General features: G+C 38.6%; 1 protein-coding gene across 4 annotated transcripts; it reads left to right on the forward strand.

The window, feature by feature from the left end:
- The first annotated feature begins 26,941 nt into the window (after positions 1-26,941).
- lrfn2.L (leucine rich repeat and fibronectin type III domain containing 2 L homeolog) lies at positions 26,942-357,819 on the forward strand. Of its 4 annotated transcripts, XM_041562593.1 has the most exons (6): positions 26,948-27,722; positions 135,265-135,391; positions 182,566-182,655; positions 276,393-277,785; positions 355,412-355,673; positions 357,182-357,819. In XM_041562593.1, exons 4-6 carry the CDS (start codon positions 276,413-276,415, stop codon positions 357,248-357,250), a joined length of 1,704 nt encoding a protein of 567 aa, XP_041418527.1. In that variant the 5' UTR covers positions 26,948-27,722; positions 135,265-135,391; positions 182,566-182,655; positions 276,393-276,412; the 3' UTR covers positions 357,251-357,819. The 4 variants fall into 4 exon arrangements, with proteins under 4 accessions (XP_041418525.1, XP_018118185.1, XP_041418527.1 ...); XM_041562591.1 differs by having other exon boundaries at positions 26,942-27,722; positions 355,412-357,819; XM_041562592.1 differs by lacking the exon at positions 26,948-27,722 and adding an exon at positions 27,823-28,019 and having other exon boundaries at positions 355,412-357,819.
- The last annotated feature ends 218,897 nt before the right edge of the window (positions 357,820-576,716 follow it).

A 576,716-nucleotide genomic window follows, 5' to 3' on the forward strand; every position in this document is an offset into this window, starting at 1 on the left:
TCAACTAACTTGTTGAACCCTCCTATCTCCTGTATTAATACTAGTGATAGGCGAATTTATTCGCCAGGCGCGAATTTGCGGCGAATTTGCGTGATTCGCCACCAGCGAATAAATTCGCTAAACTCCCGTGAATAAATTTGCTAAACGCCCGCGAAATTCGCTGCAAAAATTCGCTGGCGTCAAAAAAAAAATTTCATAAAAAACGGACGCCGGCGTCAAAAACGGGCGCCGTTTTGCAAATTTTTCGCCGTTTCGTGAATTCCGCGCAAAATTTGCGGATTTTTCTGCGAAGCGAAACGGCACAAATTCGCCCATCACTAATTAATACCCATTAAGTCTCCTAGAACATTCACATGGGCTAGACCAGGAGTCTCCAACTGTTTTTGCCCATGACCCACATTTGGAAAAAGTTCCCTGGAGTGCCTAAAAAGAGCTGGGCTTGTAAAATTGAAGCTTCCATGTGGACTGGTAGTTTACAAGTGGTTCTTTTTGGCAGTATACGTGCATTTCATGCAACCAAAACTTGTCTCTCTGTCAGAAATCCAAAAATGAGCACCTGCTTTGAGGCCACTGAGAGCAACATCAAAATCTTGGAGAGCAATATGTTGCTCATGAGCCACTGCTTGGGCACGTCTAAGGTAGACCAACCTGTCTTCAATCAGAACATTAGAACAGTCACAAGGATAAACCAACATCTAGCCATTGAGACTTGTGGAATATTCACATGAGCTAGACCAACTTGTATAACCGGACAGACCATTAGAAAAGTCACAGGACTAGACCAAACTGTAACCATTTAGACCACTAGAAAAATCCCATGGGCTACGCCAACCTGTACCCATCAGAGAATTAGATGGTCAGAGGACTAGACCATCTTGTTGTAATTTAGACTCCTAGTACATTCACATGGGTTGCACCAATGTGTTGCCCTACAAAGCATGAGAATGTTCACACTAACAGAAGTCAATGCAATAGGAACAGAAAGGAATGTTGGTGAAATGTGCCCGGAATGAAGAATAAACACATCTAGATAGTTAACCTTATTTTGTTGTTGCTGCCGAAATGACTTTCTGTGTTTGCCCTTCTGAACTCTTCCCGTTCTGAAATCCTGGGTGGTCTCTTGATGGAGACTGTATGTGACAATGCTATTTATCAAACTACAGGATGAGTAAACAAAGACACCACCTGGGGAGCACAGGAGCACCGCCTGGATTATGACACATCTGCCCAATTTATATTAAAGGCTGCTGCCAGGCTGAAACAATAGGAATGATCTATTCCCAAGCGTAAGTGTAAAGCGCTCGGCATGATGGGAAACTATATTAGTATTTAATGTGGGGGGGTCTATGGCAGTAAGCTGAGGGAAACTGGTGCTGGAATTAAAAGTATTCAGGAATAATGCAGTTATTCTATAAAATTCTAGCCAATTAATATTGTGTACTGCTGGGCTTTATGTAACCTATTTTTTACCCTATGGCTATATGTTTTAATAAGGGAAATATCACTCTGTCCTCCAAGGCCAAGTATAGTATAGGCTAGTGATGGGTGAATCTGCCCCATTTCACTTCACCGAAAAATTTGTGAATTTTCTGCACTAGCAGAGCCGAAAACCAGTTTAAAAACCAGAAATTTGCCTCTTAAAGTTACAGGAGGCGGCTTTTTGCCGCCCCTTGTAACTGGCCGTTCAAGGTGCTCACCTTGCCTCACGGCCCTGAGCACAATTCAGCATAAACAGCTATATTGGGGTTCAATATATAAAAGCCCCCTTGCACTAACCAGATATTTAATGTTCTCTTTGCTTATGTATGTTTCAACTATTTATATCGTTGTCCTGAAGGAACCTTCTTTTCCCCCAGAGCTTAAGCACCATAAGCCAACATTATGCATTATGGCAGCTAGTACTATGCGGTCTTACATAAGCAGATCCACTCTTATGAATTATTAAAGCAGGCATTTAAAGTTAAAATGAATATATGTGCTAGGGGTTTACAGAGGGTGTTTTACTGGCTGGTGTTTGCTGTAATCATAGACTCAACACACAAAGTCTGCTCGCCCTGTACATTTGAAAAATAATATTTTCTGAGGTGTTGTTTGCAATACAAATGTTACCCATATGTTTCTGGGGATTTTGACTTTATTTTGTAGCAATTAATTTACTGCAGTTAAAAAAATATGGTGAATAATATAGTTTAATTGCATCCCATAGCAACCAGTCAGTGAATAGTCACTGGTCATATGTTTTATAGTGCTATGGGTTACTACTATTGTGTTGGTTGGTCTAGAATGGTGAAGATTTGAATGTTCTCTTTGATTGTATTGTTTCCAATAACTCATGACCAGTGAGCGAGTAGCATTTACTGCATTAATTGATGTTTCGAGTAGTATTTACTGATCATGTGTTTGACTGTGCTATAGTTTACTGTGATGGTTTACTGTCTTGCCCACTTCAAAGATGGTTGCACATAAAAGGAACAGTAACACCAAAAAAAGTCAAGTATTTTAAACTAATGAAAATATAATGTACTGTTGTGCTGCACTGGTAAAACTGGTGTGTTTGCTTCAGAAACACTACTATAGTTTATATTAACAAGCTGATTTGTAGCCATGGAGGCATCCATTCAAGCTGAAAAATGAGAAAAGGCACAGGATACACAGCAGATAACAGATAAGCTCTTTATTATACAATGGGATTCTTTCGAACATATCCATCTACTGTGTTTCCTGTGCTTGAATGGCTTCCCCAACAGCAGCTTGTTTATGTAAACTATTGTAGAGTTTCTGAAGCAAACACACCAGTTTTACCAGTACAGGTTAGTACTGTTCCTTTAAGAATGTCTAAAACCCTAAAACAGGGGTCTACATATATTTTTCTAAAGAAGGAGGAATGAGAACATGTGCTCACTTTATTTCTGGGGTCATAGCAGGAGAGGGATGTGCCAGAGGGCCTGACGTGGAGGTAGGCTTCAGTATAGGAGTCCAAGACCAAGGTAATCAATCCTTAGTGCCCCTGGGAATGCGCAAGTAATAGACCAGCTCCTATAATAGCATACCAAAGGAGTGCAAGATAGTTAAGGCTAATGATCAAAAGAAACGTGCGCTCCACCAAGGAGAAATAGCATAGAGTTGGTTTTCCACAGGCAACATCTGGCTTAGTGTTAGGATCACAGCTGGAAAGGAACTCACCCTATTATTTATTCCTGAGAGGCTTCCACTGGAGGAGATCCATTTCACTGTGTCTATAGTGCTGAAAAAATGACACCTTATTCCTATTCTGTCTCCATCCGAGCTGGGTGGGGAAGCACTTAATACTGCTTGAGATTGTCTTGCTGAATCTATTTGCCTCCACCATCTAGGGGCAGAATTATCAAAGTGTGAAATAAGAGCTCACCAGTCACCACTGTAAAGTTCCCCTATTCTCTCATTTTAGAGGTGTATTTATCAAATAGAGAATGATGGAATTTTACTTTGGTAGGCTCTTATTTCACACTTTGATAAACTTGGCCCATAGTGTACCAATGAAGTAACTTCAGTATATGGTTAAGAAACACCAGTGCCCAATTCTTTAATTCTTTTTACAGCCATGGGACCTGAAGTTAGAGTTCAGCAACAAAACCTCTCCTGCAGATGCTTCCACTGAGGTTTCAACTGAGAGAGAAGGCCACCAGTATCAAACTGGGACACCAGGGGCCCACCAAAAATTCTTAGACAAGGGGCCCACTCTCAGTACTACAGTATTATTTTTCTTCTCACTCAACCTCTATTTTCCTAGTCTCTTTTCTTTACATACTATAATCTATTATTTTGTCTCTATGCTCTCATAGATATAGGGAATGGCCATGAAATAGGCCAAATATTTAGCAGCATGAGGGCCCACTGACACCTGGGCCCACCGGGAGTTTTACTGGTATCCCTGTGGGTCAGTCCGACACTGAAGGCCACAATGTACCTCCTACAATACTGGTCAATGACAGTGACAGTGGTCAAGAAGGGATTCCATTTGACCCTCCCTTCTGCCTGTTACACAACCATTTCCAAACCAAAACATGAATATTAACCCAAAATAACTCAAGGGTCAGGTGGGAGGGATGCTACTCTGAAAGGCTGGTTAACTGTTGTGGCCCCTTCACTTCCTGCCTAAACCTATAAAGTAACCAGATACTTGACCTCACTTTCTGCCATTCTTAGACATTTGCCTTCTCCCCGTACACAGATATCAGTCTGGAGTTAGGGATGTAGCGAACGTCGGAAAAAAAGTTCGCGAACTTGCGCAAAAATGCGAGCGGTTCGCGAACGGTTCGCGAACCCCATAGACTTCAATGGGAAGGCGAACTTTAACATCTAGAAAAGACATTTCTGGCCAGAAAAATGATTTTAAAGTTGTTTAAAGGGTGCAACGACCTGGACAGTGGCATGCCAGAGGGGGATCAAGGGCAAAAATGTATCTGAAAAATCTGCCTGTGTGTGCTTGGAAGAGATAGTGTAGGGGGAGAGCTGTTAGTGATTTCAGGGACAGATGATAGTAAGTTTGCTGGCTAGTAATCTGCTTGATACTGCTCTGTATTGGAGGGACAGAAGTCTGCAGGGATTTGAGGGACATTTTAGCTTAGGTAGCTTTGCTGGCTAGTAATCTACTGTTCTCTTTAAACAACTGCCATACGTTGACCTTGTAGGCATTGTTTGCCCAGTTTTTTTGGACGCAGCCACTGAAGCACAGTTGCCAGAAAAAATATGCCATATAAATGCTGAAAATAGTCATTTTTCGCCATACGTTGACCTTGTAGACATTGTTTGCCCAGTTTTTTTGGACGCAGCCACTGAAGCACAGTTGCCAGAAAAAATATGCCATATAAATGCTGAAAATAGTAATTTTTCGCCATACGTTGACCTTGTAGACATTGTTTGCCCAGTTTTTTTGGTTGCAGCCACTGAAGCACAGTTGCCAGAAAAAATATGCCACATAAATGCTGAAAATAGTCATTTTTTGCCATATACGTTGAGTCAACGTATGGCAAAAAATGACTATTTTCAGCATTTATATGGCATATTTTTTCTGGCCTCTGTGCTTCAGTGGCTGTGGCCAAAAAAACTGGGCAAACAATGCCTACAAGGCCAACGTATACACTACTACAGCGGTGGATACGGATTACGTAAAATATATTATGGCTGCTTGAAAAAGTGACTCCGGTGTTTTTTCTGGAGACGGTAATATTATGGATATTTAGACAGAATGTGAACAAGGTCACACAGCTCGATGGCGGGTTGAAGAAAACAGTGTGCAAATAATGCCTACAAGGCCAACGTATACACTACTACAGCGGTGGATACGGATTACGTAAAATATATTATGGCTGCTTTAAAAAAGTGACTCCGGTGTTTTTTCTGGAGACGGTAATATTATGGATATTTAGACAGAATGTGAACAAGGTCACACAGCTCGATGGCGGGTTGAAGAAAACAGTGTGCAAATAATGCCTACAGGGCAAATAATGCCTAAAAGGTCAACTTATACACTACTACAGCGGTAGTAAAATAAAAAAAAGTAAAATAAAAAAAAAATGAATATTAAAAAAAAAAAATTAAAGTTGGTGCTGCTGAACTACTAGGAGCAGCAGATTAGCACACCAGTCCCACTCCCCAACACTGCTAGACTAATAGCACTGGGCTCTTATAGTAGTAGTAGTAGTAGTAGTAGTAAAACAACAAAAAAATAAATAAAAGCAGTCCTTACAAGGACTACTGTTATTGCAGCAGTCAGCAGATGAGATCAGAAGCAGGACAGCTGCCCACTGCAGCTACATACAGAGCACTGCAGTAGAAGGTAGATTACTAGCCAGCAAAGCTACCTAAGCTTAAATGTCCCTCAAACCCCTGCAGACTTCTGTCCCTCCAATAACAGAGCAGTATCAAAACGATTACTAGCCAGCAAACTTTCAACTGTCCCTGAAATCACTAACAGGCAGCAGCTCTCTCCCTACACTATCTCTTCAGCACACACAGGCAGAGTGAAAAAACGCTGCAGGGCTTCGGTTTTTATAGGGAAGGGGAGTGGTCCAGGGGAGAGCTTCCTGATTGGCTGCCATGTACCTGCTGGTCTGGGGTGAGAGGGCAAAAAAAAGCGCCAACAATGGCGAACCCAAAATGGCGAACGTCGCGCGACGTTCGCGAACTTCCGGCGAGCGCGAACACCCGATGTTCGCGCGAACAAGTTCGCCGGCGAACAGTTCGCGACATCTCTATCTGGAGTCTCTATTATTTATGTTTTATATGATTCTACAACTGGTTCCTCATCTGAGATGTCTCAGTAGACACAAAGGGTCTACTCCATCTTGGAAGGACCCTTCTTAAAGGTTTTTTTTTTTTTTAAATATAAAAAAGATGAACCTTAGATAATAAAGCTTTTCTCAAACTAAGACCATTATTAGCTATTTATATAAATTAAATACATTTGCATGTGGATGAATTTAGATATTTGCAGGGTAACACATGACTTCACTAATTGTTTTTCCCTGCCTTATTTTTGCTCTCATTCCTCATGCATTTTAAGGACATTTTTTTTGTCAGCTAAATCATTATCCTCCCATTAATCACAGAGTAATATTTGGAGAGTCAGTGAGATACAATATAACTGAGCATTTTCTATGGTTAGCGGAGCTTTGCTTTGGAATAATTATTTTTCCGTGCTTCAGTTAGAAGCCTGAGCCTTAAGCTAAGTAATTTTCACAAGCAAATTCCTAAAAGAATATGAAAAATAAAAAGGTTTTGGGGCTGTGGATTTTTTTTATTTTAAAAAGAGAATATATATTCTTCACAATCCGCACCGAGCGCTAGTGTATTTGGGATTTCTTAAAATATCAATACTTTCATATTTGCTGGGTTTGAAAGATTAGAGAGCATGGGATATCTGCTTGGCTGAAATGTCTTTTAGCATTAGTAATGTCTCTTAGTATTTATACGGATATGGTGTAAGGAAGATCACCATCTACCAGCATTAACGTACAAATTAGATGGCTTTAAAATGGATCCCTAAGGTATAGGATCTTCTATCTGGAAACACATTATGCAATACACTGTCTTGTGCATATGCTATGCAACCTCAAGTTCTACTTCACAAAAAATGAGCACAGCACCTATTCTCAATAATTTACAGATACTGTGCAAATGGGTATTTTTGGCCACACACCAAAAGAGAAGACCCCCACAACACTGCACCAGTATCAATATTATAAAGCCAATCATTTTTAATATAATTTACATGGCCGAAAACAATGGTACAAAACTCTAAAAAGCAATTTAAAAACAGGACCACTCTCCTCCCCTCCTTTTCCATAAACAAATCATAATTCACAGTCATATACCCAATAGTATTGAGCGACCCAATTGCGCAACGCCCGGGTGTGTAAGAAACCCTATAATTAAATTCATGAAGCACTAAATAGAGATAGGATTTAGCATACTTACATTTGAATCCAAACTACCTAATAATGGCTGTAAAAAGAAATCAGTAAAGGTACACACATGTTCACAAATGAAAAAATCCAGCTCCCATTTATTAATGAGCTCATCAAGTAAAAAATGTTTAATTTGAACTTTGAATATCAGAGTTGGGTTACCACGTAATTTTTTATACACAGTAAGTTTACATTGCCCAACTGTAGCTGTGCCCCTTTTTTTCATATATCTCACATGGCCATACCACCACATTTCCTCCTTTATCAGCCTCCTTGAAGACCACAGCAGTCATTTGTTTCATTTCACCAATTAAAATTCCAGTGTATTTAAGTTCTTTAAAGGGATTCTGTCATAATTTTTATTTCTAAATTACACTGTTTACACTGCAAATAATTAATTCTACCATATAAAATTTCATTCCTAACCTGAGTATATTTTGTTTAGTTGTAATATTGTTGTATAGGTGCATCTTAGGTCATTTTGCCTGGTCATGTGCTTTGAGAAAGAGCCAGCGCTTTAGGATGGAACTGCTTTCTGGCAGGCTGTTGTTTCTCCTACTCAATGTAACTGAAGGAGTTGCAGTGGGACCAGGATTTTACTATTGAGTGCTGTTCTTATGTCTACCAGGGAGCTGTTATCTGGTTACCTTCCAATTGTGGGCTGCTGGGGGGGGGAGAGTGAGGGGGGTGATATCACAACTTGCAATACAGCAGTAAAGAGTGACTGAAGTTTATCAGAGCACAGGTCACATGACTGGGGGCACCTGTGAAACTGACAATATGTCTAGCCCATGTTAAAGTTCACAATTAAATTAAAAAAAAATCAGTTTGCTTTTTTGAAAAAAGGAATTTCAGTGAGTAGTCTGCTGGAGCAGCACTATTATTTAAAAAAAAAAACATGTTTTCCCATGACAGTATCCCCTTAATACTTTACCACTGATGGCCAAAGTCTCCAAATCCTGTTTCACAAGATCAAAGAATATTTTAACGTGCAAGGATTCATTGGGGGAGTAAACATACAGTAGACTTACTTATAAAACCCATATTCCTTTTACATTTTATGTAAAATTAGGGATGCACCAAATCCAGGATTCAGTTCGGGATTCGGCCAAACTGAATCCTAATTTACATATGCAACTTAGGGGCAGGGAAGGAAATCACGTGACTTTTTGTGACAAAACAAGGAAGTAAAAATGTTTTCCCCTTCCCCCCTTATTTGCATATGCAAATTAGGATTTGGATTCGGTTCAGTATTCAGCCAAATCTTTTGCAAGGATTCAGGGGTTCGGCCGAATCCAAAAAGAGCATGGATAATTGAAATGTTTATGTAGCAAAAGTCTTCGGATAAAATCAAAACTATTTAAACAATTTCATGGGGAAAAAGACAACCCTCTTTCCAAAACTGATCACCATGAATCTGACCCAAGTGTCATGACAATCCCAGGTTTAGAGAAAGTGACTTTGGGCCCGAGGGCTGGTGATATTGATAAAACTCTGTTACACAGTGAATTTAGATGGATTTTTGAACTGTGAAGATTATCACCCTTAGGACCCAATGAAGATTTAGGTTTGCATAGCTTTGTGGGGTGAACCTATGTGAAGTTGTTGTTGTCTAACTGATGTTTTTAAACTCTTTTATTTAGGGATGATACAGAAATGTTAACGATTTTTTTTGATGGTGTAAGAGATTTTCTAATGGATGGGTGAAACATGTTACAAGTGACTACAAAAGGGGCAAGAGTTGTCTGAATGGAATAAAGGGTTTCCTCTCGGTTGAGGCTGTTTGGATAAATAGGCTGTAAAACTCACTTAAGTGAAACGAGGATGGAAAAAATCTTTGAAAACCCCATTTGGAAATCTATTTAAAGTGGAAAGAGAGTAAAAGTGACTTTGAAAACCCTATTTGGATATCTACGGCCCTTGAAAATATGAGTAAAAAGAGTAAAATGAGAAATACATATTGGGAATGTAGACTATTATAATTAATTATTTTTTGTGGGACAGAACATTATAATTCATTTCAATTCAGTTATTATTGGTGTACATTCATATGTATTGGAAGTGTCTTCTTGTGTAACCTATGACACCTCTCCATAATTAAGTTGGACGGGTCACAGTAATTGGGGTGTATACAAAACAATTTATATACTGTATCCAACATAATAACATATGCTCCCAAACAATATGAGTACATGTATTGGTCTCATGGTGCCGTACTATGTGCATGCATATGGCTTGATTATGGAGGAGGAGGGGAGGAGAAGAGTGGGCTTGTATTTTTCAATTGCTTTTTAGAGTGTTTGTACCAGTTGTAGTCAACCATTTTAACCCATGAACCACAACCAAATGTAAAAGGTGTTGAGGAGCCACATTCGCAGAAACAAATAGTTCATGGGGATATGCCAAAGAAGAGTTGTGTGGACTGACAGTCTACAGGAGGTTCTGTTTCGAGTAAACCTGTGTCTTGATGCCTTCAAGCCAGGAATGTTTAAAATAAGAACCTATTTTGAGACCATTGGGAGCAAAATCAAAGATGGTGGTCAACAACGTATTGCTCATGAACAACCTTAAAGGAACTTGTAATCAAACAACAACTGAAAAACAAAATGATCCACAGAAGTGTATCACAGTTTTTCTGCAGTGGGTGGGTCACCAGCTTTCTTTCAAATGAGAACTAAACCCTAAAAATGAATATCGCTAAAAATGCCATATTTTCTATACTGAATTTATTGCACCAGCCTAAAGTTTCAGCTTGTCAATAGCAGCGATGATCCAGGACTTCAAACTGTCACAGGGGGTCACCATCTTGGAAAGTGTCTGTGACACTCACATGCTCAGTGGGCTCTGAGCAGCTGTTGAGAAGCTAAGCTTAGGGCTCGTCACTAATTATCCAGCAGAAAATGAGGTTGGTCTGTAACATAAGCTGATGCTACAGGTTTGCTGATTATTAAATTCTGATGCTAATTGCACTGGTTTCTGTGCTGCCATGTAGTAATTATCTGTATTAATTACTAATCAGCCTTATATTGTGACATTTCTATTCTATGTGTACTGTATATTGTGAGTGGGTCCCTAAGCTCAGTAAGTGACAGCAGCACAGAGCATGTGCAGTAAATCAGCAGAAAATAAATTGGGGAGCTACTGGGGCATCTTTGGAGACACAGATCTTTAATGCTAAAGGGCTGTGGTTGCCATGGGCTGGTGCAGAAGCCCAAAATATAATGTATAGCCTTTCTAGCTACTTCTTTAGTCAAGCTTTAGTTTTATTATAATGTTTGTCAAATATGGTGTGAAATCTAAGACATGTAACTGATTGTTCCTTGGCCATATATCAATGGCAAAATTCGCATTTATCCAAGGGCCCTTTTGCGAAGATCAGGACCCAAACATTTCTAGGTTGGTCATTTTCCCCAGTGGAACCCCCTAGAAGAGCCCAATACAGAAGAAAGAGTGGTCTACCTGAAGACTATGCACATATTCTATAAATGTACCTGAACGACATGTACAGAGAGTTTGAGTTTTAAGAGAGCTATAACACTGCTTGGCAATCACCAGTAGATGGCTATTAGTAGTGATGGACGAATTTGTCCCATTTCGCTTCACCACAAAATTCTTGAATTTCCCACGAAATTCGCAAAACTGTGATTTTGGCACCTGCGGCAACAAAACGGTGACACCGGCGACTAAATTTTTCGCCACTGGCGAATAAATTTGTGATTTGCAGTGAAAATTCGCTGCCGGCGACTGTTGTGGTGCCGAAGTAAAAGTTTTTCCGATGCCGGCGCCAATTTTGCCACCAGCGATGATAAATGGACACCCATTGACTTTAATGGGCGCCGGTGTCAACTTTGACGTCAGCGACCATTTTGATGCCATCGAATTGTCGCCACCGTCAAAATTCACCCATCACTATTGGCTATTCAAAATGTATGATTGTATTAAAAAACCTAAGTCTGAACAGTGTTACTCTGATCTCATCTAACGTAACTATTCGCAGTAGATATATATATATATATATATATATATTTTTTTTTTTCAGGCTCCCTTTTCTCTCCAATGAAATAGAACAGTGTTGAATCAGCTCTTGGCAGACTCATTTTCCTGTAGGTGCAGAAACTCTTGAGATAATAAGGACAGTTTCCTGTGTTTACCTTGGAATTAACCTCCTAGAATACATTATCTTTGCAAAATGTCAATATCGAATGCTTCTGAATGTTCTGTTATGGATATTTTTGTCTGGCAGTTCAACAGGACCAAGACTACAAGTTTTCTCTGCTGCTAAAGATTTCCTCTGAGATTTGGACCATACAACATATTGTTATTGTGATAAGCTCGGCTTATTCTTGCTACAAAACCATCAACAAGCTGCCACATTTTATTATTTTAACATAGACTTAAAATATTAGTGTTCAATAAAATCTTTCTAGCTGCTTATGCCACATATATTTATTTTGGTTTATGGGTACAGACCTAACATTCAGCTAAAACCCATGAAGCACATGTTTGCAAATGAGAGTTCCATGGCAATGTACCTTCTACATCTTACACCGGGAATCACTCATGTATTATAAGGGATAATGTACCCCCTACTGTGAATTATAAGGATATTAGAAGTCACTGAGGGGTCTGTGACCATATAAAGGCACAAGGCTGCAGGCTGAGATATACAGGGAACTGTTAGTATCACTCATGTATTAAAAGGGATAATGTACCCCCTACTGTAAATTATAAGGATATTAGACGTCACTGAGGGGTTTTGTGATCATATAAAGGCACAAGGCTGCAGGCTGAGTTATACAGGGAACTCTGAGTATCACTCATATATTATAAGGGATAATGTACCCTCTATTGTAAGAATATTACAAATCATGAGTAGTTCTGTGACCATATTTTTGTCGTAGTTTCATGAAAAAATGTGCAGATTCTGAAATGTGGAATTTTGCCGTGAAACCATGTCTGACGAAATAATTCACCCAGACATAATGGGCAGGATCAATTAATTGATTCGTTGTATCAATTATAGGTTGTTTTTTGTATTTTCAGCATATATATCTATTTATTGTGAAGTGCTACTTAACATATTTATATATAAGTGTTAATAATTCAATAATAATAAAGCAATAGTGCTATTGTCTATACATAAATACAAATTACTTGAACCTTAAATCTTTACAAAAAATGGGGAAATACTTCTTAGCAGTTCAATGGCATGTAAATTCCAACTAACCCAACAAGCCCCTATTTCATCAAACTTTTACTTGTCCTTTAAGACTGTAAAAAAGAGCATCATAGTATTAAGTTAAACAGGTTTGGGACCTGTTATCCAGAATGCTTGGGACCTGAGGGTTTTCCGGATAAGGGATCTTTCTGTAATTTGGATCTTCATTACGGATGCACCGAATCCACTATTTTGGATTCAGCCGAACCCCCGAATGCTTCGTGAAAGATTCGGCGGAATACCGAACCGAATCCGAACCCTAATTTGCATATGCAAATTAGTGATGGGAAGGGGAAAACATTTTTACTTCCTTATTTTCTGACAAAAAGTCACATGATTTCCCTACCTACCCCTATTTGGCATATGCAAATTCGGATTCGGTTCAGCTGGGCACAAGGATTTGGCTGAATCCGAATCCTGCTGAAAAAGGCCGAATCCCGAACAGAATCCTGGATTCGGTGCATCCATAATCTTCATACCTTAAGTCTACTGGAAAATTATTAAATTAGGGATGCACTGAATCCACTATGTGCGATTTGGCTGAATCCCCGAATCATCAGTGAAAGATTTTGGGCGAATACCGAACCGAATCGGAATCCTAATTTGTATATTCAAATTAGGGTCTGGAAAGGAAAAAGTGGGAAAAAATCTTCTTTTGTGATGAAAAGTCACGTGATTTCCCTACTTGCCCCTAATTTACATATGCAAATTAGGATTGCGAAATCGGCCCGAAAAAGGCCGAATCCTGGCCGAAACCTGAACCGAATCCTGGATTCAGTGCATCCCTTAAATTAACCCTACAGGCTGGTTTTGCTTCCAATAAGCATTAATTATATCTTTGTTCGGGATCAAGTACAAGCTACTGTTTTATTATTACAGACAATAAGAAAATTATTTTAAAAAATTTGGATTATCCGGATAATATGGAAGCTACGAGAGATTACTTTCACGTAATTCAGAACTTTCTGGATAATGGGTTTAAGAGAACCAGTTCTTTGGAGCAGAGATTAAACAGGAATGTTAAGTCTCCTGCCCTGTACATTACAGACAACATTGGACCCTGTGCTTTTTGCTTGTCGACTGCATAGCAGTTCATCTCTAAAATAATGTTTCATATTGAAATAGCTTTAAACTTGCAGCTAGAACTACTTATATTTGCGCAGTGGGAAAGAACAATCATATCCCTGTGTGCTGCACTGATTGCTTTTCATAAATACAAACAATTGTTTGTGATATTTACCCCAGACGGTTTATTTCCCTGATAACTCGGCTGAAACATTATCTCAGTGTTAAGCCGAATTCTCTTGTGATTCTTCATTAACTCTCCAGTGTCTGGGAGCAGTTAGATCTCATGTCATCTTTCAACATGATTGCGGGGTGCACCTGCTCGGAATTTCTGAAAGAAAATCAACATGGCAGCAATAAGCTCACAGAAGTGTAATGTAGTATAGGAGATGTTCGTAAGCCATTATTATTACAGGTATGGGACCTGTTATCCAGAATGCTCGGGAACTGGGGGTTTCCTAATAAGGGGTCTTTCCATAATTTGGATCTCTATATCTTAAGTCTACTAAAAAATAATTTAAACATTAATTAAACCCAATAGGCTGGTTTTGCCTCCAATAAGGATTAATTAAATTTTAGTTGGGATCAAGTACAAGCTGCTGTTTTGATATTACAGGAAAAATGGAAATCATTTTTTAAAATTTATATTATTTGATTAAAATGGAGTCTGAATGGATGACCTTCCTGTAATTTGGAGCTTTCTGCATAATGGGTTTCAGGATAACGGATTCCATACCCGTAGACGTGAAATATAAGATAACAGCCAATTGCCTTCTTTAGAACTGATAATGCCCTCCTATGCCGATAAGGAGTTATATTTTGGATATTGAATTACAAGGACATTCATGTTACACTGACGCATTTGCACCAATAAAAGGTTTTCTGTCCATATCACTAATAAAACAGTAACATATTGGCTGAATTCTTCCTGGCGTGATATTCTTTATTGTCAGAGCACCTTAAAGTAGCGATGGGTGAATTTATTTGGCAGGCATGAATTTGTGTGTTCCACCTCCGGCAAATAAATTTGTGAATTTGTCGCGAAAATTCACAGGCGTTAAAGTTTTTTACGGCGACAATTCTGATGCCGGCGTCAATTAAACGGATGCTCAGTGACTTTAATGCGTGTCAAATGTCGCTGGCATCGATATTATCGCCGCTTTCAATTTTGATGCCTGCAAATTGACACTGGCGTCATAATTCGCATTTCGTAAATGTTTTGCCTGTTTCGGGACAAATTCGCCCATGACAGGGTAGTTCATCTTTATAGAAATTAGTTCAGTGTAAAAATAAAAACTGGGTAAATAGATAGGCTTCTAATATAGTTAGTTAGCCAAAAATGTAATGTATAAAGTCTGGAGTGATTTGATGTATAACAAGTCAGTTTGATCACTACTTCCTGCTTTTCAGCTCTCTTGGTTTACACTGACTGGTTACCCTGGTTACCAGGCAGTAACCAATCAGAGACTTGAGGGGGGGCCACATGGGTCATATCTGTTGCTTTTGAATCTGAGCTGAATGCTGAGGATCAATTACAAACTCACTGAACAGAAATGTCCCATGTGGCCCCCCTTCAAGTCGCTGACTAACTCAGAGTTATAGAGCTGAAAAGCAGGAAGTTGGATTCTGGATGTTTTATTAGACATCTGTTCACTTCAGCCTTTATACATTAGATTTTTGGCTAACTAACTATATTAGAAACATTTTTTATTTTGCACAGCCTATCTATTTACCCAGTTTTTATTTTCACACTGAACTGTTCCTTTAAGTTAACTTTTAGTATGTTATAGAATGGCTAATGCTAAGCAACTTATCAATTGGTCTTCATTTTATCTCTTTTACAGTTTTTGAATTATTTGCCTTCTTCCTCTGACTCTTTTCAGCTTTCAAATGGGGTGGGGGTCACTGACCCCATCTAAAAACAAATGCTCTGTAAGACTAAAAATTTATTGAATTGCTTCTTTTTATTACTCATCTTTCTATTCATATTGCATGTCAGTGCATGGTTGCTAGGGTAATCTGCTGAAATTTCAATCTGCAGAGCTGCTGAATAAAAAGCGAAATAACTCAAAAAACCACAAATAATATAAATTGTCTCAGGATATCATTCGTTACATTGTACCAAAAGTTAATTTAAAGTTGAGCAATCCCTTTCATGAGAACGAGGCCCTGAATTATATTGTGCATGGGTTGGTTTCATCCATGTTGTGCCACTATTTGTACCCAGAGGACCTTAAATGAAGAGGAGGCATTGTGTATGAATGGAAAACATAAAGGCAAACAAGATGAAACATACATAGGTAGTGGATAGGGGTGATTGGGATCCAACACTTCCCTGTCTGATTATCCCAATGCAGCAGCCACATTCATTCACACTCTATTAGAAGCGATCATAGCATATAAAGCTATGAAAGTCACCGCAGAATTCCATGACCTGTATGAAAGCACAATGTACCTTTATATGGTTATACAACTCCTTGGAGACTTATGACATCCTTGAACGTTATTCCTTATATATATATTATATCGATGCCATTCAGTGTCACTTCATTCACTGAATTTAATAGAAGAATTCACTGTTTTCCTACATTCCCCGATGCTCACTGAAGGACCCATCTGTCTGCAAACAGAATCTGTTTATGATTAAGGACTTTAAGCAACGTTCACAGGAGATTCGTGACTGATTTAACAATAAATATGCTTTATTTTTAATGAATGGGGATTTAGCTGGAGACAGGCAGGAGCAGGAATCACTAACGACAATCCTCTAGGATAGAATTGCTCCTACATTATGAATATGTGCAGCTCTAACTTTGCTTGAATTAAAAGGGATCTAAGCCTTTGATAAAACTGTCTTGCTGCGCCCCCTAGTTCTCTAAAGTAGATTATTATAAAATTAATAACAAAGCCAAGAGAATTCACCAATGAGAATGCTGATTCTGAAAAACAAATTCACTTATGCACTAGAATGATCCAATAAGGGCAATTAGGGCAATGGCAATGGCTTTGCTGTTATCTGATTCTATATTCATCTGCTGTTGAAATTAGGGATGCACCAAATCCACTATTTTGGATTCGGTTGAATCCTTTGCGAAAGATTCTCCCAAATACCGAACCGAATCCGAACCCTAATTTGCATATGCAAATTAGGGATGGGAAGGGGAAAACATTTTTAACTTCCTTGTTTTGTGACAAAAAGTCACTCAATTTCCCTCCCCACCCTAATTTGCATATGGAAATTAGGATTTGGGTTTGGTTTGGCCGGGCAAAAGGATTCGGCCGAATCTGAATCCTGCTGAAAAAGGCAGAATCCTGGCCAAATCCCGAACCGAATCCTGGATTTGGTGCATCCCTAGTTGAAATATATAACAAATAAAAGATATTCATCTATATAAATCCGTTAAGGATTGCTTTGCCCCTGTTATCCTTACATCATCTATGGTGTCTCCTCTCTCAAAACATTCTAAGCACTGTATTTATACCAACAAGTGCTTTCCCTCAAATCACACTGGAAACCTGTTATACAGAAAGCTCCAAATTAAGGAAAGGCCATCTCCCTTGGACTACATTTTATCCAAATAATCCATCACAATAATTCTTTTTCTCTGTAATAATAAAACAGTAGCTTGTACTTGATCCAAACTACGATATAATTAATCCTTATTGGAAGCAAACCCAGCCTATTGGGTTTATTTAATGTTTACATGATTTTCTAGTAGACTTAAGATGTGAAGACCCAAATTACAGAAAGATCCGTTATAACGAAAACCCCAGGTCCCAAGCATTATGGATAACAGATCCCATACCTGTACCTTGTTCTATGTACAACCATACGAGAAGGGTTGAAATAGGAACTTACATGAACCATAGTGATGGCAAAAAATAAAGTTAATTTAGGTGAGTTCTATCACACAAGCTAAAAATCTATGACCTATTCTTGTAACCCATGGCAACATGTATCAGTTAGAGCAGTGATCCACAACCATTGACTCGTGAGCAACATGTTGCTCACCAACCCCTTGGATGTTGTTTCCAATGGCCTCAAAGCAGGTGCTTATTTTTGAATTCCTGGCTTGGAGACAAGTTTTGGTTGCATAAAAAATGACTGCTCCTCTTGTAGGCTGCCAGTCCACACAGGGGCTACTAATAGCCAATCACAGCCCTCAATTGACACCCCAGAAATATTGTTCATGCTTGTGTTGCTCCCCAAATCTTTTTGTTGAATGAACTAATTTGAATGCAGCTCACGGGTTAAAAAGGTTGGGGACCCCTGAGTTAGAGTAATAAAATGCATCATGTATAGTGATGGGTGAATTAGGGGCATTTGGCTTCTCCGAAAAAATCGCGAATTTCCCACGAAACTGTGAAAAATGCGTGAAATGGAGCACATTTATTCACCAGCGGCGAATCGCTGGAATTCACCGTGAATTTGCGCCTGGTGAATAAATTCAACCATCACTAATCATGTACTGCTATGGGTTATTCAATTATAATAACTATTGTTGTGTTGTAGCACCTGAAGGATATTTATTAAATAAATGCAAAAAGGAACGGTTGTGGGAGCACTCCATGGCTAAATAAAAATGTACTAAAATACAATGGAAGTGCTACTGATCTGGCCAAATACAAACATAGAGAAAAATGCCTTTGGAAATGGGTGTTGGTCTGGGCAGTTTCTCTCTCTTAAAAGCTGCAAGCGGGGGAGGATTAATCTCATGGAACCAATGCTGGGGTCTAGGTTATTTCTCCCCTTTGAAAGCTAATTTGCGGGGGATGTCTAAGCCCTATCATTGAAACCAATGCCCAGGTCGAGAGACCTTTATTTTAGGTAATGTTCTTATAGTGCCGTAACTAGAGGGGGGCGGGCCCTGGTGCGTGACGCGCAGCCGGGCCCCGCCCCCCTCCGTACACAGCGGCTTTCGCACTAGCACCCCCTGCTCCCCCGGTAGTTCCGCCACAGTGCTCTTATGCTGGGAGGCTTTAGCATTTGATATTATGACCAGAGGTAAATAGTTAGGGATCGCCATTTGGGTTTTACCTTGTGGCGTATGGTGGCTGTCTTTGTAAATACAAGCATCTGCATAGATTACTGATATGACAGGGGACCAGGGAATGTGCATTGATCAATTTTTGTATTTATTTAATAAGTAGGAGGTTGAAAAAAAACAAGAGGGGGTTATCCTATTATTTATGTTTTTAATTAATAGTAGATAGGGACTAGGGACTCACTTTTAAAAACACAGAGCCTGTATAATATAACCTTCTCCGTGCTGTTCATATCAACGAGGTTCCTAAATTGTGGTGCTGTGGGGGTGGAGGGTCAGAGCAAGGTTGTCTATTTTGAAGGGGTGGGGCAGCTTCCAAAAATACAGTTTTCCTAAGAGAACCATAAGATGACTGTAAGGACCACTTTTCCTATTCCTTTAACCTTTTTATAAGTCAGTGGGGGTCAGACCCAATGTTTTTCCTTTAAAACTTTTTTTAAACATGTTTCTGATGGACAAACCTCTAGATATATCATTATCCTTTCACGTTTCTGACTCTGAATGATTCCTGGAAGCCATAAGGAAAATTCTAGTGACTGTGCTCCTACAGACCATAATCATCTGTTTGGTGACATTCTGCCACTAAAAGGGTCTTATAGTGGTATGTTTTTCATCTGGCTTTCATGCTAATCATGCTATTTTGGTGCATTATCATCTAAATTGAAAACTTCCAGTCCCTGAACTCTTGAACTATTGAATTAACAGGGCTGAGATATTGATGAGGTAGAATGGTAATTCTGATACAAACAGCCAGTGCTGACCTGTACTGCACTCAGGAGAGTAGTGGAACCACTAGACGTTTAATATATGTGTTATCGTTGCAATAGTATCTCATGGGCAAAGGAAAACATGCTTGGCATTGTTTTAGGTCGCTACCTATAGCTTGAAAACTAGATTTTTTTTTTCTTTTTAAAGGTTATCTGACCAGTGTGCCTATGAGCCTATGAGTAAGTGCCCAACAGGCATGAAACACGTTAGGCTGCTGTCTACTATGTCAATTAATATTTTGTATTTTTTTTCTACTTTGACTGATTTTTGGAGGGATTCACAATTATGGTTTTTTTTTATCTGAGCATTGTACCTGACAAATATGCTGGAAGCAGGGGCCCACTGATGCCTTAAACGAGTGGCGCGCCCTAGAACAAGCATGGCGCCGGCTCTTAAGGACCATATGGCGGGCATCCCCGCCGCACAGGTACTTTTATTACAATAGTATTATTCAGTGTAGGTTACCCATCTTTATGTAACTGAAAAATATCTCTTAAAATAGTCAATGATACCAGAGGTCAAGTATATTCTGGACAACATCAAGACCTCTACAATATTTCTTATGAAGAAGGCAGGGGAAACATTCATTGATTATTTCATCTAAAGGACATAAACCTTTTTAACTTTACTGGAAATCTTTTACATTGGCAATGATTTAGTGTAGCTTTTAGCCTTGCCAAGCACAGAATGATGGCAACATTCCGAGGGTTTCCTTTATTAAGCAACAAACCCAATGGCAATCCTGGTGTTCCTCTAACTGCACAGAAGAGGGTGCATCTGTTTGTGTCAGATTTGGAATTGATTTCTTATTTATTCCAAAGCAACAAATAACAACACACTTGTTCTACATAAACACATAATAAAACTGCACAAAAAAACACACACAAAGCACATTTTTTTACCCAGAATGCAACCGTTTCTCCAGAATTCTTGCTTAATGAGAGAACCATTAAGCTTGTTCAAAAATGCACACTCTTTTTCTCTTTGCCCTTGCTTTCTTATATGAGCCCTCCTGTCTAATTTTGTTAGTGGGGACAAGCATTCTTGTTCCTACTAATTAGCTGTGATGTTGTTACCATGACTGCTTTGTGGGGACACTGATGGGAGTTCTGTTATGGGACCAGTCTCCATAGGGGACAGAAAGATATGACAGTCTCAAATTCAGGGACAAAGGACATAGAGTTTATTAGAAAATGGACAGATTGGGGTGAATTTGGGTGGATTGGGGGTTGGATAGGCAGAAAGTGGCATTGGTAACAGTGGACTTAGGTGAATTATTTTTTTAAAGTTGTGGCTCCATTTTGTTGATGATGGATCAGGTGGGCACCGTGCTGTGGGCCTCGTAATTTTTGATGGAAGTTATGCTGGTTACACTGATTTATTTTATTATACAGTAGGCCTAGTCTGCTTAGAAAAATGACAATATACAGGTATGGGATCCATAATCCAGAAACCTGCTATCCAGAAAGCTCCAAATTAGGGAGTACCCATCTCCCATAGACTCCATTTTATCCAATTTTTTTAAAACAATTTCCTTTTTCTCTGTTGTATTTGATCCCAACTAAGATAGAATGAATCCTATTTGGAAGCAAAACACGCCTATTGGGTTTTTTGAAAATATTTTCTAGTAGACAAAGATGAAGATCCAAATTACAGAAGATCTGTTATCCAGAAAACCCTCAGGTCCTGAGCATTTTGGATAACAGGTCCCATGCCTGTATTGGATTTGTTTAATGCAGCACATACAGTAGTCTATCTACAGCTCAGTTGACCAATAGAAGAAGGGCAGGATTATAAGAGAATAGGTGCCTGTGTGATAATGAGAGAGAGTGTTGCCCTGTTAACGAGTCACAAACACTCTAGGTGTCCAGACATGTATGGGCCGCTGTGGAAATGCAGAGTCATTGATGATTATATGATGAAAAGCAATGAGGTTATAAAACAGAAAAAGGCTTTTTCAAATGCTGTTTTAACTGAGAAATTGTGAATATAAGAGCACTAAGGGTTCTTAGCAGAACTTCACTGGCACTATAGTTATTAACATGTATTTATAGAGCGCCAACATACAGCACCAATGCCATAAATATTACATTACCAGGTTCCTGTTTCTTCAGTGCCAAATCAGACAACTCATAATACCACTTTAGGCACACATAGGCTTAATATAAAGTTTTATATCTTGTATTAATACAAGAAGAAGACGCAGCTACTGAAATGACATTTGGCAGACCTTCTCAAACTAAATGTTCTTAGTAGTGATGGGCGAATAAATTCGCCAGGCGCGAATTTGCGGCAAATTTCTGAGTTGATGCGTGCCAGAAAATCCACTCATGTCAAAAGCGTTGCGGGTCAACATTATTCGGGCACCCATTGACTTTAACGCCCAAAATTGATGCGGGCATCAAAATTTTTGTTTTGCAAATTTTTCACCGTTTTGCAAATTTCGCGAAGCTAAAAAGGGACAAATTTACGTATCACTAGTTCTAAGATTAGAATAATTGGGGCTAGAGGATGAATTATCTGTTACTTTTGGAGCAACAAAGCGGGTTGACCATTTGTAGTGACTAACCCTGGTGGTCTAGTGGGGACTAGGGCCCGGTGGGGACGCCTGCTGTGGGGACACCCGCAGCCCTAGTCTTCTCTCCTCAAGCACCGAGTTGCTATGGCACGCACGGCTGATCTCTTCCGGGTTTATGCGTCGGCCGAGTGACATCATCACGCTGAGTGGCCCATTTAAAGGGGCTGCTTACTCAAACTCATTGCCGTTGTTAGGTTCTACTTGCTAGTATCCTGGGTGTGTTACTCTGAACTCTGCCAATATTGACTCCTGCCGCCTGATGATTCTATTGGTATTGACCCTTTCCTGTCTGCTTGCTAGTACAGTCTGCCCGCAATCACCCTGGCCTGCCTGACTATGCTTTGTCTATTCCAAGAACTGTAAGTAACTTGCAACATATATTAGCGTGCCAACGTGCTACCAATTAAAGTAGAACTAGTTGCAACCGGAAATCCAGTGATGGTAATGGTGAGATAACCTACTAACCAGATGCACATTAACTCTTTGTTTATATGCGGCTATACTAATGTGGAGAGGGATCTGCTGGCCTGGAGTGTGGTGACTGTTTACAAATCGACATGTTTTTTAACCACTTTTTCACCCACAATTCCTGTGTCATCATGACCACTTGTGGAGCTGCATCTGATGCAACTGCCCTCGATGTATCAAAATGAACTCAATTGAACTTGCATTTTGACAATGGGAACAGCTTCACTTCTTGGCACTCAGATTTTTAACAAGTTTAGCTTGTGATTCTTTGGTGAAAATCTCCTGCCGTTACTGATACAGCAACTGAGGATAAGTTTGGACTGGGATTCAGAATAAGCCCTGGCATTACAAGTGCAAAGAGGCCCAAACATCCCTCACCAGCTCAATAATTAGTGACTGTCTATGGCATCTTACAGAACTCCCTCTAGCGTTTTCCCCAGAACCCACAGATTGCCAGTCTGGGCCTGGCTGAGGGTACCTTGAATTAAGTCACATTCATGGTATCTTTAATAAATAACATGCAAAAGCTTGTCTTCATTTTAACATGACCACACTTGTGCTTCATAAATGAGCCCTATAAAACTCAGGCCTAGCTTTGCATTTGGAGCTTCAGCGTGGTGGGACAGGCCATCTGTAAAAACGTATATCTCAATGTGTTTGCTTGTCTTCCTGATTGCCGCCAGGTGTGAACTTGAAGTAGAATCTCATCTGTAGACTACAAGGCTTCCACCCATCTGGTATGGATGTTGCTTGTGCTTCAAAGAGAAGCCTGCTAACCCCCCAAGAAGAGCTTATCATCCAATGACTTTACTCTAAATTGGAAATAGAAGAAAGAAGAATTGCCTAATGGAGACTAGAGGCATAATCTAAATTGCTAGAACACCGAAAATGTTATCACATATTCATTGCCTCAGTGTCACATCTTCCCCGGGGTGGACGCCACGGAGTACCAAGAAGTTGGAAGCCTAAAGACTGCGCAACCCAGAGTGTAGCCATATACAGCAGTACTAAGGTCTGAAGTTATGATAAACAGTGAAGGAAAACTTTCATGAACTCAGAAAAGTACACAAGTATGGTGCTCACAAAGAAGTGGCAAAGACACGATCCAGGAACAGGGCAAAGAGTCAAGGCTGGTGGCAGACAAGAGAAGTAGAGGGACAGGCCAGGAGTCAGAACCAGGGAATCCAAGAGCAGGCCAAGGAGGGAAACAGGGGTACAGAAACAAGGCAGGAATCAGGAACAAGGCAGAAATGAGGAACAAGGCAGGAATCAGGAACAAGGCAGGAATCAGGAAGCAGAAAGGGGATCATAAGAACAAGATCAAGAGGAGCTAGATTACAGCAACAGCTTAATGACCATGCACTGCGTAAAGGTCAGGGGCAAGCTTATAAAGGGTTAGGATTGACTAATGAGATACAAATGGGGATACCGAGATGTGCTGAGAGATGAAGCAGAAATTATGAGTATAATAGGTGAAACAAGAACTCATAGCAGCATAACACTAAGGACTTTCAGTGGCTTAACAAGTAAGTACACGTGTAGGTCTGCACAGAGTTCGAAATTCAGTAAGTCCTGACACTCAGTGTTTCGGCAAGTCTCAACTTTATGGTTCCGAGTATGACCATTGGGGCATATATACCTGTATAATAAATGTTTAGGCTAATTGGCATCCCTTATTCCCAAAGTGCTCAATTAATTACTAATTTAATGTTAATTTTTTTGGTAAAGGTTATTATTAATCAACATCCTCCTCAGGTTTATAATCATTGAGTTAATTCTTTTCCATCTAATGAGGTTGGGTTTTATGGGAATCTCTAGATTGCAGTGCCTTTTATATCAGATTTATAGGTTAATTTATTAGGTGGCACTTCCCTCTGTGTTTTATAGCTGTATATGTATATTTTTATTGTGATTGTGTTAACATTTTATATACACACAGTATGCACAGTAGTATGTTGTATACAGCATCTTGTAATTATTGGATAATTTATTGGTATAATAATAAGTTGTAAATACGAGATAATCAGGATAGATCTTTCAATATATTCTTTAGGGGGAATTTAATGAGAGTTATATAGTTTGTACCTGATCTCGTAACCCATAGCAACACAGATCACATTTACTGGTCACCTTTTTAAAAAACATCTGCTTGGTTGTTAGGGGCTAATGATGGTGAATAAATACGGCAGGTGCAAATTCGTGGTGAATTCCCGAGTTTCGACGGCGGTGAATATATTCTCAAAACTGCTTCAAAAATTTGTCGTCTAAAAAGCCTCTGCATCGGAAAAAAATGGGTCTCGCATCAGAATAGTCACTCGCATAAATATTGTCTGGCGTCACAATTATTCGGGCGCCCATTGACTTTAATGCATTTACCCACAATAGGCGTGTGTATAACAATTGTTGCTGAAAGTGACGGCCATTGACTTCAATGAATTTTGCACCATTTTGTGGGTAATTCGTAATTTTTTGGTGACGCAAAATGGGACAAAGTAGTCCATTCGGGCTACTAAAGCAAGCATAAACTTTATGACTTTTATTATATTACCCCATAGGGGTGTTATACAGGGGGCATTAGCTGAATGCAAAATCCAGGGCTAAAAATGTCAACTTTTTTTGCCCACTTCCCCTTACCTCACCCCCTGTGGCAATCTCTTTAGCCATAAAGACCCAGACATGTCAGTAAGATCACTACAGAAATACATAATAAGCATTGCAGTAACTCCAGCCTTGTACGTAATGGGCATTGCTTTTAAGGGATAGTTTTTTTAAATTATTTTCCTTCTTCTGCCTATTTCTAACATTGGCAGCCTAAAAGCTACTTTGAAGCTACTTGTTATTATTGTTGTTACTTTTTATTTCATTATTTCTCTATTTAGACCCTCTCCTATTCATATTCTGGTCTCTCTAGCAAATTACTGCTTGGTTACTAGGATCATTTGGATGATAGCAACCAGACATCTGATGACATTTCAAACGGAAGAGCAGCTGAACAAAAAATAAATAATTAAAAGGACACAAAATTATAAGAAAACATAGAACAGCAAAGAATATCACTACATTACACTAAAATGACTATTTTAGCCCCAGACATGCTATTTAGATATTTGCAGAAAATGTATAATGAGCACTGCATTAACCCTAGACATGCCAGTAAGATTAGTGCAGACATTGCATAATCACTACTACATTAACCCTAGCAATGCCATTAGGATCATTATGTAATGGTGCCCGGCGTATAAGTACTCTACACTGCCATAATACAACTCCTCCAGTAGGTACAAGGGATAATGAACACTGCATTAACCCCAGACATGCCAGTAAGATCACTGCAGAAAATGAATACTTAGTGCTACATGAACTCTAGCCATGCCATTAAGATCACTGCAGAAAATGAATACGCGGTGCTACATTAACTTTAGTCATGCCAGTAAGTTCACGGCAGAAAATGGATCATGAGCACTGCATTAACCCCAGACATGCCAGTAAGATCATTGAAGAAAATGAATACGCAGTGCTACATTAATCCTAGACATGTCAGTAAGATCACTGCAGAAACTGGATCATGAGCACTGCTTTAACCTCAGACATGTCATTAAGATCACTGCAGAAAATGAAAATTCAATGCTACATTAACCTTAGACATGCCAGTAAGATCGCTACAGAAATGGATCAGGAGCACTGCATTAACCCCAGACATGCCAGTTTTCTGCAGAATGAATATTACACCCACGTGTAAGGGTATACACTGAACATATACTTATCAGGAGCCATATTTTCCCAATCAAGCCCAGCACAGGAGGGAGGATAAGCTCCTCTGTATGTTAAGGCGTTGGCAATCTCCTAAGGTCAAGCCACAATCGCCACCTTTGCAGCCCTAGCTCTCTCTCTCTCTCTCTCTCTCTCTCTCTCTCTCTCTCTCTCTCTCTCTCTCTCTCTCTCTCTCTCTTGCTCTCTTGTCCAGGGCACAATATCAGGTTCCCCATAAGAATACGAATTATTGACGTTGGATTCACCTATTGATAGTTTGCTGGGATAAAAAAAAAAACAAAACCCTTGTTTCCTGTCATTCCTCCGCATTATTCCTCCTGCAGCACATGTCATGCCTGATTATCTGTAATTCTCTTAGTAACAGAGAAAGGAAAAAAAAAATCTCTCCTTATAACAAGGTTTCTGACAGCCCTATAATTTTAGCAAGCGACGTTCTTTATTCAGAACTGCCTGTGTCGTGGGTTTTTTTTTCCTCTCTTTTATTGCATATATTGAGTGTGGAACTAATGTGTGTTCCTCCTCCCATCCCTTCACCAAATCCCCAATGAAGTGACTCCCTCTGACAAATGTTGAGTGTTGATCTGAGGATTTGGCATGTCGGCGAGTGTCTGTGCGGGCTTAGCTGCCTATTATTATGCAATGGATTAGCAGGGCAGTGCTTTGCCACCGCATTACAGAGCCAATCTGCTTTCCCTTCACTGTCTTTTCGACTTCAATTCTTCTTTGCACTTGTGTGTGTGTGTGCTACTATTAAACACAACAGGGTTGATACAGCTCCCAACCTGGCTGCAAGACCTAGGCGGCAGGCGACTGTGCTTTGAATGAGCCCAAGGAAAAGTGCTGCTCGGATCTATTTTCTGCTTTCGCCTCCCAAGCTGTGGAGCTTTATGCCATCTAGAGTATTGTGAGGGATCAGTGCAGATTGCTGCTCTCTCTGGTTGCCTTGTCTCTGGCTGTGTGCTGTTGTGTGTGTGTGCGTGCTCCTATTCTGCATTCAAGGCTGTCTGGCATACAACTTGGAACCCCCCTATATGGCACAATGCACAGGCTTTTTGGTCACTGGGCAGAATCCATAGCATTAAAGGCTTTCTTCAATTCCGCTCTCTAATCCAGGAGCCAGAAGGAAAAGGAAACTGCTGGATATTTATATATTTATATATATTAATATATGTTCTGTGCTTTGGATACAGTGTAACACACAAGGACACTCTGGGATTCCATCTGCTTGCGTTGGATTGCAGTTTCCCCCTCTCCTAGTTGGGAGACAAGGACTGGATCTTATTTTGTGCACTAAAAACTCAAGACCCATGTCTATGATACAGTAGCCTGGCACAACAGAGGATAAATGGCACTTCCAAGAGGTAAGGCTGTTCTTATTTCTCCCATTTTTCAGCCCTTTACAGACAAAATGCAGCTTTTTTTTGGGGGGGGGGAGGTTGTAATTCTGGTATGTGGCTATAGTTGCATATTATGAGGATGGATGGAAGTGCCAAGTGAAACACAACGTGATTGTTGGGATGTGACGGAAGGATAAGCACAAGAGAGCCCTTCTCCTTCAGCACCGGGAAGTTTGCTGGGCACCTCCGGTCTCATAGATTCAATCTCATTACCAGGGGGCTCAGGTGGGCACCGGGGAATCATAAGAAGAACAAGGGCAGGTGTGTATGATGAAAGGGGAAGCATTTTGGGGGGTGGGGTGTCTTTTAAGATTAATACTGAGAAAACATGCCAGCTGTGAATTGGTATGTGCAATATGCCCCCGCTGGTCATCATCCTGGCATGTCACAATGTTTCCGTTCCATAGATCTGGATACGATCTGGAATTTATTTATTGATACCCAACGCTCAATCAGTCGCAACCTGCACCTCTCTCACCAGCTGCCTGTGTATTTATATTTTTAGAGATTTAACCCTATGACTCTCTCTTAGCCTCCCAGATCTGCTTCTGTATTTCCAAGGGATGTAAACTCTGTTTATTGGCACAGATTAGCCTTATCCTCGGTATTCTGAATCTGTATGTTTATTGACCGATTGCTACGTGTGTGTGTATTCATGGATATTGCTCGTTGTCTTTTAAACTACTTTTGCTGTGGGGCAGTGTTTTCTCCTCCAGTCCAGTTAACCCTTTATACACAACACCATATAGGTTAGGGTTAATACACCCCTCCCCAAAAGATTCAGGATTGAAATAATGAAGAAAGAAGGCTTTATGAAGAGTGTGATGTTATAAGTGGGGTATTAGGATCGCCCTTATCTGGGAAGACGGGGATAGATGGAGGGTGCACCCACTGCATGCAGTAAAAAGGGTGAAAGACTTAACTGGGGATAAGCTGCTCTGACATCTAAGGTTACTTGAGTCTCAGAGAAGAATCTTTCTACATGGGAAATTGCACACACGTTGCACACATACCTGCACACATATACACACACAGACATGCACAAACATAAAATCAAGATATTCACAATATTATTTCCAGCAATAAGGAATGAAAGTGGCCGCCAGGGAGCAAATGAGGGGGGAACATTCCATGTGGCCATTTTAATGGGCTGTCAGATCCGCTGCCCCCTTGTCTTCAGCAGCCGGGAGTTGTGTATGTGATGCCCTCGCTGAAACCCTGCCTCTGTGTTTTCTGCTGGAAGGATAATGGATTTCTGAGCCTTTGGCAGGTTTAAAGTGCACATCCAATTGCAGAGATTACTCTTAAGGGATAATTGCATATGGAGTCTGAGCGAGACTTATTGTACCTTGTAAGGTGCCTGTTTCCCACCCACCAATCATAAAATAAACAGTATTTGAAACATTTAATTGCTGTGGGAGAATCAACCCCCCCCCTAGCAAGATCATCCTAAACTGTATTGATTGCTGCAGCTTTAAATCATTCCAAAAGGAGTGCAGGCAGAATGCAGCTTATCTAGGTGTAAAATGTACATGCAAAGCACTTGTGCCTTAATATTTGCAAGGATGAAAGTAAAGCTACAGTGTGTATGGATCTGCTGTAGTCAAAACGATGCCCTTTATAGCATTGCTGCCTCCTCTTGCATTGAATCCAGGGGGGAAGCACATGTCCTGCTCCAGGAGGGGTACCTATGTTCCTATACATGTATGTAAATTTGGCATGATGTCACTGAGGGAGTAGATCTGAAAGGTAAGAATTGGATCTGTGTGTATGTAAAAGGGAGCCTTAATGTTCATACATTCAATTTGTCAGCTCTTTAGTTGTTCTCTATCCAAACGTTGAGCATAATGGGAACCTAAGCACAGAAAGACTGACGGATATATATATATATATATATATATATATATATATATATATATATATATATATATATATATATATATGTAATGTTTCTTTATTTATTATTTCTAACAGACTGACATTTATTCCTAGGTTCAATTAGATTGAATTGGAATTCTTGAAGGAATAACATGCCCAGGTTTGCTCTGATCATAGACACGGTCATTGCCCACTGAATGAATAGTTGGGAAAGGGCTGAAATTGGGAGCTTTTCAATCATTCTCTTCCCTAAATCTGTTTGTTTTCCAGTGTGACCTTATGAAATGGTGTTTTTTTTGGTTATTTTTCAGCTGAGGGAGGAGATTGGGAGAAAGTCATGAGTCTTCTGGGCTTTACTCACAAGCTACATATGAATGCCAGCGCTGAATAATTGATGGTGCCTCGGTGCCGACTTGTTATAATTAAGTGCAGTTCTGTATTGTTCCATGCTTGGTTTGTATACATTTGTATAGTGAGAGCTGAGGGCATTGTACATTCTCTATCTGTCTGTGTAAAGGCAGGAACAAGGAATCAAAGCAGATTTATGAAAGAGGGGGTGACTGGGGATAGACAGGGCCAGGGTGTGACAAGAGGCAAGTACAGAACATTTGTAACTTGAGAAGGACCTTGTTTACAGGGTTATATCATACAGATTCCTGTCTCATTCTTTGCAACAATTCAGTTAATTCACTCGATTGGTAGCAGCCATTCTATTCCTCCTTGGAGCATCTAGTTAGTTCTCTCCCACAGACTCTAGTGCGACAGGGCCACCTGGTTTTTGTTTCTCAGCTTTTTCATTTTTTTACCAATCACTTTTTATTGTCATTTAAAACCTGTATGTGTATAAGGTCAGTTATCCGGAAAACCGTTATCCAGAAAGCTCTGAATTATAAAAAGGCTGTCTCCCATTGATTCCATTTTATCCAAATAATTCACTGTTACAATTTCTCTGTAATAATAAAACAGTACCTTGTACTTGATCCCAACTAAGATATAATCAACCCTTAATGGAGGCAAACCCAGCCTATTGGGTTTATTTAATGTTTACATGATTTTCTAATAGACTTAAGGTCAAATGAGAGAAAGATTCATTTTCCAGAAAACCTCAGGTCCCAAGCATTCTGGATAACAGGTCACATACCTGTAATATTTTTGTCTTTAATATCCATGACTGATCAGTATGGCAGCAATTCCCTTCTTTGCAGGAGACAGACAGAAAGCAAATTGGAAATGTTATTTATCTCTTGATTTAAAGACTCTAAACGTGAAATAAATTGTGGCCGTCATGTACAGAACACACTGCTGGTCCTTTCAGAGCAGCCGGGGGAGCCTTTAAAGGGGCATTTGTTAAGCTCTTCATGCTGTGATGCAGTTCCAGTGCAGTGAATACTAACAGTGTTTGTTGGCTCTGGCTGCTTAGTGAGCGATGATCAGCGACTGGGCAGTCCCATAGAACTGACTTATTCAGTGCAAGGCTGATCCCTTAGTCAGTTCATTAGGAAACCTTCTCTATCAGTCATTAATTAGCCAATAATTACAGATCTACAGCTTGTTCTTTTGTCTCAGGTGCCACTGCCTACATATTACTGCCATATTGCTATTCTAGAGGGAGAGGGACTACACAACTGTACCTGTCATCTGCAACTCTGATCACTTCTCTGGGGTCTCTGTTGCTACTGTGGTTTCTGATTTGTGGTCAATGATTTACATAGATATTGGAGTCTTTTGATCCAATGTATTGGCCTCTGCCGGTAGCAAGACAGTTGTGTGCACTGATTATTTGCTTACTTGTGCCTTGGGTACCCCTAGAACTATAGCAGGGTGACTGTTACCCCAATGTTTCTATATATCTGTAACCTTGTTATGAGCTAAGGGGGCCCAGCCTGAAGTTCAGTTAGGGGGAGATTTGGGGTGAGTGCTTATTTGTGCCCTGGGTACCCCTGGAACTATAGCAGGGTGACTGTTACCCCAATGTTTCTATATATCTGTAACCTTGTTATGAGCTAAGGGGGCCCAGCCTGAAGTTCAGTTGGGGGAGATTTGGGGTGAGTGCTTATTTGTGCCCTGGGTACCACTGGAACTATAGCAGGGTGACTGTTACCCCAATGTTTCTATATATCTGTAACTTTGTTATGAGCTAAGGGGGCTCAGCCTGAAGGCCAGTTAGGTGGAGATTTCGGTACCCCTGGAACTATAGCTGGGTGACTGTTACTCGAATATTTTTATATATCTATATTAGGAGTAAGTTTAATGCTGTGTGTGTTGGTGTTGGGGTGCTGGTGGTGGTGGTAATGTAGTGTTACGACTCATGAGTCCCAGAAGTCTTATCAATGTTGGACTGGGACACCAGGGGCCCACCCAAAAACCTTTGACCAGGGGTCCACCAATTAATCTTAGATCAGGGGCCCACTCTTAATATTATTTTTCTTCCTCTCCTCACTCAACTTCTATTCTGCTAGTCTCTTTTTTTTGCATATTATACTCTAGTTTTCCAACTATTTAGCCTCTTTGTTCTCATAAAAATAGGGAATGGCCATGAAATAGGCCAGATTTTTAGCAGCTTGTGGGCCCCCTGACACTTGGGCCCACCGGGTTTTTTCCTGGTTACCCAGGTGGGCCAGTCCGACACTGAGTCTTATAACCAATTCCTCTTCAACAGATTTAGAAAACTTTTTTTTCTAAAGGGGAAAGAAATAGAGAGTAGAGAGGATTATTTTGTGTGAGAGGAAATTAAATGAATATTTTTTAGGATTCTCCATTTTGGCAGTGGGCTGTAATATTGACACGATTGTCCCCGCATGAACTGTGCAACATCTCGACATTATCTCACTGCTGTATTTTGGGATCCTCAATATAACTTACCACTATCTTGTTATTGTTTCTCCTGGGGAAGAATTCTTTGTTAGAGTATTTCAAATGCTGAAAACTTTGTAGAAACACCAATAAAAGTGTGTTCTACTGAGAAATAAACTGCTGTCTATGTTGTATGTTCATTTGGGATCACTAGAGCATAAGTTTCTTTGGGAGTCTTTTCTTATCAATATACCCTTACAAACAGAAACTCTTCTTAAATATCCACCTAACTGACCTTCAGGCTGTGGACCCTAGACTATTCTATTCAAACTCCCCCCCCCCCACCGCTCCCAGGGCACCATTCCAACAGTTTGGGAATAACTCTTCAGTATGATAATAAATAAAGTAATATATCTTTATTACCTACCGCAAACATGTGCTTTCTACTTGATTTGCTCTAATCTACATGATCTTGATGATTAACTGGCTGCAACACTACAGCTCTGTACCTTGTTGATGCTTTCTAGATTCCCATAAAGCATAAATGAGAGCCATCTAAATATTTAAATACACACACACACACAGACGCAATGGGCCGAGAGAAGTCAGCCTTCTAGAAATATGGTGTATTTCATGCACAACCGATTACCTGGTGCATTATAAATAAACCCTAAGCCTATTATGGTGAACTTCCAGTTAATATTTAAGCTTGCCTAATGGGAGAAGATTGACAGCTCTGTGGAATGGAGGGTTTTTTATGCAGTATTCAGAAATGCTTTGGCATTTACAAGATTTAATTTCAAAAAAATATTTGAATCTATGTAAGGAAAAGTTGACTATACAGGAGACAATCATTGTAGGGCCAAATACGTTGATGAACTTCAGGCAATAGGATTAGATCCCTACAGAAGAGCAGCCATTGGCCAGGTCAGATAAAGGGCCTTGTTTATATGGATACTGATAACAGTGGTCAGCTGATCTTTTTCCTTTTGGACATGGACAGAAAGACTACAAATCCCATACGTTCAGGTCCATCTTTGTGTTTAAGGTAAACAATGTATGGTGATTTAATCTTCATATGCAAGGGAAGAAGCCCAAGAGTAGAGATACTTGCATGTAGGAACATCAAATAAAGTCAAGACAAAGGTCCCTAGAAATCATTTCCTTTGGTATTTTTTTATTAAACTTGGCACACCTGAGCCCAGACTGCCTGCATTCAGGCCCGGACTGGCAATCTGTGGGTTCTGGCAAATGCCAGAGGGGCTGCTGTAAGGTGCCATAGAAAGTCACTATTTAATGGGCTGGTGGGGACTGTTTGGGCTTCTGTGTCGGCTAAATGGGCCTCTGTGAACCTGAAATGCCAGGGCCTATTTTAATTCTCAGTCCGGACCTGCCTGCATTATCTACCTCGTATCCACTTCAGTAGGCCTTGGACAATATTTATTCTTCATTAGTTTACCACCTATAGTCACCCCATGAGTATATGTGAGCCATCAGCAAGCATGGATCCAATAAGCAGTCCAATGGAAATGACACATATTTATCTCTCTTCTTCTGATGTGTGAGTCCCTTCTGTGCAGTATTGGATAATTTAATATGCATGACACATCAAAACCTATAAATACGCTTTGCTGAATATCAATCTATAGATTCTAATACCTTACCCAACTCTGTCATTAATCCCTATTTATATATGAACAGTCTCAATCATCTTACTGACTAATGTCAGCATCAGAGGTACAATCTATTGTCTCCTCTGTGCCTTAGAGACAGAAACAAGCCATTTTCTCCCAATGTGACTTTGTAACATCTATCTATCTATCTATCTATCTATCTATCTATCTATCATCTGTCTATCTATCTATCTATCATCTATCTATCTATCTATCTATCTCTACCTACCTATTATCTATCTATCTATCTATCTATCTATCTATCTATCTATCTATCTATCTATCAATCATCTATCCATCTATCTATCTATCTATCTATCTATCTATCATCTATCCATCCATCTATCTATCTATCTATCTATCATCTATCATCTATCCATCCATCTATCTATCTATCTATCTATCTATCATCTATCCATCTATCTATCTATCTATCTATCTATCTATCTATCTATCCATTTATCTAGCTATCTATCATCCATCTATCTACTATTTTTTAATGACAGGAAGTACTATCTATCTATCGATCTATCGATCTATCTTTTTATCTATCTTTTTATCTATCTATCTATCTATCTATCTATCTATCTTTTTATCTATCTTTTTATCTATCTATCTATCATCATCATCATCTATCTATCTATCTATCTATCTATCGATTGATCGATCAATCTATCATCTATCTATCTATCTATCTATCTATCTATCTATCTATCTATCATCTATCATCATCTATCATCTATCTATCTATCTATCTATCTATCTATCTATCATCTATCTATCTATCTATCTATCTATCTATCTATCTATCTATCTATCTATCTATCATCCATCTATCTATTATCATCATCTCAGAATCTTGTTTGTGCACCAGAATGGGGGACCTGATGAGAACAGGGGGAATGTGAGGAGAGCAGTGACATCTGGGAAGTGTTGAATGGAAAGCGATAGTAATTGCTTGCCCTGCCTCTATGCCTAAGGCATAGGGGAGGAGCAGGTAATATTTGATTGACAACTGAGAGTTTAAACGGATATGAATGGTTTGATAAAAAAAAATTAAATGTTTAATTTGAAAAGTACTTTTATTATACAGCTTTTTTTGTCTGGTGACAGATCCACTTTACGGACTGGACCCCAAACTGCACTGCATACAACTTAAAAACATTTCCACTTTACAAATTAAACAAAAGGGTTGTCATCCATCAACACAGATTCATGTTAACTTCATTCAAGTACAAGGTTCTGTCTTAAGACAGTGGAGAACAAAATAGCCAGAAATGAATAATTGCTTCAATAGGAGCCAATGGGAAATTATCATATTTTGGAGCTGCTGAACAAAAGTTTTTTTTTGGAAAATAGATCCCATACATCCTTTGCAGTTCCTGCTTGCAAGCCCATTCAGACATCTCCTCCAACCTGAAACGGAAACCTTTTGTTTACCGCATTCCTCGTTCTTTATTCATTTATAGAAGTGAAAACAATTTAAAGAAGGTGCCAGTCATTGGGTGAAAAAAAAAAAAGAACTCGTTAAACAAGCTAATTTCAAGCTAGTGGACTTATGTCTGCGGTAACACTGGAAATTGTAATTCCGTACAACAAGTCTGTCTTTCAAATGTTGCTGCACATAATTGGATTTATTGAAAAAAAAAAAAACAATGTTTGACTACAAAGAACTGAAGGAACATTGTAAAGAGGGCTGTTCTACGTATAAAAACACACAGCATTTCCCTGTTGCTAATAAGAAAAAACTATTTATTATTGCACATAACAAAAGAAGGAAATAGTGTTTAAGAGGAGATGTAAATGGTGGATGCGGGTGGCTTTAGTTTCACTCTAATGCAGGTACCATTTGTATTGTTTTCTACACATCAAAAAGGATGTTTCTTTAATAGAATTTAAACTTCTGAAAAACAACAGATATTTCTTAAAGGGAACCAAAGGCCTTAATCAGTTTGTGCTAGTTGAATTCTTCTTATTGCTTAGGACTGTTGAGAAACTTCCCATGACCATCAACTTTTTTCCCTTAAAAAATCAACACACCCACCGCCATCTCCGCCAAAATAGTCACAGTTACCCACAGAAATGGACCTTGTTCTCCATGTCTCCAATTCCTCTCCTTTCCCTTGCAACAATATAGTTACTGGGATCTAAACACTGTTAGTCAACCTCATTTTAATCTATTGCACCATTATTCCTGTACTAAAAATCCCAGAAAACGAACATATTATCAAAGGTTAAAGCATTCAACTGTAGTCCAGAAACATCAGGGTTGTATTCTTAAAGCAATATATATTTTTATTATAAACATGTTCTCAATTTCTCCTGGGTCAGAGAATGCAGCGGTTTTCATTGTTTGAGCCCCCGTGAGCCTGAATCTAAAATATAAAGTCAAAGCCTGAATTTACTTTTTGCAAGGTATGGGGAAAAATGTAAAATCTGTGGAAGCATAAAATAGGGGCACATAAAATCAAGGTTTTCTGTAAAAATGGTGTAAACTACAAAAAAAACTTAAAATGTTGTTCACCTTTAATATCAAGTTTTTTTTTATAGCCAAAACTGTCAAATTCGACTAGGGAATTGTTAAAATTCGATTTGAGGTTTTTTTTATAAAAAATTCAATTTGATTTTTGAAATTATCATACATTGGCCCTTTAAGACTATTTGCCACCTTAAACCTGATGAATTGCTGTTTTAGCCTATGGAAGACGTCCTGGGATCAATTTGAAGTTGTTTGCAGCCTTCCTGACAGTCGAGTTTTTTTCTCAGAAAAATATAGTTTTAAAAACTCAAATCAAATTCTATTTGAATTTGATTTTAATTTGCGGGTCGATCCTATTCACCCGAATTTTAAAAATGTGATTTTTATAATAAATTGAATTGGTCGAATTTCGAGTTCATGGGAGTTTATGGAAGTTTAAAATAGGGATGCACCGAATCCATGATTCGGTTCGGGATTCGGCCAGGATTTGGCCTTTTTCAGCAGGATTCGGATGCGGCCGAAACCTTCTGCCAGGCTGAACCGAATCCGAATGCTGATTTGCATATGCAAATTAGGGGTGGGAAGTGACTTTTTGTTACAAAACAAGGAAGTAAAAAATATTTTCCCCTTCCCACCCCTAATTTGCATATGCAAATTCGGATTCGGTTCGGTATTCGGCCGAATATTTCGCCATGGATTTGGGGGTTCGGCTGAATCCAAAAAAGTGGATTCGGTGCATCCCTAGTTTAAAATAACTCCTAGGAACTCGAAATTCGACCCTTGATAAATCTGCCCCTTAGTATGATGTAGAGATTTGCAATTTGGTTTTCATTTTTGAGTTATTTAGCTTTTTATTCAGCAGCTCTCCAGTTTGAAATTTCAGCAATCTAGTTACTAGGGTCCAAATTATCCTAGTGACCATGCATTGATTTGAATTAGAATATAAATAGGCGAGGCCTGAGTATAAAGATGAGTAACAAAAAGTACATATAACAATACATTTGTAGCCTTAAGGGTTAGTCCACACGAGAAGATTTGGGGAGATTTAGTCACCTGGGACTAATCGCCTCTTCTTCTGGGTGACAATCTCCCCGAACTGCCTTCGCGTGTCTTCCCATCCGCTATAACGAAAAGTCGCCTGCGCTTAAGCCCACACAGCGAAGGCAGTTCGGGGAGATTGTTGCCCAGAAGAAGAGCCGATTAGTCGCCAGGTGACTAAATCTCCCTGAATCTCCTCGTGTGGACTAACCCTTAAGAGCATTTGTTTTTTAGATGGGGTCAGTGACCTCCATTTGAAAGTTGGAGATAGTTAGAAGAAGAGGACAAATAATTCAAAACGATAGAGAAGAAAAAACGAGGGCCAATTGAAAAGTTGCTGAGAATTAGCCATTCTATAACATACTAAATGTTGACTTTAAAGGTGATTTCAATTATGTATAATTATGTGAGGAAACATTCGGAAATGCTCCCATTAAAATGCATTAGACCATGAAGGGACTGTAAAAAAAATGTGAAATCTAGGAAAATATAAAACAGGGATTTGTAAAACTGGGTGTTATATATAAGTTGTTTACAATTATATCTTCTTTCATTCAAAAGACAGTGTTTGGGTGGAGGATTCCTGGTCCAAATGGTGGTTGGACAGTGAACTGCTTAAAAATGTCTTTATTTGTAGCACTTTCTGACCTGAGACACAAATAACAATGGGAAGATATCGGGACCTTGTTATGTGGGTGCATAGACAGCAGATAAATCACATGTGCCCTATGGCAGATAAGCTATTATGCTACAAACAAATTGGAACCTCGCAGTCAAAGAATGGAGCTGAATGGAACTGGATGGAAATCTGTTTGCCAAATGAAATAATTCATGGTTTTACTAGTTTTACTGATCTTTTAGGGCATTGTCATTGGTAGCATGACAATGACAATGCCCTAGCTATGGCAAAACCACAGTTGCCTGGCACCCATGATTGATTTTTGGTTGCGAGTATCTGGTACGACACTTCTCATTCAGGCAAGTACCACTGATGGAAATGCTGCATGTGCTGTGACCCTTAAAGTCTTCACACCTAATCCTATAAGTAGATAAGTACATAAGAGGTTAGAGAGGTGTGTGTTGTTGAGCCTTTAGCAGTTCATAACTCTCCGTGAGCAAGGACGCTCAAAGTAAAGAAGAGGTCAGCCAAGGAGAGGCAAAACCTATAGGAAAAGACAGGAAGAGAACAGAGAGAGTTAATCTTGTTGCTCAGCATTTTTCTCTTGCTCTTAACGTGCAAAGGACATCTCTGCTTTTAATGTCTATGATTTTAATGTTCATTCTTTTGACACGTTCTACATCATTTTGGAATTATTTGATGACGAAGTAAGCAACATCAAAAAAAATGTATTTTCCAGAAACCCCATATCCAGAAAGATCCAAATTACAGGAAGGTTGTCCCCCATAGAGTCTATTTTAATCAAATTATTCATGTATTATTTTTAAATATTTTATTTTTTTCTACTCTGTATTAATAAGAGAGTACCTTGTACTTGACACTAAACCAAATTTTTTTCTTTTTTTATAGTTTTTGAATTATTCACCTTCTTCTTCTGACTCTTTCCAGCTTTCAAAAGGGGGTTACTGACCCCATCCTAAAACAAATGCTCAGTAACACTACACATCTTGGCGTTTGTTTGGTTTTTTTTAAACTCAAATTTTTCGAGGCTTATTAAAGCCTGATACTGCAAAAAGACAGAATCCGAAAATCTGCCATCTCAGACCTGCCGAGGTTGTGTATAAGTCAATGGCAGAGGTCCCTATATTAATTGGAAGTTATCGTTAGGGGCTTTTCGGGCAAAAATCCGGAAAATCCATACGATTTGGGGAAAAAACAATTGTACAGTATGATTTTTCTTATGATTTTTTCACATTATTTCCTGAACAAATATATTCAAGCCTTTTAAATAATAAATAAGGTCAAATCAGGTATGGGAATTTGGTAGTGTTTTTTTTTTTTATTAAAATGAGATACATTTGGATTTCAGTAAACAACCCTCCCCCAGTTACTGATACTTTTTATTACTTCTATTTAAGCATTCTCCTACTCATATTCCAGACTCTTATTCAAATGAATGCATGGGTGCTAGGTTAATTTGGAATGAGAATGCTGAGCTGAACTGCGGTGTTGCTTAATAAAAAGCTAAATAACTCAAAAAACACAAATAATAAAAAATGAAAACCAATTGCAAATTGTCCAAGAATATTATTCTCTGCATCATAGAGTTATTTTAAAGACAAACAACCCCTGTGACAGTTAGGGGCCCATTTACTTAGTTTGAGTGAAGGAATAGAGGAAAAATAGTTCAAATTTTGAATGGTCGAATATGGCTACTTCGACCATTGAATGGGCTTCTTCGACCTTCGACTACGACCTTCGACTTCGAATCGAACTAAAAATCGTTCGACTATTCGACCATTCAACTGTTCGATAGTCGAAGTACTGTCTCTTTAAAAATATCCCCCCACCTAAAACCTACCGAGGCCAATGTTAGCCTACGGGGAAGGTCCTTCAATCGATGGATTGAAATCCTTTGAATCGTTTGATTCGAAGGATTTAATCGTTCGATCGAACCATTATTCCTTTGATCGTAGGAATAGCGCAAAATCCTTCGACTTCGATATTCGAAGTCGAAGGATTTTACTTTGACGGTCGAATATCGAGGGTTAATTAACCCTCGATATTCGACCCTAGGAAAATGTGCCCCTTAAATGTTTTTAAGAGCCTTAAGGTATGGTGATCCAAATTACAGAAAAAACTCTCATTCAAAAAACCCAAGGTACAGAGGGAGCAGTAAGGATTGATATGATATATAATTTATACCTTTTAAAGGTTTATATATAATATGTAAAATATAATGATGCTTCTTGCTATTGTGTAGCTTTTTTTTGTGGCAAACAATGGACTATAATAGCACTAGTATGAAGAAGAAAGCAATCGATAAGGCAGGGTTTGACTGTGATTGATAGGGATGTCGCGGACTGTTCACCGGCGAACTTGTTCGCGCGAACATCGGCTGTTCGCGACCGCCGCAAGTTCGCGAACGTCGCGCGACGTTCGCCAATAGGCGTTCGCGTCAAAATCGTTCGACCATTCGACCATTCGATCGCTAAAATCGTTCGATTTTCGTTCGATTCGAATGAAAATCGTTCGATCGAACGATTAAAATCCTTCGATCGTTCGAATCGAACGATTTTCGGATGTTCGAAGTTCGCGAACTGTTCGCAATTTTTGCCGGTGTTCGCGAACGGCGTTCGCGAACACATTATCGGCGGTTCGCTACATCCCTAGTGATTGATCACTTTTCACTATGTACAAGAGCAAGGCGGATCCCAAAACCTACAGTAAATTGCAACTTTCCCACATGCCACTTCCAAACTGTATTCATCAGACTCTCAAATGAGCATCTAGGCGAGAAAATGGGAATTGAAATAGTGATTTATTGTGGCTTCTGCAGTCTGCTTCTGCTTATGAGACTCTGCCTAGAGAGGTAAAGATTAATAATTATATATATTTATTGTAATGCTTAGTGGTATAACATAAAGACAAAATAATCCAACACAATCTCATATTAATGAATACAAGCATATGCATCTATAGAAGGAAGGGGTGAAAGGCTGCGTGCCATGAGCCTGGGGCGTTGAGCATGCACTTTGATAGAGAACCAGATGTAGAGTCGCAAGATGAGCACTTAACAAATAAAGGCTGAAACCCACCGGGGCCCATGCATTGCATATACACAGTATTAGGCTATTGTATTGTCATAAATATTAGATGAAATAAACAGCAAGAAGGAGCTTACAACCTGTGGAATCCTATGTAGGGCGCAAGTCTGGAGAGTGCTGTATGTTCGGCACAGTGGATCAGCTGTGATTTCTTAATCAACCTACTGCAGGGAAGCTCACTAGATGTCTGAATTAACATTGCTCGTGTGTCAAAGGAAGGGCACAGGTGACAAATCTGCCGTGGAGGCTTCCTGCTGTCTTTCTCTCTGATGTTACATCTCAGCTTGAGGAGGAAGGGTAAGAAGTAAATCAGTGATCTTCCCAGTATTCCCAAGAACAGTGTATTATATCAAAAATGTTATTTGCTGCATATTTTATATTTTTGATTTGTTTGTTTCTAAAGGTGTGCTGTAATATTTATTTTTTAAAGTCCATTTTGACTAACGGAGTCATCAATGGGGCGATGTCTACAAAGGTGTCACTGACTGCCAGTTTCAGCCTCCATTATTCTCCGGCTGCCTAGTATAAACTACAATTCTATCTTTCATAGATTATAGTGTTATAATTTTCTTACAGGGGACCAGATGAGAAAGAGATTAAAACTTGGTCACTGGGGTGGGGGGCAGGATTATATAATACTACAGGAAACTTAAATGGTATGTAAAGGCAAAATAATAAAATCCCATTTTTACTTTCTTTATTGAAAAAGAAACCTATCTCCAATATAATTCAATTAAAGAATGTTTACCGTTTTTTTATAAGAAACCCGACTGTTTGCAGTGAAATTCTCCCTTCATTTACTGTTGTGGATCGGAATTGTCAGACGGCCCCTAACTGCTGGGCTGGGAGCCCCAACTTACTTCCCAGCCATGCAGAACTCAAGCAGCTTTGTTTGTTTCCCTGTAGAGCAGTCGACGACTATGTTGAGATTTGTATTGAATTTTAAAATTTTATTGTTGCCTTTACATCCCCATCTCCAGCTGCAAGGACAAAGATCATGGAGCCAGATTTAAACAGATAAACTGGGATTCTATTTTGAGGATTATTTTGCTGTAGCCACTGGTTCTGAAGAGTTGGAGAAAGTTTGTATTAAACAATACAAAAACTATAAAATCCACATTAGATTACATGACAACACAGGACCCAGTGCAGTCTGTATATTCTGATTGTTAATTAGTCTTGCTGTATCGGCTTCTGGCAGATATTATTTGACTTGCGCTGTTTTGATCATTTATGATGATCCTTAAGCAGCCCAGACGACACTGAGCATGTGCACAGTCTTGGTCTTGCAAAGATGTTTAACAAAGTTTCAAGATGGTGACCCCCTGTGGTCAACTTTGAAAGCATAAATCATTTGTTTGATTAGGTTTGTGGTGCTTAAGTTCATGTTTATGTTTAGTATATAAAATATAGCATTTCTGGCCTTATTCTATTTTAGACTTTACTCCCCGTTTAAGATCTAGGAATTACTTGTATTATTACTACTACTTGTTACTAGTGACATGTGTATTTAAATACCTCCATTTCTAGCTCTATTGGACAAATACAAATCAGATTTATTTAAAATACATTTAAAATAATGTAAAAATTTGACCAATTCAAATAACAGAAAGCAGAAGAAGACTTTAGAAGACTTTATTTCTTAGAAATATTGATCCCGGCTTACTGGTGGGTTTCAGAAATGTTTGCACTTTGATAAATAATCCCCTTAAAATCTATCCTAGCAATTTGCCAGGAAGAAGAAACTTAAAAATGTGAAATAAAAAAAAAATAAATGAATTAATAAAATACTGTAGTTTAATAGGAATATAAAGCATTGTGACTAGCATCCTAAGAGTTCCAGTGGTTGGTAGTTTGTACATACAGTAACACTACTGCAACAAGAGATAAATATTCCTCTGCACTGACCTCTGGAACGTCAAAGGCAGCATAATATAGCATTTCATCCATATGATATTCCAGCAGAGGTTTCAAATTCTACAACATTCTTTGTTTTGTGCTACAAACAAGATTGTTATCAATGTTAGAACATTTAATGAAGGACAATGCTTCAGAAGATGGTTGCTCCTTAGCTTCATCTAAATGTCAAAATAGGCAAATATATACATATGTCTCTATGGGCAGTGAAAATTATTGTGTCACAAAGATGTTTCAGTTTGACCTGAATATATTTTCTGTGTATATATTTATGTGGGCTGTGGTTTTTATAATTTAGGGTGGGGTCCCCAAATTTATTTACCCATGAGCATGATTTAAAAGAGTTGGGGAGCAACTGAGTGGTGCAAAATATGTGCTGTGATTTACCTATTTCGTAGCCCATGATTTTTCATGCAAATACAACTTGCCTCCAAACAATAAATTCAAAAATAAACACCTGCTTTGAGGCCACTTGGAGCAACATCCAAGGGGCAACTGTGCAACTGCATCTTCTAAATCCTACACCTTATTGACTTACCCATAGGGGGTTATTTATTAAAGTCTGAATGCCAAAAACTACAGAATACAAATTTCTAATGAAAAAAAACTCAATGTTTTCAATATTTATTAAACCCCAAGGATGGAATAAGTCAGAATCTAAAAGTCCGGCATCTCAGACCGACCAAAGTTCTATATAAATCAATGAGAGGGAGGTCCCTATTCTCTATGGAAGTTTCTGTGTTCTGCACTGCAATTAGCCTGAAAATGAGTAAATTTTGGACAAAAATCCAAAAAATTCTATCTTTTTTGGGATTAAATCATGCTTTTTAATAATAAATAAGGTTCAACTGTAGATTCGAGTTTGGTTGCACTTTTTTTATTAAAATAATCAGAAAATGTCGGATTATTCGAAATAAGGCCCATAATCTTTTCTAGTTGTTTATTCTTTCTAATCCCTGTTCCAAAAATGGAAATGTTTAATTTATATTAAAAATCTGACTGTTTAAAAGAAAATAAAACAGCTTGAATTCTGAAAATACACCTCCAATTGACTTGCTGACCAGGTTATAGTTGTATATAGTATAGTATATAGTTACTTGAATTTTTGAGTTTTTTTCATCAAACAAATATTAAAAATGTGAGTTTGTAAAAATCAACAAATTGAAATGGATTTTTTAATACTGAATGTCAATAAATTTGCCCTTAATTCTCAACAATTATTAAAGATATCTGGATTCTGGGTATACAGTATTATAATAGTTGATTTTGAAATTCAGAATAGGTTGTACTGGTATGGGGCCTGTTATCCAGAATGCTCGGGACCCAGGTTTTCCAGATAATGGATGTTTTTGTAATTTGGATCTTCATTAAGTCTACTAACCTTTAGGGGGTTATCAAGGTCCGAATTTATCTCAATATCGGCTGCTACAAACTCTGATCTAACCCGCTTGGGTTTTCAACACTTATTTATTATTACATTTTCCCGAAAATTACCTTTGCGGGAAAAGCTCTGAATTTCACGATTTTTTTGTGAATTTTCATGAAAACTCCGAATTTTTCAAAGTTTTCCTCTGAAAGCTCCGAAAACATTGTGAAATTGCCTGAAACCCCCGACACAACCAAAAATCAATGGGACTGTTCCCATAGTTTTTTTTGCAACCTCGACATGTTTGAGATGCCGTGGTTTTATATTCTGGCTTTTTAGCCCTCAGGGTTTAATAAATCCCGAAAAATTTGTGATTTTTTTTTAAAAGTCTGATTTTATAAAAAAAAAAATCACACATTTTTCGGATTTCGGGGAATTTTGAGTATTCGGAGCTTAGTAAATAACCGCCTTAGTCTACTAGAAAATCATGTAAACATTAAATAAACCCAATAGACTAGTTTTGCTTCCAATAAGGATTAATTATATATATATATATACAGAGAAAAATGAAAAAAAAAAAAAATATTTGATTAAAATAGAGTCTGTGGAAAATGGCCTTCCCATAATTTGGATCTTTCTGAATAACAGGTTTCCAGATAACGAATCCCATACCTGTATTGTAGAACCATGTGCCAAATATAAACCTTTCTTTAAAAAAAATGGAAGATTACTCTCTACTCACTATAGTATTCTAACAAAAAGAACTGTGCAAATAAACTGCTCCTCCTGACTGTCAAAAATAGTAGACATATGAATGTGTTTTTAGGCGGTCATGCATTGGCTGATAAAAGCTGTAAACCCATCTTATTTTATTTTTCATTTACAACATTTTCTGCACATCAATAACATTTTCAAGGTGAAATTCTCGGTGGTTATTTTATCTTATAGTGTCATTTTCTTTATCTGATATTGGTTACTTTCTACAGATATTATATGCTTTTAACTATACCTTCTCTCCCTCTTTCCTTTGCATTTGTATTGATTGCTTCTCCTGCTATAAAGATATAACTGGAGTATATATATAGAGAGACACATTGAATGGAGAAATGCAGATGAGAAATATATGACACTGTGTGATTAAAACACAAAGGTCAGCTGCCATACTCTGCAGTGCTAGACAAATAATATCCTTGCAAGATTACATGTTGAATATTCAATATTCTCACAAAAAGATATGATATTCGTATTTTTAGTGATGGGCAAATAAATTCGCCAGACACAAATTTGCGCCACATTTCCACGTTTCGCCACAGGCGAATTAATTCATGAAACTGCGGCGACTTCACTGGAGAGAAATCCGCTCATCAAAATTATGTAATTTATACCTTTTAAAGGTTTATAAATATATTATGTAAAATATAATGATACCTCTTGCTGTTGTGTATAGTGATGGGCACATTCACTGTGAATTTCCACGTTTCACTGCAAGCAAATTAATTCCACCGCGTTTAAATTGGTGTGTGCGTAAAAATTGTCACGCGTCAAAATTATTCGGACGCCCATTGACCTTAATGCATTTGGACCGAACAGTTGCGCGTATAAAAATTTACTTCAATGCGTTTCTTGAATTTTTCGGCACAAATTCGCCCATCACTAGATATTTTAAGTAATACTTACATGTCTATATATTCCCTTACATTCACAGTAAATAGGACATTTCTTATTGTTGGTTTCCATATTTATACATGAATAGGAACTGGGGAATTGTTAGCTTCCACTGAGTTATCCCATTTAGGAAAAGATACCAACAGTACCATTGATTTATAATGTGGATTATTACACTAGGGGGCACATTTACTAACTGCCGAATATCGAGGGTTAATTAACCCTCGATATTCGACCATCGAAGTCGAAGGATTTACCGCATTTACTTCAAAGGATTTTAATCCACCAATCAAAGGATTTTCCTTCGATCAAAAAAGCTTAGAAAGCTTATGGGCAAGGTCCCCATAGGCTAACATTGGTGCTCGGTAGGTTTAAAGTGGCGAAGTAGGTAGTCAAAGTTTTTTTTAAAGAGACAGTACTTCGATTATCGAATGGTCGAATGGTCGAATAGTCGACCGATTTTTAGTTCGAATCGAAGTCGAAGTCGTAGTCGAAGGTCGAAGTAGCCTATTCGATGGTCGAAGTACCCAAAAAATACTTCAAAATTCGAAGTATTTTATATCCGAATCCTTCACTCGAGCTTAGTAAATGTGCCCCTAGGGTTCAGGATTCTCTATGCTGTTTAGAATCTCCATGATCACTTAAATTCAGCAAAATTCCCCTCTGCAAGCAAAAACTATTACTTAAAACAAGGTAAAAAATTGGTCCTTTAACTAAATTCTAAAATCTAAACTTTTTACTTCAGTTTCCTTAAAAGGCCAAGAGAAACAGTGATTTATGGACACTATGGGGCTGATTTATTAAGCTGCATCTTTTTCTTTCAGACTTTTTAAAAAAGTGAAACTTTGTGGGGAATTTATTATGCAAAAAAAACTCTGACAATTCCAAATACGCACATACTCCAGCTAAAACCTGCCGAAAACATGTAGAAGTCAATGGCAGATGTCCCTTTTACAAATTAAAGATCTTTCTTGGATTCGTGGTTTTTGGGTGTTTTTGACTTTTGTGTGACAATACGAAAAAGTCATAGTTATTGTGCGCCAACTTAAAAAAGTTGCGGTTATAGTTTCTTACAACATACTCTTGGTAATTGTGTTATAGATATCTGGGTTAGATATCTGCGTGACAAAACTGAACCTATATATGGTTTGGCCACTGGTCCTTCTAATAATATTTGCAACTGTGCATCTATTTTGGTGAAAGTTTTGTCTATATATACAGTATATATATATGTAAACGGGTATGTCTTGTATTTGTATCCGCTGCAAATCACTATGGGGCAGATTTATCAAGGGTCGAATTTCGAAGTACAAAATACTACGAAATTCAACCATCGAATTAAAAAACTTCGAATTCGAATATCGAATTCGGAGTTTTTCCAACAAATTTGGCAATCCTGCGGTTGAATAAAAATTGTTCGATCGAACGATTAAATCGTTTGAATCAAACGTTTCTAATGATTTTAGCGATCGATCAAAGGATTTTCCTTCAACCTCTAAAGACTTAGAAAATGTTTGTAGAAGGTCCCCATAGGCTAACATAGCACTTCGGCAGGTTTAATTTGGAGAAGTATTGAAGTCGAAGTTTTTTTAAAGAGACAGTACTTCGATTATCGAATGGTCGAATATTCGAACGATTTTTACTTCGAATCGAAGTTGAAGTAAATTCAAAGTCGTAGTATCCTATTCGATGGTCAAAGTATCCAGAAACTTACTTCAAATTTTGCATTTTTTTACTTTGAAAATAGTAAATCTGCCACTATGTGTGACGATCTATATAAATAATAATAATACCTGGCCAGCCTATAGGGGGCATAACTACACTTCAACCTATTACCTGCAACAGGGGAGAAAACCCAAAAAGTGATGTTGGTATAAACGTGGAAGTAATACTCATTAGAGACTTATCTTTTGAGTTCCAGAATGTTACTGTATATTCATTAACCTTAACAGAACAATAACAACTCTTTGTTTTATTTTGGAACCAATATTAACCCTTTAAGTGCCACAGAACGTAGAATCTACGTTCTGTGGATCAAAGGACCAAAGTGCCACAGATCGTAGATTCTACGTTCTGCAGCACTTCCGGGTTTGCGAGCGGAGGAGCGGCTGTTAGAGCCGCTCGCTCCGCTCCTTCACGATCCCCTGCCCCTAGACAACGAGCAGAGCAGGGGATCGTGTGGCCCCTGGGGCGCGATCGCCCAGGGGCCCCAAAGCAGCAGCAGGGACGCGTTTCCTATGCGTCCTGCTGCTGCCTGCGCCGCACTTCCGCCCAGCTCCGCCCCCACATGGCTGATGATCGTTGGAGCTGGAGATCTGCTGCGTGGGACCCTTTCTGATCGATCTGCAGCATCTACCCCAGGTAAGTGTAACATTTACACACACAAAAACACACAAACACACCAACACACACTTATTACAGTAATATACACTTACATTCACACTTACACACACTCACACATAGATTTTTGGGGATTGGGGGGGTCACACACACTCACAGCACCCATGTACACTTGCACACGCGCACATGCGCAAATAACATGCAATTTACCCGTTGTGCACACGCATATGTACATATATGGCTTTGTGGCTTTTTTTTTTTTTTTTCTTATCGCATCGTCTCTTTTTGGGCTAAAAAAAATGTTTTATTGCCGTTCCGAATAGCGTATTCGCTAACCGTACTGTGCAATAGCTTTTGTATGTTATTTTGGTGGTTATATTGCAATTTTGGGTATTTTGGTGCATTTTTAGCCATTTTATTGAATTTTTAGCCATTTTATTGCATTTTCAGCTCTGCATTTGTGTTGTTCACTTGTTTCTGCCCGTATAATCGATTTGGCCCAGCTAAAATATTCAAACGGTAATTCTGGTGGCCGATTACACTAGTGTGAAAAAAAAAAGCATTGATTTTTGTGGTTTTATTAGTTTTTGGTGATTTATTTGCATTTCACACTGTTCTGTGTTATTTTGTTTTGCCTATGTAAATTTTATCTACTATATATCCATTTGGGGGTCTCTGTGCGCCACATAGTTTGGTATATCTATGCATATTGGGCATCAAAGTGTTCAGTAGACCCCTGTCATTCATATTTAGGATGTTTTATGCTGATACGTTACGAAATGTGGGGCACATAATGGGGTAAAATTCAAGCTTTGTGACGATTTTCAGAAATTTGATAAAAACCGTTATGTTCAGCATTGCTTTGCAGTTTGGCAGTTTGCTGTAGAAACACTTATTTACCCATTTTGGATTCGTCAGAATGTGTACTTTCTGAAAATATATGGTTTTCTGGGGTCTCTGTACTGTTAGGGGGGTCTAATGTCGCATAATACACACACCAGGTGCTTATATTGCAGCAGCCAGCGCGTCAGCTGTGAAAATGTCTATACATATTGTCATTTGGGGGTCTCTGTGCGCAACATAGTTTGGTATATCTATGCATATTGGGCATCAAAGTGTTCAGTAGACCCCTGGCGCTCATATTTAGGATGTTTTATGCTGATAAGCTACGAAATGTGGGGCATATAATGGGGTAGAATTCAAGCTTTGTGACGATTTTCAGAAATTTGATAAAAACCGTTATGTTCAGCATTGCTTTGCAGTTTGGCAGTTTGCAGTAGAAACACTTATTTACCCATATTGGATTCGTCAAAATGTGTACTTTCTGAAAATATATGGTTTTCTGGGGTCTCTGTGCTGTTAGGTGGTCTAATGTCGCATAATACACACACTGGGTGGTTATATTGCAGCAGCCAGCGCGTCAGCCGTGAAAATGTCTATACATATTGTCATTTGGGGGTCTCTGTGCGCCACATAGTTTGGTATATCTATGCATATTGGGCATCAAAGTGTTCAGTAGACCCCATGCGCTCATATTTAGGATGTTTTATGCTGATAAGTTACGAAATGTGGGGCATATAATGGGGTAAAATTCAAGCTTTGTGACGATGTTCAGAAATTTGATAAAAACCGTTACGTTCAGCATTGCTTTGCAGTTTGACAGTTTGCAGTAGGAACACATATTTACCCATATTGGATTCGTCAAAATGTGTACTTTCTGAAAATATATGGTTTTCTGGGGTCTCTGTACTGTTAGGGGGGTCTAATGTCGCATATTACACACACCAGGTGCTTGTATTGCAGCAGCCAGCGCGCATCAGCCGTGAAAATGTATACACTATTGTCATTTGGGGGTCTCTGTGCGCCACATAGTTTGGTATATCTATGCATATTGGGCATCAAAGTGTTTAGTAGACCCCTGGCGTTCATATTCAGGATGTTTTATGCTGATAAGTTACGAAATGTGGGGCATATAATGGGGTAAAATTCAAGCTTTGTGACGATTTTCAGAAATTTGATAAAAACCGTTACGTTCAGCATTGCTTTGCAGTTTGACAGTATGCAGTAGGAACACATATTTACCCATATTGGATTCGTCAGAATGTGTACTTTCCGAAAATATATGGTTTTCTGGGGTCTCTGTACTGTTAGGGGGGTCTAATGTCGCATATTAGACACACCGGGTGCTTATATTGCAGCAGCCAGCGCGCGTCAGCCGTGAAAATGTATACACTATTGTCATTTGGGGGTCTCTGTGCGCCACATAGTTTGGTATATCTATGCATATTGGGCATCAAAGTGTTCAGTAGACCCCTGGCGTTCATATTCAGGATGTTTTATGCTGATAAGTTACGAAATGTGGGGCATATAATGGGGTAAAATTCAAGCTTTGTGACGATTTTCAGAAATTTGATAAAAACCGTTATGTTCAGCATTGCTTTGCAGTTTGGCAGTTTGCAGTAGAAACACTTATTTACCCATATTGGATTCGTCAGAATGTGTACTTTCTGAAAATATATGGTTTTCTGGGGTCTCTGTACTGTTAGGTGGTCTAATGTCGCATAATACACACACACCGGGTGGTTATATTGCTGCAGCCAGCGTGTCAGCCGTGAAAATGTCTATACATATTGTCATTTGTGGGTCTCTGTGCGCCACATAGTTTGGTATATCTATGCATTTTGGGCATCAAAGTGTTCAGTAGACCCCTGGCGCTCATATTTAGGATGTTTTATGCTGATAAGTTACGAAATGTGGGGCATATAATGGGATAAATTTCAAGCTTTGTGACGATTTTCAGAAATTTGATAAAAACTGTTACGTTCAGCATTGCTTTGCAGTTTGACAGTTTGCAGTAGGAACACATATTTACCCATTTTGGATTCGTCAGAATGTGTACTTTCTGAAAATATATGGTTTTCTGGGGTCTCTGTACTGTTAGGGGGGTCTAATGTCGCATATTACACACACCGGGTGCTTATATTGCAGCAGCCAGCGTGCGTCAGCCGTGAAAATGTATATACACTATTGTCATTTGGGGGTCTCTGTGCGCCACATAGTTTGGTATATCTATGCATATTGGGCATCAAAGTGTTCAGTAGACCCCTGGCGTTCATATTCAGGATGTTTTATGCTGATAAGTTACGAAATGTGGGGCATATAATGGGGTAAAATTCAAGCTTTGTGACGATTTTCAGAAATTTGATAAAAACCGTTACGTTCAGCATTGCTTTGCAGTTTGACAGTTTGCAGTAGGAACACATATTTACCCATATTGGATTCGTCAGAATGTGTACTTTCTGAAAATATATGGTTTTCTGGGGTCTCTGTACTGTTAGGTGGTCTAATGTCGCATAATACACACACCGGGTGGTTATATTGCAGCAGCCAGCGCGTCAGCCGTGAAAATGTCTATACATATTGTCATTTGGGGGTCTCTGTGCCCCACATAGTTTGGTATATCTATGCACATTGGGCATCAAACTGTTTAGTAGACCCCTATGTTTATATTTAGGATGCTTTATGCTGGTAATGATACATGGACAATACGATGCTGGAAAGTTGAAGCTTTGAGGCAATTTTCAAAATATTTTACCAAAACCGCCAAATTTGGCAAAGCCTTGCGACTCAGTAGTTTGGGGCAGAAAGGCATGGGTACCCATTTTAGATTCTGTATAATGTGTACTTTCCAAAAATATATGGGTTTGGGGGGTAAACATATATTTCTGTGTTTTTACCCCACAAAAATGCAGTCAATGTGTTGATTTTTCATTAGCTGAAGTTACCCACAGGACTATTTGTATGCGCTAACTTCATTTTGGGGCCTCTAACTGCCATATACTTTGGTAAACCTATGCACAGTGGGCACCAAACTGTTTGGAAGACCCCTGGCAATCATATTTAGGGTGTTTTTTTTGGTGCGTAACGATACGTGGGTGATATGGTGCTGAGAAGTTGAAGCTTTGAGGCAATTTTCAGATATTTCACCAAAACCGACAATTGTGGGAAAGCCTTGCGACTCAGTAGTTTGGAGCAGAAAGGCATGGGTACCCATTTTAGATTCGGTAGAATGTGTACTTTCCAAAAATATATGGGTTTGGGGGGTAAACATATATTTCTGTGTTTTTACCCCACAAAAATGCAGTCAATGTGTTGATTTTTCATTAGCTGAAGTTACCCACAGGACTATTTGTATGCGCTAACTTCATTTTGGGGCCTCTAACTGCCATATACTTTGGTAAACCTATGCACAGTGGGCACCAAACTGTTTGGAGGACCCCTGGCAATCATATTTAGGGTGTTTTTTTTTGGTGCGTAACGATACATGGGTGATATGGTGCTGAGAAGTTGAAGCTTTGAGGCAATTTTCAGATATTTCACCAAAACCGACAATTGTGGGAAAGCCTTGCGACTCAGTAGTTTGGAGCAGAAAGGCATGGGTACCCATTTTAGATTCGGTAGAATGTGTACTTTCCAAAAATATATGGGTTTGGGGGGTAAACATATATTTCTGTGTTTTTACCCCACAAAAATGCAGTCAATGTGTTGATTTTTCATTAGCTGAAGTTACCCACAGGACTATTTGTATGCGCTAACTTCATTTTGGGGCCTCTAACTGCCATATACTTTGGTAAACCTATGCACAGTGGGCACCAAACTGTTTGGAGGACCCCTGGCAATCATATTTAGGGTGTTTTTTTTTTGGTGCGTAACGATACATGGGTGATATGGTGCTGAGAAGTTGAAGCTTTGAGGCAATTTTCAGATATTTCACCAAAACCGACAATTGTGGGAAAGCCTTGCGACTCAGTAGTTTGGAGCAGAAAGGCATGGGTACCCATTTTAGATTCGGTAGAATGTGTACTTTCCAAAAATATATGGGTTTGGGGGGTAAACATATATTTCTGTGTTTTTACCCCACAAAAATGCAGTCAATGTGTTGATTTTTCATTAGCTGAAGTTACCCACAGGACTATTTGTATGCGCTAACTTCATTTTGGGGCCTCTAACTGCCATATACTTTGGTAAACCTATGCACAGTGGGCACCAAACTGTTTGGAGGACCCCTGGCAATCATATTTAGGGTGTTTTTTTTTGGTGCGTAACGATACATGGGTGATATGGTGCTGAGAAGTTGAAGCTTTGAGGAAATTTTCAGATATTTCACCAAAACCGACAATTGTGGGAAAGCCTTGCGACTCAGTAGTTTGGAGCAGAAAGGCATGGGTACCCATTTTAGATTCGGTAGAATGTGTACTTTCCAAAAATATATGGGTTTGGGGGGTAAACATATATTTCTGTGTTTTTACCCCACAAAAATGCAGTCAATGTGTTGATTTTTCATTAGATGAAGTTACCCACAGGACTATTTGTATGCGCTAACTTCATTTTGAGGCCTCTAACTGCCAGATACTTTGGTAAACCTATGAACAATGGCCACCAAACTGTTTGGAGGAACCCTGGCAATCATATTTAGGGTGTTTTTTCTTGGTGCGTAACGATACATGGGTGATATGGTGCTGAGAAGTTGAAGCTTTGAGGCAATTTTCAGATATTTCACCAAAACCGACAATTGTGGGAAAGCCTTGCGACTCAGTAGTTTGGAACAGAAAGGCATGGGTACCCATTTTAGATTCTGTAGAATGTGAACTTTCCAAAAATATATGGGTTTTGGGGGGTAAACATATATTTCTGTGTTTTTACCCCACAAAAATGCAGTCAATGTGTTGATTTTTCATTAGCTGAAGTTACCCACGGGACTGTTTGTATGCGCTAACTTCATTTTGGGGCCTCTAAATGCCAGATACTTTGGTAAACTTATGAACAATGGCCACCAAAATGTTCAGAGGAACCCTGGCAATCATATTTAGGGTGCTTTTTCTTAGTACGTAATGATACATGGGTGATATGGTGCTGAGAAGTTGAAGCTTTGAGGCAATTTTCAGATATTTCACCAAAACCGACAATTGTGGGAAGGCCTTGCGACTCAGTAGTTTGGAGCAGAAAGGCATGGGTACCCATTTTAGATTCTGTAGAATGTGTACTTTCCAAAAATATATGGGTTTTGGGGGGTAAACATATATTTCTGTGTTTTTACCCCACAAAAATGCAGTCAATGTGTTGATTTCTCATTAGATGAAGTTACTCACGGGACTGTTTGTATGCGCTAACTTCATTTTGGGGCCTCTAAATGCCAGATACTTTGGTAAACTTATGAACAATGGCCACCAAAATGTTCAGAGGAACCCTGGCAATCATATTTAGGGTGCTTTTTCTTAGTACGTAATGATACATGGGTGATATGGTGCTGGGAAGTTGAAGTTTTGAGGCAATTTTCAGATATTTCACCAAAACCGACAATTTTGGGAAAGCCTTGCGACTCAGTAGTTTGGAGCAGAAAGGCATGGGTACCCATTTTAGATTCTGTAGAATGTGTTCTTTCCAAAAATATATGGGTTTGGGGGGTAAACATATATTTCTGTGTTTTTACCCCACAAAAAATGCAGTCAATGTGTTGATTTCTCAGTAGCTGAAGTAAAGTCCTGAACAATTTGGATGCGCTAACTTCATATTTGTGTCTCTAAATGCCAGATACTTTGGTAAACCTATGCATAATGGATATCAAACTGTTCAGTGGACCCCTGGCAATCATATTTCAGGTGCTTTTTCTTGGTACGTAATATAGTTTGGGATATGCGGAGCAGCAAAATAAAACCTTTGAAATGATTTTTCAAAATTTTGAATTTTATTTTGAAAAACCGCTATGTTCAGACAAGCTTTTCTGTTTGGTAGTTGGGAGTAGAGAGACATAGTTACCCATTTTGTAATCGGCAGAATGTGTACTTTTCAAAAATGTATGGTTTTCTGGGGTAAACCTATGGTTTCAGGATTTTTTGCCTTGGAATCTAAAGCATGCCGTTTTCTGCCTTAGTGCTTTCAAAATTCAGTAATATACTGCCGGGAGTTTTTGCTGTACAGAAATCCTAAATCTCCCTAAAACTATACATATCTGGTATTGGCACGTTCGAGAGACATAAGGCTTTCCAAATCAGTTGGATTTTCATCTGTAAAATGAAATATTTTTCTGGTATAAATTGATATACAATGAAAAATGGTAATTTTTCATTTTTTTTTGTTATTTAGCACTATAAATTTTTTTGCACAGGTGGAAATACATGAAAACTCAGGCAGATTTAGAAAGCTCAGTTTCTACCGAAAAAAACAATGTATAGTTTTCCTAGGTAAACTATAGGTTTCCCCTCAGAAAATGCCCCTAAAGTGAGAGAGCACAAAATGCTTAAAAACGGCTGGCATTTCGCGTAACCAAAATGTGAAATTCTGCTGGCACTTAAAGGGTTAAACAACAACCATATACACCAATATATTACTTTCAAATGAATCTGTAAAAATTCTGCAAATTTGTACCAAATTCAACAATTAAAATATATATGGATTTATGAAAATATATTGGCTCAACTTTACCAATTGTGCTTTCCTCTGTATAAAAGGGTAAATTACATACATTGAGATACATTCGCAGAACTGTTTTCCTTTACCAACGACTTAAATGGTAGAAATGTAAGTCCACTTGCAATGAAAATGATTCAGGGATGCCTATAGACAACAGAATGAGCAACATCAGTCAATGTCACCGAACAATAGCAACTTAGCAAGATCAAATTTTTGCCTTGAATATAAATAGGGTGTAGATGTCAGAGATTACACTATACATGTGCGGCTATATATTGATTGTATATCTCTGGTAAAATACAACTACTCTATGGGATAGAACTGGCTTTATGGCATAACAAGAACATTTTTGATGACATTAAGTTATAGCAAAAAAAAAAAAAGAGTTTTCTAAGCCATATTGTGTAAGGGGCCTTTAATTGGATCTCATTATTCTTTAGTAATGCATCCTCTATAAGGTCAGTTCAAAACATTTCCAAGAGGGCTCTCTATTAGTGCCTTTGTGGTTAGGAAGTGTAGGATGGTGAATCCAGCAATTACCGGACAGACTTTTAGTGGAGCTGAATTAACCATTAGTGGTTAGTTTTGCCTATTAGGCAATTTCTCAGATACAGTAGACTAGGAGGGCAGAAGAAATCTTTTTTTTATGAGTTTAAATGAACAGCCGGCCTGTTGTGGTTGTGGGAAGTTTGTGTTATGGTTCAGTATGAAGAAGGTTTGTGGTAGATCAAACTAATGGATTTATCTTTTTAAAAGCTTAGTCCAATGTTGCTATACAAATCATTTTGAAACTAATTCCAAAACCAATGGACATTTATTGTATTGGGTAATGACCTAATCAGTTAAGTTGTCATCTGTTACAACTTTATTATATATTTCTCAGTGAGCTTTTTAACCAACTTCCAGCTGCAAAACAGCAGCAGCAGGAGGAGGAGTATGGGAAAATACAGGTTCTAAGACCCCTGTTCCTAAAAGCACCGTTAATGATTCGTTATGAGAAGTAAATGATAGAGACCTGTTTCTTCTACATCTACAGTACTTCTAAAACACTGGACAATTTTGGTAGTAATGTCTGATGCCTGAAACATTTGAAAAACCTGAGCAAACAATATACTTACTGACTCTGTTTGTGAGCATTCTCAGTTGAAGTATGTTTCAAATTGCAATAAATAGTGATGGGCCGCAACGGTGGCACAGGCGAATAAATTCTCAAATTTGCCAGCGACGGTTTTTCGACACCGGTGACCATTAAGACACCAGCGCCCATTTAGACGCCGGCAACAATAAACGGATGCCCGTTGACTGTAATGGGTGCTGGCGTCGACTTTTGACGCTGACGACCACAATCGCCGTTTCGCAAATTTTTCACCAGTTTTGCGAAATTCGCACAAAAAGGTGGCAAAGCGAAATGGGACAAATTCACCCATCACTTGCAATAAATGGACAACTCATTAAAGTGGAAAAGGTGCATCACATTGTCCAGTTTGAGCCTACCCCTGTGTATTGGTTCTCGGCATGATGGCCCTATTCATGTGGAATTCACTACTTGCTGACATTGTCTTTCATCTTTAACACTTAACTCAAAATCATGACTTGATACTCATGAAATGTTACCAGCTGCAACTCTCCCAAGGGCCCCCGCCCCAGACATACCCCCCCAGGACCCCCAACCACCCCACTGGTGCATCCCTTATTTCCTCTTCTTATGACCTTAATCGTGGCCAGGCAGGAGGTCAGGGGGCAGTGCACAAGAATTCAGGAAGGCACAAGGTCTGGGTCAGCAGGGCCCATAGGGTTTTTTCCTGGTGTCCTGCCAGCCCAGTCTGACCCTGAATGTTACTAAGTGACATGTTTATGACAGTGAATTAGCAATATGCAACTAGACTAGATGTTATGCAAAATCCCTGGGCTACTTACAGCAAATTTGCATGAAACAGTTTAAATATGTCTATAGCACCAAGCCTACCAGTCGATAAATCTCAATGTGCATTTTAACCCTTTAGACATGAAAACAATTTCATATGCATGGGCACAGCACTTATGAAGCTTTACCAGGTCTGATCTTATATGTACGTATCTGTAGCCTTTAAAGTCACTATGAAGAGTTTTAAAATGAATTTTAACATGCACTTGACGTGACAAAAAAAAAAATGAACCCCCAAATTACTTTTGTATCTCTTTGTATAATTATTACCCTTGATTTGTATAGTACTGAAACATTAGTGCAGGGTTTTGCATTGATTATTCATCAATCACATCAGATCCTGCCCCAGTGGAGCATACAGTCCTTATCACATACACAGTAGGGTCAATGTAATTCTGCCTTTTTTTCTGTCATCTAGGAAACCGGAGAACTCTGTAGAAACCCATTCAAGGGACTTGACAACCTCCCGCTGCACAGTTTGAAGTCTGAAAATTATATTCATTTTAGAGCAGTAAATAGTATAATACTTATGTAGTAGGCTATAATAAACTGTATTTGAAAATCTGGAAACAAAAATAATACATATAACTCATTGTCCAACCATTGATATGAACCTATGGGACTGATTTATTAATGTTCGAATTCATGTATTTTACACAATTCAAAAAAAGCAATCACCTTTATTTTCTAATTCTGGTTTACCTATCTTGAGTTTATCAATCTAAAAAATCACTTAAAATCAAATAAAGTCAGCAGGTAAAACCTAGTGACCTTCTTTAAGTGGGAGGTGAATTTTCAAAATTCAAGCTAGTTTTTAAAAATGTTTTCAAAAAAGATTTGAGATTTTGCAGATTTGTTGAAAATGAATAGTAGAATGTTAGTTTTTTTGCATGATTTATTGTGACCAAGTTTTTTTCTACAGTATGGTTTTTTTTTTACTAAAAATCAGGAATTTTTTAGAATTTATTAAACCCAGAAGATGGAAAAATCTGAATCAGAAAATCCAGAATCTCAGACCTGTCGAAGTCAATGGGAGAAGTCCCAATGATTTTTTGATGTGCGCTGGGTTTCCTGCAATTCCCCATTTTTGGGGCAGAAATCTGAGTTTTAGGGTGAAAAATCCGAAAAATTCATGAAAATTGGATGAAAAACCCGGAAAAATCATGAAAATCAGATTTTTTTCTGCAAAGCAAATTTTCGGGAAAATGTAATAATAAAAAAAGAATAAAAAGCCGTGTGGATTTGATCAGAGTTTATAGCAAAAAATATTGAGATAAATTCGGACTTTGATAAATGACCCCCTTAGTGTGTATGTTTTATGTTAATATGCTGTAAAGAAAAAACTTTGTCTGAGTTAATGTCGAAATTCAAAAAATCAGACATTTGAATTTTAGCAAATCAGCCTCCCTGGTTCATAGAGTGGAAAATCTATTGCATTTATCTGTCTTATCTCAACACACATTCAAAAATAAAAAGTTGCTGAAAAAATTGCGGCAAAAAACTTGCACAGTTCGGAAAAAAAACAGCTGCAAAAAATTGCACATTGTCGTCAATGCATTTGGCAAATTTATTGCCTTTTTGTGAATTTGCGCACCCCATTAAACAACCAATACATGTCTCACATGTACTCACCACAACATTTTACCAAAATAGAACTTCAAACTTTATTCTAAAAGTGAATATTACTGTAAAGTTTTCTTAAAACAACAAAAATTGCTCAATGGCATGCAATATGGAATACAGTAGCCTGGATATTGCATATACGGTAGTAATGCATATTGTACATATAAGAATGATTTGTGCAACCTTTGAATAGATTTGGTTTTTGAGTTTAGATTTTGGAATTTAGAGCTAGTAACATAGGTGACAAATTGTCCAAGTACATTCCTGAAATCCCTGGTTACATAACCTACACAGTAGATCAGTCATTTTACTGAATGTTTTTGTCTGTTTTGACTTAAATTTAAATACAGTATAGGCTGACTTAGCCTAGAATAATAATAAAATCTATTCTAGGAAGAGCAATGGGGACCAAGTTATCAAGCTGACATTTTAGACAATTGATAGTTTGACATGAGAGAATAACACTGAATGTAAAAAAAGTGAGTCACATTCCTCTTCTACTTGACACATTCAGGTAACTGAAGGATTTTTTGACAATTATATTCATACATTTTATGCAAAATACGGCACTCTTGTGTATCCAACGGGGGTTACTCTTGGTTAGTCTTTAGATAGCGACCTTATTTATCAAAATATTTTAATTAAAAATGTCCAACCAAACTAAAATCCACGATTGGAGCTATTTATTATAAAAAAAGCATGATTTAATCGGATTGGGGGACAAACCTGTAAAAATCGAGCAAAAATCCGAATAATATCTTTTTTTGCCTTAGTCAGATTTTTGGGCTAATTCCAGAGCAGACCACAGAAAATTCCAAATAGGATAGGGACCTCTCCTATTGACTTATATACAACCTCAGTAGGTCTGAGATGCTGGATTTTCGCAAAAATCCGAACAATATCTTTTTTTTGCCTTAGTCAGATTTTTGGGCTAATTTCAGAGCAGACCACAGAAAATTCCAAATAGGATAGGGACCTCTCCCATTGACTTATATACAACCTCAGTAGGTCCGAGATGCTGGATTTTCGTATTCAGACTTTTTCCATCCTCGGGGAATAATAAATCTTGAAAAGTTTTATGTTTTTGGCATTCGGACTTACCCCTAAATGTAGTTATATTTCAAACAGTAACAGAACAAAACTAAAAGTATATGATTATTGTTTCAATGGGACATCAGAAGTCATACGGTACATGCTTCTAATGACATTGTTGCCCCATGATGTCATTGTAGCCAAAACTGTTGGGAAAATTGTCACTGGATCAAGAAAACTTGAAATACAAATATTTATGTTCCTTTTCTAACATACGTGTAATAGAATAGTCAATTGGTTTACTTCTATGATTCCAACTTCACAAACCATGGTGTAACAGGCTTTGCAATAAATCTGACACAATGTGGTTACATATAGTGATGGGCGAATTTATTCGCCAGGCGCGAATTCGCGGCGAAACGCCCGCGAAAATTTGCGGTAAAAATTCCCCGGCGTCAAAATTTTTTTTTTCGAAAAAACGGACGCCGGCGTCAAAAACGCGAATTTTTCGCCGTTTCGCGGATTTCGCAAATTTTTCGGCAAAGCGAAACGGTGCAAATTCGCCCATCACTAGTTACATAAATGCCATATTTTTATTATTCAGTTTTACTTTTGCTATTATTATTTTTTTGGAATATTTCAACCAGGTGCGGGTTTCCCCCCATGGGCGTCCGGATGCCAGCCTCCTCCGGCTCCCCCCCCATATCTTCTTACTGGAGCACTAAGGGGGTTATTTATCAAAGTCCGAATTTATCTCAATATTTGCTACTACAAACTCCGATCAAATCCGCTCGGGTTTTTTTACACTTATTTATCATTAAATTTTCCCGAACATTTGCTTTGCTGGAAAAAAATCAGATTTTCACAAATTTTTTGGACTTTTTCATCCGATTTTCATGATTTTTTCGTAATTTTCACAGGAAAACTTTGGGGTATTGCCCAAAACCCAGCTCACATCAAAAAATCATTGGGACTTATCCCATTGACTTATATGTAACCTCAACAGGTCTGAGATACTGGATTTTCAGATTTATACTTTTCCATCCTCAGGGTTTAATAAATTCCAAAAAATTTGTGATTTTTTAAAAGTCAAATTTTATTTTAAAAAAATCACAAATTTTTCATGATTTTTGCATTCGTCTAGCAATTAGTGCTCCAAAATCGAGCCAATTACCCTTGCCGCTGGGCAGCATGCCACCCCTTAATTTATCCCGGCCTAGGCCCGGGCCTTTGTGGCCTTGCATCAGATCCGGACCTGATTTCAACAATGTTCAGTGGTTTGTTGCCTTAGGGGTATTAAGGGGTAATCCACAAACTGAAAGATTGTGTGCAATAGGCCCAAACTACTAGCTTTTGCACTTTGCAATCTGCCTTCCATCTTTTACAGATGGAAAAAATTCTTTTTTTGTTTAAATAATTGGAAATAGCAACGGCATATTTTAGGATAGATAGCGAGTTCCTGGATAAAAGATCCCATACATGTAAATGAATCATACATACTGGGATTCTGATAACAGAATCCCTTTAAGTTGAACTACCTTCCTGTGTTGCCCTTTGATTTTTAATAATAACCATAGAATACAGTGGTAATAATCTGAATATATATGTTTGTTGAAAGGGGCAGATTTTCATATAATGTAATTTTACTATGAATTAAGTATATTATTCCTTTGTACTCGCAACATTCCATTTATCTTTCCTAAGTATATGAAAGCACACTCGCTGCTTGGTAGTCATGGGGGAAATGAGAACAGAGACATAAAAGTGATCAATCTTTATTTCATGCAGGATAAAAATAACAGGGGCCTTGTCAGAAGTATGGCAGGAGAAGTCATGGTTTGACGCAGGGTCTTCTGGACTGATGCACAAAATCCATTAGCCTCTGTTTTGATATCCCAATCCAAACAATGCGTGTACAAATGTTGTGTCCGACTGGAATAAAGATTGATATTATTTGGGGCTGAGAAAAAGTTTAATATGAAGATAAAGTGAGACTGATATAATGGAAAATATTGTTATAGGAATGGATATAGGAATTAAAGGGGACCTGTCACCTTACAAAATAATTCCAAATCCTATTTTGTGATGTTCAATAATAAAGCAAAATAAATTTTACTTACACTATAAAAATTATTTAAATGTTGTAAAATAATAGAAATCTTCATCTGTTTCAGTGTTTCTTCTATAAATTGTGTTGTATCACTATAAGATCCTATATTTGATTTGGCCATTACAAGTATCCAAAATTTGTTTATCTCAATTTTTTAAGGACCCATTTGGATTTAGGAGAATGCCCAACTCAGTGTGTGTCATATACAATATGAAGAATGGACAGATAAATTAAATACATTTGAAATTGGATTTTTAACTTCAAATTTTACAACATGAAACTGAGAAAATTATAGGAGGAATCTCAACTGCTAATTTGAAATGTAGCCAGTCTGATTATTCTATTGACAAAATGACCCAAATGGCTTTTGAATAGTTCACTTTCTGTTAGGGTGGTGGCACACACTGCTACTTGGGGAGATTAGATGCCCAGCGACAAATCTCCTCTTCTTCGGGTGACTAATGTCCCAGAAATAACTTCCTGCCAGCTAGAATGTAAATCACCAGCAGGATGGCACTAGGATCGCTTAGGCTTTCCGAAGTAGCCCGAAGTTTCCTCATGAGGCAACTTCGGAAAATGAAGTGTTCCAAATGCCATTCCCCCGGCGATTTACAGTCTAGCTGGCTGGAAGACATTTAAGGGAGATTAAGTCGAGGAGATTTGTTTCTGGGCGACTACTCTCCCCAAGTACAGTAGCTGTGTGTTACAACCCTTAAGCATTAGGGCTGCAGGAGTCATTATCAAACTGGTGGGATAGGCAATAAAAATTAAATATTCAGCTTTGAGAACTCATTGACTATCTTTGAGGCTGAGATATGAGTGCATTCTTGTTTTGCTGTAGAGAAGGTGGCAGAAGAAGGAAGACCTGAAGGGAATTCACCAATTAAATCGCAGAACAGTAGAAAATGCAATTTATAAACTTAGGGGCAGATTTACTAAGGGTCGAATATCGAGGGTTAATTAACCCTCGATATTCAACTAGGAACTAAAATCGTTCGACTTCGAATATCGAAGTCGAACGATTTAGCGCTAATCCTACAATCGAAGGATTATTCGTTCGATCGAACGATTAAATCCTTCGAATCGTTCGATTCGAAGGATTTTAATACAACGATCGAAGGAATATCCTTCGATCAAAAAAACGCAGGCAAGCCTATGGGGACCTTCCCCATAGGCTAACATTGACTTCGGTAGCTTTTAGCTGCCGAAGTAGGGGGTCGAAGTTTTTCTTAAAGAGACAGTACTTCGATAATCGAATGGTCGAATAGTCGAACGATTTTTAGTTGGAATCGTTCGATTCGAAGTAGTAGTCAAAGGTCGAAGTAGCCCATTCGATGGTCGAAGTAGCCCAAAAAACACTTCGAAATTCGAAGTTTTTTTAATTCGAATCCTTCACTCGAGCTTTGTAAATCTGCCCCTGTATGTTGGTAGAAATTTTCAACCTTGCTACGAAATCATGGTATAATGGCATTTAAAGTACTGTACATGACTTTAATGTTCCCATGGAGTCAAACAGTGAAGAAGTTCTCTTCCTTATGAAAGACCAACTAAACCTGAATATTAGACACGCTTCATTCACATTAAAAAAAACACTGCAGCTAAACTAAAGCAGTTTACATATTTTTATTAAACATACAGTATATAAAGTATGGGGCCAGATTCACTAAACATTGTTATGTGTCAAGTGATTGACCCATGAAGATTTTTTGGATTTAATAAACAAATATGAAATATTCGAATATATTGAAATCAAATCAATGGTCCAGAAAAGCTCTAATTCAATTAATATTGATCAATGTTATTTTCCATTGAATTAATAGAAATTCAAAATAACAATCATTGCTACTGATGAGAATTTTTTTACCATTTATGGATTTGCGGTCAAAAAGCAACATTTTGCCATCGGCAGATTTTTTTCACAAAACTACCACAAAAAAGATTTGCTGAGAAAAAACGCCCATTCACTTCAATACAATTGGAGTAAGAAAAAGTCACCCCACGATGGGGCAGATTAGCTCATCACTAATCACTGCCCATAGCCTGAGCTGGTCTAGGATAATAAATCCTAAAGACCTGAACAATCTCATCTAAACACTGCAAAAATAATACATTTTTCTTATGCTTATATTAGAACCTTAGCTACATGTAAAAATGAAGGCAATTTAACAAATTTTACAAATCTCAGAAATGTTGAAAAATATTTAACGCTAATATTTGGGAACATTTTTATTTATTTTCTTTTATATAAAAGGTCATAATTACTTTTCCTATTTATTTATTTACGGTTACTATTCTTTGCCCTATGTACATCAAAATATGATGTAGACGCCTCTGTTCTTAGAAAATTAGCAGTTTGACTACATTTTTATGATGTCTTCCAATATTTACCTTTAAAAAGATAAAGTAACATGCAATGTTAGATGGATAGATTTAAAATGGGTATAGGGATGATATGTAAACCAGTGGCAGAACCCATCAATAAATCAATTATTCTACAGAAAACGCAGAAATTTCACTGCCGAACTCATTGCCATCCTCTATTGTTAAAGGCTTGATAAAGAGTAGTGATGGGTGAATTTATTTGCCAGGCGCGAATTCGCGCGATTAAATTCGCGAAACGCCCGCAAAAATTTGCCCGAAAAAAAATCGCCGGCGACAAAAAAACGGTGCAAATTCGCCCATCACTAATAAAGAGCTCAGGACAACCTGAAGTGTTGTTAACTTAAAAATGATATGTTAAAGTATGTTATTACAGGAATGCTCGGGACCTGGGGTATTCTGGATAACAATAGCAACAATAACAGGGGACCAATTTTTAACTCTGATACATCCATCTCCAACACGAAGATCCCATAAATCTGTTTCAGTGTCAATATTACCCTTATATAGTCCAACTAAAGAAAACTATACCACCAAACAATGTAGGTCTCTATAAAAAATATATTGCATAAAACAGAAAATTGCCTTTTAAAGAACGAAGGGCCACCCCCTGGGACCATACGAATCATGGTGCACATAAACAGACCAAGGGCACAGATATATGTTAGGTCACATGAGCCAATGAATGGACAAAGTTCTGTCTTTTACTCCCACACTTCTTCCTGTTACAGCTAGAGCTGCATTATTTCTGGTCATGTGACCTCACAACATGGTGGCTCAAAGTAAAAGATGTAAAAGGGCAATATTTACTAATATCTATATTCCAGTTTGGTAAAATTCTTTAATAGGCTGCTTAATATAGTATAAATCTGTTGGGTAAGAATTTATTCTCGGGGTACAGTTTTCCTTTAAGAAGTAATTTTGTGGCCCCTAAAACCACCATATGGCCTCTTCTGTATTATATTTATTATCTGAGATAATGTAACAGATGTCTCAAAAAATGGCATTTTATGTTTTAATATCAAGCAATACAACAGTTAATATGAAAATAATAATTTGCAAATAAACAAAATATCTTGAAAATAAAAATTGGAAGTCTACTTCCTGTTATCTGACTGTATGTGCCGAAGCCTTGGTGTGTTCAGAAGGATTGTTTACATTGTGGAAAGTTCTTGCTGAGAGAGATGTCTGTGGCAGAGATGTGATGAGACACATAATAACTACTCTCTGAGCTACAAAGTGGATTTGATAGACACCTGTGTCCTTCCCTAGATAATAAATAATCCCTGTCGCTGAAGTTCCATTCAGAGTCCATCCTGATAATTGGCTTGTTGATAACAGGACTGATTAAGCCTTGGAAGCATACTAATACTGTAGATGCTTAATGGGGGTATATGAAGTCAAATCTAATCAGGGCAAAGACAGAAGTGAAGAAGGGCAGAATGTGCTGGTAGATCTTTTTTTAGTAATGGATCTAGATGTTAATATAAAAGGAAAGTATAATCCTCCATCCAAAGGGTTTGTGTAACATGCAGCCTCTCAAACTCCTTTCTCATACAGAAGACCTACCAGTGCTGTCCATGTTATAGGCTCAACTACACTGCATTATCTAGCAGACACTTCCTATTATTAGAGGTCTGACTCATCCTTATCTTTATTGTGCCTCTGGTTAGTAAACTCCAGCCTCACCTAGGGTTGCCACCTGGCCAGTATTTTACCGGCCTAGCTGGTATAAATTATGGTTGATCCCAATGTTATAATAGGGAAAACAGGCCGGAAGGCCGGTATTTTTTTCCAGAAAAGGTGGCAACCCTAGCCTCACCTGATGCCTTGGTAAAAGACAGCGTTTAGGCTTAAGACCATGCCAAGACTGGGTTCCTTAAGTGCCCCCCTGGGTTTGGGTCATGAGACAGATTATTGTTCTGTTGTTCCTCTGTTGGATTATATAGATTCATTTGTCTAAACTGTATCCTCTGCTTGGTTCCCATTATGTTTCAGGAAAACCCCAAATTGTTACAGATGTAATTGGTCTTCAAACAAATGTGCTGTAAATTTTAAATACAAATAATACTAAAATTATTTGAAGTTCTTTGCATTTTCATGATTCACTCTCAACTCATGAAGGCACAAAGGTGACAATTTGCAAAACTATCACAATGCCATAAAAATGTGCTAAAATACCAGTCCCTTAGTCTATTTTCTTCTCTGGTTTCACAAATTGTTGAGTGAAGCAAAACATGCTAAAGTTGAGTTAGACTCTTGCAATGGAGGAATAAGTGAGCCATTTTTGGACCAAGTCCTGTTCAACTGTTTTTTTTCAAATAAAGTGCAATCATGCAATGTGTCAAGGAGTGACTATGGAACATACCTGCCAAGATTCAATTTTAAAAATTTGAATAGTTTTGATCAAATCTACCAGTCCTGGTTTACCCAGACCATGTACTGATTTGGCTTTAAAAACCACCCTTTTTCTTAAAGCCCCTCCATAAAATGTAGGTTGAATGTCAAAAAGTGACATTACTGAAAAATCTGTGGCCCATGAGATTGGACATATTTGGTCCAAGAAAGTGAGACCCTGGTGCAGATTTGAGCATGTGGTAGGACAAACTTCAAGCAAAGCCCCTATCCTTTGGTGATGCAATAGTACTGATCCCTCCCTTATGGAGCCCGATTCCACCCTAAAATATGTCCTCATAGGAGAGACAGTTTGGTAGAAAAAAACTTCAGGCTGGGTTGGTAAATGGCGGATTAGAGTTGGATTCAGGTTAAAACATTTCTGACCATTCTTTACCAATTTGAATGTTCTAGGGTATGAGTACCTTGCAATATCCCACCCATCATGGACATACCATTATACTGTAGGTTTAACTCTAAAGTGAAATTAAAACTATGTATTTTTGTAAGAATATAATAATTTCAGTTTGATTACAAAAGAAACAATATTTTCTACAGCACTACACAATACATGAATAAAACACCAATCTGGACCCTTTAAATCACTCATCTAAACAATCCCAATGGGTTCTGCAGCCTCATTCCTTTAGAGCTGAAGAGCTATAAAATTCCCATGCTGCAGGGCTGACATTATGCTGCTTGCCCTGGTTTCTGCGCAGCCAAGAATCCTGCTCTTGCACTGATTACTATTCATTCCTTCAGCATTGGGATTTTATGAGTGTATTTGGTTTGAATGGAATGACAACCCTAAAGGTGCTGCTTGAATAAAACTCATGTAGAGCAAAAAGCCCTCACTCTCGTGAAAACTAGAACATGCTACTTTTGGCCATAACTGGGAACATCTATCCTTTATAATGTAGAATTTATATAAAGGAAACATTTCCCACATTCATGCTTAAATTTACTATATTTTACTGTAAAGCTCAATAAACACCTTTGAATGAGGTTTTCTGCGTTGGGGGCCTTAAGTTTTTGCATGTGTGGATGGGAGCTGCCAAAATAGTTGTGCCATGTACAGTAAAACTATAATCGTATGATAAGAATCAAATAAACGACTTACTTTTAGTGGCCAACAATGGTTAGATTTATTGCATACTATTGGGCACAGCCATGTCACTAAGCAAATCTCCATGAGCTGTGATTGCTTCCTGTCTGGTACCCCTGGAACTATACCATGAGGTCTTTTACCACTTATGCCTCCAGTGGAAGCCTATGCACCCAGCCCAACATTCCTCATATTGTCTCAATTGTCTCATTTTTTTTAGTTATACCTTCTCCTTTCCTTCAGTGCAAGTATCATTGGGATAACAAAGGATAGTTGGAGGGACTATCCTTTGTTATACTTTCTGGCCTGAGATTTATAACATGCTGCAGCATCACAGAAAGGAAGATTTGGAGAGAAAATATGTTGTCTTTGCTTTCAAACATTGCACCCCATTGACCTGTAAGGAATGCCTGTCTCTCGAGGAAAATAAAGTCCATAAAAACAAGCAAAGTGAATGCACCAACCAACTACCCTTAACTAGCGGAAGATGAAAATTCCATGTGACCTGACTGATTTGATTTGCCCCCTGACTGATCAGTTCTCTGCGGTGTTGGAGAAGTTTACATGATCCAGAGCAATACAGATCATTGTAATAATTTTGGGTTGATTAATTATAAAGAAGACTGAATTGAAGGTCATCTGCTCTATGGTTGGTTAATCCATTTCAAACAAATAAAATGAGCATAAACCCATATCCCCTACTTCTTGGCTATATCCTGACTATCCTGCATAAAATATAAAGAAAACAAAATTTACTTAGGACAGACACAGAGACACTGGCTTGACAAGGAGCATAAATGTATGCATGGCTTGTACAAACGATAAAACTAAATGGAACCTTTATCAAATGTGGAAGCTTCCCATGTAACCTTGGGAGTTTACCATCAAGTTTTATATGAAATGCCTGGGTTTAATATATTTGATTACATAATGTCCATGTGCACTGAATCATATTTAATTGTGAGATGAGCAATATTTCTACACTTTGCAAAAACCCAAGGTAGACGTCTTTTCTTCTTGGCAATAGATGACCTGAGAGTAACCCAGTTAGATATTGAGTGTATAGAAGACGATTGACTGACACCAAGTGGCAGGATTGTTTAAAAGTGAATTGACCTTTAATGATTATGCATCTGTCAGACAACCTGGATATTGACTGACAACACAGCTGTCAAGTGAACTACAGGTTGGATTGTTTTAAAGTGAAACAGAAGGTAGAGGTAGCGGGATTGGGGGGTTTACTGCACTCAGGTTGATGATATAGTAGAAACGTTATCAGGTTTTAACTGGAGCCTTTGATAAAAACGATGGGGTGATTGTCATCTTGTCAGATCTCTGCTTTCCTGTTTGCCTTATCTTGACCAGGCTGGTATACACAACCCATTGTTAAGCATTTTGAAATCTGGAACATAATGGGCTCATTATAAACATTGCGTAAGACAGATTGATTCACACAGTGAATATATTTTTCCTGTGCATAGTTATTTATAAATTTATAAAGCGGAATAAGAGTGTGCCATTTGCAAAAATGTATTCACAATGCGAATTCGTAAAAATCGGAAAGACGGGCAGAGCAGTGCAATATATTAGCGTTCAGGAAACACATAGGCATACAACCATTTGTTAATAAATATGCCCTGCACACACTTTATAAATGACCCCCTGTATTTGTTAAATTATTCTTAATATTCTTATTTTTAAGATTATCAATTCGCAATAATTTGTTTTTGAATTTTTGCAATTTTCATTTGGTTATGCTGACTGGCGTCTAAACATGGATGGACAACATGACTGTTATCTAGGCATGTAGTGACTGTAGGGCTATTAAATTAAATTAAACTGGGCACTGACTTGCTGCCTACTTATACACCAATTTATCAAGTAACATTTAAAAAGAAATATTGGATATATGTAATTTTCAACCTTTGCAAAACAATCCCTACTTCTAATGGATTCTAAGATTGCATTGGGCTTTGCAGCAGCTGCCTGACTCTAAATTTACTGTCTGTTTATTCCATTCTATTTCCTGCTGAGGGAATTGAGTGATCATGGGGATCCTCAAAGATACCCGTTGGGATCTCCATACACAGCCCTGAATTCATTAGTTGACTAGTATGTGTCACTGGCAAGGGACTGATGTTATAATGGTATGCTCGGGACCTGGGGTTTTCCGGATAACGGGTTGTTCTGTAATTTAGATCTTCACGCCTTAAGACTATTAGAAAATCATGTAAACATTAAATAAACCCAATAAGGTTGTTTTGTTTCCATTAAGGATTAATTCTATTTTAGATTGGATCAAGTACAAGCTACTGTTTTATTATTACAGAGAAAAAGGAAATCGTTTTTACAATTTTTGAATATTTCATTATAATCAAGTCTATGGGAGATGACCTTTCCGTAATTCGGAACTTTCTGGATAATGGGTTTCTGGATAACAGATCCCATACCTGTACAGAAAATGCTTATTGACTTTTATTGAATATTACACTGTCATTTTCCACACAGTGGGGTGGGGTTCTTTCCGAATACTAAAATGGAAAGCGGTTTGATTCTTGTTTTAATTACTACAGAGTACTGAAAATTATAGTTATATTTGTCTTTTCTCAACAAAATTACTTCCAACACATTTTAAGCTCCACAACCCAATAAAACACTTCATTCATTGGGTGGTGGGGTATCGGGTTTAAGTATTACCACATTTCTATAGATATATTATGTTAATGTAAACACATTATGAATAGGGATGTAGCGAACCGCCGCCGATGTGTTCGCGAACGCCGTTCGCGAACACCGGCAAAATTTGCGAACAGTTCGCGAACTGTTCGCGAACTTCGATCATCCGAAAATCGTTCGATTCGAACGAACGAAGGATTGTAATCGTTCGATCGAACGATTTTCGTTCGAGTCGAACGATCGAAGCCATTGGATCGAATGATTTCATTCGATCCAATGCTTCGATCGTTCGATTCGAACGAAAATCCTTCGATTTTAGCGCTCGAATGGTCGAATGGTCGAACGATTTTGACGCGAACGCCTATTGGCGAACGTCGCACGACGTTCGCGAACTTGCGGCGGACGCGAACAGCCGATGTTCGCACGAACAAGTTCGCCGGCGAACAGTCCGCGACATCCCTAATTATGAATTATATAAATATAAACATATTCTGTGTCTTTGTAATGTTCAGTTGTATAATATAGGGCTTTGAGTCTTGACTTGCCATCTCTGCATGACATATCTCTAAGAACCTTGGCTTTCAGGAGCTGTCATTATCGATTTCTTTGAAATAATTGCTGGCGTGTGATTGCAAATTGATTGTGAGCATTATCAAAGCCATTTCCCAATCAACATGTTTGTCTAATATTATCCTGCGCAACAATATCCCCAGGATCATCAATACGAATATTGTAAACTATTGAACGTTCTGCGTAATAATGGAGACATTAACTCAGGGAGAGATGGAGGCTGATTAGATTGAGGGGTCTGTCAGTTCTGAGAGATCATTATTATCACGTATTTATAAAGCAAGCACATTTCTTTTAAAGGGTTTCTTTTCCAGCTATAATTTGAAAAGCATATTTATAATAGTGTCTTTAATATAAAATGTGTATTGCTGGAATGTATGATATAATATGTTGGATAAAGAGTAGAAGATGCAGAACTGTTTTTGGTCATGGTAAGTAGTGATGGGCGAATTTGCGTCAAATTTGCGCAATTTGTCACCGGCAAATAAATTCGCGAAACGGCCACGAAAATTCTATGGTGTCAAAAAAACAGACACTGGCGTCAAAAACAAATGCCGGTGTCAAATACGAGATGCCATCGCCGTTTTCCGAATTTTTAGCCGGCGAAACATCGCAAATTGGCCCATCACTAATGGTAAGAAAGTATCTAGTGGAGATAAGTTCAGTAAAGAAGCTACTCGGAAAAGGTTGAAACAATTTCAAAAATACTCTAAAGTTACTTTAGAAAACTTTTATAGGCAAATTGCCTTGAATAAGATCTTGCATAGATGTTGGGAAATTGGTGTAGTCATCTGCATTGAGTTCTTGGTCATTGTCAAATAATGGCTGTTATTGGCAATTTGGTAGCCCTATGTGGACTGCCAGGTGGCAGGAGATTCTGTTTTTCATAAACCAGTGTCCTCTAAAGCTTTCTTCTAAGACATGAATTTAAAAATGAGCACATGCTTTGAAGCCACTAGGGGCAAAATAAGCAACATGAAAAAACAAGATAGACATCAATGCTGTAACATATACAAGTATGAAAATCTTGTTAAAAATTTCCAGCTTCTTATCTTACCCCATTCTCACTAATTCTATCAATGGTGATCTAATTTTAGCCAGAATAATTGTTAATCAAATATGCAAGAGTTGGACAACTTCTACATAAGGTAGAACACTTCAGCTCTGGTGCTTCCCCTATTCATGTAAATGACTCTAAAGCCAAACAATAAATGGCATATTTGCCTATAATTCAAAACTGATTTCTGGAGGATACTTACTTAGTCCTACCAAAAATGAACCATTGTCATATTTGAAATGAGAATGGGGTTGACTAAGAAAAAGAAATGTCCCTCAGGTACATACAACAGTTTTCTCTGATGAAGCTGATGATATGCTGAGTGCAGATTTACTTTACTATGGTTCCAATTCACTGAATTTATTCAAATGCTAATTATTTCAAATGAATCCACTGTATGCACTTTGGGATCAGCCGTTCATCACTGAAGAGCTTAAAGTCCCAGTAGATTGAGATGAATTTCTCACAGCACCAAAATAATTCTCCAACCCGTCTCTAATTTGGACTAAATAAAAACAAACTCTTCAACATTTAAAATAAAGTATTTAACATAGAGAACAGGCTCTTGAAAAAAAATGTGTATTCCCAATTTGGGAAAGATGTTCACAGAAATTGGAATTCAGGCCTTCGGGAGCCATAAAGCTGAAATGATTAAAAAAAAAAAAAAGCAAAAAAAAAACTGTCTTAAAAAATAATTTTCACAATTACGTTCAATGTCAGAATAGTTTAATCATTCAAATTAAAAAAGAGATCTAAAGTTTACGTTGTGAGCCGACATTATGTTTGAAGAAGTAAATCACAAGAAAGATCGGAAACTCTACAAAATACGACTGAGCAAAATAACAAGTTTCATTTATTATTGATATTATTGCTTTTTTTCTAAAATCTGTACCAGACCTGTTTAACTACACCCACTAAATAAAAATGAGAGTAAAAGTAACATGTTTCTCCCAGTCACATAGGCACACAGGGCTCAAACTAAACTGGCACGGATATCCATAGCAACCATTTGACAGTTATTGTAGATCACAGTAGCGTCACTAGAGGGGGGTGGGCCCTGGTGCGTGACGCGCAGCCGGGCCCCGCGCTCCTCCGTACGGCCACATTTTCAGCGGCACACAGGCTGCCGGGGGGCCCTGAGGGGGTGCGGGCCTTGGCCCGCTCACACCCCCTGCTCCCCCGGTAGTTCCGCCACTTGTAGATCACTCTGCTACAAGATGAAAAATTAAAGAAAATACTTTATTGATTACTGAAGTCATTCATAAAAGGTACCCTTGATTTTTGAACTTCCATATAGTTGCACTTGCCACCGATGCATAAGTCCCCCCTCCTTTTCTGTATCGTGAAGGTGTGAGTAATTCAACGAGGACTGGTATCATGCCATCAGGTAGAAAAGGAGTGATGAAGGAACAAGGTCAGGGTGACAAGGGCACTGTCTTGCTGGATAGGGACAGAGTGAATGTTGAACCAGTGACAGGGAGAGGAGTGGGAGTAAAGATTAGGACAGAGAAGGTGAAGAACCAGTGACAGAATGGAGCAATAATGTAGTGAACAAAGAGTCAAGAATGGGCTTAACAGATTTGGGGACTGGAACAGGACTGGAATCAGAATAGGAGCAAGAACAGAACAAGAGCAGGACTAGGACTGGAGCAAGAACATGACTGAGCAGGAACAGGATTGAGAACAAGTGTAGGAACAAGAGCCAGAGCAGGGAACATAATGCAAGGCACATACTACAGTGCTCCGGTGCCTGGGCCAATGCTCAGGCACGTGAATTGAGATTAAGGGGGCTTATATTGGGCACCATCAACCCTGATTGGCTGACCCTACACAGACAATAGGATTGCTGGAACCAGATAGGAAAGGCCAGGTGATATATAACAAGCATGCTTGCTAGCTGCTCACTTGGCCTAGAGGATAGGATATGGAGCCAGAAATCCAGAGGCTCCTGACTCAAACCCCATCATAGTCTTACAAACACATAGAGAGGCTAGCAATGCTCCGCATAATACATATTTTAATATGGTGCCCATGGATGATGAAAAGGTCCATGAATTAAGTTTACAACCCTTTGTTATGGACAGAGCTCACCTTTTCCATCATTTGTGCAAATGACCATTTAGAAGTCCACCTTCATTCTCATACCCACATGGGCACATTGGAGGGAGGCAAGAAATAGTCTAGAATACAAAAATGTATCCGATTATCCAAAGATTATTCTGTAATTTCCGCAGGTGTCAAATAATATACATGTCTATTAGTTTCCCATGAAGTATCCAAAACCATTCACTTCTATTCCACTGGATAGTAGAGATGTGACCTTTGTCATTCTTAATGTTTCTGACGGACAACTTTGTGCACCACGTATCACATTGTAAATCATAAATACAACCCATTTGTAATGTTTGTCAGTTAAGAGAATTACCATAGAGAACAGACTTTGGGAGATTAAAGAGAACTAAACCAAGTGGTTCTTTGTTTGGTGTATGAGATTGGTGAATGGTCCCTGCTGTATTATGAGCACTCACCTGTAAATGTAAACAGACTCTGTGTACTTCATACAGTACATTTAAAACCCTGCATATTACAAACCTTAAGGTACAGTATTTAAGTCTACAATGCAATTTGCCTGTTTCTTCTATTTATATTTCCCATTGCGGCGCATTCGCCGATCTCCGCTGAACAAAAATATATGAAAGCGGAGGCAGAATATGTCAAAAGATAAAGTTATTTCTCGCAGTTTTTTTTTCCCTTCATGATTATTCAGTTGGAGTTTGAATATATTTCAGTTACTGGGGTGTAATGTTCTTTGAATTCATCTCTTTAAGTCCCAGTGCAGAGCGGCAAGGAGCTGTTAAACACTTTGTGATGATTTTGTTGGAGGTGCGTGCCTGGAATTGGAATGTTGTATCAGTGCAGAGGCATTGAATTTCCTTTGTGATGAGTTCATTTTCTTAATTTGTAGCAAAGGCAGTCAGTTTTAATAGTTATTGACATATTTCTCACAAATTCTTATTTCCTTGTCCCACCCTTATGGGCTGGATGTGTTTTTACTTCTCTGTAATTGAGAATAAAGGGCAGCTGTAGACTGACCATGCTTACAAGAGAACTATAGAGCTGATTATAGGGGTTGTTCTCCTTTAAAGGAATTCTGTCATGATGTCATTTTTATTTCTAAATTACACTGTTTACATTTACAAATAATTCACTCTACAATATAATATTTCACTACTGAACCAGCAAGTTTATTTTTTTATTTGTAATATTGGTCATATCATATAACTGGTCATTTTGCCTGGTCATGTGCTTTCAGAAAGAGCCAGCACTTTAGGATGGAACTGCTTTCTGTCAGGCTGTTGTTTCTCCCACTCAATGGAACTGAATGTGTTGCAGTGGGACCTGGATTTTACTATTGAGTGCTGTTCTTAGATCTACCAGGCAGCAGTTATCTTGTGTTATCTGGTTACCTTCCCATTGTTCTTTTGTTTGGCTGCTGGGGGGGAAAGGGAGGGGGTGATATCACTCCAACTTGCAGTACAGCAGTAAAGAGTGACTGAAGTTTATCAGAGCACAAGTCACATGACTTGGGGCAGCTGGGAAACTGACAATATGTCTAGCCCCATGTTCAATTTCAAAATTAAATATAAAAAAATCTGTTTGCTCTTTTGAGAAATGGATTTCAGTGCAGAATTCTGCTGGAGCAGCACTATTAACTGATGTGTTTAAAGGGTTTAAAGCAGCAGCTTAGAATTAGCCATTTTATAGCATACTAAAAGTAAACTTAAAGGTGACCCAAACCTTTAAATTAACAGTTTTTCATAAAAAAATGTATATGGGGTCCGTGACCCCCATTTGAAATCTGGCAAGAGTCGGAAGAACAAAGAAAATACTTACAAATAAAAATAAATAATGAACATCAATTGAAAAGTTGCTTAGAATTGGTCATTCTAAAACGTACTAAAAGTTAACTTAAAGGTGAACTACCCCTTTAAATCTACTAAAATATAATTTAAACATTTATTTAATCCAACAGGATTGGCTTGCCTCCAATCAGGATTGCTTATATCTTAGTTGGGGTCAAGTACAATGTACAGTCTTCTTTTTACTGTGGAAAAGGAAATCATTTAAAAAATATTATTTTATTGAAATGGCGTTAATTGCAAATGGCCTTTCTGTATTTCTGAACTTTCTGGATAATGGGTTTTTGCATAATGGATCCCTTACTTGTATTTCGGTTCTACAGAACAGCAGAATAGCCACAGTCAGAATAGGAAGGATAAATAGGAGATTAAAATGAAAGAAAATAAGAGCTCACAATTTTGCTTTCTGTTAAAGAAAAGCTCTGCTGGTATTTGGGCAAATGTTCGGCTTCTAAGGATGAGACAAACCCTTGAGCTCCACCAGCTGCTGGTACCACAGAAGTATATTGTACTGTAGGGAATACAAGTCAAGAGGTTTTGGTGTAAATGACTGTTCATAAAAATGGATTATTCCTCTCAGAACAACAAAGATGTGACTCAATTTCTACTTCTGTGACCCCTAAGTCCTTCTGAGAGTTTTAAGAAACAGGAATCCTACTTTGAAACTTCAACTGCACATGCGCTTATCTTTATTCTTCAACCTTTCCTGAAATCCCACTGACCTGCCCCTCGTCACGAATGTTCATTTCATTTATAATATTATTATATTACTAGAGGTGAACAGAGGATTTCACTCACTCTGAAAGGCTTGGCCTGAGATATTCTACATCAGAACGCCATGGTCTGATAGTTCCATTTATTCCTCATGTAACCTAGTGAATTACAATGCAAGGTTTAAATGGGTCAAATTGGCTTACTGGAATAGCAAAAAAAAAAAAAAAAAACTGGAACAAAGTAAGGTGGGTGCAAGGAGCAGAGTCAAAGCAAAAGTGTCAGAAGTGTTACTGCCTGCCCTGCTCTAATTTCCCTATAGAAAAAGGGATTGGTAGCACTAGATAGGTGCCTAATATATATGGACCGAGACAAGAGGAAAGTGTTGGAAGGGTTACTTTCTGCTCTGCTCTCATTTCCCTACAGAAATAGGGATTGGTAGCACTAGATAGGTGCCTAATATATATGGACTGAAACAAGAGGAAAGTGTTGGAAGGGTTACTGCCTGCTCTCATTTCCCTACAGAAATAGGGATTGGTAGCACTAGATCAGTGATCCCCAACCCGTGGCTTGTGAGCAAAGTGTTGCTCTCCAACCCCTTGAATGTTGCTCCCAGTGGCCTCAAAACTGGTGCTTAACAAACTAAACCTGGTTTAGTGGTTACTGGACTAAGGTAAGCTTTGTCCATTTGTGACAATTATGTGAGTGAATGTATTTGCAATGTGTATGAACTGTTGATCGGGGGGGGTAATGTTTAGGCAACCCTATGGGCATTTTGGTAATAATTGACCTCTCACTGACCCAAACATTTTAGGGTTTATTTGTAACTACATATTACCTGTGAAAAGTGCAATTTTCAACACCATTCGCCAACTATACGGAACTGCAAAGAGTTTGTTTGAATGTACCCTTAATAAATAGTGATGAATAAATTCGGCAGACATGAATTTGCGGAAAATTTCAGTGTTTCGCCCCAAGCAAATGAATCCAAAATTGGCGCGCGCATTAAAAATTGTGGCGCTTCAAAATTATTTGGACGCCCATTTACTTTAATGCATTTTGACCAAATAGTAGTGCATATAAAAATGGACGTTCGTGTCAAAATTGACAAGCGGCAATATTATTTTGATGTCCATTGACTTCAATGCGTTTCGCAAATTTTTCACCATTTCTCAAATTTTTCACCATTTCGCAAATTTTTCGTCGAAGCGAAACTGCACAGATACGCCCATTACGATTAATGAACACTGTTGAATTTGACCGTCTAATATATTTCACTTCCAAGCTTACAAAGGGTTTTATTTTATAAATTTTAGTGCGGCAGATTAATTTTGATTCCTATTTAGCAGTCATTCTTCACTGCAGCCTCAGGAACTGCTCTCATTCAATGAATATTCACAGCCCACAAGTAAGACAAAGAAAGATTCCCGAGTAGCATATAGATAAGGCCTGAAAGGAATGCATACTCTAGTTACATCCAGAAATACATCTTAGGAAATGACTCCAAAGATCTATACTTTTACCTCCTTGTTGGTCCCTGGAAAGGCCTCACCTGAATTATTCAGTGTGGTTCTGGGCTCCAAACCTTGAGGGTTGACCTGGAGAGAGTGCAGAGACTAAGTGCAGCTAAACTGGTTGAGGGGATGGATGATTACATGTTACAAGTACATCAGAATTAAAGACAGATAGAGGGGGCACATAGAAAAGGACACAATACCAGAACACTCCACCTTTAGACTTGAAGAACCTGAAACACTGCAAATGGTTCTTCACTGTGTGGACAGTGAGGTTGGGGAATGCCCTGCCAGCTGATGTTGTGATGACTGATTCCATTCCAGAAGGGCTTGAATGAGTTATTAAACAAATATAAAACCCAAGGCTATTGTGATCTTAAGAGCTACAGTTAGTTAGCGTATATATATATATATATATATATATATATATATATATATATATATATATATATATATATATATATATATATATATATATATATATATAGCTGTTTCTGCTTCCAATAAGGATTAATTATATCATAATTTGGATCAAGTACAAGGTACTATTTTAATATTACAGAGAAAAGGGAAAATTTTAAAAATTAGGATTATTTGGATAAAATGGAGTCTATGGGATACAGCTTTGCCGTAATTCAGATCTTACTGAATAACAGGTTTATGGGTAACAGATCCCATACCTGTATAGCATTAATTCAGAGTGACTGACTGATTAGATGAGATCAGAAACATGTCTCTTTCCCCTGTAGGGTTAAATGGACTACTGTGTAAGTGAGGGTGCAGAAAACGCTATTATCAAATGTTGAAAGTGATGGACGTTGTGCAGCATAATGTCTCTGTGAAATGAGCAATCAGTCCAGCAATATATAAGCCCTCAGCCTATTAGAAAGTCTCTTCAACAGTATTCCTTGATTAATTCCCTCAGAAACAAAAACATCATTCCTCCTTTGCGTTAACCATTGCCAGTTATAAAGCATCTCAAACACCATTTTACTTTCATCCCATTTTTTTACGACAGTAAATCCCTCGCGTAATCCGCACGTTCTTATATTTCCTACGCATCAACCTTCAGATGGTAAATGGCAATGATAATAAATAGTGATGGGTGAATTAATTCGCCAGGCAAGAATATGCGGCAAATTTCTGTGTTTCGCCACCAGCGAATAATTTCACGAAGCGGCAGGGGAAAATCCGCCAGTGAAAAATCCTCTGCAACAAAAATAATTAGTCGCACGTCAGAATAATCGTCTGCATAAAATTGTCGCACATCAAAATTATTCGGACACCCATTGACTTTAATGCATTTGGACAAAATAGTCACTCGCTTCAAAATTGTCACGCATCAAAATTATTTTGATACCCGTTGACTTTGTTTCGGAAATGTTTTGCCGTTTTGTGAAATTTTTTGGTAAATTCCCCCATCACTAATTATAAAGAGTCAAAGAACACCAGTATGACTAGTATAATAATAATAATAATAATAGCCATTCCCTTATCTGGGCTGTGTAATTAGAATACGATAATGAATTAATACACATTGGGGATACAAATATTCTCTCCTGTTTTAAATAAGATGATGTTTGTGAATAACGATTCTGCTTTCAAGTCATCCGACCTGCGTGCTCTACATTCATAATGGCAGCAAGTAAAATCCTATTAACTGCTTAAAGCTGTTAAATAAGCAGCCCGAGCCCAGAGACACCTATAAATCTGGATTGAATTGCTGCATATTTAAGCCGAGATAAAGATGTCATCTAAAAACTGACAGTGGCCAAAAAATGCTCAGCTGAATTCTCAGTGTATCTCGGTGTATCCCGCTGATGAACTAAATAATAAGTCTCCGAAGTTCCAATTAACTGATCAGCCTACATATTCCTTTGTCCTTAAAGCACAGATCTCTACCACTGGTTACCAGAATCCTTGTCTTGTAGGGATTTCATTTCATTTAGAAGACACATTCATTAAAGGAAAACTTTTAGCTTTAGTTTTTTGTTCCGGGAAACTATAAACTCATTAAAGAAAATCATTCATTAAAAATAAAAATATGCTGCCTAAAACCTACTAAGATGCATGTTTTAAGACATTGATGGGAATAAGCAATCAACAAAAAAAAAAAAGCAACAACCCAGAAATCATGGCAAAGAACCACAGTTGAAAAAAAATCTTGATTTCTTTTCTTGCCACAATTTAAAAAATTTAAAATTAAAGTTAAAAATGAATAAATAACAAGTTTGAGAATTATACTTAACTGCCCATGTGCAAGTCTTAGAGGGGTATTTATTACAATTCAAAATTCTACCTAACTACCAACCACAATTTGGCTTAATTTACTAAAAAATCTGAACTGAAATTGTACATATGGCAAAAGTCATGACAAAATCATGCGCATGTCGGACTGGCCAGACGGGACACCCGGAAAAAACCCGGTGGGCCCCGACCCTCATTGGCCCCCGCCGGGCCAGACCCCCCAATCCTGATATTCAGGTTTATACAAGAAAAAATCTTCGGCTCCACGATGCGCCGTCTGCACATGCGCATTGATTGGCACAGTTTGCACATGCGCATGGTGCTCGGGAATGCGTGATGAGCAGCGCATCACAGTAGGGGGGCGGGGGCCCTGGACAGCAGTCCCGGTGGGCCCCAGGCCCCCCAGTCCGACCCTGATCGTGCGACAATTTGAATTGTGTGACTTTTTTGAATTGTCGGACGTAAAAACCACAAATTTTTCAAATGAAAACCAGCGTCAAAGTGTTCGAAACCCATGAAGATCATGAAGGCAAGAAACATCTTCCATTTGTAAAAGGGACACGTGTCATTGACTTCTAAATAATAATTACTTTGACAGGTTTCAGCTGGAGTATTTTCAGATTTTTAGCAGCTTTGGAGCATAATAAATCAGGGAAAATTTAGAGTTTTTTCCCCTCTAACAATTCGTATTTTTCCCCTTAAAAACTTGACCATAAAAATTTGTAATAAATAGTCCCCTTAGTCTGAAGAGGGTCACCTGGGAAAGGTAAGATATCAGTGTGGCAAAGGAGCAAGGGGTAGTGATGGGTGAAGCTGTGCTGTTTTACCGCGAAATTTGCAGAACGGTGAAAAATCCGCTACACACATTGAAGTAAGTAGGCGTCAATTTTGACGAGAGCGACAATTTTTAGACGTACGGCAATTTGGTCCAAATGCTTAATTTTCATCTGATTCATTAAGGCAATAGAATTCTTAATGAATCAGATGAAAATTAAGCGTAGGACGGGCCAGATATGGGATGACTTTGACGTAGTTGGCCAGCTTAAATATATTGCAATATGTGGACAAACAATCCCTGTTTTGTTTAAAGGGTAAGGCATTTTTCAGTAGCAGTATGCACAAAATGTATCTGTCTTAAATATATTGATAATGGGTTGAGTGCAGAGGACTCTTGTATTTGTCTATACGTTATTTGTGGTCACAGCCTCATTGCACCCCCGCCTAATGGTTTTAAAAATTAGTGGTGAGCACAACTTTCCCTTTTTTGCCAAATGTATTAAGGTTAATGGGTGTCCAAATAATTTTGATGCAACAGTTTTGATGCGTGCCAATTTTTGGCATCATTTAGCATTTAGTATAATTGGAATATTTGCTGAGGAAGAATTACTTTTAATCTTTCATCTTCGATCTGATAGAAACATCTTGAATCTTTAAAGTCACTAGGAACTGCCCGTGGTCTTTTTGTCTGGTGTGCAGTTGGCCATACTCTTCCCTAATATCCAATGAGATAGAAGCCTGTTTAATAAAGGTCTAATTTTAGTGGTATTAGATCTTTTTTTGATTAAACTCTATTGGGGTAATGCAATAAAAAGCACAACGTTTGCCCAGGTGCTGTAACCTATAGCATCCATTGAGCAGGTAATATTTAGTGGTCCCCTGTTTTAAAGCAAATATCTTATTGGTTGCTATTGGTTACTGCTACTGGCCAAACTTAGTGCCTTATATTACATATGGGGGTACTTCTCTAAAACCCCTAATGCCATAAAAGTTATTGAAAGGTCCTAATACAAAAATTACAAACAGAAAAAAGTGCTGAATGATCCCAAAAAAATATGAATATCTCAAAAACTTCTATTATATAAGTTGAAGCAAAAAAAATTCCAACAATGTCTTAAAGTTAAAATGATTAAAAAAAAGGTCCAATAGGATCAGCGCAGCTCCCATTGACTTCTAAAGGACCTTGTCTGCTTTTACTTGGTGCCGTTTTGTATTAGAGTTTTTCATGGTTTTTACACTTAGGGGCAGATTTATCAAAGGTAGAGGTGAATTTTAAAATGAAAAAAAAAATCGAATTTCGAGCTATTTTTTGTGTACTTCAGCTAGGGAATACTCCAATTTCAATTTGAAAAAAATTTTAAAATTCAAATATCGAAATTTATCATCCACTGTCTCTTTAATAATTCGACTTCGACCATTCACCATCTAAAACCTGCTGAATTGCTGTTTTAGCCTATGGGGGACCTCCTAGAACCTATTTGGAGTCAATTGGTGGACTTTGAAAAATCTAAAAAAAAATTTGGAAAAACTTTGAATCAAATTCAATCAAATGCCCTATTCCTTTGATTCGTATGAATCAAATTCGGCCAAAATACGGACCTATTTGATTAACTTCGACTTAAATTCAGTTGGTCTTTTTCAATTCGAATTTCGAAGTTTTTTCAATTCAAAATTTGATCCTTGATAAATATGGCCCTTAATGAATCTCAAATTTTTTGAGTTTTACAGAATTTTAAAAACTCATACATTTTTTAGAGAAAAAAATATGATTTGTGAAAAAAAAGGAAATCTGGTTGTTAGACAATAGGCCCTATAGCTTTAAGTTAAATATTATCCCATGATTCAAGGCGAAACTATGGGGTTCAATTCCTTTTTCTCCAGCCCTGTTTGCTACAATGAGGTAGTATGTATTCATTATGAACTAACGATCAAATTCTAAGCAATCAAACCAATGAAACATTGGAGGAAACAGTCACACTGAGAAAAATAAAAAAAAATATGCTCATGAAGCACATTTAATCCCACAGATGTTTATTACAGGAATGTATCATTGCCAAAGGCTTTTAATTAAAAATAAGTACCCATTGTGGGAAAGAATTATGACAAGCTAACTAAATTAGCATGCATCCTATGAACAGTAACCTCCTTATTGTCAGTCTGTCCCTGCAGAGTCATTCTTTGTTTATTTTATATCTTTTTTTCCCAGAAAATGTATAACAAAATCTGCAGAACAAAAACGATTGAATGGTTATAGCTTCTTGGGCAGGAGGTGGGAGGGGGTATCACCATGGATTTTAAATTCTAAGACAAGTAGAAAACACATAACAGTAACCAGGCTTACAAAACCCTTACATCTCTTTCCTTTGTTAAACAATCATTTCTTTGGGTATTTTTGTATCATATTCTGATGGATTTGGGGATCATAATTAGTGATGGGTGAATTTATTCGCCAGGCGCGAATTCGCAGCGAATTCCCGCGATTCCCCGCTGGCGAATAAATTTGCAAGACTGCCGTAAAAATTCGCCGGTGTAAAAAAAAATGAGACGATGGCGCAGTTTCGTGAATTTTTTGCCGTTTTGCAAATTTCGCTGGAAATTCGTGAATTTTTTGTCGAGGCGAAACGCCCCAAATTCACCCATCACTACTCATAATGAGAGAAATGAAGTTCAGTTTATAAAGAACTGCTGAATTAATCTCGCTAAATCTGCAAAACCCCTGTGCAAATCCAAAATGCCAGCCTGGTCAACCATATTTCAGTTCAGTAAGAAAAAAGTTTATCACGTGAAAAGTCATGGACGAGATTCAATTTGAGATGCAATTCAGAAAAACTTCTCACAGTTTTTCACGTGAAAACTCAATTGAATTTTATGATAAAAGCTGGAACTGAATTAGGAGAAAAAAAATTCTCCTCGAATTGAATTTCATAGATACGTTTTCACTTAAGTTATGAAGATCCAAATTACAGAAAGATCTGTTATCTGGAAAATCCCAGGTCCCGAGCATTATGGATAACAGGTTCCATTCTTGTACTAGCCTACTTACTCCATGAACAAAATCCAATCTGAATAACTCAATTGTGTTAATTTTCAGAAAAAACTGAATCACAATGAGAGTTATATTTCCTAACCTCTTCAACCCTGACTGGCTGGATACCCGCTGGGTCACTATTCACACTCAATACTTGTTGGGGCCATAACTGTCCATGCTAATTACTCTGTCTCATCTCACACGCTAAGGGGTTATTTATCAAAGTCCAAATTTGTCTCAATATTTTCTGCTACAAACTCCAATCAAATCCGCTCGGGTTTTTTACACTTATTTGTTACATTTTCCCGAAAATTTGCTTTGCGGGTAAAAATCAGATTTTCACGATTTTTTTTGAATTTTTTCATCCAATTTTCACGTATTTCATGATTTTTCCGGAATATTCACCCAAAAACTTCGGGGTATTGCACGAAAAACCCAGCGCACATCAAAAAATCATTGGGATTTCTCCAATTGACTTATATGCAACCTCGACAAGTCTGAGATGCTGGATTTTCAGATTCAGACTTTTCCATCCTCAGGGTTTGATAAAATTCTGAAAAAATTCAGATTTTTTTAAATTCTGATTTTATAACAAAAGAAATCACGATTTTTTTGTGATTTTTGCATTTAGAGTTTAGTAAATAACCCCCTTAGAGTGTGCTCTTACAACTGCTAGGGCTCTTACTAGCTAACCCTATAAGTATGATGTAGAGTGTGATATTCTGATACAATTTGCAATGGTTTTTCATTTTTTAATATTTGTGTTTTTTGAGTTATTTAGCTTTTTATTCAGCAGCTTTCTGGTTTGCATTTTTCAGCAATCTGGTTGCTAGGATCCCAATTACCCTAGTAACCATGCATTGACTTGAATAAGAGACTAGAATATGAGTTGGAGAGAAAGATAAGTAATAATAAGTAGCAATAACTATAAATGTGTATCTTTACAGAGCATTTGTTTTTTTGATGGTCCCCCATATGAAAGTTGGAAGAAAAAGTAGTTTAGGATTAGCCATACTAATGGTGAACCTTCCCTTTAAATGAACAGTTTTTCATAATTATGAAAATCACAACAAAATGCAATTTTTAACCTCAAAAATAAATTAAAAAATATAAATATGGCCCCTATAGAGCCTTGGGTTAAAAAGACATTGTGGAGATGGACACCAGAACATTCCTAGTTTGCTTTGTGTAGTTTCTCACCTTCACTTTTTTTCCTAGACTGTTTGCCAAATTTCAATACGATTTTGTTACTCCATGATATATTTTTAGGAAGTGTACGCCTTACAAATCCACAGCTACGTCTCAAAGGTTAGAAAAAGTAAATGGGCAATTTTATAGCCCTGTTCACACAGTTTGCTTCATAGGAATGACCCTCAAGGATATTTGAAAATTAAACTGCACTTATCTGCTGCTACAAACCTTAGTTACACGCAGTTACACTTTATCTGGCAATAGAATTTAGTGAAGAAAGTGGGATTAATAAATGCATTTTATGGACAGAGCTTAATAAACTTCAGTAACTACCTAATAATGTGAGTACAAGCAAAATAACCTTTTTCTTTTTAAAGCTTTGTGGGAGTAAACGAGCTTGTATTTCACTGGCAATAGCAGCAGTAACTTTAAAGACCTGCACTAATTTGTAGCAAACCAAATCTTTTCCGTTAGCGTGAATTCAATATGGCAGGCTAATTCCACCTGGATTTTATATCATGGACCTCACTTAAAAAAGAGAAAAGCAGACTGTTCTGCTGTTATGTACCTCTTGCAAATAAGAGTTTTACAATTTGTGGAACCCAACTTGTTGTCCGTTTTCTATATTATATAAGGTTGCTGAATTTGATAATGTGCTAAGTATGAGTGTTACAACATTTTATATATTTGTAAACTTGCTATGATCTAAGGGGCCCTGCCTGAAGGCCAGTTAGGGTGAGATTTGGGGTGAGTGCTTATTTGTGCCCTGGGTACCCCTGGAACTATAGCAGGGTGACTGTTACCCCAATGTTTCTATATATCTGTAACCTTGTTATGAGCTAAGGGGGCCCAGCCTGAAGGCCAGTTAGGGTGAGATTTGGGGTGAGTGCTTATTTGTGCCCTGGGTACCCCTGGAACTATAGCAGGGTGACTGTTACCCCAATGTTTCTATATATCTGTAACCTTGTTATGAGCTAAGGGGGCCCAGCCTGAAGGCCAGTTAGGGTGAGATTTGGGGTGAGAGCTTATTTGTGCCCTGGTTACCCCTGGAACTATAGCAGGGTGACTGTTACCCCAATGTTTCTATATATCTGTAACCTTGTTATGAGCTAAGGGGGCCCAGCATGAAGGTCAGTTAGGGGGAGATTTGGGGTGAGTGCTTATTTGTGCCCTGGATACCCCTGGAACTATAGCAGGGTGACTGTTACCCTAATGTTTCTATATATCTGTAACCTTGTTATGAGCTAAGGGGGCCCAGCCTGAAGGCCAGTTAGGGGGAGATTTGGGGTGAGTGCTTATTTGTGCCCTGGGTACCCCTGGAACTATAGCAGGGTGACTGTAACCCCAATGTTTCTATATATCTATAACCTTCATATGAGCTATCTATATATATAGATATATAGATATATATATATATACACACACACACACACATATATAGAAATAGATATCCTTTATTGGAAAAAATTGTTCAACCCACCCCAGCCCACAATGAATTTGCACATAAGCTATAACCTCATACTGTACTGTCTAGGGAAACAATATGGCAGCCATACGTGTAAGTGCCCAGGGAAGGCTATATATTTATACATTTATACTAAAATTTCACTAATACATAAAACCCTAGAAAATAGATAACAGGATCATGCTAAGTTATTCTGCTAAGACGTATACTTTATGTGAGAGGCTGTTTCTGATGATACAGTCTCCCTTTTGTACCAGGTTTAAGGGCTTTAGTGAAGCATAACACTCTGAGCTTCACACTGACCTTGCTCTTTGGGTTCAGAAACGTTTCTGCTGAGCAGATAAAATTTTCTTTTTATCCAAAGTCCAATTAAACCATTTTAAGCTTTTTGCAGGCTTAGTGCAGATGCCGAGATACAGGCAGCTTGTGCCGGAGTGGCTATTTTCCATTACAAATGACCATTCTCATGACAATGTAACCTTAAGAACTGCTCAGATCCTTAAATTCTCAATAACCAGTGAGAATCGGTCAGGCTTTGCACTTAAATTACTGCTGAACTTCCCAAGTGGAACTGAGTAGAACACCATCCCAAGGAACATTTATTAAAGAACAGGTCTGTAACCACATGAAGCTCCTCTGTTTCTTGATTTTGATCTCTGAATATTAACAACTAGAGATAAAATAGCAAGAGATCAGTTATGCAGAAACATTCCATTCTTGATATAAAAGGACCACTATTTTCAGGTGGGTTTCAAAGATCTAATCACCAAGAAAGCTTTTTATTTTGCCACCCCGGTGGTGGAACCAATTGGGCATCTCCAATCATTTGGGCTCTAGGCCTATGATCAGCTGACATTAAGGGCCTGTAAAGACTTACTACTTTCATCCATTCTGATACCAGGTCTTCGTTTTTTTTATTCTATAATTTTTGTTTAATTACTAAAGTGCAATTTATACCACTATAATGGGCAGATTTAACAAAGGTCAAATTTTTTTTGTTAAAGTCCACCAAACGACTCCAAATTGATTGTAGGAGGTCCCCCATAGGCTAAAACACCAATTCGGCAGGTTTTAGATGGCAAATAGTGGAATTCGAATTCTCAAAAGGACAGTAAATTTCAAAATTTGTATTATTTTTTTTAAACTCAAATCGAATTTGGACTATTCCCTAGTCGAATAACACTAAAATAACAATTTAAAAATGTAAATTTTTAATTTGACCCTTGATAAATCTGCCCCTTAATGTGTGAATTTTGACAACAAAATAAATTCAAATTTACTATTTGACCCGTAATAGATCTGCCCCTTAGTATGTGCAAGGATATAACCGCAGCCTTTGATCTTAATATTTCTGTAGATCACACGCCCTCGAATCTACCTCTGTCATAAAATTCTGTCAAAATTGGGCAAAGTGTATAAATACAAGATAAAGCAACCAACTTTCCCAATAGTCCTACAAACAGTCTTAAATTCTATATGCTTCTTTCTAAAAGCATATGCTTCAATTTTGCAGCTTTCAATAAAAACAGTAATGAATTATTTAATGACCTATTAGTTAGTAAATTGTACTTGTAAGTTAGTGTCAAAATGCCAGAGATAAAATGCAAACACTTAGGGGTATATATATATTTGTATAAATCAGCCCCTAACTGCACACATGTTGTATGTTTGATCTCTGAATATTAACAACTTACAACATTGTATGTAAGTTGAAGTAGATTCACCACTCTTCCTAATGCTGCACTCTCCTGCAAGTCTTCCCTTACTCTCCATCTGATATAAATTAGACAGAACATTTTAGGAGTAATAATGCACTGAAAGGACTAATGGAAAGACTTTTATATAAACTGAGAGCACAGAATAGAGATACCAAAATTAACTTGATTTAGGGCTAAACTATAGAGGAGAATTTGTAGGATACTGGAGGATAGACAGCTTGCATCTGAAGGGGTTAGTAAACTACATTTGCATTTTGGAAGATTTGCCGTCCGATGTAACACATTGAGGGGCAGATGTATCAAGGGTCGAATTCCGAGGGGTTAAACCCCTTGAAATTCGACTGGGGAATAGAATCGAATAGGCAATTCGGGCGAATTTACGTGCTGGCGAATAGTCGAATGGGCGAATATTCGCCCGGCGAATAGGCGTACGATCGAATATTCAATCGAAGGATTTTCATTCGATCGAATGATCGATCGAATGCCTTTTTATTCGATCAAAAACTTAGAAAACAAGCCTATGGGACTTTCCCATAGGCTTTTAAAGCAATTCGGTAGGTTTTAGGTGGCAAAGTAGGCAGGTGAAGTATTTTTAAAAGAGACAGTACTTCGACTATCGAATGGGCGACACACAAAAAAACCCCTAGAAAATAACCCTAATGGTGAACCCAAACACCATTAAATTCAAGTTGCTGATAGTTAACTCAGAGAATTCATTCTGGTTAGAAACACAAGTGCCTTCAGCTTTTTGTAGCCAGAATCAAGAAATATGCATATGTTCCTGCAACAGAGAATGGAGATTTATGAGTCAAGGCTGCTGCCGGCAAGAGTAGACAATCCGTTTTGTTCAACTGAATCCCCCCTAGCCTCATGTACCATCAGGTATCAGTATATCAGATGTTTAATGCATAGCAAAGCTCTTTCTCCACTGAAAGGATCAATGATAAAGCTCTTCTGTAGTTCATTTGAGCATTTTAGTGATCAGATCAGCCAGAAAGGACCGACATTAATTTGATGTAATGTGACACTACTGCACTTCCCGTTATATCATTTATCTTGTACATTATGAATAAATAAAAAAGCAAACATTTAAAGCGGCATGATGATCTAGAATGTAGTTAATGTCTGATTATAATGAAATATGTATTTAGCAGCACCCTCTAAAGCTGCAAGGAATCTTATTGAGATAAGTAAATATTTTGAATGAGAACCCCCTTCTATCTGATTTGCTGGAATAAATTGACTAAAGGGCATATTTTCACCTGCAAAGACTTCCCCACACTTCGGGGCTGATTCACTAAGGGTCGAATATCGAGGGTTAATTAACCCTCGATATTCGAATATCGAAGTCGAAGGATTTAGCGCAAATACTGCGATCGTACAATTGGAGGATTATTCCTTCGATCGAACGATTAAATCCTTCTAATCAAACGATTCGAAGGATTTTAATCCAACGATCGAAGGAATATCCTTCGATCAAAAAAACTTAGGAAGGTCCCCATAGGCAAACATTGACTTCGGTAGCTTTTAGCTGCCGAAGTAGGGGGTCGAAGTTTTTTTTAAAGAGACAGTACTTCGACTATCGAATGGTCGAATAGTCGAACAATTTTTAGTTTGAATCCTTCGATTCGAAGTCGTAGTCGAAGGTCGAAGTAGCCCATTGGATGGTCGAAGTAGCCCAAAAAATACTTCGAAATTCGAAGTTTTTTTACTTCAAATCCTTCACTCGAATTTAGTGTATCGGCCCCTTCGAGTCACTTTGCCAGGCGCAAAATCGCTACTACTACTCTAATTTACTAAAATGCAAAATTGCAACTCTGCAGCTAAATGTTGGCAAAGTTTCACTATTGTTAATTTGTCAGCGCAAGCATTTCATGGCGAATTTTCGCTAACATACATTTTTGCCTACCAAAACTTCATTATTACATTTACGCTTAGATTAATTTGAATAGGGCGGGTTCATATATTATTTATTAGAGATGTTGGCGCAAATGCTTGAAGTGGCCACTTATTATTATTACAAATGTCCAAGGAAGCAAAATAAAGACAAAAGGGATCATCTAATGCCCTAGACATGAGCCCACCCTAAAACAAATGTGGCATGTCCCTCAAATGGTAAAAAATATGTTGAAATAAAAATTTATAATAGTTACAACTTTTAAAGACGATCCCACTGTAAGATATGAAAACACGTCAGAGTTTTTAAAAAGATTTATGACTTTTCAGCATACAGGATATGATGTCACTGACATAAGATTGAGGAGGATGTAGTAGCTTCATCTTATCAGTTCAGGTCAAAGTTGGCAAAAGTTGTTGAAAGAGGAAATGTTTTGTAAAATTTGCACTTGCGAGTTTGCAGAGTAACGATCGTTCGTCTGAGCGAAAAGGCGCCTGGCGAAACTGCAGTAGTAATGGTCTCTTTCACTAGCGAATTGTTGTCTTCACCTCTTAGTAAATTGCTGATGTCCCTGTGGATAGGATTTCTGGTGAATTTTCACTAGCAATAGCAACTTCACCCTTTAGAGGCCCATTTATAAAAGGTCGAATTTTAGTGGTAGAGCTTTTTGAAATAAAAAGTACGGATAGAAAGTGCAGTAAAAATAGGTACTTCTTTTAAACGTTACGTTTAAAAGCTCTAGTTTTCAAATAATTACTAGCGAAAAAACTCTGTAAAAGTCTGAATAGCTAAAAAAAAAGTCCAATATAAGATTAGTGCAACTGCTTTTACTTGGGGAAGTTTAGTATGAGTGTTTTTTTGTGGTTTTTAAGCTTAATAGTAAAATTTAAAACAAAACTCAAATTTTTTGAGAAAAAATATGATTTGTGAAAAAAAAGAAACTTGAATGTTAGTAAATAGCAGTATTTTAAGCGTGGCACGCATCACTAATATTTTTGTTTAGTGATGGGCAAATTTGTGATGTTTTGCCGAAAAATGTGTGAACTTCGCGTGAAACAGCGAAAAATACGCGAAATGGCGACATTTTTGCCGCCGGTGTCCAAAAAATGGACGCCAACTTCCATTTTTTTTGATGACGGTGAATTTTCGCCAGCGAATTTTCGTGCCAGTTTCGAGAATTTATTAGCCGGTGGCGTATCTTGCAAATTCGCTGCAAATTCACGCCTGCGGAATAAATTCGCCCATCACTATTTTTGTTACATTGTACATCTGCACAATTTGGGCGTTCATTATGGTGGTGTTTTTTTTATTTTTATACGGTGATGGTAAATCTGTGAGGTTAGTTTATAAGGATTGCAATCTAAATTAAATTTGTTATGGGGGGCTGTTCCCTCGCTGTATTGTTATAATAAAAATGCTAAATAAAATCTTTAAAATACAAATTCTGTATTTTATCATTCTGTCCCAAAATCCCAAGTGAGTTTTACGTAACTGTTGTGAGAAAGCAGTTCTGCCAATAGGAGTTAATTTTACTTGGAAACAGCCAGATACTGCAGTATAAGGGTGAAAAAGAGGCATGTAGGCATATAATGGGGTGAATCCGGGAGTTTGGTGTAACCAAGATCCTGAGCTGGAATCGCTGTGAAGTCCTATGGCACATCTGCTTTCATTGCCTTCAATTTCAGTTGCTCCCCTTGTTACACATGTGATGTGGATCATTTTTTAAATCTATACAAGAGCTGAGCTAATTATTCAAGGAGGGAAGAGGTTGGCTCTGTGAGTGCCAGATGCATCATTTAAACCTACGGAGAAGCCTCCTTTGATTCACCTAGTGCACACCACGCACTTGGCAAAGCATTCATATGAGTGGCAAAAGGGAGTAGCTGTGAGTGCCAAATGTATCAATTAAGAGGTTCCATCTGTTCCTTCCACGCACAGAAGACAGTGATACAGTAAAAAATAGACCAATCTTTTTTTTTTCTTCTTCTCATAATAAAGGTAAATGTAAAATACAAATTTCAGATAATCCCTCAGTCTAAAAAACCAAACCCAAATGTTTTTAAAAAGCATTAGGAGATGTCTGACTTATTTGGCTTGGGACAAATCCTGAATATGGAATAATCCTGTCGTTTCACCATGCAATTCTTTCTTTATGAAAATGTATAAACGTATTACTCATGTAAACCACTTAATCATGATTTAATCAACCCAAAACATCTACTGATCTACTATCATTATGGAAATCCATATAAACACCATTTCTTGAATACCAATAAAACTTAAATTCAAGGCATTTGCAATTCCGCCAAATCACAATATTTTTTGCAGGATTTGGATTTGGATTAATTCTTGACTAAATAGTCCATAGTAAACCTTAAATGCATGTCTCTTTAGAGCACAGGACAATTGAAGTTTAAGATTATTTTCAGACAAAGCAAGTTTTTTTTTCAGTGTTTACTTTAAATTTGAACATGCAAATTAAAGATTGGATTCAGTTTCTCATCCATATATCCAGTATTTATTTAAATCCAAAGAATTTGGATTCAGTATAAACCAAACCAAATATATTTGTAAAACCAGAAATATGATGAATTAACAAAATTTCAATGATAGCTGGACTATATAGAGATACAGCACACATTTAAACGGATGATACACTATCAAACAGATCTTTATAGGCATACTTATATATTGCAATACTAGTTTTTTACCAGTCTGTGAGCAATCTGCCCTCAGATCAGAGATCTGGATTGGTTAAACTTTTCCCATGATAACAACCAGGAAGTGATTTCTGTCCAAATAGGGTTATCAACAAAATCTACAACACTACTGTGACGGGATTTGATTCTAGTTTACAAACTAGATGGCATTGGGTAATTTATGGGAGTAGGGATTTAGCCTTTTAGAATTTGGGGAAAAGCTGTGTTTCCTATCTAGGTAGGTGTCCACAGGCAAAGGAGGGAGTTCCTTAATGGCCAGTGGTGTCAGGTGGGTTTAAGATGCGTAAAAGAGATAGGATACCAAGTTCTGACCTCCATTTGCCAAAGAAGGTTGGATGGTTTCAGAGACTAGAAAGTTGGCCTAGCTATGGTGATGACTAGATGCTATAATGAGTCACTCTAACAGTAGGGGGCACATTTACTTAGCTCGAGTGAAGGATTAGAAGGAAAAAAACGTAGAATTTCGAAGGTTTTTTTTGGCTACTTCGACCATCAAATTTGCTACTTCACCTTCGACTACGACTTCGAATCGAACGATTCGAACTAAAAATCGTTCGGCAATTCGACCATTCGATAGTCGAAGTATTGTCTCTTCAAAAAAAACTTTGACTATATACTTCGACAGTTTAAACCTACCGAGCACCAATGTTAGCCTAAGGGGAAGGTCCCCATAAGCTTTCTAATTATTTTTTTATCAAAGGAAAATCGGTCGATCGATGAATTAAAATCCTTCGAATCGTTCGATCGAATGATTTTTCCCACGATTTTTCCCACGATCGTTCGATCGAACAAATTGTGGTAAATCCTTCGACTTCGATATTCAAAGTCGAAGGATTTTACTTCGACCAATAGTAAATGTGCCCCTAAAAGTCAAGTTTAGAGCAGTTCTTTTGTCAAAGAAGGTAGGCCTGACTAAATACTATTATAAGTCACTCTAAGGGGGTTATTTATCAAGGTCTGAATATCCAAGCTGAGGAGGGGGAAAAAAACTACGATTTTTTTGTGATTTATTCGATGGTCTAAAAACTCCGAAACCCTGGTATCTAAAAGCACTTGAGGTCCTGTTTAAGTCAATGTAGAAGGTCCCAGTGTCCGCACTGATGCCGTACCGATATCCGATGAGTTGCACAGAAACCATGAATAATTCTGAGTTTTCGGGGTAAGCTCCGAAGTTTGTCCGACCCTATTTTTTATGGCTTTTTTTCTTCATAAATAAGGTCCATTCAGGCAATTGGAGTTGCTTGGATTTCTAACTTAGAAATACTCAGATAAATTTGGACCTTGATAAATAAACCCCTAAGAGTAAAAGTTAAGTTTAGAGTAGTTAAAACAGGAAGAATCAAAATCAAAAGATAGAGGATACGCACCAAGTTCTGACCTCCATTTGTCAAAGAAGGTTGGGTGGTTTCAGAGAGTAGAAGGTAGGCCTAGCTAAGGTGATGTCTAGATTCCATAATATGTCACTCTAAGAGTAAAATTCAAATTTAGGCTAGTTAAAACAGGAAGAGGATCAATCACTAGAAAGGGTTAGGACCCTATGTGTCACCTCTCAGCATAGGCTTAGGAGCAGACAGATCCCAAAAAAAGCACCACTGCAAGGACCATAAGATCAGTGGTTGGACATCTGTTGAGTGATAACTGCAGCTGTTGGTATCTATGAAGTATGAATCATTGTTTACTATGTGACACCTAGAAGTAAGGTATTTTTAGAAGTAAGGTATTTTCCTTCCATCTGAAGGCCCTTATAAAATAAGTAAGGCTATGGAAACATAAACTCCATCATACAGAATGAAGACGTCTAAGATTTCACTTACTGTAGTTTAGTAAAATGCAAGTATTTTGAGCAGTAGGTATATATGGTATATAAGTGAGAGGCACATGTGTCAGCATCACAATGACCTTCAGTCTATATCTACATGTCTCCTTCCCTCCTTATTTTGCTGCACTTGATTAAAGACTCCAATCTTTGGGGCTGCAGGGGCCTTGGGCTAAAACAGGAGCCCAAAATATAAACTCTATCATTTACATTCATTCATATTATATTAATTTGGCCTTGTAACCTACTTTCATTACATTACAAACTATTTTTATTATTAAACATTACGACCTTTCTAGACATTGGAAGTTGGAAAAAGAGAGAATGTGTTTATTTTAGACACTAGAAAGCTGAACTTTATTGAAAAACTGAATGAAATCTCCCATTTCATACACTAATCAACTTGTTTATGCCAGATCCAATTTTTATGCCTTTGCAGAGCACAGATTTCTCATTAACACAATTTTGCTGTTTCATGTGATGCTCTGAGAGATTTTTTTTTCTAAAACACGGTTTACATAGCAGGGTATCAAAATCGACTGCATCTCTAGGCTTGAATTAATCATTTCTAATACTCTGGGGCATATTTACTAAAAATCAGAAACAGTCTTGTCCTTTTTTAAGCCAGGGAAGAAAATTTGAATCGTTTCCTGCAATTTCTTCCAGGTTTTATAACACAAGACTAGTAAATGCTTCCCAATATATGGTTACTATGGGTTACTATAACTAGAGTAAACATTGACCGTATCACTATATTGACCCCGTAGAGTAAAATTATAGGCTTGTAACTCAATATTTTTATGGATGAAATATTCTAATACTAAATTATTATACAGGTATGGGACCTGTTATCCAGAATGCTTGGGACCTGGGGGGTTTCCGGATAACAGATCTTTCTGTAATTTGGATCTTCATACCTTAAGGGCCAGATTTATCAAGGGTCGAAGTGAATTCAATGGAATTTTCTAAGTAAAAAAATTCGAAATTCAAAGTAATTTTTTTGGATACTTCAACCATCGAATAGGATACTACGACTTCAAATTTACTTTACATTCGATTCAAAGTAAAAATAGTTCAAATATTCGACCATTCGATAATCGAAGTACTGTCTCTTTAAAAAACTTTGACTTCAATACTTCGCCAAATTAAACCTGCCGAGGTGCTACGTTAGCCTATGGGGACCTTCTACAACCATTTTCTAAGTCTTTACACATCGAAGTAAAATCATTCGATCGTACGCTAAAATCGTTCGAATCAAACGATTTTACTTTGATCGTTCGATGGCCAAATTTGGTGAAAAATACTTCGACTTCGATATTTTAATTCGATGGTCGAATTTCTAAGTATTTTACACTTCGAAATTCGACCCTTGATAAATCTGCCCCTAAGTCTACTAGAAACTCATTTAAACATTAAATAAACCCAATAGGCTGGTTTTGCTTCCAATATGGATTAATTATATCTTAGTTTGGATCAAGTACAAGGAACTGTTTTATTATAACAGAGAAAAAGGAAATTATTTTTTAAAAATTGGATTATTTGGATAAAATGGAGTCCAAGGGAGACAGTCTTTCCGTAATTCGGAGCGTTCTGGATAATGGGTTTCTGGATAATGGATCCCATACCTGTAAATGTATTATTACAGGGGATAATATTAGACATCAGATCCATTTCTGAAGAATTTAATTAGTGTTAAAAAGTTCAGCATATATTTGCTTCCTGTAATGATGCAGGCCACTGGAATTACTGCCTTGCCGGTAGTGGTAGCACCAAAGTTGTCCTGCCTCAATATGTGCTCTTGTGATACCTGTGATTCAAGGTTTATCAAAGGTCGAGGTGGATTTTCAAATGAAACAAATTAGAATTTTGAGCTAGTTATTGTGTACTTCGACTAGGGAATAGTCCAAATTCGATTCCAATTTGAAAAAAAATTCAATATTGAATTTTATCATGCACTGTCTCTTTAAAAATTCGACTTTGACCATTCGCCATCTAAAACCTGCCGAATTGCTGTTTTAGCCTATGGGGGACCTCCTAGAACCTACTTGGAGTCAATTGGTGGACTTTGAAAAATGCCGAATACAGGCCTATTCGATCGAAAATGGACCTATTAGACCAAAAAAAAATGTTGACTTCATTTTGGTTGGTCTTTTTGAATTCGAATTTTGAAGTTTTTTCAATCCGAAATTCAAATTCGACTCTTGATAAATATGCCCCCAAGAGCTAAAATAACCAAGGGCTGCAAAGTAGGAATTGCTGTAAAGGATTCATCTTTGATTAATGGAATGTTTAATGAACAGTCCGGCTATAATAAATAAAAAATAAAATGTTTGATTTTTGGCATGCTTTTGGATAAAGGTATCAGTTCCCATCAACAATTCTGGGGGATTTATTTTATTCAAAATAATCGATAGGGATGAGCGAATTTTTTCGCCATGTTTCGCTGCCGAAATGACGCCCATAGACTTCAACGGGAGAATAAAAATGATGTGTGTCAAAAAAAATTTGCAGCACGTCAAAAAAAAAAATTGTCGCCGGTAGACTTTAATGCATTTTGGCGAATTTTCACCTAAGCGAAACAGGTTAAAATTGCCCATCCCTAATAATGGAATCTTAGTGATCATGGCATCATGACATTCATAAACTCGGGGATCCAAGACTTTTTTAAACAATTTTCCAGTTACGTTGTAATTTAAAAAAAAGTATTTTTTTTTTAATATTATTTGTAACTTTTGTATGCAATTGCAATAAAATAGTAATGACAAAATTAATTTATAAATGAATTATATCTATACTGGAAGTATAATTCTGGTTTCTTTCATTAGATGATATTATTGGGCTGTTTTATACACTTGCTCCTAATGAAGAGTTAAAGGTTTGCTGCCAGTGCCTCTGTAGAGATATTCTTGGCACAGCTCTTTAAAAGGCATCGTGATTAAGAGATAAGATGTCCTATTCCTGTTAGCAATGTGTGAACCCTTCAATATACCATTGCTCTTTACCAGCGCAGATCCTGATTAAACTCAGATGGGATTCACAAAAGGCATTCTGTGTTGCTGATGAGCTGTATGTCAGGCTTACGGCAGCTCCTTGAAGGCAATAACGATGATTGAAATTCAGGTAAAGTAAGTGGCTGAGCGACCACTTTAATCCTTGCGCTTTGGGTGGGTTCCTAATGTTACCCGAGCGCTTGCAAACCCTGCAGGAATACACTCAGCAGCTCACTGGCTTGATTGCTAATAAGTATGTACTGGAACCAGCGCTAACTGGACTTCCCACACTGTAAATATTTCCAGTACTGAAATGTAAAATTAAATTCACTAACTCAATAGATGTGTTTAGTATCAGAATCTGTACTGTCTGTATATTTTGATTGAAATGCAAAGGGATTGTATTCCTAGCATTTGCTTTGAATACTTACATTCGATTTATTGTTTGTGTAGAACAGTTATTCGTTGTATGTATATATATATATATATATATATATATATATATATATATATATATATATATATATATATATATATATATATATATACAATTCCAACGTTTATGATGCACTAATCCCAATGTATATCAGAGTCAAGGGTGCTGATCCGAATAGCAGTGAGTAATTCCGCTTCTTAGTTATATTGGTCCAACCAGATCGCACTCCATATTTAAAACATAGCTTTTATTAGCTTGTTAAAATGTATCAAAAAATGGCATTCTTCACAACATAGTAGCAGCGTCATTTGTATCAAGACACTTATCTGTTAAAAGTCCAGCATAAACGCTATATTCATCCACACTCACACGACGTTTCGGGACACATCCGTTCCCTTTCTCAAGCGTATGTATCGTGTAGTAGCGTGTAGGACTCCATTGCACACACTTTCTGCTTCCTCATTAGGCGGGGCATACGTGGTAAGTAACTGTGATGATGCTTCCTCACCTGGAGGCCGGATCTGCACGTCAGTCACCACATATCTCCACCCTCCCGTTACTATGCAAAGTCCATAGTTACCAAAGAAAAGAAATATATCAGTAACAGCAAATTACATGGGCATTTTTCACTATATCTGATAATTGTAGTTGTTTGAGCAAATTATGCCAAAATGAAAAGCAAAAGTTGACAGATGAAATGGCAAAAAAGAAAAAAAAAATTTTTTTTTTTTTTTTTTTTTTTTTTTTAAAAAATACAAAAGTACTTATAAAGAAAAAATATACACAAAATAATATTAGTTGCCCAAAATATTACTACTCACCCTAAATGGGTACTTTACAGAAATAAATGCAAGTCAAAATCACGATTTAGACCCCTTGGACTGAGAGTCCCTAGCCTGTCAATCCATTTAACTTCTGCTCTTTTTAATGCTAGAACACAATCTCCTCCTCTTTTCAGAGGTGGGACGTGTTGGATAACTCTGAATTTCAGCTCCTCTGATGTATGTCCTTGTTCTAAACAATGTCTAGAGACTGGCAATGATCTGTTGCCCACGTGTATAGTTGATCTATGCTGAGAAAACCTATCCTTCACCCTCTGGGTGGTTTCTCCAACATAGACCAACCCACATGGGCACACCAGCATATATACAACAAAATTGGTATCACACGTATTGTAACCCCTAATTTGATACTTCTGATCCCTATGTGGATGGTCAAAATCAGGACCTACCAATACAAATCGACACTGGGCACAACCCTTACATCTATACATGCCCTCTTTCTTGGGACCCCAAAACATTGCCTTATTAGGTGGTTTCCGTATGTCTGCATTCACTAATCTACTCCCTATGGTTGCTCCTCTGCGATAGGACATCATAGGGCCTTGTTGAAACTCTGGAATTGAGGGATATGCATCTTTTAATAAGTGCCAATGTTTATCTAGTATGCATTTAAATTTGGAACTGGCAGAATTATACTGGGATACATAAGCTAATCTGTTACCTGTAGTACGCCGATCTCTTGATGTACATCCAAGAATCCCTTCCATAGCAGCCTGTTGATTTTTTTGTATTAGCTGATTCGGATATCCCCTATCTGTAAGTTTCCTAGACATTATTTCTAAGTCTTGTTCCAAGACCACCGGATTATTTGTAATTCTACTCACTCTGGTAAACTGGCTGATAGGAATCGATCTCTTAACTGAGGGGGGATGGAAGCTGTCATAAGAAAGAAGTTGATTTCGATCAGTGGGTTTTGTATAGATACAAGTATCAAACCCTGTCTCGGTTCGTGTAACCAATACATCTAAGAAAGTAACTACTTGGAGATCAGCTGTCATCGTGAATTTAATGTCATTATGGGCCCCATTAATTGCCTCACAGAAGACGGCCAAGGAGTCCAGGTCACCCCGCCATAGGAGGAACACGTCATCGATGTACCTCCACCAGGCACAACAGTGCCTAGTGAAGAGTACATTTTGATAGACATGCTCCTCCTCAAACCAACTCATAAAGGAGTTGGCATATGACCTATATATATATAGGCCAAACTAAGCTAAGAGGATATATATATATATATATATATATATATATATATATATATATATATATATATATATATCCTCTTATCGGCACCCACCACATCTTCCGTCATAGGCCGGGTGCTCACCAATTATCTTACAATTCCATTGCAGAAAGGACTCACGGGAAGTCAGCAGGTTTAGGCAATATAGTAGAGAAAACTTTATTCGTCCATAGTTATATCTATGCGTTTCGATCCACAGGGGGTCATCATCAGAGGGGGATCGTCATCAGGGGGGATCGTCATCCTGATGACAATCCCCCGTGGATCGAAACACGTAGATGTAACTATGGACGAATAAAGTTTTCTCTACTATATTGCCTAAACCTGCTGACTTGCCGTGAGTGCTTTCTACAATGGAATTATATAAATATATAGTCCTCTGCACTCAACCCATTATCAATATATTTAAGACAGAGACATTTTGTGCATACTGCTACTGAAACATGCCTTACCCTTTAAACAAAACAGGGATTGTTTGTGCATATATTGCAATATATTTAAGCTGGCCAACTATGTCAAAGTCATCCCATATCTGGCCAGTCCTATGCTCAATTTTCATCTGATTCATTAAGAATTCTATTGCTTCATTATACATTTTACACAGGGACTAAGTTTTACCTGCAACTTACTTGCTGCTTTCAAAGTAAAACTCCCAAACTTGGCTGCCCTTTTATTAGACACCAGTGGGATCACCTGACTATAGTTGGAGGGGGTGGGAGCTACAACATGGAGCTGGTCACTGCTCCTGTATAAACTATAAGAATCAAGGGAATGTTGTGCTCACCACTAATTTTTAAAAACATTAAGTGCGGGTGCAATGAGACTGTGACCACAAAATATATATAGACAAATACAAGAGTCCTCTGCACTCAACCCATTATCAGTATATTTAAGAAATGTTGTGCATACTGCTACTAAAAAAGATTTACCCTTTAAACAAGACAGGGATTGTTTGTCCATATATTGCAATATATATACACACACATATTTATATATATAAAATAAATTCCTAAAAAAAGCAAAGTGCACATGGGGTACCTTTTTAATAAATATCAACTTTTATTTACAACATGATAAAAAGATAAACTTTTCGGTCTTTTCCTAAGACCTTTCTCAAGACCATGTTTTTGAGAAAGGCCTTAGGAAAAGACCGAAACGTTAACCTTTTTCAAAGGTATCCAGTGTGCACTTTGCTTTTTTAGGAATTTATTGTATGCAACTTTGCACAGTAGCACCTGGGTCAATGATTCAATTGAAGTGATGTGCTGGACACTTTTGGACTGTTTTATATGTGTGTGTGTTACATCAATAATGTGCTCCGGATGAAACCTTAATACTCATTGGTAGAACCCTCGCAACAGTGTGGAGGCAGGGTGTTGCACAACTGTAAATGTATGTGATGCACAATAATTGGGTGCCATTGGTTCTTAAACAATAACTAAACTGATTTATTACAAAAGATCCACATGGGAGAATGGCACAATGATACAGAAGACAACATGGTGTTATAGCCAATGGAGATCTCAGTCTACCCAGAGTTTCTCCTGTTTCCTCTGGGGATACTTCTCATGGGAAACCCAGAGGGATCTCTCTAAATCCCTATTGCTCTGTCTTTGGTTCTGAGTAGCCAACAGTGCCCTTGGGATCTAATCCCAATGACAAATGATGACTCCACAGGAGGCTCAAATCCACTTAGAAGAGGTTCAGGCAAAAGCCTCTGGCAGAATCCTCTGGCCAAATCCCCCTGAGACCACATGGCTCAGGCATTATATATTATAGCACAGTGCCACCTAGTGGCCAAGCCTTAGATAGCTATGGGTCATAGTGTGACCCAGGAAATGGGTCCCCTCTGGGCACAATCTTTGGGGGTATACCAAGTAAATGGGGATACATTTACCAGTCCCCTATATATTATAAAAGCTTCCATATTATTATAGCTTATAGTTTGCCTAGACCATTCCTTCTCTGCAGTACAGAATGCGAGTATAGCGTATTGTCTGTCCAGAACATCCTTTTTCTATATACAGGTATGGGACCGTTATCCAGAATGCTTGAATGCTTGGGACTTGGGGTTTTCCGGATAACAGATATTTCCGGAATTTGGATCGTCATACCTTAAGTCTGGTAGAAAATAATTTAAACATTAAATATACCCAATAAGCTGATTTTGCCAACAATAAGGATTCATTATATTTTTGTTTGGAACAAGTACAAGGTACTGTTTGATCATTACAGAGAAAAGGGAAATCATTTTTAAAAATTTAAATTATTTGATTAGAATGGAGTCTATGTCTTTCTGTAATTCGTAGCTTTCTGGATAACAGGTTTTCCGGATAACTGATCCCATGCCTGTATTTGTATTTATACCCAAGGGAAGCAGGTGCCATATTATTTCCCCTATACAGTATAGTATTAGGGTATAGCTTATTGTGTTCCCAGAACATTTATTCTCTGTATATTTGTATTCATACATATGATAGGAGGTGCCATATTGTTTCCTTTAGACTACAGTATGAGGGTATGGCTTATTGTGTTCCCAGAACATTTATTCTCTGTATATTTGTATCATTACCTCATATACAAGTTATAAAATAAAAACTTTCACTATAAAGTACTATACTGTATATTTTGCACACACAACACACAACATAAACCCTAGCAACAGTATAATGAGAGTTTATTAACCTTTTACCCTATTAAGGCATCATGCAATCCAATGCAAACCTATTAGATAAAGTGTGAGGCCAGACAGCAGCTCACTGACTGCCCTTTACAAGAGACAACTGGGATCATTTGCCCTTTTTCACACTTCAGAAGGGTAAATTTATTCTATTAACATCAATGTGGAAACAGTTTCAGAATTCTTCTCTGCAGAGTTTACCTCTGATTTAATAGGCTGAGGAATGTATTCACCATTTAGCATCAACGAAGTGTGTGGTTTAGAGGCCATCAGCCATGTTGGGGAGAGGGGGTGTCTGCCAGAGCAGCAACAGTAAGTAGGAAATATCAGGAAGTATCAGGCAAGATGAAAATAGTAGGACAAGATTGTGACAATAGGGCAAATCAGAGACAATAGGACAAGATGAAGATAGTAGAACAAGGTGGTAGCAGTAGGACAATCTGGAGATAGTAGGGCATGATGGTGAAATCAAGGAAAGATAGAGACAATAGGACAAAATGAAGGTAGTAGGACAAGGTGGTAGCAGTAGGATACAATGAAGATAGTAGACATGATGGTGAAATCAAAGAAAGATGGAGACAGTAGGAAAAGATGAAGGTAGTAGGACAAAGTGGTAGCAGTAGGACAATGTGGAGATAGTAGGACATGATGGTGAAATCAAAGAAAGATGGAGACAGTTTGGCAAGATGAAAGCAATGTTTCTTCACTGTTAGCCGTTCACGTGTGTCCACGTTTGAGGCATACACAGTAACTCCAAAATATTTCCCATTGTCAGTGTCAATGAATTCCCCCTACATAACAAGAGACTAGTGTATTATACCCTATGCTCAACCACCAAGCTTCATACAAAACTAGAACTCTCATCTCTGCCATAAAAGCAGTAAAATTTAGGAAAATCATTGTATTTATAAGTCTGATCTTCTATTCATGTGCTTTCTACATTCTGTGGAGCACAAGCCGTTTTTGAAGTAAAGTAATGATAGAGATCACAGAGGGCCGGAGAATCATAATGACACTGTGGCAATGTTGGTAAATATTATATTGTAATGTTCCTGGGACACCTACTAAACAGACTGGGATCAAAGAACCTCCAGCAGCCCAATAAAGATAAAAGCTAGAGAGCCAACATGTGTGATACAATAAAGTACATATGGGTTTTAGAGTGGATGGCAAATACTGCAGGTTTCCTAACCAACAGTTGGAACGACTGGTTGGCCAATCATATTGGACTATTGATGTGACTGATTTGAATCAAATCAACTTGTATGTTTGTCTGTACATTAGCGAATACAATATTTACAACAAGGGCTGCCATTAAAAAAATACAAGGGGTACTCCAGCCAGGGGCCCCAAGGCAAAGGGAGGCCCCACGAGAAGCAAAGGTGTGATCTGTGGATCAAAGAGGGGGCAGAGCTTAGGGCTGGAACTAGTGGTAGGCAGGAACCTAGGGTGCAGTTCTGAGCTAAGTTGTAGACCTGGCAAGAGGGAAAGTAAAGAAGTGAAGAAGTGAGTAGCAGGAGAAGGCGGAGGCTGTTGTTTCGGCAGCAGTGGAGGGAGTTGTGGGTGAAAGTGTACGGGGGGTGAGCTGGTGGGGTACTGTGCAATGTAGTGTCGCCTTGGTTGCCAATAATACATGGTCTGGCTTTGGTAGAGCTGGGATTTTGGTGAATAATGGGCAGCATTTTGGCATAATGGAGTAAAGTTGATCAGATCAGAGGCATAAGCATGGATGGCACCCTCCACCCAGGTTACATATATGCTAGGTTACAACTGGGGGATAGTGATCTGCTAATTTAGTAGTATGGGGTCTCATGGTGTGGCCCTATTTCCTCAAAAGTGTTTTGAGATATCATATTCCATATAAGGCAGCTGACAATGTATTTTTTGAGGTTTTCCTAGGAGCTGCATGAGATTAATTCAGAATCCTTGATGAATCCACCTCAATTGTCAGCTCTTGATGTCAGCAACCAATGCTTATAAACTATAAACTGGGGCACAGAGATTTTACCCCACCGGCTCCTGGAAAACTGGTCCCATACTGACATCGTCAAACGTCTGCCCCTGCTTCTGAAATTCTTAACGTGTTTTTTTTCCCACTATAATATTGTGCTTAATATACACATAGAGAGAGTATCTGGAGTGTCAGAAATATATTACTCGGATAAAATGGATAAAAAATTGTTTTGACCTAAAATGTGCTCCTTTCCTTGGCCAAATGAGCAGTTTAAGCATCCGGCAAGGAGAGCGGCATGTTACATATATAGGAATAATTCTGTGTCTCCAGCCTGCAACTAAATTGGATTGTATGTCATGCTGGGGGGGGGGGCAATGCATTTACTGTACTTCCTCCTTATATTTGTGCCCAATTTCTATCATATCAAGGAATAAAAACCCGTTCAAAGGAGAGATAGAAAACTGCGGTGCAGAAAATCATTCTTGTTATTCACACTTGATTGTAGATGATTGTTAAGATATGAGATTCTGCTTCCAACCGTGGATTGCTACATAATTAATCACTTCTGCTGAGGAGATTATATTATTAAGCAGCTTTGTTACTGTGACTACCTGTATTTACATCTTCTACACGGGATTTTATGTATAGTGTATCTTTAACTGTTTCGTTAAGAAACCTACTGTATATGGTCCATTCCTACCTAAAAGCACATAATCATAAAAATACAGTTAACAAATGTATCTGAAATCATGTGGAAAGTACAGTGGGTTTGGGATAAAATGATTACTTTATAGTCAGTTTTGTGCTTGCATAAGGCATACAGTAGATATTTCCTTTTTTCCTCTCAAAAAAATCAGCCCTGTCCTGCTTTTTGCCTGAGATTCTAGCTAACAGTATAATAGAACATTCTGTCCCAGTGGCTGCACAGATCATATCTGATCCACATTGTAAGCAGCAGTCCTGTCCTGCTTTATTGGCTGAGATTCTAGCTATCTGTATAACAGAGCATTCTGTCCCAGTAGCTGCACAGATCCTATCTGATCCCCATTGTAAGCAGCAGTCCTGCCTTGCTTTATGGCTGAGATTCTAGCTATCTGTATAACAGAGCATTCTGTCCCAGTGGCTGCACAGATCATATCTGATCCACATTGTAAGCAGCAGTCCTGCCCTGCTTTATGGCTGAGCTGAGATTCTAGCTATCTGTATAACAGAGCATTCTGTCCCAGTGGCTGCACAGATCATATCTGATCCACATTGTAAGCAGCAGTCCTGTCCTGCTTTATGGCTGAGATTCTAGTTATCTGTATAAGAGAGCATTCTGTCCCAGTGGCTGCACAGATCATATCTGATCCCCATTGTAAGCAGCAGTCCTGTCCTGCATTATGGCTGAGATTCTAGCTATCTGTATAACAGAGCATTCTGTCCCAGTGGCTGCACAGATCCTATCTGATCCCCATTGTAAGCAGCAGCCTTTCCTGCTTTATGGCTGGGATTCTATCTATATAACACAGCATTCTGTCACATATCCTATCTGAACCCCATTAATAGATGCACTTTTGAAAAGTACAGTAATATATTTTAGGAATTGGTAGCTAGATAGGTGACTAATATTTAGGGACAGAGAAAACAGGAACATGTTGGAAGGGTTACTGCCTGCTCCCATTTCCCTACAAAAATAGGGATTGGTAGCACTAGATAGGTACCTAATATATAGAGACAGAGACAAGGGAAAGTGTTGGAAGGGTCACTGCCTGCTCTGCTCTCATTTCCCTACAGACATTGGGATTGATAGCACTAGATAGGTAACAGTTGCCCAATGAGAACGCTGCCTCCCAGCACTCCCAGTTGGCCACCTTGATGTTATCTTACATAGGGATTCTATTGTTGTCATTTTAATGTGCAGCTGAGCAACAGATCCTTATCTCCATATGAAACAGAAATTTGTACTTGTGAACTGAATCAGAAAGAGACATTTGACTTCCAGTATGGCGACTGAGGGAAGAGACGTATTGGAGCTCCACACTCATCCTCTAGCAACCAACATCTCAAGGGTACCAGACCCCTTAAAGTTGCTCAGGACATGGCTAGTAACTCACACAAAAAGAGGGCTAAGAGCTCCACAGTGCTGAAGCTGGTAATCCAGTGCAAAATGCATATCTTGTTTTAAACATGGCCGACAAATCTTCACAAAATCTCGCACATGTACCCGAACGCTCCACTGATTTAAAGCTACACAATGTAACTTATAAGCAAATGGCTTTAGAGGTAGCAAATCACATGAACCCCAAAATATGGTATTACAAATGGTATTAACTGTTTTGACAAATGTAATCATACAGAAGTGTGGAGGGAACAAGATTATAGGTTTTAACTTTAACTCAAAGAGCAAAAATTTCCAAACAAATGTCCTAAATGCAACAGTTCACTCCCCAATAGTGATGGGCGAATGTATTCGCCAGGCGCGAATTCGCGGCAAACTTCGCCGACGAAGAAAAAACGAACGCCGGCGTCGAAAAAACAGGCGTCAGCGGCAAAAATGGGCGCCGGCGTCGAAAAAACGGGCACCGGCGTTGGAAAATGGGCGCCGGCGTCAAAAACGAGACGCCGGCGCAGTTTCGCGAATTTTTTGCAAATTCGCCCATCACTACTCCCCAATACAATCCATCTGTTATGGGATTGCTCTTATATCTAAAGCTGTCGACAAAAAGTAGAGCAGCAAGAGAACTCTACATTAGGCTCTAACTACCTGTATACACTGACACCAAAATGTGCTCTATTAAATTTCTCAGATGACTGGATTGGATTGGATCAAATCCCCCATCTATATTGGAAGTCATCACCGAGTTAAAAGTCCAATGCACCAACAAGGCCATTGCTTTCAAATTTGACATTGTGAAGAATCATTTCAAATTTTTGACAAAATGGAGACTTCTAATGAGCAACCTATCTCATAATGATAGAACTCATTTGGACTCATTTCTGAACTCCCTGGAATCCTTACAAATTTTCACTAGCCTGTTCAATTATGGAAACGCTGGGCTACATCTTGGATAATAGTCTAACAATATCCTATTCTATTCTAGTATAACCTTTTATTTTCTGTTATTTAGAAACCTGATCGAATCTGATCTAAAATGTACACTTTATTATATTGCTTGTATCACTAATCCTTGGATGGATTTTGCATGCATTTTAATTTGTTGTTGTAATTACCTATATACAAAAGAAAAAAAAATAGACATTTGAAAGATTCACTTGCAAAGCAACAAGCACAATAGGCAACAACAGCAGCTCTGCGACTTATTAAGGAAACTGATTTTCTTGCCAATGAGACAGATTCAGATGGAGAGTCTCCGCTGCTCGATCCCACTGATTCTCCTGCAGAGAAAGAGGCACAGATTGTATTAGCACAGACAGGAACCATAAATAATCTCTATACTTAATCTGATTGCTGCATTATATGACAATTAAAAGAAATGGTTATTGTTGGCCTTTCGCATTTTTTTATGTTACTGTCACTTTGGTATGGGGACATATTAACCTGTTCAGTTCAGTAACTTATTAGATACATAGACTTGGTAAATGTGGGCTATTGTTCGGCTCCATGTTTTAGCAACGACTGATAAATACAAGAAGTGATTATTACAATAACAATGATTTGATAAGAGCAGCTAAAGCAGAATGTGACTGATTATATTGTATTGTGAGTGATTAATGTTATCATTTGTTACCCGCCACAAGACTTCAGTCTCACAATGCAAACAAAGGGATCTTTCTATTATTTCGCAGCCCGCGCCAATATCCTCTTGGTAATAAAAGAAGAAATACAATGTGTAGCTATTTAAAGGGATTACAAACCTTATGTTTTTATATATTTTCGCCAGTTTTGCCTGAAAACATTAAGATGTGAAAGTATTATTGGTTTCCTGTTGCTTTCTCCTGTCTACATCCCAGGACGGCTTGGGATGAGGGATCAGAAAACTGAAACAAAATAAGGTTTTGCTTTTTCTACTGGTATATTTTATTCACCCATTTTGCAGTCATCTACCCCCTGACTGAACCATCAAAATGTTTGTTTTCAGTTATGTATGTTAAGAATACAGGTATAGGACCTTTTGTACAGGATGCTTAGGACCTGGGGTTTTCTGGATGATAGATCTTTCTGTAATTTGGATCTTCTTACCTTAAGTCTACTAGAAAATATTTTAAATGTTAAAAAAACCAAAAGGCTGGTTTTGCTTCCAATAAGGATTAATTATATCTTTTGTTGGATCAAGTACAAGGTACTGTTTTATTCCTACAGAGAAAAAGAAAATCATTTAAAGAAAATTCAGGATAAAATGGAGTATATGTAATTTGGAGTTCTCTGGATAAAGGATCCCATACGTGTACTAAGTTAAAAAAAAGTCTAGATACAGTTTAAGATACCTATGGTGGTAAATCACTAGTTCTATAAACAAAACTGTAAGCTCTTTATTGTTTCTTTCGTTTGACCATTTAAATCAGTGGCATTTAAAAACCTCAACCTCCATTGTTTTCAAACTGTGGGGCTTATACCTTAGCAAATATTAGTTAGCATAGAACATGGATCCCCAATCTTTTTTACCCATGAGCTGTATTCGTATGTTAACTAAGTTAAAGAGCAACAAAAAATGTCTGGGGGTGATAAATAAGGGCTGTGATTGGTTATTGGTAGCCTCTATATGAACTGGCAGAAACAGGAGGCTCTGTTTGGCGGTACACCTAATTTTTATGCAACCAAAGCTCACTTCCTCCAAGCCAGGAATTCAAAAATAAGCACCTGCTTTGAGGTCCCTGGGAGCAACAACCAGGGGGTTGGTGAACAACGTGTTGAGCCATTGGTTGGGGATCACTGGCATAGAACATAGAATATGTCGAAATTTTTTCTACAAATAATAAAAGGAATATCCTATAATCAAGGTTCTTGATGCTCCAAGTGTCAAGGTCTATGCGCTCATTTCTTATATGTATGTCAGAGATTTTCAGACTTGTTTAGATTCAAGTCCACCTGTAGAGTACAACATTTGGTTCAGCTCCTTTCAGATCATAGCAATATGGTATATGATTAAGTTTTAGCAAACAACATGGTAACACTCGCAAAAAAAAAAAAAAATCTCCTCGCCGTCTTGTCTGTGGAAATCTAATTTGCATATAAACCATGATAAGTGGAAATATAATTTGACTGACAATAATGTAAAATATCTCTACAACAGTGGCTCGTGAGCAACAGGCTTGGAGGCAAGTTTTGGTTGCATAAAAACCAGGTGTAGGGATGTCGCGGACTGTTCGCCGGCGAACTTGTTCGCGCGAACATCGGCTGTTCGCGTCCGCCGCAAGTTCGCGAACGTCGCGCGACGTTCGCCAATAGTCGTTCGCGTCAAAATCGTTCGACCATTCGACCATTCGATCGCTAAAATCGAACGATTTTCATTCGATTCGAACGAAAATCGTTCGATCGAACGATTAAAATCCTTCGATCTTTCGAATCGAACGATTTTCGGATGTTCGAAGTTCGCGAACTGTTCGCGAACTGTTCGCAATTTTTGCCGGCGTTCGCGAACACATTATCGGCGGTTCGCTACATCCCTAGCCAGGTGTACTACCAAACAGAGTCTCCTGTAGGCTGCTAGTCCACATATGAGTTACCAAACCTCTTATCATAGCCTTTATTTGGAACTTTATTATGCTTGTGTTGCTCCCCAACTCTTTTTACATTTGAACGTAGCTCACAGGTATAAAAGGTTGGGGACCCCTGCTCTTCAATATGGCAGTCTGATCAAACAACAACTCACAATAACAACAGATGACAACTATTAGCAATAGGCTCCTTAGCAAAGGCACCATCATGTTTAGGGTGAGAAGGGCTATAAGGAACCAAAGAACCCATAATAATGAAAGACATTAATCAAAAGCCTTCATAAAACAGAAGGTATTCACAAGTGTCATGTTAGTAGCCCTGGCTTAAAACTAAAAATGAAGACTGTATGCCTCATTTAAGGAATTAAGAATAGAGACATTCAAATTACTCTATAATATCCCCATGGCCAACGATACATCCAGCACTACTGGTGTAATAGCCCAGATACAACCGAATCATTCAGAGTCATTAGGCCAAACTTGCAGACAGTCTTTTTCAATCTTTAGATCTCATCTGTGAAAGATATTGGAACATGGCTACTGAGAAGGTAGAACTTGAAGAGCATTGATGAAGAGAAACCATCATGGTTAGGGTGACAAGACCTAAAAGGAGACAAAAAGCCCTCTTTTTAAAACAGAAAATATTCCGATGTCTCATGCTTCTGACATGAATAGTACTGCCTTAAAACCAACGATTAAAGGCTGTAACCCTCACTTAAGGCATGGGTGGAGATACCACTCTCATCACAATGCACGATACTTTCTATAATCAAAGCAGTGAGTGATTTATCAGTAAACCTATTTGTAAATATTTATTCATAGTACTTAGAATGTGCAATATCTTGATGTATCATTAATCAACCGTCACATTGAAGCCACCGAAGACTTTTTATTGTGATACATCAGGCAAACACTAGTTCCTCTCCAAACAAGATAATGAGGAAAAACTCACATGGAGCTTGTTTTTCCCAAATACACTTCAGTCATTTGATGTTGTGAAATGAAACAATGAAAAGTTGTTTTTCTTCATTTCCCTTAACACTTTGGGTTGTAATGGGAACTGAACGCTGGAAAAAATTGCTCATGTTCAGCATCTCATTACAAAGGACATCATGGCGTCAGCTTCCCTTCTGCCTTCTGAGAACTTGTCCATGCCACGTCCAATAGCTGAGATAAATCCATAAAGGAGCTGCTTTTGTGTTATAATGTAATACTTTTTTTTTCATACATTTTTGGCAAACGACAAGATCGTTAGCTAAAATAAGAGGCTGATTTACTAAAATTAATTTTGCTGTCACTCTAAGAAATCTCAGCAAAAAAAAATCACTAAATGAATAAATGTTCAAGATTTAGCAATTGGAAAAGAAAATCTTGATAATTCAAATGAAACAGTTTGGAAGCTAAAACCTAGCAAGTCAAGGGGAGGCAAGTCAATTTTTTTTGAAATTGCAACTATTTTATTTTTTGAGTTTTTTTAAAAAAAAAAAAGTAACAACCTCTAAATGTAATTAAAGGTACTAAATTTGCCCATTACAGTAATCCATAGCAACCAATAAGATGTTTGCTTTTAAATAGGCCACCAGTAAATGCTACCTGCTGATTGGTTGCTATTGTTTGCTGCACCTAGACAGAGGTGGGCCTGGCTGGCCAGATGCTCTAGGCAGCCCAGCTGGGCAGCTCGCCCCCCCATTCCCATCTCACGTGCATGTGCAGCAGCTGGGCTCATGCACATGCATGACAGTGGCACGCGCCTGCATATGCGCAGCATCGGTGTGCATGCATGTGCTGCAACAGCGCTCATGCGTGCATGCACACCAACAGCTTTTGCGTATGCATGCTCTGCATCGGCATTCTTTGGCACAAGTCTAGTGCCAGGTCCAGTCTAGGAGTAGCCCTAAGCGCCCTAGGAGTAGCCCCAGCTGCCTCTTCTGCCTCTTCTGCCTACCCCTAGTTTCGCCCTGTTTTAATCCATAATCCCATATGATTTTTACATTCTCATTGAAAATGATTGGAAGAATTAGATTGCATTGCCAACACAACTGAGTTTTTTGCAATCCATGCAATCCATGATCAAGTTTATTCAAGATTTTTCATGAAAATCCCTCTTTCAGGATGGGGAGCTGACGTATTGGGGAGTGGCTGTCATGTCACGGGGGATGATGAAGTTAAGGGGTGGGATGATGGCATTGCAGGGTGGGGGGATGACGTCACAATCATTGATTGGCTGGTCGCCGTGTCAATCTAGGTGAATCCTGCTGGTTCAGATAATTTGGAAAACTGAGCATGTAATTTAGAACCAGGCAGCCCTTTAAAAAAAATGGACTGTCTGAGTCTGACAGGTGGCAAACTTATTCCAGAACAACTAACTTGTTTTCTGAAACTTTTCAAAATTGAGTTGTCTGCCAAGAGGAATATTATTTTAAAATCCAAATTTAGCCGAAGTGCTCTGTAACTAGAATCCAGTACTGAATTGGCAGGGGGGCTGCATGTAGAATGGGAGGTTACTGCTAGTTTTGACTACCATACAGAAATTGGGGTTGGTAGATAATTAATGAATAGGAATAGATACAAAGGAAAAGTAATAGACGTATAGAAGTGTGACTTTCTTCCCTGGTTTCAATGGTTGAAACTTTCCAGAATTTATAATGCTGCTTGAGTTTTACATTTCCATTTGTAAAGAGGAAGAAAACATGAAAATATTAAAAATGTTGACGAATAAGACTTGATTGAGGCAAGCAGCAGCATGCTTAAAAGCTGACTTGAAGGAAAGCTTTCCCCTGAGTGAGTGCAGTATGTTCACGCCAGCATGCCGTTATCACTCTTGGGTCAAGGAGCGTCAGCAGGGTCTTATATTTACTGCATTCTTGCGCATCTTGCGGTGAGATGTCTCTCTGAGCGATAGAGAACGGAGCCACAATGCTGTACAAACTGCTTCACATTTACTTCATAATGAAAACGCCATTAGATTTTATGTTTCCAACAATGCAGCCCCAAAGGCAACGTTATGTTTTCTGGAAGTCCCATAAGATTGCAGCTAAATCTGTTTTGTATAGCAAGGCTGGCAAAAAATATTGCTTTCCTGTAGTTAGGGAAGAACAATTATAATTTCTTCTGTTCTAAATAGCAGAACTTTGCCATTTTAGAAACAGATTTGCACTTACGCATAATCTTCTTGTATTCCTGGATTTTAGATTCAGGGAAAATTTGAGTCAGGTAAGTTTTAAGGGATGGTCTAGTTATTCTCTCTCTCTCACAATTATCGCTCTGAATTACTAGTACAAGAATCTGGTAGACCCTGTGGGGGTGAGGGCCCAGGTGCAATTGCACCCCCTGGTAGTTCTACCACTGTATATATACACCAAACCTACAATTACATATGTAGCTATAGATTTGTTATATTAAAGTGTTCTAGTCTGGCCTTCTGTTTAATCAAGTACTCCCTATATATCCTTCTATAAGACACCATGAAAGTGCTCTAGTCCAGCCAAGTGCTGGAGTTGCAGACTCCCTGCCTCTACCTAGTAAGCTTACAAGTATTGTAATTGAATTGCAATGGTTATTAGGTTAGTGAATGGCAGGGCATTTTTAACGAAATTTGTCACCTACTGTAGCTATTATTTACGGTGGGCAAATCATTGCTGTAATGCTCCCATGGATGTTGGCCCAGTACAGCTCCTCTGTACCTCATATCTATCTTTCTGTAAGCTCAGTCTATTTGTTAATTTCCTGCTTGAGGGAAGTACTATAACAAAATTCTTTGGGCAACTGTGGAGGCCCAACAATGAGATCCTTGCTCTGGGCTCACCGGTACCTTTAGGAGGCAATAGAGTCAATATTTAAAATACAGTATGGAGTCCAATCACACTACCATATGCATACCCAATATTGCTAAAATTATGTGGACACCAGTCCTTCCAAAATTTCTCTCCCAATTATATTGAGAAGATGGTCTTGATGATCTTTGCGACTCTGAGAAGGTTTCCACTAGATGTTGCTACATGGTTGATGGATTTTCTTCCATTCATATATAAATGGTTGGTTGCTGATTTTGAGTCTCTGAATCAGGGTTCCACTCTCTCAGGGGTCAGTTGGGTTAAGGTCAGGGCACTGTGCAGTCAGCTTCTTCCTATCACAGCAAACCCATTCTGTATGGACCTGGTTTTGTGCATGGGGTCATTATTGTGCTGGAATGGGAAAGGGCCTTCCCCAAACTGTTCCACAAAGTAGGAAGCATGCAATTGTCACTGTATGATGTTGTTGTACCTGTACTGATAAATATGGATGTGGCTTGAATGTTTTAAAGTTTTATCAAAATGTACAGGACCCAGTGCATTTTGTGTCAGAAGGGAAAAAAATACAGTCATTAGTTATAAATAATGTTTAAAACTGATACATTATTTAAATATCATTTATAATGATAATGACTTTTACATTGGTATTGTTATTACCGATACTGCTACAGTTATTAATTTGATTATTACTATTATTATTATTATTATTATTATTATTATTATTATTATTATTATTATTATTATTATTATTATTAATAATAATAATAATAATAATAATAATAATAATAATAATACTAATAATATTAATACTACTACTACTAATAATATTAAATTATATTAAAAGAAATAAAGAAGGAAGGATTGCCAATTGAATAAAGTATGGAGGGATGGAAGACTTTTCCTCTTTTAGAAGTTGGCTGTTTTCTTTCCAAGCCCCTTGCTGGTGAATGTTCATTAGACACCTGCTGAGAAGTATTTGGTTTGTGAATCAAAATTACTTTTAGTATTTTCTTGGTTATGCCTCAATAAGAATTGATCATTCCGCTCCGTCTTTATTTTTCCTGCACATGATATCAGCAGACAAAGGGCAATCATCAAGCTACCCATTGTGTGTGAGTGTCATGAGCTGGGAAATCAAAGGTTCAGCTGAATGATCCATCCATACACACAAATCCTTGAGAGAGAGAACAAATGGGTTTTAAACAAATAATGGGAGCGGGGAATCCAAGCATTGGTAACAAACAAATTGCCTTCTGAAAACAGAGCAGAACGATAACGAGGAACAAAATCAAGCATGCAAATCATCAAGCCGTGCCTAAAATCCACGGTAAACACAAATAGTCTTAGCAAAATAAGAAGAGTTTTACGGTTAATGCACGGCCCAAATAAAGCTTTGACGTATTTCACTGTGATAAGTAGCAAGTAGCGTTTTTACTCCTGTTTGTAGGTTTATTAATAGGGAAACTGATTTGGATTTAGGCAATAGAGAAGGAGGCATTGGTGCTGGTTTCTAATTACAGGGAGTTAGGCTTCATGACAGCAAAACAATTCTCTGTTAATGCTTTATACTAGAAAAATCAAAAATCTAAGAAAATATGGATTTGTTTCTATTTATATTATTAGAAATGTATATAAAGGTCTCCATCATGTGACACTAATGTCATCAGTAGTACCAATTTTAACTGATGGCATCACTAAGCACTGTATATAAGGATTTAATTTGCAGAATTTTTGTAGTTCTTCTATATAGTAGGTATATACTACCCCTAGAAAAACAGTTTATAATACTGTTATCTCCACTCCATCATTTATATTGGCTGCTGGTAATTATTTAATTAAGTGTGTCTCAAGCTACTACTAGTGTCTTGGTTGTTAAGCTTTCCTAGTTCTGATCCAGTCTATTCTGATTTATTGAGCTTTGGATCCCATGTCTGGTTCCTGAGTCCAGGATGTGACTTTCTTGTTCTGATATGTGGCCTGTTTATGTGGACTCTCTCCTGCCTTTTGCCTGTCCAAACCTTATGCCTTTGTTAGACTTTGACTTAGTCTACTTTCATTTACCATGAGTGGGTTTTACTTTCATATTTCAATTCAAAATCGGGAGTCCATATAGTTAATCAGCCAGGCCCAAGGGACTCGCCCCAGTTCAGAAAAGCATTCAACTACAAAAAAGTTTATATCAAAACCGATATAAATCCAAAGGCCTCTTCAAGTAAAAAATATTAATTTATTGTTATTCATATTAAAACAGTAGCTAGTACATACTACCCCACATACCCCACCTTACACAGATACACCTATGACTAAGCGCCGGAGGGTGCGAAACGCGTAAGGTGGGGTATGTGGGGTAGTATGTACTAGCTACTGTTTTAATATGAATAACAATAAATTAATATTTTTTACTTGAAGAGGCCTTGGGATTTATATCGGTTTTGATATAAACTTTTTTGTGGGTTTTACTTTCTACTAGTGATGGTGATTTGCCCATCACTACTTTCTTCTACTTCTGGAGACTTCTCCTTGCTCTTTTTATCAGCGTTACCCAGCCTGTGATATGCAGCATGTCCAGTATTGGACTGGCCCACCGGGATACCAGGAAAACTTCCGGTGGGCCCAGGGGTCAGTGGGCCTCTTGATTCTAACTATTTGGCCTATTTCATAGTCATTCCATATTTCTTTATGAGAACAAAGAGGTTAAATAATGGAAGAATATAGTATAGTATGTAGAGAATCGAGGCTAGGAGAATAAAGAAGTTGAGTGAGGAGAGGAGGTATAGCAGTTTGGAAAATGGGCCCTCAGCCTAAGGTTTTCTGGAGGGCCCCTGGCATCCCAGCCCGACACTGAGCATGTCTACATTTAGTCTGTCCCTCCTGACACTAATTTATCATTGTTACTATATACTATTACTCTATATTACTAACATTTACTAATGCATTAAAAAACTAGCATCACTAGCATGCAAAAATAAAGAGGCAAAAAACCTGTATTTGGGCTAATAATATCAAAATATAAGGGTAAAATGTATAAAAAAGAATATATGTGTCCTATGGAAATAAGAAACTTGTGCAATCAATTAATACGTCTGTATCATTTCTGAAACAATAATACGTTTCTCGTCACTGTACCCCTCTCAGCAATATCTCTCAGTACATGCAGCTTTATTTCATTAATGTTTTTGATGGGCAGTCCTAGAGTAGTATTACTTCCCTAAAATTTGAGACTGCCTGACACATCGTTGGATGATGGGTTAATTTAATGGCCACAAATGGTGACATTTGGAGGTGGTAGATGTTATTTACTGTCTTGGATATACCTGGAACTAGTGCAGGGTGACTGTGGTTTCATATACTGTACATGGAATTAGTTTATAAGCTAGAGTTAGAGCATCCAAATGTTAGTAAACAAAGGGGACCATGAACCCCCCCAAGATTTAAAATCTTTGCTCTAGGCAAAACAATAAAAAAAATAAAAAAAAATAAAATGAACAATAAAAATAATTCAATAATTCAACGTGGATTTAGCTGGGTTGGATTTAATAACACAGAATGTTTTTAAAAAAAAATATTAAAAAGAAAAATTCAGTAGTGTTTGAAGCATTGTAGGGAACGTTTTTCTGGATAATAGTTCCACACCTCTATACAGATATCAAATACTGTACATTTTTAATGTGCCATATCTGTATCCATTTATTCCTGCTATATTATCTTAGGCACTTCGTTTTAGAGAAATTGCAGTCAGTGCTGTATCCGTTGAGGAGAACCCATCTAACCTGTAGAAACACAAAGAGTAGAAGCCGTAATGATATTTTCTTTTCTTAAAAAACCCTGTTTTGGTCAAGCCAGCATCAGATGTTTGAGCCATGATACCTAATTTAGACCTGTTCTGGTTTTGTGCCTTTTATTGAGTGCATCGCCTGTATTTTGAGAGCTCCATTATGCCTTTAAATCTAGAGCAGGCTGCGGTCAATTTCAAAGAGCAGCCAGGACACAGAGTTTCACAAGTATTTACAGCCTCCGCAGCACGCTTAACCAACTCAAGCACAACAATCTATGATACGTTGCAATTCCTATTAGAAACAGGAAAAGCAGTGGGAAAAATAATAAATTAAGCTGTCAAGATTATTGATTGGAAGATTGCTGGATATGTTATAAATAAAACACAAACTATTTTTTTTTTGCCTCCATAAAAAGCCTGTGACACATGTTTTAATGTCAATAGAGAACCGCGAATCTGTGCCTTGCGCAGTTAAATACTGCCTGGTAACTATAAATTTCAGCTTTAAGTTCAAAGAGGTGTTTTGTGCGAAAGTCAATAATACTATTATTATAGTCACTGCACCATTTCCGCTGCAACTATTTTGCTTTAAAAGTTTGTTCATTTACTTAGCGACTTGTCTCCAGAGTTCTTAAAAACAGGTGCATGAGGTATAATGGCATAAAAGTCGCTAAATTTGTCTAGGAGCCCATTTCAACCAATCAGATGCTTGCTTTCAAACAGGGGGCCAGTGAATACAACTTACTGATTGGTTGTTCTGGGTATCTAGTTCTGGTGCAAATTTAGTAAGTCTATTAGACATAAGTGGGCAGGGCATAGGTAACTTGTCGCTATGTATGTAATTCTGTATGTTCTTTTGTAAAAACCCAATTATTGTACAGTATTGCGGAATATGTTGGCACTGTAAAAATATAGGTTAATAATAATATTAATAATAATAAATTTCATCATGGAACCCCCGTTGATTTGTTTTGGTCAACATGAAGTTGATTTAGACACATCCTATATCAAACCACTTAATGAAACTTGGAATGATGATAATAATAGAAAAAAATCTTTAAGGGCATTTTTCATTAAAAAAAAATCAGCAAATTTGTATTTTTGATTAAGAAAAAGCAAAATAGGGATTGGTTGCCATGAGTTATATAGCACTGGGCATTTATAGCAGATCTGTAAAAATTCTAGTACTCTAATTGGATATAGTTTGATCTCTTTCATATGTTACAGTGCCCTTATTGACTTTATGTGTCTTCTTCTTTTCTTCTTCTAAAGCTTTGATTGGCTACTAATTATAATACAGATATGGGATCTGTTATTCAGAATGCATGGGACATGGGATTTTCCAGATAAGGCATCTTTCTGTAATTTGGATCTCCATACTTTGTTTACTTAAAACTCAAAAACATTTAATAAACTCAATAGGCTGGTTTTGCATCCAATTAGGATTAATTATATTTTAGGGAGGATCACGTACAAGCTACTGTTTTATTATTACAGAGAAAAAGGAATACATTATTAAATTCTGAATTATTTAATTCAAATGGAATCTATGGGAGCTGATCTTCCCATAATTCAGAGCTTTTTGGATAACAGATTTCCGGATAAAGGATCCCATACTTGTACTCTGATTCGCTGCAGGAAATCCTTGCCCTACGAATGATCTGCAAACATGATCTGCAACCACTACAAATTTGCTAAATCATTTCCTTTCTCTCGCACTCTAAGGGTCAGATTTATTAAGGGTTGAATTTCGAAGTTAAAAATACTTTGAAATTCGACCATCGAATTGAAATACTTCGACTTCGAATATCGAAGTCGACGTTTTTTTCATAGAATTTGTGTATCCTGCGGTCGAAGTAAAATCGTTTGATTGAACGATTAAATCCTTCGAATTGAACAATTCTGGTTTTCTGCGATCTGGTTTTCTGCGATCGTTCGAACGATTTTACTTCGACCACAGGAGAAAAATGCTCTAGAAGGTCCCCATAGGCTAACATAGCACTTCGGCAAGTTTAATTTAGCGAAGTATTGAAGTCAACGTTTTTTTAAAGAGACATTTCTTTGATTATCGAATGGTTGAATATTCGAACAATTTTAATTTGAATCGAAGTCGAAGTCGTAGTATCCTATTCGATGGTTGAAGTATCCAAAAAATTGCTTCGAATTTTTTCACTTCAAAAATTCCCTCAAATTCACTTCGATCCTTGATAAATCTGCCCCTTACTGTAGCAGGATTAAGCCCAGCACTGGAGAGTTTATTATTATTGCCCCATATAAACTCAAGAGCCTTCTTTACTCATCCTGTCCTTCAACTTTCCTGGGTCTCACCACCACTAGTAAGCTTTTATAATTCCCAAACATCCTTATGATGCTGGGTACATACTGGAGAGTTGGATGTTGGTAGCTATTCCCCAGTTCTCCTTCTACCCATCACAATCCCCTTTTCAAAAGATTTTTACCATTTTGGCCATTTATTTAAAAAACTTTATTTTGTGCTTTATGCCAGATTTAGTTTTCCTTACTAGGGCACAGTTTTGAACGCCAAGTCCATCATTTGTGTCACGCACTCATTAAGCCTTTTCATTGCCTGTTGTTTCCTTTGCTTTCTTCCTTCCTATGAATTAAAGTGAAAAAAGTAACTCATAAAAAAGAATCAAATGCCTCCTGCAGATTCAACCCTGAAGGAACAACGTAACTGTTGGTGCACAGCAGGCTCCCTGCTCAATCACAAAATAATATTCTATTCTGTGCAATTAAAATATGTTTTTCATGTCTGCTTTGTGTAAATAGCACAGGGTGCTGGTTTGGAATTCTTTTGAAAACAGCATTTGTTTAGAAGCAGATCCAATCACTATGTGATAACATTTTAGCACTCTTAAAGGGGCACTATTAACCACGGTGTTCTGTTTGAATTTTCTCTGTTTGCAAAAGCAGTTGTTTGCAAAGATAAATCATATCTACAAAAAGCTTGTATTGTAACAGATTTTCTTCAGAATAGAAAAATGTAAATCAAAACCAAACAAGTTTATTATTTACAAACGTTCTTGTATAGGGAAAATTGGTGTTGGAGAAATAAAATACTTTGTAAATCTACCTCCTCCTTGTTCAAATTAAAATATTCTTTGTGTGGATAAAATTCTCTATTTTCATGTTTTAGGGGTAAATTCAATGAACGCCTAATTAACCTCCCAACAACTATTTCCAATTCATTAAGCATCCTTAAAACGTGGGCTGTCATACTTAACACAACTATATATTGTGAATGTATTCATTTCACAAGAGCACCACATGAACATCACAGTTGGAGTGATGACAGACTGACTCTTTCTCTCTTTGTGATAAAATCGACATAGGTCCTAAAATATATGGAACTAACAGTCAAGTTATGCAATTTTATGGTTCTGGAGTGTGTATTTGATCCATGTAAGACCAAGGGGCTGATTTCCTAACATTCCGATTTCCTTTTTTTTTATAATTTGTATTTTTAGCAAAAAAATTGTGTTTTTTTTATTTCTATAAAACTCTAAAAATGTAATATTTACCAAGTATAAAAACCATGAAAAATGTTAGTATAAAACTACCCAAGTAAAATCAGTCGAAGTCCCATAGAAGTCAATGGGAGCTGCTCTGATCCAGTTGGATCTTTTTTTTTTAACCATTCAGACTTTTAGAGTTTTTTACTAGTAAATATCCAAAAGAAATCAAATTTTATAGAGGTTTTAGATATATTCACATTTTTTAGATCATCGTTTAGCGTTTTTTCTTATTGTACTTTTTTTTTAACCATACATACTTTTAGAGGTTTTTGTACTAGCAATTGTTTGAAAAACTAAAATTTTTAAAGATATATTTTATATTTTTAATAACTTTCATGGCATTCAGGGTTTTAGAAAAATAGAGTGTTGTCATGGTTTCAAAATGCTTTAATACCACTAAAACTTGACCTAAAACTTGTAACTAAAAATCAGAAATTAAACCATAAAAACGTAAGATTTCCATATGATATATTTTGTAACTGAGAATGATCGAAATAAAATAAACTGCTTTTGTACAAGCTGCCACTAAAACCTCTTTAAATAACCCCTTCAATTATGCTAGCTTGATACGTGCATAATTTTTACACATTGGGTTTATCAGTACTCATCGTTTCAAGAGGAAGAGCCAATATATTCACATTCTTCAAAAACATTATTCTTGAAATTCTAAACATACAACAATTGCGAAAAGACCTGGCAATACACCATTACAACTGTTCTTTGAATTCTACTTTCTATGTAACCTTTCTAACCTTGAATGGTAGGACACTTCCATTCTCTAAGCACAGAGCATGCAGCCTTCTTGTATCGTTCTTCCTTTTGTTTGCTAAATTGAAGGCCTTGCTAAATCTCTTTGCTCTTTGAAGCTGACATCATGCCACTAGATTTTATTATTTATTACTTCTTTCAAAGACATTATTGGTTTATTGTGTGCAATAAATATCAGAATTTATAGTCTACAAGCTCTGAAGGCACCTTAGCACTGGTAAACAGTGGGGGGAATTGGAAACCAGCAGAATAACTGCCAATAAGAACTTTATTACACACAACATGTTTCAGGCTTCAAAGACACTTTATCAAGTTTGATAACAGGCCTGTGAAGACTAAAGCATGCTGTGTTTAATAAAGTGCTAACTGAATTCATTCTGTTGGGTTGAAAGTCTCCCTGCTGTTAAGTTTTCCTACTGCGCTTGGATGGAGCGCGATACAAGTTATTTGGATGGATTGGCACTTGTTTGAGGCTTGTTTAGACATTGGCATTTTAGCACTAATAAACACAATCCAAAAATGTGATTCTCTAAAAGCACAACACATTAATCATGATCAAATCTGTTTTGGTAAAATGACTTAGACCTCAGGTCTGACTTGGTTAGACAGTTCAATTTCTAGCATCCCTCTAGGGAACAAAAAAAAGTATAATATCCTATGAATAATAATATTAACTTTACTTATTGGACTATTTTACTTGTACAGGTATGGGACCTACTATCCAGAATGCTCGGGACCTGGGGGTTTCCATTTTCATTCATTTGGATCTTCATAAGTCTACTAGAAAATCATGTAAACATCAAATAACCCCAATAGCTCAAACCTAAGATGTCAAGAATAATAATACTATGTCAACATTTTTAGACTGTTCCTGCCTAAGAATGAATTTGCTTTGTTCTAAAGTACAAAGTGACAGATTATACATGTGTATGTTCTGCAAAGGTGTAGCTGAATACGAGATTTGTGCTGCTCTTGTATAAACCTTTATATGACAGATGTTTTATTAATGATGGCAGGTTCTTTAGTCAAAGTTGACATTTCATATGGAATGATGACTATTAGAGTTAGTGGGTAATGATCATAAATGTTTAAATAATATGAATGTACATTAAGGACATAACCAGAGTTGATATTATACATCTGAGTAGTTTCTACCACATTTTATAGTGTTTCCCACAAGACTTATCTGCAACATTCTCAGACATATTGGAAATTTACCTTAGAAACCTCTTGACTGTGTTCTTCTGCCCTTTGTGGAGAGAAGGCCTTGCAGCTTAGTGAATTCATGCTCTGCCACTCTGGGTATATCAGTCTAGTACAAAGGTCACACATTATTTTGTTATAGTCCTGGACAGGAGGGGGTAGCTGGTGCATCTTGCTCTTTGCTCTTTCTTTTTATGACCCTGTCTAACAGTGATTCATTTCATGAAGGGGTCATCAATTCAAAGAACGTTATTTTAACATTGTATTCTACCTTGTAATAAATGTGAAAGGAACACTGAAAAGAACTGAAGCTTTTCTTCTGTTTGCATTGTACACAATGTGACAGCTCAAGAGTCTAACCTGAGCTCTACTGTCACCCAGATAATGCTAGATTGCATCGCAAATCTGCAGACAAATTATCAATCATTGATATTTTAAATATTTATGTTTGGAAATGTATTGAAGCTTTAAAAAGTGTTTTTTTAAAATAAGTGACAAATGTTTATACAAGGAATTCTAACCTTTATTAAAAATTAGGGATGCGCCAGCATCAGTGGCAAATAAGGTCTTGAGCTGTATTAGAAGGGGCATTGATTCACGGCAGGAAGTGGTCATTCTTCCACTTTATAGAACATTGGTAAGGCCTCATCTAGAATATGCCGTACAGTTTTGGTCTCCATCACTCAAACATGACATTATTGTATTAGAGAGGGTACAGAGAAGGGCAACTAAGCTGGTAAAAGGTATGGAAAATCTTAGCTATGAAGAAAGACTGGCCAAATTGGGGATGTTCACGCTGGAGAAGAGGAAGGGGACGGGGTTTTTTACAGTGAGAGCTGTGAAGATGTAGAATTCTCTCCCTGAATCAGTGGTACAGGCTGATACATTAGATATCTTAAAAAAGGGGTTGGATGGCTTTTTAGCAAGTGAGGGAATACAGGATTATGGGAGATAGCTCATAGTACAAGTTGATCCAGGCACTAGTCCAATTGCCATTTGGAGTCAGGAAGGAATTTTTCCCCCCTTTGAGGCAAATTGGAGAGGCTTCAGATGTGTTTTTTTTTTGGCTTTCTCTGGATCAATTGGCAGTTAAGCAGGTTAAAAAAAGTGTGAACTTGTTGGACGTGTCTTTTTTCAACCTAACTTACTATGTTAGTATGTTACTATGTTACCAATTCCAGGATTTGGGATTACACCAGGATGTGGCCTTTTTCAGTAGGATTCATCTGAATTCTTGTGCCTGGGTGAACTGAGTCTGAATCCTACTTTGCATTTGTAAATTAGGGGTTGGAAGGGAAATCAAATGACTTTTGTAACAAAACAAAGAAAGTGGAAAAAGTTTTTCAACATATGCAAATTAGGATTTGGATTTGGTTCACTATTCTTTCACAAAGGATTCAGGGATTCTGTCCAATCCCAAATAGTGGATTTTGGTAGATCCCTAATTAAAATGTGTTTTTATTCTGTTTACAATTTACATGGCCTATTTTGTCCCTAAAATGAATGCAGTATTTTTTCCCCATCTGCAAACGATGGGGAGAAAAAGGTGAGAATATTCTCAGTGCAAACCTTTGTTTGCCTCCAGACCTCTGTACTAAGAAAACAAGGGTAGCAAAGCAAACTATTTGAAGTCCAGTACAGTCTTGTGGCTAAATTCACAGTTTCTAAACACCCTGACTTTACTCAGACTACCAAGCAGTTAATTGAACTGAGTTTTAGAAGCCCATTTACACATTTTCGAGGTTGATGGGAAAATTGAGAGCTCTGAGAAAAAAAAGTATTCTCACGCATGTTTTTTCTCAGAAAAAAAGTTGCACGCCAGAATCACATTGTTTCATTAATGTTTTTGATAAAAAACTTGAATGTTTTAATGAACTGGAAAAATAAATACATTAATTAATTTATTCGGTTTCTAACTTGATTTTTATGTTATGCTGTTAATTACTAAATTACAGTGTGTACATTTCAAGTAATTCATTCAACCATTCAAAATTTTAATTCTTGAACCAATAAATGTATTGAAAACCATTTTAGGGGATTGTGCCTGGTCATGTGCTTTTAGAAAGAGTCAGCACTTCCCAATGGAACTGCTTTCAGATAAGCTATTGTTTCTCCTACTGTCTGTAACTGAAGGAGTCGTGACTTTTGTTCGCGAGACTTGGATTTTTACTATTGAGTTCTGTTCTCATATCTAATGCTAGGTGGGACATGGGAGCATTTTTAGCAATACAGGTGTCATGGATCTGTAATCTGGTTACTTTCCTGTTGTTCTGTTGATGATATCACTCCAACTTGCAGTGCAGCAGTAAAGAGGGATAGTGATGGTCGAATTTATTTGGCAGGCGTGAATTTGCGACGAATTCCCGCGATTTGCCGCCAGCGAAAATTCACCGGCGTAAAAATAATGGATGACAGCGTCCAAAAAAACTGACTCCGGCGTCAAAAACGGACGCCGGCATCAAAAATGAGGCGCCTTTTCGAGAATTTTTTCGCCATTTCGCGAATTTCGCCGAAGCAAAACACCCCAAATTCGCCCATCACTAAAGAGGGACTGAAGTTTATCAGAGCACATGTCAAATGACTGAGGGCACCTGGGAAACGATCAAGTCTCGACCCATGTCAGATTTCAATATTAAATATAAAAATATCTGTTTGCGCTTTTGGATTTCAATGCAGGATTCTGCTGGGGAGCATTACTAAAGGATGCATTTTTTAAATTCTATCCCATGACATTTTGTGTAAAAAATAAGAAGGTACCAGTGCGTTATACTCATTTAGATATAGAAGAATTGTGCTTAAAAAAAGTAGTGTTTTAGGCTGATTTATTGAATATTTCTGGAAAAAACCCTTAATAATCCCTCTCCTCTCTTCCACTTCCTGCTCCCTGAATTCCCAGGCTATTCGTGGTTTCAAAAAAAAAAAAAAATTGTCACCGAAAAACAAGCTAACTTGATTAAAAATAAATTGGGGTTCATGTGCGATTCACATGTGCCTTGCTATTACTCAAAGATCCCAAATATTTTCTATTAAATGTAGTTAAGGTGTGCTTCAAAAGCGGATTAGGCTCCTTGTGGCATTTGAGTAAAGTTTTGCAAATTTTCAAAGATACCGGAGTGCTGCTGCTTTATTTGCTCCAAATATTTTCTATGTTCTTACTCATCTAATTTCAAACACTATGAACCAGGTTTTTTCTGCCTCCTACTCCTCTACTGTTCAATAAGGTTACTTAAATTTCAGACAGTCAGTAGTGGAGGCAATTACATGAACAGAAATATGTGATTAGAAATTTGGATCAAATAATGCTGCTCTGATACTCAGCACTCTACAAAAAAAGTGAAATGTACAATAAGGTATATATTAAGTGACACCTGCAAGGTCATTGCTGTTTACTGGTATTTTAATGCTACTATCTACAGACCAGGTTACAGCACATAAAACACTTCCATCTGCCCATGTTCAATTTCATGATCTTGACTGCTTGTATACTAACGTCTATTGGTTAAACAAAGTAGAAAAGCACTGGAAAGATTTGATATCTTGGTCAAGGTTTGAAAGTACCAAACAGACACTCTTTGAACATAAAAGGGCTACTTGGTATACTCAACTTTGTCTGAATTACTAGGTAGCTACTGTATGTTACCAGTGATGGGCGAATTTATTTGCCAGTCGCGAATTTGCACGATTCGCCTCTGGCGAATAAATTTGCGAAATTACAGCGAAAATTCACTGGTAAAAATTCGCCGGCATCAAAAAAAAGTCGCCGATTCCAAAAAAACTGACGCCGGCGCCGTTTTGCAAATTTTTCACCGTTTCGCGAATTTCGCAAAGCGAAACGAGGCAAATTCACCCATCACTATATTTTACTGGTTCCACTCCCTTCTCTATAAGAATACTTTTTATGTTTTCGGCAAAAAATATGTGAAAAACTAACAATGTGAAAAAAATATGGGCAAAACTAAAAATTTCACTTATTCATTTAGAGGATTTTTTTTTTTTTTGTAAATTTACAGAGGCTACAGAACTGTTTTAATTCACTTTTATTTTAAATTGTATTTTGTATTTAAATCAGTTGGTACAAATAATGATGCCAAGGGGGCTAAAACTCTTAGTCTTAAAAAATCAAATCTCTTTAAAACTCTGTATTGCTGTGTAGTGAAATATGCTATGGATGTTCTTCCAGTGCTAGGCTTTCAATCGTATCTACTGTTTCTTATCTCCTGATCAATTCAGTGTTGAACTGTTTTATTTAAATGTTATCATGATCATCAGGTTTTCTTGAAAGCGATATAGGAAATAATGGTCACAGTCTTGATGGTTGTTTTATGTATAATGGAAATTAGCAGATATGTAGTAGATAAGCAGGTTGGCTGGCCATAGGTCCCCTCCATGCCGTGATATGGTTCTTACCCAGCGGGGATCACCAACACGTCAACTGGGACAGAATTATTTTGTGCACATACATTCAAACAATCGGAACCCAATCAGCTCAGGAGAAGCTAAATAAACAGTTAGTATATACCACTTTATAAGCATGCTACATTTGTAGATGGCTTCAAATTAATTTTTACAATGAATTCTGTCTTTATTTTTCCTTAAAGGTCAGATCAGAGGTCACAAATTAAAATACATGCAGAGAGGCTAAATGAGAATCAGTGCAGTTTAATCAACTTCTAATCAGTGGAACACGGCTAATTTCACTTGAATGTATCATCTGATAATCAAATGATTTGTTAACCCTTCTCTAAGAATAAGCATACCGTATGTATGTCTCCCTTCCCCAATGTGATTATAAAGCCAGCTGAATATCTTTGGGAAAATATTGATGGCCCAAAATGTTCCAATAAATCCTGGGATTAGCTGTAACCTGCAAACTGGGAAAATCATCAATTCTGTTATTTACAGTCAGTCACTTGAATGAATGGAATCACCAATCCATTCTATTGTATTGTCATAAAACCAAACAACCTTTCCCTTTATCCCACACTGTGTGCTTATCAGAAACAAGAAGGTCAATCAACACAGCCTCTTGAGGCTGTTTTACCGGACAGTATAATTTATTCTGAAGTCAATGAAAACATAAAATGTTTCTTTTATTATCACTTGATTTGAACAATTCCACTGAGATTTGGAATCTTGGTTATAATACTTCAATAAAATCTTCTGGCAATTCCAATCTATTCTATTTCACATCTTCACTCTTTTTTAAATGGTATCTCCAGGCTCCCACACTTATCTCACAGTTCCATTTCAGCAATTCTATATGCAAACTGTTTTTTCTCTTGAGTTTAAAGTAGTTATGCTTACATTCATAGCCCTTAAAGGAGAAACAAACCTTTGCTACTAAAATCCCCTACCCCCTACATTGACCCCCCACCCTGCTCCCCCCCAACCTACTTACCCCTCGGTGCAGATTCTGTCCAGTGGAGTTCACACAGTCATCTTCAGCCACTTCAGTAATCTTCGGGTCTTCTAGCGATTCAGCAATTTCCGTGACTTTTGGGCATGCTCAGTTGACGCGAAACAGAAAATTGCTCCAACTGTGGATGCGCTGATACGGCACTTTCTTCACAAAGATTACTGAAGAGAAGAAGATGGCTGCTGTGAACTCCACTGGACAGAATCTTCACCGAGGGGTAAATAAAGAGTTAGGGGCATTTAGCAAAGGTTGCACCTAGTCTGGGGGAAGCAGGGAGGGGGGTCTATGTAGGGTAGGGGGGTAGGGGATTTTAGTAGCAAGAGTTTACTTCTCCTTTAAAGGAAAACTATACCCCCAAAATGAATACTTAAGCAACAGATAGTTTATATCAAATTGAATGACATATTAAAGAATCTTACCAAACTGGAATATATATTTACATAAATATTGCCCTTTTACATCTCTTGCCTTGAACCACCATTTCGTGACTCTATCTGTGCTGCCTCAGAGATCACCTGACCAGAAATACTACAACACTAACTGTAACAGGAAGAAGTGAGGAAGCAAAAGGCAGAACTCTGTCTGTTAATTGGCTCATGTGACCTTACATGTGGTTTGTTTGTGTGCACAGTGAATCTTACGATCTCAGGGGGCGGCCCTTATTTTTAAAATGGCAATTTTCTATTTATGATTACCCAATGGCACATACTACTAAAAAAGTATATTATTATATAAACCCTGCTTATTTACACGAAGCAGGGTTTTACACATGAGCTGTTTTACTCAGTATCTTTTAATAGAGACTTACATTGTTCGGGGGTTATAGTTTTCCTTTAATGATAAAACTCCATTTACCTCAACTTTGATTTTTTATATACCCACCTTTATGCCCTATATTTTGCCTATGACTGTTGTATTTAATCAATTCATCTGATTCCTGACTGAAAGACTTCTTTTTCTGTCTCTGAAATTACCATTGACAATATTTCATCAGAGGGTGGGTCTTTCCTAAAAACCCAAATCATTAAAGGGATTATGTCATGATTTTTATGGTGCAGTTTTATTTTTAAATCACATATTACAAATAATTCACTTTACCATAGAGCATTTTATTCCTGAATCAACAATTGTTTTTTGCTGTAATATTGGGGTATAGGCAGCCATCAGATGATTCTATCTGACCCTGTGCTTTCAGAAAGAGCCAGCATGTCACAATGTAACTGCTATCAGATAAGCTATTGTTTCTCCAAAAACGAGACGCTGGCGCCATTTTGCAAAATTTGCGAATTTTTCGGCGAAGCCAAATGGCGCAAATTTCCCACTGCTGGTGGGAAAGGGATCTGGGTGATATCCCTCCAACTTTCAGTGCAGCAGTATAGAATGACTGAGTGTATCAGAGCACAAGTCACATGACTAAGGGCACCTGGGAAACTAACAACATGTCTAGCCTCAGATTTAAAAATGAAATATGCGAATTTCCACGGGAGATTCACAAATTTATTCACCGACGTCGAAATGTGGAATTTCGCAGCAAATTCGCACCAGGCAAATTTATGCATCCCATCACTAAACTGCACATGTCTTTACATATATCATACTAATATTGTACAGGTGCAGAACCATCATTAGTTCTAAATAAAGTAGATTACAGTAGATATTGAAAATATATAGTATTTTTAATTGTAATACAAGGAGAGAAGTCAACAATTAGTAAATAGTACTACAGAAATTTGAAATCCAATATTTTGACTTTCTGCTGATATTGTAATGATTTATTACATGTTTTTGTATTAATCAAGTGATGCCTGCTGTCTCATCAATATCAAGCCAATTAGGGAAATGTTTTACAATTTATAATTGTCACCATTACAGGCAGCAAACCCCGCGGCCTAAAGAGCTCTGACTTTATCAGTGTTGTCTGAAAGGTCAAGTCTGGCCAAGTAATTTCATTCACTTCTTTATGTCGGAATTCTCATAGAGAGAAGGAAATGAAATGCGGAAAATGTTTTTCTTCCAAAAGAAATAAAATATACATGGGTATTTTCAGCTATTGACAATTATTGGCCAAAGCTGATAAATGTGAGTAGTTGTGACCTTTATACAAATATAATTAATGATAAACAGATGGAGAGAGGAGATCAGATGAGTTCTAGTGATGGGCGAATTTGCGTGATTCGCTGCTGGCGAATAAAGTCGCGAAACGGTTGCGAAATTTTTCTGGCAAATATTCACCGGCGTCGGGTGGCTCATTTTTGCTAGTGAATGTGCGGCTGTGTCCAAAAAACGGACGCCAGCGTCAAAAACGAGACGCTGCACTGTTCCACGATTTTTTTGGCGTTTCGCGAATTTCACTGGAAATTTGCTAATTTTTCGGCGAAGCAAATGGCACAAAGTCAAGCGATATGGTTAAATTACCTAGTTAGTGTTTGAGTGGGGGGTGATACTTGATACTGTACATCTAATGCTTGATGACCATTTAAGGTTTACAAATAACAGAGTACAAAAATCAGTGCAGTTGCCTATAAAGTTGAACCACCCCTTTAAGTCTATAGTTATGTATGGAATAAATAAAGAATGGAAAAGATAAGAAAAAAATGAAGGCCAATTGAAAAGATGCTTAGAATTAGCCATTCTATAACATACTAAAAGTCAACTGAAAGGTTTTTTACCTGCTTGAGATTGTAAATTCACTGACAGTTGAAAATCAGTGGCACTGACTGTCAAGTTCTTAACTGCCAACACAGTAATTTGTACATTTGATCTGATCTCTTTCATTTGTGCCGACCATGAGTTGTCTGGTAACATGCAGCACAGCAAGATCAAAGGTGTCAGTGGTTAAAAGGCAGATATCCTTAAGAAAAGAATAACTTCTTTCCATTTTCTCACATTTCATTTCTCAATAATGGCAATTAAAAGTTCAGCACACATCTCTCTCTGACTGTGCAGTTTAAGCATTAATTAACTCACAGCGGTTTATATGGAAATTCATTTGAATAAACCTCACATTAGCGGGCAATATTTATCTTTCTCCCTATATCGGAGTAGAATTCTATTGTTCATTTCTAATTACAGCTCACAATGTGCTAAAGATAAATTAAGTACTTTCATTCACCGCCGAGAATTTTCCGACGTATATTAATGTTAATAAGATATATTTCCTATTCAAGAATATTACTTTTGAACGATTAGCCGGTTATTTGAGGAAAACTGTGGAATCAAATGCAAAGATGGGAAAGAACACACAGAGAATTCTTGACAAATTTGTTTTACTACAAGATTTGACATTTGACAAAGTTTCAACCTACTTTTCAGCAATGCTTTATAACTAATATTTTAGAGGTCCCATTTGTCTGTTATGTACATACAAAGTAATTCTCTATTTTAACCAATCCCTATTTCTGTAGAGGAAATGGAAGCAGTCCAGTAAACTTTCCAACACTTTCCCCTTGCCTCTGTCCCTATCAGTGGCGTAACAAGAGTGCGTCTGGCCCCCTGCAAAAAAATCTTTAGAGGAGCCCAGTGCACTCTGATCCCCATCCTCCGGCCCACTTTCCATTCCGCCTCCATCCAACCCACGTCCCTCCTCCACCCCTCCCACACACCCTACCCGACTCTGCCCACTCCCTCCCGACTTGCTTCCCCTATCTCACCAGTAAGAAAGAGAGGCTGGGGAGAAGGGTTTTTCTATTAGCTAAGGAGGAAACAGACCCCACAGTCCAGGCCCCCCCTGTTTCCCGTGCCCCCTCTGCTTCCTCTATAGTTACACCACTGGTCTCTATATATTAGGTACCTATCTAGTGCTACCAATACCTATTTCTGTAGGGAAATGAGAGCAGAGCAGGCAGTAACCCTTCCAACACTTTCCTCTTGTCTCCGTGTCTATATATTACGTACCTATCTAGTGCTACCAATCCCTATTTCTGTAGGGAAATGAGAGCAGAGCAGGCAGTAACCCTTGGAAATTGGAGATTGGAAACTTGGCAGTTTGCAAGCATTCTTGACAAAGAAGTCAAAATAAGTACCCATAGGAGAGGCAATTGAATGATAAACAAGTTAAAGTTCTCATTTAATTGAGGGATATATATAAACAAATGAAGCCTTTTGATCTCTTGACCTCTTAATTGCATGTAAATGTTACTCCTCACAGGTTAACTTAAAGATAGAAATCCTGGTTCCATTTGCATTTTGAATGCTACCATATATCAACCCATATATTATTGTGTCTTGTTAAAGGTACCATTACCCCACCCGGCCTTGAATTGTTTTATCGGCAGCTGCAGATGTAGGTAAACGGCTTTAGCCTCGGAGACTCCTAATGATTCATCCAGACCTAATCCATTGTCAGGATAAAATAGCATTTCTCCCTCAAAGGAGATCTTTAGACACTTTCCAATATTTCATGAATCCAATCTATCAAATGATTTTTGGAATGAAAACAAAGCCGATGGGGGAACAATCTTTGGTCCAAATCTCATTGTAGCAAAATAAATTTGGGATTTTGTATGTGTAGTCACTACTGGCAGAAGCTTTTACGATCCAGAGACCGGTGGGGATAATAAATCTTGTTGGATAGCAAGGAGCTGAATCAGCACCCGTCGTATAATGATTTAGTATAAGGATATGACTGAGGACTGTATAGAAATCGCTATTAAATCTAACAAACATTTATAGGATTTTAATAGATTTTAACAATGGCAATAATGTAAAATAATAATTAGATGATAAGAAATAATACATAAATAAAATAATTTAGATGATAATAATATTACATTTAAATGATATTTTATAGACCCTTGCCAAAAGATAACAGAATGTCAGAATATGTACAATAAAATACTAATAAATATTATATTGCTCGAAAAATAATATATTTTTTTAAATTTTTACAAATTTATAATAATAAAGTTATAACATCTATGGCACATTCTCTCTGTGTGTTTGTGTACATCAGATCTGAAAAAGAAATGTTCTGATCACTCGATTTCTAATATACAGGGTGAAAATGCAAGTTCGCAGACAAGAGCAAAGTCGCAGCTGCTCAGGAAGTGCTCAGTCATTAAGGAGAGAGAGGAGAACTGTTTCCTGTTGTTGCTAATGAGACAATCTTTGAAGCCCTGTCAAGGTACAGTAGAAATATTTCCTCTTATTCAGTATGTGAAGGATAAAGATCAGGAATGTGCCACTGTACACATTGAGGGGCCGATTCACTAACTTCGAGTGAAGGATTCGAAGTAAAAAAACTTCGAATTTCGAAGTTTTTTTTTGGGCTACTTCGACCATCGAATGGGCTACTTCGACCTTCGACTACGACTTTGAATCAAAGGATTCGTAGTAAAAATGGTTCGACTATTCGACCATTCGATAGTCGAAGTACTGTCTCTTTAAAAAAAACTTCGACCCCCTAGTTCGGCATCTAAAAGCTACCGAAGTCAATGTTAGCCTATGGGGAAGGTCCCCATAGGCTTGGCTAACTTTTTTTGATCGAAGGATATTCCTTCGATCATTGGATTTAAATCCTTCGAATCGTTCGATTTGAAGGATTTAATCGTTCGATCGAAGGAATAATCCTTCGATCGTTCGATCGTACTATTTGCGCTAAATCCTTCGACTTCGATATTCGAAGTCGAAGGATTTTAGTTCCTAGTCGAATATCGAGGGTTAATTAACCCTCGATATTCGACCCTTAGTGAATCGGCCCCTCAGTGATCACCTTGATCACTTGCCAGTCACATGATCACCATGTCAGTGCACCCCTTTCCCCATACAACAATGAAAATCTAAAAGAACATGAAGCAAATAAAACATTTTATCAAAGACACTCGTAGTAGAGGTATGAGAAGCATCTGGAAACACATGATCCAGAAAGCTCTGAATTACGGAAAGAGCATGTCCTATAGACTCCATTTTATTCAAATAATCCAAATTTTTAAAAAATATTTTCCTTTTTCTCTGTTATAATAAAACAGTATCTTGTACTTGATCCAAACTAAGATATAATTAATCCCTATTGGACACAAAACATTGGATATTGTTTTAGGGGGTCATTCACTCAACTCCAGTTGGGCTTTTTGGGGCAAGACTTTTTTTTAAACGTTTTTCGAGATTGCCAATGCAGCAAAAATCCAGAATCTGAAAATCTGCCATCGTAGACCTGCCAGAGGTTGTGTATAAATCAATGGCAGAGGTCCTTATCCTATTTTGATGTTTTTGTGGTCTACACTGGAATTAGCCCGAAAAATTTACCATTCCGGACTTGTCAGGCAAAAATTTTAAAAATTCAGGCTTTTTCCTGAAATTGAAAATGGAGTGATTCAGGAAAAAAGTTTTTACCTGAGCCGATTAAATCAAAGTTTTTTAATAATAAATAAGGTAAAATGAGGTATTAGAGTTTGGTCGTATTTTTTTTTAAATTAGATAAATTCAGATATTAGTACATAACCCTCTTAATATTTAAATAATTTTCTAGTAGACTTAAGGTATGAAAATCCAAATTATGGAATTTCCATTATCCAGAAAACCCCAGGTCCTAAGCATTCTGGATAACATGTCCCAAACCTGTAATTCCTTGTAAAGTTATTTCTACTCTACCTTGACATTTTCTTAAAGGAGAAAGAAAAGCTTTGTGCACTTGGGGATGCCAAGTGTTACGCACCCCCAAGTGAAACCTCAGGACGGTTCTCCCAGTTCTCCCAGTTTGGGGTTATACCAGTGAGCCCTATGGAGCGTTCCTGTTCCGTTTTTCTCTTTCTTAGCAGGACTGTGCATGCGCAGTAGAAAGAAAAGCCGAACTTTAACTAAAATGTCGGCTGTTTTGTTCAACTGCCCATGCAGAAATTTGAAGCAAGAAGAAGCCGGAAGAGGTTCACTCCATGGTGCTCACTGGTATAACCCTGGGCCGGTGCAGTTTTCTGCTGATAGGAGCACCGGCCTGGGGTTTCAGGTAAGTCAATACAATCAATTGGGGGTGCCTAACATTTGGCACCCCCAAGTGCACAAAAGCCTTTTCTTCTCCTTTAAAGGGGATATAAACACTGTTGCTCAACTGCACATTAATGAACTGTTGCTGGACATCAAGGGTTAAAAGCATGCTGAGAGTAGTATCAGGCCTATAGGCTTAATGAAATATTGATCAATAAAATGTAACTGTGGCTCTCTAGGGCCAACAGCATCATTAAAATGTAAAATAATCCTTCAATGGATCCTTCATTATCCCAGCAGCTCTGGTGAAATCTATTTGTATCTGTTTCTGCAACTGGAGCTAGAAGGGTTAAATCCAGTTTTTCTGTTACAGGCCAACTAAATTACAGTCTGTCCTCCCTGTTGATCTTTGATTCCCTTGTTATTTATTGCAGCCAAAAATGGCACAGTAATCTTTCTATGTAAGACAACAGCAAGATAACTAAGAAAGAGCTGGTAGCAGCCTTCTCATTGGTAAATTTTATTGAATTTGTAAATCTCATTGCTGAATTTTGTGCACCTGTAATTTTTTATAATCAGCAGCATTCTCATTGGCGGATTCAATTCAAATTGTTGAATTTTTGGCCATTCTTTAAAGGGATCCTGTCATCGGAAAACATGTTTTTTTTCAAAACGCATCAGTTAATAGTGCTACTCCAGTAGAATTCTGCACTGAAATCCATTTCTCAAAACAGCAAACAGATTTTTTTATATTTAATTTTGAAATCTGACATGGGGCTAGACATATTGTCAATTTCCCAGCTGCCCCTGGTCATGTGACTTGTGCCTGCACTTTAGGAGACAAATGCTTTCTGGCAGGCTGCTGTTTTTCCTTCTCAATGTAACTGAATGTGTCTCAGTGGGACATGGGTTTATACTATTGAGTGTTGTTCTTAGATCTACCAGGCAGCTGTTATCTTGTGTTAGGGAGCTGTTATCTGGTTATCTTCCCATTGTTCTTTTGTTTGGCTGCTGGGGGGGAAAGGGAGGGGGGTGATATCACTCCAACTTGCAGTACAGCAGTAAAGAGTGATTTAAGTTTATCAGAGCACAAGTCACATGACTTGGGGCAGCTGGGAAATTGACAATATGTCTAGCCCCATGTCAGTTTTCAAAATTGAAAATAAAAAAATCTGTTTGCTCTTTTGAGAAACTGATTTCAGTGCAGAATTCCGCTGGAGCAGCTCTATTAACTGATTTGTTTTAAAAAAATTTTTTTCCCATGACAGTATCCCTTTAAAGAACTTGGGGTTATGGTTGGACAGTTTTATGGAGAGTTTAGCTCTACCTTGATATTAAAAAAAAAAGCTTCAAGTAAGTTCACTGATATATAACTGTTCCCTTTAGTGAATCTTTAAATCCCCTTCTGCGTGTCAATTGGTAGGGTATATAATCATTCCTTCCATGTTTTGCTGAGAGTAATTTAGCCTTTTCTTCTCGTTTGTAAATATAATAATATGTTATTTCACAAATTTGGTTAAAAAATTAAAAAGGTATAAAAGTTAAACAGATTCTTCGTGCAAATTCCCATTGATGTCTCATTTTTAACAAACTGTAATTAAAATAGAGCTTTAGAAGAATGTATCTCTCTCCAGTCGGGGTCCATCAGGCAAACTACAGAGGCAATAATGTTCTAACAGATGTTAAACATCAGAATTGTGCCTATGTACAGTACAGCTTGCCCTTAACCACTGTAAATGCTGATGCATACAATTCATTATGTAAATTTTAGTCACAGCTTGGGAAAATAGTTTTTCAAGGATCATAAAATAATACCAAGATCCAAAAGACTTTATTCTACCAGAATGCGGGCCCTTTTATTTTTTCATTTTTGTACATTGCTTATTTTTGGTCAGATTAACAAAAATTAAGAACAAGACTAGGAAATATTATGGACATAGGGTGGAAAAGTGGTTTGCTTTAAAGTCCTGCAGTGGTCAGGTAACCTGCTGAATACCCGCAAATCCATGCAGCCATCTAGGGGCACAAAAAGTTAAAAAATGCTTTACTGTAATTGACTGCAGCGTGACATCACTTCCTGTTTCTGTGATGTCACTTCTGGTTTCTATAGCGCTTACATAAGGGGCGGGGGAGCTTTAACTTCCTGGGGAAATAAATGCAGATAAGTGGATGTGGGTTGGGATGTGGGTAAACTGGTATGGGTTGGTTGAGGGTCTGCAAAAGTAGACTTGTGCAGGTCTCTAGTGTGCATTGCTTCTTCCCTGCACTGGAGTCATGTGTTACTTTTCTGACCGAGGCACCATTTGTCAGCTTGTGTGTTCTACTTGAATTTACATTCGTTTCCTATAGGTTCTCCATTTTCATCCTATATCCCAAAAAAATTCTGATTCGATAGTATGGTTTAGCAAATTTTGAAAAGGCAGTGACTATAGAGAGAAGGCAGATGCCAAAAAAGTAAGCAAAGAAATCATTATAATGTATTACAAATGTGTTCTAAAAGATAAAACATTTGCCATTAAGCATTATAAGTATGGGACCAGAATGCTCAGTACCTGGGGTTTTCCAGGTAAAGGGTCTTTCCATAATTTGGATCTCAATACCTTCTAAAAGGTACTATAAAAATCATTGAAATGTTAAATAAACCCAATTGGATTGATTTAATTTAAGTATATCTCATTTGGAATCAAGATCTTTTTGCTGCAACTGGCTTCAATAAATCTCAAAAATTTAAAGTTCGAAGAAAAAAAAATCCCGAAAAAAAAGCCCCAAAAAGCCCAACCCAAGTTTAGTAAGTAACCCCCTAAATAATGTCCAATGTTTTGTGTCCAATTAGGATTAATTATATCTTAGTTTAGATCAAGTACAAGGTACTGTTTTATTTTTACAGAGAAAAAGAAACATCATTTTTTAAAATGTGAATTATTCATTCAAAATGGAGTCTATGCGTAATTCGGAGCTTTCTGATTTCCATGGATTTCCATACTTGTATTAGGAGGGAAGGTGACTAATTCAAAGCTTTTCAGTCCCATTAGCTGAATTATTTTAAAGAATTCTTGCAATTGCTTGTGAGGTCTGTAAGTTATAGTGGGCTGACAGCGCTGCTTTTTACCGAATGTATAAGTGAACTGAAGGCTTCTTCGATCGGTGACAGCACATAGAATTTATAGGGCCCCAGGTCCCGCAAAATGGGATTGTTGCAGTCATGATCGTACATCTGCTCCACATGCTTTTACTGATTTTATACAAGTGTCATTTGAGACAAATCAATAGCCATGAAAAGAATAAGATAAGCACATTTTAAGTTTCAGTGAGGAAAGGAAAGAATTTTGGAATTATACCCAGAGAAGGGAATAATATTTTATTCTAAGGCTTCAGCCTGTGCTTCACACATTCACTATCCTTTTCCCTGAGTCTTTCTGAAGATATTAATGGTGTTTTGAAGTCTCTTGGCAGCCAAATCAGTCTTGTAATATTACCAAGAGCTGGTTAATCCTGTCCCTAAAAGCAACTTCACGCGGCAAATGTGTTTGCAAACTCAAATGGAACCTGGAGTCTTTTGTAAGGAACTCTTTGGAGATAATGCACACAAATACATCCATTTAATGAGGGATGATTATATGTTGTTGAACCATAGTATTTCTAGAAAAAGGACTATTTACTACTGAAACTGCTGCAGTAAATCTGTTGGAAGATATTTCATCCAATCAACAAATATGGCAAGTGGCATCACTAGAGTGCGCTGGGTCCCCCTGCAAAAAAATGGGCCAAGAGCACTCCAATCCCAAAACAAACCATGGCTCATATAGTACTAATTGCCAGAAATGTCTGCGTGATAAATCACTTTATAATTGTAATCAGGTTGTATCTTTGTATTTCCTGCTTTAATTCATGGATCTTAAGTGGGAGGTACATTACCCCTGTAAAATACCTCTCTTTCTCTCTTTCATTTAGGACTAGATAAGTATCAGTAGCTTCCATTATGAGTCACATGTTAGTACTTATTTTCTTAGATGATCCCGGTGCAAAAAGTCCCAGCAATGCTGTAAAGGGCAGACTGGGAGTGGCATCTTAGCATCCCTCTCCCACACCCTAACTTGAACCGGCGTCCGTTTTTTTTACGCCAGCGAATTTTCGTGGGCATTTGGCGAATTTATTCGCTGGTGGCGAATCGCACAAATTCACTGCAAATTCGCACCTGGCGAATAAATTCGCCCATCACTATTTGAGGGGCATGCCACATTTGTTTTAGGTTGGGCTCATGTCTAGGGCATTACAGGATCTCTTTGGGGCAAATTCACTAAGCGCCGAAGCGCCGAACGCTAGCGTTACTTCGCTAGCGTTTGGCATTTTCGTTACTGCGCAAATTCACTAACGAACGCTGGCGTAGTTTCGCTAGTGTTACTTCGCACCCTTACGCCTGGCGAAGTTTCGCTAGCGACGTAACTATGCAAATTCACTAACGCGCGCAGTGTACTGAACGCTAACTTTTACGCTAGACTTCCTTCACCACCTCAGACCAGGCGAAGCGCAGTAGATAGGGATTGCTTCAAAAAAAGTCAAAAATTTTTCTAAGTCCCAAAAAACGCTGGCGTGTTTTCTACATTATGGGTGATAGGCTGAAAAAGATCAAAATTTTTTTTGGGGCTCCCCTCCTTCCCCCCTACATTTCCTGACTCATGGCAACTTACCTAGACAGTGGGCACATGTGTAGGGCAAAATAAAATTTTTATTTGATGTTTTGAAGGTTTTCTAGGCATTTGTAGTGCTGACACGTATTCCTCCATTGAAATTTGAATTTGGCGCCGTATGCAAATTAGCCTTCGCTAGCGAAACTTCGCTTTACTTGGCGAATCAACGCTAGCGCAACTTCGCAACCTTACGCTACCCCTGAGCGCAGCTTCGGATTTTAGTGAATTTGCGAAGCGCTGGCGAAACTACACCTGTCGAAGTGTGGCGAAGTGCGGCGAAGTTACACCTGGCGCAACTACGAATCTTAGTGAATTTGCCCCTTTGTCTTTATTTTGCTTCCTTTGGCCACTTCAAGCATTTGCACCAACATCACTAATAAAAATGTCTTTGTACCCGCCCCTATTCAAACTGACCTAAGCACAAGAGAACTAACTAAGTTTTGCTAGGCAGAATTAACCACTAGCGAAAGTTCACTATGCAATGTTCTGACGAATCTTCGCCAGCGTTCGGCTGCTGAGACGCAACTTCGCATTTTAGTGAACGAATTTGTGCCACAAAGTGTGGCGGATCATTCGCTGGTGAAAATTCGCCCTTTAGTGGATTTGCAAACCATCGATAGCATTTGGTATGGAGGCCTGCTGGTTTGGCACTAAATAAGTAAATCACCATTTCATCAGTAAAATGTTCAAATGCTTTTTTAAAAAAACATTGTCTCCTTTACCTACGATCTACATATTTTTTGCAATTCCTTCTATCTTTTAAATATACTTATTTACAATGGGGTATGGCAAGATGTCTAGTTAGGCGTACAGGTGCTACAGTATTTCATATAAACAATCATTGATTCATGGCACAATTCCTTAGAATTCTTTAAAGTAGAAGGAAAGTTGTTTACCACTTGGGGTGCCAAATGTTAGCAATCCCCAAGTGAATGTATTTACTTACCTGAAACCCCGGGCCAGTGCTTCTATCAGCAGAAAACTGCACGGGCCCAGGGGTTATTCCAGCGAGCACCATGGAGCGATCCTCTTCTGGCTTCTTCTTTATTCAAATTTCCCGGGGCCGACACATGCGAAGTAGAATGAAATTTTTAGTTAAAGTTCGGATTTTCACTCTAATGCGCATGCACAGCCACAAGAAGAAGCCAGAAGAGGATCACTCAGTGGTGCTCACTGGAATAACCCCGGCCCGGTGCAGTTTTTTGCTGATAGGAGCCAGAGCCCGGGGTTTCAGGTAAGTAAATACAATCACTTGGGGGTGCCTAACTTGGCACCTCTATGTGTGAAACAACTTTCCTTCTCCATTAACGCATAAACTCCATTGTGATGAGTTACCCCAGCCGGGCACATGAATATTACACAGACTGTTCCACTCTTGCATTTTGCTGAAGCTGTTTCTTTAATAAACTGGAGTGATCTATTTGATGGAGAGAATCCTATTGTAACCTGACATCAAGGTCACCTTCAAAACCGGTGGTATTGATTTCACTTTCAGTCTATTGCCAAGCAGCCCTTGGAATTTAATGCTTTCCAAGGGTGAATTATTTCTCTATACAGTAACTGCAATTAAAGCCTCCAAACTAGAATTTGATTTAAACAGACAGAGGATGCTATATCTGGTAACACAGTACCTGACTGTTAAGCACAGGGAAATCTTTCCTACCCTAACCTTCTTTTCTGAACTCTCCAAGGATGTGTTTCTCTGCGAAATGCAGCTATTATCAGTGTTGTTTTTTTATTTTTATTTTTTTGAAAATGATCACTTTACATTGATCTACAAATATAATTGAGTATTTACGTGTTAAGCTCCACATTGTATATTTAGTTGAGGTTTGTTTTCATGAAAATACTTTCAATTTCAGTATTTAAAGAAAATTCAATTCAAATAATTTAGAAATTAACTTAAATTAATTTCATAAAACATATTTTCCTCTTTGTATTAAAAGCTCTATAGATACTTTTCATTTGCATTATACTTTCTCCATGCTGTAAAGATACATGTTAAAGGGGCAGTTCACCTTTAAGTTAACTTTTGAAAAAAGGTAATTTTTAATGAACTTTTCACATTTTCATTTTTTATTTTGTAGAATTTTTCAAATGATTTTCCTTATTCTCCTGACTGGCTTTCAAATAAGGGTCACTGATCCCAGCAGTCACAAAAAGATTGTTCTGTGAGTCTACAATTACTTTTTATTACTTATCTCTGTTCAGGCCCTCTCCTATTCATCTCACACTCTCCCAATCAAACCACTGTCTAGTTGCTATGATTATTTAGACAACAGCAACTTCAGGCAATTCCAAACCAGAGATTTGCTAAACAAAAAGCTAAATAACACAAAAACCACAAATAATAGAAAATGAAGACCGGTTGCAAATTGACTCAGAATATCACTCTCTACATCATACTAAAAGTAAATTTTATGGCAAACAGTCCCTTTAAATAAAACAAACATTGCAGAAGACATACTTATTTCTCTGCAGACAATGTCAAATGTTGAACAACTCAACTAAATTTCTTATTATTCTGAACAAACTGATTCAATAATATAATAATAATAACAATAATAATACTTTTACTCTTGTAGAGCGTTAGTTTGGTATTAAGATATGAATGACCCAGTTCTGCTAACAATACTTTTCCTACTTCATCCAAGGCCCAGGTTGATATAAAAAAATTGGCAAGGTCACCCAGCACCTGCTTAGAAATGAAAGTCGTCGGTCTTTTGTCTCTGCCATGTACAGCACAGGCATTAATCTATGTGCTTATGCCCAAATGTATAATGCTCTGAACTCTGTCAAACGCACCCTCCCACCAAGTTGGCCAACTGCTCGGCTCAACTGTTGCATTGACAAATAATACACAGGTGGATGGGCTGTGCTGTCAATCCCAGTTCCCAGTATCTTTCTAGCAAAGAGATCTAGGTCTACTGGATTTCCAAACAGGTATCAGCCCAAATCCTGAGTGGGATGTGATTCTACAAGAATGGGTGAATAATTTGCCAGGCGTGAATTAGCTGCGAATTTTTCCGCATTTCGCCATCAGCAAATAAATTAACAAAATGTGGTGAAAGTTTGCTGGCTCAAAATCTGCCTCGCCAGAATAGTTACGTGCATAAAAATTGTTGCACGTCAGAATGATTCGAACGCCCATTGACTTTAATGCATTTGGACAAAATAGGCGTGTATAATTAAATAATTGTCGCGGCCTTCAAACTTGATGCACATCAAAATAATTTTGGCACCCGTTGACTTCAATGCATTTTGCAAATTTTTCACCATTTCGTGAATTTTGTGAATTTCGTGGTAAATTCACAAATTTTTCGGCAAAGCGAAACAGGCCAAAATTGCCCATCACTAGAAGTGTGGTAAGAAAAGGGTTACATCATCAATGTTAATTGTAGGAAAAAAGAGTGTAAGGCATCAACTTTAAAGAACCAGTAACGTCAAAAAATTGAATTGTCTTAAAGTAACAACAATATAATGCAGTGTTGCCACTAGTAAAACTGGTGTGTTTGCTTCAGAAACACTGCTATTGTTTTTATAAATAAGATGCTGTGTAACAATGGGGGCAGCCATTCAAAGGAGAAAAGGCTCAGGTTACACAGCAGATAAGCTCTGTAGAAAATAATATTATCTGTTCTCCATTATTTAACCTGTGCCATAAAGCCTTTTATCAATTACCACTATTGCTACACAGCAGCTCGTTTATATGAACTATAGTAGAGTTTCTGAAGCAAACACATCAGTTTTACCAGTGCAGGGCAACAGTACATTATATTTTCATTACTTTAAAACGCTTTTATTTTTTGGTGTTACTGTTCCTTGTATTTTCTGTTGACTTTGTCGTTCACATTTGCTATCAACTTGAACAAGTTGTCCATTTCTTGTTACCTTTCTGATTTATTCATATTATGTATCACTGTTGTTTTCTTGCCAGAGAGTGGGGTGAATCGAAAAGTCTGGGATTAATGTTTAAGCCTTTGTGTGCATGGGGATTTGTGTCCTGTTTTGTGATTGGTGTTGATATATTTGTGGGGAGGAGATGTAAAGACATACATTTAAAGAACAAGAAAACTTCGACCCCCTACTTCGCCACCTAAAACCTACCGAGGTGCAATGTTAGCCTATGGGGAAGATCCCCATAGTCTTTCTTACAATTTTTTGCTTGAATAAAAATCGTTCGATCGATGGATTAAAATCATTCGAATCGAACAATTCGAAGGATTTAATCGTTTGATCGAACGATTTTTAGTTCGATCGTTCGATCTAACTATTTGTGGTAAATCCTTCGACTTCGATATTCGAAGTCGAAGGATTTACATTCGGCAGTCGAATATCGAGGGTTAATTAACCCTCGATATTCGACCATATGTAAATCTGCCCCTTAAAGAACAACAACATGGATGGCCAAAGTAGGTTCTAGACCCAATTTCCAATAAGCTTATAATGTGGATTTATATAATTTTTATATTATTTTCAATTATTTCCCGGTATTTATAAAAATGATTCAAAGAAAGGTAAATAAAACAATACCACAAGCCTGACATTATTTCTAAATAGTGTTTTTCATTTTGAAAAGTTGATGATTTCTAATTTTTTTCAAATGTATTTTCAGCCTGCTGGCCTTTTATTTTTATATGACAGTTTAATGCAAACAAGTCTCTTACTTCCAACCATATTTTGAGTAAATCTAATTTGATTTGTGACTTGGTAGGGAAAGCAGAAAATTCCTCTCTCTGCTGAGATTTATATATTTGCTATGGCTTTGTAAATAATGCATGAGGAACAATGAAGCGAAAGACAGAAAAAGTCGAAAATCATGTTAGATCTAGTTCTGCTAAAGTCCAGAAGACCAGTAAACTCTTTGACAGGCTCTTTTTTCCCCACGAATCTGTAAGAGAGATGCTCTTGTGCTCATTTTCTCTTAAAACACTTTCACGGCTTTGCTATTTTAAAGTCTATGACCATTGTTCACCCAGTTCGGAATAAATAAAAGTATACTATTTCCAAAGAAAAAATTAAACAGCACATTCCGTCAATGTAGTAATTTTTTTCACATATTGGAAGGTCAATTTCTGTTCTGTAATATTTTACATAGGTCACCCTGTCACCTTGGGAAACAAACTGGAAAATGAATCATTGTGCAAAAATAATCTGATGTGCCATCCTGTTAATGCTTTCATTCAGAAATGGTATAGTCTAGTTCAGGGGTCCCCAACCTTTTTTACTTGTGAGCCACATTAAAATGTAAAAAGAGTTGGGGAGCAACACAAGCATGAAAAAGTCCCTTGGGGTGACAAACAAGGGCTATGATTGGCTATTTGGTCGCCCCTATGTGGACTGGCAGCCTTCAAAAGACTCTACTTGGCACTAGACTTGGTTTTTAATCCATTAAAACTTGCCTCCAAGCCAGGAACTCAAAAATAAGCACCTGCTTTGAGGACCCTGAGAGCAACATCCAAGGGGTTGGAGAGCAACATGTTGCTCACGAGCTACTGGTTGGGGATCACTGGTCTAGTTATATGCAACCTGTGGTGTCTAAATGTGCAGAATTCCAGAACATCTGGCACAAGGTCAATCTTGGGATGGAGTCTGTGTTATCTGGTTGGACAAAGGTTGCTTATCCCAGATAGAGCAATTATGAAAAAAGAAATAGCTTTATACTAAATAAAATCTAGTTAAAGGGAAGGTTTGCTAACATTTTTTTAAGGGGCAGATTCATCAAGGGTCGAAGTGAATTCGAGGGAATTTTCGAAGTAAAAAAAAATTGAAATTCGAAGGAATTTTTTGGATACTTTGACCGTCAAAGAGGTTACTACGGGGCCCATTTACTTAGCTCAAGTGAAGGATTAGAATAAAAAATACTTTGAATTTCGAAGTATTTTTTTGGCTACTTCGACCATCGAATTGGCTACTTCGACTTTCGAATACGACCTCGATTCGAACTAAAAATCGTTCGACTATTCGACCATTCGATAGTGGAAGTACTGTCTCTTTAAAAAAACTTCGAGCACCTACTTCGCCACCTAAAACCTACCGAGGTACAATGTTAACCTATGGGGAAGGTCCCCATAGGCTTTCTAAGTATTTTTTTATCAAAAGAAAATCATTTGATCGATGAATTAAAATCCTTCGAATCATTCGATTCGAAGGATTTAATCGTTCGATCGAAGATTTTCCCTACAATCGTCCAAACAAACAAATTGCGGTAAATCCTTCGACTTCAATATTCGAAGTCGAAGGATTTTACTTCGACGGTCGAATATCGAGGGTTAATTAACCCTCGATATTTGACCAATAGTAAATGTGCCCCTACGACTTCGATTCGATTTAAAGTAAAAATCGTTCGAATAGTCGATAATCGAAGTACTGTCTCTTTTAAAAAACTTTGACTTCAATACTTCACCAAATTAAACCTGCCGAAGTGCTATGTTAGCCTATGGGGACCTTCCACAACCATTTTCTAAGTCTTCACACATTGAAGTAAAATCGTTCGATCGTATGATTATATAATTCGAATCGAACGATTTAATAGTTCGAGCGAACAATTTTACTTCGATCGAACGATTGTATTTTAATTCGATGGTCAAATTTCGAAGTATTTTTTACTTCGAAATTCGACCCTTGATAAATCTGCCCCTACGTGTTGTGTTTTTGAAATTGGTATAATTTTGTTCTAAGCTTGGAATTTAAATTTCTATCTCATTGTTAAGGTCATGGATAGTGATGAGCAAATCTGACCCATTTTTCTGCACCAAAAATTTGCAAAAGAACAAAAAATTTACCAAACGAATTGAAGTCAATGGGTGTTTTTTCACGAGACTTTTTTCACACTGCGCAAAATTTTTCAAACTGCACAACATCTTTTTACTATACATTACACTTTCTGGGCATTTTTTTTTTTGAGGAAAAATATTTTACTCATCCCTAATCATTGACCCTTATAACTAAGATTTTGACCTAGAGAAGGACCCGTAGAGAAGAATAATGTAATAATGCAAAAGTATGTTTTTTTATTAAATATAATACAGTATATATAAATTACAAAGTACTGTTTTTTTATTACAGAGAAAAGGGAAATATGTTTTAACAATTTGGATTATTTCATTATACTGGAGATGTCCTTCCCGTAATTATACAGAAGTTGGCCTTCCCGTAATTGGGAGCATTTTGGATTACGGGTTTCTGGATAACAGATCCCATTCCTGTACTGTTTTATAATTGCAAAGCAAAAGGAAATCGTTTTTAAATTAGAATTATTTTCTTAAAATCTTCTCTTAAGGAGATGGCCTTTCAGTAATTCAGAGCTTTCTGAATAATAGGCGTCCGAATAAAATACCTGTATTTCAATGTAAAACTGATCTTATCCTGTCTTTATATCCTTTGAGAACTTGAAGAATAAGTTTCTTTAACACATTCCCCTGATTTAAAATTTTTACAGATTTGACACCATTTTTTTTATCATCCCCGGAAAAACATACAATGGAAGTGCTACTGTATGTTGCAAAATGTGTTGTTTAAATTCTATTGGCACTCACCTGGCATTTTTGAAAATGCGGTATCATTAAAAGCACTTTTCATTTTGTAGCTCTTTCTGGCCCAAGTCAAGAATATGTATCATTTTCAGATCTACAGACACAATAATGTTGAGAAATAATAGCAAACCACAATACAAGTACTTTCTTCTCACATACGGTATGCTGGGTACAAATAACTGATAATGTATCTTTTATCAGAAAACATTATTTATATGTATGTCATCGTGAAAAAATCATTCTTACCTAGCTATATATATATTGAAATAATAATAGGACACCACAGAGTTCCATGTTATTATGAACAATCAGAATTGCTGCCTGTCATACTCAATATATATATAACAAATAGGGATACATTACTTTAATGCTTTTTTCTATTGTTGTATCATTTATTGTAAAAGTTGTCAAACAAAATTCCTGGTAAACTAAAAGCAAAATAGAATATATTGAGGTAAAAAATGTTTCTTTTGGAGAAGAGACAAAGTACTGGGTCAAAATAGGAACCATTTTTTTGTGGCGTGGTATAAAAAATAACTTCAAAAACGTGCCCATTCTTAACTGGTTCAAAATTGAATTATGACATTTTGTGTCTTCTCGTCAAAATACAAGAACACTCAATAATGAAGTGAAATGTGTCATTATAATAAATGTGCTAAATATGAAATCAACAATAACCTCCAAAGAGAAAAGGGTTCATGTTTCAAACTGACCATTTAAAGATTAGATTATCCGCTCAACAGTGATCAATGGGCAATGATGCTAAATGAACTGCTGAAGTTTCTACAGGGGGAATTGACTAGATGTTTCCATGGAGGTGATGAACTGACTTGTTTGGTTAATCACTTCTATAAGAAGGAGGTCATTGTTAGGGAATATGTTAATGTTGGATTGAATAAACTTGTGTTCAAGTAACAAGGTTTTTGTACAGGTTCAGCTCCATTATGATGACCGAAACTTCTCTGTATCAGTTTGCTGAAAAATTCAATGAACATTTTTTCCTCATCCCAAATAATATCAAAAAGCCAAAAAACCTAATTATGTTCATATGTGAGATAAAAGAAAAATGACTAGCATAGTGTTGGGAAATACTGTAGCATTCTCACAATAGCATTCTGCAATTACTTTGTGGCCATCTATTTTACAGAGCTAGGCTGAAAATACATTTGAAATACAATATAAATCATCAACTTTTCAAAATGAAGAAAACACTATTTAGAAATAATGTCAGGCTTCTGACATTGTTTTATATACCTTTTCTTTTAATCATTTTTACAAATACCAGGAAATAATTTAAAATAATATAAAAATAGTATAAATCCACAATATAAGCTTATTGGAAATTGGGTCTAGAACCTACGTTGGTCATCCATGTTGTTGTTCTTTAAGCGGCAGATTTACATATGGTCGAATATCGAGGGTTAATTAACCCTCGATATTCGACTGCCGAATGTAAATCCTTCGACTTCGAATATCGAAGTCGAAGGATTTACCACAAATAGTTAGATCGAACGATCGAACTAAAAATCGTTCGATCAAACGATTAAATCCTTCGAATTGTTCGATTCAAATGATTTTAATCCATCGATCGAACGATTTTTATTCAAGCAAAAAATTGTAAGAAAGACTATGGGGATCTTCCCCATAGGCTAACATTGCACCTCGGTAGGTTTTAGGTGGCGAAGTAGGGGGTCGAAGTTTTTTTTTAAAGAGACAGTACTTCGACTATCGAATGGTCGAATATTTAAACGATTTTTAGTTTGAATCGTTCGATTCAAAGTCGTGGTCGAAGGTCGGAGTAGTCAAATCGATGGTCGAAGCATAAAAAACATTTGAAATTCAAAGTTTTTTTTATTCTATTCCTTCACTCGAACTAAGTGAATGTGCCCCTAAATGTATGTGTTTATATCTCCTCCCCACAAATATATCAACACCAATCACAAAACATTTTGTCAAGGGTATCAATCTCTTTAAAGTGGTTGAGAAAGAGAAATAAATGGTGCAGAAAAAATAAATATAGTTGGTAATGAGCAAATCTGTCCAATTAAGCTTCACCGAAAATTAATGAAACCCCTGAAAAAATGAAGAAAATTCACAAAAGTCAATGGGAGTTTTTCTGCTGCTTTTTTTTCACACAAAATACGTTGAAGTTAATAGGCATTTTTCACTGTGATTTATATTTATGTAACGTCAATGGCCATTGTTTTTCATGCCAAAGTCAATCAGCGCATTCTTCTTGCATTTTTTTGCAGCAAATATTTTCACAGCAAATTTTTAAAAAAAATTTGCAGAAAGCAAAACACATGATTTCGCCACTGACCCATGCATACAGAAAAATGTTATCATCAATAGATATAGTAACAAACAAGGAGTAACAAAATGAAAGGGAGGATTTGATAGCTCCACTTTTTATAACTAAAATCGGGATCAAATGACATATGAGGTTGTTAGAAAGAATGTGTGATTATTTCTTATGGTGATTTGACTTGTGATGATCCAACATCAAAAGATTTCTTTAATCTTGAAGTTTGAAGGTTTATAGAGAAGGGAGAATATTATAGGTCAAAGAAGGAATTTCCAGACACTGATGGAAGTTTGATAGAAACCTTGTAGTCAGGAATGGGATGTGGTTTTGAGAAGAGAGGCAAAGATAAGAGGCAGGTCGTGGAACATGTTATGAGTGCATTTTAAGGTAAAAGCTAAGATGTGGGGAGGGGTTTCATTGCTTAAGGCCTTGAATGTCAGTGGTAAGAGTTTGAATTTATTTTGAGAGGAAATAGGGAGCCAGTGAAGGGATTTTAATAGGTTAGTAGCTGATATGGAATAGTGAGTTAATTGGATGAGTCTTGCTGCAGTGTCTAAAACAGAATGAGACAGGAAAGCCTCTAAGGAGTAAATTGGTGTAATGCAAGAATGTGGATAAGGGCTGTGGCTGTTTCTAAGCTGAACAAAGGATGAATTCAGCAACGGGGCACATTTACTTTGCTCAAGTGATGGATTAGAAGGAAAAATACTTCGAATTTCAAAGTATTTTTTTGGATACTTTGACCATCGAATTAGCTACTTCGACCTTCGACTACGACTTTGATTCGAACGATTCTAACTAAAAATCATTCAAATATTCGACCATTCGATAGTCGAAGTACTGTCTCTTTAAAAAAAACTTAGACCCCCTACTTCGCCACCTAAAACCTACCGAGGTGCAATGTTAGCCTATGGGGAAGGTCCCCATAGTCTTTCTAGGCAATTTGTGATCGAAGGAAAATCGTTAGATCGATGGATTAAAATCCTTCGAATCGTTTGATTTGAAGGATTTAATCGTTCGATCAAACGATTTTTCCTTTGATCGTTCGATCAAACTAGTTGCGGTAAATCCTTCGACTTCGATATTCGAAGGCGAAGGATTTAACTTCGATGGTCAAATATCGAGAGTTAATTAACCCTCGATATTCGACCCATAGTAAATGTGCCCCTAAGTGTTGTGCAGATGAACATGGCAGTCAAAAATGACTACTGGACAATGAACCTATATAGCTGAATGAAAGCTGTTCATTTTTAGGTTGCACTGCTTCAGTACACCCAGGAGAAGACAGCAGAAGGGAAATATGTGACTTAGGTTAGTGCAAAAGATGATACTTATAGAATCTGGTGCCATCTGCCTTAAGATAATTGCAAAAGGAAAATGGACAACTGTAGAGTGTAGATATGTTTGTGTTGAGATTATTGATGTGAAAGGTCTTGAGCAGCAACATGTGTGTATGGAGGAGCTGCTGGTGGTCACAAGAGTCAGCTCATTGTATCACATAAATGCTGGGTTTGAAAGGATCAGTGTGTGGGGGTTAATGCCGTGAGATACAGCTCTTTAGTCAATGAATGAGCTCTTTTGTTGCAGGTGTTCACTAGAGGAAGTGCTTTGAGCCAAGGTGTTTTCAGTGAAAGGTGGTGGGATGAGTAAGAGTTTCAAGAGCTCATGAAAGGGAGAAGGAAGCTGTTGTAGCCTGAATCAGAGAGTGTTTCATTTTAGAGGTGAGAGTGATGCTAAGAATTTAGATCAACTACATGAAGATTTCTATATCTTTAAGAGCCGACAAGATTTAAATGTGGTTAGGGTATTCAAATAAGGGAAGTATGTTTTTTAGTCGTGTACGTGTATCTTTATGCAGTTTTGTAAATCCTTTATCCCACATGCTGGAACCTATAGAGTATGTAACAACATTGCTTGGCTTCATCCTTCTGGGTCATTGACAGATCTCTGTATGTAACTGTCAGTTTTAATTAACATAAAGAATTGTTACTAAACAGAGAGGTAAAATTCCTTGATATGATTAGAGGTAAATAAGTTAGGGACCACCATGTGGGGTTTACCTTGACGTTTGGTGGCTTATCAATATTATGATCATAACTTTGTAACAAAAAAACCCTGTTTCAAAATTACATGCACTTGCATATTTACTTGAATCATTAAGACAGGGCTCTAAACATTTTGAAATTGGCCTCAGGTGTGCACCCACAACCCCCCTTTTTTTGTAATCATTTTATCAGTTCACCAGGTCTAAGGTGGTGAAGGAAACTCTGGCAAAAGAGGTAACGTTCTGAATAATTTTCCCTTTAATGATGATCGTGCACCTGGGTGAAAATTCGCCTGATGATAAGGTGCGAAACTACGCTAGCGACAGTCTCTTTCAATAGGGAATTGTCCTCTATGCATTTTAATAAATTGCTGATGTGCCTGCAGATGGGATTTCTGACAAATTTTCAATAGCGACAGCTACTTCGCCCTTTAGAAAATCTGCCCCAGGAACTTTATATCAGATCCCTTAAGAGACATTTACATTCAACAGTGACCTACACTCAGAAAAGGGATCTCCAATTTGTTTGCGGCCCTTTAGTAAACCTGCCCCTTAGAGTGATAACACAATTACATTTTTTTTATCTTTGTTAGGAGCATTATGCAGTATGGCATGCTCCTTCTGTATCTTCATCAGCAAGTAAACATTTAGTTACATGTGGAGAACATGTTTACCTTAGTCTAAATAAAATGTCTTAAATGCATGTCCTAGAAAACAAAGTGCTCCCTAGGTTGCTTTAAGGTCGGCAAGTGGCTTCCCATTTGAACCGATAAAACGTTCAGTAGAATGGATTTCCTTGTTTGAAGGATTTTTAAACATATTTCTCAAAAAATAGAGAAAGCAACGCAAGACAGAAACAGGATTAATGTTTTTTTTTACACATGAAGCAGAAAATTACCCCAAATTCACTTTCTGCTCAAAAGGGGTCTAAAAGGCTTCTAGAATGAAAGAGAAGATAACTACACTACTTCGCATAATATGAAACATTGTTTTCTGTTTGAAGCAAAGACTCTTGTATTGTGCTAACTGAATTCCATGGAAAATGGGATAACAATTCTTAAAAACCATGTGTCTTTTTTTTCTCATGTATGTAATGTTTTTGTAATTGGCTTCGTGTAGCAGTGAGAGCTTTTGTGTATTTCCCTCCTAATTGCTGAATTGTTCATTTAAGGCTTTGAAAGAAGATAAATGAGAAGAATGGGTATAGGCAAGACCACCCATAAATACATACTTCAGGTCGCAATAAATGTCGCATTTATACAGTCAAGGGTGATATTCTGGCAACTGTGGTCAATAATCGCACACATGCAAGTGTATCCAAGCCAGAAAGCCATTTTATTCAGAAAAAATGACTCTCCCTCACCATTGTTCCCCATTATTAAAATACATATTGTCAATAATACCTTTGGGAGAGAAAGAGAAATATAATGTGCCTTTTCCAAGGGAACATATTTCCTACTCATATAGAATGTATGCAAGGGAGAGTGTAGGACTAAATGTATGATAATTGAAAGGAAAAGTTAACCTTTTGCTTTTATTACATTGCAGATAGAATCTTCTTTTATGGTTTTTGAATTGCCTCTTTATTCTACCTTCAAACTGAAATTTAAAATACCATCTGACAGATTGCTTACTTTTCTATAAATGTTTATATTACCTGGCCTGTTCTGGAACACTGTCTGGAAGAGCTAACAATCAAATTTTCATTCAAAGTGCAGCAACAGACAAATAATTAATGACCTTTTACAAGATATTAAAACATAATTAAAGTAGATTCATTAATCAATAGTTTATCTTTATAGCATCAACATTCAGCTGTTCCTGGACTTTCATCACCCACTGTCACATTCATTTACTAAACAGTGTTAGTAATCAGTGTAGATATGATAGTTATGTATACACTAGGGTTGCAGATCGCAAATTGGGTGGGGTGGTCTTTTAGAGGAACACAAAGCATCACTTGTGACCAGGTCAGTCTAAATGATAGCTGGGTGACTGTTACCCCAATGTTTCTATATATCTGTATCACCTTGTTATGAGCTAAGAGGGCCCAACCTGAAGGTCAGTTAGGGGGAGATTTGGGGTGAGTGCTTATTTGTGCCCTGGGTACCCCTGGAACTATAGCAGGGTGACTGTTACCCCAATGTTTCTCCAAAACTTCTCCAAAGTCATGCCTAACAGGAGCAAGATGACTGGCATTCCATATGCGTCCATCAGACAGTTCATATGTGTATAGTCCTCCCTGGAGTCTCACTTCAACTGGTACAGTAAATTTGGATTGTCCTTGTTTTAGTAGTCCTGGTTTCTTAACTCTGACTAGAGATCCAGGCTAAAAGCGCACTTTTCTTGCACCACACCACACTCTTGCACCACACTCAATTTCTCCATTTGCTTGTGGGTAATACACTGAAGATTTCCTATCCACAATATTCCTCTCTCTCTCTCTCTCTCTCTCTCTCTCTCTCTCTCTCTCTCTCTCTCTCTCTCTCAGGAAGGGATTCAAACTGAAACCTTCTCTGCTGAAGACTGTAGACAGAAATGTAATTACTGTAACTGCTGTTATATGAGAAACAAATGCAATTTTTGGCCATTTACTGTAATAGTAGATCAAGGTTATTGCATATCTACAGTCTATAGGAGCATCTGTAAAAGGACCAACAATAACAATAGCAAGTTTTTCCCATGTTGAATTGGTAAATGGTACTGGCTGAAGTGGTGGTGTATGTGTAATAAATGATTTATCATGATTCTGATGAGTACCACATGAAAGAATAGCAGTTACCAACAGTATAGCTCTCATAGTCTTTGTTTTGTATGTACAATTCATTGATGACTCTCATGAGAAAGTTGTATGAACTTTTCTCCAAGTTCTCCGGTACCAGTGGGATCCACAAATAATATAACCATCTATTAAGGATAGTTCATTTCTAATCCTGTATTAAGGGTGAGGATTAGGGCGGAGTTTCTTCTCAGAGTTTGGCCATTTGCTTTGCAAGATGTTTTGTAGTTTTACATGAACTTGAACATGGGAGACACACTTGTTTAAATTCAGCAGCTGTAATTGTAGATGATAGTGTCAGTGATCAGTCAGTGCTACAACATCTATATCCTTATCCAGTGTATCAGAATCTGCACGTAAATGTAAACATGGCAAGCAATCAGCAGTAACATTTTTAAACCTGGTTTGTATTGTATTTTGTAGTTGAAATTCAGTAACCATTTTGCTATAGGCATTCCAGCTCTTCCTAGTTCATGTGTTTTAACCAGTGTAGTTAAAGGGCTGTGATCAGTGCACAAGGTAAATTCTGTACTCCATAGGTATGCTCTCTTTAAACTGCTACAAATACAAATTCACCATTATTGTCCATGCTGGTGGAATTTATATCTTGCAGGGACCACATTTAATCTTGGCACAAAAAAGTTCTATAGAGCAGTAAGAGCTGTTTCATAAGTACTATCAGTGAATAGTAATGTATAGAATATACGCTGTCTCTCTGTGCCCAGACAGTGAATTAGTAAAGCACACTTTCTAGTAGCAGATAACTCCGCTTGGTTATCAGCAAGTATGTCTCTTTCAAATATACGGATCCAATCATAAAAGGAATGGTAGGCTCGCCAGGATTTGGAACAACGTAGAGACAGGAGAGACATCTCGTTGGCAATTTTGTTATGTTTTGGTAGCCAAGAATGAGTATGGTCAGGGGCGTACTGGACCCTTTGCTGCTCACTGCTGCTGCCCCCTGCGTTCACATCTTTTGGAGCAATAGGGGTCCACACGCTTGTGCAGAGAAGCACAATTGCCCCTTTCTCAACTCACCTCATTGGCCCAGCACCCCTGAGCATGGAGTAACAGTGCTTTATTCACAGCCTCATGCAGCCATTACAATTCAGCAGGAGTTTCAGCTCTAACACTTTTAGCAGTATAGAAAGTACTATATATGCACAGTACAATTCTTGTACACAGTAACACCTACAGATCATTCATACAAACACCACACAAAATATATTAGTACAGTTCATTCACAATCTCCTTTAAAATTTCTATTTTTCTGATAGCTACCTGATTCCTACTAAGACTGTAACACATAATTGCAATAATCTGTACTCTTTATAGATGCCTATATTTACCTCCCCACTTTAAGCTTGGTTTTCCTCTGTTTAGAGAACAAGACTGATTATTTTTAGGGACTTGCTTACAGAGCATTTGTGAAACACATAGATTAAACCACTTTATTGATCCTTAGACAAAAGTATCTTGATTCGTATAATTATTTCAGTGCTGAGAACAAATACTGAGTCTGGAAAAGATCGGTGGCTTTGTCTAAGATTCCTTGTGGTCATCTGGAGTGCAATATGCTTTGTGAACTGAATACAGATATAACGTCGGTGCTTTGATGTTGCACTGCCCATTTTTCTTTTTTTTTCTTGTGTGTCCCTTTTATCCATGAAATGCCTCTGTTTATGCCATTGTTCATACTGCAATTGTTTACCTTTAAACTAATGGGGGATTCCCACTCATGGCAGAAGGAAGGATGTGCACCCAGGACATGGAACATAAGCCATAGTAAAGCCTTGAAAAAGGTAATCTTAAAAAAATGCTGTGTTTGGGCTTGAAACATCATTTGGTGTCTCAGATCTGAGCCATGTAACCAACAATGGCTTTTTATATTTTTCTTCATGATGCCAAGGTTGCATCCTATGTTGAGGGTTATTTAGTGAGTATCCTAAACTCCACTGAAAATTGGGGCTTGTACCCCAGAGATATTCTAGTAGAAATGAAATGAGGTAAAATATATATATTTTTAAAAATGTAAATGGGTCTGGCAGTGTACAGAGCAGCCAGCAAAGGGTACCAACCCATAAGGTTGGCCTGTAGGGGAATTCACCCCTATTTCAGAAAGTGCAGTATCTATGCAATTTTTGTTTTGGCCTACCACCATCCACAGGAGAGACAGACATTACTGAGCCAGACCAGGTGGGTATCTGATCCTTGCTAGGTATTGATAGTTAGGTAGTGGATTGTAAGTAGGAGGGAGAGTTAGAGCAAGGACAGCCTGCCTCCCCACAAGGAGTTTAGATCTGGCCTACTGCTTTGGGGGCGATTGTGCTCCAGACAGGGAAGAGAGCATATAGGAACTAGGTTAGTGGCAGCCTAGGAAGAGACCATTGTGGTCAGCGGTCCAGAGGAACTTGGGCACTGTATGCAGACACCTCAAAGAAGAAGGTGGAGAGACATTGGGAGAGGAGGTCCCTTTTATGGCTAATGGCACTGTGCACTTCTGGAGACTTCAAGGCAGTGGCATAACTATATAGGAAGAAGACCCCAAGGTTACAGGGGGGGAAGGGGGGCCCAGACAGCAGGGTCTATTTCCTCTATAGTGTTCCAATTCCCCTCCCCTCTGCTTTCTTCCTCTTTTAATTGACGCACTTGCATTTGAGCCAGCATGCAGTGGGGAGGTTGGTTGCAGGTGCACTTATGCGTGCTGGGCCTGGGACGGGGGAGCCTGGGACTCTCTTGTTATTCCCCTGCTTCATGCAGATGTGTGAGTGTGACAGTCCTCGTGAGAGGATTTCCTGAGAAGTAGTGATCAGTTTTGCTTCGCTGCGATTGCGAAATTCGCTAATTTCCCGCCGGCATCAAATTTTCGCTGCAATTTCACAAATTTATTCGCTGGTGGCAAAACGCTGAAATTCACAGTGAATTCACGCATGTCTAATAAATGCACCCATCACTGCTGAGAAGTGTATGTGGATAACTCGTGAGTGTGCTCTGTATCTGCTGAAAGTGGCATCATGTGTGACTGTTGCCCTCAATTCTCCTTTAAAAAGTCATTTGCTGCTGTATGAATAAGAGGTGACACAAAGGAGAGATTAATCACTCCGTTCATGAAGGACTTTCATAATAAATGTGTTTAATTTGGCCTTTTCTTATAAACTCCCCCCCCCCTTGCAATTTAACATGAATAGAATAATAATAATTTGACTACTTAAACATATAGTTCAATGATCGCAAAAAGGTGAAAAATTAACTGGAATTATCCAGGTTTTTTCATTTCTTTAGACTGTCGTGGGGGGGGGGAGTTTTAAATGTTAGGGCTTATTTATCAACCCATGCACAAGTGCAAAGTGAGACTGAATTGAGAGCCCTAAAATGCAATTCACTATGATACCTGCACCTATACACACCTACCACCCAGGGCCGGATTTACATAGCGGACGCCCCTAGGCCCACTGCAATTTGTCGCCCCTGTCCCCTCTTTTATTCGTGCAAATTTTCATGGAGATTGTATCTCTTGTGCATCCCCAGTGTTTTTGAACCAATGTGGGTGTGGTTGGGCTGCATGCCGCCCCCTAAAATCTTTCCACCCTAGGCCCGGGCCTAGGTGGCCTTCCCACAAATCCGGGCCTGCTACCACCATCCAATGTTCAGCCCTTTGGGTGCTGCACCTACACATGCAACTGATTTGCCATAAGTGACATTTGAGCCCACAATTATTTTGAAGAGCCACATCTTGCATGTGAGTTGCCAAAAGAACTTTACTTACCGTGAATGAATAAATGCTGATTTTTTTTTAAAGTGGAGAAAATCGACTGTTTATTTAGATTTATATAATAAGTGTATTAATCCTCCTCTTTATTTCAAGCATTTCTATTACAAAGGTCTTTACAAAGGTCTAATATTGCAGAATATTGTAGCAATGTGAACCTTGTAGCATTATGTATCTTATACTGACCATTATAAGGCAATTAGATGTGATAAAAGAATGAGGTTTCAAAATGGGTTACACAGAGTATTGGAATGCAGGAATATCTTCTATTATCTCCAATAATGAGCATTGATATATCTTCTTTAGTGATGGGCGGATGAATTCGCCTGGCACGAATTTGTGGCGAATTCTCATGTTTCAACGTCGAATAAATTTGCGAATCTCCCTCGAAAATTCGCCGATGAAAATTTGTCGCCGTCAATTTCCAATTTTCACGGTTTTTCGTAAAAATTTCAGATTTTCACGTTTTTTGTGTGAAAACCTTCAAATTTCAAGATTTTTTAGTGAAACTGTTCGAACTTCACGTTTTTTTGTGAAAACTTTAGAATTTCAAGTTTCAAATTTCACGATTTTTTAGTGAAACTGTTCGAACTTCACGTTTTTTTGTGAAAACTTTAGAATTTCAGTTTTTTTTGTGAAAACGTTCGAATTTCAAATTTTTTTTGTGAACTTTCCGATTTCAAAAATTTTCACGAATTTTTCGTCATTTTGCGAATTTTGCCTGAACGGGAGAAATTCGCCCTTCACTAATCTTCTTTATAACTGATAGAGTGCTAATAATACATGGAGGCTTAGTTTGATTGTTTTTTGTTTTTTTTCATTCAACCTACGTATTGTATAATGAAATTGAGGAACTATTCATGTATCACTGGTATGATAACTGTTTGAAGTAAAAATATTTATTGAATATCATAGTGATGTAAAAACTGTTATTTTTAGTAATATGGTTTTCCTTTAAAGGGATTCTGTCATGATTTTTATGATGTACATTTTATTTCTAAATTACACTGTTTACACTGCAAATAATTCACTCTACCATATAAAATTTCATTCCTGAACCAGCAAGTGTATTTTGTTTTTGTTGTAATATTGGTGTGTAGGTGCATCTCAGGTCATTTTGCCTGGTCATGTGATTTCAGAAAGCGTCAGCACTTTAGGATGGAACTGCTTTCTGGCAGGCTTTTTCTCCTACTCAATGTAACTGAATATGTCACAGTGGGACCTGAATTTTACTATTGAGTGTTGTTCTTAGATCTATCTGGTGTCAGGGAGTTGCTATCTGGTTACATTCCCATTGTTCTGCTGATGGGCAGCTGGGGGAGAGAGGGAGGGGGTGATATCACTCCAACATGCAGTACAGCAGTAAAGAGTGACTGAAGTTTATCAGAGCACAAGTCACATGACTGAGGGTAGCTGGGAAACTGACAATATGTCTAGCCCCATGTCACATTTCAAAATTAAATATTAAAAAATCTGTTTTATCTTTTGAAAAATGGATTTCAGTGCAGAATTCTGCTGGTGCAGCACTATTAACTGATGCATTTTGAAAGAAACATTTTTTCCCATGACAGTATCCCTTCAAGCATAAACAATAATAACAATACAGTGAGCACTGAATAATAAAATTCAAACTTTGGCTTTGCATTTGATGAATTTTTTCGACAAGATAAACCAGGAGTGCAAATTTCCCTTAACATGAATAAAATAATATAATATAATCTAGTATGTAAAATTGTGCTTGGAGGACCTTTCCAATATGGGCACAAAAACAGAAAAGGCAATGCACCCAGAGTTTTCGGGAGTTACCCTGATTTAAGCCCCTAAACTGGTTACCCACAATAACAAGCCCATCACCTGGTGTCATTAATTTGTACCCAAAACCTAACTTCTCCACTCCATTGAAATGTATAGAATCATCAGCTGAAGTCTTCCGAAATCCATCTGAAACAATTGCACAGGAAGCACGGCAGGGGGATGGAGCAGAACATAGGCGGAGCAAGTGGCAGGACCAACATTGCCAACATGCATTTGGATCCCTCTGGATTCATGCTGGCATCTTTGCAATAAAGCTGATGTGTACACTAGCTTTAGAAACAAAGGGGTGATGCAATATACAATGCAAAGTTTTTGCCAGTTTTAGTATCTTATTCATCATATGAGTCGCTATGGGTTACTAGACCCAGTGGAGATGTTGCACATGTGATTTCTTTACCCCACTCTACACAGGTTCTTTCTTATCTTGGATTTTCTTGTCTTATAAACAAATCTTTAATCAGAGAGGCAGATATGCCAGTCTATCTGAAGTTAAAGATATTTATAATCATCTGCAGCCTGGAGAGATGAAATTCTGCCATATATTAATAAATTGTATTTCCGGCTTCTGGCCCTTGCCCTTAGCCTTAACTCTGCAAGGAATTCTGTGCTAAATGCATTGGTGCCAGTGAGTGAAATATGCCAGTCCAGATGAATAGAAGATATTATATAGTCATAGATGCAATATTTTGTAAAGACAATGCTGAAACACAAAGGTAAATAATATAAGGACATATGAAACATTTCTCTGTAAATATGGGCTATGTAACCTGTCCCTTAAATTTAAATTGTATTCTTGATTTTTCCCTTTCTTTTTATGCCTTTGTATTTAGATCATGTGTATTGGGAGCAGAAAAAGGTATCATGTTAAGACACATACCACTACATGTAATAAAAAGCACTAAGTTTGCCCAGGAGCAGGAACCCATAGCACCCAATAAGATGTTGCCTTTAAACATGTGACCAGTGAATGCTACCTTCTGATTGGTTGCTATGGGGTACTGCTTCTGGGCAAACTAATGGGGGAGTGTAATATGTTTCGTTATAGCAAAAAACTTTTGCAAAGACCATTGCGAATGTTAGCGACCATGTTTGCGTGATTTTCTATTCAAGACATCAACGACTTCCTTGCAAAGTTTGCGACGAAGTGGCTTTTGCGAACATGCGCGACAAAATATTTAACGACACTTCAGAGCTGGTGTTAAAGCTAACCTTTGCTTAGAGATGTAACACTGCGGGGAGGCAGTCGTTTGTGAACTAACATTTAAATAAAAAAACATTTAAATAAAAAACCTACTGGCCATGCAAAAATGGCAAGGACCAAAAATTACCTGCCAACAGCTGTGACATTTGTTATATAACACATTCTTAACAATATGGAAACCACTCCATTGAAACTTTAACAAATAAGTGTAATAATTTAAATGTAACAGTGTAACAGTGCAACGTTTGGGGGGATGGGATGATTGGCCGCCGTTAGGGGAGACCAGACACAATGCCAGCCTGCACAGCGATCCAGGTGGCCGTGACTTTGCAAGAGGAGGAGGGTGAGCAGTTTCCCCTTTTTATAACAGCCCTCCCTTAGTGCCATCAACCAATCCTGCCATCCCATGTAGCCAGTCCCATGGTTCCCTCTGCTCCCAGCACCTCTCCACAGTCCCGGGCAACCCTCTGTTACCCACTTTGGTGCCTTGCATATTCACCAGCAAATGATTTTACATTGCGAGCACTGCTAAGCATTTGCAAAAACACCATTTTAAAGATTGCTTTAAATTTTTAACTACCCCCTTAAGTGTCTTTTACTACTGACCACCATGGAAGCTTACCTAGATTTTGTAATGGCAATGGTAGATTGCACTTGTGATTCCTCATTGTGAGGAATCCTGATGGTCAGGCGCTTCTTCTTACCTTCAGGCGCACTGAACGGCGTGTCCCTTCGGTTCCTCCATTTGGGCACATACGCAGTTCATCGGTGCAACGTTACGCCTTGTGTCATGATGTCACACATCACTCCTGGTTGTTCCTGATTAGTTCTCTCAGCCTTTAGAACACTTTATTTCCCACTCTCCCTTGACCAAGCTGGATTCTGGTTCTCAGATCTTGCCCAAGCCTTCGTTTGCTTGCTATTCTGGTTTTTGACTCTATGCCTGGCTACTGACTCTGCTTCTTGCTGCCTGACCCAACCTTGGCCTGTTCCTGTTCACAACGCTGCCTCCTCCTTGTCTGTACCGCGTTTACCCTAGAAGTGTCCAGGTACCTTATCCTCCCTGCCACAGAAAGTTACTGGGCCCCAAAAGGGCGTAAGTGAAGACCGGGGTCGGCAGGGGTTTCTCCTGTTACACATAAGGGTTTTCTCCAGCTGTCTCCAAGGGCTCTACACTAACAGAGCGTTACTCTCATCGATTGTATTTTATATCTATAAGACCCATCCACTGCTACCCCCTGTAATTACTTCTTTCTGTGTCATTTAATAATAGGTGTTAGCCCCCCCCCGAGCAAGATTTGGGAAGTGCAAAAGAAAACTGCTTCCCCCAGTCCATCAGAAAGTGTCATAATTCCATATATCCCAATGGTGCAACAACGAGGCCTTTTACATTAAAAACAATTGCGGTTTTTATTTTAATATCCCTTTAAATAATCGAAAGAAAAAATAGAACGTCAAATAATGCATCGTAAAGGAAATTTGGAGAAAGCTACTGAAATAAACAGCAGATGGTGGGGAATGAGATTCTGCGAAACCTGGCAAATGTGATGAGAATTTATTTCTTCAACTGAAATCAGCGCAGAGAGACTTTGGACACAGAATAGAGTGATTGTGGCTATGTATCCTCTCCCTTATAATGCGTAGTTAAGAGCAGATGGCCTCAGTTCATAGCATCTCTGTAACAAACAGCTGTTTCCTTTCTGAATAATACTGGAGAATTCTCCGTCCTGAAACAGTCAGTCATTCATTCGCAGCCAGTGCAGTGATGTTGGGCTCGTCGAGATTTCATATTCTGTACAAGTCCGTTCTCTCTCTCTCTATAGGAACATGTGATTAGTAATTACAGCAACACACACAGCCCATTAAATATGAACACTTTATAGCTATTCCGATATCCCTCTGATATAACAGGACGATAAAATACTTGGAAATTCTTTCTAATGAATTGTGTTCCTCTCCTCTTGTGTCAGTTAGTAGGTCACTATTTAAATGAACTCTAGACCTTTAAACGGGAACCTTAAAATGAAGCCAAACTGTAGTGAATGTTTCCAGAATTAATTTCACAAAAAGGTTTGGTACACTTTGCATTATGGTTTATAAAGGGGGTTATTCATTAAAGTTTTGAATTAAATTTTTTTCCCACAAATCAAATTTTTTTGCACTAAAACTTTACATTTGTAAAGCTCGAATGCAATACGTTGGCATCTAAAAGCTGACGAATTCATGTCGAACTCACTGGGAGCTGTCTATGGCAACTTTAAAGTTTAAATTTAACATTTTTCAATTCAATTTAAAATCTAAAAATGAATATGGCTAGAAATTCCATTTTTGATATACTTAACTTATTGCACCAGCCTAAAGTTTCAGCTTGTCAATAGCAGCAATGATCCAGGACTTCAAACTTGTCACAGGGGGTCACCATCTTGGAAAGTGTCTGTGACACTCACATGCTCAGTGGGCTCTGAGCAGCTGTTGAGAAGCTTTTGCTTCTCCACGAATTTCGCAATAAATTAGCAAAACGCGGATTTTGATGTCGGCGTCAAAGTGGGCATGGCGTCAAAGTTGACGCCGGTGCCCATTAAAGTCAAAGGGTGTCCGTTAATCGTCACAGGCGTCTAAATAGACATAATGTTTGGGGGCACAGATCTTCACTGTTAAAGGGCTGTGAGTGGCTTGGACTGGTATATAAGCCCAAAACACATTTCTTTAATTAAGCTTTAGTCTTCAACATCTGAAAACATCCAAAAATGCCCAATGAAACTAGATGTGCCAACGGATTTTGACCACAAATAAATAAAATTGTATTTGCTAACATTTTACCATAAATTTTCTTTCACTAGAATTAAAATCTCATTTCACATTGAAATGTTCTGCTTAGCCGTTCTGTCAGGCATTTACTGTCATTGGGTGTCACTCAATATCACATTTACATTTGTCTCTAATCAGAATGTAAATCACAATATTGGATTAATTTAGGGTTTAATGCATTATTTCTTAATCTTAAGAATTTGCTTAAAGCCTATTAACTATGAGAGATTGCAAGAATATGCCTATATTAACTTAACTTGCTTCGCCCCACTGGATTACATATATATTTTGTAAACCTTCAATTTATAAGCAGTTTTACATGTAAAAACCATGGTACAAACACTTCTGTTAGATAGGTACCTACAATATATAGGGATAGAAACAAAGAGAAAGTGTTGGAAGGGTTACTGACTACTCTGCTCTCACTTCCCTACAGAAATAGGGATTGGTATCACTAGATAGATGCCTAATATATAGAAATGTTTTTATTAATAAGATCACTTTACATTAAATAATCATAATTTCATAAACAGTTCACAAATCATACAACAAAACAAAAATAACCAAAAATCCCACAAAACCACCCATACACCCTCCAGCCAGCAGAGTCGAACCCTCTGTCCATTGGCAACTTTCCATTAAACACACCAAATCAAAGGCCAGTTTGCAAAGTCTCCATTTGTCCGTATGGCCTTCCTTCCCCCACCACCAAACCAAATGAGCATTCCAGAAAAGTCTTTCCTGGACCAACCTCCTCCAGTTTTCATCACCCAATAAAAACATCACACTTTCATATTCATATCTGAATAGATTCTTCCAGGCTACAGAAAGCTGCACCTCCAGCCTACAGAAGAAGAATGGAGCAGTGCCCAGGGAGCCATATACATACAAAAAGTACATACCTTGAGATGAATGCCTAATATATAGAGATTTTTTATTTAAAAGATCACTTTACATTAAATAATCAATTCAATTAATTCATAAACAGTTCACAAATCATACAACAAAACAAAAATAAACAAAAATCCCACAAACCCACCCATATACCCTCCAGCCCAGAGTCCATCCAGTGGCGGATCTACCGGGGGAGCAGGGGGTGCGAGCGGACCAGGGCCCGCACCCCCTCAGGGCCCCCCGGCAGCCCGCGCGCCACTGAAAATGCAGGCGTTACGGAGGGGGGCGGGGCCCGGCTGTGCGTCACGAGTCCATCCCTCTGTCCATTGGAAACTTTTCCATGAAACACACCAAATCAAAGGCCAGTTTGCAAAGTCTTGGATTGTCCATATGGCCTTCCTTCCCCCACCACCAACCCAAGTGAGCATTCCAGAAAAGTCTTTCTTGGACCAAACGTCTCCTGTTTTCATCACCCAATAAAAACATCACACTTTCATATCTGAATAGATTCTTCCAGGCTACAGAAAGCTGCACCTACAGAAAAAGATGGAGCAGTATCAGTGCCCAGGGAGCCATATACATACAATAAGTACATACCTTGAAACGAATGCCTAATATATAGAGATTTTTTATTTAAAAGATCACTTTACATTAAATAATCAATTCAATTAATTCATAAACAGTTCACAAATCATACAACAAAACAAAAATAAACAAACATCCCACAAACCCACCCATACACCCTCCAGCCCACAGAGTCCATCCAGTGGCAGATCTACCAGGGGAGCAGGGGGTGCGAGCGGACCAGGGCCCGCACCCCCTCAGGGCCCCCCGGCAGCCCGCTCCACTGAAAATGCGGGCGGTACGGAGGGGGCGGGGCCCAGCTGTGCGTCACGAGTCCATCCCTCTGTGCATTGGAAACTTTTCCATGAAACACACCAAATCAAAGGCCAGTTTGCAAAGTCTTGGATTGTCCATATGGCCTTCCTTCCCCCACCACCAACCCAAGTGAGCATTCCAGAAAAGTCTTTCCTGGACCAAACTTCTCCTGTTTTCATCACCCAACAAAAACATCACACTTTCATATTCATATCTGAATAGATTCTTCCAGGCTACAGAAAGCTGCACCTCCAGCCTACAGAAAAAGAGAGGAGCTGTATCAGTGCCCAGGGAGCCATATACATACAATAAGTACATACCTTGAGATGAATGCCTAATATACAGAGACAGAGACAAGAGGAAGGAAGGGTTACTGTCTGCTCTGTTCTCATTTCCCTACAGAGATAGGGATGTGTAGAAACAGCCAGGTACCTTAAATACAGAGAAAGAGACAAAGGGAAAGTATGCTCCCTTCATAACTAAGGATAGAACTAGATGGTCCTTTTGAGCCAATAAGAATTATCAAAGTCCCTCTTGTCCATGAAAAAGTAATATTGAAGGTTTCAATTACAAAGCAACAGAGAAAACAGACTATATAAAAAGTTGAAGCCTGTAACAAACACGTTTCAGTAAGTTTTGGCAGATAATTTCTCAAAACTCATATTTTTTTCAAATGCTGAACTGAAAAGTTTTGTTGAAACAGACAAACTTTTTTTGCTCCTCAATGCTCATATCCACAGCAGTAAAGAGAAAGAGAACAGAAAGAATGAGAAAATAGGGGGAACAATTGAACACAGAAAAAGAACATCATTACAACAAGAGAAAGAGGTGGTGAGAACATGGAAGGGAGAAGGCCTGGTCTAAATGACAATTCTGAATTTCTGACTAAACTAAGCACATGGATATTACAATGAATAGAAATGACAGCCTTCTGGCAGTGGATTATAACAGTCAAGCCATGCCTGAATGCACTGGAACTCTTCAGTTTCCAATACATTAATTTTACAGGTTTCGGGATGTGAAACATAAGGAATGAATTACAGTTCACTAGATTAAAGATTAAATTAGAATTATAGCATGCCGGTATTAGAGATACAATTCTAGTCAGAGCCACATTATCTCACAATGACTTATAACTAGAAATCACGTGTTGTTCCATGTCAGTAGGCCCAAGGTACCATTGATGTATGAACCATAAACTGTCTTCCTGGGATACGTGTATGTTACATATGCAAATTAAGGCTAGGAAAGGTGAAAGAGAACCGCACATAGCCTTACGCGTTCCGGCATCTTGAGAACATTGAGACCATACAAAGTAGAGGCTGAAAAACTGAACGTTAGTTTCTTTGTAGAGTCTTGAAGGCATTTGTAGCAGAATAATTGAAGGCTCCCCGGTGAGATAGGTGTCTTAACGGGTTATATTAATATAATTATTGTAATCATTTAGAATAATCATATCTGAGAAAAATTAGACAACAATTTGGCACAGCAGGTGTTGACCTGTTTTCCTAGGCACATTAAAACCTCCCTAGGGGATAAAGATGACAATTTGTTCTTTGGTTGATGAAGATAATTTCAGAAAGGTGCTAAGAAAAATATATCAATTCCGAAGAAGCAATGATAAAACATTTATTTTACACAGTTCTAAGCAAAGCATGAAGAGGCCCACTCCGTTGGAAAGAAACAGTATTTCCTCAGAGGCTAATATTAGTCTTGGTTCAGTGGAAATCCAGCTTACAATTTATTTAATTAATCCTCTCTGCTCAAAATTACAGACTCAAAATTCTGAAGCAGCAGAACCCACCAAGCATTCCACGCACACACCATTTTTTTACTCCGTGACAAGGATGATTTGTGGTGACGAGGTGTCCCTTGGAGTTTCCGTGCACTGTTGACAGGAAAGGTCAGCTTCATATCATTTTGTAGATGCTAAGCCATCCCCCCCTTCCTGCTATGAAGGTTTTTTTATAAATCAAAAGCTACATATATAACCAGCCAGAGAGTTGTATTCATCATTTCACACTGTACATCATTCAAAGGAAGCTCGAATTAGACATTAACCATGTATATAAATCAATTGCCATGCATGCTCTAGACTTTTCCTCATAGAATTTATTTAGAATTGTTTGCTTTGGTGTAACAACCACGTTGTCTGGAACCTTGAGAGGTGAACAGTACCTTGGGATGATAAGGTGAACCCTGGTGTTCACCGATGCCCTTTTGTAGCCCCAGGCTTTTTGCTGGGGAAGCCAACAGTGTGTACCAAAAGCGAGGTACCGGCAGGGATGAAAAGAAAACATAGTCAGGGTCAGGCAAAGAGTTCAAGGCAGGCGGCAGAAGGCGAGGTCAGTAAACGGGCAGAAGTCAAAACTAGGGATATAAAATACGATCAGACGCTTAGGCAGGAACAGAAAACTGAAACCAGCTTGGGCATCAGCAAAATGGTGGACAGGCCTTTTAAAGAGTCTTTGGCACCAAATAGGCACATCCTGATGACGACATGAAGCCAGCGACTCGACGCAGGCGTCAATATGGTCAGCGTTGGACGCCAGCGGCACTTTGAAGAAGAATGGGGAAGAGGGACACTATGGGAGGTAAGGCGCAGAGGGAATCTCCTGGCGCGTCTTACATTTGGTCTTCCAACAGCACAGCACAGGCTAAAGCAACACTCTACATGGAATAAAAAGTGTCTATTTATTTATATTCAAATTTCTATTTTTTTACAGTGAATCCTACGATCCCAGGGGGGCCCTTATTTTTTAAAATGGCAGTTTTCTATTTATGATTACCCAATGGCACATACTACTAGAAAAGTATATTATTATGAAAATGGTTTATTTACATGGAACAGGATTTTACATATGAGCTGTTTTATGCAATATCATTTTATAGAGACCTACATTGTTTGGGGGGTATAGTTTTCCTTTAATATGACTCTGCACTAGCTGATAGAACAAAATGCAGAACAAATGAAAGTTCAATGTAATACCCAGTGTGTCTGCAAGTAACCATAACACAGGACTGGTGCCATAGCCTGTAAGTCCAGGTAGAGACAGGGGAGAACTGGATCCCTAGCTGAATACCTAATTACATTCAGCTAAAGCTGCCAAGGTATGTAACAACAATCAGACAATTTATCTCTCTGTAGTGCACCACACTAGCCCAATGTTTAAAGACTATGGGGTGGGGTGCAAGGCCAATTCTCCCTTAATACACAACCTTGGGAAAGACTTTGTGAGGGAGGCAATTGGCTCAGAATTCTGACTTCACTTTTAAAATATTTCCCCACAGGGGAACCAAACAAAAACAGAATGGAGACTGTCAGACTGAGGCCACTAACTAAATACTTTACTGAGAACTGCTAACCTTCCACCTCCCTCATCCATCCCCAAAAATACAAAGGGTGCAGTGCCACACACCATTGCCACTGAACGCTTTTTATACAGGCCAGGAGGGCACAAGGATGGGGGGGGGGGGATAAGCAGTTGGCGTTGGATGCCTTCATGACAGCCAGGAAAGCACATGGGATCAAGTAAACTATAACAGCTTTGTCTTACCTTCTCCAGCTGAAGAGTGCTGAAGATCTCAAGATATGAGGTAATGCAAAGGAGAAAAGATCTCCTGGATCAAAAAACCCCAGTCCCTAGGTGCTATTTCCGGTCACCTGATGCTTTCCCAAGGCTAAAAACCAAAAATATTGTCCAATGGAGCAAGGAAAAAAAAGAAGCCATGGTGGTGGTGGGGAGGGTTCCTTCTGATGGGGCATGGGGGCGGGGATATCCCCGGAGAGTACTGATATGGAGTATGTCCAGGGAAATAGAGTGTTATTGTAGTGATGAGCAAATCTGCCCTATTTCACTTCACCCAAAAATTTGCAAAACTGCTGAAAAATCTGCAAAAATTTTTTACGTGCAACTTTTTTTTCTCACTCCAATTGCGTTAAAGTTAATGGCCATTTTTTTCTCAAGTTTTTTTCTCACTCCAAATGCATTAAAGTCAATGGGTGTTTTTTTTTCTCAAGTTTTTTTCTCACTCTATATGCATTGAAGTGAATGGACGTTTTGTCTGGCGTTTTTTTTTTTCCCAGGAAATGTTTGACACAGTTTTGCAGTGAAATACGGAATTTCACCACAAATCCATGCGTGGCAAAAACATTTGCTCATCGCTATATTTAATCTTAGTAAAGGGATGGGACCTGTTATCAAGAAACCCGTCATTCAGAAAGCTTCAAATTACGGAATGGCCATCTCCAATAGACTCCATTTTATCCATATAATCCAAATTTTAAAAAATCATTTTCTTTTTTTCTGTAATAATAAAACCGTAACTTGTACTTGATCCAAACGAATAAATTAATCCTTATTGGAAGCCAAACCAGCCTATTTGGTTTATTAATGGTTACATGATTTTCTAGCAGACTTAAGGTACGAAGACCTAAATTATGGAAAGATCCATTATCGGTAAAACCCCATGTCCTGAGCATTCTGGATAACAGGTCCCATACCTGTATTGATAAATGGGCCTCAATATAAGAAAGTAAGAAGTTTTATTACATACATTGCGCACATCACAAACTATAAAATTTGCAATCGCTATCCTGCTGATATGTGAGGGGCAAATGGTTTACACAATGTTCGTTATATTTGCAAAGGCAAAAAGAAATGTAATGTAATGTAAATGTAATACACTGCAAAAAGATACACAGTAAACATCAAGTAGTAGTTACCGAAAAGTTTTTTTTAATAATGGTGCCCCTTTTATGCGCAACATCTCCATTGCTAGTATGTATTATTTTCTAGAATTCTTGGTATACAGTATATATTCAGACATACAGTAGGCCTGATGGTGAGCCAGCTATGGTTCTCGTGCCATAAATCCCTTCCTGGAAGATGAATATTTCTATATTAGAAGGTTTAATGGTGCTTTCACATATACTGTAAAAAGTACATTAAAAAGCAATGAGCTTGCCGTCACTTGAATTTTTGAGCTTCACTGCAAAAGTGTTGATAGATATCAGGAGAAATAATGTCCCGGTAGCAAAGTGCCGCATGATAGGTGTAAACAAACCCACAAGGTCTGGCGTGGGAAACAATATCTAGTGAGTTCTTCTAATCTACATAAATTGTACAGTCAGCAAGAAAACGTGCCAAGTTTTCCAACACTTCCTCAAATATGTGGTGCACTTTGCTTGGCATAGTTTATTGCACTTCTGCTTGGCATAACTCGTTGAACTTCAGGTTCCCAGCCAAGTTTCCAAATTGCATTACTGATGGTGCATCTCTTGATATAATAGAGCTATAATATAGCTGTACAGTGCAAAGAAGGTTCAGGGTCAAACAAAGCCCTACAAAAATGACCCTTTGTCTGTCTAAGACAAGAGGACAGTAACACACTATATTTTAAAGCCGTAAGTATTTTCAATAAGTCAGCATATTCTTTAAATTGTCAATACCTAGACCTTCCTGCCTCCCCACAGACCCATTATATATAGTTATGTAGTTCAGAGACATAACCTCTGTTCTTGCTGTCTCAGAAGCTGATATTTGACTTGGACCTCCAAATGTAAACCATTTTCCAACCTATTAAGGCACTCTCCCCAAGTCCAACATCAACTCAACTGTAACAGCAGGTTGTGCCCAGGTCTGTAACAGGGGTCTGTAGGAAGGCAGTGGGCATAATTAAAAAGTAAGATTAGAGGACAGATACTTTATTAAATGGTTAATTATAAATAAGGAAAATGTCACAATCCATGTTTTAAAATATCACCAATTTTTCAACCAACCATTTTTGTCATTGTCCTTTTTATTAAAGGGATACTGTCGTGGAAAAACATGTTTTTTACAAAATGTATCAGTTAATAGTGCTACTACAGCAGAATCCTGCATTGAAATCCGTTTTTCAAAACAAGAAATGGATTTTTTTATATCTAATTTTAAAATTTGCTATGGGGCTAGACATTTTGACATTTCCCAGCTGCCCTCAGGTCATGTGACTTGTGCTCTGATAAACTTCAGTCACACTTTACTGCTGCACTGCAAGTTGGAGTGATGTCATTACCCCACCCTCCTACAAGCTGCTGTAATGTAAATAGAGCCTTGTCTGCTGAGCCTGTATATATATATATACACACACAATTCATTTTGGACACTGGAAAATTTTTTTTATATAGATAGTTTATTATATTTGTTTATAAAAAAATGAATGGCAGAAACACAGGAGTACACTCCCAGGACTGATGACAGGGAATAGAAAAAAAGGATAAAATAAGGAGGACATACTTGAAAACCAGAGGAAGTCTAGGAAGGGTTAAAATAGCTCATAAAAAGGAGGCAGTAAGTAGTTAATGTAAAAAGAAGTATTGCAGGCAGGAAAGGAGCGCAGTGTGTGTGAGGTGGATAGCAGAGGGAACTCACAGCTCCTTTACCTCATCTAGTAACCAGTAAAACAAACTAGGAAGGCAGCAAGGAGAGAAAGCTCCCCCCTCCAAAGGAAAGCAGAGATCAAACTTACAGAACGGCAGGATCTTTGATAGTGTCTGTGGGAGGAGGGGCTGCTAGTGCAGCTGTAGAGCAGGACGTAGGAAAGTGAAAGTAATTGCTTCCCTGCAAACCATGTGACCACTCTCCTCCAAACATCACACACATGGGCAGAGAGGGGGAGTGTACAGCAAGATTCTCAAAAAAAAAATCCTTGTCCACCAAAAATCCCACAAACAGTCTCAAATCTATTTCTGTTTCAGACCTAGTAAAAGTCTGTTGGAAGAAAAATAGGATAATAAGTGAGAAAATTTACCACTTGTTGATAGGATCCTCCAGGGAAAAATCTGAACTTGTCAACACAGATCTTTCCTAATTTATGGTTATTGCAGACCAGATACTGGACTAGAAGAGAAATATGAAATTCATTTTAGTAACAACAGTAATATTGACAGTTTAAATTTATTAACAGGTTAGAAATTATTTTTTAATAACATAAATTGCCAGTTTATTAATATTTGTATTCTGTTCACAAAAAAAGAAGTTAGCGCTAAAAAATTTGTTGAAACACAAGTTTTTGAGATCTATTAAGCGTAAAAACCATGAAAAACATTTAATGTAAATCTAGGCCATGTAAAATACATCAAGGTCATGTAAAAGTCAACAGGAGCTGGCCTTACCAAACCTATTTAATTACATCAATATTTTAGAATATTTTTGGAATTTTTTTGGAATGTACAAGGATTTTGAGGTTTTTGTATTCTTATTTAGTTCTGTTCCACATTTTTTTTTAGTAAGTGCTTTTTGTATTCAGATCTTTCAATAAATAAGGAAACATTTGTACTTTTTTAAAATGTGAGTTCAGTTGTGGTTGGAAAAAAAAACATCTAAAACTACACAAATTCATATATAAATACACACATTTTTTTTAAGAACTGTGGTTTTTAGTTCAAAACAGACAATTTGTCACATTCAAAGGCACATAATCAGATGAGCCATTATGAAATCTGTATTACATAGTTCTGACTGGTAAAGTATATATAACCAGTGTACAGCGAAGGTAAAATACTATGAAATGTACTCAATAAATCATGCTTGGAGTGGGGTTATCATAATAGCAGTGCTTAATTGGTTTAACATTTACTCATCAATCACTGAGAGTCCAATTTTTAAGGGATTTTAAATTAACGGATCACACACGCATTTAGCTCGGATAAGTAATACAGATAACATATTCAAGATGATTTGCCTAATTGGGGCGGCTGTGCTTGATATCATGTAGGATAAAATTTATGGAGATAGGGGATCCCACATGTCCTCAGAGCCTCCCCAACAGTTTTCACTTTATAGCATTTCTCCTCAAGATCACAAGAGGGTTAATCAAGTGGGTGAGTAATTCTGACAGACCCATCTGTTCTCATTTGATGGTAAACATGCTGTGTTGGGGGGTCTCTGAACACTTTATTTGCAAGAAGATAAATTATAGGCAATCTTGGCTTTAGGTAACGTCCCTTCATTAAAACTATTATTATATTATTTATTATTTTTTATATTAAGCTGTTAGAGGCAAAAATAATATGAAAGAAATGTTTTAAATAAATAAGCATACTATATATTTCCTAACAGATGGTTTATGTATCAAGTCAACAACAAGAACACAAAAATCCACCAGAAAACTAAGGCTTTGGGTTTATTTGTCTTCTTTCAACTTTGTTTATAATTTCAGCTTTCTCTGTTTAATTTTATCTCCTGTTTTTTTTTATCCATTCTTTCTCTCATTCTGTGCTTCTCTTCTCCTTACGCATTTTCTATTCCTTTTCTCCCCATAAGTCTTTTTTTAAAAGCTATCCTGTTTTTAATCTTTCACCTGTTTCCTATTGTCCTCCTAACGTCCTATTTCTCCATTCTGCTATTCTCCATTCATGTTTCTTAATGTATATCTTTATTTTAAGCGCTTACTTTTTATTTTCTTCTTCGTGTTTTCTGAAATCCCTATGTTTCTTCTTCTCCCTTTGGCACATTGTACAGCCTACATCCACTCTGATCATGGGTATAAGGGAAGGAGGAGAGAATAAACTGAAGGTTGGTCAGTGTATAACATACACATTAGTGCCTGGGTCCCTGAGTAATGTTCTGGTGGGCCATTTTAACCCTAAAAATATGCTTAATTTTACTGCCTTACAAAAGAAGGCTGTTTGTTTTTAATGCAAGGCATTTCTATTGTGTTTTTAGTAGGGATGCACCGAATCCAGGATTTGGTTCGCGATTTGGCCAGGATTCTGGCTTTTTCAGCAGGATTTGGATTCAGCCAGATTTTTGTGCCTGGCCGAACCAAATCCTAATTTGCATATGTAAATTAAGGGTGAGAAGGGAAATCACTTGACTTTTTGTAAAAAAAAAAAAAAGGTAGTAAAAACATTTTTCCCACCTGTTCCTTTTCTACAGATTCGGTTCGGTATTCAGCCAAATTTTCCGGGAACAATTCGGGGGTTCCCAAAAAGTGGATTTGGTACATCCCTAGTTTTTACATATACCAAGTGTATACATTATAGCATTGGCATATGCTTCCAAAGCTTCACTGTAGATATCCTTTCAACACTCTACTCAACAGGCATTGTGATTGAGAATCAAAATATGCCTATATTTTAAAAGTCAAGTATTGAAATATTTCTAAAGAGAAAAGGAGACTTGATTCTCAATACCTTACAGCTGTTGATGCAGAAAGAAAAAGCTCTCTTAGTAAAAAAAAAAAAAAAAAAAAGAACACTTACTGAGTTTACCTTTTGTTGAGAACTTATTTTTCTTAGTTTTCAGTATTTGCCTTGAAGTTTTTTTTATTTTTTTATTTTTATACACCATGAGATGTGTTTGAGGGGCTCTAAAGGCAATGTTTGTGCCTTTAGATATTGAATCAATTAGATAGAGGTAACAAGCTGTCTGCGCTAGCTGCCACCAAAAAGCCAAACATCTCATATCCCATGCAGCATGACATGAAGTTGTTAAAATTAAAATTGCATGTTATTTTTTTATGGATTATTTTCAAGTCTATAAATGTTTATGGTAATCACCAAAACACAAGGGGGACCGCTCCAAATTTACCACCCCATGGCTGCTCCCATGTAAAAAACCAGGTGCTCTGTCCTCAGCATCCCCATTGCCAACATGTAATCTCAGCACCAAAGAAGGATGGCACCCCGGTAAAAAAGGCAGGTTTATTGCGGAATCCTGCAGATGTACATGGCCTTATGCGTTTAGGGAACAAAGTCCCTTAATCATAGGCTTACAGGGTGAATCATACATGCGCCATGGTGCATGGTGGCCAACAGGTATCGCCATAGACTTTTTGTATATAATGCTCATGTATGATTCACCCTGTGAGCCTATGATTAAGGAATTATGTTCCTGAAATGCGTAAGGCCATGTAAATCTGATATAAATGTTTATGCACTTCAATGTTACTGATTATTAGTGATGGGTGAATTTGCGCCGTTTCGCTTCGCGAAAAAATTCGCGAAATTCGCGAAATGGCGAAAAATTCGCGAAACGGCCGTTTTTGGCGCCGGCGTCCGGTTTTTCGAAAAAAAAATTTTTGACGCCGGCAAATTTTTTGCTGCGAATTTTCGCGGGCGTTTCGCGAATTTATTCGCTGGCGGCGAAACGCGCAAATTCGCCGCGAATTCGCGCCTGGCGAATAAATTCGCCCATCACTACTGATTATGTGTTCAAAATTTGTAATTGGCTTTAATGCCTTGTTTCTCCTAGTAACCATTGAGAACTAACCCAACAGTTCAATGTAAAAACTGAAAAATGATGGAGAACATAAATGTAGATTATGCAGAATTACTCTTTTTTTTAATTATTTTTCAAAACATAACCGTGAAAAAGTCCTGTTTAAGCTTGATGACATTTTTTCTCATGATCACTCGAATTATTATGAAAAAAAGATTATAATTTGTAGAAAAAACTTTGATCACAATAAAAAATCTCATTGATGCATCCATTTTTACAAATTTGACAAAAAATGAAATATCTTTAATATTGAAAATACATACACCTCCCATTCACTTTAGAAGTTGTCCAGGTTTTTAAATGGCAACTTCTTTATTTAAACATTTGAGATTTTTGCAGTTTGTAGAACTAGAACCACATTTTGGTTTTCCTGAAACACAATCAAAGCAGTAAATATTTAAAATTCCAACTACTTTTGGATTACTGTCAAATAAGTGTATACAGTGTATCTCATAAAGAATTCCTTCATAGAGTTCGTCTTATTATTTATCATTATTGTATATCACGCTGCTTTTGTTTTGTCACCACTGAGACCTCAACATCAGTTGAAATGATGTGTATTACTAGTCAGATAGCTTGTAGACATGGTAAGTCTAGCTCAAAGTTCACAAAATAAACTGAACATGTAAAAAAAGTTTCAATGAAAAAAGTTATTGCCCTGCCTACAAAAAATAAAAATAAAAAATATGCTCTGGAAGGTCCCCATAGGCTATTATAGCACTTTGGCAGGTGTAAGTTGGCGAAGTATTGAAGTCGAAGTTTTTTTAAAGAGACAGTACTTCAATTATCAAATGGTCGAATAGTCCAACGATTTTACTTTGAATCGAAGGTCGAAGTCGTAGTAGCCTATTCAATGGTCTAAGTATCCAAAAATTACTTCGAATTTTTTAACTTCGAAAATTCCCTCGATTTCACTTCGACCCTTGATAAATCTGCCACTAACAGTCATCATAACAAATATTTTTTTTATTGCACCTAGTCTATGTTGTAATTTGTATAGTCACTGTAAAATTAGCTATTAGCCTAATTCCAAACCAAAATTTGATAAATAGGCCAACATAACACAGAAACCCCTAATATACCCATCACAGTTACCTGTTTCTTCAAAAAGTATGAATAAATGCCATTTTCTATGCTGAAATCCTGCTGATTAACAGTTCTTCTCTTTCTGCATCATTTGAAATCCTGGCAGGGAAGGAGGGACTAAACCCTGATGTTACAAATTGTAACAACTTCTCCACAGCTTACAGACAGCATGCAGGAACTACATAACCCACAATGCATTGCACTGTGATGTTCTTTTCCTTATTGAAATCACATGTGCAATGAATTGTGGGGTTTGGAGGATGCAGGCTGAGGACAGATGTTTGTTGATACAAAGTAACAGTAGTCAGACAGCTCAGCAAATTAGTCAGAGAGATCAGCAGGAGAGCAGGGGGCTAGGCTTAGGAAACTGTACCAAACCATTAAAAATCATGAAAAGTCTGCATATTTTTTAATTGATGTATATTGCAAATTTGCTTGAAATTATGTTTTCTTTTCAAAAAGCTTAAGTTATGATTGTGTGGAGTTCCCCTTTAATAAAAAAAATTTCTGTTTCACAGAACAGTATATATTCTGGTAGTCAAAGGGAAGAAGCCAAGTACTCTTTCTTGATTTATTGGACAGAAATGGCAAATAATAATTCATCTCAAATTTCACCCTGTCTGAATTCAAGGATCTAGGTGAGGAAATTGCCATTCTCAACTCAATGCTACAACCTCACAAGACAGGGCCAACCCCACAATTTGGGAACTAATATCTCATAGCTTCCTGCTCTCTCTGGAAACTCATCACTATATTCCTCTGTAAGCAACTCTCCATCAAATAAATAAATAAACTGATATCCTCCCTCATGGAGCACTATAACCGTACCTAGTTCAATATTTGCACTTTTGGGCCAATAATCAAACCTTTGTGCATAACTGCACTTGTTACCTCCGATATGTGCCTGTATGCAACCCACCCTCTTTGACTGTAAGCTCTCAGGACAAATACCTTCTTTGTCCTGTGTTTCTTAGCATTAGTGATGGGCAAATTGCAAAATTCATGAAATGGCCAATTATTTTTTGACGTGGCAGATTTTTATGCCGGCAAATTGTTGCCGCAGTTTTGCAAATTAATTTGCATGCTGTGAAATGTGGAAATTCGCTTCAAATTTGTGTCTGGCGAATCTATTCGCCCATCACTACTTACCATATAACACTTTATAACTGTTTGTGTACCTTAATGTATTGTAAAAATGTACAACATTGCATATACAAGTAGCACTAAAAAATAAACTTATATATTCTTACATTGTAAATTGTCCCCTTCTTACACTGGTTTGTAGAAATGTATATTGCAAAGTCCCAGATTTTGCAGCCAAAAAGATATACTGTATTAAAGATAAATTCCCCAATAAAAATCCTGCATTGTCCCTTTCCTTTTGTTACAGTTTCTAAGAGAGTCTTCTTCTCTTTGTGTTTCTCTATTATAATTCTGTAAATGGTTCCATTCAGTTCTACTACAGTATATATGACTAGATACATACAGAAAGTGAATATATGTAAATCCGCCTCGTAAGCCTTCTGCCCAGAGCAGTCATTGCCGGGATTTTAATCATTTTCCAGCCTGCATACCGTAGCGGTAAAGCAGAAAATGATGCAAATATATTCATAATGAAATGTTGAATCTATTGGTGATAGGGATCCGAAAAAGGACTCTCGTTACCAGGCATTTTCGGCAGACAAAAGTATCTAATTAAGTGGCATTCTTAAATGTTAAAATTTACAGATTGGATTATTAGATAACTAATTATATCTTCAAATGCGAGAAGAAAGAAGAACCCGGAAAAAAGAATCGCTTTGTGGTGCTCGCTTGAAAAACCCGGGCCAGTGCAGTTTTCTGCTGATGGGAGCACCGGCCCGGGGTTTTAGGTAAGTAAATACAAACACTTGGGGGTGCCTAACATTTGGCATCCCCAAGTGGAAGAAAACTTTCTTTCTCCTTTAAGATCACAATAAAAAATAAATAAAAAAGAACATTTTGGGCATAATCTACTAAAAGTCACATCGTTTCCACCACATCTTGCAACTCTTGTAACCAATTAGCAGGTAGCATTGATTAGTCACCTGATTTGTCGCTATGTGTTACTAAACCTTATGCAAAGTTTGTGACTTTTATAACATTACAACTTTAATGTTAATACACAAGTGCCCAACCTTGAAGGTAACACCCATTTCATATCTCAGTATTCTTCTTGTGACAACCTTTAACCTTTTTTTCTAATCTAAATCTTCCGGCTTTGGGCTGAAGAAGATTAAATGATTTGCTAAAGGTCACATGGAGCCAGGTTTTATGTCAAGCCTAGAAGGCTTCGGTTCTGTAAGAGCATTAAAATTGGGGCATGGGAAGTTCAGTGGAGAGCATGCTTTGTAGGGAAGATAATTAAGCAGGTTGTTTGTCACTGTGCATTGATGGTGTTGGTGCATTGTTGACGTTTTCAAGAAAGGGAAAGGATTGTGTGATCATTAAATGAATTATTCTCGTTAACCATTTTGTGTAGGGAATCGTGTTCATGGTCATAAGAAATTAAAAAATGTTGGAACCAAACAATTGAAATGTTGTGTTAGAAGAACATTATATCGCCAAAAGTATGGGGACACCTGCCTGTCCAGCTTTTGTCCTCTGTTGTTCTGGGAAGGCTTTCAATTAGATACTTGTAATGTACTAATGTTGGCATCAGGTCTGTCTCACATCAGTGTTACAATTCATCCCATAGGTGTTTAAGGTCAGGGCCCCATGCCATGTGAGTGAGTCAATCCATTCCTCTCCTACTTTTGAAAACCAACGCTATATGGAACTTTGTAATTATCCTGCTGAAACAGGAAAGAAAGTATTACATTTACATTGCTTTAATATGATATAGTGTCATCTGTGATATGTGGTGGCTTAAATAGACAATTACAATTATTATGAGGTTGTCCATATACTTTCATATATATAATGTCCTAAAGAAGTCCTTGCAATTTTGTGTCACATGGTTAAATAGGAGAGCCTTCAGTTGTAATTGCCAGAAAGGCAAATTGAGTTCAGTGAAGAAGTATAAAAAGTGAAGGACCTGTTCAGCCTCACCAGAACTGCAAGTGAGACTCAAAAGTAACAATGATCTCAAAGTTTATGAAACACTGGTGTAGGTCATGGCAGGTTGCTAACTCACACATTGACCTTTAAATTTAGGTTGTCATAAGTAGCCTGGAACAATTGTTGGATTTCCATGAAAGCCAAACTCATTTGCCTCTCCATTGGAAAACAGAGAACTTACTGTAACCTTCATTGTAATATGTTTTCTTAATTCATTTTCTTTTTTTCATAGGTTCCTCCACATGAAAAGTGAATCATCGAGCTCCTGAGTCTCAGACAATGTGCCCCACTACTCTGGAATATACCCCCCAATAAAACTAGGGTGAGTTTTTGAATACAAAATTATGACTGCTTTACAAAAATGCACATTACCCTAGGAGAAAAATATATATATTATATTATATGTATATATTATATTATATATATATATATATATATATATATATACATGAATAAAGATTCATTCTTCATCCACAGCTGAGCCTAGCTGAAGGTGCAAGCCAAAATGTGGGTCCCTTAAGTGACTGTGTCCCTTAAAGAAGAAAGAAAGTCTTCTTCCACTTGGGGTGCCAAATGTTAGGCACCCCAAGTGATTGTATATACTTACCTGAAACCCCGTGCTGGTGCTCCTATCAGCAGAAAACTGCACGAGCCCTGGGTTATACCAGTGAGCACCACAAATCAATCCTCTTCTTGCTTCTTATTTCTTCTGGTGGCTGAGCACGTGCAGTAGATCGAAGAGCCGAACTTTAACTAAAAAGTTGGCTATTTTTTCTACTGCGCATGCGTCTGCCCCGGGAAATTTGAAGAAGCCGAAAGAGGATCACTCTTTGGTTCTCGCTGGAATAACCCCGGGCCAGTGCAGTTTTCTGCTGATTGGAGCACCGGGTTTCAGGTAACTCCCAAGTGTTTCCTTCTCTTTTAAGTGCCTTGTGTCTCCTTTATATAAAGTTATTATGTTATTGACTATCATTGTTTATCTTTATCTGACCCATGACAAATGGACTGACATGGTGGTATATGATGCACCATCTGAGCTGAAGACGTAGATCAAGCTCCATATGTTATTACTAAAAAAAAGGCTTCTTTAAATCCAGTTTCCATGTCACACCAAGTCACGGATGGCTGAATAAGGCTTATTGGAGTTAGATTTCAGACACAGCTTGAGGGCCACAATTTGAATATCCCTGCGTAAAACCCTGTGGTTTCGGATTTAAATAGCACTTCCATTTTCATTACACATCTTTGCTTTCCTGGGTGACCTTGCCGTTCTCCTTGAGAATCCTGATTGAAGACAAGTGATAGAGCGATTTGTCCATGGGAAATAAAGTCCGGCTGGATGACAGAAGTCATTATACTTTTTTAATGGAGCGCATGAGTGTGGCCGCTGCTGATTGCAGGATTGGTTGAGTAGAACACGCAAGACTGTACAGCACGTGTGCGTCTCCACTTTAGATGCACATGCAGAGCTTGTTATTGCTGGATTACTATGACATCCTCTTATCTCTCTGCATATGCTCTTAGCCTGACACCCTCTGCTTTGGGCTTATGGCACAATCTGCTTCCCTGCTTGCTACGCATTACTTTCCATGTTAGAAAGAATTTGTCTATGCATATGTAATGTCATGTACAGTCATTATTATGCTCATGATTATCCTTTATTTATGATATAGTCATTTTCATATCTATTTACAGAGCTTTGGTGGTTACAGCCTGTGTTCAACAAAAAGGGAGATACATAAATCAGCCTTTGGCTGTCCATGGGGTTTTGGGATTTGCAGTTGTGTATACTAAAAATAGCTGAACGTTGTTACACACTATAATATGCTTTTTGTACTATCTATCCATGTTTTAAAGATATCAACATACTGGGGGCCCTGGGAAATGCCCTTTCTGACCTCTTATTGTTTTCAGTGAGCTATAATCGGTGCTTTTTGATCTTATGTAAAGGCATTATGGAATACCGCGGTAACTTCTAATATCCATATTTTTAATGACAGGGAGTACTATCTATCTATCTATCATCTATCTATCTATCTATCTATCTATCTATATCATCTATTATCATCTATCCATCTATCATCATCTATCAATCAATCTCTATCTATCTATTTATCTATCTATCTATCTGTCTATCTATCATTTATCCATAATGTGTGAATGGAGTAGCTCAAAGTGTGCAGGGTCAGACTGGGGGGCCCGGGGCCCACCGGGGCTGCTACTTCAGGCCCCCCCACGGGACATGTCCGCTTGTGTGCGCACGCATGAAGAGAGGCAGAGGTGCAGGGAGTGGATCTGAGCCGGCGGGGTACACAAGACTAGGGGGCCCACTGGGTTTTCTCCTGGTGTCCCACCGGCCCAGTCTGACCCTGAAAGTGTGTAATTAACAGTCTGACCATTCAGACCATGGTGTACTGATCACTCACATTCAAGTCCTATAGAGAGGAGATATCAGCAAAAAAATACTAAGTCTGAAACTAAGTTTGATCAGCACTATCAAAAAAATGGGTTTATTTAGAAAGCAGATGTAGCAAGCACACCCACACTTTGGGGTATATACATTAATCTGTATACCTTAGAGAGGGGGTTACCAACCTTTTTTACCTGTGAGCCACATTCAAATGTATAAGAGTTGGGGAGCAATGCAACCATGGAAAAAGTTCCTGGGGTGTAAAATATGGCCATGATTGCCTACTTGGTGGCTCCTATGTGGCCAGGCAAAAGGCTTTATTTGACAGTATATAAAACAAGAACAATGTCACGGTAATGTTTGTTTTGTAGGGTTTGAAGATATTTACGTAAATAGCTTTTTATAAAGTCACAATATGTTATTTGATACTAAAGTTGCTTATAATTTGGACTGACCCATTAATGTCTTGAGTCCAATGAGCATATTACATTGTGAGAATTCCGAGCCGACATCAGGGAGATGATTCTGCAAGGATCCTACTTGCAAATCTGACACATTTCATAAACCTTTTTTAAGTAATGAAGACATGGAAGTAAGATCATGTTTTTCCCCGTCTTGCCTCTTGACATGCTTTAACAAAAGTAACATATCAGCTCGGAATAACAAAGTCGACTTCGGCAAAGGAAATGTCACATTTGGCAGAGAAACGCATTGAAAAAAGGTTTAGTGTTGTCTTGAATCAAAAAGGATCCCTCGAGTATTTCCCAGGGGTGGAAAACATTCTGAGACAAAGTACAAAACAACCCGTTGCGCTGTTTCTTTTGCAAGAATTACCACATTAACTTTTCCATCATTTATTTTTATTTGGGGCAGTGTTTGAATAAAAGACATTTTGCAAAATACTATCCAGATAATATAGTCTCTGTTCCTCCTCTCAAAAGCTGGTGAGAGAAAAAGAGAGTTTCCAGTGGTGTTTGGTTCCCCAAGATGTTGGGTTTGGCTTGTCATTGTATTGTGATTATTATTTACCTTCATTCACACCAGTCTTTTTCCAAATGGAGCTTACAGTCTAAGGGGTCGATTTATTAAACGTCCAAAGTGATAATAGATAGACGGGAGCCTTTAACAGGGTAGGAAACCTAGTTGGCGCAAACCACCCACCCCCCCACCCGTTTGTTGCCCACCCTCCCTCCTTCCCCCTGGCCTACCTGTCCCGCTGGGCAAATGACCCTAACTTGTTACTTACCCTTCTGCGCAGGTCCAGTCCAGGGAGTTCACAGAAGACATCTTCTTCCACGCGATCTTCTTCCTGCTGTGAACGGCGTTTTGGCGCATGCGCAGTAGGATCATTTCGCCGGTACGGATCTACTGCGCATGCGCCAAAAGTCACGCGCATGCGCAGTAGATCGTACCGACGAAATGATCCTACTGCGCATGCGCTGTTCAAAGCAGGAAGAATGGGTGGGGGGGTTTGCGCCGACTAGGTTTCCTTCCCCTTAAACAACCAATGGTAGTGTTTGAATAAAAAAAGTCTTTATTGCCAAGCATCTTTAAAAACACAAACAGGTATCTTCAGCGCCGATCCGCGCCTTTCTGCCGCCTGAGGCGGCCTTCCGTTGCCGCCCCGACCCCTCCTCACGGCGCTCACATTTTCTGCGCAGGAGGGGGTCGGGGCGCTGCACGACGCTAGTGCAGAGAGCGCAATTGCGCTCTCTGCACTAGAAGAGCCGAATTTCCGGGTTGAAAACCAGAAATTCGGCTCTTAGTTACCAGGAGCGGCATTTTTGCCGCCCCTGGTAACCAGGGGGCGCTGCCGCCTGAGGCAAGTGTCTCAACTCGCCTCATTGGTGGAGCGCCCCTGGGTATCTTCCTGGAGCTCTTTAACTAAACCATGACGTGTCTAGTCACCTGATGCGTTTCGTGCCTCTCTTTGGTCTTTTGGTCACCATGAGGGTAGATGCAAACCAACCACTTGTAAGTAACCTGTATGCTCGATTTATTAAACAGCAACTTTTTTGGGTTGCGCAAAACTGCGACAAATGCGATTATACTCCAGCTAAATCCTGTCAAAATCATGTAGAAATCAATGGCAGATGTCCTTTTTACAATTCGAAAATGTTTTTGCAATTGCGAAAACTGTGCTGTTTTGGTTCGATAATCTGAAAAAGTCAAGGTTGTCGGAGCGAAAATTCAAAAAAGTTGCAAGATTCAAGCGTCAAATTTGAAAACGTCCCAACAATTCTAATTGTCACACAATTTGGTTGAGACTTTTCCCTCACAGACTTTTTCCAACCAGAGTTTTAGTAAATACCTCCCTAAGGTCCCTATCACATTCACACAATACTGTAAGTTTTATTAGGAGCCTATTAACCTGCCTGTATGTCTATGGAATATGAAGGAGAGCTGTAGAAACCCAAAATCATACAATACAAATCATCTTTGCAAATAGTGCCTTTGTTTGGAAGGACCTCAGTACTGCAAGGCCAACCAACCTAAGACCACCTCAACAGGAAAACAGGAGTAACCAATTAGCCTTTCAGTGCATATTTGGGGTCAACTATTTGCCTGGAAATACCTACTGGCCCCAAACTCACAACTTACAGGAATATTTACAGGTCACTCAACTTATTTTAAATGTTGCCAGCAAGTGGAGCACAGATTTTCTTATGGCTGATAATTTGCAAGTCAAAGGACTACTTGATACTACAGTTGGTTAAGCTGGCCATAGATGTAAAGATATAGTCATATGAAACCAAGGTTTGCATGATTTTTGGACCGTGCGTGAAGTCAGAATTGTCTGGAGATTTTGTGTACCATCGTGATTGGTCGATTAGTTGATCAGATAGGTTAGAACGTTTCTGTCCGATAACGATAATATCTTTGCATGTATTGTTAATCAGTCGATATTATTGGGTGACTGTCACTACAATTTCTGGGACATGACTTTTGTACAATTGCTGTCTGTCAATTAATGGCCAGAACATTATGCAATTTGTTATTTTTATCTGAATGTTTAGTTGTAGATCTTTTCATTGACATTGATTATCTTTCATCGTACATAGAATAACATCTGCACGTCTATGTCCTGCTTAACACATTAACCAAAAGGGGTTCCCATGGTTTTGATCAAAGCTTTACATTACCTACAGTAAATTATAATTGGATATATATAGTATTTAGTGATGGGCGAATTTGGGGCGTTTCGCTTCGACGAAACAATTTGTGAATTTCCTGTGAAATTCGCGAAATGGCGGCTGCGTCTCGTTTTTGATGCCAGCGTCCATTTTTTTTTGACGTCAGCAAATTTCAGGAATTTATTCACCGCCAGCAAATTGTGGGAATTCACCGCGAATTCGCGCCTGACGAATAAATTCACCCATCACTATTAGTATTTAAAAATAATTTTAAAGGGTCACTATCATTCACTACCATATCACTGCTTGTTACTTGTCACTTATAAGTTTATACAGAAGATATAGGGGCAAATTCACTAAGCGCCGAAGCGCCGAACGCTAGCGTTAATTCGCTAGCGTTTGGCATTTTTGTTACTGCGCAAATTCACTAACGAACGCTGGCGTAGTTTCACTAGTGTTACTTCGCACCCTTACGCCAGACGAATTTTTGCTAGCGACGTAACTACGCAAATTCACTAACTTGCGCAGTGTACTGAACGCTACCTTTTACGCTAGACTTCCTTCGCCACCTCAGACCTGGCGAAGCGCAATAGAGTAGATAGGGATTGTTTCAAAAAAAGTCAAATTTTTTTCTAAGTCCCAAAAAACGCTGGCGTGTTTTCTACATGATGGGTGATAGGCTGAAAAAGATTGAAATTTTTTTTGGGGCTCCCCTCCTTCCCCCCTACATTTCCTGACTCATGGCAACTTACCTAGACAGTGGGCACATGTGTAGGGCAAAATAAAAATTTTATTTGATGATTTGAAGGTTTTCTTGGCATTTGTAGTGCTGATACGTATTCCTCCATTGAAATTTGAATTTGTCGCCGTATGCAAATTAGCCTTCGCTAGCGTAACTTCGCTTTACATAGCGAATCAAAGCTAGCGCAACTTCGCAACCTTACGCTACCCCTGAGCGCAACTTTGGATTTTAGTGAATTTGCGGAGCGCTGGCGAAACTATGCCTGACGAAGTGCGGCGAAGTGCGGCGAAGTTGCGCCTGCCGCAACTTCGAATCTTAGTGAATTTGCCCCATAGTGATTACTGTTGGGCCTAGGCACATTATTTAGATTTAGTACAAATCCAACTGAATTTTCCTTCCATAGAATGAAACTCAATGTCATTCGCTTAATGCTATTATTCTTCCCTTTTTAATTGCACCAAGGAAGTTTATCACTTCCCCGTTGCTGGATACAATTAATCTTGGTCTCTATTGTCATGAATTTACCACCAACTGCAGGAACATTTCACAAACTCCTAATGAACTGATTAGTTTGATTAACATTTGGATCTGTGGACTGAATATATTTCTTCCGTCAGAAAGGCAGCGATTCTCATCTTAATGGTCTTTCCAGTCCAGTGATTGATAAAATGTGTAAGTATAAGATGTAGCCTGAATATTGATACGTAGTTTGTGTAACCGGCAGACAAGTTCAACAAAAAACATTGTTATATGGTCTGTAATCTGCAGTATACATCTTCGGCAATGCTGCAGCCTCATGCCTAAAGACTGCAGGGTTCACAAGCATGAATGGGAACAGTTGGGCAACATTCTTCAGAAGATGCAGTAAGGAGGTATTGGAACCATGTTGAAGTCCCTTAATCAATGAGGCACTACTTTGCTCTCCATGGTGTCCATTTTGGAGCACCCACACTTACGACAGAATTAGAAAATGAACACTTTAGTGTTCTATTGTGTATCCGATTGAAAATGTCACAGGCATCTGATGTACTAGCATCCATTAAAACTGTCTATAACTCATCAAAAATTAACACTGCAAATGATCGAGAAATGGAATTAACCTCCCATGTAGGTCAGGTGGGTTTGGGGCGACATCCACACAACCTTCACAGGCCACTGGTGGGTCTGGGCTGAACTTGACCCACCACCGACCTTACAATGCCTCTCTTCTATCTCTAGTCAGCATTTTTTAGATACTTACTCCTGTGTGCTCTGCCCCCTTCCATAACTTCAGAGGGGCAGGTTGGGCACAGGTCTATGAATACCAATGCACACCAGGTTAGGGTCGAGTGCAGGTGGTGAACAGGCAGGTTATGGTTGGGTGTGGTTCAACGATTTGTCTACCCACACATCATTACAATGCATCTAATCTCCTTTTCATAGATGGCAGTATTTACTCAAGAGTTGAGAGTTTTTTTTGGAAACAATTGCACCCAACTCTGGCATTATTCCTAGTCATGTGAAATATTTTAGTCAAGTGTGCTATTAAGCTGGCAAACTCGTAAGAGGGGACGGTTCTCAGCATTGCCATTTTCTATGTCTGTGACACAACTGTACTAACCTTCCCCCCAAAGCAGAGGGAAGCCATTTGCAGTAGGGAGATCCCCTGATGGGGCAGTTTCAATTGTGATTAGCATAAAAATATAATGCTACCAATCCCTATTTCTGTAGGGGAAATAAAAGCAGAGCAGGCAGTAACCCTTCCAACACTTTCCTCTTGTCTCTATATATTAGGTACCTATCGAGTACTACCAATCCCTATTTCTGTAGGGGAAACGAAAGCAGAGCAGGCAGTAACCCTTCCAACACTTTCCTTTGTCTCTGTCTCTATAAATTAGGTACTTATCTAGTGCTACCAATCCCTATGTCTGTAGGGAAACGAGAGCAGAGCAGGCAGTAACCCTTCCAACACTTTCCCCTTGTCTCTATATATTAGGTACCTATCTAGTGCTACCAATCCCGATTTCTGTAGGGGAAACGAAAGCAGAGCAGGCAGTAACCCTTCCAACACTTTCCCTTGTGTCTGTCTCTATAAATTAGGTACTTATCTAGTGCTACCAATCCCTATTTCTGTAGGGAAATGAGAGCAGAGCAGGCAGTAACCTAGCACTTCCCTTGTCTCTGTCCTTATTAGTGATGGGAGAATTAATTTGGCAGACACCAATACACGGCGACAATTCACAGCATCAAAATTATTCGGACGCCCATTGACTTTAATGCATTTGCACCAAATAGTCACGCGTATTGACGCACTTCAAAATTATCTTGATGCACATTGACTTCAATGCGCTTGTAATCAAGGCTTATGGGTATGAGTACACATTCAGTGAGTGACTGAGCTATGCTATTTAAGATGAAGACACTTACTTTGCCATTTTGCACTGATGACCAAAGTCACCTTTGCATAAGAGCCCTTTATCAACAGCTTCTGTCTTGAAATATAATTGCAAAGGAAGATGTAAAGGTTGTTGTGCAACATATGGAATAATGGATTGAGGAACTTGTTTCTAAAATGTGCATGATTTTCTATAGCATCATATGCCCCTATACCAATCCTACACCCATTTTGGTTTTGCTGCATGTGTTTTCCCATCCATATACTGTAAGAGCAATCAACAAGAAGTTACCCTTTCTTATATTTCACATCAACCTACCGGTTAACTACTGTATAAGGCTATTTTAGATGCATTACTGCAGAAATTAGTATGAGGTGGATCAAGATAAACCAAGCTCCTTCTTAGATAGCAGTAGATTAAATTGTACGTAAATTCCAATCATTTTACAAAAAATACCCTTCCGAATACCTACTGGTAAAATAAAACATTAGAAAGATTATTATATGATTGCCTTAGATATTTATACATAGTTATTAGTGATGGGCAAATTAGTCCCGCGAATTTTGATTCCGGTGTCAATTTGCGGGGGTCAATTCCTACGCCGGCGACAATTTTCGCACGCCTATTTCATCCAATTGCATTAAAGTCAATGGCCTTGCGGAAAATTGTTGCCGGAGTCGGAATTGTCGATGGCGAATTTTCGCTGCAATTTCGCAAATTTATTCGCCGGCTGCAAAACATGAAAATTCGTAGCGAATTCGAGCCTGGAGAAAAATTTTCGCCCATCACTAATAGTTATCAAATCCCCCCCTTCAGAGCCTCTTCTCTAGCATGGGCATCCCCAACTTGGCCAGTCTTTCTTCATAATCAAGACTTTCCGTAAATTTTATCAGCTTAGTTGCCCTTCTCTTGACCCTCTCCAATTCAATAATGTCCCTTTGAGCTCTAAATAACACTGTCACATAATATCATAATATATATATATATATATATATATATATATATATATATATACATATATATATATGGAAGACATTTTCAGTAGGCACAACAATTACCATGCAAAGTGCCTGGGCAGGTATTGTATAGTACATGATATTGATATTGCATTAATGATACCATGTACATATGTTCTGGGGTATTACACATGGCATTGTCCTTGGGATACTATGAAGGAATCTGTGCATAAAACTGTTTAAGCTTCTCCAAACATAAAATGTACCCTCCACCTATGAATGTATATTTATAAAACTCAATGGAAAGCTTTTTTATCACATTTCAAGTGCCCTTATCCATGACAATCTCTGAAAACCTTCTTTATCAGATTATGTGAGGCTCCGGAGCTATTTACCCCAAGTTAAGAACAAAAGAAGACATTTCCATTGACAAATGAAAATACCGTGAATAGTAAGAGATAGTGTGCGTTTGCGGTGGGGCTTATTATGAAAGGACCTGCTAAATGAGCTCAGCTGTGATTGTTTAAGATGAGACTTAATAATGTACGACGGAAAGACGTTAGAGAGAAACCGGTATGGCGTTGTCATGGAAACAGCTAATCCTCTAGAGCGATTGTAGCAAATATTTATGTGGCTGCGGATAAGACAGTCTAAGTGCAACTCTGTTTCTATATAAATAATATTATATATACTGTATATATATAGAGAGAGAAAGAGACACTTTCTATTTGTATCGATCACTCTCGCTCATTGAGTTAATTTGACTCAGCAAAAGGAGAGTGTAGAGCACTGCTTCCCAAATGTTAATGTTGTTGCCTAGGGCGACCCCAAGCCTTGTGTGGGGGATACACACTGAAACCTAGTTAGGATAAGATTTTGGGGAAGTTGCTTATTTATATCTGCAGTGTAATCCTGGAAGCCAAGACTGAAGGCTGGTTAGACTGAGATTTGGGGAGACCAATTATTTTCTGCCCTGGGTACTCTTCTGACTAGGGCTGATTGATTGATGCAACAATGTTTTGATATTTCTGTATTTAAAAACTTTCTGGATAATGGGTTTCTGGATAACAGATCCTGTACCTGTAATATTATCCCATTTTTGTGGAGAGTAACATGTGAGAGAGGTAGGGGGTTCTGGGTTTTGGAAGACCTTCAATGAAATGGCACCAGGGGGGTAACAGGTTGGCAGGGACAGAAAATCATTAATAATAGTACAAGAGAGTGATAAAAGAAGCAGATCTGTTAACCTCATTTTATCTTATGGTTTAAAATAATGTTGAATTAGGTTTATTTCTATTGACTCCCCTAGTCAACATGCCACTGTGTCTGAATATACAGTATGGATCATTATAGATATATATCATTGTTAGCCCTTCTTTTCCCCTTTCCCAATACAGTTAGGAGGAGAAAGTACTGTATTATAAACTGATTATTTTTTTATATACAATCACAGCAGATTTTTGCACTTCCTGTGCTACATCAGGTATTTCGGTGGGGTTCTGATTGCCGTACGCTCCCACTTGGCTGCATTTGCAGCTTATGAATATGAAAACATCTGTTGGCTAAATAATCAGAGGATCTGGAAATAAGCTCCGTGCACCATGTGGCAATCTCCTCTGGTTTGCGTGTTTAGCTGATCAAACTAATAAGCATAAACGTACTTCCAGAAGTTTCTTCACGAAAAATAAAATCAGAGTTTATTCCTGTAGAAAAGCTTAAAAATCGGTTAATATTATGTGGAGCGTGTAGGAAACTATAATATCAAGATCATAGAATTAAAGACCATAGAATTAGAAGCCTCCCCCCCTTGCAAAATTAGAAATTGTGATTCTCTGGGTCCATCTGGCCCTACATTTAAGAGCCATATGGATAAGCATTGGCTTAAAGAGTATTCTCTTAAAATAAAAAAAGACACAAAGTAAAGTGAGAATTTCCCAGAATGCCTTGTTGGCTTCTTTTTTCACATTAAAAGGTGGTAGAACTTTATGCAAGTTTGTGCACTCACTGTTGCATTGCTGCTGCTAATTATTTAAAAAAATAATTTTTAAATAGCATCTGAGAGGGCCATAATTCTACTACTAGAGATGTGAGATGCACTCAGTGGTGCTCCACTCAATTTGTGCAGCCAAAAAAATGAATGGTGAATAGACTTTCATAGCTTGTACATTACTGATAAGATGATACCTCTACCTGCTCTAGATGGATCTCTCCCAATGCAGACTGATATCATGTTGTATGGCCCTGCCATTGACTGCTTCATTCTGGGCAAAGGCGAGGAATTTCTTTTTTGGAGGTCTTGCATAACAACTTTGGTCATCCCTATCAATTATTGTGTTGCTATGCTTTCACTATGGAAGAGAATATATTTATTATATTTTTTTTTTTTCTTTTGTGAGGAGTGCATCAGAAGGCATCTGACCCGGAAATAACTTCCGGCCCATAAATTTGGCATCCACTCTGCGCCCATCCGTGACGTTACTGCGGGCATGAGTCTATAAATAGAGGGGGAACAGCAGGCCGGTCGGGGGTGGGTTAGGGTGCGGATCGAGAATTTCTCAACATGCACACGACTAGTCATGTCTCCTTAAGAATAAGCTACACCGTGGTCTTCTTCCCACCACCCAATTTTGTTGTTTTTTTTTTCACTATAGAAATAGATTAAAATTGATTGATTGATAGATTTACCACTATTATATCTGTTGGTATCTGCTTGAAGTAATCACTTTCAGAAAATAGCAAACTTCAATTTCGAAGGTCATGAAACCAGTTGAAAATGTTCTACTTAAAGGCCCATTTATTAAAGGCCCAATTTTGGTGGTATTAGATCTTTATGAAACCATGACTAAACAGTGTTTCTCTAAAACTACGAATGCCATGAAGGTTATTAAAAGATCTGAATATAAAAACACAAATGAAAAAAACTGAACGATCCAAAAAAAAAAAAACAGGAATATCTGTAAAACCTCTAAAAATTCAAGTGTTTTTTACAACTGCAAACAAAAAAATATCCAAAAATTTCAAAAAATCTGAATGGTTAAAAAAAAGGTCCAATAGGATCAGAGCAGCTCCCAAATGTTGTATTAGAGTTTCTCGTGGTTTTTACACTTAATAAATCTCGAATTTCTTGAGTTTTAGAGAAATAAAAAATATGAATTATGAAATATGAAATATGATTTGTGAAATGAAAGAAATCTGAATGTTCACTAAAAAAGTGTTACAAGGCACATAAAGTATTAGCAATGGTCCCTTCTGTGACTGCAAGCAGATTTGTATTCATCACTAAGGAATAGAATGCTATTTATGAAAACAAATTTAAAAAAAAAAAACTTCACAAGGTTTGACAAATAAAAAGTCCCTTTGATATCTCAGAACTCATTTATTTATCAGAGGGAGATATTTACTGCAGGCATTATGGCTATGAGAATACAATAAATGGGCCCATATGCCAGCACAACAAGGTGATTCGGCATCCCATGGAGATGTATGAGGCCACTCTGATCACAAAAGGAGAGAACATATGGGACGAGCAAAAAGGTTTAATGAAACAAAATGAAATTAAAGATTAACTGTGTCTTTTGTCACTGCTAAATGTCCTTCATATACCAACAGATGCATTCATCCATATTAATTTTACATTGAGGAAAAGCCCACACAACGAGAACAACAAGCATTGTAATAAATTAATAAATATCTACAGAGATAAAGTGCCATGGAAGCAAGTCCTTGCCCCCTGGAGCTTACAGTCTACTGGCTGCCCAGAAAGGCTTCAAGTGAATCAGGTCTGTTCACCTACCTTTCCCATTACATCCCAGTTGCCTTATTTGGATTTAGGGTCAGTCATCTGAGCCTATATAAACACCTTACCTTGAGCATTGTCCTGCCTTGTCTTGTTCTTGTCCTGCTTCTCAACTGACTCCCTCCTGCTTCAGCATGTCCCGCTTCTTCATCCCGCCCTTCACGAGCACGCTGCGGCTCTCCTGTCCGTGACGAGTCCTCATCCAAGATGGTGGCACCCATGGTCGATGCGTAGGTTCTGCAAATGTGTGACATTGTGATGCCGCATTTTGGTGCTAAATTTGAAATAAAAGGACGCCCAGGATGCTGGTTCAAAGCCCGATTATAGGATGTGTTTTCTGCATTCCTGGGTTTTCCTATATTCTTGCTAACTTGATTCCTGGACTTTGACCTTGTCTGAACCTTGATTTTTGCTCCTATTCTGCCTCTCTATTGACTACTCCTGATCCCTATTGGTTACCGCAAACTTGACTTTGCCCTAAAGCTTCCTCCTTGGTCCAGACTTCTCTGCTTGGAGCCGATAGGCCCCTGACACCTCTCCAGCCTGTCCTGCTTCTCTGACTGCTCCATCTAACTCCAGCCTGTCCTGCTTTGCTCTGTTCTACTCCAGTCTATGTTGTTTCTGCACTCGCTCAGTCCCATTTCAGTCTGTCCTGCTTCTCTGCCTACTCCATCCAGAACTGTTCCTGATCTTCAGCCTGTCTAGACTCTAATTGGTCCCACACTGCATCTTTCACTGCATGAAAGATTCATCTCCCCCATTCATGTAATGTGGATTTCCCCATTAGTAACCCCTTACAATCATATCATTCTAAGACTTTGCATAATAAAAAATATAGGTTCAAGAAGACATTAATACTGTTGGCTAATACATACCTAATGTGGTCATTGGAAAACAAATACATAAAAACATAAAATACCCCCAACGTACAACAGAACTGCAAATGTAATCAGGTTCTGCTGACTCTAAGCAGATTACAGTGTGAACACTTTCAGCCAAAGGGGTACGGAGAGATCAATAAAGACACATATATAACTGTTTTCAACCATTTAGCTAAATAGCCTTAAACATGATTTCTTTTTTCTTTGTCAGTGAAGAATCAGCATTTTCCCTTGTGTTTGAATTAAACGGAGCCTTTATTTCTTATTTAGAAAAGTGCGTTCTGGGAAAATCTAAGAGGTCAGCAAAATTCTGTAGAATTCTTGGCATATTTTTGTTGTTAATTTACAACTTACAACAGAAGGCATTCATGCATGTTTAATATTCCCAATGATAGTTATGTAACGGCCATACTAAATTCTCTTTCCCCCTACCGATCAGTTCTTAGCAAGCCTTATGTTAATTCATATTGTGGAGACAAAACTAACTTTCCTACTTTCTTTCTGCACATTTATTCAATATCTCGTTAAAGTTCTCATAAGTTCTGAAAGAAACTGCACGTGTTTTAGTCATTTCTCCATAGACCATATGTCCACATGATGGAAGTCAGAGGACTAGATTTAATGAACCTGAGCACTGGATCTTTCCAGTTTATTTATTAGTATAAACCAATATCTCTGTATATTTCTACAATATTTCTACAATAAACTGGAATTTTAATTAACCCAAATCTCAGAAGGCTGCACAGAGATGCTTAGAAAATTACTGAACACGGTGGAAACATTTGTAATTGTATGAAGAGTACAAATACCCAGAATTTGGCACTGGAAACTTGCGGAATCACCATATTTTCTAATACATGTTAATTAAAACTGAGAATTTCGTCCCAAAATTGGATTGTCCCAAGACAATGAAGTGTGCCCACTGGATGCAAGTCCATCTTGTCTTTATCTTAGACACAAGGTGAAATGCTTTTGAGAAAGAAGGCCTTGAGCAAAGGAAGACATGTAAATACCACCTTTCAAGGGGTTGTTCACCTTTGAATTAACTTTTTTAGTATTTTTAGAGAGTGATATTCTGAGACAATTTGCAAGTGGTTTTCATTTTTTATTTTGGGGTTATTTAGCTTTTTTTCCAGCAGTTCTCCAGTTTGCAGTTTCAGCAGACTGGTTGCTAGGGTCCAAATAACCTATCAACGATGCATTGATTTGAATAAGAGTCTGGAATATGAATAGGAGAGGCCTGAATAGAAAGATGAGTAATAAAAAGTGGCAATAACAATAAAGTTGTAGCTTTACAGAGCATTTGCTTTTTAGATGGGGTAAGTAACCCCCATTTGAAAGCTGGAAAGAGCGGAAGAAGGCAAAAAAACTATAAAACAGAGAACATGAAGGTAGATTAAGAATTTGGTTTTTAAACCCCATTTCACTCCTTGACCCTTTTTCATCAAATATTCACAAAGCTTTAATAAAGGTCACTATTATAATTATTTTAGACTTCTTTGGCTGGTTTTGATTTTGCTAATACTACCAGCCTACATATGGTATTGATGCACTCTCTTTGCTGGTTTTCATTGCACTTTTTCTACCAACTCCTCTTAACATATCACACTTTCTGTAGACTTGCCCCAATAGTATGTATTCAGACTATCTCTTTATCATTCTTCTTTTACATCCCACAACTTCCCATGGTTTATCCAAACCATTGTTTGAGGCCATGGTCATACCTAAAAAGGCTGCTAGTTTTTTCAAGTAAATATTCCAATATGCAGCACACAGTGGGGGAGCAGGGGGTGCGAGCGCACCACTCAGTTCTGCGGCCGTTTCCGGCCGTAAGGAGGGGGCGGGGCCCGGCTGCACGTCCCGCGCCAGGGCCCGCCCCCCTCTTGTTACGCCTCTGGCAGCAGAGCTATCAGCCCTGCTTCTATCCCTCCCTTCTACATTACTGTAATATCATATTCCCAGTATCTTGAAGATTCTGTCTGTCACTAAATTCATATATCACCTTCTTAGTCCACATACAGACTTTGAAATATTTTTTCTTCTTTCCTCTGTCAGTCCAATGCCAAACACATACTTGACTTCTCATGCCCTACAGACTAGAATATTGTTGTTAATTTATTCACTGGTTTCTTATTGCATTCCACTCATCTATGCGACTATTCTTTTTCCTGGCTTCCTGGCTGCATTCAGCATTTCACATGAAAAATAACATTCTTAAAACATTACACACTTCTGCTCCTCTCTATACAGCTTCTCTGTAACTGTAAGGCCTTTAGCAGGCAACGGGGGAAATGGCTTAATAATGAATTATGTGTTTTTCCTCCCAAAATGTAGCATTTTACCAATATTCCACCATCTTGCACCTACCACAACCGGAAGAAGTTTTTGCCCTACTTGTAGTTGCGGGGTGGGACAATACTACATGTACAATTCTTGAACTATGACTATGAAGATTTTCATTCATCCAGCTCATGGTATATCTAGTATAGGTAAATCGAAAAACAACTTGACTTGCAACAACATTTAGATCCCCATAAAAATAAGCGTGTTCTTTTTCGTGCAAAAATATATTCGTACTACATACCCAGTGTCGGACTGGGACACCATGGGCCCATTCAAAAACCTTAGACCAGGGGCCCACCAAAGAACCATAGACCAGGGGCCCACTCTCAGTACTATTATTGTTCTTCTCCTCACTCAACTGCTATTCTCCTAGTCTCTATTCTTTACATACTTTAATCTATTATTCCATCTATTTAGCCTCTTTGTTCTCAAAGAAATAGGAAATGGCCATGAAATAGGCCAAATGTTTAGCAGCACAAAGGCCCACAGACACCTGGGCCCACCGGGAGTTTTCCTGGTTTTCCGGTGATCCAGTCCGACACTGTACATTTCACAAATAGTAATGAGTGAACTTGTCCCGTTTAGCTTTGATGAAAAATTTGCAAAACTGCTGAAAAATCTGCGAAATGGCAAAAAATTCCAGAAGCACATTATAGTTTATGGGGGACTTTTTTGTTTTGGTGACTTTTTTGTAGCAAAATATATTTGAATCTATGGTCGACTTTTTGTAGCAAAATGGGGGACTTTTTTTTTCACTCCAACTCCTTTTGCATTAAAGTCAATGTGTTTTTTTTGTCAAGTTTTATCTCACAGCAAGCGAATTGGAGAAAACTGCAGAGAGGGGACTGGAGCAGAGAGGGGACCTGACTAGGGGAGCAGGCAGAGAAATCATGGGCCTGGCACCCCCCCCCCAGCTTTGCGCCCCAGGCACGTGCTTACTGTGCCTACCCCTAGTTCCAGCCCTGATCCCTAAGAGAGTTCAAATGAGAATTAAAGAACAGCAAAGAAATTAGGCTAGACACACAGAAGACACCTAGGGGCAGATTTATTAAGTGGTATAAAAAACTGCGGGATAATTCGCTCCACACATCACCAGGCTTCATTGTGTAAAAAAAACAGCATATTTACGCATTGTTTCCTTTCAGAAACAATGTAAAATAACAGCGGGAAATCAGGCGTTTGCATGGCGTAAAATAAAACACACCTTGATAAATTTGCCATTAATTTTACACAACTATTTACAGTTTTTTTACACCATTTCATTTTACACAGCATAATAGATATGCCCCTAATATTTAAAATTTTCTGAACTAGTTCAAAGGCATCAGAGATTCCCCCTAACAGATCCCTTCTTTATTGCTACTGATTCCCAGCACATTCTATGGGCTGCTGTCACTTACCTGAGCTTCGGGGCCCACTCACAATATAACACTCACAATATACAGTATATATACAATATAACAGTCACAATATACAGTATATATACAATATAACAGTCACAATATACAGTATATATACAATATAACAGTCACAATATACAGTATATATACAATATAACAGTCACAATATACAGCATATATACAATATAACAGTCACAATATACAGTATATATACAATATAACAGTCACAATATACAGTATATATACAATATAACAGTCACAATATACAGCATATATACAATATAACAGTCACAATATACAGCATATATACAATATAACAGTCACAATATACAGTATATATACAATATAACAGTCACAATATACAGCATATATACAATATAACAGTCACAATATACAGTATATATACAATATAACAGTCACAATATACAGCATACAGTATATACAATATAACAGTCACAATATACAGCATATATACAATATAACAGTCACAATATACAGTATATATACAATATAACAGTCACAATATACAGCATATATACAATATAACAGTCACAATATACAATATATATACAATATAACAGTCACAATATACAGTATATATACAATATAATAGTCACAATATACAGTATATATACAATATAATAGTCACAATACAAGGCTGATTAGTAAAGAATTGAGATTCACATTATATGGCAGCATAGAAACCATTGCATTCTGCATCCAAACTGATTCATAATCAGCCCTGTAGCATTGGCTTCTATGACAGGTGAATCTTACTTTCTGTTTGATGATTTCTCCTGACCCCTATGTTTAGCTTCTCCCCAGCAGCCCAGAACTCACTGAGCATGTGCAGTGTCACTGACACACAAAAGATGCCTAACAAGATCCAAGATTGGGAGCAGCTGGGGGCAAAATTGAAGGACTGGATGCCCTGTAAGAAGATGCCACTGTCCTTGCTGCAACAATATTATATAGTCCAGATTTTGACATCTCAACCCATAGTCCCGGATTGTTACTGAAATGTCCCGATTTTCTCTTTGATCTCCTGCATTGAACAGCCAGAAAAAGATACAATTTCTAAAACGTAATTGGCTTTTAGCAGAGAGGCCAGAATATGTGGTAGGTGCACTTGGATACTTTTGTAACAATTTAAGATAAGCAAAGAAACAATTGTAACAATTTAAGATAAGCAGGTCTCTTGGGGAAACTTTGACTAGCAGCTTAAAGGGCAATTCACCTCCTTAGCAAAACTGTAATAACATAAAAACCACAGAAATGTGTTCAAACTTTCATAACCTGCCAAATTTTGTAAAATGAACATGGTAATTGGGGGGTGGCCACAAAAAATGGCCGTGGTCAAAATGTTTTCGGAGGTATGCTATATTAACAAAATATTGTATTAAATATATTTTTTAGCTATAGTTTTTAGTTTTAGTTTTTGAGCTCAGGGCATAAATTCTAAGCACTACTCCAGGAAAACGGATTTCTTTCTGTATATTTTATACTTTTTCTTCTTTTTTAAGTGCAGTCTGCTGCCATGGAGCTATAATAATAAATCAGATATAACATATATTCAAATTCTAAAGTAGGGATTACAGAAAGTCTTTTTTTTTCTCTTTTCCTTTTACTTGTGAATACGTAGTCCTTTCCATACTCCAGATCCTTGTCTGACACCTGCAAGCCATTTAGTTGCCATTTTTAGTTTTACAGCAGGGATACAGATTAGCTGATTAGTTGATTTCATATGTCTGAAATATCTGCTGGTGATAATTCTAAAACTGTTGGAAAAGAACGCAGGACTGATTTTAAATAGAGAAAGGCCTTGAGGTTTGACCTACGTGGGAGAAAACAGCCAAAAATATTTTTAACATCCAAATTACTTGTGCCTGTCTCTGCCTTATTAGTGTAATGCTGTTCTGTAAATCTACATGTGACTCACATTTTCATAACAGACTTTTGATTTAGTCAATTAAAAATTGGGGTTTACCGAAACCGTTTTATAGGTGAAAACTTTGAAATAACCGTTTCATGAGCAACAATGAAAGGTAAAACTCAAGCTGTGTGCAAAAAATAACAATAAAACAAACAGACACAGGACCTGATAAATAGATTATTGTTTTATTAAAATATAATCATTTTTTCATATATTTATCATATTATTTAATTATTAATCCCTATATCGTGGGATTGAGAATTGAAAGACATGTAAAGCTTATTTAAGATTTATATTAAGAAATGAAAATGTAAAAGTACTCTATTAAACTCTATTTCTCTAAAATTACTAAAAGATCCAAACATTCAAAGTATGAACAAAAAAAAAAAATCTGCTAAAAAATATGAAAACCTCTAAAAATTCAAGTTTTTCGGACAATCACTACTGCAAAAAAAAATTGAAAAACCTCTAAAAATCTTAAATCCGAGTACCATCTCACCAGCGATTTACATTCTAACCGGCGGGAAGGCAGTAGGAGCTCAGCTCCTATTGACTCTATAGGACGCCAACAGCTTGGCGTGGTTTTTTTATTGAAGCTATTCATGGTTTTCATGCTTGATAAACTTCAATTTTGTAATCAATAAACTTAGATTTTTTAGATTTTTTGAGAAATACAAAAACATACATTTTTAAAGAAAAAATATTCTGAAAAAAATAAAAATCCGAACGGTAGTAAATCAGAGCCTTAGTTTTTTCCCCATGGGCCAGTACAATTTTCTCCTGATGTAATTAGTGTATGCTGCCCCCCCCTATAAAAAATTTTTTTTCCAAAGGGCAACATCCCAGCCTTCCTACTCACCCACCCCTGCCGTCTCACTTGTAGCGTAGTCAAGGTCTGGGTCGGTACACAGTAAAACAGCAGTAGACAGAATCCGAAAGAAAGGTCAAGATACAGGCAAAAAGTTAGGATGGGCAGCAGGCAAGGCTTGGTCAGGGTCAGGCAGGGTCAAGAACTGGACAGAAATACTAATAAGTGCACCCAGGAACTATATCAACAGACCTACGTTGGGCAATGACAAAAAGTACACTGGCGCTTTAATATTTGAATTTTCACACCATGTGTGATGACGTCAAACACGCGCCACATAAAAACCGGAAGGCGGCAGATGTGTTTTGAGAAGACGTGCATCGGCACGTGAAGAGAGTGGCGGGCGTCCCCGACAGCCCAGAAGAAGAAAACACTGGCACATCATGGGTAATGCTAGCAGGAAAAGCATTGCTCGTTTATTGTGGATGCAACGTTTTGGCGTGTAATCCCTTTGTTAAGCATACTGGATATTAGTGCACATAGGGGCAAATTTACTAAAGCGGGAAGCAGCTAACGCTAGCGCAAATTCGCCAGTGTGATTTCTTTACTTCGCTGATTTACTAACGGGTGCTGGTGTAAATTCGCCAGCGAAGTGGACCTACTGTAGCTCTACTTCGCACCCTTACGCCAGGCGAAGTTGCGCTATGGTGAAGGGACATAACTACGATAATTCTCTAACTTGTGCATTTTATTTAACGTTACCTCTTGCGCCTGACTTGCCTTCGCCAGCTCAGACCAGGCGAAGTGCAATAGAGTAGATAGGGCTTGCTTCAAAAAAACTGAAATTTTTTTCTAAGTCCCAAAAAATGCTGGCGTCTTTTACTTTTTTAAGGGTGATAGGCTGAAAAAGATCGAAAATTTTTTGGGGGTACCCTCCTTCCCCCCAACATTTCCTAACATATGGCACCTAAACTATACAGTGGGCACATGTGTAGGGCAATAGAACACCTTTATTTTAGCAGCATATAAGTCCATTATATTTTAACTTCCTGCTGGCTAGAATGTAAATCGCCAACGGGATGGCACTCGGATCGCTTTCTTTTCTGAAGTTGCCTGAAAGTTCCTCATGAGGCAACTTCGGGGGACTTCAGAAAACGAAGGGCTCCGAGTACCATCCCACCAGGGATTTACATTCTAGCCGGCGGGAAGGCAGTTCAGGGAGATAAGTGACCTGAAGAAGTGGAGATTTGACGCCAGGCAACTAATCTCTCAAATCTGTCTCTGCCCTAAAATGGGCGGAGTGAACAACTAGGGATTCTTTTACATAAAAGGTCAGCAGCAGATCATGGGGCACAGAAAGTAGAATATGGAGATCAGTACTGATGTGTCGATGAAGTTTATTGCAAAGGGCAGGTAATGTCATTATTATTACTTTGAAATTGACTTAAAAGCAAATTGAAGGTAAGTGAATGGATTTGCATAGGCAAACAGCTTATATGGAGTGGTGAGAGAAATGGAATGGATAGAAAAAGAGAGGGCAGTTATCCAATTAAAACTCTCTATCCCTATACAGTATATCCATATAGGAGATACAGTAAAAGCAAACAAGGATCCAAAATCCCATGTTCACCCATATAATAATGCAGAAACTGAGACAAAAAATGCCAATATGAACAAAGTACAAAAGTAATGGTGAGAAATCACTGGTGTTTCCAAACCCTAATTTACAGAAACAAATGAAAATCTCCCCCAAAATTCAGCATTTGAAAAAAAAAAAAAAAATTGCCGTTTTGTTGTCCAGTGGTCTAAAGTCATGTGATTAATGCAAAACATGGCATTAAGCTAATTCCAATTTGTGCCGAGCAGGCAAGGCATTGTTGCTGATAACAACGAGGCTGGCAAAATAATGAATTTTTTGAAAACTATTATTTTTGACAGTTGATTGGCAAGAATGAAAACTGTCTTGAGCTTAGAAGACTCACTTTTCTATGAATTTCAAAAATAATGCCTCCTTCAATTATTTGTGATGCTTTTTGGCATGCCATTACTTATAGCGGTAGAAGAGTTGGGCTGATATATTCTCCATTGTAAATGGAGGCCTTTTATCTCCTAACCAACATCTAAGTTGGTTCCCTAAATACTGTATTACAATTCAATCATAGGTTTATGTTATAATCCAGTTTGATTTTTTACTTTGTACTTTGCTCATCATTTGGCTAGATGTTATCTACCATTTGCTGATGCTTTGGCCTGTCCAACCACTGGTTCCATTATCCCACTGTTGGCTTCTTTTCTTTTCTAGTCCTCGCTATCTGCTCCTCCATTTCTGATTAGTGTGGCTTTTGTTATCTGCAGTGCTTTTACTGGATCACACTGGAACCCCTATACTACAGAGACCTTAATAACATGATATCATAACTATCAGAGAAGATAAACCACTTTAACCTAACCACATAAATTTTCATTTTATAGCCAACAGTGATAGATCTGATCTCCTTAACCCCGACTACTCAGTATTTGACCCTCAGATCAAGATGCCTTCTGAAATCAACACATTCGAAGAATCCATGTTTTTTTCCGTTAAGTACTTGAGAATACTGAGGGATTATAGCTCATGGGGGATTTCAGGACTCTAGGCTCCTATGTCTATAGACTTCCAACTTCTACTGTCAAGTCTACACATTGATTTGCAATGTTATTCTTACCATGTCACTATATGTTATGCATGGTGTTGCACTGTTGAAGTTTTCTTACATTATGAACTGATAAATCATTGCTACACAAGCGGATATTGTGTAAATGAGGAAACCACTCAGGCAGAAAAATGACTTAAATAGAAAAATATATCCCGCTTGTAATAGGGTTTACAGTCAATTTGTTTTTCTATAAATGCTCTGTAAAATGTATTGACATAGATTACTCTGCACGGGGGAGACTTATCTGTCTGGATATTTGTGTTTATATGATGTGACTCTGGCAGCTATTATTGCTCTGATGAGGTAGTTTCCTCTAAGAACTCAATTAAACACTGGCTTCAGTGGTAGAAGCAGTGTTTGGATCTATAAAGATTAGTGATGGGCGAATAAATTTGGCAGGCGCAAATTCAGAGCAAACCTCTGTGCTTCGCTGCTGACGAATAAATTCACGAAAGTGCTGTGAAAATTCGTTGGCATCAAAAAATTAAGGATGGGCGTAGAAATGTCGCTTGCATCAAAACCGTCGCGCGTCAACACTATTCAGACACCTATTGGCTTTAATCACGGCGTCAAAACTGATGCAGGCGTCAAAAGTCAGGACAAATTTGCCCATCACTAATATAAATAACTTTTGAACAAAGCTGTCATTGTTTTACTCATAACCTAAAGGGTTTAAACCTATAAAAAGTGATGGGCGAATAAATTCACGTGTCATGAATTTCCACATTTCGCCACAGAGAATAAATTAGCGAATCTCCTGCGAAAATTCGCCTGCCAACCTTGTACTTGATCCCAACTAAGACATAATTAATCATTAATGGATACAGAACAATCCTATTGGGTTTCATTAATGTTTAATGATTCTTTAGCAGATTTAAGATGTGAAGGTACGGAAAGATGCTTTATCCGACAAACCCCAGGTCCCGAGCATTCTGGATAACAGGTCCTGTATCAGTTAGACCACTCAGAAATTTCAATAAGTCAAGAGCTGTACTAGGCTGGGCATGGGGTCCACAAGGACATTTTTGTTATCTAATGTTGCAATTGTTAACCCAAGAGATAAACATTTGGAACAAGTAATTTGTTCATGTAAGGCACGTTTATGATCTTCTTACAAGCAAAGTGAAAGTGTATAAAGATAGAGTAAACTTTGTTTAAGCATCTTGTGGCCCACTGGGGTTCAACATAGCATGGTGTTCTGAACCAAACAACCAATTTGCTATATCTAGTAGGTTAAAAATCGTCCTTCGTGTAGGCCTATTTATTGATGGTCAAATTTTAGTGGTTTTAGAGGCTTTTGAAACCACGAACATCATGAAGTTGATTTAAAATTCCGAACTGACAAAACAATGATTGGAAAAGTTGCAGAAAATTTGCGAAAACTGCGACTGTAGTATTGCTGCACAAAAGCCAGCGTCAAAAAATATCCTAAAACCTCTAAAAGTCTATAACCACAAATCAAAGAAATATCTTCCAGTTGATGTAAGGGACTGCTGCATATTTTCAACAGGTTTTAGCGGAAGTTTTGTTGCATAATAAATCCCACAAAAGTTGCACTTTTTTTCTGATTTTTGGCGTCAAAAAACCTGATCTGAAAAATTCACGCATAAAAAAATCAGCCCCTTAGGGTCACGTTGACGGACATTTTGTATTAAAAAAATAGGTTGATGGTCTTATGTTGGACCTCAGTTTAGCTTGGCATCATTCATTGTTTTTGCTTTGTATTTCTCTTTACTTAGCATTTGTTTGACACTTTTGATAAATGCTTCTCATTGTGCTTTCACCTTTACTTGCATTTGAAAAGTATTTATACGATAAACATCAAGCGAGAATATATACAGTATGACCATATTCTGAAGGGAACATAAACAGATATTACAGCCAGAAACGCTGTCCTAGTTGATAATACACACTATGATATCTTTGCTATAAGAACACACAGCTCAGTTGGTAGATCGGTAATTATGGCTGTACCATCTATTCTGAGGCAGACGCATTTTTAAAATATGGCATGCTGTGGTCCCTTGGGGGACAATGGGTTCTGTTTATTAATAAGACCCTGTGACTGTAAGGGCCACCCACACATCTAGCATGATAATGAACTGTCATACACAGAATGTACCTCTGGTATCAACAATACAATGGTTCTCTACCAATCTGTACAAAAAATCTTCTCCAGTTTAGTAGCAGTCTAAAGGTGGCCCTACACAGGCAGATAAAGCTGCCAATATCGATCCTTTAGACCAAATCTGCAATTTATCTGCCTGTGTATGGGGGCTTTCGAAGGGTCTTCCCAATCGATATCTGGCCACAATATAATATAAATAATTTTTACGCCGGCCGATCCTTCGGAGGCCATTGCTCCTCATTGTAATCCGATCGTTCGGCCATAGGGCCGAATGTTCGGATTACCCCGATATAGCCATGCTGTTGGAGGGCATATCGGTGACAGACGAGTGGATCTCTTCATGTATGGCCAGCTTTACTCTTTAATTTGGAAGAAATAAATTATCTTCAGTCTCTCCAAGTTATCTTACTTAGATACCAATTCAAGATAGGAGATGTAGTGATGGATAAACCAAAAATTTGCAAAATGGCAAAACATTCTCCAAACACATTGAACTCTATCGGTGTGTTTTGTGTGACCTTTCTTCAAACCACCCAACATTTTGACATTTTTTTTTTACTATACATTAGAGTCTATGGGTGTTTTTTAGCTCTGATATACCCTTAAAACCAAGAAATGTGATGAAGATTCCCCAATGTATAAAATGGACAATATAAAAATCATATTAATTCTAATATAGTTTATAATAGAACTGTTTGTAGGACATTTTTGAGGTAAGGTAGGTGTCAGAATTAATTTTTTTACTGATTCTTTTATTATAAATATTCTTTTATTGATTTCTATAGTGATATTAATGCTATCTTCCAGTACAGCCACTATAACAAGAGATTCCACAACTTCCACAATTTCAATAATGCCCATTATAAACATTGATTATATCTCCCCTGTTTCTTCTCCAGTGTAACCAATTCCAACTTGGCCAGTCTTTCCCCATAACTGACCCCTTCCATTCCCTTTATCATCTTAGTTGTTCTTCTCTGTACTTTCTCTGTTTCATTACTGTCCCTTATATATTTATATATAGTGATCATATTCCCCTTAACTGTCTCTTCTCCAGGGTTACCAATCCCAACTTGGACAGCCTTTCCTTATAACATAACCTTCTCAATCAGGGATGCGTCTATCATAATCCCATATAAGTGACTTGCAAATGTTTAAAACCCAGGTCCATAACCTTTCATTTAACAACATCTTAGGTGCACATGCATTTTTCATTGCCCCAGAGACACACATACTAACCCAAAATATGTTGGTTCTTTGTCAACAAATGATAATACAGTAGGAAACAAAATATTGAACAAATAAATATGTCCATACCAGTGCTATGTGTATATAACATTTCAGGAAGTGCTGGGGAAAGAGGCAGCCAGTAATCAAGCATTAGAACAGCACATTTAACAATCTCAGCAAAATTGTTTATACAAACAGTAATAGGCAGTATCTCATGGATGGCTGCCCGTTGCATTATCCTTTCTTATATTCGCGGTGTGATCCTGGGCATATATCACTTCCCTCCCATTGACTCAGATTATCCACCTGTAATTAGGCAATTATAAAAATCAATTCAAACCAGTTCAGCAGAAACAACAACTGCTATCATTAGGGAGACTGTGAATAGCAACTGAGAGAGGGGCCGTGTTGGCGCAAAAATACAAAATGAACCCCTAGGAGCATAATTATGTTGTATTTCCTTCTCTGTATCCAGCAATGCTCTTTAGTGTAATGAGGACCTAGACATTCAAGGAATTTTTCCTGGTGGTGAACACTAAACTGGAAAATAGAGAGTGCCCAGTGGTATTTCTGATACCTGGAATGTTTCACTGGGAATATCGACTTTGCTGTGAATTTAGAAAAATAATACATGTGTAGGTAAATCATGCAATAGAGGTAAATTTTACTGAAAAACAATTGTTGAACATAAAGGCAAAATATATTTCAGCTAAATAAAATACAATTATTAAAATAATAATAGGTGGAGGGACTCTAAGCTACTTTTTAATTGGTCATCATTCTTTATTTATTATGGCTTTGTTATTCTGTGGCATTCTATCTCCCCCCACCCCTAACATTGAATCTTAAATGGTATATAGTTTCCAACTAAAAAGTATAATAATTTTGAGCTAGGTTGTTATCAGAATTATTATAACTTTTCTTTCTGTTTAGTGCTTTCCCTGTTATAACATTGAACCCACTCACTGATAGAGCCAGTAAGTAGCTCTGTATAATTGGGGACGGTTCCTTGCCCTGTATAATCTAACAAGTAAGCCTTGTGCCTTTATATGGTCACAGAACCGCTCAGTGATGTCTAATATCCTTATCATTTACAGTAGGGGTACATTATCCCTTATAATACATGAGTGATACTCAGAGTTCCCTGTATAACTCAGCCTGCAGCCTTGTGCCTTTATATGGTCACAGAACCCCTCAGTGATGTCTAATATCCTTATCATTTACAGTAGGGGTATATTATCTCTTATAATACATGAGTGATACTCAGAGTCCCTGTATAACACAGCCTGCAGCCTTGTGCCTTTATATGGTCACAAAACCCATCAGTGACTTCTAATATCCTTATCTTTTTACAGTAGGGGGTACATTATCCCTTATAATACATGAGTGATACTTTGAGTTCTCTGAACTTTATATGCAGTAAGCCTAGTTAAAAGTAACATCACTGAGGTTAATGCCATAGTCAAGGGGAACATTGCTTTCCAGAATCTACATATATAAATCAAATAATGGTTTAAAATTTCATGTACTGGGTTATTTAGTAAATCCAAAAATCCACCATCTCAGATCTTCCAAGGTTGTGTATAAGTCAATGGCAGAGGTTTTTGCCAGAAAATCTGACCATTTTGGGTTTTCCGGGCAACAATCCAAAAAATTCTGGCTTTTCATGAAAAAGTCTGATATAATTAAGCAATTCGGAAAAAAAACCATAAAAAAATCTTTATGATTCGTGCTTTTGCTCGATTTTATTGAGTTTTTACCTAAACCGATAAAAAACTCTAGCTTTTTTAATAAAAAAATAAGGTCAAATTAGGTATCAGAATTTGGTTGTGTTTTTTTTTTTTTATAAAATTAGATAAATTCGTATTTCAGTAAATTACTGTAAATACTGTACTAGTGAGCCTCTACATTCCTATGCTTTGTTCCTTTTTATAAGTCTGGACTTCCTGGTGATTTCAATTTATTACAATACAGGGATTGTTATTCCCTGAACCCCCTGCCTACATAATGCTTAAAGTTCTAAAATTACCTGCCTATTTAATAGCAGTCTAATAATGCAAGTTTGGGTTTCATTTTTCCTGTTTTAAGCTTAGCTCAATGCTCATTTATCCTGCAGAGAATTTCCAAGTTTGTCAGAATTGTGTCACACCAGTTAAACTGCAGAGTTTCAGAATTAATCAGCAAATACCTCAAGGCCAAAGCCAACTCGTCTCTGGCAGCCCGGCACAGAGAAGAGAAATTCTTTTTGTTACTAAATCAAACAGATTTTTTTTGTGCCTCACAAACTTCAAATTACTTCCACTTTGCCACATGTGCTATAATGAAAAAAGACATTATACAGGGCATGTAAATATTCAAATGATATACAACCAATTGGAAATGAATTAATGGATATAGTTTATTACTCGTTCTTTATGATGTGTGCTAGTGGTCCTTACACATAGGGGGTTATTTATCAAGCTCCGAATATCCGAAATCTCGAACAATTCGTAGTTTTCAGAGCAAAAAAAAAAAAAACCCTGGCATTTAAAAGCTCTTGAGGTCCTTTATAAATCAATGGGGATGATTTCAGTGTCTTTACCGATATCTAATGATTTTGTGGTTTCAGTGCAAAAAACTCTATAAAAATCTTAGAAAAACTCTGAACAATTTGGAGTTTTCAGGGGAAAGCTCCGAAGTTTGCCTGACCCTATTTTTTTTAGCTTTTTTTCTTTATAAATAAGGTCCATTCAGGAATTCGGAGTTGCTAGAAGTGTTATTAGAAAAACTGAGATAAATTCGGACCTTGATAAATAACCCCCATAGAGTAACAATGTTATAAACAACCAGACAAGGTCCAATTCATAAGTAATATGTTATATATTATCATATAATTTATAGAAGTTTATGTGGTATCTCTCAACAAGACACCCATGACTTTGTATTGTGCCCATACTGTATACTTGATGTTCCTACACTGGAGGAGCTTCCATTGGGATAGGACACCTCAATGTGGTGTAGGGTGCTTAGCTGTCTTTTCTAGTGTTGCTTTAGCACCTCATCTTGGAAATCTACCCTTACTAATGGGTGTTCCTTATTCACAGAATCCCTTTCCATGGTCTAATGCACTATTATCTGGAAGAGGCAACATTGTTCTTCAATAAGGTAGATCCAAGAGAAAGTCTAGACTTAATTCTTGACATATACACACTGTGAGGGGTCAGCTGTGTTTTGGTTTTTTTTGTCATATTGGACATTTGGGCACAGATCCAACCTGACTTAAAGTGATGTTTCACCTTCAAGTTAACTTTTAGTATGGCCAATAGAATTGGTCATTATTTATTATTCATTATTTATTGTTTTTTAATTAATTGCCTTCTTCTTCTGACTCCCTCAGCTTTCAAATTGGAGTCACTGACCCATTGTAACACTAAATGCTCTGAAAGGCTACACATTTATTGTTACTGCTACTTTTTATTACTCGTCTTTCTATTCAGGATCCTATTCATATTCCAGCCTCTCATTTAAATCAATGCATGGCTGCTGGGATTATTTGGATACTAGCTGAAATTGCAAACTGGAAAGCTGCTAAGTAACTCAAAAACCACAGATAATAAAAAAGGAAAACCAATTGCAAATTATCTCAGAACATCTATCTCTACATCATAGTAAAAGTTATTTCAAAGGTTAACAACCTAACTAAAGAAGGAGCTACAAATGTTGTACATTATGTTTTGTGCTTCTGTACCAGCCCAAGGCAACCACAGCCCTTTAGCAGTAAAGTTCTGTGTCTCCAAAGATGCCCCAGTAGCTCCCCATCTTCTTTTCTGCTGATTCACTGCACATGCTCTGTGCTGCTGTCACTTACTGAGCTTAGGGACCCACTCACAATATACAGTACACATAGAATAGAAATGTCACAATATAAGGCTGATTAGTAATTAATACAGATAATTACTAAATGGCAGCACAGAAACCAGTGCAATTAGCATCAGAATTTAATAATCAGCAAACCTGTAGCATCAGCTTATATTACAGACAAACCTCATTTTCTGCTGGATAATTAGTGACGACCCCTAAGCTTAGCTTCTCAACAGCTGCTCAGAGCCCACTGAGCATGTGAGTGTCACAGACACTTTCCAAGATGGTGACCCCCTGTGACAAGTTTGAAGTCCTGGATCATTGCTGCTAGTGACAAGCTGAAACTTTAATATGGTGCAATAAAGTCATTACATATAATATGGCATTTTTAGCCATATTCATTTTTAGGGTTTAGTTCCTTTAATGGGTCTTTTCTAAGCTTTAACATTGCCTGATACCCCGAGAAATTCCTCTTGCATGTGCCTGTCAACCCTGTCCCCTGCTGATACTATTACAGAATCTAAAAAGCCAATGTTGCTATCTAAAATTGTGAATAGTGCTAGTAAAATATAGTAAAAATAAAGTTAAAATATAGTAAAAGTGCCCATTGACTTTAATGCATTTGGACAATATAGTCGCACGTTTAAAAATTGTCGCTAGGGCCAAATTTGTAGTGGGTCAAAATAATTTTTGATGCCCATTGACTTCAATGCGTTTCACAAATTTTTCAACGTTTTGCTAATTTTTCTGTAAATTCGCTAATTTTTCTGCGAAGTAAAATGCCACAAATTTGCCCATCACCACATTGATCCGTTATCCAGAAACCAGTTATCCAGAAAGCTTCAAATTACAGACAGGCTGCCTCCCACAGACTCCATTTTATCCAAATAAAATTTAAAAAAATTATTTCCTTTTCCTCTGTAGTAATAAAACAGTACTTTGTACTTGATCCAAACTAAGATATAATGAATCCTTATTGGATCCTATTGGGTTCATTTAATGTTTAAATTATTTTTTAAGTAGACTTAAGGTATGGTGATCCAAATTATGGAAAGATCCATAAATCCGGAAAACCTGAGCATTCTGGATAATAGGTCCCATACATGTAATAGTGTATAGTAATAAAAGATTGTTATTGGTTGATATATACTAATTGCCAGTGTCGGACTGCGACACCAGGGGCCCACCAAAAAACCTTAGACCAGGGGCCCACCAAAATTTTTTAGACCAGTGGCCCACCCTCAGTACTATTTTCTTCCTCTCCTCACTCAACGTCTATTCTCCTAGTCTCTTTTTGTTACATACTATAATCTATTATTCCATCTATTTAGCCACTTTGTTCTCATAGAAATAGGGAACGGCCATTAAATAGGCCAAATGTTTAGCAGCATGAGGGCCACTGACACCTGTGCTCACCGGGAGTTTTCCTGGTATCCCGATGGGCCAGTCCGACACGGCTAATTGCACACCATGACTAATTGCACACTATGATAGTAGGCTCATTCAGCACAATCACATAAGACTGTATAATTTTAAAAGCACTTACTACTGGGGTCGGGCTGCACTCTGCAACTAGTGCTAGATTGGAAATGGGGGTTTAGGTGCAGAGCACGGGCTAGAAGGCAGACCTGTCCTTACTATCTGCCATAGAGCAGGAAGAAGGAAAATGACTCCATTGTTGCACTGTCAAACTTGCATGTCTAAATTAAAGGCAGAGGTTGGGTACAGGGCAGGAGGGAGTATGTCTATGTAACTTCTGCCCCTCATGAATCCAGATTCACTCTTTGTTATTTAGGGAATGAGGTGACATAGTGAAGTCCTGTTCTCCCGGTGGAACGGCCATGGGACCAGTTCACCTAAGGAAGGTGTGTCTCTATCTTCTCTCAGACAGATAAATCATTTTGGCACAGATAACTACAGTAACTTTTTGACTCACAGTAATTTAATATGATGTGACAAATGGAATATCACTCCTGCTAAAAAGTAAGGAAGCAAAACATGAAAAATGTCACCCAAGTGTCCCTTCAAGTGCTTTCCAATCTTCTGTCACTCGCCATCGCTTTAATGATCTCACTACAGGAAAGGACAGGGAGAGAATTCAGATGCTCTCACTTTGCTGAAGAAACTTGTACAACTTGTACACGGAGAAATTATTAACATCTTGTGCGATTATCTTATCATTTCCCTCAGCTCTTCCCACCAGTGAAACTGCCATCCAGTTCTTCAACAACCATTCAGTTATCAATATTAGTGATGGGCGAATTTGCGCCGTTTCGCTTCGCCTAAAAATGCGCGAATTTCGCGCGAAATTCGCTAAACGGCGAAAAATTCGCGAAACGGCACCGGCGTCTCGTTTTTGACGCCGGCGCCTGTTTTTGACGCCGGCGCCCGTTTTTGACGTTTTTTCGGCAAATTTTCGCGGGCGTTTCGCGAATTTATTCGCTGGACGCGAATCGCGCAAATTCCCCGCGAATTCACGCCTGGCGAATAAATTCGCCCATCACTAATCAATATACATTGCATTCAATCTGTAATAGTTTGGTTCTTATTATTAGAACTAGTTTGTATTAATAGGTCATTTACATTATAGGTGCTGTGTTACTGCTTCTATTTGTAAGACTATTACTATCTCCCCAGTAGGTTATCTCCCTACTCCTGTCTCCCTAATGTTTTATCCAGCAGTTCCTATCTCCCCCGAGTCTGTTATCCACCTACTCGTGTATCCTTAGTGTGTTATCTGTAAGCTCCTGTTTCCCCCAGTGTGTTGTCCACTATATTGTCTCCCCCAGTCTCTTATCCATGAGCTCCTGTCTCCTCCAGTGTATTATCCATCAGCTCTTGCCCCCCCCACCAGTGTGTAATCCACCAGCACCTGTCTTTCCCAGTGTGTTATCCACCAGCTTCTGTCTCCCCCAGTCTATCTAACAGCTCCTGTCTCCCCCAGTCTGTTATCCACTAACTCCTGTCTCCCCCCCAGTCCGCCAGTTATCCGCCAGCACCTGTCTCACCCAGTCTGTTATCCATCAGCTCCTGTCTCATCCAGTCTGTTATTCACCATCTCCTGCCTCATCCAGTCTGTTATCCACCAGCTCCTGTCTTATCCAGTCTGTTATCCACCATCTCCTGTCTCCCCCAGTCTATTATCCACCATCTCCTGTCTCCCCCAGTGTGTTATCCACCATCTCCTGTCTCCCCAGTGTGTTATCCACCAGCTCCTGTCTCCCCCAGTCGGTTATCCACCAGCTCCTGTCTCCCCCAGTCTATTATCCACCATCTCCTGTCTCCCCCAGTCTATTATCCACCAGTTCCTGTCTCCCCCAGTCTATTATCCACCATCTCCTGTCTCCCCCAGTCTATTATCCACCAGTTCCTGTCTCCCCCAGTCTATTATCCACCTGCTCCTGTCTCACCCAGTGTATTATCTATCAGCTCCTGTCTAGTGATGGGCGAATTTATTCGCCAGGCGCAAATTTGCGGCAAATTTGCGTGATTCGCTGCCGGCAAATAAATTCCCGAAACGGCCACGAAAATTCACTGGCGTAAAAAAAATGGACTCCGGCGTCTGTTTTTTTGGACGCCAGCACATTTTCGCCAAAAAAACGGATGCCGGCGTAAAGAAAACCGGACACCAGCGTCAAAAACGGACGCCGGCGTCAAAAACGAGAAGCGAAACGGCGCAAATTCACCCATCACTACTCCTGTCTCTCCCAGTCTGTTATCCACCAGCTCCTCTCTCCCTACGTCTGTTATCCACCAGCTCCTGTCTCTCCCAATGTATTATCCACCAGCTCCTGTCTCTCCCAGTGTTGCAATGCCCCAATGTTTTACTGGTCAGCTCCTGTCTCCAGTAGAGTGTTATCCTCTCCCTTCTTTCTCCCCCAGTGTGTTATCTACTGACGCCTCTCTCCTTCAGCAATTTACTGAAGAGCTCCTGTCTCCCCCCATGTGTTCTTCTCCAGTTCCTGTCTCTGCTCATATGGTACCCATAAAATAGATTTTTTTTTAAGTTGGGAAATGACACAAAGTTCAGCATGTTTAAAAGTTACATAGAATATTTTATCATAAATCAAGAGTCCCAGTTGCCAAAACAGATGTGTTTTTAAAGAGAATGCTAACGACATTTGGCAACTTTAGCTGCCAGTTGAGGCTTCTATAAAATTACAAAACTTTTCAGTATTAAATTTAATAGGTTTCAGGGTTTTTACAAAATCTTTGCAGTTACAACTGTGAATTTAGCTCAAGGTCAGTAGTCAAACCACCGGGTGCTCCCCACAGTGGGTTTTTCCTGAGGATCCAACTGAAGTACTTTACTGCATCTGGTGCTCGGCAGGAACTGCTTTCATATCTTACAAGCCTATACAAATGTTCGTTTTTTAGCTACTGTGATTTAATGGGGCAAAACCAAGACAGCACAGAAGAGATGATCTGTGGCCTAACGTTTATGGCTGCCGGCACATTGTGTGCACAACAAGAGAAAATCTGTGACAGATGACTTATTCTAACAGACAGAGTATTAAAGTTAGTGAATTCATATGTGTTATTTTAGATGGACTTTCTTGAATGGACACTTTTTACATTCCTCTGACCGTTGACATCCTTTTATTTTATTTGCAGAATGCATGAAAAAAATCTTCCGATATGGTTCGACTAAGACTCCTGAATGCTTAGACATAGACAAGTAATTACCAGAGAAGCTTCTGTAAAATTGTCAGTTTATTATATTCCTCTATTGATTTGCATGCGCACTAATAATACTTTACATTCTGTTATTCTGTGCACTGGATGTCGGTTAAAGAGAAATTGAACTTATATAATGCCGGTGAGCATTTCAACAAGTCAACAAACAGAATTGTAAGCTGCTGATTTAAGTAATCGTTGGGAGTTTCATCCTAATATCAACCTTGTTATAAGTTAAGGAGGCCCAGCATGAAGGGCAGTTAGGACAAGAATTGGGGTGAGTGTTTATTTGTGTCCTGAGTACCCCTGGAACTACAGCAAGGTGACTCTTACCCCAATGTTTCTATATATCTGTAACCTTGTTATGAGCTAAGGGGGCCCAGCCTGAAGGCCATTTAGGGTGAGATTAGTGGTGAGTGCTTATTTGTGCCCTGGGTACCCCTGGAACTATAGCAGGGTGACTGTTACCCCAATGTTTCTAAATACATGTAACCTTGTTATGAGCTAAGGGGGCCAAGCCTGAAGGCCAGTTAGGGTGAGATTTGGGGTGAGTGTTTATTTGTGCCCTGGGTACCCCTGGAACTATTGCCAGGTGACTGTTACCACAATGTTAAACAATGCACCCATGTAAATGAGACCTAGAATGCTGCACAGAGATTCGATGAACTCCACACATTTATATCCATCCTTAAAAGCTTCTGGTGTTTATTTTATGTACAGGTGTATATTTTAAGTGCTCTTACTGCAAGAATATTTACTTATGATTTCCGCCAAACAGAAATTGCATTGTACACAGACGTGCGCATTGTGTAAGTCATGTCGTTCCCTGTTTCTGCTCATAACAATCTCTCTAAGAAAGCGCCACTCTGTACAATAACATGGAAGCTGGACCTATTCTGATTGTTAGAGAGTTCCTATTCTATTTTATTCTATGCTGATAACAATCAGAATGTCGTATTTTATCTAGTGATACCCAAAGTACCCAGCGCTAAGATATATAAATAAGTACCAGGCTTCTGAAAGGGAGCCATTTTCCTTTGATTGTGAATTATACATTTTGTGCCAGATTCCCGAATCTCATTTAAATGGGTATAATCACCACATTACTCACAGTTCGCTCAAACATCATTACATCATTAAAATTATGGTTTATTCATAAGGCGACAATACATTCCAGTTTGAATTTCAATGAGGAAAAAAGGACAAAGGACTAAAAATAATGTACAATAAGTCTTCGGCTTGATTCTGTAGGTGCTCAAGGAAGGGATTTGTTATTCTGGTTCCAAGATTTTGCTGAAAAATTGCCCTGAAAGGAAATTTCATTCCAGCTCGAGCTGTTATAACCAGTGAGCCTTACTGATGGAAAGTTAGAGCATAAAGCCCTTGGATATTTATTTTAAAGTGTGTTTGTGCTGATGGTGTATAAACACACAGAAACCACAATGGGACCTGAAACCTCCAACAAAGGTACAGGAGATTGTTTCATCTGCTGAGCCCGATAAACTGTGAAATATCCTGTTGCTTTTAATTGCACTTGAGGTGTGGACAAATAACTTGACTGTACGTGCCGGCAGGACACTGAGCTGTGACACTTCTGCTACCAAGGAGAAATCTGAATTGTACTTTAGAATGGAATATTACAAGACAAGCTTCTCTTGAGTGTTTTCATTATTTCTTCCTTACAAAATCCATTGTTAACTGTCAAAGTCCTTCACTCTTCTGCGCCACTCAACGTCTATTCACCTGAGTCTATGTTCATAGAAATCTCTGCCATTCCTTCCATCTACCTAGAGATCAGTGAAAAGTACACTGCAGTCAGTATTTCACCAGCAATACAGTTTGTGAATAAATAGCTAAAATGAAGTTGTGTTGTGTGGTATAAAATATTAGATTTATTAAGATAAAAGAGGTTCCGGCTATTGATAAATATGCTAGCGTTTGAGAAGAAAAATAGCGGTTGAGGGGAAAAAAGATTGTGAAAAAAAAAATCTATTGAGTTTAATCATGTGTTTTTTCAATAAAGTTTAGAAAACATTTAAAGGGGTTCTAAAGTCAAAAAACAAAAATAGATATTTGGGTTGTCCACGCAAAAATAAACATATCCCCTATTTTCTTGCTTTAAAAATGTTGCATTGTTTAAGAAATAAAAGCTAACGTTTGCCTTGATTCCCCCTCTGCGTTGACAGCCATTCATAATGATGTTCTGACGCCCGTTGGCTTTGCTGCTTAGAAGGATTTCTGACTGTCACGTATCAAATCTTCTGTCGGTTGCAAGAAAAAACAAAACAAACAGTTTTCATGCTTTGGGCAGTACAGCAGGAAATTCCTTCTAAGCAGCACAGTCAACAGCCCTCAGAACATCATTAAGAATGGCTGTCAGGGCAGAGGGGGAAACATGACAAAATTTTGAATTTACTTCTGAAATGGTGCAAAATGTATAAAGCAAGTAATTTGGGAATATGCTTATATTTGTGTGGAGAATCAAAATATCCAATTTTGTTTTTGATCTTTAGAACCCCTTTAAGTTTTTTCCCAAACTTGATTGAAAAAAGTTTATTATTAATTGATCAATCTAGATCGATTGTGTTTCAAGATCTTTTTTTAACTCAACCACAATTTTTTTCTTGACTTCTAGCATATTTATGAATAGCTTGAAAGGGGAAATTATCAGTAGCAACAAAAATCACATTGATACATTTTCTTTTTACAAATTCGACTCTTTAAAAAGAAAAAGGCAGGAAATTGATTGCATGTTGAAAAGACACATCCCATTGACTTCTATATCTGCTTGCCAGGTTTTAGTTGCCAAAAGTTTTAAATGTTTTCATTTAGAACATTTGAGTTTGGAAAACTTGAATTTGAAAAATTTGAAGCCGAATCTTCATAGTATCAAATGCTTATTTTACCATTATATACTAATGGGTGACATGGGAAAAATGCGGGACAGAATGATATAGGGAGAGAATGAAACAAAGGGAAAAAGTAAGGACCAGAGTAAGACAAGTGGAACATATTAAAATGTCAGTACTAGACAGAAGACTAAAAAAGTGTTGGATGTATTGATGTGTTGTTGTCTCCTCCTGCATTTGGCAAATAGGATTAAGGTTTTCTTTGATTGCAAGATCTAATAGGTATGGGTGCAATAATCCTCCTGAATTAATCATTCTTTAAGGGGCAGATTTATCAAGGATCTAAGTGAATTCGAGGGAATTTTCGAAGTAAAGAAATTCGAAAATTGAAGTAATTTTTTGGATACTCGACCATCGAATAGGATACTACGACTTTGACTTCGAATTTGAATTTCGAAGTAAAAACATTCGAATATTCAACCATTCGATAATCGAAGTACTGTCTCTTTAAAAAAAAACGTAAACGTCAATACTTCGCCAAATTAAACCTGCCGAAGTGCTATGTTAGCTTATGGGGACCTTCTACAGCATTTTTCAAAGTTTTTGGAAGTCGTTGGATCGATCGCTGAAATCCTTCGAATCCTTCGATTCGAAGGATTTAATAGTTTTATCGAACGATTTTACTTCGACCGCAGGATACCCAAATTCGATGAAAAAAATTTTGACTTCGATATTTGAAGTCAAAGTATTTCAATTCGATGGTCGAATTTTGAATTATTTTTATCTTCGAAATTCGACCCTTGATAAATCTGCCCCTAAATGTAATTTGTATGTTTGATGTATATAGCCTTCTACTATACACCGATATGGGATTTGTTCTCTCATCATAGATTGATATTCCTTTTTGTTGTTCATTTGACCTATGAGCTGAATGTTGTATATATAGCAGAGAACACCACAGCTTCATTGTAATCCGCTTGAAAAAGGAACTAAAATGTTCTGAAAGCTTGCTATGATTATATTAGTTGGCCAATAAAGGTATCACCTTTATACCACTTTTGTTATTTTTTTTTATTTCAAAATGGTTGCCCTGTAACATTCTCTCATCATGTGCTAGAGCACTAAGGCCAATACACAGGGGCAAATTTATCAAAGGTGAAATATAAGAGTTTTTTTTAATTCAAATGAAGTCGAATAACCTTGAAATTTGAATAGTATCCTATTTAAGAAAAACGTTAAACCAATATTTCTGACCATACTTCAGCTAAACTTGAATCGAGTTTTTTCTCCGAAAGAAACTTGAATGTCAGGAAGGCTATTAACATCTTCAAATCGGTCACTGGACCTCTGCCATTGACTTCTACATGAAAACGGCAGGTTTGAGGTGGCGAATAGTCTAATTCTATTTGTTTCGAGGGTCCAGGTATGATAAATTTCTAAACAGGATTATTCCCAGCAGGAATGTGTGAGTTTTGACCAAAAATCCAACTCGAAAATTCGAATTTCCAATTCAAACCTTAATAAATCTGCCCCTAAGTCTCTGAGGTGGGAATGTAATAAAATTCACAAAGAGCAAATGTTTGCGAATAAAAATGTGACTGTTGCAATGTAAAATTGTTTATTAAGCTTTGATTGCATTGCAAATTTTGATTGCGCATTGTGAACCTTTAACACCTGCTTTGGAGTTTCGTTAAATATTTTGTCGAAAGAAAACGGTTTGCGATTGCGAAATTTTATTACATAAACCGTGAACATTCGCAAAAGCAGTTTAGTTGCAAAGTTTGTCGAGGAAGTCATTGAGGTCTTAATCAGTCAAAAATGGCGCTAACGGGCACAAGCAAAAGTTTTTTGTGAAAACGAAGCAAATTACATTCTCCCTTTAGTTCTTATTTAAAAAGAACTTGAACTTGGTTTCAAGGGGAACCAAGTCAAATGTAAAAATTTTAATTAATTCCACACCAGTTCTTATAGCACCTTCAGAAATATGCCCTTATGTTCTATACAAAATAGTGCCTATATTAAGATGCCAATTTTCTTTTCGCGGAAGATAATTTGACACCTGTTATCTAGGATATTCACATTTGGATGGTGAATCTGAGCAGAGATTTTACTGTATCTGTTGAACTGTATATACATGAAAGGAGACCTAGATCAGAGCAATTATTCACCTTTAACTGTAACCATATTCTAACGGTATGATAGAAATGCAGTGGACTTGACACCAAACTCAGAAAATGAAAGCAGACATGACATATTGCTTCATTATGTTAATGATCCGTGTATAACGCAACCCTGTCAGTTGGCTCCGCTCTATAGGAACATTCCCAAAGCAGCTCATCTGTATGAGTGGCACGTAATGACTACTAAGCCTTGGCAAAGACTTATCTTCCTCCCTAAGTCTAAACATTCACACTGCTCATGAAACACTTAAATGAATCCGTTCACACTGTATTGGCAGGGTTAGCTGCATAAAAATATCATTCAGGAGAACATTAATTTGTTAAATAAGTTTAACAGAAGAGATTATTGGATGAATCTGATCGTATATAGAATTACAGTGATGGCGCTCGATTTACTTTATATCATTTTAGTTTCCCCTTCAGATCCTTCAACAGCAACAGTAAAACCTTCTTGGCCTTGTTAGACAGATTTTGCTTAAAAATGTATTTTTCAGTCAAGACTTGCTTCTGTCAGACATTATTTTTTTATCCTGACTGTTCTGACACTATTGACTTTATCTCTGACTTCTTCCAAGAAACTTTGCTTCTGCAAAGAAAAATGTATTGTATTTGCCTGGGCCAAATAAGGTTCTCTAACATGTGCCTCTTTTTTTGTCTCAACACGACTGTGTCCTCTGCTTCACCTCCTCCTTCCATTTCTCTCTGCTACAGAAAAAGCCAAATTTCCATTAACCACCCATTCCATCATAACTACCCTTAGCCACTTGTTTCTTTCAAGCAAGCCAACCACAATTATTAGTCCTATTAGTACAATTAATTAATTGTAAAAATTACCAGTGGGACAATGGTATCTTTATACTAGCAAAGAGCAAATAATGTCAGCACTAGAATAGAAATACTTGGGGTACTGTGCCTTACTTCACCCATGATTGTCCAAAGACAAAGTAACACGGGAACCCTGTAGATACTGTAGATATATAATAATCTTGACTTACCTGTTAATTTAATACTCAATATATGAATAGGCCATGCTCAGGCTGAAGCCCAGTTAAGGTTAAATTTAGGGTGAGTGCTTTTTTGTGCCCCTGTAACTATAGCAGGGTGACCGTTACCCCAATGTTTCTATATATCTATAACCTTGTTATGAGCTAAGGGGGTCCATCATAAAGGCCAGTTGGGGTGATTATTTGTACCCTGGGTACCCCTGGAACTATAGCAGGGTGACTGTTAACCCCAATGTTTCTATATATCTGTAACCTTGTTATGAGCTAAGGAGACCCTCTCTGAAGGCCAGTTATGGTGGGATTTGGGGTAAGTGCTTATTTGTGCCCTGGGAACCCCTGGAACTATATCAGTGCAACTGTTACTACAATGTTTCTATATATCTGTAACTTTATTATGAGCTAAGGGGGCCCAGTCTGAAGGCCAGTTCAGATGAGTCTTTATTTGCGGAAAAGCAAATGAGACAATGTAATCTATCATAAATATCAGCATTACCATGGCAGCTTCTGTAGTTTAGTTTATGCTTGTATCGATGCTGCCCACTGTATCTCGCCGCTCGTTTAACAGTACTTAATTTGTATATTTATTCAAATGCTAATTCAGTTTATGAAGCAATAAAACAACGCAGATTGGCTAGCCAGGCTCCAGCAGCTTTGGATACCTCGATCCATACTGCTACAAGGGCTGTTTATTCTACCAGATCTGTGACAGAGGGCTGGGTCATATTTTAATTACCGTACAAATCTGCATTAAGGTTTGTGCTAATTGCAAAAAATTTCCCTTTGGGGAATGTAAGTTTTATTTTCTGGTTTCTTCTTTAATTAATCTTTTGCTCTTTGATGTCTCTGATATAATTGAAAACTCACATCAGTGAAAAGATAAATGCGATTAAATTAAATGGATATGGCTTTAATCTTGGGAGTTTTTAAGGACTTCTTGCATTTCACCTGCTTTACATCAGCACTAAACCACCAGACTAGGTGCTCACAGGGACAGGAATAGGTTTTTTTGTCTGAATAGAGACTCAGAATTGCAGGGAGTTGACGTTTTAAAGAGGAAATTGGAAAAGAGAAAGGAGTGATAAGCTCATAGTTCTTAGCAGTCAGTATCGGCCTTAAGTTATACAAAGCTTTAAATATGGAAATGACTTGTCAGGACAAAAAAACATACAGTACAAAGTTCTCTTGGATTTTTACCAGGATTTAGGAAATCATTTCATTTAAGTTTCTAACAACAGAACACAGATTTCTTATTTCCTGAAATTGTGTTGCTACAAGCAGCTTATTTATACTCTTTACATTGGGCATTGCCAATGTTCCCTCTAAGCTGTGCATATACACACAACTGTTGAGGCCAGAGCAGACTATAAATTGTGGTGTGCACAAAGAATTTTGTGGAAAAACACAACATTTTGCTTTTATCCTGACCTATGCACAATTTTTTTTTTTCGAAACATAGCCAAAAAGGAATTAGAGGGAACATTGGGCATTGCCTATTCTGAGTTGATAACTTTCTTTTGGAAACGTCTTGTAACACTTGGGGGCTGATTCACTAAGGGTCGAATATCGAGGGTTAATTAACCCTCGATATTCGACTGGGAATTGAGATCCTTCGACTTCAAATATCGAAGTCGAAGGATTTAGCGCAGATAGTACGATCGAACGATCGAAGGAATAATCCTTCGATCGAATGATAAAATCCTTCGAATCGAACGATTCAAAGGATTTAAATCCAACGATCGAAGCAATATCCTTCGATCAAAAAAAGTTAGGCAAGCCTATGGGGACCTTCCCCATAGGCTAACATTGACTTTGGTAGCTTTTAGATGGCGAACTAGGGGGTCGAAGTTTTTTTTAAAGAGACAGTACTTTGACTATCGAACGGTCGAATAGTCGAACGATTTTTACTTCGAATCCTTCGATAGTCGTAGTCGAAGGTCGAAGTAGCCCATTCGATGGTCGAAGTAGCCCCAAAAAAACTTCGAAATTCGAAGTTTTTTAACTTCGAATCCTTCACTCGAAGTAAGTGAATCGGCCCCTTGGGGATGGGTAGAAGTTACTTACTTAGTTATGTTTCCTGTGGTGCAGCCAACTTCCCTAAAAAAATATAATTTCTCCAGGTCTCTGCTTTTCAAATTGGAGCACAGAGTTCTGAAAATATTATATGAAAAAATACATATTATTTTGTGGATTCCTTGCTGAACTGTGTATTTAGGGAATTTTCCCCCTATTTTTTCACCAGATACAGTTTTGCAGCAAATTTTGTGTTTTTGCCAGTGGTGGAAATTTTAATGCATCTGCTCTAGAATTTTGCCATGCATTTTGCTGAAAAATTTTGCATGGGAAAAAACATATGGCAGTACTAAAGTTTTAGCATTTAGCATTTCTTTTGCCGGAAAAACAACAACCATTGACTATGATGTATTTGACACTAATAAAATTATAGAGAAAAATGGCCATCGACGTATTAAGTATTTGGTGAAAGTTCGCGATATTGCAAGTTTTTCTGCTGTTTATGATTTTTTTGGTGGCGCTAAACAGGTCAGTTTCGCTTATTACTATTTGCAATGTCTAAGAGATGTTCATACAAGTGTGTGATCTCTTATCCAGAATTCTTGGAACCTGTACGTTTTCTGGATAACAGATAATTCAGTATGTTGGTGCACTATGGGTCGATTTACTATTCAATTTGATTTTCTATTTTTTTTAATGAATCATATATTTAGTTTTTTTCATTTTTCTAAATCTCTAAAAATTCAAGATATATAAATGTAAAAACCATGAAAAACTCTAATATAAAATTTCGGCAAGTAAAAGCAGTCAAGGTCCTATAGAAGTCAATGGTAGCTGCGCTACAATTGGACCTTTTTTAACCATTCAGAGTTTTTCAGATTTTTCTTCAGTAGTAATTGTCCAAAAAACTTAAATTTTGTTAGAGGTTTTAGGGGTTTTCATACTTCTTAGTGCATATTTTTTTTCTTATCTGGATCTTTTAATAAATTACATGGGATTCATTGTTTTAGAGGTAATCCCCCCCTTCTTGTATATTAAACCAGGCCTCAGAAAGTTGTGAATATACAGTTGCCTGACATTACACTCATTTCTGCAACAATATATTTTTTTTCATTTTGATTACATTTACAGAACTTTTACCGTTTGATAAATAGCCAAACTCCATCATAGCAAAATGCAGAGAAATGTCACCAAAAAATCAATAGATAACGGCTAGCTTATTTCTATGCGACTTGAAAAATGGTCCCCTTGGACTTCACAAGTATATTTCTTCCTGATGTACAATGTAATATGTTTTATATGGGGAGCCAGATCTTCACTTCCAGAATTCTTTCTTAAACCAGATTTTTTTTATATGAAATGGCGAAAAAAAAGCATTTGAGATGATTGGGCTATCCCTCTAATATTTTACTTTTTTTCATGTTCATCCCATAATCATCATTAGACAAAGGATCCCAAACGGTATGTCTTGTGTAGTGATGGGTGAATTTGTCCCGTTTCACTTTGCCAAAAAATTAGCGGATTTCCTACGAAATTCGCAAAACAGCGGAAAAATTCGTGAAACGTGAATTTTGCCGCCATCGTCAATTTTGATGCTCATGTCAATTTTGACGCCAGCATCAAAGTCAATGGGCGTCTGAATATTGTTGACGAGCGACTTTTCCGACGCGCGTCCAACATTTTTGACACCGTCGAACTTTCACAGGAGTTTTGCAAATTTATTTGCCGGCTGTGAAACGCAAAAATTCGCAGCTAATTCGTGCCTGCTGAATTTATTCGACCATCACTAGTCTTGTGGTCTCATGTAGCACCTGGAGCACTGCCCGGGGCTCAGCCTGGAGGCCATTTAGGATGAAACTGGGCTATAATGACTATTAGCTCTATTTTATATACCCTAAAGCCCAGTTTAGGTCAGTTACAGTGGGTTTGGAGGTAAAAACGTATTTGCTGTCTCGGTTTAATCTCCTTTTTAACCCTGTCCCAGAATGATACTGATATCCATTGACATACGATAGCCTCAGAATTAAGTTTATTATAACAAACCCCTTCATTGTGCCTAGAAATGTGCATCATATTTTATCTAGATGCTAGAATGAGCCGTGCTGTTAAATTCAGTACACAATGGGACATTGTATTCTTTTAGTTCAACTGTATCTTCATACAAGGTTAATACTGAAGTTTCCTGTTTGGATGGAAAACAATATTTCATTTTTAGTGGTTTGGCTGCACTTTTATGTGTTAAACCACTATGACAAGACCAGCTTGTGTGCCCTTCTTTATAACCTATTTAATGGCATCTTTCTCTACAATACAATTTTGAGTTATTTTATTGACACCTGTAAAATACTCTTGCCTTTTAAGATGACTTATGATCATGAGATTGCTGTCTGCCACCTGGGCATACTTCATAATTGTGCTAGGTTACTGTATAGTGCAACCATGCTGCTTCCTTCTGGTTTCTTTTAACTCTTGTGAATTATTGGGTCATGATTTAGGAAGCTATGAATTCCATTACTAGGTTCATAATTTCTTAGTTTAAAAAAATGTAGTCAGCTTTGCACTTTATTTACCAACTTTTTTTTATACTTTATACTGAATGTTTCTATAATTAATTTTACAATAGTTTGTTTTATTATTGGGTCTAACCCTAAGACATTCTACTGGAAAGGTTTACCCCTAGTCTTAGGGACTGATATACAGTTTCAACATTCTTATTTTAGTGATTTAATTCTCTAAAATCACAAATCCCTTGTAATTTATTAAAAGATCTGAATACAAAAAGTACGAATGTAAATATCGGCCAGTAAAATTCAAAAACCCCAAATTTTTGGTGAATGAAAAATTTGTACAACAATGAAGATTTTGATCTCTGAAAACCTCTAAAACCACAAATGAAAGGTTGATCTTTGCAAGAAAATAAAGGAAATGTCCATTGACTTCTACATAACCTCAACAACTTTTACTTGTCATACTTTTCTATTCTTAGATTTTACTTTTTTTATGAAAAAATCATGGATTAAGTAATTACGAAGAACGTTCTATGAATGTTCAGAAATTGGCCCCTTAAACTTGAGCTTGGTAGATGAGGCATAATCTTCAAAATGCAAAATCTTTATTAAAACAAAATAAATATTATTATGCTGAATTACTGTAGGAGCATAATGGTTTTGCTCACCTTTACTTTAATCAATCCCTATAAGGGTTACTCAAGCCAAGGGCTGGGCCTATTTCAGAGTTGGATGGGAAAGCTGATTCCCTAGTTTAGGATTACTGGCAGTTGGCAATCGGTTTAAGGTATTTTTCTTTTTGGACCCCACTTGCTAGAAGGAGTTTTCAGAGATGGGGAGGTAGAAGGCCTTAGTGGAAGTAGCTAATGTTTAGGGTAGTTAGTAGAGCAGTCTGATGTTCCAACAAGAAGACCAGAAGTACCATGTGGCTTCCAGCATAGGCTCAAGTTGGAATAGAGAGAGATTTCTGAAGTAAAACACCACTGTGAGTATCCTTCTTCGGATGGGGACTAGTTCACCTACAAATGAATGCTACCTCTGGTTGTAACAATTACTCTTTCTGTACCCAATATTGTCCAGGGAAGTAACCTTATCAAATATCTGAAGTGATTGTATATTGCAACATATATGAAGTAACCCCAAAGAGGCTGTATATGATCCAGCAAAAAAGAGTGGACTATTTGTTTTAAAGAACCACTGGTGCCTCATTTAAGGATAAATATAATCTGTGAGTGTGAGGTCAGTGTGGGTAACCCTTCCCCCATCCTACAGCGAGGCCCCACCTGACATACAGAGGCCTATGTAATGCATGCTCTAACAGGAGCCAGGTCCAGGTTGGGTAAGAACCAGTGGGATCCTCTGTAGGAAGGATTGGCCTATCTCCAATATAGTGTTACCTGTCCATAATACATCTTATGGACAAATACAGTTGAAACATAATATAAAGGTTTGTGGACCTTCATAAATAAGCCCCAATGAGTGCACTGACATAACTCACTTTTAAATTTTTATCCTTGATTTTTTTTGCCAGTGTTATCTGGATAGTTCTTAATTCCAAATAACAGATGCTACTGCATTCATAATTAATTTTCTCTTATAAAAATAGATATTTGTGTAATTTGTTATCCCCTTGTAGTTTTTTTCAAAGAATTGCAAATGTGTTTTTTATCTGTATGCACATCAGAATACAATATCTCCTGCTGAATATTGACTTCAAAGCTACAAAAAAAATCCTAAGGTATTTAAATTACAGAGAGAACATTTGAAACAATATATGGATTTTCGTTTAGCGCTGCAATGTGAATTGCATAAACAGCTTATAGAATTCTAAAATGCTTCAACTGTTGATTATTTGTGTTCACTGACATTCACTTTGCTCAGCTTCAAGATTGCTCAGCTGCAGTCTCAACTGTTTTTTGAGATAATAGAAGTTTCTCAACTCGTTTGGTTTAGAAGACAATACTTACTTTTTTACAGCCAAAAGGTATGGGGGACAGGTCTACCAAGCAAAGCAATACTAACATTTTTACAGGCAAAAAGTATGGGGGATATGCTGTTATGAATCAACAATTAAAGGCTGATTCATAACATTTTTGTTATGTATCAAGAAAAACAAATAATCCAGCTCATCTAGGGAAAGTTAAATTCAATGATCAATAGTAATATTGATCGTATCCCCAGGAAAAAAAATAATTGAATCATTGAATCATTGTGCTAGTTATCAGTGGGCTTCAACATCCAAGACCTATTGTTATTTTAGGAATCTGACAAATCCCTGAACTTGGAGAGACTTATTTATCAAAGTTTGAATTTGACTAAACGCAAAAAACGTTTGAAAAAAGCTTTTAGATGGCAAATATTTACATTCCAGCTTTTTATACACTTAAGGGGCAGATTTATCAAGGGTCGAATTTTGAAGTGGAAAATACTTTGAAATTCGACCATCGATTAGAATCCTCCGACATTCAAATTCAAAGTCGGAAGAGTACTTTTCCTTCGAATATAAAAAACTTTGAAAATTGCTCTGGAAGGTCCCCATAGGCTAACATAGCACTTCAGCAAGTTTAAGTTGGCAAAGTATTGAAGTCTAAGTTTTTTTAAAAAGACAGTACTTCGATTATCGAATGGTCGAACGATTTTTACTTCGAATCGAAGTCGAAGTAAATTCGAAGTCGTAATATTCTATTCGATGGTCGAAGTATTCAAAAAATTACTTTGAATTTCAAATTTTTTAACATCGAAAATTCCCTAGAATTCACTTTGACCCTTGATAAATCTGCCCCTTAATAAATCTCAAATTTGAGTTTTGAAAATTCTAATTCAAATTTGTGAGTTTTAGGTAAAGACAACCCCTCAAATGTCTGGAAAATTTGGAACTTGAATAATGATAAATCACCCCCTTGGACAATGCTTACATTTATATAGTGTAATATTTATAAACAAGAGATTATGTAAGGGTCAACGCCCAAATTGAATGTTTCAGTATAAGATTCTAAAAACTGCAACTATACTATTCATCTATCCCTAAGTTTGTAAGTGGTATCACAGCAAATCGATTAAAAGGCCTTCATGGACGACCTTGTTATATCAGTAAATCGAATTAAAACTGATCCCCTTTGAACTGTTCTTTATCTCTGATAATCATGTGAAGACGTCAGTTGCTAAATCAATGTAAATGATTAGTGATGGGCGAATTTATTCGCCAGGCACGCATTTGCGCGATTTGCCGCCAGTGAATAAATTCTCCAAACGCCCACAAAAATTTGCCTGAAAAAACGAGACGCCGTTTTGCGGATTTTTCGCCATTTCGCGAATTTCGCGCGAAATTCACAAATTTTCCGGCGAAACGGAGCAAATTCGCCCATCACTATAAATGATTCTTATAATGCATCTGTGACTTGATATATGATTACATATCTGTAAGATAATATGGCGTTATCCTCTTATCATGTATGCACTGAAGTGCCGGTATCTAGTAGAATTAAGTCAATGGCAACTGGATATTTAGAGTTTTTCTTGGAAACCACTCATTTCAGTGGCTTCTGTAGTTCAACTGAAGTGGTAGGGAATTCATTTAGGGTGGTAAAGTCACAGACATTCAATCACAATGGTTCCATCGATCTTCAGTAAGGTGTAGGCTGAAACTCACAGATGTGTGAGGCAGGTGGACATGACTGGAAGTGTGAATTGTTGTGAAGCCGCCGGGGTAAGGTTGTTAAAACAGCATTGTATATTGATGACAAACGTTGTCGCATTTCCTCTCCTCTGTTTACGGATGGTTTCTCCGCTTTGGCATAAACGGCCTCTTTCACACCTCTTTCAAACCTTCTGTCCTCTCTATCCAAAAGGTGCATATTGTTGTCCTCAAAGGAGTGCCCCTTTTCCTTGAGATGTAGATAGACTACTGAGTCTAGTACTTAGGAGTAAGCCCTTCTATGCTGGGCCATTCTCTTACAAAGCGGTTGTTTTGTCTCCACAATGTATAGATCGGAGCACTCTTCACTACACTGGACAGCATAGACCACATTATTCGTCATGTGCTTTGGTGTTGGGTGTTTAGGGTGCACTAACTTCTGTCTTAGGGTGTCGCTGGGTTTGAAATACACAGGAATGTAAAATTCTTATACGTTTTTCTGATGTTCCGGCCACATATGGGATGTCTATGTTGTTTTGTCTGCTATGCTTTTCCCCTCTATTTCTTGGTTTGGTCTTTTTGCTTGGCCTTGATTTTGTTTTGAAAAAGGCCCAGTCTGGGTATCCACAAGTTTTCAGAGCTCCTTTCAGATGTTTGTATTCTTTCTCTCCCACATGCCATTAATGTACAATGCCGCTTTGACATCCTTACCCCAACAGCTTCACAACAATTCACACTTCCATTCATGTACATGGAAAGATTAACACTCTCCTCAATGAAAATCATGGTACCATTATGACTGAATCACACTTTCGCACATCTGGGAGCTTCAGCCAACACTTTACTGAATTTCAATGGAACCATTGTGATTGGATGTCTGTGACTTTATTACCCTCAAGGATCTAAATGCCGGGGAATTCCCTACAACTTCAGATGAACTGAAGAAGCCACTCGGATGAGTGGTGAAATGTTTTCAGAAAAATGCCCAGTTGCTTTTGACTTAATTCTACTTGATACTGTATATCATGACCTAGATAAATGAGAATCTTCATAGACTAAAGTGTCAAGGTTTATTGAATCTTCTTTTTAATATGATTGGGAAACCAATTTAAATTGATAGTTCAACCCACCAAAAACATGTCCTTTCTCAACAGGACAGTGTATTAAATATGACAAATAGAAAATTTTTGAAATACAGTTTGTAATTTTTTGCAGAAGGTCATTCTTCAAATCCAACAAAATATAAAGTTTCACCTGGTGTTAATTCGCTCCTGTGCCCATATCTGTACCTAGTGCAGAAGGCATCACATTATCAGTCATTACAATGTCCTGTATGCCTTTAAGATCAGAAGAGAAATGAAGACCATAAGAGGATGTCATGAAGGTGACTGCAAGGTGGGCTGGAAGAGATAACAGGTTACAGCATAGAACTGCAGTGAATTGTAATTAGTGTATATAAACATGAATACACACATATATATCAACATTTCTTTTAAAAGGATTTATCGTTCATTTACAGACTGTTTCCATGGAGCTCATCATAGCTGGTTAAAGCCCAAAAGTTCAAAAATAGCATCCAAAGAAATTGTATTTAAAGGAGAACCAAACCCTTTATATTAAAATCCCCTACCGTACATAGACCCCCTTTCTGCCCCCCCCCAGCCTAGGTCTTAGGTTCGGTAAATGCCCCTAACTCTTTTCTTACCCCTCGTTACAGATTCAGTGCATCAGAGTTCACGGACGACATCTTCTTCTCTTCGGTAATCTTCGTGAAGTAAACGCCATATCGGCCCATGTGCATTTGGAGCAGTCTGACATTTCTTTAATAAATGTGCATGCGGCAAAAGTCATGGAAATTGCAGAAGCGTCGGAAGATTACTGAAGAGAAGAAGATGGCGCCCATGTACTCTGATGCGCTGAATCTGCAAAGAGGGGTACAAAAGAGTTAGGGGCATTTACCAAGGGTAACATTCAGGTTGGAGGGAGCGGGAGGGAGTCTATGTAGGATAGGGGATTTTAATATAAAGGGGTTGGTTCTCCTTTAACATATTTATCAAAGAGTGAAAAGACAATGTTCTCCAAAATCTTTCAAAATATTAACCCAAGCTCGTCTGACTTTGATTCAAATTTAAAATGATTTTGTTGAGAATGGCATAATCATTTTTGATAATTATACCACAGACAACATCAGTAAGAAGAAAAAATACAGTATGTATCAACAATGAGGAGTTAGGTGTGGACAAGGAAAGCAGAATAGAAAGCAGAATGCAATTACAAGTGGACCATAAACAATAAATAAAGTAGCTAAGGGCAACTGAGATGATCTGTAGCAAGGAAGTCATTAGAGGGTTATTGCCAGTATAAAAGACAACAGAACATATTTTTATTAGACAAAAGAAAAGGGATAAACCTACGTTTAAGGGGCAAAATGCTCAAATGCCTTCTGAACAGCTTAAATTAAGAGATGTATTCAGTTACCTCCTAATTAGTGATGGGTGAATAAATTCGTCAGACACAAATTTGCTGCCTCCAAAAAAAATACTCCTAATGCATTTCGTGTAAACACACATATACTCATAAGCATGCCTATAAGTACGTGTGTGTACACACGAAAGCGTTAGGAGGATTGTCTGTGTGTGCTGCAAGGGAATCATGTTCACTGTGAAGTCTCCCCAAGCTGCGGGTTCGGGTGCTGCACCCGGACCAGAGACGTGGAGCGGTGAGTGACCTGTTAACATCAAATGCTTATTGAACTGTGAACTTGAATTTTAAGCAAAAGGTTTGGGGCAGCTGCACCCGGACCCACTCACTCACAGGGTGAGCATCGCATGATTTATACCTGTTTATCTTAAAGGGCTTGGAATGTAGTAGGGTTGGAGCTCTCCCTAATTGGTATATTGGGTTCTATTTGCCCATCTTGCACGAATCAAAATCTCGCCCAATTTTCTCCATGTTGTCCTACAGTCAACATCTTACCTTATTGTTGCCAAATTGGCATACTGTTCTATCTTGCTCTAGTGTAACTGCTGTCAAGCAACAGCTCGAGGACATCTTGTCCTATAGCCACCAACTCTCTCTACAATAAAAACCGGTCCTATTTTCTCCATCTTATCCTGCAGAATCCATCTTTCTGTATATCTTGCCTACTGCAGAATCTTGCTCCCCATTTTGTCCTACTGACATCCACCAACATCTGAAGAACCAAAAGTTGCTCAGCACTGATATAAAGTGTTACTGTTGTCAGCTTACCAAGCGGCTGCAGCCTTGGCCTACAGTCCCCATCTTGCCTTGCCATAGCCATCTGGTCCTAATTTCTCTATCTTATCCTAACAGCACAGCCTTGTCATATTTTCCCTCATCTTGCTCTGATGTGAACGTCTTGCCCTACTGTCACTATCCTCTCTACTTCCACCATCTTCATGTAATGTCACAATCTTGCCCTACAGTTACCAACTTGCTCTAGTGTGACTACTATTCTAACTAGGGATGGGCAAATTTTTTGGCCTTGATTCACCATGGAAATGACGGCCATAGACTTGTATGGTATTGTGTGTCCAAAAAAAAAAGCACGTGAAAAAAAATTAGCTGTGCGTCAAAAAATTTTGACGCCCATAGACTTTAATGGGCGTCTGCGACATTTTGCCGGCTGCGTATTTTTAGCGAGACGAAACAGGTCAAATTCGGCCAAGCCTAGTCCTTACTAAAACTGCTGCTCTCTTGGGTCCACCATATTGTTAACCCCAATTAAGGCAGGTCTGCTTTCAGAAGAGGCAACAGGCAGAAATATAAAATATATAAAGATGAGAGATAAAGGGCTTCAGAGACTTCTGATCTATTTCCTGACCAGAGCAACATCAGATCACTTCTCTGCTTTCCTTCTGAAGGTAAAATGTATCCCTTTGATTGTCTTTGACTGTACAGTTACAAGCACTGACCAGCAGTTTTTGTTACAAAATTCATTGAATTAGCAGATAATAAAAATCAAAATAGTTCTAAAACTGAAAAAATAGTTCAAGTTCAAGTAGTTGTTTATTGCCATTTGTACTAGAAGTACATAGGAATTTCTTGTGCAGCATAAGGCAGTGAGAAATATTTTTACATATTTTTAACATTTTTTTATGATATAGAATTGCAAAGTGCAGTAAAAATAATAGAGTACACTGGGTTCGGTGCAATACATAGTTGCTATGTATGGTAGTAAGTGCAGTGAGTACATATAAGTGTTAGACTAATGAGTTCATGAGATAAGGTGGACTCAGTTGCAGTTGGTCCTCTACAAACTATTGGATTTATTTGCGATTAGTCTAACTGCTCTTGGAAAGAATGTAAATTGCAATGTAAAGTGCTTAGCAAAGTACCCAGAGCAATATTACATTACATTTTGTTAAGGTTTACTTACCCTTTATGCAAAATATAACAATTTATTTTCTGTTTTGAAAGCTTCATGGCATTAGTATGCCAAACATTCTCCTATTTCCACTGGCAGCAACTTAAAAGCTTTGCATGAAATACATGGGATTGTTGTGAGTAACAAGGTTACCAACATTACAAATGTTTTTTACAGGACTTCTCTCAGTTATGCTTTTCTGTGTCACAACAGTGTCACGTAAATGTTCTTCAATCTCTTAGCACTAAATTATTACTTTTTTTTTTATTTTAAGAACTGTTTTATAGTCAGTGAATTGGAACCTCCGTCACACAAAGCCTTTGTTTATGAGAAAGCCGCATTCCGATAGGTGACAAAATGAGAGCATTGTTCTTTATCTTGCAAACACTGCTCTCAGCAGAAATGGTCTTTTATGCTCAAAATGACAGTGTCAAAATTCAATGGTTTAACTGTTATTAAGTTATCAGAAATAGCAGCAATTTAAAAAAAAAATCCTGGTGGCAAGTTACCTTTTGTGGCAATGTACAATTAGTGTGATGCGATGTAGCATAATTATCTCAATACTGTTAATGTAAAGTAATTGAAGGCACATGTCTTTTTCTGAATTCCTCCTGCATAGATGTGCCTAAAATTGCCCCTGCATCATTTTCTGGATTGAAGTGGGAACAAATGATATTGCCACAGTTTTTATTTCTTGACTTTGCTGCATGTTATCACTCCAAGAACTGGCAACTTTGGTGCTTTCAGATGATTAATGGGAGTGGGAAGGAAGTGTAGGGATCCATAGGGTTCATCTCCCCTTATGGTTTCCTAAGGGAAATCCCCTGCCTAGCCAGCTACAGTTTGGATACCGGAGGTTGCCAGAAGGTGTCACTGCTGCGTATCTGTTTGATATAGCTAGAGCCATGTGCTCACAGCCATTGTTGCTTTCACTTTCAATGAGAATGGAGCTGTGACTGTTCTGCTGGGGTGCTGCCAGGTTTTTATATGATGATAGCTCCATTTCCCAGCATTCCCCAGTGTCAGTAGACACGCTTGACTTTAGCAGAAGAGGCGGAGTGGATGTGATGGTGCCTGGAACAACTATACAGAAGAGCAAGCATTGTGTTTGTACATGTACTCTTCATTACTAGTGACAACATATCTGTCCATTTCAGCACAACCACACTTGTGGCTGGATTTAGAAATGAGCCACTTGTCTCTACCCTTGAGAAGGGATTGTGAGATCTCCACTGTGAGACAAGAGAAACTTGACTGTCAACACAGGTACCAACAATTCCTATTCTCAGGATGGCTATATTATAGAGCCAAACCAATCCCATCTCACCCACTGCAAATATAGCTGTAGTTTGAGTTCCTTGGCACATCACAGAGTTGGTGGGATGCCAAGCACTCATAGCTAAGCATCCAACACTCTGCAAGCATTCAAACAATATCCCCATATTAAAATGACATCAATGGCATCAATACATCATTTACAGCACATCAGTGAATGAAAGCTTCAGCCCAAATCATATACTTACGATATCATTATACAGTCTAAAGGCCACATTGAATGGAATTTTTATAATGCCAATGGTTTCGCATAGAGCAATAACATTCCCACCTACAGTGAATTTGGTTACACGAGGCGCAGCCTGAGATTTATATGGACGGACCTGAGCAGAGGAGGCATTTATCCTCTGACTATGGACAACCACACACAAAGGGGCACTAAAAATGTCCTTGATTAAATTTAACAACTTAATTATGTTAATGATATTAGCTTGAAGAATTGTCACTGAACCTAGAACCCATGCTCTAAACAAAATAATTTTTGTGAAGCTTACCAAAACATTTGGAATTTTAGGGGAAAAATGCTGCGTTATGGGTCAAAAAAGAATTGCCAATTGTTTTCAGAAGTGCTCTTTGTAAACAGGGTTACCAAAAAATCCTGTTCATTGGCTCTTGCCTAGCCACAAATGCTCATATCAGTAGCATGCAGATTATATTTTAACTGGCCATTGCATGTGTTTTTGAACCCCTTCCTACATTTTAGTAGAGTTATTCTAAAGGGAGGCAGGACACCCTTGCACACTGGACTGATGCTTTTAAAATGTGTTTGCCTTGAAAAAGGCAAAGATGAGAATATAATTTAAAAAAATGACTAGGTTTAAAAAAATTGAATATTCAACTCTTAAAGTTACCAGAGGTGGCTTTTTGCCACCCCGGGTAACTGGCTTCTCACTGCCCACAGAAGCAAAGCTCACATCTTGCCTCAATTAAATAATGGTGCTACTACTGCAAAATAGTAGACCATACCAGGCTGAAATTGATATATGGACCTTCAGAAAATGTGAAGACCCAGTAATTAAAGTTCTGTAAATTGTCTGCATTTATATATGCTGGCCCTTTAACATTTAATACCAAAAAGAGGCAGGTTGTGTCCTAATGTCCCACAGAAGCTTCACACTGGATATATACCAGAATAAGCAACAAGAGAGTTGTCCAATACAATGAATTGCTGCAGTGGCCAAACAACCAAGGTTTCAACCAAGGCTTCAAGATGAACATTTGTAAAGTTATCAAGATCATCACTGAAGGGAAAATTGGAGAACGTCTTATAGTAAGGCAACCATTAAATATGTTGTAGTCACATGACTTATGTTCATTGGGCAGTTGGCAGTTTGGAGTTCTCCCTGCAGATCAGTCTTTTGGAAGTGGAAGTGCTGGACTGAATTTAGACAGGAACATCCCTCCTCTCATTGTCTTAAGATAACCCCATTTGCCATCTTTGAAGGCTTTGGGCTGAACATGACTGACCGTAATACTATGACCCTAGCAATAACAATAGCAACCAAATGTCTACTTATGTGCCACACTACTGATTACAACAAAAATCTAAAATAAAATTCCTGAATAAATACAGTCAAAAAATAAAATCCCTACCTATATCATAAAATAATAATTGTTCCTTTAAGAATGATCTCTTTTGAACTGCTTAGATGTAGACACCAAAAGAACTATACTGTGTGGTACCCTGCAGAGTCATTTCTAGAAATCATTTTTCATTTCATTTTTCTGCTTTAAAGAATAGCTTGTTTTCCAACGGCCTTTAAATACAGACTTGGCGGCAAACAAAGAGCCGTGGTAATGCAGAATGTAACGAATTTAGAATCTCATCTATTTCATGCTCTGTTTATAAATAAGAAAAACAACCTGCGGGAACCGCAAATTCATTTCTACAATAGAGAAAACTCAATGGGAAAGTGTGAGAACCTTATAGGAATATGTTTATGGAGGCTCAGTTGCTTTAAAATTATATTGCATAGCCCCTTACTGATGGGAAGATAAAGTGAGACTAGGATGGACGCCACCTATTTGATCCAAGCCACTAACTAGTTTAGGCATTCACTAAGGATAATTATTAATCAACCAAGAATCATGTGAATTTCTTATGTGCATGGTAAGAAAGAGGAGAGATGGCAGCTCTACAGATGGAGAAAACTTGATCTGGATATGAGGCTCACCATGATTATCATGGTCAATGAAATGATTTTTGGAACATATTATTCTGTGGTGTGCTGTGTGGGCCATGTGATGTCCAAATAAAGTTTGCTCCCTCTGTTTGTGAGATACTGTCAAGGATTAGGTAGGGGGAGCTGTGGAGACTGAAGGGAAAGGGCGAGTCCTTGAGGCAGGAGCTGTATGTGCCTAGGGAACACTTGAAGGGAAAGCAGGAACAGGTTGATGAGGGCGAAGAGTCAGTCTGGATCAGGAGCAGAACAGAACGGAGAGGGCGAAGATCAGGACTGGACTAGGCAGGAAGAAGAGGGCGACGACTCAACAGGAACAACCTGGATGGGGCAGGACGGTGCGGCGTAGATCAGATCAAACTGGGGATAGAGTGCAGAGGGAGACAGGAGCAGAAGGAGACTAGAGTGGATATCGAGAGAGGACTGGAGCAGAAGATAGTGAGAGAGGACTGGAGCAGAAGATAGCGAGAGAGGACTGGAGCAGAAGATAGCGAGAGAGGACTGGAGCAGAAGATAGCGAGAGAGGACTGGAGCAGAAAATAGCGAGAGAGGACTGGAGCAGAAGATAGCGAGAGAGGACTGGAGCAGAAGATAGCGAGAGAGGACTGGAGCAGAAGATAGCGAGAGAGGACTGGAGCAGAAGATAGCGAGAGAGGACAAGGTACTAGGCAGGGTCAGAAAGCTAGAATCAGGAACAGGCGAGACAAGGTCGGTACAAGGTGAAGTCAGGGTAAGGTACAAGGTGGAACAAGAAGCAGAAATCAGGAACAAGCAAGGCAGGGTCAGGTCAAGGCTGGGAAGGTACAAGATAAGGTAAAGCAGGACAAGACAAGGACAGGCAAGGCAGAATAATAAGGGAAAAGGGGCAAGAGCTAGAACTACCTAGTTAGGGGCGCTGCTGCAGTACTAGGAAAACCATGCAATGCTCTGGCAAGGAGTGGTCTAAGTGCTGCTCTTAAATAGGGAAGAGTCAGCCCTGATTGGCTGATTAAACTAGGCAGCAGCTGGGTTGGGGCTGTAGATGCCAAACAGGCTGCAGCTGAGCTGGGGCTGGAGAGGCCAATCAGGCGGCAGCTGGGCTGGGACTGCAGAGGCCAGGTTACACATAGCGAGCAACCCTACAGGCTGCTCATCTGGCCAAATGGTTAAGGTATCAAGCCAGAAACCCAAAGGTCCCCGGCTCGAATCCCAGCAATACCTGACGGATACATGTAGAGTTGGTGTTTTGCTTCTCCTTGCTCAGTCTGAGTTTAATTTATGTTGGGAACACTTGTCCCTTTTTTTTTACTATTTAATGGAACGATTTGTTTGTCAACTTTTGGAGACACAGGAGTCCTGCTAATATGCAGGATTATGAGCCGTAAATGGGTAGAATGGGTATATTATTCTCTCCTGTGTATGCCCTATATATTGGGCCAGATTCAATTCAGTAAGACAAAGATGAAAACTCAAGGACGAGATTCAGTTTGAGGTGCAATTCAATTCAGAAAAACGTATTTCACGGTTTATCACGTGAAAACAATATTGAAGTCTAAGGGGAAAAAACTGGAACTGAATTAGGAGAAAAGTTTTTTTCTCCTTGAATTGAATCTCATCCATGAGTTTTCACATGATAAACCATGAAATAACTTTTTCTTATTGAACTGAATTTGGCCCATTGTGTAAAACCCTCACTGTGTTGACTAAGTATATCAGTCCAGGCCAGAAATAAAAATAGTTTGAAATTATGATGTGCTACTTTTGCCCAACAGAATAATTTTTTGAGCATGAGCTGTATTCATGAGGGAGGAGAGATTAACTATTCCAATGCCATATTGTACATCTTTCAGAGAGAGTCAGCTCTGGCCACAGTATAAGCAATGTACTTACACCCCGTCCTACTTCCAATCTAGGTGTAGAATACAACCAGACCATGGAAACAATTGCTTTCAGAATAAAGACTAAGAAGTAGTGATGGGCGTATTTGCGCCGTTTCGCTTCGCCTGAAAATTTGTGAATTTCCTGTGAAATTCACAAAATGGCGAAAATTTCACTAAACGGCGCCGGCATCTAGTTTTTGACACCGGCGCCCATTTTTGACGCCGCAAATTTGCGCCTGCCGAATAAATTCGCCCATCACTACTAAGAAGGTCACCACTCCAAGCTCTAGCACTTGCATCAAGGGTTGTAGTAAATGGTCCCTAATTAGTAATGAGTGAAAAGGTTTGTCGCAAACTTACGTGTTTCCGCCAGGAATTTTAGTGACACTGCTCCATTGCTCCAGTGATCCACTGCTCGTTTTGCTTTGCATGACAAAACAAAAAAAGATGCGCAACAAAGAAAAGAGACAAACGCATACGTCATTATATCCGTCCACATCAACCAAAAGTTGAGCCATCCCACTGCCTATATAACGACAGACACATAAATCTATGGTTTATTCATTTTAATGTGGGATACAAAGCACTCAAATATCTGTTGGTTGCTCTCCCAAAGCAGAAACAAGGTGCCACGAAAAAAACGCCTATAGGGGCAGATTTACTAAAGGGTGAAGTGACTAACGCTGGTGACGATTTGGCAGCATTACTGCCCGCAGGAACTTTGCCAATTTACTAAAGGGCGCAGGTGTCACATTGCTAGCTAAAGAGAAAGACGCTAGCGGTGATCCGCACTCTATCGCCAGTCCACTTGTTGCTCTGGTGAATGGACGTTACTCTGCAAATTCACTAAGATGCGGATTTCACTTATTTCCTTCTCAATCAATTTGACGCTGGCGTTTTGTCGCATCGGATTAGGCCGAAAACTTTCGTGTAGTCCTACCCTAAAAGTACTAAAACATTTTTTGGGGTAACCAGTTTCCCCCATACATTTTCTAACACATGGAACATTATTTTACAGTGGGCTCATGTGTAGGGTATTATAACAACTCTATTGACTTTATTAAGGTTTCCTGGACATGTCTAGTTATCAGTGTAAATATAATGTTTTAGATGCAACATGTAACATATAGAGGTCAATTAAACTTTAGATATCACGCCTTATGCAAATTAGACTGAGCACAAGACCTCTAACGAGCGATTGGCAGAATTGAATGCTAGCTCATCTTTGCTTTGATTTGCTTGCATTGCTGAAGGGAAAATTCGCCAGCGTACTTCGGCCAGGACGAAACTTTGCATTCCATTAAATTATATTTGTCCCAGCGAATTTTCACCTGGCGAAGTGTTGCGATGGGTGCGAAGCCGTCGCTGGCGAATTTTCGCAGGTTAGTAAATTTGCCCCATAGACTTTAATGTAGTTTGCTACAAAAAAAAATTGTGGTGCAACAAAATATGCGCAACAAAAAAGTTTCACAAATTTTTCAGAGAAAGGAAGCAGGACAGATTCAGTCATCGCTTTCCCTAATATCTTTTTTCATAAACATTGTAATATAGCCCCTTTAAAGAGACACTACATATCATTACTATGTCATCTGATCAACCTGAGTTTCTGAGGAAGGCTCAGTATTTCCTAAAATACTCAATTTTTTTGTCTTTCAAGCCACCCCAAATTCCTGGTTTGACTAACAAAGGACTCTCAGTATGTTAGGTTTCTGAGATCAAGAAAAAGAGCATCAGCCAATGTTCTTGCATGGGTTGTGTCTAGAACTTTGGGCAGCTATCCAACTGAAGATTGGGTGTTTTGCAACAAAAATTTAATTTCTACTGTTTAGAAATGTCATTAATCCTGCTAAGGTAAATAAATAAATAAATAAACTGTCTGTAGAAAGGCAGGACATTTACTTTAAAAACATAATCAGACATGTACAACTTAAAATGTGTGCTTTTTTCATTTTTAATGATGTTTATGATGCTACTGCCTGCTCTTATGGAGCACTTGGCAAATTATTAACAATACCCTGTGTGCAATAAATTTCACTGAGAGAATTCTCTGCAGTCTCAGAACACTCAGTAGCTCTCATGCTATCCAATATACCTGCACAAGACTCTAATTAGAACACAAACCGGCAGGGTCCAATTAATCCATGCTGGTCCCTCTTGTATTCCTAATTGCGCTTTCTATTTAATTAAAGATACAAGCATCCTGTCGAGCATCAGGTATGATCATTATAAGTTGGTCTCAAACAGCACCATTCAAAAGGCTTTTGAAATCGCAGCATCATTCTCTGCTAACAGTGTGTTCCAGCACAGTGATGATACTGAAACCCCTGCTGGAGCTGCTGCACTCGGTAATTAGGAGATCTATTGGCAAGCCTGAACAAAAGCATCATCCCTGCATCATTTTTGGTGGAAAACAACAGCAGCAATGAAACATTAATCAAAATAAAGTATAATGCAAGCTTCACTTGGATAACAAGGTGAGAGAAGTGGTTTTAGTGGTAGGGATGTAGCGAACTGTTCGCCGGCGAACTAGTTCGCGTGAACTTCGACTGTTCGCGTCCGCCGAATGTTCGCGAACGTCGCGCGACGTTCGCCAATAGGCGTTCGCGTCAAAAATCGTTCGACCATTCGACCATTCGATTCCTTCGATCGCTAAAATCGAAGGATTTTCGTTCGAATCGAACGATCGAAGCCATTGGATTGAATGAAATCATTCGATCAAATGGCTTCGATCGTTCGATTCGAACGAAAATCCTTCGATCGAACAATTAAAATCCTTCGATCGTTCGAATCGAACGATTTTCGGATGTTCGAAGTTCGCGAACAGTTCGCGAACTGTTCGCATTTTTTGCCGGTGTTCGCGAATGGCGTTCGCGAACACATAAACGGCAGTTCGCTACATCCCTATTTAGTGGTGTAAGGGGGTCAACCTAGTTAACCAGGGCTAGGTTTTAGGGTAGGACTACACGGATGTTTTCGGTACGATCCGACGCATTGCGACAAAACACCGGCGTCAAATTGCATTCAACGGAAATAAAGTAAGAGATAGAAATGTCGGATGAAGTCGCAGCGTTGATCTGATGTGACACGAATGTCGGATGCAGATGCAGCATGCAGCGTCTGCATCCGACAGTCGTATTGTGTCGGATCAATGTTGCGACTTCAGCCAACAATGTGTTCACTTACCTTATTTCAGTCGGATGTGATTTGACGCCGGCGATTCGGATTTGGTTCAGTGACGTACCGTATATACTAGAGTATAAGCCGAGTTTTTCAGAATCCAAAATGTGCTGAAAAAGTCTACCTCAGCTTATACTCGAGTCAGCGGGCAGTAGCTGAGATTGCAGTCACTTTTAATCATTCCTATACCAATAGTTCGCTTGGGGAGAGACTGCAATATCACACAGCACCCTCTGTTGGTTATATGAAAGAATAACAGTGCGCCCTCTGTTGGTTAAATGAAAGAATAACAGTGACTGCAATATCACACAGCGCCATCTGTTGGTTATATGAAAGAATAACAGTGACTGCAATATCACACAGCACCCTCTGTTGGTTATATGAAAGAATAACAGTGTGCCCTCTGTTGGTTATATGAAGGATTAACAGTGATGGCAATATCACACAGCACCCTCTGCACATGGTAGTGGGACAGTGGGACAATGCACACAGTAATTCGTTTGGAAATTCTCTGTCACCATCAACTTTGCAAAGAAGTCCGGTTCATCCCTGGGGGGGGTCGCTTTGGCGGAATGCGCGCTGCTGGGAGACAGGGCTGTAGATGTGTCTAGGCTTATACTCAAGTCAATAATTTTTCCCAGTTTTCGTAGGTAAAATTAGGTAACTCGGCTTATACTCGGGTCGGCTTATACGCAAGTATATACGGTACTTGGATTCGGCTTGATTGAAATCCTACTGAAAAAGGCCAAATCCTGGTTGAATCCCGAACCACATCTTTGGGGCAATTATCCCACATGAAAATCGTATTGTTCCATTCTGTAAAACTTTGATTTTGTTAAAAATGTCAAAAAAACCAACAAAATTGCTTGAATCCTCAAAAAGCACCTTACACAAAATTCTATATAAACTTAACTTGTTTAATTTACTGAATTTTTATTTGAATTTATGAGAGCCTTTGCATTAATAAATGTTGAAAAAAGGGCCTCAAATTTGCTCGTAAATTGATCATTGGAGGCTGCAACAAGCTGAACATGTTCATGTTAAATTACATGTGACTGTATCAGTACAAATCAGTACATAATATCCATCTCAAAAATAAAATCAATAGAAATGGTTTCAATGCAATAAACCATAGGGTTGGATCCAGCTGATCCAACCACATTCCAGATGGAAACAATGGTTTGTTTTAGAAATGCAATCCATCTTGGAAGCATCCTGTCCCTAATCTTTCCCAGGATATGACCTACAGTATTTCAAAATAAAATCCATCCTGACTGAATTTTTCCTCAAGTTTTAAGAATTTCAGGGGTAATTTGAGATTTTGAGCAGAACTGACCTCGCTGTCAGTATGATAAATAGTTTGGAGAGGAGCATCCTACTCAATTACTTTACCGTGTATGTGAATAGGAATGAGAATGAGCTCTGCAGAGAGGAAATATAAATGCTTTATTGGTACAAGCTGGTTATTCTTCTGGCAGATTCCCTCATATCTTAGACCAGTGGTCCCCAACCAGTAGCTCTAGTGGCCTCAAAGAAGAAGCTTATTTTTGAATTCCAGGCTTGGAGGCAAGTTTTGGTTGTATAAAAACCAGGTGCACTGCCAAACAGAGCCTCAATGTAGGTTGCCAATCCACATATGAGCTACCAAATGGCCAATCACAGCCCTTATTTGGGACCCCAAGAACATTTTTCATGCTAGCATTGCTCCCCAACTCCTTTTAATTCTGAATGTTGCTCACGGGTTCAAAAAGGTTGGGGACCCCTGTCTTAGACAATGCCCATGTAATGCATGCAAAAGAAAGAACATCCCCTTAATATGAGTTAAAGGGTCACTAGAATTTCTTCAGATTCCAACTAAACCCATAAGTAAATGTTGTATTACTTCGTTAGCAGTAATGAAGTGAGATGTTATAGCAGTTCCCATAGACACCAGATTTACAAAGAATAAATGATGAATCCCTGAACGACTCAGCCCTCAGTTGCCCTTTATTTACAGTGGAGCAGCATCCACATCTAGTTTTTGGAGTTTTAGTTAAACCATCTCTGGACCCCCGAAGGAATGACGGAGCGGGTGCCGCTTCCGATAAACCAAATAACACGAGAAATGTGCTTACTGTCAATTCTGAAAAATTGCCTCCATTAAATATTCATTTTTAATTCTTTTTGACAGCACATCCCTGTGCTCAAGGTACAGGTACCGCTTAATAGGAAAAAAGGGATCTTTGACTTTTGCAAAGATGATGTTGGTAAAGTAGTACAAGGGATGAAGCCGAACAACTTTGTGTAAATATTTAATCCCCATTGGCTTAGCATAATCACAGACTCAGGATTCCATTGCAGCGCGGCGCTCGTATGGCGGCTCGAAAAACAGAAAGGGATTTGTTGCTCTAAAAGCTGACTCAGGGCATTTAGATAGAAAATTATCTCAAGGTTTTGTACTGAATCGGGCTTAAAGTGTATTCAGTTTTCTATATAAACTGGGGGCAACATCTGCAAAGACAATTAGATGATTTTAAAGATGATTGTGAACTCAGAACAGGACTGACTAGAATATCCATATTGTATGCTGATACTACAATATTAAAACAACGAGCAGCCCCATAAACTCTCTAAATGTCAGTGAGGACACCAATCACTTCCGCCGAGCTAGTCAGTATCTGCTTGTCTCAAGAGCAGATTAAATACTTTTTTGGCCCTAGGCTCCACCCTTATCTGCACATGTCTCACCTCCTTTCCTTTCTTTCTTGCCTATATCTTTAAATCTGCTTCTGTCTTCATTCTGAAGCTTCAGTTCTACTGTGCTGGGACATTTGATTATCGCCCCTCTTCTTGGAATGCAATCTTCACCAAGAAATTAGATCCATTATAACCAACAATCTTTGTCTCATCTAAAAATATCTAAACCTACTCTAAAACTTCCCCTTATAATCCCTAGCTTTCTAAAGCAGCAGGTCCAAAGGTAATTACAGGCTCGGGATATTTATCAAGAGAATCCAGGTTACCAGAATACCGCCAGTCATCATGTTTTCATCTGACATACTGAGCAAATGTTGGCTGCGCCTAGTGCTACAAAAACAATGTTTAAAGCTTCTATCTCCAGTTGCAGGAACAGAGAACATGGAGCAATATCTGCACAGATCAAATCAGATTCTCATTGGAAGATTTTTTTGCATTTCAGTGGTATCACTGATCCTGGAGAGTAGTTTAATTGAGCAATATTACTTTTAGGGGCAGATTTATCAAGGGTCGAAGTGAATTAGAGTGAATTTTCGAAGTTAAAAAATTTGAAATTCGAAGGCTTTTTTTGGATACTTCGACCATCGAATAGGATACTACGACTTCGACTTCGAATTTGATTTGAAGTAAAATAGTTTGAATATTCAATACTTCGCCAAATGAAACCTGTCGAAGTGCTATGTTAGCCTATGGGGACCTTTTAGAGAAGTCGAAGAAAAATCGTTCGAATGATCGCTGAAATCCTTCGAATCGTTCCATTGAAACAATTTAATTGTTCGATCAAATGATTTTACTTTGAGCACAAAACAGTCAAATTCGGTAAAAAAAACTTCAACTTCGATATTTAAAGTCGAAGTATTCCAATTCAATAGTCGAATTTCAAAGTATTTTTACCTTCAAAATTCGACCCTTGATAAATCTGCCCCTAAGAGTACAACCATGATGTTGCTGGCAAGGCTTAAAGGAACAGTTCAGTGTAAAAGTGAAACCAGGTAAATAGATAGGCTGTGCAGAATAATACATGTTTTCAGTGTTTTATATGTATAGAAATGTATAAAGATTGGAGTGAACGGATGTCGAAGATAATAGCCAGAATGCTACTTCCTGTATTGCAGCTTTCTGATTTGTTACCAATCAGTGACTTAAAGGGGAGACATATGGGACAGAACTGTTCATAAAGTTTGGTTATGAATGTGAGCTGCATGCTAAGGATCAAAAGCAAACTAACTAAACAGTTATGTCCCAAGTGCCCCTCCTCCTTCAAGTCAATGACTGGTAACCAAGGAAGAAAGTGTCCTGGCTATTATGTTAGACATCCATTCATTTTTGCTAAATATATTAGAAACAGTTTTAATTTCATACAGTCTATCTATTTACCCATTTATTTTTTAAAACTGAACAGTTGAACACATGTTGGTGATCACGTTTAGAGATAACACAATAAAATGTAGTTGAGTAACCGATTAAAGATACCCATGAAGTTTGGGGTGGCTCCATTGGCACAAAAGAGTCATTCTTGAAGGCTTACTTCCTCTCCGAGCTAATACTGGACTTTTCAAATCATTTTTTATAATGATATCTTGTACCTTGTGAAAAATGTTCCTACAAGAGACCACACTGTATGATGTTGGAGCCCATTTTCAAAAGTCACCAGAGGTCTCGCCAGAGGTAACCTACAAGGCAGAATCATGAAATGTCCTCTCACACTCATTAAACATGTCACTGTCACCGTGAGTGATTTACTCCTGTCAAATTAAGGTCTTTCTTTGCTCCCTGGCTGTAAGGAAGCACTTTCCAACTCTGTAGAACTTTGCCTACATTGATTAGACTTAAAGGGATTCTGTCATCGGAAAACATGTTTTTTTCAAAACGCATCAGTTAATAGTGCTACTTCAGCAGAATTCTGCACTGAAATCTATTTCTCAAAAGAGCAAACAGATTTTTTTTATGTTCAATTTTGAAATCTGACATGGGGCTAGACATATTGTCAATTTCCCAGCTGCCCCTGGTCATGTGACTTGTGCCTGCACTTTAGGAGAGAAATGCTTTCTGGCAGGCTGCTGTTTTTCCTTCTCAATGTAACTGAATGTGTCTCAGTGAGACATGGGATTTTACTATTGAGTGTGGTTCTTAGATCTACCAGGCAGCTGTTATCTTGTGTTAGGGAGCTGTTATCTGGTTACCTTTACATTGTTCTTTTGTTTGGCTGCTGGAGGGGAAAAGGGAGGGGTGATATCACTCCAACTTGCAGTACAGCAGTAAAGAGTGATTGAAGTTTATCAGAGCCCAAGTCACATGACTTGGGGCAGCTGGGAAATTGACAATATGTCTAGCCCCATGTCAGATTTCAAAATAGAATATAAAAAAATCTGTTTGCTCTTTTGAGAAATGGATTTCAGTGCAGAATTTTGCTATTAACTGATTCATTTTGAAAAAATGTTTTTTTTCCCATGACAGTATCCCTTTAAGAATGGAAGAGAGCAGGGCAATATTTGATTTTATCTGGCTTTGATTCAGGCAGACACGTTACTTGATTACTCACAATATTGTCTTCAAAGTTTTAACACTAAACCAATCACTACCATTTGTTAAATAGCATTAGTATCTTCTAAGGACCCCAAACGCCTACTTTTTGCAAGCTCCCGACTTCATTATAACTCTATCCACTTTGCGTATTGAGAAGGACAGAGTTGATCCAAGGACTGGTCAGATTGCCCTCTTGGGAGTCTGAAAATATTTTTTTTCCACCCTGGAGTGGCTTTAGATGGGCTTTTCTTTATCTTCCTAGTAGTTAGGCAGGTTTCACTTAGGCAACAACGGTTGGACTCTTTTTTTGACCTCATCTACTATGTTACTATGATGGTGAGAATGAATTAATGATACCGGTCCCTAAGGTGATTCTGTCAACACACTTGGTTTAAAGCTGGGACCCCTTTCATCAAGGGGCCGATTCATCAAGGGTCGAATATCGAGGGTTAATTAACCCTCGATATTCGACTAGGAATTGAAATCCTTCGACTTCGAATATCGAAGTCGAAGGATTTAGCGCAAATTCTGCGATCGTACGATCGAAGGATTATTCCTTCGATCGAACGATTAAATCCTTCGAATCGAACGATTCGAAGGATTTAAATCCAACGATCGAAGGAATATCCTTCGATCAAAAAAACTTAGGAAAGCCTATGGGGACCTTCCCCATAGGCTAACATTGACTTCGGTAGCTTTTAGCTGCCGAACTAGGGGGTCGAAGATTTTTTTAAAGAGACAGTACTTCGAGTATCGAATGGTCGAATAGTCAAACGATTTTTAGTTCGAATCCTTCGATTCGAAGTCGTAGTCGTAGTCGAAGGTTGAAGTAGCCCATTCGATGGTCGAAGTAGCCCAAAAAATACTTCGAAATTCGAAGTTTTTTAACTTCGAATCCTTCACTCGAGCTTGATGAATCGGCCCCCAAGTGTTAATGGATTACATACTAATAGCTTTTATTTTGGAAAGCTAAATGGCAAAACTTTATATGGTGGATGTGGCTAATACCTGGAATAGAACTGAAGATCCAGGGAGCTAACACTCATTTGGGGATGTTAGTGCATCAAAGGCTGAGTTTCAGATCACAACACAGATATCTTTTAATATTTCTACTATTTTATGTTTATTTTGTTGTATTCTATTTATTCATTTTCACAGCTCCTATATGTTATTAATATTATAGCTGTTTGCAGCGTGCCAGCTTGAAACCGAAGAACGCAATTCTGTGTATGTAGCAATACACAGTGGGTTTCACAGGTAGCAGAGTAACAGTCATAACATATTTATTGTCAGACAGATGTTCGGGTCATGTACTTTTGGACATCAATAGGACTGCTCCTCTGAAGAAAGCTTCCAACTGTGCAAGATGAATGCTAGGAGGTAAATAGAATCAAACATAAGAAATAAAGGACTCAGAGGATCTGAGACTGCGGTTATGTGTCCTACTCGTTTCTCAGCACAATAATGTTGGTTACTATATAAACAATTATACAGTACATGTTTAATAGACAAATCCCTCATTTAGACAAGGAGCCCTAGAGTTTTGTTCAGAAAACTGGTGCTATCTGCCCCATCAAGCCTGAGCTGCATGCTTGTTTATAGTGGAATTCTTTTGTTCAAAAAGTCTAAGTAACTGAAAAATCCCATTCCACTGTTTACCGTCTAGCTACATCTTATTGAATCTTAGAAACCTAGTACTAGATACATGAATACACCCCATTACACCACAGCTAGTGGGATTATTTATCAAAAGTCAAGTTTTAGAGGTTTGTGAGGTTTTTTATTAGGGATGCACCGAATCCACAATTTTGAATTTGGCCCAACCCCTGAATCCTTCGCAAAAGATTCGGCCGAATAACGAACCAAATCCTAATTTGCATATGCTAATTAGGGGTTGGAAGGGGAAAACATTTTTTACTTCCTTGTTTTGTGAAAAAAGTCACGCAATTTCCCTCCCCGCTCCTAATTTGCATATGCAAATTAGAATTTGGATCCGAATCCTCCTGAAAAAGGCCGAATCCTGAACCGAATCCTGGATTTGGTGCATCCCTTTTTTTTATACTTCAAATGAACTCACAACTCACAATTTTTTTTTCTAATTTAAGAAGAAAACTCGAATGGTCAAGTTTTAGAGGTTTGTGAAAAAAACTCAAATCAGTGAATTTCTGGGTTAAAAACCCAAAAACTCAAATTAATTAAATTTTCCGCTGGAAAAAATTGAATTGCTCGAATTAATCAAGTTTCTAGTGAAACCCAATGAAAAAATCCATGAAGGCTATTAATATCTTCAAATGGTTCAAGGGACCTCTGCCATTGACTTCTACATGACCTTGACAGGTTTTAGCTGGAGTATTTTCAGATTCAAGGTATTTCCAGCTTCTGGGTATAATACATCTCGGAAAATTCACTTTTTTTTTTTTTTTTTTTTTTTACAAAAACCCCAACATTTCCAGTTTTTTTTTTATGAAAGCCTAAAAAAATGTGTGTTTCAGCATTGGTTTATTACAAAAGACTTTTTGGTCCAAAAATACTCATTTTGTTATTTTAAATGCCCTATTCTATTGAAAACTGTAAGTTCTATATATGGTCATCGAACTTCCCTGTGACCTTTAAAAATTATATTCATATTTTACAATTATAACGTATAATAGTGGATACATTATCCCTTATGATATATGGGTAAAGCTCTGTATAACTTAGCCTTCAACCTTGTGCCTTTATATGGTCACAGAACCCCTCAGTGACTTCTAATATCCTTATCATTTACAGTAGGGGGTATATTATCCCTTATAATACATGAGTGATACTTAGAGTTCCCTGTATAACTCAGCCTGCAGCCTTGTGCCTTTATATGGTCACAGAACCCCTCAGTGACTTCTAATATCCTTATCATTTACAGTAGGGGGTACATTATCCCTTATAATACATGAGTGATACTCAGAGTTCCCTGTATAACTCAGCCTGCAGCCTTGTGTCTTTATATGGTCACAGAACCCCTCAGTGACTTCTAATATCCTTATCATTTACAGTAGGGGGATGCACATCTCCTACTCGGCAAACAAATACAGAACTCTGCAGTATAGCTGGGGAAAATCAATTAAGTTGAAAAGGTATTTCCTGCATTTATTTAATTACAGCTCGCTATAATGAACCTATCGCACTCTCAGAGCAAAACAAAGGGTGGTCATAATAAATGTATCTGTATCAGGTTTGTGAACCATAAATCGGATACACAACATCTCAGCAGTAACCCACAAGTGCATCTAATTCTGACATAAGCAGCAGAGATGAGTGCAATAATAACAGCAGGGAAATGTTTATAAAATATTAAATATGCTTTGAGGGCCACAGACGCAGTGTTATTATGTAGCATTTAACTTGCTCTTAATGCTCTGGTAATTGCTGTTTGCCTCCATATATTCCCTGCATAAGAGAATGGAAGGAAGTGTTAAACAATGACTCTGGGCCGAAATGCAAAAGCCAGCAAGGAGTTCTCCGAGGGATTTCTGGTAATGTGCAACCTGAAAAGCTGTTTATAAAGCTGGAAAGCAGCAGACCTGCCGGGAGGGACAATGGGAGGGGGAAACTGAAGCCGTCACAAAGCTGGAAACAAAAGCTGCCTGATGGGGCGACTGTATATCAAACGGCAGGTGATGTTTGGAGGGTTAGAAGAAAGTACCAGCCCCTCCGGTGTGAAATCCCTCCAGTTGTGTTTCCGTCTTGCATTAGTGGCTGGAAGGAATATTTGGTTTTGGAAGGCCATGGGCTTGTATAATGAAAAACAAGCAGAAAACAGTGACAATTTATAAGTCGCTGCACGTAACGCTGTACTGGGGACTCTCTAACACACTTTCCTGCCATAGGCCATAACTAGGACACTTTCTAGCGCCTTTATACTCAACTGCACTCCAAATTAAGCCTGGTCACCTGCTTTAGAGAGCCCCTTGGGACAGTTTTAGAGATGGATTCGATTTCATTGAATCTTAGAACATGAAAGGCATTATGGGAATTGGATGCTTGGATGGAGAGCTGACTATTTCTAAATTAGGGGTCATTTATGGATAGGGATGGGCGAATTTGACCCGTTTAGTTGCGCCAAAAATTCACTGCCGGCAAAAGTCGCAGATGCCCATTAAAGTCTATGGCCGTCAAAAAAATGTTGTGAAAATTGCGGCGAAATTTCTTTTGACGCGCGTCTTTTTTTTTTTGACGCACAACGCTATACAAGTCTATGGGCATCATTTTTGCAGCGGAACAAGGCAAAAAAATTCGCCCATTCCTGTTTATAGACACACTCGCAAGTGCTCCAAAATTTACTAACCTCTGAAAATTCGCTCACACACAACACTTCTCCAGGCGTAGATTTGCCAGGACAACGCTAATTCACTAAAATCCAAAGTTGCTTCCAGGGCGCTGAACGCTGGCGAAGTTGCGCTAGCGTTACTGCGCCAAGCAAAGCAAAGTTGCGCTAGCATTGCCTAATTTTCATATGGCGGGAAGTTAAAGTTAAAGTTCAATGGACGTATATGTTGCAGCAAATACATTACACTACACAAGCCCAGGGAAAAGTTAATAAAATAAAATAGAGTTGTTATATTGCCCTACACATGAGCCCAGTGTATAGTTTATGTGCCATATGTTCGGAAATGTAGGGGGGAAGCCGGGTACCCCAGAAAAAAATGTACACTCTTTTGCAGCCTATCACCCTAAAAAATGAAAAGACGCCAGCGTTTTTTGTGACTTAGAAAAATGTTCAACTATTTTTTGAGGAACTCCTATCTACTCTATTGCACTTCGCCTGGTCTGAGGTGGTGAAGGCAAGTCTGGCGCAAGAGGTAACGTTCAGTAAAATCTGCATCTTAGTGAATTTGCGTAGTTAGGTCCATCTGCCAGAGCGATCCATTATCTGGAAAACCACAGCTCCCCAGCATTCTGGTTAACAGGTCCAATACCGGTACTCAGTGGGGGATATAATGACATAATGCTGATCTCAAGTCTTGTCAGTGAGGAATGGCAGAGCATACTAGTGATCTCTTGTTTTATTCTAGCTTTTTTTAGATTTATTGAATAAAATGTGAATAAATGCTGTGGCCAATTTACCCCATTTCTGGTTCCTTGTATTTCATTACTGCAGGGGCTCTTCTCCAATGAGGCGAGTTGAGGCTGTCGCCTCAGGTGGCAGCACCCCACTAGGTACCAGGGGTGGCAAAAATGCTGCTCCTGGTACTTTAAGAGCCGAATTACTGGTTTTCAAATCGAAAATTCGGCTCTTCTAGCGCAGAGAGCGCAGTTAGACTCTCTGTGCTAGTGTACTGGCCCTCTCTGTTGCTCTCGTGGACTCCCTGGACCCCCCTCAGACGCAAAAAGGTAAGCGCAGGGGGGGGGGGCGCCAGCAACTGCTGCTGCCTCAGGTGGCGGAGGGGCCAGGATCGCCCCTGCATTACGGTATATAACATTGGGGTTCAGTGGAAGGGCGAAGGGTCAATTGAGGAGTCCCCTTGTCATATCACACTCTACTGCCTACTAAAAGTAAAAGGCAACAACACCTTTAAAACTAGAGGCTTATTGGCAAACTTGTTGTCACATTTCATATATGTTGGCATGTAAATACATGTTAATAATAATAGATACTAAACATGCACCTTACACAGGAGTAAATTAAAGGGTTTCCTATGAAAGAATGCAGCCCTAGTAGGTCTTACCTTGAACCTAAAGATAAGGAAGAAACAAAATGTTTATGGTAGAAAACCTGCAACTTGCCTCCCTTTTAGAGTCCTGCAGTGGGTCGGGTACCTGCAAAAAAAGAGGTTCCGCCTAAATATTGAGAAGGGGTTTGTTACAGTGAGAGCTGTGAGGATGTGGAATTGTCTCCCTGAATCAGTGGTACAGGCTGATACATTAGATAGCTTTAAGAAGGGGTTGGATGGTGTTTAGCAAGTGAGGGAATACAGGGTTATGGGAAATAGCTCATAGTACAAGTTGATCCAGGGACTAGTCCGATTGCCATTTTGGAGTCAGGAAGGAATTTTTTCCCCCTCTGAGGCAAATTGGAGAAGCTTCAGATGGGTTTTTTCTGCCTTCCTCTGGATCAACTGGCAGTTAGGCAGGTTAAAAAAAATAAATAAAAAAGTTAAAAGGTTGAACTTGATGGACGTGTGTCTTTTTTAACCTTCCTTACTGTGTTACTATGTAAAAGTGGACACCCTGTGGAATGAGGGGATGATTGTCAGTTACGGGTATAGCCTCGGGTCGTGGGTCGGCAGGTCTCATCTAGATTTCATATCTTTGATGGTGGTCAGCAATTTGCATGTCGGGTAGCGGATAAAACAGTTGTGGGTCCTGTTCGGGTAGTGGATCAAAGTGGGAAAATATGTGGGTTGCAGTTCAGGCTGTGGGTTGTGGGTCCTGATCGGATCCGGGTCTTAGAAATTGGTTCTGGGCAGGACTCTACCTCCTGTTGATGACCAACATAAGTGTGGCCATCTGGCCTTGTATATTCAAATATGTGCTTCTGTACTATATGGGGCATATTTATCAAGGGTCGAATTTCGAAATTGAAAAAACTTTGAATTTGAATTCAAAAAGACCAACCAAAATTCAGTCAAAGTTTTTTTTATTCTATTTATTTCTATTCGATGGTAGAAGTGCCCAAAAATTACTTGGAAATTCAAAGTTTTTTACTTCGAAAATTCACTTCGACCTTTGATAAATGCCCCAAAAAATAGCTCAAAATGCAATTTTTTTTTCATTCAAAAATTCACCTCGACCTTTGATAAATGTGCCCCTAAGAGTGTGTTGATGAGGCCTTTGTTTAGTATTTTTATATGGTTTGGGGAGCACTGCATATAAATATTAATATGTTGATGGTGCGAGTGTCTCTTTGCACTTGAGCAGTGGCTGTAGTTGGCCTTTAACTCAATATATTTCTGTTTCTTTTAATTAAATATCTTGATGTCTAATATCTTATTGCATGTGAAGGTTTCAATACTTAGTTCTCTCTGTACCCATGAATCAGTATCTCTGACCTGGGTGTCAATATTCTAATTATTATGATTCTCAAAAACATGGGAAAACTATTTGACCTGGACATTGGCACAATGTATAAATGAAGGCTGGAATTGACTCTCTAAGTGGAATAATGGATTTCAGCATGTGTTACTTGATGCATAATATATTTCACTCTGCATATGTTTGTAGAATAGTTTATTGGAATCTGTTTCTGTCCTTTGGAAAATATCAGAATGTAAATTATCTCTATGATCTTCTCCTATCTCTCTGAATACTGTACCACCCACAGAGTAGCCGCATTCATTATAATGTTGACTTTCTCTGGGGAATAGCATCATTTATTTTCCTCCTTGTACTGTAAATTTGCAATAAGTGATATAAATATACATACTATAGCCCTGCTGTGTTTGATATTTGTACTGTCTGATAGGTGATCATTTTCATGTAGCTGCAGATTGGTTTATACAGTTAGACACTATACCATATGTTCTTCTGTGTCAAGTATAGTTCATTCATGGAATAAAAGGTTTGCTTAGCATCCCCCCAGTTGTAAGATATGCGTTGTGTCCCCTTCAGAATGAGCTATGTATACTGTGAAGACAGAGGGACAGCTGAGTGATCATAAAGAAGGAGACTACTGAGTTATAACAGGCATAGCAGTAGAAGATGGTGTATCATTCTTTGGACTGTGGGATAGCAGGTATAGTAGGGAGAGATAGTGCCTATAGTAGCAGTGGGATAATAGTCTCTGGGAAGGGAGTGTGACTGTGGGATAACAGGTATAGTAGGGAGAGATGGTGCCTATAGTAACAGTGGATAATAGTCTCTGGGAAGGGAGTGTGACTGTGGGATAGCAGGTATAGTAGGGAGAGATAGTGCCTATAGTAACAGTGGGATAATAGTCTCTGGGAAGGGAGTGTGACTGTGGGATAGCAGGTATAGTAGGGAGATATGGTGCCTATAGTAACAGTGGGATAATAGTCTCTGGGAAGGGAGTGTGACTGTGGGATAGCAGGTATAGTAGCCAGAGATGGTGCCTATAGTAACAGTGGGATAATAGTCTCTGGGAAGGGAGTGTGACTGTGGGATAGCAGGTATAGTAGGGAGAGATGGTGCCTATAGTAACAGTGGATAATAGTCTCTGGGAAGGGAGTGTGACTGTGGGATAGCAGGTATAGTAGGGAGAGATGGTGTCTATAGTAACAGTGGGATAATAGTCTCTGGGAAGGGAGTGTGACTGTGGGATAGCAGGTATAGTAGGGAGAGATGGTGCTTATAGTAACAGTGGATAATAGTCTCTGGGAAGGGAGTGTGACTGTAGGATAGCAGGTATAGTAGGGAGAGATGATGCCTATAGTAACAGTGGATAATAGTCTCTGGGAAGGGAGTGTGACTGTGGGATAGCAGGTATAGTAGGGAGAGATGGTGCCTATAGTAACAGTGGATAATAGTCTCTGGGAAGGGAGTGTGACTGTAGGATAGCAGGTATAGTAGGGAGAGATGATGCCTATAGTAACAGTGGATAATAGTCTCTGGGAAGGGAGTGTGACTGTGGGATAGCAGGTATAGTAGGGAGAGATGGTGCCTATAGTAACAGTGGATAATAGTCTCTGGGAAGGGAGTGTGACTGTGGGATAGCAGGTATAGTAGGGAGAGATGGTGTCTATAGTAGCAGTGGATAATAGTCTTTGGGAAGGGAGTGTGACTGTGGGATAGCAGGTATAGCAGGGAGAGATGGTGTCTATAGTAGCAGTGGATAATAGTCTCTGGGAAGGGAGTGTGACTGTGGTATAGCAGGTATAGTAGGGAGAGATGGTGTCTATAGTAACAGTGGATAATAGTCTCTGGGAAGGGAGTGTGACTGTGGGATAGCAGGTATAGTAGGGAGAGATGGTGTCTATAGTAACAGTGGATAATAGTCTCTGGGAAGAGAGTGTGACTGTGGGATAGCAGGTATAGTAGGGAGAGATGGTGCCTATAGTATCATTGGGGAATAAGTCTCTGGGAAGGGGCTGTGGATAATGGATAATCCCTTTTGGTAGTAGAAATAACTCTCAGATATTGAACTGTGCACTTCTTAAAGGCTTCAGGGAATTGTCTTGGCCAAAAAAAATAATGTCTTGGCAGAATATGAAACATTTCCATGGCAACAGTTTATTTCTATTGGTACTTTGGATCATCTGATACATATTTACAGGGTTCACGCGGAATTTACATTTAAATGGATTGTGTAGCATTTTGTCAACATGAATCTTTCTTTTCTGGTTTAATATCCACACATAAATCACACTGTACAAAAAGAAACATGTTGAGTGGTACTTTTTTTTAATATTCAGGGAAATCCCAGTTATTTTTCAAACATTTATAGCCCGGGCGTGAATTCATCTTCATTTTGCTTTTCTTCTGTTTACAATGAAGCCATCTCAGTGATCCCTATCTACTTTCCAATGCTATATATTTTCTTGAAGCTTCATGTGGCTGGAAAAGGAAGCAACTCAACACCTGCAATATATACCACATTGTACTGATTAAAATTGCCGAAATTATATGGATTGAGAGCAGAGGAACACATAGCATGTTCAACACGTTGGAGTGTTGGTATGTGTAGAGAGGCTTAGATGAAGATGGTGATGAAGAAGGTTAAAACTATATCTTACCCATAAGGCAAGAGTAAGAACTCCCTTTAATTGGCAGTCCTGTGGGGGCAACACAGAGGTGCCTTGCGAGGAGTTGAGTATGTGCCTATGCATGCGCTTTTATGGAAATCTTTTTAAATGAGAAAGAACTGTTTCCTCCCAAGAAGGACGGAGAATAGTCCTTCTTCTATCTAGTTTTCAGCACCTGCATGGGTATATAGATAATGCAGTCAACCTTTGAAATAGCAGGTAGTGCTATACTGCAACTTGAAATTCCAGTAAAACTAACAAATTAAAATAAAATTTCTCTGTCTCTTCCAGAAGAAGGCATCTTGGTAATTAGACAGTCAGGAGCATCAAATATGAAGCTACTATGTGTAAGGGATGTTCATTTATAAGAATTCAAAAACTATAAATCGATAGAGTATGTCTCCATTTAGGGTATTATTACCAGGACCTTGAGCTTGCCAGTGTAGAGAAATGGTTTCCTTACTATTTTGGCTCCAGCTCCATAAATAAAAATATGGCATCACTCATTCAACCATAAAATATCTAAAATAGTGTTAACGTCCAAAACAATTCCCCGCAACTGAACTTCAAGCTGGACCTTCAGGTGTATCATTAGAACAAAATACTGTAGGTATTCTTTCCCAAATATCCCCCTAGCTGATTTTTAGGATGAGCCCTCCCCAATTTCAAACTGGGGTGTCCAGTTCCCACTGGGGCTGCTACCCATGGGCCCCATCCCAGTAGCAAGATCTAGCTCCTAGAGATGAAGCACCCATCCACCTGCCACAACGTGATCGGGGGCAGGGGGAGCAGGTCCATGTGGGCAAGGGCTGGGGCCCCACTGGGTTCTTTCCCGGTTTCCCGCCCAATGTGATGGACCTGTAACAACTACTGGAGATATTGATTTTATTTCTTTCTAAATCCTGAATGGATTTAGTAGCTATTCAAGGAATCATGAAATCTGTGCCTGACAATAGCCAGAGGAACAATAGGAAGCACCAGCAGTAGGACATAATCCAATCAACCAGGCTTCAATACGTCTCCACACACCTGCTTGAGAACAACAGGGATTTACTGAGAGGCTGGATGAGTAGGGGCATAATAAGAATTACAAAGAGAGACTTGAAGTTAGTCTTCAGAGATAAAGGAAAGGTCTTCTGCTCCTTCACAACTCTTGGCCATTATTCTACATCAAATTTTCTTGGGACTGTGAATAGACTTTTTTGGGACTGTGAATGGATTTGTTACTGCTGTATCACTGCTGGACTTAAAACATAAATTGGAAAAAATTTAATGGTCTACTCTCCAATGCTCCTGCATACTTCTGTTTGGCCATTTTCATGACACACAGACCCCTCACAAACACTGCTGTGGACCCCCTAAGGCAGACAGCTTTATAGTTTGAAAATGGCATGCGTAGAGCACTTAGATACGGCTGCTCAATCCAAAAATCAAGCGGAACTCCGGATAACTTAAGAAATCCTTTATTGCAACTGGTGGGGATCTAACATGGCCTGAAACGTTTCTGGAAAGGTTATCTTAATCATAGGCTTGAAGCACTTAAATAGACTTAAATAATACACTTTATGTATACAAAGTCAACACTACAGCAAGGAACTATAAAGAAATGCTTGTACTGTAGCTTGAATTGGAAAGTCTAAATCTTCAGTTGGCGTAGTTGCCAGTTTATTCTTACTGTTTCTTGCAATAGAACAATGTAGAATATTTGGATCTCAAATTTTTCAAATTGCTTGATTTTTTAGTGAAAACATTCAAATTGCTCGATTTTTTCATGAAAACATTTGAATTTCATGATTTTTTTGGGAAAAAGTTTTAATTTCGTTATTTTTTCGGGAACTATCTGATTTCACGATTTTTCGCAAATTTTTCACCGTTTTGCGAATTTTTCATGGAAACGGGAGAGATTCGCCCATCACTAGTAGTGTTTCATTTGAAGATGGATATATATAGTGTAAGATCTGATAGTGAGAAACAAATCAAAGACCACAGTTGCTGTAGTGAAGTCACGTACTGTAAAGGCTGTACATGGTGCTATTAGTTAAGGACACTGCTCTCCAGCAAAACATGACAGAGAAGGCTGGTCTGTTATGAACAAAGTTACTATGATGATACTGCTAAACGGATGTTCTGTACCCATGCTGATGAGTGCCCATACTGCTCAGGCTATACAGCTATAGCACCTGATAGAATAAAAAAAACGTTGAATAAAAAAAGTTTTTTTTTGGCTACTTTGACCATCAAATTGGCTACTTCGCCTTCAACTACAACTTCGACTTTGAATCGAACGATTCAAACTAAAAATCGTTCGAATATTCGACCATTCGATAGTCGAAGTACTGTCTCTTTAAGAAAAACTTCAACCCCCTACTTCGCCACTTAAAACCTACCGAGGTGCAATGTTAGCCTATGGGGAAGGTCTACATAGGCTTCCTGGCAATTTTTTGGTCGAGAAAAATCTTTAGATCGATGGATTAAAATCCTTCGAATCTAACGATTTTTTGTTCGATCGAACTATTTGCGGTAAATCCTTTGACTTCGATATTCGAAGTCGAAGGATTTACATTCGGCAGTCGAATATTGAGGGTTAATTAACCCTCGATATTCGACCATAAGTAAATTTGCCCCACAGTGTATGATACAAGTTGCTGTTTTAAGTGGCACCATCTTGTCTTTTATTTATAATTTCCTTTTCAGCTTATCAAGTTTTTGTTTAGTTCCCCTTAAAGCTCAGCATCAATCCTGAGGTCCAACAGCCAAATGTTGTCATGGGAAGCTGGGAGCTGTATTCCAGCAACAGATGGAGAGATACAAGTTGTAGATGCCTCCACCAGCTGGAATATTCCCAAAGCAGAACAGAAATAACTTTAATTAAAACATAATTTTATGAGTATTGAAACATATGTATAAGGTGTAAATGTGCTTGTTTGGGATGTTTCATGACACTAGATATGTACACAAACCAGTGTGATTGCGCATACAAAAGAATATGTAAAGTTGTCCTTTTCATTAAAAGAATGTCAATTATAAAGATATAGACCATAGGGGGGTTCTGTGACCATTTAAAGGCACAAGGCTGCAGGCTGAGTTATACAGGGAACTCTGAGTATCACTCATGTATTATAAGGGATAATGTACCCCCTACTGTAAATGATAAGGATATTAGAAGCCACTGGGTTTTTTTGAGCGTATAAAACTTTATTCACTTCTGCATTATAATTGAAGTAAAAACAAGGAGGAATAGTTATAGAAAGTGATATTTACATAGTGAACTTAAATTATTTGCAAACTGACATTTCTACTTCACCTAGGGTAGTACTTTTACCTGAAACTGCTAATTCTGTTTCCTTTTTATAAAACAGCTTCATCTTACCCATTAGCTGGTTCTGCGCAGTCCCAACTGTCTAGCAAAATACTGTTTCCTGAAAGTCATATTCTTCCTCATTATCCAACTTGCAGCCAGGAAGAGAGAGGTATTAAAGAATAATATTACATATTCCCATGAGGGTAAAAACTGAGATTAATGGCACATGATATAATAACGTTCCACACCAGGATTTCTAGATATATTATAGACTGAACATTAGACCAAGTTTAATCTCAGAGAAAAGTATTATAAAGGCAGTCTCTTGAGCTTCTAATACAAAGTCTATATATGTCTTTCCTCATAAGTGGAAATATGTGCTCTTTGGATCGGTATAATATACAGGAAAAAAACATTACTTTGCCCATCTAGAATACATTTGTCCTCTGGTCTGAACTAATCTCATGTGTTTTCTCGTGCACTGATGGAATATGAAGGTATTTGTTACCGTTAGTTTGACATAAAAGTATCAGTTAATCTTCCATAATGCCCTGGTATCAGTACAGGTAGTTGAAATCACCAGTACAAACAGGGTAGGAAATAGTTTTATTTTAGTAAAAGTTTTGATTGGACCTGGGAGATGAGAAGGAACACCCTGACCCAGTACAAAATAACTCATCAGACAGCTCAAATGTCTTTTAGGATTGTGCTATTGTCCATGCAGGAAACCAAACGTTCTTTCAATAGTGAGAAAATGATTCATTTCACTTTTCTATGAGTCCTTCATTTTTACACCTTCTGCCTAGTTATCCTGAGATATTGTGTCCAAGGACACAACAGAATTTTCTCATTATGTCAGATTTGTATGTATCTTCTATAAAGCTATGGTGTATATGTATAAGCTTAACGCAGTATTTTGGTGCTCACATATAGAACACTTCTACAAACATAAGAGCACCCTGATTCTTTGAAGTTTGATCTCTAAAAGGTTGTTCCTGGTCCCCAAATGTGTAGTGATGTTTGGATAATATGCAACCTACCGAGGAATGTCATTTTACAATTTTTGGCCAACTTTAGGGACCAATGTGCATAGACATATTTGTGTCCCAAAAGGACCATCATGTACTAGAGAACATCATTATCAACTAATACCTTGAGTCAACAAATAGGCTTATCTATTGGGGGTATGCAAATGTTACAGTATCCAGAATGCTCGGGACCTGGAGTTTTCCCGGATAACAGATATTTCAGTAATATGGATCTTCATACCTTCAGTCTACTAGAAAATCATATAAACATTTAGGGGCTGATTCACTAACTTCGAGTGAAGGATTCGAAGGTAAAAAACTTCAAATTTCGAAGTTTTTTTTGGGCTACTTCGACCATTGAATGGGCTACTTCGACTACGACTACGACTTCGAATCGAAGGATTCGTAGTAAAAATCGTTTGACTATTCGACCATTCGATAGTCGAAGTACTGTCTCTTTAAAAAAAACTTCGACCCCCTAGTTCGCCATCTAAAAGCTAACGAAGTCAATGTTAGCCTATGGGGAAGGTCCCCATAGGCTTGGCTAACTTTTTTTGATCGAAGGATATTCCTTCGATTGTTGGATTAAAATCATTCGATCGAAGGAATTATCCTTCGATCGTTCGATCAAACTATCTGCGCTAAATCCTTCGACTTCGATATTCGAAGTCGAAGGATTTTAATTCCTAGTCGAATATCGAGGGTTAATTAACCCTCGATATTCGACCCTTAGTGAATCGGCCCCCAAATAAACCCAACAGGCTGGCTCTGCTTCCAATAAGGATGAATTATTTCTTACAGATGAAGCCAATTTGGTTTGTGTATTTGACACAGAATAACCCAGATATCCCAATTTTCCCATTTAACACAGAAAATTGCATCACAGCATCCCATATAATTAAAGCGTTCACCATTGTGAACATTGGTGCTTTGGTATGCGAATGAAAAGGTTAAATGCATTAAATGAGTTAAGATGACTTTAGATTACACCGTTTCTTCAAATTAATCCCGAGTCATGATGCATTTAACACACAAATCCAAGTGGCTTCATCTGTAGTTTTGATCAAATACAAGGTACTGTTTTATTATTACAGAGAGAATGGAAATAATTTTTAAAAATTTGGATTATTTGGATAAAACAAAGTTTATGGGAGAAGGCCTTTCCATAATTTGGAGCTTTTTGGATAATGGGTTTCCGGATAATGGATCCTATACCTGTATAAGATTGTAACCCCCAGCCCTGATTGTACCTTTCAGCTGCTGCCCTTGAGCATATTCCATGTTCAGTTGCCTCCATCTTCACTTTGGACAGTGGATTGGTTTAAGAGTCAAACTGCTTAGACTACTTAGACTCCACGACCCCAATTCTAACCTGAAGGCATACAAGAAGAATTTGAAAGCTTTAGTACCATGACTGTAAGAGGGCTACACTCCAGCACCATGGATTTGAGAGGATGGGATGTAGAGCTTTTTTCCTATCTATTAAAATGGGTTATCCATTTCTATTTGGATTCAGTTATACCTCTATGTAGTTTCTTCTCTATCATAAAATTCTTTTTATGATATGATTTTAGTGCTCAAATAAATAACAGCAGTGCTTTTGAATATGTCACAAGAGACCTTTCACAATTAAATGGCAGATGTGAAAGGGAATTAAGCCAGGTGGAACCATATGCCGTCCTAAAAACGCACAGGTTCATCCATGTAAACAATCATTAATAATCTGTTTATTGGTGCATGGCATTTACCACCAAGTGCAGGGCACCAGGCATGGGAGTGTTGTTTCCTATGAGGATGATGCATAGTGTTCAGCCCAGATGGCTGGAAATTTTGTTCAAATACTGCAGCTCATTTAGTAGATTTTCAAAATGAATGGTTTGTTTTTTATGTGATTTAAGGCCAATGCTTTCCAAACTGTGCACCTGGTCCCACTATAGAGGGCTCAGATCTGGTCTCGACTGGGATACAAAATAACTAAGCCCTGCTATTTCAGGTACAGAGAGGCCCACACAGCCAACACAGCAGCCCTAACAGCCCCCCACCAACCCAAAAAATGTATATGGCAACTTACAGTAGCCCCTTTGGCATTTGCCAGAAACCAGAGATTGCCAGTCTGTGCTGGGTTCAGATCATGATGTCCAGCCTAAAGGACAGATAGGTTGTAGACGGGCGAATTTTTTTGCTGAAAAAATGAAGCCCATAGACTTGTATGGTAGCGTGCGTCAAAAAAAAAGAGGCGCGTCAAACTTCAATCATTCTTTACTGCTGTACTGCAAGTTGGAGTGATATCACCCCCCTCCCTTTTCCCCCCAGCAGCCAAACAAAAGAACAATGGGAAGGTAACCAGATAACAGCTCCCTAACACAAGATAACAGCTGCCTGGTAGATCTAAGAACAACACTCAATAGTAAAAACCCATGTCCCACTGAGACACATTCCGTTACATTGAGAAGGAATAACAGCAGCCTGCCAGAAAGCATTTCTCTCCTAAAGTGCAGGCACAAGTCACATGACCAGGGGCAGCTGGGAAATTGACAAAATGTCTAGCCCCATGTCAGATTTCAAAATTTAATAAAAAAAAATCTGTTTGCTCTTTTGAGAAATGGATTTCAGTGCAGAATTCTGTTGGAGTAGCACTATTAACTGGTGTGTTTTGAAAAAAACATGTTTTCCGATGACAGGATCCCTTTAATATTGTCATTAGACAAACATCAGAAACCATAAACAAAGAAAGCGAACCTCAGATTCCACTGACACAGAAATAAGGGTAATTTACCCATATAACAAGCCAAGAAATTAGAATACATGTCAGAAAACACAGAAGATGAAATGTACTAATAAGTAGGTTAAGTCGTGGTTTCCTAATTACCTCTGATACATAGGACCAATGGGATGGTGTTGAGAGTCAGTTTGATGCAAAGATCTTTTGCGCTGGGCAATTAAGGGAAAAATTAATGATAAGTGTGAGAAAACCTCAACAGTTTTACTCTTGAGGAGCCACAAATTAAATGCTTTGAAGTAACTGCGATGCAATTCTCTGGCCACTTACAGTGAGTTATAAAACACTATGAACTGCACTCCCTTTATGAACTTTATTGGAGTAAATAAACTTTATGCTCAGTAAAAAAAAACTAGTTAAATCCTCCAGTTGTTCACCGTTCCTACAGGAGAAATTCCCCAGTGTCTCATATTAACATATTTCTAAAATTAATAAAGACCCAAAAAATGACAGCGGCAAGTTTATTTCGCTGTAAAATAATTCCTTTGTAGAACCTCGTCTTCAAAGCCTGAAAAAAAAAATCCTGTTGCTGAGCAGATTGTGTGCTTTTAATTTATAAATAAGGCTGTTTGATTATTTCCACATGCCGAGGCCCCGGCATTTAAATATTGCAGCAGTAGTTATTTATTTAGTTCTGTTAGGGAGTGCATCAGCGGAATAAATTGTATTCCTGTGTAATTGAGGTGCCTTCTCTTACATGTCATCACTGTGGCAGAAGATGATTGGTGGTCCCGAAGGAAAGGTTTCATATTGGCTGAACGAGGAGTCCTTTTGTTCTTCTCCAGGGACAGCAATTAAATGCATCCCAGCTCCGCTCTTGTTCCTATGCGAGAACAATAAAAACCGTGTCCTGCAAGGCAAAGGCGGAAATGATATTATGACTACCAGTATGATTGATAGCTGAATCTCTTTTACATATAATTAAAGAGACACATTGTAACCGAATACTCTTGATTAAAGGGATACTGTCATGGGAAAAAAAAAAAATTTCAAAATGAATCAGTTAAAAGTGCTGCTCCAGAAGAATTCTGCACTGAAATCCATTTCTCAAAAGAGCAAACAGATTTTTTTATATTCAATTTTGAAATCTGACATGGGGCTAGACATATTGTCAATTTCCCAGATGCCCCAAGTCATGTGACTTGTGCTCTAATAAACTTCAATCACTCTTTACTGCTGTACTGCAAGTTAGAGTGTTATCAGCCCCTCCCTTTTTCCCCCCAGCAGCCAAACATAAGAACAATGGGAAGGTAACCAGATAACAGCTCGCTAACACAAGATAACAGCTGCCTGGTAGATCTAAGAACAACACTCAATAGTAACAACCCATGACCCACTGAGACACATTCAGTTACATTGAGAAGGAAAAACAGCAGCCTGCCAGAAAGCATTTCTCTCCTAAAGCGCAGGCACAAGTCACATGACCAGGGGCAGCTGGGAAATTGACAAAATGTCTAGCCCCATGTCAGATTTCAAAATTGAATATAAAAAAATCTGTTTGCTCTTTTGAGAAATGGATTTCAGTGCAGAATTCTGCTGGAGTAGCACTATTAACGGATGCATTTTGAAAAAAACATGTTTTCCGATGACAGGATCCCTTTAAATTCAAGTCTAATTTGCTCGTAGCTATACAGAATCATTTGTGGTCCAAGGAGATTTGCTTACTAAACAAGTATAACATGCAAAAATCTAGGGGGTGCAGTGGAAAAGTTTTGTTGGAGTTTTTATACCCCCTTTAAAATAAAAAATTCCTCAACAAATGGGATAGACTGGTCGTCTGTGCAGAAGAATTACTTTAAAGATAGTGTTTGATGCAGCAAGGCTCAGGAGAACCTTCTTGTTCGAGTCTGAATTAGGTGTCAGATAAGATTACTGATCCACATTCACCCAGACAGAGAATGCAATGTCAACAGTCCTGATTATCTCGGCCTCACCACTTTTTGTAATGAACTTTTAGTGAAAGTCAAGACAATGAAAGAAGCTGCTGATATTTAAGGTGGTATACATGTTTCATTGTAGCTATGTTCTTTTTTTGTAGCCGGTAGATCAATCTAATTTGTATCCCATGTATTTTGCATTTATGTGGAATTGGGTATGGGTGGGGGCATTGACTGCCTCTTGTACCCTGCCCTAAAGTCAGTTTATATTCATTATCTACCTAATCATGGACATCAAGGTGGAGGGACTAAGCAGGATGGTTGGATATGCTTTGGATGCACAAAAGACCCAGTTTATTCACCCAGATTGTTCCTTATATTAAAAGGGAAACTACAGTGAATGTTTATTTAATAAATTTGTTTGCAGTGCAAATTGCTAACTCATGCTGGAATCCACCAATTACACTAGGTAAAATCTGGACTTAAACCATAAGTGTGTCAGATGGAGACAATGGTGAAAAACATTAGGTGGAAAGCACAAAACACATTGCTTAATCAAATGGCCTCTGCACAGATGCTACTTTATCTCTCCCAATGCATACCCAGGAGACCCCTTAGAAAAGTGATCCCCAACCAGTAGCTCGTGAGCAACATGTTGCTCTCCAATCCCTTGGATGTTGCTCCCAGTGGCCTCAAAGTAGGAGCTTATTTTTGAATTCCAGGCTTGGAGGCAAGTTTTGGTTGTATAAAAACCAGTTGCACTACCACAGAGCCTCAATGTAGTTTGACAATCCACATGGGGACTACTAAATGGCTAATCACAACCCTTATTTGGCACCCCAAGAACATTTTTCATGCTTTGCTCCCCAACTAATTTTACTTCTGAATGTTGCTCACGGGTTCTAAAGGTTGGAGATCCCTGCCTTAGAACATTGCTTCTTCCCCATACCTGTATTGAAAAGGCAGAGCTGTGTGGTGGGAGTGTTAGCTGCTAGTGATGGGCGAATTTGCGCTGTTTAGAAACGGCGAAAAATTTTCGAAATCGCGCCGGCGTATCGTTTTTGACGCCGGCGCCCGTTTTTTACGCCAGCGTCCGTTTTTGGTGCTGGCGTCCGTTTTTTCGGAAATTTTTTTTTGACGCCGGCGAATTTTTGCCGCAAATTTTGGACGCGAATTTTAGCGAATTTATTCGCTCGCGGCGAATTCCCGCTGCACAGAGTCATTCTTTGGGGGTGGGGGGCTTAGTATTGAGAATTGGTGGTTGGACTTATGATAGTCAATTTGTAGGACAATTATCATTATTCTGTAAAAAATGATGCAAGAACCATAACCATACGAATCACTTAACTCTAGCTCTAGTCCAACGGAAATCAAGCAAGGTTGGTCCCATCAAACATCTTGTGATCGCATATGCTGTATGTTAATATTGATTTCACACTGGCTAATGCATTCTAGGAAGAATTATTTTGATGCTGTTTGATCACTGGGTGAATTTAAGAGTCTTTGGCCAAGAACATACTTTGGGGGCAAATTCACTATGAGCCGAAGCCCTAACGCTAGCGTCAATTCGCTAGCGTTGGCCATTTTCGTTACTTCGCAAATTCACTAACGGACGCTGGCGTAACTTCGCTAGTGTAACTTCGCACCCTTACACCTGGCGAATTTGCGCAATGGATGTAACTACGCAAATTCATTAACGCGCGCATTGTTCTGAACGCTACCGTTTACGCTAGACTTCGTTCGCCACCTCAGACCAGGCGAAGTGCAATAGAGTAGATAGGGATTTCTTCAAAAAAAATTAGAACATTTTCTAAGTCCCAAAAAACGCTGGCGTTTTTTCTATATTATGGGTGATAGGCTGAAAAAGATTGAAAATTTTTTTGGTGCTCCCCTCCTTCCCCCTACATTTCCTAACTCATGGCAACTTAACTATACAGTGGGTACATGTGTAGGGCAAAATAACAATTTTATTTGATGTTTTGAAGGTTTCCCAGGCATTTGTAGTGCTGCTACATATTCCTCCATTGAAATTTGAATTTGGCACCGTATGCAAATTAACCATCACTAGCGTAACTTCGCTTCGCTTAGCGAATCAACGCTAGCGCAGCTTCGCAACCTTACGCTACCCCTGAGTGCAACTTCGGATTTTAGTGAATTTGCGAAGCGCTGGCAAAACTACGCCTGGCGAAGTTCGGCGAAGTTACGCCTGGCGCAACTACGAATCTTAGTGAATTTGCCCCTTGGAATTTTTTTAAACAGTCATGATCTTCTCTACCTTTGTAAGGAAATAAAATAGCATTAAACTGGCTTGGGACGCAAACTTATTTGGAGTTAATGTCTTTACTAAATGCTGGGTAAACTGGACATTCTCTTTAATTTGTAATAACATGTAGATTAGGCCGAATTTCATAAGCTAATTGATGGAATGTAACTCATTAATGGTCTGTAATTGACAACAAACAGAAGCTCCACGAGTTTTGTCAGTTTATTGAGGGTTCCTATGAACATCATGAAGAATAAGGCAACAACTGAGCTGGTCATTATTGTAATGTTTCCTATCTCCCATTTCTAATATGCAGGTAGGCTCGTTGGATGAATACGCTGTGCCCATACTCTGTACATTATATTTCAAAGGCTTCACAATTTGCATAACACATTCAGCCTCACGACTTACAGCTTGCAGAAGAAAATCAGACAAAATGAATGCCTTTTTATTCCAGTACTCCCAGGCAATGGGAACAAGGGATTCAGTCATATTCCAAGGAAATACAATTGGGGCTTTATTAACCCTTAACTACCAATGGTGTCACCTTGATCCAGACCACCCATGACACTTCAAGGTGTACCCGGATCCTGAATCTGGGATGTTAAGGGGCAGATTCACAAAAGTGTGAATTTTCACCAGCGTCAGCTTCGCAAACCTCACACCACTTTGCCAGGTGCAAATGTTCGACGAATACGCTAATGCACTAAAATGCAAAGTTTCGTCTCGGGCGCTGAACGCTGGCAACTTTTGGCTAGCGTTACTTTGGCTGTGCGAGCATTTCTTAGCGAAGATGCGGTAGCGTTCATTTGTGCCTAGCGAAAATTTGCTAGTGATCTTGCAATTAGGTCAATTTGCATACAGCTGGTAATTTAAAGTTGTATGGCGGTCTTTATTATAAATGTTGGTGCAAATGCTTGAAGTTACCACTTTTTGTTACACATGTCCACGGAACCTTAATAAAGACAAGAGCGTTAATATAATGAGCCCACTGTAAAATGAATGTTCCATATGTTATGAATTCTCTGGAGAAAACCCGTTACCCAAAAAAAAGTTTAAGTCAGAACTTTTGCAGGCAATTCCGCTTCAAAAAAGCATAGGTAATGAAGTCAACTTTGGCTAAAGAGGTAACGTTCAGTAAAATCCGCACTTTAGTGAAGTTACAGAGTAGTGCCCGTTCCCCGGAGCGAAAAAACGCCTGGCGATAGGGTCCAAAACTGCGCTAGTGATGGTCTGGTTTGCTAGCGAATTGGCACTTACGGCGAGATGTACCTGCAAGTGGCAAAGCTAGTGATATGGCTAGTGTTAGCCACTTCGCTCTTCAGTAAATCTGCCCCTAAGAGTTCACCTAGGCTATTTGCTGTAAACGCCTTTTTAGTAGGTTATGAGTAGTAGCATTATTTTATAGCATGGACAAGGATATGATGTGTTGGTAAAGGAGAGCCATCAATTATGACAATATACATTTAAATTAAACAACTATGAACACAAACATGAATGTACCAGTGATATTCATTATACACCTCAAATATTTAATGGCCACAAACAATTGTGAATAACCTTCTACAAGGGAAATGTTTTCCCGTTCATAGCAAGGCCTCCCTGTGTGATTAAGCACAATATGCAGTGAAAATAATTAGAAATGACTGAGCCATACACTGAGTGACAGATTCATAGGGTATGACTCTGCTGACGGTCCAATTACACTTAATTAATGCTAATAGGATGATAATAATATACACAACACATTACCTGCATGCCACTCCTGAATGCCATCAGTGTAATGGATGTGTAATGGCTAAAATTAATTTAATCATCTTTTGCAAGGACGTTAAGTTATTTTGACCATGGACCGGCACCCTGCTTGTGAAACACAATCACTTTGCTAATTGTTTAATCAAGGTTATGCAGCTATAAGCAACCTGAGAGTAAAGGGTTAAATAGGAGCAATTTACTGTAATTACTGCAAATCCCGATTTGGTACAATCCTCATAGGTCTCTATAAATTGAAATGAGTTGGGTGTGAAGGCATCACAGAACTCAGCACTCAAATGTAGTTGTTTCATAGTATCTCCATCTTGCTGACTAATAACCAGAATTGGCTTTTTATGAAAATAATAATAGCCATAGATGAGCAACACCTTTAAATCAGTGTATGGTATTATTTTTCATTACCATTCTCAATGCTATTTGATTTGGGTGCAAGATACCGATCTCAATATTTTGGTCAAATGTGGTGACTAAAATCATTAGAATTGAAACATTGGGTTGAATTTTACCTTGAAATCAATGCAGGAGGGAGGAGTCACATTAAATTCCTTCAAGACCACAGCCCCTGAATAGTAATGCATATTTACAGTATATTACGTCCCTCTCTCCATTAGCTGAGCCCTCTCTGGAAGTGTCCAGAGCAGTGATCCCCAACCAGTGGATCATGAATAACATATTGCTCACCAACCTGTTGGATGTTGCTCCCAGTGACCTCAAAGCAGGTGCTTATTTTTGAATTCCAGGCTTGGAGGCAACTTTTTGTTGCATAAAAAATATGTGTACTACCAAACAGAGTCTTCTGTAGGCTGCCTGTCCTCATAGGGGCTACCAAATAGCCAACCACAGCCTGAATTTGGCACCCCCATGGAATTTGTCATGCTTGTGTTGCTCCCCAACTCTTTTTACATCTGAATGTGGCTCATGGGTAAAAATGGTTGGGAACCACTGGTCCAGAGGAATGGTAATGTAGATACAACTACAACTTGCTGCTGTGACAGTAGAAATAAAAGACGCCAGTGGTTCTTAACCATGATACAATGGTTAATTACTTAAGGTGGCCATAGACGTAACAAGTATGATCTTTCTTGGAAAAGATCCTTCCATGAAAGATCGTTCGTTTCAATACTCACGTATAGATCTGAATCTTTAGATATACAGACAGAAACAATAGAATTCTACCTGTGTCTGAGGATTTAGCACTAACAATGCCCGATGTTTGGTGTCCCTTCAAAGGCATCCGATCAAAAGTTCCCGTCCAGCCCAAACTTCAAGCCGACTGATATCCAAGTATTCTGCCAAAATCGGTCAGCTTGTTTCTCAACCCACACCAAATATACGAAAATTAGTTTAGTATGATAATATCTGTGTGTCTATGGCCACCTTTAGTACATGCAATAGTTGAGAAAACTTCTTTGCCTTGATCCCTACCACATTGAAGGACCTACTTTGGCAGATGTGGTCTTGGGAATACTAACCCCACTACTCTCCTTGGTTGTAGCACAGAACTGCTCTTGCTTACTAGACCTAACTACTATACTATGACAGGATGCTAGTCTGTTACTGCTTTCCTCACTAAAGGGGCCCTGTTACCCAGGCTTCTATAAGGAAGGGTTACAGCTTGATCTGACTTTTTCTCTTTAGATAGCATGACCTAACTTCACCTCAGGCCCTCCATCAGATCCAACTGGTAACTGGTAAGATATCCTTGGTTCAATAAGTGAGGGAAGTGAACCCATGGGTAATTTGTAGTAAATGCCATATTCTCGCCAGTTGCTGGTTAAAGGATAGCTACAGTTGCCTTGACTACACCAATATAATTAATACGGGTAATGTATGGTGACAGTATTACAAAGTGGAATGTGAATCCCCAACAACAGAGCTAAAACCTTGCATTTATACCTGGATCATTACTGTGTATTATATTGGAATGTAGACCACAAATCTTGCCATTACAATCAGTTGCCTAATACATAGGGATAAATTATCAGAATGATTATCAAATCTTCCCAAAAGAGGAAAAAATGGAGATATAGCTGCAAAATTGGTATGTCAGTATGTTTAATCCTGATATGCAAATCTATACTGTGCAGTAACTATAACAAATTTCCTGGAGGTGGACAGAATTGTAGGCACAACTTTAAGCCTTCACAGCGGTGCCATCATAAATATTTATATGTGTGTGTATTTAGCTTAATTATTATTCATGTTAGAGAGAATATTATTTAACATCTTACAAAATGCTATCTTCCTAATTCATAGAAAATTGAAAAAAATGTTTTTATCCATGTTAAAAAAACACTGGAGTCTTAGGGGCAAATTCACTAAGCGCCGAAGCGCCTAATGCTAGCGTCAATTCACTAGCGTTGGTCATTTTCGTTACTTCGCAAATTCACTAACGAACGCTGGCGTACATTCGCTAGTGTTACTTCGCACCCTTACGCCTGGCAAATTTGAGCAACGGACGTAACTACGCAAATTCACTAACGTGCGCAGTGTACTGAACGCTACCTTTTACGCTAGACTTCCTTCGCCACCTCAGACCAGGCGAAGCGCAATAGAGTAGATAGGGATTGCTTCAAAAAAAGTTCAAATTTTTTCTAAGTCACAAAAAACGCTGGCGTTTTTTCTATATTATGGGTGATAGGCTGAAAAAGATCGAAAATTTTTCTGGGGCTCCCCTCCTTCCCCCCCTACATTTCCTAACTCATGGCAACTTAACTATACAGTGGGCACATGTGTAGGGCAAAATAAAAATTTTATTTGATGTTTTGAAGGTTTCCCAGGCATTTGTAGAGCTGCTACATATTCCTCCATTGAAATTTGAATTTGGCGCCGTATGCAAATTAACCATCGCTAGCGTAACTTCGCTTCGCTTAGCGAATCAACGCTAGCGCAACTTCGCAACCTTACGCTACCCCTGAGCGCAACTACGAATCTTAGTGAATTTGCCCCTTAGAGAGAGAGTCGGTTGTACTGCAATGACAGCTGAGCAAAAACAAACAAGTAAAGATGAAGATAAATGAGTCTAGACATCTGACTTACATGACTCACAATGTCCCCCCATTGATAGATTGTTATCATACCTTTCCACAGGTAAATAAAAAAATGACACTGTAATAAACAGCATAGTATACGGTAAAAACATAATTTGCAAAGGTAATAGTTATGATAGATTGATAATTTGGCACCTTGAATAAAATTTTGTACATTAAAAACAAATATAGGATGGTAGACGACACATTCTAGACAGCAGAAATGGCAAGTTTGCCTAGATATTATTAAAGAGGTTGTTCACCTTCGAGTTAACTTTTAGGATGATGTAGACATATTCTCAGACAATTTGTAATTGGTCTTAATTTTTTTTATTATTTGGGGTTTTTCAGTTATTTACCATTTTATTAAGCAGCTTTCCAGTTTGCAATTTCTGGTTGCAAGGGTCCAAATTAGCGTAGCAACCATGCACTGATTTGATAATAATGAATGTGGCAATAACAATACATTTGTAGCCTTACAGATCATTTCTTTTTTTAGATGGGATCAGTGACCCCCATTTGTACAGCTTTCTTTATATCTTGTTAATTTTGCAGTATCCTACACAATAAATTTAACAGTTCATTTCTTTTGTTTTTTTTAGGTATCTTTGTTTGACTTACAATGGAAAAAATCCTCTGCAGTCTTCTGGTGTTTGGAATGGCAGTAATGGTCAACTCGTGTCCGAAATATTGTGTGTGTCAAAACCTGTCAGAATCATTAGGCACCTTGTGTCCATCAAAGGGACTACTTTTTGTACCAATAGATATTGACAGAAGGACAGTTGAACTTCGACTGGGAGGGAATTTCATTATAAGCATCAATCGGCAAGACTTTGCCAACATGACCGGTCTTGTTGACCTGACGTTGTCTAGAAACACTATTAGTTCGATCCAGCCCTATTCCTTTGTTGATCTAGAGAGCCTTCGTTCTTTGCATTTGGATAGTAATAGAATGACAAGTCTTGGGGATGATATATTTAGAGGATTAATCAATCTACAGCATCTGATTATGAATAATAACCAACTAAGCAGCATCGCAGATGACGCTTTTGAGGACCTTTTACAAACCTTGGAAGATTTGGATCTTTCTTACAATAACCTTAAGACTATACCGTGGGAAGCAATAAGGAGAATGGTGAACGTACATCAACTTAGTTTGGACCATAATCTGATTTATTATATAACGGAGGGTACATTTCAGGATCTTAACAAATTGGCCAGACTAGATCTGACTTCTAATAGGCTGCAAAAACTACCTCCAGATCCAATTTTTGCAAGGTCACAGAGTTCAATGACATCTGCTACGCCATTTTCACCTCCTTTATCTCTTAGCTTTGGAGGTAATCCGCTTCACTGTAATTGTGAACTCTTGTGGCTAAGAAGGCTAGATAGAGAAGATGACATGGAAACTTGTGCTTCTCCTTCGGCTCTTAAAGGAAGGTATTTTTGGTATGTTAGAGAAGAAGAGTTTGTATGTGAACCACCTTTAATCACTCAGTATACTCAAAGGCTATTGGTTCTGGAAGGACAAACTGCATCATTAAAATGTAAAGCTGTTGGGGATCCTTTACCGGTCATACACTGGGTTGCTCCTGATGGGAGACTCATTGGAAATTCCTCAAGGACGGCTGTGTATGACAATGGCACTTTAGATATTCTCATCACCACTTCAAAGGATTATGGTACTTTTACCTGCATTGCGGCCAATGCAGCTGGTGAACTAACTGCACCTGTGGAGCTATCAATTGTCCAGATACCGCATGTCAGCAATGGTACCGGACGAACAGCCCCTCCGAAGTCAAGGCTGTCAGACATCACCAGTTCTACCAAATCTAACAGAGGAGAAGTTAAAACACCACCAGAAAAAGCTATTGTGGTGTCAGAAGTGACATCTAGCACGGCTCTGGTTAAATGGTCAGTGAGCAAGGCTGCCCCAAAAGTAAAAATGTACCAGCTACAATACAATTGCTCAGATGATGAAGTTCTAATATACAGGTAAAGTCATTTAAAATATTATTATTCTTTCAAAAAGACTAAAAAATGTATCTAGCTCAAGGAAATATTGTCTTTCTCTTGTCTGATATAAGTATATTTTGGATTAAAAATACATAACCTACAAGGTTTAGCCATGGATACACACAGTACAATGTCAAAATTTGCAACTGCTTTGAGTCACAAGAACAAAAGGTAAGTCTCTCCATCTTATCAACAAAAAAACATGTCTCTCTTACTTTTGGAAATGAGTAGAATAAATGATTTATGCCAATATCTACATTCCCTCGGGGGATTATGAATGCAACAGAAATGTCAGCTCGTGTTTCATTTTTATAGCAACACATTTATTTTTGTATAGAAAAACTTTCTAAACAATATTTTCACTGGGCAGAGAAAAAAATTATGATGCTTCTCTGGAGCAGGGAAAGGCATGCTCAGTGAAATATTAAGATTAGTTAATTAATGATTTCATATAATAATAATAATGATATCGATAACCATTATTACTATATGTTGATCGAGCAGATGATGTGTGATATAGCCATATATGTGAAGCTTCCCAACAAAAGATGACAATGGATTGGTGACTGAGGAGATGTGGCCTCCCATAAGCAGAATATAAGCAGTTGCACAGACCTACAGTAATATACAGGCATGGGATCTGGTATCCAGAATGCTCAACACGTGGGGGTTATCCTTATCTTTCAGTAATTTGGATCTTCATATCTTAAATCTAGTAGAAAATCATGTAAATATTAAGGGGCAAATTCATCAAGTGTCGAATTTCGAGGGGTTAAATCCCTCGACATTCGACTGGGGAATAGAATTGAATAGAATCGAATAGGCAATTCGGGGAATATTCGCCAGGCGAATAGGCGCTCGATCGAAGATTCGATCAAAGGATTTTCATTCGATCGAATGCCTTTTTATTCGATCGAAAACTTGGAAAACAAGCCTATGGGACTTTCCCATAGGCTTTTAAAGCAATTCGGTAGGTTTTAGGTGGCGAAGTAGGCAGTCGAAGTATTTTTAAAAAAGACAGTACTTCGACTATCGAATGGGCGAATAGTCGCAGCGTTTTTGCGCTCAATCCAGTACTTCGACTATCGAATGGCGAATAGTGGCAGCGTTTTTGCGCTCGATCTATTCGAATCATTCTACTCAGGCGAATTTACGCCAATTCGATAGTCGAGGAGCACAAAAAACTACTCGAAATTCTAAGTTTTTTTACTTCGAATCCTTCACTCGAAGTTAGTGAATCGGCCCCTATATAAACCAATAGACTGGTTTTGCTTCCAATGATGCTTAATTATATCTTAGTTTGGATTTTCTTTTTTCATTATTACAGAGAAAATGAGAATTATTTTAAAATAATTGTCTAGGGGAAACATCCCGTAATTTGGAGCTTTCTGTATAATGGGTTTCTCTATAATGGATCTCATACCTGTAATATTATATCAAGAGGTCTGTTCCACCCTACTCCCAATGTTCAGGAAGTTCCGATGAAAATGAATAACAAGGTAATATTGCTTGTGTGTATCAGATGGAGTAATTAAGGTGATATTTGCCCAAGCCTTGTAACCGATAGCAACGAGATGCTTGCTTTCATACAGTAACTCCTTTTACAGGTAGGGTATTATTATTATAATATCTGTATCAACCACTGTTAATACAGCTTCTGACAATAATATTTTTTTATTGACAAAACCCCATTCATAAATATTACATAAAATGTAAAATTAGAAGTGATTAAAAATTATAGTAAGAAAGCAAATTGTTTTTGCATTAAGCAATGTTCAGTGTTCCTTCAATTGTTTAAAAGAAATGCTTCCAGATTTGGCTAGATTGCCGGCTTAGCTTGCATAATAATGATTATTCGAATATTATTATAATGATTTTTTTCTGAAAAATTTATTATTGTGAATTGCCAAAATGCTTTGAAAAGGATCCTGAGGACTTTTGCATTCATTTTTTTGTAAGTTTTACCTATCCTTTAACAGGTTTAGGTTTTGTTGATGGTCATAAGCACAACAAACAAAACTCTTGCATGTGAGAAATAAATTAATATACAGATAGCATGAAGTGTAATTAATGCTTTCTGAATGTATAAGCATCTACAGATGGAGCAGACTTTATTGTTGCAGTGTGTGTGTCATACCAGTCAATGTTACAGACAAAAAGACATCATGTATTGACCGATATTGAGTTAAAATGGACCATAAAAAGCTCAAGTAGTATTATTGTTCTGTCTTAGTTCTATCAGAGGTTGTTGATAGGGTAATGGAGTAACAGGCACATAGATTTATCTAGGTCTTCCAGGTCAACAATTCAAATACATCCTTCCTAACAGCAGAGAAAATGCTGGTTAGTTAGTGGAGAAAAGATTCCATATAATAAGCTCCCCCCCCCAACCCTAATGGAAAAAAGTCGGAAACGGGTTTACTAACTACAACAAAATATTTACTTTAAAACAAATGACCAGAAATACCACCTACTGATGGCTTGCTATGGGATCTGGTCTGACAATTTTATAATCCAAGATAACTTCAATATTTTGGCAACATTCTAGTTTGATCATTGAGGGCATAAACTCCACTATGCTAGTATGGCTCTGTAATGGTTACAGTCTAAAGAGGTTTAACATACTGTATCTGCAATGCATTTAGAATAGAGCCACTACTTATATATTCATAGCTCTCTCTCTCTCTGCTTACAACAAAAGACATTATACTCAAAATTTTCCATTTAAAAACTATTATGCGCATGATAAATAGTATCAAGAAGTTTAGACAAGAGGAAAGAAAGAATGTATTTGATATAGCTTTTAAATATTGGGATGCAGAAACAAGAATAAAGTACAACTTGTGCTCAGCCTTATAATTCCTTAGATAATAAGAGTTATGGTTACAACTATGATGAAAAAAAGCTTTCCTGCTTTGGTTATAGCTAATAATTGTAATAAAAATAGATAATCAGTAAATTGCATGTGTTTGTGCATGTATGCATTCATATTGTTTATACTGTAAGCAAGAAAAGATATTCCAGCAAGGTTTTTCTTTGTCTTTAGCAAAAGATATAGAAATATGGTGTGAGAGAGGGTAAGAAAAGATGGGTATAAGGATAAGAGATGAGACATGCAAAGGGACTTCTAGACCCTGGAGATTAATCATGTGTGGTCTTCACCAAAACTATGACTGATAAAAGAATTGTTGGGAATATTTTGGGGAATGGGGAAGGTCCCCATAGGCTTTCCTAGCAATTTGTGATCAAAGGAAAAACGTTCGATCTATGGATTAAAATCCTTCGAATCATTCGATTTGAAGGATTTGATCGTTCGGTCAAACGATTTTTCCTTCGATCACAAATTGCTAGGAAAGCCTATGGGGACCTTCCCCATAGGCTAACATTGGTATACGAAGATGAAGGTTTAACTTCAATGGACGAATATCGAGGGTTAATTAACCCTCGATATTCGACCCATAGTAAATGTGCCCCTAACTGTTTCCAGTTTCATTATTGAAAATTTCTGCAAAACCCTACTAATCATATCCATCTGTTCCACTTCCTGCTGCCTCCTTTCCCAGGCTGTGAACGGAAACTGGTGGCACTCATCACACTGCAATGTAGCATAGGCAGCGAAGCTGACCTGATAGGCAACTTAAACCTGTCTATGCTTCTATGACTGCAGAGTTGTGATATGTGGCTAGCCCCCTCCTACTGTGCCATAGCATAGCTATAAGCCATTTTTAAAGATAATTTTAACTTTTAGCCTAAAGTAAAACCAACACCATATGTTATTCAATATTGCCTAGAATATTAGGATATGCTTTAATTTTTGCTATATGTCACCCTAAATAATATGAAACCTCTTTATTTTGAATATGGTGAAGCCATGACTTGTCTACTTTATGCAGGTGTTTGGCTTCCCATAGCTACAGGCTTTGGAGACTTTGCAGCTATGTGTAAATGGATTTCCTTGCAACATAGCATGGCTTTACAGATAGTGGTTTTTAGAAAATATACATTCATGGGTTGTGTAATGCTAACACATAGGTCCCCAAAATATACTGCTCAACATGCTTGTGGTTGCAATGATGCCCTAGATGCCTTAAAAATACTCAAAGACCCCACAGAATGTCCAATACCGGTAATATTATTCCAAGTAAGTAATTATCAAATATTTCACAGTACTGTATATAGAACTTCCTTGGTTCTGTGTATCTTTGTCCTTGATAGTTGAGGCGAACCTCTTGAGAAATGAAAGTTCCAGAAGCTGAGAGCTGGTTGCTGAACTGAATTAATTAACATAAAACAATAAAGGTTTTTTTGCAAGGATGGAAGTGTTTTGCCTTGACAGGACTTTACTTCTGACTGTGCCGCTGTTCCAACTACCAGTTGAAAGTGTATCCAAAATTCAATTAGAATTTTTAAACTCCATATTTTTTAAAAAAAATTGCTTGCTTATTTTTTTTAGAGAATTTTTTTAAACAATAACTGCCAGATCATTTTCCTTATCTTTGCTGCAAAGTTTCCAATTCCATTTGTGATGTCTGTGATACGAGTCAGTGAACTGTCATGCTCAATGTCTCAAAGTCTCGTACCTTGACCTCCTAAGAAATCAGAGAGCTCTTGCTACATATGATTTATAGTGGAATACAGTAGAACCATATCAACCAAAGCTTTAACCAGAAAAGGACACAATGGATATGACCTTCAGCAAAGGGAAAGTCAAAAGCATTCCATGGATTTCTCATTGTACTCTAAATAAAATTCTCATCATCTGCAGACTAAAGTATGTGGCTGCAAACTCCATTATGTTCAGCTTGATTGATGCATTTCACACTAATTTAAATTCCAATTAATACATAATTTAAATTCTAATTTACTCATCATCAGTCCATTCCCCAACTGTAAATATTAAATAACCTTGCTTCTTTCAAAGTGAAGGATTTTTCCAAATAATAATTTAGATCAATTTCTGTACTGCTTCGAGAAATCAATAATTTTACCCTTTATTTCTTTTTTATTTTTAAATTTTCTGTAACCATGGTTAATTTCTTCTTCTTGTTTTGCCCCCTGGTAATATGTCATAAAGGGTTATTGCACATGAAAGGACTAATGGTAGCCCCATGTCCTTGTGGGACATCATGAAACCAAAACAAATGTCTCCAATAAATTTCTAATTGCCTGCAACCCAATAAAATTTTTAATTGAACAATTTAGTACATAAAATAACATTTGAAGCTGCTGCCTGTTTCACAGTTTGTTGACAAAGAGATAACGAACAGTAATATTTAATAAACTGTTGCTTAATTAGTCTCTTAAATAGAAAAAGTGTGAATTATTAAACAAAATTTTTCTGTAATTTTGTGGTTTCAAAAATATTGAAATATATGAATGCTGTGAGAAATAAGAATAACTTCTACAGCTGTTCCATCACCCCACCCTCTTTTTATGTTACAGTATATAAATTGGTATTATTAACTATTAGTTGTTGTCTGAACTTGTAACCAGTATAATAAGAGATAGTTTTATTACCAGTGATTTGATTAACCTTTGTTTTGTTATTTAAAGCTTATTCATTTTAAAACTTAAAATTTAAAAAGAATAACCTTTTTTTAAAAAAAAGTAAATTTTTTACAAAGTCTCACCTAATTTAGCAAAAAAAACAAAATTTGCAAAATGGTGAAAATTTTCCAAAATGCATTAAGGTCTGTGGGAGTAAAAAATGTTTTGTTGCACAATGCAGCGCATCAAATGTCGCACAACAATTTTTTTCACCCATTGAAATCTATGGACATTATTTTTGCGGCCAAACTCTGCAAAAACATTCGCTCATCAATACTTGGTAGATTGAGATCCAACTGATGTCACTGATGACTATTGAGACATATCATCCAAACATAGGATAGAGCTTTGCATTCCAACTTAGGGTGGGATATCTTTGCACTCCATTTTCCTTTTGTTTAAGCCAATAGAATTCTGTTTTTATCCCTTTGTTTCCACTTTTTTTGATCACACAATGGAAGTAATTGCCCTCATCTCAAGTCTCTTTTTGGGTGTAAGTTAAAGTGAATGTTTTTCTAGACTATACACAGGTTCATTTTCATATTTCCTTAATGTAGGCAGAATATTGACCTAATAAATTAAAGTAGACATTTTTGTGTACTTCATAAAACTTTTCTTTATTTAGCCTTTTGAATTGGTTCCCAGCCCGTCTAACCATTCCCACTCTCATTGCTGCTATAATTTGTCTTGTACCCAGTTGACTAATGTGATGCTGATGCTGATAACTGAAAGAAGAACGAATGTGTTTGGGTGGTTCTTTAAATACCTGCAGTTTATAAAACAGTGACTTTGTGACAGCATTACAATAGCATCATAGCTTGGCTTATCTTGGGGCTACAAATTAATACAGCAATTGCAAAAGAAAAAGTCTGAGCAAAGCAGTTTATATGAAGTCAGCGTGATTTGAAAATGATGATTTCAGAATTAAGATAAGTGAGTTACTTATAGCTAGTTTACCTCACATGTTGTATTTGATATTGTTGTGTTGTTAGTTGTGATTAGACATTTACAAAAACCTTTCACAACAAGGGGCCATCTCTGACAGAGAAGGCAAAAGTGCATTTATTTAGGGGCGTAATCATCCCTAGGCTTCCAGCATAGATGAGTTGTCTTTTGGAGCACAGAGACCTGCAGTATTAATGTGGGGAGGAAGTAGGTGTGTCCTTTTCTGCCCCCTACTGCACTGTACATTTATTAACTTGTATGAGGAGCAAAGCACAGCAAGACTCTGATCATAAGTTTCTCCAGAATTCGCACAAAGGGGCATGCTTTTGCACCCATTAATGCTCTTGCACTTCTTTTTGAGGTCTTTGTAAATGACCATGAATTATTAGAACTCACTTGAAACAAAAGGGTTTTTCATTGGAACAAACATGGGGTTTGTCATACAACACATGCAGTTATGTAAAATGTATTCAAGTATTATTCCTTTTGTTTTGGTGAAACTGGAGAAAAGACTAGGTCTACGAGTTGTTATGCTTCATTACAATTACAGTAGACTTCTAATTTGGGATCTACCTTAACAAAATGCAACTGATTGTCTAACATGAAGTCTTTGCTGCTACACTCGGAGCGCTTCGTTTTCTGAAGTCACCCAAAGTGGCCTCACAAGGAAATGTCGGGTGACTTTGGAAAACGAAGCGATCTGAGTGCCATCCCGCCAGTGATTTACATTCTAGCCTGCGGAAAGACTTTTCCGGGAGAGTGGTTGTCCAAATAAGAGGAGATTTGTCGCTGGGTGACTAATTTCCCCAGAATCTTAGCATGTCACCATCCTTAGTATCACAATAGCCTTTGATATTTTGTCTGTCCAAGAAATCATCCAATCGCCTCTTAAAGTCATTAACAGAATCAGCATCACATCATCACCCGGCAGTGCATTCCACAACCTCACTGCCCTCACTGTGGTGAGTCACCTAAACTGCTTCAAATGAAAAGCTTCACTTGGGAAAAATTGGCTCTGGATAATCTTCATTCCTATTGGGGTAAAAGTAACTTTATCTTTACACTGGTTGGGGGGTGTGTACTTACCTCATTAGGTCACTTCCTGTCTAACACTAATTTATATGCCTTTCCACATATTGTTGTACACTTGACAAAGAGTCTTACGAGACTTGAAACATGTTGTGTTAAACAATTAACACTGAAGTTTGAGCAGTTAATCTTGCATTTGGGTCGATCCTTGTGAAATTTTAAACTTGGATAAATTCAGCAGCACACACGGCGGAGGTGCACCACATGGATTTCGACTAACAATTGTTTTTCGCGGTTGGTTTGAGATAACAGCATAATTTCTTGGTCTCACAGCTATTACTTTAGTCTATATCAGTACTTTTCAGTTCATGAATGTATTGATACATCATGACATATACAATATTCTAGGGTCAGCAGGACCCTCTTTAGTTACTTTGGAAAGGCCCCTGGTGACCTGGAACAATGTGTATCCCAATAAAGTAGTAAATTTAAGGGGCCGATTCACTATTGGTCGAATATAGAGGGTTAATTAACCCTCGATATTCGACTAGGAATTAAAATCCTTCGACTTCGAATATCGAAGTCGAAGGATTTAGCGCAGATAGTTCGATCGAACGATCGAAGGATAATTCCTTCGATCGAACGATAAAATCCTTCGAATCAAACGATTCGAAGGATTTTAATCCAACGATCAAAGGAATATCCTTCGATCAAAAAAAGTTAGCCAAGCCTATGGGGACCTTCCCAATAGGCTAACATTGACTTCAGTAGCTTTTAGATGGCGAACTAGGGGGTCGAAGTTTTTTTTAAAGAGACAGTACTTCGACTATCGAATGGTCGAATAGTCGAACGATTTTTACTTCGAATAGTTCGATTCAAAGTCGTAGTCGTAGTCGATGGTCGAAGTAGCCCAAAAAAAACTTCGAAATTCAGAGTTTTTTACCTTCGAATCCTTCACTCGAAGTTAGTGAATCGGCCCCTAAGAGTACTACTGAGACTGCCATCAGTACATGAGTGGTGCAAAGGCACAAGACACCAGGAAGGCAAGCACCAAAAGTCCAGGCAAGGACTAAACTGTCTGTCTAAAGGTCTATCCTTGCACTGTTCTTGTTGCTTAGTAGTATTGTTTAGGTATCATTTGAGATGTTGGTGAAACTCATGGACAATGCTGCGCTATTCTGTCAACTAGTTTCATATACTGTAGATGTATTTCTTTATGATAAAGGAAATGCATGATTTGCTTTGTATTTGTAAATAACAAAGCAGATAACAAGTTAAAGTAGACTGCAAGGTCTCCATCAAACATATATATCAAACTCATGTTATTCAAGTTTTTTTCTCTGTAAATTGGTCTCGTTATAACCTTCAAATGTTATTTTTATACACTAACTTTGCAAATGCTGTGCCTTTTTCTGAAACAAACTCAGGCTTCCCTACAGAGAAACATTGACCCAGATAGTAAATGGTCCTGTATGATGAAAGAACATAACTGTTCTGCCAGAAATTCTGTTCTGTACTAGAAGGAGTCAGCAAGGAGAATGCAAAGAACACAATTAAATCAATTTTTTTTTTGAATTTCTCTACAGGATATAGAGCAAATTAAGTTTAATTACCATTCTATACTAATCAGATAAGCATACTTTAAAAACAATCTATGGCATATGCACAGTTGTGCCCATGTGGTTTGCTTATCTGATTTAGACCCTGCCAAGTAGAGTGGACACAAATCAAGAAATGTCATAAAAGATGCAGTTTTCAAAGTCTGGTAACCCTTAGCAACCAGTCACTGGTTACTATGGTTTTCTATACACCTTTGCTCATATAACCCCATTTACTGTATTTTGCTGTATTTTATTTTGTTATAGCATCTATATCCTAATAAAACCTCACACTGGAACATTATAACATCTAGTATTTGACACGTATAGGCCTCTTTACTAACATTTTCATTTCTCTAAAGCTCTAAAAATGTAGATTTATTAAGTGTGAAAACCACAAAAACTATAACACAAAACTGCTCCAAGAATAAGTAGAGAAATAGAGTTTAATTGTGGTTTCAAAGAGCTCTATTACCAATAAAAGTTGACCTTTGATAAATCAGCCTCTTAGGGTATCTTTAGGCCTTGTTTTGCTCTAGTTTAGCCTTGTTCTTTTTTAGTCCTTCTCTTTTTAGTTCCTCTGTTTAGAAATGTACTGTATATTTTGTAGGGATGCACTGAATCCAGGATTCGGTTCGGGATTCGACCAGGATTCGGCCTCTTTCAGCAGGATTTGGATTCAGCTGAATCCTTCTGCCAGGCCAAACCGTATCCGAATCCTAATTTGCATATGCAAATTAGGTGCAGGGAGGGAAATCATGTGATTTTTGTCACAAAACAAGGAAGTAAAGAATGTTTTCCCCATATGCAAATTAGGATTCAGATTCGGTTCATTATTTGGCCGAATCTTTCGCAAAGTATTCGGAGGTTCGGACGAATCCAAAATAGTGGATTTGGTGCATCCCTAATATTTTGTGTCCGTTCTTTTGCCACTGAGTCTTATGCATTCATCACAATGACTACAGTTGCCAATACAGTGGGGGAATGTGGACAGAAAGTTCAGCCAGTACTGACTGTAATCATATTACAGACATCAGCTGACCTGAAACTGACTGGGGCTTCATCTCCCAATTTCACTGAGAGTCCCATGTTTGGCTATTGACTGAACTATATGAAGAATTGTGTGTGTGACCAATTTATGTGTTTTCTTTTTCTTATTAAATTGAATTAAATGTTTTTAGAGTTGGTGTTTAACTGCAAAATACTCTTGGCTCCTGCAATGCAGAGTTTTTTTGTTATTTGGGAAAACTATGCTAATCATAGTTTCCTAAAATCAATTTTTTTCAGATGAATCAGTTGAAAACAATTCAAAAGAAAAGACTTGGTAATTAAAACCTTCAATAATGTGAAACAAAAAAATTAAGAGCACAAGTACAGAAGTAGTTGAAAACTCACCAAGCCCAAAATAGTAGTCCAAGTGCTCCATCCCCAGCTTTTAGTATAAGCTTGGGGAAGCAGAAAAACCACAACAATTTTATTATTAAGTCTTGGAATATTGTATCCTTTAGTAGATTCCTTGGGAGCTTCTGTAATAACGGGAAGTGAATATTCAATATTCAACCTATTTCACAATTCACGTTTAATCATGTCAAGTTTTAAAACAAATTAAACAAAAAACAAGTATATTTCTGTGATTACATTTCTGTAACATATGGTGTGTCAAAGACTGGATCTCATAAAAAAAAAAGTGGTTGAGTTTATTTACTTTGTTTACTTTTTTTTCTTCAACAATTTTTGGAATTAGCTCAAATCAGAAAGTATGTAAATGTAAAGACCACATTTTCACCATGCTTACAATAGGGGGCAGATTTACTTTACTTTACTTTACGTTAATTAACCCTCGATATTCGACTGTCGAAGTTAAATCCTTCGACTTCGAATATCGAAGTTGAAGGATTTAACGCTATTCCTTCGAATTGAACTAGGGGTTCGAAGTTTTTTCTTAAAGAGACAGAACTTCGACTATCGAATGGACGAATAGTTGAACGATTTTTAGTTCCAAACGTTCGATTCTAAGTCGAAGTCGTAGTCGATGGTCGAAGTAGCCAAAAAAAAACATTGGGCTGGGCGAAGTTTTTTCTTAAAAAGACAGTACTTCGACTATCGAATGGACGAATAGTTGAACGATTTTTAGTTCCAAACGTTCGATTCGAAGTCGTAGTCGATGGTCGAAGTAGCCAAAAATAAACATTCGAAGTTTTTTTTCTTCTATTCCTTCACTCGATCTAAGTAAATGGGCCCCTAGGGGTAGATTACCTATAAATATTACTTAAAAAATTGGGAGCCCTCTGTCCAGTATTGTCTCCAAAGCTTCAATAACATCATGTAAGCAATTCACCTCCTCTCCTTACTTTATCTTTGATTAACCATCAAATCAATAGGAATACTAGGAACTGGAATCATTGTATGGATGCAGAATAGCCTACTTGCCAGTTAAGAAACAGTGAAATATATTTCTACATAAGTACAGATAGCAGATTTCTTCCTGTGGGGCACAATACTTAATCTCTATCTTTGACTCCTTTGTTCCTTGAGTATTAAAATTCTATAATAAACAATACAAATGATCAGGAGAAGAGAATCTTTTCATATCTGCCTTTTTTGCTGCATAAAAATGAGGTTAATTTTGTGCAAGAAATGGGAAAGAGTCCTTTTTTGCCACTACTTTTATACTTTCATCTATTTTCTCAGTTGACGAGTAGAAGCAGAAAGAAAAGACTGTCTTAAACAAAAGAATTATGAATACTTCAAAGCTAAGGAAACACCATTCCACAGAAAAAGGTTGAAAACATAATTATTTTCAAAGATAATTCTACTAAGGTATATCACAACACTGAGCTGGTAATGGAAAAGACAATGTTCATTGTTTCATGCCCTGAAGTCCATTTATCACCTTCTAAATAAAGATGTGTTCTTAGAGCTCATCCGTAGTGATGTAAGGACTTATTTTGTGCAGAAATATTGTATGATAATGTTTATGTACAATGCACAAGAGTCTGTGAGATGTAAGAAGACCACTACACAAAGTTAAATAACAAAATAAAACTGTATTATGTCATTATAAAGAGAGAGTACTTGTTCATAGGAGCTAACAATTTCCTGTTGGGAGACAAAAAAAATCAGAATTAGATCCACCAACTTATAAAACTGATGGGTCCTTTCATTAACACACCAAAACTATTTTCACAGGCATATTTGAATAAGTGCAAATATATTTTATTTTCATGAAAATTTGAGCCTGTGAGTAAATATTTATTTTCCACCGTTGTGTTTTCTTGTCACTTTTAAATTATTTTTAAATTTTCATTTCAACGTTCTATAAAAATATAGTTTCAAAAAAGTCACCAGCATTTTCTTTGCCAGGAAAAAACTTATTATGAGAAAGTCTGTCTCAGCTCAAAGCAGACCAACACAGACTGATGATCTGACACCTTTATCTGCTTTGAAAAATGTGTCAGTTCACTAAAAACTTTCGTAAGCGTCAGGTGAAATTTTCCTGACAGTCAGAAAACCAGACAGCGAGTTGAATCTCATATTGAAGCACTTAGGAATAGAAAAATGAAAAATATACCTGTATAATAAAAAGTTGAGACCAAATGCAAATAGCCTCAGGAAAGGATTAAAATTATTACACCAACTGCCCCTGGCTACTCAGTAGAGCACAAGTTTCATTGTCAGGAATTTAATGAGATAATTTAAATGTACAGATAGGACTGGGTGGTGAGTCCTTCAGAACTGGATGGAGTGAGTGGAGAAGAAGGACAGAGGAGGTGGAGAAGCAAAATAACTGGCAAGGACAGAGACAGGGCCAATGCAGGGCAATGAGGAGCAATGAGTTAGAGGCAAGATGCAACACTACAAATGCTCAGGTCAGAAAATGATCTCTATCAGTGATCCCCAAACAGTGGCTTGAGCAACATGTTGCTCGCCATCTCCTTAGTTTTTCTCCCAGAGGCCTCAAAGCAGGTACTTGTTTTTGAATTAGTGGTTTGTAGGCAAGTTTTGGTTGTAAAAAAACAGGTGCACTGCCTCCTGTAGGCTGACAGTCCACATAGTGGCTACCAAATGGACAATCGGAGCACTTATTTTGCACCACCTAGGAACATTTTGTATGCTTGTGCTGTTCCCCAACTCTTTTTATATCTGAAAGTCATTCACAGGTAGAAAAGGTTGGGGACCCCCACTGTATTTAATTGAGCTATTATTGGCTTTCCCAATTATGTCACAGGGAAGACAGGAGAAGGAATCAGAATCAGCAGGAAGCTGCAATCTATGGAAAGAAAGAGTAACCAGGAGGTCATGGTTCAAAACCCAGCAGAGCCTTACCTACATAGAATCCTTAATTTAAGAGGTGAAGACTCTATGGGGCAGATTGATGAATAAAATCTGAGTTTAGAGCTTAATAAATAAAAACTCACCCAAGTTCTATTAATTTCTATGAGATTTTTAGAAATGTATTTAACAATGGGCGAATGTTAGAACTCACCAGTTGAAAAACACAGTTCTAAAAATCCCATAGGAATCAATAGAACATGGGTGAGTTTGTATTTATTAAGCTCTAGACTCAGATTTTGATCAGAAAATGATCTCTATCAGTGTTCCCCAACCAGTGGCTTGAGCAACATGTTGCTCGCCATCTCCTTAGATGTTTCTCCCAGAGGCCTCAAAGCAGGTACTTGTTTTTGAATTAGTGGTTTGTAGGCAAATTTTGGTTGTAAAACAGGTGTACTGCCTCCTGTAGGCTGACAGCCCACATAGTGGCTACCAAATGGACAATCAGAGCACTTATTTTGCACCACCTAGGAACATTTTGTATGCTTGTGCTGTTCCCCAACTCTTTTTATATCTGAAAGTCATTCACAGGTAGAAAAGGTTGGGACCCCCACTGTATTTAATTGAGCTATTATTGGCTTTCCCAATGATGTCACAGGGAAGACAAGAGAAGGAATCAGAATCAGCAGGAAACTGCAATCTATGGTAAAGGAAGAATAAACAGGAGGTCATGGTTCAAAACCCAGCAGAGCCTTACCTACATAGAATCCTTAATTTAAGAGGTGAAGAATGTTAGAACTCACCAGTTGAAAAACACAGTTCTAAAAATCCCATAGGAATCAATAGAACATGGGTGAGTTTGTATTTATTAAGCTCTAGACTCAGATTTTGATCAATCTGCCCCCATGTGTTATTTCACACTGTGGTAACAATTGTTGCTGCTTTGTAAAATGAAATACCAGCAATTAATAAGCTCCAAACTGTTTGTGCAGCTGAGTAAAAATGTACATAATTCTAGTTTGACACTTTTTTTTCCTGCCTGGAATATAAGGCTTTCAAAAATGACGCCTTTTCTGTCTGACAGCAGCAAAGTCACTCAAATGATTTGTCAAGGTTCTGTCTTCAGTGCATCTTATTTTAAAAGCATCTGTTATGTCAGTCTGGAAATCAGCAAAATAAAAAAATAAAAGATGAAAATAAATACACAATTTGCGAAAGAGAAAAATCTACCTCGGCTGAAAAAGCAAAAATAAAACAAAGAATGGTCATTCGGGGTTAAAAAGTCATCTCCCCAGTCCAATTTCAAACGTATTAAAATTGCAAAATCATTCTGAAAACACTGAACTGCTGATGAGAACCTCTAAATTGCCTTTAGTAATAACCATTTTCATTGTACCTGTTATTGTATTTTAGGTGTAATGTTTGTCATTAGATTTTCCAACACAAGCTTTAAAGGAAGAAAAGTAATAAAGGCAAAAATAAAACATGCATTTTAAAACATGTTCAAAAAATGTTTCTAAAGTATTTCCAGGAACCCAGCAAATAATATGAAAATTGTAATACTATGGAAAATGATATCCATCTGTTTCAGAACATTCTAATGAGTCTACAACATAACAGGCTACACTGCTGGCCCCTGACTGGTTTTGGAGGAAGCAGTGTATTGGGCTACTTGAGGCCTGTAGCCTGATTTTTTTTATATTTTTGTGTCAAAATTGTGATTAGTGATGGGCGAATTTATTTGCCAGGCGTGAATTAGTGGCGAATTTGCGTGATTCGCCACCGACGAATAAATTCGTGAAATGGGCGCGAAAATTTAAAAAAAATGACGAATGTGCTTCGGCGTAAAGAAAAACAGATGGCGGCGTCAAAAACGGACGCCGACGCAGTTTTTAGCGAATTTTCTGCCGTTTAGTGAATTTCAAGGAAGATTAATGAATTTTTCCGGCAAAGCGAAACGTCGCAAATTCACCCATCACTAATTGTGATTTCAAATTTGTTTTGGAAACTTGGATATTCAAGATTTATTGAATTAAAAAAAAAATATCAAAAATGTAAATATAAAAAATTGGTTTCTAACAACTGGCAAGTTCATGTAGAAACCATCGGGAATGGTATTTTCAAAATTCAAGCTATTTTTCCATGAAAGTTTTCAAAATTAATTCAAAATTTGAAATGAAGGATAGAATGTGTTTGCCAGGCACCACCTTGTAAAATCCTTCATATTGATCAAGCTGTGTATTAACTTAAAGCATAAAATCGTTCCAGGTCAAAAACAGAGGGCGCTTGAAAATGCAAAGAAAAAAACCCAGCCATTTTTAAAGAATTTTCCCAAAAAAATGCCATAAAAATAACAGCTTATAATGCAGGTATGGGACCTGTTATCTAGAATTCTCAGGGACCTGGGGTTTTCCGGATAATGAATCATTCTGTATTTCAGATCTTCATACCTTAAGTCCACTAGAAAATCATGTAAACATTAAATAAACCCAATAGGTTGGTTTTGCTTCCAATCCTTATAATATATCCTTATAATTATATCTTAGTTTGATCAAGTAAAAGCTACTGTTTTATTATTACAGAGAAAAAGAAAATCATTTGTTTGGATAAAATGGAGTCTATGGGAGACGGCCTTTCGTTAATTCAGAACTTTCTGGATAATGGATTTCCAAATAACGGATCCCATACCTGTAATGGCATTAAATAGTGCAAACTGGCTCTGCAAAAGAAATTTGCTGTTTATTTAACATTTTTTTTCCAGGTTATAAATAATTTACACAACATGATAAACAGGCCCCCTAAATGCAGTAAAAAATCCCTTTATAACTGCAGATATTTATAGGCCCTTGGTCAAGACAAAAATAAAGAGGACTTTGACCATAGACATAGGGGCAGATTTATCAAAATGTGAATTTAGATTTAAATAGACAGATAATAAATAAACCATGGGTGAGGTTTTATCATTAAAATCTAAACTCATATTTTGATAAATTTGGCCCTGAGTCTTATATTATAAGTTTAACGTTTCTTGTCTGAGGAGCTGACTATCATCAACATTATACAGGTATTTGAATTGCCTTTATTGTACATTAGCATGACTCCTTATGGTTTTAACAGGTAGAGTAATGCGGAACTAATACAAAAGTGCTTGGAAAGTGTCTTGAAGCTGGTTGTTTGGATTTGTGAGGTTTTAACCCACATCCAATGCTTCAATCAACCTATGCGATGTCAGCAACATCAGCAGGGCCGCCATTAGAAATCACGGGGCCCCGTACAACAAAATTTTTGGGGCCCCCTGGGCCCCGCCCACACTAACGACCAAGCTCCACCCCATATGCCGCCCACTCCACATCGCAGTTAAAAGACCACACAGACATCATCGCTAAAAAAGTAACCCCCCCACACAAGTTATAAAAAGCTATTGATGGTCAGGGCCCCCTTATAAAAGATTGGGGCCCCAAAAAAAAAATGTAAAAAAAAATGTTTTTTTTAAAAAAACATTGGTGGCAGGGGCCCCCTTATAAGTTAAAAACAAATTGGGGCCCCAAAAAAAAATTTTTTTGAAAAAAAAAAAAAGTGGCAGGGGCCCCCTTACAAGTTGAAAAAATTGGGGCCCCAAAAAATTTTAAAAAAAAAAAATTAAAAAAAATGTTTTTTTTAAAAAAAAACATTGGTGGCAGGGGTCCCCTTATAAGTTAAAAAAATTGGGGCCCCAAAAAATTAAAAAAAAAAAAAAAAAAGGTTTTTTTAAAAAAAACATTGGTGTCAGGGGCCCCCTTACAAGTTAAAAAAAATTGGGGCCCCAAAAAAATTTTTTTTACCAAAAAGATTGGTGGCAGGGGCCTATAGAATATTAAAATAATACATTGGTGGCCAGGGGATTAAAAAAAAATAAATACACAAACTGGTGTTCAGTAGAATTGAACTCATGGCTTCACTACTTCAACTTCGCCTCCTTTCGTGACTTCGGGTCTTTGCGCCGCTTCAGGACTTCGGCTTCGGCTGTTTTCGTGACTTCGGGTCTTTTCGGCGCTTCGTGACTTCGGGTCTTTTCAGCGCTTCGTGACTTCGGGTCTTTCCGTGACTTCGGGTCTTTTCGGCGGATCGGCTTCGGCTTTTCGGCACTTCCGCATTCGGCAACTTAGAGGGAGGACGTACGGCTCGGGCGCTCGTAAGGGGGGCCCGGATCTTCAAAAAATGCAGCGCTGCCGGGCCCCCCTTCATGCCCGGGCCCGGTACGCTTGTCCCCCCTGTCCCCCCCTGATGGCGGCCCTGAACATCAGTCCAGAAGGGGTTATTCAGTCCGTCTCGCTTGCTGTTTTATTCATTTAGAAAAATGCTGGCATCCAGAGAATTGTCACTGAAGGGGGACGTTCTTATAAATCAAGCGTGTGAAGGATAAAGAGACCCTTCATTCCACCAAAGCATAATTATTCATCTCATGCAATCACTCTTACCTTGACTGGGTCCTGGGGATATGAGGCTATTTAAGACATTAAATACAACAAACAGTAGGTACAGTGAATAGGTACAAAATGTGAATATACCAAATAAGTGTAATTCTCAAGCTTTGCTGCAATGCAGTACAGAGCACAGATGGAATATTTGTCTAAGTTCATTGCTTTTTTTTAATAAGTAATGCTTGTTCTAGTACATAAAACACACTGTAACCCTGAGAATAAAATGCTTCTCTGTAAATATACTGTAAAGTGAAGGGCACATTTATTGGAGAACAAATAAAAGAAAATCATAAAAAAAAGATGTTATTTCACATAGTTTTATTATATGGAGAAATACAGAAACTGGCAGAATATTTAGTTGCACAGATATGAAAGGCATGTTTATATAAAGAAATAATTTGAGAGAAAATCCACAGATGGAGATGGATTTGCTTGGGTCAAGTGCATCACTGAGGTCTCCTCTACCTTTAGATAGCTCCAGATAGATATTTGATGTATATTTGAATTTGAATACCCCCTTCTATCTATCTATCTATCTATCTATCTATCTATCTATCTATCTATCTATCTATCTATCTATCTATCTATCTATCAATGTATCATCTATTATCTTCATCTGTCATCCATCTAATCTGTCATCTATCTATCAATCATCCATCATCTAATCTATCATCTATCAATCTATCTATCTATCTATCTATCTATCTATCTATCTATCTATCTATCTATCTATCTATCTATGTATCATCTATTATCTTCATCTATCTGTCATCTATCTAATCTGTCATCTATTTATCAATCATCCATCATCAATCTATCTATCTATCTATCTATCTATCTATCTATCTATCTATCTATCTATCTATCATCTATCTATCTATCATCTATCTATCTATCAATCATCTATCTTTACCCCACATGCCATGTGGCATACTGAAATAGGGCAGAGTCAGCCCTGATTGGCTGACTTCAAACCAATCAGGCTGCTGCTGGGCTGGGGCTGCAAAAGCCAGTTAATATATAATGAGCAATCCTGCAGACTCAGGCTCACCTGGCCCAGTGGTTAAGGCATCAAGCCAGAAACCCAAAGGTCCCTGGTTCGAATCCCAGCAGATCCTGACAATAACAAGTCTTTCACGTTTCCTAATTAAAACAAAAGGCCAAGAATATGGTCAGCATAAGCCCTATTCTTTGATCTAATGTTGAATAAAAAGGAATTTGCAGGAATCTGTGAACTCTTGGAGAACTACAGAGCAAGACAAACTCAATTTTATTCCGGCAACCTCCAGGTGTGTGCTATTGTACCCAACAGCTGTTGCTAGGTGGCATCTTCCCGACGAAAAAAAAGGAGTTTGCAGGAATCTATGATCTGCAAACTCTATTTGTTCTAGGGAATAAGGATAGCCACCTAGCAACAGCTGTTGGGTTAGGCGGCAGCCTCCCGAATATATCGCTGGCAACTTCTGAATGCTCTGAAAGAGTGGGAAGAAGTTACAGGAACAGGATCTCTTTACTCTGGCAAGATCTTGTTCCTATCAGAATTTTTCTGAAGACTGGTGATGGCTATCCTTAAGTATACCTTAGATTGAAAAAAACAAGTTTTTGAAATGAAACCGTGTAACTCTTTATTCCTTGAGAGGAAAAGATAAAAAAAGAAACTTTTTAGCAAGATATTTGTATATTGTAACAAATGACATTCTTTTTGTGACATTTGAGAACTAAAATCAGTATGAGATATGTTGTAATTTAATTGAAATAAAATTTCAGTGTGTATCTTGTTTGACTAAAATATCTTCTACTTTGTATCTGTAGTAGATGAGTTATTGTTCACCTTAGCTGGTTTGTTAAATCCTGTGTTTATTATCTATCAATTTAACACATGTAAAACTAAACCACCAGTCAACTTGGGTGGGTGGGATGGGCGCTGTTGCTAGGTGCCTATCCTTATTCCCTAGAACAAATAGAGTTTGCAGATCATAGATTCCTGCAAACTCCTTTTTGTTCGTCGGGAGGATGCCACCTAGCAACAGCTGTTGGGTACAATAGCACACACCTGGAGGTTGCCAGAATGAAATTGAGTTTGTCTTGCTCTGTAGGTCTCCAATAATATTTAGAAAATGTCCTCTGAGAAGACACCTGGTGGCTTTGAGTATGAAGGGAAGTGATACACCCTTTGATGCTACCTTTGTGGCTGTTGCTGATCTTAGAGAGTATGCTTTAAACATTAATTGAGGCCTGCATGCAGTATCCACCCTCTAATTCGCAAGGCGAAAAGGATTTCTTGTTGTCAACAGTAATTACGACATATCATCTCTCACCTCCCTAGATTTTTCCAAATAGGTGGATAAATCTGATACAATACATAAAGATGTATCTTCCTCATCTCTAATTAAGTCCACTTCCACTGGAGATGAGTTTTCAATTAGCGTTTTAGTTCTACCCTTAATGTGGTAACCACCTGGAGTTGAAGAAAACCATGGGTCTGTTATGTGGATGAGAGTTAGTTCAGCCCCTCTTGCTGCTAGAGCTAAAGCTAAGAGAGTAGTCACTTTGATAGTACGGCTTCTCAAGTCTGCATTCTGATTATCTATTGTAGATAGGTACTGCAATGGAGGTTCTGTGTCCCAAGTGTTGCCATATTTAGGACAAATTGGTCTTGATAAACAAGCTCCTCTGATTAATCTTAGAGGACCAGTAACATCAAAAATTTCCATTCTATATGATAAAAATAATGGCCATGCCCTAATAATGCCCTATAATATACCTAGAGTTTTTTTAAAAAAAAATTAAAAATACCCTTTCTCCATTACCTTGGAAAACGGCAATATGGAAATCAGTTCCTGACGCTGTTCCTCCACACAGCACCGGAAGTTAGGAACAGGAAGTCACACACACAGAGCAGAGAGGCAGAGCTGTGACTTCCTGTTTCTGACTTCTGGTTCTGTGTGGAGGAACAGCATCAGGAGCGTGCATGTAGTGGTGAACTGATCGCCATATCACCGTTTTCCAAGGTAATGGAGAAAGGGTATTTTGAAAAATGTTTTAAAAAACTCTAGGTATATTATAGGGCATTATTAGGGCATGGTCAGTATCTTTATCATATAGAATGGATTTTTAAATTAAATTTGTTGATGTTATTGGTCCTTTAAATAGAGTTTACTATCTGTGAAATTTGGAATTAAGAAATTTAGTGCTGAACCGTATGATTTTAGGGTAATCCTGTAAATGACTGAAAATTCTGCCTGAAATTAGTTGTATCAGTGGGTTGTATCAGTGAAACCATGGTTTGGATGGCCAAATTGGATACACCAGGACTAGATCTCTGACTCCCTCCATATGAATTTTTTGAAGAACATTCAGGAGAATATATGGAGGGGGAAAGGCATAAAGGTTTGCATCCATTCTCCATGCATTGCTTGAGCTGATGTCTGGGATGCAAATAAATCTATTGATCTTTCTCCCAGTTGTGACTCTATTTTGTTGAAAATGTCCTTTTTTAGTGAGGCTTGTAATAGTGTTATCTTTTGACGCGATAAATCGTCTGCCGATTTGTTTTCCTCTCCAGGAATGTATGTGGCGTGTAATGTGATTTGATTGGAAAAAGCCCAATCCCAAAGGTCTAACGCCAAATAACAAAGTGTTTTTGATTTTGTTCCTCCCATTCTGTTTACAAATGAAACTGCTGTTTTGTTGTCTGACTGAATTAACACAGACTTTTTAATATTTGGGGAAATTAGGGTCTTTAAACATAAAAACATAGCCTTTAGCTCTAATAAATTTATGTGAAGTGTTTTTTCTTTTCCTGACCAAAGACCTCTGACTGCTCCTTTGTGAGTGTAAGCTCCCCAACCTCTTAAGGAGGCATCCGTTGTTATGATGATGCCGTACTCATTTTTTATAAGTGGCTTGGGGAAAGGCTGGGTTTGCCAGGATATCAGAGCATTCAGAAAGAAGGTGTGCTTAATAGTGATGGGCGAATTTGCGCCGTTTCGCTTCGCCGGAAAATTTGCGAATTTCGCGAAACGGCGAAAATGTTGCGTTTTTGACAAATACTGTCGGGCGAATTTTTGCGGGAGTTTCGCGAATTTATTTGCTGGCGGCGAATCGCGCAAATTCAACGCAAATTCACGCCTGGCGAATAAATTCGCCCATCACTAGCGCTTAACAAATAAGCAGATGTGAAAGTTCCTATAAGAAGAAAAGGCTTGATAGTGTATAACACCTTTATAATAATACACTAATACAATAATAATCAAGCCTTTTCTTCTTATAGGAACTTTCACGTCTGCTTATTTGTTCAGCGCACCTTCTTTCTGAACTTTTACTGACAGGTGGACAAGTGGGTCCATATTTTTGATACTGGTGCTGCTTATTGTTACTATAGTTTAACTGAGTGCGGTTTTTAACCCATTGTCCCTTTTTATTTTGTTTGGAAGTGTTAATTTTTTGTTCCAGTGAATATTTTTCCTTAATTTTTGTGCTAGCCGACACAGAAGAGGTGCTTGAGTGCATCCTGAGGGCAAAGCAATTATTTTCCCTATTGCTGCTGCAATTAAACGTAGGAACTGGGCTATGAAAACCTGAATATGTTCCCACTTTTCTTTTGGAATGGAAAGGGTTAACCTTGTTGTAGCTACTGTGAATCCCAGAAATGTTATTGATTGGCAAGGGTTTAGTACTGACTTTTCCCAATTTATGGTGAATCCTAATTTTTGCATTACTGATGAACATCTGTCTTTGGTCTTTGAAAAACGGAAATATCCGGATTTAGAATAAGAATGTCGTTCAAATAAAAAATGCATGTTATCCCTTTTTGTCTTATGTGAGAAATCACTGATTTCATTACCCTGGAAAATGCATATGGAGCGTTGGAGAGGCCAAACACCATTACATTCCAGTGGTAAATATTTTGCTTCCACTGGAATCTCAAAAACCTTTTGTGATTTTTTGACATTTTTATAGCATGGAATGCATCCTTTAGATCTATCTTTATGCAATTAGCATTTTCTTTCAAGAGGTATGTGAGATCTGAAATGCTTTCCATTCTGAAATGTTTCCTTTTTAAAAATTTGTTGAAAGACTTCACATTCAGGACTGATCTGACAGAACCATCTGGCTTTGGTATTGGAAAAATATGACTTATCCAGCCCGACTGTGAAAGGTCTGAGAGTTCTATCTTTCCCTCTAGCATAAACTTTTCTAAGGCATCATCTAGAACTGCATTGGTTTCTCTGTATCTATTTGAGATTTGAAGTGGGAAGGAGGAAGGTATAAGCCCCTTCTTATTATGTTTAAAGGAAAACTATACCCCCAAAATGAATACTTAAGCAACAGATAGTTTATATCAAATTGAATGACATATTAAAGAATCTTACCAAACTGGAATATATATTTACATAAATATTGCCCTTTTACATCTCTTGCCTTGAACCACCATTTCGTGACTCTATCTGTGCTGCCTCAGAGATCACCTGACCAGAAATACTACAACACTAAGGGGCAGATTCACTAACTTCGAGTGAAGGATTCGAATGAAAAAAATTCGAATTTCGAAGTATTTTTTGGGTACTTCGACCATCGAATTGGTTAAATTCGTTCGAATTCGAACGAAATCGAACGATTCGAAGTAAAAATCGTTCGACTATTCGACCATTCGATAGTCGAAGTACTTTCCCTTTAAAAAAAACTTCGACCCCCTACTTCGGCAGATAAAACCTACCGAAGTCAATGTTAGCCTATGGGGAAGGTCCCCATAGGTTTGCTAACCTTTTTTTGATCGAAGGATTTTCCTTCGATCGTTGGATTAAAATCGTTCGAATCGTTCGATTCGAAGGATTTAATCGATCGATCGCAGGATTAGCGCTAAATCCTTCGACTTCGATATTCGAAGTCGAAGGATTTCAATTCGAGGGTCGAATTTCGAAGTATTTTTAACTTCGAAATTCGACCCTTAGTGAATCTGCCCCTAACTGTAACAGGAAGAAGTGAGGAAGCAAAAGGCAGAACTCTGTCTGTTAATTGGCTCATGTGACCTTACATGTGGTTTGTATGTGTGCACAGTGAACCTTACGATCTCAGGGGGCGGCCCTTATTTTTTAAAATGGCAATTTTCTATTTATGATTACCCAATGGCACATACTACTAAAAAAGTATATTATTTTGAAAATGGTTTATTTACATGAAGCAGGGTTTTACACATGAGCTGTTTTACTCAGTATCTTTTAATAGAGACCTACATTGTTTGGGGGGGTATAGTTTTCCTTTAAACCCCATTTGTCTGTGGTTATTGTTTGCAAAAACTGTATAATTTCTGAATGGGAAAATACATGAGTTTTGTTTACCTGGCACTCTTTTCTTATAACCACTAGACTACTTTGGGTTGGTTGCCAACAAGCTCTTCTCACACTTGTGACATGGTTGAAAGCCTGGCCAATCATTAATGCAGCCCTGCTGGATGCTTTAAGTGCTAATTTTGGGGATTGCAAGGAGTGAATATTTTTTCTAGACTGTCGTCCTTCTTGTTCTGCTTTATCAAGCATGAGTAATAATGGACCTGCTGCATCTGTATGTTGCGCAAGGACTGATCCATCCTGTCATTATTGGTAGCTTACGGGTAATTGATGATAGCGCAGTGTCTACTTCTGGTGCTAACATAGCATGTATGTCAGGGATTCGAATATGATTTCTTAAAACCAAGTCATCTTCTTTCATTTAAGAAGAGCGAAAAGGCATGTTTTGTGAAATCATACACCTCAGATTTATCTTTAAGTGCATTAAATAACTTTGGTGGAGGTGTTTTCCCCAGGATATCAACTCTTGACACTCCAGTCCACGTCAGAAATGTTTAAATTGCCAGCTACGGGCTCAGACTCAGAAGCAACCACTTAAGAGTATGATGAGGAATGACTGCTGCTATCATAATGTTTAAAGTTAACCTTTTTGGGTAGTTTTTGTGAAATCTTTTTTCTTTTTTATGAATTCCTCTTCTGAGGATGAAGAATTATCTAGAGACTGAATTCGTCTCCTTTGCTTAACATTTTTTAACTGTCCGTGAGGAGAAATTTCCAACGACTCTGTAGCAGTTACAAAAAGTGTGTCCTCCATCACAGTGCTGTGAAAAATTCTTACAGGAACAAGATCTCGCAAGAGTGAAGAGATCCTGTTCCTGTAACTTCTTCCCGCTGTTTTCAGAGCATTCAGAAGTTTCCAGTGATATATTCGGGAGGCTGCCGCCTAACCCAACAGCTGTTGCTAGGTAGCATCCTCCTGACAAACAAAGGGTGTATACTATCCCTATACTGGCCACAAACTTTCCTACTACATTATTTTATATTATGTGGATGCCTTTACTAGTGCCGTTTGGAGTATATCTCTCAAGCAGAGGTGGTTGGTAATTGTGTTTATTACATGGGACTACCTATGCTCCCATAGCTGTATGGTATCTCTCTGTACAGGCTATGAGGAGAAGGAAACCTAGTCGGCGCAAAAACCCTCCCCCCCTCCCCTGTGTTGCTTCCCCTCCCTCCTCCCCCTGTCCTACCTGTCCCACTGGGCAAATGCCCCTAACTTGTTACTTACCCTTCTGCGCAGGTCCAGTCTACGGAGTTCACCGACGCCATCTTCTTCCAAGCGATCTTCTTCCTGCTTTGACCGGCGCATGCGCAGTAGGAGCATTTTGCCGGTACGATCTACTGCGCAAGCGCCAAAAGTCACGAAGTGAAATCAGAAAACTTTGTGACTTTTGGCGCATGCGCAGTAGATCGTACCGGCAAAATGCTCCTACTGCGCATGCGCCAAAACGCCGGTCAAAGCAGGAAGAAGATCGCGTGGAAGAAGATGGTGCCTGTGAACTCTGTGGACTGGACCTGCGCAGAAGGGTAAGTAACAAGTTAGGGGCATTTGCCCAGCGGGACAGGTAGGCCAGGGGGGAGGAGGGAGGGGGGCAACACACGGGAGGGGGGGAGGATTTTTGCGCCGATTGGGTTTCCTTCTCCTTTAACGGGCTGTTTAGTCTTTTTATAATGTAGACATAGATATTATAAGGCAATATCCAGTTTTTGGATTATTCATCCTTCAAATCTGTCTTTTTAAAAGGACATTATGACAAATGGACCAAAAATGGACAAAGTACGCATGAATAAAATAAAATATTCTTAAACGGTAGTGAAATACATTGGCAGATTGCTTATTAGGAAATCACTATTTATAGCAAATAAGATAAGCCTTGCTTACGTTAATGTAAGTTTCTATATTTCTTTCAAGCAATCTTTGTGCAATATTTCTTAAATCTTCTCTTTTATCTTATAAGAGTAGGATAAGATTAGCCTCAATATCCTAGAGCTCTTCCTTCTTCCTTTCGCTCTGTATCCCTCCATTGTGAGATCACTGTGTGCGCACTTTTGTATGACTTCCCCAAGGAATTGCAGGTCACAGGGGGCACCTGCAAAATGTGCCTTTTGTTCACTTTTTTCAAGAAAATTGTAGGTTTTCTAAATCCGTAGAAAACAAATTAGAGTGTGTCAGGCTCAAATTCTCTACAACATGTAAGAGGCCAGAATTCATCTGTGTATTCTCCAACTGTCATAAAATGAAATAGCAACATCTTGTCATCCACATGCTTGGAATCCCTGCTTTGCTCCGACTGGGAAGAATAGATAAAGAGAAATAAAAGCAAAGAGAAAAGAATGGAGGGGAAGAAAGAGAAATAGAGGTGAGAGTATGAAACTGGCCTTTTTTCAAATGCAAGTTTTTTTAAAAAAATTCGATTGCAAATAAAAATTGTAATTAAGCTTGAGTGAGCTTTTTTTCACAATCTGATGACCAGTATATTTATAAGAAATCTAGAATGAATGAGACAAGAAGTAGTAGAGGAGGACATCTTTATACTATGATTTTGCCTACACTGACTCATACAGAAAGCAAATATAAGATGTGACTTGGCAAAAAAGACCCTTTCTGGTATACTGATTAACAACATCTGGACATGCGGAACATTTGTATGGTCTGCAATTCTTGATTCTCGTGGTTGATGGGAATTTTATGAACGATTCATGTTATCTACATATCCGATGAGAATTGCCGAGTCTTCCCAAGTCATAACATTTTAAAGCCCATCAGTAGGCTGTGTTACAGTGTTCATGTTAGCCACGTAGAGAGGAAGTTATGAATTTTTCAGAAACTGTTATGGGGCAATTCGTTATGGTGCTTGTGATTCTTTGGAAAGACAATTTTATGCAGCCCTATGGGATAGAATATGTTCTGTACACAATGTCACACTACATCAGAGACACGCTCATCCCTGCATCTTTATATTTAATTTAAGAATTGGTATAGTCGCTTCCTCAACTTGAGTATAAAAGATCCTGATTTTTACACTTTTTACACTGTGGCATTGAAAAAATAATTAATGCTGCCTATCCAAGTAACAGCCCCAGTTATCTGACAATATGTATTTATAGTCTGCTAATAAAACACATTTGACTTTGCTTATCAGGTGAAACCGTAGGCTCACATTATCTCCAGCAGTCGAATGGCTCATATTCTTCTTATTTTTTTTTTTTACATAATACATACATTAAAAATATATATTATTTATATTTAAAACTCACGAATCTACTGGAAGAATGCTAAAAAAAAATAATATTCATGAAGACAATTAACTCCCAGTATAATTTCCATAACACTGGCAGATGAATTATTAAAAGGAAGATTGATGTACAATGCGGTTAGCAAAGCAAATACAGTAAAACATGAAGTAATTATATGTTTAAAGGATATGTCTTTTAAAGCAAATGTTCGTAAAAAAACCTCTTATTGAAATATTGAAATTAGCATCAGGTGAACTTTTTCTCCAGATTTTTCCTTTTCACTGTATATAAAATAAGAAATATGAACTTTAGCTGTTTTGCAGAAGAAATGTAGTATCGTTTATAAACCCAAGCTAGTGTTTTCAACTTTTGGGGGCCTATTTATTAAACTTCGTACTGTTCTTGTCGATTTTTTAAGGGAAAACTCAAATTTTTGGAGAAAGAAAACTAGAACTTTTAGAGATTTATTAAGTTGCTAGAAATCCAAATCCGAAAATACTCCATCTCAAACCTGCTGAGGTCATGTAGAAGTCAATGGCAGACGTCCCTGAAGATATTTCTTGACATCGTGATCTGCTCTAGTTTTTGGCCAATAATCCATTAAATTTGAGTTTTGGTGACAGCAATTCAATAAAGTTTTTCAAGCTATAGAGTAGGCACATCCTGATGAGAGACTGCTTTAAAAATTTCCGCATTCAGCTAAAAAAGTTCAGCTCTCCTACCATCTTCTCTATAGCGGTTGTTTAGTTGGCTTGCTTTAATCAACTGTCCAACCCTTCATCTTATCACTGTCACCAATTGACAGATTTTAACCTTTCAGGAATTTACCATTGTTTACATGCATATTTTTGTAACATGAAAGACTATTTTGACAATTTAAAAAATGCAGTTAAATTGTTTGCTCAGTTGCCTGATGTGATTTAGCAAATGTTTGATCCATAAGATGCAATGGTTATCATCAGCTCAAGGCTGTTAATAATTTTAGCAATTAAAATTAGTGGGGGGGGGGGTAGGAAATTACTTTTGTAAATTAAGTGCTTTTTTGAGAAAATAAAAAAATCAATAAATATTTTTAGCTTTTCAGGAATAAAAAAAAATGTCACTGCAGAAAGGCTTAGGATTTCTAGTGAATACCATTACTTCAGGAGCTGTCACCTTGGACTGCATTAACTAATTATTTTCCAAAAATATGAAAGGGTTGTGTCTAAACTTTCTAAAAAACCTGCTGTGCCCTGTAGTTTGCAAAGTAGCTGCCCAAGGACATAATTTCAGATGCAAAATATTCACCAATGAAACCCCATTTTACCGGCACTGAATGTTATCTTACATTACATTCAGAGATTGTTCTGCAATTTTGGCTTCAAGATTTAAACCTGAAATTGAATATCAGGAGGGGTAACTTACTGGTGTTTATTTGTTTTGTGCTGAAGAACCAGCTCCAGCAACAGGAACAAAGAACATGTAGTCAGATTAACACAGATCAAGAAGGATTATTATTGAAGGAATCTTTTATATTTTATTGGGGCCTCTGGCTCTGGGGGGGTGGGTAACATTGCATCAAGCAATATTGCTTTAAGCTCCCAATATTACTTTTTTGCTCCCATGATTTAAACCTTGATTATATGTTAATATGTTATGGTATTTGTACTCTAGCAATTATTTGTAGGGACCAGTTGAGCAATATTGTTCAGAACTACTTTACCATAATTTATAACAATTTATCAATGAACAATAAGGGTTTTTTTTAAGAAAAATTTGGATTTTTCAACCTTGAGTAAACTTATATTTTTAAAATGCATGAATGTTTCCTAATTTATTAAAAATCCAAATATAAAAAGTACTAGAGAATACAAACACAGAATGAATACAAATATGACAACAAAAACCTCAAAATCATATTAATTTTTGTGTGATTACAATAGGAAAAAATCCCAAAAAACTTTAAAACCTTGAGGTACATAAATATTTTGCCATTATCATTGACTTCTACAATTTGTTAGACATCTTTTAGATGGCATTTTGTGTTTTTGTATTTTGTAGTGTTTTGTACTTTTTACACTTAATAAACATCAACATTTTTATGGTTGAGAGTAATAATTCTAATATACAATTTTTAGCCCTAAAAAGGTTGATTATAGGAAATGAAAAATATGAAATGTAATAAATTGACCACTGAGGGTTATGCAACCCCTATTAGAAAGGTGCCCTTGTTCAATAATCATGTAAAAATGCAGTCAATAGTATTTTTCTGTATTGCTTTTATGATTGATTCACAAATTATTTTTACTTGATACCAACCACAAATCAAGTCAAGAAAATTGTTCTATGAGGCACAATAGCCTAATGAATAAATATATCCCTTGGTTACACAGTAATGAAACTTGAAATTCTTCTAAACCTTCAATACCAGAGAATAACCAAAGGATACAATATAATTTTCATGGGATATATCAAGGCTTAGCTCACTCTACGCAACCTAGTGGAGAAAGCAAGATGCACCTGGATTACTGTTATGAAAGGAAAGATCATCTTGTAGATAAGATAAGAAAAAACATAATCGGTTCTCCTCCAAATATTGCTATAGTAATCCTATTTCATGTGAGGCATCTGTCCTGTTCTGTTCCGACTTCAACTCCAGTCTTAGCTTGTTTACTTTGAATGTTTTCATTAAAATTAGATCATATAACCACAAAAGTGTTACCAGTGAAGCTCAAGATATTGCAAATTATTTGACATTGTGGGAACTTCTATTTGTTCATTAATATTACAGCACATTCTACTCTAGCTCATATGAGCTAATAAAATCATAAACTTCTAACTATCCCTGGAGAACTATAAGTGCAAATAAAGTTTCACATTAGTCATAAATTGTAATCTACCAGTTATGACATATTTTGTACAGTCAGTTTGTTTTTATGTTTTATGTATCATTTACACTTGAACCATGGATGGCCTAAACATAAAATTTATTAGACAGTGCTTATGTAGTGTGTATGAGTACATATCTAGCTACCTTGGAGTTCTATGACTTCTATGACTCATATACTGGCCTTAAACCCATGTGTAATCACTGAACCGCTCTGATTTTTATTATCCTTATAATTTACAGTAGCTGGTACATTATCCCTTTTAATACATGAGTGATATTGAGTCTGTATGCCTTATAATAAATGAATGCTTCTCAGAGTTCCCTGTATAACTCAGCCTGCAGCCTTGTGCCTTTATATGGTCACAGAACAACACATCAGTGACTTCTAATATCCTTATAATTTACGGTAGGGGGTACATTATCCCTTATAATACATGAGTGATACTCAGAGTTCCCTGTATAACTCAGCCTGCAGCCTTGTGCCTTTATATGGTCACAGAACCCCTCAGTGACTTCTAATATCCTTATCATTTACAGTAGGGGGTAGATTATCCCTTATAATACATGAGTGATACTCAGAGTTCCCTGTATAATTCACCCTGCAGCCTTGTGCCTTTATATGGTTACAGAACCCCTCAGTGACTTCTAATATCCTTATCATTTACAGTAGGGGGTACATTATCCCTTATAATACATGAGAGATACTCACAGTTACCTGTATAACTTAACCTGCAGCCTTGTGCCTTTTTTTATGATCACAGAAGCCCTCGGTGACTTCCAATATCCTTATAATTTACAGTAGGGGGTACATTATAACTTACAGAAGTAAAAAAGCATTCTACGGTAGTTTGGGTTCCTCCTTTTCAGCCTGTCATTATTCATATATTCTGAATATTGGGGGCATATTTATTATGTGGTGGAATAAAACGGTGGAATAATACACCACACATCACTTGGCTTCGCTGCGTAAAAAACATTGTAAAATTTTTTAATGCGTTTTTTTCTTACAGTGACTTCTGCCGGAAGCAATGTAAAGTAATGGCAGCAAATCTGGCATTCACAGGGCGTAAAATAGAACACACCTTAATAAATTCACCATTTATTTTATAAAGCTTTTATTCACCATTTTTTTAAGTGAATTTTATTTTACAAAGCATAATAGATATGCTCCTTGGTATCACACCACCAAAAGTTTAGCTAAGAAAACAAAAGTCTTGAGATTTGTTTGATTATATGTTCAACATATTCTAATCTTAGGAAACATAATTTACGTCTTGCTTAGACTGCATATTTGGTTTGGAAATTTTCTGAGCAGGTGTTCATTTTTGCCTGAAACATCGATATAACAGATGTATTTAGCCATGATTACATTAATATTATTGGATGGTTTTAGAAGATGTTCTGTCTCTGCGGTAGTTCCAGTCAGGCTCACAAACCCAAGAGCATTGTGACTCAGTGAAGAGCAGTAATAATCAGATAGATATTAAAAAAATGCAAGTGTAAGAGGCGGATTTTACTGAAGTAAAATCTCCAAAAAAGAGGGGAAATTTAGGGTTCTTTCATTAGATTCTTTCATTCAGTAGCCTTTTTCTTTGGGTAGAAGAGTATCTATCATTAAAGCTGCACAGTGCAAGGAAAGTATGTTTTATAGTTCCCTTAATTAACTTTAATTTTACAAAAGGCATATTTCCTTTGAGCCTCTGAATTTGGGATGAATGGCTTTCTGTGAAACTGTTTTTGTATTTCTCAACAGTAAAATAGTTGTATTAATAAATACCATCTTCTGACAAATAATGTGCAGAATTATACAATATAACAATGTGGAATATTTCTTTGTACTCCCTGCATTCCACTAAGTCTCTTGTAACTTGTTTTTTTTTTCTCTAACTACATTTTCGGTTGATTTAAAATTTCTACTGAATTCTAGAATAAATGATTTCGTAAAAAAAAAAAAATGATCAAATAAATGAACAGCAGAATATGTCATGCTAATGAAAGACAGATTTAAATTCAATTTATTTATAAGCAAGTTTAATTTTATTAAAAAAAACTGGAAACGTTTCTGAAAAAAGTTGCTATGAAATGTTTTTCCAGTGAAACTAAATGACTAAACAGGTTCTCCCATCTCTACTGTTCTGCCAAATGTTATTTTTCTTAAAATGTTTTATGTGTTAATTTATATGTTCCAGATTAGTGGGGTTTCTCTACATGAGGAACTACAGGAATTTTGAATTTGTTAATCAATTAAACACTGATCTTTATACATAGGTTAAGATATACGGTGTATATATATATATATATATATATATATATATATATATATATATATATATATATATATATATATATATATATATATATATATATATATATATATATATATATATATATATATATAGACAAATACAAGATTCCTCTGCACTCAACCCATTATCAATATATTTAAGACAGAGACATTTTGTGCATACTGCTACTGAAAAATGCCTTACCCTTTAAACAAAACAGGGATTGTTTGTCCATATATTGCAATATATTTAAGCTGGCCAACTACGTCAAAGTCATCCCATATCTGGCCAGTCCTATGCTCAATTTTCATCTGATTCATTAAGAATTCTATAGTTTCATTATACATTTTATAAAAGGGACGAATACGTTTTACCTGCAACTTACTTGCTGCTTTCAAAGTAAAACTCCCAAACTTGGCTGCCCTTTTATTAGACACCAGTGGGATCACCTGACTATAGTTGGAGGGGGTGGGAGCTACAACATAGAGCTGGTCACTGCTCTTGTAGAACTATAACAAACAAGGGAAAGTTTTGCTCACCACTAGTTTTTAAAAACATTAGGCGGGGGTGCAATGAGGGTGTGACCACAAAATACATATAGACAAATACAAGATTCCTCTGCACTCAACCCATTATCAATATATTTAAGACAGAGACATTTTGTGCATACTGCTACTGAAAAATGCCTTACCCTTTAAAAACTAGTGGTGAGCACAACTTTCCCTTGTTTGTTATATATATATATATATATATATATATATATATATATATATATATATATATATATATATATATATATATATCGAGTTTTAGATATTCGAGTTTGTCTTAAATAAGATACTATTCAAGTTGTTTTTTTATATAATTATTCCATTAGACATCCCTGTGCTACAGTATATAAGTAATAAAAACACAAAGTGGTCTGTTTATAAAGGTTTAATGTTAATTTGGCACCTGAAAAAATCACGCCAATAGGATAAAATTACGTTCATATTTATAACTTTAAGGGGCATATTTATCTTACATTAGTGTGAAATTAGAGCCTACCAAAGAAAAACTCACCCACATTCTATGTATTCTTTTGGGTTTCTTAGAAGTGTATTTATCAAATGGTGAGCTCTAACCTTCACCCATTGATTATGCTTCTAAAAATTCCATATGAATGAATAGATAATGAATGAATCAATCTGTGGTGAGCTCTAATTTCACATTTTGATATTTGGCCCTAAGCTTCTTTTACTCAAGAATTCCATATGGATTTTAAAATATGTCTTTAAACTCTTATTTTACATAGCTTTGACCTTGAAAATGTCCATTAAAATCAAAGAGACAATGTTTTAAAAAATCAATTAAAATTAAATTTAAAAAATCCATTTCTGGATTAGTCTTTCCTCTAGGGGTAGGTAGGAGTTTCCTATAGGACCAGGAATTAGGTGAATTCCTTAGTCTGTAAAGGGAAGTGGATACCAATGTTTAGACTCCATCTACTAAAGAGGCAGCTTGTGCTGAAAAAGTCTGAAGAAGGATGCCTCAGTAGGAGGCAGAAGAACTAAATATAAGACGCGCTAGCAGATGTGGGGTCTAGCTTCTGAAATATCTCACTTTAAGTGTGAGAAATAGGTGAATGAGAGACAGGCTTAAAAGAGAAGGAAAGTCGTTTAGTACTTGGGGGTGCCAAATGTTAGACACCCCAAGTGAATGTATTTACTTACCTGAAAACCCCGGGCCGGTGCTCCTATCAGCTGAAAACTGCACTGGCCCGGGGGTTATTCCAGAGGGCACCACGGAGCGCATCACTTACGGCTTCTTCTTTCTTCTCCTTTAAGTAGTTAGTAAAGCAGCCAAAAACATTACATGGAGAGCAGTAAGGTTTAATACCTTAAGTCTTGCAACACTATGGGGCCATTTTACTAAAAACTAATCTCTGGTTTTTCCTCTGAATCTCAAAAAATTGTGGGTTTCCTATTTTTCTTAAAAGTTCTAAAAATGTCGAGATTTATTAAGTGAATAAAGCATGAAAAACTCTATATAAAAGTTGTTGAGGTCCTATAGAAGTCAATGGGAGCTGTGCTCATCTTATTGGACCATTTTGAATAAATTTGGGCTTTTAGAGGTTTTCTCAATTTTTTCACTAAGAATTGTCAGAGAAACTCAAAATTTAAGAGGTTTTAGAGGTATTCATATTTTTTCAGATTTGTCAGCACTATTTTCATTCATGCTTTTTAAATTCAGATCTTTTAATACATTTCATGACATTCATGGTTTTAGAGAAGGTGAGTTTATTTGTGGTTTCAAAAACCTCAAAAACCACTAAAATGAGACTGTTGATAAATAGGCCTCCAAATCAGTGTAGGGAAAAGGCTCAGGGATAGAGATATTCCAAGAAAAATAATGCATATTACTGAGTATAGTGAATATTACTGCTGGCTGTAGGTACTACCAATGAAGTTGTCCCTCTCAGTCTTCATGTTTTAAAACTTTTGTAGAATTTCAGATATTTTTATTAAACTTTTTTTTAAACCTTTTGATTAGTTGTGTAGGGTTCTCTTTTCCAAGCCATGAACACGTGTTATCAGTTGTATCATTCAGAGATTCAACTAATTCACAATTAGGTCAAATACCAAATAAAACCACAAAATATTTGGCCGAATCCTAAATTAAACTCTGCATATGCTAATGAGGAAAATCACAAAAAAATCACAAAAAGTCACAAGATAATTTAAAAAGACACATGACTATTAAGTTTTGGATGTGATTTCAGCCAAATTCAAATTCTGTCCAAAATTGCTCAAATCTGACCAAATCTCATATCAAATCTTGAATACAGTGTATTTCTAATTTCATTAAATACAACAGACATTGTGGGACCTGTTTAGGAAAACACCAGAGCTAATACCAAACCCACAGCAATAAATTCAGGACTTCTGTTTCATAAAAGTATTTTCTGAATCAGTTCAAAGGGATAATTACCAATTCTGTTTGTGTTCCTGTTTTTTATTTATTTATTAATTTATGTCTTAGTTTTCTTACTGTGGTTTTGGCAAACTTCACTTTCTGACAAACATGCTGACATGTTTTGCTTTTCTTTCTTTTTCTTATTTCTCCCGTCCCAGGCTCCATTTAATCTCAGAGCATTGATGTATTTTTATTCATTACTGAGCAAAAGCAAATATTTGGATTTTGGCATCTTGGTTGTTCTGTTTGTTAGTTTTCATATCCTTGTTCAATGCCATTGAAACATTTTGTTCTCATTTTCTTCCCACGTGCAGCAATATTATCATAATGACAAGCACAAAATAGAACATGCTGTTTGAATTAATAAGGAGGGAATTTTTATGGCTTAATAAAAACAATTTCAAGGAGGAATAAATGGTGTGAATTTTAAATGTAATTTTTCACAGTTTATTGTCTTTCACTGCAAAACTTCCAAACGTATGTACAGTGTCTTTAAACTTCAGTGATCTGTAGCTTCAGCTGCTTGATAACATGTAACATGAACCACGGGCACCAAATCATCCTACTATGCAAGGAAGTGCAAGGGTTACCATAAAGGTCAACTATCTATTTGTATGCGTCTACAGATAATATTTAAAGGTGATTGTGCATGCCACATCCACATGCCTACAACAAATATTTAATGAGGCTTTCTACAGCAACAGCGTTTATGTATACTGCCATATCGGTTGGTGTTTAAGAGTAGTGATGGGCGAATTTGCGCCACAAAACGGCGAAAATTAGTGAAACGGCGCCGGCGTCTCGTTTTTGATGCCGGCGCCCAATTTTGACACCAGCAAAAATTTGTTTTTGCCACCGGCGAATTTTGCGGATGTTTCGCAAATTTATTCGCTGGCGGCGAATCGCGCAAATTCGCCGCGAATTCGCCCGAATAAATTCACCCATCACTATTTAAGAGCCAAATGGAAATAACTAAGGTATATTGCCTATTACTCAATTCCAACAGTCAAACAGGTACAGTATATCCTGGTGGGATAAATCTGAGGGTGTCCAAGCCAAAGCAAATCAAATAGGACTGTTACTATTATGTAGCACTGGCATAAATGCAAACCCCTCCATGACACACATTTACTACATTGCATTAAATACAAAGCAATAGTTTTATGGAAAAATTCATGAAATCGTGTTTAACACATTAGAAAAAAAATAGATTAGAAAAAAAGGAGAAACGTATTTGCTAGTATTGTAAACTGAATTGTTTGCGTGGGTGGAAATGTTCATGCCGCATTTCAAGTGCTTTAAAACACAAAAAAAACTTGAAGGTTGAATGAAGTAAACCCAAAGTCACCTTAAACGAATGTACCCTGGCATATCAAACTCTTATTCAAATGCTACAGGAAAAACCATGTACGGCAGATAAAAATTGCATTAAAATATACATTTGATTTCTGTGAGTGAAAGGCACAAGGCTCCTTATACGCTTAACCCCTTGGTTTTGGTATAAGAGTATCTGAAACTGGATTAGTTGTCATTCATACAATTGCACTTTTTTTCCCTCATGCCCATTTCACTCAACCATTGGACCAAATAATCGAGCATTTGACAAATCCCAGCAGCAATGAAGGGATGTGTAAATATAAAAAAATGCAATTCATTTAAAGGAGAAAAGGAAATAGCAGGTGTGTTGCGTTATCAGGAAACAATCCATTGTGTCTCATCTTTGTTACTGAATAGGAGAAACCTTACTACAGACTTTAAAGCTGATAGAGGGTCCAGTGAAATAAAGTCATGATAGAAGTGCATTGAGCCAACCTGTATGTAAACTTTGGTCAAATGTGAGAGAATAAGGCAATGAAAAGTAGTGATGGGCAAATTTATTCACCAGGCGCGGATTTGCGCGATTCGCAAAACGTCCGTTAAAATTCGCCGGCGTAAAAAAAATGGACGAAGGTGCATTTTTGCCAAAAAAATGGACACCGGCATCAATAAACGGCCATTGGCGTCAAAAAAATGGACACCAGCGTCAAAAAACGGAATGGGCGCCGTTTTGCGAATTTTACGGCGAAGCGAAATGGCGCAAATTCGCCCATCACTAATGAAAAGGAAAACAGGGTTCATGGTTCAAAAATAGGGTGATCATGAGGAAAACAGAATAGAGATAGATGAGAAATGAATGAGAAGAGACAAGAGAAAATAGAGCAAATAATAGATGAAATGTACCACCGAAGAAGTCAAATACAGGCAAAGCAAAGCAGAAGGAAATGAATATTCTTAGTAACAATATAATAGTGAAGGCAAGATCCCGCAGTCAAAAGGGAGCAGAAAAGTACATTAGACAAGTGTGAACAACGAGGAGAGGAGCAATCATGAGCAGATACTGTAGATGCCAGAAAGAGCACATAATAGAAGAATGTCAACAAGAGCTATACAGAGTTCTTGACAAGGACAAAAGAGTTCTATAATATCCTACAAGGGCAGAAAATTCAAGAGAAATATTATTAGAACAGAGGTAAGGCATATTGTCCTACAGCAGTTAGTGGTACAATCATGGAACAAAAAGAAGGTGGCCAAAATTGAGCAGGATATTGGGCACAGGCTGGAGTTAAAATTTATAAGAAAAGGAAGATGAGGCATTAGATTAGAAAGATTCTCAGGAAAAGTAAAAAGGAGTAGAGCAAATGTATTAGAAGGTGTTGGTAAACTGGGAAGTAGCACAGTAGGTGGCAGAAGATGTAGAAATGCAAAAACAAGTGGGGGTGTGGGATACAGAATGTGGTAGGGCTGGTGTCTTGTTCTGCTCAGTGGAGTCACAGTGGTATATGTGTGCATGTTTGTGTGTTATTGGGAATCCATGGGTTGTATGTTTTGTGCCTGCAAACGTCTGTATGTGTCTGCATGCACATTCAACATATCTGCAATGTTCTTCATGTTTGACTTTACAGTGCATGCAATTAGGCTTGGGGCGAATTTGAATTTTTAAAATTGACTATCCCTACATACAGTGATAATAAGGGACAAGTTATTACAAAGTACAAGGAATATGACGTGCTGCATGCAGGATTTCTGGGGACTGTAAACTATATTGCAGGAACTTGCAAATAACTAGAATAACTAATTATTTTACAGGTATAGGATCTGTTATCTGGAAACCTGTTATAAGTTCTGAATTATGGGAAGGCCATCTCTAATGGATTCCATTTTAATCAAATAATTCACATTTTTAAAAATGATTTCCTTTTTCTCTGTATTAATAAAACCGTACCCTGTACTTGATCCTGACTAAGATATAATTAATCCTTATTAGAGGCAAACAAAACCTACTGGGTTTATTTAATGTTGAAATTATTTTTTAGTAGACTTACAATATGGAGATCCAGATTATAGAAAGATCTGGTCTCTGGTGAACCCCCAGGTCCCAAGCATTCTGGATAAAACCTGTACCAAAGTATCTTATTCAATGTCCCTAATATATTAAAATGCTTCAAGTAACCTTCATTAACATATTTGGCTCAAAAGATATACAGGTATGGGATCCGTAATACGGAAACCCGTTATCCAGAAATCTCAAACTACGGAATGGTCGTCTCCCATAGACTCCATTTTATCCAAGTAATCCAAATTGTTACAAATGATTTCCATTTTCTCTGTAATAATAAAACAGTACCTTGTACTTAATCCCAACTAAGATATAATTAATCCTTATTGGAAGCAAAACCAGCCTATTGGGTTTATTTAATGTTTACATGATTTGTTAGTAGACTTAAGGAATGAAGATCCAAATTACGGAAAGATCCATTATTCAGAAAACCCGAGGTACAGACCATTCTGGATAACAGGTCCTATACCTGTACTGTTAAGATGACCCCCCTCACCGTGCCATCCTGCCATTTAAACTTAAACAATAAATAATATAGGCAATAATTCTTTTACTTGAAGGTAGTATATATCTGTTTATAAACCTAAATATGAAAACTTCATGGTTTACCTTCAAGGCCAAGTATTGTATACAAATATCAAGCTTCATTTTGCTCACAGTACGTTTATATGGCTGAACCGTTCCAACATTACACACATGGAGGGCAGTGAATGTGATTGATGTCTCCCATTATCAGATGGACCAACGTTATTCCCTCAGAATTCTCATAATGCTCAGAGCTCACACCTGCCAAATATTTCCACTTTTCTCTTGCTGAGCTTCTGATATCAAGTCACACCGGTTTAGTACATCAACAGACACGTCTTTTTCAGTAGATTTACAGAAAGAAAATGCATAAGTCTGTATATATGTAGCAGGTAAGCTATCAATATAACGAGAGTACTGTAAGCCTATACAGAGGTGTAAGGTTCACGAACCATTAATTATTTAGGTCAACCATTATGTCAATGGAGCAACTTAGATAAAAGTACAGTAGATGGTCTGAATGAAGAGTCAAACCCTCATGTCTAGTGATGTGCGAATTAATTAGACAGGCACAAATTTTCTACAAATTTCCGAGTTTTGCCGCCTGCAAATAAATTTCACAAAATTGCAGCGACAATTCGCCAGCATCAAAAATTTTTGAACGTGCTGGAAAAGTTGATTGTGTCAAATCGTTGCGTGTCAACATTATTCGGTCGCACATTGACGTTAACGCTGCCTTCAAAATTGACACGAGCGTCAGAATTGGGCGGCAAAATTATTGTTTCGCAAATTTTTTGCCGTTTCATGAATTTCCCTCGAAGCGTTACAGGACAAATTTGCCCATCACTACTCAGGTCCATAGCAACCCCAGCCCTTCTAGGATGCCCAGAAAATAATCACCCAGAAATCAACAATTAGGAAATATAGAGTAGTCACAAACTAGTTAGAGGTCGGTCAGGTAGAAAAATCTTAGCATGAGAATCCAGACAGAGAGACAGGGGAGGCAGGAAACCACAGCAATCAAGAATTAGGCCGTGATCAAACCCCCGGAAACAACAATAGACAACAAGAGGAAACATGAATAGTCAAAATGTAAATGGTGCAAAGTACCATAAAACATGCTTAAAGGCTGTGTGATCAGCTCCTAAAAGCCACAAGAGTCTTCCATCATGCCTAGTGAACAAGCTCTACATGTGTCTGAGCTTACAGTCTAAAAGAGATTTAGAAGTGTAGGGTGCCAGATCTTCTAGTCACATAATCCATCTAAGATCTAGGGAATCATATTATTGTGTGCTTTTTTTATAGCTCTAAAACTCTAAAGATTCAAGTTGTATTAAGTGTAAAAATAATTAAATACTGTACAAAAATTCACCAAATAAAAATAGCCAAGGTCCTATAGAAGTCAGTGGGAGCTACACTGATTCTATTGGACTTTTTTTTTGCCATTGAGACTTTTAGAGGTTTTTGAATTTTTTGCTACTAATTGTTTAGAGGTTTTCACATATGGATCATTCAGCACTTTTTCTATTTTTTTATCCAGATCTTTTAATAGATTTCATGGCATGTGTGGTGTCAGAGAAAATGAGTTTAAGGGGCAGATTTATCAAGGGTCGAAGTGAATTCAAGGGAATTTTCGAAGTAAAAAAATTCGAAGTAATTTTTGGATACTTCGACCATCGAATAGGCTACTACGACTTTGACTTCGACCTTCGATTCAAAGTAAAATCTTTCAACTATTCGACCATTTGATAATCAAAGTACCGTCTTTTTAAAAAAACTTTCACTTCAATACTTTGCCAACTTAAACCTGCCGAATTGCTGTTTAGCCTATGGGGGACCTCCTGTGTGTTTTGCTAAGTTTTTTGAAGTTGAAGGATTTTTTGGGAAAATCGTACTATCGTACGAGAAAATAATTCGAATCGTTCGATTCGAAGTACAATCGTACGATCATACTACTATCAGAATTTGATTGTATGATGTATAAAATCCTCCGACTTCGAATTCTATTCGATGGTCGAATTTCGAAGTTTTTTCTACTTCAACCCTTGATAAATCTGCCCCTAATTGTGGTTTTGAAAACCTCTAATACCACTAAAATTTAACCTTAAATACATGGGCTTCCTAGGTTCTCAAAATGTGGGACTGTGTGAAATTCTGTGATTCTATGATATGGTCAAGGCAACATACTGTAGGAGCGAAAGAATTACAGACACCAGAAATTAAACATTGTTTTTGCCATTTAGAATTATGCAGTAAAAGTGTTTGCTCAAAGCTTTTACTTTTAATGTAAATTAATATTTTGAAGAGTAGTTGTTTTAGTGCCTGTATCACTTAAAGGGATTCTGACATGATTTTTATGGTATAGTTTATATTACTAGATTGTACTGTGTACATTGCAAGTAATTAATTCTACCATTTAACATTTTATTCTAGAACCAATAAATGTATTTTTTAGTTGTAATATTGGTGTCATTTTGTCTGGTCATGTGCTTTAAGGAAGAGCTAGGACTTCACAAAAGAACTGCAGATAGGCAGTTTCTCCTACTCAATGTAACTAAAGGATAGCTGTTAGCTTATAGTGATGGGCGAATTTGCGCCGTTTCGCTTTGCCTAAAAATTTGCGAATTTCGCAAAACGGCGCCGGTGTCTTGTTTTTGACGCCGGCGTCCGTTTTTTTCCGACGCCGGCAAATTTTGGGCTCAAATTTTCCCTGGCGTTTCACGCGAATTTGCGTCTGGCGAATAAATTCGCCCATCACTATTAGCTGAGCTTGGATTTTTTTCTCTACCACATGGGAGCATGTTTAGCAATACAGGATGCTTGTTACCTTCCTATTGTTCCACTGAAGGGCTGCTGGGGAGAGAGGGAGAGGGTGATATCACTCCAAATTGCAGTGCAGCAGTAAAGAGTCACAGAAGTTTATAATAGCACTATTGACATGACTGAGGGAACCTGGGAAACTGACAATATGTCTAGCCCCATACCAGATTTCAAAATTAAATATAAAAAAATCTGTTTGCTTTTTTTCAAAAAAGGATTTCAATGCAGGATTCTGCTGGAGCAGCACTATTAACTGATACATTTAGTAAAAAACACGTTTTCTTGTGACAGAATCCCATTAAGGTGCTTTCTGCAAGTTGTATATCATGGATACAGATACACATATAGATTACAACACAATGAAATCTCTTTTTAGGTCTAAGCTAATGCGAGTGTATACCTTTTCAACTAATAAGTGAGTGTATCCCCATGGGGCAGAGTAATTGTTAAGCCGTCACTTTAGTATGTGCTCTTGGTCTCTTGAGAAGCTGTTTAAGTATTCAGGTGTTGACCATCAAAGCAAGGCTGGAAGAGGTCACTTTAAGTAAAGTTTTGACATTGAGGAAATTGATGAAACCATTAAACTCTTTACATGCATAAACAAAAGTGCTTGTGAAGTCATCACATCTGTCAGCAAAATCACTCTAGCCGTGACCAGAGCACAGGCTGTCTAGACTTCTCATCCCCAAAGGGAGGCTTCTGCTCTCGTATTCCCTGTAATGTTCGATATGAGATATAATAATATCAAATAAAAATGATGAGACCTTTAAAAACAGATAGTGCACATTGTTTTTGTAATATATTCTACGTTTCTTGCCGAGGCAATCATAAGGGGCTATGATATTTCACTACCATTCCAAAAAGAGGTAATTTCTCTGCACTACATTTCAGAAATTGTCTTTCAAACAGCTGCTCGGGGCTCAGGCTGTCAGTCTAGATATTTATGGGAGGCATTTGTTTAAATTTGTTATACAATCTGCATTGTATAGGAAAATCATTATTAGGGCAAACTAATGCATTTTAATGAAGCCAGAACCCTTTTTCAGGCTTACAATGAGAAATGTTCCTCCAACTAGTGATAAACGAATAATTTTGCCTGGCGCAAATTTGCGGCGAATTTCCACCGGCGTACATTTGCCTGTGTCAAAAATTTTTGGACGCGTGTCCGAAAGGTCTCTTGTGTCAAAATTACAGTGTGTCAACACTATTTGGACACCCATTGAATTTAATTCTGGCGTCAAAATGATACAGGCTATGTTTCGGACTAGGGATATAGCGAACTGTTCGCCCGCGAACTTCGACCGTTCACGTCCGCCGAATGTTCGCGAACGTTTGGGAACGTTCGCAGTTTGAGTTCGCGTTCGATCGTTCGACCATTCGACCATTCGAATTCCTTCGACCGCTAAAAATCGAACGATTTCCATTCGTTCGAACGATTGTAAGCATTCGATCCAATGAAAAGCATTCGATCGAATGGCTTCGATCGTTCGATTCGAATGAAAATCCTTCGATCGAACGATTAAAATCCTTCGATCGTTCGAATCGAACGATTTTAGCGGTGTTCGAAGTTCGCGAACTGTTCGCGAACGTTTGTATTTTTTGCCGGTGTTCGCGAACGGCGTTCGTGGACACCAAATCGGCAGTTCGCTACATCCCTATTTCGGACGCACATCCAAAATTGACACGGGCAGCAATTTTAACTTTCACTTATTTTTTATGAATTCGAATTTTTCAGCGAAACGGGAGAAATTCGCCTATCACTTCCTCCAACCAATCAAGCAATTAATGTCTGAACTGAAAGAATATTAAGCTGGTTGTGATCCAATTATTGTCTCAGGGGGGAAAGATATTTGAATATCCTGATTTGGTACACTGCATTTGGCCCACCCTGCTAAATGAGTGGACCTTACCATATATGCCCAACTTTAGACCTCTGTAGACTGCAATATTTGTAATTAAGAATTGCCCATTGGGGGTGAGCCAGGAACTGGAAATGACAGGGCCATGACAAGGCTAGGAAGGCTCGCAGATTCCCTGCATGTGGGCTCACTCTACCTGACTATAACGGCTCCTGCCTCTACAGTCTAAAAAATTTGTCGCACGTCAAAATTGTAGCGCACATAACAATTGTTGTGCATCAAAATTATTTGGACGCCCGTTGACTTTAATGCATTTGGACAAATAGTCTTGCATATAAAAATTGTCGCGCATTAAAATTATTTTGACGCCCATTGGCTTCAATGCGTTTCACAATTTTTTCGGCCATCACTAAACACAGCTAATTAATACTAAAAAGACATGGACCCCTTTCATTTCATCCAAAGTTAAAATAAGAAAGAATTTCTAATTCACTTTTTGATATGACCCAGGCAGGGCTCTTATAAATATTTTCAGTGCATCTATCTACTATCCTGTGAGTGTATTACTTCATTTGCATAGTAAAATTAAGCTCCATTAAGCTTGATTTCTGGCATGGAATATGTTATGGCTGTTCAACTCATGAGAGTGAGCTATTAATCACTGGCTATCTGGGGAGAGCTCCTCCATGCCGGGTACCATATGCCTCTGTCAATAAGTGACAATTTCGCTTTTACCTTGGTGTCACGAGAGAAGGAACGTGCAAAGGTCCATTGTCTCTCTTGTCAACAAGAAGAGGAAAAATTGCCAGAAGGCCAAAGACTGCTCCCTGAACTAAGATACAATGGAAACCATGAGTGTGACTCAATATCTCAAAGTCAGAAAAATGCAGGGTATCACTTAAAGTCAGTGAACTGAGAGATGTCCTTTAATAAGGACACACAATACAACTTTCTCTGCTCCAATATACTTTTAATTTAGATACATGATACAGACTGATTTTTTTTTTTATGCAGCCATTCAAAGTGGCTTATAGAGGAAGCAGACCCCGCAGTTGCAGGAGGGCCCGGACTGCCGGATCTGCTTCCTCTGTAGTTAACAAGAATCCCCCCTTTCCCAGCAGCTCTCTTACCTGTAGTGGGGAAGCAGAGACATGGGGCTGAGAGTAGGCGGAGTCTAGGTGGGATGGGCAGAGTCCCGTGGGTGGGCATAGTCTGGGCGGAGTCAGGGTGGCAAGTGGGCATAGACAGGAAGTGGGTGGGAGGATGGGGATCGCAGTGAGCTGGGCCCCTCTGCAGGGGGATCTGGCGCACTCTAGTTACGTCACTGTATGGAGTTAGCGCTAATTATTTTTGAAGCCTTTGGATATTCTAAATTGCTGAATTTAGATGAGTTACGGGTATGGGACCTGTTATCCAGAATGCTTGAGACCTAATCTTTCTGTAATTTGGATCTTCATACCAAAAGTCTACTAGAAAATCATGTAAATGGTAATTATAATTAATTATAATTTGGCTCAAGTACAAGGTACTGTTTTATTATCAGAGAGAAAAAGGAAATAATTTTTTAAAAATCTGGATTATTTGGATAAAATAATAATAAAAATAGTCTATGGGGAACGACCTTTGCATAATTCGGAGCTTTCTGGATAACAGGTTTCCAGATAACGGATCCCATACTTTAGTAGGCAATTCACCCGTAAAGAAAACAATTGCAACTAACTTTTGGGGAATTCTGGATTATTCAGAAGGGAAATTGGGTCTGCACAGCCTTGTTCCAAGCAAAGCATTTACTAATTGCTCTAGGGATAGGCGAATTTTTGCGCCTTGTTTTGCCGAAAAAATTACGCCCATAGACTTGTATGGCGTTGTGCGTCAAAAAAAAAAATTTTGGGCGTCTGCGACTTTTTGGCGAAACGAAATGGGTCAAATTCGCCCATCCCAATTGCACATGGTTTAGTACATGGCTGCAGAAATGTCTGTATAAAATGTACTTTCTGTGGCTTTGTAATGGAATGTTCCATATCAAACACCAATATAAATCTATGGATGTAAAAGTGTATTTCATAATGAAGGCTGTGACTATTAAGTTAGCCGTGAGCCATAGATGTGCATGTCACTCTAAATACATCAATGTTGACTCCCAACGTTGTTTGACTTCCTGGCAGTTCAGGTCATGTGTAATGTTCAGAAATTATAGTTCTAAATATTAACCTCCCTAGAGTGGTCCACCATGGGAGCCACTGAGGTCCCAGTCAGCCAAGGGCCTAATGCCACTGCCACTTCTAATTCAGTTATCACATGATCCCTGCTTGGTCCCTTGTCCTTTCCTATGTGCTTTGATATCACTCATTTGCCATTGGTGAGCATTAGATGGTGTGTGGGAATATGCAAATGGAAAAAATTAGCGTCTGTCTCTTGAGATTTTCTGGGTCTTTATACAGAGGTTTCAATGTTAATTACTCTGACAGAACCTCACAGCTTGTTTGTGTTTAAATGACATAGTCTGTGTTCATTTGTCTGGTTCTGTGCCCATCAAAGACACGGCTCTTTCTCTACTGTTTCATCTGCAGCTACTTTATGAATTCTGAAGAACTGGGTATGAAATAGTGAATGTAAAAGGGATGTTCACCTTTAAATTAACTTTTAGTATGATGTAGATATTGCAATTGGTATTCATTTTTTATTATTTTTGAGTGTAACAGGTGGATGGGTCAGGGTCTTCCTAAACCTTCCCTTGGGTCAGTACCCCTGCATGGGGTCCAACTCCCAGCAACTCCCAGTAGCTACAATATAATTTGACTCTTTATCTTCAGGTGGGGCCCTCGCTTATGGTGTGGAGGAAGGAATTACAACTTGGTATAAGTACACACAGTATTCACTCTTGATCGAATAAACTTTGGGCACCAGTGGTTGTTTAAAACAGCAGAACATTTATTGAACTGAAGGTGCACTTCTCAATAGTCAGTCACATATTCAAGATGTATGCTCAGATGGTACACTTCACGAAGCAAGTAGTGGCAGCAGGTAATTTACACACATTTGTCTGATCCTTTGTTAGTCAGCTTTGTGAACTGAGCCACCTTTCCTGCTTTGGTGCACAATCCCCATTGAAGACGACCTCACAGCTGGTCTTACACTCCAAGGATCTCTCTATCCCTGAGCTTAACCACTTGAGTCCCTAACCTGGTGGCCTTGTCACCACAGGGTGCTAACCCTTCACTAATCTCCTCGTTGGAGCCTTGGCTGCACACTAACTTTCCTGAATTTATCTGTCGCTCCTATAGTGACCTTTTACAGTTTCTGACTCTTTCTTGCTCCTATGCTGAGGCCTACTTCCACCTCAGGCCCTCCCAGCAACTCACCATTTCCTACAGCGAGTGGGTGCATTAGAAAGAGAGGGAACACATGGCAGCATCCCTTTTTATAACCTCTTGAGAACTACTCCCCTTTGGGAAAAAAGACCAAGCATAGCTGGCTAACACATTCCCTAGGGTGTAGGAAAACCTTACAATCCTACATGAGTTATTTAACATTTGTTTTTTTAGATGGGGTCAGTGACACCCATTTGAAAGCTGGAAAGAGCCAGAAAAAATAATTCAAAAACTATAAAAAATAAAAAGTGAAGATCGATTGAAAATGCCTAGAATTAGTCATTCTATAACATACTAAAAGTTAACTAAAAGGTAAATCACCTGTTTAAGGGAGCTAGCACACGGGCAGATTCAGAGAGATTTAGTCACCTGGCAACTAAACGCCTCTTCTGCGGGGCGACAATCTCCCCGAACTGCCTTCACCCTGCCTGCTATAATGACAAAACGCCAGCACTAATGCACTCGCGGTGCTTAGATTTCCAAAGTCGCGGCTTCAGAAATCGAAGCACCTGAAATGCATTGGCACTGGCGTTTTGTTATTATAGCAGGTGGCAGGCAGGGGGAAGGCAGTTATACGAAGTTATATCAGCTCGCCATGCACATGACGTCACTTCCATAGCCCTCACCCCCTCAGCTCCATCACTGTGGAGTGGAGAGATTAAAAAAAAAAGCACCCTGCGCCCAAAACCATGCCACCCTAGGCACAGGCCCTCGGGGCCTATATATAAATATGGCCCTGATTGTGAGCTCTACTGAGGCAGGGACTGATTTGGATGATAAACAATCTCTGTATAGTGCTACGGAAATGTATCAGTGCTGTAAAAATTACAAATAAATAATAAAATCAAAGGTTTGGACAAAATATTGTTTTTTTTTTATTGATCCATTTGATCCAGTTGTTGGAATGTGTCTTTTTGCTTTCACTAAAGATTATAACAAACTATATCTTCATTCCCTCCATTAGTCCTACTATTTCTCCAGCTTCTCTGATCAAAACAACCTTGGTGAAAACACAGAAATATTTCATATTAGTCGTAATTTCTTCATCACCTTGTAGTGTAACATGAAATTGTTTGTCATTTTGCTACAAACCGAGTGGGTTGCATCCATGGACATCACAACGTCTAATACATTATGGACACCACACTCATTGGAGTGGCAGATGTGACAATATTCTAACAGTGAAACTGTTTACTGCAACTTTGTTAGATTACTATGACCATATGGAACCACAGTCATATATTGTACTGTCAGGAATATTATCAGTAATATCACTCAAAAACATCTACTGGCATGTCCCCTACCCATATCAGCCTCTGGCTATAAAAGGCACATCCTCATCTCAATGAGTAACCAATTCATTTTCAGCTCCTAATTTACACATTTGCTTTTGTCTAGCGAACAATGCAATATCGAATGAATAACTAATGAGCATTGGTTTATTGGTTTTTTATATTTTTTTTTTGTAATCAGTTGGGAAGAAAATATTTATAAGCAACAACAAATCAGAGCAGGCCTTTTTTATGTCACTAATTATATATAGAGTATTCATATACATGTACATATACATTAGACGCGGACAAGTGTTTGTGTGTTCTGTTTAATTGAAAGCGCAGTTGTTGTGCCTTAATGAAAATGTATTTATTGCTTCCATGGCAACTGACAAGCTCTCAGCAGGTTATTAGGCAGAAAATGATAGTTAATCTCATTAAGAAATCAGGAGCAATAATCCTAATGGAAAGAAAGAGGACACTAAACTGGAGATTTCCTTCCAGAAATAAGCAGAAAGCAGTTGTCACCTTTTATAAGTGCAAAGTGTTCCACTAGAATCAACAGAACCTGCGTGATTAGGAAACCTCCAACATATGTTTAAAACACAAGATAATCAGATTATGTTCTTTCTTGGCCTGGAACAGATGGCTTTGGATGGGAAATTCTAGTTTGGAGAAGCAGAAGCTCTAGTGCTGGCTGGAAACATCTGATAATATTATGTAGGGATTCTGCCTTCTGAAATGCATTCGATGGGGCCATTTACAAATTAAACTTTTAAAATATTTTCAGAAGTTTCTAAATTTGTATCAACTGGTTCTTTTTTTTCTGCTCAAAATATCTCACTCATGCAATGATTACCATTGTTAACAGCAGAATGCCATCAGATCAAACGTATAGGTTGATGGAGCATATCATAAGTGATGGGTGAATAAATTTGGCAGGAGCGAATTTGCAGAGAATTTCCACATTTCGCCGTGGGCGAATAAATTTGTGAACATTCAACCATCAAAAAATTTTATTGTCAACATTATTCGGACGCCCATTGACTTTAATGCCAGTGTCAAAATTGACGCAATCGACAGAATTGAAGTCGTCGTCATAATTGATGTGAGCTGCAACACTCTCGTTTCGTAAATTTTTCGGCATTTCGAGAAATTCGCAAATTTTTTGGTGATGCAAAACGGGACAAATTCGCCCATTACTACATATCAGTTGATGATTCTCTTAATCTAGAAATGTATTCCTTCATGAGCTGTTTCTTTTAGACAGCGCAGTATGGAGACTTAAAGTACCTCCAGGGTCGGACTGCGTCGATGGGCCCCCCCCAGTGACCCAGGCCCGCTCCACATTATCATTTTAAATTGAGTGCCACCATAAGAAGTTCTGGTGGGGGGGGAAGAGGGCCGAAGGGGGGTTGTGGCAGACGCAGGGGGTCCGGGGGGTGTGAGGGCCCCAGTTTGCCCCAGACCTCCCTAATCTGACACTGAGTAGCTTGTTTACCCCCAAATGTAATGAAAGGCACTAAGTAATTTTTCAGGATTCATTGAGATCTGGCATAGTGCCGAGAGACTGGCGAATTGCTAATGTGGTGCCTCTATTCAAAAAAGGATCCCGTTCTCAGCCTCAAAACTATAGGCCAGTTAGTCTGACGTCAGTGGTAGGAAAACTTTTCGAAGGGTTAATAAAGGATAAGATACTGGACTTCATAGCAAATCATAATACTATGAGTTTGTGCCAGTATGGTTTTATGCGTCATAGATCTTGCCAGACTAACTTAATTTCTTTTTATGAGAATGTAAGTAGGGACCTCGATTCTGGGATGGCAGTGGATGTGATTTACTTAGACTTTGCCAAAGCATTTGATACAGTGCTACACAAAAGGTTACTGGTTAAATTAAGGAATGTTGGCCTGGAACATAGTATTTGTACCTGGATAGAGAACTGGCTAAAAGATAGACTACAAAGAGCGGTGGTAAATGGAACATTTTCTAATTGGACCAGTGTTGTTAGTGGAGTACCGCAGGGCTCTGTACTAGGTCCCTTGCTTTTCAACTTGTTTATTAATGACCTGGAGGTGGGCATTGAAAGTACTGTTTCTATTTTTGCAGATGATACTAAATTGTGCAGAACTATAGGTTCCATGCAGGATGCTGCCACTTTGCAGAGGGATTTGTCTAAACTGGAAAACTGGGCAGCAAACTGGAAAATGAGGTTCAATGTTGATAAATGCAGGTTATGCACTTTGGCAAAAATAATATAAATGCAAGTTATACACTAAATGGCAGTGTGTTGGGAGTTTCCTTAAATGAGAAGGATTTAGGGGTCTTTGTAGATAACACGTTGTCTAATTCTGGGCAGTGTCATTCTGTGGCTACTAAAGCAAATAAAGTTCTGTCTTGCATAAAAAAGGGCATTAACTCAAGAGATGAAAACCTAATTATGCCTCTTTATAGGTCCCTGGTAAGGCCTCATCTGGAGTATGCAGTGCAGTTTTGGACTCCAGTCCTTAAGAGGGATATAAATGAGCTGGAGAGAGTGCAGAGACTAAGTGCAACTAAACTGGTTAGAGGGACGGAAGACTTAAATTATGAGGGTAGACTGTCAAGGTTGGGGTTGTTTTCTCTGGAAAAAAAGCGCTTGCGAGGGGACATGATTACACTTTACAAGTACATTAGAGGACATTATAGACAAATAGCAGGGGACAATTTTTACCCATAAAGTGGATCACCGTACCAGAGGCCTCCCCTTTAGACTAGAAGAAAAGAACTTTCATTTGAAGCAACGTAGGGGGTTCTTCACAGTCAGGACAGTGAGGTTGGGGAATGCACTGCCGGGTGATGTTGTGATGGCTGATTCAGTTAATGACTATAAGAATGGCTTGGATGATTTTTTGGACAGACATAATATCAAAGGCTATTGTGATACTAAGCTCTATAGTTAGTATAGGTATGGGTATATAGAATTTAATTAAAAGTAGGGATGGGTGTATGTATGGATGCTGGGTTTTCATTTGGAGGGGTTGAACTTGATGGACTTTGTCTTTTTTTCAACCCAATTTAACTATGTAACTATGTAACTATGTAAGTATGCCACGGTCCAGTAACTCCACGGTAACTCATAGCAACCAATAAATAGTGATGGACGAATAAATCCATCAAGCACGAATTAGCTGCGAATTTCCACGTTTTGCGCCAGTGAATAAATTAGTGAAACTGCAGTGAAAATTTATGTGCATAAAAATTGTTCATACGCCCATTGACTTCAAAGCATTTGGTCAAAATATTTGCGCATATAAAAATTGTCGCACGCGTCACAATTGACGAGCATCAAAATTTTCTTCAATGCATTTCGCTAGTTTTTCGCCATTTCACGAACGGCACAGATCCGCCTATAACTGCCAATATGCAATTAGATGTTTGCTTTAAAACAGGTGACCATTGACTGCTACCATCTGGTTAGTATCTATAGGTATTTAGAACAGTAGTAGACGTTGCACCTTTATTACATTTCCACATTAGTCTTTATTTATACGTATGGGAGGGAACCACCCACATACAATTATTATACCACCCACATACAATTATTATACATACATATACCAATACCTATACAGGACCTGCTATCCAGAATGCTTGGCACCTGGGGTTTTATGGATAAATAATATTTCTGTAATTTGGATCTCTATACCTTAAGTCTACCAAAAAAAGAATTAAAACATTAATTAGACCCAATAGGATTGTTTTGCCTCCAATATGGATTAATTATATTTTAGCTGGGATGAAGTACCAGGTACTGTTTCATTACTACAGAGAAAAAAGGAAATCATTTTTAAAAATTTGGATTATTTAGATAAAATGGGAGATGGCCTTCCCATAATTTGGAGCTTTCTGGATAATGGATCCCATTTCTGTACTAAACTAACTGTAGGCCTTGAGATCATTGTAACGTTGGCTATTATGCTTGTTCAAGAAATCATCCAAACCCCTCTTGAAGACATTAATAGAATCTGCCATCACACCATTGCCCAGCAGGGCATTCCACCATCTAACTGCCCTCACCTTAAAAAATGAATTTTGCTACTAAAGGTAAATTTCAGTTTCCCAAGTTTTGTTCTTTTTTTTTTCTATGTAAAAAATCATTCTGCACTGTCTATAGTCTATAGTCACCTCTAATGTAAAGAGTAATCATGTCCCCTCGCAAGCACCTTTTCTCGAGAGAAACAACCCCAACCTTGAAATTCTTTTCTCATAGTTTCATTGTTCCATAATTTTCCCAGTATAGTAGCACGTGACGTCTCTGCACTCTCTCCACCTCATTAATATCCTTCTTAAGGACTGCAACCCAAACTACACTGCATATTCAAGATGAGGCCTTACCAGGGATCTATAAAAGGGTAAAATTATGCTTTTATCCTCCAAGCTAACATTACTTTTTTATAAAAGACAACAATTTATCTGGTTGGGCTTTTTGGGGCAAAACTCGAATTTTTCTCTATTTATGAAAGCCAGATGCTGCAAAAAACCTGAATATTAGAATCCACAATCTCAGACCTGCCGGGGTTTTCAATGGCAGAGGTCCCTATCCTAACTGGAATTTATTTGGGTCTGTGCTGAGTTTAGCACGAAAAATCTGATCATTTACGATTTCGGACAAAAAGCCCAAAAAATAATAAGATATGATTCATCGTATGATTTTTTCAGATTTTAGCCGAAACTGATTAATTTGAGCTTTTTACATAATAAACAAGGTCAAGGGAGTTTGGCCATGGTTTTCATTAAACTAATTTGATAAATTCAGATTTTAGTAAATAACCCTCTTAATTTGCTGTCGTCGCTTTATTGTACTAAGAATTTTTTTTTTAATATTTTTGTATTAATTGATATTGCTAGAGGCAATAGATGTCTAGTGGCGATGAGTTTGCTGTTCTAAACATTAAAATGAATTTACACAGATCAGTAGTTTCTAAAGACTAGACGTTTGTGCTGAAAATCCTCAATCCTTTTACCCAAAAGAGTTTTTTTAAATAATAAATAAGGTCAAGGGAGTTGGGCTGTGGTTTTTTTTTTTTATTAAACTAATTAGATAAATTCAGATTTTAGTAAATAACCCTCTTAATTTGCTGTAGTCGCTTTAGTGTACTAAGAAAAAATATTTTTTAGATTTTTGTATTCATTTATATTGGTAGAGGCACAAAGATGTCTAGTGGCAATGAGTTTGCTGTTCTAAACATAAAACCGAATTGACTCAGATCAGTAGTTTCTAAAGACTAGAAGTTTTGTGCTGAAAATCCTCAATCCTTTCATCAGGAAAAACACATCAACCCTTAACAAAATACAGTATTTCTATCTGAGAAGCTTTGATTTCCATTTTAACCCTCATTACAAAAACTGCTTAGAAAATTAAACAATTTCACACCTCATTTAAACAAAGTGCATTTTTACACCATTAGAACAAAGTACATCCCAAATTAATAGAAACCATTTTTGACCCAAGTCTTGGAACACATTTCATCGTTGAGCAACCCATGCGGTTATTAAAGAACCAAAAAATTAACCTTCAAACCTGCAAATCACTGATTATTTGGTAAAAGTAAATATAGAGCTGAAGAATACATGGAATGGTTTTCTTGATAATAATTTTAGGGAGTAAATAATAAGGTGAAAGTTATAATTAAACTCTGTTGTGATGCTGAGTAATTTTCAGAAGACTTTGATACATCAAGGAGCCCAATCATCTTGAGATATCCATTTACCCTTAGAAATACAAATAGAGTTTTTTCTCAAAATCCTTTCACTGGAACATTAAAATCGTATGAACATTAAAATCGTAGTGCTAGTATATATAATGTTTGTAGAATTCATTGAAAGATATGGGCTATATACTTGGACCATGGTGGTGAGAAGAATTTTCTCTTTGATTATCTTCTGCCATTAAATATCAGGTCAAAGGTTTGCATGCATGCCCAACATTTGGTGGCCAGTGCAAATCCCCCCCAAAAACACATTGTAGTACAGGTATGGGACCTGTTATCCAGAATGCTCATGACCTTGAGTTTTCCAGATAACAGATCTTTCTGTAATTTGGATCTTCACACCTTAAGTCTACCAGAAAATCATGTCAACATTAAATAAACTCAATAGGCTGGTTTTGCTTCCAAAAAGTATTAATATTATCTTAGTTTGGATCAAGTACCAAGTAATGTTTTATTATTACAGAGGAAAAGGAAATCATTTTTAAAAATGTGGATCCATCTATGGGAGATGGCCTTTTCGTAATTTGGAGCTTTCAGGATAATGGGTTTCACATATGCAGAAGATTGTTTACAGCAGACTAATTATATTAGAAAACTACTAGGAATTTAGACAAATAATATTGTATTGTCCCACTCCTCAACCTCACTGTCCATAGAGTAAAGAAAGTCTTGATATAAAAATACTGAAATCTTATTTGCTCCCCTACAAATGATTCACCCCCCTCTATATTTTCATTAGACTAGGGCACTTACTGCACAGTGATTATATCCCAATAAATGTTCCTCTTTTCTTAGGAGAACAAATACTGTATATTCATCAAGGTTTCCTCATAACTTAGCCCCTTCTGTTTTATATAAGTTTAGAAGCGTGCCCGAAACGTTTGACCCCAATGTAATCATGAAGTCCCCTTCTTATGTTAACATTCTGTAAGCCTGGAACCAAGCTTGTTATCTGCTATTTTTACTGTATGCCGCACTGTGTTTCTACATTAAACATGAATTCTCAACACCTCTGAAGCAGTGCGGTTTGATTTGCAAGAGATATATTTTTCCATCACTGTAATTCCAAAAGAAAACAATAGCTAAAGGATGATATAGATTATTCATAAATGAAGGAGTGCTGGTAAATATGCCCCATGCCAACAAGCCTGGAAATAAAAGATTGCACTTAAAGAAAAAGTCCCAATGTGAAAACCTAAAAAGGTTATTGTCTCACCAGCTTGAAGTGGAGGTATCCAACCAAAAGAGAAAATGGCAGGCACTCACAGATCCCACAAACAGGCTTGTAAAAGAACTGAGAACTTTATTTAGGTCACAACGTAGATCAACACATAGCCTTACGCGTTTTGTGCAAATAGGTAATTAATCATAGCCTATGATTAGGGATGGGCGAATTTTTTCGCCTTGTTTCGCCGCAAAAATGACGCCCATAGACTTTTATGGCGTTGTGCATCAAAAAAAGATGGACGTCGGTGACATTTCGCCGGCGGTGAATTTTTGGCGAAACTGGTCAAATTCGCCCATCCCTACCTATGATTAAGTGCCTATAGGCACAAAACGCATACGGCTATGTGTTGAGCTACTTCGTGGCATAATTAAAGTTCTCAGTTCTTTTACAAGCCTGTTTATGGGTATCTGTGAGTGACTGCCGTTTTCTCTTTTGGTTGAATAAAATAAGATGCCCCACTGTTAGTGCTGGACATTAGCTGTCCGTTAAGAGGATGATCACAATATTAACATATTCATGGATGAATGCATAACTCCTGTTTGCTAAGTTACTTCGCAGGAAAATATTCTATATGTCTGTAAATTTGGATAGAATGGGAAATTCTAGGGCATATCAGGAAGGTGCCAGTATTGTGAGTTTGTGATTATGTTTTAGGAATTGCATATACTATGGGTTAGGGCTAGAGATAATGGAATCTGCCCCGTTTTGCTTCGCCCAAAAATGTAAATTTTTTTCTCACTCCAATTGCATTAAAGTCAATGGGCGTTTTTTTTTCTCAAGTTTTCTTTCACTCCAAATGCACTGAAGTGAATGGGCATTTTTTTTCTCAGCAATTTTTTTTTTGCAGCATATTTTTGTTGCAGTTTCATGAAAAAGACTAATTTTACCACAACTCTATGCGTGTTGAAAAATCTGCACATCACTAGTTAGGGCATTTTATATGTACCTTTTTAGAAATATTGTACATATCAGCTATAGGATGGTTTAGAGATGATACAATGCGAAGTGACCAGTGCTGATACAATACTTTTAGTAAATGCATTGTGATGTTCTTTCCACTTCATTTGTTGTGTCCCTCTTACTCTAGTCCCACAAGGACCTAATTTCATGTACATCCACCAGTGTCTCTGTGACTTCCATGCTTCTTTGTGCTTCAGACTCTGCACAGATGTCATTAGCTTTATCTTATTTTAGAGTGTAATTTAAGAATTTTTTTGCTCATCATCTATATGCAGTGGACACTGGAAACCTTAGTGCTTTATGCAAGAAATGGCTACTGGAAATCCCTGCACAATCTGTTTTCAAAAGAAGCCCCTACCAGTGGGAAACAGTGGCCAAGAAAATCCGAAAAGTGTCTTATAAAACAAAGAATGACTGCAGCACCTTAAGGGATACTGTCACGGGAAAAAACATTTTATTCAAAATGAATCAGTTAATAGTGCTGCTCCAGCAGAATTCTGCACTGAAATCCATTTCTCAAATGAGCAAACAGATTTTTTTATATTCAATTTTGAAATCTGACATGGGGCTAGACATATTGTCAATTTCCCAGCTGCCCCAAGTCATGTGACTTGTGCTCTGATAAAGTTCAATCACTCTTTACTGCTGTACTGCAAGTTGGAGTGATATAACCCCCTCCCTTTCCCCCCCCAGCAGCCAAACAAAAGAACAATGGGAAGGTAACCAGATAACAGCTCCCTAACACAAGATAACAGCTGCCTGGTAGATCTAAGAACAACACTCAATAGTATAAACCCATGTCCCACTGAGACACATTCCTGAAATCTGTTATCCAGAAAGATCTGGATATACAAAGGCCATGTAGGGACCCATAAGTGTAGTGGCCCATATGGCTTCATTCCCTGCCAGTGCCTCCTTTCCACTGTTGCTGTGTTAAATCCCATGTAACATTTTATACATTATTTGCATACTCATTCTATTGGTTCTAGGTTGTGACCACTTCCTGCAGTGCTGTAACAAAGTGCTTTGCAAGGTGGGGCACTTCGTCTTTTGGCCTCCAGCAGTTGATCTGGGAAGTCGTTCCACTGAGCCTGGAGTCAAAAAGGCCCCAGAAGTGTTTGGGTACAGGGACCCTGTGAGCTAGTGTGTAGTGTAGCTCCTGTTATAGCACTCTATAGAGAGAGTGAGGCTCCAACTAGGAGGATAGAAAGGAGTAGCTCTCCCCCAGGCTTTGCTTTGCCTGTAGTGAAGGGGCATCAGTAGGGACGAGGGAATTAGGCTATGGTGTAACCCTGTTCCAAGTCTGCTGTGGGGGTCCAAGCCACATGAGGTACTGAAATACTGGAAGGTGATCTCTCAACTCCTTTGGACTATGCCTAGCGTGGTGTCTATATGCTGTCTCTGGTACACCTGTGAATGTACCTGGAGATGTACTGTGGCTACCTCCTGTGTGAATATTACAATCCCTGTGGCGCTTTATTTTAAATAAACAAAGAACCCCTGGCGTCCAACTCTATTTTTGTGTATGTTTGGCAGTAGTGAGTAATAGTTCAACAACATCAGCACGTATGTTTCCATTTTTGTGAAAGCCCATCCTGGTGAAAGAGGGTCGTGTGTAGCCCTTGCTCTATCACACTAGTTTGAAATTGTCTAAATCAGACAAATACTGTAGGTGCTACAGCCATTTCCCATAGATTCCAAATAATCCAAATTTTAAAGATGATTTCCTTTTCTCTGCAATAATAAAACAGTACCTTGTTCTTAATCAAAACCAAGATTCAATAAACCCTTATTGGAAGCAAAACCAGTCTATTGGGTTTGTTTAATGTTTACATGATTTTCTTATAGACTTAAGGTATGGTTCAGGACCAGTTCTGAGACTAATGGGTGGTACTGTATGTGGAAGAAAGTCTTTGGAGGGGCTGGAGTTGTAGGTAGCAGTTGATTCTCCTTAATTGGAGTTCTTAGGTAATAAAATGCATTATGGTTTAAAGAAATACTGACATCAGAAAATAACCTTTTTTAATATCCATCAAAATATTGTCTTTGGATTTTATTTATAATTTTGCCATAAAAGTATTTGACTGATGCTTTTACATTACCTTTCTTACTACCCTGTTCCTTTATGAGGGGGCTGTCATATTTGTGCATCAGGAGTCCGTTAGTATGAGAAACTCTAAGGAGCCGATTCACAAAGGGTCGAATATCGAGGGTTAATTAACCCTCGATATTCAACTGGGAATTAAAATCCTTCGACTTCGAATATCGAAGTCGAAGGATTTTAGTGTAAATAGTGCAATCGAACGATCGAAGGATTATTCCTTCGATCGATCGATTAAATCCTTTGAAGGATTTAAATCCAACGATCTAAGGAATATCCTTCGATCAAAAAAACTTAGGAAAGCCTATGGGGACCTTCCCCATAGGCTAACATTGAGTTTGGTAGCTTTTAGATGGCGAACTAGGGGGTCGAAGATTTTTCTTAAAGAGACAGTACTTCGACTATCGAATGGTCGAATAGTCGAACGATTTTTAGTTCGATTCCTTCGATTCAAAGTCGTAGTCGTAGTCGAAGGTTGTAGTAGCCAATTCGATGGTCGAAGTAGCCCAAAAAACACTTTGAAATTCAAAGTTTTTTTACTTCGAATCCTTCACTCGAAGTCAGTGAATCGGCTGTCTGGTTGAAAAGAGGCAGTCAGGTTGGCAAAACAGTCAGGTTTAGGAACTTCAAATAACAATTACTTACAAAAGCAGAACTATCAGCAAAAAACGATCAACATGACCTATAGGTGACTTTTAGGGGGTTCCGAATTTATCTCAATATTTTCTGAAAAAAAACTCAGACCAAATCCGCATGGGTTTTTTGTTTGCGGGAAGAAATCTTAAAAAATCGTGAAAAATCTGATTTTCACTTTTTTTTCAGATCTTCCATCTGATTTTCAAGATTTTTTCAGATTTTTCACCCGAAAACTCTGTGTGCTTTTTTTACTGGTTCAAATAATCCCTTCTCTGATTGAACTACTTTTATGTGTTTTCCTCATGTCAGTAAACATGGGTAAACTTATTTTCTGATTTATATCTGCAACCCCTAGGGGAAGCCTGACCAAATGCTGGGCAAGGAAAGGAGGCCTAATATTTAAATACGGTGCCCAAATAAAACCAGGCAGGCCATTTCATGAATATACACAATAACTGATTATCTGTTAAAAAAAACAATTTGTAAAGAGCCACGCTTACAGAGAATAGTTTTTCCTTGAAACACTCACTGCCTTCAGCAAGCTTACAGGTTCCTTGCACATGAATAAATAGACTTGAAGACTTGAACTTTCCAAATGACAATTCAAAATCACAGTTTTCTCCCATGAGTTTACATGATTCTTCGAAATCTAACAACATTTTTCACAAATCTAGGTTGTTGGAATATCTGTAAAAATGTGTCCAGCACTGAGCTAAGTTCCCATAGACTGTAATGATAAAGTCTTGATTATCCACTCAAATACAGGATGGTTTGTCCATTGGTTTGAAAGGATCTCAAGTTTGGGTTACCTTTATTTTTAGTTGGCATAAACAAACGCTGTTGACAAAACATGAAAAAAAAAATCTGATAAAAAAAGCAATTTTTTTGAAAATGAAAAAATTGATCTTGACCTGTGGAGGCCTATTTACCAATAGCCTTATTTTGGTGGTTCAAAATAAGGTTATTCACTTTCTATAAAACGACAAATATCATGACATTTCTTAAAAGATCCGAACTGAAAAAGCACAAATAAGAAAAGTTGCAGAAAAGTGGCAAAAACTGCATTCGTATTATCACGCACAAAAGCCAGCATCCGAATTCAGAATTGTCACTAGTGATGGGCGAATTTGCGCCGTTTCGCTTCGCCGAAAAATTTGCGAATTTCGCGCGAAATTCGCGAAACGGCGAAAAATTCGCGAAACGGCGCCGGCGTCTCGTTTTGACGCCGGCGAATTTTTGCCACAAATTTTCGTGGGCGTTTCGCGAATTTATTCGCTGGCGGCGAAACGCGCAAATTCGCCGCGAATTCGCGCCTGGCGAATAAATTCGCCCATCACTAATTGTCACAGTTTTGTCTCATAATAAATCCCAAAAGAGTTGTATGCTCCAACATTTATTAATATAAGTATGTTGGGATATGTCGTCCATTAAAAAATGAGTAAAGTGCCGTTAAAATCCCTTTAATATCAGACACAATATTTTTACATTTTGGCAACGTTCATTTCCTTTTGTAATTTCACATTATCATTTCAAGGTCTGATGTTTTTATTGCCAATTAGATACTTTTCATTCAGTTCTACTCCGGTCTTCACTACTTTTCTGGAAATCCATTTTTTCTATATTAAACAAGGACTCATGGGACTAGATAACATTTCAACAATTTATAACATAGTTCTGAACCTTGCACATTTTTTTTTTCTATTTTGAGGTATTTTTGTTGTTTATTTATGGCTTATTCTGTTATGTTTTATAAGGATGTAGCATGAGTGTGTGAACCTCTGTGCTAGAGCCCTTCTAAAAATGTGTAAATATATATACAGGTATGGGACCTGTTATCCAGAATGCTTGGGACCTGAGATTTTCCAGATAAAGGATATTTTCATAATTTGGATCTTCATATCTTAAATCTACTAGAAAATCATGTAAACATTAAATAAACCCAATAGGCTGGTTTTGCCTCCAATAAGGATTAATTATATCTTAATTGGGATCAAGAACAACGTACTGTTTTATTATTACAGAGAATTTTTTTTTAATTTTATTTAAAAATTACAAATTCATTGGATAAAATGGAGTCTGTGGGAGATGGTCTTTCTGTAATCTGGATTACAGATCACGGGTTTCCAGATAATAGATCCCATACCTGTAAAGGGTTAAGTGGTTTAATTTTACAGTTGTGATTATGCCACCAGACATGCAAATTATGGCAAATTTCTTTTTTTTTCCAAGAACAACTGAATTTTGTTTTTAAATAAAAATCAAAATTGATATTTTGCGCCAGTTTGTCCTGAATTGCAGCAAAATTGCAATTTGAAGATTAATAAATGTGCCCCTAATAACAATGTACAACAGCAATGTCCTAGGTGATTTATTTCAGCCGTTACATGGAAATAAAATATAGAAATATATAAAATATTCTATAAACCCAACTGAATTTAGTGCCTGATATTTTGAACAGCTTCAACCGAGGGATTAAAGGACCAATTAATTTATTGTGCCCTGGTTATCAACACTGTTCCTGTAGTGTTTTTAACATACAAGTTTAGAAATGTCCCTGTTTCAGCAGATAGGGGTCAAATGGAAATTATTACAATTAGATTTTCCAAGTTAGAGGTTCTTAAATTCTTCTGGGGTGGCAGGAAATTGAGTTTATTTAAAACTTTAATTTCACAAGCTGTAGAAAAATACATTTATTTCACTTTTACTCTCTTTGAGATTAGTTTTATTGTCATTGTGCTACTAGGATGGCATTATAATTGTATTTTTGATCTTGAAAAGAAAAGCAATGGCAGATTGCTTTAGGAACAGTAACAATGTGACATTCATTAACCAATCCAGCCAACAGTTTGTATGTGGTGGGCACTGGCAAGTTCTTTTTCAAAGTCAAAGCCCAACAGCATAGGGTGGAACCATTCACACATGAAATTCTAGGAAAGAACTTTATTCGCTTAACGCACGAATCAGAGTGGGGAATAATCTAGAAATATGGACATATGAAGTCAAACTGGAAATTGGTTTATTGTTTGTCCTTTGACTGGAAAATAAACTGTGTATGGACAGCTTAATCGTTTTAAAGAGGAATTAATGTAGTTTATCTTGGACCCCAAAAAATGATCTGTTATTTAATCCTATTTTAGCTCTAACATTAGACCCCTCTTCAAACCGAAATTGGCAGCATAATGGCCGGTGTATGGTGCTTTCTGCTAAGCCTATCTGACCATTATCTGTTGGGAAGGTCTGAGAATTCAGTTGGGAAAGGAAAACATCTGAGAATTAATAAGGTCCTCTCCCAATGTATCTTCAAAGGCAATGATGAGTAAATCTGCCCTGTTTCATAGAAAAATATGAAAAATTGCTGAAAAATTCATGAAACGTCAGATGCATTCTATGGGTGACTTTTTTTTTCATGGTGACATTAATGTCTTGGTGACTTTTCTGTAGTCAACTTTTTTATCACTCAAGTTTTGTGTCACTCTAAATATAATGAAGTGAATGAGCATTTTCCTGCATTTTTGCTTGGCAAAAAAATTTTTGTTGCGGAACTTATACACAGAATTTATTTACTTATTTTTGTTAATTAAATCCCCTGGGGGTTATTATGGTGGTTAATTAATTAGCACTAACGCACTTTAGAGGTTGGTCTCTATCTTTAATACCTTGTATTAGAAAAGGCCATAGGAGAACCGAATTAATCACATAGGTAATAATTTTAAAATTGGTCTTATTAATTGAATTCATTTGGTGTTTTTTTATATAAAGTATCGCTATTAATTAAAATTGATGCATTAGAATGTTTAATGAATTGCAGTCTAATTAATTTGACCGTATAATATTATTTAGCACATAGCACTTTGGTGATCTTCATATAGATCAGCACAGGCACTTTTTTTTAGTTAATTATTGGCAGCAGTGTAAACTCTTTTAAGTGATTCTAGAATACAAAGACATACGGGGTTTTACTTTTCTTTTCTCTTTTTAAATTAAAAAAAGTTTGTGCCAAATTTTTGTCACAGTAAAAAAAATCTGATGCTGATGGCAAAATGTGGAATTTTGCTGCAAATCCACATTTCCATCAGTCCCTGCCCCAATGGAGCTTCCAATCTAATTTTCCTATAAAATTCATGCATACACACAATATTCGGGATTTTTCCCCATGATTTTCTACTTTCAAAAAAAAAAAGTCTCATCACTAGTCACAGGTACTCGTGATGTTTGGTTCGACAAAAACAGGACCCCACCTAACCTTAACTTTCCTAACATAAATCCTACCTGACCAAGTGCGACAGCCTGACCCCACCATCTATGATGTTATTAAAGGGGGCAGGGCATGTACCCAGCTAAAAATAGAGGCTGCCGCCATCGGAAGCTAGCAGTGTAAGATCACAGGGAGGGGCAAACAGAGCACGGAAGGAAGAGCTTAAAGGGGAAGGAAACCTAGTCGGCGCAAACCACCCACCCCCCCTCCCGTTTGTTGCCCACCCTCCCTCCTCCCCCCTGGCATACCCGTCCCGCTGGGCAAATGCCCCTAACTTGTTACTTACCCTTCTGCGCAGGTCCAGTCCAGGGAGTTCACCGACGACATCTTCTTCCACGCAATCTTCTTCCTGCTGTGAACGGCGTTTTGGCGCATGCGCAGTAGGATTATTTCGCTGGTATGGATCTACTGCACATGCGCCAAAAGTCACACGCATGCGCAGTAGATCGTACCGACGAAATGATCCTACTGCGCATGCGCCGTTCAAAGCAGGAAGAAGATCGCGTGGAAGAAGATGTCGTCTGTGAACTCCCTGGGCTGGACCTGCGCAGAAGGGTAAGTAACAAGTTAGGGGCATTTGCCCAGCGGGACGGGTAGGCCAGGGGAGGGTGGGCAACAAACGAGAGGGGGGGTTTGCGCCGACTAGGTTTCCTTCCCCTTTAACCTAAGTCCATCTGCGACCCAACAATTGTCCGCGGAAGTCAGCCCAAATCTCAGGTAAACCTACAGGTCCCGCGGGTGTCAGGCCAGCCCACACATCACTAATTGGCACCCCCACCACCAAATCAGTCAAAGATCCTCTTATTTGTCGACCATGTGAAATTAGAAGATACATCAATGTGGGAAGCTTGAGAACTGTCTATGAAAGTATTTGCTCCGAGGTATTCAAGCTTATCAAGAATAAAGTGGAAACAAGATATCTCAGTTTCAATGACTTTCCAGCAATGCCATTTTCCAAACATTTTAACAGAAAATAGTTTGAAAATATTCAGTTTCAGTAACAATCTACTATATTCTGTAATTAAATTTTGATATATTTGACTATTAAATGCTCAATCTGTTTTAATAGAATATTTTTTAGAGCTTTGTGAACGAGCAGTTTATTTCCCCATAACTGTCAGGGACGGTCTGTTCTATCTAGTTTGTAAATAATGACCTTATTTGCATAGTTCCCTTATGCTGTATATTTATTGAGTTCAAGTAAATTAATATCTTTTACAATACCTACAAATCTAAGGTCCCTATCACATTCCCATCAGTCTCTCCCCAAGTGAGCTTACAATCTAATGTCCCTATCACATTCCCATTCAGTTCCTGTTCCAGTGAGCTTATGATCTAATGTTCCTATCACATTCCCATCAGTCTCTTCCCCAGAGAGCTTACAATCTAATGTTCTTATCACATTCCCATTCAGTTCCTGTTACAATGAGCTTATGTTCTAAGGAAGTGCCCAGTGTTTGGGGCACGAAACGCGTTAGTTCTTCGCACTCCCACTCTTTATATACCACTGTGTATGTTTAAATAAAGCCGCTTATTGATATTAATCCTACCGCCTCCCGTGGATATGTCCACCTGTGCTGCCAGCGGATATCTTCCTGTATACATTCAAGTACTCGGCTGAAAGTTACAGAGATCCCGCAAACTGCGGTGGACGAGGGAGAGAGGAAGGAGTGGGGAGAGCTCCGCCATCGACTCCTCTTCTATTATCGGTGTTATGTTCTAATGTTCCTATCACATTTGTATCAGTCCCTGCCCCAGTAAGCTTACAATCGAATGTTCTTATCACATTCCCATTCAGTTCCTGTTACAATGAGCTTACAGTCTAATGTTCCTAACACATTCCAATCAGTCCCTGCCCCAGTGAGCTTATGTTCTAATGTCCCTATCACATTCCCATTCAGTTCCTGTTCCAGTGAGCTAATGATCTAATGTTCCTAACACATTCCCATCAGTCTCTACCCTGGAGAGCTTACAATCTAATGACCTTATCACATTCCCATTCAGTTCCTGTTACAATGAGCATATGTTCTAAGGTCCCTATCACATTCCCATCAGTCAGTGCGCTGTGAGCTTACAATCTAAGGGCCCCATCACATTCCTGACCCAACGGATACACAGTAATGAGGCTCTAAGGATAATAAATCAGTCCCCAAGATTTTAATAGTTACAAATATATTTTAAAATCAATTGCTTTTGGAAATTTCTCGGCAGTCTTGCCCAGATGTTACAAAGCCAAACACTTAGAATGAAGAAGGACCTCTAATTAAAGCGAGCGCTTGTGAAAGTTTAATAACATGGAGGCTTATAATAAATAACGCTGTAATTTGCAAATAACGTAATGGCTGTCTGTGCAGACTCATTAGCATTAGAGTTAATTCCTGACACTATGAAGCATCTGAGAAATATAAGCAATTTAAATTACAATCAACATATTCATTAACGGATGCTTTGTGCATTGTGAATGTTCTACTGAAGTTCTGAGCTGCAGGATTGGTATAAATCAGACTGACACCCAGGGATAAAATGAACTGGATTTACAAGGACTGTATACAATGTGTGTGTATATATATATATATATATATATATATATATATATATATATATATATACACACACGTACATACATACATATACATGCGGGAGATACCAGCACTCTCGTGTAGAAGTTCAATGGTGGCTGGTCTGCTGTTTCCTATTTATTTTAACTCATTCGCAGAAGGAGGGATTCATATATCTTTTTCATATATATAATGGACTATACAACAAAAAGAGATATATTTAACTGATCTGTACCTTTCTGCATCAAGAATAACGTAATGCAGATAAATCACACAGTATTAATAGTTTGATTTTTCATCTCTTTTGTAACACATACTGTGATGGTACTATTTTGTATTGCTTTCTTTTTTGTATTGATTATTACGGGGCACATTTACTAAGGGTCGAATATCGAGGGTTAATTAACCCTCGATATTCAACCCTCGAAGTAAAGTCCTTCGACTTTGAATATCGAAGTCGAAGGATTTACCGCAAATACATCTATCCGTCGATCAAAGGAAAAATCTTTTGATTGAACGATTAAATCCTTCGAATCGAACGGTTCGAAGGATTTTAATCCATCGATCCAAGGATTTTCCTTTGATCAAAAAAACTTAGGAAAGTGATGGGGAAGGTCCCCATAGGCTAACATTGTTGCTCTGTAGGTTTTAAGTGGCAAAGTAGGTAGTCAAAGTTTTTTTTAAAGAGACAGTACTTCGACTATCGAATGGTCGAATAGTCGAACGATTTTTAGTTCGAATCGTTCGAGTCGAAGTCGAAGGTCCAAGTAGCCAATTCGATGGTCGAAGTACCCAAATAAAAAACTTCAAAATTCGAAGTTTTTTTTACTTCGAATCCTTCACTCGAGCTTAGTAAATGTGCCCCTGTGTCTTACCTCATTTTTGGTGATAATATATCACTTGTCACTGTAATATTTTGGTTTTCTGCATTTTAGTGGTTTTGGCTTATGTTCTTCTGTGAGTTCTCTGTATTGATGGATACTTTGCATAATTAATTGATTCACTTTATGATGTCACTTCCACTTTTTCCTGCCACTGGGGGTTTAAAGGTCGATTTTAGTGATGGGCGAAAAATTTGCGAAACGGCACCGGTGTCGCGTTTTTGACGTTTTTGAATTTTTGCCATGAATTTTCGCGGGCATTTCGCGAATTTATTCGCTGGCGGCAAATCGCGCAAATTCGCCGCGAATTCGCGCCTGGTGAATAAATTCGCCCATCACTAGTCGATTTGAGTTTGTATATGCATTTTGAGAAAGGTCAGATTGCTGACCGAAACGTTAGTTCTTGCCTCACTTGTAAGAAAAACCTTTTATTTTTTCATATGTCCTGAGTGTGCAGACCCTCTCTTTTGGCTATATATATATATATATATATATATATATATATATATATATATATATATATATATATATATATATATATATATATATATATATATGCATATACATTAGTTAAAAGGATAAACCACAGGAAAGCTTGAGTTGCAGAAGAATACTTTGTATGCTATCTAGTCATTCAACAGCTCCAGGCAAGGAAAGACTCTTTATTTATTATTTGGTGCATTTAGCAACTAGGGGCCATACAGCTCTAGCACCACAGATCCAGAAGCATTGGCCTATGGCAGTTCAGTTGGAAATCTAAAAAGGAAATGAACCATTTATCCAAATGTATAAATGTCTGGTTAGGCAAAGAGCATCTTGTTGTCAGGTTTATCCTACTGAGCTTCTGTGGTTCTTTGCTAAGGGGTATCTGCACGCACTAGTGATGGGCGACACGTGGCGAATTTCTGCGTTCCAACACGGGCATTGACTTTAATGCATTTGGACCAAATAGTCGCACATATAAAAATTGTCATGCACCTCAAAATTGATTTCAATGCGTTTCGTGGATTTTTTGCTGTTTCGTGGTAAAATGGCACAGATTCGCCAATCACTAGCAAGCACTAGTATTACAGGTATGAGATCTATTATCCACAATGCTTGGGACCTGGAGTAAAGGGTTCTCTAGATACTTTGGATCACTATACCTTAAGTCTACTCAAAAGATTCAAACGTTAAATAAACCCAGCAGGATTATTTTGCCACCAATATGGGTTCATGATTATGGTTAGGATTATTTACAAGCTATTGTACTTTGTACCTTTTAAAATTACTTTTTTTTCTACAAAATATTGAATTATTTGATTAAAATTGACACTGAGGGGCAGATTTATCAAGGGTCGAATTTCGAAGTGTAAAATACTTTGAAATTCGACCATCGAATTGAATCCTACGAAATTTGAATTTTAATTTCGTAGGATTTTTAGCATCGTATGATAATATTCTGATCGTAGTACGATCGTACTTTGAATCGTACGATTCCAAAAACTTATGAAAATTGCTCTGGAAGGTCCCCATAGGCTAACATAGCACATTTGGCAGGTTTAAGATGGCGAAGTATTGAAGTAAATTTTTTTTTAAAGAGACAGTACTTAGATTATCGAATGGTCGAATAGTCGAACGATTTTTATTTCGTATCGAAGTCGAAGTAAATTCGAAGTTGTAGTATCCTATTCGATGGTCGAAGTATTCAAAAAATTACTTCGAAATTCAAACTTTTTGTACTTCGAAAATTCACTCGAACCTTAGTAAATCGGCCCCTAAGGGACCGATTTGCTAACATTTGGATTTCCTTTTTTTCACAAATCATGTTTTTTTCCCTAAAAATTTGTGTTTTTTAGTTCTCTAACACTGTAAAAATTTATATTTATGAAGTGTAAAAAAAACCCAAAAAATTCTAATACAAAACTTCCCCAGGTAAAAGCAGCCGAGGTCCCATAGAAGTCAATGGGAGCTGATCCTATTGATCCTTTTCTTTAACCATTCCGACTTGTAGATGTTTTTGGATTTTTTTCCTGCTAGTAATTATCCGAAAAACAGGTGAAAACCGGAGAGACGGCGACCCTACCCTGTTAACAGGCTCAGGCATGGTACCGGGCGGGTTTTATTAAATAACTATTTTAATTTATAGGCACCCAACATCCACCCCATAAAGCTGCCACTGTAAACACAGTCGCTATAGGTGCCTATATACAAATAAACTCCTTCATTTGAGCGTCTGCTCCTTTTGACCCCTGGTGATCCCTATGACACAAGGGTATAAAAAATTAGCCCCAAGCTTAACCAATGAACCATTAGATCACATTTAATTTATGTATTGTCCATTCCACTGCACTAGAATCTCTATAAATCACTTCATGTGCATGTGTTTATTCTCTTTATCATAGGGGTCCAAGCATTATTTAAACAATGGCACAATTTGAGACTAGTGATGGGTGAATAAATTAGCCAGGCATGGATTTGCGGCGAATTTCCATGTTTCACCATCTTCAAATAAATTCAGGAAACTGGGGCGAAAATTCGCTGGCGAAAAATCCTCTGCAGCAAAAAAAAAATTGGTGCTGTAAAAATTGTTGTGCGTTCATTGTTTGGATGCCTATTGACTTTAATGCATTTGGACAAAATAGTTGCGTGTATAAAAATTGTCGCTTGCGTCAAAATTGTTGTTTCGCAAATTTTTGGGCGAATAGAAATGGGACAGATTCGCCCATCACTATTTGAGACATATTGCCCCCCGCCCCCATTTTTAGTAGCCCAAATCCTAAAACAACATGTCAGGCAAATTGCCCCCTTGTAAGTTATTTTTTTTCCTTCCTTCTTTTCTTCCTATTTCAGTCGATTGAGAAGTCCAAGTGCATCTGTGCGGAAGGAACACGGTGATGGTTGAGGGCCCCTAGTGATATGTTACCTTATGTGACTCAGCAGTCAAAATATGACAAATCAAAGAGCAAGGAATGATCTTCTGTTGCATCTAATACAGACACAGCAGCGGGTGCAGGGGAGGAGAGATTTCGCTGTGACTCCGGGAGTCGCTCTGACACTAATTGACATGTTAATGTCTCGCTGATAGATCCAGTGAAAGGAAGAGACAGTTACACTTCTAATTGTTCCGAGAGGCCACAAGCCACGTGCTCTTTATCTGCTGAGTAAATGAACTCACCCTTATCACTTACTCGCCGTTTGGGTCTGGGCCATTCTCTGCCAAAGTGACAATTCTGAATAAAAACACCGTTTTTCTCCCAGACGCTCGTCAGCAGTTTCACTCAGCTCAATGAAATGATAAGAAAGTAACTTTCAGCAGGAAAAGACGATACCCAAGCCTTCTTTGATTGGTTCATTTGTAATAGAGGGGCATTGGGTGTGTATTTAAAAAGAGATCGGGTTCTCCTTAGTCGTTGGGTGTAGTGATGAGAAAACGTTTTACCTGGCGGTCGTGAAATTTGCATTTTTAACAAATTTGCAAATCCCTGTTAGTATTCTGTCATGCCTTTGGTTTCACCAGAAAAAAAACAAAGTTTGCCATGGACCTCTGCTGTCTTCCCATTGAGTCCAATTAGTGATGGGCGAATAAATTCGCCAGACACTGATTTGCGTTGAATTTCAGCGTTCCGCCGCAAGTGTATTAAATTGCAAAACTGGTGGAGAATTTGATCCGTAAAAATTGGTGCTCGCATAAAAATTGTCATGCATCAAAATTATTCGGAAGCGCATTGAATTTAAGGCATTTGGACCATATTTAAATTTTCACTTGCGTCAGAATTATTTTGATGCCCATTGACTTCAATGCGTTTTGCAAATTTTATGCCGTTTCGTGAATTTCACAGTAAACATGCAAATTCTTCATCGAAGTGGAACTGCACAGATCACCATCACTAACTCCAACAAATTTTGTTAATTTTTTTTAATTTTGGGTTTTGTGAATGAAATAAGACAGTTTTGCTCATCTCTACCGGTGCTTCCAGTCTGAATATTTATAGAGAGGACAGAGAGATACTGACCCTCATTTTACTGAAGTAGCAGCTCTGTACAGGCCATCAGCCCACAGCTGCCAATCAGAAAGCTGCTTTTATTATTCTAACTGTACTGGACAGCTCAAAGCAATTAGCTGATTGGTTGCTATGGGTTACTGAGGTTGAACTGCACACATACTGAAACACATGGTTTAAAATTTAATTTCTAACCATTAAGTGGGGGTTCAATGAGGCTGTGACCATAAAATTCATACAAAGACAAAATATCCTCTGCACTCAACCCATTATCAAAATATTAAGGGCACTGAGACATTTTGGGCATTTAGTTATTAAAAAATGCCCTCCCTTTCGACAATATATCCAAGCTGGCCTACTACGTCAAAGTCCTATTTGGTCTGGCCAGATGATGCCATACCAACAAAACCATTACATTTGATAATTAGTGCCAATGCCAACCATCATCAATAACGCTTATGGCTAAGCAAGCAAGCCCATATAGTCCCTTACATAACCATCCAAACATACAAGGACACTTACTAAAGGGACAGATTGCCCTGATTATTGGCATCTTCTGTTACATTGCTTCAGGAATCACAACCAGCAGTGCAGAGAATAGAAACAGCCAGACAGAAACAGAATCATTAGCAATTACATTTACAGATGACTTTAAAAGGACTAAAAATGGTATTGTTGGTAGTTAATGGGTTAAATATGGATCAAAGTGAGTGTTTTTCCTTGAGGTGAGGCTGATGGATCATTGGACAAACAGAAGGGGATTTTTTTGGCAATATGCGGGGAACCCCTGGAGACAAAAAAGGCAGCAGGCAAAGCAGATCCTGGGGTGCACAGGGGTATCGGGGTCCCTACAGGGAATTTGATTAATGTGCTATTTCATGTATGGAATATATTCGGTGCTACTGAGTCCCAAACTATATGAATATGTATGTGTTCATTGCTGATTATGAACTTTCAGGAGCTAAAGATCCAGCACTTCCATCCCTGAATGTTTCCAGGTGCATTTCCTGAATCTGGGCAGCTAAGTGGCAGATGAGATTTAATGTTGATAAATGTAAAGTCATGCACCTGGGATGTAAAAATATCCACTTATACCCTTAATGGGACTGCACTAGGCAAATCCATTATGGAAAAGGACCTTGGAGTCCTTGTAGATGATAAACTTGGCTGTAGCAAGCAATGCCAGTCAGCAGCATCAAGGGCAAATAAGGTCTTGAGCTGTATTAAAAGGGGCATAGAGTCAAGGGAGGAGGGGTCATTCTTCCACTGTATAGAGCACTTGTAAGGCCCCATCTAGAATATGCCGTACAATTTTGGTCTCCATCACTCAAACAGGACATTATTGTATTAGAGAGGGTACAGAGAAGGGCAACTAAGCTGGTAAAAGGTATTGAAAATCTTAGCTATGAGGAAAGACTGGCCAAATTGGGGATGTTCACGCTGGAGAAGAGGTGCTTAAGGGGAGATATGATAACTATGTATAAATATATAAGGGGATCATATAATAATCTCTCTAATGCTTTATTTACCAGTAGGTCTTTCCAGCTGACACAAGGTCACCCATTCCGATTAGAAGAAAAGAGGTTTCATCTAAATATTCAGAAGGGGTTTGTTACAGTGAGAGCTGTGAAGATGTGGAATTGTCTCCCTGAATCAGTGGTACAGGCTGATACATTAGATAGCTTTAAGAAGGGGTTGGATGGTGTTTAGCAAGTGAGGGAATACAGGGTTATGGGAGATAGCTCATAGTACAAGTTGATCCAGGGACTGGTCCGATTGCCATTTTGGAGTCAGGAAGGATTTTGTTCCCCCTCGGAGGCAAATTGGAGAGGCTTCAGATGGGTTTTTTGCCTTCCTCTGGATCAACTGGCAGTTAGGCAGATATCATAAAAAAAATTTAAAAAAAAGGTTGAACTTGATGGACGTGTGTCTTTTTTCAACCTTCCTTACTGTGTTACTATGTTACTATGTATATTTATATTTTTATTTAGTCTCCTATAATGCAATTGCCCAGAGCCCCCTGCCCCCGGGTTGTAGCACTCACCCCCTGCATTCTAATTGCTCCTTTAATATTCCCCATAGAAAGAGTTTGTTTTAGACTCATCATTCCATTCTACAATCCCTTCTTCCTCCATAGAGAAAAGGCCAGGATCAGCTTAATAAAGAACAGCAAATTTAACCTTTTCTTCCTAAACTAATTGGTCTGCTCTGTTGTGGGACACAGTCAGAGTTACACTCGGCTTATTTCTGCAGGATATGCATCAGATCTCTCCTACACCAATCAATAACATGCGCCGCTGCGCTCAGCTCTGCACTGGGCACTGCTTCGTTATTTTTAGATGATGGAGGTGAAAGTCAAAGGCACATTTTCTTCTGTCTGTCTTCAATTTTCTCATCTCTGTGTCCTCGGTATTAATATATACTGTTCATACTTTTAAGAACATGTGTGAATCAATCAATTGACAATAGATTGTATTTATGTTATGTTACATGAATACAACTCTGTACAGACTTTGAGCAAACTTAGGGGACTGTTCCTGCTGAATTGTGCTTAGTACAGGGAATACCTATGCTGCCATAGTTTTATGTGTACAGGTTATGAGTAGTGATGGGCAAATTTATTCGGCAGGCGCAAATTTGCAGCAAATTCCCACGTTTCGTCGCCAGCGAATAAATCCACAAAACTGTGGCCAAAAAAATGGATGCGGTGTCCGGTTTTTTGGACGCTGGTGCATTTTCGCCAGCGAATGTGCGCTGGCGTCCAAAACGAGATGCCAGTGGCGTTTCACAAATTTTTCACCGTTTCGTGAATTTCACAGGAAATTCGCAAATTTTTCGGCAAAACAGGACAAATTCACCCATCACTAGCTATGAGCAAATATAGGGGCTGTTCCTGCTGAATTGTGCTTAGTACAGGGGAATACCTATGCTGCCATAGTTTTATGGGATCTCTCTGTACAGGCTATGAGCAAACGTAGGGGCTGTTCCTGCTGAATTGTGCTTAGTACAGGGGAATACCTATGCTGCCACAGTTTTATGGTACTGTGTCTTTGTATAGTCTATGAGCAAACTTTCCTGCTGAATTGAGCTTAGTCCCATCTCTCTGTCACATTATCCTACAGCCAGAAAGAAACTGTTCTTCCGTGTGATTTGGATTTGAATAAGTTTTACATTTGTGCCTAAACACAAACGTCTTTTCCAGGACTAAAACAAAATGATGCTTAATTGACCCTTTTCCTGAGTATTTAGTAAGTAAGTGAGATATAGTTATTGCATGAGAATCACACGCCAGAGGGTCCCTAAGATCCGCAGGCACCGCCCAGCCTGGCACTGCATAATAATATCTGCATAATTTGCATTGGTGATGTGCGGGAGACTCTCGCTCGGTTGGATGGGAATTGAGTTGCAGTTATTCTCCCGTTTCTCAGCGCCAGCAGATGAATAATGGCAACGTAACCACTGGGTTTAAATATAATGATTCCTCTGCTGTGCTGATCTATGTGCTGCTGCTTTTATATGGATATGCATATACTGTATATATATATATATATATATATATATATATATATATATATATATATATATATATATATATATATATAATTCAATGTGAGACACCTGCACTCTATCCTCTGTAGTTCCTTGCCGGGTGCTCGGTCAAAAGGATATGTAACAATTGAAGATGGACCAGCACTCCGTTTTCTTTATCAAAAGTGTTTATTCAATACACTGTGCATCCAACGTTTCGGCCCGCATTGGGGCCTTTATCAAGGATCCAAATTATACAAATTATTAACCACCCATAATGATATTCTTAAACCAATACATAAACATCTACATAAACATCTACATAAACCATTGCTGGCTGCAAATAACCCAACACACCCACATACGGTGGCACCTAGCTGGCCCTAGCCCTACCTCCTTCCATTTCTTTTCCCCTTTTTGACTGCCCATAGTGCACCAGGCCAGGCCCCCCATATTGCTGCGACTACATCACTGTCCCAACCATTCCCTTGTTCCCTCCAACCCCTAGGTGGGCGGGAGGGAGCTGTCTCCAGCCTTCAGGTAAAATTTCTGCCCCCTTTCTTTAGTCCCACCTTATTATACCCTCTGTCACCCCTCCTCCCTTTACCCTGGCTCAAAACTACAATCCCCATAATCCACCATCCCCATAGGGCCCTATTCGTCCCCCAGTCATGTCCCTTCCACTTAACCCGTTAGGCTTCATTTCAGGGGCCCCTGCGCCACAATCAGTGTCAGACTGGGGGTCCAGAGCCCACTGGTGTTCCCACATCAGGGGCCCACACACACCCAGCCCCCATTATTACATCACTGAGAACCATTTATAAGGATACAATTTAGTGATAAGTCTAAAGCAACTTTACCCACTTTAAGTCATCTGGACTATGCATCACTACTCACATTGCTCAGATGGTGATCAGATTTATCACTACATGATACTGTCCTGCCTAATTATTATTTTCCATCACGGTCAGTGCAAAGCGTTATTTTGGGAAATCACTGTAAAAAAGGAGTTTATTCATTTTATAAAGTATGTTTTGTTTTGAAGTTATGAGAAAGCTTGAAGAAAAATGTGTCATTCTCTTATCACTGGTATTACTCTTCTTCACACAATTCCTCATGCTCTACTTTTAATTGTAAACTGTAGATTTTCATGTATAGTATTACTGGTTCTATTTTGCTTTGCTGGCACAATCTTGCCATACTGCTGCCATATTGTTCTGCTGTCTCCATCTTGCCCTACAGTCGTCATCTTTTCCTACTGTTGCAATTTTCTTAATAGTTCCTATATTTCAGTGCTGTCACCATCTTGCCTGTGGTCTCCACCTTGATCTACTGCTGTCATCTGTTTTACTGTCTCCATCTCACTTAACTGCTACCATCTTGTCCTACTTTTCCATCTCATTCTACTGGGTCCATCTCGTCCTACTGTTTGAGCCTTGCACTAGTGCTGCCATGTTATTCAGATGTCTCCATCCTATCCTACTAGATTTATCTTGCCCTACTGTTTTTCTCTTTTAAACTTATCCTACTGACTCCATCCTGCCCCACTATCTTATCCTACTGCTGCAATCTTCTCTTATTATTTACACCTTGCCCTACTGCTGCCATCTTGTCCTACTGTCAGTTCTTGTCCTACAGGTCCATTCTGCCATTATGTCATCACCCTGCCCTACTGCCCTCATCTTAGCCTACAGTCCTTATGTTTCCCCTACTATATCTGTACATACCTTTTTAACAATTACTATATGCACTACTCAGAATATTCATCTGTATGTGGCCCTAAAGACTCTATGTATGTCCCTCTCAGAGAGGCATTAGTTTGATGGTGAAACAACAGGACCCCAAACAAGTACTTATCCAGGACCCCATTTTAACTTAATCCATTTTTTGCTTAAAACAAAAGATGTTTGTGCTTCAGAGTTTCAAGGACGAAAATGTCACTGCTTTTTTCACGTTTCCTCGCTAATCAATGCACTCTGTAAACTCTACTGGAAGGATCGATCAGTCTATCTCCAGGTGTTTTAAAATCAATTTAATCCATATATATTTATTTTTACACTTGCAGCTTTTAGCAGGCTTGCTTTTAGAAACATCATTGCAATTATTCTGGCTAAGAAGTTTTTATCTGCCTCAATATGACTTAGAACCGTATCAAAGCCAAGCAAACTTAAAGGGAAAGTGCAGTAAGGTTTATCTTCATTTCCCCTGAAAGAAAGAGTAGAGTAGCTTATCATTTCCATAGAGCGTTTCTAAATATTTTCATTGAACAGGAGCCTTCTATTCAAGCACACTCCCTAAATGTCAATGGATCATGCCATTAGTTTACATAAATATAGGTTGCCTGCTATTGCTGTTATGATTAGAAGGTCTACCCTTAGATAATAGAGGTATATTAGTGGTTTATGTGGGGAATGCCATGTAGAGAATGCTTCCTGGGTGGTTTTCACATGTCTTCAGTGCATTGCAGTGCATTTAGTATTAACATTAATGAAAATCTGGTTACTTCTTGAAACTCCCTATGAGAGTATTCAACAACCCAACTTTCTAATGAGCTAAAGTGAGCGAGGCTTAAAGGTTCTTGAGGCTGTGTTGCTGGAAGTGAGGACAAGGAGATGGTTTCTTTAATAGTATCTGTAGTACTAGTAACTTTAACATACAGTAAGTTAGTTGTAAAAAATGTGATGTTCTTGAATCTCTGTGGCATGTTCTACGATACATGTGTTACCCTGATATCAATATCTGATGCAAGGAGATACATATATAAGTGCAGTTCTTTGTATGTTACTTTACAGTCATTTGCGTCTATTGCATTCTGATTAAGATAGTTCTGAATACCCTGAATTATGGAACAATGATAGTTCTTTATGTCTGCATTTTTATGGAAATTTAAATGCAAAAGATTTCTGCATTGCTAATTGATTAAATTGAAATTCTTCTTCTTATTCTATTCAAGGATGATCCCTGCTTCAAACAAAGCCTTCGTCGTGAATAACTTGGTATCGGGGACTGCTTACGACCTCTGCGTCTTGGCTATATGGGATGACACTGCAACAACGCTGACTGCAACAAACATAGTGGGTTGTGCCCAGTTCTTCACACAAGAGGACTATCAACAATGCCAGTCCATGCACAGCCAGTTCTTGGGGGGAACCATGATACTAGTAATTGGAGGAATCATAGTTGCTACATTGCTGGTCTTCATTGTTATATTAATGGTAAGATATAAAATTTCCAACCATTCCCAGGGGAAGATGGCCAATGTCACCAATGTATATTCCCAGACTAATGGAGGAAATGCAGTGCAGAATGGGGCCCCACCACAAACCAACCCAAAAGTGGTGGTGAGGAATGAACTAATGGAATTCCAGTGTGGTTCTGCACACAGTAGTGTCTCATCCTCTTCTGTTTCTGTGAATAGTCCAGATGGGGATGATTATAGCCTACACAGTAATGAAAGCACATTGTCTAACAAATGGAGACATGTCTCCAGGTCTAAACATAACATTGATAGACTAATGGGAGCATTTGCCTCCCTAGAACTGAGGTGTCAAAAAAAGGAGGACCCTGTGGACTCCAGGACTTCAACAACAGCCCATCAGTCAGACAAAGAGCCTTTGCTGGGCCACCATCAGTCCAAAGTCCGTAGCCTTCTCATGTTACCTTTGGAGGGTAAAGCAAAACGTAGCCATTCTTTTGATATGGGGGACTTTGCAAACACGCAGTGCTGTAGCTATCCGCAAAAAATTTCAAACATTTGGACTAGGAGAAGCCTCTCAGTTAATGGCATGTTGTTACAATACACCGATAGTGAACTGGCAGGGAATGCAACCAAATTCACATATGACAGCACAGAATGGGTGATGGAAAGTACAGTGTAAAATAGAGTATTTTGGTTCCAATATTACCATTCAAACTTGCTTTTCAATAGCAAGCTTAGAGTACAAAAAAATGTGAAATGTATCACTAGATCTCTGAAACCAGAGATGAGTAAATACTACAATCCACAGCAGGAGTTATGACAGTTGTGATAAGCACCGACAGTGGTTGACGGTTCTACTAAAGCAGAAAAGAATCACATGTGTAAGTCTAAGTGCTCCTTATCAAAGAAATCCAAGAAGAAATGATTGAAGAAGGCATCTTAATTCCAGCCCTTAAGTGCAACAGTTTGAAGAACTTTCACGACATCAGCCAACTGATGGAGGCAACCATTCAACCCGGTCAACATAATTTGCGGGTGTACCAACTTTTATTATATTTCTAGTTCATCATTTTCTTTTTCCTTCGTTTTTCCCATCTATTTTCGTTTATTTATTACTGTATATTTGATAGAGTTGTTCAGATAATATAAAATCTACTTTTAAACATAAATACAGACACAAAGATCCCTAGCTCATGTAGTTATATTTTATTTTATAAACATAGATCTGTTAAGGGAGGTTTCATTAGAAACCAATAAGAAAGGAAGTTTAATGGTTTCTAATGGGTGTGAAGCTTCTATGAGATTTTAAATGAAGATGCTGATAGGGTTATCCAAAGAAATGGCACATTAGTTGTATCATCTGTTTTATTATTAAAGCATTTTATTATGGAGGCAACAATTTTGTATTTATTTCCCCAAGGAATAAAAATGAAAAGTGTGTGTTGAGGTTCCTCCTTTATGCAGAACTAAATACAGAGTGCTCAAAATTTAATCAGATATGACAAGATAAAATTGTCATTCCAGATGTCAGCAACACAATCCAGCGTATCGAGTGGGAGTAGCAGGATTTCCCTGACGGCTTGCACTTCCTAGTTAGAATATATCCCGGAGAATACCAACGTTTTTTCGAAGGACTTTTATGAATATTTGGTTGGACCATCACCATTCCCATTAATGACTTTACTGGGGGAAAAAAATACTTTCAGCAGTTGCGGACTTCCATTAGCTCTGTTTTCAACAATTTATCTGATCATTGGCATTCTCAAGCATTTTGTACAGAAATTCTAACAAGGTGAATATAATGTATAATTTTTTTTTATCATAAATGAAAAAAAAAAAAAAAATAAACAAACAAAGAAAAAAAGAAATGAGAGCTATATTGTGACCTGGCTGTGTAACGATCCTGTATGGTCATGTTTAATACTTGGAGTTTTAGAGAATTATGTCCATGTAAACAGATTATACATTTTGCTACAAAGTGTACAGTAAACAAAATTCTGCAATGAAAACTGGTGTTTTTGTACTTACGTTTAAAAAAAAAAGTTTTATTTTTTTGGCACTTGGAAGAGAAACCACTATAGGATTGGGGGTTACACTGCTTGTTTAAAACAAAAAAAAATGTATCTCTTTTCATAAATAAAGACTCGTTGTCATTAATGGTCTCAAGAGCATATGAATTATCCAATCATTTCTTTAGGGAAACATAGTGATCTGGGTATTTCAGAAAATGGGAAATAAAGTGAAAAAAAGGGGAGTTGTGTGTTGTATAAGTGTGGAACATTAATAAAGATATAATTAAATGTTTTATATAAAGGAGAATACACATATTAAATGGAACTCTTTTCAAAAGTGCTATCATTCAGTTTTCAGGAGAACCTTCTTTAGTTCTTTACTTCTTTAGTTAAGCTTTAGTTCTCCAGAACCAGAAAGTATTATGACCACTTCTGTATTTAGAGAAGCTCTCCATTTGATTTGGATGGCAGACTTTTTAGAGTACAGTTGTTTTCAAGGATCTGAGAGCTACAGGGGCAATTAGGCACTATAGTCAACCAGAGCCATGCATGTATTATAAGGTAATTAGTAATAAGATAATTATAATTCAGAGCCCTTCTGTGACACAAACATATTTGTAATGATGACAGTATACAAGTCCCATGGTTATGTAAAGAAAACAAAACCAAGATGATTACAGTAGTTATCTGATATCTGGTCAACACTGTCTGCTCAGCTTTTGGGGTTCAGGGGGCAGTGCTATATATTGTATTAAACCAGAGACAAAGTAGTGGAATTCCATGATGAACAACATTTCCACTATCTAAGACAGCGGTCACCAACCAGTGACTCACGAGGAACATGTTGCTCCCAGTGGCCTCAAAGCAGGTGCTTATTCCTGGCTTGGAGGAAAGTTTTGGTGCATAAAGACCAGGTGTATTGCCAAAACAGAACTTCCTGTAGGCTGCCAGTCCACATAGGGGCTACCAAATAGCCAATCACAGCCCTTATTTGGTACCTTTAGGAACATGTTTCATGCTTGTGTTGCTCCCCAACTCTGTTTACATTTGAATATGGCTCACAGGTAAAAAAGGTAAAGGAGTATATGTAATAGAACACAAAATTGCGCTGTCTTTCCCCAAGGCAAACAACACGTTAATAATAAGGTAAATTACATTCTAAATACAAATCTAAGCACTTGATGGTTTAATAATTCTGTTTGAGGGGGAGGTAGACATTTTTGAACAATAAATCCTTTTTTTTCTACTCCTATGTTTGCTGAACTGATCACTACTTTCTGAATACTATCCGTTCTCTGACTTCTATCTACATATCTCTTATCATTAGCAAGCTTTAATGGTGTATTTTGGCTCAGGTTCATGTTGACAGGTTAATTATTTCCAATAACGGGGAAAGGTTGTGAGCAAAATACACAACTACTAAATGACTTCTATCTACGTATCTCTTATCATTAGCATGTGTTACTCCTGCCAAAACCTGTTGCTATGCACTTGGTCCTAATGTTTCGGTGCAGTACAATTTTGTGGATAAAACAGCTGCTTAACAAGACAATTTACTCTTTGCCATCAACTGTCTTTTGGTTCATAAATCAACATTATCAAGAGGAGGGAAATAAATATTCAAGGAATTTTCTCAAGGAATAACATAGTAGGTGGAGTACAGTGTTTACTTAACTCGAGTGAAGGGATAGAGGAAAAAAAACTTTGAATGTTGAATGGTTTTTTTGGCTACTTCGACCATCGAATGGGCTACTTCGACCTTCAAACACGACTACTAAAAATCGTTCGACTATTCGACCATTCGATAGTCGAAGTACTGTCTCTTTAAGAAAAAACTTCAACCCCCTAGTTCGCCACCTAAAAGCTACCGAAGTCAATGTTAGCCTATGGGGAAGGTCCCCATAGGCTTTGCTAGCTTTTTTTGGTCGAACAAAAATCGTTCGATCGATGGATTAAAATCCTTCGAATCGAACGATCGAAGGATTTAATCGTTTAATCGTTCGATCAAACGAATAGCGCTAAATCCTTCGACTTCGATATTCGAAGTTGAAGGATTTAACTTCGACAGTCGAATATCGAGGGTTAATTATTAACCCTCGATATTCTACCTTAAGTAAATTTGCCCCTAATAGTACCACTGCCATCATTTTCACTAAGGGGCCTATTTATTAATAGTCAAAATATTTGTTTTTCTGGGGTTTGAGAACATTGCTGCAAAAAACACTGTCTACAATTTTTGTTTTAGAATTCTAGTTTTCCAAACTGAAGAACTGTCAAGTTTTTTATATAAGTCATTGGGCAGTTTATTATTTTTTTCAATGAATTAACATAATCAAGTTTTCGAAATCTAGGTTTTTCATAAATATGCAAGGAAAAAAACAAATCACAAATTGAAAAAAACAAAAACTTGAAAACAGGTAAAAGAAGCACATTAACAGGGTAATTGTTTCAAATTAGTAGAGAAGGAACAAAGGGAGAGAGAACCAAGAGAAAGAACAAGCAATTACAGTCCTTTGAATACTTACATTAAGTTTCAATTCACTTCTATCAAAAATTTTTATTTTACTCTGGAGTTTTCAAACGGATCATTAAAGTTTTAGAATAACTGGGTTGTTGGGGATGTACACAAGATAAGACCGCACAAGTGGACGCCACAATAAACTATGAATCCCATGATCTGTACGTTCAAACAAAATTTACATGCAGTGTACTTAAAATACAGATAAATGCATACAATTTTGCATACTCAGTCAAAAGAAAAAAGAAATACAGGGAACATTACACAAGAACACTGGGTTGAAGCAGAGGATTCACCAGATGAAGGATAAAGTATTAAAGTAAATTTAAAATAAAGTCCAGTCCATTTTTTAGGCATTTTAGGAATATATAAATATAATAAAAACTATGCTGTATGTATAACCACAGAAACACAATATGCAGAAAGAAAATGCAAAAAAAAGTCAATTAGAGTTTATTTCTGGTCTTTTATTATGGTTTTGAACCTTTCAACGAATGGAATACTAATTATATGTTATATTTTAAATTAAAATTTAGTAAGCAACATGTATTTACTAATATTTTGGTAACTCAGGGTAATTATGAATCATGGATTATGAATCAACAATAAGCATGTTCAGTACTTTATGGCTGAAAGCTATAATTAAATATTTTCATTTCCCATTCATGTAGCTTAAGAGTAAATACTGAAACATATTTAATGTATATTTTACAAGTTAATAAGAGTAGATATTTGTATAATTTATCTTGTTTCAGGTCTTATAAGGAAACTCATGTTTTTTTTTTGTAGTAACAACATGAATCATGTGTCCAAGATTGTAACCCACAGGCCATGTTTTCAGCACTGGGGTCTTGGTTTCCAAGCCAAGTCAAGTCAGCATATTGCCTACACCGAGTTTATATGTTCTTCCTATGGTTTCATTATGGGTGCTCTGGTTTGCAGAAAAAACGGGCGCCGGCGTCAAAAACGAGACGCCGGCGCCGTTTTGCGGATTTTTCACATTTCGCGAATTTTCGGCGAAGCGAAACGGCGCAAATTCACCCATCACTAGGGATGTAGCGAACGGTTCGCGAACGTCGCGAACGGTTCGCGAACGTCGCGAACCCCATAGACTTCAATGGGAAGGCGAATTTTAAAAGCTAGAAAAGACATTTCTGGCCAGAAAAATGATTTTAAAGTTGTTTAAAGGGTGCAACGACCTGGACAGTGGCATGCCAGAGGGGGATCAAGGGCAAAAATGTATCTGAAAAATACATTGTTGACACAGCACTGCGTTTTGTGCTGTAAAGGGCAGAAATCACACTACGTCACTCAGGCGATGTTTCTGGACACGGAATGTGAAAAAGCTCACACAGCTAGGTGGCACTTGGTTAAAGACTGGGCAAACAATGCCTGCAAGGGCAACGTATACAGTAGTGGATACGGAATATATTATTGCTGCTGTAAAAACATCACTCAGGTGATGTTTACGGACACGGAATTATTATTGTTATTTAGACAGAATGTGAAAAAGCTCACACAGCTAGGTGGCACTTGCATACCTCCCAACTGTCCCTCTTTTGACCACTCAACCCCCTGTCCCTCTTTTGTACTGGAAAGTCCCTCTTTTCTCTGCACTGAACAGCCAGAAAAAAAACAGTTTCTAACTTAATTGGCTTTTGGCAGAGAGCTCAGAACAGCTAACAGGTGCAAATAAGATACTTTGTAACAATTTTGACTCTGGTTGGTGCTGGTAGTGGTGAACTACTAGGAGGAGCAGCACACCAGTCCCACTCCCCAACACAGCTAGACTAATAGCACTGGGCTCTTATAGTAGCAAAGTAAAAAAACAAAAAAGAAAATAAAAGCAGTCCTTACAAGGACTATTGGGTTATTACAGCAGTCAGCAGATGAGATCAGAAGCAGTGCCCACAGCAGCTACATACAGAGCACTGCAGTAGAAGGTAGATTACTAGTCAGCAATGCTACCTAACCTAAAATGTCCCTCAAATCCCTGCAGAGTTCTGTCCCTACAATACAGAGCAGTATCAAGTAGATTACTAGCCAGCAAAGTTACTATCAACTGTCCCTCAAATCACTAAACAGCTCTCTCCCTACACTAGCTCTTCCAAGCACACACAGGCAGAATGAAAAAACGCTGCAGGGCTTCAGTTTATATATGGAAGGGGAGTGGTCCAGGGGGTGTGGGGTGGTCCAGGAGGGAGAGCTTCCTGATTGGCTGCCATGTATCTGCTGGTCTGGGGTGAGAGGGCAAAAATAAGCGCCAGCTAAGGCGAACCCAAATTGGCGAACGTCGCGCGACGTTCGCGAACATTCGGCGGACGCAAACTGCCGATGTTCGCGCGAATTAGTTCGCGGGCGAACAGTCCGCGACATCCCTACCCATCACTACACCTGGTCCCTCTTCTAACGTTTACGGTGCATGGAACATAGGAGGACGGCACCTCCAACAAGTAATACGAAATAGAATTAATCCAGCACACGTAATCTGCTCAAGGGTTATTACCCATGTTTAATGTCAAGCCAAACAGGTTACAACGTTTCGGGGGCGTACCCCTTCGTCAGGTGATCTGTGCCTCCCACCTCCACCATTAAATACATAAAAAAATGTTAATCACAACCCACATGGGAAGAAATTTACATATCAGTAGGTACGCCCCCGAAACGTTGTAACCTGTTTGGCTTGACATTAAACACGGGTAATAACCCTTGAGCAGATTACGTGTGCTGGATTAATTCTATTTTGTGTTCTGGTTTCTTCTCATGAATATACTGCTGTATATCTGTAGGCTAATGTAACCCCTGATGAGTCTACAAAATGCATGCCAAACAGAGAGAGAGACAGGCAGCCATTTTAAATATCAAATTTGAATTTGAATTTTTATTTTAAATTTTATTTTTAGGTATTTTCTGAATTTGGAAAAAATTGGCAAATCTCAAAAAATTTAATTTCTCGGGTGCTCTCTTATTTATGGAAACATAATCATATAAAATCATGCAAAGAAACTGCATTCAAACCAAAATTTACTCTTTATTTTCAATGAGATGGCAAACACAATTTTTTTTTAGGAAAACGATTTTGATAAAGCTTACATTTTAAAAATGTACTTAACATTGACTGAAGAATCTCTTCATCTATCAAAATTTTACATTACAAAAAATGTAATTTGGGGGAGAAATTTAGGATAAAAAGACTAGTTCTACTTACCTACTGTGTTGAAGTACTTGGTGGATTCATAAGGACTTAAAGGTTGTTCACCTTTGCTTTAACTTTTAGTGGCATATTTATCAAGGGTCGAATTTCGAATTGAAAAAAACTCAAAATTCTAATTCAAAAAGACCAACTGAAATTAAGTTGAAGGTTTTTATGGTCAAATCGGTCCGTTTTCGGCCGAATTCAAATCGTACTAATCGAATGAATAGCGCATTCTATCTAATTAAAAAAAATTCCCCCCAAAAATTGTGATTTTTCAAAGTCCACCAATTGACTCCAAATCTAGGAGGTCCCCCATAGGCTAAAACAGCAATTCGGCAGGTTTTAGATGGCGAATGGTCGAAGTCGACAGCACATCATAAATTTTGATATTCTAATTTTTAAATTTTTTTCAAATTCAAATCGAATTTGGACTATTCCCTAGTCGAAGTACACAAAAAATAGCTTGAAATTCAAATTTTTTTCATTCGGAAATTCACCTCGACCTTTGATAAATCTACCCCTTAGTATGATGCAGAGAGTGATATTCTGAGGCAATTTGCAGTTGGTTTTTGTTATTTATTATTTGTGGTTTTTGAGTTATTTAGCTTTTTATTCAGCAGCTCTCCAGTTTGCAATTTCAGCAATCTGGTTGCTAGAGTCAAAATGATCCTAGCAACCATGCATTCTTTTGAATAAGAGACTGATATATGAATAAGAGAGATACTGAATAGAAAGATGAGTAATAAAAAATAGCAATAACAATACATTTGTAGCCTTACAGAGCATTTATTTTTTTAGATGGGGTCAGTGACCCCTATTTGAAAGCTGAAAAGAGTCAGAAGAGATACGTAAAAACGATTTAAAAAATGAAGACCAATTGAAAGGTTGCTTAGAATTGACCATTCTATAACATACTAAAAGTTAACTTAAGAGTGAACGACCCCTTTAAAGCAATGTCCACACACCTGTAATTGAATATTGTTAGTTTGTGTTTTTCTTATGAACTTTAACATAAACCCAGTGATAATCGAAAAGCTGCCGATTTAGCAATAACTACACACTTTGCTGCAGTGCCATTCGGCAAGGAATGTGAGTTTTCTCTGCTGCTACATACTCCCCCTAGTGGCTCAATACAGAATCTGCTAATGAATGTTAATTTTTAGTTATAATGGTTTGCCTTTAAAAAGAAAACATTACCCCCACCCTTTGTTTTCTTGAATTTAAATACATGAAAACTCAGCCCATAAGCTTTTAACCTTAAAAAACTAGAAAAGCACAAGTATTATATTTTTTATATTTTATGTTCATGGTAAACAAAAATGCTGCCTGCTTATATTTTATGCTGTGTATATTTTCTAGCTGAAAACATTTGCAGCGGTGAATGCCTTTTGCTGATTGCAACTGAAAGGTAACCTAAAATAACACTGATGAATAATCATCATACTGACACACTCGCTTTTAGGAAAAAATTTGCATACTAATCAAATTTAAAATGAATATTTTTTTTTTTAAATGTCAGCACGGCCGTGTATAATAGCGAGTCTTAATTTCTGCAAAAAGGATTATTTGTCTCTAAAAGAAAATAGTAATTACAGTAGAGTGGAATAAACAGACAGGGAGGATTTAGAGGATATAACAACTCTGGAACCGTGCCGTTTCCATAGCCTATTTTGTGTATAGTGTCTATATATATATATATTGTCAGAATGTTTGAATACAAATAAGCCTTTTATATAAATAGCACACAAATTACAAGATGGCTTGGCCTCAGCCTTCATTTCCCTTAAAGAAAAATAGGGATTGGTATCACTAGATAGGTACCTCATATATACTGTAGGGACAGAGACAAGAGGAAAGTGTTGGAAGGGTTACTGCCTGCTCTGCTCTCATTACCCTACAGAAATAGGTATTGGTAGCACTAGATAGGTGCCTAATATTTAGTGATAGAGACAAGAGGAAAGTGTTGGAAGGGTTACTGCCTGCTCTGCTCTCATTTCCCTACAGAAATAGGGATTGGTAGCACTAGTTAGTGCAGGTAAAGTTGTTGTCAGTGGCGTAACTAGATATTACTGGGCCCCACAGCAAATTATTTTTCAGGCCCCCAAAATGTTTTGGGGTTGACTTGTTTCTCCAATATTTATTGAAATTTTCTATGAATTAGGGCCCATGGGGCCCCTATACCTCCTGGGCCCCCCTGCAGCCGCAGGGTCTGCTTCCTCTATAGTTCTGCCCCTGGTTGTTGTACCGTGTTAGCCAGTAAAAAATTGTTAGCAACCCTTTTGAAATAATATATAACAAAAGTGGTATAAAGGTGATACATTTATTGGTTAACTAATATAATCATAGCAAGCTTTCAGAACATTTTAGTTCCTTTTTCAAGCTGATTACACTGAAGCCGTGGTGTTCTCTGGTATATATACAACATTCAGCTCACAGCCTAGCTTTGACGAAAAAATGATGCCCATAGACTTGTATGGCGGCATGCGTCAAAAAAATTATTTTTTTGACGCCCATAGACTTTAATGGGTGTCTACGACATTTCGCCGGCGGCAATTTTTTGGCGAAACGAAACGGCGAATTCGCCCATCCCTGCTCATAGGTCAAATGACCAATAAAAAAGAATATCAATCTATGTGTCAAAGTATTTTACAAGGGAATCTGCAAGAGCCAAGCAGATAAGGTACAAGATAATGTGGGTCAAAGAGGCTGAGTGTAAATTAGGGCTGAATTATTGGAGTGTAGAATCAAAGGAATTCCATATGGTCTCCAGACATGTTGGTATTTCTGACCCGGTGCAGTCCTTCCTTAGTTCACATAATAAACCATAAATCTGAACACAAAGTTTCAGTGAGTCCTATGACAGAAATGACATCACTAAGCTCTGATTATAACCAATGACATCACTAAGCACCATTTATAAGGATATAACTTACAGGATATTCACGGCTCTTGTGTATTATATATACTGTATATATATATATATATATATATGATGAGAGAATAAATATGGTCACACAAGGAAAAGGAAACAGAAATAAATGCCAACAAAAGTGCAGCGTAGTATTTCATTTTGCTGGTTTGTACTTTATTTTTGCAATGATTTATTGAGCCCTAAAAAGGATTTTAGCTTCCAAGATGTGGGTGGACACAATAAGTGATTTTGTTTGCTAGAAGTTTAGATTCAAATAAAAAGTGCTGTATAAAAAGCAAAAGCTGGACATTGATACAGTGAAGCCACCATAATAAATGATAGTAGTAATACTAAGGGGCAGATTTAATAAGCTCAAGTGAATAATTCGAATGGAAAAAAATTTGAATTTCAAAGTATTTTTTGGGTACTTCGATCATCAAATTGGTCAAATTCGATCGAATCAAATGATTTGAACGATTCAAAGTAAAAATCGTTCGACTATTTGACCATTCGATAATCAAAGTACTGTTTCTCTAAAAAATACTTTGACTTCACACTTCGCCACTTTAAACCTACCAAGATGCAATGTTAGCCTATGGGGACCTTCCCCAGCAGTTTTTTTTTATCTAATAAAAATCCTTCGATCGATTGCTTAAAATCGTTCGAATCGTTCAATTCGAACGATTTTATCGTTCGATCGAAGGATTTTTATTCGATCGTCCGATCGAAGCTTTGCGCTAAAATCCTTTGAATTAGATTTTTATTAACCCTCGAAATTCGACCCTTGATAAATCTGCCCTTTAGTGATAGACGAATCTGTGCCATTTTGCTTCACCGAAAAATTTGCGAATTTACCAAAACTTTTGCGAAAAGCATTGAAATCAAATCAATCATTTTGACAATTTTTATACGCGCAACTATTTTGTCCAAATGCATTAAAGTCAAAGGGTGTCCGAATAATTTTAATGAGACAATTTTATGTGGGCAATTATTCTCGCAAATTTTATCAGTTTTATGCGTATTTTTATCTGTTGAATTTTTGCCTGGCGAATTCACTAATATCACTAGTAACAATGAAAACTTGTCAATTATGAAAACAAGTCAATTAAAGACAAATAAAGCATGTAATCATATGGATGTCATGCATTAAGAACCTTTTTATACAAAGAAAACAAGTCAAGTTACATGTTCAGAGGTCACTGCATTTCCACAAAGGACTATGGAGCTCAGGGTATCACTTCGGTGATTCTATCGCCTCCAAAGAGTTTATTCAGTAAGTAACCTTGAGTCAGTCTTTAACTGAGTTGGGGCAGAACAATTGCCTCTCTGATATCAGATGATGTCAAACATTAGGCTTACTGCAACATAATCCACATTCCTATTGGACTATCAGTACACTTTGTCTTATAGATCATATTGATGGAAAGTTTATTAATCCCAAATTGATCAAAGTATAGAAGAATGACATTACCTGCAAAGGGCTTTATTTCAAGTGTCCCTAGGCCACTCGTACCGCCCCAACTGCTTTCACCCCCGCCCATCACCACTAGCACACTACCACTTGCTTGCACTCCTACTGCATCACCTATTCCCCGATGCTGCTGATACCAATCACCCTCGATGGGGACTGGGAGGGCGGGTTCACATGCCACCCCCACATCATTTCCTCCCTAGGCCCAGGCAGGGGCGCTTGGCCAATGGCCAGATACATTTCAAGGGGCGGCAAAAAGCCGCTCCTGTACTTTTAAGAGACGGATTTCCGGTTTTGAAAACGGAAATTCAGCTTTACTAGGACGGGAGAGCGCAGTTGCACTCTCTGCACTAGTGTTCCTGCCTCGGATGCCTCCCCTGCAGATGGATAAGCCAGCGAGGGTGCGGCATTTTGAGGAGCCGCCTCAGGAATTGCCGCTGGGCCCAGGCCTTTGTTGCCTGCCCAAAAATCCAGGATTGTACCTGCAGAAATATTAATAAATACTTTGGGCAAGCGATTGTATTTGTCTTTTTAAAGACCTGAGATCATAAAGAATGATATAGCAAAGGGGAATGGGGAATTAAGGAACCCCAAAAGGGAATATTTTTTGGGGCTTTAATATATTAATACATTGATTTGTTTGCACTTTAAGGTATACTTAGTAACAAATCCCACTAGAGAGTGCATAGGAGGACACTAAAGCTTTTAAATATGAACCAAATCTGAACTTTTTTTCTCTTAAAAATAAAGATTTAATTTTACCCTCAAAACAGTACAAACTCATTTGCTGTTAATTCACCCTGTACAGTTTTAAAGCACTTTAATTCTAATTAGCCTATTCACAATTGGGAAATACTATAAGAGTCAGCTGATATTCAAAAGGCCAACACTAATAGACTTCTTGTAAGATCACAGCCTCATACTCTGCCCCTTGGGGCTATTCTGATATTTATTTTGAGATTCAAATGCCATAGGATCAGCTTTGTAGAGACAAAAGCAAAAAGTTAACACTCATATCCCCAAGAACTACCCAGGGAGTAAAGCATGAGACATTCTCTCATAATGGGCTCCTTTACTTTGCTCTTTGGGCCATTTAGAAGTACCAGTGACACACTCTCCCCCAATCCTCTTCATTGTAATTTCTCATGGCAATTTCTTGTGTATTCACTGCTTGTAATGGTCAAAGAATGGTGGTGCCTATACTTAGGTTCGAGCATTATCCAAGGATGTCTGCAACAACTGTATGGTCATATATTTCATTACATATTTTGATTTACTTGTGTTTCATTTCAGGCCATAAGGAAATGTTTCCATTGACTGGTGAAGGGTATTTCTTTTAAGCAAATTCATGAAAACAATCAATGTAAATGCAAACTGTCATGAATATGGATTGTTGTTTGGCTAAAATTCAAAGTTGGTCTTCATACAGTAGCTGACCTGGGCTTCCTCATCATTTACTCAAATATTTCTGCAAAATCGATTGATACAGGCTAATTCTGTTATTTGGAGTCAATTGGTGGAAAAATCTTTTGGGGGAAAAACTTACATACAGACCTATTCAATCAAAAACGAACCTATTTGACCAACAAAAATTCAATTTGAAATTTGAAATTTGACCCTTGATAAATATGCCCCTAAATATCCAACAACATTTAGGCACTCAAGCTAGTATTATGGAGGAGTAGGCCAGATAGTTGAGCAGTTATGTAATGTTTTCTTATATATTTTCTTTACACGTATTTCCAGTTCCATGTATCCTGTCTTTCTATAGGAATGGGAGTTATTAATTGTTGTCATCAAATAAACTACTATTTTTAATGCTATACAAAGTGTAAAATGGTAAATATGAATTAAATAAATATGTATAAAGTTGTGGTGTTTTAAACTAAATCAACCTTCCCTTTTTTTCATATAAAGTACAGGTATAAGATCCGGAATACAGAAACCCATTATCCAGAATTAGGGGAGGGCCATTTCCCATAGATTCAATTTTAATCACATAATTCAAAATTTCTAAATTGATCTCCTTTTTCTCTGTAATAATAAAACAGAACATTTTACAGGATCCTAATTAAGATAATGGATTGGAGGCAAAACAAGGTTATTGGGTCTATTTAATATTGACATGATTTTTGTAGTAGACTTAAGGTATGGAGATCCAAATTAAGGAAGGATAACTTATCCGGAAAACCCCAGGTCCTGAGCATTCTGGATAACAGGTTGCATACCTGCATGCCAAAAAATTACTGTAGTGAACTTAAAAAGTTCTGTAGAAATGGGTTATAATTGCTAAACCAGTTTTTACTCAAGTTCTCAAGGTTTTTTTGTGCCTTTTCTGCCAAATTTAACCTTTGTACATACCCCTATTATGATGCAATTATTATCCCAGGGAACAAACAACTGTATCAGCCCAACTTGGTTGATCATGTGGGTGGCTAAATCAGACAAAAATCAAATCAAATATTTTCTGTATGTCAAACAAAGGAACAAGCCAGTAGACCGGTCAAGGTAGACAAGAGCATGGTTATTAAAATATAATGGAACAAATTAAGACCTGATCATGACATGAAAAACTATAAAATGGCAACTTCTGATAAGATACACCATTTAGACAATACAACTGGTATAAACTTGTGGATGTATTAATAGATTCACACAGCAGCCCAGTAGTAAAAAAGTACTCATAGTGGTGCAAATTAAAGTGGACATTACCAAGCAGGTGACTCTGGAATAGAGTCCTGAGCCGGTCCATTTTTTTGAACCCATACCCGACCCGTACCCGAAACCTGCAATCCACAACCCAGACCCGCAACCCGCATTCTTACCCGCTTGGACCCGCTACCTGACCCAAAAGTACCTTATACCCAACCCAGACCCGCGACCCAATGACCATCAAGAATCAGGAAGTTCTGTCATTGTAAACCGGATGTGACATCATCGGAAGTAGGCGTGATCAGAAAAAAGGAGTAAAACAGGAAGTGCTGTCATTGTTGACCGGAAGTGACATCATCAGAAGTGGACGTGATCCGAAAAAAGGAGTAAAAATTGCTATTGAAAAGACCCGTGGCCTGACCCGTGACATGCAAACCTGCAGAACCGCCAACCGCACCCGCACCCGGAACCTCTACCCGAAACCCGCAGGGTACCGCCGTTTTTTGCGGGTAACCCGTGGGTACCTGACCCGCTGCAGGACTCTACTCTGGAATTCTCTGGAAAACAGCTATATTGTGGGTAAAAAAATGCAGATTTGCATCTGAATTTTTTTGCACATTTTACTGAGTTCATAAATAGCCATAAGAAGTCACATGACCCTTACCACATGGGCAGATTATTGCAGTAACACAAGAATTAAATATAATATATTAGTTTGCTCTTATTGAGGTCAAGATATCCTTTAATCTAAAGTCATTCTAACTTCTTAAATGCTCCCCAATTTGTTCCAGTCCATTTGTAAAAATTACCGTGTTTTACGCTGTAATGTGTTTTTAACACCTTTTAAAACAGTTCTTCCCTGAAACCAGTTAAGGCTGATCTGTTCCCATTCAGCAGTTTGACCTGAACTGAAGACACCGGAGATCACACTTGGAGCCCATTACCTACTGCTTCTCTTCTCATTTACACAATCTGTATTGAAAGGATTTGAAGCCAGGTGTTTTGGAACATAAATATAGAAATTTTTTCATACTCACCATAATTTCAAGTCACTTCCATGGCAGCATTCACCAACATGGATTAATCCCGCCTATCAGGTCACTGGACAGGAAAGTGTTAATAATAGGTTTAAATACTCTGCTCCTCCCAGCAATCCTCATCTAGTAACAAGCTCCAGGAGAAGGGAGGGAAGTTGGTGAATGCTGCCATGGAAGTGACTTGGAAATAGAAATTAAGGTAAGTATGAAAAAATTTCTATATTTCCCAAGTCACCCATGGCAGACAATTCACCAACATGGGATTTTCCCAAGTTTAAGAAGGGAGGGACCATTGCTGATCAACCAAAACTTTTTATTTAGAATAAACAACGGATTGCAAAATCTTTCTTCCAAATCTCGCATCTTGAGACAAAATCACATTTAGGGGTATATTTATCAAAGAGTGAAGTTAATAGTGAAGTTCCGCCACTAGAGTGAAATTCCGCCACTCTCCATTCATTTCTATGGGATTTTTATAGGCGTATTTATCAAAGGGTGAACTTTCACTACACCCATTGATAAATACGCCTTTCAAAATCCCATAGAGAGCTGCGGAATTTCACTCTAGTGGCGGAACTTCACTCTTTGATAAATTTACCCCTTAGTCTATAATGACGGACAAAGGTACAGGGAGATGCCCATGTAGCAGCCTTGCAGATGAGGTCTGGCGGGGCCCTGGCTTCTGCAGCCCAGGAAGTAGCCATGGCTCTTGTAGAATGAGCCGTCAGGTCCTTAGGAACCTCATTGCCTGTCAATTGATAAGATAGGACAATGCAGGAGACAATCCAGCTACCAATCGTGGACTTAGCTGGAGCCATACCCTTCCTAGGGCCTCTCGGGATCAGAAATAACTTATCCGATTTCCGCCAACCTTCTGATCGAGTCAAATAATGCGAAATGGCCCTAACTAGGTCCAACGTATAGCACTCTCGTTCCCTGTCAGACTTAGGGGAAGGACAGAAGGAAGGACGCGTTACTTCCAAATCGGCATGACATTGATAAATTACTTTTGGAAGGAAATCAAAAGATGGTCTCATAAATACTTTATCCGGGTAGATAACTGTATCCGGTTCTCTTGCTGAAAGTGCAGATATCTCACCAACCCTGCAAGCCTCTAAAGGCTCAAAAGGTGAAGAAATCCAAGCCCGTAAAACAATCATAAGATCCCAAGATGGAATCCTGGATTTTGTGAACGGACACACTCTTTTCATTGCATTGAAAAATCGGCTAACAAGAGGTTCTTCTGCCCAGGAATGGCCACACAACGCAGACAATGCTGAGACTTGACCTCAAAGTGTACTTATGCTAAGTCTCTTCTGGAAACCCGCAAACAGCAATTGAACTACCTGTTGGACTCTGGGAACTTTTGGATCAAGCTGGTGTTCTGCTGCAAATTCCACAAAACACTTCTAGACTCTGTAATATTGAGCAGAGGTGGAAGCCTTCCAAGACTTTAATAGGAAATTTACGAGGTCGCCTTGGAAACAGTATTCTGACAACCTCTGCCTCTCCATTTCCATCAGGGACAGGGAATTCACTCCATCGCAGAACACTGGACCCTTGGACAACAGATCCGGCTGCAGAGGCAATCTTAGAGGTGGCTCTATCGCCAGACGCTGAAGGAGCGGAAACCAGGGGCGTCTCGGCCAATAAGGAATTATGTCTATGACTAGAGCTCCTTCCGTATCCACCTTTTTCAACACACTCCAAATCAATGGAAAAGGAGGAAAGACATATCAAAATATCCTGCTCCAATCCTGGAGAGTGCATCCACTGCTTCCGCTAGAAGACATGGAGTCCTGGAAAAAAACCTGCTGCACTTGTGATTTTTGTTTGTGGCCATAAGATCGACTTCTGGCCTTCCAAACCTTCGCACTACGTCTTGAAAGACTATCAGATAAAGGCTCCATTCTCCCGGCTGCAAGATGTTGTGGAAGTCTGCTTCTGTGTTCTAACTGCCTTCAATGTGTAAGGCCGTCAGACCTTCGAGGTTTTCTTCTGCCCAAGACATTATTGGAGCCAGTTCTCTTAGAAGTCGAGCGCTTCTGGTTCTGCCTTGCTTCTGTACATAAGTCAGTAAAGCCTCTTTTATGGCCTGTAATTCAAGGACGTTTGACAAGAAGCCTTGCAGATTCCAATGACCTTGAACACCGCGGCCTTCTAATACTGCACCCCGGCCTCTCTCTGAAGCATCTGTTGTGATCATCACATACGCAGGATTTACAAGGACCATCCTTCTAGTCAGATTTTCTATATCCAGCCACCAGTTCAAAACTGTTTTTGGCATCCTCTGAAACTTCTAGTCGAGTATCTAGCTTTACCTGCCTTGAAGAATTTTCTCTCAGGAATAATTGCTGGATCTCATATGCCACCTGGCCCACTTTACCATCTGGATTGTGGATGCCATGAGACCTAGAATCGACATACATGACCTTACTGAGACTCTTCGCTGTTCCTTGAACTGTCTTATTTGTCTCAACATATGACATACTTTCTCCTGTGGAAGTAATACCATTCCTTCTCGAGTATCCAAATGTGCGCCCAAGAAGACCATTCTTTGTGATGGAAGTAGGTTGCTCTTCTCCCAATTTATCACCCAATCGAACAGTTGGAGTACTAAAATTGCTCTGTCTTTGAATTCAAGAGTCTCTGCTCTTGACGCAGCCACCAACAGGTCCAGGTAATGAAATATAGGAATACCTTCCACTCTTAGAAAGACTACGACTGTGACGAGAACCTTCGTGAATGTGGGGATGTCGAGAGACCAAAGGGAAGACACGTAAACAGGACATATTGACCTTTGAAGGCAAAGCAAAGATACTTCCTGTGCACTTTGTGAACTGGTACATGGAAGTACGCATCCTTCAGATACAGATTTATAAGTCACGACTTTGTTGGAATTGCTTGTAGAATGGACATCAATTATTCCATCTTGAATTGCCTGCAGTTGAAAAACTGGTTCAGAGGCCATAAACCAAGCACTGGTCTGAATGCCCCGAGGCTTTCCAAACTAGAAATAGCTTTGAGTAGAATCCTAAGCCTTGTTGGGACTTCGGAACCCACTCAACTGCTCCTGAGATCAGGAATTAATCCACATACTCCTGTAACACCTGGTCTGAACCCGGAATCTGAGGAGCTGAAGACATTTTGAATACATTGCGAGATGGGGTTCTGTGAAATTCCAATCGATATCCCTCCTGAATGACTTTCAGGACCCATTGATCTCTAATATTCAAGGCCCAGACCGCGTAAAAGGATGTTAGATGTGCCCCCACTCTGCTGGTCTGAGCCAGCCTGATCTCATTGCTTTTTCTCTGCATGGGCTGAGCCGAAAGCAGAACTTTTTCCATTGGGTGGACGACTTTCACCCCTTGTGGACTTCAAGTTTGACTGCCTTCCAGCCTAGATAGCTCCCATATATAGACTGTCTTGAACCTCGAAAGGACCTATTTGTAGGGGAACTAGGCCTACCCCCTTGATGCCTGAACCTCTTCTCTTGCGGCAAAAACACACTCTTGCCTCCAGAAGCTTTCTTAATGATGGAATCGAGTTTCTCGCCAAAGAGCATATCTCCTTCATATGGCAAATGACATAGATTCACCTTAGAGGCTGAGTCTGCCAACCATAGTTTTAGCCACAAGGCCCTTCTTGAAGACACCGGAAGTGCCATTGTTCTGGAAGCCAGATGTACCAGATCTAGAGAGAGATATCTGTCATGAAGTCCACTGCTAGCTTCAATTCAGACAGCTACCGCCGGCCTACATGTTGCCCCTGCTGACATAAAGGTCTTCTTGAGATTAGTTTCAATTTGTCTTTCCATCAGATCACAGAAAGCTGCCGCATCATCCACCGGCAGTGTTGTTTTCCTCGCCAATCTTACTACTGCAGCATCGATTCTACTGGATACTTTTTCGCAAACTTTCCTTGAATAACAAACTTCTTTTCTGTTCTTTTCCATTCAGAATTGATGATCTCTTTAATTGAATCATGCACTGAAAAAGTCACCTGTCTTTTCCTGACAGATGTAAAAAACTTGTCTGCTAACGTAGACTTAGGCAGCTCTTCCAAAAGACATAATGTCTTTCTCACAGCTTTCACCAGATTCTCTACTGTAGTAGGATCAAATGCATTTTCCTCTTCAGACATTACTTCTCCTTCCTCTGAGAACTCTGAATGCATATCCCCAGGAGAATACAATTCTTCATCTGACACATCTGATAAAGATTCATATGGCAACTCTCTGACCCTTTTAGCTTTCCTCTCTACTCCAGAGGTAGAAGCAGTAGCCTCTTGCGTTCCTTGCACCACGGCTTGTTGATAATTGGAACAAGAGCCTCCAATTGTGGAACTCCCAAAAGCTGAGGGTCTGAAGGTACTACCGGATCCGTAGCTGAAGCTGTTTTCCTTGAAAGAGTAGGCAACTCAGTTGATATATGCAGGCTGAAACGGAAAAAACAACCGTCAGCCACTGTAATTACTCTCTCTCATTACATCCATATATCCATATTTGGCTAACCATGTGTTTGAAATTGATGGTTTGTTGGAGGGTTTTGGAAAGTGCCCTAAGGAGGAAAAATGGTCCCTGTGGGCAGGGGGGTGTATGGTTAGGTTTAAGGGATTTTTATTATAGTAGATGTTTTTTTTTAAAGTTCTTTTTGATTAATTAATGTATGTGTTTTATAATAAAATTGCTATGCGGACTAGCAGCCTACAGGAGGCTCTGTTTGGCAGTACACCTATTTGATGCAACAAAACTTGCCTCCAAGTCAGGAATTCAAAAATAAGAACTTGGTTTTAGGAAACTGGGAGCAACAGCCAAGGGGCTGGTTGGGGATCACAGGCATAATAGATTATTTCATAGCACTTTAGACTTTAAAGTACAGGTATTCAGAGTTTTTGATGCTTTAATACATATTACATTTTCTTTTGGGTGACTGAATTTGGGATTGTATTATGATAAGGAATCCCTTAAATAAATATATTTTTATGAATATGACCAAAACTGTCATATAGCCCAAACTGTAATGACTATGGATGTTTATTTATAGAACAATGAGTCATTATTAATATAACACTTCTATAGAATACTTTAGTTTTTCATCCTTTCATTTCTTAATAAGGTGAGATCCTTCTACATAGAGAAATGTTTAAGATTACGTTTTCGGGAGGGGGGGGGATGAATCTTAACAAGATTATGAAGGTTTTCCAAAGGACATGTGAAGAATCTGGTGGATTTCACATCAATGCTGCAGTCAAGGTTCAGTCACGTACGTGTCTCAGGAGATGGTCCAATGGAATTATTGGTGATGATTTAGGGGACAATGCAATGGAAGTAGTAGTTTCGGGAGAAATGTATTATAGTTTCTTAATTTATCCTATAAAATATTTGAAATTAGCTTAACCCCTGAAGTGCTGGCTGCTCTGGCCACAGCAGCCTTGACTGAGACTATGTTCTGCTACTGAGACTTTTCCCATAGACTAGGCAAAAAAACAAAAACATGGAATCTACATCCGTAACAGTTGAGTGTTAAGTAGTGATGAGCAAAATGTTTCAATGAGTTTCAATGCAAAAATTATGCACATAAACTTCAATGGATGAAAAAAAATGTTGCGCAAAAAAAATTTGACGCCCAAACACCAAAATGCATTTTGGAGAATTTTTGCCATTTCTTGAAGTTTTGGTCAGATTCGCCCATCATTAGTGTTAAGGCCATAGTTAGTGGGCAAGGCTAACAAAATGATAATCCATCAGATTGTGAGGACTCACCTTGGTGGTCTAGTGGGCTGGCGGGGACGACGCCACGGTGATCCTTCCTCTTCAGTTGCCGGTTTCTCTATGGCATGCGAGGCGTGCACTTCCGGGTTTTATGTGTCGCGAGCACCAAGATATCATCACGTTTTGGTGCAAATTTTTAATATTTAAAGGAGCTTTGTCTACAAACTCATTGCCCGTTTGTTAGGTCTACTTAGTTAGTTCCAGGGTGCGATAATTCTGTTGGTATATTCTGGTTTTTGTCTGCTAACGTAGACTTAGGCAGCTCTTCCAAAAGACATAATGTCTTTCTCACAGCTTTCACCAGATTCTCTACTGTAGTAGGATCAAATGCATTTTCCTCTTCAGACATTACTTCTCCTTCCTCTGAGAACTCTGAATGCATATCCCCAGGAGAATACAATTCTTCATCTGACACATCCGATAAAGATTCATATGGCAACTCTCTGACCCTTTTAGCTTTCCTCTCTACTCCAGAGGTAGAAGCAGTAGCCTCTTGCGTTCCTTGCACCACGGCTTGTTGATAATTGGAACAAGAGCCTCCAATTGTGGAACTCCCAAAAGCTGAGGGTCTGAAGGTACTACCGGATCCGTAGCTGAAGCTGTTTTCCTTGAAAGAGTAGGCAACTCAGTTGACATATGCAGGCTGAAACGGAAAAAACAACCGTCAGCCACTGTAATTACTCTCTCTCATTACATCCATATATCCATATTTGGCTAACCATGTGTTTGAAATTGATGGTTTGTTGGAGGGTTTTGGAAAGTGCCCTAAGGAGGAAAAATGGTCCCTGTGGGCAGGGGGGTGTATGGTTAGGTTTAAGGGATTTTTATTATAGTAGATGTTTTTTTTTTAAAGTTCTGTTTGATTAATTAATGTATGTGTTTTATAATAAAATTGCTATGCGGACTAGCAGCCTACAGGAGGCTCTGTTTGGCAGTACACCTATTTGATGCAACAAAACTTGCCTCCAAGTCAGGAATTCAAAAATAAGAACTTGGTTTTAGGAAACTGGGAGCAACAGCCAAGGGGCTGGTTGGGGATCACAGGCATAATAGATTATTTCATAGCACTTTAGACTTTAAAGTACAGGTATTCAGAGTTTTTGATGCTTTAATACATATTACATTTTCTTTTGGGTGACTGAATTTGGGATTGTATTATGATAAGGAATCCCTTAAATAAATATATTTTTATGAATATGACCAAAACTGTCATATAGCCCAAACTGTAATGACTATGGATGTTTATTTATAGAACAATGAGTCATTATTAATATAACACTTCTATAGAATACTTTAGTTTTTCATCCTTTCATTTCTTAATAAGGTGAGATCCTTCTACATAGAGAAATGTTTAAGATTACGTTTTCGGGGGGGGGGGGGAGGGATGAGTCTTAACAAGATTATGAAGGTTTTCCAAAGGACATGTGAAGAATCTGGTGGATTTCACATCAATGCTGCAGTCAAGGTTCAGTCACGTACGTGTCTCAGGAGATGGTCCAATGGAATTATTGGTGATGATTTAGGGGACAATGCAATGGAAGTAGTAGTTTCGGGAGAAATGTATTATAGTTTCTTAATTTATCCTATAAAATATTTGAAATTAGCTTAACCCCTGAAGTGCTGGCTGCTCTGGCCACAGCAGCCTTGACTGAGACTATGTTCTGCTACTGAGACTTTTCCCATAGACTAGGCAAAAAAACAAAAACATGGAATCTACATCCGTAACAGTTGAGTGTTAAGTAGTGATGAGCAAAATGTTTCAATGAGTTTCAATGCAAAAATTATGCACATAAACTTCAATGGATGAAAAAAAATGTTGCGCAAAAAAAATTTGACGCCCAAACACCAAAATGCATTTTGGAGAATTTTTGCCCTTTCGTGAAGTTTTGGACAGATTCGCCCATCATTAGTGTTAAGGCCATAGTTAGTGGGCAAGGCTAACAAAATGATAATCCATCAGATTGTGAGGACTCACCTTGGTGGTCTAGTGGGCTGGCGGGGACGACGCCACGGTGATCCTTCCTCTTCAGTTGCCGGTTTCTCTATGGCATGCGAGGCGTGCACTTCCGGGTTTTATGTGTCGCGAGCACCAAGATATCATCACGTTTTGGTGCAAATTTTTAATATTTAAAGGAGCTTTGTCTACAAACTCATTGCCCGTTTGTTAGGTCTACTTAGTTAGTTCCAGGGTGCGATAATTCTGTTGGTATATTCTGGTTTTGACCCCTGCCTGTTTGACTCTGCTGTATTCTGCCAATATTGACCCTTGCCTGCCTGACTACTCGGAACTCTGCTAATCCCGATACCTGCCTGCCTGATGATGCTTGCTTGAGCTCTGCCCGCAGCAACCCGGCCTGCCTGACTACGATTTCTGTCTATTCCTTGAACTTTACCTTCCATCCAAAACCTTAATAACGACGGTGCCCCATTGCCAGTCCAGATCTCTTGCTTGGAGCCTCTCTTATTAAGACCTGGCGGCATCCGATAAGAGGAGGGCTCCTCCTGAAGTGAAAGGTGGCTGCTACAGGCAGAAGCTGGACACAGCTAAAACCTATTTTTCTAAGTACAGTATCTAGGTGTGAAGAAACAGAAAAAAAAAACACCTTGAAAACTAAAATCCTCTTGTTGTAAAAATCAGAAAGGCAACTTCCGACAATACCAGACACAATAAAATGCATATCTGTGATAATCATGGGGGCAAACCTACAACAGTTCTGCTTGGGAACCCATACATGGTGGATCAATGGAATTTTGATACAGTATGTGCTATAAGCTACCCCAATCAAAACCCCTATGGACCCCTTGTAACATGCAATTTCCAGTCTGTTCTGGAAGCAAAGCTTTAGCAGATCTATATATTATAGAATCTTGACTCTGTTGGCATCTACATCTGTAACACATTTGCATATGAATCTTAAAGAGTGGTTGTTATCTATCTCTGTCAGTTTTGTTTCAAGTGCTCCTAACTCTACTGCTGCAGTCTGATATTACATTTTAAAACCAAAATAAACCTTTCTCAAACCTTAGATAGTTATCAAATGCTGCAGTGCAGAAAATATAAACCAAATTCATGATGGAAGAGATAGAGCTTCTCCTGTGATCTTAAATCAAACAAATAGAAAGTTTTTTTGGCTATTTATGTAAGATAACTGATTTGCGGTCTTGTGCCGAGGCCTGATATATAGTAGAATTCAGAGTGGAAGTGCTCTACTGAGACTGCAAAAATAACAGAAGATTAAAACCGATATATTTCTTACAACAAAATGAGAAGGAAGAGAGAACTTGAGGTTATTTTTATCCTCTTTGCAGGTGACTTACAGTGACTTTGTTGGAGAAAATCGTTAAGAAGACATGCGAAATGTTAGTCTCTTTCTATTACACAGGGTTAGCCTTTTCCTATAGGAGCACAAAGGCCTTTTTATTTCAATTTATTGTTAAAGTGTGAAGTCAGACAAAATGCTCTGATTGAAACATGAATTGGCAAGAGTAAACAAAATGTAGGCCAGTTTATTATTATCAAAGTTTGTTTTCACAATCAAAATGTTTTTCTCAATTACCAGCATAAAAATTCAAATTGTTCCATTCATTTTTAAAAAATTTTAAATCTCAAAAAATACATGAATTTAGACAATACATCTGCCATTGTCTTCTATAGAAGCCAAAGTTTTTTCATTATAATTTACAAGAATTGTTCAATTGAAAAATCGCCTTTTTAATCTTCAATACCTTAAAACTCATAATTAATGATTAATATATGTATAAAACCACTAATACCCTTACTGCCATTTCATATAATGCTAATAACAAAAATAGGGGTTATTATAAAATATAAGATCTTATCATAATCCCAGTTTGACCATATTATTCAGTTGATTGATAAAGACTTTTTTTAGCAATTCCCACACCTATGGGATCCACTAAAAATGTTATCAGTGTGTCCAATGAGAATCTGCTCAGTTCCGAACAGATTTCAAAAAGATACCTACTGTATCTTGCTAAAAAATAGTCTAAAAAAAGGCAGAGACACACACTCAGATTCGGGGAGATTTAGTCGCCTGATGATAAATCGCCACTTCTTCTGGGCGACTAATCTCCCCGAACTGCCTCCCGTCGGCTACAATCTAAATCGCTGGCGGGATGGCACTCGGAGAACTTCGTTTTCTAATCTCCCCGAATCTGAGCGTGTGTCTCTGCCCTTAAACTACAGTATCTGAGCACTGATGGCTTGTTTTAGGTGGTGAGAATGTTAGGGACGTAATTAGTCCTGTGAGTATCTATTCCCGTCCTAATTAGTTTGTGCAAAGGTCTAGACCGGAAGAATGACACCTGTCCTCCACAAGAACATGGACTATGGGGCATATTTAATAGCAATTGAGTTTGAGCTTTTACTTCTATAGTATTTTTAGGCACAAATAACTGCACATGCTCTGGGCTGTTATAAGTATTAAGCTTAGGGACCAACTCAAAATTCTTACATTTACAAAAGTTAAACTTAATATTTAGCAAATCTACATTTCAGATTTCCTTTCCTTACATAAAAGTTTAGAGTCACTTACAATAAATGATTACTATGACTACTTTGTGAAGATTTTAATGCCAGTAGCTTTGATAACAGTATTGATTGTGGGAGGATATATATATATATATATATAATATACATATGTTGGCATAGTTTCATGCTATCTCTCTGAACAGGCTATGAGCAAACTTATGGGACTGTTCCTGCTGAATTGTGCTTAGTGCAAGGAATACATATGCTGCCATAGTTATAGTATCTCTCTGTACAGGCTATGAGCAAATTTAGGGGACTGTTCCTGCTGAATTATGCTTAGTACAGGGAATACCTATGCTGCCATAGTTATAGTATCTCTCTGTACAGGCTATGAGCAAATTTAGGGGACTGTTCCTGCTGAATTGTGCTTAGTACAGGGAAATACCTAGGGGCACATTTACTTAGGGTTGAATACCGAGGGTTAATTAACCCTCGATATTCAACCGTCTAAGTAAAATCCTTCGACTTCAAATATCGTTCGATTCGAATTAGAAGTTGTAGTCGAAGGTCGAAGTAGCCAATTTGATGGTCGAAGTAGCCAATTCGATGGTCGAAGTAGCCAAAAAAAAACATTCAAAATTCAAAGTATTTTTTCTTCTATTCCTTCACTCAAACTAAGTAAATGTGCCCTCTACTGTATGCTGTCATAGTTTTATGGTATCTCTCTGTACAGAATATGAGCAAACTTAGGGGGCTGTTCCTGCTGAATTGTGCTTAGTACTGGGGAATACCTATGCTGCCGTAGTTTTATGGTATCTCACTGTACAGGCTACGAGCAAACTTAGGGGCTGTTTCTGTTGAAATGTGCTTACTGCTTAATATAGAGGAATACCTGTTTTTCCTTGAATTTATAATATTTGTACACTATATGGAACCAGAGAAACGTTTTCTATGTTGTACTTGAGGGCAACCATTACCAATTACATTTGAATGGCCGCACTCTTTGTGACATAAGAACATGCCATTTGCTGTCTTCTTGTAAGAGTTTCTAATAATGGTAGGGCAAAGAGGAAGTTGTGTATCAGGCAGCATAAGCAAGAATGAAAATGCTAATTAATTTGACCATAAATGGATCAATATGCTACTGACTTGGGCTGGGAGACTTTTTTTTAGCTCACGGATGGCCACCTTAGGTCTGAAACACCATTCATAGAGGCTACAGACAACAAAGATAGATGGTTAGTGGCTGAGAAGTAGAATTCTTTTTCTATATCATAAAAGAACCTTTCACCCTAATTTTCCATATGACTGCAACATAATTTGGATGGAATAAATGATGAACTTCCTATAATTATATTCATATAGTTTCTCTATAGCGCTATCAATTTCATGATATTGCAACTGAGAGACAAACATTGATTTAAATATGCAAATTATGCAAACGATGACTTGAAAATAAACTTGCTCTTTTGGTTTAATTTATTTAAATAATATCTAAAAAAACAAATAAGAACATTCAGAACGTTCTACCCCAAACCCTTTAAATTTCCATAATCGTACATAATGCCACGTACAATTCCCACTGAACTGGATGTTCTGTATCCAAATAAACCAACCCAATTAACATTTCACATGCCCTATAAATTAGCTGCAATTTGAAACGAGCTCTATTAAAATAACTATCAATTAAATGATTATATGAAACGGGCAAAATGAAAAAGGTTTAAGGATCTGTAGTGCGGTTACTGCATAAACTTGGAAGATGATTATAGAAACGCTTCTTTATGCTCAGAAACCAGCTATGTGCTTAAAGGGCAACTAATAAGGAAAAATGTTTCATTTATGGTCATAAAATCTTAGAAATTGCTTTTACATTTTCTTATACAGAATAATTATACGATTTTGTAAGTATGATCTTCCTGTGAATGTAGTGGTGTTATGGGATGCCCATGGACAGCCAGCACAGTGTGCAGGCAGGGGGGACTTCATGGTGCGAGGAGAAATGGGCAGCAATGTCTGGTAGGAAGTGACATCACAGGAAGTGTCACATACTGGAGCCATTTTCCTTTCAGCATTCCCTCTCACCCACCCTTAAGTAGCCATGGGTTATGGTATGTTCCATATTAAAATGTGGTGTATGGCTGATCCGTCACAGTGAGTGGGAAATGCTTTCCAGTTGGGAGGAGAGTTAAATCCCAGCTGTATTCTAGCAAACATGTAGAGAATACGTTTCCAGAGGGCATAGTTCCCACGAGGATGTGATAACCAGTTTCCTGTCCCAACTTGACCACTTCTGTTGGATGGCCAGCATGACAGGTAGCCCATAGTTTGGATGTGGTGGTTAATTGTGTTAAGCATTCCAGGGTGTGGTTAGTGACGATATTTTACATCTAGTCAGTGTTATAATGTGTTAAATTGCACTTTATTAGTATTTGCACAACACAATGTAGGGACCCTGAGATTTGGGTTAAATTACTCAGGCAGTTCCCCTTTAGTATTTGGAAACCTAAGGGTACTTCAGTTAACTCAGGCAGCTATGTCCCTGGCTGGGTCCACATTAGTTGACGGAGTGTGTCCACTAGGTGGCACTATGTGATAATATAAAGGTGTTTAGCACCATGTGGTCTGGGTCTGTCCTGGGACTTCGCCTCACTGAGAGGTAGTACAGGTCCAGGTCTGCCGGTGAAGTTAGTTAAGTGTGAGTTAGTGATAGTGAATACAGTAATAGTCACTCTAGGAGTGAGAGTCAGCACAGGGTAGCTTGTGAGCAGATGTGGCTCCAACAAGGAGAAATAGTGGGGTTAGGACCCCATGGTATTTGAACCACAAGAGCAGGGACTACAGTGGGTGAGTTGAGGACCAGATAAGGTGCCAAGGCCCAAGACCCCAGGCTGAATACAGTGGGTGAGGTGAGGACCAAGTCCGGTGCCAAGATACAAGACCCCAGGCTGAGAAACCCAAGCCTTAGTGTTCACCCGGAGGGATAGTGCCTGGTGAGAGTGGTAACTATCTCCTAAGTCTATTATTGCTGTTACTCTGATATATCGTATATTAGCTCACCTGGAGCACCTTGTACCCCCTGGAGGAAATATTGCTGTTTGAAGCTATCCTATTATGTCTATGAACATCTAAGTACCTGTGAACTACACCATTGCAACAGTTCTCCATTAATAAACAAGTTTATGTTACTGCAAAGAAACTTGTCTGGCTGATTATCCTTCTGCATTGATCTACACCAGGTACCGGGAGTTGCAGGGAGTTGCACGGGTACACTGGGGGTCCGGGGCACACTACAAGGAGTTTTAGCCTGGTCATACACAGCCTTAATATACAGCAAAAGTACACTCAAGGGTGCACTACAATAACTTTCTTCTTTTCTATTCAACCCCAAACCTGGTATCCTTGTCTTTTGTTAGTTGCTAATACACCTAACATAGTTGGCAAGGAAAATGGGATATTATGGGTAGAGGTTAGGAGTTGATACAGTCCCCCCCCCACATAAAATACAGTCAGAGTCACTTTCTAGCTGAGTGCATTGCCTGTGAGATCTATCTTCAGTCTACCATTCCTCAGTAGAGTCAAGTGCTACACTTGGTAACCTGGGGTGTTCTGTAAATGGAGTTGTAGCTCCCTAAACCTTGTTCATGGGTGGAGTCCAAAGAGACTGTTAAACTAAAGCAGAAAATGGTCACTAGTGTCTGGGCCAATAAGGGAAGCTTCCCTTCCACAGGGTATAGGTGACAGAAGAGGGACTGAAGATTTAGTTATCCTATTCAGGTAGTCCCCTAAAGTTTTGTTCCGCTAAGTGGGTCTTAAACTGTTTCCCTACCCTGGGATAAAGTATTTTACTGGCAATTCAGTAACTGATCAGTAGGGATGTCGCGGACTGTTCGCCGGCGAACTTGTTCGCGCGAACATCGGCTGTTCGCGTCCGCCGCAAGTTCGCGAACGTCGCGCGACGTTCGCCATTTTGGGTTCGCCTTACCTGGCGCTTTTTTTTGACCTCTCACCCCAGACCAGCAGATACATGGCAGCCAATCAGGAAGCTCTCCCTCCTGGACCACCCCCACACCCCCTGGACCACTCCCCTTCCATATATAAACTGAAGCCCTGCAGCGTTTTTTCATTCTGCCTGTGTGTGCTTGGAAGAGCTAGTGTAGGGAGAGAGCTGCTAGTGATTTCACTGATTTGAGGGACAGTTGATAGTAAGTTTGCTGGCTAGTAATCTACTTGATACTGCTCTGTATTGGAGGGACAGAAGTCTGCAGGGATTTGAGGGACATTTTAGGGTAGCTTTGCTGGCTAGTAATCTACCTTCTACTGCAGTGCTCTGTATGTAGCTGCCTGCTGTGGGCACTGATCTCTTCTGATCTCATCTGCTGACTGCTGTAATAACCCAATAGTCCTTATAAGGACTGCTTTTATTTTCTTTTTTGTTGTTTTACTTTGCTACTTTAACAGCCAAGTGCTATTAGTCTAGCAGTGTTGGGGAGTGGGACTGGTGTGCTACTGTGCTGCTCCTAGTAGTTCAGCAGCACCAACCCGAGAATATTTTTTTTTTTAATATACATATAATTTTTTTTTTATTTTACTTATCTTACTGTTCTTTAAGGTGTCCAGTGCTGTTTGCTGTTCTTCATAGTAGTGCACCAATAGTAGTGCACTTGCAAGCATTATTTGCCCAGTGGTCATCTAGCTGTGTGAGCTTGTTCACATTCTGTCTTAATATCAATAATAATACCGTCTCCAGAAACACCACCTGAGTGACGTTTTTCAAGCAGCAATAATATATTCCGTATCCACCACTGCTGTAGTGTATACGTTGACCTTGTAGGCATTATTTGCCCAGTGTGTTCTTCATTTTCAAACCACTGCCACTTAGCTGTGTGAGCTTTTTCACATTCTGTCTAAATATCAATAATAATACCGTCTCCAGAAACACCACCTGAGTGACGTTTTTCAAGCAGCAATAATATATTCCGTATCCACCACTGCTGTAGTGTATACGTTGACCTTGTAGGCATTATTTGCCCAGTGTGTTCTTCATTTTCAAACCACTGCCACTTAGCTGTGTGAGCTTGTTCACATTCTGTCTAAATATCAATAATAATACCGTCTCCAGAAACACCACCTGAGTGACGTTTTTCAAGCAGCAATAATATATTCCGTATCCACCACTGCTGTAGTGTATACGTTGACCTTGTAGGCATTATTTGCCCAGTGTGTTCTTCATTTTCAAACCACTGCCACTTAGCTGTGTGAGCTTTTTCACATTCTGTCTAAATATCAATAATAATACCGTCTCCAGAAACACCACCTGAGTGACGTTTTTCAAGCAGCAATAATATATTCCGTATCCACCACTGCTGTAGTGTATATGTTGACCTTGTAGGCATTATTTGCCCAGTGTATTCTTCATTTTCAAACCACTGCCACTTAGCTGTGTGAGCTTGTTCACATTCTGTCTAAATATCAATAATAATACCGTCTCCAGAAACACCACCTGAGTGACGTTTTTCAAGCAGCAATAATATATTTCGTATCCACCACTGCTGTAGTGTATACGTTGACCTTGTAGGCATTGTTTGCCCAGTGTGTTCTTCATTTTCAAACCACTGCCATCTAGCTGTGTGAGCTTGTTCACATTCTGTCTAAATATCAATAATAATACCGTCTCCAGAAACACCACCCGAGTGACGTTTTTCAGGCAGCAATAATATATTCCGTATCCACTGCTGTAGTAGTGTATACGTTGACCTTGTAGGCCTTGTTTGCCCAGTGTGTTCTTCATCTTCATTTTCAAACAACTCCCATCTAGCTCTGTGAGCTTGTTCACATTTTGTCTAAATATCAATAATAATACCGTCTCTAGAAACACCACCCGAGTGACGTTTTTCAGGCAGCAATAATATATTCCGTATCCACTGCTGTAGTAGTGTATACGTTGACCTTGTAGGCCTTGTTTGCCCAGTGTGTTCTTCTTCTTCTTCATTTTCAAACCACTGCCACTTAGCTGTGTGAGCTTGTTCACATTTTGTCTAAATATCAATAATAATACCGTCTCTAGAAACACCACCCGAGTGACGTTTTTCAGGCAGCAATAATATATTCCGTATCCACTGCTGTAGTAGTGTATACGTTGACCTTGTAGGCCTTGTTTGCCCAGTGTGTTCTTCTTCTTCTTCATTTTCAAACAACTCCCATCTAGCTCTGTGAGCTTGTTCACATTCTGTCTAAATATCAATAATAATACCGTCTCCAGAAACACCACCTGAGTTGTTGTTGTTTTTGTTTTAAAAATAATGCCAGGCAAAGGCAGGCCGCCACGCAGAGGCACTAGGGGCCGTGCTGCTATGCTATCCTGTGGCCCTAGGAAATTGCCCAGTTTTAAAAAGGCAATGACCCTGAACTCCCAAAATGCTGAAGAGGTAGTTGACTGGCTTACACAGCACACCCCATCCTCTACCGTTTCTAACTTTACCACAACATCCTCATCCTCCACTGCTATGGGCACCCCACGTAACACTTCCTCCACCACCGGCGCCCCTTCTTCACTGGAGTCAGAGGAGTTATTTTCACATGAGTTTCTTGAACTGAGTGATGCGCAACCATTATTGGCAGAAGAAGATGAAGGAGATGAGGACGTTACACCAGATTTAATTCTGGCAGAGAACACAACAGAGATGGACATAATGAGTGATGACGAGGAGGTCCCCGCTGCTGCTTCCTTCTGTGAGCTGTTAGAAGAAATTGATGCATCTGAGGAGAATGATGATGAGGAGATTGATGTTTTGTGGGTGCCCAGTAGAAGAGAGCAAGAGGAGGATAGTTCAGATGGAGAGACGGAGAGTCAGAGAGGCAGGAGGAGAATAAGACTTAGAAGAAGCAGGGAGGACAGCTCGCAGGGAACAGTAGGGCAACAACATGTATCGGCACCTGTGGTCAGCCGGCCAACGCACCCGCCATTGCCGCCAACGCCGCCGACTTCTACTTTTACCCCCAGATTGCCAGCCTCAAAAAGGTCAGCAATGTGGGATTTTTTAATGTGTGTGCCTCTGACAAAAGCGTTGTAATTTGCAATGAGTGCAGTCAGAAACTGAGTCTTGGGAAGCCCAACAGCCACAGAGGTACAACTTCTATGTGAAGGCACATGAACGGCAAGCACAAAGCACTTTGGGAGCAACACCTCAAAGGCAACAGGCAAACTAAAAGCCACCCTCCTTCTGGTCCAGCATCTTACTGCTCTACCTCTGCTGTCCTTGACCCGTCTGAACCACCCTCCACTCCGCCTTCCACCTTGACCACCAGTTCCCATTCCCAGTCATCTGCCCCCAGCCAAGTTTCTGTGAGGGCCATGTTTGAGCGTAAGAAGCCAATGTCTGCGAGTCACCCCCTTGCCCGGCGTCTGACAGCTGGCTTGTCTGCACTCTTAGCCCGCCAGCTTTTACCATACCAGCTGGTGGACTCTGAGGCCTTCCGCAAATTTGTAGCAATTGGGACACAGCAGTGGAAGGTACCCAGCCGCAATTTTTTTTCAAAAAAGGGAATACCACACCTGTACCACCATGTGCAGAGCCAAGTCACCGCATCTCTGTCACTTAGTGTTGGGCCAAAGGTCCATATGACTACTGACGCATGGTCCTCCAAGCATGGTCAGGGCAGGTATGTCACCTACACTGCCCACTGGGTGAACTTGGTCATGGCTGGGAAGCAGGAAATGTGTGGCTCAACAACGACAGTGGAGTTGGTGTCACCGCCACGGATTGCACGCGGTTCTGCCACCACCTCTACTCCTCCTTCGCTCTCTACCTCGTCTTCTTCCTCTTCTTCGTCCTCTGCTGCTGGGTCCTCCTCCTCCTCCACACCTGTGCACCCCCAGCTCCCCCTAGGCTATTCGACGTGCCAGGTACGCCGTTGTCATGCTGTCTTGGGGATGACGTGCCTGGAAAGCAAAAACCATACCGGATCTGTACTCCTGTCATCTCTGCAGTCACAGGCCGATCGGTGGCTGACCCCACACCAACTGAAGATCGGAAAAGTGGTGTGTGACAATGGAAGCAATCTGTTGGCAGCACTGAGACTGGGCAATTTAACACATGTGCCCTGCATGGCACATGTTCTGAATTTAATAGTACAATGTTTTGTCTCAAAGTACCCAGGATTCCAGGACGTTCTCAGGCAGTCCAGGAAGGTGTCGGCCCATTTCAGACGTTCCTATACAGCCATGGCACGCCTTGCTGACATTCAGCAGCGGTACAACATGCCAGTCAGGCGTTTGATTTGCGACAGCCAGACTCGCTGGAATTCAACGCTCCTCATGTTGGAACGTCTGCTGCAACAACAAAGAGCCGTCAACGAATACCTGTTTGAACTGGGTGGTAGGACTGGATCTGCAGAGCTGGGGATTTTTTCCCCCGTTACTGGGTGCTTATGCGCGATGCCTGCAGGCTCATGCGCCCTTTTGAAGAGGTTACAAATATGGTCAGTCGCACCGAAGGCACCATCAGCGACCTAATACCCTTTGCTTTCTTCCTGGAGCGTGCCGTGCGACGAGTGACAGATGAGGCTGTAGACCAGCGTGACGAGGAGCAGGAAGCGCACGATTTCTGGTCGGAATCACCAGAACGAACCCAGGCACCTGCTGCAACGCAGGGAGAGGTGTCAGAAGTGGAGTCAGAGGAGGAAGGTGGCTTTGTGGAGGAGGAGGACCAACAGGAGCAGGCTTCCCAGGGGGCTGGTGGTGACCTTTTGGGGACCCCTGGTCTTGTACGTGGCTGGGGGGAGGAGACCGTGGATGATGCAGTCCTTGATAACGAGGAAGCGGAGATGGATACCTCTGCATCCAACCTTGTGAGAATGGGGTCTTTCATGCTGTCATGCCTGTTGAAGGACCCCCGTATCAAGAGGCTTAAGGAGAAGGACCTGTACTGGGTCGCGACTCTACTAGACCCTCGGTACAAGCATAAAGTGGCAGAAATGTTACCAACATACCACAAGTCTGAAAGGATGCTGCATTTACAAACCAGCCTGCAAAACATGTTGTACAATGCTTTTAAGGGTGATGTCACTTCAGGAACTCATCAACATTCCAGGGGCAGAGGTGCCAGTAATCCTGCCACGAGCGCACCTGCAAGGACAAAGCACTTTGGCCACTCTGTAACGTCAGACATGCAAATGTTTTTCAGCCCAAGGCAGCGGCAGAACCCTTCGGGATCCACCCTCAAAGAACGCCTCGACCGGCAGGTAGCGGACTACCTGGCATTAACTGCAGATATCGACACTCTGAGGAGCGATGAACCCCTGGACTACTGGGTGCGCAGGCTTGATCTGTGGCCAGAGCTGTCACAATTTGCCATGAACCTCTTGTCTTGCCCCGCCTCAAGTGTCCTCTCAGAAAGGACCTTCAGTGCAGCAGGAGGGATTGTAACTGAGAAGAGAACTCGCCTAGGTCACAAAAGTGTGGATTACCTGACCTTTATTAAAATGAATGAGGGGTGGATCTCGGAGGGTTACTGCACGCCGGAAGACGTGTTCTGAGTTTCTGATTCTGACTCCCCATGCAGCTGTCCTTCTCTGCACGCCTCATGACTCCACATACAGCTGTCCTTTAGCGTCCTCCTCCCTCCACCACCGTTACAAACTAGGGTGCAAACCCTACTGGTTTAATTTGAATCCAGGTAAATCCTGAGTTTTTCTGGCCTCTGTGCTTCAGTGGCTGCGACCAAAAAAAACTGAATATTTTCAGCATTTATATGGCATATTTTTCTGGCCTCTGTGCTTCAGTGGCTGCGACCAAAAAAAACTGAATATTTTCAGCATTTATATGGCATATTTTTTCTGGCCTCTGTGCTTCAGTGGCTGTGACAAAAAAATGAATATTTTCAGCATTTATATGGCATATTTTTTCTGGCCTCTGTGCTTCAGTGGCTGCGACTAAAAAAAACAGAATATTTTCAGCATTTATATGGCATATTTTTCCTGGCCTCTGTGCTTCAGTGGCTGCGACTAAAAAAACAGAATATTTTCAGCATTTATATGGCATATTTTTCCTGGCCTCTGTGCTTCAGTGGCTGCGACTAAAAAAAACAGAATATTTTCAGCATTTATATGGCATATTTTTCCTGGCCTCTGTGCTTCAGTGGCTGCGACCAAAAAAATTGAATATTTTCAGCATTTATATGGCATATTTTTCTGGCCTCTGTGCTTCAGTGGCTGCGACAAAAATAAATGAATATTTTCAGCATTTATATGGCATATTTTTTCTGGCCTCTGTGCTTCAGTGGCTGTGACAAAAAAATGAATATTTTCAGCATTTATATGGCATATTTTTTCTGGCCTCTGTGCTTCAGTGGCTGCGACTAAAAAAAACAGAATATTTTCAGCATTTATATGGCATATTTTTCCTGGCCTCTGTGCTTCAGTGGCTGCGACTAAAAAAAACAGAATATTTTCAGCATTTATATGGCATATTTTTCCTGGCCTCTGTGCTTCAGTGGCTGCGACTAAAAAAAACAGAATATTTTCAGCATTTATATGGCATATTTTTCCTGGCCTCTGTGCTTCAGTGGCTGCGACCAAAAAAATTGAATATTTTCAGCATTTATATGGCATATTTTTTCTGGCCTCTGTGCTTCAGTGGCTGCGACAAAAATAAATGAATATTTTCAGCATTTATATGGCATATTTTTTCTGGCCTCTGTGCTTCAGTGGCTGTGACAAAAAAATGAATATTTTCAGCATTTATATGGCATATTTTTTCTGGCCTCTGTGCTTCAGTGGCTGCGACTAAAAAAAACAGAATATTTTCAGCATTTATATGGCATATTTTTTCTGGCCTCTGTGCTGCAGTGGCTGCGACCAAAAAAACCAGAATATTTTAAGCATTTATATGGCATATTTTTTCTGGCCTCTGTGCTTCAGTGGCTGCGACTAAAAAAAAACAGAATATTTTCAGCATTTATATGGCATATTTTTCCTGGCCTCTGTGCTTCAGTGGCTGCGACCAAAAAAATTGAATATTTTCAGCATTTATATGGCATATTTTTTTCTGGCCTCTGTGCTTCAGTGTCTGCGACAAAAAAAATTTATATTGTTAGCATTTATATGGCATATTTTTCCTGGCCTCTGTGCTGCAGTGGCTGCGACAAAAAAAAATTTATATTGTTTGCATTTATATGGCATATTTTTTCTGGCCTCTGTGCTGCAGTGGCTGCGACCAAAAAAAAACAGAATATTTTAAGCATTTATATGGCATATTTTTTCTGGCCTCTGTGCTTCAGTGGCTGCGACCAAAAAAATTGAATATTTTCAGCATTTATATGGCATATTTTTTCTGGCCTCTGTGCTTCAGTGTCTGCGACAAAATTTTTTTATATTGTTAGCATTTATATGGCATATTTTTCCTGGCCTCTGTGCTGCAGTGGCTGCGACCAAAAAAAAATTAATATTGTTTGCATTTATATGGCATATTTTTTCTGGCCTCTGTGCTGCAGTGGCTGCGACAAAAAAAAATTAATATTGTTTGCATTTATATGGCATATTTTTTCTGGCCTCTGTGCTGCAGTGGCTGCCACAAAAAAAAATTAATATTTTCAGCATTTATATGGCATATTGTTTCTGGACTTCTGGTTCAGTGGCTGCGACAAAAAAAACATAATTTTTCAGGAAAGTACACATGCCTAATTTTTCAGGGTTCTGCAACAGTGGCAAAATCGCATCTTTTATGGTCACCGCAGGTGATCAATAAAGTAGACCAAAACTGGGCCCACACTGCAGAATCAGTGTTTTTTGGTTCGCTTCACTGTACATTGAATTACCTCTGCCTGACCGTGCACGTGCGCACAAGCACGGTGACTGCTAAACACACCACTACAGAAATATTGCCACCAACAGGACGAACATCCTGGAGGTGACAAGCAACTAGTAATTAAAAACTATTATTTGCTCACTTGACGGTATCATTCATTAAAGCTCTTTGCGTCTTTTTGCGTTGCAGTAAGCACCGCGTTTCGTCTTTGCGTGTGAACAGGCTGTAACTTTTACACGACTTGATTGGCATGTAGACGCCGGACGTTTTAAAGCATTTTATTACACAGGTTTAGAAATGTAGTGTGATTTCTGCCCTTTACAGCACAAAACGCAGCGCTGTGTCAACAATGGATTTTTTAGAAACATTTTTGCCCTTGATCCCCCTCTGGCATGGCACTGTCCAGGTCGTTGCACCCTTTAAACAACTTTAAAATCATTTTTCTGGCCAGAAATGTCTTTTCTAGCTTTTAAAATTCGCCTTCCCATTGAAGTCTATGGGGTTCGCGACGTTCGCGAACCGTTCGCATTTTTGACGCAAGTTCGCGAATATGTTCGCAAACTTTTTTTCCGACGTTCGCTACATCCCTACTGATCAGGGGATGTCATTTTTCTGTTCTATAAAAGGGGGAGCCAGCATGTGCTCTGTCTATTTCTTTAAATTCCACCTTCCTGGAATGTGGAGGCAGGTTAGGGTCTGGCCAGAGTTAGGCCTAGTAGGTGAAGCAAGTGTGCCAATAGTTCTTTAATAGCTCACTCCAGGAGTGAGAGGTAGGATCAGATTCGCTAGTGAGCAACCTGGAGATCCACCAAGGATAAGGATTAAAGCCCTGGGTGAACCAGCCATAGAGTAGAGATTCAAGTGTATAGACTCCCACTTATAGAGCCTGATACTTGGGATTCAACACTTCTGAGTTGACTAAATCCACTGTTAATGGTAACAGTGGATTTAGTCAACTCGGAAGTGTAAAGTAAAGCACTGGTTATTAGTAATGGGCAAAGCACTGGTTATTAGTAATGGGCAAATTTATTTGGCAGGCGGGAATTCGCTGTGAATTCCCGTGATTCGCCACCAGGAAATAAATTTGCGAAACCGCAGCAAAATTCGCTGGTGTCAAAAAAAAAAAACAGATGCCGGCGTCAAAATTGAGACGCCGGCGCCGTTTCATGAATTTTTTGCCGTTTAGCAAATTTCGCAGGACATTCGCAAATTTTTTGGCAAAACGCCCCAAATTCGCCCATCACTACTGGTTATGGTCTTGTAAATGTTGAGTATTTGTAATGTGTACTATCCTCCTAGCCATTAGTGAAGAGTTGAGGTTTACTCTAGAAAGACCAAACAAGGTTTTCACCTAAAAACTACTTTGACTCAAGAAATGGTTTGAATAACAAAACGTAGAATATTAACATTTTGGGCTGTCACAGAATGTTCCTGTGAGTGTCACCCAAGCGACCTTGTAACTGCCACTAATCCAGATTGCTGAAATGATATCACTCGGCCTGTTTGACCTATGAATATAAAGTTGGCAAATGCCATGGTTGGTTTCTGAAGCAAATATCAATTATAGATAAAGAAGCTTGCATCTGTGGCAGAATCGTAAATGAAACGTCGCAATAATTTCCACATGGCTTAAAATTTTTAAGTAAATGAAATTTGGTACTGACTCATTTTGGGGAGATGATGCAGGAATTAAAATGTTGTTCAGGTAAAACATATATATGCACTAATGGGTGTTTTTTTTAAATATAGGTTTATCTAAAATTTGTAAATTTCATATAATATAATTGTCCCACTGTTCCCATTACATTCCTTGATAACTGACGAAAGAGGGATGGAATAGGAAGACTTTACACAGGGCTACCATGCCTTATAAACCAAGAAATAAAGCTTTTTATCTGTACACTAGGGTCACTTTAATCCCTGTGCAAAATATAACCTTGTTATTTACTTCTCCAAAAGTACAGGGCCCTGTAATTAGCCCTCTCTTTTATAGAGTTTATAGAGTATAGAGTTTATAGAGTTGATTCAGGGTTGTCAAGTCTAAATGTCTAAACCAACTAAAGTGAAGAAGCCTAACAATAACCCAAAGGCATTTTTAAAGTAGCCCCAAAATAGCCCAATTTGTGCCTTGCAAATATCACAAAAAATAAAATACAGCAAAAGTATGTGTTTGTGTTAGTACAATGTCTGGAATTTCTTAATGTGTGTTCTACATAAAATTTAACTTGTTAAAAGGATTTCTCAACCGTTTGGGTGAATATATGTGATATTTAATAATGGCATTTAAGGGACAGCATCATTATTGGGAAAAGTGACACTATGCTGAAATACATCCCAGTAACCATTACCCTGATAGTGATTCCCTGTAGAGACCACTTACAGTATAGGATACAAAACTTTTCTAATGATGTTCCTATTCTTAGTTTCTTACTGTACTACAGTTGATTCCTGGTAACCCTAATACTCATGAGATATTGAATAGCTTCAGTCTCCATCATTGTGCATCCATCAAACCAACCCTATTTGGTTGTAGTCCCCAATAAAGCATTCATGTGGCAGCTGGGTCCTAACTGTCAGCCCCTATTGCTATACAAGGAATCTCTGTCTTCCTTACAATCCAAGTGCTCACAAAACCAGTCCAGCATTAAATGTACAGGTAAAACAAGCATGTCTGGCCTGCACCACCCTGTTGATGGTTCATTACAAATAAATGTAGTATAATATCACTTACCTTTCCAACTTTGGATACCCCTGCATCTTGACCAACCTTATTAATGATGTTTGGATTGGTGGGAGTCGTTTATAAAGGCTAGGAGCAAATCCAAAATGTTTGGGGGGTTTCAAAATCCATGTGCAAACTAGCCCAAATCCGCTAATTAATGGGTTGGTACTTCGAAAGCCCACAATCCAAAAATTTCCAAAAGTTTAGTGGGACAACTACCAACCTGGCAACCCTGCTCTGATGGCATCTTACAGTGGAACAGAAACCAATTGGTGTAACTAGAACACTTTTATGGCAGCTTACATGGGAAGGACAAGGAGTCGGGTAACTCAAGCAATGAGTGGGGTTAGGACACCCTGATGACAGTTTACAAGGGAAGGAAGAAGAAGTCAAGTAGTGGGTGGGACTACAATTCCATGATGCTTATTTACAGGGGCAGGAATAGGGAGCCTGTAACTCAAGTAGTAGGTAGCATTAGAAGACCCTGATGGTAGTTTACAGGGAAAAGAAGAGGTATTCTGTAATTTAAGCAGTGGGGGGTAGTATACCGTAATACCCTGATGGCAGTCAGAGAGACAGGCAGTCAGTAACTTAAGCAGTGGACTTGATCAGTAGGGATGTAGCGAACTGTTCGCCGGCGAACTTGTTCGCGCGAACTTCGACCGTTCGCGTCCGCCGAATGTTCGCGAACGTCGCGCGACGTTCGCATTTTGAGTTCGCGTTCGATTCGAATACAAATCGTTCGACCATTCGACCATTCGAATTCCTTCGACCGCTAAAAATCGAACGATTTCCATTCGTTCGAACGATTGTAAGCATTCGATCGAATGAAAAGCATTCGATCGAATGCTTCGATCGTTCGATTCGAATGAAAATCGTTCGATCGAACGATTAAAATCCTTCGATCGTTTGAATCGAACGATTTTAGCGGGTGTTCGAAGTTCGCGAACTGTTCGCGAACGTTCGCATTTTTTGCTGGTGTTCGCGAACGGCGTTCGCGAACACCAAATCGGCAGTTCGCTACATCCCTATTGATCAGAATATTCTGTTGGAAGCATATCATACCATATGCACTTTTCCCCAAGCAAGTAAATGAATAAATATCACCCCCTAAATATAGCATAATACTGTTTCAAATTCAAAAGCATTAGATATCCCTATTTTCACCAGTCTGTTTTTGTTATATAGTGAAAGCCTAAAATCGACATTTCTTAGCTATGATGGTATTTTTAGTAGTACCATTTTTGACCTCGTGTAAGACAAAACTCAGTAAAGGAAAACCTTTAGTAATAGTCAGGCAATTTATTCTTACATAATACAACATAACAGTTTTGTCTGGGTAAGCTGTTGGAGTAACACACAGAATGTCAGCCAAGGACTTACCAAAGACCCACCTCTTGGTCCAAGCGTTATATAGCTTTCAGAAGGCATTTACAGTAATTATGACAAGGGGTTCACGGAAATATCATACATGGTCCGGCGAGGAGACTTACTGGCATATATTTGTACATTCCTGTAAGATGTGCAGTTTTGCAACATAAGAGATTTCTGGTTCCAACTGTCCACAGCCTCGTAGACATCTGTTGGCTAAACATAGCCATTGTGGTACAGACAACTATTGAGCAACACTTCTGCAAAAGGGCATAAGAGACATGCTGACACTATGCTGACACTCTGGAATCTAAGTAACAGAGTGGGGATCATTTATTTGTATGGCCTAGTATAAACTATATGAGTGACCATTGTCCACAGTAGACCATTTAGCCCTTAAAGTCCATCCTGCCTTAGGCCATATAGCGTTATGGCGTCATAGAGGGCGGGGGTGACAACTATCAACCCTCTGACACTAGCCATTCGTCCGTCTTAGGATTTAGACCGTTCCAGACATCAAATTTCACTGTCAGCAATTAGCTGTAGGCTTCAAAAAACTGATTGCGAAAAATGTTTCCATTAAAAAGTTTGACTTCATTGGGACCAAAAGAACCATTGCACATTGATCCGCCAATTAGATCCTGACTTTCCTTAAATTGCTATAGAACTTATTTGAGCAGATGGAATCAACAGGCCACATTTAACAGCCGATTTCAATTCTTTCCTTAACGGGCTAATTATTAGGGATAATTGCACAGCTTGTTTTATATACAGACATAATTAACATATTTTTCCATGGCATTCTCTTGCTCCGGTTCTAAACTGGTGAAGCTTGGTAAATCTGTAATCATCCTTTTCAGTGCAAACGGGTTCACCTAGAGATACTTCTTCAAGCAACAATTAGTTCAGATAACAAAAAAAAAAAAAATCTCATTGAACAGCAACAAGAAAATGGTGTGAAATTAAATATGAACTTTAATTACTGGGAGGAACTTCTACAAAGACAGATGGTCTGAAAACCTCTCAAGGGCTTGTTTTAATGGGAAATGGAAAGGCACCCAGGTACCTACTAAATAGCGGCATCTAACAATGTTTCATCTACTTTATTATCTCAACCGACAAGCGGAAATTGTCTTTGCACTAAATGTCAGTAATTAGTAATTATAGTTATGTGTGAGGTTTATTGGTGTATAAATTAGGGCGATAGGGGGGGGAGATCAGATTTGCATTAATTATTTTCATGTGGGAAGCACAATGGGAAGCAGAGGTATATGTGTTGAAGGGTATAGGAATTAGTGGGTAATAATTATTCTCTCCTCTGCTTGCCCTAAATACTCATACTTTTGATATATTGTATTGTAATTCAGCTCTCCTCCAATCAAGACTCTAGTTTCTAGATTGCCTAATATCTATGATAGATATCAGATAAGTAGGGATGCACCCAATCCAGGATCCATATGTAAGAAACCTACCCTGGTGGTCTAGTGGGCAGCGGGGTCCACGCCGCGTCCTTTGTATGGACGCCCGCTGTGCCACTCCTGTTCTCCCCTTGCCGGCGCCATCTTGGATCCCCAGGTCTCTTAAAGGCGAAGGTGTGCTGCCGTGATTGCGCCAGTACCCAATGGCGCAAACTTGCACACGTTTTGACGCAAATTGGGACCCTATTTAAGGCCCATTCAGACCTGTAGACAGTGCCCGTTATAGGATCATATCCTGCGGTTTCCTGAGCTTTGTGCTACCTGTTCCTGACTACTCTGCATTCTGTATCCTGACCCTTGCCTGCTACGACAACTCTTCCTGCTTAACCCCTTGATTGACAACCCGGTTCGACCCTTACCTGCCTGACGATTCTGATATCCGCCTGCCTCGACCAAGCCTGTCCGACCATCCTTCTGCCTTATCCAGTCTGTCTGATTATCTGGTTTTGACCCCTTGCTTGCCTGACGATTCTGTTATCTGCCTGTCCTGATCCGGTCTGTTCCGTTTCCACCAGATGCCTTGTCCTTGACCTTCTGCCCAAAGATTCTTGCTATCTGGTCGTACCCCTTTGCCAGCCAGAACACCCCGCCTTGTACCCCTCGTTAAGTCCAGGTGGCACCCAATTAAGCTGAGGGCTCCTCCCGAAGCCCAAAGGTGGTCACACTACTGGTGAAGCCGAGCCGAGACCAGGGTCCTTGGCATTTGTTCTGGTATTGGGTGCCGGCCGTGACACCATAAACACCACATTAGGGCAGAGACACACGCTCAGATTCGGGGAGATTAGTCGCCCAGCAACAAAATTCCTCTTCTTCGGAGCGACTAATGTCCCCAAACTGTCTCCCACCAACTAGAATGTAAATCGGCGTCTTGATGGCAGTCGGTGTGCTTCATTTTTCGAAGTCGCCCGAAGTTGCCTCACGAGGAAACTTCGGACGACTTCGGTAAATGATGAGCTCCGAGTGCCATCCCGTCTGAGATTTAGATTTTAGCTGGCAGGAGGCAGTTCGGGGAGATTAGTCCCCCCAAAGAAGAGGCAATTTATAGCCGGGCGACTAAATCTCCCCGAGCATATGTCTCTGCCCTAAATGGTGTGAATCTACTTTTGGATCGCACTGGAGGAAGAAGCAGCACGTGGAACCAACTCACATGGATTATTCTTGAACAAAGCAAAGAAGTTCTAGAATCCAAAATGATCTGAGATGTGATCTATTTGTTTATGAATCTGTTTTAAGAAGAGCATCATTAGCAGAGAGAAAACTACTGAAGTAAAAGAATTATCACATCTACAAAACATCACCTTAATGTCGTTAGCAGCAGAAAACAGCAGACTGCTGATACACAATGAATGAAAGCAGAGAATACCGAACAGTTACATGTTACATGGGGAGTTAATTCTCATTCTATTATGAGTTTTACTGCTCGGGTTACTTACACAAAGCATTAAAAGAACGCTGGCTCATTCATGATAGATGCAGTAGCAGCTTTTCAATCAGCTTCAGAAGCCATTATGTATTATGATTGGCCATTAACAATTAATTATAGCATAAGCCCAGCACCTCGCTGAATATTAATCACTGCACTGCACGGCTCTGCAAAAGGTTCCGACATGAAATTATATTGCAGGAAACGCTCTGTAGGGCAGTCACAGCAATGAGCGGACGCAGAGATTTATGTTTTGTAACTGCAAATGCTGAAAAAATTGGCGATAAAGTTGCAAAAGATTTTGAGGAAGCAATATACAGTGTCCATGGAGAATATATTCTACTTTCATAGTCCCAGTGCCACTAATTGCCAGCTGAGCCATTGTGGATGTGTGGGCTGGTCTGAAACCTGCGGGACCTGTGATTCCGGCTGGTTCTGCACAAAATCTTTTCGACCTAGTACTGCTGGCTTCCGGGGCCTAAATTTATAGAGGGGGCGGGTGCTGGTCTATGAATTGAGGGGGAAAAGCAGGCCGTGCCTGGTGCAGTTGGGAGGGGTTGGGTTAGGGTTGGCTGCGGGTCAAGAATTTCACGACCAGCATACCACTAATGAGTACCACGAAAAGTAGACAGCAGCACAAAAAAATAACGTTGTAAGTTGTTACGTAGCTGGGACCAGCTTTCTGGGGGTAAAGCAGCCCATGGCACGATCACAACTCATGAGATTATGAGAACAAGAACAGTTCAAAACAAAATCATTGCCACTTAATGGGCTTCTAACTAACCAGGAGTATGTCTACCGCTTGTCTTCCAAGAAATATGAAGAAACACAAAGTCCAAACCCATGAATCTAAGCTTCTCATTGAACTCTGGAGCCCCCCGCTCTGGCTAAAGATGCCTTTTAAATTATCCACCTGAGATGCCTCAGGTAGACCTAAAACATCTGGGCTGGAATAGCAGTCCCGGAATCACTCTAATAGGAACTAGGATGATTGAAGCTCCGTCCTCGACTTTCCCAGGTATCCTGAGTGACCTCACCATAAAGGCTTTAGTAAATTAACCGGCACTGGTACTCTAACTAGTAGCTTTACCCCAATATTTGCTCCGGATGAGACCTTGTAATGTTGTGGAGGCAGGGCACTGTAATCAGCAGTATTATAAAAGAATGGGCGCCAGTGGTTCTTGGAACATTAACCAGAACTGATTTATTAGAACAAATCCACATAGGAGGTCAATGAGCGATAAAGCAGGAACATAGAACATCAGTGGATAGACATATATACACAGCACCATTGATCAGTATATATCCCCGCAGGGTAAGAGAGAAAATATACAGCGTAAACAGAGGCACTCCCAGCTTTAAACCTTTAACCTAAATAGAGCTCCAAGGGGGTCCCTTTGTCTAGACCCTTGCTCTGACACTAAGGAGCCCATTTATTAGACCTCAAACTTATCTGGTCAAGTTTTTAAAGGGTAAAATGCAATTTTTCAAGGAAAAAAACTTGATTTTTTAGAGATTTATTATACCCCAAAGCCACTTAAAATCCGAATTTGAAAATACTCCATCTCAAACCTGTTGAGGTCATGTAGAAGTCATGGGCAGATGTCCCTGAAGTCTTGACATCATGATCCATGCTGGATAATCTGATAGTCAGGGTTTTCAGAGGTTAATCCATTAAAGTCGAGTTTTCACAAGTGTAAATCTTGTGTTTAAATGTAATTTCTGGAACAACTCTGAGTCTGATTCTATAGGTGCGTCAATAAACACAGGTCGCTGCTTGGAACCCTGGAATGCACCTCAAATTTACCTTGCAATTCAGTAAAATGCAGTTGAAGTAGGCTCCATCTACTGGCTATTAGTAAGCTTAATCCTAGAGCATCTATGTCTAGAGCAGTGGTCACCAACCAGTGGCTTATGAACAAGATGTTGCTCACCAACCCTTTGGATGTTGCTCCCAATAACCTCAAAGCAGAAGTTTATTTTGGAATTCCGGGCTTGGAGGCAAGTGTTGGTTGCATAAAAAGCAGGTGTACTGCCAAACAGAGTCTCCTATAGGCTGACAATCCACATAGGACAACTGAATAGCCAATCATATCCTTTATTTGGCACCCCAGGAACTTTTTTCATGTTTGTGTTGTTCTCCAATTCATTTTACATTTGAATGTGGCTCACGAGTAAAAGGTTGAAGACCCCTGGCCTAGAGAAAACTATTACTGGCCTTTTCTATCAAACCATACCATTGGAACACTAGGTTATATCCCATGCAGGAATAGTTATACAAGAGAAGGGTTGTTATTATTGAAGCTGAGACTATACCGACATCCTTCACCAATGGTGGCTCATGCAAGACCGAAACATAGCACCTTTAACAAGGTTTCAAATATAAGTTTGTAAAGAAAATATTGATTCAGAAAGGAGCCTCTTCAAAATGTGGTTAAATGAATTTCAAAATCGCCATATAAAATAAAATAAAATAAAATTTGTGACAACCCATTTATATTTTCTCAACCGATTTGGATCCAGGTGGCGCTAATTAATATGTTCATTATTAGCATTTCCATGTCTCTGTTACTGGTTCTGCTAAATACTCTGACTCATCGCTGAATGTCGTCCGTTGATACCGATGTTGTATCTGCGTTTGAGTCGAGCTACGGAGCAGATTGTACAAAGAAATGTTAGTTGACAAGCTTGTGGTGCGTAAGAAAAGTGCAGGAAGAGTGGAGTTAATAAAACACATTTTTTTTCACTTAATGTGTGAATGGAAGTTGACAAATCTGTGATCAGTTCCAATTCTTTTGACATGTACAGACATTCTCCCTCGAGCAGTTTCAGGAGACAACATCTGCCCCTAGTCCAAGCTAATCATGCGTTCTGATACAGCTGTGTGTCTATGTGTTCTGTGAAAAAGAAGTGTTTTGCTATACTGTAGCTTAGAAATGAGTCAACTGCCCCTGATTCACATAAGTTCTATCTTTGTTATTGGTGGGGCCAATATATATATATATATATATACTGTATATATATATATTGTAGGATATGGGTGTCAAAAGGGCCCAATATGGTGAAGTATAAAATCCAGGGAAAAGTCTGTGTGGCTGCAGCAAGTAATGCTGTTAATTCTATTCTGGCTTAGGAAAAGCTGGATAGTGGGTCCCTGGAGTGAATGGAAGAGAGCAGGGTGGGATTCCATTCCTTCATTCAGTAAGGGTTTTCAGCTGCCAAGCTAGAGGCAGTTAACTAATTAAGCTACAGGTGAGCTGTAGTTAAAAGGAGGTGTGGAGCAACACCTCAGGGCTTCTTCCCCTGGATATCTCCTGGAGCTGGAGGAGGGTGTGGGGGGAAGGAAGGAAGGAAGGAAGGAAGGAAGGAAGGAAGGAAGGAAGGAAGGAAGGAAGGAAGGAAGGAAGGAAGGAAGGAAGGAAGGAAGGAAGGAAGGAAGGAAGGAAGGAAGGAAGGAAGGAAGGTGCCTGTGTGTAGCTGGGAAGCAGAGTGATTCCCTGCTAACCTATGTTTGAGAGAGAGATCTAAAGGACTGGAGAGAAAAAGAGAAACCCCTCCCAGGAGACATGTGTGTCTTGAGTGTGCCCCGAGAGGATTCTGGGAATTGCAGTCCACCCAAAAGCCAGTGAGGGCTAAGGAAACCGTGAGTTAAAGTTCACACCAGTGAGGGTGTGAATTTGGACTGTTAATGTTATGAGAAGCTAAAGTTCTCCCCAATGTGAAGCCAGTGGGCTGAAGATTTGTGTTTTTGCCAAATAAAAGTCAGCAAAGCTGCATTTAAACTTAAAGGTGGTGTCAGTCTCCATTCTCTGTGTTGAAAACTGTGCAGGGGCCTTGGGGTTTCACTACCTGAAGCTCACAAAATCTATATATATCTATCTCTATATCTATATACAGTATCAATCTCTTGGTCTGGTTGTTTATGTGAAGTAGACATGTTGATCTCTTTAAAAGGCAACTCCCAGTACAGGGTTCTGATGTTGGTGATTCCATGAGTTGTAATGAAAGCTTGCAAGTAGGGCCATTTGTATCAAGTGCTACATTTGCCATCTTTCACAACTTTCCTTCTTGATTTTGATCTGTATCTTGCTCTACTCTCATTTTATCCTACTATCTCTCTCTTGCCCCATATAGCTCTAAATATTTATGAACAATACTTTTTGGATATGCTCTAACCCTGCAGCCAATAATTTTAATACAATGCAAAAATCCTCCTTTAAAATCGCTCACCCTTTAATTGGGTGGGTCCAGGTGCAAATGCCCCAGACCAGTTGCTTAAATTGTTACTCTCGTAAGCATTCAAGTCAGGTTACTCACCGCTCCAGGACTCTGGCTCGGGTGCGACGCCCCAAACCCGTAGCTTAGGGAGGTCTAGCCAACAATCACTTCAAAACTGCTGCGTGCACTTTCACAAACCAGAAGTCAGCGGTGGATTAAAAAGTAACTTTATTTCCCCAACATTTCTCCAAAATAAAGTTACTTTTTATTCCACCGCTGACCTCTGGTTTGTGAAAGTGCACGCAGCAGATTTGAAGCCATATACAGTAGCCCTAATGCTACAATCTTGCCCTTGTGCTAGCTTACTTGCTCTTGTGCTAGCTTGCTTTGTGTTGCCATTTTGCCCTATTTTTAACTATCTTGCCTAAATGACTCCCTTCTATAGCCATTTGGACATTCTTTCTCCATCTTGCCTTTCTCTCACCATCTTGGCTTACTGTCTCAGTCTTGTGCCATCTTACCCTGCTGTCTCTATCATGCATCATCTTGTCCTACCTCACCACCTTCCCTTGCTGTCTACATATTGCCCTTGTGCTGCAGGTTGGGTAACAGTGATTGAAACTAGAGGGATTCTGATGGACTAAGGCCATTTCACTCTACCACCATCTAGAAGCAGGACATGGTGCGACAAAATGGGAAATCCTGGTTACTTCATCTGTATTTGCCCCACAATCTCCATTTTTTCCTATTTTGTCCATCTTGCCCCTATGTCGTCATCTTTTACTTCTTTCTCCATATTGCCCTACTGTCTCCATCCTATCCTATTGTTGCTGTTTTACCCTGTTTTCTCCAACTTGTACTGCTTTCACCATCTTATACTAGTGTGTCCAAGTAGTCCTAATGTACTGTACCTGCCATCCTACACACTTCCTACCCATGTGCTGTTTCTTGAGACTCGCTATGAGCAGAGCCCTGATTTTTCACCTTACAAGTCTGGGGTTTTACTGAAACATTGTATATGTATAGGCTAGCCAATGACAGCATATGCTTAATTGACACATCAGTTACTCTGATTTTCCTTTTTGGCACACCAATAATGATTGAGATCATCCAAAATGATCATTAAAGTGAAACACAGTCAGACCAGTGGTCGCAGAATTTACTTAAAGGGGTTGTTCACCTTTGAGATAACTTTTAGTATGATGTAGAGAGTGATATTCTGAGACCATTTGCAATTGGTTTTAATTTTTTAATATTTGTGCTTTCTTAGTTATTTAGGTTTTTATTCAACAGTACTACATGGGCTTACTAGTATGGTCTTACTAATGCAATACTATACAGTTGTTTAGGACATTTTCACTAGAATGTGGAGGAGCATATGGAGTAATATTGCTTTGATAAGTTAGGGAGGGACCAGAAATAAGTAGAAGAAAATAAGTGTGTAGAGGGGGGCATTGGTTCTGGTGAAATATAAGACAGTATTTAGGCCTGTTTGGTTTTAATTTTTGAATATTCTGCAGCACAGTAGCAGGCAAAAATGTATGGTCATGCACGCAAGAAGCTCCAGAAGTCATTGGAGTAAAGGGCATCAAATGAGTGTTTTGTAACAATATGAACCCAACTCTTACCCCAGCCACATACCAATACAGCCTGGGGTGGTGCACCATTGAATATAGAGCAAAAACTGTTTAAACCTAACAAAAAAGAATACAGGCCAACTACCGGCACTCGGGTCAGCAGTGGCCACCTGTGGATATATCATACATCACTTATGATGGTAACCCAAAAAGGATCACCCTTATATAGACAATAAATAAATATATTTTTTCCAGGGTATGTTGTATTGCACTAATTCAGGGCTCCGGGGCATTCTCCTAAAGGGTCCCAGCAATTGCTTTGCTCCCAGATTGTTAGCACTCACATCCTCAAATCCTTAGAAGGATCCCAGCACTCTCATGTCCCTTTTGATATATGTATAAATAATATCCATAGTTTATGAGGGGAAGTTATTGGCTAGTCACAGAGCCTCTACTTTATCTGGATCCTTGGGTATTTCTCTGCTGCCCTCCATGTATTTTATCATCTCGTTATATTATCCAGTATCAAACAGGACAGTCCTCAGGTTACTGCAAGCTTCCTTATTCATAACTTGGCCATAAAGGGCATCAAATGGGAACCTAATAAATATCCTACTGAGCTTTATCTTATAATGATGGTAGCAATACTAGGGATACACCAAATCCAGGATTCCGCCAAGATTCAGCCTTTCTCAGGCTTCCGCTGAATTGAAGTGCCTGGCTGAACCGAATCCAAAAAAATCACTAGACTCTTCTTCACACAAACAAGGAAGTGAAATTTTTTAAAATGCACACTGAGCACGTGGTTCTCTTTCCCTTTTCACCCCTAATTTACATATGCAAATTAGGGTTCAGTTTCCGTTTGGTATTCAGATTCACAAAGAATTCAATTTGGTAAAATTCAGTGCATCCTTAAACAATACCCTCAATGTGGATGTTTCCCATTAAGCAGACATACCATAGATTTTTTTTTTTTTGCAAGAAAACCAAACTGTCATTAACCATCAATAAAGCCCAACTTCTATACAGTTTTATGTAACTACTTGTAGGCAGTTTTGTAATGATAAATCAGCGATGATATTTTGCCGTGTTGCATTATGTTTCTTGAGTCTTCATTCATAGCATTTTTTTTAATGTGTTTCCTTTTGTAGAGCTAATGGTACTTACTAAATTATTGAAGGCTTTTAGTTCATATTTATGCCATATTTCTGTATGCAGTTAAACGCCCATATCATTAAGTCAATAGCACAAATGTTTTAAGGTTGTGTTCTTAAGTGGGTCATTATACCAACAATTCTCTTAACTGTGAGTACAGATGTAGCACAACATTCCTTTAGCAAAACTCTCAATTACAGCATGAAGATGGCGGAATATCTTCCCTTCCTAAATCAAACCTTCGTGCAATTTCATCTTTTTTACTCATTATTCTGGAACAAAACTGTAATAGATTAGCATGCTATTGCCTTCTGGGTAAGGCTGCAGGCTGAGTTATACAGGGAACTCTGAGTATAATTCATGTAATATAAGGTATAATATACCCCCTACTGTAAATTATAAGGATAATAGATGTCACTGAGGGGTTCTGTAACCATATAAAGGCACAAGGCTGCAGGCTGAGTTATACAGGGAACTCTCCCTTCTCCTTCTTTCTATCCTCTCAGTCACTCCCAGGCCAGCTAGTCCCTTCCATTCCCCTCTCAGACTTCACTGCTAGTGATGTGCGGGACGACCCGATACCCGCGGGACCCGCGGGTTTGGTGGGTTCAGGTCGACCTCGCACTGCTCCTCGCGTGTGGCGTCCGGGTGCAGGTTGAGCTCTTCTCCTGCTCTCCCCGCCCTCCACCTTCATATGCCGGCTTCCGACTTCCAGGTTCTGATTTTATAGTCTCGCGTCTGCGTGCACCGCCCCTTTTGTGACGTCATTGTGATGTCATCGGCGGGGCAGGTCGGCGCGGGTCTATAAAAGGACCCCGGAAGCGAGGGTGCGGGCGGGAGCTGGGCGGGTTAGGGTCGTGTACGGGTCAGGAAAACCCTGACCCGCACATAACTGCTCAGGACCTTCCCCTTCCTTCTTTCCTCTCAGTCACTCCCAGACCAGCCAGTCCCATTACCCTCCACTCACCTCTCTCAGACCTTACTGGCTGCTCTCTGGACCCGGCACATGCCTCCCTCGGGTCCCTCCTTCCCTCCCTCCCTCTCCTTGGCTGGCAACAGAGACAAGACAGGTGCGTGTCACAGTGTGGCATCACTTCCGGTGAACCAGCGCAGCGGTGCCGGGGTCAGCCGGCAGAGGCAGAGTTATTTTAGGTCCCCTCAGATCCTGGCAGCAGCGGTGGCGCCCTTCAGGAATTGGGCCCCCCCCTGGATTGGACCCTAGCAATCAGATTGTTGAAACTGCAAACTGGAGAGCTGCTGAATAAAAAGCAACTCAAATCCCACAAATAATAAAAAAATGAATACCAATTGCAAATGGTCTCAGAATATTACTCTGTACATTATACTAAAAGTTAATTCAAAGGGGAACAACCCCTTTAATAAAATACTATACATAACTGTCAATATTCCTTAGCAGGGATCCAATGAGAAATGTAAAAAAAGACCATTTAATCTTTATCTTTATCTTCCCCATTGTAATTGTATAAACTCCCCACAGTAATGTGTGATACAAAGGAAACCTTGCAGACCACTGACTCATTTCCCCATGACAATATGGATCCCAAGACAGGAAGGAAGTTGGTCTGTGTGCACTGGCAAATATGTTCCCTTCTGAAAACAAGAAAAAGTGCATTGTTTTACTAATAAATGAGATTTTCAGCATTACTTTGTTTGCCCTCAGGAAACTATGATGGATATCAAGAGAAATTAGTTTTAATGACTAGTGATCCATCTGTACCAAGAAGACACGGTAAAAACATTACGATAGTGTTACTGCGAAGCTTATTAAGAATATTGCTGGAGGGATTAATATCGATACAAATACGAGTATGTTTCAAAGACCACATTGCTGCCAGTCCTTTCTACCATCTGTTTCAGCACCATAATATATACAGTGATTCTAAACGGAATATAAGAAGGAAAAACATCAGCTGCAGACCTGTGTGTTTGTGTGTCAGTTTCATGGTTAAGTAAGTGGCCAAGTATATTTGCCATATGTTCCAACACTTTTAGCACCTGAGCAGTGAAGCCCAACCTTTGCATCTGGAAGAAAAAAAATCTGCACATTTAAATGTACAATGAGAGAACAATGTGAATATGATTTTCTTCTACAGTGTGTTACAGTGGCCCGGCTTTGTTATGATGTTTATAGTACACAGAGATGGGGAAAACACGTAATAGGGTAGCGTTGCTATAAATACTGGCTCCCATTGCTGTTAAATTGATCTATAAGAGATAATGTACCCCCTACTGTAAATGATAGGGATATTAGAAGTCACTGAGGGGTTCTGTGACCATATAAAGACACAAGGCTGCAGACTGAGTTATACAGGGAACTCTGAATATCACTCATGTATTATAAGGGATAATGTACCCCCTACTGTAAATGATAAGGATATTAGAAGTCACTGAGGGGTTCTGTGACCATATAAAGGCACAAGGCTGCAGGCTGAGTTATACAGGGAACTCTGAATATCACTCATGTATTATAAGGGATAATGTACCCCCTACTGTAAATGATAAGGATATTAGAAGTCACTGAGGGGTTCTGTGACCATATAAAGGCACAAGGCTGCAGGCTGAGTTATACAGGGAACTCTGAGTGTCACTCATGTATTATAAGGGATAATGTACCCCCTACTATAAATGATAAGGATATTAGAAGTCACCTTTCACCATATTTGTTGCTTTGGCTTTTCTGTATTCCCCGATTTTTTATTCACCTTCATTTGCCCATTGCACTGAATTGTACCATAGTTGTTATACATTGTAGGGTTCACATCAACTCAAGGGCCAAATGATATCCCAACTGCTGTAGCTTAAACTTCATGTAAGTAAGATGAATGATAACTACCGGGGAACTCAGTGACACTACCATGAAAAAACAACAACAATAAAAGCTAATTATCATATAATGTGTGATAAAGAGATGCTGCCACAGGCCCATACTTACTGGCATTGGTGAGTAGCTAAATGGAGAAGGTTATATTGATTAAAGGCATTATCTCAGCACTAGCGCATAAAATGCTATTGTTACTTTATTGATCTTGAAATATTATAGTATTGAATGGCTCGAGATTTTAAGGGGTGAATTATGGCTATTCGCACTGTAAAGTGCTGAGCAACTGTAAAACATTCCAGCTTAGGGGCTGATTTATTCTTTTTTCAGGACTGGACTGGAATATGAATAGGAGAGGACTAGTAATGCACAGGCTGACCCGAAACCAGGGTAGTCGGACCGTTTGAACCCGTGAGCAACATTCAGAAGTATAAGGAGTTGAGGAGCAACACAAGCAAGAAAAAAATGTTCTTGGGGTGCCAAATAAGGGCTGTGATTGGCCATTTGGTAGCCCCTATGTGTATTGTCAGCCTACATTGAGGCTCTGTTTGGCAGTGCACCTGGTTTTTATACAACTAAAACTTGCCTCCAAGCCTGGAATTCAATAACAAACACCTGGTTTGAGGCCACTGGGAGCAACATCCAAGGGTTGGTGAGCAACATGTTGCTTATGAGCTACTGGTTGGGGATCGCTGGTGTAGAGAGTGATATTCTAAAACAATTTGTAATTGGTTTACATTTTTTATTATTTGTGATTTTTAAGTTATTTAACTTTTTATTCAGCAGCTCTCCAGTTTGCTAGGGTCCAGATTACCCTAGAAATCAAGCACTGATTTAAATAAGAGACTGGAATATGAATAGGAGAGGCCTGAATAGAAAGATGATTAATAAAAAGTAGCAATAACAATACATTTGTAGCCTTACAGAGCATTTCCTTTTTAGATGGGGTCCGTGACCCCCTATTTGAAAGCTAGAAAGAGTCAAAAGAAGGCAAATCATTCAAAAACTATAAAAATTAAATAATGAAGACCAATTGAAAAGTTGTTTAGAACTGGTAATCCTATGACATGCTTAAAGGTAACTTAAAGGTGAGCCACCCCTTTAACATAGATATAGTTTTTCTACATTTTATACTCAGGTGTAAATCAGTAGCATATGTACAAGTCAATAAGGGGCCCATTTACTTAGCTCGAGTGAAGGAATAGAATAAAAAAAAAAGTTGAATTTCGAATTATTTTTTTGGCTACTTCGACCATCGAATTGGCTACTTCGACCTTCGACTACGACTTCGAATCGAACGATTCAAACTAAAAATCGTTCGACTATTTTACCATTCGTTCGCCACCTAAAACCTACCGAGGTGCCATGTTAACCTATGGGGAAGGTCCCCATAGGCTTTCTATCAATTTTTAGGTCGAAGAAAAATCATTCGATCGATGGATTAAAATCCTTCGAATCGTTCAATTCGAAGGATTTAATCGTTCCATCAAATTCTTTGCGGTAAATCCTTCGACTTCGATATTCGAAGACGAAGAATTTGCATTCGGCAGTCGAATATCGAGGGTTAATTAACCCTCGATATTCGACCCTATGTAAATCTGCCCCTAAGTGTTTCATTTTCTTTCTTTTTTTTTACAAATTTGAGAGTTTATAAAAAATGCAAATAGGAAATAGCATGAAAGCTGAAAATACATATCCTGATGACTTGTACAAAAGCTCACCAGGTTTTAGCAGTCAAATTTTTAAGTCGCATTTTCAAGATTTTTTTAAAACATCATCATTTATTTATTTATAATACACAAAAGCCATGAATATCTTGTAAATTATATCCTTATAAACGGTGAGTAGTGATGTCATCAGTTATAAACGGTGAGTAGTGATGTCATTTCTGTCACATGACTCACTAAAACTTGTGTATTATAATTAATAAAGTACCCCCAGTTGTAAAATATGAGGATATTATAAGTTACCTCGGAGTTCCATGACCTGTATAAAAACACTCGGCCTTCGGCCTCGTGTTTTTATATGGTCATGAAACTCCTCGGTAACTTATAATATCCTTATATTTTACAAGAGGGGGTACTTTATTCACTATATATACCGCCGACAAGATACGCAGTGCTTCAATTCAATTCATGAATTTCAAAATCTGTGTTTGGAACAGTTGAAGTTTTTTTTTTCTTTGTAATTTTCTCGGATTGTGGCCAAAGCAAAATCTCCAATTTTAAGAACATGTTCAGTGGCGTAACTAGATGTTGCTGGGCCCTACAGCAAATTAATTTTAGGGCCTCTAACATATCCAATGTTTGTCCTGTTTTACCAATATATGTTCAAATTGCTCATCAATAAGAGCCTCATGAGGCCCCCTGTACCTCCTGGGCCCCCTGCAGCCGCAGAGTCTGCTTCCTCTGTAGTTACGCCCCTGAACATGTTCATTGCATCATGATGACATCATGAACTCCAACTTAATAGTATCCATGAAATCAGTAGACTCTCCCAGTTGCTGCAATACATATGCATAGCCTCTATGTTTTACTTATTCAATCACATATAGGTTGGACCAGGACAAAGACTTGGCTGAAAATGGCTAATTCAGGGACATCAGAATATTCCAAACAATGTAACTAAAGAATCAGCTGTATGGGATCTGTTATCCAGAAACCCATTACCCAGAAAGCTCCGAATTACGTTGTCTCCCATAGACTCTATTAATTGAATAATTCAAAATTTTAAAACATATTGCCTTTTTCTCTGTAATAATAAAACCGTACCCTGTACTTGATCCCAACTAAGATATAATTAATCCTTATTGGTGAGAAAACAATCCCATTGGGTTTAATTCATGTTTAAATAATGTTTTAGTAGACTTAAAGTATAGAGATCCAAATTGTATCCCTTATCCGGAAAACCCCAGGTCCCAAGCATTCTGGATTACAGGTCCCATACCTGCAATGGAAAATCACTGGGTGCTTTTCAGGCAACAATGAGCGGATTTTTCAGTTTTATAAGTGTCAGCGTCTTAGCGGCTGCCTGTCAGGAGCATTGTTACAAGAAAATAAGGGTAAAGAGCAATTATTTCCAAAAGTTTTTTTTTTCTAAATAATAAAGGAAACCATGCAAACAGTTGGCAGTTACAGCAAATGTAAATTAATAAACTCTGCCCTGAAAAGTGATTTTTTTAATGAGAAATGAACATAATTCACCGCTTGAGCTGGTGGCAAATAATGCTTTTTAACTTTAATTTCCAAATCAGTTCCAGGCAGAGAAGAAAAGCTGGAGTTTTCTATCGATATTGTATTGAGCTGAGCTGCACTGGGTTTTGTTGTTTGGCAAAACAGGTATTTTCCAGTTCTTTCACACCCTCAAAAGCCAACCCTATCCACAGGAACGAACACTAACTCATGAATAAGAAGCCATTCAATCTGTCAGGTTGTTGAAGGCTGGGAATTAAATGTAGTGGATCTGTGCAGACAGGGGCTAATTACTTCACAAAAAGTAACAATGAGTTTTTCATGATCACAAAAGAGCATAATTGTGCAGCATGATGTTTAATGAAATAACTGCTACACCAGCTCTCGTGCGCTTGCTACACTGCTACAGTTGGAAGTGTGGTTCAATGTGTAGAGTCTGAAGATCATAAATAATATTTAATATTACGGGACATAGATGCACCGGTTTTTGGTTGTTTAATAGCAGCTTCAACATCTTTGTCTAGAGCAGATACTATGAGGGGAATGCACTTAAAGACACAGGGGGTTAATTTATGGAGACAAGTGCAAGAGAAAGCCCCCTTACAGCTCTTCTGTCTACTCACATTCTCCTCTGTCAGTGCAGGGTCTATCTATGGTTCCTCATTCTGTTTGTACCATTCACCTTCCCCTCTACCTGGGCAAGGCTCCATCTGTGGTTCCTCATTCTGAATGTACCACTTACTTTTCCCTCTGTCTGGGCAGGGTCCATCTGTGGTTCCTCATTTAGTATGTACCACCCACCTTCCCCACTGTCTGGGCAGGGTCTATCTGTGGTTCCTCATTCTGTATTTACCACTCACTTTTCCCTCTGTCTGGGCAGGATCCATCTGTGGTTCCTTATTCTGTATGTACCACTCACCTTCCCCTCTGTCTGGGCAGGGTCTATTTATGTTTCCTCATTCTGTTTGTACCACTCACCTTCCCCTCTACCTGAGCAGGGTCCATCTGTGGCTCCTCATTCTGAATGTTTCACTCACTTTCCACTCTGTCTGGGCAGGGCCCATCTGTGGTTCCTCATTCTATATGTACCACTCACCTTCCCCTCTGTCTGGGCAGGGTCCATCTGTGGTTCCTTATTCTGTATGTACCACTCACCTTCCCCTCTGTCTGGGCAGGGTCCATCTGTGGTTCCTTATTCTGTATGTACCACTCACCTTCCCCTCTACCTGAGCAGGGTCCATCTGTGGCTCCTCATTCTGAATGTTTCACTCACTTTCCACTCTGTCCGGGCAGGGCCTATCTGTGGTTCCTTATTCTGTATGTACCACTCAACTTTCCCTCTGTCTGGGCAGTGTCCATCTGTGGTTCCATTCTGTATGAATACTTGCTTTCCCTTTTGTGTAGGGTCAATCAGGGTTTCTTTTTCTGTATGTTCTATTCATGGTAAGAATGGACAGATTTTCACGATTTTTTTGTGAAAACGTTCGAATTGCTAGATTTTTTAGAGAAAATTTTCGAATTGCTCGATTTTAGTGAAAACGTTTGAATTGCTCGATTTTTTTCGTGCAAATGTTCAAATTGCTTGATTTTTTTGTGAAAACGTTCGAATTGCTAGATTTTTTAGAGAAAATTTTCGAATTGCTCGATTTTAGTGAAAACGTTTGAATTGCTCGCTTTTTTCGTGAAAATGTTCGAATTGCTAGTTTTTTTTGTGAAAATGTTCGAATTTCACAATTTTTTCATGAACTTTCAGATTTCACGATTTTTCGCAACATTTTTGGCGTTTTGCAAATTTGCCGGAAAATTCACTAAATTTTCTGCAAAGCTAAACGGGAGAAATTCGCCCATCACTACTTGTCAGCTCTTTATCCCTGAGCTCTCGGAGCCAATGGAGTGTAATTACCTTCCTCATGTGTAGTCTGTATGTTTTTTTCAGCTCTCTTGGAAGAAAATAAGAATAAATGATGAAAATAGGAAGGAACATATACAGTAGGTTCCTGATACAGCTCCATCTGATCCCACTATATAGTGTAAGTAATAGAACATTCTACTTCCTCATAATATGGTTTGACCATAAACAAAACTCAATAAATGTGACTCATAATGGAAAATCTGCATGGAAGCCCTTCCAAATAACAAATAATTCATTTTGGGGGTTTGGATGCTGAGAATTGCCCTATGTCTTTCATATTTTTTGGGGCATTTGATACAAGTGCTTCCCAATAAGCATGAGAAGTAGAGCAGAATGGGGAACATTCACACATTTGGCATTTTCTGGCTTTTGAATGTGAGTTATTTTTAGCTCCTGAGCCAGACTGGATCCTAGATCCTCCCACACTCCTAAAATATGAGCATGTTAATTGGCAGCTGATAAAACTAAACTTAGATTGTAAGCTCCAGTGGGGCAGGCACTGGTGAGCAATGTGTTGGCACTATATATATTACAATATATTAATAATAAACTTTATTATTAAGTTCTGCATTTGTCGGATCATGATGATGGCCATTAGATTGGATGCACCCAGTTTGAGAGCTGCCAGATGAGGGGGGGGGCTGCCTGATGAAAGTGCCGGTGTTTATAATTTATGTTCTCTAAAGGATAACTCAGAACAGAATCCTGTCACTTACTGTTACCTTCAAGCTATTGAGATGCAATGTCATTTTAATTATCCTTTCTATTTATAACATTATCATCATCCTCACTCCGGGAGTCGCTTCTTGCTTTCTTTCTTTCTTATGTTTCGTGACTTATTGTGTTGCTGGAAAGGTACCAAGCAGGTGTCTTTATAAAGAGAGAAGCGGCTGTATGTACAAAACTGTATTGCCCTGACAATATATTGATATTCATGAATTACTCGCCTGCACTGACCATTATTAATTCATATTGTTGTAATTGACAGTAGGTCTTGTAATTGTCTGTATGAATCTTGTAGTCACAGTCTCATTGCACCCCACTTAATGGTTTATAAATGACGGTGGCCATAGACGTAACAAATATGATCTTTCCTGGAAACATCATTTGTTTCAATACACATGTGTAGAGATGAATAGTCATACAGGTACAAACAATAGAGTATCTGACGATTCAGCACTAACAATGGCCGATGTTTGGCTTTAAAGGTGACCGATCAAAGTTTTACAACCATCCCGATGAGCCGACCAATATCCAAGTCTTCTGCCGATATCAGTCAGCTCATCTCCTGCCATACATGTACCGAATATCGTACAAAAATTTGTTTTGTAAGATATGTGCCAGTTAGTGATGGGCGAATTTATTCGCCAGGCGCGAATTTGCGGCGAATTTGCGTGATTCGACACCAGCGAATAAATTTGCGAAACGCCCACGAAAATTCGCGGAAAAACGGGCGCCGGCTTCAAAAACGGGCACCGGCGTCAAAAACGAGACGCCGGTGCCGTTTCGTGAATTTTTCGCAAAACGGCGCAAATTCGCCCATCACTAGTGCCAGTGTATGGCCACCTTTAGTGGTGAGCACAACTTTCCCTTGTTAGTAATAAACAACAGGGACATTAACGTAGACACCATAAAAAACATAATTGCTGAATGTCAGCTCTTGAGCCTGCAGATGCGTTTTCTTTCTCTACTGGGTTTTTGTGTTTGGTAGAACTTTAGCTGGACCAGCCTTCAGATGTCAGTGGGATGATTTGACCTTTAGTTTAACAACATCTAGTGAGGCAAAGGATGGCAAAACATAAATCAGGGCTATCACTAACTCAACTTAACAAGAACTGACCTGGTCCTTCTGCCCCCATTCACTATTTCGACTGATGGCAGGCTCATTAACCCATAACGATTTACATTCGTTATAATGAACAAGGCTCTTATAAAAATATAACAAAACAAGGGTTTACAGAGCACAATAGGATTAGACTCACAAGATCTTACAATCTAAAGGGTTAGGCTACAAGTGAGTTATAAGGATTATAGAAACAAATTGGTGATTGATGATACATTAATGTCTGGTTGGCTGATATGAACACCCCTGTCAAAACCTGTCACTTCTTTCAATTCAATTGTCCCTTTCCTTCACAATGAAAAGTTCAGACATGATCATTTCCCACCTTGACTACTGTAACCTGCTACTAATAGGCCTCCCAAACTCCCATGACTCCCTTCCAATGTTCCCTCGAATTTCTTCTTGGCTATGTGCGCTAAAAAAAGAGATTTTGTTCACACATTTTAAACTTGTATACGTATTTGTAAAAACTGTGTGCCCACGTCAGAATAAATGCAAAATTTTGAGTTTTCACCCAAAATTCTTTGTGCACACCACAATTTGTTGTGTGGAATCAGCACCTGTGTGCTCACCCACGAGCACACCGTTTAGAGGGAACGTTGCTCCCTACTAGAATCAGTTAGTACTAAATTCTGCTACTAGAATACTAATCCAAGAGAGAAAATGCCCCTTCATGCTGAACTCCTTATCATGGCTCCCCATAAATTACAGAAGTATTTATAAACTCTTTCTTGTAACCTTCCCTTCATTTCATTGCACCCCACTCCATCTCTTCTCCTATGTCTCCATACATTCTTGCCCGATTTCTCTGCACCTCTTAAAGCAACTGCTTTTTAGAAAAAAAACAAATGGAATATAGAAATATGGGACAAGGTGCAAATGCACAGAATTTGTGGGTTGCATTCCAAGACGTGATTGTTTTTACTCCTAGAATAACACAGTTGTGCCTATTTCTCTATTCAAGGCAGTGTCTGCATAAAGTAGGGCAGGAATTGGGAGCCATATTGGTATTCCCTGAAACACCTGTAGCTCTTTCTCATTCAGAAGGTATAAAGGGAACATAAGGAACTTGGGAGTCCTCAACTTACCACCTACTTAGAGCTGGAGAATAATCCTGGGGTGTATTCCTCCTGACAGAACAGCATTCTGCAACTTGCAGTGAAACAGGGGTCTGTGCCTTGTGTTAGAAACTGTCAGTTATTTTAGACCAAAAACATTCAGTTCAGCCACTGAAACAGTAATAATAAACTAGCAGAGGTCCTGACCAATGATTATCGTTATTAAATTTGTGCTGAACAGATCCTTATCTTAAGTTTAAGGAAAATATTTTTGGGTGGGCCCCATTATCTTCTATTTATCTCATCTGCCGTTAAAAAGGTGTTACACCTTTAAGTTAACATTTAATATGTTATAGAATGGCTAATTCTAAGCAACTTTTCTATTGGCCTTCATTTATTATAGTTTTTGCATTATATGACTTATTCTTCTGACTCTGACCCCACCTGAAAACAAATTGATTGATATTCCTATTTTTTTTTATTACCCGTTTTTCTATCCAGGCCTCTCCTATTCATATTCCAGTCTCTTATTCAAATCAATGCATGGTTGCTAGGGTAATTAGGACTCTAGCAACCAGATTGCTGAAATTGCAGGAGTAATGCTGAATAAGAAGCTAAATAACAAAAAAACCACAAATGATAAAATAATTAAATCTAACTGCAGATTGTCTCAGAATATCACTCTCTATACCATACTAAGGGGGTTATTTACTAAACTCTGAATGCAAAATTCACAAAAATTTTGTGATTTTTTTAATATAAAATTGGACGATGGAAAAGTCCAAATCAGAAAGTCTGGCATCTCAGACCAGTCAAGGTTGCATATAAGTCAATGAGAGAAGTCCTAATGATTTTTTGATGTGCTATGGGTTTCGTGCAATACCCTGAAGTTTTCTGAGTTTTTGGGTGAAAAATCCGCAAAAATCCTGAAGATCAGATGAAAAATCCAAAAAAATTTTTAAAATCAGATTTTTTTTCCGCAAAGCAAATTTTCTTGGAAAATTTAATAATAAATAAGCGTAAAAAACCCAAGTGGATTTGATCGAAGTTTGTAGCAGAAAATATTGAGATAAATTTGGACTTTGATAAATAACTCCCTAAAAGTAAATTTAACGGTAAACAACCCCTTTAGCAGCAATTAAAGCTTTATATAAAGCTATAAAACAAACATAAAACTAGTAAACCAAAGAACTTGGAGAAGTAATGCTATGGATCTTGGATGTGCACAATGTGTGGGTATGACCTTCCTGTCATTGCTATATAAAATATCCCAATCAACCACCAGTTGGCAAATGAAGGTTCTACAAAGACCGTCACATAGTTCTGATAATACATTATTCTATTAAATCATTTGATCCTGATGCCTCGGTTAAGCCTGCTCTATCTTTGTAATTCCAAATAAATCATGTTAGAGAAAAACCTTTATTACCACTGCAGGCAGATCTCTGGTTCTAGAAGACCCACGGCACCTCAGTCAGCTAAGTGCTCCAATGTTACCTTGACAGACACCACATTGTCTCCCTTTCAATGACTTGTATTTAAGGAGAGGTGACAGTAATGGCTACTGAAAGTCCTTCCTTTTGGTAAATAAACCTCCTGAGGTCTACTCCATTTAGCTCTGCAGACCAACCTGTTAGGCCAGATTCTCTATCATTATTATTCCCTGTGGGAGGTAAGGGCTCATAGCAAAAAGAAAATATCTTTGAGCAGTTTGTGTGGTTGTATCATTAGGAACCTTTTCAGACATTTCTTTGTGCCAGGGTATAAAAGAATCATTGGAGCAGGAAATTTATCTTTGCAGTAATCTTGCTTCAGCGGAGATCAGACAAAATACAATCCTGAGACGAACTAGGAAATGCCATTATATGATATGAGCTGCTTTATAATTAAAATGAATATTGTGACACTCTGGGGGTTATTTATCAAGGTCTGAATTTATCTCAGTATTTCTAATATCCGACTCAGAGTAACTACAAATTCCCAAATGGACTTTATTGATGAAGAAAAAAGCCTCGAAAAAATATGGTCGGGCAAAACTCGGGAGTTTTCGAGGAAAGCTCTGAAGTTTTTTTCGGGCTTTGTTCTTCATCAATAAGGTCCATTCAGGAGTTTTCTGCAAAAACTAAGATTCTTTTGGATTTATCGAGCTTTTTGCGTCAAAATCCCGAAATCATCAGATATCGGTACGGACATCAGCGCAGACACTGGGACCTTCACCATTGACTTATGCAGGACCTTGAGAGCTTTTAGATGCCGAGGTTTCGGATTCAGAGTTTTTAGACCATCGTTTTTTGCTCAGAAAACTTTGAATTATTCGAGGTTCGGATATTCGGAGCTTGATAAATAACCCCCTCTGTGTGTGTGGGGGGGGGAGGGTTGCATGGTCAATCTATAGCCAGTGGCACATACGTTTATAAATGATGCTGAAGGCTTTGTATTTATTATCTTGTTTACAGTGGATGCCAATTTCTTCCAAACATGGTGTCCAGACAGCTCCTTAGATAGACAGGGAGAGAGGAAGGGAAAGGGAAGGGGGCAACAAACCAAGAAGAGGAACAATTGTTTCAAAGGTGGTGAAGTTTTTTCCCTGATCAATATGACTACATCTAGGCACAAGCTGTCTATAATTTATGTCTGGAAAACACAGTAATAAAAAATGTTGTGCAAAATAAATTGGATATTTATACAGTGGTGTATTTCATCCTAAAGTACACTTTTAGTATGTTATAGAATTACCAATTCTAAGCAACTTTTCAATTGGTCATCATTATTTATTCTTTATAGTTTTTTTTATTTTTTTGCCTTTTTCTCCTGACCTCTTTCCAGCTTTTAAATTGGGGTCACTGACCCCATCTAAAGACAAATGCTCCATAAGGCTACAAATGTATTGTCTATTCAGACCCTCTCCTCTCTTATTTAAATTGATGCATAGCTGCTAAGGTAATTTGGACCCTAGCAACCGGATTGTTGAAATTACAAACCTGAGAAACCTCTGAATAAAAAGCTAAATAACACAAAATCAAAAATGAAACCCAATTGCAAATTGTCTCAGAATATCACTCTCTACATCAAACTATCAGTTAATATAAAGGCGAACAACCCCTTTAAGCAGAAAAATCCAATAAAATAGATCAATCTGTTTAGACATTCTCTGGTGCATTTATGAGCTCTTGACACATAATTGTGGCTGTTAAAATGTCATACACAATGCCCTTGCACTCCTGGTTGTGCCTGTTTTGGTTCCCTATATTTTACATCTGCCTGGTGACCAGGTGTTCATCTCTATAGAAGGTAGTGCAAGTGCATGTCCATATCCCACTTGTGCTTGCCCTTTCCCTGGCCAATCTCACACAATTAACTAAGTCAGTGGGAGAGGTCCCTATGCTATTTGGAAGTTTCTGCGGTCTGCGCTGGAATTAGCCAGAAAATCTGACTATTTTGCAAAAAGACAGAAAAAAACAGACGATTCGGGTTTTCGCTGATCCGATTAAATCGAGCATTTTTAATAATAAATAAGGTCAAATCCTGGATTCTAGTTTGGTGGGACCTTTTTTAAATAAAATATAAAAATTAGAATTTTGATAAATAACCCCCGTAAGGGTCACAAAAGCACTTGTGTTCAGAGTTTGGACATGTGCTCAGACAAAGACCACCTTGCTCCCTCCCCTTTTGATGACGAGTGGAGGGAGGAGCTTGCACAGAAGCGTCAGTGAGAAGTGATGGCGGAGGAACGAGAGCCTAGGAGTAGCAAAAGAAGAGTGTCTGGTGCCGCCCCATCCAATGTTGAACCCTAAGCACATGCCTCTTCTGCCTACACCTAGTTCTAGCCCTCTGTGTTCTGGACTTATCACCAAATTAGGGTCTCAGTGTAGCTATGAAGGGATTAAAGCAATCCTGCCATTACTATCTGTTTAGGTGCCTTAACCATTCCTAAATACAGTGCTTCTGAATGCAGTCAGTGCCCCTGTTTGGTCTAAGGTAGATTTATCAAAGGTCTAATTGAAAATTCGAATGAAAAAAATTAAGATTTCGAGCTAATTTTTGTGTACTTCGACTAGGGACTAGTCTAAATTGATTTGAATTTGAAAAACCTGCCGAATTTCGGTTTCTGCCTATGGGGGACCTCCTACAACCTATTTGGAGTCAATTGGTGGACTTCGTACAATTCGAATTCGGATGAATTTACATGAATTATGAACTATTCACCTGCAAAAAAAATTCAGTTTTTCAAATTCGAAATTCGACCCTTGATAAATCTGCCCCCAAAAGTCTTATCTTTATTGTAACTTATGCAAACTATGTAACCTATATGGCATCACTTGAAAATATAAACCTCTAATAGTTGTATATCCTGGGGTGCTTAAAAATGGTACTATTTGCCGATTCGCTTGGTAGGCTAGTGTCAGCCATTAATTGGCAGCTGCTAGAGAGTTGAAATATGGAAAGAAATTTGTTTAGAAAGAAATAACAGGTTTTTTTTTTAAGTTCTGAACAAAATGAGTAGAGGGAAAAGAATCTGCATAACACCTTGGAAATGAAATGGCACAGAAATTGCTGAGACGTGAGGTACATCAATTTCCCCTAGTGTGTGATGCCTGTCAGGATAAATTAATGCATTTCTCGAGACCGTGCCTTCTGGATTGACCTTTCATTAGGCAGAAGCCATGTCACTGTTCACTTGATACAAACACTCAAGCATGTTGTTCTTATAATGTGCGGGTTCCTCCTTATTTTGGCAGCTTGGATACAGATCATTAGGCAAAAATCATTAAAAAAAAAAAGTCCAGTGATTTAAATAAAGCAACGTGGACGTTTAGTTGGGACCCAACGTGAATCTGTATTCTCCGCGAATTTCCATGTCACGTTGACCTCATCTTTCACTGCAAAATATTTACATGACGTGCATCTCAATTAAGAGGCAGATCCCTTAAAGAGATTGAAAGAAAATGATTTCTTACAGAAGAGGGCAATCAAAGCTCAAAGAAACGCGACGCGTGGGACAATAAGCAACGAGAAATGCTGGGTTCTCTTTATCAAAGCCTGAGAGTTACCGTAAATATGCAAATACCATAAGGAATGTGTTACTGTTAAAATCTATCATTTTATTATTAGATTCCAGCACGAGCTAGAGATCATTTGTATCTGGAATGCACAAAAGATACATCTGGAAAGTCTTTGGAGGGAGCTGTATAACCTTGACTACTCTATAGGGGTTTGGGGTGAAGTTTGCAGTAAAGGAATGATCTGAGAAACGACTAGAGAAGAATATGTAATTAATCTGCATCATCTTGAATATCAACAGGGGTCTGGCAGACATATGCGCCCAAGAGAATTTCAGATAAAATGCAGCCAGTTTTACTCTTGACCTTTATCTGTAAGAGCTGAGAGGCACATTGTGCTCATTGAAGAGAATTATTAATGTATGGAGGGGAAGACTGGTACATATGGAATATGAATGGGTTCTGAAGTCATTTTAGAATGAAGAATTTGGATGTATGAACTTAATTTCATAAAGGAGTCTTATAGACTTCTTTTCTCCCTTTAGTGGAAAGTGCCACGTTCTAGGTGCACAGCAGTGATCCACAAGATTGCCAGCCACTTCCTTACACAATTAATCACAATACCTAATGCATTGTCCTAGTCCAAGGGAATCAGAATATCCACTCAATTACAGCTGCATAAATTCGACTGCCAAACTAATGCCAAAGCAGTTAAAGGAACAAGTGTTGCCATAAACAGAAACTATACCTGTTAAACAATATGTTCAGCACTAGAACGTGATCTGCACGGGGAAATGTCCAACTAAAACTTGATCTTCACAGACAAAATGTCCCATATCCAATTAGTAAATTGCAGCTTCCTGAATAATCCCTTCTGTGCAGGAGTCCCAAATCGAAAGTAATAGAACTAAAAGGAAGTGCACATTAGATAAAAACCATACAGTGCAGTTAAAAGGAACAGTAACACCAACAAATTAAACTGTTTTAAAGGGATGACAATATAATGTACTGTCGTTCTGCACTTGCAAAACTGGTGGGTTTGCTTTAGAAACTCTACTATATTTTATATAAACAAGCTGCTGTGTAGCCATGGGGGCAGCCATTCAAGCACAGGATACACAGTAGATAACAGATAAGTACTACTATAGTTTATATAAACAAGCTGCTGTGTAGCCATGGGGGCAGCCATTCAAGCACAGGATACACAGTAGATAACAGATAAGTACTACTATAGTTTATATAAACAAGCTGCTGTGTAGCCATGGGGGCAGGAAGGAATGGTTTTAGCCAGAGGTCCAAAATTTTGTCAAAGTCTTATTTAAAAGTGCAAATAAGTCTGTTTTGTATTATTTGTACCAGTTGCTGACACCATTTAATTAAACGTAAAAGCAATTATTGTTACTGACTTGTGTGCAAATATAATTATCATAAGCACAATCAATTCTTAAATAATTGTGGTTTCCCAGGACTTGGGTGAGGAGACTAGCATCTGCTATTCACAACAGGTGGATGCACGAGTTTGGCATTCTTACACTAAGCGGTTTATTGTTGATTCTTCACCCTACAAGTCTTTTTTTTAAAAGTTCAGAAGAATAGAAGAATATGAAATATTTAATATTTATTTCTCCATACTGTCTCTCAGCTTGGAGTTTGTAAAGAAATATCCAGGAGAATAGCACAGCGTGAATAAACCTTGGGCATCTAATAATGGGCTATACTGTTCAAAAGTTTTTCTTTTTCTCTACCCTTCTTAGTAAAACATCTTCCAAGAAGAAAGGCCAATTACTTAGACAGAAACCATATACAGGTACTAATGAAGAAACAAAACTATGGCATATAAGTGCCACAGAACATTCTGTACCTTGATGTGTGGCTTGATGTAATATAAAAGGAAAGATCTGTTGTCTGGAAACCCATTATCCAGAAAGTTCCAAATTATTGAAAGACTGGCTTCATTTTATGCAAATAATCCAAACTTTTAAAAATTATTCCCTTTTCCCTGTAATAAAAACGGTACTATTGGGTTTATTTAATTATTAAATGATTTTCTAGAAGATCCAAATTACTGAAAGGTCCATTATCTGGAAAACCCAAGGTCCTTGAGCAATCTGGATAACTCGTCCTATACTTGTATTAATGCAAATATAACAAGTGAAAATGGATCACTAGTATGAAAATGAATAAAACCCTCAAGGGTTTTTTTTTCTGAAAAATGTGTTAAACATTCAACAAATGAAGGTTTCATATAAATCTGAACCTTACATTTTCAAAATTGCCATTTCTCCATTGGTTTTTTATTGTGCTATTTTGTTTTAAATGGATTGGGGAACCTAGGTAAAAATATCCATGGGCACAGTACTGGTGGAAGTCATGAAGTCCTAAATGAGACTTGTAGAGTAATTGTAAGACTTTTGGTACAATGTTGGCATCGCCTTGCCCATTCCCGAAGTCACTTCTTAAATCAACAGTATGCTTGATTGACTTTCCATTGTGAATGGATCTGAATTATATCGCATAGGGGGAGGACAGTCAACCAGGTGGAACTCCAAGGAGGTAGTTATATACTATGAACAGAAATATTGTCAGTAAAGGAGCAAAACAATAATATGTGCCCTACAACATGCCAATTCCCGGTTGGTTGGGCCTACTACAAATCATGCCTATAGAACCACTAATAAGAAGGTCACCCTAACTGTCAGATTTTTTAGTTAATAAAGTTAAGAGCTCTAAAAGTGTTAATTGAATGAAGTGTACTTTACAATGAGTTTAACTGAAGATGGTGATTAATACTGTAAGTTAATATGCACCAAATTTGCTAAAAGAAGAAACTCTTTTTTCTAAGGTTTTATAAAAACCCATTCCCACGGACCCATCTAATTCCAGAATGCTAAATAGTAAACATGAGCTTGATTTAGGTTCAGTTTTGGTACTAAAACTAAGGGAACTATTTAATAACATTCATATTTTTTCTTTTTTTCACGTGGGGGTAGTCAATTTTTAAAGGACATGTCTAAAATAATAATAAGGTTGTAGCTCATGCCTGACATACTATGGGGCTGATTTATTGAGCATCAATGTTTCTTCCATGATTTAAACTTTTTTAAAAAGTATTTTCAAACTGATTTTTTTTAAATGAAAGAACTTGAAATAAATCCAGCAACGGAATGCTAGCAAGCTTCTGTAGAAGACATTAGGGGTCGAGTTCTTTGCAACTTTTATAAAAAAAAAATAATAGAAGAATGTGTATTTAATGCAATCAAGTTGTTATTGTTTTTAAAGTATTCTGGCAATCAAGACAAAACTGAGTTCAAGTTAATTTGACAATACGAAAAAGTTGTAGTTATTGTGCAACAACTCGAAAAAGTTGATGTGTTCGTGACTTTTCCTGTTCATGCTTTTTTAGTTTGGATTTTTTAATCAATTTCATGATATTCGGGGTTTTAGAAAAAGTGAGTTTATTTGTGGTTCGCTGTTTTAGTCTATGGGGGACGTCCTGGGATCAATTTGGAGTTGTTTGCAGCCTTCCTGAAAATTTTTCTTTGAAAAAAACTCGATTCAAATTTAATTTGAATCTGATTCTCGTTTGTGGGTCGATCCCATTCACCCGAATTTGAAAAATTCTAGTTTTCTGAAAAATTAATTAATTTCGAGTTCATAGGAGTTTATGGGAGTTTTTACAAACTCCCAAGAACTCTAAATTCAACCCTTGAGAAATCTGCCCCTAAGGGTAAAAACCACAAAAAACTCTAATACAAAACTTCTCCAAGTAAAAGCCATCAAGGTCCCATAGAAGTCAATGGGAATTGTACTGATCCTATTAGCCTTTTTTTAACCATTCAGACTTTTAGAGGTTTATGGATTTTTTTTTTTCCACTAGTAATTACCCGAAAAACTTGAGATATTCATATTTTTTCTGCACTTTTTTCCATCTGTACTTTTTATATTTGGATCTTTTAATAAACTTTCATGGCGTTTGTGATTTTAGAGAAAATAAAGATTCACCCAAATATAGATCTTAAGTCTTAATCTGTTATTAAACCAAATCCCAGTGCTAAACTTGGTTTGATAAATTCTAAATGGTAAAAAAGTTGTTTTTTTACCAAGCATAAAAATATGATTTATTGATTATAATATGGCACCATTTTTGCTTTCTTTAAAAATGCTATTTCCGTTGTGAAGACATTTGAGCACCGCTTCACAATCAGCTGGAATGAACATTTCCAAAGTTTGAAATTGCTGTTTTGCAAGCAGTGATTCACTGGGGTATGGCAAGCAGAGACAAATGCAAACTCTGCCATACATAAGCTAGACAAAAACAAGGAACCATCCATCTTTAAAATGCTTTATAAATTGCAAATGTTGCTATTACATAAACATTATACATGCAATTTCCAACACTTTGGATTTTATAATGCCTATGCAAATATATGTTGTGTCTGTTCTCCGGGATGCACAGCGATGTCTGCATACAAAACAACTGCTTTGACTCTGTATCTCAGAAGAAAAAAAAAAGACATTACAGATCTGAATTCATAATAATGATAAATTACAGTAATTATAGACGCTTGTCATTGAATTAAATACTAGTTACTCTGGAACTCAGCTCAGTACATATTTACAATGATTCCAAACAATAAATGTCTTTATTGTGTGTGTATATGTGTGTGGGGGTAGTCGATTTTTAAAGGACATGTCTAAAATAATAATAAGGTTGTATCTCATGCCTGGCACACTATGGGGCTGATTCATTGAGCATCAATGTTTCTTCCATGATTTTTAAAAAGTATATTCAAACGGATTTTTTTTAAATGAAAGAACTTGAAATAAGTTCAACAACTGAAAGCTAGCAAGCTTCTGCAGTTATTTGCCATTTTTATAAAAACATAATAGAAGAATGTGTATTTAAAGTATTCTGGCAATCAAGACAAAACTGAGTTCAAGTTGATTTGTGGGTTGTTTTTCTTTTTTTTTTTTTTTTCAAATTTGAAAAACGTAAAAAAAAATAATTTTGATAAATCTGCCCCATTGTGTGGGAAGATTGCATAAGGTGCCTTTAGACTGTGGGTATTTTTGGTTTTTCATGGACCTCATCTTTTATGTTCAGCAACTGAGAGATAGATAGATGATAGATAGATAGATGAGAGAGAGAGAGAGAGAGGGAGAGAGAGATAATAGATAGATGATAGAGAGAGAGAGATAGATAGATAGATAGATAGATAGATAGATAGATAGATAGATAGATAGATGATAGATAGATAGATAGATAGATAGATAGATAGATAGATAGATAGACAGATAGATAGATGATAGATAGATAGATAGATAGATAGATAGATAGATAGATAGATAGATAGATAGATATCATAAAATGGAAGAATGATTGACATTATTTACAAGCCTAAACCTTTATACCAAACATTTCTCAACTATGTCTTTCTTTCTGAATATAATGAAATTTACCATTAGGAAATCCTAGTTCCTATTTAAATATTTACATTATTTTTAAAGCATTGGAATATACTGAATATCAGTTTTCCCAGAAACGACTTTTTCAAGTGTGAGAAAGCTGTTTCGTTTGTACCTTCTCTGTGAAACTTTAAAGGAATGAGACGCTATCCTTGGAAAGAAAAAGAAGCTTTACATCCTTTCTTCATAAGGAACATGATCAGAAATGTGTATTTCTTTCAACCCTTGTCAAAATGTGTCAATCAAAAAAACAGCAGTTCCGAAATCTGATGGAAAATACATTGCAACATGCATCTTCTTATGAAACCCTTGGCTTCTTTCAAGAAAGAGAAGAATGAACGTGCAGATTGTAGTTTAATGGAAATTATAAATCTAACTTTGAAAAAACTTTTTTGCAAAAAGCCAGAATACATACAGTATGACTCGAGGAGCATTTAAGATGAAGGACTATTAAAAGGATGAAAGTTTTGGAGAATTTTAAATATGAGACAGAATAAGCGAAGCACTGCTGCAGCTCTGAAAGCTTTGTGACAATTAAAGATACTACAGTCCAGCCAGAGAAAGGGTCACATTATAGAGTTTATTTAAGTTTAAGTATTCTGTTTTTGTTCATCAAAGAAGCAATCGTTGAAAACTCAAATTTCTTTTCAAGTATCCCTTAAAAAGGATAAAGCATTAATGGGTCACTCAGCACTGACTTTGTTATTGATGTGAATATACATTTAAGGTTGCAGAAAGAAGAAAAAAACTAACCTTTATAGAAATTTAAAATGCGCTAATGGAGTACCAAAAGTTAGGCACCCCTTGGTGATTGTATTTGTATTGGGTTTTACAAAACACATACCTCCCAACATTTTGTAAGTAAAAAGAGGGACAAAAAAAATTTCCGCACCCCTTTCTGTGGCCACACCCCCTAATTACCGTGTTCATTTTACAAAATTTGGCAGGTTATGAAAGTTTGAAAATATTTCTCCTTACCTAAATTTTTTATTTTTGTGTCTCAAAATTGTTACAAAGTATCTTATTTGCACCTGTTAGCTGTTCTGGGCTCTCTGCTAAAAGCCAATTAAGTGAGAAACGTTGTTTCTTTTTCTGGCTGTTCAGTGCAGAGAAAATAGGGACTTTCCAGTATTAATGAGGGACTGCGGGTTGAGCTGTCAAAAGAGGGACTGCCCCTCTGAAAGAGGGACAGTTGGGAGGTATGAAAACATAAAAGATTTTCAGTTTTTGAAAAATAATATAAACCAGAATAATACAAACGAGATGCAATGTAGCTTACACTGTAAAAGGATATGAACAACTATATATATATGCACAATAACTTATTTGTGCCAGAGTAATGAAATGAAGAACAATTAAAGGAATGAAAATAAAGCAAACAATAATAAAACTAAACCTCACATGGTGGATTTACAAAACTGTGTCAGGAGACTTTAAGCAAATACAGGAACAGCAGACACCACAGAATAACAGAGAGCCAATGTATCAGCCAATTAAATAGAAGAGCTAGTTCTGCACTTTGTTCCTAGGGTCAATGTGATCAAAAAAAAAAAAGAGAGGCCAGTTATCTAAAAAACTTTTTTTGAAGTCAGTGATTGTATTCACTTTCCCGATACCCTGGGCTAGTGCTCTTACCCGGGGGGGGGGGGTTCTTCCAGAATGCACCACGGAGCAATGCTCTTCCTGCTTTCTTCATGCAAGTAAACATGAGCAGTAGACTTAAAGTGATACTGACACTTAAAAACTACTTTTTAAAATATGAATAGGGATGGGCGAATTTGACTCGTTTCGTTTCGCCTAAAATTCGCCGCCAGTGAAATGTCGCAGACGCACATTAAAGTCTAAGGGCGTCAAAATAATTTTGTCGTGCGCCGAAATGTTTTTTTCAGTGAAACAAGGCGAAAAAATTCACCCATCCCTAAATATTAATGTACATTAAAAGTTACCTATAGGTCATGTTGATCGTTATTAGCTGAGAGGTTTGTTTTTGAAAGTAACAGTTATTTGAAGTTCCTAAACCTGACTGTTATGCCAACCTAATAGATGTAAAAAAGAGTTTAATTTCTGTTGTCAGTATCTCTTTAAAGGTTAACTTTTAAAGGAGAGGGAAAGTTACTGAGGCAGTTTATTGCCAATAGATTAGCCACAAAAATGCAAGCTATAACACTATATTTATTCTGCAGAATGCTTTACCATACTTAAGTAAACAGCTCTAGAAACTCTCTCTGTTTGTTTAGGATAGCAGCTGCCATATTGGCTTGGTGTGACATCACTTCCTGCCTGAGTCTCTCCCTGCTTGCACATAGCTCTGGGCTCAGATTACAGTAGGGAAGGAAGGAATGAGGGGAGAGGAGCAAACTGAGCATGCTCAAGGCTGTGCCCTGGAGGTTTAAGATGAAAACAGGAAGTCTGATAGAGAAGCCCATATATACACAATAGAAGAAAATAAATGAAGTGTTTCTTTTGACAGAGGACAGCATTACTTTTAGGGTTTACTGGTGTATTTATATAGACCTATCTAATAAAGCTTACTTTATTTTAGCCTTTCCTTCTCCTTTAGGATAGAAGAAGCAGAGGATCTCTCCATGGTGCTTACTGAGAAGAACCCCAAGTCAGATCAATTTCCTGCAAAAAGGAACACTGGCCCAAGGTAATCAGGTAAGTTATTACAAAAACAATCACTAGGGGCGCGCATTAAAATGGTCGCAAACATAAAAATTGTCACAAGTCACCATAGTTGCGTGTATAAAAATTTTCGATTGCGTCAAAATTGACGCGTGTCAACATTATTTCGACGCCCATTGACCAATTATTTTCTTGAAATTTTCGCTGTAAATCCGCAAATTTTTCGGCAAGCGAAACAGCACAGATTCACCCATCACTAGCAAGCAGAACAATGAAAGCAAAAAATGTCTGATTGGTTGCCATGGGTAACTGCCCAGGTACAAATTTGCCCGGTGTTTATAAATGACCCTGTGACTTTTGACTCTTTCTTGAAGACATTATTGTTACCATTCCTTTACCAATTTAGTTGCACTTTTTCTAACTATATGTTTCCAGCTAAAACTGTACCGTATTTTGCACACATCTGATAATGAAACACACACAATAGCACTGAAGACTTGGGGAAGAAGGGCATGTTAGCGAAATATTAAAGTAAATTATCATAATGTGATTGGAGGACCTCTAGCTTGAGTGGCATGGGGCTGTTGGGTGCAGAAAGTAAAACCCTAGAAAAACTGACAGTAGCCAATGTGTATTCAGTACTTTGTTCCTTATTAAACTGTGTAATCAGTAATACAACTTTATTTGCAAGTGGACAACAGTTTGCAGTCCTTAAAATCCATGACTGTCAGGAGAACCGATGGAAATTATGTACAGAGATGATATCTCTGCCAAAACATTCATTCCCTGATCAGTGCAGCGAGGACTGATATATCTTCTCTCATCTGTCTTTCTTTTCCGAAAAGATGTTATCCATAGCAAACTATAAATCCTGTCAGACAGGGAGAAATCCAAGAGATTAGCAAGATTTAAATTGTCATACGAACGCTCTGTATTCTGGAAAAATAATTCTTTATTTGCATGACAAATATTAATATTCATAGTGGATGGAGGACCAGGAGAAATCTCTATGTAAATTAAACCATTGCACGAAGCGTGATGGAAAGGTTTTCCATTCAAGATTAACACTGCCTTTTTCTGATTTTCTTCCTCTAACTGGTTATGTAGATGTAATTTCCTAAATAAATGATATATTCAAAGAATTAATCTCATTCAGAATTATTTTTTTCTGCCACTGAATGGAGTCTGGGTTAAACATGATTTTTAAAAATACTTTCTGATGACTACGAAGCCTAATGTCTTCTCCCTAAAAAGCCCAAGGTATTCTAGTTCAAGACAAAAACCTGTAGATCCCTAAATATAGCTTATTTGAAAGAAGGGGTTTCCAAATTGTGGAGCTCATTAAAGAAGTGGTTCACCTTTAAGTTAACTTTTAGTTATAGAATGTCAAATTCTAAGCAACCTTTCAATTTGTCTTCATTATTTTAGTTTTTTTTAGTTTTTTAATGCTATTCCTTCTTCTTCAGACTCCTTCTAGCTTTCTAAAATTCAAATTCTCTGTAAAGCTACAAATATATTGTAATTGCTACTTTTTATTATTTCTATTTCTATTCAGGACTCTCCTATTCATATTCAAATCAATGCTACTAATAGGGTAATTTAGACCCTAGCAACTAGATTTCTGAAAAATCAATCTGGAGAGCTGCTGAAAAAAATCTAAATAATAAAGGTAAGAAGTAATTCAGAGCCTTTTGAGGTTGAAATCAAAAAAGTCCAGCATCCAATGGTTTGGATCAAAAACAATAACTGATGGATACATTGTCTGACATACATATCCTAGAGCAGGGGTCCACAACCTTTTTTTTTTATCTGTGAGCCACATCTAAGTGAAAAAAAGTTTTGGGGAGCACCACAATCATGAAAAAAGTTCAGGGTGGTGCAAAATAAGGGCTGTGATTGGCTGTTTGTGGGTTGGCAGCCTACAGGAGGCTCTGTTTGGCAACCAAAACTTACATCCAAGCCTGGAATTCAAATATAAGCTCCTGCTTTGAAGAATCTGGGAGCAACATCCAAGGGGCTGGTAAGCAATATGTTGCTCATGAGCCACTGGTTGGGAATCACTATCCTAGAGTAATGACATTTTCTTTGGTGATATCTCTGGATTTTATAATTAAATATGGTTATTCATATACTATTGAGAACTAGTCTCATGTAGATCCCCCTAATGCAGACTTGGGCTCCTTTACTGGTGGGGTGATTATGAGAATGTTGCTTACTTAGTCATTCATCCATAGTTCCAAGGATATGTGGGACATCAAAGAAATGTTCACCCCAGATCTTGGTCTAATTAACCTCTGAGCTCTGAGAGCCCAAAGAAAGGCCAACCCTATATTTTGGGAACCACTGCTCTATAGTCTGACCCACTCGCAAGCAGAAGAACCAGAGGTGGAACAGAATGATAACATTTTCTAAAGTTACTATAGTATATTGATGTAAGATGGGCATGTTGTTCAATGAACCTTTATAAAAAAAGATAGAACACAGTAAGTATTTCTGTTATATAGTAGCGTATGAATCATGTTCAGTTAATTCAGCATACTTACTACCAAGAGGTCTTAATTTCTAAAGAAGAAGTCTTTGGTTCAAAAGTTCAAGAATCAGAAACTTTTTAATCCATTCTTTTTATGAAGCTTAAGTAAAAGAATCCACATGTTCACTCTTTTCACTATCAACAATTCAGTTAAACCTGCTGTTTTAACCTTAGTAGAAACCTGTTTGTTCTGAGGATCTTTTGGAGAATAAGCATACAAAAAGAAGCAGATGTATTCATTTTTGAATTGGAGTTATTTATGTTTCATTAAAATTGAGATTTAGGGGATTATTTATTAAAATCTAAATGTTAAAATCTTGAAAAATGTTTGGTTTTTTTTACTAGAAAACTCAATTTTTTAGAGAAAAAAAAAAGGCTGAAAAATCCACCATCTCAAACCTGTCAAGGTCCTGTATAAGTCAATGGGAAAGGCGCATATCTCAGTTTGAAGTTTTCGGGGTCTGCGCTGGGTTGAGCCCAAAAAAATCCGTCTTTTTTTGGATTTTTGGGCAAAAACTCAAAAAATTTGTGCGATTCGTGAAAAAGCTCAAAATATTCTAACGATTTCAGTTTTCACTCAACTTTATCGAGTTTGTCCGTGATCCAATAAAATCCAGTTTTTTTATTAATAAATGAGCTAAAATCAGCGATGGGACTTTGGTTGTGGTTTTTTTAAATAATATATGAGAATAATGAAAATTTTAGTAAATAACACCCTTCATTTTGAATGAGTTTGTTTCTGAACGGTACTATATTGAAAAAAAATTCGAACTGGAAAAATTATCACATTAATTCAATGAAATAACAAGAAAACGATGGAAATCACTTTGTTCCATCAATTTTGACAAATGTTACAAAATAAAAAATATACCTCCTATTGACTTATACAAAAGCTCACTAGACTACAGTTGCCCAATTTTTCCTTTAAATGTTTAAGATTTCTTTGATAATTCTAAAAAAAGTGAGACAGCTAATGGGAGTTCAAAAACATTTTGAGATTGGCTTTTTGTTTACTCTAATTTCAAAACCCCACAGAATCTTAGATTTTAATAGGTAGCCCCCAAAGTGTTTTTGTGTGGTCCATTAACATTACCCATAACTTTTTACTGTCTGGGTAGTGACTGTCCAAGTGTAAAGTTTCATCAGTTCCTTTGTTAGATAGAACTGACAGAGCAATTGAAGTTCTATTTATAAGGAATCTCCCAGGCAGCTGCATGCAGAGTCTCATTTTTATGAGTAGATATCATTATCATTGTTATATTTAGTAGATTATCTCCAACATTTCTTGGTTCTGTAAAGAAGGGAAAATCTCTGTTAACTTGATGCTTTTTCAACCTGTCGGAGAATAATATATTGTAGATCTAAATCAGAATGAAAAATAAAGTTTGCAATTCATTTTAGTCTTCCAAACATTATCAAACCACGGTTTGTGTCGCTGGATCCAGGAGTGCTATTTAGATATTATGAGCTGACATCAGCTATAATAGATATTTACTATACACCAAATGGTGCTGTTATTTCACTAGCTTACTGTTAGTATAAATAAAATGCAAGTGTTTGCAGATAAGGAAGAGTTTGGATTTTACTGACACAAGTGTGCCAACCAGGCTGTGTACAAAGTGAAGTGAACCAGTTTTATTTTTGTTTGTATTAATACATAGATCTACTGTAGAACTAAGTATTAATACAGGAATGGGATCTGTTATCCGGAAACCCGTTATCCAGAGCGCTCTGGATTACAGAAAGGTTTCCTCTGATAGACTCCATTGTATCCAATTTTTTTCTCTGCAATAATAACAGTCCCTTGTACTTTATCCAAATTAATATATAGTTAATCCTTATTGGAAGCAAAACCAGCCTATTGGGGTTAAGGTTTACAGAGTGTTCATGAGCAACCTGTTGCTCTCTGGCCCCTTGGATGTTGCTCCCTGTGGCCTTCTTTTTGAATTCCAGGTTTGGAGACAATTTAAGTTGCATTAAAACCATGTGTACTGCAAAACAGAGCTGATTGTAGGCTGCCAGTCCACATTGGGGCTGCCAATAACAGCACTTATTTGGCACCCCAGGAGCCTTTTGCATGCTCATGTTGCTCTCCAACTTTTTTTTACATTTTAATGTGGCTCACGGGTAAAAAAAAGATTAGGGACCCCTGCTTTACAGCATTTCCTAATATACTTTAGGTATGAGAATCCAAATTTACGGAAAAATCCATTATCCGAAAAGCTCCAGGCCAGAGCATTCTTCATAAGAGGCCCCATACCTGCACAAACAAAAGGTATGCATCCATTAGATCCACATCCTACATTCTAGGTCCATCCACCCTACCTAATAGGGTGAAATAGCATCAATGTAACACATCACTGAGAAGGACAACTGTTACTAGGTCTAGGGGGCAGATTTCCTTACTGATAAGGTTGCCTTTCTTATAATCACATATATCATATCTAATATACTGTTCTGTACTATTACTTTAAGTAAAATCGTTCTAACAACCATAAGCACATGTCATCATGACCCGAGCTTTGGAAAGTACCATCAATTTTATCTGTGCTTGAGCAAATACCACTGTTTGAAAAAGCCTTTGTTCAAGGATGATCTTATTATTAGTGATGTGCGAATTTCTCCTGTTTCCTGCGAAATTTGCTTAATGTAGGTCTCTATTTGGCTAGCCATTGGCATTAGCATTCACTACTGCTTCCAATTAGAAGATTGGAACATAATATAAAGGGATAAGGAAGGCTGTAGCCACCCAGGGAGACAATGGCAGCTTGGACAAAACGAAAACTGAATCAGTGAGTCAGTAACTCTGATTGTAAGGAGGAAAAAGCAAGAGATGCATATATAATTATGAATATTCACCTATTAATATAAATGTAGAAGGGCAAAGGTTTTGCCAGCCTTTAGGTCCTTAGCAGGGTTGCCATCGGCCGGTGGTGGGGACGGGAACAAAAGGGGTGGGCCGTGATGTAAAAGGGGTGGGCCATGATGTAAAAGGGGATGGAGTCACGGCACACAATGGTCAGGAGGCAGAGAAAAGGTACGTTTTGAGCGGTTTGGGATGGGCCAAGAGCTTTTGTTAGGGGTATTACAAATTTATCGGCAGCTACATTGCTGGTAAATTTGAAATACTGTCCCTGGCCTTGGCAGATGTTTTACCGGTACAACACCGGCGGGGTGCAACCCTAGTGAAGGGAAACTGTTTCCTTTTCCTGTGTGCAAGTACTCTGCTGGCAATACAGTGACTGACCAGTAGATGGCATTGTTCTTTTTTATAAAAGTGGAAAATCCCATGTGTCCAGTCCTTTTTGGTCTGTGCACTTGCCGAAGAAAGTACTGTGGTGCTCCATAGAGCCTGGAACAAAGGAAGTTTTCAGAATACTGTAAGTGAAGTAAGTTCAAGGGCAGTTCTTTTATAGTCACTCTAGGAGTAAAAGACAGGATCAGGAGCTAGTTAAAGAGCAGCCAGAACCTCTGACGAGGGGATCAGGAGGATTAGTATCCTGTGGTGATTGTGCACCAAAGGCAGGCAACGCTACCTCTGGGGTACTGTGAACACTCATCCTGTAAATTGAGTATACTCTGGATGATTATCTGTTCGAATCTCTTAAAGATCATTTGTGTGCCTACAAACAACACCCATCAAAGAGAGACTCTAAAGAGATCCATATTCTGCATGTGATTTAAAGTTACAGTGTTCTAAAACTAAACCTTTCAACTTTATCCCTGTGTGTGATTTTGGATCAAACAAGTTCCCAGGGAGGGGTATTACAGCCCAGTCTGTCCTGACACTGGGTGGAGGCAAGTCATTTTATAGTGCACTCCCATATAGCGGAAGCACAGGACCCCTGTAGCGCCACACACAAGAAAATGCATGCTGGATCTCTTGCAGTAGCAGAAGAGGGCTACATAATTATAAAGGGACTATAAAACAAGAAGTTATATTGGCGCTTTGAATGCTTTTATTAGGGATATATACTGTCTAGTGATGGGCGAATTTATTTACCAGACGCAAATTTGCAGTGAATCTCCGCATTTCATCGCCGGTGAATAAATTCACGAAATTGCATGAAAATTCTTCCGGTGACAATACCGACGCCGGTGACAATTCCGACACTGGCAATAATTCTGACGCCGGCGACAATCTGACGTGTGTCAAATTGCCACCGGCATCAAAATTCGCATTTCACAGATTTTTTGCCGTTACACGAATTTTTTGCCAAAATGGGACTAATTCGCCCATCACTAATACTGTCTCACTTCTGAGATTCCCCCCATGTTTAAGTCCCAGAATACAAATCAGCCAACAAGTAAAAATACTAAAGTTCCTTAATATTTCGTCCGATGCTGCCAATGACTTCAATTAGCCTGTTTCCTAAATTGCCTCATCATCCAATTTAACCTTTTCTTAGCTAAGATAAAGCCGCTGGCTGCATTACTGTGAGGTCCTTTCCTAATTTATTGCCAATTTAAAGTAGCCATTGATATTTAAAAATGATGGAGCTTGTTATAAAAATGAGCAATAAAAACATTAAAGGAGGAAAGGAATAATGCAAAGCTGAAATATTAAGAAGCTGTTTCGATTTTTTGGCATCATGCGTTCTGTGGTGCCCTTTCTCGCCATACATATTCATTAACTCTGAATCTGCGTGTGTGCCCTGAATCATCACTCTCCATTTTAAATACATTTAGAGAAAACAGCGCTATCCATTGGGTCTAAAGGACATTTCTCTGACTTATTTAATATATTAAAATGTGTTCCGTTAAATTAAAAGTGAGGAATTTTTTTGCAAATGTGCAAGACCCCCATCCCGTATTTTGTCATTAATAAAAGAATTAGGCAAAATGCCCTTTACCTGTTATTGTTCTTATACATGAAGTAACTGAAATATTTGTAAAAGTGTATATATTTTTTACTAGATGAAAATGCTGAAAATAACCACAGTGGGACAAATTCAGACAGAAAATAAGTAATGGTGTAAAAGTGGTGGGAAATGTGATATATACCAAACAGTATGTCACGTTCGGTATCCCAAAACCCAGAACAGACACCCAGGTTTCAGTCATGGCTCACGCTTCTTTCTATAACAGCCGCCTTCTACATTGGGAGGAACCCTTTGCTACTCAGATGCCACCAGGTTTTAAAATTCGAAAACTATGGCGAGGTTTCTGGGCAGGCAAGTGAACCAGAATGGGTGACAGGAGGAACGGGAAACGAGTAAACGTAGTGGTGGAACAGGCAAGGGTCATGTAACAGTAAATCAACCAAGAATCGCACCCAGGAACTATCTAGAATAGACAACTGGAATTTCGCATCAAGTGTGATGATGGCAGTGGCGGTGTTCTGAATAAAAGGACAAATACATAAACAAGAAGAGGGGATGCAAGCGTCCCTGCAAGGAGAGCCCCACTAGACCACCAGGTTTTATTATTTGGCAGGTTGAGGTTTTTTTACCTGTGGGAATTCATTCCAATGGCAGGCTTTGTAATACTTTTTTTTGTGAGTGGGAAAACGTAAGAGAAAATTGCCATGGACCAGTTGTATTTAATTCAATTTTGCCATATCAAAGATTTGTCTGCAGTTTTGCAAATTTCACTACTCATTAGCCCAAACCGCCTGGTTCACTGGCAGACAGCCAATACAGGATTTGCTTCTCACTAAATCTCAAGTCACTGTTATGGCAGTTGACTCCAAATTAAACTCGGACTTGGCTCTCCTCAAGGCTTCTCAAATTTCACTTCAACTCCTCATCACTTCTTACTTACTGCTTGCGTGGTAGAGCTCCCCTCTATCTACTCATCTTTTCCCTGATTGTTGACCCAATCACAGCACATCCCATGGTTTGTGCCTGATGATTATTCTATTATTCTCCTCATCTGATAGGTCTCATAGGGTTTTTCCATTCACTGTGCCACATCCCACATCCATGTATCCCAGAATTAGAATTAGTGATGGGCAAATTTATTTGCCAGGCACGAATTCACGGCGAATAGATTCACAAAAATTCGCTGGCGTCAAAAAAGCCGCCGGCCTCCGTTTTTTTAAATGCTGATGGACGCCGGTGCTGTTTCCTGAATTTTTTGCTGTTTCGCTAATTTCGCGGGCGCGAGTTTTTCTCCCTAAAACATAGGCAGACTTATTCTAAAGTGATATCTCAGCAGAGCAAGGTCGGACTATTTGCAGCAGGAAATAAATATTAAGTTAAAAAAAAAAAGCACCATCTGTATCTCATAAACTATAAGAAAAAGAGATTATGAAAACAATTTTTGGCACTCCATATAATATATTATATAGAGAAAATTCCAGGTCCCAAACATTCTGGATGACAGTTCCCATAAATGTCTTTGTTTTAACCCAAAGGAATTACACAGCATTACACATTACTGAAGGTAATAGAAGCCCTATTACGACCAAAGCATTCCATTTATTTACTTTAGACCAAAGTATGGAATGCAAAACCACATACGAAATCACAACTTGAGGTTGATACCCAGCTTGTGTCAGATATTTTATCAGCATCACAAAACAAAATGTATGAAAAGATATCAAACCATTTAAAGTCTCTTTCTCCCGTTGGCTCATTCCTGAAAGTGAACGTGTGGTTGGACTGATGCTCCACCGCTGATCTCCGGTGGGCGATTAGCAGAGGACCATGCCCTGCGTTTGACACATAGACGCTACTTGCTAGAATTCACAGTGCTGAGCTGAGCTCCTTTTCACCCCAGTTATTTATTGTTATGCTCATGTAGCTCCGAGTTATTTTTCTGGCTCTGGAAAGGTGAGAAAACCATGGCGCCTTTGCTCGTGTTTTACAATAAATTTTTAAAACCTGTGACGAAGGTCACAATGTGCTGAGACCTTCAAATAAGTTTACTGTTTGCTTTATATCATACAGGCTCGAATGCACCTTCTGCTACAGAAATATGATTGAATTTTTCTATTTTTGTTCAAGAAATTATTTCATTGAACTGAAACGCCTGCAGGTAGAGCTGGAAATATGTGCTTTCAGGATGACGGCAAAATGATGCACGCAAGATCAAACAGATGCAAGCCCTTTGGGACAGGAGTAGTAAGCTCTTTGTCTTCCTGAATTGTATATGGTTTTACAAAGAGAAACATCTCTTCTTGTATAGCATGTTGCACAATGGTTACACAAATACACAAGGAGCAGGTTTAATTCATGCACTTGGGTTACATTTTATTTTTGAATTAACAATTATTTCAATATAAACAATGGTAAATCTGTGAAAGTCGGACACTTTTATGTAAATATACATTACAAGCCTCTCTGTACTCATTTCTACCTCGGGGATTAGTAAAACATCAATGTCTAGTAAAAGATTGACCCGAGTGATGATGCCATGTCTCTAATTTTAAAATGGTTCATTCTTCTATGTTTGCTCATAGATTAAATAAATATATAACAGCTCTTCTCTTCATCATGGATTTACTATAAATCTGCACATAAGCTTAACGTAGCTTAATAAAACATTTCTCTGAACTCGGCACACAAGGTACCTGCCAGGAAGCAGCAAAACAATATGCCATAAAAGCTTCTAACAATGTACTGTACAATGTTGAATCCCACACTGTGTAATTATTGCCATGTCACAGAGCACACAAGTGTCCTAGATCAATACAAATCAACAAGAGATATGCCACAGTACAGATATACCACAGGACTGGATCCGACAGAAATATTTCTATGTGCAGCTTCATGAACGGAGAAAAGAATTTAGGATACAAAAGTTAATATGATATTGTATTTACTGTATTTAAGATTATGTTGAAGTAGTATTCAAAAAGTTTTGGGGCCTCCAATTTTTTAACAAAAAAATATAGGAAAATAGAAACTTAAAGGGTTGTTCACCTTTGAGATAACTATTAGGGGCCGATTCACTAACTTCGAGTGAAGGATTCGAAGTTAAAAAACTTCGAATTTCGAAGTTTTTTTGGGCTACTTCGACCATCGAATGGGCTACTACGACTACGACTTCGAATCGAAGGATTCAAACTAAAAATCGTTCGACTATTCGACCATTCTATAGTCGAAGTACTGTCTCTTAAAAAAAAACTTCGACCCCCTAGTTCGGCAGCTAAAAGCTACCGAAGTCAATGTTAACCTATGGGGAAGCCCCCTAGTTTTTTTGATCGAAGGATATTCCTTCGATCATTGGATTAAAATCCTTCAAATCGTTCGATTCGAAGGATTTAATCGTACAATCGCAGTATTTGCGCTAAATCCTTCGACTTCGATATTCGAAGTCGAAGGATTTCAATTCCCAGTCGAATATCGAGGGTTAATTAACCCTCGATATTCGACCCTTAGTGAATCAGCCCCTAAGTATGATGTAGAGAGTGATATTCTGAGACAATTTGCAATTGGCTTTCATTATTGAAGGTTTTTGAGTTATTTAGCTTTTTCTTCAGCAGCTCTTCAATTTGCATATTAACCAATCTGGTAACTAGGCTCTAAATTCCCCTAACAACGATGCATTGATTTGAATAAGAGAATGGAATTTGAATAGGAGAGGGCCTGAATAGAAGGATCATTAATAAAAAGTAACAATAACAATACATTTGCAGCTTTACAGAACATTTGTTTTTTTAGAAGGGAGTCAGCGACGTCCATTTGAAAGCTGCAAAGAGTTAAAGAAAAAGGCAAATAACTATAAAACTATAAACAATAAACAATGAAAACCAACTGACAAGTTGCTTAGAATTGCCCGTTCTATAACATAATAAAAGTTACCTTAAAGGTGAACCAACCCTATAATAATTATGAAAAATGTATTTTCCCTATTAGGATGAATTCTTAAAAAAAATCTTTTTTAATCTTAAAATTTTTCATGTTTTTTTATTTTTTATTTTTTTTAAATCATTACAAGGTGGCATATGAAGTTGTCAGGGCCACATAGCCTGAAGAGTGGAAGTCAGGACATACTGTACTGTTGGAGAAAGGACAAAAGAGGTATAAACAGACTGCCATAAACTGAAGTGCTACTAAGCAGATATTGTAGGTGCCTCCAAGACTTGGCCAATGTGACTCGTAGGCGTCCATACAAATCTCTATATAGTAAATGGTTTCTTACTTTTTCAGTGTGTTTCCTCTGAGCAGCCCATTATCAATAGTACTGCAAGGCTACATTGGAGTGAAAGGTAGGACATAGGACACTGAAAACTTCCAAAAAGTCCAAAAATACAGTATCCAGCAGTCTCTTAATCAGTATTCAGGCAAAGGTCAGGGCTGGCAGCAATTTGGATTATCAGGAACAGGCATTATGTCAACAGCCATTGAAAAGAGTAAAGGAATTTCCTCGATAGGACCAACTATCTGTTATGGAACCAAGATGTGATTTTTACTTGAATTTACCATTAATAACAAATCATGGATTTTTCAAAGTTAATGCCAGGTTTTTCATGATTTTTTTTTTAAACAAGCAGGGTGTGTTTCTTAGGACCTGCGAAAAAGCCCACCTGTCCAGTAGACATTTGTTGGAGAGAACCTCTGGAAATTCTGGAATGAAGAATCGTTTCCACTTCTTAGTCTTGCTGACCTTCTAGAATGAGATTTGATTATTGTCCATAGGATAACAGATTAACTGCAATTAATAAAATACACTTACCGGAAAGAGTAAGCTAAAGTCGGATGGCAGAATGACCTATGGTATCAATTAAAAAAAGGGGAGGGGACAGTACAATTAGCCATACTATTGAACAATTGTACAGATGTGTTTTTTTTTTTTATTACGAATTTGTAACTAGAATACTATGGTCCATGACCAGTGGCATAACTACTGTAGATGTTAATGGGTCCCCTCAGCAAATTCAATTTAGGGCCTCAAAACATTGGTAATTTGACCTATTCTACCAAAATATATTAAAAATGCTCATTAATTAGGGCTTGATTGGCCCCATTCACTCCTGCCCCCCCCTGCAACCATCAGGCTCTGCTTCCTCTGTAGTTACACCCCAGTCCGTGACCCAACAGACGTAACATCATTTTATTAATTTGATGATGGATATTTCAATAATTGATTGTATGTAATGCTTTGAGAAGGTTTTTCTAGAAAATATTTGTAAAATACCCTAGACTAGAGCAACCAAAAGGCACTTGTTTACTTTCACAAATAATCTATCTTGTGAATTCTTTTAAGTAACTAATCTATTAGCAATTAAAATTCCATGAAATAGTTTAATGATTGATATTTCAATTATAGATTTATTTAATGCCTTGAGGTTTTACCAAAAAATATTTGTTAAATACCCTAGACTAGAGCAACCAAAATGCCCTCTGTTTCCTTCCACCAATAATCTATTTTGTGAATTCTTTAATGTTACTAATCTATTGGCAATTAAAATTCCAAGAAATTCCCCAATATTATTTTTGAATAGTAAAGTATAGAAGGGAGAGAGAGGGGAACAAGAAGTAGAGGGGGACAGATAATGGGGAGAGAAAATAATATTTCATATGGTATTTATGAAGGAGTGATAAATACTATTGTTGAAGGCTTTTAAGGATTAATCATTGGAGATAAAAAGGAACAGGAACATTAGGCTCATTTTTATGGATTCAGTTACCACTTTTCTTCAATTAGTCCTCTGTTTTAGAATAAGACATATTTTATTTATACTGTGGCATCAAGGGGAGAAGTCAATTTACTCCATTTTAAAGCTCATGTTTTGTAATAGATATACGCTGTCCTGATTCCAGTTGGATTTCATGCTTATTGGTTAAGACAGGCAATCAATAGTAGCATCTCTGAAGGCCCATTGCTATTGATCTCTGGTCTCCAAAAGACTTTATAAAAACTCATTTGAGTGGGGATGTCACTTTGATTTGAATGGTGCGCTATTAAATCCCTACGAAAAGCTTGTTTGAACTATGTTTGATGTTATAACACATCAAGGGTAAAGACAGGACTTTGCTTAATTATTTCATTGAAAGACCAATTTTCTGTCCAGTAAAAATCCACCTAAAGAACAACTGCCGTTTGTGTATTTGTTCATGTTATTATGCTCTCTCATATTATCGTTATAGTCATTCCAGTCAACAATTAATCCTCTGATCTCACATTTAAGAAAGATAAAAGTATGTGCTGTAATCTTTCTTTCAGTGAAACGAGTTTCAAAGTGTAACATAATATGACCAGACCGTTCAGCCAATGTATGAAGATGAGTGAGCACTGGCTGAGGTGACATTGAAGCTTGAAGCTGATGGTGGGATGTCACCAAAAAATACATTTTTTCTACTCAACAGGGATTACTATGCAGCTCACTGTATCTAATTGCATGTGGCTTTCCAGGCTATATATCATGGCATATATCAGCTTCCATATTTGCCTTCTTCTTACCCATGTAAACTGTTAATTTCACATCCACTACTCCTGCCATATTAACTGACACACCAGGCTATTGATATCTCAACTAATTACAGGTCAGATACAATCTGATCAACTTCAAAGCCTGTTCCGGATTTCCACTTACAATGCTGTACAATGAAACATTGCTTAAACAACCATGGAATATAATTATTTTCAGCTTCAATGTCTAGTTCATGTGTAAGGGAACCTAGAAATAAACAATATTTAAAATAAAGATCAATCATTAAAAAAATAATAAGCACTTCCTCTAGAGCAGTTCTTCTTTAATAGACCCAATTCTAGTAATATAGCTACTGATGTATGGGTCGCTCAGGCGGAGATTCAAAAGAGACTAAAAAGGTCTAGGATGATATTCTTCCCTGGGTACTTAAAGGGATACTGTCATGGGGAAAATTTTTTTTTTCAAAATGAATCAGTTAATAGTGCTGCTCCAGCAGAATTCTGCACTGAAATCCATTTCTCAAAAGAGCAAACAGATTTTTTTATATTCAATTTTGAAATCTGAAATGGGGCTAGACATTTTGTCAATTTCCCAGCTGCCCCATGTCATGTGACTAGTGCCTGCACTTCAGGAGAGAAATGCTTTCTGGCAGGTTGCTGTTTTTCCTTCTCAATGTAACTGAATGTGTCTCAGTGGGACATGGGTTTTTACTATTGAGTGCTGTTCTTAGATCTACCAGGCTGCTATCTGGTTACCTTCCCGTTGTTCTTTTGTTTGGCTGCTGGGGGGGAAAAGGGGAGGGGGTGATATCACTCCAACTTGCAGTACAGCAGTAAAGAGTGATTGAAGTTTATCAGAGCACAAGTCACATGACATGGGGCAGCTGGGAAATTGACAAAATGTCTAGCCCCATGTCAGATTTCGAAATTGAATATAAAAAAATCTGTTTGCTCTTTTGAGAAATGGATTTCAGTGCAGAATTCTGCTGGAGCAGCACTATTAACTGATTCATTTTGAAAAAATGTTTTTTCCCATGACAGTATCCCTTTAACAAGCAAACCTCTTAACTTCATTTTTCAGGATTCCTTGAGGTCTAGCGTGGTGCTGACATATTGCTAAATTGAATACACTGCAAATCACAATAATATGAGTTTGTGCCAGCATGGTTTTATGCATAACAGACCTTGCCAGACTAATTTAATTGCCTTTTAAGAGGATGTAAACAGGCGGCCAATGGTTAAACTAAGGAACAATGGCTTGGAGCACAATGTTTGCACTTGGATAGAGAACTGTCCGAAGAATAGAGTAAAGGTGAGCAGGAACATTGACTCCAGGATGGCAGTGGATGTGATCTACTTAGACTTTGTTAAGAATTTGATAAATACCACACTTGAGATCAATGGTTAAACTAAGGAATATTGGCCTGGAGCACAATATTTGCACTTGGATAGAAAACTGTCCAAAGGATAGAGTGGAGGTAAATGGAACATTGTCTAATTGGAACAGCAAGCATATTGACCTCAAAAATAACAGTGAAAGAGAAATGCTAATTACCTGGCACTAGTTATGGGCGAATCTGTCCTGTTCCACAAAACTGTGAAAAATATGCAACATGGGCAGTTTTCACACAACTTTTTTAAAACCACACAACTTTTGTTTTAACAATACATTGGAGTCTAGGGTTGTTTTTTTCACAACAAAATACTTCCAAAAATTTTTGCTCATCACTACCTGCCACCATTTGCAGCACCTAGCATGAAGGAATATGTGTGTGTGTGTATATTCCTGTGCGTGTATCATGCTGGAGGATTGTTCAAGTACCACTGAACTTCATATGAACTGCACAAGTCAGCTACATTATTATTATCACCAGTGTAAAACCACAGTTAAAAGCTGAATACATAATGTAAAAATCTATTTGAAGGGGAGACAGGACTTAGCTGAGTAAAATCATTTATATGCCAAAGATTGCAGTTCAAGCAAATTCTCTCACCGGATCCAGAGTGTGCAGTCAACAAAGAGTGGGGCAAATTGTTTCTTCTGTGTCCTTGGTTTGGATCTCAGTGTCAGCTTCTGTACTCAAATGCATAACTTCATCGCCTAATGCTTATTTGAACCATACACATCTGCCTATTGCTGTAATACTCGTTTAGCTCCTTTCCTGACATTCTCCACACATCAAATACTGTGATATTATATTTTATTAAGCACCTTCAGTCCCCAGGTAAGCACCAGTCTCTTGAGCTAAGAACCCCTGAGTTGCCTTTTGAGAAGCTGCCACATTGTATTACCTTCTGTTCTTGCTCCAAGGCCCACGTAGACTAAAGGCGGCAGGTAATGTCAATTTATTTGTCCTTTATTGTGTTTTCTCAGCTCTGACACTAATAAGAGTCAACATTTGCATTTGGACTTGACTTGCGTTTCATGAGCAAATTAGAAAGTATTCTGCATAGACAGCAACGGCTTTCACAGGTTGACCTTGTACATATGTATATTTTATTTATATTTATTGTATTTAAGTAGCCCTGCTTGTGTGTATATAAATATATATATATATATAGTTATGCACATTTGAAACAATGCATTCATAGAACACATCACAGAAACAATACATTAAGTAGAACACTAAGCTATAAAGTCACATGAAGGTTAAGTGCCACGAGGCACAAAAGGTTCCTGAGGTTTGAGCTTACAGTAACACAGTTGGGTGAGTAACACTGAAATTACGCTCTTTTTTCATTCCTTTTTATTTTTCATTTTCTTTTCCTCCTTTTTTAATTTAAGTCCATATATTTAAAATAGATATTAGTTGCTTGAATGACTAATCCAACCAAGTGGAAAACAAACTGACAGTGAGCCTTTCATTTTATACTTATTTAAAGTCTAGCATCAAAATCCCTACCCCATCCATTTACATTAGAAACATATAAAATTATAAGAACTGCCATGTTGCATGTTATATACCCAAACAAAACAATGTGAGTAAAATCCCAAATTGAGATCATACTTTATTCCCAAGCACAATTTGTTAATAATGTACCCCCTACTGTAAATGATAAGGATATTAGAAGTTACTGAGGGGTTGTATGACCATATAAAGGCACAAGGCTGCAGGCTGAGTTATAGAGGAAACTCTGAGTATCACTTGTGTATTATAAGGGATAATGTACTCCTACTGTAAATGATAAGGATATTAGAAGTCACTGAGGGGTTCTGTGACCATATAAAGGCACAAGGCTACAGGCTGAGTTATACAGGAAACTCTGAGTATCACTTGTGTATTATAAGGGATAATGTACTCCTACTGTAAATTATAAGGATATTAGAACTCACTGAGGGGTTCTGTGTCCATATAAAGGCACAAGGCTGCAGGCTGACTTTGAGTATCACTCATATATTATAAGGAATAACAAACCCCCTACTGTATATTATAAGGATATTAGAAGTCACCGAGGGGTTCTGTGACCATATAAAGGCACAAGGCTGCAGCTGAGTTATACAGGGTCATACAGAGTTGGATTCAGTCTTGTCATAAGCCTCAGCACAATTTTTTTACCCCTTCTCCCCATACATGAAACAAACATAAGAACTATAATCTGTTTCTCGCATTTTTATGGCAAATATTGCACTGGCTTCTTTCCCATGCATATTGTCTTTTTATGGAGTCCCCTGTGGTCTTTCTCTTCTCTGCCCAAAACTGTCTCCCCATGGAAAACACCATATTGCTGCTATCACTCCGTAGAACTATAGTTTCACTGGGGATACAGTGGATAATCTTCAAAGCAGAGACTGTCAGTGTGAGATACACTGTAATCAACTCTTAGAGATGCACCAGGTAATAAGGATAATTTTCAAGTTCATTTTTCATCTTGAAGGTGCTCGATTACAAAAAAGAAGCAGAACCCTCTGAAAGGGGTAGCGTTTTATAATATAATATCAGATAATGGAGCTAAGACATCAGAATAATGTAGGATCTAAGAAAGGGAGATCACAATACCGTATGTTCAGAAACTAACAATTGGATCTTTTATTACAAACATAATCTAACAAATTAAATGACAAAAAAAGTACATAAAATCAATTCAAAGGTTAGAAAATATATTTTTGAAGAGACTGGTTCCCTTACGGATACCATTGTAAATGTTTTACAGATATTCAGGGTCATGTAATAAGAGACACTTACGAGATTATTTATCAAAGGTCAAGTTGTGTTTTCTTGAAAAATTTGAATTTTTCGAAGTTATTTTCTCTAAAAACCTAGAATTTTTGGGGGGAAAAAAACTTGAATTTTTTGAGATTTATTATGCCCTGAATCAGCATTTTTTTTGGTGAATCATTAACTGGTTAACTGTATAAACGCAAACATCTTACTGGTTGCTATGACTTTTGACTTCTTTTGCACTAAAATTCCCGAATTTCAATTATGCTTTCAAAAACAAATGTAGGATATATATTTGAAGCAAAAAAGTGTAAATATTCAAATGTGAAACTTTTGCATCTAAAAGCTCCCGAGTTCATGTAAAGGTCTATGGCAAAGTTTAGCCATTTTTTTCAATGCCAGTTTTTCCATTGAAAATTATAAATACATATGAAAAAGTTTGGGAACCCCTCTTGATTCTGTGGAGTTTTGTTTATCATTGGCTGAGCTTTCAAAGTAGCAACTTCCTTTTAATATATAACATGCCTTATGGAAACAGTAATATTTTAGCAGCCTCTAGATGCCTCCTATAGCCTTTTATGAGTGTCTGGATTCTTGACCGTTCGTCAAAAATATCTCTCCAGTTTAGTTAGATTTTATGGCTGCCGAGCATGGACAGCCTGCTTCAAATCATCCCATAGATTTTCAATGATATTCAAGTCGGGGGACTGTGACAGCCATTCCAAAATTTTGTCCTTCTCCCTCTGCATAAATGTCTTTGTAGATTTCTACGTGTGTTTAGGGTCATTGTCTTGTTGGACTATCCAACCCCTGTGTAACTTCAACTGACTGATACTTGAACATTATCCTGAAGAGTTTGTTGATATTGGGTTGAATTCATCCGGCCCTCAACTTTAACAAGGGCCCCAGTCCCTGAACTAGCCACACAGCCCCACAGCATGATGGAACCTCCACCAAATTTGACAGAAGGTAGCAGGTATTTTTCTTGGAATGCGGTGTTGTTCTTCCACCATGCAAAACGTTTTTTGTTATGACCAAATAACTCAATTCTTGTCTCATCAATCCAATGGACTTTGTTCAAAAATGACTATGGCTTGTCTAAATGAGCTTTTGCATACAACAGGCGACTCTGTTTGTGGCATGAGTGCAGAAAGGGCTTCTCTCTCATCACCCTGCCATACAGATGTTCTTTGTGCAAATTGCACTGAATTGTAAAACGATGTACAGATACACCATCTGCAACAAGATGTTCTTGCAGGTCTTTGGAGGTGATCTTTGGGTTGTCTGTAACCATTCTCACAATCCTCTGCATATGCCGCTCCTGTATTTTTCTTGGCCTGCCAGACCTAGGTTTTACAGCAACTGTGCCTGTGGCCTTCTATTTCCTGATTACATTCCTTACAGTTGAAACTGACAGTTTAAACCTCTAAGATAGCTTTTTGTAGCCTTCCCCTAAACCATGATACTGAACAATCTTTGTTTTCAAGAGTTGCTTTGAGGATCCCATGCTGTCACTCTTTGTAGGATGAAGGCCAAGGCTTAACAAAATAATCCAACCAATTTGGTGTTGCCAGTAATCGGGATTGAGCAGTTACATGCATTCAAATTAGCAAAATTACAAGGGTACCCAGATTTTTGCACAGCCAGTTTTTTACATTTGATTTAATTTCATACAACTGAATACTGCTTCACTAAAAATCTTTGTTCAGAAAATACCCCAGACTCAGATGTTCCTGGGAAATGAAAGACATACCACTGTTTTCTTTTTTGTTGAAAGTTGAGTAAATTATTATGCAGGCTGAGAGGGGATCCCAAACTTTTTCATTTGACTGTAGAGTACAAATTTGAGGTATTTAACTTATTTTTACAATTTTATTTAATCTAATTCTTTATATTCAGATTTTTTAATCAATAAGCAAACATTAACATTTTCTATAAATCAGAGTTAATTCAAAGTTGAAAAAACCTGTGACATTATACACATTTGATTTTTTTTTTATAAATAGACCTTCTGTTGTCAGGCTTTAGGGTCAGGTACCAACCAGAAAACCTCAGCCCATGGCCAATGCTTCATAAAAGGTGTCTTCTTCTATCTACTCTCCCCCCTAATCATTCCCATTCCATCTTCTCCTCTCTGATCCCTTGTTACTGTATATGTTTTTCTAGTTCTGTTTCCGCCACTGTCATTTCTCTTTCTTCATCTCACCCCATCTCCATCTTAGTTTTTGCTTTCCTTCTGATTCTTTTCTCCTATTTTGTTGATTCCTTTTCCTCCTATAATTACCCTAATCCTCTTTCAGATGAGAACTAGCTACTGCTAGTTAGTTGATACAAGTATAGAATGCCTAATGGATATAAAGTTGGTAGAGGTTAGTACTCTGCTTTTGAATTCTCTCCTCACTGTGATATGTCCACCAGATCAAGATGGTGACTATATGCATCATGTACTGTATGTGCATTGACTGGCAGCCAACTCAACTAGGATCTAAACCAATCAGATATGAATGGACTACAAATCTCAGGATGGAATTAGGTTAATGTAGATCAGGTGGTACTCCCTGTCAAGAATTATTTATCTAAACATTTATGTAGTTGGGTAAATTAGGACTAGGGGTAGGCAGAAGAGGCACGGTAGGGCAAAATGCTTGGGGGACGCTAGGCACATACCTTCCCTGTTGCCTACCCCTAGTCTGGCTGAAAGAGTTCTGCTCTCCAATTTTAAAGCACCCGGATGTGCTCCTGTTTGAGCTTGTTTGTGTGCATGCTCAGACGCCCATGTGGGGGCATGGGGGGGGGTGACCTGGCTGGGTTGGGTTCAGTTTCATTCCCTCCAAATGAAACACAATGTCCATAATACAAACTTACACTAATCCCTCCATACACTCACATAAAATATATATATATATTAATATATACCAATATCTATACTAATTGTAGATTTATTATCACAATAGCCTTGGATATTATGTCTGTCCAAGAAATCATCCAAGCCTTTCTTAAAGGCATTAACAGAATCAGCCATCACAACATCACCCGGCAGTGCATTCCACAACCTCACTGTCCTCACTGTGAAGAACCCTCTACGTTGCTTCAAATGACACTTCTGTTCCTCTAGTCTGAAGGGGAGGCCTCTGGTGTGCTGATCCTCTCCATGAGAAAAAAAAGTCCCCTGTAATGTCTATAATGTCCTCTAATGTACTTGTAAAGAGTAATCATGTCCCCTTACAAGCGTTTTTATCCAGGTGAAAAAACCCCAAACTTCATAGTCTACCCTCATAATTTATCTCTCTATGTAATGTGGTTGCTAACCATGGAGAGCTGGGGATAATGTCATTGAGCAAAATTGCTTACAAATAGAACCCTGAAATACCTGGACACCAGCTCCTTGAGTGCTTCAACCCTTCACAAGTTGCTAAAGTATGTTGTGTTTTGCAGTCCAACAATTGTGGTTGGCCAAGACAGCTTTGTCCTTACAGTCTGCCATAGGGAAGATGGTAAGTATACGGCTTCTTCACAACCTAGTTAGGAGGAAAAAACAGGCAGCACTGTATTAAACAGAGAAGTGCAGATTCTTCTGTTCCATTCTGGATCGCAAGAACCTGTGCTGTTGGGCAACCACCCAGGGAAAAAAACATAATGACATGTCCCATACATGATACATTTGACAGTGATTATTAATAGAAGTGAGAGATCCTTATGTTTTTGACCTTTCATCCACTTCAATTTCAGATTGTACATATATTTTATGAATGGCTGTTACCTGGCATGCCTACTGCCCTCTGTATCCCGCACAACAATTACATAGTGTTTTATATGAAGTCCTTAATGTCTGTGCTGTTTCCAGAGCAAGTTGTGTCATTCCTGACACTTTATAATGATCAGCACTGGTGAAGTTTTGATTTGTGCCAAACTCCTGTAATTAGAACATTTGAACTGTGATTAGAATGGCAGAGAAGTTCTCCCATACACCATTAATTATGGAGGAATATGGATAAATTATTCACTTTGAATATGTTTTTCAAGATATTCCCTCTTCATCTTGTACTAACTTTTACTTGCATCTCTTATCAGACCAAAAAAAAAGTATATTTTGGGGAGGGTGAAACAAACGGCAATCTGAGTGATGTATTTTAGGACTTGGAAATGGCAAGAATATTTAATCGATACTAATCCATGTTTTACGCATGTGCCTAGTAGATGATTATTTAGCAGAATATTGCTTAAAGGAGAAGGAAAGGTTAAAACTAAGTAAGCCTTATTAGAAAGGTCCATCTAAATACACCAGTAAACCCCCAACGTTATGTTGCTCTGAGTCCCCTGTCAAAAGGAACACTGCATTTCTCCTTCTATTGTGTACTCATGGGCTTCTGTATCAGACTTCCTGCCTTCAGCTTAAACCTCATTGCCCTGGGCAAGAGCATGCTCAGTTTGCTCCACTCCCCCCACCTCTCCCTTCTCTACTGTAATCTGAGCCCAGAGCAGGGAGAGACTCAGGCAGGAAGTGATGTCATACCACATTAATACTGCAGCTCCTACCCTAAACAAACAGAGTTTCTAGAGCTTTTTACTCAGGTATGGTAAAATATTCTACAGAATAAATATAGCATTCTAGCTTGCACTATTGCAGCTAATGTATTGGCAATAAACTGCCTCCGTAGCTTTCCTTCTCCTTTAAAGTTGGAGATTTAGGGTGAATGTCTTTTGGCTCTTCTATGTATTCTTTTGTATATACTGTATCTGTCACCTAGACATGGGGTAAAGGGGGTTCCGCCGAAAGTTGATCTACAAAAGAAAGGGTAAATATAGAATATTTCTATTGTTTCTACTGTATAAAGGCATGTGTATACATTATAATGTGAACTGTGTATTTGCCCCCCACGCAGGTGTGTTTCGACTGGGCAACAGTAAGGGTGAATTATTGTGTATTGCCCTAAATAATCCTGGAAGTCCAGTCTGATGAACAGTTAGAAGTGCAGGATATCAAGTACAACTTACCTTACTATAAGTTAAAAGAACCCACAGAAAGGGGCTTATTTTTTTTTAAAAACCAAAGGGGGATATACTTACCCGTATAACAATGTAACATTTCTCAAAGTGCTCTCCTATGTCTCAGTAAGAAAAAAAAGTAATAGAACTGAGGAGAGAAGCACCAGGGGATGCTTCCTGCATCAGTAAATTAAGCTTTTGTTGTTCTGTTGTGCTCCAAGCTGAAAGGAACATCAGCCGACACTCCTGTTACACATTCATGATATTAGAAGGTAAACTCTGCTAATATAATGAAATTCTAAAATGTTAACATAAATTTCAAAAGAACATTTTTACCTAAAGCTATATATTGTTACATAGATAATTTCATGGTAAAAAGAAAAAGTCCATCAGGTGCAACCCTTCCACTACATATATATATATATATATATATATATATATATATATATATATATATATATATATATATATATATATATATATATATATACACACACACACATATACATACATTGTACATATATATTTATGGAATTTCCTGTTATAATTGGTGCTGAGTGATGTAATTTCCTGTTATAATCAGTGCTGAGTGATGCAATTTCCTGTTATAATCAGTGCTGAGTGATGCAATTTCCTGTTATAATAGGTGTTTAGTGATCTACCACCTGTAAAATGGCCAAGGAACTTCTCAGTGACTTATAATATCCTTATATACTATATATACACACACACATACCAATATAAACTAACTCTTTATGTCTTTGGTAATGTACTTACTGTAAATCTGTCATTTTAGATAAAGGTACTCTTAACAGTAACAGGGAAACTCCCTATGTATCACTTTATATCACATCTGTTTTTTGTCTCAAATAGCCCTCTGAAAACATGGTTGTAGGTGCCCTTGAATGCCTACTACAAAAGGCTGAGATATGGAATAATACATCCTGAAGACTTAGGGGCATGATTACTAACAATGGAGATGTTGCTCATAGCAACCAATCAGATCTTTGCTTTTGTTTTGTAACTTAAGCTGGGCATAGACTCAAAGATCCGCTCGTTTGGCGACATCGCCAAATGAGCGGATCTTTCCCTGATATGCCACTATAAGGTGGCAGTCTGGTTAACAGTCTGCTTGATATTGACATTATTTTCAGAGGATTTTCCCTGAAAACTCGAATGATTCAAGCGATTCCAGTTTTTTTTCTGCCAACAATTCAATCAATTCGAGTTTTTGGGTTGTGGGATTGAATTCTCAGAATCTTTTTTTTCACGTTTTTTTTTCACAAGTATTTTCTTAAATAAGATGCCAATTGAGTTTTGAGTTCATTTGAGGTAAAAAAAAAAACTCTAAGGGGCATATTTATCAAGGGTCGAATTTGGAAAACGTCGACATTCGAATTCAAAAAGACCAACCGAAATTAAGTTGTTGTTTTTTTTATCGAATAGGTCCGTATTTGAATTCCGAATTCAAATCGTACGAATCGAATTAATAGCGCATTCTATTAAATTCGATTCAAAGTTTTTCCCCCAAAAATAAAACTTTGATTTTTCAAAGTTCACCAATTGACTCCAAATAGGTTCTAGGAGGTCCCCCATAGGCTAAAACAGCAATTTTGCAGCTTTTAGATGGCAAATGGTCGAATTCAAATTTTTAAAGAGATAGTAATTGATACATTTTAAAATTCAAATTTTTTGCAAATATGAATCGAATTTGGACTATTCCCTAGTTGAGGTACACAAAAATTCACCTCTGCCCTAACAGTCAACCTTTGATAAATAACCCCAAAAATGTAAGAAAAAAAACCCATGAGTATGGAAAAGCTCAAGTTCATATTTTTAACACAACATAATATTGTAAATGTATATTGTATGGCTGCAACGTTTTTTAGCTTTTCGCTTAAATCCTAAATTCTAGACCTAAAACAACTTACAGTAAGAATTGTACTGGTAATTGAGCTTTTCTCCCAAACTGCTTATCACGCCCCTGTTTGAGCCAACGGTACAAAAACGCTGCGAGAGGCCATTTGAGACAGAAAGCAGATATGCTATAAAGTGGTGCACGGGGAGTTTTCCTATTACTACTAAATACACCTTTTTCTGAAATGACAGATTAGAAACTATACGTCCATCAAGCAAGAAATTACATGTTTGGTCTGTAATGGTGTTTCTACCTGCCTGGTACAGTTCTGATTGCTCTGCGCTCCCCAGGAGCCACTGGAGACTGGCAAAGGTTACTCAGTTCTCTCTCTTACTGAACATGAACTTTGTTCTTAGAAAGGATTTCCTTCCAGATATAGCCAGAAAGTCTTTATTGTCTTGTGGTGTTACCTGAAGATTTTAAAGCTTTAGTTATAAGAAATAGAACAATAATACATTACTGTAACCTGTTAACAAAGATACAGCAGTATTGCTTGCCAAAAGCCTTCTTCATCATCCAGGGCCAGAAGCCTCATTAACATTCAAAAGGATCCTCCAATGAGAATTCCAGCTGATCTCTGCCAATCTGGCTCCATGTTCTTTATTCCTGCAAATGGGACTGGGTTAAACCCAAAGCAACTAAACAGCATTTTGTCTTCCTTCCTGATGTTTGATTCCAGTCATATCATGCAGCCAAAAAAAAATGACAAAATAATCTCCCTTTGTGTGATAATGGTAAGATTGCAGATATTGTGCGCATTGGTGAAGTCTCTTGCATCTGTAATTAAGTTTTTGGTCAGCAGCATTATTATTTGTGAGTTCTCTTGCATCTAAAGGAACACATCAAGAGAGGCTGGCACAGGCCTGGACCCACAAAGTAGTAGAGCCGGAGTCAGATTTTAAAAGGTTCAAAGGATTACATTTTATAAGAACCAAGGCCTGACGCGTTTTGTGTCTACCAAGGACATTTAGTCATAGGCTGAACATTGAATAGTACATACAAGGTATTTAAAAGAAAGATAGCCAATGGGAAACAAGTAGGCGGTACTTCCAGGTGTGCCAATCAAAAAATAAAAAGACTTCAAAATCCAATGGAACACATTCAAAACCCAGGATTCATTGACACACCCCCAAGGCCAAAAAAATACATAGGTTGACTTAATTAAGGAGAACATAATACAAAGTACAAAATACAAAGTGAATATGTCAGAAATAGGGATAAGAAAAGGGACCATATAATAAACACCAGATCAATATTATTGATCTGCCGCCATAATAATGAATACATTGATTTCAGAAAAAATCTTAAAAAATAACTCCAGCCACTGTGGGAGACTTTCTGCATAAATCGGGCGGCAGAGCTGGGAAGGAGGGGGGTGACGGGTATAACGCCGGCTGTATGGTGTGCAGGATGTGACGTATGCCGGATATGATGTCATGCGCAGCCGTGTGCATGATGTCACTTCAGTATGTCGGGGTGACAGCCCAGTTAGGTCCAGTGCCTAGGGTAACATAGGTCTGAAATACTTCACTCTCTATAACTAATTCTGGATGCATTCTGGTCTGTGGCATCCTCATTGGTGAATTATTTTGCATCTGTAATTACTGTAAGTTTTGAGAACCAGTGGGACAGTTTAGTGGAGGGCTTAATATCTTGAATATGTATATATCGCACTATTATATCGCACTATACAAATACCCTCTAGCCTCAGTAATACCAAAACAATTTATTTTAGTGTGTAATAATGATGGGATCCTTTGTAGATGACTTTATGATGTCAGTGATGGGCTCCTGTATCATCATACCCATGCCATCCCTCTATGACATCATGGGGCTGAAACACTGCTCCAAACTGGGTTCAATGCCGTCATAGTTCTGCTTTTATAATTCTAGAAGTGCAGATTTCACTGGTTCTTGACTATCTCTCTCTCTCTGTCTTTTCCTGACTAATCTGTTTGCTGCTTGATATCTAGGATAAATAATATGCAAAATGATTTTGTTTGGTGTTTTTTTGTAATAATAATATAATATTTGTGGAATTAGGAACATTGTGCACTGCCTGACTAATGTTCTTTTTTTGCTGGTGGTTCTTCATATCCACATCCATGCCACATGGGTAATGGCAATAACCTTTCCCCTCACCAAGCATTGTAATACAGAGCCATGTTTCTTAAATGCCAGCGCTGGAATTGGAGACAGTCATTAAGCTGATTCAGGGACGGATATAAAAGACTTTTCCTGAGTTCCCATTTCACAGTCGAAGTGAGTAACTAGATCATCACGCATTTCGCCCCCCAGCCATTGAGATACAGAGGAAAGCCAAGCGGTAATGAAATCCACACAACTTGATGTATATTGGTTTTACTATAAGAAATAGGCTGAAAGCTATACGCATGTTGGGGAAAACAAATGTAGCATTTATAGCAGAATATTCACATTTCTAGCAATCTAATGTCACTTCTCAAAGAAAAATGTGACTTACTGGTAAGGGAATGTGTAAGTGAAAGTGCCACTTTCACGGCCGGAGAGTTTGTGCGCAACATTCAGTCCCCCCATTAGTTATTGCTCTAAACATTACAGGAAACGAGCTGATCCATAGAAAAGCAGGTCCATGTCTGGGTACAGATGTCTCTAAATATTAATCTTGGACAGTCTATATAGGGTTAAATGAGAGTACAACCGTAACGTTAAAAAAAACCCTACCCCCCTACCCTACATAGACCCCTCCCTCCTCTCCCCAGCCTAAGTGTTACCCTGGGCAAATGTCCCTAAATTTTTTTACTTACCCCCTCAGTGAAGATTCAGGCATCGAAGTTCACAGGCGCATCTTCTGGCGATTTGGTAATCTTCGGAATGAGAACGGCACTTTGGCAATTTTTTGGCATGCGCAGTTGTCGCGAAGCAGAAAATTGCTCCAACTGCGCATTCGCCGCCAGGCCGGTCTCTGACAATCTATAAATCAGCTTTAGGCCAGTTAACCTTGGGTCAATGCCTTTGTGTCTTTAATAAAGAAAATTAAAAAATGGCGCAATAAATCTCTTTAAAATAATAGCAAGATGACTAACAATGTACTGGGAATCAGCATTGGCCGATTCTCTTGCATCTGTGATTACGTTTTTGGTCAGTTTAGGGGGCACATTTACCTAGGGTCGAATATCGAGGGTTAATTAACCCTCGATATTCGACCGTCTAAGTAAAATCCTTCGACTTCGAAATATCGAAGTCGAAGGATTTACCGCTATTCCTACAATCGAACGAATAATCGTTTGATGGAACGATTAAATTCTTCGAATTGAACTATTTGAATCCATCGATCTAAGGATATTACTTCGATCAGAAAATTGTTAGGAAGCCTATGGGGACCTTCCCCATAGGCTAACATTGGCCTCGGTAGGTTTTAGGTGGCGAACTAGGGGGTCGAAGAATTTTTTAAAGAGACAGTACTTCGACTATCGAATGGTCAAATAGTCTAACGATTTTTAGTTCAAATCGTTCAATTCGAAGGTCGAAGTAGCCATATTCAACCATTTCGAAATTCGAACTATTTTTCCTCTATTCCTTCACTCGAACTAAGTAAATGGGCCCCTAATTGTAATAGGTGAATTTATTTGCATGTGTAATCATGTTTCTTTCTCAACTTCTATAGAGAACTAGGGGGCACAGTGGGACACCTTTATGGTTGGGTTTAGGGTGCCTTTAAAGATACCAAGGCATTGTCCTGGCCTAAAGCTGATGTATAGTTTGTCAGAGGAAGGCAATACACCCCTCCTCTTGCCCCCAGTGGGATATGAGTCGAGTTACATCAGAGAGGTGTGATGGGCGAATACATTTGCCTGGCACAAATTGTCAGCGAATTTCCGCTTTTGCTGCCAGCGGCAACAGTGAGAAATTGCTGCTTCAAAAAAAAAAAAATTAGCGTACGTCAGAATAGTCGCGAGCATAAAAATTGCAGCGCGTCAAAATTATTCGGACGCCCATTGACTACAATGCGTTTCACAGATTTTTCACTGTTTCGCAAATTTCACTGTAAATTCGGGACTAATTTGCCCTTCACTATGAAAGAGCTAATATGGACCCAGAATTGAGACTAACCACACTTGGTAAAGTTTTTAGGACAATTCACAACATTGTTTAAAATCACATACATTTGCCACATTGGTTGTAATTGTGCCATTCACATTGCCCCCCCCCCAGGCACTACTATTTTGTTGAAATGAAGGTTGGGGGTATTGTGGTTAAAAGCATGGCATCTTGTTTCTAGAAGTGTACATTGAACTTGTAATTGTTCTCTCTTTTAACCATCAGGTAGAGTTTAAAGATGGATAATAGGGGCCATGGCCAATAGGGAGATTTGTCGTACGTGATACTGTGGGCAAAAAAAAAATCTCCTGAAAATGCTTCTCCACTGGCAATAACTGAAAATACCAGTGGTAAAATGTTTGTGTCGCGAAATTGCACAATGTTTCCCTATTAGGCAACTTCAGGCAATTTTGCCACAGATGATTTCAATTATTGCCAGTGGAGAAGCATTTTCGGGAAATTACCACAAATTTATCACGGGCAACAAATATCCCTGTCGGCCATTACCTGCTTGTTCAACCTAGAGGTGGCACAGCCATAGTAAGCACTAGATAAAACGGCTCCCCTGTACGCACTACTTCTCTAAAATAGACCAAACACTTAATTAGCTATGCAAGAAAATTCACCAATAAGAATGCTTCTGACAAAAACCTAATTAACTATACAAGAGAATTCTGAAATGAGAATGCCTGATTTCGGCAGCCCCGGTTGGCTTCAGATGCAACAAACCAGGACACTAAGAAAGACTGATCAATATGGAACGCCAGGGCCCGAACTTGGAGTAGGCAGAAGAATCAGCTGCCTAGGGCGCAATAATAGGGGGGCACTGGGCAGCTACCTTTGAAATTGTCTTCTGCCTACCCCTCATCTGCAGCTCTCAGTTGTACTCCCCTCCATCGCTGTTGTCTCCCCTCCATCCTTCTACTTCATGGCTCACCCCTCCCTCAGTCACTAATTTCCATAATAATGCAGAAAAGTTCTGTTACCTAATTATTCAGCTCTTATAACTATAAGGGTTTGAATTGGCTTTGTCTGAGCATTAAGAATCCTGGGTTTGGAGCAATACTAGTAAATATACATAAATCATTCCTACTTAAACCAGATTTGTCCCTTGCCATTGCCTCTGAACAGAAGGGCACGGATAATGATATGAACAGCACATTCCTTAATAAAACATTTCCCTCAAGCAATGTAACAACATATCAAGGCCTAATAGCTTCCCACAGCTGAACCCGACCCATTAAGGCATTGTCATACTTCTCCACGTGGCACCTCCAGACATGAGAAATTAGTTTTGGTTAACGTTTCCCTAAGTAATATTTGATTAATAATTCAATATTGGATAATGATTTATTAGGAAAGGGACGTTCATCTCATTAAATGGGAACTAAGCACTGTGGCTCAACTACACTTTATTCAATTGCTGCTGGACTACAAATGCCAGCATGCTTTAACGTATTAACAAGGGTTAAAAGTGTTGAAATATATGCATTAGCATTCGAACTTTGTGTGCTCTACTAAATGGTCACAAGGTGGCAGTAGGAATATTGTGTGTTTGCATTGATCTTTGCTGTTGTGTTACTGCACTCTGTTGTTTCTGTTTCCTCTTTCTTCCACCATATTGTTCTTGGTCTTCCTCACTGTTAAATGTGCTCTGTGTTATGATTCACTATAAATCTTCTCCCAAGTTGCTGTGCTGAGTGTTCCCTTTGTGATCATCATAAAGACCAATTCTGCCAACAGGTTATGATGAGCCCAGGTACAATCTATCTCTGCAAACAGACTGACATAAGGAATCTTCCAGAGGTGGAAGGAGGAAGTGAGGCAATCATGGCTAGCAGCTAGGGTTGCCATCATTCCTCCTGGCTAACTCTAGGTGGAGGGGTGGGACCGTGATGTAGAAGGAGACAGGGCCAAGATGTAGCGCGGGGGGCTAGACATGACGCATACCTCCCAACAGTCTCGTTTTTTGCGGGACAGTCCCGATTTTGACCACAGTCCCAGATTGTTACTGAAATGTTGCGACTTTTCAGCCTGTCCAAATACCGTGAGATGTGAGTGTTGTATCAAAGCCAAAGCTAAAAGAGCAACTCATCCAAAGGTAAGCCAGAACAGAGGTTCAAAATCACCTTATACATATACTGTATAAAAAGCCCGACCAAACTAGAATCCACAATATGACCTTTTTTGTTAGTAGAAAAACACAATTTAATCGGATTGGGGACAAACTCAATAAAATTGAGTGAAACCACAAATTTTACAGGCTCTTTACCGAAAAGCCTGAATTTTTCAGATTTTTGCCAGAAAAGTCTGAAATAGTCTGATTTTCAGGCTAATTCCAGCTTAGACCACAAAAACTTCCAAGTAGGATTGACTTATATACAAACTGGGCAGTAGGGCTGGATTTGGATCGTGGGCATCCCTAGGCTGCGTGGTCCTAGCGCCCACCAACCATAACCCCCGCGCGCTCGAGCACACATGCCGGAGCACTGGGGAGCTGCGTGTCCCCAGTGCTCCTCAGCAATCGGCTGGGCGGTTTGCCGCCCCTAATAATTTCTTGGCCCAGGCCTTTGTGGCCACGTCACAAATCCAGGCCTGCTGGCCAGGTCTGAGATGTCGGATTTTCAGATTCTGACATTTTGTAGAATCGGACTTTAATAAATACTGAAAAAATTGAGGCTTTTTTTTCTACTAAAATTATGATTTTATTGTAAAAATTTTTTGCATTTTTTCCATTCTGACTTTAATAAATAACCCCTAAATATTTGCATAACAATCAAATCTGTAAACTCACATAATTACCAACAGGAAGAAAAGCTATTGGCTGTAAGTGGACTTTTAATATCAAGTATAACACTGATGGGACAGTTGTGAAATACAAAGCAAGACTAGTAGCCAAAGGATATTCTCAAAGTATGGAGAAGACTATGATGAGACATTTGCTCCAGTAGTCAAGCACATTACAAGCAGGACTCTGCTCACTGTAGCAAAGAAAATACAGATAAAGCAATTTGATGTCAAAACAGCTTTTTTACACAGCGAGCGAATGGAAGACATCTATTTGGTACAGCCACAGGGATTCGAACATCCACAAAGGCCAGACCTAGAGTGAGTTATTTCGATTTTTATTCAGCATCTATCCAGTTTGCAATTTTAGCTATTTGGTTTCTAGGATCCAAATTACCCTAGCAACCATCCATTGATTTAAATAAGAGACTTGAATGTGAATAGGAGAGGCCTGAATAGAAAGATGAGTAATAAAAGAAGAAGGCAAATTATTTAAAAACTATAAAAAAAAGTGAATAATGACAGCTAACAGAAAGGTTAGTTAGAATTGGCCATACTATAACATAACATTAACTTAAAGGAACAGTTCAGTGTAATTATTAAAACTGGATAAATAGCCTGTGCAAAATAAAAAATGTTTCTAATATAGTTAATTAGCCAAAAGTGTAATGTATAAAGACTGGAGTGACTGTATGTGTCACATAACAGAACACTACTTCCTGCTTTTCAGCTCTCTAACTCCGAGTTAGTCAGCGAATGTAAGGGGGGCCACATGGGACATATGGTAACTGTTCAGTAAGTTTGCAGTTTGATCCTCAGCATTCAGCTCTGATTCAAAAGTAACAGTTATGACTCATATGCCCCTCCTCCTCAAGTCACTGATTGGTTACTGTCTGGTAACCAATCAGTGGAAACCTGAGAGCTGAAAAGCAGGAAGTAGTGTTCTGGCTATTATGTTTGTTATTATGCAGCCTTTATACATTACATTTTGGCTAACTAACTATATTAGAAACATTTTTTATTTACCAAGTTCCTGTTGGGTTTATATGTTTTTAATGATGTTTTAGCACACTTAAGGTATGGAGATCCGAATTATGGGAAGATCCCTTATCTGGAAAACCCCAGGTTCTAAAGAATTCTGGATAACAGGTCCCATATCTGGCGTCAAAATTCGAGTTTTGCAAATTTTTGCCGTTTTGCGAAAGGGGACAAATTCGCCCATCACTCGTTTTTAGATCTTTATTTGTAGATAAGCCTTCTAATAAACAATAGGAAAGGTAAAACATTAACATATGACACCCTTATTTCCCTTAAGCAAAGGGGGGAATTTTCAGTGTCGGACTGGCCCACAGGGATACCAGGAAAACTCCCGGTGGGCCCAAGTGTCAGTGGGCCCTCCTGCTTCAAAACATTTGGCATATTTCATGGCTATTACCTATTTCTATGAGAACAAAGAGACTAAATACATTGAATAATAGATTATAGCATGTAAAGAAAAGAGACTAGCAGAATAGAGGTTGAGTGAGGAGAGTAATTATAATAGTACTAAGACTGGGCCCCTGGTCTAAGGTTTTTGGGTGGGCCCCTGGTCTAAGTTTTTTGGGTGGGCCCCTGGTGTCCCAATCCGACACTGAATTTTCCTTTCTTTCCAGCAGGGATAGAATCTTCCCTCTGACAAGATACATCATTGCCAAAACTATCACAAAACTCCTGAGTCGCCTGTTTTGCCGAACGGGAAAATTGAAGATGCTGATCTCGACAACATAAAGAAACATCCATAAAACGGAAGCTGGAATGATGTCCGACCACTAACCTGTCTCTATCATTTACGGCTATTGCTAGAACTTCCCTGACCCTTTATTTAGTTATTGCTTCTCGCCGGAGTTTTATTTCAGTCCCGGGGCTCGAGAGATACCTCTTGTAGCTTTGCTTTATATTGTTTATTCTTAAAGGGCAATTCCACCCAAAAAACAGTTTTGTGCAGAATAAAAGGAAATGTCGTTCTAAGCAACTTCCCAATATTCATTATTAGAAAACTTTGAATGGGATTTACAATGATTTGTAAATGTAAAAGACCAATGCAGTGTCGGACTGGCCCACAGGGATACCAGGAAAACTCCCGGTGGGCCTAGGTGTCAGTGGGCCCTCATGCTGCTAAACCTTTTGGCCTATTTCATGGTCATTCCATATTTCTATAAGAACAAAGTGGCTAAATAGGTGGAATAATAGATTATAGTATGTAAAGAAAAGAGTCTAGGAGAATAGAGGTTGAGTGAGGAGAGGAAGAAAATAGTACTGAGAGTGAGCCCCTGGTGGGCCTCTATTCTAAAAACTTTTGGTGGGCCCCTGGTGTCCCAGTACGACACTGGACCAATGTGTCAATTTATCAGTATAAGAGTCTTTAATGGACTTAATTGAGAGTGAATATTGATGCAATTCATTGAGGTATTGTTTCCAGAGGCTCCTGCACTTCCATATGGTGCCTCCATCTTTATTCTTCTGATTAATGAGGCACAACTCCACCTACTAACACTGGGGAGCGCTGGAGCTTCTGCCAACCTGGACCTGGTAGGAGCTTCATGTTTTTCCAAAACTGGTTGAGTCAAGACTTATCAGACTTATGGCCAGTGAATTGGACATGTGATCCAGAAGTGAAGCAACTCACAGCAGACTCAACGTGCACCTTGTTTGTGTCTGATAAGTGCAATTTTATCTGTTTTAATTAATTTTCTGCGGACGCAGTTTGGGGCGTGGTCACGGTTTCACTGGAAATACGCTGCATTATGGGTAACACAGAGTGATGGGCGCCAATTCACAGCTAATTTCCGTGTTTCGCAAATTTCATGTGAAATTCGCAAATTTTTCGGCGAAGCTAAACGGGAAAAATTTGCACATCACTAGTAACACACAGGATAATTATTATCCGACAATTTGCACTTGTGTTTATAAATTACCCCTTTTTGTGTTCAACTGTATACACCAGTCAGTTCTGTTGAGTGTTAAAGCTTAGAGACAGTGCTGAACGCTAACACCAACACCAAACTATTAAACCCTAGGAAATCAGTATGCATTGCTTTAAATTATTCTACAGGTATGGGACCTGTTATCCAGAATGCTCGGACCTGGAGTTTTCTGGATAATGTATCTTTCCGTAATTTGGATCTTCATACCTATTAAAAAACCATGTATACATTAAATAAACTCAATAGGCTGATTTTGCTTCCAATAAGGTTTAATTATATCTTAGTTGGGATCACAAACAAGGTACTGTTTTATTATTACAGAGAAAAAGGAAATAGTTTTTAAAGTCTATGGGAGATTTCCAGAATACAGATCCTATACAGGTATGGGACCTGTTATCTAGAATGTGCAGGACCCGGTGTTTTTCAGATAAGGTGTCTTTCCATAATACAGATATCTATACATAAGACAACAAAAATATTTTGTAAACATTAAATAAACCTGGGTTTGCCACCAGTAAGGATTAATTATATCTTAGTTGGGATCAAGTTCAAGGTAGAGAAAGAAAATAGATAATTTCTGAATTATTATGAAAGTCTGAATTATTTTATTAAAATGGGGTCTATGGAAGATGGCCTTCCCTTAATTCAGATCTTTCTGGATATCAGGTTTCCAGATAACAGGTACGGTACCTGTAATTCATTAACATGTTTTTGTGCCAATTACACAACTTTTTATTTCAACCTTCTACAGGGGCGTTTCTGGTCCTTCAATGGTGTCCCCCAGTGCTTACCTTTCCTGCACCGGAGGGGGGGGCCACATTGCTAGTACAGAGAGCACAAGTGCACGCTTGCGCGAATTCGCTGCAAATTTCCGAGTTTCACTGGCAGTAATAATTTCTCGAAATTGCTGCAAAATTCGCCAGCATCAAAAATTCCGACACTGGCTACAATTACAGGTGCCTATTGACTTTAATGTGGGTTGGAATTTTGGCCGGCATCAAAATTCACGTTTTCAGCAAAGCGGGGGAAATTTGCCCATCACGAGTTATTTTAAGTAAAATCCTTCGACTTCGAATATGGAAGTCGAAGGATTTTGCGCTATTCCTACGATTAAATCCATCCATAAGGATTTTAATCCATCGATCGAAGGATATTCCTTTGATCAAGAAATTGTTAGGAAGCCAATGGGGACCTTCCCCATGGGCTAACATTGGCCTTGATAGGTTTTAGGTGGCGAACTAGGGGGTCGAACAATTTTTTAAAGAGACAGTACTTCAACTATCGAATGGTCGAATAGTCGAATGATTTTTAGTTTGAATCGTTCGATTAGAAGTCGAAGGTCGTAGTCGAAGGTCGAAGTAGCCCATTCGATGGTCGAAGTAAACATATTCGACCATTCGAAATTCAAACTTTTTTTCCTCTATTCCTTCACTCGAACTAAGTAAATGGGCCCCTTAGTTTTTCTTTTTCTTAGTCTCTAACCCTGTGTAAATTCAAAACTATAAAGCACATCTACCAAGGTAGCGATATGTGCAAAGTGCAATATTTGAAGTATACAATAATTCACTTCTGAAGCTCTACGCCTTGTCGCTTTAATCTTTCCGCCTAATGTGATTGCACGATGCTGTTCTCAGTTGGAACCCATTTGCCGGTATGTTCCATGTGTTTATTGTGCACAATGACTAAACAGGCCATATGTTGTGCTTGTTGTTTATTTATTTATTCCACCAAACATGTTTTTTAACATTGCTGGTTGTGTTGTTGTTGCAACACTTCTGTACGGGTAAGTGTTGGATAATGCAAAATGAGGTGATTATGAATTTTCCTGCTCTTGATTACCTTCATTCCTATTGATTTGGTTCCATGGAGCAGGTGGAGCCATGAATAGATTGATTACAAATGAAGCAATGGCGCCTTAGAGTGCAGGGAGAGCCTGAAATTTAATTGAGACAGAGTGTTCACCCATGCAATACTAATAATAGTGCAAGCAGCTACTGAACATGTCATTGGCATGCAATAACAAAGGACAACGGGGAAAAACATGGCAGCACAATGCCAAAAAGAAAAGTACAGCTCAAGCTTTACTAATGAACCATAAAACTCAAAAGTCAATGGCTATGGAAAAGGCTATGCAGCGATGTATAACAACCCAAGAGTTTATTACTTCTAGCATAAAAAGAGGGAAGATTTAATCAATATGTGACTCTGATATTTATATATCTGTGCATTAGGTGTTTATTATGGTTATTGTATTTAATGTTTCCAATCCTTAAATAACTATCCATTGTAATGACTAAGTGCTGACGGGTGGGTGATTGAAGTTGTGTCTCCAAAACACGAACAATTGATTTTTTTTTTCTGGGAATATGAAAAATATCAGCATGAGACCAAAATAAATCTGCATTTCTGTGGGTTGGCAGACACATTAACATTTATGGGAACAGAACAGACAAGTCACATATTTTAATAATATGCTTTTCCAGTGAGCCATTTTTGCCAATAGGAAGATATGCAGCTCCCAAAATGAAAGCACTTTTAAGGGCTCTTACACACGGGCAGTTTTTCCTGCGCTCCCCTGAGTTGCGCTTTCTTCCATTCAGACGCAGGGGAGCGCAGGAGTAGACGCACTCAATTATTGTGAAGGGGGTTGTACTCACACAGACGCATGTATGCACCAAACGCAGGTGAAATGCAACATGTTACGTCCCACCTTACATGCATCTGTGAGTACAGCCCCTTCACAATAATTGACTGCGTCTACTCCTGCGCTCCCCTGCGGCTGAACGGAAGAAAGCGCAACGCAGGGGAGCGCAGGAAAAACCCCTGTGTAAGAGCCCTTAGGGTAAACGTAATGTATGTTTGTATGCACAGGCATGCTCTGTACCTTCACAGAAGCCAATATAGGAAATAAAATTACAGTGGTAAAAGAGGACTGAGCGCACTTACAGCCTAGAAGGGCAAAATAATATTAATTAATTAATTAAGAATTCATGTGGATACAGGTATGGGACTTGTTATCCTGAGTGCTCAGAACCTGGGGTTTTCAGGATACGGGATCTTTCTGTAATTTGGATCTTCATACCTTAAATCTATTAGAAAATCATGTAAACATTAGATGAACCCAATAGGCTGGTTTTACTTCCATTGAGGGTTGATTAAATCTTAGTTTGGATCAAGTATAATGTAATGTTTTCTTATTACAAAGAAAAAGAAAAAAAAATCCGGATTATTTGGATACAATGGAGTTTGTGAGAGATGGTCTTTCTGTAATTCAGAGCTTTCTGGATAACAGGTGCTGTACCTGAATAATAGACTAAATAGAAAATGTTCCAGCTTCCTCATTGCATTTGTACTTCAAGGCAAAGATACCCAGCATGGGTTGGGCATGCTTATGGCTGTGGAGTTGGTCAACCCTGCTATGGCATCCCTACTGGCAAGGCTTACTGGCTGCCCAATCAGGGTATCAACAGGCAGTCACTGCCACCTGATGAAAGTCTTGTTCAGGTCAGGACTGGACATTGCCATGTTTACATCTTCTAAGAAAGTATTGTTCTGAGCACCATGTCTCAGCATATCAGCATATCCCAAGTCATGCTTTAGTGCATTTTTAGGGATTTTTTTATAGTGATTAATCCCCAAAAGACAATCTTCCATCTAGTATTGATCTATGTTTAATTTGGGTATGAAGGTGCCACATTTACCTGTAGATAGAACTAAAAGAGCCTCATTGGTAAGAGGCAGTGGTGAAAAAAACTTCAGGTTAATGATAGTAGTGGGCAGGGTCGAACTGGGCCAGTGGGACACAGGTAAAAAAATGGGTGGACCTGGCTTCTTTGTGCCCCGCCGGCCCAGACCTGCTCCCTGCGCTCCCTCTCCTAACCCCACTTTCAAGACGATGCCAGTGCTTGTGCACCATAAAAAGTTACGTGTGTGTGCGGGGGGAGGCCAGCTGGTAGGTGGAATAAAGACTTTGTGGCTGGGGAGGCCTGGGGGATGGTGTGGGGGCCACTGAGGCTGCAGGTCTGGTTGGCCCTGAGCCCCCCAGTCCAACGTTGGTAATGGGGTTGGCAAGGGATAACAAAGTTTTTGAGACAGGCCAGAAAAATGTCCAGGGCGATAAGGAAAATGGCGGATGGCAAACTCTAGCACATCACAAAATGAATAGCAAGCTGTGTGTATTCAGAAGAGTCAGACAGGATTTCATCTGGAAATGGATTTAGACAGAAAGCTGTGAATTATGGGCAATTTAGCTGCAGAACCATTATTATTAATATTTTGCTTTGATTTACTGCCAGTCACCACTAATGATATGTTTAACCCCCTTTTTTCATCTCCTTGCCTTGTTATTACCTGAAACCTATCATTTTAGTACATAGAGGTACCCCACATAGGAGGTCATAATATTTGAACTTCTCTCTTCCTGGCAACTCATTTACTTTTATTTTTATTATGATGATGAATTAAGCACCTTCCTTCCACTTCCTGCCTTGGTTCCAAATCTGTTGTTTTCTTACCAAAAGAAAGCGGAAGAATACAAAAATCCTATCTAGATACTATGGTTGGTGGTAATGAGCAAGCAGAAAGCACGTTCAATTGAAGCCTTGCTTTTGCATTATTATCATATCTATTTTCAAACTTTGAAAATTTTTAAATAAACCCCAAAAGAATAAACGATAAATACCAGTTGCAGAGTCTCTTAAAGAACTATCAGCTACATTATGCCTCCAGGCCAGTTCATTTTTGAGAATATTTTTTCCTTTAAAGGGGTTGTTCACCTTTAGTATGATGTAGAGAGTGCATTTGGTTTTCATTTTTTATTATTTGTGGTTTTTGAGTTATTTCGCATTTTTTTCAGCAGCTCTGCAGTTTGCAATTTTGGTAATCTGGTTGCTAGGGTCATAATTACCATAGCAACCAAGCACTGATTTGAATAAAAGACCGGAATATGAAAGGCCTGAATAGAAAGATGAGTAATAAAAAGTGATAACAATACATTTGTAGCCTTACGAGGATGTGTATTTGATGGGGTCAGTGACCCCCATTGGAAAGCTGGAAAGAGTCAGAAAAGGAGGGCAAATAAAAAAGAAAACCTATAAAAAATAATGAAGTTCAGTTGAAAAGTTTCTTAGAACTGGCCATTTAATAACATACTAAAAGATAACAAAGGTGAACCACCCCTTTAAGTTAAGGAGACCAGTTCAATTGCAATATTGGGTATACTTCCAAGATGCAAGTTGCAGCACTGCAGTAAAGCATCCAACAATTTTTCTTCAGTCTGCTGTCGATGCCTCTCATAGACTCCACTTTTTTCACTGCTCCATGTCAACAGCTTCTCTTCTTCAAATCTCTTCATCAGTCCCAAATTTCCCCTCAAATCAAATCAAATCAACTCTTAGGGGGTTATTTATCTCAACATTTTCTGCTGCCAATCCGCTCGGGTTTTTTTACCCTTTTTATTACATTTTCCACAAAATTTGCTTTGCGGGAAAAAAATCAGATTTTCGCTATTTTTCACCCGAAAACTCAGAATTCTCATGTTTTTTGCCTGAAAACATGACTTCTCCCATTGATTTATATGCAGAATGGGATATTACTAAAAAAACTAAAAAAATTTCGGCATTCGGAGTTTAGTAAATAACCCCCTTAGCATTCAAATCTATGAAATTGTATTAAAACCCTACATAATTCAGTCCCTTTGTACACCAAATGCCACTAAAGTAAGTGACCAAACACATAATAATAGATGCAAGAATTCACCAATTCATTATATTATTATTATATCACACTATTATCTTAAATGGGGAGATTATGGTCATACTTGTGGCTGCATTACATATCAGTGGAATTTAACATCAGGAGGGAGGAGCGACTGTGTAGTTGTTAGTGATGGGCGAATTAGCGCCGTTTCGCTTCGCCGAAAAATCTGCGAATTTCGCGTGAAATTCGCGAAACATCGAAAAATTAGCGAAACGGCGCCGGCGCCAGTTTTAGACGCAAATTTTCGCGGGCGTTTTGCGAATTTATTCGCTGGCGGCGAATAGCGCAAATTCGCGCCTGGCGAATAAATTTGCCCATCACTATGGTTGTTCTGTGATAGAAAAACTGGGTTTAACCCTTCCAGCTTCAGTTGCAGGAACAAAGAAAATGGAGTCAGATCAACTGGGAATCTCATTGGAGGATTAATTTGCATTTTAATGATATCACTGACATCCAGCATCAAGAACCAACTATTCAACAATCACACTTTTTTGGGGTTTTGTTCCCCATTATGATCCCCATTAGACCCCTGCTTGTTATAATACTCTTAGAAAGTGATATGCTGTTGACTAGGGCTATTTAAATTATAATAATATCAACTAATCACTCAGCTTTAGTTTTTAAGTACTATTTTTAAATTAAGCACTATCATTAAGAAGAATGTGTGCTCGGACTGATGGTTATGCCTCTAAAAAAATGTGCGAGATTGGCATCCGTTAAACGCCGCATTCATCCCAGGCTGAAAGAGCTGCACATTAAACAGATTCAAAGAGGGGAATTTCAATAATTAATTAGTTTTAAATATCCAAATACATAATTCATACAGCAAAATGATTACTTTAAGTGAGCTCCTAAAATATGGATTTAATATTAAATTGCCGCTTATTGCCATTCTGACATTTCCATCGATGAACGACCATCAAAGTCATTAAAATCCCATTGCAGGAACGAGACAATCGGGCTTTTGTGTGACGGCTTAAGAGGTGAAATGGTACCATTTATCCCGGAAAGTAGCAAATCTGTAATTTTCCATTCGGGAAGTCGGACGCTTAGTAGTGAAGTTTAACAAAAATGATTACTATGGGAGTGAATGGAACGTCCATTATGTAAAGATTAGGGAATGGATTATGCCATAGCTCTGGGAATAAATGTGAACGATAATTATCAAACAGTCTAAGCCTTGTTAAAAAGGACAAATACTCCACAAATGGCGTTTCTGATCAACTGAAAAACTGTATGAGCTCCAAATGCCTATTGGTGACATGTGGGGTTGCTTGTCTATAGTGATGAGCAAAACCGTCCCGTTTCACTTCGCCAAAAAAATTTGCGGAACTGAAAATGCACGAACAAATGTAATAATTCCACTGGTGTTTTTTCCTGTGTTTTTTTTCCCGGCAAAACAAAAGACATGGTGAAATTCTAGCGCAGATTCACGAAAATATGTACCACTGGCAAAAACGAGCATTTCATTGTAAATGTATACAAGCTGAAAAAGTTTGCTTGTTAAATCAGAGTTTCTCAAATCTAATTTGTGATATTTATTAATAAAAAAATCTTGAATATTTGAATTAGGTCTATTGAAGTCTAAGGGGCTGATTCACTAATGAGTGAAGTGGCGACTTTTTGGCAGCATTACCATCCGCAGCGATATCGCCTATTCGCTAGCGAAAAAGATCGCCGCTATCGTGCACACTTCATTGCCAGGCGACTTTTCTAACTGGCGAAAGGTCATTACTCTGCAAATTCAGTAAAGTGCTAATGTTACTGAACGTTACCTCTTTCGCCACCTCAGACCAGGTGAAGTGCTAAAAAGAAGCTAGATTTCCTCAATCTTCTGTCACTTACATCATATCCTGTGTGCCGAAAATGCATTAAAGCTCAAAAACACTGGCGACTTTTCCTTTTTTGAAGCGGAATTGCCTGCAAAAGTCCTGACAAACTTTTTTTGGCTGAAACTTTTTTTGGGTAACCGGTTTTCTCCAGACATTTCATAACATATGGAACATTCATTTTCCAGTGGGCTCATGTGTAGGGCATTATATTAACTCTCTTGTCTTTATTAAGGTTCCCTAAACATTTGTAAGCATTTGCACCAACATTTATAATAAAGACCGCCATACAACTTTAAATTACCTGCCGTGTACAAATTGACCTAAGCACAATTTTGCTAGGCACAAACGAACGCTATCGCATCTTCGCTATGAAATGCTCGCACTGCTGAAGTAACGCTAGCAAAAAGTCACCAGCGTTCAGCGCCCAGGGCGCAACTTTGCATATTAGTGACTTAATGTAGAACAAAACCTCAAAAACCACAGGTCACATGTTAATAAATCGGCCCCTAAATATCAAAAATTTATCAGGTTGAATTTGCACTTTTGCAATGTTTTTTAAACATTCCAGCTACAGTATGTAATAGACAGTCAAAATTGTTTAAACAATGAATGGAATAATGTGAATTTCCTGGCAATTAAGTTTTTCTGTTTTGATTTTTCTCATAAATATACTATCAGTGCAGGGGGGGGGGAATTGATCACAACACAATCAAGCTTATAGTTTTGCAGTGGAGTTTCAGAATCAACTTAAACTGGAAAATGAGTACATCATCCCCTCTGTTATGTCCTTGCCATCTACCCCTGTTCTTACAAACCTAATAAAGACTCAAGTAGTAGTATAAGATGCAAACTATTTTCCTTATCAATACAAGGCCTGAATCCCCTTTTCTATGTGTAAGATACTGGGAATTTTTAATGCCTCCACCTAGTGGGGTCCAGGAATGCACCTACAGGTGGTCCCATTAAGACAAATAAAACACACAAATTGCAGCAAACACATCTAACTTTTAGAAAAGACAAAAATGCAATAATATCAATATCACCCCTGCCCTGGGGAACCCATGTGGTAAGTCCAACCCTGGCACCGCCTTTACCAGGACACAGTTCCATACTCTATTTGGGGTGGACAAAGACAGATCAAAGTACCTCTCCCTTTGGACAAGACAGTAGCACCTACACAGCAGGTTCAGGATAAAACCTGTCCTCACACAGGGGACCACACGCTGGACAAGATACTCACCTTGTCTCTGTAGACATTTCAAATCTTCAGGCCTAGCTCCCAACACTTATCTGAAGTTCAAGCGTACCAAAATCTCTTTCACTGGAATCCATCCATAGGCAGCCCCTTTACATTCCTCTGCTGGCTTGAGCTGTGGGTCATCTCCTCCAGGTCGAGCTTCCACACTGCTCAGGCCCCTGTAACGCCGAGTCATATAAGTATCTAAGGACCTTAGCATCCCTATGGACCACTATACTTGCATAGCCACTAGTGATGGGTGAATCTGACCCATCAATGAAATTTCACTATACTACAAAAATTCACAAAAAGGCATTGAAGTCTATGGATGACAACCTTTTTTTCAACCACTAGTGTCATTTTTGAGGCAAAACTTGGCAAAAAATTTTGCTCATCACTAATAGCCACCAAAATGTAAAATTTGAACTTGTGACCAATGTGAGTCTTCTAAAATTCATATATAAAATATTATATTACTGTCCACAGTGCCCCCATTAAGTAGACTTAGGGTATGGAGATCCAAATTACAGAAAGAACGTTTTCTGAAAAATCCAGTTTGGATAACAGGTTCCATACCTGTAACTCTTTACCTCTTCAGAACATATTCAACTGGGGAAGGGCCCGCACCATAGCATCTTATAAAGCCAAGTGGGCCCCCAACTTTTTTTTTTCCTGTGCGCAACATTCGATTATAAAAGGAGTTGGGGAGCAACTTGTTCTTGGGGGTGCTAAATAAGTGTTGTGTTTGGCTATTTTGTAGGCTCTATGTGGACTGTCAATCTGCAGAAGGCTCTGTTTGGCCCTACATCAGAATTTTATGCAACCAAAACTTGCCTCCAAGCCTGGAATTAAAAAATAAGCACCTGCTTTGAGGCCACTGGGAGCAACATCAAAGAGGTTGGTGAGCAACATGTTGTTCACAAGTCACTGGTTGGGGATCACTGATCTAGAACATATCCAGCTCGAGGAATGAGGACATCTGCATTAGGTATAAAGTAGTCATCCTTCATAAAGGTCTTATAAGAACAAATATGCTGCTCATTAATTATGTGCCCACTACTTTTACTCCTTCCCTTCAGGATGTATCTAACTTGGGAAAGTGCAGCCATTTGCATATTTTTTGCGTTGTTTCCAAAAACCATAATTCATGTAGATCTCAAGGGGTCCAAGTATGCAGATTATGTCTGCTACCTTCTTCATCTTGCATCAAACTGGGGTTATGTGTTAATAATTATTGATGTTAATAAAGTTTATAATAGCAAGGGAGCAAAAGGTGTACACAGTGGGCTGCACAGACAAATACTGTATGTTGCTGTTGCAAGGCCCAGAATCTTATTAATATGGAGAGCAACACAGGTTATGTGGACATCTGATGGGCTATTTATTTTAGTGACTATCAAAAATTTTCACTGAAGGCCCATGTGGTCCTTGAATTGTGTGTCTACCACATTTACTCCATCTCTCTATTTTTACATTTACTTTTCGTTTTAAATAGTGTAGCCAAAGTTTAACGAGTATGCTCCTCTGAGCAAGATCTAATATGCAGTTTTATTCTTTGTCTCTTTTCTCTTACTTACTTGATGTTCTCTATTCTAAGTGAATGGCTTCCCTAAATGATGGATGCATTGCTTGACCTGTGAAATTCAGTATCTCATTCACTCACCTGGGCCATTATTCCACTGAAAGTGATGAACTTACTCCCGAACTTCAATATGAAGGTTGTCTCATGTATAATAAATTAACTCACAAAGATTTATTAGGGTTTCCTAGTCAGTTTTTTTTTTTATTTAATAGAAATAGGATGACATATTACAGGGCCAGTCTACAATTACCAGTCTATTTATTTTGATCCATTTATCTTCTACTGTTTCTTTTAGAGCAAAAGCTGTGCTAGAATATGCACTAATTAATAAACACAGTGGGAGATGAATTACTTAAAGCTAAATATGAGCATAGGCTGAACTGCACTGATACAGTTCGCAGGAATAGTCCCATATTGCAAAGGTATTGCTAACATGCAGCCCTTGACATCGCTAAGTTCTGTACCTCTGGGTTATGCACTTTTCCTTTACAAAGGGGTGGGGAGAGACATGGTCACTTGCATAAAATATTAAATAATGTGGGCATTATAATAAATTTAAAGTACTATTGGTTTACATTTACCCTATGGTTATTTTCTGCTAGCAGGGCCACCTGTTGGTGTATTTTGGGGCCTCGCATGGTACAAGCCATATAAATTAAATTTCTTGTTTGTGGTTGCCCATTGCATATATTCACCTCTTTGATGCCATGAACACATATTTGGATATTTCTTACAGCCAGAGATATAACTCACTCAACAGATGTCCACTTTGGTGGAGTTGTGCTACTTCCTGGGATATCTCTATCCCTCTTTTAACTTGAGTCTCTTTGCTCCAACAGGTGTCCACTCTGGTGGAGTCGTGCTTCTTCCTGGGATATCTCTATCCCTCTTTTAACTTGAGGCTCTATGCTGTCTGGTGGTACATAGGGTGGTAACCCTTCTGTTCTTCTTGGTGGATCCACTGGCTGCTCTACTCACGCCAATAGGGAGATAAAGAAAGCTAGCTTTCATGTTAGCTTATCTTACCTTACGAGTCTTCTTCCTACTACTGAGGCCTCCTGCCTCAGGCTTTTTAGATATATTCACCCTACTCAGCAAGTATAGTCTAAAGAATCTGAAACTTGGAATTCCCCTCACTTTTATGGAATAACAGCTTATCTGGCATATTTAATCAATAAAAAATATAGGTTGTGGGGTGTTGCAATCAGGCCCAGATTTGTGGCAAGGCCACAAAGGCCCAGGCCTAGGGCGGCAGAAATGCCGGCCAGCCGCATTAAAGTCAGTTGCGCATGCGCTATTTCACATATTCAAGATATGCGTATATACGTGCATGCACAAGGGGAGGGGGACGCGGACGGGGAGAAAGATGCATATGTGCATGGGGAAGCAGAAGCTAAGGGGGAAGCAGAAGGGGAGGGAGACGCGGAGGGGGAAGCAGAAGGGGAGGGGAAAGCAGAAGGGGAGAGACGTGGAGGGGGAAGCAGAAGCTGAGGGGGAAGCAGAAGAGGAGGCGGACGGAGAGGGAAGAGAGATGCGGAGGGGGAATCAGAAGGGGAGGCGGACAGGGAGGGAGACGCTGAGGGGTAAGGGGAGGGGTTAGAGAAACGCGGAGATGCGGAGGGGGCGTGGACAGAGAGGGGGAGATGAGCAGAGATGGCCTAGGGGTGCCCTGTTTGTAAATCTGGGCCTGGTTGCAATATAGCCACAATGTTGTTGCATCTGTGGTATCTGTAAACAGCTGCATAGGACTTTATTTTTAGGTTTCATTGTGTTTAAGAACTGAGGGCATGAGACAAAACATAAAACATACAGATCATTAAATAATAGCCTCCACTTTACTGAGCTTTCCAGCAGTTAGTGCTTCACAAATATCTTTGTTATAAAGAACTGCTTTACCCATTCAGCTTTCATTATTTCATTTGAAATGTGCTCAAGCGCTTTCAGGCACTCAAGGTTTATTATGAAAGACCGATATCAAAATGACTTGCAGAATTATTTGTTTAAAGTGGCTCAGACAGAAAATTTTCTCTCTATCAGTCAAAATTATATCCCTTGGCTAATTTTAGTCAGACTACAGAGTGTAACATAGACTTTTACTGCTGGGAGAAATTTCTACAATTTTTATTCTGTGTTCAAACTGAAATTGTTGAGTATCCAGAGTAAGGTTGCACTAATCGTTGCATACTATGCAAAAAAACTGTCAAAAGTGAAAGTGGCGGCAAGTTGTATTGCAGGTTTCAAAGCTGATTGGCTAACTCCAAAGACTCTCCCAGGAAATTGCAGACCTATGTTAATCACCAAAACCATATTTCTATATCAAGAGAAGTGTTGGGTACAAATAGGGGAAATTGCCTTCTATGTAATGGGGGCAACTAGAAGTTTGGTGGTCTTACAGGGAACTGCAGGATCTTTCCTAGTGTTAAAGCAGAGCTGTGATTGCCTAGAAACCCCAACTCTGTGTCCAGGGAATTAGTATTAAGATACACTCAAATCAGATACCATATTGTATTTATCATGGGATATGCAATGAGGGTGATATTATATTTTTTATATATGTTCCAGACCTTCGGGGCCCAAATCGTATTGTGCGAATGCGCATGGCGCGAGTTGTCGAATATCTTTTTTTTTAGGCCAGCTGATTGGTGAAACGGGTGTGGTCTGAGTTTTTTCCCGGTGTCCAGCCGGCCCAGTCTGACTGTGTCTATAGGTTTCCAAACTCTCCCAAACGTTCCTTGAGAAGGGATGTGTTTTTCCCACAATAAGTTTTACCCTCATGTTATATTGTCTAAGGCAAACAGTATGGGGTGTGATTTAGAGTAGTGATGGGCGGGCTAGTCCTAAACCCGCTGGTATGGGCCGACTTCCATACAAGATTGTGGCATCACAGGTGGGTTCGGGTTCAGCTCTTCACAAAAGACCTATGAGTGTGGATTTCTTTGCTCTATATATATACATATATATATAGTTTGGAGTATAGATGCACACCAGGATTTTAGAAAAAGTTAAAAAATACTTTTATTTAATACATCATTTAAATATAGAACAGGTCAACGTTTCTGTCTCCATTTATGCCATTGTCAAGACATTGTCAGGTCTTGACAAAGGTCTTAAATGGAGACCGAAACGTTGACCTGTTCTATATTTTAATGATGTATTACATAAAAGTATTTTTTAACTTTTTCTAAAATCCTGGTGTGCATCTATACTCCAAAAAAATTTTTTATGAAAAGCACACATTTAGAAAGCACCCGGGTATACTTTTGTAATTTTGAATGATGTGCTGAAATTATCGTTGAACAATAGATACCAGGTACCTGAATAAAGAAGAAATATACCTGTCGTCCAGGACCCACCCCTGGAGTCCTGTACAATAAATTATAGATATGAACTGGATACAATGTCTCTTTAAGCATACACCCTCATTGTCAGTGTTTGAGCTGAGGTCACATGAAAGAGCCATAAAGAAGCAACATGTTGGTCTCCCTGGCCATGAAGTTATCTGCCCTTAATATATCAGTCTCTTCCCAGTCACATTGCAGTGTTTTCTAAATCTCTGTGTCTAGAACTTTATCTTTCTGAGCTGATCAACTGGAATAACCTTAATATTAAATACACAATTTAATAAGGAGCAGAGAGAAAAAGGGACCTTGGGGCGATACACTTCAGCTTTTATCTGTATAGTCTCCCTCTTTCTCTCTGTATTATAAACGTCAGCCAGTTTCAGCCACTAAGACAATATTCATTATAGGATGAAAAAGTTTGCTCATAGTCTGTACAGAGAGATCCCATAAAACTATGGCAGCATAGGTATTCCCCTGTACTAAGCACAATTCAGCAGTAACAGCCCCTAAGTTTGCTCATAGTCTGTACAGGGAGATACAGTAACATAAAATAATGGCAGCATAGGTATTAACTTGTACTAAGCACAATTCATCAGGAATAGCCCCAAAATCTGTACAGAGCATTTCCCAGCTTTCTCTGCATATAACATGCTTGCAGATGTGCTTTTTGTTGCGTTGACTGAGTTCAGCAAATATAAGTACAGTAAGTGGCTGCTGGTTTGTTTTTCTGCCGCGGTACCGACACATTCTATTAAATCATAGGAACGTGTCAGTATCAAATAGTTGCTGCACCCGCAATAGTTCCCCTCAAAACCCCCTCAAAGCCGCCCCCAGCCCCACGACCCTCTGCTAAAAGATCTTCTGTGAAGTTTCGGTGACGCTGGGCTGGGGGGGAGCGATCCTTCCATAGGCTAGTTACGAATGAAAACAGGATTTCAGCCTATGGGAGGATCGCCCCAGCCCAGCGTCATGGATGCAAGACAGAAGATCAGTTAGTAGTGTGAGCGGATCGGCTGTGCAAAGGTTTACAGGTCTGGGGGCGGCTTTGAGGGGGGCTTTCAGGGGAACTATTGTGGGTACAGCACCTACTTGATACTGGCACTTCCTATGATTTTTATAGGAAGGTGTCGGTATCGCTTTAAGCAATAATACCTGTTTTTTGAACACTCTACTTAATTATTCGTAGTAAAACTAATTGGTACAAATGTTGTTTTTTTCGTTTTTTTGCCAAGGATTCATTCCATCTTATTTAAGGGGAGTAAAGCCCAAGTGCACTTTAGATTCTTTCTCCACTTGGACCTTTTGATACAATTATGCTTTAATTGTTTCCTTTATTAACAGAGAAGCAGAGACTGGAACAAGAAAACAATTCTGCAAATTGATTCTGATTTTCTTTTACTGAAATCCGACTTATTTATCTATACAAGACATAATGATGCTTCATGTACAAGAACCATGGACAGGACAATGGGTCTTTAGACAGAGAATATTTCTGTTATGTGCCCATACCCATGGCAAGGAGGAACATGGAATACTGGGTCCTCATGCTATTGTTTCTGATTGACATTCATAAGACTTCCCAGTGTTCAGACACATCTAGAGATTGAAGTGTAATCCTTCTCTAGCCACCGGGTGGCACTAAAGTGTTCCAGGAGAGGGGTGATAAATGGGCACTTGGATGTACCTTGTCACATATTTCAGATATATAATATCAGTATTTCAGACTTCACTGGTGAGCTGTACACAACTGGGCTCATTAACTAAGTGCTGGTATCCAGTGCAGATATTTACTATTGAGATAGTAATTATTTTAGGGTATTTGTGAGCTATTTGTTGAATGGGTGCTATAGTTCAATGCAGTTTATACAGTCCCATTTGTCCAAACCTCTAGAACAATCTTCCTAGACTGCTTCAGTTCAAGGTCCCTTGGCGTGCCTTTGATCAGGGTCCCCTTGGCACATACAACCTGTACAGATGTATGAAAATATTGTTGTATTAATCATTTGCCCACAGTTCAAATCTGGACTTTCAGATATATCTAGAAGACCAAAAAGGCATAATCTTCACATATTACCTCAAATGGAATTCAGGCTCAGCCCCCTGACCCTGCTCCAAACTCATAAACTTGAACAGCTGCTCTACAGTGCTGTTCCTGTTGGGGACACTGGTTACCTTCACTCTGCTGCTGTTTCTGTAGGTACATTAAAGGGATTCTGTCATGATTTTTATGATGTATTTTTTATTTCTAAATTACACTGTTTACACTGCAAATAATTCAATCTACAATATAAAATTTAATTCCTGGACCAACAAGTGTATTTTTTTAATTGTAATATTGGTGTGTAGGAGCCATCTCAGGTCATTTTCCCTGGTCATGTGCTTTCAGAAAGAGCCAGCACTTTAGGATGGAACTGCTTTCTGGCAGGCTGTTGTTTCTCCTACTTAATGTAACTGAATGTGTCGCAGTGGGACCTGGATTTTACTATTGAGTGTTGTTCTTAGATCTACCAGGCAGCTGTTATCTTGTGTTAGGGAGCTGCTATCTGGTTACCTTCCCATTATTCTGTTGTTAGGCTGCTGGGGGGGGGCGGTAGAAGGGGGGTGGATGATATCACTCCAACTTGCAGTACAGCAGTAAAGAGTGACTGAAGTTTATCAGAGCACAAGCAGCACTATTAACTGATGCATTTAAAAAAAAAAAAAAAAGTTTCCCACGGCAGTATCCCTTTGAAGGAGTAACCCCTCCCCCCACCCTGGGTTAACACCCCTCCCTCCTTCCCCCCCAGCCTACCTGCCCCCCCCCCGGGCAAATGCCCCTAATTTTTTTACTCACCCCTCTATGCAGATTCTGGCCTCTGAGTTCACGGCAGCCAACTTATTCTTTTTCCGGTAATTTTCATGTATTGGCGGCATTTTCAGCACATGCGCAGTTGAAGTAAATTTCCGGTCTCGAACAACTGCGCATGCGACGAAAGTCATGGAAATTTCTGAAAAATGTTCGTGACTTTCCGCGAACGAGTAGTGGTACGGGACCAGAAATTTACTCCAACTGCGCATGCGCAGAAACTTCTGAAAAAGACAGAAGAAAGAAGATGGTGCCCGTGAACTCCCGTGGCCAGAATCTGCACGGAGGGGTAAGTAAAAAATTAGGGGCATTTGCCCGGGGGGACAAGTAGTCTGGGGGGGAGGAGGGAGGGTTTTTTTTTATATAGGTTGACTTCTCCTTTAAGGAAAATTGGATTAGTTAGTTAGTGAAGATGAAAGATGAAAACCACATCATACAGCTCAACAAACCCAATTTATTCACATCTGCACCTTCCACCCTGAGCTGAGTTATTAATCCTGATAAAGGTGCAGAGCACAGAAGTCACCCGTCAATCATACAGGCAAAAATGGAGCTCCATCTGAAGCTCTCTCCTTCTCGGAGGCTCATTTTGTTTGTATTGTTGTGTTCAGTATTTCTAGACTTGTAGTAACAGGTAATTAACAAGGATGAATGAAAGCTGAGCCAGAGAGCTAGAGCCCTCTCATGTTTCCATTTCAAAGTCATTGAACCTTGATTTTCATTGTGACTGATGTTCAGAGTAGTCATGTACTGTATTTACTATACACCCACGCTCCAGGTCTGCTGCTGCTATCTGCTCCACTAACATGCTACTCACGGCTTCTTCGTTTTTTCATGAACTAAAAAAGCTCTACGAATCTTTAAACTCTGCTCTGTTGAGAAAAATTCTTCTGAAACCAGAACCAGTTCTGAAGTCTAAGGCAAATGCTGTGGGTTATGCCTAGGGGAGATTAATCCCAGTCATCCATTGGTGATGAAAACAAAGAAGATGCAGGACTTTGAGAAACCTGAGGCGAAACAATATTTGAGAATATCCACATTCCCTTACATCCTATTGTTAATAAAGCCAGCCTTCTCTCTGGTTCTCTATGTATTGCTTCAAACAAAAAGTGGATGTTGTGGCATGAACAACTAGTTGCCTAATGAATTACTGAAAAGCTTTAAGTTTCACATGGGTGCCATGGATTTGTCCATTTGGGTTGTAGGTTGACTTATATGGATGTACTGTATATAATGATGGATACACTAATGTATTGTGATCTTTATCAGGGGGTTTGATTAGAAATAAAAAAGCCACACATTCTCGTTGACTTTGGGACAAACATCCTAATTCCAAACCGAATGATAGACAGCAATTTTTACAGCTGGACATACCTGCAGTATAGATGACCATCTAAAGGATCAGTACACTTGTCAACTAATCATATTTTTCTTCAGACATTTGGACCTGGCCATTCCACATTGGCTGATGTCTACCAATCAGGCGAGGTTGAATTTCTGGTATAATCATCCTAGAGATTGATAAATCACCCTGCTATAGCTCCAGGGGTACCCAGGGCACAAATAAGCACTCACCCCAAATCTCCCCCTAACTGGCCTTCAGGCTGGGCCCCCTCAGCTCATAACAAGGTTACAGATATATAGAAACATTGGGCTAACAGTCACCCTGCTATAGTTCCAGGGGTACCCAGGGCACAAATAAGCACTCACCCCAAATCTCCCCCTAACTGGCCTTCAGGCTGGGCCCCCTCAGCTCATAACAAGGTTACAGATATATAGAAACATTGGGGTAACAGTCAACCTGCTATAGTCCCAAGTTTTGGATTTAGACCAGTCTGATCAAAAGTAGTGCTTTGAGTTCCTATTCTAGTCCCCCGTTCCCCAGTTTGGGAGCTGTAGCTGTAGCACATAACAGCTCTATCATATGTCTTTGTTTGTGTGATTCTGTTGTCTGCATAACCTTTTCAATATTTTAAGAAATTTAAGAGAAAAACTCTAGGGAAGTATGGGAACGTAGGAGGATTGCACCAGCCAAGCTTCTGATAGTGATTAGATATAGTTGTTTTTCTACAGCCACGTGGGGAGTATTTCAATCCTATTTAAAATACAAGACAATTGTCAAGTCCATGGAAGGGAAAGTCTAATAAAGTTAGGAAAGTTCAGCGTAATGAGATGAAACTCTTCTTTGAACACATGCCCAGAACACAAAGTTCTCAAGAGATAAATGCATTACTTATAAATTAGGAACACTGAGGCTACTTGTAAGAAAATCCACAGCCTTAAAAAGGAACCAGAGGAACTCTACTTGGCTGAATAACTCAACCCGTTTGTCTGTATCAGGGACTGCTGATTAAATCATGGAGTAATTACTAATTGCACAGACTGGGTCATTGAATAGGCTGAAATAATGCTGTAATATATTTATTTTCCTTTGCTTTGTGGAAATTAGGCTTTGACGACTGTAAAAAGACATAGGAGTCCCAGCTGCAGTATATGGATGCCCCTAGTAAGCCCTGTAGTACTGTAACACACCACTAATGCCAACATTTATAGCTTTATGTATAAAGCTGTTAGAACAAAGATTTCCACACTAATGCACTGGCACACCAAGTCCTGTTGTTGCAACCCACTGTGGGGACCTGGAAATTACCAGTGAGCTCAGGGTGGCAGTTCCCTCATGTCAATAGGCATAATTGAATGAACACAATTCAGTAGAAGAGGTAATGTAAGAGGCGCTGGAAGATTTCTCTGTTCTCTCACCTCCTGGCGCGTCTCTCCCCATGTGCAAGTGACAATGGCGTTAGTTCATTCGCATTCGTCGGCACTCGCGTTTCGACGCCAAACTTTATTACTTCATTTTTCGGCGTGAGATACAAATTTTGCCACCAATTCTCCCTTAAAAAGGACTTCCTTAACAGTGCCCAAGCTGGCTTCTGTTTACAGACCCTGCTGATTATTTACTGATTTTGACTTCTGCCTGTTTTGACTTCGATTCTTGCCGCTTGCCTCGACCTTTTTGCCTGTTTTGTGACCGCGCCTTGCCTAATCCTTACCAGTACCTCTTTATGGACTTATTACTATCAAGCACACCAATTCATTGTTGGTTCCACAGCAGAAAGCCCGGGGCCCCAAAAGGGCGTCGGTGAACACCAGAATCCGCAGAGTTTCCCTTGTGCATCTAAACGTACCAGCAGCCTTCAAGGTTCCTGATTGATGAGTACGTTACAGGTAGGACATTGTAGTTGCTGCCTAACAAAGGCACTTTCCTAAGGTATTATTGGGATAGATTACAAAGCTGCTGATTATGACTGCAAGGTCACAGTGTGCTTTGTTGGATATTGTTGGATATTGTTGGATATTGTTGGATATTGCTGTTTCTCCAGCCATTGCTTTGATTTCAAACAGCATCATCTACATAAAAAAGTCAAGTCAACAGTACATGTGTATAATTTTGCTGACCCACCCTGGAATAGGTTTGTGTTCCACCTATTCTCCTCTTTTCCATTAAATGTTCATGTTCTTGTAATGGTGTTGGACTGGCCTGTGTCCCCACATTGGGAGGTGTGTGTGGACAGCCCAGGACAGCAAGTCTGAACAGTTCCCAACCTAATTAGATTGTTCTGCCATCACATATTATGCTGCTACCATGAAGCATATGATGGGCATAAAAGGAATAGTAATGTAAGTAGGGTTACAGCCAGTATTTCACCAGCCTAGCCAGCAAAATATCAGCCAAGGCAACTACAATGTAGTTGTCCCTAGGCTCCCTCTGATCCACCTCTTTCTGGGAGTCCTAGCTCTTTTACTTATCAAATCCTTAGCTAATTCCCAACAGGTTTTGGCCCCTCAAAATCGTGGCTCTGCCCACTTGATGTCATGACCCCGCTCCTTGGACATCACAACCCACCTCCTTATGGATTCATCCCCAGCCAGGCAGGTATACTTCAGATGAAAAGGTGATAACCCTAAAGGGCCCATTTATTAAACCTTTATCTAGTTGAGGTTTTTAAGGGGAATCTCAACTTTTTGTAGAGATTTTTTAGAGATTTATTATAACCCAAAAATCTGAATCTGAAAATACTCCATTTCATGTAGAAGTCAATGGCAGATGTCCCTGAAGTTGTTTCTTGACATTGTGATCTGTGCTGCTTAATCTGATAAAGTTGCGGTTTTTATCCGATAATCTGAAAAAGTCAAGTTTTCACTGCGAAAATTCAGCAAAACAGTTTTGTCACTCGATTTTGACGCAACAGTTTTTTCGCTCATATTATTTTGAGAAATTTTTTTATAGATGAGTTCAATTTGTGGAAAGAAGTTTGGTCCACATTGTTTTCATAAATAAACTGAGATTAGAAACTGAGTTTTAGTAAATAATTAGTGATGGGTGAATTTCTCCCGCGAAATTCGTGAAATGGCAAAAAATTTGTGAAACTTTCATTTTGACGCCTGTGTAAACTTTGACGCCCGCATCAATTCACGTAAATTTTAATGCTTGCATCAATTTTGACTCATCCGAATAGTGATGACGGTTTTGACTCAAACAACTTTTCCGATGTGTGTCCAATTTTTTTGACGCCGGTGAATTTTCGCGTGAGTTTCGTGAATTTATTCACCGGCGGCGAAACGTGGAAATTCGTTTGCGAATGTGCGCCTGGTAATTATAAATAACCCCCTAAATGTAGGTCATGGTGGAATCCTCGAGCAATAACATACACACATGAAATAGGTTTGCTCATGCTTAATGCTTTGGATTGTTACATAAATTTCAAAAATTTAGCTGCTTCAAAAAAAAAAAACTCAAAATCTAAATAGGATGGAATGTTCAAACGCATAGAAGTTTGCCATGTTTAAGCTGCCAAATTTTAATTTGAGCTTCAGAGACTTTTTTCAATTTCAAAAAATCAACTTCAAAAGAAATATTTGAGATTTAATTTTTTTTCTGCATAATTGGGAAAATTTGCTATCACAAACTGTAATAAATAGGTCCCTGTGTGTATAAAATATCATCTTGCTTGGACCATCACCAGTTTGCTTGGCTATGGAAGGAATACTCCAAACCTCCTGCTACATTGCAGCTATAAAATGAAAATACAGAATATTTTTGCCATCCGCATGATGTACAGTAGCTGCAGTGGGTCACATAAGCACAACTTTGAGAAACCAAAATCTAAAGATTTTTATATGAAATTATTAAGAACCCACAGCACCTGTTTCACGTGGGAGATTAGAGCCAGAGCATGACATGGTACAATCACCCAGCAGATGTTTATTTCTAATAACGTCGTGTTCAAGACATTGAGATTGTGGCTGAGCACCTTCTATTGCCGGCGACCAGCAAACATCTCCACACAAACACTTTGTAATGTTGATAATGGGATTAGGTTTAAACACAGTTCAGACATTAATGTTATAAGATGTCCATTCTGATTATGTACAGTACGAGCCGGCGTCCAACTGGGACCAGCAGTGCATTAGGAACACTGAAAGGCAGACTTAAATTGCATGCAGTTCAGAACGGAGCTACAGAGCACCAGATGCGGCTTCCATAAGAGTGGCTCCGAGGGGACAACGTCAGCTTGAAACTATCAACCTATTAAAAGTTGGCTCTACATTAAAGGAAAAGCAAATAAATGTTCTTAGTTTTAGACATAAAACATTGGTTTGCTTTTTGTTAAGCATCGGAAAATGAATCTAGACACCCCCCAAATGTAGCCATTTTAGATACTGTACGTCTGTGCCAACATGCAGAACTGTAGGTGTGCCAGACAGAAGATGTGCATTATAAGGAGTTTGTATGTTTTTCTTTGTTTGATAGGTTTCTAAAAGATATTCCCATAGGCTGATAAGAGTTGCCTACTTGGACCCTCAGGACTGAGATGGAAGCTCCTGTTTTGCCCTGCCCAATTGAAATCTGTCCAAAAAGCTGAGGTTTTTTCCTGACAAATTGCCATAGACCCCTATTACGATCCAATCATGGACCCGTGACTGGATTGGGTAAAGATCTGCTCATCTTTTGATTTAATAAATGGATATATAGTGAATAAAGTACCCAATATTGTAAAATATAAGGATATTATAAGTTACCGAGACGTCCCATGACCGTATAAAAACACGAGGCCGAAGGATATACTGTCGTTTACTGGATACTCATGGCACTTGTGTTTTTCCATGGATTAAAGAATCTTCAATATCGGCAAGCTGGTACTTCTACACCAGTACTGTAGATAGGGTTGCCACCTTTATGTCTGGCTGAGACCGGGCAGGGGGTGAGTCCGTGACGTCAGTGGGCGGACCCGTGATGGTGGGGCTATGATGCAGCGATCCGCGATTGGCTGATCGCCGTGTCAATCAAGGGAATCCCGCCCGGTTTTCCTTATTTGGAAAACCGTGCAGGAAGTATAGACCCTGGCAGCCCCTCAAAATACCGAGCTGTTCGGGTCAAAACCGGACAGGTGGCAACCCTAACTGTAGATTCTTTCAGCTATACTCCTTTAAAGGGGTGGTTCACCTTTAAGTTAACTTTTAGTTATTTGTCTTTTATATTTTTTAAATGATTTGCCTTCCAAATCAAGGCACATGAGAGTCCGGTCCTTACAGGATAAGGAAAGATCGGTGACACATTGTGGGCTGCACCTGATGACAGTCATCTAATTGACATGCAAGCTCGGGGATGGGTAGGGGGCAGGAAGGGTGGTGACTATGTGCCCACCCCAATACCTCATCAACACAGGGCTAACTATCACAATTAGTGCTATCTTTAAGCTCTGAGCTCCAAAATTGAGTGCAAAGACCTGCGGAAATTTTTCCAGCGCCAAGTGTATAAAAATGGCTGATTTAGTTTGTTTGTTCTTTTTACCCTTTGGTAAACCTGGTTCCTTAAAACCCGCCTGAGATCCCTGTCTAGTGACTAAACCACTTGGCTTTGCATGGGAAATTCAAGCTATTTCGGAACTCGTCTCGTCTGGCAGCAAAAAAAAAAAAAGAGGAAAATGAATTCTTAGAACCAAACGACAGTTATGAGGATTTGAACACAACCCCGGCGAGCTGTAAATATAAGCGCAATCACCTGCTTACAAGGAAAAATAAATGAAACAGGGGAGAACAAATTTTTACAAATAAAACAAAACTGAAATTAATGTTTACGAGCTCATTCAGCCGACGAGGAATTTGTTGTTTGTACGAGACGCAAAAGACAATTCCCGTTGTATTTAATCTTTGTTTACCAGTCAGTGGCGCTGAGCGGAAACGCATATTTACGCCCTGTGATTACTGCAAAAGGCAATGTGAAAATTGGGCGTTATATAATTAATTTCCATTTGCAAATTTCTTTTTGTTTAATGTGCTAGAGAATTAATTTTTATATATTGCTTTAAACGGTGCCTTCTGTTCTACAGACATTCTGAGTGTTCCATGCTTAATTAGAGATGCAAGAAAATTGGCAAATGAGAATGCTGCTTCCCAGCCATTGTCCTGTTATCTCACATAGGGACAAATGTACTTAACTGACAATTTTCGCTTCGGAAGTCTCTGCCAGACTTGTTCAAGTACGTCAGATATTATGTCGTGACGCGTATTCATCAAAATACGACGTCTCAGCAACGGAACGCTGGAATACTTTCATCATCGATGATTGGTTGGCGCAAAAATTTAATAACGAATTTTCTCTAGCATTACTTCCTTCCTATCGGAACTTTGTTAACTTATTAATGCTTATATCAATTTAAATTTAGTGGGTATATAAAGGTCATGTATGTATTTATTAGTGATATTGGTGAAATTGCTGGAAGGGGCCACTTCTTTTAAAAAATGTCCAAGGAAGCAAAAGAAAGACCGAGATCCTCTATTGTCCTAGGCCATGAACCCACCCTAAAACAAATGTGACATGAGCTTCAAATGTGAAAAACGTGTAAATAAGATATGTTTAACAGTTACAACTTGTAAACATAATCCCACTTTAAATATGACAAAATGGCAGTGTTTTGACTCTTCCATATGACATTTTTTGGAATACAGGATATGAGGTCACTGACAAAATAATGTTGATGATGTTGTAGCTTCATTGTATTATTTCACCAGTCAGAACCTGGCGCAATAGTTTTTGGTGAAAAGGCTAACGAATTGAAATTTTCATAGAAAGTCGCTGAGAAGCGCATTTGCGGGTCACCGGAGTATATGCAGGACTTATTATAGCAAATGTATCCATAAAATTCTAAAGATCAAGAATAAAAGCATTTGTGCAATAGATACAAACAATAGATAGGTGCAGGGGAGAGCACGGCTTAACGCGTTTCGTGCTAGTCACTTATGCTTCATGCTGATGCATTCCCATGCAGCGTGTTCTCCATTTTTGCTTCAAATTGAAATTTCCACACTTTGATAAATAAGCGGATTTACAATTGTTCGCCTGCCCGAAACTTTGCCTGGCAAAAAACTGCAAAAGTTCTCCAACAATAATGTATTTCCCTAATGACAATCAATGAAATGGTGACCGCTCAAGACTCGCCCCACCGCATCAATCTCTCCAATTAGCTCTATGAGCTCAGCCACCAGCGTTCCAACTGTCATAGATCCAAAAAAGTAGTTCAGGCGGCACTTCGGATAAATATAAAGAGGTTTATTGTATCATCGGTAACAATATCGCCTTACACGTTTCAGGAAAGCATTCCCTTAATCATAGGCATGCCTATTAAGGGAATGCTTTCCCGAAACGCATAAGGCGATATTGTTACCCACGATACAATAAACCTCTTTATATTTATGCGGAGAGCCGCCTGAATTACTTCTTTGGATCTATTTCCCTAATGAAGTGCGTTGCTCATCTTTTAGTTAATAGGCGATGTCGCCGCAAATTGTCTTTTTAGTGAAAATGTGTAAAAAAAAAAACACAATTCGCTCTTTAGTAAATGTGCCCCATAGGGAGATCATCCCACCGAGAGTTTCATGGAGGCTTTGGATCCACTTTAATGTGAAATAAGTTTGAATATATTTATAGTATTCATCACGTCATTTGGCAAATCAATTCCAACTTCACTGGCAGCATCCAGCTTGTGTCACTCCAGCTCATATCTACAGATGTCTTCAGCAAATTACGACACAGTAAAGCCAGGCCAGGAGTATATTTTAGGCTTGTTTCAAGCAATAACATGATTCTGCAGTATATTTGGCTGTGATGAGTCAGACGGTTGTCCAGAAACATGCCGTTCTATCCCACAGCAGCTGGAACTGTTATTAAATCATGGGTTTCACAGACTCACTTCCACAATTTATAAGCTAAAAAGTAAGAACTCCAAACCCTCTACAGGAGCGCTGACCAAAACCAATTTAGAGAAGCAATAAAAAACAACCATAATTAAAAAAAAAAAACATAACTGAGATTTTTCATGTTCGTTCTCAGTCAACAGTGTCTAAATAGGGAAGAAAAACCAGGGCAGTTGATTGGTTTAGATGAGCCATTTCAGTGCTGCGAAGCCATTCTCTAGGGTTCATTCATGATCACAGCCGCAGTCACGATGAAAAGAGTGCAATCATTACACTTCGGGACATATTTATGTAAAAAAACAGCAGGATAATACACCACACATCGCCAGACATCGCTGTGTAAATACCAGTGTAAAAAAGGGCCAAAAATTTTTCGGGTTTCTTCTTACAGCGACTTCCACTGAAAGCAAAGTAAATCTGGCGTTTGCATATTGTAAAATTACACACGCCTTGATAAATTCGCCATTTATTTTACACCGATTTTTACAAGGTTTTTCCGCAAATTTAGTTCTATACAGCATAATAAATATGCCCCATATTGCCATTTGTTAAATATTCTTATGCCTTAAAGGGCATGTAAAGTCAAAAAAATAAAATCCCATTTTTACTTTCTTTAATGAAAAAGAAACCTATCTTCAATATACTTTAATAAAAAAAATGTGTACCGTTTTTATAAGAAACCTGACTGTATGCAGTGAAATTCTCCCTTCATTTACTGCTGTGGATAGGAATTGTCAGACGGTCCCCAACTGCTGAGCAGGGAAACAATCATACTTATGAACAGCAGGGGGAGCCCCCGCCTTACTTCCCAGCCATGCAGAACTCAAGCAGCTTAGATTATGATGATCCCTAAGCAGCCCAGACTACACTGAGCATGTGCACAGTCTTAGTCTTGCAAAGATGTTTAACAAAGTTACAAAATGGTGACCCCCTGTAGCCAACTTTGAAAGCATAAATTATATTTTTTAATTAGGCTTGTGGTGCAGTAAGTTCTTTATATTTAGTATACAAAATACAGCATTTCTAGCCTTATTCTATTTTAGACTTTACATGCCCTTTAACATGCTCCTTGCATTCCTGGGTATTAACAAGTGTCATGGTGCCCACTCAGTCTGTTGTGATGAGTCACTGGTCACAGTGCACCTAATGACACCAGGGAAACTTGGGGCTACCATCACCTTGAATGAGGTAGTTCCCAAACCAGACTGTGTCAATGGGCTTGACCCACATGCAAATATCACACATAACACAGAGCATCAGAAATGGCACATGCCCATTGCAGTGTCAAGCTGCCTGCTCCGGGTTATACCTTTCTATTCCACTAGCCACCAGTTTGACATGTTCTACTTCTTTAATAAATACTCTGGCTTTTTGGGATGGAAGGAACAGCTTAATTATAAAATGAAGCAAATTGTAATGGAAAATAAACATTTAGATATGAATGGAACGTCTTACATTTACAACATCAGGATAACAGGCAGGAATACTTGCAACTCTAATACTCCCAAAGAATTACCTGCAGTGCCAGTCAATTTAAGCACATGCACATTTTGGCACATTAGAATGCGACCTAATGCCACCCAATTTCCAGGATCCCCCTGCCATAGTGTTTCAGGTCCTTGGCTTTCCAAACACTGAGAGCCTAAAGAAGTGTTGAAATAAAGAATAACAAGGAAAATACATATGGGGAGGGTGGGATGCTGCTGCTCTTGGTGCCAGGCAAGAAGGAGTGAAAGACCTATCAAGATAACACTTTCAGCGGCCCCATCTCTGTGCACTTTCCACTTACAAATCCACCTCCAGTTGTTGGCTTCCCTGCACCAGCCTCCCCCTCTGGAATAGCAGAATGGTGCTCCCAACTCTGACTATTTTGACCCCAAATGCACCTGATATGTAAAATGCGCAACTACAATTGTGCTTGCTTCAAGATAATTGTGCAAATTACATTAATAAACACTGCATTGTGCCTGATGGTAGTAGGTGCAACATCTGGGAGTGGAGGGTTAGGAGACATCTACTGAAAAACAAAACGCTACTACACTTGTGGGAGGGGCTTCCAGATATTAAAGGGGAACTTAACCCCAATTGTTACTCACCCCACGAAACTCGATGATAAAAAAAACCAGGAAATTGTATTTTTAGGATATTTCAACATCAGGTGCACTGTACACACATCTATCACATGCTGCTTTAGACACTTTCAATTACAATTGCTTCAAGGAATCACTTCAGAGTAGGCACACCTGCCTTAGGATCTTGGATCACACCTAACCGACTAGTGGTCCGATATATACTCCACCCATATCCACCCACTCTCCAATAGTGGCCCGATACCTTTTGGGTGATATCTCTCCACTCTTCCAGGTTAGGACCTTTTCCATCCAATTCCTGTCCAGAGACCTAGGTGTCCTTCCTAACTTGTCCTAAACTTCCACTGATTCCCTTACTTACGAAGTGCCCGTAGGAAACTAATTCCACTTTCCTCCTTGATGGGGCCACAGCTGCCCTTACTAACTATCCTCACTATCTCGTGCACCTAGTGCTTGCTTTACTTAATATCTTTCCTATTCTAGCTTTTCCTATCTGTCAACGATGTCTCCACTCACCGGCCAGCTGATGTCCTTCTGTCAAGCCCTCCCATCAAGACAGCTCACCTTGGGCGGGGCACCTCCTTTTATAGCCCTTCTGTGCCCTCTAGTGTCTGGAAAAGGAATTACAACTAAACGAAATTAAACCTCTGCTGCCATCTAGTGGTGATTCACACAAATTACATTCAACATTTTTAAACACACAAATATTTTACAGTCAAACACATTTTTGTCACTCACAAGATAACAACATTTTCACATATCACACCTTCCATCTGATTCACCCCCTTACACACTACTTCTCAACCACCATTTCTGGACTACAAGTCCCAGGATATTGTCAAGGGTCCAACGACATCAGGGTTGTATTCTTAAAGCAATATTGTTTTGTAACACCATTAAAATGAAAAAGAATCCTCCAATGAGAGACCCAGTTGATCTGAGCTAATTTGGCTCTGAAGCAACTGAAGCTGGAAGGGCCAAATCCAGTTTTTCTGTCAAAGGCCAACTTAACAGCAGTCTGTCCCCTCTCCTGATACTTGATCCCCAGTGTTATATTATGGGACCAAAATAACACAATATTCTCTTAATTATAAGATAATATATATAGGCTGATATAGTTCTGGGAAGCAGAATTCTAATTGGTCAGTTCTCTTGCATGTATAATTATGTTTTTGGTCATTTTCTTTAGAGAACTAGGGGGTGCAGTGGAATAATTTTAACAAGGGGTTAGATCCCCTTTAAAAAAGAAAAGAGTAGTAAACAATGATGGAATTCCCTTTATCAGTGTCTCTCCCTGCTGCATGTACATGAGGGGGGTATTTTCGTGTACCATTTGTGCAGCACCGTTAGTCTGAGTGCATTAATGGAAGGGAGGGAGCCGACGGTATCTCGCATGCTGAATAAATACTTATTATCAAGAAGTGATTCTTTTCCTCTGCATGAAAAATCATCCTTAAAATGTATCTGAGGCAGAAGCACATTCATCCCTCCGCTGCCGGTATATCAATCCCATCCACTGTCAGATAAAATCACTCAATTCAGCCACTTTGCCTGCCTTGAAATCTCATCGCTTTGCCGCCTTATGAATAAAAAAAGGCGCCTGTATTTCCCAGAGGAACCAGAGGAGCGTGAAGGAATCTTTCAGAAGAGCAATTCACAACTAAATGTCATTATTTACATAACCCTGTAAACACACTTCAGCTGCAGTTGTACATCACAATGTACAGCCTCATACAACAATGTCAGCGAGGAGGGTGCGTGAAGGCAAGTCACCAGCTTGGGCACGGGAAAGTGTTGGCCATGAAGGGACACCTACATTTACATAGAAAGAAGCTCATTAAAATACTGAAAACTATTGGGACTGTATTTGCGGTTACAGTTTCAGGTATGCTACCCATGCTACTCAACTTGTATGTCAGCTCAGAGGTTAATCACCACAATCACAACCAACAATGTTATGGTGTATTAACAGAGGGTAAGTGAGAGGAACTGAACTTCTGGTCAGATCTGATTGGTCAAGTAGTTAGCACTCTTGAGATTGGACCTCCACTGATCAACGTCTTGATGACTGACCATACATAGGAGTATCCGCTGACCCCTATGAATGAACCCTATGTTTGGGTAGTCACTCAGACTTCAACACTGAGAAAGATCTATCACATGTAAATGGAGGGTCAGCTAATAGTCCAATATGTATAATGATAAGCATGTCCGTAATGATTCTATAATGACTATAGAATCAATATCAGATTAATTTATTAGAGACAAAATTCATAGTCTGTGTTCTTAGGATTAGGGGTCTTCTCAAACATGAACAAATACCACTCTAACTTACTTGTTGTCATATTCCAACTGGCAGGGTCTACAGTTAGATGACCATGTGCAGATATCCCTTGGCGTCCCAGCCCTTAGCACATGCAGAGAAGATAATGATGGACTTTAGTAAAAAGGCTCTCTTCTTTATTTCTTACAAGTAACTTGTAAGAAATAAAGAAGAGAGCCTTTTACTAAAGGGTACCTAGGAGTTTTCATTGGGGAATATACAAAAACTATCCCTATTCCTATAGCTAATTTTTTCTTTTCTCCAGGGATGTCCACTAGTGATGAGCGAATAAACTTGATACGAGTGTCAAAATTGCCACAAATTGACGGAGGCGTCAAAATTGACACGGGCATCAAAATTCGTGTTTCTTTTTTTGTGAAGCGAAATTCACCCATCACTAGTGTCCACCTGATATCCCAATCTGCTACCCACCACATTGAATCATAAGGCTCCTGAGATACCTACAGTAGTTCTATCTATTGGGTGCTGTTACAGCCGTGAGCAACATTCAGAAGTAAAAGGAGTTGGGGAGCAACACTAGCATGAAAAATGTTCCTGGGTGCCAAATAAGTGCTGTTAATGACCATTTAGTAGCCCCTTTGTGGATTGTCAACCTACATTAAGGCTCTGTATTGTCAACCTACATTAAGGCTCTGTTTGAGAGTACACCTGGTTTTTATGCAATCAAAACTTGCCTCCAAGCCTGGAATTCAAAAATAAGCTCCTGCTTTGAGGCCACTGAGAGCAACATCCAAGGGGCTGGAGAGCAACATGTTGCTCACGAGCTACTGGTTGGGGACCACTGGTCTAGGCAGTTACATGTATGAGAACATTAGCAAATGTATCAATAAATATTCATAAATGCACTGTGTTGGTAAATAAGATATCAGCCTGTCAGTCTTCAAACAAGCACGCTTCCCATTAAATAATTAACATATTTACATACGGCTCTTTTGTACGAATCATTGCGTTTTTTGCACTCGGCTCGTTCTGTGTTGAAATGAAGCCTCGCTATCTAAATGGCTCATTAGTTCTGACATGAAAACATAATCGAGATTAGTGTTCCATATATGCTTTTATGATCACTGACATGTTTTGATTTAATGGCTGACTCGTTGGTTCATTATTAATTAGTTCATTTAAAGACTCAATGTAGGAGAAAAACAAATGTCAGAGGTGGAAGTGCAGGAAACTGGTTAATAAAAACGCTATAAAGATTCCATGGAAATTCTTGCATTTCCATGATTTTATGAAAATGTAATTAATTACGGTCCTGTTTGTTTGCATTTGGAAGAATAAAATTTACTGCATACGGATGTTTCCATGAACCTTTAATATTTTGTTAAATATTAGGCTTTTTGCTTGAAATAAATGAAATAATTCTTCGTCATTTTCATGCAGATCATAATGGACATTTCTCAGAATTTTGCACTGTATTTCTATTTATAGATTTTTATCAACCAGGCTCTGTTCCTGGTCATCTGCTCTTGTAAACCTCATGCTTTGAACAATCATAGCTCTATTCACAAAGAAACAATTTCTAATTCCCCAAACATCTAAGGGGCAAATTTACTAAAGGGCGAAGTGACTAACGCTGGCGGGACTTACTAACTTACTAACGGGCGCTAGCGTAAATTTGCTAGCGAAGGAGATAGACTCTAGCGCTACTTCGCACTCTAATGCCAGGCGAATTTTCGCTCTGGCGAATGGACGTAACTTTGCAAATTCACTAAGATGAACGTTACCTCTTGCGTCAGACTTGCCTTCGCCACCTCAGACCAGGTGAAGTGCAATAGAGTAGATAGGAGTTCCTCAAAAAAAATGCTGGCGACTTTTCAGTTTTTCCGGGTGATAGGCTACAAAAGATCGTAATTTCCTACATTTCCTTACATATGACACATAAACTATACAGTGGGCTCATGTGTAGGGCAATATAACAACTTTATATTATTAAGGTTCCCTGGGCTTGTGTAGTGTAATGTATTGGCTGCAAAATATACATCATTGAAATTTAACTTCCCGCCGTATACAAATTAGCGAACACTAGCGCAACATCGCTTTGCTTGCCGAATTAACGCTAGCGAAACTTCGCCATCATTCGGCGCCCTGGACACAATTTCTCATTTTAGTGAATTAGCGTTGTCCTGGCGAAGTGTGGCGATGCGAGCGAAGCCATCGCTGGCAATTTCCGGAGGTTAGTGAATTTGCCCCAAATAAAGCCCAGATTGCATAGCGTACATAAGGATACATACAGTTTAGAAGGCAATATTTATAGACATACATTTATGGCCCAGGCCATGAACAATTCCAATTTCACAACACCGACAAATCAGGTCTTTCCTTTTATTTTTGAACTTGTATAGGTATGGGATCCGTTATCCGGAAACCCGTTATCCAGAAAGCTCAGAATTCTGGAAAGGCCGTCTCCCATACCATTTTATCCAAATAATCCAATTTTTTAAAAATGATTTCTTTTAATTGTACTTGATCCAAACTAAAATATAAATAATCCTTATTGGGTGCAAAACCAGCATACTGAGTTCATTTAACGCTTACATGATTTTCTAGCAGAGTTAAGGTTTGAAGATCTATATTACAGAATGCTCCATTATCTGGAAAACCTGAGCATTCTGGATAACAGGGCTCATACCTGTATTTGATCCAAACTAAAATATAACTAATTCTTATTGCTAGCAAAACTGTAATAAAAGACACTCATCCAGGTGGTCCAGTGGTGCGGCGGGGACGCCCACCATGCCGCTCCTCTTTGGCCGCCATATTGGGTACTTAGGGTTCGCGCGTGCCTGTGTCTTGTTTCTTATACTGACGCGGACGTGCTGGCGTGATGACGTGGGCGCACAGTGGCGCGAAAATCAAACGCTATTTAAGGAACAATTGGGTTTTCTGGATAATGGATCCTTAGCATTCTGGATAACAGGTCCCTTACCTGTAGTAGACTGCTCAAAATTAATTGTGCCTATGCTTGTAAATCAGAGCCAGTACATTAGTTCATGACTCTAACCACCACATGTCAGTCTCAATAATGTATAGACAGAAAGTCCGGTCTTAATATTTTTACAATGTCTGCCTAGTACAGGCAACGAATGCCCCTAAAGAAAGTAACCTGCGGGGAATACAATGTTATTTTATTCTTTTTTAACTTTAAACATAACTGATAAATAATGCGCTCCAATTAAATATTACATTCTGATACCTTTCCGTGGTGTTAATGATCGTGTGTGAGAGAAGGAAAAGTATCATTTATTAATATGTTAAAGTGGCACAGCAGGAATTCATGTTCTTCTATTCTTGAGAAATACCCTATAAGCTCATATTCCCCGGCTGGGTTCTAAAACAGCTATGCAAAGTGTTGATCGGATGCCATAGGCTATGGCTGTTGCTAGAGATCATTGTGGTAATTTAGGTATATGATTAAAGGATAACTAAACCCCCAATAAGAAAAACCCCTACCTACTACCCTAGATAGTCCCTTCTACCTTCTTCCACCCCGCATAGTTGGTTAACCCTGAAAGTGCCCCTAACACAGTATTCACGTATGGGTGCAGAGTAAGCGCAGCGGAACTCATGGCTGCCATCTTCCCGGATCTTTGGTCTTGTTCTGGTCTATTTCCTTCCCTTCTGCAATTTCTGGCACATTAGGGGGCCGATTTATCATGGGTCGAATTTCGAGGGTTAATAAACCCTCGAGGTAAAATCCTTTGAATTCAAATATTGAATTCAAAGGATTTTAGCACAAATACTTTGATCGATCGTTCGAATAAAAATCGTTCAATCGAACGATAAAATCCTTCGAAACAAACGATTCGAAGGATTTTAATCGATCGATCGAACGATTTTTATTCGAACAAAAAAACCTTAGAAAAGTGCTGGAGAAGGTCCCCATAGGCTAGCATTGAACCTCGGTAGGTTTAAACTACCGAAGTATGCAGTCAAAGTATTTTTTAAAGAGACAGTACTTCGACTATCGAATGGTCGAATAGTCGAACGATTTTTAGTTCAAATCATTCGAATCGAAGTCGAAGGTCGTAGTAGCCTATTCAATGTTCGAAGTACCCCAAAAAATACTTCGAAATTCAAAGTTTTTTTCATTCGAATCCTTCACTTGAGCTTAGTAAATGTGCCCCTTGGTTGCTACGAACTGGAAGAGTTTGAGCTAATTTTTGTGTACTTCGACTAGGGAATAGTCCAAATTCGATTCGAATTTGAAAAAAAATGTAAAAATTCGAATATCGAAATTTATCATGTACTGTTTCTTTAAAAATTCAACTTTGACCATTCGCCATCTAAAACCTGCCGAAATGGTGTTTTAGCCTATGGGGGACCTCCTAGAACCTATTTGGAGTCAATTGGTGGACTTTGAAAAATCAAAGTTTTTTGGGGGGGAAAACTTAGAATCGAATTCAATCGAATGCGCTATTCCTTTGATTCGTACAATTCGAATTCAACCTATTCAATCGAAAATGGACCTATTCGACCAAAAAAAAACTTCGACTTAATTTTGTTTGGTCTTTTTGAATTCGAATTTCGAAGTTTTGTCAATTCGAAAACTTCGACCCTTGATAAATATGCCCCTAAATAAGCCCTATGAGCTGGTTTTTGCTTCCAATAAGGATTAATTATATCTTAGTTTGGATCAAATACAAGGTACTGTTTTATTTTTACAGAGAAAAGGAAATTTTTAAAAATGTCAATTATTTGGACAAAATAGAGTCTATGAGAGATGGCCTTTATGTAAGTCGGAGCTTTCTGCATAACAGGTTTCCAGATAATGGATCCCATACATGTACCTTGTGAATGGGCATAATACCCCAACTGATTAATCATAAATACATCAAATTCATTACCCCGGTAAACATTGATTCAATCAATAAATACATCACTTAAATACATTTCTTATAGATGATTTTAATTCATAAATCAATCCAGTTGATTCATAGATCATACAGAATGTGTAAATAAATAAATATATATATATATATATATATTCTCTATCAGAATCTGAGTTCAGATATCTAATTAAAAAGTAATTAGTTAGAGCTTTGGAGTCAGTAAAATGTAATTAGTAATAGCAGCAGTAGATAATTAATGAAGGGGCATCGATGGTAAACAGCATCAAAAGCAGTCACAATAAATGAATGTTAATACAAAGACAATATGTGGGTATTAATGAACGAAGGAATGGAGAAAGAAAATTCCTGTTCCAGAGGCCAAACTACTGCTATTCAGGCTGCGTCCATTATGATTTGTGTCTCTATATTGTGCTAGACATCAGTGATGGGTGATGGGATGAGCCAATTTTTTCACCTTGTTTCGCCGCAAAAATGACGCCCATAGACTTGTATGGCATCGCGCGTCAAAAAAAAAAGACACGTGTCAAAAAATGTTTTGCTGCGCAACAACATTTTTTTGACCCCCATAGACTTGGGCGTCTGCAACATTTCGCCGGCGGCAAATTTTTGGCGAAGTGAAACGGGTCAAATCCGCCCTTCCCTAGTGATGGGTGAATCTGCGCCGCTTCGCAGAAAAGGTTGCGAATGTACCGGAAAATTATCAAATTTACTGAAATTTTTTTGAATTTACTGAAAAATTCACGAAACGCATTGAAGCCAATGGCCATTATTAAAGCTAAATGCTAATAAAGGCCAAGCAAACCACAGTACATTGCTGTAACTATGTAACTATGTAACAGCCTCCATTTGTAAGTGTGAGTTGTATGTAAGTCGGAACTGGATGTTTGTAACCCGGGGATACCCTGTAATTGGACACCCATAGAGATATAAAAAGGAGTAGACACACTGAAAATCCACAAAAACAGGACTTTATATATGCCATCATTCATACGGCCTTACAGGTTTTTTGGATATTTACCCCATCAAAGCAGGGGCGTAACTATAGAGGAAGCAGACCCTGCGGCTGCAGGGGAACTCAGGAGGTATACGGGCCCCATGAGGCCCTAATTCATATACAGCTTCAATAAATATTGGAAAAACAATTCAACTTCTAAATATTTTCAGGGCATGAAAAATAATTTACTGTGGGGCCCAGCAATATCTAGGTTTGAGGTTTTTTTTATAACCCTTGGCTCCTTTTAGCCCGTCTCACCCTAACCAGGTTTGGTTTCCCATTTCGCTACTCTCCAAGTCCTACCCCTCAGAAGCCATAATCCGATTTTTGGTATCTAGGCAGTGCTGTGCGTATGGCATGAGACAAGTAAATATCTTCTGATTTCAGAAGACTTCACTTTGCATTTATAACCCCCTGTAAGTAGTGATGGGCGAATTTGCGCCGTTTCGCTTCGCTGAAAAATGTGCGAATTTCGTGCAATATTTGCGAAACGGCGAAAAATTCGCGAAACGGTGCCGGCGTCTCGTTTTTGACGCCGGCGCCCGTTTTTTCGACGCCGGCGCCCGTTTTTTCGGAATTTTTTTTTGACGCCGGCGAATTTTTGCCGCGAATTTTCATGGGCGTTTCGCGAATTTATTCGCTGGCGGCGAAACACGCAAATTCGCCGCAAATTCGCGCCTGGCGAATAAATTCGCCCATGTACCTGTAAGTGTGGACTGGAAGAAAAACATAATAACTCCTTACAGCAGGTCCCCAACCTTTCGTAGCCACGAGCAGCATTCAAACATAAAGAAAGTTAGGGAGCAACACAAACATGCAACACTTTCCTAGGAGTGCCAAATTTGGGCTGTGGTTGACTTTTATTAGCTCCTATGTGGACTGGCAGTCTACAGGAGGTTCTATTTGGCCGTACAAATAGTTTTTATGAAGCTAAAGTTTTACCTTCAAGCCTGGAATATAAAAATAAGCACCTGCTTTGAGGCCACTGGGAGCAACATCCAAGGGGTTGGTGAGCAACATGTTGGGGAACACTGCCTTACAGGAACAAAGAAGAAAAATGATATAATATTAATTGGTCATTGTTGTTCCTACTGGTTAGATGTATTCTTCTTGTCTGAAGCTTTAGGGGTTGTCTAAATGGCTTTGAGGGGCTAATTGCAAAAGTGGAAGTGATGGAGTAGAATATAAAAGCATTTCTGTGCAAATAAAGGATTGCTTTCTCTGTTCTACTATTGACCCATTAAAAATGTGATTTCCCACTGTATATAATGCCTTGCCACTTCAGTAAAATGAAATATTTATAGCATTCCTTCCAGATTGTAGGCTTGTCTGGTCCTAAGAAATAGCCTTATATTAGCTAAAAGTTCTATCACACATTACTGCGCCAAGAGAAAATGAAATATTTTTATATATGTACATTAGGCAAAGCAGAAGGCAATCACCCAGCCAAAACAGAGAATTCCAAAATTATACTCATTTATCAAAATAATTTCTATGGCATACTCATATTTCACTATTTTACAGCATTCAGGCTATTTTGTATCATCATTTTATACTTTCACGGGTGAGCGTCCACATCTATAAGAAATGTTATTTATATTTGTAGTACAGATCAGGTATAAAAGTCAGTTTAAAGTAAATCTAATCCTCCTGATGCTGAAATGAATATTTAATATGTATCTTTAAAGTAATTCTTTGTGCACTGGGGAATGAGACCTTTTGGAGAAGTGCTATTTGTGTTTTCCGCCAAGGCTTTGCCATGAAGAGGATAGTTTTATAGGTGAATAATAACTCATCAAACAGTGTATGAACAGCCTCAACAAAGTCCAGCCCAATCTGATGTTATCATTCAGAAAGGACAAATTGCATGAAATGTGGTGGAAGAACAGCCAATGTATCATCTTAAAGGGATCCTGTCATCGGAAAACATGTTTTTTTCAAAACGCATCAGTTAATAGTGCTACTCCAGCAGAATTCTGCACTGAAATCCATTTCTCAAAAGAGCAAACAGATTTTTTTGTATTCAATTTTGAATCTGACATGGGGCTAGACATTTTGTCAATTTCCCAGCTGCCCCCAGTCATGTGACTTGTGCCTGCACTTTAGGAGAGAAATGCTTTCTGACAGGCTGCTGTTTTTCCTTCTCAATGTAACTGAATGTGTCTCAGTGGGACATGGGTTTTTACTATTGAGTGTTGTTCTTAGATCTACCAGGCAGCAGGGGGGGGGGGTGATATCACTCCAACTTGCAGTACAGCAGTAAAGAGTGATTGAAGTTTATCAGAACACAAGTCACATAACTTGGGGCATCAGTTAATAGTGCTACTCCAGCAGAATTCTGCACTGAAATCCATTTCTCAAAAGAGCAAACAGATTTTTTTATATTCAATTTTGAATCTGACATGGGGCTAGACATTTTGTCAATTTCCCAGCTGCCCCAGTCATGTGACTTGTGCCTGCACTTTAGAAGAGAAATGCTTTCTGACAGGCTGCTGTTTTTCCTTCTCAATGTAACTGAATGTGTCTCAGTGGAAAATGGGTTTTTACTATTGAGTGTTGTTCTTTGATCTACCAGGCAGCAGGGGGGGGGGTGATAGTACAGCAGTAAAGAGTGATTGAAGTTTATCAGAGCACAAGTCACATGACTTGGGGCAGCTGGGAAATTGACAAATGGATTTCAATTCTGCTGGAGCAGCACTATTAACTGATTCATTTTGAAAAAAATTTTTTTCCCATGACAGTATCCCTTTAAGCTCTGTGTGTCTGCATGAAGGGTTCCATTTACATTCGAGAATTTATGAAGTCACATGTATGGTAGACGTGATCTTCGTTAATGGTATCACTAAAGTTCTCTTTCTCTATAAGGGAGTGAGATGATTCGCCTTTCCAGGTTTATTATTATTGGAGATTTCTAATAATTTTATGGGTGGGCCTGAAGCACTGGCAGCATGGAGGCCAGATAGGATGATATATGGGTAGAATGCCTATTTGATCTCTAAGCTACACCAAAAAGTCCAGCAAGGTGGGCAGACATGGAGAGATTTGGTGTAAAATGCTTTTTTTCTTGACCTACAGTAGTTATTATTGACATAATGGCTAAATGGCAGATAAATCAATGTTTTCCTATATCTGTAACCTTGTTATTAGCCAAGTGGGCCAAATGGAGTCTGAACTTAAACAGTCTACTGACTTTAAGGGAAAATATAGCCCTCTTTTTGACAAGAGCTTGTTTATTTGGAGTTATGTAGACGATGTGCACAAGCACTATCTGAATTTCCACAAAATAAATATATATTTTTAACACTGACATGCCTGATTCCACCGATTGAAAGGAAGCCATAGTAACATAGTAAGTAAGGTTGAAAAAAGACACACGTCCATCAAGTTCAACCTTATGTCTTTATATAACCTGCCTAACTGCTAGTTGATCCAGAGGAAGGCAAAAAAAAAAAACAATTTTAAGCCTCTCCAATTTGCCTCAGAGGGGGAAAAATTCCTTCCTCACTCCAAGATGCAATGGGACCAGTCCCTGGATCAACTTGGACTATGAGCTATCTACCATAACCCTGTATTCCTTCACTTGCTAAACAGCCATCCAACCCCTTCTTAAAGCTATCTAATGTATCAGTCTGTACCACTGATTCAGGGAGAGAATTCCACATCTTCACAGCTCTCACTGTAAAAAACCCCTTTCCAAAATTTAGATGGAACCTCCTTTCTTCTAATCGGAATGGGTGACCTTGTGTCAGCTGGAAGGACCTACTGGTAAATAAAGCATTAGAGAGGTTATTGTGTGTTCTCCTTATATATTTATACATAGTTATCATATCACCCCTTAAGCGCCTCTTTTCCAACAACCTCAACTTGGCCAGTCTTTCCTCATAGCTAAGATTTTTCATACCTTTTACCAGCTTAGTTGCCCTTCTCTGGATCCTTTCTAATTCAATAATGTCCTGTTTGAGCGCTGGAGACCAAAAACCGATAGTCTGCATCTGCCCGCAGGAACAATTTTCCAACCCACCCTTTTGTTCTATTGTGAAATGATGGATTCTGGGATTTAAAGTCCTTCTGCTTTCCATAGTGGGAGGTACACAGATTGTCTGGAAAGTAGAGGGACTTTAATTCTTAGAATCGATCCCTTCTGTAAACCAGACCATATCCACCTCAATATGCCTCTAGGATGACTCTGTGATATTCTGCAAAATAGATTCACTGTGTCACTGCTGGGCAAGATATGATAACTACAATATATAGCTTACAAAAATGCAGCAAAATGAAAAAAATGTCAGTCTCTTAGAATATTTCTTGCCGACCCCTTTCACAGTCTCTCAACTGTATATGAATCCACAATCGAATATATATATACCCCCAGAGGGGATATGTATAGGAAGCGGTCAGCGCCTGTGGCAACAGAAATAAAAAACAGGCATAGCGCAATATGTTTAAAATATAAAATATCACCCTGTGCGTGCACTAGGATGTTGAATAGGTGTATTTTCCCCTTCTCCTTCGTGAAGCTACTAGTGAGGGTATGAAATGACAATACAGGTGAGAGGAAAAGAGGTAAGTGCTTTCCCTGTATGGATGAGAAAATCTTTCCCAAGGATAAAGTGCCTCCACCTTCTGTACAAAATGCCTACTTACAAACCACTGCCGTGGTATGGTGCATGTAACATGAAAACCCTTCTGGTCACTCCCTCTGAATTCGCTGCTCCTTCCGAGTTCCCAAACAGGAGTAAAAGCGATAATAGTGTAAAACCATTTATTTAAAACTACTAAAAACAATTAAAAAATCACACTCACATTTACCCTCACGGGTTTTTTGCGTATTGAGTCCCAATATACAGTTTTTCTGGGGTTCCCAGAGGCAGTCCTATCAGCTCGCTCCAAAATACTGTCAGCTCACAAAGGACTTTGGGACTCAACTCTGCTAATGCTGGGCCTGGAGTGAGCTGACAGTATTTTGGAGCGAGCTGATAGGACTGCCTCTGGGAACCCCAGAAAAACTGTATATTGGGACTCAATACGCAAAAAACCCGTGAGGGTAAATGTGAGTGTGATTTTTTAATTGTTTTTAGTAGTTTTAAATAAATGGTTTTACACTATTATCGCTTTTACTCCTGTTTGGGAACTCGGAAGGAGCAGCGAATTCAGAGGGAGTGACCAGAAGGGTTTTCATGTTACATGCACCATACCACGGCAGTGGTTTGTAAGTAGGCATTTTGTACAGAAGGTGGAGGCACTTTATCCTTGGGAAAGATTTTCTCATCCATACAGGGAAAGCACTTACCTCTTTTCCTCTCACCTGTATTGTCATTTCATACCCTCACTAGTAGCTTCACGAAGGAGAAGGGGAAAATACACCTATTCAACATCCTAGTGCACGCACAGGGTGATATTTTATATTTTAAACATATTGCGCTATGCCTGTTTTTTATTTCTGTTGCCACAGGCGCTGACCGCTTCCTATACATATCCCCTCTGGGGGTATATATATATTCGATTGAAGATATGATAACTATCATTTTTTATACTACTAATAAAGGTTATTTTCTGCTTGTATGGAGTTTCCATACTGTGATCCCTGCAGCTTGGATAAGACATGGCAGAACTTATTATTTAAGTAAATCTCTTATAAAGGAGAAAATCACAGCACTATTTAAGTCTTTGTACAATTCAAATGGCATGATTAAAAACTGTCGACAAGAAACATGCGAGCCCCCTGAACCTTTATTTATAAATAAATGACAATGATATTTTTCAGAACTAGAATACAATACTAATGCTGGCAGTACCGTCCTTAGTTCAGCCACAACAAAGCAAAGAAAATGATGGGGATCGAGAGACTTATTTGCGCATTAACACGGGAAACCAGCCATTACTTTGCAAATGACTTTATAATTGAAAGCCCAAGTGATATTGTTGTAAATGTGACTATTTTACCTTTTTCGATGAAAAGGTCTGTTGGACTGCTTGCTCAGTTTAATTGTTCCATTGTATCTTGGCACTTTATCAATAAAATGTATCAAGGGGAGAATTTGCCATACACTTTTCTCATTAAATTCAGTTACAAAGAAAATATAGATTTCCACATGATAGCAGAAAAAAATAAATACAAATTACTATATTTGTACCATCAGCCATCAGCAAGCATTAAATGGGACTGTGTTTCTTTTCCCAGTAGAAGAGCAGTATAAATGACTTCTAAAAAAAAAGTAAAGGGGCAGTATAAACACCAGGGAATTTATTGGATTGTAAATTTAATTCATATGTATTTCTTATTTTTATTTTTCTATTTTTTTCCCATGAAACTTTTTATACCGCATAAACGTTTTTATTTATTTTTTAATCTCATCGATAATTTTTTACTCCCCATTAAAATGTTATTTGCCATAAATGTCTTTATTTATTTTTTGCATTCCACTTAAATGTTTTAATTTTTTTTTAACTTTATTCCCTTCGATGTTTGTTTTTATTTTTTGATACCATAAATGTAATTAAATTTTTCTCATTTCCTTTAAATTTTTTTTGTTTTCATTCCCATAAATATGTAAGATTTAAGTAACTGTGATAATATAAAAATGTCCAACAGGCAGTTAAGTAAAAACATACACAGGTACAGTCTGATTATAGACTAAGTACCTCTTCCAATCCTTTGACCTAAACTGTAATTAGCTTGTGCCTTGGGTCACTGTGTTCTTTCTCAGTTCCAGCTTGAGCTTTAGATTTTTTTTTTTAAAACTGACCTTTTTAAAACTTACCTAAGGATATTTCGACAGTTAAAAAGTTAAAAGGATCACATTTTTCAGGGACAAAATTTTTGATTTTTGAATGTAGATTTGCCCCAACAATCCCAGGAATCCCAGGAAAGTAAACTTCCTGAATAGTGATGGGCGAATTTATTCGCCAAGCGCAAATTCTTGGCGAATTTGCGCGATTCGCTGCCGGCGAAAAAATTCACAAAACGCCTGCAAAAATTCGCAGGCGAAAACAGACGCCCACGTTGAAAAAACGGGCGCTGGCGTCAAAAACTAACGCCGGCGCCGTTTCACGAATTTTTCGCCAAAGCCAAACGGCGCAAATTCACCCATCACTATTCCTGAACCATCGAGGCAAGTTGGCCCAGGAAGTCCATCGTATTAAACCAGAAATTCCATCACATTGAACCAAAATATGTCATCCATGTAAAAATGCCCCCTACCATATTTTTTTTTGCACATTTAAGAAAAGTTTTATCAAGGCTTCTCCCACTGCCCATTAATAGTAGTAACAAGACAGAAAAAATATTTTCCCTGGTGAATAAAATGGAGTGAGTATTTATTAATCTGCCTTATAAAGTATGCGACTTGTGAAAAGAAAAATAATTAAGAATAAAAAATATACAAATATTAAATTAAGGGGGAAAATGAGGAGGAAAGAAAGTGATGTTTATCAGAGTAGTCTGTCTAGAAATGTAGCTTGAGGGGCAAGACGTGGGATGGACTCTTCTTTAGTGATGGGCGAAACGGTCATGAAAATTCGCCAATGGGCGTCAAAATAATTTTTGACTCAAGTGTCAATTTTTATACACGCTTATGTTTTGTCCAAATTTGTTAAAGTCAATGGGCGTCTGAATAAATTTGGCACGCGACAATTTTTATGCGCGCGTATATTTTGACACCGTTTCGTGAAAAAATTCGTGGGTGGCGAATCGTGGAAATTTTCTGCAAATCCATGCGAGGCAAATATATTCATCCATCACTACTCTACTTTTCTGCCTGAGATATTCTTAGAACATTTGCTGAATGACTGATGTTGAATCAAAGGTGTCTTAAAACCACCTCAATAAAGTATAGATTCGCTTACAGTGGCATCACCTGCAGGAAGAGAAGAAAAGAAAGAAATTTACCCCACTGAAAAGATCCAGAAGCAATAAAGAGCTAGTCTAGGCAAGTACATGGCACAATTCTTCAAGCCATTTTCAGGTTTTTAAAACTTCTTTATAAATGTTCTGAACTAAATAAGAAAATCGTGTCAGGAGAGAAATACATGAACAACAAATTTGATTAATAGGTTCCCGGGGGAAAACCAAGAGACAACCTAGATAGGGGCTGGATCAAGTTTACCGGGACATAGGAAACAGGCTGTGTCAGCTCTGATAGTGAAAAGAGAAATTGAATGTTTCGGTTGAAGTGCTCCCAGCTGACACGTTGATCTATGGGTTACATTTGACTGTAATGATACATAGCCAAAAATGGTAATAATTCTCTCATTCCGAGAAGGACTGGCGCCAGAAACTAAAATGCTCCAGTTATTCCTTCACAGCCCATTTTAACTTTTTATACTCAAAAAGTTGTTATCTATTATTAGAGATGAGAGAAATCATTTCTCACATCTCAAGATTACCCCGAAATTTGGTAAACATTTTTTATTAATAAAACATCACTTTTAAATGACATTATTACATTTACATTTCACACACTTAACAAAACTGTTATATGCAGAGCAACCATGACCCCATTTTACTCCACTAATCGGTACATGATGTTGTTTAGTGCATAATATTATTAGAATGTTCCACTGAAAATATGTACTTTAATTTATGGTGTTTCATAGGCTAGAAGAAAAGGATATGTTCCCAAAAATTGATAGATGCAGGAGGTAAAGAGGACCCTGCTCATTACAGCTTAAAGTCTAAAGAAGAAGATGGTAAGAGACAAGATATGGGGATGGGTAAGGTCAGGATTTAAAAAGTAAGAGATGTGGCACTGAACATTGCAGGTGGATGGAAGTGGATATTGTGTATCTAAAAGGAATGCCAGGCTAGATAAGGGAATGTTTCTCTATAATGTGTTTAATAGATGGTTTAAAGGCACAGAAATTGGGGTAAAGTTGGGTGAAACATGGGACTCAATTCTAGGAAATGGGGCAGCTCTAGTTAAGTTTTGAATGTATGTGAACAGTAAGGGGCTGATTTATCAAGGGCCGAATTTAGGATTTGAAAAACGAATTAAAAATACCAACCGAAATTAAATCAAAATGTTTTTTGGCCGAATAGGTCAATTTTCAATCGACTTGAAAGCGTATGGATCGAAGTAATAGCGCATTCGATCAAATTCAATTCAAAGTTTTTACAAAAAAAACTTTTTTCAAAGTCCACCAATTGACTCCAAATAGGTTCTAGGAGGTCCCCCATAGGTTAAAACAGCAGTTCGGCAGGTTTTAGATAGCGAATCTAAATTTTTTAAAGAGACAGTACATGATAAATATCAAATTTGGACTACTGCCTAGTCGAAGAACACAAAAATTAGCTCGAAATTCTAATTTTTTTTAATCACTTCGAGCTTAGATAAATCTGCCCCTAAATCTTGAGGAGCTGAGGAATAGGTCGATAGAGGAGAGTACCAGGCAGTTTGGTAGTTCAGAGATGTAGGGTTATTTCAAAATACTTAAATGTAGGAGAGACGATTTGTGTTGAACTTGCAAGATGGTTTCAGTATAATGGAGTGGATCAGGCTCATAAGGTCCCCATACCATGTGTTGGAAGGACCCTCAATGGACCACGGTTCCAATGTGTAAATAACTGGGGTCCCCTTGTAGTAGTAGTATGGTCCCCCATCATTCCTGATGGTGACCCTCAATAAACATGTACAGAGAGCAGCCTTTCGTTTTACAGAAGAAATGCCCATACTGGACTATATTGCAACTGATGAATGGAACACCCTTAAACTATGTCTATAGTGGTAACCTACAACTAAGTTCATTTAAATAGCTGATGTATTAAAAATAGAGTATAAATAATGTGAATAAGTCATGTGGCAACAGGTGATGTATATGTAGAGTAATTCATCAGTACAGTACACTACTGTATATCTCAAGAATTCAAGACAATATCCTTAAATCCATCATACTGAACTTATGAGTGCATAAAGTTCATAGGAGGCCTCCAGTGCATGGAGTTTAATAAATATGAATATCCAGCATTAGATCCCCAGTATAAATATCAGAACAGACACAGTCCCCTAGTTTTCCAGCTAGGTGACTAAATAAACATAAAATTAAAAGTCAGTGGGCAGTCGTGGAATGGTCTCACCAGTTGGGACAGATGTAGAATAATTGTTTTTGGGTCCACACAGAAGAATGCTGCTCATCCTTGTCCACTGTTTCTGAGCCACAGACAAGGATACAATATCATACATATTTTATATATATTTTATTTAAAAAAAAAAACCCTCTAAACAGCACCCAGAACAACATATCTTTTCCTGCATTCAGATTTATTTTATTTTTCTATCACAAACAGCTCAGCTGCAGCTCTTTAAGTCACTTCTTTGTCTAGTGTGAAGCTCCGTCTTTTCTGCATTCTGAGCACTTCTTTTCTCTTCTACTGTGAAGAGAACTGACTGTTTGAGAGAAACAAAATAAATCTGAAAGAAGGGGAAACCTATGTTATTCTGGGGGCTGTTTAGAGTAATTTTAGAGATAGAAACATAAATGTTTACTTATTCTATATGGTCCTGTGCTAAATACTGTCAACGAGAGAATGCTTAGCCAGCATACATTTCTTCAACTCTCTGAGCTTTTTTTTTTTAACTTCCAGCCATTAATGACAACACTAAAAACGAATTTCTTCTATTCACATTGAATTTGTGATGATATTATACAAAGGGAAGCATTATTTGGAAAGTCACCTTTGGCCTTCAAACTCCCATTTGGACAGTTCTTTTCTTAATGATGTGCCAAGTCAACACAAGAGTTTTAAATCAAATTTTTCCTAAGGGTTCTGAAGCCCTAAACAGATTTTGCTGTGGAGACCGGTAACTTTATAGACTCTGTTGTACAAGACTCCAATGTAAGGTGCATCTTGGGAAAGCTCCTATTTAGAGCAGTTCTACAGCAGCCAGTATAAAACGCAGATCCAGATGAGCCCTAATTTGTAAACTTAAAACAACTAAAGGCTCATGTTCCCAGGCCCAGCTTTGCATCTTCCTCATTCTCTTCCAGCAAACGTTCTGTCATCTGTGACTGTCCTGTAATCATTGGGCTTCTAGAGCCCCCGACAGCTCCACGCAGCACAAGAATCTCATTCTTCAGATGCTTCACTGGAGACAAAAGTCAACAAGGCTCAGCAAGGCTTTTAGCTCGAAGCTTTTCTCTGTGCTATGAACTGTTTTTCACAGTCTAGGGATTATGCAGACAATTGGTATGTGTAGCACATCTTCTCATCCTTGTCTTAACAACTGTGCTCCGTCTGCTATCGAAGATCTATATCTGAATGACATAGAAGCATCCTTATATTCAATGCCTTCCGCCAGCAAACAAAACAACCAGGATGATACCAGGAGCCTTAACTATTACCTCAACTGTAAAAATATACATAATTTCTTCAAATTTCCCCATCACCGAGCCACGTAGAACTTGAAATATTGGTAACGCAATGTTCTTCAAATATCCTTATTTTCAGTTTGTGTTCAGAAAAAAAGGCAACAGAGCTGAAGTCTACTCATTTTTGCCGAAATCACATTTCTTGTTTATTGTGTATTGAAAAGGAACCAATTTATCAAAAATGATGTTTATATTTTTTAAAAAACAACATGCTTGGGGCGAATTTATTAATAACGTTTGTATTAAAAAAAAAAACACACTTGCAATTTCAAATTTGAGTTTTTCAACATTCAGCAACTAAAAGCTGGTGAATTACTTTAGAAGTCAACATACATCAACTTTTAAGCTGTTTCTAAAGTTTTTTAAAAAGTGAAATTTGTCCAAATGAACGGATGCGTTTTTTATTGCAATCACATTTTTTGAACTTTTGAACAAGTTTTTTTATAAAAAAAAGCTAGAAATTGAGAGATTTTAGTTTTTGAGGTTTTAAAAATAAAAAAGAAATCAAATACTCGATTTTTCATAAATCTGCCTCCCATGTTCAATCAATATTCACAGAATATCAAACAGTTATTGATATTGGAATTGAAACTGCCTTGCGTTAGTAAAATCCAATTATTTCATACCACTCGTATTTTTCACACAGTGGATTTTGATTTCCTCCATATTGTGGCAAATTCAACAGCTTCTTTTTGGTATTAATGTAACCGACAAATTATTATATCCCAAAAAAAAAGTGGGGCAAAAAGCACAAAATATGTTTAGGAGTTCAGAAGAATTTTCACATTTTAATAACTATACATTTAGGGGCAGATTTATCAAGGGTCGAAGTGAATTCGAGGGAATTTTCGAAGTAAAAAAATTCAAAATTCGAAGTAATTTTTTGGATACTTCGACCATTGAATAGGATACTACAACTTCGAATTTACTTCGACTTCGATTCGAAGTATAAATCACCATTTGATAATCAAAGTACTGTCTCTTTAAAAAAACTTCGACTTCAATACTTCGCCAAATTAAACCTGTTGAAGTGCTATGTTAGCCTATGGGGACCTTCTAGACCATTTTTTGAAGTCTTCACACATCGAAGTAAAATCGTTCGAAACGTTCGATTCGAACGATTTAATCGTGCAATCAAACGATTTTACTTCGATCGTTCGATGGACAAACTCGGTGAAAAATGCTTCTACTTCAATATTCGAAAGTATTTTAATTCGATGGTCGAATCTCGAAGTATTTTACACTTCGAAATTCGACCCTTTATAAATTTGCCCCTTAACTAATAAATAGGGTCTGAATTTGATACTTACTATGTCTTTATGTTTTTGAAGACTTTGTTCAGCCCAAACAGGCTCGAGTTGGAAAACTTTTTTTTGAGAAACGTATTTTAACTAAAATCCTTTTTATGTGCTTTAATTATCTCTTCTGTGAAAAAAACAGCCACATCCTCTCATATGAGTTCTTGAAAATGGTTAGAACTAGACAATCCAAATGACTTCTAAATTGTCTAAAATAGCACTGATTTCAGAGTCATTTCTCTCTGACCCAGAGCTCAGTCAAATTCATGGACAGTAAATTAGACAATAAATGATGTTACTGTAGTGGCAGAATCTCTCAGACCTGTGCATTAAGCAGCCACAAAACAAATTCAAAAGCAATTTTTCTATTTAGGCAGCTCCCAGCCAACAAAATTCTCAGAACTTGAGGAGCACACGGGCACATTGCTTTCTCCAGTTCCTGAAACTAATTTGGGTTCTGTATGGGTTTATGTTCTATTTTGTGATATTAGTCTACATGTGCCACAGGCAAACAGTACAATATGTTTATTAATGACAAACAGTAACAAATGTTGAATCAAACTGAAAATAGACTTAACTTTATTTGTTATTAATGGTTTGATAAACCTTAAAAAAAACGTACTTTACACAAAGAAAGAAATCTAAAAAGTTGCTGAGCTGAGAATTGTCAGTATCTGGGATTTGTGCTCCATTGCTGCTAATTTATTTTAAGTTTATTTCATTTATTTATTAAAGTGAAACATTTTAGTGTTAGTTCTATATGAGTCAAGTCAATTCAGTGCCCAGTAACTGAACAAAACCTCAAGACTGGTGTCCACATTTTTGCCAGGAGCAGCCATGGGAGCAGAACAAACATTATTTAAACAGATTTAGAAGTAGGGATGAATGAATTCATGTTTTTGGGGTGTGAAAATGTTCTCAAATCTGTGCTATAATTTCCTCTTTTGTTGAAGAAAAATGTAATTTTTTCACTTGCAAAAAAAAAAAGATTTAAAAAATGCCCATTGACTACTTTGCATTTGCCAGGAGAAAAAAAATACCACTGACCCCAATACATTTGTTGTGAGAGAAAAAAAGCAACAACAAAATATACATTGATTCGAACTGCATTTGGTGGCCATTGGCTACAATGCATTTGCCAGGAGAAAAAAAAATGCCTTTTGACTCCAGTGGGAAAAAACTGCCATTAAAGGACCAGTGACATCAATTTAAAAAAAAAAAAAAGTCGTTAGTATACGTTGAAAAAACACCAAAACAAATTAAACTTTAAAATCGTAAAGCCTTTATTAAGAAATAACTCACCAAAACTCCGCTTCCGCTCCTCTTCAGAAAAGGTGACGATCCATCGTGCATCGATTGATTTCTCCTCCATGGCTATCTCCTATAAGGATGACAGGGAGGAGAAATCGAGCACCGCACGATGGATCGCAATTGCCTTTTCTGAAGAAGAGCGTAAGTTTAACTTTTTGTTAGATCTCCCTCCACCAACAAATGATCTGTAGTGATGGGCGAATTTGCCTCAAAAACGAGATGCGGGCGACGTTTAGCGAATCTTTCGGCCAATCGAAACGGCGCCCGCGTCTCGTTTTTGACGCCGGCGCCCGGTTTTTTTGACGCCGGTGCCCGTTTTTTTGACGCCGGCGCCCGTGTTTGACGCCAGCGTCCATTTTTTCCAATGCCGGCGAATCGCGCAAATTCGCCGCAAATTTGCGCCTGGCGGATAAATTCGCCCATCGCTAATGATCTGGTATATCTGCATTCGATTCTTGACCACGAATCAAGACAGGATTCTTGAGCTATTGCAAGTCAATGTAGCTGCCGGTAAATATGTAATACGATTAAAAAGAGCCCTCGGCCTGCCCCCAATTCCCTGGAACTTATCTTTTCTTTTCCTTCTTTTAACGTCCGTGGCGCGGCCCCGGTCCTTTTGATGTCACGGCCCGCCCATTTTGACGTCACAGCCCGCCCCTTTATGTCCCTGCCCCCCACCAGCCGGTAAAGAATTTTAAAAAAGGTGGCAACCCTAGAGGTGGTACAGGTATGGGATCTGTTTTCTGGAAACCCATTATACAGAAAGCTCTGAATTACAGAAAGGCCAAATAATCCACATTTTTAAGAATGATTTCTTTTTCGCTGCAATAATAAAACAGGATATTGTACTTGAACCAAACTAAGATATAATGATTTTCTAGTAGATTTAAGGTATGAAGATCCAAATTATGGAAAGATCCATTATTCAGAATAGCCCCAGGTCTCAAGTATTCTGGATAACAGTTCTCATACCTGTAGATTCTACTTCTTCATTCTGTTAACAAGGGATCCTCCTGAATCTCTCTCATGTGACAATGTCCTAAAAGTCCAGCACTGTATTCTACAAAACCTCTCCAGTCTCCTGTACTGTGCTGCAGGCACATTTTCCAATTGAAAAGCATACTGGCACTATGTTTAAAAAAAAAAACATAGAAGAAAAGTCAAAAGTCATAGAACAGCAAAATCGTTCTTTTTACTGAAATTTGACATTGATTCGTCAAAGCTCTTATTGAACTGAATTTCTCTTCTCGACATCTTGGCATTTGGATCAGTAGGTGAAAAAAAATTCCTGTTTTTGCTCAAAATCAAGTCAAGGTTTCCCTGCGCTGATTCTCATTAATGGGGTTTGAGCAGAACTGTTGCACCCTAATACTGGGGGGTGCAGCAATATAGTATAGTATACCAGTTCTTGAAATGATAAAGAGTTAAGTGGGACAGCAGCCTGAGGGTCAAACAGCTGTAATTTTGAGATAAGGGACATAATATTGCAGCTCCACAGCCATATAAAAATGGTAGCACGCACCCTTTTTAAAGAAGAAAGAGAGGTTAAAACTAAGTAAGCTTTATCAGAAAGGTCTATATAAATACATCAGTAAACCCTCAAAGTAATGCTGCTCTGAGTCCTCTGTCAAAAGAAACAGCATTTCTTTCCTTCTATTTTGTATACATGGACGTCTGTTTCAGACTTCCTGTTTTCAGCATTTACCTCCAGGGCTAGGGCTTGAGCATGCTCAGTTTGCTCCTCTCTACCTCTCCCCTCCCTTTCCCCCCTCCATCCTCTCCTCCCTGCTGTAATCTGAGCCTAGAGTTATGAGGGAGCAGAGAAAGACTCTGGCAGGAAGTGATGTCACACCAAGCTAATATGGCAGCTGCTATCCTAAACAGAGAAAGATTCTAGAGCAATTTACTCAGGTATGGTAAAGCATTCTGCAGAATAAATATGGTGTTATAGCTTGCACTATTGTGGCTAATCTATTGGCAATAAACTGCTTCAGTAGCTTTCCTTCTCCTTTAACAGGAGCTGTCACTGGTCACTATTTACAGACTTAATTATTAATGCACAGTTATGTTTATAAAAAGGTATACAGTCATCTAGTACTGTCTAAGGGACTAAATATGGAGCCTCCCTTCCACAAGAATAAATTCAAATATACAGAGATGGAATGTTCTGGGCACCCAATAAGCTACACCCTCATACTGTACTGTCGAAAGGAATTACTATGGCACCTCCCACCCATATGTATAAATAAATAAATGCAGAGAAGGAATGTTCTGGGCACACAATAAGCTATACCCCCATACTGTACTGTCTAAGGAAATCAATATTGCGCCTCCCTTCCATAACTATAAATACAAATACACAGAGAAGGAATGTTCTGGGCACGCAATCAACTATAACCTTATATTGTAAGGAAATCAATATGGCGCCTATCTTCCATATGTATAAATACAAATATACAGAGAAGGAATGTTCTGGGCACCCAATAAGCTATATCCTCATACTGTACTGTCTAAGGGAATCAATATGGCACCTCCCACTCATATGTGTAAATAAAAATGTATCCATGTTCTGGGCACACAATAAACTATACCCTTATATTCTACTCTCTAAGAAAATCAATATGGCGCCTATCTTCCATAAGTATAAATACAAATATACAGAGAAGGAATGTTCTGGGCACACAATATGCTTAACCCTCATACTGTACTGTCTAAGGGAAACATTATCTATCATTCCATCATTATAATGCTGATTTTACCTATGTTGGGGTCTAAACTGAAACGAGTAAGCATTAAACACCCAGTTCCTTAGCACCAGTGCTGTTCTGGATGTATAGGAAACTGCTTTACATAACATGGTTTGCAGCAGCAATAAGCAAAAAAAATCATTTGTATCAATCTTTCGACTTTGGAAGAGAACGAATCTCTTGCATAAAAATAACCGACTCGCGTCTCCTTAGCGGGCAGTCGTTTTTAGCAGGATAAGTTCCAGGCACAAGACAATAAATCCATTGCTGCTAATATTCTGTGCATGGACCCGCTACATCTCTCGTTATTAGCAGCGCCAAGAAATCACTCTATGGAGCCACTCTCAATTAGGCTGTTATTTAATAAACTGGGAGCGTATGTCCATATTCAATTATATGTGAATAAAATCTACAATACAAGAGTAAGTGGGTAATATACTGGCTCAGCCTGGAATGCTCTCCTCTCTAAATGACATTTATATTTATATATACACCATAGCTGGTGGGACTGTCACATTCCTTCAAAAAAAAAATAATCTCCTGAGCAAGTATGATAATTGGGTGGAGCTATTAGTGCCTTCATTAAAATAAAATGAAAGGGGACGGTACCTTATTTATATGTAATGATCAGAATTCATCTAGGACCATTTTTTCATGAAATGCTAGGGTTATGTTATCATGTTGGGACCCCTGTGTCATGTTTTGCTAGACCACAGAGTATATACAGGTATAGGATCCCTTATCCGGAAACCCGATATCCAGAAAGCTCCGAATTACGGAATGGCTGTCTCCCATAGACTCCATTTTATCCAAATAATCCAAATTTTTAAAAATGATTTCCTTTTTCTCTGTAATAATAAAACAGTCGCTTGTACTTGATCCCAACTAAGATATAATTAATCCTTATTGGAAGCAAAACCAGCCTATTGGGTTTATTTAATGTTTAAATGAATTTCTAGTAGACTTAAGGCATGAAGACCCAAATTACGGAAAGATCCATTATCTGGAAAACTCCAGGTCCTGAGCATTCTGGATAACAGGTCCCATACCTGTATAGAGAGACAGAGGGGCAAATTCACTAAGGCACGAAGCGCCGAAAGCTAGCGTTAATTCGCTAGCGTTTGGCATTTTCGCTACTGCGCAAATTCACTAACGAACACTGGCGTAGTTTCGCTAGTGTTACTTCGCAACCTTACGCCAGGCAAATCTTCGCTAGCGACGAAACTACGCAAATTCACTAACTTGCGCAGTGTAGCGAACGCTACCTTTTACGCTAGACTTCCTTCGCCACCTCAGACCTGGCGAAGCGCAATAGAGTAGATAGGGATTTTTTCAAAAAAAGTCTACATTTTTTCTAAGTCCCAAAAAACGCTGGCGTGTTTTCTACATGATGGCTGATAGGCTGAAAAAGATCGAAAAATTTTTGGGGCTCCCCTTCCTCCCCCCTACTTTTCCTGACTCATGGCAACTTACCTAGACAGTGGGCACATGTGTAGGGCAAAATAAAATTTTTATTTGCAGATTTGAAGGTTTTCTAGGCATTTGTAGTGCAGATACGTGTTCCTCCATTGAAATTTGAATTTCGCGCCGTATGCAAATTAGCCTTCCCTAGCACAACTTCGCTTTATATAGCGAAACAACGCTAGCGCAACTCCGCAACCTTACGCTACCCCTGTGCGCAACTTCAGATTTTAGTGAAATTGCGAAGCGCTGGCGAAACTACGCCTGGCGAAGTGCGGTGAAGTGCGGCGAAGTTGCGCCTGGCGCAACTTCACATCTTAGTGAATTTGCCCCTCAGACAGAGAAAGAAATTCTTAATTTTATTTAAATAAATAAACCAGTACCTTGTACTGGATCCCAATTGAGTCTATGGGAGATGACATCCCGTAATTTGGATCTTTCTGGATAACGGGTTTCTGGATAATAGGTCCCATACCTGTATTTCTTAAGAAAAGAAACAATAAAAGCTTGAGTACTAAAACAAAAACTGTACGATTAGAGCTACATGATGCTGAAATTGATCACAATCAGAATCGATTGTCTTGTCCCCGTTTCTGACATTCTCTCTAGATTCGCACACATTCGGAAAAGAGAGAAGTGGAAAAGCGGAGGGAAAGGAACACACTACACTAGGATTTGTCACGAGAGTAAATTACCAAGATATTCTGGTTCTGACCTTATTACCTGCAAACTGTGGAAGCAAATGTCTCCCCACAGAGCCGTAAATGTCTCACTGCTTTATTACCAATGAAAATATCTTGAATTAAAACATCCAAAAAGGGTATTGGAAACGCTGGAGAAATTTGTCTTCTTTCAATAATACTGTCTTAATAATTCAGTAATGTTACATTTCCCGGCCCCTAGTCCGACCCTCGTCTGCTCTTGTCCCACGTCACACTAATGTGCCCTACATGTTCATCATAATGCTAGCACTAATCCACTGTCGGTTCAGACTTCTCCACCCAAATCTCAGAAGTGTTGTCTCTGAAATCCCTTTAACTAAAGAACACGTTGTAAAAAATAGAGCTGTAAATTGCAAAGATGCGCAAATTGTTTTCAGGCCGAGATGCGGCCATATTTGCTTCACCTTGGGCCAAAAAAGATCTATAATTCCATTATCAGAGATGAAATGAAAACGCCAACTCAAACTGCAAAATAAAATACTCAGTCCTAGGTATGGGGCAATCCATATTGTCTAATAATTTAAAAAGTGCCTCAAATGTATTTATTTAATCATGTTAAATTGATACTAATTTCCCTCTTCCCTAGTCTTTATGAATGTGAAGCCTCTTGAGGTTTCAGCTTCAAGTAAGACTCCATTTTTCTTTGCTAGGCAATTGTTTTCTATTATCCGCTAGTTCTGATCTTTTCCCATAACCCTCCTTGGAGTATGACAATCAGAGAATCAGCGAACCAGATCTGAATAATTATTTTCCTACTGATTTATAGGTATAATGCCAGTGGCGTAACCGGTGGCTTCTCCTGCAAAAAAAATTTTTCAAAGGGGGGCGGCCCTTGCCCTCGGTCAAGGGATCCTGGCTGTGGGGTCTGCTGTATAGTAGATTGCCATCTTCAGCCATTTCTAAACTTGCTGACTCTCTCATTTGTGACTGGCTGGACCACAAACTAGAAGGCAGGCCTGAAGGGCGAGGGGGTTATGCTTGAGCATGTGTGCCTGGCCAAAGATTTTTTGCTAGGTGGCCCGGCCTGAACAAGCTACACTTCTGATCCCAGTGGACCCTGTCCTGTTGGGACACTATTGCCCACTACCCTCCACCAGTCCTGTGGTGGGCAGGGAGGGGGTTTGCAAAAAGCGGTGGTGAAGAGGGTCCCTAGAGTTCCAGGTTTCCAGTGGGTCTTAGCTTAGAGTCCTGTGCTGGTCTAGTTTGGCTGACCCATTCTTGACCAAGGACCCACACTTCAGTATCTTCATCAGGCTATTTGAACTGGACTGAATCCTGAGTAAAAAAAAGTACAATGTGTGACCCTGGAAGTGATATCACTAACACTGGAAATGATATCAGAGATCAAAGAGGAAAAACCCTAAATTTCATTTTTTATAAGTATAATTAAGAAGCCTACATCACTCCTATGTCCCACCTGAATTCCCCGGCAGGGTACCTGTGGACCACTGGCATTGTCAAGAGGGGGTTTCCTGATCATTTGTGGGTATTTCCGGTGCAGGACTCCATCCTGGGTCACGTTTTATTACTCAGTGTATTAACTGTTACCCCCATTTGTTGATTTTCTACAACTCCCATCATCACATGGATGGAGACTGGAAAACTTCTACAAACTTTCCAAGTTCTGTCGACTGCAGAAGCTGAAAAGGTTTTGCTCATTGGAAGAATTTATTATTGTGTCTCCCTAGAATGATGTTGTTGTCTGTCAATGGCGGGAATATGTGTGAGCCTTCCATCTACAGTAGTAATTATATGTCACATCCCATAATCAGAGGCATAAATAACATGAGCCAGTCGCACACTGGAAAGAATAAATCTGCTTCTTATTTGCATCTAAGACTAGTGAAGGAAACTTTATATTAAAGCTCAGAGATTTAAGGAACCCCTGTCTATGCTGCACAAGCTGAATAAAATGTTGATCATTTAATTATTCTTTCATTAAGTTGCAGACACACCACATTTCATAAATAAACTTTATTACAGGGGTCCATCAGTGGTCATGTTTAGAGGGGAAGAGAAGTCAGGAAATAAATAGAAATGGAAACTAACCAAGACCACCCCATCCCCAATGGGCAGATCTTCCCTTCAGGAACACACTAGAGCCATATTGTTTCATGAATGCTCAAATTGGTCCTTCATCAGTTGAACCTCTACATCAGGTAGGGACACAGAATTGCACCCCTTTGGATACCAGCTTATTAAACCAACCGCTCTATTTTTTCACAAATGTCACATGGTTATGATGTCATATGATGTCACATGGTTATGCTGTTGAATAATTATTATTCTCACCAGCACTGGCTGTTCATTGCAAGACCGTGGGATTTTGTATGTTGGGTGCGTACGGGACGGAGACACATTTTGCTGAGACACAAAGCTCAGAGCGTGTGACAGATGGTTTCTCATCCAGACATGTAGATGTAACAAGTAATAAAACGTATTTTTTAAGTGGGGAAGTGTCAGAATTGGAAATTCGGCTGCTGAACTGTGTCATTGTCTCTAGAAACTGACAGAATAAACTGACAGCAAGATATTTCCCCTCAGAGTTGTGGAAATGGAAAAGGAAGGTAAGCTGAGGACACGCTCCTTAAAGGGTCATGATTATGAGGTCCCTTTATTGTCTCCGCACATACAAGTGATAGACCAGACTAAAGGGGAAGGATTAAATTGTTGCCGGAACACTGGGTCATTGAGAACCCGAAATGCTGGAATTCCTTATGCTAAACTACCGAACCACTAATGTGTAATAATGCAAATCTCTTGCGTTCTGTAAGATCAGACGAATTTGACCTTCAGTCGCAGTCAAATGAATCCCTTGTGTTGGGATTTGTGTGGCTATGAGGGAGATAAGAGCCACGGAGCACAAAATGCAGCCTCTTAATGTGTATGTCTTGTAATTAATGGGCCAACTTCATGTAATAATGTTTGTATAATCAGCACTTGGCTTTCCTGTAGGTTCTGACTGAAAGATTTCATTCTTGAAAATTTCCCAAAGATCCCATTTCGGTGCAAAGCGTTTCACAGAGGCTGAACTGAGAGGCTCATGTCATTCTTCATTGGGAGAGATAGTGATGTAAATGAGCAATGGGATCAGAACCCAGCTAGGCTTGGCCCATAAGGGCCCCAAATGAACCAGCTCTTCCATGACTCATTGAAAGAGAATCTCTGAAAACACCTGCCCGCCCATATTATACTAAATGGAGCCATCAGTATGTTCATTTCCCCTGCAGAAATAAAGATTTGGAATACTAGACAGGTTCCTTATATGTCATGTGATGTGAATTACATTCTATTTTCATCAGCAATAGAGCCCAATACTGGGGAGTGGCTTCTGCGTCTACTCTAAAGCAACATTTTGCCTATAAAAAAGTACAGTAGGACGCTCCAACTACAGCTCCAACTACAATCATCCAAACGCTCCAAATTCAGCTCCAACTACAATCGTCTCACAGTAGTTTTGCTATAAATGTTCCACATTCACATACATCTTTAGGGCTGAAGGTGCAATAGACGTACTGATGTGCCAGTACAGTAGACTAAAGAAGTATGTGAGAGCAGTGCGTCATGTTATGTTATGTTTTGATCAAGGGATGAAAACAGAGACTAAGTGCAACTAAACTGGTTAGAGGGAGGGAAGACTTAAATTATGAGGGGAGACTGTCAAGGTTGGGGCTGTTTTCTCTGGAAAAAAGGCACTTGCGAGGGGACATGATTACACTTTACAAGTACATTAGAGGACATTATAGACAAATAGCAGGGGACCTTTTTACCCATAAAGTGGATCACCGTACCAGAGGCCTCCCCTTTAGACTAGAAGAAAAGAACTTTCATTTGAAGCAACGTAGGGGGTTCTTCACAGTCAGGACAGTGAGGTTGTGGAATGCACTGCCGGGTGATGTTGTGATGCTGATTCAGTTAACCCTTTAAGTGCCAGCAGAATTTCACATTTTGGTTACGCGAAATGCCAGCCGTTTTTAAGCATTTTGTGCTCTCTCACTTTAGGGGCATTTTCTGAGGGGAAACCTATAGTTTACCTAGGAAAACTATACATTGTTTTTTTCGGTAGAAACTGAGCTTTCTTAATCTGCCTGAGTTTTCATGTATTTCCACCTGTGCAAAAAAATTTATAGTGCTAAATACCAAAAAAAAATGAAAAATTACCATTTTTCATCGTATATCAATTTATACCAGAAAAATATTTCATTTTACAGATGAAAATCCAACTGATTTGGAAAGCCTTATGTCTCTCGAACGTGCCAATACCAGATATGTATAGTTTTAGGGAGATTTAGGACTTCTGTACAGCAAAAACTCCCGGCAGTATATTACTGAATTTTGAAAGCACTAAGGCAGAAAACGGCATGCTTTAGATTCCAAGGCAAAAAATCCTGAAACCATAGGTTTACCCCAGAAAACCATACATTTTTGAAAAGTACACATTCTGCCGATTACAAAATGGGTAACTATGTCTCTCTACTCCCAACTACCAAACAGAAAAGCTTGTCTGAACATAGCGGTTTTTCAAAATAAAATTCAAAATTTTGAAAAATCATTTCAAAGGTTTTATTTTGCTGCTCCGTATATCCCAAACTATATTAGGTACCAAGAAAAAGCACCTGCAATATGATTGCCAGGGGTCCACTGAACAGTTTGATACCCATTATGCATAGGTTTACCAAAGTATCTGGCATTTAGAGACACCAATATGAAGTTAGCACATCCAAATTGTTCAGGACTTTACTTCAGCTACTGAGAAATCAACACATTGACTGCATTTTTTGTGGGGTAAAAACACAGAAATATATATTTACCCCCCAAACCCATATATTTTTGGAAAGTACACATTCTACAGAATCTAAAACGGGTACCCATGCCTTTCTGCTCCAAACTACTGAGTCGCAAGGCTTTCCCAAAATTGTCTGTTTTGGTGAAATATCTGAAAATTGCCTCAAACCTTCAACTTCCCAGCACCATATCACCCATGTATCATTACGTACTAAGAAAAAGCACCCTAAATATGATTGCCAGGGTTCCTCTGAACATTTTGGTGGCCATTGTTCATAAGTTTACCAAAGTATCTGGCATTTAGAGGCCCCAAAATGAAGTTAGCGCATACAAACAGTCCCGTGGGTAACTTCAGCTAATGAAAGATCAACACACAGGAGAAAGCTCTCTGTTTAGTGCTGAATTAAGCATTGAAATTCCTGTTTGAGACAGGATTTTTTGTTATCACTTGGTGTGTGAATGTGTTGTCCACTTGGTGGGTGAAATTTGGGAAGTTTTGAGTTGATTTTCTTTACTAAAAATCGATTTTTCTTTTGACCCTGAAGGTGAGTGATTCCTAGCCCAGTTCCTTTCACTTGCTCTGGGCTACAAACTCACTGTTAGATCCCCTACCCCTCCCCCGCACCTGGGTGTCAGTTTCATTTGCATTTTTCTCTTGTTTCAGCACAAATTGTTTAATTTTTGTACAGATTGAGTGGATATTTTGATTTTGCACTCAGTTCTGTGAGGAGAGAAAGCTAAAGGGAGAAGGATTTAATATAAGTATAAATATAAAATCTTTTCCAGCAGCTGCAGTGCAGCTCCCAGGCACCTGCTCACATTAACCCTCTCCCTGCCACAGCTTCTTAACTTAAAACTTACTTTTTTGTTAATCAATAGTATAAAGCTTTCTTTTTGTGTGGTGTTGTGTAAAATAATGGGAGGGAATAAAAAGGAAAGTTATAAAAAAACATCTCTTGGTTCTAAAGCAAAAGGACCTGAAAAACCCAGCTGTAGCTCTGCAAGGAAACACCAGTCAGAGCCCATGTCAAAAAGCCCCATTGCCACTACTTCTGCTGCTGCAGCCAATGTGACCCCTGCTAAAACATTTGCACACGCGGTAGCTACTGGCAGCAACCCTAGCCAAGTCACTGCTGGGGTAGAGAAGCTTACAAGGAAGCATGGGGTCAGATGCCTAATGTCAAGCACTCATGGCATAGAGGCTTATATAAAGGCTGCAGCTGAAGTGGTGGGCCACTCTGCAGTAGTGGCAGCAAGTAAAATGTATGGGAAAGCCATAATCTTTGCCCGCACTCTAACTGCAGTGCATACTCTGGTACAGAGGGGTATCACAGTGGGAGGGAGTTATGTCCCTGTAGAACCCCTAGAAGGATTGGGCACAAGGGTGGTTTTATCTAATGTGCCCCCCTTCCTGCAAGACCACTTATTGTACCCCCACCTGCAAGCCCTTGGGGAGTTAAAATCAAATATGTCTAGAATTCCCCTGGGATGTAAGGAGAGCAGACTGAGGCACGTCCTTTCCTTTAAAAGGCAGGTGCAACTACTTTTACCTCGGGGGCAAGACACTATTGAGGGGTCTTTCGGGGTTCCATTTGAAGGGGTGCTGTATAAAATTTTTTACAGCACAGAGGAAGTGAGGTGCTTCCTTTGCAAGAACCTGGGGCACACTCGCCAGAGTTGCCCCAAAGGGCAAATTAAGACCACAGCCCCTGTTCCTGCTCCCAGTGCCTCAAATAAAACATCTTATCCTGCTGGGACTATTTCAGCAGGGTCCTCAAAGGGGATATCTCCTTCACTAAAGAACCTCAAGGTGGCTGTTACACAACCCACCTCTACAACATCCAAACCTCCTCCTTCTTTACTGAAGACATCTAAGGCTGCAGCATGTCTTACAATTGCGGCAAAAGAGAAGGGGGGAAAACATGTCAAAGCTTCCCCCAGGGTCACAGTTGTTCCTACCACAAAAAAGTGTACCCCTGTTATGGGCACCCCTGAAGGTGTGGGGGTACCCATGATTGCAACACCTGTTGGGGTTGGGGCAGATAGTGGCCTTTCCTCTTCAGATGCCAAGAAAAAGAGGAAATTTAAATCAAACTGGCTGGTACCTGAGGAATGGGCATCAGTGGTTAATGATGGGGCACCCCCATCCAAGGGTAAAAAGGGCAGCAAAACTTCTGCTCCTCATGTGGTGACATTGTCTGGCCCAACTGTTGGTCACGATCAACCGGTGTCAGACCATGCACTCTTGCCTCCAGACCAGGTGGGGAATAATGAGGTTAATGGTCTGCATGGCCTTGAACATGGCAGTGTTGGTTTCCCCACAGAGTCAGGGGTGCAGTATCTGCCTCAAAATCATTTGGAAGATCTTCCCTTGGAGTGTAAAGAGACACCTTATGAGACTCCTGCAGAGTGGGCAGTCAGTGTTCCTGAAGTGCTGAGATTTGGCAACTGCAACCAGCCTCAGTTTTTAGTGCCTCAGGGTATTTCACTCCAGGAGGGGGAGAATATTGGGCTAACCCCCATACAGGACCCTGCAGATAAAACTGCTGGGAAGGATGGTGAGGGTGGAGTTGTAAATACGGAGGAGGGTAGCCAGACAACCTCTACTGTTCATGCTAAAATCTCTCCTCCCTTGTCTTCAACTGACCCAAATGTTATTGCCATCCAGAAAGCACAGGAGGTAGTAGAGAGGGCAGAGGCTAACCATCGAGCCTCCAAAGCTCTACCTGTTGCTGGGGAGCTAATTTGTTCTGTTGCTCCTGTGTCAAACACTTCCAAATGTGTTTCAAGTGAAGTTGAGGGAACACCTGAGCCATTGCAGGGTCTCCAGAAAAGTGATTCTGATACTTTTCCTGTAACAACTTGTGGAGAGATTCTCAAAGCTCTAGTGGAGAGGGGAGATTATCAATCCCTTAGCCAGGAAGAGCTCATGGATGAGGGGAACATCGAAGAGGAGGTTGACATAGGAGTGGCAAATCCTTCTACCCCAATCATCCCTGCTGAGGAACTCAAAAAGTTTCTTGAGAGCACCCTTGGTGTTAAATTAGAGAAGAAGATGCACATGGCTCTGGAGAAGTGGCATGATTTGCCTTTACTTATCAATTCTGTGAGACAATACATTAAGGTCATAAAAGAGGCCAAGAACTATGGAACAGCGGAATATCTCCGTATAATGAAGTTTCACAAAAAATGTTTGTCTCATCAGACCTTGATGAAGGTTAAAGCACTTCCTAAGACTCAGTAATGGCCTTGAGTATAAGCACACTTAATACTAATGGCTGTCGGAATCCTTTCCGAATGTTTCAGGTACAGTACTCTCCTTTCTTCGTCAAGGAGGGTACTCTGTGAGTTTCCTCCAAGAGACCCACACCACTCCAGAGCTTGAAGCAAGCTGGAATCTGGAGTGGAAGGGAAGGGTCTTTTTTAATCACCTCACTTGGACATCATGCGGGGTGGTGACCCTTTTCTCAGATTCCTTCCAGCCAGAGGTCCTGAGTGCTACCTCTGTCATCCCTGGCCGTCTATTGCATCTTCTGGTCCGGGAGTCAGGTAGAACATATAATCTAATGAATGTGTATGCTCCTACTACCGGACCAGAGAGGGCACGGTTCTTTGAAAGTTTGTCAGCCTACATGGAGACAATTGACTCTGATGAAGCCTTGATTATAGGGGGTGATTTTAATTACACCCTTGATGCTCGAGATCGCAATGTACCCAAGAAAAGAGACTCGTCTGAGTCCGTTTTGCGAGAACTAATTGCTCATTTCTCCTTGGTTGATGTCTGGAGAGAACAGAACCCAGAGACGGTTGCCTTTACCTATGTCAGGGTGAGAGATGGTCATGTTTCTCAATCCCGGATTGATAGGATATATATATCGAGCCATCTCATGTCACGAGCCCAGTCGAGCACCATTAGATTAGCACCATTCTCAGACCACAATTGTGTATCCCTGAGAATGTCAATCGCACCATCTCTGCCAAAAGCTGCTTACTGGCACTTTAACAACAGTTTATTAGAAGATGAGGGTTTTGCAAAGTCAGTCCGGGATACATGGAGAGGCTGGCGGGCCTTTCAGGATGAATTTGCCACATTGAACCAGTGGTGGGATGTAGGCAAGGTTCACCTAAAGCTCTTGTGTCAAGAGTATACCAAAAGTGTGAGCGGGCAGCGCAATGCAGAGATTGAGGCACTGAATGGGGAGGTGCTTGATCTTGAGCAAAGGCTATCAGGCTCTGAAGACCAAGCCCTTCAGTGTGAATATCTAGAAAGGAAAGAAGCGCTGCGTAACATGGAACAACGACAGGCTCGTGGTGCCTTTGTGCGAAGCCGGATGCAGTTACTTTGTGATATGGATCGTGGTTCCCGATTCTTCTATGCTCTGGAGAAGAAGAAGCGGAACCGAAAACAAATCACATGCCTTTTTGCGGAGGATGGAACCCCCCTTGAGGATCCGGAGGCTATCCGGGACAGAGCCCGGTCCTTCTATCAAAACCTTTTTTCTCCAGATCCCATCTCTCCAGATGCCTGTGAGGAACTATGGGATGGGCTTCCAGTGGTCAGTGAGAGGAGAAAAGAGAGGTTGGAAACACCAATCACTCTAGATGAACTCTCTCAAGCACTCCGTTTAATGCCCCACAATAAATCTCCTGGGCTTGACGGACTGACCATAGAGTTCTTCCAGTTCTTTTGGGATACTCTGGGCCCTGATTTCCATAGAGTCCTAACTGAGGCCTTCAAGAAAGGTGAGTTGCCACTTTCGTGTCGTCGAGCAGTTTTATCACTACTTCCTAAGAAGGGGGATCTCCGTCTTATTAAGAACTGGAGACCAGTCTCACTGCTTAGCATAGACTATAAGATCGTGGCCAAAGCTATCTCACTTAGGCTCAAATCTGTGCTGGCAGAGGTGATTCATCCTGACCAGTCCTATACAGTCCCCGGTCGGACAATTTTTGATAATGTCTTTTTAATCCGAGACTTACTACATTTTGCGAGAAGGACTGGTCTATCTCTTGCTTTTCTCTCTCTGGATCAAGAGAAGGCATTTGACAGGGTGGATCACCAATATCTTATAGGCACCCTGCAAGCCTATAGCTTTGGCCCACAGTTTGTGGGCTACCTGAAAACAATGTATGCCTCTGCAGAGTGTTTAGTTAAAATCAACTGGTCTCTGACTGCACCTCTGGCCTTTGGACGAGGAGTTCGGCAAGGATGCCCCTTGTCGGGACAACTGTACTCGCTGGCCATTGAGCCCTTCCTGTGTCTCTTAAGGAAAAGGCTCACGGGACTGGTGCTCAAAGAACCTGACATGAGGGTGGTTCTCTCAGCCTACGCTGATGATGTAATTCTTGTGGCCCAGGACCTAGTTGATCTTGAGCGGGCACAAGAGTGTCAAGAAGTCTACGCTGCTGCCTCATCTGCCCGGATCAACTGGTCCAAGAGCTCAGGCCTTCTGGAGGGTTCTCTAAAGGTAGATTTCCTGCCTCCTGCTTTTCGTGACATCTCGTGGGAGAGTAAAATCATTAAATATTTAGGCGTCTACCTATCAGCTGAGGAGTATCCTGTCTCACAGAATTTCATTGAACTTGAGGAGTGTGTTTTAACGCGCCTTGGAAAGTGGAAGGGTTTTGCTAAAGTACTTTCTATGAGGGGGAGAGCTTTGGTGATTAATCAGCTGGTGGCCTCTCAGATCTGGTACCGGCTGATATGTCTTAGCCCAACCCAAGAATTCATTGCTAAGATCCAGAGAAGGTTACTGGACTTTCTCTGGATAGGAAAGCATTGGGTTTCTGCAGGTGTCTCAAGCCTCCCGTTGAAAGAGGGAGGGCAGGGAGTCGTGTGTATACGTTCTCAAGTGCACACCTTCCGTCTCCAGCAAATACAGAGATACTTGTATGCAGATCCTTCTCCACAGTGGTGTACTCTAGCATCGAGTTTTTATCGCCAGGTACGAAATATGGGATATGACCGGCAATTGTTTATAATTGAACCTGAGGGTTTCCTAAGAAACCTTTCAACCCTGCCGGCTTACTACCAAGACACGCTAAAAACCTGGAGCATGGTATCCGTGTTAAGGCAAGGAGCCACTGAAGGGGAAGACATTCTAAATGAGCCCCTACTTTACAATCCATCTTTTAAGACTAGGATGTTAGAATCCATCAGCATCCGACGTCGCCTTTGCCAGGCTCGGTTAACCAGAGTTGGAGATCTCCTGGATTTTGAGAAATCAGATTGGGTGGACTCTCAAGCAGTTATGCAACGCATGGGATTCCTCACCACTAGGGTTCTTCTCAAGGAAATCAAGGACACAATCTCTCCTGATTCTCACACCTTCATTGATGGGGTTTTACATGCTGGAGAGCCACGTCCACCTTGGAACTCCTCACCTCCAGACATAATAATAGCACCTAAAACCCGTCAATCCCCCCAAGCACCTCCTTCCCCCAACTTGAGCCAGTTGGAGAATTTTCCATTGACACGCTTTCATGATATAACAAGAAAGCTGTTGTACTCTCTAATGCTTCACACTGTACACTTCCTTGCCCTCATCTCCCGATATGATACCATCTGGAGACGTGTGCTTAATGAGGGTGAAAGACCTCAGTGGCGAGCTCTTTATTCCAGTTTGGTGCCTAGACCAACTGGAGACTTGAGTTGGAAAGTGCTACATGGTGCATTGAGCACAGGAGAGTATTTAGCTCGTTTTACAGACCCCCCAGCTGCTTGTCCATTCTGTGGCAAAGGAGAGTCTGTGTTTCATGCTTATTTTACGTGTGCCAGACTGCAACCTCTATTGGCTCTTTTGAGGAAGCTTTACCTGCAGTTCTGGTTACACTTTTCCCCTCATGTTTATATTTTTGGACGCCCAGTATCCCGGGACAATAAAGAAAAAGACCTTCTCTCCAACTTGCTCCTGGCTTTAGCTAAATTAGTCATCCATAAATCTAGAAAGCAATGTTTGGAAGGTGGGAATCCTCTGCCAGCAGAGGTCTTGTTCCGAGTGCTGGTGCGTTCCCGCATCCGAGCAGAGTACACCCAAGCAGTGTTTACTGGTCGGTTGAAAGAATTTGCTGACCAGTGGGCAATAGATGGGTTACTTTGCTCAGTATCCCCAGACCTGGTTTCTGTTCAGACAATTCTCACACTCCATATTTAAGTGCACTTTAATTTAAGTGACAGTTGTATTTTAATCAGTTAATTATCTCCTTTGAGATGTGATTAACTTTGGTGAGCAATCACTCACCTGCAATTTGAATAATATATCAGCTAATGAAAAATCAACACATTGACTGCATTTTTGTGGGGTAAAAACACAGAAATATATGTTTACCCCCCAAACCCATATATTTTTGGAAAGTACACATTATACAGAATCTAAAATGGGTACCCATGCCTTTCTGCCCCAAACTACTGAGTCGCAAGGCTTTGCCAAATTTGGCGGTTTTGGTAAAATATTCTGAAAATTGCCTCAAAGCTTCAACTTTCCAGCATCGTATTGTCCATGTATCATTACCAGCATAAAGCATCCTAAATATAAACATAGGGGTCTACTAAACAGTTTGATGCCCAATGTGCATAGATATACCAAACTATGTGGCGCACAGAGACCCCCAAATGACAATATGTATAGACATTTTCACGGCTGACGCGCTGGCTGCTGCAATATAACCACCCGGTGTGTGTATTATGCGACATTAGACCACCTAACAGTACAGAGACCCCAGAAAACCATATATTTTCAGAAAGTACACATTCTGACGAATCCAATATGGGTAAATACGTGTTTCTACTGCAAACTGCCAAACTGCAAAGCAATGCTGAACGTAACGGTTTTTATCAAATTTCTGAAAATCGTCACAAAGCTTGAATTTTACCCCATTATATGCCCCACATTTCGTAACTTATCAGCATAAAACATCCTGAATATGAACGCCAGGGGTCTACTAAACACTTTGATGCCCAATATGCATAGATATACCAAACTATGTGGCGCACAGAGACCCCCAAATGACAATAGTGTATACATTTTCACGGCTGACGCGCTGGCTGCTGGAATATAAGCACCCGGTGTGTGTAATATGCAACATTAGACCCCCCTAACAGTACAGAGACCCCAGAAAACCATATATTTTCAGAAAGTACACATTTTGACGAATCCAATATGGGTAAATAAGTGTTTCTACTGCAAACTGCCAAACTGCAAAGCAATGCTGAACATAACGGTTTTTATCAAATATCTGAAAATCGTCACAAAGCTTGAATTTTACCCCATTATATGCCCCACATTTCGTAACTTATCAGCATAAAACATCCTAAATATGAGCGCCAGGGGTCTACTGAACACTTTGATGCCCAATATGCATAGATATACCAAAGTATGTGGCGCACAGAGACGCCCAAATGACAATATGTATAGACATTTTCACAGCTGACGCGCTGGCTGCTGCAATATAAGCACCTGGTGTGTGTATTATGCGACATTAGACCCCCCTAACAGTACAGAGATCCCAGAAAACCATATATTTTCAGAAAGTACACATTCTGACGAATCCAAAATGGGTAAATAAGTGTTTCTACTGCAAACTGCCAAACTGCAAAGCAATGCTGAACATAACGGTTTTTATCAAATTTTTAAAAATCGTCACAAAGCTTGAATTTTACCCCATTATATGCCCCACATTTCGTAACGTATCAGCATAAAACATCCTAAATATGAACGACAGGGGTCTACTGAACACTTTGATGCCCAATATGCATATATATACCAAACTATGTGGTGCACAGAGACCCACAAATGGATATATAGTAGATAAAATTTACATAGGCAAAACAAACTAACACAGAACAGTGTGAAATGCAAATAAATCACCAAAAACTAATAAAACCACAAAAATCAATGCTTTTTTTTTTCACACTAGTGTAATCGGCCACCAGAATTACGGTTTGAATATTTTAGCTGGGCCAAATCGATTATACAGACAGAAACAAGTGAACAACACAAATGCAGAGCTGAAAATGCAATAAAATGGCTAAAAATTCAATAAAATGGCTAAAAATGCACCAAAATACCCAAAATTGCAATATAACCACCAAAATAACATACAAAAGCTATTGCACAGTACGGTTAGCGAATACGCTATTCGGAACGGCAATCAAACATTTTTTTTAGCCCAAAAAGAGACGATGCGATAAGAAAAAAAAAAAAAAGCCACAAAGCCATATATGTACATATGCGTGTGCACAACGGGTAAATTGCATGTTATTTGCACGTGTGCGGTGTGCAAGTGTACATGGGTGCTGTGAGTGTGTGTGACCCCCCCAATCCCCAAAAATCTATGTGTGAGTGTGTGTAAGTGTGAATGTAAGTGTATATTACTGTAATAAGTGTGTGTTGGTGTGTTTGTGTGTTTTTGTGTGTGTAAATGTTACACTTACCTGGGGTAGATGCTGCAGATCGATGAGAAAGGGTCCCACACAGCAGATCTCCAGCTCCAACGGTCAGCAGCCATGGGGGGGCGGAGCTGGGCGGAAGTGCAGTGCAGGCAGCAGCAGGACGCATAGGAAACGCGTCCCTGCTGCTGCTTTGGGGCCCCTGGGCGATCGCGCCCCAGGGGCCACACGATCCCCTGCTCTGCTCGTTGTCTAGGGGCAGGGGATCGTGAAGGAGCAGAGCGAGCGGCTCTAACAGACGCTCCTCCGCTCGCAAACCCGGAAGTGCTGCAGAACGTAGAATCTACGATCTGTGGCACTTTGGTCCTTTGATCCACAGAACGTAGATTCTACATTCTGTGGCACTTAAAGGGTTAATGACTATAAGAGTGGCTTGGATGATTTTTTTGGACAGACATAATATCAAAGGCTATTGTGATACTAAGCTCTATAGTTATATATAGTGTGTGTATGGATGCTGGGTTATCATTTGGAGGGGTTGAACTTGATGGACTTTGTTTTTTTTAACCCAATTTAACTATGTAACTATGTAACTACGCTCCAGTACGTGTCTATTACTAACACTTCAGCACACAGGCAGCAGTATACAGTAGACCAAGCGGCAGATCATGTCACTAATGTGCCCAAATATTACTGTTACGGCTATATGATTCCTTGTTTAAATGAGTTAAATGATGTTAATGGTTCAAAGAATGTCAGGCTGAAAGATCGGCCCCAACACATTTTCACCTCAACAAATCTGGCCCTCGTTGCTAAAAGTTTGGCCACCCCTGAACTAGGCTATTTAGTTATTACATAGCGCTATCTACGTACATTCTTATATCTATTTTTACAAGAGGCTATCTACATTTTAATGCGGAGAGATACTGTATGCGTCCTTATCAGGAGCTATATATATATTCTTTCATTCCTTGGGATTCTATTTCAGTCTCACATCACCCTCTGAAAAGTCCAAAGATGAATTATATCACATTCCTTTGTTCCTTGAAACCTCAGAACCAAGCAGCTTGATGATTTGTATACACAAGAAAAGTCAGGCTTCCTATGTTCTTATGTGTTGCTGTCTACTTTCTTACATGTGGCTATCTGTGTTTTCAGGAGCTATCTAAAATCTTATAAGGGGCTATCTATATTCTACCCAGGGGTACAACTGCCATGAGACAAGGTAAAAAACATTCCTCAGACAGCAATGCCCTGCAAGTTACCAGGGGTGGCAAAAAAGCTGCCCCATGTAACTTTAAGGGCAGAGACACACTTGGAGATTCGGGAGAGATATAGTCGCCCCGCGACAAATAGCCTCTTCTTTGGGCGAGTAATCTCCCCAAACTGCCTTCCTGCTGTCTAGAATGTAAATCACCGGTGGGATGGCACTCGGAGCGTTTTATTTCCGAAATCCACCAAAAGTTTCCTCGTGAAGCAACTTCATGGCGACTTCAGAAAACAAAGTGCTCCGAGTGCCATCTCACCATGATTTAAATTCTAGTCGGCAGGAAGGCAGTTTGGGGAGATTAGTCGCCCCAAGAAGAGGTGATTTGTCGCTGGGCGACTATATCCCCCCGATTCTCTGCGTGTGTCTGTGCCCTTAGTGCTCAATCTCCAGAGAATAAACTAGAAATTTGGCTCTTCTAATGTAGAGAATCCAATTGTGCTCTCTGCACTAGCAATGTGCCCCCCTGGACCCCCCTTCGACACGACATTGGTAAGAATATGGGGAGAGTTAGGGCGGCATCACAGAGGTCACCTTGGGTGGCTTAGGGGCAAAAATCGCTCTTGATTCTACCAGTGATAAAGTATTATTTAATCTAACCCCTGAAAAAAGTCTAAAAGTCAGAGGAATGGCCTTGTACCTTGTGCCAGATAAAGAAAACTCCAGCCAAAGTTACAGAGAACACAATCAGGGGGTGCAGCCATATTCTTCTCACCAATAAGGACAGGGCCCAATGCAGCCGACAGCCTCTGCCAGTTCCAAACTTGGGCTTTGCCTTTAGGGGACACGTTGGAGATGCCCAGGTACCACCCCTTCCACCACTATTGAATACAGCACTGCCAAATGCACAGAAACAGTCCACTATCAGCAATGCAGGGAGAGAGAGGACAGTTTGCAAAAAAAATGGCCACTTGCAGTTGTTTTATATAGAGAGTAATATAAAAATATAAAATCTATGGTTGAAAAAAAGACAAAAGTTCAACTTTTTTAAAAGGACACCCAAAGCCCTAAAAGTTCATGTAAAATTGCTCAGAGCACTCTTCTCTTCTATTTACATTTGTACGTTTTCCTAGTTTTCAAGATAATAGCAGTTTCTACACTGGTAATATAATGAATTAGAAACAATGGCGCCACCTGCTGTTCAATTCAGACAACTGACAATTGTCAGCAGAAAATGAAGTTAGTGAGAAAAGGGAGCATCCTGTGATGTTGCTCTGCTCAGAATTGACTGAAGAAACGTCAGACAACTCTTCTCTATTTCAAAATGATTTGATTTCTACTCAATGTGACTGTGGTTGAATAAACTTAACAGTAGGTCGTGCGATTGTTTTTATAAATGTATATTAGCCATGTAAAAACTAGTGATGGGCGAATTTGGGGTGTTTCACTTCGCCGAAAAATTTGCGAATTTCCCACGAAATTCGCAAAATGTAAAAAAATTCGTGAAAAGGCGCCGCCGTCTAGTTTTTGACGCCACCGTCCATTTTTTTTTACGGGAGAGAATTTTCGCAACGGTTTCACGAATGTATTTGCCGCGGCGAATCGCTGGAATTCGTCGTAAATTCGCCCATCACTAGTAAAAACATCTAACCTGATCTGCTACATAGGTGGGGACCCAAACTGAGTTTATCTGCTAATTTGAGACAATTTGCAATTGTTTTCCATTTTTTATCACTTGTGTTTTTTGAGTTATTTATCTTTTTATTCAGCAGCTATGCAGTTTGGCATTTCAGCAATCTGGTTGCTAGGGTCCAACGTACCCTAGCAACCATGCATTGATTTGATTCAGAGACTGGAAAATGAATAGGAGAGGTCTGAATAGAAAGACGAGTAATAAAAAGTACCATTAACAATACATTTGTAGCCTTACAGAGCATTTGTTGTCAGATGGGGTCAGTGACCCCCATTTGAAAGCTGGAATGTGTCAGGAGAAGAAGGCAAATAACTCAAAAACTTTAAAAAAATAAAAATATTTAAGAACAGTTGAAAAGTTGCTTAGAATTAGTCATTCTATAATATACTAAAAGTTCATTTAAAGGTGAACTAACCCTTTAACACAATAACTGAATGTTGCACATTGTTTCAGTAGATATAATCATGATGCTGTCCCTTTAAACTAGGGATGTACCGAATCCACTATTTTGGATTCGGCCGAATCCTTCACAAAAGATTCAGTCGAATACCGAACCAAATTCAAATCGGTATGCAAATTAGGTGTGGGAAGGGGAAAACATTTTTTACTTCCTTGTTTTGTAACTAAAAGCCACGTGATTTCCTCCCCACCGCTAATTTGCATATGCAAATTAGGATCCGGTTCGGCCGGGCAGAAGAATTCGGCCGAATCCTGCTGAAAAAGATTGAATCCTGTCCGAATCCCAAACCGAATCCTGGATTTGGTGCAGTCCTACTTTAAACAACATGTCAGTATAATCGCACAGGTGGGGGAGGTGAGTATGTTGTGGGCCTGGGTTATTAGATGCACATTGGTAAATTGCAGTGATCCCAGAAGCATTTATTTTAATCACCATTGTCTCTAATTCACATTCATACTAATCATCCTAGCGGCACGGCTAATGTTTCCCTTCCTGCACCTGCTCACCTGCGCCAGCGCTTCCCCAATTCAGCCGTAATCGTGTTTAGCTGCGGCCCGACCTCTGCTAAAAAAATGTATTTAATCACAGTAATCAGTCGGAACATATTACACTGTTAGATTTCTGCTGCTCTAAGTCCATAAATGAGAAAATAATATCAGCCACGCGGCTGTAACAGTGCGCCGCACAAATGACGAGAAAAAGCTCCGGTCTCTGCCAAATGGAACAGGTGTTTGGGAAACGCGGTGGATTAAACAAACCTGGTTCAGGTCTCTCATTTGCAATGAAAATCCAGCCTGCGGGGAATCCGAGCTTTGGGCTCCTGATGTTTTTATGGAATTTTCATGCTGCAGAAATTGCAAACAAAAGATGCGCTGAATGAATGTAATATTCTAATTTTTTCCGTTTTTACGCAAATAAAAAAAATCATGTTTGTCAATTTTGGCTCATAAAGAGACACATTTTTGAATTTAAAGGAGAAGGAAACCCTGGCTATATGCTGCATTTTATATAACGTACTTACCCTTTCAGCCCAGAGGATCAGCAGCCCTTTAACAGTAATGATCCAGGTCTTCAAAGTTGTCCATTGTGGATCTTGTTAGGCATCTTTTGTGTGTCAGTGACACTGCACATGCTCAGTGAGCTCTGGACTGCTGGGGAGAAGCTAAACTTAGGGTTCAGGGGAAATCATCAAGCAGAAAGTGAGGTTGCCATAGAAGTTGATACTATGGGGCTGATTATGAATCAATTCTGATGCACAAGCATCAGACTGGGGGACCACCAGGGCTGCTGCCTCAGGGGACCCCACAGCCCTGCCCGGATCCCCCTCCCCCCACATCCACTAAGCCACCTCCAGCCCCATCCCCATTCACAACTCTGGGGCATTGCTGTGAATGAAATTTGTGAGTGATTCATTGGTGGGTGAGAAAATATGATCTGCATCTGCATAGAAAGGGTTTCTTTACTGTAAGGGCAGTCAGGTTAGGTAGGAATTCTCTACTAAGAGAGGGGGAATGAGGGATTCACTAGTGGAAGATGAAATGAAATATCATGATCAGCATAGGAAGGGTTCTTTACTGTAAGGGCAGTCGGGTCATGGAATTCCCTATCAAGAGAGTGGGAATAAGTGGTTCATTGGTGGGGAGGAAAGGAGATTGCACAATCAGCGCAGAAAGACTTTCGGATGGGAGTTTATGAGATTCTCTACCACGAGAGTAGAGTGATTTATTGGTGGGCAGGAAAAGAGATTTCACCATGAGAATAGGAAGGGTTTCTTTAGTGTAGGGGCAGTCGGGTTATGGGATTCTCTACTAAGAGAGGGGACTATGTGGTTCATTGGTTGGGAGAAAAGGAGATTGCACCATCAGTAGTGATGAGCGAATTTAATCGGCAGGTGCAAATTCTCGATGAGTTTCTATGTTTGGCCGCTGGCGAATAAATTCGCTAATTTGCTGCGAAATTTCACCGGCATTAAATATAGTTGACGGCGGTGACAATTTTGAGGCCTGTGCCAATTTCCGATGCCGGGCGACAATTCTAGGTGCCCATTGACTTTAATGGGCGTCGGAATTATCGTCAGCATCTAAATTGTCGCCAGCGTCGAAATTCTAGCATCAAAAATATTTTGACTATGGCGGCAAAATTCGCTTTTCATGAATTTTTCACCATTTCGCCGGAAATTTGTGAATTTTTCGGCGAATCTAAACGGGAGAAGTTTGTCTATCACTAACCATCAGCCAGACCCGGACTGGCAATCTGTGGGTTCTGGCAAATGCCAGAAGGGCTGCTATAAGGTGCCATAGAAAGTTGGTATTTAGTGGGCTGGTGGAGGGCTGTTTGGGCCTCTGTGTATCTGAAATGCCACGGCCTATTTTAATTCTCAGTCCGGACCTGCATCAGCATAGGACAGATTTCTTTGCTGTAAGCTGTAAGTTATGGAATGGAACAGAGGGGGTTATAAGTAGACCTGGAGCTTCAACTTTACATGGAAGGAAAGAATTTCTACCTGCAAAGCAGTTGGATTTTATATTTGCCAACAAATCTCCCAGATGCTCCTTAAACTCCCGCCGGCTCCTGGTCATCAAATGGAAAATGAGCTCCTGACCATTAGATTGTTACGACGCAGGCAGCGCAGCGCTTAAATCAGGAAACCTGACCTTTACATCGTATGGCGCACTGATCTGATTCACTCGAATAAGGGAGGGATTGCACTAATTAGAGATATGAGGAATGTGCTGAGAGTGATGGACTCACCCGAGAGATTAAAGGTCCAATTACAAAACATTTTATGCAATTAAATACAATGTAACTCATACTGGTAACTAGGCTTGGGTGAATTTGACCCGTTTCGTTTCGCCAAAAATTCGCTGCCAGCGAAATGTCGCCGACACCCATTAAAGTCTAATTTTTTTACGCGTGGCTAATTTTTTTGACGCACGTCTTTTTTTTTTTTTTGACAAGTCTATGGCCGTCACATCCGCGCCGAAACAATGCAAAAAAATTCGCCCATCCCAGTGGTAACTTGCATATTTGCTTTAGAATTTCTAATAGAAATCATATAAAAAGCTACTTTGTAACTGGGGGTGCGTTCCAGTTCCATTAGGGCTGTGCGAATAGGACCCCATACTGTGTCACTGCCCTTTGACCTTACATATCCCTATTATTCTCTCTGGGGCCCAAAATCAAAAAGACTAACACTGGGGACCATGATACTTTTTTAAGATCATACTGACAAATTTGGACTATCCCAGGATATTTACTGTATATAGTGCAGGACTATTCAAACAACATATTCATATTTTGAACATTTGGTTCAGTTGCAATAATGGCAAAAGCAACCAACTAGCAATTATGTTTGATCAGTCTCCCTCAGGTTAAAAAAATATAAACTACTATCTAATTGGTCACTATGGGTAATTGCAACAATGCACCTCCATTAGGAAATCATCCTCATTGTCTTTAACAGTGTAAGTGGAAATGTGGGGGTATTATAGCACAGAACGATCCACCAACCTGAATGAGTGAACTACACATCCCAGCAGCCCTTGAGAGAAAGGTAAATAGGAGAACGTGTAGCAGCAGCTGCAGAGCGGCTCTCTCCCTTGTGTAACAGATGGCTGGCAGCTCTAATGGCAGGAATTTAGATGAATGGGTTTGCAATGTAGTGACAGCTCCAAGTCTGCCTGGTATTCACAGCAATTAGCACAAGGAAAATGTCACACTCGTCTATTAATTTAGATACATAACAAATCCAGCAGGAAAGCTACACAGAAGCCCATAGTGGTACAAAGATCAGGCACAGGGTATAGAAGATCACTTACAAGGTTCTGCTAAGTTCTGGTAATATGCTATATTCGGGTATTTGGGCAGGTAATATCCTATACTGGGGTATCTCAGGAGGTAATACGCTATACTGGGGTATTTGAGCAGGTAATACTCAATAATCACTAGCATCTGTCTCTTTCGCTAGCAAAGTTACGCCTGCGCCCGAAAATCGGCGAAGGGCACGAAAGCAGTTACTTCACCCTTTAGTAAATCTGCCCCCTAGTGTCTATATTGTTCTTCTAGAGCCACTATAACTAACCACAAATACTCCTCTTTATACATCAAACCAAGGGGCAAATTTACTAACGCTGGTGAAAATTCTTCCATAGCAAGCAAGAGACTCTAGCGCTACTTCGCACTCTAACGACAGGTGAATTTTCGCTCTGGCAAATGGAAGTAACTACGCAAATTCACTAAGATGCGGATTTTACTGAACGTTACCTCTTGCACCAGACTTGCCTAGAGTAGATAGGAATTCCTCCAAAAGAAATTGAAAATTTTTCTAAGTCCCAAAAAACGCTGGCGACTTTTCAGTTTTTCAGGGTGATAGGCGCCAAAAGATCGTAATTTTTTTTTTAGGGTACCCTGCTTCCCCCCTACATTTCCTAACATATAGCATTAACTATACACTGGGCTCATGTGTAGGGCAATATAACAACTTTATTTTATTTTATTAAGGTTCCATGGGCTTGTGTAATGTAATGTATTTGCTGCAACATATACGTTTATTCCTGCCGTATACAAATTAGCCAACGCTAGCGCAACTTCCCTTTGCTTGCCGAATTAATGCTAGCGAAACTTCGCCACCGTTCGGCGCCCTGGACGCACATTTGCATTTTAGGGAATTAGCGTTGTCCTGGCGAAGTGTGGCGATGTGAGCGAAGCCGTCGCTGGCAAAATTCCGGAGGTTACTGAATTTGCCCCCTAAGTATCTATAGGAATCTATCTCCTGTCCTTGGCCAATGAGGTGAACAAACCCTCTCACTCAAGGATTATATGACTTTGCTGTCAATAATAATTATAGGAGCGTCTTATTGGTGGACTGTTTGTCCTGCTAACATTTTAAATTATATCTTTTTGGAGGAAATAAGGAGGATTAAGGATCAAATGAAGGGCTTGCATTGCTATAAGTAGTGATGAGCGAATTTGCGCTGAAAAATTCGCAAAACGGCGCCGGTGTCTCGTTTTTGACGCCGGCGTCATTTTCTTTGGACGCCGGCGCACATTCACCGGCGAAAAAATGCGCCGGTGTAAAAAAAAAAGGACACCGGCGTACATTTTTTTTGACGCCGGCGAATTTTCGCCAGAGAATTTTCGCGGGCATTTTGCGAATTTATTGGCCAGCGGCGAATTACGCAAATTCGCCGCAAATTCACGCCTAGTGAATAAATTCACCCATCACTAGAAGTGAGTTGGTAAACAGAGAATCATACTGTAGATGAGATGGGAACTCAAACCAATATAAAGTTAAGGGAAAGCTCTGCAACAGTGACATCAACATATATAAAACAATATAAAGATAATGCAAAGTCATTCAACAGGGACATCTTTACAAGCTCTCAATTAGGGATGCACCAAATCCACTTTTTTGGATTCGGCCGAACCCCCCTAATCCTTTGCAAAAGATTCGGCTGAATACCGAACCGAATCCGAACCCTAATTTACATATGCAAATTAGGGGTGGGAAGGGGAAAATATTTTTACTTCCTTGTTTTGTGACAAAAAGTCACATGATTTCCCTCCCCGCCCCTAATTTACATATGCAAATTAGGATTTGGTTCGGCCGGGCAGAAGGATTCGGCCGAATCCTGCTGAAAAAGGCCGAATCCTGGCCGAATCCCGAACCGAATCCTGGATTCGGGGCATCCCTACTCTCAATGTGAAAAGATGTGTTGTGCTAATTGAAATGAATGCATTTTATTAGGCCTCTTTTGCAGCTGGAGATCAGTGTAGTAATGTAGTTCAGCAACATCCAGAGAGCTTCACTTTATAGAAGTAGAAGAATAAAATGTTAATAATAATAATGTTTTTCTAATGACCTTTCAGCTTGCAAGGAGCGGCTCTAAACTTTCCCTGAGTTTTGCATTTTGTCATCAACTTCATAAATTGAACTTTCAAAAAACATTAAAAGAAATCAATGCTGTCGCCGTTCCACCTCTAACCCTACAGCTTTTCTCATTTAATTTGCTGGGCAGGTAGTATTGGCAGAAGGTTAATGAAACCCCATTGATCAGTAAGTAACTTGTCTGTACAGGGCTCTTCTATGGCTGATCCTGTCCCTTCTCCACAAGACTGGCAGGCACAAGAAATGTGAGGAGCTGTGGATCAATGACTACAATTATTCTTAGGAAAATGATGTACGAGTGAGCCACAAAATGACATTATTTCTACTTTAGCATGAAATACCCCTCCTTTAGCAGTTTCCACGACTAAAAAAAATGACATTGTCTGTCCCCCTAACAAAATATTACTGATTCTGCTGGACAAATGGAGCTAGTTTGTTTGTTACAGTTTAATTTCTTTCGTCTAGTCTTCCATTTATGATAAAAACACATTAAGGGGCACATTTACTTAGCTCGAGTGAATGATTTGAATGATTCGAATGCAAAAAACGTTTTTGGCTACTTCAACCATCGAATTGGCTACTTTGACCTTTGACTACGACTTCGAATCGAACGATTCAAACTAAAAATCGTTAGACTATTCGACCATTTGATAGTCAAAGTACTGTCTCTTTAAAAAAACACTTCGACCCCCTATTTCGCCAAATAAAACCTACCGAACCTCAATGTTAGCCTATGGGATAGGTCCCCATAGGCTTTCGAAGCTTTTTTTGGTCGAAGAAAAATCGTTTGATCGATGGATTAAAATCCATTGAATAGTTTGATTCGAAGGATTTAATCGTTCGACATAGATATTCGAAGTCGAAGGATTTAACTTCGACAGTCGAATATCGAGGGTTAATTAACCCTCAATATTCGACCCTAAGTAAATCTGCCCCTAATAGTTAATGGAGGGCGCTCCCCTTATACAAATGTAACAATGGGTGCAAGAGTCAAGGCTCTTACCCAAATAAAGCCAAAAAATACTCCAAACAACAAAAGTTACTCTGCACACCACATCATTAACACAGACACTTAGGGCAGATTTATCAAGGGTCCAATTTCGAGTTCATGGGAGTTGTTTAAAACTCCCATAATTTCCCATAAACTCGAAATTTGACCAATTGCAATTTATTAAAAAAAAATTGAAATCGATTTGAGTTTTTTTCAGGGGTGTCAGGAAGGCTGTAAATAACTCCAAATTGATCCCAGAATGTCTTCCATAGGCTAAAACATAAATTCGGCAGGTTTAAAGTGGTGAATAGTTGAATTTGAGTTTTTAAAGGGCCAGTGTATGATAAATTTCCAAAATTTAATTCAAATTTTAAAAAAAAAACTCAAATTGAATTTTAACAATTCCTTAGTCGAATTTGACAGTTTTGGCCATAAAAAACTCAAATTCGAATTTTCCACTTCGACCCTTGATGAATCTGCCCCTAAAGGTATGCAATTAAGTGATTTAATAAATCATATTATACAATGTATAATGACAGAGTCATTAAAACATATCATTTAGTACATACCAAACACAGTGCCCCAAAAAACAACAACAGCACTCAGGCTTCTACGGCAGATAAGTTAGGGGCAGATTTACATATGGTCGAATATCGAGGGTTAATTAACCCTCGATATTCGACTGCCGAATGTAAATCCTTCGACTTCGAATATCGAAGTCGAAGGATTTACTGCAAATAGTTCGATCGAACGATTAAATCCTTAGAATAGTTCGATTCGAAGGATTTTAATCCATCGATCGAACGATTTTTCTTCGACCAAAAACTTGTTGGACCTTCCCCATAGGCTAACATTGCACCTCGGTAGGTTTTAGGTGGCGAAGTAGGGGGTCGAAGTTTTTATTAAAGAGACAGTACTTCGACTATCAAATGGTCGAATATACGAACGATTTTTAGTTCGAATCGTTCGATTCGAAGTCGAAGTCGTAGTCGAAGGTCGAAGTAGCCAATTCGATGGTCGAAGTAGCCAAAAAAACATTCGAAATTCGAAGTTTTTTTTATTCTATTCCTTCACTCAACAAAGTAAATGGGCCCCTTAGTGTGTGGGAGAATACCCTAACATTTTGGACACCAAGTCCTTTGTCAAGGGGATTCACAGATTATGACATATTTAGGGGGTTACTCACAACTCGAATATTTCCTGATTTAAGAAAAACCCATGGGTTGCAGTGAATTCAGGGTGAAGAACCCAAAAACTCGAATCAATTGAGTTTTCGGCGAAAAGAAACTGGAATCACTCAATTTAATCGAGTTTTCAAACAAAACCCACCGGAAAAACCCCAAACATCATGACGGCTATTAACATGGTCGAAGGGACCTCTGCCATTGACTTCTACATGACTTCGATAGGTTTAGCTGGAGTATTTTCAGATTCAAGCTATTTCCAGGTTCGGGGTAAAATAAATCTTGAAAAATTTGTGTTTTTAAAAAAAATTTGATTTTTTTTACCCAAAAAAGTTTTGATTGAAAAATACCCTTGGAAACTCGAATTTTTTAGGTCAAAATCAACTCAACCTTTGATAAATAACCCCCTAAGTTTCTTTGTTAATGATGTGGTGTGCAGAGTAACTTTTGCAGTTTAGAGCTTAATGTGTGCCCAGAAAATTCCTTTTCTGTATATTTGTATTTAAATATATATTTCCGCCTCATTGAAAATGAATGGAAGAATCTTTGCTTCTGTAACGCTAATTTGGCTAGGCAGACCAAAAAAATGGTTAATGTCCAGCTAGTGATAGGAGCATGGGTTACATGTGACTCAACACTTCAGGCTAGGGCCTTCGCTAAGTGGAAGATTTCAGACAGGGTGTAGTGCAACTACAACTCTCAGGCAACTTTGCAGTAAAAATAGTAAAAGATGAACGCCAGGAGATCTTTATGATGAAACAAAATGGTAACAGTTTATTTGTACAAAACAAATGACCTCAGGTTTACGCAATATGAGGTATAGGCAGATGTAAAATCATAGGCTAGTATAGGTGGATGACACAGCTGAGGAATGTGACTCCCATAAGGCATTAAAGTCAAGCAGCAATAGGAACCCCAGGCTTGAAGTGGTCTGGATCCCACCCAGTGGAGTGGTCAGGGAGAAGAAGTCTAAGCCTAACGCCCTATCCACTGTGGTCCCATCGCTAAAGGTAATCTAGGAGCCTTGGGAAGCTACTCCCTGCTACAGATCCTTGATGGAGCACAAAGCTGCTCTTACTATCTGTACTCTCTATCTTACTCTCCTAGAGAGTCTATAACAGATATAACCCTGTTATATAACCCAAGCTAACCTTGTTCACGGGGGTTCCCTGGCCCCAGACTCAAACACTAAAGGTGCTGGTCCCTTTAAAGGACATCAGCAGCCAGAGGAAGATCTACCCCTTTCCAAACACTATATGGAAGTGTGGTAGGAAGTGGTCAATAACACTGGATATAATTCTTAAACTAGATACATGGGCTTTTGCCCAGCAACTAGGGAAAAGGAGGAAGGGTAGGGATTTAAAACCATAGGGGCATTTTAAACCTATGGGTCCCTACATTTCTTATCAATTTTTTAACACAACTTTATGCAATGGTGGTAAACCTCTTTGAGATCATTTTTTAATTAGCTAACGATTGGAGAATAAAAGTGTAGGGAAATGATAAAATATCCTATATTATTAAATATGTCCTTTATTCGGACAGTCCCCTAAGGTTTGGCCAGTTAAGTGGGCCCTAGTCTAAAGTTTATACAGCTAAGGGAGGTCTTTATTATAGTTGGGAAGTACTTATTTTATCACGCACAATTCCAAAGTCTTTTGAAATTTTTTTTGCATTAAAGGGGTGGTTCACTTCTAAGCAATTGGCTTTCATTTTTTCATAGTTTTTGAATAATTTGCCTTTTTCTTCTGACTCATTTCGGCTTTCAAATGGGGGTCACTGACCCCATCTAAAAGACAAATGCCCTGTAAGGCTACAAATGTATTGTTATTGCAACTTTTTATTACTCATCTTTCTATTCAGGCCTCTACTATTAATATTCTAGTCTCTTATACAAATTAATGGATGGTTGCTAGGGTAATTTGGACCCTATCAACCAGATTGCTGAAATTACAAACTGGAGAGTTTCTGAATAAAAAGCTAAATAACTCCAAAATGACAAATATTAAAAAATAAAAAGCAATTGCAAATGGTCTCAGCATATCTTTTTCTATATCATACTAAGAGTCATGTTTATCAAGGGTTTGAATTTCGAATTGAAAAAACTTCGAAATTCGAATTCAAAAAGACCAAACGAAATGAAGTTGAAGTTTTTTTTGGTCGAATAGGTCCGTTTTCGATCGAATAGGTCCGTATTCAGCCGAATTCGAATCGTACGAATTGAAGTAAAAGCGCGTTCAATCAAATTCTATTAGAAGTTTTGCCAAAAAAACTTGATAGGTCCATGATAAATTTTGATATTGGAATTTTCTATTTTTTTTCAAATTCGAATCGAATTTGGACTATTCCCTAGTCGAAGTACACAAAAAATTGTTTGAAATTGAAATTTTTTGAATTCGAAAATTCACCTTGACCTTTGATAAATCTGCCCCTAAAAGTTAAATTAAAGGGGAACCAACTTTAAAACTTGCAACATGTCAACCCATAGGTTGCAATTATACATTTTTTAAGTGTTTTATTAAAGAGAATAAAAATATTTGATTAAAAAGAAAAAGTTGCCACTTTTTTTTTAACATCTGTTAATGTGAAAAAATGTTTAGCCTGTTGGGAAACTACCACTTGTAGAAGAAATCAAAGGAGGGGAAAAAATCTTGGCTTTGCATAAATCTGTGCCTTTAGCGGGTATATAATCTAGGCCAGTGGTGACAGGTGGTTTTTCTAATTGAAATTAAACACATGCTCCTCGGTTGGATTCCTTTACTTCTCCTCTGGCTTAAAATACACTGGGGGAGACTATACACTGAGCCCCATGAGCCTAAACCCAAGTTATTTGAGAAGATGAATGTTTATATGATGAATAAAGAATAATTCCCAGTGTCCCACCACAAGAATAACTGCAGGTAATTTTTTTGAGGGGCCAGAGGTTCTTTTATGTAAAACAACATTTCTTTTTGCTTTTCAAAGGCGACAGACAGAATTAACAACCCAATCAACCAGCACAAACAAAAAAAAACTTTAGAAAACGATTAACAGTAAATTGCATTGGTTTAATCAGATCGGAAAATGCCCCCCAGGAAGGAGGGGTCTTGGAAATGAACTGATAGGGAGAATCTTTGTAATGCAAATGCTGCTATCGCCCGTATCTATCCCATTTGGCCAAGTTCCCGGCTAATAAAAGAAAATAGGAGCGATACGAAGGAATAGAAAAGGAAAAGTGCTTTGACTTCAATTAATTTGTTTTATTATCTGGCCCCCGAGGGCCTGAAAGTGGCACAGTTTCAATGTCACATTTATTTAAGAGACGGAGAACGGCCTTGTTGCCGGCAGGTATATAGATTTTTTTTTACTGTTATGTAGGAATTAAGAACAGCATTGGGTCACTTGCATGACGTTAGTGGATCTTTCCTCTCCTTTGTTTAAACGTTTCTGGATTTCGTTTTCTTTCAAGGCAACACGTTCTATAAAACAGCCGCTTGCTAAGGGGATACGCGCTGGATAAAGGAAACAGCAACATGGTAAATTGGAAAAATAAAGGAATCGATGGTATAGACTCCTCTGAGGATCCTGTAATTATTGTTCATTGCATTTGTAAGACTGGATTTGGAATATTCAATATAATAATCCTGACCTCCTTTACATAACAAGAACATTGGGGAACTAGAGAAAGAGAAGGACAACAAAGCTAATTGTAAGGATCGCTTACCCCGTTTGTTCCTCTTGAGTTGTGTGGCCTTCCTGTCCTAAATACTTGGTAAACAATCGTGCCCCTTTGCTTGTACAGAACCAGTGTTGGACTGGCCCACCGGGACACCAGGAAAACTCCTGGTGGGCCCAGGTATCAGTGGGCCCTTCTGCTCACCCAATTATTTGCCTTTTATGTCTATACCACAACCATTCCCCCATTTCTAAGAGAGAAATGAGGAAATGGAGGGAAGAATGGATAATAATATGTAAGGAGAAGTCATTAATATAATAAAGAAAGAAGAAAAAGAAGAAAGAAGAAAAGTGAATGAAGAAAAAAAGGAAAAATAATTTGGAGAGTGGGCCCCAGGCATCCCAGTCCGACACTGTCGAGAACTCTTGCTTGGCTCCTCTCTTATTAAGCACGATTCAGTTGTAGGCTGGCACAGAATCTGGACTTCACTCCAAAATATCATGCAAATAAAAGAAGATTTATTCCGCAAAAAAGAACATCTCATAGGTTGGCCTAACACGTTTTGTGCCTTGTGGGCACTAAGTCACAGGCTAGGGATATTCTGTACCACCAGTGATATTTGAATGGGAACATTTAAGACCTTATTAAGACCTGGCAACATCCAATTAGAGGAGGGCTCCTCCCAAAGTGAAAGGCGCGCGCTACAGGCGAAAGCAGAGCCGTGACCAGGGAGTCTAGTACTTGTTCTGGATTTAGGGTGCCGATCAGCTCTGGACTGGGAATCAAAATAGGCCCTGGCATTCCCAATACACAGAGCCCCCAACAGCCACCACCAGCCCACTTAATACATCTTACAGCAGCCCCTATGGCATTTGCCAGAAGCCATAGTTTGCCAGTCCAGGCCTGGTGCCAACCGTGAAGGAAAAAAGCTTGGCTCCTTATACACATGGCTTATGGAGGGATAACATCACTATACTGTATAAAGATATATATATATACATACACACAAGGGGACCATGCAGTGAATTCTCTGGTGCTTCATTAACCAGTAGATCCTTCCAGAGGGCACAAGTAGGTCCCATGTTAGAAAAATGGAGATTCCATATTAAGGTACAGTAGGCAGTTGTTGTTGTGGAAGTGGTTCTGTTTCCAGGTTGAACATTGATCTGCTTGATCATTTTAGATAGGGGCCCCAGGCGTCCAGTATGGGTCTACGACTTGAGGCAAAAATAAGGAAAGCTGGGAGTAATGGAGCTGGTCCATTAATTCTGGGGATTGTATGGGGCACAGAACAGGATATTACATTTTAAAGCAGGCTAAACCCTCATATATATATATATTATATGTATTTCAATGTTCTATCTGACCATGAGGCTGAGTTAATGCAACGTATAAGCTTATGTTCCACATACAGAAAAGAAAATGTTGATGGAAGGGTTTCAGCAGGGGGGCACCGATGTGCAGATGTTCCTATAAAACCCACAGAGCAGGAAATGAAAGAGACTGATGGTATCGGCCCATAGGCAAATCCCTAATATTATTTCAGCTCCACAGCTAAAGCTCAAGTCCTCAGGTGTTCAATCTCGTGGATATCCGTGGATCAATTCCGCAATCTAACAGGCAATAAAAGCATTCCAAACAGGATTTGTATTTATTAAAAGCCATCATTTTTTCCACTTTAGATTTTAGAACAAAAAAGCTCTTAGGAGATGTTTGCAATAAAACAAAAATTGCCAGATGACAAAATATTTTGTAGATGGCGCCTAACGAGAAAGATATTCTCAGCTATTTGTAAATGCAGGCAAATACATGGTGGAAAACAGTTCCAAAACTAAAGCTAAAACACTTGTGGCTATGTTAAATAATATTTGTACAGGTATGGGACCTGTTATCCAGAATGCTTGCGACATGGGGGTTTCCGAATAAGGGGTCTTTCCGTAATGCAGATCTCCTTAAGTCATCTTAAATATCATATAAACATGAATTAAACCCAATACGATTTTTTGCCTACAATAAGGATTAACTATATCTTAGTTGGGATCAAGTACAAGGGACTGTTTTATTATTACAGAGAAAAAGGAAATCATTTTTAAAAATCGGAATTATTTTATTAAAATGGAATCTATGGGAGACAGTCTTCCCGTAATTCGGAGCTTTCTGGATAACAGATCCCATACTTCCTACCTATAAAGATGAATATATCACAAAAATGAAATTATTCTAAATTTATGGTAAAGAAGCTGCAAGAGAAGAAGAAACATTTTGCATTAGAACTGGTGCTACTTCCTATTTACCCCCATCCATCAGATCAGCCCCTGGATCAACCTCGTACTAATACCAATTTGTAAAAAGCATCCAACCGCTTCTGTATCCACCAGAACATTTTGAAAGAGAATTCACTGCGAAACCGCTGCAAAAATTCGCCAGTGAAAATCCGCCTGCGTCAAAAAAATGGATGCCGGCGTCAAAACGGATGCTGGCATCAAAAACGAGACGCCAGAGCCATTTTGAAAAATTTTTGCAATTTCATGGGAAATTCGCTAATTTTTGGCGAATCGAAACACCCCAAATTCGCCCATTACTACCCTTTACTCCAAAATCCCCCAAGTTTGTTTAATTTCCTTTTTTATGTAATGGTCACTGCCTCTGTAGTATCTACTTTAGATGGGGCCACATGGTACACACAGGAGAAACCTCTGCCCCCATCAGTTTATATCCACTGTACAATACACATACACAATAATACACATGTAAGCATGGTGCTCTTAAAGGGATTGTTCCCCTTTTAATGAACTTTTACGGGTAGATTCACTAAAGGGCAATGTGGCTAACGCTAGTGACAATTCGCCAGCATTGCCACCCGCAGGGACATCACCAATTCACTAACAGGAGCAGGTGCCAATTCAGTAGCGGAAGAGATGGGCGAATTTGACCCGTTCCGTTTCGCCAAAAATTCCAGCGAAATGTCGCAGAAGCCCATTAAAGTCTATGGGCATTGAAAATTTTTTGTTGCATGACTAAAATTTTTTGATGCGCGTCTTATATATGGGCGTCATTTCCGCAGCGAAACAAGGTGAAAAAATTCACCGATCCCTAGAGACTGCCACTAGCGTTCGTTCACACTCTATCGCCAGAGCGAAAAGTCGCCTGGCGATAGAGTTTGAACGAACTCTAGCGGCAGTCTGGTGATGTCCCTGCGGGTGGCAACGCTGGGGAATTTGTCACTAGCGTTAGCCACTTCGCCCTTTAGTAAATGTGCCCCATAGTAAACATAATATAAATGTAGTAGGCTGAGGCTGATAATAACTGGTACATGGCAGCTCAAAAAAACAGCACAATTAGCATCAGAATATTAATAATTAGTCCTGTAGCATCAGCGTATATGACAGACAAACTTCATTTAGTGCTGGATGATTTGTTGTTTAGCTTCTCAACAACAGCTCAAAGCCAGTGGCGTAACTACTGGGGGAGCAGGGGGTGCAATTGGGCCAGGGCCCCCTGGCAGCTCGCGTGCCACTGACTCCGCCGGCAGAAAATGACGTACGGAGGGGGGCGGGGGCCCGGCTGCACGTCCCGAGCCAGGGCCCGTCCCTTCTAGTTACGTTACTGCTCAAAGCTCACTGAGCACGTGCGTGTCACAGACACTCCTAACAAAATCCAAGATGGGAAACTCCTTTGATGGCCTGAATCATTATTACTGTCGACATGCTGAACCTTTAGGCTTGTTCAATACGTTTAATATGTCAAATATGGCATTTATAGCCATGTTCATTTTTAGGGTTTATTTCTCCTTTAAACACATTTCTATTGAGAACCTCCCTCTCCTCTAATAATCTCATCAGTGCAAGATACTGGAGTCGGATTTACAGAGTATCATACTTCATCCCGACGTTCAGATCATTGCCTGGGTCTGAGAACCAACCAACCAATTAGCAGTTTAAACCCCAAATTGGAGAGCTGTAGAAGAAAAACATGAAATAACATAAAAATGTATAAAGAACAAAAAGCAAAAGCAGATTATCATAATTTGTCACTGTCTACATTCCCATGAAAATGAACTAGTTTAGCATCCACTTTTCCTATTGATTCAGCAGTAACAAACTGGACGTGGAAGATACAGAAATCTACATTGAGATTTTTCTTATTAGATAAATATCTATTTGTCCAATTAACAGAACAAACTCATTTATTTCCCCCCATATGTGACGGCTGTCCCCAGGCAGTGCTGATAAATAGTCTCATTATAGAGAGCAGATTTTTTTTGAAAAATGAAATGTGAAGGGGACATGAGGCAACTGCTGCAGAACATGAAAATGCTACTGTTTCCAAGAGCTTGCACTCTATTCCGGTGGCTATAATGCAGCCATTTTTTTGTTTTTTTTTTAATAAATTTTGAGAGATATTCCTAAAGGTACATTTTTGCACCTGGAATTTAAAGTATGAGCTCAATTGGTGTCCTCAGTAGTGATGGGCGAATTTGCGGCGTTTTGCTTCGCCGAAAAATTTGCGAATTTCCCACAAAATTTGCGAAACAGCGAAAAAATTAGCGAAACTGAATTTATGCTGGCGAATTTGCGAGAGCATTTCGCGAATTTATTTGCTGGCGGAGAATTGCGCAAATTTGCCGCAAATTCGCGCCTGGCGAATAAATTCGCCCATCACTAGTCCTCAGGGAATGTATTGGAGGTAGGCAGATAGAGGTGACATCTAGAAGGTACATACTTAGATGGAGGAGAACTTGGTCTAGGAAGGGCAAATGGGTTTGACTGGATAAATGAGTTTGTCACAGTAGAATTTGCGGTGAATTTCCCCTTTTCGCCGCCGGCAAATAAATTCGTGAATTTGCTGTGGAAATTCGCTGACGAAAATTTGTCAGCATCGAAAAATTTTCAACGTCGGCGACGGTTCCGACAATTTATAAGCCGGCTACGATAAACGGGCACCCATTGGCCAACCTTGACACCAGCACACATTTTGACGCTGCCGGCGTCAAAATCGCTGTTTCACAAATTTTTTGCCAGATTTGCGAATTCCGTGGGAAATATGCGAAATTCGTGGCAAAGTGAAACGGGACAAATTCGCCCATCACTAGTCAACAGCTAATATGTAGGGATTGTAGAGAAGGAGAAATTGGTGGTGGACAAAGCAAGAAGGCACATCCTCACCACCTGATCTGGACTGGTGAACCTCTCAGATACATACAGGTTAACATTGCCTTGACTTTATTTTATAAACCCAACCATGAGGATGAGCATCACATTTTTGGCATGAAACCAAAATGAATTATTCATGGCATGGTTATATGTACGACTGTGTTAATTAGCTGACAATGGTTCATTAAACATTTATATAGTATATTCTGTGACTAAAGGGGTGGAACAGGATTGCCAGGCAGCAGGAGAGGCGGGTGAGATTTTTGTTTGGGAAAACCTCCAGTAGAAGACTTTTTATTAGAGAACGTATATTTTTATATGAATATAATACATACTGTATGTTTGTTGGAGCCTACGCTTCCAAAAAATCTCCATTATTCTTTATTTATAGAAGGTCCCTTTGATGATGCTTAGCATTGTCACCCTTTGTGATTTTGGGGGTTTGAAACAGTTTTTTCGGGATATATACCCATTATTTGTTAAAAAAAATTGTAACAAATGTTGCTTTTATTATGCTAAAAATGGGTGTTAAGTAGTGATGACCAAATCTTCGCAGAAAAATTGTGCAAAAATTTGCAAAACGCATTGAAGTCAATTGATGTAAACATTTTTTTTCACGTGACAATTTTTTACGCGCACAACAATGGTCGTTTTTTTCTTATGGCGACTTTGTTATCCAAATGGGTGTCAATGGGTGTTTTTTCTAATCAGTGTTTTTTTTGTCGCTGTGACTTTTTCTGCAGCGAATTTTTGCCTCAGTTTTGCGAAATGTCGAAATGCAGAATTTTGGCACAAATCCATGGCAAGTGAAAAAATTCGCCTATCGCTGGTGTTAAGAGAATTAAGAGAATTGTCAAATGGCTGTAAGTGTTAATTACGTTTGGATATATATCTGTTATCTGTTAAAAGAAAAGTTTAATTTAAAAAAAGGTACATTTTCAATTGGTGTTCATTTTTATTTCTACTGAGGCTTTCAAATCTGGCAACAAGACTGAATGAGTAAAAGAAGGGGAGATACAGAGCAATAAGCAACAACACAAGAAATATATAAAAAAAAAATCCAGCCTCAAAATCAATTCTTGCTTCTTGGATCAGACTAGTGCTTTTATTTCCAAGCTGGAAAGAGACAGCTGGGAAATAGGAAAGAAATAAAGACCTGTGTTAAAGTGAATCTCCACAATGAACGAAACATATTTTTTATTCTACAGAATATACTTTTTTAAAAATAAGGGGCTTTGAGCAATGTTTTCTGAGATTTGCGTCTTGTTTGCAGTGAAAAAAAAATGCAGCCATGATTATTTTCGAATTCAAGTTTAACAAAATCAAATTTTATAGATTTATCAAATGAAAAAACTAGAGTGGAAGATGTTGGCAGTTAAATGCTGGAAAGTTTAAGTTTTCAAGATTTTGCAAGCTCATTGAAAGTGAATTGTCCAGGGCAGGGATCCGTTATCCAGAAACCTGCCACACAGAAAGCTCAGAATTACAGAAAGGTTGACCCCCTTACACTACATTTTATCCAAAAAATTTTTTAAACAATTTCCTTTTTCTCTGTAATAATAAAACAGTAGCTTGTACAGTACTTGATCTAAACTAAGATATAATTAATCCTTATTGGAGGCAAAACCATCCTATAGGTTTATTTGTAGGATTATTTATTAAAAGTCGAGTTTTAGTTTTTTTGAAACTATTGTCACTTTCTCTAAAACCACGAATGTCATGAAATTTATTTAAAAATCCGAAATAAAAAGCACAAATGAGAAAAGTTGCAGAAAAGTTGTGAAAACGCCAACTATTTCGTATTGTTCGTATCAGAAATACCAGAAAACCTCTAAAACTATGAATCAAAGAAAGATCTTCCATTTGTAAGGTGGTGGCAGATTTATCAAGGGTCCAAGTGAAAATTCCAATGAAAAAAATTCAAATTTGAGCTTTTTTTGTGTACTTCAACTAGGGAATAGTCCAAATTCGATTAGAATTTGAAAAAATTTAAAAAATTCTAATATTGAAATTTATCACGTACTGTCTCTTCAAAAATTCCACTTTGACCATTCGCCCTATAAAACCGTCCGAATTGCTGTCTGAGCCTATGGGGGACCTCCTAGAACCTATTTGGAGTTGATTGGTGGACTTTGAAAAATCAAAGTTTCTCTTTGAAAAAACTTGGATTTGAATTAGATCGAATGCGCTATAACTTCGATTCATACAATTTGAATTTGAACATAAACGGCCTAAAAAACTTTGATTTTTTTAAGTAATTTCAGTTGTTGTTTTTTTTTTATTCAAATTTGAAATTCGACCCTTGATAAATTTGTCCCTTAATGTTTAAATTATTTTCTAATAGACTTAGGGGCAGATTTATCAAGGGTCGAAGTGAATTTCGAAGTGATTTTTGTGTACTTCGACCATCGAACAGGCCAAAATTTTCAAAAAACTTCGAAAATTCAACCACTTGAAAATCAAAGTACTGTCTCGACTTCGACTTTGACACTTCGCCAACTTAAACCTGCCGAATTGCTGTTTCGCCTATGGGGGACCTCCTAGAACCTATTTGAGGCTTTTGGGCAAGTTTTGAGAAGTCAAAGTTTTTTTTGTAAAATCCTTTGAATCGAACGATTTGAAGGATTAAATTGTTCGATCGTACGATTTTACTTCGATCGAATATGTTCGTTTTCGCTGGAAAAAATCAATGTTTGATTTTTTTAACTTCGAAATTCGATCTTTGATAAATGGTCTGTTATCTGGAAAACCTCAGGTCCCAAACATTCTGGACAACAGATCCCATTCCTGTAGAATATAATTGTAATGATTTTTTTTATTTTTTACTGCATGACAGATCTTGATCAAGTTTTTGCAAATTCGGTGTTTATGCAAATATGCCGGCAGTCAAGAAAAACCTACATTCATGTCCTTTCCAAAATTATTAAATTAGTAAATTTGCTTCTTAATTTTGATCTAATACAATCTAATAAAAATCCCTTTCATGTATGCTCCTCTCTCAGCCCTGCCTGATTTCTATTCCCTATATCCCTTTTGATTATTTGTGGTTATTTGATGGTGTCGGCCTCATTTTATTGTTTTGTCAAGAACATTTTATATTTTAGTGGAGCCCAAGAGTCTTTGAATTTTGTCAACTCGTTGAATGCTATTACAGCAAAAGGACTGGTTCATGTGAGTCGCTGTTTAAAACTCCATTTGTTTGATTTTCAGTTCTTTGCTTACCCAGTCTTTTTGAAATCCCGTCAGAGGAAAAAGCTTGCGCCATTTATTATGATTCATAAAATAATAGTGCTTTCAGAGATTTTGAAATGATTCAGTTGTTGAATATTGCTGAGCTGGAAATGTATTTAATCCAAGGGTCAAAGATGATTGCCCTCTTACTGGAACTATTTAAACTCTGACATTTTGATTTTTTTTAATTTTACTGTTTTGTCAAGTAAAAAAAAAGAGCAATTAGTAATTACTTAGTAATTCCCAAATGCTTGTTGTCTCCTTGTTATCAATTAAATGGATTAGTAGTAGTAGTAGTACAGGTATGGAATCTGTTATCGATCTGCATAAGAGATCTTTCCGTAATTTGGATCTCCATACTTTAGGTCTACTAAGGAATCATTTAAACTATAACTATATACATTAACTAGATATTAATTATATCTTAGTTGGGATCGAGTACAAGGTACTGTTTTTTATTACAGAGAAAAAGAAAATATTTTTAAAAAATGCCAATTATTTTTAAAATGGAGTCTATTGGAGATGGCCTTCCCATAATTTGGAGCTTTCTGGACATGAAGGGGCAGATTTATCAAGGGTCGAATTTCGAAGTTAAAAATATAATCAAATTGAAATACATCGACTTCGAATATCAAAGTTTTTTCAGCGAACTTGGATATCCTGCGGTCAAAGTAAAATCGGTCGATGGAACGATTAAATCCTTCTAATCGAATGATTCGAAGGATTTCAGTGATCGATCAAATGATTTTACTTCGACTTCCAAAAACGTAGAAAAATGCTCTAGAAGGTCCCCATAGGCTAACATAGCACTTCAGCAGGTTTAATTTGGCGAAGTATTGAAATCAAAGTTTTTTTTAAAGAGACAGTACTTTGATTATCGAATGGTCGAATATTGGAACGATTTTACTTTGAATCGAATTCGTAGTCAAAGTCGTAGTATCCTATTCGATGGTCGAAGTATCCAAAAAATTACTTCGAATTTCGAATTTTTTTTCCTTCAAATTCACTTTGACCCTTGATAAATCTGCCCCGAACACTCAAATTGAATTCAATTCAAATTTGACCAAATTCAATTCGAGTTTTTGATCCGAAAAAAACTCGAATGTCAGGAAGGCTACATACATCTCCAAATTGGTCACTGGACCTCTCCCATTGACTTATACAGGAATTCGGCAGGTTTTAGGTGGCGAATAGTCGAATTTGAATTCTTAAAGGGCCAGAGTATGAAAGATCTCGAAAATCTAATTTGAATTCTTTTAAAAACTCGAATCGAGTTTGGATAATTCCATAGTCGAATTTGACAGTTTTGATCAAAAAAAAAAATTCGAAAATTTGAATACAAATTTTTAATTCGACCCTTAATAAATCTGCCCCTAAGTCTACTAGAAAATCATGTAAACATGAAATAAACCTAATAGGCTACTTTTGCTTCTAATAAGGATTAATTATATCTTAGTTGGGATCAAGTACAAGCTACTGTTTTATTATTACGGAGAAAAGGGAAATCATTTTCAAAAATTTGGATTATTTGGATAAAATTCATTTTATGGGAGACGGCCTTTTCATAATTTATAGCTTTTGGTATATAGGGTTTCCAGATAACGAATCCCACACCCATATTATTATAAATTTTTCAGTTAAAGGTTTTTAGAATTAATAACAATAATTGTATAAATCATAGTATTCATTTATTTATAATTATTTACCATTTATAAAATAATAAATAGGCCAAGCTCTCAAGGATTATGTATTTATTTCAACATTAATTCTAGCGCAGCACAAATATTTATTAACAACTCCATAACCAACACCTCTCTCTCCCTGTATTTTGTCCTATTACCATGCTGACAGCTTCAATAACCACCTTCTAATTAAAGTAATTGTTGGCCCCAATTTCTTAGTCTGTTTTGTGTGTAATTATGCTCGGCGGGAAATCTTTCGGGACTAGAAAGACATTTAATTTATTCCACACAAATCAAAAAATAGCTCCCAAGAAAAAGAAGCCGCTAATATACACGTTTAACAGCGCGCCGCTAGATTTTCACCAGAGAGGTTTTCAGGTTTTATATTACTGGGGCTTTTCAATTGAACACAATCTTAAAAAGAGGCATTTGGAAATCTTATTTTTTTACTTTTTCTCTCTGTTAATTAACTCTGCTTAGGGAGTTTTTTCAATCACTAACGGAAAAAAAAGAAAATAAAAATGGTTTTCTGCCTTTATTTTACAATACGTTGTGCGCTTTGGTACTTGGAATCTTCCAGATTTGGGCAATGATCAAAAAACAAATATATGTATAGACTAAGGGGCACATTTATCAACGGTCGAATTTCGAAATTCGACCATCGAATTGGCCAAATTCGATAGTCTAACTTTTCTTATCATAGAAATCATTCGAACTGAACGATTTAATCGATCGAATGATTTTCAAAAAAAATACTTTGACTTTTTAAAACTTAGCCAAATTTTGGCTATAGGTTCTAGGAGGTTTAAGGTTTAAGGTGGCGAAGTTCCGAAGTCAAAGTTTTTTAAAGAGACAGTACTTCGATTTTCGAATGGTCAGATATTCGAAGTATTTTCAATTTGAATCAAAGTCAAATTTGGCCTATTCGATGGTCGAAGTACCCAAAAATTACTTTGAAATTCGAAGTTTTTGAATCCAAAAACTCATTTCAACCCTTAGTAAATATGCCCGTAAGTGAAAAAATCAACTTCCCAATTATATGAATAAATATAAATATACAAAGATGCACCTCGTCTTATACTGTCTAAGTTAGTGATCCCCAACCAGTGGCTCACAAGCAACATGTTGCTAACCGACCCCTTGGATGTTGCTCCCAGTGGCCTCAGGTGCTTATTTTTGAATTCCAGACTTGGAGGCAAGTTTTAGCTGCATTAGAAGAGGTGTAATGCTAAATAGAACTTCTGGTAGGCTGCCAGTTCACATGGTGCTACCGAATAGCCAATCACTGCCTTTATTTGGCTTCCCCAGGGACTTATCTCATGCTTGTGTTGCTCCCCAACTCTTTTTACATTTGAATGTGGCTCATGGGCAAAGAAGGTTGGGGACCACTGGTCTAAGGGAAACCATATGGCATCTGCAATCCAACTTTACCATCCTGCTATTTATATAGGGATTTAATGGATAGCCATCATCGCCTACTCTCTTCTATCGTAAAAAAAAATTGACACGTGGAACCAGTCACAGGAAATGTTTCCATCGCATGGACCATAAGGTCTCCAGTCTGACAAGGAGGAACTGTCACTGATTTTTAGGGTGGATCCCAAGCCCCAGCAGGGTCAGAATGGGCTGGTGGAAAAAAACCCACTGGCCCAGACCTGCTATTAGCGATGCTCAGCAAAAAAAGGTAGGGACAGGGGTCCAGGGGTTGGGTGCCCCGGTGGGCCCCCCCAGTCTGACCCTGCGCCCCAGCCCTCATGGGCCACACTGACCCAGACCCAATCCCCGTCAGCCCTCTTCTGTTGCTCTCCCGCTGCCCTCTCTGCCCCGATTGTGGGGCATGCACGGGGGGCCCAGAGGGGGTTGTAGGGGTCCATGGAGTAGCAGCCCCCCGCACCCCAGTCTGACCCTGCTTGTGCCTGACTTGCAGTCGTGCCTTTTGACCATACAAGTTGTGGCAAATCCCTGCAGGCATTGTTGGGCAAATGTTGCATTATGGGTATAAGAATGTTTTTTTTGTCCGATAATGAACGTTGCACAGATATTACCATTCAGCTTTACAGACCATTGTGCTATGTATTCCTTCTTTCTGTCGTAATGACTAATTAGCATCTCATTTAGCATTACAAACCATGAAACATGTCATACCATATGACTGTCCTTTTATCTCATCGTTCTCCTCGCTCAGACACGGCGGCTTGGTGGGAATTAGTGGCTCTGTTTTACATGGAATGTAATTAATGTTGAGCGAGAGGCATGTAGAACAATACCGTCTTCATGTCGATGCTCTGGTACAGCAAGGGATTCTGGGATTGGCCCAAATACACTAAATAACTGAAGGATAATGATATCTTGTAGGCAATGCAGATATTGATCACCTGCTGAAGTAGTAATGACTCATTTACTAAGACAGGTGCTAAATTGTACAAGCCATTCTATAACATACAAAAAGTTAACATAAATGTGAACCACCTAGGGATGCACCAAATCCACTATTTTGGATTCGGCCGAACCCCCAAATCCTTCACAAAAGATTCGGCAGAATACGGAACCGAAGCCGAAACCTAATTTGCAAATTAGGGGTGGGAAGGGGAAAACATTTTTTACATCCTTGTTTTGTGACAAAAAGACACATGGTTTCCCTCCCGCCCCTAATTTGCATATGCAAATTAGGATTCGGATTTGGTTCGGTCAGGAAGAAGGATTCCTCGAATCCTGGATTCGGTGCATTCCTAGAACCACCCCTATAACCTCAAACATACCAGTATGATCACTGCACCAATGGCTTCCAAGCACACTAACCCAAAACGTGCCATTAAGATCATTACAGAAAACAGATAATGAGCACTGCATTTAACCCAGAAATACCATAAAGATCACTGCAGAATATGGAATGATTCAAAGCATTGCCTTACCATACCTCCCAACTGTCCCAATTTCCACTAGACAGTCCTTATTGTGACAGCTCAGCCCACAGTCCTGGTTTCTTACTGAAATCGCCCACATGTTTCTTTGATCTGCTGCACTAATGCTAGAAAAAAAATAAGTAACAACGTTTCTCAAACTTAATTAGATAAGGAGGCTTTTGTCGGAGAGCCCAGAATACTTTTTTATATTTTATTTGTTTATTCAGTTTTTTTTTTAGAACAAAAAATGAAGTACAGAAGTAAACAATAAAGCAATCAATATTTTCTCATTACATAATCATATTCGACTCAGAAAGTAAATTTGTATATATACATAAGCATATACACATACATCATAGAAATTGAAATAAAATCTAATACAAAGAGAAAAGGGAAAAAAAAAAGGAAAACACCCTTCTTAGTTGTTATAATCCTTCATTCTTTAGGAATTCACACCATTGTTACCATAATTTACAATGTTTACTAATTGTACCTCTGTTTTTTGCTATTATTTCTTCTATACCACTTATTTCTTCAATTTCCTTAATCCATGATATCGAGTTGATTGGTGTTTTTGTTTTCCATTTACGTGGTATCATGTTCCTTGCCTTGCTTTCTTTTTGTAGTCGTATAAAAGTACAGAATACTTAGCACCTGCACTTAGATACAGTTGTAAGATAAGCAGGTCTATTGGGAGATCCAAGACTTGCAGTCTAAAGGACAATTTCACTTTCATTATTAAAGCTGTAATAACACATAGACATGACCTTAAAACCGCCAGATATGTGTTCAAACTTTCCATAACCTGCCAAATTTTTTTTAAATGGGCGTAACATTTAGGGGGTGTGGCCACAAAAGGGGCTGTAGATCTATTTGTCCCTCATTACATTTTCAAAATGTTGGGAGGTAAGCCTCACGCACAAACCTTTCTTCTTTCCCTAACTTATTCATTTGGCCCTGTGGATTCCTCTGAGAAGCAGTACTTGCCCAAATGTCAGAAATATTCTTTACTTTAGGCCTTATGAGAAAAAATTGTTGAAACGCAGTCAGAATGAGATATTTCCGTGGAGCTGATGTTTCATAAAATAATGAGATTAGAACAACTGACAGTATTTCCATATTGCTGTATAAATAGGTACCGGAAACCCTCATTATGCAGTACATGGTAATAGAAAATAATGTGCCCCCAATTGTAAATTCTAAGGATATTAGAAGTCAGCAAGGAGTTTGCAGGTCAAATGCTGCTATACAGGGCATTCCAAGATGAATTCTACTTTACACAAGAAAGGAGCCAATTTTCACTGACCCGTGTGACATCACTAAGCGCTCATTGCAGCTGATGACATCACTAAATGACAAAAACATATGACAATTTCACAACATAATAAACCTTGAGATCAATTATTCCTGCTAAGAAGTTCTGTGTTCTTTGCTCTATTCTGAGCAGCTTCAATATGAATTATTCATCTGTGAAGGTAAATGTACACACTGTTTATAGGTCACACATTTGTATGCACACATTTACAATAATATATACAGTATATACAGAGAAGGAGGACGTTTGGAGAACAGTATTTGTTTGTGAGTTTTAGTCTGTACACTTTCAGTTATCCCTTCCAAACAAAAACTTTTTTAGCAATACATAGAGTGCATTTTATTAAAGGGGTTGTTCGCCTTTAAATGTACTTTTAGCATGATGTAGAGAGTGATATTCTATGATTTGCCATTGGTTTTCATTCTTTATCATTTGTGGTTTTTGAGTTATTTCGCTTTTTATTCAGCAGCTGTTTCAGCAATCTGATTGCTAGGGTCCAAATGACCCTAGCAACCATACATTGATTTGAATAAGAGACTGGAATGGGAATAGGAGAGGCCTGATTAGAAAGACGAGTAATAAAAAGTAGCAATAACAATATATTTTTAGGCTCAGAGAGCATTTGTTTTTTTTAGATGGGGTCAGTGACCCCCCATTTGAAAGCTGGAAAAGGTCAGCAAATAATTAAAAAAAACTATTTAAAAAAAAAAAACAATGAAGACCAATTAAACAGTTGATTAGCAGTGGATATTCTATAATAATAAGGGGTTATAAAGCCCTCCCAGATAAATTAGTAAATAATTTATTTACTTAGGGGCACATGTACTATCAAATATCGAAGTCGAAGGATTTACCGCATTTAGTATGATCGAATGATCGAAGGAAAAATCGGTCGATCGAACTATTAAATCCTTCGATTCGAAGGATTTTAATCCATCGATCGAACAATTTTCCTTCAATCCCAAATTGGTAGGAAAGTTTATGGGGACCTTCCCCATAGGCTAACATTGGTGCTCGGTAGGTTTTAGATGGCGAAGTAGGTGGTCGAAGTTTTTCTTAAAGAGACAGTACTGCGACTATCGAATGGTCGAATCGAACGATTTTTAGTTCGAATCATTCGATTCGAAGTCGGAGTCAAAGGTCGAAGTAGCCAATTCGATGGTCGAAGTAGCCATAAAAATACTTCGAAATTAAAAGTATTTTTTATTCTATTCCTTCACTCGAGCTAAGTAAATGTGCTTCTAAATCTCTCATCTGGGAGGGCTTTTTGGGGTAAAAAAAATTCAGGGAAAAAGAACCTCAAATTGTTTGAGATGTATTTTACCCCGATGCAGTAAAAAGCCTGAATCTGAAAATCCCCCATCTCAGACCTGTCGAGGTCATGTATAAGTCAATGGAAGATGTCCCTATCCCAATTTGAAGATATTGTGGTTGGATTTAGCCCGATAATCTGATAAATTCTGTGTTTTTAAACAATTCGGTGAAAAAGTCTGAAACAATTGTATGATTCAGGTTTTCAATTGATTTCGTCCAGTTTTTTTCCTGATCGGATTTATTCGAGTTATTTTATTAATAAATAAGGAAAAATCAGTCATCGGAGTTTGGTCAAGCTTTTTTTATTTTAATTATGAGATAAATTCGGACTTAAATAACCCCTTAAAAGTTAACTTAAAGGTGACCCACCCCTTCAAGCTGTGCTTTGTTTTGTTCTCTTCTTATGCAATGAAACCATTTTGGGTGAATCATTGCATCACATCAGCATTTAAACCAGTGCAGTCTACATCAGAATTGATTCCTAATCAGCCATGTAGCATCAGCTTCTATGACAAACAATGATGGACGAATTTCTCCTGTTTAGCTCAAACAAAAAATTTCCGAATTTTCCGAGAAATTCGCGAAACGGCGGAAAAATTGTGAAACCTGAAAATTCTTGCCCGTGTAAATTGACACCAGCGTCAAAGTCTATGGCGGTCCAAATAGTGTTGGCGCACATCGATTTTGACGGGAGCGACTTTTCCAAAATGTTTCAATGCCGGCGGCGAAGCACGGAAACTCATCGCAAATTTTGCGCCAGGCAAATTTATTCGCCCATCACTAATGACAAATGAACCTCACTTTCTGCTTGTTGATTTCCCCAAACCCCTAAGCTTAGATTCTCCCCAGCAGCCCAGAGCTCACTGAGCATGTGCAGTGTCACTGACACACAAAAGCTCCAAGATAGGGAGCTGCTTAAAGCAACAGAGAAGACCTGGATCATCATGACTGTTATAGGGCTGCTGATCCTCTGGGTTGGTACAGTTCTTTAGTATATAACATACAGCATTTCTAGAAATATTCTTTTATAGTGTTTAGTTTTGCTTTTATCCTTTGAAAGCATTTAACACTTCAATGATCTAATAATTAGAAACAAGTGGTAAGGGAATATTGCAGATCTAGATGGCTGCAGCCTTAGGTCTTGCAATGAATGATTTGCTTGAGACATAAAGCTCTTGTGTTTGAGGGAGCAGAGATAAGCACGGCCTGTAGAGCGCAGCTTATGTTCATAGCCTGAATCCTCCACTTGCTGCGAAACGAGTCCTCGCACTAGAAAAGATTATTTTTGTATCCCGCTGCCTTTGTGAGTGCATTTGTCAACATGTGATGCGATGCTGCTTTGTATTGCAGGAAATCGATATCAGCTCCTTGTTTGTTTGAACTTGTGCTGCTCACATTTGATGGCTATTAGCTCTCGGCCGTTGCTCTGTTCAGGGTCCATATACTTTGTAGTTGAATGCGGCAGGAGGAAGATTTAGGAGCGGAAACTTTCAGTGAACTTGAAAAGCTGATGGAAATGATGGAAATGTGCAGCTCTGAACTCGGTGAGAGCAAAGAATCAAACGGTAAAGCCAAACCCGTGAGTTTCCGACAAAAGGGATCAAATCAAATTTATGAAATGGAGGCATAAATGTATATATGGATTAAAGGAGGAATAAAGTCTAAAAGGATTCTGGTTAGAAATGCTGTATTTTATATACTGTACTTACTGTACCAGCCCAGAGGTTCATCAGTCCTATAACAGTAATGATCCAGTTCCCCATCTTGGTTCTTGTTAGGCATCTTTTGTGTGTCAGTGACACTGCACATGCTCAGTGAGCTCTGGACTACTGGGGAGGAGCTAAGCTTAGGGGTCGGGGGAAATCATCAAACAGAAAGTGAGGTTCATCTGTCATAGAAGCTGATATTATAGGGCTGATTAATGAATCAATTCTGATGCAGACTGCACTGGATTCTATGCTGGCTATTAGGGGCAGATTTATCAAGGGTCGAATTTCGAAGTAAAAAATACTTCGAAATTCGACCATCGAATTTCAGTACTTCGAATATCGAATTCGAACTTTTTTTCACCGAATTTGGCCATCGAACGATCGAAGTAAAATTGTTCGAGCGAGAGATTCGAAAAATTTTATCGTACGTTCGAACGATTTAACTTCGACTTCAAAAAATTTAAAAAAATGCTGTAGAAGGTCCCCATAGGCTGACATAGCACTTCGGCAGGTTTAATTTGGCGAAGTATTGAAGTCGAAGTTTTTTAAAGAGACAGTACTTCAATTATCGAATATTCAAACTATTTTACTTTGAATCGAATTCGAAGTAAATTCAAAGTCGTAGTATCCTATTCGATGGTCGAAGTATCCAAAAAATTACTTTGAAATTCTAAAATTCCCTCGAATTCACTTTGACCCTTGATAAATCTGCCCCTTATTGTGCATCTGAACTCATTACTAATCAGCCTTTTAATGCGACTGTTAAATTGTATATCAGTGATGAGTAGTGACGGGCGAATAAATTCATGAAACTGTGGCAAAAATTCACAGAGGAAAAATTATTCGGACGCCAGTTGACTTTTGGACAAAATAGTCGTATGTATAAAAATTGTCTCTCGCGTCGAAGTTGTCGTGCGTCAAAATTGTTGCCATGCCCATTGACTTCAATGCGTTTCTCGAAGCAAAACGCCACCGTTGCGCCCATCACTAGTGATGAGTGAAAAATTTCAACATGGTCAGTTTCGAGAATAATCTCCGTGTTTTGCCACGGGCGAAAAGTTTCATGAAACTGTAGCAAAAATGTGCCATCCGTCTAGTTCTGTGCGTCAAAAAAATCACATGAAAAATGATGTAATCATAAGAAAAATGACGTGAAAACAAAATTGACACACGTCAAAAAAAATTTGATACGTGTCTCGCAAACATTTTGCTGTTTAGCTAATTTTTTACCAGTTTCACAATTTTATTTACAAATCGAAACATGACAAATTGGCTCATCACTATTGTATATATACAGTTGTTTTGAGCTTTAGTTCTCCTCAACCAGAGTATCCCAGTAAATGGTTAATTCTCCCGTGGCTTACAAGTGATGCTTATTCCTGACACGTCAATAACCAGAATACTGACATAACAATGCACACCCTCCTGTAATATACAGAGTTATTAGACCTGACCTTGAAGTTAAGTGACCTGTATAAAAGCACTTGGCCTGTGGCCCATAAGTCATAGAGCTCCTCCTCATTATGAAACACAATTCACATTCTCCCTTATAATACGAGTGATATAACCCCCTGCAGGAGAGACCTTGGAGGGAAAGGCAATCGCAGAGATAATGTAATACAAGAAACACATCAGATCGAATGTTTCATTTATGCCCCTTGGTTTAACCCAGTCCTTTTAGCTTCACTTTCCATTACCACCTTTTTGTCTTTCTTCTCTCACAATAATCACTTGGACACATGGACAGTTACTGATAAAAATGCAACATGAGCGAGGAAAGAGTTTCATTATTTTAAAATTTCTAATATTTAACTTGTGCCCATTGTGATGTATTTAATGGCCCTTGATATTTGGCCTACAAATTCAAATCTGCTGGGCCAAGAAGTATTGGTGCCAAAAGCAAAACTACTTGTCTATTGTCATCAGGGAAGATCCTGGGCCCTCCGCCGCCTGAGGCAGCAGCAGTTCCCGCTGCCCCCCCTCCCCCGGAAATTTGCTCTTAAAGTACCAGGAGCAGCATTTTTGCTGCCCCTGGTACCTAGTGGGGCGCTGCCGCCTGAGGCAACAGCCTCAACTCGCCTCATTGGCGGAGCACCCCTGACTGTCATGACTGACCACCCTAACCAGGGCAGGAACTAGGCATAGGCAGGGTAGGCAAGTGCCTAGGGTGGAACTTGAGGGGGCAATTTGAGTGAAGAAAATAGCAAAGTTCCTACATTTTTGTCTGCACCCTCTCTGCACAGAGCACTTGGCATAGGGAATTTATGACAAACAATGGGAAAGTAGGATCAGGTCTAGCAGCTTCTTGTTGGGGGAATGGGGTCTTGGATTCAACAGTTGATCTAGGGGGGAGGGGGTTTGGGGTCCTGGTGGTTGGTTGCGGAGGAGGGATATCAGATCTGGTGGTTGGTTGCAGGAGAAAGGGGATAAGTTCTGGTGGCTGTTTGCGGTGGAAAGAGGGATTGGGTCTGGCAGCTGGTTGCAGGGGAAAGGGCGATTGGGTCTGGTAGTTGGTAGCATGGGAAAGGGGTATCAGGTCTGGTGGCTTCTTGTGGGAGAAAGAGAGATTGGATCTGGCAGCGGGTGATTTATAACAGACTCTGGCCGCAACCTGCTTGTTCTCCCATGTCCCCTTTGCTGCACACTCTACCTCTACAAGTGATTGCTCCCCCAACAAATTCAGCCTTGTCTACCTACCCCTAGTTCCTGCCCTGATTTAAAGTCACATGGGCACATAAGTAAATATATTACCAAGATTATGAAGCATATACCAAAATCCTTTCACTTAATTCTAGGTCCACAACTAGGATCAGTACCAAGCCAAGAGTACCACTTGTCCGCACTCCCACCTACTGGCTTGCCCAAAGCAACAACCCACTGGCAGCTTGCTACATCGCACAGAGCTACATCCTAGTGAGCCATCTCTTTCTACCCTGACTAGGATGACTTTCTTACTCCTGATCAATATCAGAACCGCAGTGTTGATAATTAATACCAATCTTCAGGTTGAAATCCTTATTCTTTTTTAATGCACTTGCCTAAAAAAAAGATGCTAATGGAAATATCTGCTGGTTCTGTTATGAGACCATAAGATGTAGCTCAATTTGCTGATAATGTGCTGCACAAACAGGCAGAGCAGTAGGTTTTTATAGAGACCCGGTGCCCATGGGACAATTCTAGTGAGGCCCTAAATAGTTACTTTCTCAATGTGATTCCTCAGAGTGTGGCAATTTCCTCTTGTTCTGCAAGGAAATATCCCAATAGCTTCTAGATTATTGTTTCATTGGACTTTCTTCTCTGTTAACTGTAGATGAACCCGGCATTCAGATTTGGTGCAAAGACATAAAGAACCAACCCTATCCATTGTAGGACATGTCCTCTCTATTTGGCACTGTGGCTCTCTTCCTGCACCTTGAAACCAATCACTGGAGCAGCTTCTAACCTTTAAAGGGGTGGTTCACCTTCAAACAACTAGTTGTTTTCCGGTAGATAACCAAAAATAACAACTTTTTCCATTTACTTTCTATTTTCTATGTGTCACTGTATTTCTAATATTGAAGTGTAAAGTGTCTTTTTTCACCTTCTAAAGCAGCTCTGGGAGGGGGGTCGCCGACCCTGTAAACTTTTCTAAATTGATACATTTAGTTGATAAATTTCTTATGTTTGGCTCTGCTGAGCAGAATCTCTGAGTTTCATTACAGGCAGCTGTTACAATTGATACAATAGTTGCAGAGGTGCTGCTGAGAAATGTATCAACTAAATATTGCAAAATTGTAACAGAATCTTCACCTGAATTACTGAGCTGCCAGATTCAAACACCAGAGACACGAACATTCAACTTTAAACTTAGATTTTGTAAAAACAGTAAAAAATAGGGATCCGAAACCAGGTTCAGGATTTGGCCAGGATTCATCTGAATCCTTCTACCCGCCTGAACCAAATCCAAATCCTAATTTGTATATGCAAATTAGGGGTGATGAGGGAAATCGCGTGACTTTTCGTCACAAAACAAGGAAGTTAAAAAATTTCCCCGCCCCACCCCTAATTTGCATATGAAAATGAGGGTTTGTATTTGGTCCGGTATTCGGCCAAATCTTTCACAAAGGATTCTATATCCGAAATAGTGGATTTGGTGCATCCCTAGTGAAAAATAAATAATGGAAAGTAACTTTACTTCTGGGGAACAACCTGAAAACAACTGAACTGAAAAAAAGTGTTTGGAAGGTGAACATCCCCAATGATACTTAAACCTCTAAAAACTTCTAAAGATGTGTTCATCTAGTCTTTAAATACCCCTCCCACCTGCCATTATTTACCCAGCCATTAAGTCTTTATTCCAGTGGATCACGGGAGCAGTGCTTTATGGCTTTGCTAATCAGCGTTTCCTTATCTTTCTGAAGAACAGACCGTCCAACACTGTAACTAATGATTCCTGTATTCCTATAGATCTTCCAAACTCAATAAGGTTATTTCCTAATGCGATATAGTGACTTTGGTTGGTAACAGATAAATAAATGCAATTAAATTCTAGCACTTCCTGACACGCCAGCTCCAACCTTACCTCTAATAACCTCTGTGTATCAACTTCTCAGAAATATAAAACTTTATTATTTAGAAAATAGAGCTTTGTTCTATGTGCTCATACTGTACATCAATATTTGTATTTGTTGTTTTTGATTAGTGGAGAGTTAATTACAGGCAAGATTGATTGGTCAGGAGTGAATTCATTATTTTTTATTGTCTATTTTCATAAGTTCTGTCAGTGTTTATGTAGATGAGCAGGTCTTATTTCTTTCCTGAATCGTGAAAAGGGCCGTGTCTATAAGTGCCAAACGCTTTCATGAGATCCTTGCATGATACCCCTGTGGTTGCAGACAGGTGAGTATTAGCAGAGACATTCAGAAACTCTGCAGACTGCATTCCATGAATAATATTTGTTACTCTCAGCAACCAGTGTTGGCCTGCACCAGATGAGTAATGAATGCACCATGATGTACCACAGAGCTACCATCACTGTAAGCATTTTTGCAATATCAGTGGTGATGCCATAGGAGTTCGTCTGCTAATCAATATGTACCCCCAACATTTTCCTGTGGAAAGAATAGTGAGGGCCATTTTCTACAGGGCACAGCGTCAGACTGGGGAATTGGGGGGCCACCGGGCTGCAACACCAAGGTCCCTCCTCCCCGATGTCCACCCCCTGTATGAGCTGCATCACATCATGTCACATGCCATTTACTTTCTTCATTCTCCTTAACTAAACTCAGGCGAGTGGATCTGGTTTGGCGGGGTCCATTAAAGGAGAAGGAAAGTCTTTTTTGCACAAATATTAGGCACCCCCAAGTGATTGTATTTACTTACCCCGGGCTCCTATCAGCAGAAACCTGCACTGGCCCGGAGTTATAGAAGTGAGCTCTATGGAGCGATCCTCTTCTGGCTTCTTCGTGCTTCAAATTTCCCGGGGGAGACGCATGTGCAGTTGAATGAAATAGGCAACTTTTTAGTTAAGAGGAGAAAGAGGAAGACGGAAGAGGATCACTCCGTGGTGCTCACTGGTATAACCCTGGGCCAGTGCAGTTTTCTGCTGATAGGAGCTCCAGCCCGGGGTTTCAGGTAAGTAAATGCAATCACTTGGGGTGCCTAACATTTGGCACCCCCAAGTGCAAGAAGACTATCCTTCTCCTTTAAGAGACTGTAGCCCACCGCATTTTTTCCACAGAATCCCACCGGCCCAGTCAAACTCTGGCAGGGCAAAAAGTGCCAAGTACACAGGCCTGAATTTGTGGCAAGGCACATTTTTAGGGGCAACATGCCACATCTGCATTTCATGGCTCCTACAGGTAGGGGTTGCCACCGGTCCGGATTTCACCCAGACAGCCTGGTTTTTGGAAGGGCTGCCCGGGTGAAAAGTTCACCAGGACTTTCAGGTGAATAAAATGGTGATCAGTGAATCACTGATCACCAGGTCATCAGCCCATCCCCAACTGCACATACCCCACCCCAATGTAAAACGCCCACCCCCAGATGTCACCAACCTGCCCATTTTTTTGCCTTACCTAAAGGACACCCGGAGCGATGAACTTGAGTTGCAGAGGAACAGAGGAGCCAAGCGAAAAGGATGAGAGCACAACGTTCCTGCTTGTGTGTGTGTTTTGGGGGGAGGGGGCATAGAAGACAGGCAGCCTAGGGGCACATCATTTGGAAATCTGGCACTGAAAGTACAAAAAACTGCTATTGGCTATGTTTTTGCATTTTGTGTTCTGCCCTGACCAGGTCCCTGTGCATCAAAAGAAGTGCAGAAACCTATGTGCTCCCGCGATGTATTTATGTTGGGCATGGAGACAGACGCCCTCTTGCCCTTTTACCCATCCCATATATTGTGTGTGACCTGCCTTGCACCCACTGCTGCTACATTGCGCATCTACCAATGGATTTCCAATTCAGTGTTAGGTGCAAAGTGCAGCCACACCATGGACACTAATGCGACTCTTAGAGCTCTGGAGCTTGTATCTGGGCTCATAGTAAATTACCGCTAGTGTCTCCCATCATAACTGGCCACATTGGGCAGATTCAAACCAATAAAAAAAATATATCTCTTAATTAAGTTCCAGATTGTCCCAATTCAATAAGAAAAACTCATCTCACTGTATATCACATGAAAACTCCATTGAAGTCTAGGGGAAACATTTTTTCTCCTTAAATTAAAACTTCACGTGATACCATAGAATAAAGTTTTCTCATTGGTTTGAATCTGGCCTATTAGGTGATAATATAAAATGATATAATGTAATATATATATTTTATATGTTATAACTGCATTTTCATTGGCCTTTTAAAACCCTTTATTCTAACCCCCAATTACTAATTACTTCTTATCTGCTACAATTCACTGTGTTCTTGAGAAAGCCAAGGGCAAATATTCATAGATACAAAAGAAAACACATCTTGTCTCAGTACGACAGTTCCGCCTGCACTATTATATCACCAAAACAAACACATTTACATAAAATATTAGCCTTGCACTCCTTCCTCCCCAACACAATAGTTTTTTTTCTCTTTATTCCAAGCCCAGTTTCCTTTGAATTAAATGTTCCTTATTCTTTCATTTTAGGAACTTTAGACAAAATTATGTTTTTGACTATCGCCGAGGGAGACGGGTGCTCGTACGTTCGCGCCTCCAGCTGTTAGAGCTCGGCACAGATTCCAAGTGCAGCGATGCCTTAGCAAGTTACTCGCCAGCAGAGCTCACAAGATTTCAGTCCAGCAGAATTATATCATAGGGAAAAACAATTCTAATTATGCATATAATGTTGCAATGATAAGAATAACACATTTAATACTGCGTTAGTTTAGTATGATTGTTTAGGTGCTAATTATTGGGGAGATTTTTTTCATTTGCACATAGGGCTCATTTATGAATGCAGTGTTGTGTGCAAAGTGCAGGTTCAGCCACAAAAAGGCATGGGGGGCATATTTACTAAAGGGTGAAGTGGCGAAAATTCGCCAGAAATCTCATTGGCAATTTACTAACAGGCGTAGAGAACAATTCATTGGTGAAAGAGACCATTGCTAGAGCAGTTTTGCGCCGTATTGCATGTCTCAAGCAAACAATCGTTACTACACAAATTCACTAAAGTGCGAATTACGTTACCTCTTTCGCCAGAGTTTTCTTCGCCAGCTTAGACCTGGCGAACTGATAAGATTAAACTACCTCCTCCTCAATCTTATGTCAGTGACATCATATCCTGTATGTCTGAAAGTTAAAAAAATGATTAAAAAAAAATCTGCCATTTTTTCATATTTTAAAGCGGGATTGTCTTTAAAAGTTGTAACTATTAAAATTTTTTGTTTTAACTAGTGATGGGGGAATCTGTGGCGTTTTGCTTCGCCGAAAACAATTTGCGAAACGGCGAAAAATTTGTAAAACGCATTGAAGTCAATGGGCGTCCAAATAATTTTGACGTGCAACATTTTTTTTTTGTGGCGGCGGATTTTTTGCAGACAAATTTTCTCGGCAGTTTCCCAAATTTATTCGCAAGTGGCGAAACGTGTAAAAATTGCCGCAAATCCATGCCTGCCGAATTTATTCGCGCATCACTAGTTTTAACCATTTGAAGGTCATGCCTTAAGTCTTCTTTATTGTTTTCTACTGGCAGTCTTGGATTTCCAATTGTAAATAAATGTGGAACTTACTGGAAATGTATGTGGATCCTAGGGTGATGAAGGCAGTATCTACAGTAGGTACTGGATCATGGGTGTACCCAAAAGTATCCTAGTTTTATATCTAGTAGGGAGGCACTGAATCCTAGATTGGTTTCAGGATTCGGCCGAATCTGAGCTGTTTTAATCAGGATTGATATTCGAATCTGAACCTTATGTAACTGAAAAAAATTGGTGACGATCTGTGCGCACATTGGGTATTTCTGATACCGGGTTTTCCGCCGCAGTAGAAGGGTTTGGATTTTGCAGAATCCATACAATCTGATTAGGGGAGTCAGCTGAACTCTGAAAAGCAAAGTACGGCGCATCTAGGAAGATTAGTGGGTTATTGTATAAAGGCGATTAAATGGCATGAGAAGCCACAGATCTGCTGCATTTCTACAAACTTGTCCTGTAATTCTGTGGTAAGAGTACAAGCTCTGGGAACAAGTAAATCAAATAAAGGTCAGAGTTGTTATCAGTAAGTAGTAGTGTAAGGTACATCTGTATTTAGATCACTTTAAGGTCACTGTTATTTGGTACTGCTATCAGTAAGTAGCATGGGCTCAGCCTGCATTTAGATCATGCCATTGTAAGTGTTGAGTGGGAACAGTAAGTGAAACTGATTCGATGCTCAAAGAGAGAGACAAAAAGTGGAGTACATAGCGTCGCACAATCTAATAGTAACCTTGTGTTGATAAATGTGTCTTCCAACTGTACTGTAGCTCCGCCGCTTGTTCAGCGGCTTTAGATGGGGGAAAAGAGGAATCTAACG

The sequence above is a fragment of the Xenopus laevis genome, chromosome 5L, assembly GCF_017654675.1.
Source record: "Xenopus laevis strain J_2021 chromosome 5L, Xenopus_laevis_v10.1, whole genome shotgun sequence".
Taxonomy (NCBI): domain Eukaryota; kingdom Metazoa; phylum Chordata; class Amphibia; order Anura; family Pipidae; genus Xenopus; species Xenopus laevis.

What these genes read in the sequence shown, in the direction of transcription:
- lrfn2.L (XM_041562591.1), top strand. Translation starts at nt 276,413, where the DNA reads ATGGAAAAAATCCTCTGCAGTCTTCTGGTGTTTGGAATGGCAGTAATG. An exon ending in GATGAAGTTCTAATATACAG is followed by an intron (nt 277,786 to 355,411) that starts GTAAAGTCATTT and finishes ATTCTATTCAAG; the next exon opens with GATGATCCCTGCTTCAAACA.